The sequence below is a fragment of the Sparus aurata genome, chromosome 2 (genome assembly GCF_900880675.1).
Source record: "Sparus aurata chromosome 2, fSpaAur1.1, whole genome shotgun sequence".
Lineage (NCBI taxonomy): Eukaryota > Metazoa > Chordata > Actinopteri > Spariformes > Sparidae > Sparus > Sparus aurata.
The window spans coordinates 13,433,873-13,963,832 of record NC_044188.1 but is presented as its reverse complement, the minus strand read 5'-3'; the positions used below and the strand labels follow the sequence as shown (position 1 = coordinate 13,963,832).

The window sequence follows — 529,960 nt, the reverse complement described above, 5'->3', positions numbered from 1 at the left end:
ACAAAAAAACAACAACAGGAAAACTACTTAACTTCAATCCAAGTTGAAATGAGATTTGATGTTGAGGATTCCAAACTTGAACTCTTTTTCATTCAAAATTCTCTCTTTGTGCTTCAACAGACGGTGTTTGCTTGCCAAGCTGTGGAAGAGGAATAATCACAGAGTTCAAAAGCATATTCAAAGCCGTTCGAGTCAGACAAATCAAGAGGGACTCTTCCAAAATCAGTCTTTTCTATGAATGTCTTCCTGTGTTGTTAATCCTCTCGGCAAGCAAACATTGTAACAGCAGTGTGGAAGGAATGGAGGAATAATTATAGCAAGTCTTTCAGTGTACATATGGTAATGTAAAACACACACACAAAAACAAATTAACCAAATATCACATACATCTATGTGATGTGTAGCAGAAATGTCTTCTCACCTTTGCCCCGGTCCATCCTGTCTCGCAATACCACTCTGTAACACAAGGGGGGGATAGTCCGATAGCCCCCAGATGTTTCCAGCAGGAGAGATGTAAAAGCGGCAAGTTTGTTTTATAATAGATGAATATACCTAAAGTAAATCCTCAGGTAACAGAGTAGGTTGTAAGTCACTGGCTAACTTACAGCTGGTAAAGAGCAGCAGGTGTTGGTTGATACGATGCATCTTTGAATTCCAGACATATTTTAGAAATTACACATGTAAGATGTTCTTGAATTAATGTGAACCTATCCTTTATGTATTACTGTTAAAAATACAGCGCACACAAAAACACCAAACAAAAATGTAGAATTTGAATAACCTTAATTATGATGGCTTGTTGATTTTATTCAATGCCAAAATACCCTCTTTGTCTTCGGAGAGAGATTCATTAATATTTATATGATTTTAACATTTATTTAGTCCCTTCCCCACACTTTCCTACCATCATTACTTCTCAAAGGGCGCAACACATTTCCACCTAAGCCAAGTATTCGGGAAAAGCATGAAGGCCTAGTACTTTCACTTCCCTTTGGGTTCTTTTTTGGTTTTGGGTTTTCCAGAATTGAGCTATTCCTAAGGTGGGGTCAATGAAATTAAATAAAAATGAAGAAATCATGAACAGAAAATACTGGGTTGCCACATCAAATCTACTAAAAATGTTTGTCAATGTGTGAAAAGTCATCCAGTCTTGTTAATTTTGTAGCTTTTAAAAAAACTAAATCCTGATAAATTCCCAGGAACACTCACAGTTTAAGATGGAAAAAAAGACTTGTCATTCTTGTTAAATACGAAAGTTTTGTTTTTGAAAAAGGGGATGTCATGCAGGGTGTTTTCAAACTTAGACCAAACATCATTTTCACTTCCCTCTTCATCATCAGGAATATAAGAATTTCCATCAGTCTCTGCTTCCCACAAACAGAGCAGCCAAAATGAACACGGTCATTTCCCTCCTCGGTGAGTTTTCTTCATCTCAGTCACAATATCTCACAAATCTAACATTATGTTTAACATATGGCTATATATTTTTTCTTTTTCAGTTCTTTCAACACTACCGCTGCTTGTTGTACCTCAGGGTATGTACCAAATATATTTATAACTACATTCTAGATATGAAACAGCTTGGCATAGCACAATGCTAATATTTGAAAGCATACTGTATCTGTTTTATCAATATGATAGCCTAGTATTTTAGCAAGTATACAGATGATTAAGATATACCCCCCTCTATATATATATATGTATCCATGTGTCTCAATAGCCACGTCCGTGGACTCAGTCAAAGCTGTGGTGGAGATCGTGTCGGGGGACCCGAGGATCTTCTCTGGGGAGAGTGTTCGGCTGAAATGCAGCATTTCTGATGTCAGGTCCACCTGGGATTACCTGTGGTTCAGGGGGTCTGAGAGGCTCCCACCGCGCGGGGAGCACCTCCTGCTGTGGAGAACCCATATTAAACAGAGTGGGAACTATTACTGCCAGGGAGTGAGGGACTCAGCAGTGGGAGACATACACACCAGTAAAAGTCTGCCAGTAGAGATCAACGTGGACGGTAAGATCTTGTTTATCTGTATCATTACAGATCTCCTTGGCTCACATGTTAAAGGGAAGGTTGACCCAAAAATGGAAACAACAGTCATTATCTAGACACCCCTATGTCAGGAGAAGTTCTGTAGTCCACAAAACATCTCTGGAGCTCCTCAATTGATTTGAAAATACTTTATTTACATCCAAAGCAGAAGACAAGAGAAGAAGAAAAATCATGAAATGGCTCCATACAGCTCGTCCGGCATAATTGAAGTCTCCAGGAGACCCAAGATCCCAAAATAATTTGAAAAGATGTTATTTACAGGAGCCATTTTATGTAATTTTTTTCAGTTTTTTTCTTTACATTTTAAAACAAGTCCCCGTCTACTGCAGTTGCTCTGCTATGAGGCTCCAGAAATGTCTTGTGTAGAATCAATCTTCCCCCGACTTTTCCTCAGCATGAGGGTGACCAGATAATGAATTAATTTTCCTTTTTGGATGATCTATTCCTTTAACATTGAATATTGGAAATTACTGAACTCTTGTGATGATTCCTGTGCAACTGCATTTTGTTATTTGTTCAGGAGGGTGGGCTATCCTGCAAGTCCCACCTACTCTCAGCCTTGTCGGAGACACCTTAGTGGTCACGTGCCGTGTCCGAGGCACCCCCCAGCTTCATGAGGTGATTCTGTACAAAGATGGCGTTGAAGTTAGGAGACAAAAGGGACTCCACCCACATTTTAGCCTGACCGACGTGACTGTGGCGGACCAAGGAATGTATTCCTGCAGAGCTTCCTGGGACATAGCGAGGCGTACATACTCTGTAATCTCAGCCGACACACTACTGCAAGTTGCAGGTGAGTTGATGTGCTGTGATTGGTTGTGGTTGCAGATCATATGTTGAAAGAATGACTAGACTTTTAAGGAAATGCCCTTCTCTTTCTTGAAAACAATAAAATGAGAAGATTGATATATATATTTTTATTTATGGTATATATTTTTTTTCCTTTCAAGATGTAGCCACAGCCAGATTAAAGGAGCATTATGTAAGATCCAATCCAAACAGTGAAATATAACTAAAAAAAGTACTACTTACTTAAATATTGAATTAACCAAGGCAAGTCAACAAGTCCTTTAACTTCCAAATCCAAGTCCTCCTCTCTGCTAATTAATGTTATATTTGTTTTATTATATATTCTGTACAAAAACCCCAGTGTAAAAACAACAATTTGTGGGTTTTAGTGGTGCTGGTACGAGGACCTTTGGACAGAGCCAGGCTCCCTATGTCTCCATGTTTTCAGTCTTTATGCTAAGCTAAGCTAAACTGCAGCTGGCTGAACATATCTACATGTTTTGTGTACAGAAACGAGAATGTAATCAATCTTCTCATTTGACAAGAAAGCAGAAAGAACAAAATGTCAAACGACACATATATTTTTAATCAACTGCCAAAATACAATAATATGATATTCTCCAGAAATTATTCCAGCATGTTTGTAATGTCTTCTCTCCTGCTGATCTGTCTCAGAGGTTCTGTCGGAGCCAGTTTTGGAGATTGTTACCGTTGGCGACTTGATTCCAGCAAATATGATGCGGCTTACCTGCCGCCACCAATACAATGCCCCTGCTCCTAAACCTCCAGTACACTACTATTTCTTTAGAAATAACATAAAACTGGGAATCGCAACCTCAGAGAACCATGATCTGGTCAAACGGACTCCGGGCCAGTACACCTGCAAGGTCAGGGTGCCTATGTTGGGCCTCGTCAGGTGGAGTGGGCCCAAAAGCTTTGGACAAGTGACAGGTACTAAGAAGTAAATGTAACCTGTTGTTTGCCTCAACTTAAAGTTTAAAGCCTTGTCCTCTTCCTGATTGACGAGGCCAACTTGTCTCTGACCCAATAGAACCACAGGTGAAAAAGCCTCCAGTTCATCCCAGAGATCCATGGACTCGAGCTCTTCCGATCTCATTCCCAGACCCCTCCCTGCCTCCTGCATCTGAGCCAACAGCAGCACTGCTCTCCCCTCACCAATCTACTGCCACTCCTACTGTTATTCAGACTGCTGAAGCGAGCACCCCCTCCTCTGGTCCTCCATCTTCACAGCCAGCACCAAGAACTGTGCCATCCACAGCCCAGACTCTCAACGAGACTACTCTCCCAGAAACTGACAATATAACAGAGCAATCTGGTGACAAGCCTGAGGACGATAGTGACATGTCTGGTGACATGTCTGGTGACATGCCTGAGGATGATGGTGACACGTCTGGAGAGTCTGGTGACATGCCCGAGGGGTTCTGGTGACATGCGTCCAGATTCTCCATAACTATAGAGACAACTTTGCATACATTAAAGACCATTACAGATATTATTGATCCTCAATCAGAGTTATAACACACGACTGCCACATCTTCAGCTGTCTGATATCAATCATCCGTACAATGCGATAGCACTTCTTGGTAGTATTCATGTTAGATATGTCTCAACTTCATGATCTGATCTGTACAAAACTAACTGGTTCATAATAACTAATGACAATAATAAAGCTAATCATATATAATATGTACTACTGGCTTTTATTTTCAATGAACTCAATCACTGTTTACTGCCCCATTTTACAGCAATACTGCTTACATATTTGAAATACTGGTTTAATAACATGAGTCAGAAAAGCTTAACAGTTACAGGTCACAGCGATATTATCTGTATACACAAACACGTCTAATTTTTTGCAAAAAGATATACTTCAGATAGATCATATCAGGTCATTGGTGATGGTGTTAATGGACAGGAAGTAGAGGTCAGGGTGTGACAATGACAACAAAGAGAGAGAAGACAAGAGGAAGAATGACTGATGGTGAAGGAACTTCTCCAGGTCAAGCTAGTTGAGGTTGAGGTGAGGGTGATGAAGGGCCACGCCGTTTAACTGAGGCCAAAACTGCAGATGTTCAATAAATACTTCAGGCAGGCAAAGTAGATTGTTCAGGAACAACGTGCAGAGCTTGGAGTATGGAGGACCAAAAATGATATGACATTTAAACAAAACAGTAAATGAATAAATACATTGTACATTGCACATACAATACATGTATTTTTACATTTACTAATTCATCCATTTAAGTATTTAATCATTGCTACACTTATTAATGTACATTTGTGCAATTTTCTGTCCTCAGCTCAAAGAACTGAAGGAATCTCTGTGAGGTGCATTGGTGGGAAGCACAACTTGAATTAAAAAATCAAAATAAAATTCCTGCACACTGTCTCGCTTTATTACTGCTGTATTTATTAACAACGTTTCAATCTTCAAGCATCTGAACAAGCATCACACAGTTTCATATATGTAAAGAATATATATGTATATTTATGGGTGGTTAATTATCTAGTTCTCCTCATTGATTAAAATTTTTGAATGGTTTTAGTTGTTATATGAATGCTGTTGCAATTTCTGTTGATGATGAATATTCACAGTTTTTCCCCTTTACGCCGTCATGTTCAAACCTTTTCTGATATTTTCAGTGTGATTAAAGCATTCCTTCTTCCTTGAAACTCGCTCCATGTAACAATTTGTCGTAATGTGCATTCATCAGTCACTTTTTTATCTGCCGTATGTAAGCGGATTGTAACGTGATGTGAAATACGAGACCATCTCTCTTTGTTACATGCTTTATACAAGCCTGTGGATGATTTGTGTAAGTTGTTAAAAGCTGCTGGACTTTCGTGGATTTCTTTGTGAAGGACTCGGAGCGGATTTTCCGAGTCAGCCCAAAGGTCTTGACTCTATGCACATTCTTGAGTGCCTCGTCTCAGCGCCTCTCTCTGCTCTGCTAACAGAGAGCAAATATAGCTAACGTTAGAAATGAAGTATAAACTAACATAACATAACCTAATGACCGGCTTTCACCACGACACAGAAGTTAAACAGAACCCCCTTAAATATCTTCCAAATGACCTAATTTATGTGAACTGGATAATTTACCTTGTATCTACAGATATATAAAGAACTGCTGTGTGTGCCCTGTAGATTCAAATGTTAATAAATATATCAGCAGTAACAAGACAGTGTGTGTGAGTTTTTGAAATGTTTATTCAAATGCAACAGGTAAAAATAAAAAAAAGATGATACAAGTGAGAAGATGATGCAATAAACATGATGTGATATTGACCATCTTTAAAGAAACAGTTTGTCCAAAAATGAACATTCAGTCATTATTTACACTGTTTTCCTTCTGTTTTTATTTCACACTTTTTTTACATTTTAAAACAAGTCACCAGCTACTTCAGTCTGTCAGTTCAGAGAATGCTGCAACCTTGTTTTGCCGTGAAGCTCCAGAACTGTTTTGTGGACTACGAAACTTCACCCAATGTTCTATCAGCTTGAAGGCGAGTCGATAATGACTAAATCTTCATTTTTGGTTCAACTGTTTCTTAATATATTCCATACTAGTGCGCAGTCCAGCTTTTGAGCAGTTCATAAGTGATGAGTATAAAGTAGCACCACCAGTATTTGGCCTTTTCAAGGATACAGTCACCTTGAAACAGTCCAGTATAAAGGAAGATATTTGTGTCAGGGCTTGTCTGAGTAAAGCAGGAACCCAGAGAAGATGCTGTCATCCTCACTGCTGGCATACGCCCCATTCCAGTCTCTGAAGGTCTCCATCCACACCTGATCTCCCACCGCCAGCCGCAGCACCACCAAAGTGGACGCCTGGTCGATGTCTTGACCGTACAGAGAGTCCCGTGTCCTTACCCGCCGTGACCCATTCACCACTAGTGTGGCTCTCAGTGGCTGGTTACGTACGGTGATGTGGAAGGAGAAGACGTAAACCCCAGCATGGACGCATGTGAAGCTGTTGGACGTGACGTTGAAGTGGTTCTCCTCGTTGTAGAAGACTTTGTCGAAGCGGATCGGGAAGCCAGAGGGAGGGAAGGACTTTCTTGGAGAGATACCCACACTGAAGGCTGAGCGTTTCTGGGGAACCCCTGATCCTTTTGCCCCTTTGAATCCACGAAAGCCCCTCTCACCTCTCATCCCAGGGTAACCTCTGTCCCCTTTGGGCCCAATCATCCCTCTTATGCCTTGTGGTCCCTGAGATCCTCTAACCCCTGGTTCTCCTTGTGCTCCAGGAGGTCCTGGATCCCCTCGGACACCTATAGGACCTGAGGCGCCATGCTTGCCATTTATTCCTGGGATGCCCATCGCTCCGGGGATGCCAGGAGGCCCAGAATCCCCTCGCTCACCTTTTTGTCCTCGATCCCCGAATGTGCCACACTCCCCCTTATCCCCCTTATCTCCCTTAAGCCCTAATTCAACAGCCACTCCTGGAGGTCCAGCTGGACCTTCTTTTCCTGGTTCTCCTTTCTCACCAGCAGTCCCATTCTGGCCTGGCTCTCCTTTCTCCCCACTAAAACCTTTGACACCTTGCAACCCTATTTCACCCTTCTCAGCTTTTGGGCCAACCTCACCTGCAAGGTGAAAGAAACAATGTAAGAGCTACTGAAGTATGGAAACAATTTTAAAAAATTCAACAATCACCCAAACAATTTGGCACCTTTTGGTCCTGGTTTCCCCGGGACTCCTGGTGGGCCGGCGGTCCCACTGCCTCCTCTGTCACCTCTTTCCCCTGAGAAATGAACATGATAAAGTTCACATCAACTCTTAATATCTAACATAAACTATTAGGACTTTATGTCATCCAAGATTTTGGATCTCCTTCTATCGTGATATGACATATAAGTGACGTCTTTTCCTGGTTTTAAGGCTCCATTACAGTGACGTGATGTCATTTTCTTGAAAGTACCAATAGTCATCTCAAGCGATCAGGGGGCCCCAGTGACCAGCAGTGTTGAGTATATCCACAAACAAATCTTTATCAACAAATATTAAAGGAGACCTATTATGTTTTTTCGTATTTTTTTTCTATCAGTGTGTTGTATATGTTTTTGTGCATGTAAAAGATCTTCAAAGTTAAAAAGGTCAAAGTCCACACCAACAAGAGCTCCTCTCTCCCACAGAAAACACTGCTCCTGAAACGCCTTGTCAGTAGTCCCGCCCTTAATTCCCTGACTTTGTGACATCACACTATTTCACAGTGACACACATTTGCATAATTCATGATTATAGTTATGATCATCAAGGGGGGGCTTATAGAGACAGCAGCTACAACAGTGTGTGAGTGTTTCAGAGAGAGTGGGGAATACAGAGCTGCAGCACTGGACAGAATGAGAAAACTGATGTTTATTGAGCATTAAAGTATGTAAAATTATTCTAGTACTAACCCAAAATGAAAGTATGAACCTGAAAATGAACAGAATATGTCTCCTTTGAAAGTGAACAGTTTATATTCGATCCCCATCAAATCTGGATTATTGGCTGTTCCCTGAGTAGAAAAATAAACACTGAAGTTGCGTTTAGCTGCAAATCTCCTCAAATGTGGAATAATCTGCCAGAAGAGTTAATGCTTGAGACAAGTTTACTACTTTAAATCCTGTTTACCAGCGCTTGCCAATGAATTTTCTTTTGTATCAAATTGTATTTGTGAGTTTGTTAGTTGGTTTAGTCAATATTTTCAAAACAATTTCTTTGTTATGCTTTCACCGGTTTTATCTATAAAGCACTTCAGCTATAAAAACATTATATAAATAAATGTGGCTTGACTTGTAAAGGTTAGTTCTGTACTGAACAGAACATGAAAGTCTTTGAAAATTTAGAAATTCACTTACTGAATGAAACATTTTGTAAACAGCAATTTTAAGTGTGTATCAAATTCACCCTTGTCTCCTTTAAACCCCATTGGACCGCTCACTCCCGGTGGTCCTGGTAAACCAGCTGCTCCTGTGAGGCCTCTGTCACCTGGCGGCCCTGAATAAGCAACAAAAGGTCAAGTTTAAAAACAAATGAATTGATTAAATCAAAAGCATTTTTCTTTATTGCACTCTTACCTTCTAGGCCTCTGTCTCCCTTTGGCCCCCTGGGGCCTCTCTCAGGTGGACAGCACTCACAGAAGTTGAAGTAGCACTCGTTGTAATCCAGGGTGTAGTTCTCAGGGCCGACACCAGGGACCTCAGGGCTCTCTGTGTAGTACTTTGGAGAGATGTGGCTTGGATAGGTAGTCTTCTCCATTGGGGGCAGCAGATGGGGCTCCACGGGTTTTACAGTCGGCACTATCTTGTGAGTCTTGGGCATGCTGGTGGTGGCAGGGTTGTACACTGTAATCTGAGGGACTGGCTTCTTGGTGTACTGGTACTTTGGCTTCTGTGTGGTCTTCGATTCAACACAGGACACCACAGTGAGTGTGAGAACAACTACAGCCACAAGAGTCGACTGACAGGAGATAATCCTCATGGTTGACCTGGATCTGAGAAGAGACAAGTTTATGCATGACACTTGTCATCTGTTTCCTTTTGCCCAGTACTTTAGGTTTAAAGACATAAGCATACAAAAATAGCTTGATGATGATCAGCAGCTAACTGTTAGAAATCACTCAGTTGTAACCAGAGATGAACAATCTCAACATTTGTTTTTAAAATTCAGCTTCTTTGTCTCAGTTTGTCAATGTTCCTAGAATATTTCCTACATTGGTAATTTCATGTTGGAGCTACGTTGTTCCTTTGTGCCTCTGTGACTCAGTAAGTCTGTAGTTTGGCCATTCAATGCTGGTTTTATTGAAAAAAGTGGTTTTTTTTTCAATTCAGCTGCTAAAAACCTGCAGTAACGATGGCAGATTTTTGAAGTCTAAGACTCCCCTCTTAAACATCCACAGATCATTTTCATTGGTTACCTCTCAAACATGACACTTTCCGAGCAAAATGTATAGTTTAATAAATACGGTAAGACTCACCCAGTTATGCATAAGTGGTATGGTCATTTATCCTCTCTGGCGGTCTCTTGGAGGCAGCACCAGGAGCCCCAGGTCCCTCTGATATCTCTGCCAGGCTTGGGCGAAAGAACATCCCCACCAATGAGGGTGTTTGCTGGAAGCACAGGGGGAGGTCTTGAAATCCAACTACGGCGGGCTGGAGCCGACCCAAGGAGAACCACTGTGCTGTGGACCATTCTCTGTACCCCTGTTGTGTAGAAAGGTGCTTTTGTGACACGGGATACAGCGCCCGCCAGGAGCACTCCCTCGCTGCGAGCTAGGCGAGGAGCAAAGGCCGTGGGGCAATGGGTCACCCGATATGGGAGGCATTCCTCCAACATCCAGCCTACTACCCAGGCTCTTACGCTGGACAAAGCCAAGCAAAGAGGGTTCTGTGACAGAGGCCAGGGCACTACAACGGCCTGTTTTCAAGCGTGGGTTTGGTTTGTATCTGCGTGTAGCTGCAAGCAGGAAAGAGAGATCTTTGACGTGCAAGGCGCCATTCCCAGTCGTGCAGGGTGATGCTTTCAGTACACCTGGACGACAATATCTGCAGCAATGAATTTAAGATGACATCTGCAAACTGGCGCACAAGCACAGGCAGCACTTGGTAGAAATCCAGAAGAAAGCTTTAGCCCAAAGAGCTCTGATAATCTCCTCACTCAACAGTTGCTAAACCTGAGATATTTGTCAAAGGAACCAGTTAATCTCCATCAAATCAGTGCAGTCGCCATGCTTGCCTGATCACTGTGACCGGCTTTCTGCACATGAGCCCCCAGCTACATTCGCTAACTATGATTCATACTGTGTGGCTGGACAATGATTCATTCTTACGGTGTAACGAGATAGCATCGGCTTTTTGGAGAAAAGTGATTTTCTGTGAGCTGTCTAGTCGAAACTCTCGACTTGTCCGTGACAATGAATGCTTGAGCAGCGGACATGCCTCAGTTGTCAAAGACCTCACGTCCTCAGAGGGATCTATGACCAGCTATGAGCGAGCAGGAGGAAGGGGAAATGAAATTTGGGAAATAGAGAGGGGTGATGAGGAGAGAGCTACTAAAGAAGAGACTGTGTTTATTTCATTTTATCTCCTAACATACACTTTTCTTTATCTCCTCACTCGCCATTTACATGCTCCTCTTCCCAGCAGCTCAGGTGATGTGTCCCTGACTTACCCCTTCATAAAAGACAAACAGATGGAGTGTAAGATATGCACCTGAGCTCTGAGAGAGCCGGAGAGGGGTTCCTCTGGGGTTCTCCTTGCCCGACCTCAACCCCGTCGTCTCTCAGCTCCATTCAGACCACACACAACAGCAGCGGTCAGCTTACAGTGCCCAGCTGGTCACAGAGGACCCAGGCGCCGCTCACCTGTCCGTTCATTTAACACTGGCACCGGCCTTGCCCTCAGCTTCAATCCACACCGGCTATAGAGCGACGGATAAGGAAGAGTTAACTTACTCAACGGGTGCAGCCGAGCAGAGAGAGGACCTAAGATGACTTGGATGGATGGAGGTGTATTGCCTTACATTAACCCTGTTCATGTAAAGGAGATCCTGAAGCTGCAGGGAATGTGTATAGAGAGTTAGAGAGGGTGAGACAATAAGATAGAGACTTGTTTAATTACCAACGTAGCAGTCGGTCACTGTCAACATCATACTCATAAGGCCATAGACTGTTGTTTTGTTCCTCACTGTGGAATCTTATCAGAGAAAATCTAGAGCCTGCAGAATTAGCAGCTAATGACTTTGGCAAGAGATCTGCTGGCAGTGAAGACTCATCTCATGTAGTCAGAGAGGGGACAGAAACACTTTCCCCCTGCCACACTTTCTCTGATGTTAGGGGATCGGTTTCTAATACGCTCGAAGCTGGTTGTGTCTATGGATGGCATTTTCCACAAGAATCCCTATTTACAAAAGTGATCGACAGGGATCTAGAAGTCCAACAGACAGAAAGTTGTTGTATTTGTACAGGATATGCAAAGAAATGAAAACTGATTCTTTTGATCATATCATTTGATTGGGGATTGTTTGGGAATTAATGTGTGGTGATGTCTTTTTGTATTTCTTGAAAAGCTCTTTTCTGTTCATTGTTGATCTAGTTCTTCCTCAGCGTACCCAGCCATCTGGAAATCAGCAGCCTTTATTTTCTTATACTGATTGAGACATTGTAGTTTGAAGGAACAGTTTACCCAAAAATGAAAATTCAGTCAATATCGACTTACTACAAAACATTTCTAGAGCATCTTAGAAAACAGCGTTGCCTCCCCCTTCTAAACAACTGAAGTGGCTGGGAACATAAATGGGCTTTACAGCTCATGCTGTGTAAGTCTCTTGATGCCCAGAGATCCCTAATTGATTTTGAAATTTAAAAAAAAAACTTTTTTAAATCGTTATTTAAACCTTTCAGTTGTTTCGGGGACAAGGTTTTGCTGGAGAAAGTTGGACTACAAAACTTCCTCCAACTTCTTCTTGAGGCTGAGTAGATAACATTTTTACGTGGTCATTTTTGGGTGAACTTACAATTTAAAGTAAAAAAGTCAACATTTCCTACCAATAATGAAAGGATGAAAGATTCATAACCATCTCACATCTTTAAGTTAAAGCTGCTACAAAGTTTTTTGGGGGGTCGATTCTGTTGGCCCCTGTTGAACAAAGCGGCATGAGCACCACGGCCTCCTATATTTATCTGGCTAGCCCATGTAATTGTCCATCCATCATGTCCATCATCTTAAAATTTGGAGTAATTGATTAACCTAACTTTTTTGCACATCTTTGGACTTTGGGAGGCAGCCGGAGTACCCGGAGAAAACCCACGCAGACATGGGGAGAACATGCCAACTTCATACACAAATGCACTGCTCCAGCCAGCTGTAACCACTGCAATGCCGTGTAATTGTTTAACGGGTCATTTAATTCAAAATGAGTAAAATCGTATTTATATTGCATATGTGGTGAAAAGATTTATTGAATCAAATTATACTGACAGCAGGGCATTTCTAAGTTTGTCTTTGCATAAAGTCACAGAGGAACTCCTCGTAATAGTGAAATAGCGTAGTAGTAAACTTTTTATACCAAAGAAGATTAAGATGAAGGTAAATCCTTGATGAGTTGTTTATTATTAACAAAATAATACTTCAAAATAATTAAAAAGGTATATATGTTTTAGTAATAAAAATCTCCATATTTGAAGAATATTGATGTCTAAAACGGTATTCTGGTTTATCAGTAAACATAATTAACTGACTGTGTGTCTGTTTACTTTCGTGATTGGACAGAAGAACAAAACAGACAGGATCCTGTGAGCTCCCAGAGTGATTTGAGGTCATGAGTTGTGTCTCTGGGGAACTAAATACCACCTCGACATTACAAGAAGTTGATGCTCGATGTGGGTCGTGAATGGATGGGTGATTTTTCCACCCTCTTGTTGTTCCCTCTCTCCTTCTTTACTCCTCCTACACCGTCCTGCAGCTCCACAGAAACTCCCACAGAAACTCCCTAAGGTGCCGCCCCACTGTTATACCTGAAGGTCCCATACCGAGCGCACCAACTCTAAATCATGATAAGAGAAATATAAAAGACACAGCAATCTGATCAGATGAAGCTCACCTAACAGACTTCATGACCCTGTGAAGAAAGGAAACGTTATATATCAATGGAAAGAGAAATTACACAACTCTGTCCAGCTCCCTCCTTTCTGTGTTTCACAATAAAATTCTTGGTACCCTCCCAAACATTCCTTCACAGCAGCTTGCACACACTGATGAAAACATCCCTGTTTTCCATGAGTATACAGCACCATACTCAGAGTGAATAAGCACAGAGTGATTTCTCAGCTTAGTTCAGCAACTGACCACTTGGTGGCAGACTTGTGCTTTTTCAGTTTCTGTACCACATTTGTTTTGATACCGACTTGTATTTCATCATTGCCATTTATTGTTGTCATTGTGACTCTTTGCTATTATTTGTCATTATTGTAAAAAGTACCCAGAGTAGAAAAGACAGTGTGCTGATATATCATATCAGTGAAGGTAAAGGTCACTCACAGAACTAGTAACTGAGTACAATTCTAAAAGTGTCTGATATTAAGTGTATGATGAGTTGATATATATAAATCATCATGTATCTACAATAATCTGATTCACCAGGCTGATTATCCCATACTCAACATTTTCTCTGATTGGTAGAATCTTCTTTTCTTTGAAATCTGATTGGCGATAAAATGTATTAATTAAGAAAAACTGAACTTAAAGACCAAACAGTTTCATGCTGTTTTACTTTGTTTACATGTGGCGGACCCTGCCACCTTTCTAGCTTCAAACAGTGTTCTGAGGACCTTATTTTCCTCAGAGAACAGCTTGTTCACTCAGATATGGAATAATACATATTTCAGAGTTTGTTTTATTACCTCATTAATATTGTAAATTAAAAAACTGTGAGATTGTATTTCTTCTCCCAAACTACATAGTGCCCATTTAAGATACCTGCTGTATAAATCTGAGGTGTGAACAAAAGTATACATCAGCTCATATTAGATGGTTATGATGAAGCAACAATCAAACCTCTTTATTAAGCTATAGCGCTCTTCGCCAACATTTCCCAGGAGCCAAACATAGCGCAACATGTGCTCTTTTGTAATAAAAGCCCATTGACCATGTCAGGGTTTGGCTCCAGCTATCAGGCCAACCACTCCCACACAATCATATTGACTGATTCCTAACTGAGATAGACCGTGGAGCTGGAAGCGACATGACTTCCTCCTCCATCTCCATCTTTGATCAACAAAGAATACCAGGAATTGCACAATTAATCTGAGTTCCACCTAACAAACATTCTCTGACTGCACAGAGAGCAGGCTAGAAATAAATCTGGTGCTGACATATAGTTAATCATGAAACAACACATTAATTTATCCTCATGATAACAAGATAATGTGAGCCAGTGCCTGATCTCCGCTGCGGAACCACAGAACATGTAACTTGGGCTATTGTGTCTAATCTAATCTATGTGGTGTTTGCTCAGTGGGTGATTCGCCTTTGTCTTTCTCTCTATGAGAAGACTGTCAAGTCAAAGTGAGAAGTTCAACTATTAAAGAAGGAAAATGAACACGGTAAAGAAACGTATTGGCTAATAAACAATTCATGGATTATGGTGTGATAAGGCCACTGATTTATACATCCATAAAACTGTCGACTTTTTAGAGAGGACCTTTTGAGTGTGTTGAACCCAACCCAATCCGAGACGCTGTATGACAACAGACGAGCAGAGACACACACAGACGCACACACCCAGCAGTGCAAACAACGTTCCTTCAAAACAGGCCACTATAATACATTGTAAAAGCAGGTTTATTGTCCTGTCCCATCCTTTTATTTATTCATTTATCTTCATCTCTATGATGCAGATCCTTACACAAGTGACTCAAAAACCACACGTTGCAAAATTCAGTTTCACAATGAATCACAAGACCGAGTCATGCAGTGAGCTGGAAAACATCCAGATAAGTTGGTCACATTTGTGAGCTGTGCAAAACAATATGAAATTCAACTCATGTCTATATAAGATGCTCATTTTGTGGCTGTAGGAGATAAAACTGCAATAAATTCAACAATGTAAAAGTTGGATGTACATTTAAATGCTTTTTTAACCAGATTTAGATTTAAGATGTTGTTGTTATCACTGCCTTTAAAAGACATTCAGTATGTTTGTATGCTGCGACTCAATGCGATGTTTAGTGATGTGTCCATAAACACAGGCCTTGAAACATTTTACATATTTAATACAAACAGTGACAGAATGGTCAGTACTCAAAAAACTGACTTTTAACAGTGATGGAATGTAACTATGTACATTTACTCATATACATCACTTAAGTTAAGTTTTGAGGTACTTGTACTTTAGTTCCATATTAATCAATTATTATATGTATTTCCATTTCCTGCTACTTTATACTTTCACTCCACTACATTTATACTTTGATTAATTTATTTTATAAATTGACAATTTGATTACAAAAACAATTACACATGTGCTGAATATCGGAGAGGTGACGCAATGCTGTGATATTGACATTAACTATGATATAAACAAATGGAATATTAATTGTTATGTTAATGATACACATACGGTGATATCGTTTGAATAATCCAGTGAAGATGTTGGCCCTTTGCATCATTTGTCTTTCTGGTGTTATTCTGGTTGCTGTTTCACTAGCACTTGAGTGGTTGATAGTAATTGTTCTTTTGGTGCACTTTTTTTACATGTTTTTTGGTTCATGAGTATCGTAACTAAAACATTTGGTGATCTCTTTAAGCTTATCAAGGAGAGTCCGAAAATGTGATCTTACAAATTAGATTAGAAAAAGCACTCTGAGTTGAAGAAAAACAGCATATTCTGTTTTGTCAGAAAATAGAAAAGTAAGTAAGAAAAGTAACCAACCAGATATAAATATGGCATCAGAAAGTTAATTCAGAGTCTACAAACAAGCTGTAATACCGTGTGTGTGTGTGTGTGTGTGTGTGTGTGTGTGTCTAAATGTGTCCATTGTTGTCTGCGATCGATCAAGGCTAAACATCAGTCTGCGGTCATTACCATGGAGACATTCACCGTAAAGGCACACACACCTGTAAGAGGGCTGAGCTGAACAATGGGCTGTTCAATCGTTGCACTTTAGATGTGTGTGTGTGTGTGTGTGTGTGTGTGTGTGTGTGTGTGTGTGCGTGTGTGTGTGAGAGAGAGAGAGAGAGAGAGAGAGAGACTAGTTAGATATGATTTAATGTTGGCAATAATATTAATATTGGAGCACTCTCTGGGGGTCCTTGTAACCTGAAACTTGGCTGAGGTGGCACCGTTGGCATACAAGTGTGTGTGTGTGTGTGTGTGTGTGTGTGTGTGTGTGTGTGTGTGTGTTTTCTTGGCGACACGTACCTCTCTGTCTGAGGACTCTACAGTTGCTACGAGCCCCGCCTCCCAGTTTATATTCACAGGCTACAGAAACAATACACCAGCCGTCCGAGTGCTTGCAGATAGCTTTGTGTACACCTTGTCATTATGGAGATAACCTCTGGCCTCTTCCTTCACGGGACACAAATTAACATGTTAAGTGTCAACAGAGGACAGTCCTTCAAAGACCCCGAGGCAGACTTAAAATCTTTACTACACGGGATGTATGAGGGGAGACAAGAAGAGAGTGAAGGAAAAGGAAATGGAAAGGAAGGGAAGGGAAGGGAAGGAACTGGGGTAAAGGTAATGATAGGATTAAGAGAAAAGAAAAGAAAGAAAAGAAAAGAAAAGAAAAGAATGGGACAGGCAAGGAGATGAAGTGAGCTGAGGGAAAGTAAAAGAAGAAGAAGAGTAAAGTGAGGTAAAGATTTAAAAGAGGAAGGAAAGGAAAGGAAAGGAAAGGAAAGGAAAGGAAAGGAAAGGAAAGGAAGGGGCCTCAGTCATATTTAAGAACTAACTTGAATGTGCGGGTTGAGAAATAAGGGTGTTGGAGCTTTTGTGTTCCTGGCAAAAAAAAAACAAAAAAAAGATGGAGGAATCCAGTTACAAGGCATAAACATAGTTACCTGGCTGCCTCTCTACTGTGGTGACACTGACAATAACCTAAATGTTTTCCTGCTCCCTCACCCACCGTTCATGTTGATAACATTGCAGAAAATTTGCATGTCCGGTGCAAATTTAATTTCACATCATTCTGCCATCAATCCCTTTGAAACAGGATGATGCTTCTCATCATCTAAAACGCGTCTGCTCCAACAAAGAGGACGGACATGGACGGCTCCAGGTAAACAGAGCTTTGTTGGCACGGGCCGGTCACCTCGTACCACCTGCAGGAGGGAAAGACAAGCCGCTGGGTATTCATTCCTACACTGTCTAGGGAGAACTGGTTTGGTGGCTCTGCCCCTTATTGTGTGATTTCAAATAATGTAGTTCAGTCAATTGTGTGAGGAATGTGCTACCCATGAGCCTTTGTTTTGCTTGTTCTTTCATTTCAAAGTAACTGCTAAGCTTTGCAAAATTCAAAAGCCTTCATATACTGTACGCCCTGATGAAGACTGTGAGTTGAATCCAATATAGGCGAGCACCATTTATTAACCTGTTCTTATTCCTGGAAATTGATTTTGAAGCGCCTCTCCCAGTGTAGCCCAAAGTGAATTTAAAGCCGATGTCGAATGATTTGGAGTGTCCAGGTGTTAAGCTCTTTTGAAAAGGTTATAAGATGATTTTTCAGAAGCTATGTTAGAGCTTCTGACATTAATCTATAGGAATCTTAACACACTGAATTATCATCATTATTTTTCCCAACTAAATTTTTAACTAAATAAGCACGCAGTCAACCTATAACTGACCCCTACTGACTGCAAAACACAATGGGTCCAACATCATATAGTCTGACATGGTCCATGCTCAAATTTAATAATAATGTCCAAGTTTATGGCTTTTGTAACTGAGACTGGTGTTAAGTGGACCAGGAGTGAGGAGAAAGGAAAGAGAGTTAGTCACCTGTCTACACGATTAGTCACTGGCTGTTATAGGCTGTAGGACGGGCCAGGAAGCTCCTCTCTGTCTTTTTGTCGCCATTTAATCATGGATTATTGTGTTTTGGACTAAATATGATACTGTAATGCATCTTCTGGAGATTTTCAAATAAGGAACAGACAGTAGGAGTTTGATACATTAATGAAACACCCAGACATTTCATTTGTGATTTGGCAGATGGCTTTCCAAATTTCAAAACAGTATGCTTTGGCATTTTTTGGTCATGACTTCTTCAACACAAATCAAAGTATAAGTTTAACCTCTCTTTTTTGGGGTTTTATGATATGTCCTTTGACCCAAAGAGCACCTGTTTTTGACTTGCAATGGTGAAGCAGCACTCCACAGTCAATCTACAGCCATTTTCTCTTTTTTATAGGCAATAACAGATTTTATTTGCTGCATGAATTCATCAAGTACCAGACGAGGACTTGTCCAAGTATCTTCAGATTTCTTTATTTTCTGAATATTGCAGTGATGTGTTGCCATCATGTATAAATATAACATTCATTTTGGTGAACGGTGAAAAAAAGCCTCTCAGAGAGCTCTTCATTCTCGGTACATGACATGTCTGGAACGACTGCAACATGTTAAAGACAGCACAAATGAAATGCAGCAAATTGGGAACAATATAAAAGCACTTTTTTTTCAGGTGGAAAAACAAAGTAAAGAACAAAATGATGCATTATTTATGGCCACAAGAGAACACAGATATAAATAATCAAAGGTGTTTGGTAATTGACATTGTAACCAGCCAAGCATTTACCAGTGTATATAAATATAGAACTCCGTATAAATAAAGTTAAGTTAGAGATCATGATTAGACTGTAATCAGCGAGCCCTTGACCCAAAGCACAAATAATCAAAGATGATCTTTAAAACACAACTAAATCCAACACTCGTCCCAACTACCAGATATGACTCATTCTCTATAGATCAACTATAGGTGAGGAGGACGGGGTTTCCTTTCCACCTGTCAGGCTTTGCTTTTCATTCAGGCCAATTTGACTGCATTTTGCATGTGACAGCAAACAGTTCTGCTTCGAGTTCAGAGGCTGTTGATTGAGTAAAGCTTCGTCATTAACAAAGCCAAGCCTAAAATGAAAAGGTGTGTTGTATCAATATTTGCTAATGCTCAGCACTGAGCACACCTTCCTGACATACCAAACGGTCAAAAAACAGGAGATAAAGAGAGGGCTCGGCACACATGCCGGAACATTTTTTCCTTTTATTACTCGCTTTGACCAGTAAATGAGGGCCTGGGACAAATAGATCCCTGATTGTGATGCCTTTAGATTAATTGCATAGCTTGGGCTTTTCTGTCAACTTTCACTTTGAATATCAGCTACGCAGTGACTTGAAATGTGCGGTGTACCCTGCCAGTTAGCATTACAGTGCATAAAGGCTACTCAAACAAGGTGATGGTGGTTCTGATACAAAACCATAGATCAACCAGTAACATTAAGTGCATATCAGAAATGTTGGGATGAGAACTAACCCCCGTTTCATCAGAGAGCAACTCACAATCAGTGATAACATGGCGTCACAGATGCAAATAAGAACAGACATGCTTAAAGGGGCACTCCACCGATTTTATACACCATGTTCAGTTTACTCCTCAGAGTCCTAAAAAAAAAACAAGTACAAAGTTTTCTTTGGCTCTGAAGGGAGTTTCCTCAGGCTGTGCTTGAAATCATTCACTTATGCGCGCTGCACACTTGAAATTTACTCTGTAGCGAGCTGAGAGAGACAATTATGAATCATTTTCATTTTGCATCATTACTAACAGCTGTAGTCCCCCAGAGCCGAGCGGCCAGAATAAAATGTTGGCATTTTATATTTCTACAAACCACAGATACGTCCAAGTTTGTACATGGCAGAGGCTATGTACCATATTGTCATTGGTATAAAAAACATGCCATATCATGTTCACATTACATGTTTATAACTGATATCCAGTTAGGGAGGGTCTACTGAAAGACCTGATTGAGTCGTATTATGTGAAATGTAGGATTGGGAATTTAGGATTACGACTTTAGACTAAAGCTGTGGTCAAATATTAAAAAAGTGACATCCTATATCTTATTTTAAACACTTTTTCCTGACCATGATGAAAAACATCATGAGGTCAAGAAAAAAGAGGTGATGGGAAATTCACAAGAACTTATAAGTGATGAATCATGGGGCGGCAGTATCCCCTTTCCTTTCATAAAGGATGCTCCAGTGTACCTTATGCTGAAGGAGATAAGAAAGTAATAACGAAAGCACCTTTCCTTAGCATTTAGAGAATTCAAATAATTTTTTTCAGCACATTTCTAGGTTCTCAATTGGATTGTTTCGTGAGCAAAAAAGAGACTATTTGACCACAGCCTAGAAGTCTGGACATCTTCACCTCTGCTGCTTCGTTTCTCACCCCCATCATATGGAACTGACCACCTAAATCACTGGAATTCCCCTTTAAAGACTTAACAGTCATGATGAAAATAAAAACCTATTTTGTATTGAGACGAGCATGCAAATGATCCACCCACATTTGACCCTATCATGCAAAACCCAGAGGTGGTATGCACTCACACAGGACATGTGGGTAGAAAAGAAATCAATAAAAGAGAAAGAGGACAAACAACATTTCACAAGACGTTTCACAGCAAGGGTATGAAAGTGATGTAGAGTCGAGTGTCTAATACCGTGGGGTAAGGCCAGAGGGTTTGGGATGTAAAGAAGATAGTAAGCCTCTGATTTCCAGATTGCTCCGTGAAGATCTTCATGTTTTCAGTCTTGATTACATGAGGTGACTGACCGCTGTGGTTGGGGATGAACGTGGTGTAAAGAGGTACTTTGGGAGCCGAGGAGGAAATGATTTGGAGACTTCATGCTAATCCACCCAGCCGCTGCCTCTTCCTCTCCTTCGTTTAGTTCATGAGTGCCATGGTGCTCTCAGGCTGGCCGCCAAAGATCCCAGAGAAAAATTCCAGTGCGAGCCTCACGTGGATGGGCACAAAGACATATGAGGTGTAGATCACCATGGCGATGGCGGAGAAGAGGACGGAGTTGAAGATGGACTTTTCCCACGGCTCCAGGACATAGATGCCGGTGATGAGCAGGTACTGGTAGTACAGCCAGGCCAGGTACTCCAAAAGGTTCTTGAAGTTCATCTTGCAAGCTGGATGGAAGGGAGGTGGAGCTGGTGGCCGTAAGACAGAGATGGAGGGATGTGGGGGGGGGGGGGGACAGAAAGGCAGAGGTGAAGGTGAGAGAGAGAGAAGGGATAGGATGAGAGTGATTACGATTCAAACGAAAAAGTACATGTTGAGGAGCTCACAGAGGCAGTGCCTCAAGGTAAAAACACTACACCACAAATCCTACATTCAAAATCTTATTGCAGTCGAGGCACAGACGCATTAAAGGAACAGTTCACCCAAAAACAGAAATTTGTTAATTATCTACTCACGCATGCCGATAGAAAGTCAGGAGAAGTTTCAGAGTCCACAAAACATTTCCGGCACTCCACAGCAGTGTTGCAGCATTCTCCTGAACAACTGAAGTAGATGGGGACTAAAAAAACAAAAAGGATTAATTAATGGCCCCATACAGCCACAATCCAAGTCTCCCGAAGTCCTGAGATCTCAAATTGATTTGGAATGGACCTTATTTAAACTATCAACGTGTGGTACAGCTTGTGCACCCACCTCAGACTCAATGCGTGCTAAAACTTTTAACTTGGCAGCCAAAAGGGGAAGATTTTGTCCAAATAAGGATTGTAAGCAACAACTTTCAAATCAATTTGAGATCTCAGGGCTTCCAGAGACTTGGATTACACTGGACAAGCTGTATGGAACCATTTTACATTTTATTTTGGGGGTGGGTTGTTTTTTTACATGTTAAAAAAAGTTCCCATCAACTTCAGTTGTTTATGGTCTGCTGTGAAGCTCCAGTAGTAAATAATAACTGAATTTTCATTTTTGGTGAACTGTTCCTTTAACAACACAACGTACTCAAAGAATTGAACGTTTAAGTGCACGTGAAGGAGAAGAATGGCTCTCTTTATTTTTCATAATATTGGTAAGGCAGCATTTTATATCAAAGTAAAACTACTTTATATTCTGTAGTTTAATCCATAACATCTTATTTTATGAGTTTATTATATATAATTATAGAAATCCCTCAACTTTAAGGGTGCAATATGTAAGAAGTGGCCACCTTATTCAAACTCCAAACTAATGGGGGGGGGGGGCAGTTTACCAGATTAACTGCTAACTATCCATGTAGCTGTTTTAAAATAGTTAGCTCAGTTAGCCATGCAGTTAGCAGCCTGGACAGGGAGCTCAAAGTGGCATTATGAGACAGGATGTGAGAAATAAAAGCTGTAGGTAAATTCAGTAAGGAAACATTGGAAATTTACTCTAGAAAAAATAGACTGCCACTTAGTACAGATGATTATTCTATAAAACTCTTGGGGTGTCATAAAAACACAACATGTGTAATTTTCAGCAATGAACACTAACACTCTACACACACAGACTGAGACATGCTCTCCCTGCTGTTAATTATTATCCGTGGGGACGACTGCGTAACCACAATGGAAAAATAATCCTTGAATAAAAAAACAGTCCTTGTGGCTGTGTGTTTATTAATTAGGTGGTGTGAGAGGAAACTGGGAATTAACTCCTCCAAACACATAATCAAGCGGGCCTCAAGGGAGCTCAGAGTCCAATAACAGTCAGAGAAACACCAATGAAATTGACGCAATTGTTCCCACATGGACACAAAACAGTCCCCACTTATTCCCACACTTGACACACATGGGAAATTAATTAATGTGATGTGAAGATGGTAAATGTTCCACCATTAGCAAACATACAGCACATAAAACATACACTTCAAAAGGTGCAGTGTGTAGTTATTGGGGAGGAAATTTAACCAGAAGAAAAAAAATCTTCATAGACTGATTTCTTTATGCCTAAACAAACTAAATACACAGACATTCTTTGATTTAATGACTGAATAAACAGATCAAACTAACTGAAATTAAAGGAAAACACAATTTCACACTGTTTTACTTTGTTTATACGTGGCGGACCCTGCCATCTTCACAGCCTCGAACAGTCTTTTACTTTATTTTCCTATGAGAACAGCTTGTTTATTCAGCTATAGAAAACAACTCTATCATTACCTCATTAATATTGTAAATATGAGTTTTAATTTCTTCTCCTAAACTACATAGTGCCTCTTTAACATTAAAAATGTAACAAATCTTTCTCCACGTGTTGTCTGCAATTAGTGCACCGTTCAAACATATCCGATGAAAAGCTACGTGTGCGTATTAGATGAAGGTTTACCTATCCGCGGGCGTTAACAGGACCTGCTGCACAGGTAGGGGGCGGGGCCAACAGGTGCGCTACAGGTGTACCTGGCTTTCTAGAATATACTCCAACAGGGAGGCTATGAAAACAAGGCAGAGGGGAGCTGCACTACACAGCAGGGGGGCCAGATTAACTTCCCTGATGATATAAATACTATACAGCGGGAGTGCAGCAAAGAGCCATTCTGGCGCACAAACCTGCAAAATAACTGTGGCAGAAGTCTCCTGGTGCGCATGGTCACATGAATAAATCGCATCCTCAGCTGATTGAGTATTGAGTCTGTATTTTGCATGATCATAATAACGCCATAATAAATCTAAATGTTGACTTACCTCAGCAGCCGGAGTCAGATCCCCTGGACGTTGCACTAATGAGACCGAGCGACTGGACGAGCCACAGACAGACAGCAGCCCGCGTCCCGCTGCCGCTGCTCTGCTTTGTGTAAACGAAAAGCTGCCTCGCTAGTTTCCCCCCCGGCCTATATGTAGCAGCTCATACAGACTGTGAGAATGACACCACACCCACTGCTCGTGCTTATACTCACCTGGCTCGCAGATGGTGCAGGTGAAGTGACCGCGGAGCGACGACGCGACAGGCCGTTGTGTGTGTGTGTGTGTGTGTGTTTAGGTGGGAGGCTCAGAAGGACTCGATGTCTTGGTCGCAGCTCTGTTTCAGCCATGCAAAGAGTCCGCCGCTTTGTGCCGCATATTTAAACTTTCCTCAGCTGGTGCCGCATCTCCGTGCGCATCGGTCCCACCATGCTGCAGCCCGACGCTGCTGCAGCACCACCTCTGACGTAGGAAGCGGCAGAAGAAGCAGGATGGGCAAACAAGCCGAGGCAGCACAGACTGGCAGGACACTGGTATGCACTGATACCAGCGCAGCGAAGGGGTGTTGCAGTATAGTTTATTTTTAGGAGCCAAATACTAGACAAATGTGTATTTTTTTAAAAAAACAGTACTGCATCTGTGTATCGCCTTTTTCGCAAGACAAAAAAAAACAAAAAAACAACAACGCTGGACCCACGCCAGTGCACGCAGCACTAACAGGACCAGTGTTCTCCGAGCAGACTTGGAGACTAATTTGAAATATTGATTAAAACACGCGGAAAATAGCTTATCAGACACCCATCTCCGCTTTTTTGTCCTCATCAGTGCAGTCTATGCATTGCTAAATATGCATAATAATTATACTGCTATGTTGGATACGGGAACTCAAAAACAAAGGTGTACTAAGGAGGAGTGTGACTGGTGTGCTGCTCGTTGCGTAAACGTATTACGCACTACCCGCAGATTTGATCAACTCCCAACAGCAGCCAGGCTCTGTTTTGCTCACACACACACACACACACACACACACACACACTCAAACATGCATTCATAAAAGTCTCAATTAACCATTCTTCTTTTCAATATCTCTTCCCAAAAACAAACAAACAAAACGTTTCCGGATTGACTGCGGAGGACCTGAGGGTGCCTTCAAAAAGGACAACCAAGAGAAAAAAAACGCACAACCCAAACACCTCTGGAAAACAAAATCCAAGCATTAGCTGACAAGTTGTGCCTCTGTTTGTGAGCAGCTGGACAAACAGTTAGGAAATCTTATCTCCTATCTGCTCTAATGTTGCTGACTTGTTCAGTTCCTGCACTTGACAACACTGTGCATTATTGATGTGTAAACACGGGCAGTGGCGCCGTGGCGCACCGTTTACGCATGGATACAGTGCAGCGCCATAAGGACGAGGACTGGTTTAAAACGCCAGACAGAGCGTATGAACAAAATGAAGCCTTCGCAGAGATTCAACACCTCTTTGTAGTATCTACTGTTGTCGTTACATGAACTGTCCTGACCTGCTTCACCACAAGTACTTTGCAAATCAGTATTCAAAGCAGACAACCAGCCTCCATGGACCTAAGTAGCTCAGGTGTTGCTGCTCTAACAACATGTCACTCAGACTCAGAAAGTGAGTGTAATGCTAGAAATAGGTTAAAGGGGGATAAAGGGGCAAAGCATTTGGGTCAGGAGGGCTCAGTTTGTGCACATGCAGTGATGGTGAGAAAATCAGGTCAGCAGGAGGGTGATCAGGAAAAAAAAGGAAGGACCCCTGCTCCACATTGTTGTTGCCCCCACCACCCACACCCACAAACACCCAGAGGAGATTCAGCTCATTCACTTTCCCAAGTGGATCTGATTACCGTTTACAGCCAGCTCAGGTTTGTGAAAAACAGGCCTTGGCCTCCTCTGCCTCCTCCTCCTCCTCCCTCTTCATGTTCAAATGTCACACACACTAACACAGCCTGTGAAACACACATTCCTCTTGTGTCTTATTACATAAAGCTGCATTCTAGTAGGTGTGCACGGCCATGCAGCAAAGCTGCTGACAAAAGGAAAAGTTTTAAACCAACTCTGAGTTTAATAATGGTTTGGATTAATTTAGATTCAGTTTTTTGAACACATGATGTGGTTTTATGTTCCTAAAATTACCAGGGATAATTCAAAAGGGTTCAATATTAAATTGATATCAATTTTGTATCTAATCTGCTGTCAACTTTAAAAAAGGAGTAGTCTCACACACCTTTTTCACATAAAGTTCCAATAAAGTTGTCAAAATCTTCAATAGCTCCAGCACTGTATCCATCAAACTGAGGCTCTCTAACCACAGGCAATGATTAGCTGGGAAAGAAGTAATCGCCTCCTTTTTATTACCGATTCATTTTGTTACTTTTCAAGTGAAACTTGTCAAAATTGTGCCTTTTTGCAGCTTCTTAAATGTGGGGACTTGTGCCTTTTCTTTATCATTTATGACAGTAAACTAAGTCTTTGGGTTTTAGACTTTTGTTTCGGATGAAAGACACAATTTGAAGATGTAACTTTGGCTGCTGGGATATTGTGATGAGCATTTTAAAAAAATGATAGTTTACAGATACAATAAATCGATTAAATAATCTATAACTAAGTTTATGTTGTGATTTCTACTTCTAAATTTTTGTGTATAAGCACTAAATATCAGGTGCCAAGATTAAATATTTGACTACTACCAGAGTTTCAGACAAGATAAAATCTGCCTAATATTTTAACGCAGTGAGACAATTATAATTTTACCAAGAAGGAATAACTTGTTATTCATCCACAAGCTCCTATTTGGACAGCGTCTTTATTTTGAAGAACATTCCTGGGTGCAGAGTCCAAATGTTTAAGTATCACTTTGCAAATACAAAGTGAAATCCAGCATTGATGAAGCTTGGAGTTGTACGTGTGTGTTTATGGTGTGCGATTGTTGAGCTGGGAGCTGTTCACGTGAGCCATGCCTCTAATCAGTTGCACATCACTCCGGTTCACGTGAGGACATCACTGTTATTCAGAGCAGCGGTAATCTTAATGTGCATCTCCAGCTTCAGCCTGTATCAGAGCAAAGACAACTCTCTCTCTCTTTCTCAGGCTGAAAAGGTGGTGCAGCTGAGGGAGTATCTGAATATCATAGTAGTGAAATGACTCAATTTACAGTGGCTATTTGAATGCATTAGGTCCTTTTTCTAGGCAATCAAAAGCTCCCTCTGGTGGATCTGTACAGTTTTTGTACTACGTGCAGTGCAGTATGTGATGTGTATCGCTTTCACCTTGTGGGCCTGTGTGTATGTCACCATCGCAAAATGTGGTCCTAGAGACAGCGGGGACAAACACACATGATTCTGAGTACTCTCAGCTGTTTACATGTCTATGGACACTTAACAGGTGAATGGATGAGACAAGAAGCAGGGAAGAGGCACCTGAGCCCCCCACTTCATGCCCCTGTCCCACATTCCAGTTAGTAACCCAGGTTCAGTCTTTCCAGGCTTGCAAAACTTTACAGGTGGCGATAGTTGAGATTAAAATGAAGGCTGGGATGATCTGTGAGATGGGTCTGGTCGGACCTGGCTACTCGTGTCATGATGTGGTAATAACCACTGAGTAGTCTTGGCTTGGAATGTCAACATTTTAATGAGCGTCTGGGCTGGTGTGATCCCATAGCAAGAGTTTCTCTTCTGAATGCATTGTAACCTTTTACGATGATTTGCATATAAAGAAATATTTTATAGAATTACTATGTACAATGGATTTGGGACACAGCTAATATCCTTTCCACCCCTACACAGGAAATATCAATTAAAAGTGAGAATTAGGAGAAATATTTATTTGACATATTGATCCAGAAGCACTTCATTTCCACATCCATTCAAAATTTTTCATGAAAAGGGGAAAGAATCCACTGAAAGTCTAGTTTCTCAGCAGACTAAGTGACACCATTATAACCCACAGTTTATGGGTTTCAACTGTAATGAGTCGTTACACCGCAGTGTGATAAACTGTGGATATTTTCACTTGTTTGTTGGTGGTTCAATCAGTCCTCGATCTGCAGTCAGGTCTCAGCTCTGTGTGTAACTGTATCAGCAGCAGACCTGTATTCAACAGGATATGCTGTCAGTGTCACACAGGCAGGACGGCGAGCAGCTAGTCTGTCATCATGTCGGCGCCGTCTCCTCCTGTGGCATCTGATAGGCTGAGCTCCTCCAGCATCTCCATCAGGGAGATCCGTGGTGCTCCGTCATCATCGGTGTCGCTCTCCACTGGGATCTTTGATGCATCTGAAATTAAAAACAATCAACATGTATTCGTGAACTATCCAATACATTGTCTATAATAAACTGTGTGACATTAGATCCATTAGCAGCCATTGACGGTAAATGAGCCATTAAGGCTGCAACAATAAAAACAAACATTTCAAAAGAAGGGCGGAAATCTCAGGGGATACTGGTGCAGTGAAAAGTCAGCAGTGTCCAGCTCCTCACCTCTGTAGATGTTTACGTTCTTCCTAAGAGCCTCATCCTCCTCCAGGTCCTCCAGGAAGTCCTGGTATTGTCTGTAGACAGAAAAGCAAGTTAAAGGAAAACCCATGTGGTGCGACATCGCAGGCAAAACTATGTTCACAGGATACTTGGCACTGTTGGCACACTTTCAGACTATTCACTGGCAAACCAAAACAATATCATGTCTTTAGTCATCACCTCAGGTTTTTCCTTATTTTATGTGCAAGAGATATTTGTGCTGAAACTTTCCTCATTGCCTCAAAATGCAGCTGAAGTTTAAACTTGTGTTTTATTTATTCAGGAAGGTATTTTTAAAAGGACAAGCTTTTCTAAATTCATACACCTTTTTGTGACCAGATGAGGGATATTATGATTACTCTTACAATAAAGTGTGGCCAGGGCTGTTCTGATACCATTACTGGAAATGGCACAGGACTGTACTGTTCACAGCATGTACTACGTCTGATATTCTGCATTTGTCTTATAGTCAACACATCCCACAAAAAGTCCAAAACCAACATGAATTTGTCCTACTAACAAGTCTGTGTAGCCAGAGCCATAAATGGCTAATCTTTAAAGCTTGAATTCATTCAGCTCCTACCTCTCATCATCTGTGTCCATGCCCTCGCGGTCTCTGGGCATCTCCTGCAGCTTCCAGTTCCTTCTCTTTACCCTTCTGGTGCGGTCGTAGCTCTTCTTGATCAGCACCTTAATTAGTCAATAATCATGAGTGCAGAAATTAAAACACTGCAGCAGATCATCAACATATGAATGTATTATTTTACCAAGAATGAGATCAGATCGACAGTCAGTGTTTTATGTTACCACCAGAGGTCAGTGTTAATCAAGTCTACAACAGCTACTAAAAGTCCAGGTTTATTCACAGAGGATGTTTAGTGAAGTGCAGGAGAGTCTTACCACATCAGGAACGTGGTGAGGGTTCATCTTGTTCAGGTACTCATCGTTGACGTTGGAATTAGCGAAGTCAAATCTGTCGGGTGAGAATGTGCCATCAAATGCAACGTTCATGTACATATAAAATCATTTTTAACCAGATTTAAGATGTTGCAGGTAACTATTGAGGTATGTAGTACAAACTCCCTATGAAACTCACACTTTAATTCAACAAAGGAGTTGCTAAATGATTAGAAAATATAGTCAAGACATTGACAAGGTTATTTAAGTTTAACTGAAATCATAATTTTGTACTTCAAACTTTGCTTTTGTCAAATAATCCTCCATTTGCAGCAATAACAGCCTTGCAAACGTTTGGCATTCAAGCTGTCAATCTGTTGATGTTATCTGAAGAAGCTTCACTCCATGTTTCCTGAAGCTCCTCCCACAGTTTCAGCTGTGCTGACATGATTGCTGAAAAGTTTTCTAATGATCAAAGAGTGCTTCAACACGACAAACTTGGAATCACTCACTGGACGACAGGAGCGATGGTTACTAAACTGGTCTTCTGTATACTTGTGTAGATATATTCCATTAAATTAGCAATTTCTAGCTAAAATAGTCTTTCATCACATTAATATTGTCTAGTCTGTACTTCTGATCAATTTAATGTTTTTCTTTCAAAAATCAGGACAGTTCTAAGCGATGCCAACTTTCTGAGGGGTAGTGTGTTTGTGGTCCTGTGCAGGTTTTATTTTGGAATCTGATTACTGGACTTTATCTAAATGCTGCCAACAGGAAAGTGCAAGTATAAAGTAAAAAGACCGTATTAGGTTCGGCACTACAGAAATGTGCAGCCTGACACATTTGGACAAAAATAAATCAAAATATGGATAAAGGACTTTGGATAAAATGTTTTTTTGGGGTGATCAGTAACTCACAGATTAAAATTTAAGACTAACGACTTTTAAGGCCAGCAGACAGCATCTGTCAGTCGTTAATGCCAAGATGACTAAAATCTGAACTTCTAGGTAGGGATGCACGATAGTGGATTTTCTCTGATATCTCATTTTGGCCAATGTCAATGCTTTTCAGCGACAAAATGAGAAAACTACTTCATAATTTATCTTGCATCCCTTCTTCTCATCAATAACCTCACACGCACCCCATCACCAGGTCTCCGATGTTGAGCAGGTGGCCCAGGAATGTACGGCAGTGATACTGCTGACTGGTGTCCATCTCCGATGTCTTCTGGACCCACACTTCAGCCAGGGTGTGCTGTAACACACACACACACACACACACACACACACAGAGGGAATATAAATGTACTTTCAAGAAGCTGAAACAACATTACTCTTGTTCTTTCCCTCCAATCTGTTCAGGCAGTTGTATCGATACTAATGCAACATTCAGGCGAGGAGGAAGGAGAGAGCGAACATTGTTCCCTACAAACCTCATTCCCTGCATCATCGGAACAAACACTCTTGTGTGTTGTTCTGGCTTGAATCCCGCATACAGGCTCAGGGATAATGTAATGGTTCACTATTGATTTTGCTTCCAGAAAGAAAAGCAATGTTCCCTCATAATACAATCTGTTCTGCAACAACACACACACACACACACCTTATTGGACCTCATGCCGGCACCAGCACCCAGCTTCTGGTCTCGGATGGTGTCAATGTCCATAACGATGAACTCCTCCAGTTGCCGTGGGTTACATAGACTGCTGAAGGGGTTGCGCCAGTATGTGTTCCCATCCACCTCGGCAACTAGTGAGTTAGAGATGATTTATTGTTGATTATTGGTCACGAGAGCAGACAGCCAGAAACATCAACACAAAACAGTTTCTTCTCAGGTTGACATGATAGTTAAAGAAAATTAGATAAATCACTTGCTTCTCATTCTCAAACACAGACTAGCGTCTCAAGAAATTAGTCACTCTCGATACGTTTACATATTTCTGACAACTCAAACTTTAATATTTATAATCTCGACAAAATAATACATCTGTGATGTATTTGTCAAAGTGTTTTTCTATCTGTATATATTCCAAGTAAACAGAGCGATGTGTTTCTGTCTGTCTTCGCAGACAAACAGCAACACAAATATTTTTAATACCAGAGTTAATTGCCTTCTGCAGCCCAAATCTGTCGCGCAGAGCTCTGCCTCGAGGCGCTTTCTGCTATTCAGCCTGCTGAAAAACTTTCTGCAACAAAAATAGCCCGCTCTTTGAAGAGTAATTAAAAACGCATGTGCCGCTTCCAAAATGTCAGAATTCTGTCGAGGAGCGTCTCAGCCTCTGGATTAATGAGTGATTACACCAGATACGGAGGAAAGGCATCATCACCAATTGTCACCACACTTGTATTGATTATAAATCCCTCCAAATAAGATGAAAATTGCCATGACAGCATCCAAAATGCAAACTTAACATTTTTCTCTTCTGTTTTTGGAAGAGTGTCTCGAGCTCTGTCGTGACTGAGCGCAGAGGGAAGCTGTTGAGTTAAGACCGCTGTGATGAACATGTGGTCAACAGACTGGGGCCGGCTTAGTGCAGCTGAAGGGTTTCAACTACTCCCAGTTAGATCTCCATGGTGATATACAGGAAATGCTTTTAATCTTCTTCATTAAACACTAAAATATGTAAATGCATAAATATGCAAAAATTGGAGCAGTTATTATTATTACAGTTATGTACTATTGGATTAAGTGCAATCCAAAAATAAAATTCTAAGTTTCCATGAAACAGTTGGCAGGGATTTGATTCCTCAGATTTATGTTTCCTGTAAAATTAAACACAGGCAGCGAGAGAGGGACTTGTTGCGGATATTGACTGGCATTTACAGAACACTCCCACAGGCCAGTTTTATGGCAGGGATCGAGTACCAAGGTGGTCTTCCTGGCATACCAGAGCTGAATGTGCGTTCATCTGCTATCACGCTATCTGGGAAAATACACGTGAATGTCCTCCTTAGTTGGAACAACAACTCAGAAAGTCGGAGAAAATGTTGATACACAAGTTTCCGAGTTGACATCACATGATGCTGAAACATGGTGGAAGAAAGTAAACACTGGGTTGATGTAAGAAACTTTCATCAAAGTCATGTCTTGTATAATCATTGTATCGTTTCCTTTGCTCTTCATTGTCACTGAAATACTGAAAACAGCTGTCAATGTGTTGTTCAAATGCTCTGAGCAATAAAATACACAAAACATCCATGTTGCTCCCACAGTCGGACATCACACACATGAACACACCAAGTCAGCTAGGACTGCTAGGTGCAGCAACACTAACAGTTGTTAACTTCCGCAATGAGTAAAAACTAATCTGTCACCACAAGATATCAGACAGACAGCCTGAACAAAATGTTCTCCATAAAATTTGATCCAGTTTCACCCAAAGCAGTGAATAACAAAGTTTTGTTTTTGTGCAGTGAACAGAGAGGATCCCCGGATACTGAACTTATAAACATTTAAGATTTCCAGGTCACTCTAAACTCCAAAACATCGTTAACAATATATAAAAAACTATTTGTGTTATTGTTGGACTTTATACTGGCATGAAGTAGACACATAGCGCAACACATGTGATTAAAAAAAAAATTGCATTGTGTTGAATTAGGGCTGGGCGATTATGCTTAAAATAATAATCACGATTATTTTGATTGATATTGAAATCACGATTAATAAACACGATTATTCACTGATTTAAAAAAAAGGATTTATTGAGCCACCAAAACTCAACTTTAAAAATAACTTTTAGAAAAACAACCAGATAGATTAGTAACAAGTAAAAAAGTAAATGATAATAATATTTGTATGTTTGCGTGATGGCAACACATATCGCTTGTCCAAAGTCTTGACCAGTGTCTTGAAGCCTGGGTTGCTAACTGTACTGATAGGGCACATGTCCTCAGCTAGCATGAATGTCACAGCCTCCGTTATCTCTCGCTGTCGCCGGGAGCCGGTGGGATATGGAGCGGCATTGTAAAGAGTGTCGTCAATGGAGGACTGTGTTGCGGTGGCGGTGGCTGTAGCTGAAGTTGACGCTCTTGCACTTTTTTGGGTCTTTTGCTCCTTCAATACTTTGTCATAGACCACTTTATGGTTAAATAAATGTGTCGTGTTGCCCTGGGGTGCAGACACGACGTTGTGACAGACTTCGCAAACAATTTCCTTCTGCTCCACATCCGACGATTTGAAGCCAAAATGTCTCCAAATGACCGAAGTTGTCCTACCTTTCTTTTCAACTAAAGGCTCAGGCTGCTTCTCTGCCATGTTCTCAATCTCTCATTCCACAATTGATCCACACACTCACTGCTGCAGCTGCAGGCGACACAGGTGCGTTCACTGTGCTTTTACAGCGCAGTAATTTGCATACACGACGCGCGGCGGCACGTTAATCGTTTTTCTTCGATTACAGTGTTTTCATGATCGTGAGAAGCCGAAATCGAAATCGCGATCAAAATTCGATTAATCGCCCAGCCCTATGTTGAATACAGCAGCCACTCAACTTCTCTTTTTTTTCTACTGAACTGGCAATCTTGAGTTTTAGACCATTGAGTAGACCAAAGAAGACAAGTCAGGGTTTTTGTTTCTTTTTTTTTACCATTTTATGACAAAGAATTGAACTTATAATCACATTAATCACCTGTGTTTGTTGAAGCCCTAAGAAAGTGGGCAGTCAAATTAAGCGCTTCAATTTACAGTACTTTCTAGATCAAATATATTCAAAAATGTATTTAATGTAATGTCTTGACATTTTGTGATTTTTGAATATACTTTAACATCAATGCGACGACAGCTCCTTAGAATATCAGCTCCCCCCTACTGTTATGCGTTCAAACTAACAAAAGTTGACACAAAGGTCAATCTTGGGCTAAATTCCTTAGAAGACAGCATAAAAAAATCTTTGGAAAACTCTGACATGTTGCACATCAGGTCTTCCACTATGCCTATACATAGAGCTCACTGAATGAATGAGTGTGGATACAAGCTACAACTCAGCTGATGACAACCAGATACACCAGACAGCAGATATATGTGACCACAGCAGGATTTGTTGTAGTAAAATTGGTCTGCGGTGTCAGTTGGACCTGTTAAACTCAGCAGTGCTCCGGTGGTAGATATACTCACTTTGCAAGGTGTTGGGATCGATGAGGTGGATGGTGCTGGTGACACGGACGCACACACACACTTGACCCATGTTCCCCAGGCTCTGCGCCAGCCGTGGTGGAAGGCACACTACGTTGTCCTGGAAACCAGACAAAAAACAAGACAACCTGAGGTCAAACTGAGGTCGTAAAGTAAGTAAACTTTAGAGTTGTTGTAGAAGTACGGAAGTGTCTAAAAGCTCTTTTCCCAGAGGAAAGCTCTGGTTAACCGACAGTTTAGATAAAGAGTGTCTGTCTGGATTAAAAGTTTCTGCTCTGAACAAAACAAGCAGAGCTCTAATCAGATTCCTGTCTTCTTTTCATGAAAACACCTTGCCATGAAACATGAAATCAACACATTGCATTTTGCATCATTTTACACCACACGGTCATATATAGAAATGTAGTTTGTTGTCCCCTAGTGCTATTGATTATGCTATTAAATTAATTAACAGCTAATAAGTCATAAGAATAAAACAATTTTCGAAAGTGGAGTGCAGAGGATGAGTGGAGGTGTCTCTGCAGTACCAGGCTGTGGCTCAGGTGGGTGTTGCCTTTTAGTATTCTTTGCCAGAATGCTTTCCATCAGGACAAGATGACAAAAACTTGGCTTGGTTTCCTTAAACTTTTAACCTTTTAAGTCTTTTAAGAACAGAACTACACCTACATGTCAAACGGGATTAAGCAACTGTCAAAATTACAAATACAAACATCTGCTCAGAATCTGTATCCCTACTTTGGTTTTTAATTTTAAGTAGGCTATATTAGGCTTGAGTTTCATTGATTATCACCTGCCAATGTGAAACACAAATATAACAAAAAAAATTAATCATTAGTCGGCTTTCTGACACAACATTCCTATTAAACCAACAAAGTGAAGGGTTCAGAGGTGACATTTTAAGAACAGCTCAGACTATTCAGAAGATACAGGTGTGTCTCAGTTCTGCGGATTTAAAATCCAACTAAGTTAATAGTTTACTAAATATAAACGTTGCTGGATACCTTGCAGACGGGTACGATCTCCATAGAGTAGGTGCTCTTATAGTTGAAGGTGTTTGAATGGATGTCATGAGAGATGAGGCGCTGCGATGTCTTTGACCTTTAAAACAGGAGAGAGAAAGTTTTCATTATTGCAGTTCACACTATCCCAGTTGAATAATTATATAAGTAGAGGTTGTGCACACATGGAAAACCGTGCGTGTTGTTTCGAGGTCAACATGCCGTCTCTGCATCCGGAAGACGGATTATGTAAAGCTTGAGTTTCTATCATCCTGAAACACCTGCAGTTTTTGTTTTGCAAATATTCTTTTTTTCATGAATTTTTATGAGGACATTTTTTCACTACAACACTTTGATGCACACCTTCTAGTGAATTATTTCTCGGTGACACCTTCACATATGCTCAGAAACTTCTAGATTGTTGGATGAAGGCAACTACTGAAAGTCAGCAGTCATAATCAGCTTGAATCCTCTTGTCATTTGCATTTAAATAAAAGGGGGATGTTGTTCTCATGCCAAGCCTCATGAGAACAAGGTTGTCATAAGCCTCTTTTACACAGCCTCTTCAAGGATTACTACACCTTTACCCCTTGCTTCCCCCAGGTTTTCTCCACTACCTGGCTTGTGTGACTTTTTTTTTTGTGCCTTCAAGCACGCCTGATGTTGCTGACATGCTCAGATTTTGTTTATTTCTTAATTCTACTTAATTTTTGGTCTATAGGCAGGTCTCTCACCTGCAGGGCACAGTGCACTGAAGGAAGTCAACCATCTTCTGAGCGTGCTGCTTGGAGCCATAGTAGAAATCAATCCCATCTGAGAAAAAAGAGCAATACCATCAAAACCTGCACCAATAAATACATCACATGCTTGCCTCACAGGTCTACACACTACGCATATGTACGTGTACACACACGCGCACAGACACACACTCATACATGCGCACACACACAGAGATGAAGCTGGAAGAAAATGTGGCAGCCACATGTTGTAACCTTCATAAAGCTTTTAAGTCCCGCCGAGATGTGGAGATGATCTAAATCACACTTCTCAGCCAAATCTCTGCTTCACAGTGCCGTCCAAGAGCACAGAGAGCTGCTGCTGAGCTGTCTATCACTGCACAGCATGTGGGCCCGAGTGTGTGGATGCCTCTCTGTGTGCCTGTATGTATGATGGAGCAGTTAGCATCTCTAAATAGGGTATGAATCAAGCTTGCATTGCAGGAATCTTGTCTGGAATGCCTGCTCTGATTACAGCACACTGATTAGATGCCCAACGCGTGCCCCTCTGAGGCCCACGCGAGGACAGCTGCACGGACTGATTGGCGCCAGTGATACGCATGCATGGCTTTCAGTCTGGTACTGGAAGAGGTAATTAACACTCGACACATCATTATGTTCTGCTTAGGCCTAATCCACATTGGTTACGCTGGTGTCGGTTGAGACAAGTTTTCCTGCTTTTCTGACTAATTCAGTTAGAGGCCCTGAGGGACACAGCAGGCCCCTCCCCTTTAAAACATAATATTGAAATATATAAAAATCACATTGACCTACCGTGGATTTCTTTGATGTTGAGGGAATTTTGGTGGAGTTTATGCTTGAGGATCAGCTGCTCCAGATAGTAGAATGTCTTTTTATGAGCCGTCTGTGAAAAAACAAAGATTTTCAGCATCATTATGATTATACAGACGTTCCTACAGATCCCTGAAGCCCTGCGACCCAATTATTCATTTATTTACTGGACTGACACTTCTACAGATCAGAAAAACATTGATATTTTTCGTTTAACTAAAAAGCATAGCTGCACTCTCAGGGCAAAGCACAGCTGGGAAACAAGCAAGAACCAGTAAACTGTTTATGATTTTAGTATGTTTTTAATTCAAACTTCTGAAAGCATTTCAATGAAGAGACATGAGTTAATGTTTGATTTATTGTGAACAGTGGCAAAAGCCTATTTCAGTTTGGTTAAACTTTTTTTGCCTCATCTAATCATTCTGCAGTAAATACTGATTGCAGAGTGTAATGACACAATCCACATGTAGATTGATTCCCTACAAAAACTCGCTTTCACTATGCTACTCAGCCTACATTTGCGCAAAAATGAAGGTGACATTGTTACACAAAGGAAGTGTGTCTGGCATTGCGCACAACAACAGGAAGAGGCCTTATCTTCCCTGTTCACTTTCCCAAGGTAACGGTGGAACAACTGGAATAACTGTAGAAACTCTACACTGCAAAGGAAAAAGAACCTCGCTGATGGAGGAAGCAAATAAGGTGAAGAGGGAGTGCAACAGAAACCGAGGTAAAACAAGAGGGGGACGGACCGTCATTCAGTTGAAAGCGCCAGTGTTATGTCAAAATCTGTTACCTTGCTGTTATGGGTTCCGCCTGACCACAGGGACATGAGACGGTTCCAAAACAGTATTATTTCTACCAGATCAGTAAGTAACAAAATCTGCATACTTCATAAAATCAAGAGTTTCACTCTGTCTTTTCACAGCTCTGACATTGTGGAGTCTAGGTTACACTGGGATTCTTACGATTGCTTCTTTGCTTTGGATAGTAGCCATTAGCGGTAGGAGGAGGCATTAAAAAAAGTGGTAAGAGAGGCTCAATGTTTTAAACTACAGTTGGACTGAATTGCCCCGTTTCTGACTAATCATCTCAATCATCGACTGTCTCTATAACACATCAGTGATGAGAGAAAACAGAAAAGTGCAATCCATTGAGGATTAAGGGTTAGTATTTCCTGCCAAATAACTAGAGATCCAAGTTTGTTTAACATGGAACAAACAGACAGGGTTCAGGTTTTAACATGCAATTGCAAAAATAACACAGCATTAAACAAAGAGATCTTTTCAATGAAAAGAAAGAGTAAGCTGAGGACACTTAAAATGAAAAAATGAGAGGACCCAAACTGCACACTCTTTAACAAGAGTGAAATATCAGGTCGCCAAAAAATTAACTGGCAACATTTTTTGTTGTTAATGTTTTACATTTACAACCTTTGTAGCCTTTCAGTATCGCTTCACTTGTATGTGTGTTTCCAGTCCAGCGCATGATTGGGTTTTCAAAGCTTTTTACCAGATTCACAGGATTTATCTCACACTGTGTTTAATGTTTCAACCAAGGTATTTAACATTGATGCACGTTGTACTTCAAACATTTTTCAAAACTTGAAAATGTCGTCAAGAGTTCAGGTTAAATTGAACAGCAGATATAAGAAATGTGGATATTTCATTGAAGCACAGACACCTACCTTCTGCCTAACTTGAACCACGGCCTTCCAGAAGTCCTTGGCTTCCACACGGTGGCAGTCGTCACACATCTGGTACTGGATGACAAACTCGACCACAAACACCTGCTGTAGGATGGCACCATTCATCACCTGGAGAGGCAAAGGCAGCAACAAGTTACACCATCTGCTTGAACTGTGCGGCAAACAGCGACAAAAGCTCTGCGCTTATGGTGATTCACTTCATGGGAAGAAAATCTAAACATGTATCCAAGTTGCGTTTTAGATAGATTTGAGGGGTAGGACCTGGAGACAGCACAAACAAAAGAGTTGGCCCTGATAAGCACAGGGCTCAGGTTCTCACTAAAGGTCAAAGAGATGAGATGACGGCCTCTGGCAAAACTCACCTCTCTCAAAAACACGTAACTCCTGAACAGAAGACTTCATTTACTCTGTTGCATATAAGATTATCTCACAAAATGTCACTTTGAAGTAATTATGTGTGTGTGATGTTATTATTTTCATGTTAACCAGAGGGCTTCAATTCTCATATAAACTGTGAATTCTGCCAATTACTTCCTGAACAAATAACCCAGATAACCTTTAAATGAAAAACGTGTTGCCTGTCTCAGGTCCTAGATCAGCTTATTTTTCCAGTTCGTTTGAAAGTCATTCTCCCACACTTATCACTTCCACTCTGTTCTCGTACCTCTTTCTGGATGGTTACTTTCAACTTAATCCTTTTGGAGTGCGGCTCTGTCCACAGGAAGCCAGCATCAATGAGACGCACCTGTGAGGAGAGATGTGTTGTTGAAAATTACACTGATTGTTTTCATTGGAGATGTGTCAAAGGGATTGATTCAACTTTATATTCATTCTATAATTCCTTATGTTGGATTTGGCAGCATTAAAAGAAGGTTAAATAAAGTTGTCACTGAGAAGAGTCCACTGCATGTGTTGTCTGAGCTTTTTTTCTCTCTGCGCAGCCCCATAAAAAGCCTGATGAAATCAAAAATAATGTGCTGAAATTATTTTGCAATTAACAAAATTATCTTCTAAAGGAAATCTATCTCTCCAATTGTTTTTCATTTCCTTCAGTCATTTATAGGTCCTTGTGCATGAAAAAGATCTTTAATGTTAAAAAGGTCAAAGTCTTCACCAACAGGAGCTCCTCTCTCCCACAGAAAAAATTGCTCCGGAAACGCCTCGTCAGTAGCCCCACCTTTAATTCTGTGACTTTATGACATCACACTGCATCACCATGTCATACATTAGCATAATTTATGTCTACTGGCTAGTTTGGCATTCATGAATTGATTTCATTATTTTGCATTCTTCAGTTTTGCATTCTAGTAATTTGGTGTTTACTTTATCCATTGTTTAACTCTTCGGGTAGCCTGCTCGGAAAATGCATATATTTTTAATGGAAAAACCCCTACAATATTTCATATATTTGTAATGACTGACTAATAATCGATTGTTAATGCAGCTGACTATAAGTTAAGGAAACTGCCTAAAATGTGCATCCTGGTAAGATTAAAACTTACTTTGGTCATCGAGCTCTTGATTTTTTTGAGACAAAGAGCCAGCAGTTCCCTGGACTCCAGGGCACACTGTACCCAGGTGGCTGGAGGCTGCAAATACCTGCATGAAAGAGGAAGATGTCCATTCAAGCCTATGTTTTTCAAATTAAAAAAAGAAAATAACTTATATACAGATAAGATCATTGTTTCCTATCTGTATATCACCCTGTAAATAAAGAACAAACCTTTCACACTGTTTGCAGAAGTGCGCTGTGACTTGCTTGGGGATTCCCTCCGAGATGTCCACCTGAGTACGCAGGCAGGCTACACACATGTTGGCTGGGTTGGGAGGAATGGGGACTCCACATGTACAGCACAGGCTGAGGAGGACAAAATGAATGCGTAATGTGTTATTTTACACCTTTAGTTTGATCGTCAAATTCTGTTTTTTGAATATTCAACAAGGACTAAATGAGCTACACATCAATGCTGACGCTGACCGAAGCATGTCATAGTTTATTCAATAAAACAGTTCCATGATCATAGATTATCACAATGAGCATGTAGATGCTTATAGTACTGTCAAAATTACATCAACATTGTGTTGAACAGCAGCTGAAATCACAGATTGTTTAGAAAACTCCTTCCAGTGGCTCGCTTACAGTCCAAGTGAGAAGCTTTGCCATTTGAGATTTAAAACAGCAACAGTAAGCCAGCTGTCAAGCCAAAGAAGCTACCAAATTCATGAAGCCCCTTTTAATCTTCCAGACTGGAGACAACAGCACTTGCTCAACCCATCGTCTTCTATTAAATTTCTCAGCAAATGATTCTCTCAGCAACTTCAGACAAAACTCGTAGCAAGTAACAGTTTGAGCAATTAAGGAGAAAGAGATAAAACATTTTTAGAAATGCAGCCTGTTCTTTCGTGCAAATTCATGTTTACTATGACTGATTACCAGATCTTCAACCCAAAATTGATTGGAATTCTGTACTCTTCTTTGAGGCAACTACAAGGAAGAAATGTCTACTTCAACATCTGTAAACAAAGCTTTGTAGCTCAATGTAAACATTTTGACTTGACATACAGTCAAAAGTTATGGCTGTACTCCAGGTAGATGTGCTAACAGACAAGATGTGTTTTCCATCAATGACATGCAAACGTATCAGTAATAAGAAAGGTTTTATAACGGTGAAGGTGGACTCACACAATACCACAGATTCAAGGACAAGACCGGTTACATTTGTTAACTTACATGTTCCCCTGGCTGCTTGTGGCAGGAGCTTGAATGTACTCCATTCTTGTCAACTTGACAGGTCAGTGTGGGTCAGACGATCTTAGTGTAGCCCAATGATCTCTGAGGACAAAAATATGACAGGTTTAAATGGCCCTGTCCAGGCTCTGACAGGGGGGAAAGTAATGGGAAAAAGTCAGTTAGCTGGTAACGTTAGTGACCACTGTATAACAACTACTAGCCTTTTTTAACAGCCGGTAAATAAAATAAGAGTATAGTGTCGTTGTTCCAAAGTGTACGCTCACAAATAAATGTATCAAGACTGCTATATCACTGAAAATATGCAGTGTATGCTCAATAGTTAACGCTGCTAGCTGATGTTCCACATCCAATATCAGTTAGCATTAGATGCTAAACTGCTAGTTTTCACGAGTGATTCTAACGGATATTCGAGAAGAGACAAGCTCAAAATGTCTACCACAATTATTCGATGGCTAGAACTGGAACAAGTGAGAGATGACAGCTTACTGGAGTTACTTTAGACAGGAGAAGGCACAACACAACGTGAAGTACAGTCCTCCACGTTTTCCCCACCGAGGACCGAGGGAGGCTCCATGACGTCACGCAGGACTTAAGGACCCCGCGACTGTCTTTGTTCGCCTGAATAAATTTCCATTACAAAAAACATTCAAATTAAATTAAAAAAGGGTGATAGAAGGCTAATAAAAAAACATATTTGGCATGAAGGGTTAGGGTTAGGGTTATAATATAAATAAAGAAATAATATAAATATACATGTAAGGCTGTGAAACCAGAACAAACAAAATACTTTTATCATACTCCACTTAAAAAAGATTTTACTACATCTCTAAGTCTGTTCTATATTACTCAATGACGCTCTTAACTCGAACAAAATTCCTCAAGCAAATCTATTTAAATCAGTGAACTATGTGCTAGACTGTCTTTGCCATAAAATTATTGTTAAATTACTTGCAAATAGTTCCTGGCTGTGTGTTTTATTAAAACAACAACATGGAGTTCTACCAAATAATGTGTTTTCCAAGTCAAGATCTTGTATGTTCTTATATAGTATGCATTTCTCAGAAATAATTACTCATTCACTTTCCTGACTTAGGCTGGACTATAAAGCTACAGTACTCCTAGACAAGCATACTGTATGTCGCCTTATACATTTTGTATGACATGTCCATATTACGTTTTCAATTTTTATCTGAGTAGTTTAACCTGTAAGACCCTCACAAATCAAACTGCAGATCTGTTAGCCTCAACATGCATTAACAAAATCAGAATTGCATGTATTTCCCCTGTATCCAAGGTCATTTTAACTTGCTTGAGGGACCTGAGGCAAAAAAAATAAGATCTTTTCTGCCCTCTATTAAGCCCTCTGTTTGTCCCACCCTCTGTGCAACACAAGAGATAGAACACCTGTGATAGAATATTAGATGACTCCAGGTTTGCTGTGCGGTGTCTTTTGATTCCACACACTATTTTGGAGTTTTCTAAATAAGCTCAAAACTTGCTGGAAAAGGGGGGGCCTTAGGGAATAGGTTGCAATGCAAAGACCCTCCTCAAAACATGGTTTAAAGATCAGGTAATCATGCAATGGCTTGTGGGATCCCTGTGTGTCTGGGGCTATTACACACTCTGAGCAGTTGGTACTCGAGTAGTCAATTTTGGGATTATTTATGTGACTTTGTCACTTGTTTAAATAGCATTGCCAAAGTTAGGCCTTAATGTTTTTAACATAAATAATATATTGATTTGCCAGAAATAAATATAACAAATATAATTATTCAGAAATACAGAATGATTTACCTATGGTCTTTTAAGCACCTGTGGTATTGTAGCTTTCTAGATGCCTTAAAGTGCTGTCGGAAATATCTCAATCTCAAAACACGCGAATGATCATGCCTTATTTAGTAAAGATACAATGACAGGAGGCAAGGGAGTACTTGCTGCTATGCTACCAAGGTGTGACTATGAATTGACAATATGCACAAGAGCTTTGTGAAATTGATGGTAAATGGTAACTCTTACTCATTACTTTTGTCTATTTTAACTAATTACAAATGTATCCCTCCTGCCTCTCAAAAATGGAGGATGACCAACTTCTCTGCCTTTATCAGGAGGGCAGTTTGCTTATAAAGGCAGAAAAGATGAGTCCGCCTCAATAATATCCACCAGCCTTATTTGTAGTGTGGTGTAAATGTTAAAAAGTCATACTTGAGAAAAAGTAAAGACATGTCATGTTAAAATATTACTTTGGTAAAAGTGAAAGTCACCTATATGGATAGTAGTACATGTATCTGACGTGAATTGTTCTTAAATGTCAAAAGTTTAGTGAAAGCATCTACTAAAACACGTATTACAACATGATGCTACGGAGTGCTTTGATTAAAAAGTTGACTCCTCTAGATCCCGGACATTCCGAGCTGCGCCTGAAGGCAGCACCACTGTGTTTAGTCAGGCACCAGCAGAGAGTCGCAGCCAGTGTGGCAGCTGGGAATGTGACGGCTCCGGCACGGACCGCTATTTTCAGGGACTGGGAACAGTAGCAGGGCTGGCCAGGAAGAGGCTCAGCCCAAAGCTCCGCTCTTGCCAGCAGCACACTGGCTTAATTTAAAGTCCGAACGGGCGACCTGCGTTGTGTGTGCGGGGCGTCGGTGCGTTCTCGGACTGCATCGGAGGGTCAACGGACAGCCGTTGGTGGCTCACTGCGGGGCTGCATACTAGAGGGAACCCACTGTGTTCGTCCCCCCACCCCGCGGTCAAGCGTTTCTCTACTCTAGCACCTTCTGCCTGGGGAGTCCGCTTTAATATGCAGTGAAGTGTCCCCCCGTTCAGTCAGTCTAGTCTCCACTGTACTGCTCGGTTAAATGTGCCTGTTTAGCCGCGAACAAACCACTCACGCCGACGACGATGGACTGAAATCTACGGCGGGCGAGAGCGACACACAACCTGCCGCGATTTCTTGCATGTAAATAAATAAATGATAGAGGATACAATGACCCTGCTGTCTCTGTTAGGTCGAATCATGCGTTATTTTCTGCTCAGACCGGAGACCCTGTTCCTGCTGTGCATCAGCCTGGCTCTGTGGAGTTACTTCTTCCACACGGACGAAGTGAAGACCATCGTCAAGTCGAGCCGGGATGCGGTCAAGATGGTCAAGGGGAAAGTGGCGGAGATGATGCAGAACGAGCGGTTCGGCGGGCTGGACGTCCTGGACGCGGAGTTCTCCAAGACATGGGAGTTCAAGAGCAACAACGTGGCCGTGTACTCCATCCAAGGCCGGCGAGACCACATGGAGGACAGGTTCGATGTGCTTACGGACATCGTCAACAAGAGTCACCCGTCCATATTTGGGGTGTTTGATGGCCACGGAGGAGAGGTGAGTGTTCACAGGCCAGGTGTCTCCTGATGGCACCCAGTACACCTTACTCTCTCCAAAACAGACACGTGTGTGTTTGGGCGCCTGGGGGCCCCACACTGAGCTGCAGGGGTCCTCATGTGTCCTGGATAAGATGCTTTCAAGAGTCTGTGTATCTGTGTTGTGTATCTTTTCTCTCTGGTGTAGTTTAAAGACTGCTTTCAAACAGCCCTTAAAAATATACTTTTATAAGTGAGAGGGTAAGTGATAGAGACAACATTTTCCCTCTTGGACCATGAAAATGGCAATTTTAACATTAAAGTATCCTCATCAGGACTGCATTTAACACTGAATGGCATCTGTGGACAGTTAAATTAACAAATTAACAATTATTTTGGTATATATTGAATGTATATATTTGGTTATATTGAATGCACTCAAGATTAAAGGGGAACTTCATAGTCTTGATAAAAGAAATTCCAACTCAGAAAATCCGGTCATGAAAACGAATCTGGTCATGAAAACTAGATGGTGCACCTTTTTAATGTGTGAAGTTGTGATTAAGTTGAGGACAGGGCTGAATCAACCTGCCACAGAGAGGAAAAATGTAATGCTGGGCCCCAGTTCCTTCCAGTGTTTGAACAATGTGTTAATTTTTTTCTCAGCTTGGATGATTTGAATATTTCATGTCACGATTATCCTGCCTAGAGTAATTGTGATAAACAATATTACCACGATAATCATCAAGATATACTTATATTGGCACTTAACCAACAGTTTTATTGCCACACATCTTTTTTTAGTGAAATCATAAAGTTCACTGGCATTAGTGAAGGAGTTCTTCATTCTTCAGCCTTGTGACAGGTTTAATATTCTGGAATGAATGGAAAGAAGATACACAGGACTGTGCTTTATCACGCTTTTTCGAGTCACTCATCTAAGATGCTCATGATTATCCCCATTCACTATCCCGATAATGTAAATTTCCACAACAAACTGATCTTGAGTGTTTTTATCACAATAAAATCTCATATCTGCAGCTGGAATACCATCATTACCCTTATTTGCTGTTTGGCCATCAAACACAAACTTATCCATCAGAGTCCCAGAAAGACTTGCATCTTTTTCATTGAGGTGTACCAGCGCATGATTTAGATGCACCCAATACTGCTTTTTAATTTTGATCATTAACCCATTATCCATATGATTGTATACAGAAATAGCAGTGCAAATAAAAGTTTTTTAATGGGTTAAATAACAGCGCACGCAACAAGAATTTAGGAAATACTTTGGAATTATAAAAAGTTACAAGGTGCTATCGTCTTAAGTGCTCAGGAAACTCATTGCGACCAATGTAAATGTTTAGTGGTACCTGACCATGTGCGACCAAAATAGTCTCACCCTGGTGCCCAGGGTCAGATTTTAACGTCATGATTATCGTGGTCAGACAAATTCACGATAACCATATTATCACGATATCTGTGAAAATTAGAACAAAAAAAGTCCCAGCCATTAAATTAATCTTTAACCGTTTAATGAATGTTTTGTCTCATTTTGGCAAATAGATTACCCTCAAAATATGAGTGTAGGGAGGTGGAGAGAGTCTGTGTCTATGTACAAAGCATACCAAAAAAAAAACCCAGTCTCACCTGATGACTGATCAAAGACGGTGAGATCAACTGATAAAAAAAAAAAAAAAGATGCACTATTTTTTAACATCACCATTATCGTACATATCACAATATCACAATATCACAACATCCCTATCTTTAAACTACTTTTTGACACAAAGATCCTCTTTTAGAACGGGCCTCAAGGTCAGGTGATAAAGCAGGACCTACATTCAGGCACTTATGATGTCAGCTGCTGTTGTGTTTGCTGGTGCACATTCCTTTACAAGTTTTCAATTGAATTAGGACAAACCAGGTGACACACAGCAGGACTAGAGTTATCCGGGGCCCCTGGAGGCAAGTGGTAATTCACCCTTGGCCATTTGTCATTGAGTATTTGAGGACAAGTGGAGCATGGACCCTTACTGTGCGTGGGAGACCATAATTCCTTGCTGCACGCATTCACCCACACTTACTATGTTCTCTTCCAAATGGCAAGGCAACTGCATCTCATCTATTTACAGCTTAAAACCATGCCAAAAATATCCATCTCTCATTTCTTTTTTTTTCTTTTTTGCCAAAACAACATTTTAGGATGCAGACAGCATAGGCCCCGTGGCCTAACATGATTATAGCAGGAAGGAGGAGGGTGAATTCAAATCGGTGTGCTTTTAAGGCAGCTAGCTGAGCTCAACACTGCGAGGAGAACGTAGCTGAAGTGGGCCATTAGATCACTGGTTTGCTGGTCACTGTCCACCCCCAGTCAATACTTGTTGGCAGCTAAGAAATCTTCCTCCGTTCAGCTTCCTTGGTGCTGACTAACTGTTGTAATTTGCCACGAGTGCGCGAGCCTGGTAATGCATTCAGGGCAGCAAGGGAACAGCTTAACAGAGCGACTTGCATCAAGAAGAGAAAGTTGTGAGTTTAAGGAACAAAGAACATTTGAGATGACGCCACAAAATGGTATTGTTTCTTAGGAGTTCAACCATGAACTGACAGTATTGATGCAACAACTGTAAGTGACAGGGTGTCCCATTACCCCCTGTCTCTTACCTCCTCTTCTATTCTCTTACTTCAGCTTGTAAATTAAACATACACACTTCTTGATCAGCCAGTTCCAGTTGCAAAGGAGCTCCCTCCATGCTGTCTTCAACGGCCGTCTTCATTCTGAGTTCGACTGCTGTGGTCTGAACTATAACATGCTAAAAATAGGCAGCCAAAGGCATTGAGGATAGCTGTTCTTTTAGGGGAAATTAAATTTAAGGCTGCGGTGCTGACTGCTGCAGCTTCTGACCAATCGTGGTCATTGGATTGTTTTCCCCTGCGGCCTTTTAACCCCCCTCCATGCATCTTCCCTCTGTGGAGTTCCTTTTTTTAAACCGGTGACCTAACCTGCGAGCCCTGCTGCAGCTACCACACATATGGTTATGAGAATATGAGAAATAAATAGTGAATAGCAGAGATGTGTTTGTATATGTGACAGAAGGAGAAAAACGAGTGGGAGAGCATCAATGGTGAGAGTAAGAGCGAGAAGAAGACGGTTTAGATTTGCCCGTGTAGGCGAGAGGCTGTTTTATCGCTGCATGTCCATGGGCAACAATTTGGTCTGTTTTCATTCCCACGCCCTCTTTTGAAGTGTGCGAGATGGTTTGCCAGACAGCAGCCTTCAGAAACAACTTCCCCTGTTTAGCAAATCTAGAATTTTCTTTCAGCCAGAGGGCACTGAATAAAAGCAGAGGGATGCTGTGCGGCCCAAGGCAACGTCAGGAACACTGGCTGCCTCAGCTGGCTAGTTAGTGAGGTGTCGGCTGCTTCCATTTCTTTCCGCACACACACTGCTCTCATCCAAAACCACGTACACAGCCATTATAGCAGTGTTGGACTTGTGTCAATATCTATCTAGCGTCAAAGACTTTACACCAGCAGGTCTTGGACACGTTTTTCAAAGACCAAAATTTAAAATACATTAACACTCCGGTGTAAGTGTGCCAACTAATTAGAGCAGAGTTTCGACAAAAACTTCAAGGGAAGAGGAAGTCAATCCAAATGCAATCAGGTCTGCAGCAATTAATATTTTCGATTTATCTCCTGAATAATTTGATCGATTTCTCAATTGATTTTAATAGTTTTGCCTTTAAAATGGAGAGAAATGCTTGTCACAGTTTCCCAGGGCCTAACGTGACATCTTCAAATTGCTCTGTTTTTAATGATAAGTCCAGAACTCGGTTTTACTCAATGTAAGACAAAGAAAACCAACAAGTTATCATACTTGACAGGGTGAAAATAAGTCATGTTTGCCGTCTTTAATAAACACACGGTTTCACGTTATGTCTTTGTGACCCAGTCATATGTGTAGCAAGTAGCTGTAGATGTTGTAAAAGAGTACAGGCTGCAAAGGCAGCTTTTGAAAAGTAAGAATCACAGCACTTGATGTGATCGCAGTATCAGGTATTAGTGCTGACTGGCAAAGCAGCCACACCCATGAAAATGATGTCGGGAATGGATATTTTTCCTGATGGTGCTCTATTGAAACACTTAATGTGCCTGTAATGACACACCTGAGGGTAGGTGTAGGTGTAGACTTCATTTGGCCTTTTGGGAAATTCTCTTTTTTGTGTTCTTGCCAAGAACAGTTTAGAAGATCAATGGCTTATGGAGCTGGAGCCGAAAGGAATTAGCTTAGCTTAGCATAAACACTGGAAGCAGGCGGCTGCTAAAAATAGTTACGACAAACGGGTCCCTTTAAAACCACAAATTGTCATATTTACATCAACAAACATGATATAACATGTCAGTTAGTGGGTGGTAGGTGTATTTACTATTTACAATTACAATCTTTACAATTTTGACAGAGGCAAGTGAGCTATATCCCACATGCTAAGCTAAGGTAATCTTCACTTGGCTCCAGCTGCGTGCGTACAAACATGATAGTGGTATTGATCTTCTTGTCTCTCTCTGCAAGAAAGAAAAATACGTTTGTTTTTTTAGGGCTGACCCAAATGTTTTGGATCTTCTGGATGTTTAAATGTTGTTTTTCTTTTTAAGAGAAAGGGGATGCTGGCTTACTTGCAATAAATGCAAGGATAATAGCGATAATCAGGGAAAAATGTAGCCTCTACTGGGTTTAATGTTTCTCAAAACCAGTGCACAAAAAAATCATGCATGTGAAATTGGTACGAGCACACAGAGCATTACCCACGAGCGGAGAAACCGTCCTCACGAGGGATCATTTCTGCTCCATGTGAGCAAATGTGGTCCAGCAAGCATTGGGGATTTGACTAGGGCGAGCTTGACACTCCAGACACGTGAAACGACTCAATACCTGCTCACTCATGAAGTCCCAGTGAGCGTTTCCCATTGAAGATAGATTTAAAAACATCAATGTAAAAGATACTCAAAAGTTTCTACTATATTTCACCGGGATTTGCAATACTGTCTTTCAGCTGAGAAATTTTGTTGTGGTTTCTTAGTCATGCATCAAAATGACCATATCTTAGTATGTGTACATTGTACAGTGTCCTGATTGACAGATGGTCACTTCACCTGTTGAGCCACAACCACCTCATGTATGTAAATAGTGTGAAGCCTAGCACTTATTTTGTCAAACAATACTGTTTTGTGATACATTAATGTTGCAGCCAGATTTTAGCTTGTTGAAATCGATGCTGCTTTCTCAGTTCTTGCACAACGGGGTGGCTGATACCCGCTCTCCCTGCCCCAAATCCCCAAAAATGATATTCCGGATAGCCCCAAGTTTTTTCCTAAATTTGCAGCGTGGTCAGAAGTGATTGGATCCTCTCATCCAAGGATGTGAGTCAAGCATGTTGGAAGGCTGAAAGAACAAAATCTTGAATCCTTCAGTGAGTTCTGCCCCGTCACTGTTCTACCCACTAACTGAAACCAATCGGTTTACTACCAGATAAATCATCAGTCAGTGCTGCTAAGTAACATCTGGAGAACCTCCTTTATATCTGTATCTCTCTGCACCACACACCCGCTCACACACACACCAATGCAAATTCAATTTGGTGTTAAAAATCTGTGTTAAATGTGAAAATAGCCACCGGCAGTCTCAGTCACATTAGATGTTGGCTAAGGGAGGGGATTTGTCTGTTAAATGGAGATTGATTTTTAGCTGACTTGTGGGAATAACCTGCATGAAAGTGATAACCCTGGGCTCTCCATCCATATAACGGCAACATGAGCCATTTGTTCCATACCGGCATGTAGAGAGTCAGCCATGCTCGGCTCCTCCCTGCCTCGCTGTCAGGATGTGGCTTCAGGCGCTGCAAAATTACCTTAGCTGTAGAGTACAGAAAAGACACTCACTACAAGGCTGTTTAACTTGAGTGCGGGGGCTGCTATTCTCTGTCTGTTTTGCCGTCTTTTCAGCTTTTGTTCCATAGATTTCTCCTTCTATCAAGGCTCACACTTAGATGTAGTGGTGTTTGTTTGTGAGTGGGTTGTGATAGATACAGTACGGTCTCTTAACTGTGAAGGAAGCGATGGAAGAGCGCGGAGTAAAGAAGTGGAAAAAAAAACCAGCACACCAGGGATGATGACCATTTTTAGAGGGATCCTCTTTGTCTTTATTCAGCCCACATTCAGGCTGAATGGCCATTTCATTTTCTACTTCATTATTCATTTTTTGGAATCCCAAAGTACACAGGACTTTTGAGAGCGAATGAAGCAGTTATGCAGCATAGCTCACTTTCTTTCTCACTTCACAGTGAAGGACATTTTATAGTCAGGACGGCTGGCGTTTGAGTTTTTCGGTATTTGTATTTATGTGCATGTTTGTGTTATGCTCCAGGAGCATGGGGTGGGTTATGTAGTTTAGATACTAAGCAGTTTGAATTCCTCCTGAGATGAAAGAAAGAGCCAGCATGTGACTAATTGCACTGTCGGCATTACAGGATTAGAAGGAGAGCAAACGAAGAGACGGAGTGTGTGAAAACAGCAGTGTGTGTGTGTGCGAGTGTATGAGTGTATGAATATTTATGTGTGTGTTGCAATCTTGCACAGGAAGGAGCACTACTTCGCCTTGACGAACGCTGAGGATTCACTCAGAGCTGCGAGGGTCAGTTTGGTGTTATCTGGTCTTCCAGGGAGAGACAACTTCACTGTGAGAGGCTAAAATGCCAAAGGCCTATCAGGCCCAGACACCTGCTTCACACTGCTTTACATCACTTCGTCAATCAGTGCCCCCAGCTGGCTTATAAAATATACTGAACTGGCACTCATTTTGAGTAACTGACTGTAACCATCTAAATAAATAAATGAAGATGGAAAATGTTGAATTTGGTGAACTGTTGTGATTAATATTTTACATTGTCGAACTAATGGAAAATGATCACCCAGATCTATATATTGTTATTATATATAATGGAAATTGGAAATGTTATAATTTTATAGTCTTTCTCTGAAACTGTTAAAAAAAAAACCAAAACAACAACTGTCCTTCTCGTTCGTCTTCTTTTCCTTCTTCTCGTCCTTCTTCTTCTTGTCCTTCTTCTAGTTGTTCTTGTGCTTCTCCTTCTTGGCTTTCTTCTTTGCCTGTGTGATTTTGCGGATAGCATACCAACTTTAAAGGTGCATCCCGCCATCCACTTAGTTGTTTATTTGGTGCAGTTAGCAAGTCAATGAAGATATTTGGCTTTGTATTATCGGCTCCATTTATCAGCTAGAATTTCCTTTATTAGCGAATAGCCAAATATCTAAATGTCTCATTATAGAGTCAATGATTTGTTTGCGCGATATACTATATTATGTATCCCATGTCTTCTTGCTCATTGTTTGATTTAATGGCCTGAATCTTTTAATATTGGGTTTAATTTTCAGCCACAACAGGCAGCTGTGTTCAGTGAAACGGCTTAAAAAACCTGTTGTACAGTACCTACCCAGCACAAAACGGGAGACATACAAGGTTAGCCAGTAGCTGGTCGAAAAAGCGTAGCATTTAACATCCAAAGAGCTAGACATTTCCCTCAGCAGTTGGTGGATTCATTGGATGTGGGTGTGAAATGACTGTGACTGGCAAATTTGCTCCACAGTATGGTACAGTCCATTCACCACCAGGCACAGGCTGAAGCATCCTCTGCAGGGACCGTTACGCCCCTGGTCAAGGCGAACCCAAGACATAACGTGATGTGTGTCTCCCCATTATTCCCACCCAAGAAAGCCAGTGTCACAGATGAGCCACGTTCAAAGTAGCATTTCTTTTCCTTTAGAGGGAGAATAAGACCAACACAACAAACAAAAGAACAAAAGACAACTGGCTTATATCACAAACAAAACACACATCAAACTAGAGTCTAGTTTGACATGTGTTTTGATTGTGATGGAAGCCACCCCTGTCTAGCTACTAGACACTGATCCGGGTTGGGAGTGGAAGACTGGGTTGAGAGGTGGATTGCAGTTAGCCGGTGGTCCAAAAAGGGCTCCTCTCCTCCCTCTGACCAATCCTGTGTCAGCAATCAAGCCGAGCAAGCCAATCAGCTGGTCCACACACACACACACACACACACACACACACACACACACACACACACACACACACACACACACACACACACACACACACACACACACACAGACACACAGGCAGATCAGCAGCAGACTAGGGGTGTGCCAAAATATCGATACTACGATATATCGCGATATTTCGTCTTGAGGTACGTTATCGATACACTGGTGCCAAATATCGATATTAAATTTTTTTTATTTTTTTTTGGCCCACCACCTCCACCCCTCTTCGGAGGACAGCTTTATCTTTATTCAAACATAGGTATACAACCAAATAAAATTAAAAAAAATGGTTTAAGTAGTTCTGAAACCCACACATATAGATATTTAATGATAGTTGTAGTCAGTGTGTGTGTTAAGAAGAGACACTGTGCAATATAATCTCTGTTTACTTGGCTGTCATTTATGTGAAATTGATTCAGTGCAGTCAATAAATTCTGAATTTCTTCAGTGACACAGATATCGTGATGTATCGTGGATGAAATTTCTTGCAATATATCGATTATCGCAGAATCGCTGTATCGTGATATTATCGTTATCGTGGGCAAAATATCGTGATAGTATCGTATCGCGAGGTACCTGGTGATACCCAGCCCTACAGCAGACAGAAACACAATAATGACTCAGGGTCATACCTCTCCACCCGCAAGTCAAACATTTATCTCCTAATAAATATTTGATGCAGAACATGAAGCAGCCATAACGTTGTCAAACCCAGTTTAATACCGGATCTCAATGTTGAAGACCGGCACTAATAAGGACCAGCGCATCAAGTGCTAATTACTTTTCTGCATCTGACTCAAAAACACAAGCGGGTTGTGGTCGGGGAACGCGACTGTAGACACCGTGCTGGACCCGAGGTACACTGCTGTAGTGCCAAGAGAAGTGCTAAAGCCTTCTTCTCAATGGTACTACAGGGTAGCTGAGGTCTTTAAGACTTCTTGGAAAGATAACAAATTGGGTGATCAATGCCATGCTCATCCTCCTGCAAAGGGACCACGCACGCACTCAGTCGTCCACCTCGCGTTTAAAGAGACACGCAAAGTTGGGGGTGGCTAGCACTTGAGCGCTGCAGAGGAGAGCCTTCTCCCCTGAAGTGTTCTTAAGAATTACTGAATTCCTGGCAGATCAACGGGTTCCTCTGCACATTGCATAGGCCAAAAAAAGAGGAATTAATCTAATTAGGATTAGTTAAACTGGTCATAAGTAATGTCATCCTCCTGTACCCACTTCTGTCACTTGTAGCAGAAGCTAAAGCCTAACATTTCAGCCCCTCCTTCATGTCAAGTCAGGCAGAGAGTGGAAAGCACACGGGAGGTCATATTCTGCTGGAAAATACCAGTGCTGCAGAGAAGAGAGCGCTGGAGGATTCTGCTGAAAAGTCTTCTGACCTTTCGGGTAATTTGTCCCCGGTGGTGAGGTTTGTTTTCCTCGCAGCGAGCGGACTGTCGGGGAGTGACTGAGGAGTGGAGCCACTGAGCAAAACACACCGACTAAATGGATGAATGGGGCTTTTGCCTGTCAAGCAACCTGAATGTTTAGCCTCGAAGTAAACATCTGTAATCTCTTCTTTTCCACTGTCATCTTTTTTCCTTCAAATAAATGTGAGGCTCATTCATAAATCCACTGAGTTTAATAATATTTCTGCCTCAGTGTGTTTTAGCATGTAAAAAAACCTTTCAGATAAGAGCATTTTGTCGGCTAAAAAGAACACGCACTCCTCTGGACTGATAGGTGTTTTTGTGTGCGTGTTTGCCGAAAGCATGTAGCGGCAGATAAGAGTGCCTTCTTCAGCCTCAGTGTGTCGTCCTTCCCTGCTGGCTGCGACTGCTCAATAATTTAACACCCTCTCTGTCACTTCTGCTGAAAAACCCCTGACTAAATATACACGTACCTCCAAGCAGAAGGAAGCAACAAGGTCACCGCTGAGACACACGCATCAAATATCACTGTTTATGGTGAGTTTTTTGGGGGGAGGAGTTCGTGTCTGGAAAGTTGTTTTTCGATGTTGGGGCTTCATGGTGTTTAGCCTGTCTTTGTCCTCCTCCACCTCACCCACTTCTCTCCATGTGTGGCTGGTTCTAGCTGGCATGGTGCTGATGGGTGAGCTTGGTAATGAAGCTGTTGTGTTTAGTTGCCAACCCTCCCATCACCCTGTTCTCCTCTTTAAGCTACGTCTCCTCCTCTCTCCGGGGGGGGGAGTGGATGAATGGGCCACAAAAGTTCCATCTCCGAGGTTATGTCAACCTGCTGTCCTCCTTCGTTATGGCATCTCGCCCGACCCCCCACTGTGTCAACACTTGCCATGGCTGCTTTGCTGCCTGCCACGTTCGGTCACTCGATGTTGGTGCAACGTATTGCCCCTTGTGTTGCATTCCCTGTTTTAGATGCCAAGCATGCTGCTCCTGTTGGAAGTGGAGGTTTAGGCTGGCCCTGAATGCATAATCCTCGCCTATATTTGTCCAAAGCAATGCTATTAGATTCTACAGTCTTACGTGTGTTTTTTGGTGTGTGTAGCTGATTAGCACTCTCTAAATCTAATCACATGGTGAGAATTGTCTGGGCTGCTTGGTCTTATCTACACTTTGTTTTGAAAGGGGCACATTCTTCACGTAGATGCCAGTTATGTAAAAATGCTGAAATGAAAGAATGCTTGCTCATGTGTGTATTATTTGGGGGAGTATCGTGTACAATTTGAATCCAACTAGGAGTCTTTATGCCAGCGCCGGCTCCACAGTTGTTTGTTTGTGTGTGTGTGATTGAGAAAATAGATGAGTCAGTTGGAGTTTTTGCCCGCTCGCTGTCTTGGCAGTGAGGACCGGTGGCAGAAGAATGTTGGCTGAGAGAAGGCAGCAAGTCGCAGCTGCTCAGAGTTAGCGACATTGGCGTGATTGTGTGCGCAAAGAGACCAGGGGGCGTGATTTTTGTAGCGCTCACAGTCATGGCTCTTTCTCTCTTCTTGCTGCCCAGATGGGCCTCTTGGGTAAGGCAGGTGCATCCTGGTGAATGGAAACAGGCCTCCTGGTTGTGTTTTTGTCTGCCGCTGCTTCTTATCAATTCACAGGCCCACAAGTCGTGATTCGATCATTTTAAAAATCAAAACAATTTGCGGTTATTTACTCTAACTCGCTCTGAATGCATGACTCCACTGCTCGCATGTTTGTATGCATGTTTAAAGTTTGCATACTGGAGCCGGTCTGCTGCACACATGTGCTGCGCAGCCTTCCAGACATCGATCCATCCAGACAGGAGGAATGCAGCTGATATGAATGCTTGATATTTGCACATGGTTTCTGTTCACTGCCAGCTACAAACCTTCAAATCCACTGTGCGGTGGATCAACCCTGAGCCAGGTTGTCTATAATTTGCACTGTAGCGAAGGCTCGCGGGATAAGCAAGAGAATCTGACTCCACAGCATGTCATTAATTTGTGCTTGTGATTAAAATCGGGAGGAAGTCTGTTCTGCATGCATTCTTAGGCAGAGTATGTGCGATTGTTTGTCTACCCAGGCCTTACTGGATCTCTGCCATGTACTCTTGATTGTGGTCCTTTGAGATTTATGACCCTGAGAGGTTGTTTTTTTTTTTCAGCCTGTTTGTTTCCGTCTGTGGTTTAGGGCACTTATAGAGATGGGTGGTGCAAGGGCAGCCCAACACTAGTAAAGCTTTGTGGTGAACCATCTGCTGTGTAAGGGTTAGATAAAGTTGTTAGGCCTAAAGACACAACAGAGGATGGCCAAATAAGCAGATTGAGGGCTATAATTTGCAAACATAATGAAGACAAAGGCCACATGTTCATCAGACTAACGACAGTAGATTAACTCGATCGTCCGATCGGATTAAATCTTGATCCCGATCTGGATTTTTCCAACCTTTTTTTGGCTGACAGCGGCGTATACTCTGTACTTAGCCATGTCCCAATCAGATATAGGCTATCTACTGGCAGCCAGAGCTTAATGTTTGAGGCCTCCGGAGGTATCGTTGGCCTCATTCAGAAATCAGAAATGGGTTGTTCACATGCTCTGACCCCAGGAACATAACAGCTCTCACACACATCCAACATTTGTACTGGGCATTTAATAATATGTATAATTTTAGTCAGGTTATAAATAGCGGGTACGATGAATACATATTTTTAACCTTTTGTTGTAAAACAAATGGACATGTTTAACTTAATACAATACATCTCACTCAAAAGTAAGTGTCAACGTTTTGGCTACTTTTAAAATGAAAAGATATCCTTTGCATTGAAGTAGGTCAAACAGCGTCTTATCGGATACCAGGGCTGCTGCTAATGATCATTTTCATTATTTATTAATGTTTTTTTGACTGTTAAAACCAAAAAAGAATCAATGTCATCTAATCATTTTAAGTACCTATGAACATATATAGATGACATATGGAGTTTCACAGACAGTGTTGATTTTATATGTAAGAGAGACAGTCGGAGAATGGCTTTGGGGTCAGTCTTGACGTCTTGGGAAAAGTCTACGCCAGCCTGATTGAGAGCGTCCTTGTTTTTGACAACTCTGTTTGGGATGGACACTTGACTTGAATACACAGAAACAAGCTGACAAGGATTGTTAAGACAGCAGAGAAGATAGCAGGCCGCCAACAGAAGCGGCTAGATGATCTTTACACAGGAAAGACCTGTCAATCATTAATGACAAAACACTTCTCTAGTTTGAGCTGCAAGGGTTCTTCAATCCACCATGTAATGAATGTGTTCAATGTACTACAGTAAACTTGGATATGAATGCATCGGCTGTTGTAAAATTGAGAGGTCTTTGCTCTGTTGTGGTCATGTTTATTTTATGGAAATCCTCCTCCGGCTGGACAGTAAAAACTCTTCCATCCCATTCTTCTATTCTATTCAAGTTGGCATCTTCAAATTGCTTATTTCATTCATTCATTTTGAAAGCAGACATATTGGTGCACATGAAGGAACTTTCAACTTGTCCATCCAACTCTGAGAGAGGTGGGTGCTGCAGAGTCATGTTTGTGATGTTTTTTTTGTTTTTGTTTTTTTAACCTTTATTTATCCAGGAAAATCCCATTGAGATTAAAAACCTCTTTTTCAAGGGAGTCCTGACCACATGTTTGCCACATTCAAGAGGTGCCCGACCAGATTCATTTTACTGCTTGTATTGAATGAAACAAAAGTGAGTGTACAAATATAAAAAGCGAGGATGCCATACATTGAGATGAATCGTAGTGCATCTGAATAATTGGCAGCTGAATCTTTATCTAATCGTGAGGCCAGCTAGATTCACATCTAAAGTGTGTGCGTTGTCCGATGTAAGAACAAGACGCTACTACTGTCTACTGTTTCAGGGCACCAGTGTCATTTTAAACAGTAAAGTTTATTATTAAACTCTAAAACATCCTTCATCTGTTACATATGTGTGTGTCTAATGACAACGTTGGAGAGATCATTGCAAAATAAGTTTATATTGGTCAATATATCGAATCAGAATATTGCCATCAGCCCCAAAGATTGAATATCGGTCAAGCTCTACAAACAACTAATCAATTATAAATAACCATTTAAACAACTGATTCTGTCTCTGATGCATTGCAGAAACAGTCTTAATATCCTCACCCATGCTTTTCCCTCACAGCCATAGCAGGTTGTTGTTCTTAAACACGATTATTTGAATAAGGTAAACTTCATGATGATGTAATAGAGTCAAACTTCCACTGACCTTATGTGCACCACCCATTAAACCAGCAGATTTATAGCATGCATCACACCCAGTGTGTTGGTAAATGGAGCTTTGAGGCAAGTGGGGTCGGTAATTGATTAGTGTGGCGCAGAGGAAGCTTACGGTGATGATGTGAGCTAATGCTAACAGCTCAAGGCTCTTAGGATCCCTGCTCACTTCCTGAGAGAGTCTCTAAGCCGAGGCTAAAAGGAGTCGAAGAGACAGCGGGGCAGATTAGATTTACACTAATCCAACTGGGGAGATTGGGAGTATACGTCCCCTCCGTGGATTCACTCTCTTTTTCCCACCATCCGTCTCACACTCTTTATTTATTTCCCCAATTAATTCCTCGCTCACTTCCTGACAGACTTTTTGATATTTTTAGATCACCCCCTCCTTCTCGTGTGGCTTCTGCACATCCAGTACCTGCATGTGTTTGCTATCCTGAGAAGCCTGTGTGGAGCCCTCTTCCTGAGTTGATTTAATGAGCTTATCCAGCAGCAGAGCTGGTAGCTATACTTACAGCTGCTAAAAGGAGAGGAGCGATGCTTTATCGTAGGTGAGAGAGAGATGAAAATGATGGCCTGCCCTCAGAAGAGGACGGAGAGAGGGGGAAAGATGCAGAGGGGAGGAGAGAGGAGACGGCCTGGCAAAGCAGCCGAGAAATAAAAATGCCAGCGGCTTACAGAAGTTTAAGTGGAGATAGCGGAAGAAGGAGCTTAAAGCTGCTGTTTGGGGGTGGAGAAAAGGCAGGGAAGAAGATATTTCTTTCAGAAGAGAAGGGGATAAAAACATGGATGCTGAGAGGGGACGCCTGAAGATTTTCCAAAAAGTTGGTGTAGATTCAGAGGCTTAAAGAGTTGACAGATAGGTTAAACATACAGTAACTGTACAACAAGCTGTGTTGGATTGTGTGTGAAGTGCCAGTTGCGGGTTTTCTAATCTTTTGATCATGAGTCTGTCAGTCTGAAGGCCATGGCACCATGGGGGCTGCAGTTCCTCCCCCCTGAGAAAGAGCGTGGCATACTTTGTTCTGTTTTTCATCTTCTCTCTCACACTCGCCCTCTGTCTCTGTTGACCTTTCTCCACAGTAACTGTCTGTTTTCTCCTCCCTCCAAACCTCTTCATCCATTCTGCCCCTTCCTCCTGCCTTACCTACTTATCCCTCCTCTCCTTTTCTCTTCTGCTTCAGATCCCCACCTCTGATATCTTTTGTCCTCAGAAATCAGAATCTGTCAATCGCCTTGAGTGTCTCCAGGTCTGTGTGTCAAGGGAGGGCAATTTGAGAGTGTGGGTGTATCTCTTCCCGAGGAGAGCGATTCCTCCTTGGACTGTCGAACGACACAAATCTTTAGGTTCTGATCGGCATCACTGGCTCTTCCTGGTGTTTTAAAATGTGGTAGATATCAGATTTTTCCCTTTTTGTCAGAGGTGTCTGGGTTTGGCTGAAGTTCTCTTTGCGCCTTTCCTCTCCTTCATGTCTTCTCTGACCTTTTGCTCTCTTTCCTTATATATCTCTCTCCACCTCGCTATATCTTTTTTCCCCCTTCTCCCTTTCTCCTTCTGTCTCCTTCGTCCCCCACCCCCTCCTCCCACTGCCTCCCTCCCTCCCCCCTCCCCAGTCACCCCTACCCACAGAGTCACCTTATCTCTCTGCAGTCTGTCTGACTTATTTATCACTGCTGTGAAATATTAAAGAGTCTGCTGCCTCCAGTCCTGAGGGGAGTCCACGACTTTTACTTACAACACACACACACATACACACTCAACTTAAATCATAATGTCTCCTGGAGGCTCTCTGCAGCGGTACACTTTGGACAAACTGCTCATTTTCTCCTGGTTCTTGTGGACTGACAGGCTCCATTGGGAAACTGTAGATGCTTATATGCTGTCAGAAAGACTGCTGACACGTAAGCCCGATTGACTGTCGTACACACGCCAGTTCCATGACACCAGTTAACGTTAGTTTGCATTCCAATACGGCAGTCCTGGCGACAACTCTGATTCCAGAAGATTTGCTGAGTGAAACATAAATAAATCACAGACTGTTTGCAAATGATTTCCTTCTGTTTTTATTTACGTTTTACACAGCAACCCAACTTTATTTGGAGTAGGGGTTGTAGAGCTGAAAGGATTAGTCAATTAAATGTGCACTTTGCAACTTTTTTCACAGGCCTGTAAACAAACAGACAGAGCTCTTGGTACATGGAATAGCAGTTTGCAGGAGCTAACGTTTATAAATGTGCTCTGAAGCCTGTTTACATTTGTATTTGTAAAGATTAGAGCAAATCAGGCTTGCATTTTGAGCCACGAGGGACAAAAACAGCACATTTCCCATCTAGAAGTCCTGCAGTTCAAGAATATGGGAACATAAAACCAAAATTGATAGATAAACCACCTTCAATCAATTAGACCATCATTCAAATGGTCAGCTCGTCATCGAGCTCCACTGAAGTCTGATAAAGACCCTTTGACTCAGCTGTGTTGGGGCAGGGAAACATCTAAAACATCTAAAACATGCTGGACAGGAGGCCCCAGGACCAAGATAGAAAAGCATTTAATTAGACAGTCGTCATAAATTAACCAGTATCTTAATGATTGACTGATCATGTAAGTAATTTTTTTAGCTTCTCCACTGTGCAGATTTGGGGCTTTTCTGTATGTATCCTTTAATTGGATGTCATTGTTCTTCAGCATGTTTTGGGGGACAGAACAAGACATCTGAAAATGTCACTGTTTAGTGACATTTTATAGCTCACGTTTTTACAAATAATGTCTTTGTAAGATGTAAGAAATTCTCTTTTATTTAGTACTGTTGAATCAAGACAATTCCCAAATGTATTCCAAAGTGCTTTATAACCTGTACAACATGCTGTGCAACAACCTCTCTGTTAAAAAAAAGAAAACTTGTCCTTTTGATGTTGAACAAAACGGCAACATCAAGCACCTCCACAAAGTCAGGACACCTGCTAGAGGTGAATTTCAAAACAAAAGAATGACAAAAATGCAGCAAAGGCTGAGGTATCCTGCTTCTATTCTTAGCAGGCAGTCCCTTGGGGAGTCACTGGTGTCTAAGGCTGGAAATAGTGAGCAGGCCAAAGTGGAGTGGGTCTTCACCATGATGGCAGTGCACCTGCTGTGGAAACTGGGCTGCCTTGGAGACCCGTGGCCTGACGCCTGCTGGCTCTGCCGAGGCGCCTGCAGCCATCGCTCCTCCACCAAGTGGGCACAACAACAAATGCACAAGCTGTCAAGAGCTTACAAACCAAAAGTGAACAAAAAATGATTAAAAGCATTTTAAAAATTTCAAAAATGATCCGCTACGTGGGCCAGCTTATTCAGCATATAGCAGCGATTCAGTTCATTAGTTGGACCCGAATGAAAGTTGTTGGCTGCTTTCCACATAAAGCTTGTTGTACGTGTCATGCCCAAATGCCCACGGTGTAGTTCTGAGCTGTAATGGCCTGCGTTCGGGATTGTTTTGGAAAGTGGGCACTGGGTTTGGTCTCTGGCAACACATCCTGTCCTCATTATGTTGTATGGGAACTTGGCTGCGCTGAAGATTTGAGCCATCATGGAGCAGCATGTGTCATCATCATGTCATTAGACTGTTTTAAATAAGTTTGACCTGAGGGAATAAGTTTAGGTATTAATGAAGGAAAATAAACATTAGCCAGGTCGGGGAGCCGATCAGAGGTTTTCTGTTTTTCTGTTAGTGCCTTGTTTGCAGATTGAAGACTTCAGACGACACAGCGCTGCTGATTCAGATTTTTTTTTATTTCTCAGGGACATCCGTTACTTTCAGCCATCTTCTCTGCTAGAGAGTAGGAGGTGATGTCTCGTACGCCCACAAACTTGTCACACAGACTGATGTGATGCAGGATCTACCTCTGTCTCTGTCCTTGTGACTCACATCCTGAAAGTAGCTGCTTCTCTTTAGTCATTCTGCTGTATTGCTCAGTATTCATAGCTCCATCACGCAGAGCCTTGTCCCTATATGCACTTAACAATCCACCTCAAATCTGGAGCCTACTGAATCAATGTGCTGATGGATAGAGGTCTCTACTCCCCCATAAAGTGACGCATCCACAAACAAGCATGCACACAAAATCCTCTATATTCGTCAGGAAGCTTTATGAGGGCAGCAGCAGTGGATGTAGTAGATGAGTATTGATTTTTATGAATGTCTGTATGTTTATCAGCGAGTGCAGTTTGGTTTTGCTCCATGTCACACACACAAACAGGCGTCGCATTGATCGCTGTGTGTTTTTTCTTCCCTCTGATGAATGGGAACGCAGAGAGGGGGTGAAGCCAAGAGGCCAGTGACTCGTGAAGGAAAGTCACATTTTCAGCATCACATATTACTGAATGATCAACAAGACGGAGGTTAGAATTGGTGCCGAATAACCTTGTGAGGAACTCCATGCGTGTGTACCTGACATAGGCCATGATGAAGCACTTGCATTTGTGTATTTCATTTTTTTTAAAAAAAATTTTTTATCTCGCTAATCAGAGCGAGAGAAGAGGCAGGCAGTTTGTAATTAACATGATAAATGCAGCATCTGTCTCCGAAGTGACAGGCCAGAGGAAAAAACGGGTGAGGTTAAGAAATAGGAGGAGGATATAGATCGACGCACCGGAAAAAGCAAGCGATGAGGGAGTGGCGTGATCATAAATGAGAGAGAGAGATGAGAAAGAAGGTGGAGTTGTGAGCCGGTGCAGGAGGTAAAGGTGTCAGGGGGAGGGAGCAAACCAGATGACACCAGCAGAGTGCGGCGCTATTAAAATGAAAAGCCATCAATTTATTCACACATGCTTCTCGTGCGAAACAGATCAGCCGAAATCCAGGCGTCACTCCGTTCCTTATTTATGGGTGCCCCAATTATAGGCATTCTGCTGCTCACCGCCGTGTATGTGTATATGGAAATGAGGTGCATGTGCGTGTGAAATATGGAATGGTTACTTTGCACCATATGCCCACTGCTGGGATATTTTTCACTCGTGCCACGTTGTTTAATTGAAAGAGTTGTTGCGCCAGGGAAGCCAGCTGTATGGAGATGAGAGCGACCGTGAATGGATGGACACAGGAAGGGATGAATGGAGTCCAGGAAGCTGTTCACTCAGAATGGCGGAAGTGGCACTTGGCAGAGCGCACTGCCATGTGCCTTGTGGTGGAAAGAGTCTTTTCAGAATGTCAGTGACTGCGACAACTCAATCTGCATTTCAATAATTATCAGGTGTCCGTTAATAACAGCGGTGTTATATTTATAGCTGAAGAGATGAGATGCCAAGTGATTATGTCGTAGGCAAATACCAAGCAAATATCGCCTCGTAGCCACATCTAAAATGTGAGGGATTGAACTTTACTACCATCAAATGTAATATCAGATGTATGGTATTTATACTCCGCTCCACTCTCACAAGGTTAACAAAAGAGAAAATGATTAATGTGTCCGCTCAGTGATTTGGATCCACTCCAAAACTTAATGGGTTCTCCTTTGGCCCATGCAAAACACTCTTTCACCAAGTTGCATATAAATCCCACGAAGAGTATTTTCACAGACAACCCCAAAAAAACCCAAAACATTAGCACCAAAAAAATTGCGTAGCTGTCTGTGGAGGAAACTCTATTACTGCACTGTAGGTGGGTGATTAGTAATGTCGTAGGCTTATCACCCATCTACAATGAAGTACCCAGTTCCCTCCCCAGACAACTTAACCTAGCCCTAGCAACCCACATGAAGGCCGGTTAACTCAACAACCCACAAGTGGCCCTAACGACTCTGAAACTCAGAGCTAACACGTGTCTGTGACGACTCTGTGAGGACCCTCCCACACAGAGTTTAAAAGCCTCAACTCTCCTTCAACTCCCTTTAGAAGAGAGGTGAAGCTGAAACATGTCTAGTTGCCTAAGATATAGCACTTTGAATGTAAAGAAATATGATACTGCTAGGCATGGGACAATGAACATTTCATCTCCAGCATTCCAATAACATCACAATATTATCCTGATAACCGTAGAAGTATTTTTAAAACTTCATCTTAAATTGCCCTAAGGCATCAGACTGTAACTGTACATTTTTCATTCATATATTTTTATTGCATCCCAGATAGGTCACACATCTTTTTTTAAGCGAAGAATCCTGAATATGTCATCATGAATCATAGGATCTTCCCACACAAATAGAATAGAATAGAAATAGAATAGAATAACTTAATGGTGGTAACCTCACCTCCTTGTCGTTTTTTAGTTTTTAATCCGTAGAAATGAAATACATCTGATTTTAACTTGTATTTGTGGGGGGATACAATGTGCAAACTGAGCCGTCAGCCATGGTGACAGGCTTGGGCAATTCAAAATGAATCAGGAAACGAATAAAGGTTAGGACATCAGTGAGCTAGACAGCTTTTTTTAAAGTCATTAAGTGAGGCTGTTCACAATTAACTGGATTAACCTTTAACCCGCTAATTGATTCACCACAGTCAGTATTACAAGTGTTTTTTAATCCCATCCCTATAAACAGCACATTTTAAGATCTAACATGAAAAATCCATGTCAGCTGGGCAGACACTGTTAGGACTGAGCCTGCATTGAGCCTTAGCCATGCTTGACTAATTGTAAAATGGAGCTGAATTTCTGCGGGATCTTCTGTCATTTGACGACGATCTGAAATTTGGGTACAATTTTCCCCGCGTGGCTGCTGTGAAAAGATCTGTTTTTAACTGTGGTGAGTTTGTTTTGATATTATCCGAGTAGTATTTTACATGTTGTGTCTGCCTGTGGACTCTGCAATGAGACTGCGCTGTGATATAAATAAATCAGACTGTCCCTATTGTCCACATGGTTTTCATCTGTCTACAGATCAATGAAGTAGAAGTGCACAAAAATAAGGCTGCCTTTGTCTTCTTGGTCAACATTTGTGAGGACGTGGCCGTCTCGTTGGGAGAATGCTTATTGGATGAATGTGATTGGCTGCTTGGATTAGTAGAAGGAATTCACCTCCAGCAGAAAGGACTAATAGAGGAGAAAGAAGGAGCTGGAGGAACAGTAGGCCGGTGTGCGTTTTCTTCAATATGTAAACAGCCCCTGTCTTCCTCCCTTCCTTCCTTCCTATCTCCCTCTGTCCCACAGTCAAGGCATTGTGGTGTGATAAAACACTTGCACAACAGAGGTGGTAATCTGTAAACAGAAAACTTGGTTCGCTTTAGATCTAACTGGGAGTGCAAGCTTTGTACTCAGTCTCTGTTTATTTCACTTTCATTTTCTTGCAACGCTCCCACTGCCTTTCTGTCTTTTGATAAGAGCAGAGGATGTATTCACCGGAGGAGAGGATAAAGAGGGTAGCGGTGGGAGAAACATGGAGCTTTAAGTTCGGATTCTGCTCTATGAAGGCCTAATATGTAATCGCTCCTCAAACAAAGCTGTAGAAAATGAAACTGTAAAGAACAAGGACAAGGTTTCACTGAGAATGAGTGATATGGTATTGCTGTGTTGATGTGCATTGAGCTTGCAGCTGAGTGAAAAGAAATGCAAATTGATATTTCAGATCAGAGGAGCTGTGTGAGTGTATGGCTGCAACATATATTTGTGTGTGTGTGGGAGAGAAGAGAAAGAGACGGAGCACGAGAGCAATGAGCCGTGAAGACGTAGGAGAGAAAGTTGGTGAGCGGAGATGACGAATGCACAATGACAGAGGTCTTGAATTGTCTCCCTACCACTGGCAACTTAAATAGCTTCCTGCCCACACACAGGAGGGAAGATTCGTACTCCCACTCTAATGAAGTTGACGACATCAGTGTTCGACTAAAAGCCCAATAATGGCGAGGCTTTGTCGGGAAATGTAGCTTCAGCTGTGGTCTTTTGAATTATTTACTGATTTCTTGATGCCTTTTTCTTTAAATCAGACTGGATTCTTCTTCTGTCTTTAATGGATGAATGAAGGAGGGCAACTAAGGACTGACTGATAATCATTGTGCATGTGCGTGTGCACATTCACAGGTTACAGTCACCTCAGTGAAGCTGCTCAAACATAAGAAGGCTCACAGACGGATGTGATTAATCTACCAGGAGATCCGCTGCACCAATTAATCAAGCAGGAAATGATTGATAAGCGGCTTCAATCGCAGCAGGGAGATGCCTCTTAGACATCCAGTGAATGTGTGTCTGTTGGTGTGTGTAGGTGACAGACAAACACTGACCTGGTTCATTAGCTTATGGTGAAAGCTCCTGCCTGCTGCGGCTCCACAGCATGCTCGCAATACTGTACGTGCATGTGGAAGGTTAGCAATGTTTAGGAATGCATCACCTAGTGTGAGAAACGTGTGTGTGTGTGTGTGTGTGTGTGTGTGTGTGTGTGTGTGTGTGTGTGTGTGTGTGCGTGTGCGCAGTCACACTTGCGAGAAAAGAGGGGGCTGGTGAAGCTTGCCACTCTGACTAGTGAATGAATATTCATGCAGTTGATATATCGGTGTCTGCCAGAGAACGCAAGCTCCAGATCGCAGGAATACAAATAAGAACATTTGCCAAGTGTGTGTGTGTGTGTGTGTGTGTGTGTGTGTGTGTGTGCTCCGTGTGTGGGCACACAGGGAGATTATAGGGCCCGAAGTGCATGAGCAATTTTGGAGGGTGTAAGATTGTGATAGGTGTGTGTGTGTATGTCTGTGTGTGTGTGTCAGAGAGAGAAAGAGAGGCATAGCTGACATTTACTTAGCTCTTCTCCTTTAGGCTTTTTGTGCCCCACATTCAAAGTAGGGAGAGGAACACTCACTCTTGTTTTTTTTTTAACTTTTGCCTGCTGTCTTCACAACTCAGCCTCCGTCTCTACATAACATCCTGCCATTTGTTCAGAGCTCCTCTATGTAGGACAGTACAGTAGAATGAGAGATGAAAGACTGTGAAACATCACTGCGATGAGTTCCTCACTAAAAGCAAAATATCAGTCAGCTATTAAGACAGTTGTCTTCACATTGGACTGATGATTATGACATTATGCTAATGTCATCATTAAAGAGCATGTGATTTAAAAGGAGGGATTCACATTTATTTCAAGTCTGTCTTCAAACAATACTCGAACGTCCCTTTTGTAAAGAGTTATTGGTCGTTGGAAAGATCAATTTTCTAATTCAAGTCAATCTGAAGTGGAACGATCCATTCATATACCATATACCATTCATAACCTCCGTGATCATTCTTTCAATGATTATGCCTTTGCCTGTGAATTTGTCTCTCAAGGTCCAAAATTAACACCCATCAAGCATGATCTGCCACACTTACAGGAAATTGTTTTACCAGAACATTCATGTGATTAAAAATCTTCACGACGCACTGGTTCTGTCCACTGTGTCAGAGTTTTACACACAGCACAGAAACTTCATGGTGCATTCGAGTGTACTTTGATGCAGCTTGTAAACTTGGGAATCTTTTCTCGAATGGCCACAAAGGTTGTTAATAACAGGAAATAACAGTTTCTATTTTTGTCGTTGTTTGAAACACATGGTCCTACATCTGTCATCACTTTCTTGTTCTTTCAGTGCAGCATTTTTTTTAAATAATTAGATGCTAAAATCTTTGCAATATCTCATTACCTCTGGAGGAGAGGGAGGAGAGCCAGCTACCCAGCAAGAGAGCTGTGGTGTCGGCCCACCATTACTTAAAGCCTGCTCTGTTTACCATGGCTACATTTTATTTAGTTGACATATACCCAAGTAAACAAATTGTATGTAATTTCTGAAAATGTTTTGTTTTCTTTTGTGACTATGTTTTCTTTCTTAGCCATGGGGGTCAAGATTGGTTCACACTAGATTGCCGGAAACGCTGGTTTCTCTACAGGCCACAAAACTCTGCAACCATTTAATTCAATTATTAATTTAAACATGAATATTTTAAATAATGCAACAGGTTAGATAATAGATGGTTCCTTGTACGATTTACAGCATTAGTTCTCTCAGAATTTCTTTCACAGTCAAAACAATTTTTTATTGTAACTGAAATATCTGAATTGAATCGGTAGCCAATTGATTTGGGAAATCAGTGGCAATACCCAGCTCTATTGGACACTGTATGGAAGAGATGGTAAAATCCAAAGTCATCGTGGGTTCTCTCTCTGCCACAGCTCAGCAAGAAAACACTGTCTGAAAAAACAGAAAACAGATATATTTTTTTTGTTTTGTTTTGTTTTTCTCAAAAGAAGCCAAACCTCTCTCGCCTGCTTCTTAACCTCTGAATGGCTTCTTTTGCAAAATGATAATCTTATGGTGACAGGCTATGGTTAAGATTCAGTTATCGTTCATTCAAAGATAAGAAATGTGAACAGTGAAAGAATGAAGATGATTATTTGGGGAGGAGGAAGACAGGTGGTGATTTTGACTAATTTTCCAGTCAGATACACTTGGACCTCTTGGCTCATGACAAGATGCAAGTAGGATCTCTAAGGGACCTTTTAACGTAGCTGCAAATACACTCTGTAAGCATTAAAAAGACTTGAGCAGTGAAAGGAACAAATAGATGATAACAGCAGAAAAATAGACAAGTGGAAAAACAAGAAGACAGCATTTTAAATCTGTGTGTAAAAAATATTGCAGCTGATTAGAATGATATATGAATAAACTCCCTGGGGTGTTTCTTTTTCTGCAAAGTAAACGAGAGAATGACCACACACACACACACTAACACACACACACACACACACACACTCTCTCTCTCACACACACACACACACACACACACACACACACATTGTTCAGGTGTATATAAATAGACCAGAGGTAGGTGTTAGGGTCTGAAGGACAAGTGAAATTCTAATAGATGCCAAAGGACAAACCTTTGGGGACATCAAGAATCTATATTTGATTAGTGTGTCATTCTTCTTCTCTTACTTCTGGCTATAGATCATCACTTTCCGGTATTTTGATTCAAATGTACATGTGCAGCCTTGAGGGCTCTCATTCAAGGTATTGTTAAGTACAACCCGTTTCAGAAACTTTTTAATGGTGCAGGATCTGTCCTCAACGCAAGGACATCTGTGAGCTGATGATATCTGAGAAGTGCTTAGCCAAACCCCTCTGGGTCCTGAACAGAAGCAGTCATCATTTTCTAGCCTCACATCTGTGCATTTAAGAAAATTGCAAATGTGCAATAATTGGGTCCACTTCCTGTCACAGTTCTGTATAATAAGCATCAAGCTCAACAGTTTGCTTTTTTTTTGCAAGAGGTTGGCATTAATCAAACCTTATTAATTTACGGTCTACTTCTCAATGTGAGTCCAGATTGATTCTTCACAGAGTGCCACGGTTGTAGTTTTGTGTACAGTGAGGGCTGTCGGTTTTCATCACTTGTTTTTGTCAACTTATCAAGGAGTTTGTTTGTTAAAGCTCCTGTTTGTAAGATGGTAAAACTGACGCTTTGGGTTTCCCAACTCGTCAGATACTGACGCTTTAGGATTGTAGGTCGGGTCGGCCACCATCTGAAAGCGTCAGTATCTGACGAGTTGGGAAACCCAAAGTGTCAGTTTTACCATCTTACAAACAGGAGCTTTAAAGTAAGGAATCAATGTCCAATGGCTTGTTTTGTCCTAAAAATTGTCCCAAACTTTCAAAGTAATTAACATAGACATAAACCAGAGAGAAGAAGGAAATCTTCGTATATCAGAGGCTGCAGTTGGAACATGGCTGTAACTATCGATTATCTAGATTCTCAATGATTTGGAGATTATTTTCTCCCATCATGATGAAATCCTCACAACTGACAAACTGAAACTTTTATAATCATTAGTTGACCAAATATTCAACACTTAGGCCTTTGGATTGACTTATTTACATTTAGTAGACACTTTTGTCCAAAGCGATTTACAGTAATTCATACAGTCATACACTGACCACGGTGGTTGCCATTCAAGATGCCAACCAGCACATAAGGAGCAGTTTGGGGTTCAGGAAACTTCCACCAGGGGAATCGACCCAGTGACCTTCCAATAACAAGATGCTGGCTCTACCGTTGAGCCCACAGCCTTTTTTTTGCTTGAAAAATGTTGAACAGCTTCCGACAAATCAATACATCACCTAATCGTTTCAGCTGTACTCTGATCAATAAACTAGTGTCACACAATATAATCAGAGCCATGTCCTGATCCTGGGATATTAATAAGACTGATAGGACTATCATTCTTCGTATCTAATGCCTTGGCTTGCACTAAACAATCAATAATGCATTCTGCCTGCCTTAAAGACAGAGGCTTGCCTGTGCAGTAGAAATGTTGACCCTGCAACTTGGTGACATTGCTCCATTAGTTTCTGCCACCGCACGCTGAGCTAAAAACGATCAGTCTGTATTTTACTAAAGGAGTTTTGGAAGAAGAGAGTCATGGGAAGGCTTCTTTGCTCTGTAACGGAGTAGGAATGTGTAATATTTCTCCAGAATTATCATTTGTTTTCTTGCAGCTCTAGTAAAAGCGTGGGATTACGGGCTGATGCTGGTAGCTGCTGGTAATAATAGACTCACTGGAGGTGGAAGATGAGAAAGTATCCAAAGCATTGTCTGTGCTGAGATCACAACACGCAAACACCACCATCTCTCAGGAACGTCGTGTTCCAGCATGTCTGCCCCTAATCATAGCCGAGGTGTCTGCTTTGCTGGAAACCTCTTTTGTTTGTTGGTAGAAATGGAGCTCAACGTGTGTTCGGAAAAACACTATGAATGGATTTCTCCTGTTGTCCAGACTTGTTAAACCTAACATCAGTTCTTGTTGCGGGCAGTCAAAGCCCCATCTGCTGTCTTCATGTCTGCTCTTTGTATGAAGGTGATGAGATAACACAAGCTTGGTAGAAAAAAATATAATTCTTCAGTGCAGATCAGCTGTACGATGAAAGCCTGAAACTGTCAGTAAGGACAACCGGGGTGTGTGTGTGTCTGCGCATTTTTTAATCAGTCAGCAGGAAGCGATCCTCTATCCTCACTCTCTCTCTCTCCATCATTTTTCCCTCTTGTTCCCCCCGTTTCTCTCACCTGAGTGCACATCTAAAATGGTTTTATCACCTCTGTTCTCTTCCTCTCACCTCCTCATTTAAATCTTTTTTTCATCACTCCTTCCCCCCTCACTGTCGCGTTTATGACCCGTGCTGATTTATGCCAGCTGAAGTTATTCTAATTGCCACCTTTCCGCTCCCTCTGTGAGACAGGCATGTGACATGTGGAGCACCCAGGCCACACGAAATAACTTCTTCTGTCTATCTGTCTGACAAACGCACACACACACACATGAATATTTGCAAATTCAAACACAGCATGAGGATATTCCTCTGCAATACTGCCTGCAGCACCCAGACCTATGAAGATTACAGAGCTGTAACGACTGGCATTACATTTCATGGGTGCCACATTTACGCTTTGGCAGCCCGGTTTGTGCTTGTGTAGTGTGTGTGTGTGTGTGTATGTGTGTTTAAAAAGGTGGCAGCAAGAAGGAAGTCATAATGTTATTTACTGTCATGCTGGTGATGTGCGAGCGTCAGCGCCTCTGCACCTTTGCACCCAACATTTCCCATGATCTCTCGTGTTTTGCTGTATATGACAGCAGCACTTTTCATACTGTTATCGGGTGAAATATAGTAGGAAAACAATGCTGCTCACACATAAAAGGTGGTGTATTCATCAGGTAAATGTAAATGACTGAATCAGAGATGTGTATTCAAGCCTGTGTTATCTTATAAGAAAAAGTAAAGAGATGCCAGATATGTTTAAAATAAACATTCCCGTCACACAGTACGTCTACCACAAAGCACTGCAGCTCTTGTTTGCAACACACGAATCCAGATCGGATCAGAGCACATCACAGCCAAGCAGACAGGTGACAGTGTTTAGAGTTTGTGTGTCTGACTGATCTCATTGAGAATTGTGAAGTGACATGTAGGCTATCGCTTAAAAGATAAGCTATGCTATGTTTTTTGCTTTGTAGGCTAGCTAGTTGATATGGACCTTGCTGTTGTATAAATCTGCTTTTTTGAAGTAAATTTTTACTCACCCCTCCACAAATGTTCCAGCGGTTGTCAAATGACAACAATGCCTGAAGTTAATTGTCATGTTTAGTCTTTGTTTAGATAACTCACTCCTACAGTGTACTTCCATCAACACCTTCGTAAACGTCGATGCGTCCAAGTGATTTGCTAGATCTAAGGGCCCGATGTGGCACTTTGCTCAGGCAGTCCTTATTGTTGAGCCTAGAATCATTCATTCTACGGCACAGCTGTGGTGTGGTGGAGGGACCATAGAGAGCGAACAGATAATGAGAGGAGAGGGACAGAAGATGACATGCAACGAAATGTCCTCGGCTGGACCGGAACCAGGATGTTCCCTGTAGGCCACCAAGACGCCCCTATTTTGTTGACTAACTCGACTTTATGCAAGTTTGTCACCTATTCAGTAAGTGACTGCTACACAGGCAGCCATTAGGAAACACATTCTTTCTGTTATTCTGCTGCTAATTGGTTTGCTAGTTTGCCATTGAGCTATAAAATGTCATGTCTTCTTAGTAAATTTGCAGCTAGCTAATGAATTGTTGATGTCTACTTGCATTACCTAGCTATACTGCTGCATTTGTGAAACATAATTCTAAACAGCTTGGAGGATGAGCTGAAAGAGAGCTTAAGTGTGAGGAGGAACAGAATTTTTCCTCACATGATATTTTGGGCACCACCCAGGCATAATGAATGTAAAATCACTGTGGAGAGATTCAAAATTAACTAAATGACTTTTCCCACATCTTCAGAAGACTAAATTAGTAAGTGTTGTCTTTTGGTGTTGTTAAGCTCGTCACCTTTTTGCACACAGATATGGTCCTAGTAATGGTCCCAACTGATGTGAAACTGTTTTTTATAGAAAACTGAACCTTCAAAACCACGCCAAATATGTGCACCAAAGTTTCCCACAAACCTCAGAAAAAAATGGTAGATATTAAAGACACATTTGATGAAGTAAACTTGTTTTATCCTGTGTCTCAGAAAAGTGTGCAACTAAGCATACATCTTTTGATGAAGACTTGAGATGTCTGCTTTTCACTAGATAAGTGATACATTTATGTCCATGTTTAAAGCCAAGGCACAGAGGTTTTGCTGAACTCGTCAGACATGATGATCAGCAGTGATCAACACAAATGTAAATTTAATTTTTTTGATCAAAAATGTTTATGTCAAAAGAACTAATTGCTGCCAATATATTGTCCCCTGTGTTTTTTCTTTTTTTTTTCTTTTGCTTTGATATCAATATCATTATCATTATCAAATATCCAGTACCGGTCATGCTGTAATACAAGCAGCTCACATCCCTGCATACTTCAGCAGTTGTATGAATCATGGTCTGGCATCACAGAGCCTTGGAAATGATGCTGAGCCTCCTTTCTGTAAACTAAACATCAGTCTATTATTGAGTGGCTGTCCAGGGCATAGACACTGACAGGATGCTCTCACTATGGAGAGTTGGGCTGTATAGGAAGCTATGGATCAACCAGACAGCCACCTTCTAATAGACTGTTTAGGTTTAATATGAGTTTTCACCTCCTCTAATGGGCCCGGCTGTCGCACGAAGGACACACGCTGGTGAGGTCTTACTCCTGAAGTCGTGTGTATTGCGAGTGGAGAGGCAGAGCAATTGCTCGGAGTCCGTTCACGGCCTGAATGTGAATCACATCCATAATAGTACCCTTCACTTTATGAGTAAAGAGAGGCAAGATCCGTCTCTGTTTGTGTGTCTAAGTGTGAATGTGTACCTGTGTGTGTGTGTGTGTGTGTGTGTGTGTGTGTGTGTGTGTGGTGGATCTGGAGCTGGTAGACGGTCACCTTTGCTGTAAAATCTGCTTTATTGGCAGCTGAATGAGCCAACAACCTGCGGCCCGTTGTCCTCGGGGGTAGGTCTGTGTGCATCGTCGCAAGTTTGAGGGGACTTGGAATGAGACGTCTGCTGAGGTGGGACAGATGTTCTGCCAATCGGAGGCTTTGGCAGTCGTAACCATAGCTACCAGATGTTCTTATCGTACCAGCCGTACACCTCTCATTCTTTGACAGCCAGCGAGAGAAAGGAGCTGGGGGCTGACTCTGTTTAGCCAAGAGGCAGTATTTCATCTCTCTCTCTCTCTCTCTCTCTCTCTCTCTCTCTCTCTCTCTCTCTTTCTCTCTTTCTCTCTTTCTCTCTCTCTCTGAAGGCTGAAGGCACTGAAACATTTCCTGCCACTTTTAATGGACTTCTATTCAACTTTTCAGTCCTGATCCACTTTTATAGCTCTGCATTTTTCGCCTCTGAAGTCCTCATTCACTTTACAGAAGTCATTTCTGTCCTCTTTTACACTGTCAGCCACGCAGCACAATGTTGGCCATTACATGAACCCCCTGAGACACGACTGGTATTTGAATATGAATGTTGCTTTAGTTTGGAGTGTTTTCTTGGGCTCATGTAGAAATGTGTGTTTTTGTAAATATGTGTGTGTTGGCACCACCACAGTCGCCCCTCCCCGGCCCTCCGTCCCTAAGCCCATCTGTGCTCCGAATATTTGTTGTGGTTGTGGGTGAGATTTAAGGGCAGCTAGAGAGAAATAGTTTCAGGATGCCAGGGTAAAATCTGTGTGTTTGGGCGCAAGGGGGTGTTTTCAAGGCCACACAACCAATTCTAATCTGGCTCCAGGCTCACACTGCACAGGAAGGACGTGATTGAGTCGTAATACTCAGTTTTACAGTCATTTTTCTAAAAATAAGTGAAACGGATCCACACACATTGATCTTCTGTGTAGATAAAACCACACAGAATAAAGGGAGGCCGACACACTGCAATCATAAGAATGACACAAGAAAATGTACATGTTTATAGTTTTATAGCTCTTTATTTACAGATGATAATACACATTTTTGACCTTTTTTAAAAAAAAATCTTTGTAAATGTGCTGGTAGTTTGCACCCATGATTCCAACACAACAAGAAAATGACCAAATAAGTACAGGTGTCACGATTCTCTGAATACACTTTTGCCTTAAGGTCACAATTCCATTCAATTTCCAATTTAAAAACATTTTCAGCACTGACGTCTCTGCTATTGTTAGACTTAGACTTTTGTGCCCTGACAACTGTCATTTGAATTCTATGAGGTGCACTTGAACGCACCATGACATCCCTGTTGGTGCACATTTCCTTTGCCGTATGAAGCGATGTAGATTTAAAAGTTTGGAGAAGATACTGCATCTGATTTTGATTGTCGAAATTGAAGGCTCATTTCCATCAATATTTTATTTGTTGAAGTTGAATCCGTGACACACTTACAAATAAGTTATATCTGAAATACAACTTAAAACAAAAACAGGCATGCAATTGGCTGGTTGATTTCCTTTCTTTATTATAAGAAATAACGCAGAACTTTATAATGAGCAACTTAAGCTGTTAAGATAATTTACCATAATATGTCTTAACTCAAGGTCCACTTGCTTTTTCAAGAGCTTCAACCACATCTTTACTGTCTCCATCAGCAGAGGAACGTTTCTCAGTTTTACAATATCTTTTTTCTGAAAAAGTAAAACAAATCAACAGATTGGTCTTCAGTGTAGTTGCACTTGTTTGAGGGCTATTATAGTAGTAGGGCTGTGCAATTAATCTAAATATTATGAAAATTGCAGTATGGCAGAGTGCGATATCCAAATCACAGAAGGTGCTATCTTCAATTTGTGATTAAAACCACATTGTAGTGGAGGACTGTGATGCTAAAGAGATCAATCATGTTCTCCAGATGTAAGGAAAAAAATGTCTGCTTGGTACAGACTCCAACAACTGTCAAATGTCTTTTTTTCAGTGAAAATAAAAATAACGATGCACACATCATGAGTCATATCTCAGTCATTATATCTGTCAAAATAATCGCATTATGTTTTGTTTGTTTTTTACCATATTGTGCAGCCCTAAATGCCAAGTAACTCATTATTTTAAAACCAGGCACAATAAGTAAGATGACTTCACTACTATCATAAAATGTGAATGATGAGATGTGGTTTAAAGCTCCAGAATAAGGGAGTAAGTGGGCCATTAAGTCTCGTTTTGTTTTTGTTTCTTTTCTATTCTCGAGATAAAGAATCGATTTTAATGCTCAACTGTTGCGATCATTTTATAAAATGATGTCACCACTGAAAAAAAAAAGACAGCTGACCAGCGTTTTCACCGCAGGGTCTGTTTAGTAGCTGTCGTGAGGCTTTCACTTGTATCGCATGACCTTCCTCAGCAGGTGGAGTATACATGTTAAAATTGACGTCATACTTGACACTTAAATGACCTTTCCTCACTGTTGCCCTAAAAGCTGAACTCACAAATCTGATACTAAATGAACACTTGGCTGACCTTGTTTTGCTGTTTCCAAGGTCAAGAATCAACTTTCAGTCTCAACCTTTCGGATGATGTTTGTGTGCTTTGTGTTGGGTTGCTCTAAGCCGCGGTCGCTTTCCTACAAATGAGACTGCTTCTATTTATGATGCAGTGACAACATTGTCCCAACACACACGCGCACACACACTCCCACTCACAGCCTATACTTGGCGTAGCCTTGACACATGCAAAGCTGAGGTGTGAGATAATGAAATTAGGACTCCCTGCTCATGCTCTCTCCTCTGCCCTGTGGACACACTGAGCTCTGCAATGTCACCCTGAGGAGAAACATGCTACACCTCTGCAGTGAACACCCCCGCCTTCAATTAACAATATAATCTCTTTGTTTTAATTTTCCTGGTTAATTAGAGACAAATCGTATCCCATTTGTCTGTGGCATTAAGCAATTTACAGTCCTTGCATATTATACTTGGCGTGGTAAATTTCAAATGAATTGTGCTCAAAGATGACTTTTATGATTATAATTTATAGCGTGTGAATTGAAAATCAAAACAACAAAGAGCAATATTTTGAGATGTTCTTCCTCCTCTCATGTATCCACTGCTCTCTCTGAATTCATTGCTTTGATGGTTTTCTGTCACTATATCTCCAGCTCTGTCTTTAAACTGGAAGGACTGTCTCTCTCTTTCTCTCTCTCTCTCTTTAATGTTGTGCTTGAGTGATGCTAATGAATGGCTCTTACCCTCCTCCTCAGTCCCCCCTCCTCCTCCTCCGCTTCCCTTTCTCTTCTTCTCTCCATCTGCCTGCTTGATCTGTCAGAGAGACCACAGAAAGAGATTTTTCTACTTCGGTTATGAAACTCCCTCAGGGTGATTCTAAAGGAAAACTCAGATGACTTTCCTCATTTCTGCCGGCCTGGCGATATGATGGATGGAAGTGTTTAAGAGGCCCGACTATTTCTGTCTGACTGTTCGTCTGAGTGGCTCACAGTTAGCAGTCAGAGGGGAGGGTTTGGGGAGATGATGCAAAGTGTGGAGGTGGCCTTGTTGAGATGGGAAGGGTTGTGTGTGTGGGGGTTTGTGTACTTTACTGTATGTGCATACAAGCCTTTGTGCTTGCAAGTGAAGTCTGGTGTGAAGGAGAGCCCAATGTGATGCTCTGCACTGCCATGACTGATTGCACTCTGAGCCAACTCTCCTGTGTTGGGACTGGAACTCACAATAATGATTATCTACACGACTAAGGAATACATGCTTTTTTTTTTGTTAAAGCAATTTTCATATCACATGAATTAATGTTTCCCGGCCTCAACACACCTGATTCAAACAAATCTGTGACAAGCTGATCATTTGAATCAGGTGTGTTGGGGTAGGGGAACATCTAAAACATGCCAAACAACTTCCCTCCAAGTTGCCTGGAACAGCAAGTCCACTAAGTTACGTGTTTTGCGTCATCCAGCAGCCTTTTGATCAAATATGAATCAAAATGATCTATATCTCACCTAAAACATTTTAGTAACTAATTCTAGTGTACTGATTAGCTGTCATACAAGATCATTTGTAATCAGATGGTTTCCATATTGTTTCCCGCTTCAGGGTATGGTCACACATACAGAAATGCATGGATGGGAGGGTCACCTTTTGTAGTCCGTTTGAGGGGTCAACCACAAAATGCAAATGTTTTATTGTTCAGTTTGTTGTAGGATTGAGCAAAAGGGAATATACAAACCAGTTTCTCTGTTTTCACAGATCATGTAGCAGCAATGTTAGATAGATAGATAGAATTACTTTAATGATCCCAGACTGGGAAATTATTTAATTTAAACACATTTGTTTCTTTTCTACTGCAAAGAAAGCCCATTTTTTTGTGAAGAATTGTCTCCCCCGTGGTAAAATGCTTTTTTAATTGATTAAGCCAAGCATCAAGTTCCAGTTGAGCTAAATGTTTTATATCAGTTTAAATGGAATATCTCTGGATTTTAGAATCAGTCTACACCTTTACACTTTCTTTACTATATAAACTAAACAATCAGTTGACTAAATTACAAAAAATATTCACAGATTAATAATGAAAATCAATGCTCATGGTGACAAAAAACAGAAAATTCTCACTTCATTCTGCAGATAGAAAAGTTATATTCAGAAAAAGTGCTATAGCCAGAGGGAACAGCACCAGACGGCAGACAAAGTTCCCAACTAGCTGGTAAACATTGTGGAGTATCTGTCCCTTGGCAATTTTGATGGAGACCAAAATGGAGCTGAATATTGGCCGGTTACACATCTTGCAATATGGCTTAAAATGAAGCAGTAACCTGCCGATAGGTTGAAACATAATGGGGATATGTCTTCTAACTTTCTCACATAAAGTGTAATGTGGTTTGGTGACACTTTATAATGGTTATACAGACATTAAAGGTACACTGGAGTCTTGAGCACTAGTTGTGTTATAACAGTGTTTTTACGACTGAAACTTTTATTCGTTCTGAAGGAGACATAGAGGGGTCACTAAATCTCCCATTAAACACAGCTCATCCTTCAGATCTTCCTGCATTCCTCCCTTGTGCACTTATGCCAACCACTAATCTCATCTCCATTTTGTTCCCTCATGCATTGCTATCCCTGATCCTTGCCATCTTGTCTTCATCCTTGTATCCCACAGTCCTCATCCCCATCCATCCCTCTCTCATCCACTCTTCTTTTCCTTTCATCCTCTAAGCCGGTGCAGATGTTGCAGCCAGGTGTTCGATGTGTCGATCTGGTTAGCCGGCAGGTTAGATTGTCAGATAATCAAGACTTAGACTCCACTTTCGGTTCTGTCAAGGCTGTGTGGGCTGTTCCCAAGTGAAGACTCACATGGAGTCACACTGTCTCAGACAGTGATGGAGGAAGTATTCAGATTTTCTGCTTAAGCAAAGGTACATATACCACACTGTAGAAGCACTCTGTTACAAGTAAAAGTCCTTAGCGAAAATGATTCACAGCTGTAACTCTGTGCGTATAGTCATGAAAATTCCCCTGCAATTGTTATATATTGTTATATCATTAAAATATTTTTACACATGCATTAGTGTAAATACTTGATTTTCTGTCAACCAGCTAATTAATTCAGCTGTACTTGTGTTTTGTGCAAAAATCTGAATTTGTGTTTACTGGCTGTTAGATAAATTATGTGAAGAAAAAAAAGGATATGAAAAAAGCTGTATTTCTCTCTGAATTGTGGTATAAGTGTAAAGTGACATAAGTTTCAAATACTCAAGTAAAGTAGAAGTACCTCAGAAGTTTGAGTAAACGTACTGAGTCACCCTCCACCACTGGTCTCAAAGACTGATGTTCAGTGAAATGCTTTGGAGGAATGTAGCTTGAAAAAAGGTTTTGTGAGCCCAATTCATTGTGAAGGACTGACGGGCAGACAATTAAACTGCTCAGTAATTGGCACCATATAACCCTGGCAGACAAAAGTCTTTGTGACCTTTGAACTCAGTTTATAACTCCTGTTCTCTGCATGGTAACCACAGGGTGACGGTATGTCAGCCATGATCGTCTTCAGACGAGAGAAAGGAAGGTGTCGGAGAGATCCATGGTGACTTTGCACTGAGCATCACCATGGAGGCAGAGATAATGGGAAAACTAAAAGTGTTTGGGTTTCACTGGAGAAGATTGGGGGAGAGTGACGGAGTGAGTTTGCGGAGGAAAGCTTCAATAACACTGACACGATATAACAAGAGAGGAGTGGATGAGTTGTTTTCATGTGTAGAGACGAAGCGGAGGAGGCAGGGTTATCTGAGTCCTTGAAAGTAATTTCCCAGAGCAGAGCAAGATATAGATGGAGAGAGAAACAGAGGGAGGTATAGATAGGAGAGAGAGCTAAATGGGGACACACAGGAGACATATGGTTCATCTATGGGTCTCTGTCATATGACCTCAAACCATTATATTCAGCAGCAGCCAGGAAATTGCAAACTTTCTCTCTCCCGCACTCTGTTTTCTTATCCACCGCTGTTTAATTGCTGCAGTTGTTTCCTACAAGTGTATGAAATGCGAGCTGTATGAAATCTGGGATGCTGCAGATCATGTCAGCAGAATATTATCTGACATTTGCACTTGAAACTTTTGTGAACTCCCTGACCTTGGACTGGCTCATCTTCCCTGTTTGGCTCCGAGCCAATGGAGGGAGGCATTGTTTGCCTTGAAACAGCAGCGGGGAATGTGCAGAAAAGGTTTGCTTGGTGTTACCCTCGGAGTAAAATGGATAGAGGTTGAAGATACAGTTTCTCTGGCTCAGCTCTAGCCCACAGCGGGGTGTGAGTGTGAGCTTGTGTGGGTTTGACTGGCGGTGCACTTTTTCTTTCTTTATCTTTGTTTATCTGTGATTTATCCGCGTCGGCAAGGCAGAAAGGACAAGCAGGTCACTTCCACTGTAGCCTGCTGTGTGTGTCACTTGCTGAATGCGCTGTGAGTTTGTGCGTATGTGCGCGTTTATAGGTATATAGATGTTACATGTACGCTCGAGCTTCTTTCCACATTCCAAAGACATGCAGGTTAACTGGCGACTCAATACCTCAGTTGTTTTTGAAATATCACAACATTTCTATTTCTAAATATAGAAAAGATGCCATTATCAGCAAATGTTCATATTTGAGAAGGTGAAACTAGAAAATCCAACAAACGATTATGCAGTTATCACGCTTATTGTTGATTAATTTATGTTGCTGGTGGAATCCATTGCACCCGCTCAGTTTGAAAGAAAAAATGCATCAGAATATATTTTGTGTTTTTGTGCCAAACGTAATGTTAATCTGCAGTCATCTAACACTAACGCACCTCCCTCTGCTCTCCATTATCAGGCTGCTGCTGACTTCGCCAAGGCCCACCTGCCCGAGGCTCTCCGCCAGCAACTGCTGACATATGAACGAGAGAAAGAGCGAGACAGAGAAAAAGACAAGGAGAAAGAGGAAAAAAAGGAGCGGGGCGGCCTGTCCTACCCTTCCATACTGGAGCAGCAGATCCTGACGCTGGACAGAGAAATGCTGGACAAGCTTTCCGCCACTTACAACGAAGCAGGTGTGTGTTTACAGTTAGTTAAAATCCCCCCAATCATATCTGAATGTGTACATTTGGTATTTGTGCTTGTATTTGTGGCCACAAGGACAAGGAGGCCACATACAGATGGATTTTTACCCTTGAGTGATGCTCATTGCAGGGGACACAATAACAAAGCACCAGTAAGTCCAGTGGAGATGTTTTCAAATGTCTCCTTTTAATGCCGCACGCAAACTGTGACTTCCTACTCTTCTTCGGTTTAGTTGACTGTTGTTGAATAGTGACTGTCAGCAGCCCCAGGCCTTGCTTATTCAGCTGTTTAAATACAAGCTGATCTTCACAAGGCTTGTAGTAATTATCTCTGGAGGGAGGCAGGGATGGGAGGGGTGATGCAAGAGTGAGAGCGTGATGGATGGAAAGAGGTAGGAGAGGGGTCAGAGGGAAGGATGTATGCGTGGAAGGAGGACATTTTGCTGGTGAGAGCTGAACAGTAGAAAGGCGACAAGGGACGAGCAAAATGTAGGGTGCACAGTAAATGGGAAGTGCTGAGGGAAGTCAAGAAGGGGACAAAGAGAAAGCGGGACGTTCAAAGGGTGAAAAGAATGAGAACATGGATACAAAGGGTGATGAAAAAGGCCGATCTGATTCTGAACCAAAACAAACCGTTTAGGGGAGAGGAGGAGGGAGAGAACAAAAAGTCCCGCAGCAGAATCATACAGTGCGACGTGGAGACATATGGGCTTCATTCATAAACATATTGACTTTGTTCTGTAGACATCAGAGAAGCAGTAACAGTGAGTGAGAGAGAGCAGAGTAATAAGTTGCGTGTGCTTTTCATCCACCTTTATTCATTTTACATTTATACCATAGGTATAGAAAAATGCATCAAAGGACAAGACCAAACACTGGTGATTATGATTGGAAGAAACATTATTGGCTTATTGAACGTGCACAGGAGATAGTTTAAATACAGATTATCCGATGATTACATGGACTAACTGGAGTGACAAACTGAAGAATTCAAGGTTCCTGGTGTAGGGTCACTTTTGCTTCTGTTGCACCTGATCAAACTAAGTTGAGTGAGAAGCAGAGAAAAGATGCGAGCAATGGAAAGGTTTACGGAGTAAGTTGATGGAGATCTATATCGTTGTCATTTCTTGAAGGGGGCACTCTGGGTTTTAGCTTCAAGGCATTATTGTGTCTATAATGCAGGAAAAAGTAGTCACCAGTAGAGATGCTCCAATTCATTTTTTTTTCTTTTGCGATATGATACAGAGCACTGATCCAACACTGATACATAAAGTGAATCAATTCCCTAGGACTTTCTTTTATTATCTAGTTCTAGTTTTGCCCAAGGCACAACAAAGATCAATCAAAAATCTCAAGGCACATCTGTAAATTCAAAATAGCCTCTATAACGTGTTATCTATCCTATCATTGGACACCGTTATTTTTTTACTACTAATGCCAAATAAAATTTGACAAACCACTATTTTACTAATTTACTATTACTAAGTATTTATTAACAGATTTATCCAATAATTAGTTTGTAGCTTTGATAAAGCAGCAAAATGCATTTAAACCAGACAGGTCCCAACATTTAAAATGAGGTGAACTGAAAACAAAGATAGAGAGACAGAAACAAGAGTGTGTATGTGCATCTATGTCTGTGTGTCTATATGTATATTTGTGAAAATAGTGTGCGGTTGTAACAAACTCCCATGGCACACCTGGACTTGCCTCATTTGGGAACCACTGAGTCAAAACTGAACAAGAACATGAACATCAACAAATGTAAATCTTCTGACATGCTTGGTGTTTATGGTGATAGGCTTCTCTTGCAGTATAAAATCTATCTAGTTGCATACAGGAGTGACGCTGCTGGGAGGTAGCAGGGTCCCACTTTGGGGATAATAAACTTCCAGTTCCAGTATTTTAGGACTGTATCTTAGGCCTTGTGGTCAGAAAATCATGCACATTCTTAACAAATAACCACATAAGTTATGTCTAAAAAGAAAAAGAAGCTAGGGTGAACAGTAAAGTTATTACTCAAACTACTCAGTTTGAACATCCCTCACAATTTACACACTGTCCTAGTTTGTGGTTGACTCACCATACCTCAGTTGTGCACACACAGTTTTTCAGTGTGATGAGTCACTCTTCAGGTGTTCACACGATGCCTTTATTAGAGAGTTCAGAGAAAAACGCTGACATGAAATGAAGGAAGAGATATATTGATGCAACTGCAAAGGTCACTGGTTGGATTCAAGCTGAAGATTTTGCTTCATGTTCGCCGCCCTAACCCCTTAAGGCCGTCAGAGGCCCCACTTTAAAAAGTGCTGTATTTCATTTCTGTCTCTGTGGGTCTTTCAGTCAAAACAATGAAAACAAAGAGACATAGTTGCAGACAATGTGTAATAGTGTCGCATCATGGGAGTTGTTGTCTTCATTTGTAAACAACCACCATTGCCAAATAAAATCTATCTTGCAGGATGAGGTAAACTGTTTTGTCTATGTGGAGTCACATTCACATCTAATGTTTGCTGAAAGCTATAACGACAGGTAAATGATTAAACACACTGTTGCCTTGAGTACTACTAAAGATTTATCTCAGTTAAATGTTGTTGGAAACATTAAGGATAATGTATGAACATATCTCAACTACATTTTAATGTGTAAATGTCACTTATTTATTTAGATCGTCTGATGATTGTGTGTCTTGTCCCGACTGACTTTGTAGCAGCTGTGTCGTTGTGTTCCCAGATCTCAGCAGTCACTTTGGTGAGTTCATTGTTGTCATAGCCGATAGAAATGTAGGGCAAAATCGCAAAACATAAGAATCCAGTTGTAATCTAATTTTAAGCTGCTACATTCTTGCTCCCCTTTTCTCATGAATTCCTATGTATTACAAGTCTGAACAGTTTGTAACCTCAATGGTAATGTGCACAGACAGCAACCATGTGACTCACATGAAAGTTGGTGAGGGGGTCACTAGTATGAAAGGGCCTTTGAGAGGGCCTCACGTCCTCTGGAGAATGATGGGTCATATGATACACTGATTGCTGAAGAGAAGAATTAAAATCTCCGGAGCTGGAGCGCCCAGTCCGCAGGCAACAAACAATTATTTCCAGGCAGAAAGGTTGATACGCCGCACCTTTTGTTACGCTCACCTGCTCTCGACCTCTTCATCCTCTTTCATCCCCATCTTCCCCTTCCTTCGCTGCTTCCTCAGCTGCAGACAAAGCTTCGGCTTCCTGTACTATGTTGCTCTCAAAACAGCCACCAAGTAAATCTCTCTGCCTGATCCCTCTGCCCACTACTGTTCTTACGCTACGTGTCCTGTTGCATCCAGGCTCCAAAAGATCTGTCGATATCCTCTTCTTATCCCACTATATTTCTATCGTCCTTTATTTGGACAGCGCAGCAAGAAGGGCTGACATTAAGGTTGTAGATAAACTCACAGCCAAGCTCCATTACATGAAAACCCTTCTGTGGTGTCTATCCAGAGCATTAGACATTCAGGGATTGAATTTGTTGCAGCATTTGTCCTAGCTTTATTGCCAGCGTCTCTTGTGGTGGGTGTCTGCTGATCAGGTAATTGTTGTGCATTCTTGTCCCTGTATCTGATTCAACAATAGGAACCATTTAGGGTGCACAGCTCCCTGCTTTCTGTTCCCATCAGGACCTAAATTAGGCTGGCACAGAGGGAAGAGACGGGAAAATGGAGAGATACAGTCTCAATTCGGCTCCCAGTCCCCAGGACAACAGCGTATCAGATTTATCCCCTTGTTCGTTCATCCCTCTGTTGTTTATCAGAGAACAAAAGCGCTTGAAAGAAAGATAAGCGAGATGGGACTTTGATGGAATGGCCACGAGCTTACAGTGTATTATGGAAACAGTCTCCTTAATGCGGTGTGGTATTCTGGTAGCTCTAACCTTTATGTAGCAGTGTGACATGTCTCTGCACTCCCACGCAAGAGCACAAAAGTGTCCAGTAGTGCTTTAGACAAATAATCAGTAGTTACTTTTAGCGAGCAGGCAGAAAATGTCGCCATGTCTAAAGGGTTCTGTCTTGAAAATTGAAGGTTGGGAACAGGATGAGGAGAGTTTGTGGATTTATGTGCCGATTTATTTTGGGGAAAACATTTTGTGCAAACACGTTCTTCATCCAGAACAGAAGAATATCCCTCTGAATAGACAGAACTTCACATACTGTTTAAGGTATTTATTGACTACATCATTAAGTGCCTTATTGTTTTATAGACAGGTGACATAAAACAAAGAGTGCGCAGAGACTGAGACCTCTTAACACTGACAGCAACATTAAAAACACACTCCGCAATACAGACTACAATACTGACTCAGTCAAAAGGATGAACAGCCAGAAAACAGAACATTTTAGAAATCAATTATGTGCAAAAAGGGAGAAAATGTTTTACTCACTTGACTTTGAGGACATCGTGCTGTTATTCAGACACACACACAGTAGACATTAAACATAACTAGAATGGTACTTGGAGCGCATCATTCTAGTTTAATCGAATATTAAACTCTATAGCCCTGTATCACTCTAAATTTGAAACCATCCATAACTGCTTGACCATAATTTCCGCCAGACACTTGAATATGCCTGATGTTTTTTACCCTGCATTATTCCCTGAGGAATTAATGAAGATGTCTCAAAAAACCCTATCTAGCAATGTAAAATACAGTGAAAAAAAGCATCCTGGATCCATCCCTATATCCGGTTCTGCACCACAGGTTAAGGGGGTCTATTCTGGGCCGAGTCCCATCCTTAAACCAAGTTCTGTGGAAATCCATTCAGTAGGTTTTTTTTGCAATCCTGCTGACAAGCCAGCAAACAAGTGGACACGTGTGAAAACATAATCTCTTTGGTGGAGGTGATAATATGATAAGTAGAGACAATTTTTAGACTAAATGAGAGCATCTTAAAGAAAAAGAATGTGGCACAATAATTGTTTTATCTTGATTTGACTTGTTTTCATAATCATTGCTAGCCAAAATGGTAATGGAAATTAAAATTTGATCAGTTACAGTCCCACTACAAAGTCGTTATAACTATTTTCCTCTTCCTTAGTTAAAAATGTTCACCAGGCTTTACAGACAGTATAAACATTCTGCATTCTCCATTCTCTCCCTTTTTTTTTTAATTCTTCTAAGCTTTGTGTTTGTTTTCTGAATACTTTTAGCTGAATGTTGATGTCATTGTTGATGATTGCTTTATGAGTCATTTCTTCTGTTCTGACTCCAATGATGTTAGATCGTTGTTTTTCTCTGTGAAGTGTCTGAGTACTTTGAAAAGCGCTTTACATTCCATTCCCCTTAGATTAAATGTTTGTTCACACAGAGTACGTTCGCAGCAGTTTGTTCAAACTCTGCAATGTCTCCTCTTTTAGGTTCCACTTTGTTTGTTAATCGGAATACAACAACATTTGAACCGTGGTGGCATCAAATACTAACACCCATGCTGGGCTTACAGCCTGAGTTATGTATACAAACTGGTCTGGAGCTCCATTTTTCCTTTTTTTAATGTTATCAAACTCTTTGATGTTAAGTCTCAATCACCATAGTAACTCGTTCCACGCTGATTGAGCCCTTTCTCTGCTCTTTGTGTCAAACTCCGAGCTCCTCAGGTCAGAATGGTTCTTATAGAATTCTTAGATTCCGTTTTGCACAATGAAAAGTGTTCTTAGCTTTTGGCCTACAGCTAATTGTGGGGCTAGAAGAAGAGGCTACTCTTCCAGGTAAGGTCTGCAGGCCTGCAATTGTTTCTTCAAACCCAAAGCCAGTGCACTCAGCGGTGAAATACATCCCAGGTGTGTAGGTGGGCAAACAATACAGGGTCAAAAATGGGTCAAACTGACAGCAATCAATAAATAAAGTGCCTTCCTCATATTGATCTTGTATATTGGATTCGGACGGGCTCTATTCTTGGTCCTGATTTACAGTAGTTAAGTGTAGGACTTAGACGAACTGTAGATCTATAGATAGACAACATGTGTCTGCAGGATACAAAAAGACAAAATGCTTCATTAACTCTATTAAGTCAAATTAAAGAAAACTGAAGAAAATATTTAGAATACATTTAAAATATTTTCCCGTTTTAAATCTCTTTGAATGTGCATTATACACAAAAGCGAACAGAAAACATGTAGCCTAGTGACTGAACATAATCTTGGTCAACCATGTTTGACACTCGGACATCTGAGAAATTACAGTTCATGTCATATAACCACACAGCAGCAGTTTTTGGCAGCTGAATTTTAAAAATTTCCAGTGCCTGAGACATTTCTCTGAACTCGACAAGGAGAGTTTTTAAAGTAGTTCTTGCTCTCTGCATGACTGCAGGACCATTAGATCATTAAGATGGTGAGTTTTTCTTTGTGATGAATTATCTATTATCTCAAGCAAGTTTCAAGTCTTTGCAAGTTTGATGTTGGATTTAAATAGCTTTGACTGTCTGCATGAAAAACCCAAGATTTTTCTGTTTTAAGTTGAAGTATTAAAGGACTTCAGGCACGAAACTCTTTATTTCTCTGCATCCACTTGTGAGGAGGAAGGAGATTTATTATCTTAAAAGGGAAATCCACCGACTTCCAGGTCTTGGGGAATACTACTGAATATCTGAAAAAAGTTGTAATGCCTTTTGTGGCTCCAGAGGAAGTCTGATTATTTGATACAAGAGATGTCACTTAAGTCAGCGTGAGTTTGTTCTGAAGACTACGAGTTTGACAAAGAAAAAATGTGAAGATGTGGAGTTAGGAAGAAGTGAGCCTGTTCCTCATCTCTGTTTGAGGGAAGCAGGTCGAGGCTATATTAGCCCCGTACCACCACAACACATCCTAATTTGAGGCTGACTCCAAACATCCAGACTTTACCACTCTTTACTACCATTCCTGGGAAGTCTGCAAATGCTGAGAGCTGTCCAAATTCACAATTCATCCAGTTCACAAGCGGCCTCAAGTGGACTTCTTTTGAGCTTTACATGATAATTATTTTATTTCTTTTTGTGTTTTATTTTGATTTCTTTTTATATTTCTTTTCTACAACCCTCTGCCCCCTGACTGAGCTGGTCAGATCACATCGTGGTTAATAAAAAGAAAACGCAGTGAATAAAAAAGCTGGTATCTGGTTCTGCTGCTGACTGCAACCCTTATTTTAAACTGTGAGTCTCACAATTTAATATTAGTGCAAAGCTTAACTGGTGGAGTCCCATGAGGTGGAGTTCGTCAGTGTTGCCATAAACCCCATGACGTGCTTTGCCAAGATATGACTGGAACATTTATCTACTCTTTTGTTTTGGAAAATAAAAATTGGAAAGGAACAAGAAACAATCAAAGGAAATGATTGGGTGGTTTCAAATACAAATAGCACACAGAAAAATCTCACACATGGCTCCATAAAGGCCGAGGCAACTAGTTATGTAGGATAGATAATAATGAATGGGACACAAAACTATGCATCATAGAAAGCAGACACTGTTTAAAGCTTCATTGGGACAAAGTATGCAAATGTAGAGAGTTGCACAGACTTCAAAAATGCTTTATGCAGAAGAAAATGCTAAAAATAGCATTGCTATAAATGTTAATGGTGAAAGTCCAAGGAGGCCAAGTACAGTAAGACAGGTAGGCAGCTCTGAGTGGAAAAAATCTGATGTTGTGGGTGGACTAATGGGCAGGTAGTGTTTTAGAAAAGGCTCTGAGGGAGACAATGAGCCGGGGTGAGCCGGGTGTTAGCAGTCCTGCCCTCACATTTTTCACCTAAATGCCAAGCAGCTTGGAGAAGGGCATAAATCCATGAGATATATTCTGGTGCTGTATGGACACTTGTAGTCTGCAGAGTTATTCAGAGTACAAACAAAGAGTCTTTGCGAGCTTTGAGAGACTGAATCAGTGCAATGATATAAATTGGAGTCGGGGACTAACCGGGGCTGAGATGTTAATCTTATCGGAGTGTTGAAGGTGTGCCTGGCCGAGCTGTGCCAATAATTAGCATGAGCACAGGGTGCACGCAGGCCACTGTGCCATTTTAATAGTGAGTGCTGAACGTGTGCATGGCATGGCTGGGCTAATTGGAGAAGGGTGTGCTAGCAAGGCAACTCAGTCCATTATCAGTATCGCCATGGGAACCAGATATGGATAATTAGCTGGACGGCATGGCACAGTGCAGCGGCAGCTATAGGCGCAAGCAGCAGGATTATGGATGCATACAATGATGAAACTAATAGAAATGGATTTTCCACAAACTGCATAAAAGATTTAGTGAGTCATTTACAATTAAGTGGCATCAATATTCACTTCATTCGTCTTTAGCCTCGCTTCCAGCCGCTGCATATTTATTTCCTTGCCCAATTTTAACTTTTTTTTTTCTCACCCAAAGCTTTGAATGGGAACAATAAAATCATTGTCCCGCTGAGAAGTAATCTCCTTTCTCTTCCTTTCCTCGTGTCTCTCCCTTCTCAAAGCTCTCCCGCCCTCCTCAACTCTTGCTCTTCATTTCATCTGAATCCGCTGCTCCGTGTTTACACCCTCTAGTATCCTGGTTATGTTTCGCACACGTGGGGTCAAGTCAATGCACCACAATGTGGTCTTCCACTCAAATGCAGTTTTACAATGAATGTAGACCTCATATCCTGGTGCAGAAACCTGGACCAGGCCTCATCCCTGGACATGCTACCTGGAGTATTCTGACAGAAAACACAAGGATACTGATGCATGTAAACGCCTCATCCTGGTTTATGAACATACAGAACAATGGTTGAGATAGTTAAGAGATCAAACAGGCAGGTGATCAGAATCCTGGATATCTAATGTTCATACAATTGCTGGAAATCCCTAAAACATAGTGTTATTCAAGGTTTAAAAAGTGGTGGAATTCTGGGTAAAATGCTTGTAACAGCATTACTTTCATCTTACTGTAAATTGTTTTATATTGGCTCACCATAATTATAAATGATATGATGTGCTTGAGTTGGACTTTGGAAGAGGTGTAGCGAGGTTTTTTATGTTCCATGTGAACGCTGTATCCCGAATATGATCAAAAACGGGATAACTCTTGAAACCAGGATTTTAATGTGCGTGTAGATGCACTCACTGACTGCATCGGGTAGGACAGAGTAGATGTGAACGGAATGGATGAAGCCTTTATGGAGTGAAAAATGTATTTAATTCAGTCAACATCACATCAGGATGTGAAACTTTTAAAGTTAAGTCTCAAAAGTTAGTGGGTCATCCACTCTCCTGTGATGGCATTTAAGCCAGCTTTGTTCTAAGCATTACCTCCTGAGAACATCTCCACTGTATGTCCCATTTTCCCGTCTCCCTCCATGTATCCTCCAACTCTATCTCTCTCTCTCTGCTTCTGTTCGGGTGGCCCAGGCCAGGAGGACCCCCTGCTTCCTCTCTTTTTACCTCTCCACTGTTCCCCTCACTCTCTCTTCAGTTTTGTCTTTTCTCTGTTTGCACAGATGACCAAAAAGGCAGATCTGTGCTTTCTCTACAGGACTTTGGATCTCACACAATAGGCCTAAGATTCAGAGTCCAGACTCCGTTCTGCCTGGCTGGGAAGCTAAACAAAGAGAGGAAGGAGGGAGAAGAAATGAAAGCGTTTTGGAGAGTGGTACAAGGAAGAGAAGTTTCTTCAAAGAGTTTGCACATAGCTTCATGTGTTTCACTTTAGTGCAGGGTGGAAGGGTGTGTATTGGAAGTGTAGTGTGTAGTGCATCTTTAAAAAAAAATGTTAGTCTTGTCTTGGATTACTGGAGTTTTTAATTAAGGTTGTTATCATTTAGGGTTGGGTGATACGACGATATGAACTGTGAGTTTGTCAGCCTTCGCAGACTGTTTCAAGGCAATATTGGATTTTTATAGCCTTGCTGGCACAGAGGCTTTATGGGTGCCAATATCAGTCTGTCTGTTGGTCCACCACTTTGGTCTGGACTGAAATATATCAACAGTTATTAAATGGATTGGACTCCAGTTTTCTACAGATATTTATGTCCCCCTGAGGATAAAACTGTATGATTTTGCTGATCCTATGACTTTTACTGTAATGCCACCATGAGTTGACATGCAACAATTTTAATGAAAAGCCTCAAAAACCTATTGGATGGATTGCTACTTCAGGATGAATTCTGATAACTTTGTTCATCCTTAAACATTTCATCTACTGTCCCATCAAAGTTTTATTGTCTACGCCTTTGGCTTTTAACCAAATACCTGTAAAACTGTAGCCTGGCATCACCTCACTAAATCCCAAATGCATATTTATCATATTTATCTGATCACCAAGCAGTGTTAATGACTACCTGTAGCTGAATCAGAGCAACAAAATGTGAGATGTTGTGCTGAGTGACTTGAGCAAGTCGGGCGGTTCTTGGTCCATTTTCAAGCAGAAAACAACTGGCAGCCTGGTAAACAGAATACTAGAAGTGTTTGATTTTACATGACATGTGTTAAAATTAATAACTGGTGCATTCAAAACAACTGAATTTGACACAGCAGACCTTAGTGAGAAAGTTCAAGCTCCACCTCCAAGTCTCTTCGAATACAGTGGTGTGAACGAAACCCATACCCAAACCACGGTTAACGGTTGTGACTGTCTCGACGAGGGCCAGGTCAGGTGGAGCTCACCTGGAATGGGTCTCTAAACACAAAGGGGCCCTGACACGTCTGCCAGAGCAAATAAAACCTGAGCTTGGCAGATTCATCTGGTTCCCAGGTTAGCAAAACTGAAGACATGGCCTCAGGTGTACTCTGTGTTTAGAGCTAATTAGCAAATGTCAGCATGCTAACACACTAAACTAAGATGGTGAACATGGTAAAAGTTATACCTGGTAAATATCAGCATGTTAGTATTGTCATATGAGCTGTTAGCGTGCTAACATTAGCATTTACCTCAAAGAAGGCCAGTCTTATTCTTGTTGTATGATTTGTCAGGTATTTGATGAGCTGGATTATCCTGGTTGTATTTGTTTCTGTGTTTATTCCCAGATAATTAACTACATTACAACTTCTTTCTCCCCCACCTTCTCCTGCTCCTTCTCGTCTTTCTCTGGTCCCCTGCTGTTCTTCCCTCTCCTCCATCTGTTTCAGGCACTACATGTCTGGTGGCCCTGCTGTCTGATAAGGAGTTGACGGTGGCCAACGTCGGAGACTCGCGTGGAGTCCTTTGCGATAAAGACGGCAATGCCATCCCTCTATCGCACGACCACAAACCTTACCAGCTGAAAGAACGCAAGAGGATCAAGAAGGCTGGTGAGCGAACAGCTGCAGTCCAGACTTTTCTCAGCTGATTATTAGCGGCAGAACAAGGCTAAAGTTAAAACTTCAGGGAACACCAAAACTCAGATTGTTGTCTTGAAAGCATAAAATAAGTCTTCTTATGATCAAAGCTGAGCACCGTTATCCTTTCTTTCACATCTTCTGTCTCTGAGCTCAGGCTGACATCAAACCCTGCTGCCTGATAACACAGTATGCTTCTAAAGCAGCGTGTTATCAAATGCAGCCAGACAGTGCACAGTGTTTAAGGTGTATCTGTAGACATAATTCTCCTTCCTACCATATCTGCACACTCGCTGTGCTGAGCAGAGTTTGATGGCTTGTTGCCAGATGATGGTGTGGTCACCATCAGGACGGCCCAGCATCTCCATCTAATGGTCTAATTGGGTAATGGAAGAAAAGTCATAGATTCAGTTTGTACTATGTTGCTGTTAACTTATTCATGTAACATGCTCTCAATTATGACATTGCAGATGCTGAGATTCCCCACAGTTTACGGTGACCTGAGAGAGTGAGAGTGGCTACTTAATGTTTTAATCATAAACCCTCATATACCACTAGAATACCAATAAAGACCACTTAAACAAAAGTCCCCTCTCATGGGGAAGCATTATTTTATTTATGCCAGTGTTTGTCTCTCGGTGAAACATTCTTGTAAACAGACATTCAAGAGCAATTAATGATAGAAACTCTATACCTGCTCCACGGGCTCCAGAGGGTAGTGCTGATGATCTGATTAGATTTTGGAGCTCCTTGTTGTATACATTTGCATATTAATGAGGGGAACAAGATTTTCTTTAAATGTTTGTAACTCTTAAGTGCAAAATTTATTCCTGTCAATGCGCTGAACGAAGAAAAGGAAAACAACTCACTAGACACAATAATAATAATAATGGGGCCACAGACTGCAACAAACACTTGAGACAACTTTACCATCAATAGTTTATAGAACGCCCCAAATTAGATCAACTGTAAATCATAAGAGCCACAGAATACAGTGAATAGGTTGGGTCTCACTTTAAATATTAAATATAAAGTAAGACAAATTCCTCAATATTTCTTCAGTGATAATGAATTCTATAACTCCTGTTGTCATTATGCCACACCAAATTGTATAATAGAATTTCTGTTCTAATTCTCTAAGCTACTCACACACACAGAGAAAAACAAACTATAAAGTCTAATGAATAAATGAATATTAATCAAGGAACAAAATAAGCAATTCAAGTTGGGGTGTTGAGGGCGACTGAAGGAGTCTCAGCAGCAGCACGAACACAAATGACATTTTCTGAATTATTTAGGTTATGAGGATTATTTCCTGTTAGTGTATGACACTTTTGATCTTAATCTGAAAATCCTTTTTTGCTTACTTTTATTATTTATCTCCTTTTTTCTGTTATATTCTGTATCTTAATGGGAGGACAGGCAATTCTGTAGAAAATGGGTTGTTTGTTTAGTCTTGTTCCCATGTCGACACTTCTGGTTTGAATACCAACACAAAGTCAAAGGAATGAGACAAAGTCGTGTTGATGTAATATTATGGATTGTTTGAAATCATATATAAATGGTAGAATTGTCTATACTATTTTTAATTCTAGTGATTGCAGTCTATGTTTCAAGTACAACAATTCTAGCATTTTCCATCAGCTTCAACAATGTGCTCACGGTGAACAGAGTGTTAGAAAACAAATAAACACTATTGTTTATGTGAAGACAATTAAATGTAGTCTAATGATAATGTGAGGGCAGGAATGTTTGCTAATCAATGCATTTATTAGCTAACTGCTGCCCTCAGCAGCAGTTTAGCAGCAAGTGCTTAAGAGAGACATTAGGTCACGTCTAATTAAGTGTCACTTATACAAAACATGTTCCCAGCAATTATGTCAAGCCTAAAGAGGCAGTGGTATCTAAAGTATGGTCTACTGAGGACACAGAGGTCCAGTCCTCTCTGCTTTTTTCGGGGAATTTGGGGATTTTAGCCAACTTAAGTGCAGTTTATAGAAAGTTACACATAATGGGAGTTTATTATAGCCTGAACTCTTCACTTCAGAGTTTTTTTTAAATGCTGGTGCAGAACTTACATACAAGGAGCTAGGAAGGCAGCCTGACCTAGTATGGAAGTCTTCATCTTATCCAGTCATTTCCAGCACAATTCCCCTCCTGCATATCTGTTGGAGCCCACAGAGGACACGCAGCTGTATTAGCAGGATGTGACATGAATTGAAATCTGTCCAACATAAACAATCCGTTCCATGAGCATGGAACTGAGTGGAAATATGTTGGTGGCAGCGATCCATATTATTGTTTAAACTTTGACGTCTCTTAGTTGATGAAAAATGAATAGAAGTTGTGCCAACTGGTTTAGAGGAACAAAAAAAAAATCTTCTTTTATCTCACAGTTTGATGGCAGTAACGAGGAAAACATCTGTTTCTCTACTTTTCCCTTTACCTTTGTGTTGCTCTGTCATTATGTTTCACTTCCCACTCCTTATCCAAACATTTCCCCTTTGTCTTCCTCCTCAGGCGGGTTCATCAGCTTCAACGGCTCGTGGCGCGTCCAGGGCATCTTGGCCATGTCCCGTTCTCTGGGCGATTACCCACTGAAGAACCTCAACGTGGTCGTCCCGGATCCCGACATCATGTCGTTTGACCTGGACAAGCTGCAGCCAGAGTTCATGATCCTGGCGTCGGATGGCCTGTGGGATACCTTTAGCAACGAGGAGGCGGTTCGCTTCATCAGAGAGCGACTGGACGAGCCACATTTCGGCGCCAAGAGCATTGTCCTCCAGTCCTTCTATCGTGGTTGCCCCGACAACATCACCGTCATGGTGGTCAAGTTTAAAGGCAAGGCCAGTGAGCAGTAGATGGCCCGTTTGCCATGCACAGTATCTATATTATGTTTGAAATAAGTAAGAATAAAATAGGCTTAAGATGGAAGATTTAAAAAACAGGGCCTGCAACTTTTTGAGCGAGAACTATTTCTATCACAGATATTTACAGACGTTAACCCCTCCAATGCATCAGACCCCCACACCCCATCACTCCTTCCTCTACCGTTACTGCTGACAAAGTGACACATGTAAGAAAATTCTGTCATTTAGGCTTTGCCATATCGTTCAGACGCCGTAATATGAGCTGGGGCACCGTTATGCAAACAAACAGATTTAGCTCTGTGCAGCTGTGAGTCTGCACACATTTGTATGTATGTGTGCGTGATGTGTGAGTGATAGAAGTCTTTGTGTGATAAACTTCCTCACTAAGTGTCACATTAACAACCAATCTATTGTCTAGCCAATAAGGAGAAATTTAAAGTATACGAGATAGCATGGAGTTCCACTTCAGCATTATTTCAAGCGTGTTGTCTTTCACTCAACGTCTGTGTGAACACTACATTTATAATTTTCAGTTTCTAAACTCTGTTTCCACATCATTTAGCTGTGTTGACGGGTGTCTGCGGTGAAAAGTCTGTTGTTTAACATGTTTTCCTGGATCAGATTCATGACACAGGTGCAAATCATCAAGACGAATTTATTCCCTTTACACATGATCAACACAGATTATAATATACATATGTTTGTCCAAATATCATTATTCATATTGTACAGAGAGAGAATTTACTGAATTTACTGTAATTTCATATCATACTTGCTGAACGTGGGGATTCTTGAGTCAAGTATAGCTGTTGAATGTCTTAGTTCACTTAAAATGACTGCTGTTAGATTTTATGTGCTGACAACATCTCATTTTTTGTTTTGATTGTTGATACATTTTAAGACTTTTAATGCCGAGTCTTGTTTGATCTGTTCTGCTGCGCTGTCAAGCCCCAACTGATCAGCATCCATGTGATAATGTAACAACAGTTAGATAACGCAGCAGGTTGTCAAGATGTAACCAAATCTCACATGTGAAATGTAATACGACATTTTACAAAAAACATGACATTATGACTCTTAACTGTTTGTTTTTTAAAATCACAAGGTTTATCATGTTATCTGATGATGTCATGAGAAAAAAGTTGTCAAGATTAGTGAAAACTCTACCTTTCTTTACATTGCAACCTAAAGGTTCTTTAGGTTCAGTTTCCAGATTCTATTTGGACATTGTCCCTACATCTCGTCAGAAATAAAAAAAAAAAAATTGCCACAAATGCAGCTGGATAATGTCCTGACGTCTCCTTAAAAATATCTAGTCAGACAATGCTAAAAAATATCTGCTGGTATCAGGCTTAAAATGTTGGAACTATTCTGTATTTTTAAGCTTCAAATGTCAAAATTATTCAGTGGTTCCAAGATTGCAAACATTGAAACCATCCAATGGTTTCAGGCTAACAAATAAAACTGTGGTTTCAAGATTTAAAATGCTAAAATTTTCCAGTTTTCACGCTTACAAATGTTGAAGCTATTCACTGGTTAAAATACTGCTTCAAACAGTGGTTTTCTTGCGTGCCACCACCCAACACCGCTGCCACCTGACACGAGTATTACCTCATATACATGTAATGCGAGCATGAAATGGCACAACTGTTGTTATGGTACGTACAAATCTGACATATCCATGATTTGCAGAAACATACAATACAAACATTTTATTGTGGCGACTAAGCTGTGATGTAATAACACTGACCACTGATCTAATTTGGTTATCACATCATAATAATTTAAATGCTTATATTTGAGAATTTACAACCTTTTATTATTTTCTGCATTTTGACAAGCTCTTCCTTTATCTGGCTTTTCTTACATTATCGTTTGATGCAGCCTTCATGAGATGTATAAATATATCGAAATTAACAATCCACTGTTGCAATGTCACCCTCACTAAGAAAAAACATCCTGATACAGATCATATGTCACATTTCCTTGAACTGTAACTCAAAATGTAACAAGCCTTTTGAATGAAGTGTGTTATTGTTGCCTTATTTTTTAACGGTCCATTTCCTGTTATGAAGTCTGCTGCCAAACAACTTGTTTTTTAATGTAACGCAGTCGATTATACCATGCACACTGCACGGCCTCAGTGTCACGTCTTGTTAACTCACATGTGGAATCATTGAGCGAAGTCTCCGGGAGACATGACGTTGTAAGATGAATGTACATACTGTCCTCATGTTAGTATCAACCCTCCACTGTTTATACAGCAATGACGAACGCAACGCGCCTGTTCCTGGATTGTTTAACTTCAGAGATATATAAGAGATAAAACTGTTTTGTGCTTTTTCAGTTCACATTCTTCCGTAATAATGTACGTTACAGAATGTTTATGTGGCATTTGTACTTGTTTTTGTTGACTTTAATAAACTGTAAAAAAAAAAAAAAAAATTAAAAAAGAATTCTGAGATTTTAAAATGTAAATCAAAAAGGTAACAATAAAATGATAAATGATCGGATCATTTTCTCTGTGCCTGTTTTTTTTTTTAAAGAAAATTTAATGTCAGTATATCAAGAGATCATTTTAACAGATCATTTCTCGTAGTATTTGTTTTTGTTTGTTTTTTATTTGTAGTTCAGTTTATCTTTAGTTGGTTTCCAGAGTGAGTTTGGTCATTTTTTATTGTTTAAAAATGTTTAGTTTAAGTTCAGTTTCATTAATTTTTTTATTTATATGGTAATTTGGAGGTTATTTGTCAGGGTCAAGGTTTAGATAGTTCAGAACAGCCTTTGTGAAGGCGTTTGACTCAGTCTCACAAAACATGTGCACCATCACCTCCTCACAATTCCTGTATTTTTATTACTATTATATTTTGTTTTGGAAGTACAATAGTGCACTGTACTGTTTTGTTCTAAAGTCTAGATTTTATTGTATCTGCTATCTCAAATGTGTTTTAGGTTTTTTTTTTTTTCAGATTTACCTTTTAGTTTAGTTTGAGTTAGCTTTGATAACGTTGATACAGATATAGCTTTCATTACATTTGGGGCATTTAGCATTAACGTAGGCTTTGAAAAAGAAGAAAGAAAACCTCATAGTGTGTATCCTTGGACTCATCTCATATCTAGCACAAAGGAATAATCAATAATAATACATATATATAAAAAAAAAATGCCAATAAGCAAAAGCTTGAACATTTAAATAACAAGTGAAGTTGTTCTCTGCCATGATTTATTTGTCCTGTTTTAAGAGATTCATCACCTGAAACCAAACAGTGACCCTCGACTCAGTCTCAGTCCGTCTCCGCCACCTGCTGGGTGATTAGAAGATGGTCCACAGGGGGACGCTACAGTTGAATAGGGTAAGATTTTAACTAATAGGTAACGCATCAAACTGCCCCAACTAATTACTTACATTACAAATAAGTTTTCTGAAAAATGTATGTTTAAATATGCATATGAGACTTTATCTAGTTATAGCAACAAATGTGCAACTTTTTCACTTTCACAGCGTTTAATTCATGTTGATGGTTCAGTGTCTTGTAACTGGGTGAATGTTGTCTCTGTCTCAGCCACTCCATCACTTGTTTCTGCTCTGTGTAACTTCAGTGAGAGGGTCGGATCACAGTGTTACACACATGTTTACTTCAACATACAAGTTTCAACGCATGACATTGTTATGGTGTGTTGAGTTTTGTGTGTAGTCAGCACCGACATTATGTCTGACAAACTGTTACAGACCTGGGATTTGTGTTTATCACAGTGGTGTTTTACTCAGAAACTGTGGGGGGCGCCAAATCACACAAAATGACAATTTCTACATAATGTTATTTTGAATATGCAAAGGAAGCCATCTAGTTTAGTGAAATCCAATTTGCATCAATGTCCAAAACAGAAATCTGAACTAATATAAACATCCAAATGTGTATTTTGGACATTTCTTACAGACACTAGTCTGAAAGAAGAACAATTATAATATTAATATTACATATTTATTATCTTAAAATTGGTCAGAACATGAAAAAATTGTGTTTTCTCTCGTAGTGTCTCCCCATAACTTTCATGTGAGGACTAGAATTTATAATTAACATTATTATTATCATAAGCAGTTTGATCATATAGTCATATAATCATTCAGAATGAATTGTCTAAACCCACCTAACCAGTCACATACACACAGTAAAGTAAGCTATTAATCAGCCTGCGGTCGTTTCACCAAGTTCTAAGTGGTCATACACAAACAAATCAGCACACACTTGTGTATATTACAAATAAATATTTTTATTATTGTACCAAATGTGACAATTATGTGGATCATTGTCCAGTCGTACTGCAGGACATCGTAAGTGCAATGCTGTTGTCCATCATAATAACTCAAAAGATGTTTTATGTACAGAGAAACATTACAAACTACCAGAAACTTCCCATCAGCCAGGGTGAGTAATCCTCCACTTATATGTCCCTGTGATGTCATCGCTATGGGCTACACAACCAGAAAGAAACACAATCCTCCCGTTGACTCAAACATGGACTTCCTGACTGCTGGTGTGTATGATGATCCGGGGCAGGTGTGATGTGACTCTGCTCGCCGTGATTTGGTAACCAGAGAGCTAAGTTTGCACCGTCACTCTGGTTATAAATAGATTTACTGAAAGCGACGCAGGGACAGAAGGAATCCCATCACAACAGAGGGGGGAGGGCCCTTTCTGACTGTGTATACATAGAGCATACTGATAGACAGAGCAGACCAGACACACTGAGCCTACAGATAAAGCAGTACAGAGGGAGCCACTGGCTGCACACAGCTCAGTTTACACAGTCATACAAGAGGAGGAAAGCCAGAGTTATTTTGTATATAGACATGGGTGTGCATGGATCCAAGTCTCAGAAACAAGCACAGGTCCTGATGCTGGGCCTGGACGGATCAGGAAAAACTACCCTGCTCTACAAACTCAAGTACAATGAGAGCGTTGTGACCGTGCCCACCGTGGGCTTCAACGTGGAGACGCTAGAGACAGACAGGAGCAGCCCGGGCCTGACGGTGTGGGACATCGGGGGCCAGAGGAAGATGAGGCCCCACTGGAGGCATCACTACACTGACACAGCCGGCCTGGTGTTTGTGGTGGACAGCTGGGACCAGAAGAGGCTGGACGAGGCACGCAAGGAACTTCATCGGGTAACTTTTGACACTTAAGTACATTTAATATCAGATCATTTTACTTAAGTATTATTCATGTGGGCGACTTTCACTTTTACCAAAGTAATATATTAACATGGTATCTTTATTTTTACCTAAGTCTGACTTCTGAGTACTTTACACAACCCTGGTGACATCATAAGGTGTTTGAATTTGGAAGCCAATCATGAGCCAGTGAGCAGCCACCAAAAGAGTGATTTAAAACTTTATGAATGTCCACTGCACACACACACACAGATTAACTTGTAAAGGAGGAGACATTTGAAATGAAAAATATTTGCATTGTGCAGAGATTGTGGATGTTGTTAGTGAGGCAGATGCAGTGATTTGAATATTATTTCCCTGGGTTAATACCATTTCAAATGCCAAATGTTATTCAAAGCAGAGCAGTTTTAAATGTCCTGGCACATGTCTAGAGTGGAGCTTTAATAAACAGCTCATGGCAGTGGTTCACAAAGTGAGGTGTGGGGGAGCTACACTGTGAAATCTGGAAAAATGATCTTAGTAACAAAAAAATCAAGGAAACAGATGACCTCAAATTTACCAAGTAAAGCAGATCAATTGTTTTAAGTTGTTTAAACTTTTTTTAGCTTGTACATGTTAATTGTAATAGTCTGCTTTACTTGGTAACTCGGAGGTCATCACAAAGAGTAGAATAATTTCCAATACAATATGTTCCACTACAACTCCACCCGTAAGTAACACAAAGACAGGATGTGTGATTATGTTGGTCAAGAGGTTTTACCAGATGGGATCCTTGATGTGCAAAAGTAACAACTATAACTCTGTAAGTCTGTATGAAATTTTAAATGAACGGTTAATAACATTGTTTAATACAGCTGTAATCACATGTCATGATAACACATATGAACACTACTTCATTTAATCAGGAAGACACATTGAGATCAAGATCATTTACAAGTCAGACCTGAGTCCAGAATACAATGAGATCAAACAATGTAAAAAAGGAAATGATGATGACAATGGTATTCACACACACACACACACACACACACACACACACACACACACACACACACACACACACACACACACACACACACACACAGAAATGCGGGTATAAAAATGAATGAATGAAAAAATACAACCATGTTGTCCAAAACGGTTGCAATGGATGTAATCTCTAACCACATATATGAACTGCCCCTGATATCAGCGCGTGTGTGTTACAAACCCTTTATTATTTCTTATGTATGTGCAAGATAAATCATTCACAGGCAGGTCTGGGCGGTGTGTGGGGGCCTTTAGACATGTTGACCTTGAAGGCTCGTTCTTCAGCTCGTTTGCCGCAGTTTGACCAAAAACACCTTTATCTCACTGCCCACTCAGTTCCAGCTGGAGCTTTGAGCAGAATATCATGGCCTCCATCAAGATACTCATTTGCCCTGTAGTGAAGAATAGATATTTCTAAATGAACACGTGCTTGATTAAATAAATGAAGAAATATAATAAATAAGCACATCACATTTAATTCAACCGTTTCAATCATTCATTTGTTTTGTTTTCACCAGCAGGAGGCGTTATTATACACAAATACATTAATAAACAGTTAAAACTGCATTACAGTGTGTTATTAAGCATATATTGAGTGTTTTTATACTAATTCCTGCTATAAAGGGTTATCATGGGATGTGTAGCAAACACCATACTTTAAAGCAGTGGACAGGTTCATTCACTGCAAAAACTCAAAAAGCTTACCATTTATATTTCACCAATTTCTAGTTAAAAACAATCTCATTTCACTTCATACAAGTCACAATAAATTAGACTCATTTTTAGGACGTTTTTACTTGTGTCAGTGACACCTCATTGTTTTTAACTTATTTTTTGAGTGGCATTTTTTACAGTGAGCTCATTAAAGTGTGTTCCACTCTGTAATACTTAAAGTGTTTTTCCCTCTGTTGTCTATCTGTCTGTCAGGTCCTGAGGTACGAGAGTCTCAGAGGAGTTCCTCTCGTGGTCCTCGCCAACAAACAGGACCTTCAGGGAGCCCTCAGCCCGGAAGCTCTGTGCCTGAAACTAGAGCTGAGGAGAGTGTGTGAAGGCCGGGCGTGGTTCATCCAGCCCTGTTCAGCCACCACCGGCATGGGACTAGAGGAAGGTTTCAGGAGGACGGTCTATCTGATGAAGACTCCATTGAAACAGACTCAAGAGGACATAAAGGTTAAGATGAGGTCAAAGGGCTTCAGTTTCACAGCTGTGAAACAGGTTTTGCTCTGCAACAGATGAGAGCTGATTTTCATTCATTACACGATGTGTCGAGTTGTTTCTCACCTACCTGTGTAACAGCCTCGTTGTGACAGGATCAGATGAGGAGGTGATGACAAAAGGGATGATGTGATCACAGCTTTAATCTCTGTGGCAGAGAGAACTTTCACTCAATCCTGGAGAAGACAAAGTGGTGATAACCCATTAGGAGGTTGTGAGCGATCTTGGATTATTTTGACGTTGATGTGAGATGCTTGAGACAATTCAGTCTGATGCAGAAACATGCTGAATTTGGATAACTGACTGACAAACGCCTGTTTGTTTGGTCAACTTTCTGTGGCTCAGAGAAATGTTATCAGTCGTGAATGAACAACTTTCTTTATTTCTTTATAAAATATAAAGATTTCTTGTTATGTGTTATTGCCACTGTATTTATTTATTTATTTGGAAAAACACTGCCAGTGTTGTCTCACAATATGTTAGATTAATGAACTGGTTTTCTTCACCGACGCAAATGTGTCTAAAACACATCTTTGAATCTGTCAACTTGTGTTTTGAGGGTTGTGCTGTTTCACTATTGATTTGTCTTTTTGTTACAATGAAATAAAGTTGTTTAAACATCTGGAGTTTAATGAGGTGGTTCATGGAGATGGGGCAACAAATTAAATAATAAACGAGGTATTTCGATTCTTGTAAGTAAAAACAGCATGTAAAAGTCCTGAAATTCAAAGTTTTTGATTTTAACTAAGGGAGCAAGACAGAGCTTTAAAGGAAAGGTTCATATTTTTAAAAGTCCATCTTAAAACAATTTTCATATGACAATGTTTACACTGAAATCGTTACTGGTCACACTAATTGTTCCTCCTGTCCATATTTACTGTAAAGACCATGTGCACACGTAAACAAAAAAAGGGAATTTAGCTATACAAATTGAATTACAATGAGGCTAATGTATCAATAAAATCAACAAGCAAAAATCAACTACCACTCAGCGAATTTTGAGAAATCTTGATTTTTTTATTGTACCATAACCCTGCCTTTTTAAAAACGTTATATTATTGATAGTTTAATATAAATTGAAACGGGACTTGCACCTGAGTGATACTTAATTTTTGGGCGTAATCCATAAAATGTGGTTATCAAACATCCAGGACAAAAGATATGTAACACATGTAGGGTGTTTTACAGTTTGACCATCAACTTTTAATGTCTAAAGTGTCATACACAGAAATAAATATAATCCAACAGTCCCCTTTAATCTAATAAAGCCTAATCCAATAAAATACCAATTAATCTAATCCAACTAAAATACTATGTTTGATTTGAATAAAACATAGTATTTTAATCCATTCAATTCCATTAAGATCCATACATTATTCCCTGAGAGTAATTTTGATATTCTGGAACTGCACCAAAATCTACTGGGGTGATCTTTTATTCCGGGTTGAAACCCCTCCTGAGACCCATCCTCCATCGAAGTTTATATATATATATATATATATATATATATATATATATATATATATATATATATTGCTCAAAATTAGATGGGGATATTGGGATATTTTGGTGTCTTGGTGCATTGGTGTATTTTGTTTCCCACATTTAATTTGAATTTTATGCCATATAAATGCATATATGTAGCTATACCCAAATATGCCTAACTAATTTTGAGCGGTTTATATGTATTTATACATATGAAATATTTAAAGGAGCACAACTACGTAGTAAAATTCAAACGCAGACTGTTAATATTTACAAATATTAATGATGTAATAATACAAATCCATACAAGTCCCCAGAACACTGTTTGAAGCTAGAAAGGTGGCAGGTTCAGCAACATATAAACAAAGTAAAACAGCATGACATTGTGTTGTCATTTAAGGTCAGTTTGTTTATTCAGTCATGAAAACAAAGAGAGTTTAAAAAAAAAATCAGTCAATGAAGATCGCTCTCTTCTTATTAAATTTTTCCTCAAAACTATATAATGCTCCTTTAATAAACGTACTTTTTTCAGCATGTAATCTCCAAAAAAAGTCTTAATATCACATACACGATACCTGTGATAGGCCAGCATATTAGTCAGTATATTATGTGAATATATTGAACATTGTACGTTCAGAAGGTGTCACACTTAATTGAGTAAATGCACTTCCAGTGTTTGGAATATTAAATTATATTCAAATTGTATATATTCTATCTGTCCCTTTTTTAATTTTGCATTATGGTAAAAGTATATATATATATATATACATATATACACAAAAACATATACACACACACACACACACACACACATATATATATAGTACATGTCGGTTGTGTACCTGTTATTGAATATAGCCTAATAATGAAGCCTGAGTTTGTAGGTGGTTGTGTGTCGCGCCCTGCAGATGGATGTTAACAGTGAAGCCAATGAGAGTGGAGGGGATTTCCCCACCCTTCCTCTACGCAGAGAGAGGCTGCCCTCCACCACCGGCATTCCCAGTATGCACCGCGGACAGACCAGCAAAAAATAGTCCGTTCGCGAAAGGCTGAGAAAAGGGAACTAGAAAGGGTAGCTCACAAGCTAAATCCACGAGTTTAACTGTATTTAACGCAACCAGAACCGCTACCATGGCCGACAACGAGAAACTGGACAACCAGCGGCTGAAGAATTTCAAGAATAAAGGCCGTGATTTGGAGGTAAAAGTTATTCAGATCGGTGTCGAGGATCTCCTCTTTTCCTCGGCTCCGCCGCTCTGTTCACAGCCAGCTTCGCCTCTTGGCTTCCTTGTGACGTCGTTTCTAATTTCCACCATCGGGAACTTTGTACCTAAAGCCTCGGCCAAGGCCCTCACAGATCACCACTTTTAGATGGCTGGCCTTGGCCGGGCGATTCCCCCTCAGGTTTCACTGGTTTCGTTACGCCATGAGACCGCGCTTGTTATAAAACATGTCAGAGAAGCTAGTCAGAGTTCACCATCGCCTCCGCTGGATGTGCTCTGCTAGCCTGCTGCTAGCAAGGCCCACGGGGGATATGCTAGCTAGCTGTACTGAAGCATATCATCCACCGGATCGGTTTAGCTCGATGTGCTAGCGTGTGAACACGTTTAATGTATATCTGAAAGTTCATATAATTCATCTCTAGGCTAGCATATGGTGATATATGGTAGATTGGCATGCTAACATAGCGGTAAATTAGCATTATTTTGATACTGCAGTGAGCTAACCTGCGTGTTAGCTTGCTTGCTAGCTGCCGTTAAGCTCGGCGGTTGGGCTTGGTGGTGCTGGTGGCTGCAGTTCCACCCATCCCCCGTCTTTATCATCAAAAACAATGGCGGAAACCAGTTAGCCTCTTAGCCCACCGGTTACATTGATCTTTTGAATTGTGGCGCAGTGTGTTAAAATGGGATTCAGTGGTTTAACTAACGTTACACATGCGTAGAGAACCAGGTTAACGCGACCAGCTCGTTAACACGATCACATGACTGATAGATCAAAGCTACGCGTTAGCTAACATTGGCCCCCCATAAGTTACCAGATGACACACAGGCAGCTCAGCGTGCCTCTGCTTCATCAACGTGAGGGGACGGTGTTGTTTTCAGGCGGGCTCTCTTCAAGATGCATGTGAGCAGGATATACCCACACATCCTGTTTAACAAGTAGTTGCTGTTGCAAGCTAGGCCTCAACACATGAGCTGTCTGGCCTTTACAACCTGTTAATAACTTAAGCTATCATCGTCGCGGTAGAGGTGGTCCGAAATGAGCAAACATCTACTCTCTAACTGCACCTGAAACCCCGCCGTTCAGCTCATAAGCCCTGTGCTCTGTTGCCAGTTTATTAGCTACACCCAGCTTGAACCAGTGTCGTCTAATGCAACATGACTGCGATAAACTCTACCTCCATGGAGGTCAAAATTGCAGAACAGTTTGAAACTGGCCCAGAGAGATGCCGGTGCTACGTTGTGGTGCTGCATTAGAGGTATTTTTCCTCCGCTCATGTATAGCATTGCCTGTAGACTAAATATGAGACCCCAACTTCCTCTTATTACAGGAGTACAAGTTACAGTTTCTAATGTGAAGCACTAATCAGTGACCAAACCTTACCTTCCAATTAAAACAGTGCACTATAATGTTCAAGATGTGATGAGATTGTTTTGTATGAGTGAGAACATACTTGAAAATTGTATAAACGGTAGAATATCAGGATTGGCCATCCTGCTGAGGCACATTAAATGTTCTTGCATAACATAAGCTGATTCATATTAGGCCAGACTTGTGTTAACTGTGTTTTGGTGCTGTCATATGCAGTATGTGGGCGGTTGACTTAATGCTGCCGGCACGGATGATACTGCTGATGAGCTCTGGTCGGACAAACTGGATCCTGATCTCGGGCTGTGCCCAAATTTAATGTTGTGTCACTCTCCTGGGCAGAGGGTAGGTTGGGATTCCTCGTTGTATAATGTTGATGCTCTATCTCGCCCACAGACTATGAGAAGACAGAGGACTGAAGTAGTGGTGGAACTCAGAAAGGTAAGAACATTTGTGCTGTCAACTTCCAACACCTATTACCTGTTTTTTCTAGCTCACATTGAATTAATGTACTGAAAGATGCTCAGTTTTTTCCCCCATGAATTTCTGCTGGTTCATACAGAAACTGACCATTCTGTTCCCTCCACCACAGAACAAAAGAGATGAGCACCTTCTGAAGAGGAGAAACGTGCCCCACGAGGACATCTGTGAGGACTCTGATGTTGACGGAGATTTCAGATCGGTACGCTCGGCTGTTTAAGTCTCAGAAGCCGTCCCTGCATGTGTGCGCACATCAGAATGACGTATTTTAGGCTAACAATGTCACAAAAAGTAGGCCGATCAAGAATCCCGCCATCACTTAAAGGGGCACAACATTGGGTGGCGTTGCTGGTTTAAAATGGCCACTCAGCAGTTCAGAAATTCAATCACAGTAGTGGTATTGAGAGGGCTGGCTCGAAATGGGCTGCTTAGCAATATATCAACAATGACGTGCTGCTATGACTCACGGCAAGACATTAGAGAGGCTTTTATACCAAAGCGGGCTGGCCAATCAAGTTTAAATACTCAACAAACCGATGACCACTATGACTGTTTTCATTCAGTCAGAAATAACATTGATTGTGTTGCCTTGAGGAAATGTGTTCCAGTTGTTGCCCTTTTATGAAATAAATAGTTTGGGCCTTCTGAGCTTGTTAGTCTATATTTGCCCTCTTTTGATGTATCAGATGTTTCACAGATCCTCACTTCCCCTCCCAGTTTTCTTTTTCTGCCTTTGTCTGAGTTCCTGTCACCACTGTTTTCAATTTCCCTCAGTTAAAGTCGTCTCTTTAATCTTCCACAAAAGCCATGGAATGTGAATACGTCAATATCTTTTTTTAAATATTTTTATTTCACCTAATTTCTACCGTGTGCGCCTGTTTCAGGCAACATTTCTTACCTTACCCTATCTGTGAGGTTTATGTTTTCAAACTCTCCTTCACTGCAGGAAAGAACAACATCCGAGCTAGAAGCCTACGCATTGAAACGGGCAGGGTACCCTATAACTAATCTGGTCACTAATGGTACAAAACTAAACAAGCTAGCAGCTGTTATCTTTCCTTAATGAAGATTTAGCCATTTTAATGCCAGGGTTCACCTCCTTACATGCAAAACAAGTTCCCCCTGCACCCTTTTGCAGTGGCACCCTTGCTGCATTCTCAGATTAGCGCAGCCCAGGTGAATTGTAACTGTTTGAAATAAAAACAAACAAGTCAGAGGGTTTGTTCCCCCAGTACCAGAATGCTAATAAACGCAGCCAGACCTCTCTTCCCACCTAAGACAATCATATGGAGATGGGCGTAGGGCTTTGTGAGACTACGGATGGACTGGAAATCGGCTGCAACTGCTGGTTTTCAGAGGCTTCGGTCAACTTTATTTATTAAGACCCTCAGTCATGGTCGCTCCTTGATAGAAAGTGATACTCAGAGGCAGCCTACATTGAGCTTTGAACCCCCTGCAGAGGGCGTCAGGTGAGCGTGCCAATTGGCAAAATCGTGTTGAATGCTGGCCTGCACGTCGCCCAGCCTGCTGACTGTTACACCACACTGGTTCGAGTGAGAATGCAAGTCACTACATTGTTCTGGTGGCATTTCCCAATCCTGAGCCCCCCTCCCTGTTCTCAGTGGTGCTCTGCCGACTTTGCTTCCTGTTTTGACAACTTCACATTCAAAAGAAATTTTTAGGAGTGACTGTTTTTAATTCAAAGAAAGCTGCTGACAGATGTCTGCTCAGCCGTGTTTGGTGCTGTCAGGATATTCACTCTTCAGGGTATTCAGATGGCTTTTTGGCTTCTTTTATTTCTTGCCCAACCACCAGTTTACATTTCACCTGTTACTGATCATCTTGCAGCTCTTAACATTGCATACTATACTTCTTACAAATGTGTGACTTTGCAAATCTTTTCTTTTTCAGCAAAACACCTCCCTTGAAGCAATAGTACAAGTAAGTTGGACATTTGTCATTCAGTCCGTCTTATGGGCAGCATATATTATGCAAAAGAATTAAACTGTTGTCCTCCAAATTGAACTCAATGTTGTGCATGACTTGTTTTTCTAGAACGCCACCAGTGATAACCAGGGCATCCAGCTGAGTGCTGTCCAGGCTGCCAGGTAGCAACGCACACCCTTGCACTTGTTTGCACCACTGATTGGCCAATAATTGAATATTGTTTAATGTCTGTGTGTAATCCATTAGTGTCACATTTCTCATGTTGTAATATTTATATTAATGCTTCAAAGTGTGTTAAATTAAGATTGTTTGGCTGGCGTGAAAGCTGTCCATCAAACTCTGGTGCGTACTAAACAACCGGACTGAGACCACGTTAGAAATTTAAGCAGATGCTGGTGCAGTTCATTAGTGTTGGGCAATGTGTTACATCCACCAACTGGCCCCTGCCAGCCCAACAACAAGGGCTTGCAGATCTTTTTGTAAACACAGAAGCAAAATAAAAGTTAACATCGTCTCTCCACTGTTCCAACTCTGGTTGGGTCAGAATAATTCACAGACGTAGATGTGAAAATATTCCGGCTCTTCAGACTGATTTCCCATGTTGCATTGCTCTGCTGTTGCTAGCCTTTTTGTGCTACTGGGCTACCTCGCTTAACAGGAGTGTTACACTAAGCATCGGCTCTCCTCCTTCAGATGCTGACCATAGATTAGAAAATAAAATGACAATATGCCCAATAAAACAACCGCAATAGAATTGACCAATCAGGCTACGCTACTTTTGTCCAAATCTCCCAACCCTAGTGTGTAACATGAGCGGAATGAGTCATGGATTTAATGATGGTGATTTTTTGCATGGCATCAAAAGAGAGGCCACTGCTGAAGCTGTCTGCTGAGCATGAAGTGTCAGGGAGGCGATCTTATAAGCAAACTGTTGCTGTGTAGCCCAAAATAAACTGAAATACAGATGTGAAAGTGACCAAGACGAATTGGTGAAATCTGACACATCACCAGACTATAAATGTACTCGAGGATATTTATAAAAAAAATCTTGATTGCTAAAGCACTTCATGACATTGAAAAGATATATTGGTAGAAGTCAAGAGCATGTTGTCATGATTAACATGATTCTGTGTTTCAGTTTTCATGCTAGTTTCATTTTCTCTAAAACAGCCGCAGATTGAAAATAATCCAGATCCTTTTCATGAGTGTATTTGTAAACCATAGATTCTGCATTTGAATGGGGTTCTGATTCAAATGCATGGTCTTTTGCAAAATACAGTTTCCGCGTTGAAATATCAGCGGCTGACTTTTATTTTTTCCAGCTCTAGTTAGACAGCAGTGATTTACAGTAAGTGAGCACCGTCTGATTAATGGGGACTGTAAATGGCACTGCAGCTCAGCAGTGCAGCCCTCCCTGATGACGGGTCAGGTGCAGCAATTCATGAAGCTGGTTTCTGGATTGTTTTTGTGTTCTTGCCTTTCAATCATTCTTCCGTTTGAAGTCTACCCTGCAGCCATATCTTGACACTGAAGATGCCCTCTCACTGTACCTGATGTTATATAATGTTGATGTTGGGTCATACACAGGTTGAAGTCTCCTGTTATTGCACTCACTGAGATTGATTTTGTAGACGGTTCACATTCTTTAGCTGTTTCACTGTGTGTGTCATTGGTTCTTCTTTTTGGTATGTCTGTAATGGTCTTTTGTTTCCTCTCTGCTCTTGTAGGAAGTTGTTGTCCAGCGACCGTAACCCCCCCATAGATGACCTGATTAAATCTGGGATCCTTCCTATACTGGTGCACTGCCTGGACAGAGACGACAAGTAAGCAGGCCGTGATTCTGTTTCGTTTCGCTTTTTCATATGCGATAATTATAGTACAAGTTGGCCCTTTTTTCTCATCTTGTTGAGTTTATGTACACTTCAAAGTTATGCAAATGAGGCAGCAGGTTTTGGGCCAGCCTTCTTCTGAACTGTGTAGCATTTATGTAAATGTGTTCCAGTTTTCACCTTCCAGGAACGGTTGAAATATATATGAGTCATCAGCAGCATACTTTATACTGTTCGCCGCCCCTGCCCAGTCACACTCACTTTTATCTCTTCCCTCGCCCCTCTACAGCCCATCTCTCCAGTTTGAGGCAGCCTGGGCTCTAACCAACATAGCGTCTGGTACCTCAGAGCAGACCCAAGCGGTGGTCCAGTCCAGTAAGTAAGATTTTATCACAACGTGCACCTTATTTTTCTTTCTCATCATTTTATTTCACTGTCATTTTCTTTTAATGGAAATCCTTGAATGCTCCAATAATTGATTTTTGATACTGGGCTGTACAGTTCTAGGCTGGAACAGATACCTGTTGTATTTTCCATTAATCATAGTCATTATTCAAATTATTTGTTCGAGGGATTGTTTGTTGTGTTTTAAAACTGCCGTTTTGTTTGTTTGGAGTCTTAACCTTTGCACAATTTTGATTGACTTGTTGTGTTCTTATTTAATTACTTATTAATAAATATATTGTTATTCTGCATGTAATCATTGCCTAGTCAGGTGATTTTCAACAAGGTATAACAGGGTGTCCGCCAGACAAATAGTTAGGCCATAAGGCTCCTCACATGTGAATAGCTGGCCAACTTTAAAGGTTAGTCCACCTTGTCGCTAACTCCAGGGCTAACCCTCTGTACTTTTAATCAGCTGTTGGCATGCAGGATGTTGTAACTTGGCTTGGGACATGAGGAGCTATAGCATTTATTCACAAACAAATAGCTTGAACTGCAAAAACACAGTACTGCTACAGTCACTGCTATACTGCAAGCTTCATACTCACCACGACAGACATGCTTCTGTCTCTTTCTGGAACTTTTGTTCACAAAAAACATCTTTAAAAATACATGTAAAAGAATTCCTTAATGCTTGGACTCGATGGGGAGTCCAATACACTGGTGGAAACCTCGTTTAAGAACATCACAAAGATGCAATTCCACATATGAATGATGAACGGAAATGTGCCCACATACACTATCAATATTTTCTTGAAATATTTGGATGGTCATTAGTGCTTTTCTAAGTTTAAACTTGGCAAAAACATATATGAAATTATATTATGGAAATATGTCTTGTGGTTGCTGCCTCCAAATATTAAAATGAATTTAAATAATAATAACAATAATAATAATGATGATGATAATAATAACAATAATAATAATAATAATAATAATAATGCTTTTTTTAAAAAATCTGCTGCTTCTCCATCTTGATTTTTGCGTGGCAAACATTCAGAAGTTGTTATCAATCACATTAGATGGCAGCAAACTGGACCTTAAGGCAATTTGAACACTCTGTGGTTAAGCCTGCATAAATAATTATAGACTTTGATGACGTTATTCTGATTTAAGGACCTCTGGGCTTGAATGAGGCATATTTCCTTAATTTGACCTTTATGTGGTTACATTAGCGATTTTTAAAGATCTGATTGTAACAATTTGCTCCCTCTTCACATCTTGTGTTTTTCTTAGCACGTTAGTGGCTGCATTGTATTTAGTGCAAACCTGATCTGGAGTCTTGTGATCAGATAATTAACATCGTCTTTGATTGATGATGAGGATTTACACTGTTCTGTTTCCTTTGTGTAGATGCTGTGCCGCTCTTCCTGAGGCTGCTTCACTCTCCTCATCAGAACGTCTGCGAACAGGCCGTCTGGGCCCTGGGCAACATCATAGGTAAGTTGTGGTTGTGTCAAACGTGTGTCAGAAAATAAATATAGTCAGTCCCGAGAAGACATTTGTTTAATCTTTGTGTGTTCTCTTCAGGTGATGGCCCTCAGTGCAGAGACTATGTGATCAGCTTGGGTGTGGTCAAGCCCCTGCTTTCTTTCATCAGTCCCTCCATCCCCATCACCTTCCTCCGCAATGTCACCTGGGTCATGGTCAATCTGTGCCGCCACAAGGACCCTCCACCACCCATGGAGACGATCCAGGAGGTGTGTATGTGTGTGGATGAGGAGAAAGAGAATGAGTGAGCAGTACATTGCCTGGTAACAATGCTTTTTATAGAAGGAGGCGTCATGTCAGTGTTAATCATTAAGGGATTACATGTGCAGATGTGGGTTGTTGGATTGAAAAAGGGAGTCTTTTAAGAAGAAAATTAGTTGTGAACTTTGGACAATATGTACGATCTCCTCTTATCTTAAGATGGTAAATCGTAAATACAGAAGAAAGCTGAACAAAACTGAACAAAACCCCTCTAAAAATCTGGCTTTTGTTTTAACAATCTGTATTTGGATGTCAGATGACTTTGCAAAAGTCATGCTTATTGATTGGCTCCAAACAGTGCCTGGACATTGGTTTGTCAGCATGAGTTTAAAAGTGAGACTGAACTAAAAGGTATAAGAAAGTATCCACTGCAACATTGTCATTGGCCTCCACGTCAGTACCCGATTCTTGCATATGACACCCTTAACAGAGATTTCTTTTTAAAGTGAGATGGCTCACCCCTCAGCTACTTCCATCATCAGCTTCGGAATAAATAGTTTCTTATTCAAAACGTTATTGATGATGATGAAGTCATGCTTTCTGCTTTTATAGAATTGTGTATTTGTCACAACTAATAATACGGCTACCAGAGGAGAATCTTACCTTGGGAAATCATTTATTTTTGACTGTTAGTGTGAATGTTCATCCCAGCTGCATGTCTGAGATGTGCTTAATGGTGTTGTTTTGGGAGACAGGAAGGAAGGACTCTCTGTGGTCTGCCCAAGTTAGTTGAATGAGGGCAAATTTAGTGATGCGTTTACATGCTGATGTGCATGAAAGTGTTGTAGGTATTTGAGAGTGTGGGATCATGCTGTCATCTAGAGTAAGCCATTAAAGATCAAATAGAAACACTGTTAATGTTTTAATTGTCATTTCTCTCCTCAGATCCTGCCGGCTCTCTGTGTTCTGATCCACCACACTGATGTCAGTGTGAGTACATTTTTTCTATTCCAGTTTCAAGTAGGCTGTGGTGCCTTGACCTTACTCACCCATTGTCGTTATGTTCCTACAAATCATTTACGAGACGGAAAATGTATTCATTCGTTTTTCCTCTTTGCTACCTCCAGATCTTGGTAGACACAGTGTGGGCTCTGTCTTATCTGACGGACGCTGGGAACGAGCAAATCCAAATGGTCATCGACTCCGGTATCGTCCCTCATCTGGTTCCTCTGCTCAGTCACCAGGAGGTCAAAGTTCAGGTATGATACGTTATGTAGTTGTTTTAAAAACTTTATTAGTAATGTATAAAATGGATTATGACCTGACAGTCTACAGACATTGTTTATATCGGGGTCAAAAGATGAGGATGACAAAAGGTCTGTAAGCCATTACTGCCATAAGCATACTTGGTGTAACTGAAATTCTCTGGACTGTGACTTGTTTGTTGCTCAAATATTGGTAAATTTAGGAGAAGTTACACTACCAGTCAGATTTTTTTTTTTCATGACTGTTTCCATCGTAGATTCTTACTGAAGGCATCGAAACTGTGAATGAACACATATGGAATTATGTAGTAAACAAAAAAGTTTGAAATAACTCAAAACATGTTTTATATTTTAGATTCTTCAAAATAGCCACCCTTTGCTTTGTTTACTGCTTTCCACACCCTTGGCAGGTGGAAAACCATTTCAGGTGACTAACAGTCTTGAAGGAGTTCCCAGAGATGCTGAGCACTTGTTGGCCCTTTTGCCTTCACTCTATGGTCCATCTCATCCCAAATCATCTCGATTGGGTTTAGGTCAGGTGACTGTCGAGGCCAGGTCATCTGGCGCAGCACTCCATCACTCTCTGTTGAAAAATAAATGATGGTCCAACTAAACGCAAACCAGATGGGATGGCATGTCGATGCAGGATGCTGTTGTAGCCATTCTGGTTCAGTGTGCCTTCAATTTTAAAATAAATCCCCAACAGTGTCACCAGCAAAGCAGCCCCACACATCACACCTCCTCCTCCATGCCTCACGGTGGGAACCATGCATGTAGAGACCATCCGTTCACCTTTTCTGCGTCGCACAAAGACACGACAGGTGGAACCAAAGATCTCAAATTTGGACTCATCAGACCAAAGCACAGATTTCCACTGGTCTAATGTCCATTCCTTGTGTTTTTTGGCCCAAACAAATCTCTTCTGCTTGTTGCTTTTCCTTAGCAGGGTTTTTTTTAGCAGCTATTTGACTATAAAGGCCTGATTCGCACAGTCTCCTCTGAACAGTTGATGTAGAGATGTGTCTGCTACTAGAACTCAGTGTGGCATTCATCTGGGCTCTAATCTGAGGTGATGTTCACTTGCGATTTCTGAAAACTATTTCAGGCGACTACATCATGAAGGTGACTCATTGAGAGAAGGCCAAGGGTTTTTAGCGCTGTCAACAAAGCAAAGGGTGGCTACTTTGAGGAATCTAAAATATGAAACATATTTAGAGTTATTTCACACTTTTTTGTTTACCACATAATTCCATTTGTGTTCATTCATAGTTTTGATGCCTTCAGTGAGAATCTACAATGTAAAAAGTCATGAAAATAGAGAAAAACCATTAAATGAGCAGGTGTGTCCAAACTTTTGACTGGTAGTGTATAGGTTTGCTACTTTTTTAGTCATGACACGTGTATAAGTAGTCTGGGTTGCAGTGTATCTGTTTCATACAATTTATTTTGGAAATTGTACACTGAAATAAGCCAAATAAAACAAATCAGACATGAAATAAAATTATTCTTTTGAATTAAATTAATAAAGCTTCTGTATAGAGAGACCCTAGTGATGTTGTATTTATTTATGATTAAATCAATACATTTTGTCTGTCTCTACATCCAGACTGCTGCCCTGAGAGCTGTTGGGAACATAGTGACTGGCACAGATGAACAGACCCAGGTGGTGCTCAACTGTGACGCTCTCAGCCACTTCCCCGCACTCCTCACGCACCCAAAAGAGAAAATCAACAAGGTAATGATACAGTCTCTGTTCTCTTCCTCATCCCACGCTCATACTCGTCCCCTGTTCTGAAATTGCCTCAAGAAGTGCCGACTGGAAGTGATGAAATCAGAGACTAGCTGCTTGTACGAATGCTGTGTGAAAGGTATAGACGGGACAGACAGCTAGCTGTAGCAGTTCACAACGTGGAGCATCGCGCGGATGAAGAAGATGAAGAGGACCCCAGTGGCTGGTTGCTGTAGTTAGTGAGATAGATAGGGGAGTGGGAGGAGGGTTGTCGTTGTGCTTGTGGTTTGAATGTGTGATACCACGGGTTGGTGGCCAGAGGGTGCTGAAGACCCTGTGTCTCTGCTGATATCGGAGTGCATCTGAGTCCAGTCACTTAAAAATGAGGCCCCTCTCTTGTGACCCAGACGATGATTAGAGCCTCAACACCGCCCCTGCCCCGCCCACAGCGCGCTGTCTCGGCCAGAGGTCAAACTTTCAGTATGGACCTCTGGATTCTGATCCAGTTCAGATGCAAAAACTCAAATTTGACAAGTGTTCCAGCCCTCAGGAAGGGGGATGGGCAGTCATATTTCTTTAAGAACAAAGTTCTTTAACAGTAAAATTACCTGGCTTTTTCAGTTAGAGCCTGCATCCGCTTTTACCTACATGGTTCAGCTGCCCAACTGTCACTGACAACTTGTATTTGTGTTTTTTCTCCTGTAGGAGGCAGTGTGGTTCCTATCCAACATCACAGCAGGCAACCAGCAGCAGGTGCAGGCCGTCATCGACGCCAAGCTAGTCCCTATGATCATTCACCTGCTCGACAAGGTGTCTATCAATCTCTTTGTATTCATCTCTAAGTGCAACTGGATCATGTCAGATTATTTTTGGAGAGCATATAGAAAAGATGGAATTCTCAGTATGAATATACATTTTTATTTTGTCAGGGTGACTTTGGCACTCAGAAGGAAGCCGCCTGGGCCATCAGCAACCTAACAATAAGTGGGAGAAAAGATCAGGTAAGATTCAGATTCATTGTTAAACTGTGAATTCAGCCAAGAAAGTTAAATCAGCAAAGACTGCAACATATCAAACCCAAAGTGTTTCTTCCCTCTCCAACTTGTGACATCACTGATATTCCTCTTTGTCTCTCTGCTCACCTACAGGTGGCACACCTGATTGAGAAGCAAGTGATCCCTCCATTCTGCAACCTGCTGACAGTGAAGGACGCCCAGGTCGTTCAGGTGGTTCTCGATGGCCTCAGCAATATCCTCAAGATGGCAGATGATGAGGCCGAAACGATTGCTAACCTCATTGAGGAATGTGGAGGTGAGTTCGATCTGCGCTGTCGATGTTTTATTATGTCTAAATGTATTAAATCTGGTGTTCATATTTGATCGACTGGTGTTAAAATGTTTTTCTTCTTTGTTCGTCAGGTTTGGAAAAAGTGGAGCAACTGCAGAATCATGAAAATGAAGATATCTACAAATTGGCATATGAAATTATTGATCAGTTCTTCTCATCTGACGATGTAAGTTAAGAATATCTGTCCTATGATGGATTTTTGTATTTCAGTAGTATTACTGTGTTGTAATGCTTGAAGTTGGTGATAACACATTTCAGAATTTTGTTAACGCCTTGTTGCTTCATTGCTTCCTTCAGATCGATGAAGACACCAGCCTGGTCCCAGAGGCCATCCAGGGCGGAACTTACGGCTTTAACTCAGCCAACGTGCCAGCCGAGGGATTCCAGTTCTAGACGTCATCTGGGGTATTCTGGAGTTTTGTTCACGATGCAGCACTCTGTTCAACATAAAAAAATTAGGAGAGAAAGAGCGAAAGAGAGCGAGAGTGTGAGAAATTTGATCCATTGTGCTTGGCTCGTGGGATCCATGGCTGCATCTTATCTGAGAGAAAAATGTGTGGATTTCATTTGGCATTCCAGGGGAACCAGCCCAAATGAAGTTTGAGATGGCGAGTGGGTGCGAGTGAGAATGAGTGGCTACATGTTGCAAAAAAGCAAAACATCTACATCGAACGGTTGAGAGACATGCCGACATAACTTCTGTGTTATTGGAGCTGTCGTCTTCGGAAAACTACTTCAAATGACAACAAAAAAACTTGATGTCTGCCCGGGGAGAACCAAGGACATCCAAAAATAAGAAATCAAGAGATCTTGAAATATTACTACACAACAAAATACAGAAAAGAATATAACTTTAATTACGAACTGAGATGAACCATGAACCATCACAATTCTGCGGTCCTCCGACTTGAGAGGGCGCCACCCTCGATGTGCCCCTCCCCCAATCGGCCACGCTATCAGACATGTGTGTGAATGGACCCATTGTGTATGAATGTCTGGACTCAGTGCTGAGGAGCCAGGTTCATCTCCTCCAACGAAAAAAACGCCCCCAACAGGGCACCATCCTCTCCCCCTGGTGGGCGGGGCCAGGAGTCCGGCTGCGCGTGTCGCATGTGCGAGAGAATGGACGGATGAGTTGTGTGTGCTTGGCTGCGTGCGTGACTGGGAGTATGCGAGACTGGGTGAGAACGCATGCAGAGACGGAGGAAAAAAACAACAAATCTAACAACATCTGAAGAGAAACAAAAATTGAGAAACGCAACAATGAGGTTAGCAAAGGTTTCAGGAAAGAAATTCTGCCTTTGAAAGAGAGGCTGATCCTCAAATCCCTGAAAGGAAGAACTTTGGATATGGAAAAAAAAAAATCATCGTCATCACAAGGATTCTTTTTTTTGTTTTGAATTATTGTTAATTTAGTATTAATTGACACTGGACAATGCTATTGGCAGGTGTGGAGCAGCAGTGCATTGTATTAAGATGCATTTGGTGGCTTTTGGGCTTTTCTTTTTGCCTCCAGTGTGTTCCTTTTTATGATATTTTTTATTTTCAGCTTTTAGTTTCCTTGCTTCTGTAAAGGTGATTGACGACGATCGTATTCCAACCTTCACGCCAGAACCCTAACCTACGCACCAGACATGGGCTTGATGCTGTGAAATTTCTGACACCATCACTATAATCAACCAAATGACCTGTTCCTCCCCCCCTTGTGACACTTCATTATTTTTCCTTCAATTTACAGCAAAATCACTGCTTTTGCAGTATTGTTGCCATAGCTTTGACTTATCACCAAGGGAGAAGAGAACAATGGCCATTTCACGTAGGATTGTGAATCATAACCTTTGCATGTACTAAACTATAGCACAGTTATTTTTTAGGGTATTTTAGTTTCCTTAGGCTGTGGATACAGTGTAATTTTTATTTTAAGTAAAACTGTGCTTAAATGTTACATGTTTCCCCTTCCCTTACCCCTCACTAGTGTCCGATTTGCTGAATAATCTATGGTTTTGCACATGTACTGCAAAGTGAGGCCTGAAGTCTTTCTGAAGGTGTGTTGGTTGGTTTCATAGGTTTCGACCTGCCAACAACCTCTACAATATGCATCACTCAACCACAATCTTTGTTGTCTTTCTAGAGTAATCCAATGATGCTTTTTAGTGATACTTGAGAAAATAATGACTTTATTTCAGGAGCAGCAGTAATGAATCTGCTAATGTATCTCAGCTAGACTAAGAGGAGATTTAACCTCCTTTTTCTCAAGGTCAAAGGGTCTCCCACATGTCAGACTGGAGTTGTCCTATGTGGGTTCTCCTGAATAATAAATAAACCCATGAACAAGTTTTGCTGTACCTTTAGTACCTTGCAGAGTTCTTAGCCCCATATTCCTCTTTCCTCTTATACCAGCTTAGGTGTACAAGCTTACCCTTGCCCATTTTTTGTGTTAACTTCAAACACTGTAGTAAATGATTACACATTGTGCTCATACACCTTCTGTTGAACATAGGGGTATTTTTTTTTTTTTTGCAGCATTCCTTGTTAGCAAACATGTGGTTTCAGATCTAAAATTATGACATGGAAGGAATAAAAAGGTGGTTTGCCCAAAAAAAACCTTTTTGGGAGATAGGCTACAGGATAGGTTGTCTTCGAGAAAAATAAATAGTGAAACCCAAATCAGGAGACTGTGTGTGTGTGTGGTCTGTTGTGAAGAAGTGGTGTGATTTAATCTTTTTACGTTTATTTCCCTCTTTTTAAAAAAAAAAACCTGTATAACAGCCAAGTGCCGTCGTTTCTCTGAGCTTTAATTCAAATCTAGAAGAAGCGACGCCTGATTGGTCAGGGAGATCGTTTACCCGCATGCGCAGTACGCGTATTTAAAATGATGCGTTTAAGACTTATGGAAATGTAACGGTTGAGACACGGGCGCAGTTCATTTCATACGAGTCATATTTAAGAGTTTTAAATGAGAAACAACATGGCAAAACGTATGCGCACATCCCCTTTATTTGTGAACGGAAGCTGATTTAAACATCCTGAATCTTTTAATATACAACCTTGCAAAACGCTCGTCTTTCCTATTTTCTACACGTGCATTTGAATGTGCTGTGAGAGTGAAGAATGTTTCGTATTTTCACCTCCAGTTTACTGAGAGCACTTGAAGGCAGCACGAGAAGGAACAGGAAATGAAAGCTCTGTTGTGGACAGACCGTGGACCTATAACTAGGGACAGACAATTTTGCTCCGAGCAGACGGTGAGTTTTGTCTGAATACTTGACGCTCAAGACATCCGTTTACAGCGCGTACGCTTTGTCTTATCGAAAAGTTGATAAAATGGACCACAACGAATGGTGCAAATGTTGTGAGAAAGTAGCTACAACGGCTGTAATGTGGCTAACGTCACGTTATTGGTATTTGGGAGTGTCGAGTTAATTAAAAATAAAAGATAAAAATGACCATTTATCAAGTGGAGACTACATTTCCCCGTATTTCTGCTCCATGAACTGATACATGGAGTTTATGTGCTCATGAAAACTGTGAAAGATAAGTCACCGTTAACGTTAACTGTCTTTAAATTAAAACCAAATAGCTAGGTTAGCTAAAAACCTGTCATGCTAACATAGCGAAAGAGTGAAAAAAGAAAGGTGGCCAGCTCTAAATGTACCATCACATGTGCATATGACGATTTTATAATGAGTGTAAATGATGCTGGTCGGTCCCTTGTAGGACACCTGTTACCTGTTTGAATCTGGGCGCCTTATTGGCTGCAGTAACGGCCTCGTGCATGGATCAGGTTCAGGGGACAGTTGCACAACTGAACAACAAACAGCCTGTCCTGACAACAAAGTGTGTGTCTGTGCATGTGTGTGTTGTTGGGGCTGGGTGGGTGCTGGCAGAACGCCTCCTATTGTCACTGCGGGGCTGGCTGTAACCAGAGGAGAGAGCACACACCCACCCACCCCTGATCCTCTAATATGAGCTGAGCTGGTTTTTGGCTGCTCTCTTGTTCTCATTCTCACTCTTGTACACATGCTGGTTAGATTTAGTTGAATCTCTATCATTCAAGCATCCCGATGTCAATAGTATTACACTTATACCTCACCCAGGGAATGTTATTATCAGGTATACCTGTAATATCTAATATAATCCAAAACAAATGTTCTGACATAAAGTTCCATGTTCAGATTCAGAGGTACTTAGGGATGCACGATATGGTCTCATATCACATTTTTGTATTTTAAAGTAGTGTCGACCAATATATCAGTCGGCCGACACTGGCCTATCACAGATTTGTCTAGAGAAAAGGCGCCTCTGAGCACTCCGAGTTGGAAATCTCTCAACTTTTCAGAAAGATGCTGGTGACGTCACCATCACTTCGTCTTTTTCCTGGCCTAGGCGATTCTATTCTCTGTATTTTTGTCACTTACAGATCATGTCATGCACCCACATCCACTTTGCTCTCATGTCAAATAAAACAACAAAACAATGGCTAGTAACTTGCAAAAGGGTCTGTGTTAATCATACAGCAGCGGTTGTCAAGACATGCGTATATTGGCGGATATATAAATATTGGAATGTTTTTACTGCCTAATAATTGTGCTTGAGATAATTTATAAAGTTCCCAGTGAAGTTCACACAGTGCATTCAGGGTACTGGTGTCATTTTAGACAATAAAGTTTATTGTTAAACTGTAAAATATCCTGCCCCTATATCTTTATTGCCAGTGTTTGATAGCAACATTTGAGGGATTATTGCCAAAAAGCTGTGTAAATTGCCAGCTATATTGATGTCAGTATTTTCTTCCTACCCAGATTCAGTATTGGAATTAGCCCCAAAAATCAAGTCAGTCAGACTATTAAAAAGAAGCTCATAACAGATGTAGTGAGCAAAGACGGATGATTTAATATTCCAACTGCTCTCTGAGCCCTTGTAGAACATTCATTGCAAATTATATATATATATATATATATATATATATATATATATATATATATATATATATATATATATATATATATATATATATATATATCAGTGGCGGCTGGTGACTGAAAAAATTGAGGAGGACAGGAGGAAAACCAGTCCACGGTGTCATGTTATTTTATACAAGACAACTACTTATCCCTACTTTCTTATATTTAATGAAAACTAAGCAATAAAACAATGACTTAAAAGAATTCTTAAAAAAAACATTGTATTAAATGGCTAATATACAAGACAAAAAAAATACCACTGTATACCCCTTCCGGAATTTGATCCCCAGTCACCTGCTCTACTCACTGTGCTACCACAGCAATCAATGTACATACTTCAGGACAGCACAGGACATCACACACACCACTCATCACAATCGCCCGGTCGTGCCGCTAACGTTATTTCCTCCAGCAGGACGAACGAAACGAAAACTATGAATTATTTTTCTGACTGCTTCGCTCTGATTTCTCCCAACAGTTTTTTTTCTATCAGAAATTTGCTTATATTTCCTTTGAAACCGATTCCAATGTCGCTGAAAACTCCATATTTCTTGTCCGAGCATGGCGGGCAGTGAAAGCTGTAAAATACCATATTGACCCGAACATAGGACGACCCTGATAATAAGACGACCCCTCTTTTCAAGACTAATCTTCAGAAAAAGACTCTGATATCCAAAATGTGTTTCTCAGTAACAAACTCACACACCTTCCTGTTAATCTCTTGGAAGCGGCCGCGTAGAGGACCACAATAAGCTTTTCTCTTACTGTTAGCGTTTTCAGACGATCTTTTTGGACCCACCATCTTCGGACGTTACACTCCATAACTCCATATTTCTTGGCTGGCTGACAGTTGTTTGGCACCTCCGCTGCATTGATCTCATTATCTTAAAATCAGCATCATAGCTCCGCCTCAGATGTCTGTTAACTTGCCACACTTGATCCACTTTGCTCCGTAAAATCACAGCTTCTCTCCATTTTTCATCTCATGTCACTTCTTCTCCGCTGTGATTGACAGATAACCGCAGCCACAGTGTCAGTGACGTCTCTACAATAAGCTGGCGCCCTCTGCTGTTGTAGCGACCCAGACAACTATCAGCATGTGTCAACGGTTAGACCCCGATTATAAGACGACCAGAGACGTTCTACTATTGTAGACGACCCCACTTTTTCACATAATTTTAATCGAAAAAAAAAAAAAAACTCGTACTATATTCGGGTCAATACGGTACATAGAAGTATTTTTTGTTTACGGCTGTATAAACGTGAGAATGAAATTTGGGAACTGTTATTGGACCAACCTGCTGTCAATCTTGTATTCTGGTTGCTGATTGGTAAGGGAGGACGTCCTCCCTTAGCGCGTCATTTTACGTGTCTTAGCCAATCATAGATCAGCATGAAAAAATCCTGAATGCATTGAGTCAATGGAAGGAGATCCCTCCCACGGAGGACAGAAGCCCTCCGTCCTCCTCTAGCCCCCACCTTCCTGCTCCCTGCTCCTCTCTCAGACTGCTCTGTCTCCTCCGTCTGCAGCTGTCGCTGTTCAACCGTTTCAGGTGGATTTTCTTCCAAAGAAGAAACTTTTTAATGATATAATTTATATACAATATTTTATAAATGATACTGAGATTTGGTAATGATTTATTTCAACCAGTTACTCTTTCTTAAAAAAAAATGGATCTTCCTCTTGCCTCCCAAAAATAGAGGAGGACCAACCTCCTCTGCCTCTATGGACGAGCCTCCTCTGATATATATATACAGCCACCTTGTGGATCAGATTCCGGAAGTCCAAAGTCATTAAAAGCAATATGGCTTCATATTATTGACTGTAGCTGGAACTTTACAGATACCGATGAATAGCTGAAAGTTTATTGTTCATTCTTCCCTGAGATTCAATAGCGCAACGTTCTGTTTTAGTAGTGACATCGTGGTGGTTGTTTGCTACTCAGCTGCATTATATTCAGAGTTGTCTAATATTCTGCCCCACATGTCTGTAAATAGGGAGGACAAACAAAACATCTCATCTGTTACCTCATACAGGGAAGAATTTATGACAGAGCTGTTGCATTGGATTTCAATTAATTGTTTATAACACTGGTGCGCTGACAGTCACAGGCTGAAGGACTGGGGAAGGGAATGAAAAATGGGTTTTACACCGCCATGAAAATGCCACACCCGAGTGTAGTAGGTGGGGTCATTGTTTTGTTTTTTAAATGTTTTATTAAACTCAATAGGGAAAGCGACTTAAAATTATATTCATTATTTAATCTGCTGTATATTTTTATCAGTCATTTCCTCCACCAAGGAGGTTATGTTTTCACCTGTGACTTTTTGTATGTGTGTTGCTTTGTCAGCAGGATAACACAAAAAACCTCTAAATGGATTTCCATAAAACTTGGATGGAGGATGGGTCTCGGCCCAGAACAGACTCCATTTACTTTTGGGTTGTGTCCAGATAAAGGGATGGATGTGGGATTTTTTCCCACACTTTCTTTTACACTGGGAGATGGAGCGTTTTAATTATTAGTTTTTTGGCCATTTTTGTTAATTTCTCAGAGAATAATCTATGGATCTTGATGAGAAAATCAGGCATATTGAGGCTTTAGGCTGAGTGAGTGAGTACAATAGGGGACTGTTAGGCCTTGGCAGAGGTATGCGCTCAACTGAGCTCTACTGAGCCATTCTCATTTCATCATTTGTCTATAAAATATAAAAAAATAAGGTAAACACCTATTTTTCCTATTGTAAGATCCAATCCAGTATTTCACTTTTCAGTGAAAGCATCAAATTGTTACACACATGAGACGCTGGAACCTTCAAGTGTTGCCTGGAAAATGAGTGAAACACTTTATTGATTATCTAAATAGTTGTTGATCAATATGCTCTTGATTGACATTCTAAACTCGATCACCTTCTGTCCCATTTTCTTCAGTAGTCACCAGGTTATAGTCACAGTTGTAGCAAGTTAAAGTATTTTGCTCAACAGGTGCATGACAAAGCTTTTCATCCATCCCGCTGTCCTGCCAGATCTTCTTCTTCCCAAACCTCCAGCCCTGAGCCTGGACTCTAGTCCTCACAATGGACAACCTGGAGGAGGACCTGACGTGCTCCGTGTGTTACTCTCTGTTCTCTGACCCACGAGTCCTGCCGTGCTCACACACCTTCTGTAAGGCCTGCCTGGACAACTTGCTCCAGGCGTCAGCCAACTATTCCATCTGGCGCCCGCTCCGCCTGCCGCTAAAGTGCCCCAACTGTCGCAGCGTGGTGGAGCTGCCCCCGACGGGCATAGACGCTCTGCCCACCAACGTATCTCTGCGGGCCATCATTGAGAAAGTAGGAGAGAATCACTGTGAAATGCATGACTACAGATCAGTCTGAAATCCTCTTATTGGGCCGTACAGTGCTGCTTCACTTTGTGCTCGTCTGTCTTGCATGTGTGTTCGCCGTCAGTACCAGAGTGACAGTGAGCCGCGACCCCCGTCCTGTCAGGAGCACCACAGGCAGCCTCTGAACATGTACTGCATCCAGGATCGGCAGCTGATCTGCGGGCTGTGTCTGACAATCGGACAGCACCAGGGCCACCCCATAGATGATCTGCAGGCGGCGTTCATCAGAGAAAAACAGACTCCATCGTTACTGCTGGCCAGACTCTCTGAGCGGAGATGGGCGCAGGTGGGGGCTCCAGTGTAAAGCTACACATGTTAATGTAAAAGTTCCAAAGAAATGATATTCCTGTTGTGCTGACAGCCCCCTCCTCGTCTCCCTGTGTCAGGTGTGTGAGCTGGGGGAGCAGCTGGAGCAGGAGAAGGCCCGCTGCGAGGGTCTGGTGAGGCAGGACCGACAGGAGGTCAATCAGTTCTTTCAGACGCTGGAGGAGGTGCTGGCAAGGAAGAAACAGGCCTACCTGGAGGCCCTGGATACAGCTGGGGCGGAGGTGTCTCGAGCCTACGACCCTCTCATCCACAAAGTAAAGGAGCTACAGGTGTGTGTCAGGGCTCATCAAGGATTTACATCAAAGTAAGGTCACAAATTTAGTTTCCGACCCTTGATGGCATGGACAGGTAACAAAAGGAAATGACACATTTGTGTCAGCTGCTGGTGGTGCTCCACCCTGATGAAACGTGTGGTCATTGTGGGGATTGACCGATAATTAAATTTTAAAAACGATATAAATGTATCGTAAAAATGTAAATATTTTCGTTATAAAAAACAGTAATGGAAGAGTACAACTTATTCAAGTAGTATATTTCAGGAATTTTGCAGTACTCATATTTAATTAACTTTTAACTCCTTGGTGGAGGTGGATAAGATTACCATCTTTATGACTTAATATTCAAGTATTTGCATCACCGCATGATTCAGAAGACCACTGTAAGATTTCAGGTTGCAGTAAAAATATTTTGCATAGACATTTGAGCACAAACTCTAGTAAAATGGGATTAAGCTACTTTCAGTGAAGGACTGTGGCTGATGTGAGGGCGTCCAAGTTTGTATGGTTTTCAGGCACCTCTAAATGATTTTGCTCATTATCACATGTATCAGAGTCTCCTGTCATAATTATGACATTAACGCTATTTAAAAGTCAGAAACTAGTAACAATCGAACGCTGTCAAAATAATCTCAATAAAAACTTATTGTTCGTCCCTAGTTTGGAACATTTATTTTCATTATTGTTTAGTCAATAAAATGTCAGGAAAGGTAGAAAGTGAGTTCCCAGATAATATTATATATTCTGTTCTGTTATAAAAATGAAACAAAATGGAGGGTGCAGGAACAAGCAGATGTCTGCTGTTTCTGCTGAAGATGTGGCATAAACAAGTAATAAGCAGATTGTCCATTAATTTTTTTGTTGATTGATCAATCGGCTGATATTTTCAGCTCCACCAGCGTTCCAGGGTACTGATAACAATCTTGTGTCCTGCAGGAGGAACAGTTGGACCTGGTGTCTTTGGGTTCGTCAGTAGACGAGGAGGACTCGCCGCTGGTCTTCCTGGAGAATTTGCATTTGTTCAGAGAGCGGGTGGAGGAGTTCATTACGACCCCTCTGCCCTCGGTGATCAACCTCTCCATCACGCCGCGGGCAGCAGAGTACCTCCAGCAGCACTGGCCTGCCGTGACCATCGGGAGCCTGCAGGAAGCGCCCGTCCCTAAGATGTGCTGCTGTGCCAGATGTGGCAGCGTGGAGGCTGGTGTGGAGACCGAAGCTGGGAGGGATCAGACCGACCTGTGGTGTGAGCTGCGGCCGACTTCTTCTGTGGTGCTGCTGGGGCTGCTGCTGCTGCTGGCGGCGCTGTGGTACATCCCGGTCGGAGGGGCGTCACTCGGTTTCTCTCTCGTGTCTCAGTTCAGTCAGTTAATTCACGGCCTGAGCAGCGAAATGATCACGTCAGTCTGTGACACAGCAGAGTCGACGTACACGGTGATGGAGGCTGCTGTAGAAAGATGGAGCTCTCACCTCTCGTCAGTGGGTGATAAGGCTTTTCAGCAGCTGTCTGCCTTTTTTAAAACTCTGACATCCCACTGAAGAGACCAAACTTGAACATCTCATTTAGAAGTCGACAAAGTCTCAAATATTCCTGTAAAGGAAAAAAGTCCACCCTCTCAAACACCTGCTGTTGATGATTTTGCATTCCTGGGCCCATTTTAATGTTTTATCCAAAAAAGTCATCTGAGGGTGGATTTTTCCTCAAGCCTCACTTCAGAGATTCCCAGAAGTCCTATGCAGACCTATGGAAAGCTTCGGACATAAATGCTGACTGAGAGCTGCACAGAAAAATAGCATTATGAAATAGTTTATATAGTAATAAATTGAGCACAGTTAATGTAGCCATCAGTCTTTTTATATATTTACTGTTCAAATGAATTGTTTTATGTTATGATCAAACCATCTAATTAATAAAACGCATATTGTACCAAACACTAATAAAAAAAACACTATATTAAGGCGTGCACAAAGCAAAGTAGAAATGTATGCAACTGTTAAACTGGTGCCTTGACTCTCTTAAGTCACATTTCCCATCATACAATGGGACATTTCAGTAGCTTTCCTGTTGTGTCCAGGACAGCAGTACAGCTGCACATGTATCTCCTTACACAGGACTGTTCACAGTATGTGAACTAAAGAGCCCGGTGAGTGGAACCAGACACACACCTGCCTCCGACCTGACTCACAGACTGCAGGTTGTGTTGCAGTGCTGCACAACTCCGAGTGGCTCCATTACTGTGCCTTTACCCATCATGCCTTTAACTCTCTGATGCAACAGCCTTATTGTAATGACCTGTGATTAATCCACCAGGATCATTGGTCCGGTTAGTCTACTTCAAAAGTTGTGTAAGTCTATGGATAAAAGCTTTATCAGTGCACTCCACAAATGCTTTATTTCATTTTGTTTTCTTTTATTTGTGAGGAATCAGTATGCTGCTTTCCTAAATGTTATATGCCTGTAATAATAATATATGGACGTTTTGATGAATGTCAGTGATTTTCTAACAAATGTCGTCACACAGCCATGACCTTCCTGTATTTTAGAGAAATGTCTTAATAAATATGATTGTTTTATTTTTTAGTATTCATTTTTAAAAGCCATGTTTTCTACTAAGAGACAGGGTACAAGTCAGTTAATGGTGTGGTATGTCTCAAAGTGGTGCAGTGAGCTCAGTTCACTGAACTGTCTCTGTGGTGTCAAATCTATCATCCGAGCCATCACGTGACCTCAGAGCAGAACTACACCTGTGTTCACACGAGACAGATCATGACCATTTGTGCTGGTCCTGGGCAATTTGTTTTAAAATAATTATTGTAATATGGCCTGTAGAGGTGCATCATCAGAGCTTTTGCTCACTGCCAGTTTGGCGGGTTTGATCAATGTGGATACTTGAGGCAAGATGCTTGCAGTGATTAAGGTAAAAGTTTAAACGTAAAATATCTTTCTCATAAGTCTGATGCATTGGAGAGAGACGAGTCAACTAAAAGTTGAAAACAAACTGCAACACCATTTTTTATTTCTGGCCTTTATCAGAATTTTTTTTTTTAGCATGAGACGCCCTGTGTTGTAGTCAAGGCCGCCTAAACCAAGTCAAAAACCCCTTTCATTCACTTGTTATTGCCATGAACCTTTAACAAATGTCTGGATATGATAATCACAAAAGACATTACAGGAGGTGAGGATTTTACTTCATTATCTGAGCAAACAAATGTGGACATGAAGGAGCTGAAATCAACGTAACCATTTTTATTCAACACTCCTTTTCCACGTTTTACTGTTGACACACACACACACACACACACACACACTACTTTTCTGTGCAAGCATCAGGGTTTCTGTGACTCATCTTTCCACAGAAACCATTTTTAAGTACAGATTGTTTGAGACAATACTGTGATATCCTTGCAGTTGTGGTCTTGACCGGTCTTTAAATAAATTCCTGAATCCTCTTCGTCCGAGACTGAGTGACAATGCAGTCGATGCCAAGGCAAGATGGGTGAATGATTGATGACCTGCAACCAATCGGCCTCCACATGAGATATAAAAAGATAAATAAACATCAGTTCTCTATATTGCTTTTTCATCTTTTTTTGAATCGCAAAATAACTATCTTAGCAGGGAAGTGTACGACCGTTTGCATGCAGCTTTTTGGTAAAAATGTAAACTAATAAGCAATCACCAAGAACTTACCGCAGGTGATTACTCACATGAAGACAATTAGTTTTTGTATTGCTTATAAACATACGTCAGGCATTACTTAAATATGTATGAATATGAAATTCCCAGAACACAAATCTGAACTGACATATAAACACCTAAATGTGGAGTCTCAAAGAAGACAAGTTATGGATTCAAATATGATAATTGTAAGTGCACGCATGTTTTTGCCTTTGGTTGTGTCTGACTGAAGCTGATATATATCTGAAGCCTATCATCAAATTTGACTTAACGTTCTGCAAAAAGCATAAAATAATTTGTGTGAACAAAGACAGGCTTCAAAAGATTTCTCCGGAAAACATTTATTGGTTTAGATAGAAATATAAGAACAGCAGCATTTCATTGTAAAGGATAGGTTAAAAAGATACAAAATATTTACATGAGGTGTGAAAGGAAAATGAAACAGTAGAGATAACTGAGTTCAGCAGAGATCTTTGAGGTTCAATCAGTGACTTTAGTGGACGAGTGCTTCGTTCTCTTTAAACACGATGGTCTTGGGGTTGATTCCCACACTCTTGGTGGTGTTGTGAGTTTTGTAGATGCCGATGAGACGATCAGCAATCTCAAACATGTTGTTCCTCAGGGAGATGATGATGAACTGAGCGTTCTTTGTTTGCTCCTACAAAGTGAAATAAGGGAGAAAATACAATTACTGATCTGAAGAGAGACTCAACTGGGATGATTTAACAGTTATCTAAAAGCCTTTAAAAAGTCACAGTGGAGGCAAACAGTTAAAGGCTTAGCACCTTTGATCCTGCTCCCAAAAATCTGTGATTTTCTGAACTCCTCCATTATTCCAGTGTTACACAACAGAAACACTGAGCTCTCATGAGTCAGTGATTACAGCACTGATTAGCACCACATTGTCTAAAATTAACTTGCTAAAGCAATTGAGTTAGATCAGTGTATTATCCAGCAGCACCCCCTGGATTCATGTTTCACTTTAGGCTCTTCATGACATATTACATCATTTTGCGACTAAAAATGTAATAAAAAATACTCACATAAATGTAACAGGCAACAATGGAGACATTCTTGAAATCAAGAGCAGCATCAATCTCATCCATGAAGTAGAGCGGTGTGGGTTTATAGTGGTGCAGGGCAAACACCAGCGCCAAGGAGCTGAGGGTCTTTTCTCCTCCTGACAGGTTAAAGATCTTTTTCCAGCTCTTCTTTGGAGGACGCACACTGCAGGGGATGAGCAACAGAAAATTATGGATCAACAAAAACTACCTTTGGGCTTTCAGATCTGTTTATTTTCTCTTCTGTTACCTGAACATGATGCCCTCAGAGAAAGGATCCAAGCTGTCCACGAGTTCCAACTCCGCATCTCCACCCAGTGTGAGCATCTGGTAGTTTTCCTTCAGCTTGTTTGTGATCATGTTAAATCCGGTCATGAACTCGTTGAGCCGCTGTTTGCGCAGGTCCTCAAAGCCGCGCTTGAATGCGTCCCTCTCTGTGGTGATCTCGTCCAGCTGAGCCACGCGCTGCAGGTACAGCTCCTCCTGAAAACACACAGCAGCACATGTTGAATAAAGCACCAGTGTAAGATATACCAAAGACACCGTTTATGAGCGTGCCTGTTTATATTTCTGCATACCTTCTTCTTGTACTCGGCAATGGCACCGAGGTTGGGCTTCATCTGAGCACACTGGGTCTCTAGCGTGATCATCTTGTTGATAATGATGTTTGGGTCTGAGATTTCTTCAAGTTCAGTAGAAGTAAGGACAGGAAGTTCCTCTGCTGGCTTGTCCTCAATGGTGTGAAGGGACAGCTTGGTAGCCTGAAGAACATTAACAGGAATAATTAACACCGAAGCAGAGACAAAAATCATAAACAAATTTGAATTATTTAATAGCTTACCAACTCAAACAACATCAGTATTTGTGAATTATTATACAATTAATTTATTAACATGTGCCCCCTGACCCAAAAAATTGAAAGTCAATGAAGCATTTATTGCTCATGTTTGTTGCCTTAGTACTTTCAGCAATGTTATCAACTTGTTACTTTATTGGAATGTAATGTCATAATTACCAAGTGAACATGCGGCCAGAGTAACAAAATAAAACCACAATTGTATTAAAAATGCACACACATGCCTCACACCTCCTGACCCACCTCTTTCTGCCAGTGTTTGATCTTGTTGTTGTGTTCGGTGATGGTGGTCTCGATCTGCTCGATGCGGAGCCGGACGCTGAGGGACTCCTCCTGCAGCGCGTGCTCCTGCTGCTGTAGCACCTTTATCTCCTTCAGCACCCCCTGATACTGCTCCTGCACCTCGGGAAGGGCAGCCTGGAGGACAAGATAGAACAGTGGTATGACTTAATTCAGTGTCTACCTTAAATTCATTTAGATTGGTGATTTTACACAGTTACAGCAAGAAAAAACAACACTCTTACAAAAGCTCTAAGTGGTCCAGAATGATCAATTACAACCACAGATCCATACTAATATACAGAAATAACTTGCATACTCTAGGTGACACCTATGAAATAATTTTGTGAAATGTAAATATGAATCCAAGGAAGAATTTATTCTTTGTCTTTATTTTGATAAAAAGGATAAAAACTCTTACTACTATTACTCTTGCATTCCTTTATTTTAAAATTTCAAAAAAATGCATGAACCTAGCCATTAACTTTGCAAGAAAATCAGGTTTAAAATAAATTGCCTGGATATATTTAATATGAAATGAAAACAAAAACAACAAGTCTCAATCATAAAGTGCAGCAAGAGTGCCGACCTCAGCCTCCTGACAGGCCTTCATGATCTCTCCAGCCTCGTCTTCCAGTTTCTTCAGTTGTTCTGTGAGTTCAGCCATCGACTTCTCATTCTCCTCCAGCTCGGCCTGCACACGGTTCACACTCTCCTCACATTTCTTCAGGTTGCTGCAGAGGGGACACGGACAGCAGAAGACACCGATATTATGGGCCTCCGTCAGAGTGTCCGTGGTTAGTGTGTATGAGAGTGAGTGAAAAAACTACTGATGAATTCAGGTTGAATCTTACAAAACAAAAAACTGTTACTGGATGACTGCTGAAGAGCAACCGTCTTGTCTACAGGGTTCAAGAATCTCAGTTCAGTGACTTTTAACATCATGATCTGACAACTAACCCTCAAACACTGTGTGTATATACATAATGTGTTCAGTGTACTGAGTGTAGGACACAAATGTTTTGGCAGCACTCAGACCCCAACACACAAACACCGTAGTTAGATGCATAAAAACCCAAATTAAATAGAAGAAAAATATTATCACAGTTCATAAATATTAATTGCTAAAAAAGGATAACAGGAACCCTTGCACTGCTGCACTCAGACCCTTACACAAATTAATACAGCATTCCGTCATAAACGGAAAACACTTGTGTGACTATTTACATACAGAAATTAGCAATCAAAGGAATTAGAGGCATTGAAATTCATCTTCATCTTCTTAAACTGTTACATACAAAGTAAAACCTGAACGTGGAAATACTGGCATTAGTGTGAATAGATAAAGGGCAGTATTTAGTGTGAACATGGTAAGACATTAGTAGCTGGAACAAGGCTGTATTTAACCTCAAGGAAGAAGAACTTTCACACAGGCTGCCTCAGTGTGTCTCACTTTATAAGCTCCACTGTGTTCTTAATTGGCCTGACAGCTCCTCCAGATGAATAAAACCCTGTCACATTGAGCCACCAGTGTTGTTTTCCAGCAGCGACTGCCAGGCTGTCTTGCCCAAATGATCAATCTTAATGTTCCAGCTACAGATAATGATGAATAAATGGCTGTTTAAGTTGCTGTCAAACAAGTCAAACAAACCACTGATAATATTGGGAAGAAGAGAAGACACCCAGGACATTTGTACAGGGTGTCTCCCCCTTGTGACAACAGGAAAGATGTCTTTGCAACTAAATAATTGCGAGGGTCCGGGATGTCACAGCAACACATCACTTTCAATAAAAATAAAACACTCTGAGAGAGGATTAAAAAAGGTTCAGTGAACACTATAATATGTTAACTTGTGTATACAATGCAAACACATGTAATCGCAGGACATAAACGTGCATCACTTCCTCACCGGTCAGCTGTCTTTATGGCCACTTGAGCCTTGGTTATGGTGGAGGAGCAGTCATCCAGCTCCTTGTTGACCTTGTCAAGCTTGTCCTGCTGAGCTTTAAGCTTGTGGCTGTTAATGTCTACAATTAGGGTGTGGAGCCTTTTCACCTCATTCTCCACCTTTCCAGCCTTACTGGATGCTGCCTCATAGTCTGAGAGAAAGAAAGAGGGGGACAGAAACGGGTGAGAGAATTGAGACTTGATAATATTCATGTTAGACACTCAGATTTCCTACATATGACTAGATATGATTATCAGATTGAACATTAACTTAATAACATATTTAAAAATTAAGAATTATCTTCACCGTTTACCTTTCTTGAAGGACTCCAGGCTCTTCTCCATCTGTTTCTGTTTGGCCTTGTCTGGGGCAGCAGCCAGCACATTAGCCTCAAGTTCCTTGATCTGAGGTTTCAGGTGAGTCTCCTGGTCAGCTAGACTCTGAAGGAAGGAAGGAAGGAAAAAAGGAAAACACCCAGTCACACAGGCTGGTTGTTATTCAGATCACAAATACACCCAAATAAGTGAAACAGAAACACAATGAATGAAAAGACGAGGTGTATCGGTTGTACCGTCATGCTTTTTGCATATTTCTCCAGGGTGTTCTTCATGTCTCGGAGCTGTGGTTGCAGGCGCTGGATGTTCTCCTCAAGCTGCAGCTTTCTTTCCTGGCAGCCATGCAGCTTTGACACCTTCTCATTCAGCTTGCTTTCCATACGGTCGAGCTACAGAAAACACAAGACAATTATCACGTCTTGTACACCAATCGCATGCTGTGGGGATTATCTGATAGCTGAGTCCATATTCATTCACCATCTCAGAATCACTTCTAGGAGATTTGCTTATGGTTATTCATAATGCTAGCTTCACTTGCTGGGAGAAGACAGTCTGTCTCCTTTTAGAGTGAATAATGTCCAGTTTTATGATACTCATGATGGTGTCTTATGTAGGGATGTCCTGATCAGGGTTTTTTCACCCGATACCGATCTGAGTATTTAGTATCTTCCAATACTGAGTCCCGATCCAATACTTAACTAATATTTTCCTGGATAAAACAGCTGTGCTAAGAGAAAAAAGTACCTGCATCCAAGCTGTTCCATAATAGTTTTTATTTTTTAGACATTATTATATATATATTATTATTATTCCTTTCTTATTCTGCACATGCTATTGCAACATTGGCCTACCACCTTCCTTGTGTTAGCAGATGAGTCTGTGACGCTGCACTGTGACTGCAGACCCTCGTGTACAGCCAGCTGAAGTGTGCGCGCGACGCAGCGCAGCTTGGTACCTCCATATCATCCATTGCTATTTTTCATATTCCTTATGTTGCCACGTAAAATGACGTGGACGTGTTGCTTGTCTATTTCACATGCGTTCAGCATCTCTTCGGTTGCCTGTTTTACATGCTCTGCTGTATAAGACCCATGAAACTAAAAAACAAAACAATACAAAACAAAAAAATGGCCTTGGGTCCACCTTCAAAATTGCTAATCCCCGATCAGTGAAAAAATATTTCGGCCATATCGGCCCAATCCTGATCCTGCAAATCGGATCGGGACATCCCTAGTCTTATGGTTTGTCTGGTTCAGTGTCATATCCAAGGAATGAAAGTGTGAACTGTATAATATTTTAATGCAAGAAAAATAAATACAGAAAATAGTTTCACTTGAATTAAAACTGACCTTAAAAGGACAACATAATTCATAGTATTTGTTTTATTTGGCAGACCCTGCCACCTTTCTAGCTCTACACGGTGTTCAGAACAGCTTGTTTATTGAGTTATGGAAAGAAAATATATTTCTGACTTTGTATTTCTTCTTCAAATTACATAGTAGCAGTAATAGTGCCCATTTGAATGCTAGTTCCACACATAATGGACACAAACTAAATGAATTATTAAACTTGTATTGCATCTTGTGCATCAATTTTGCTAAAATATCAAGGATGATATCTGTTATGTATTTTAGTCTTGTCCTCAGATGATGTTTAATGATGAGAAAATGATTGCACTTTAAGATGTAATAAATAAAATCACAGCTCCTCTGTCCTTCATAATGACAGTTGTTCCGTAATTAATAGATTTTATTTAAGTGCAAGAACATAACAAAAACATATTTCAGTTTTCTGTAGAGCAGCCTCACTTATGTAAATGTAGTTATTAACATTTCTTTTTAAAACGTTTTCCTAATGAGAGAAAGTTGACTTGAGGTAGGCATCAAACATTTATCGCTCTAAATTTCAGACCAATATTATACTCAAAGACATCTGATAAACACCAACAACTATGTGTGTATTTTGTACTCACCTCCTCCTGAGAGAACTCAGTGCCAATAGAGGAGCCCATCCTGCCCTTCATTACTCTTCCTCCTCCAGTCATGGTACCTGTGAAAAAAAACAACAACCCCTAAATCACCAAAATCTATGTATGTAATATCACTTTCTTCACAGAGACAGACATTTATATGTATTAGAGATTGACAAACACCCCATTTCAATTTTTTACAGCCGATGAAAAACACTGATGTAAAGGGAGTGAAATAATCTTATATTGATATATCGGCAGATAAACAAGTTTTTGCAATGATTCCTCAAATTAGGTTATAAAACATTTATCTAAGGAGGCAGGAAATTTTGGACTTTAACATTAAACCTGTGTTGTCTAAACTGACAATAAGCTTCATTGGGAATTTAATAACTATTAATTACCTCAAGCCTTTTGTCAGCCTTATAGTCTTGCTCTAAGAAAATAAAAGGCTTTCATATCAGCAATATCGGATGACATACAGCAATACCATCTGTCATGGGCTAATATTAGCCAAATGATATATTGGTAGGGCTCTAGTTTGAATAGGAGCTAGAGGAAGAAAGAAAGGAAGGAAGAAGGAAGGAAGGAAGGAAGGAAGGAAGGAAGGAAGGAAGGAAGGAAGGAAGGAAGAAGAAAGAAGAAGAAAGAAAGAAAGAAAGAAAGAAAGAAAGAAAGAAAGAAAGAAAGAAAGAAAGAAAGAAAGAAAGAAAGAAAGAAAGAAGAAAGAAAGAAAGAAAGAAAGAAAGAAGGCAGGTAAAGCTAAGCCACCCACCGGCCATCTCGATGATCTGTCCCCTCAGGGTGACCACTCTCCAGCGCCTGTCTTTCTGGAAGGCCATCCTTGTGGCCTGCTCCATGTCATTGGCCACCAGTGTGTCCCTTAGGGCAAAGTAGAAAGCTGGTCGCACACTCTCATTTTTCACTCGCACCATGTCAAAGAGACGAGGGCTGTCCTCTGGAGTGCGAATGGGAACCATTTTATTCTCCCACACCTTCATCTGAATGAGGAGGAATGAGAAGGAGCGGCGAGATGAGGAGACCAGTTGTTTTATTAAAAGGAAACACGAATAGCTTAACAAATTTAAATGTTTGGTAAATATACGTTTATATCCAGAAATCCCAGTAACAAACTGGTACAATTTCTTTATGTTGTCTTCTGTATAACATGCATGATAAACCAATCTAGCCTCCAAACGATTACATTGTCTTGATTAAAAGTCCAAACTGTTATGATCTTTACCTTGTCAAGACCAATGAAGGTGGCAACTCCGATGTTCTGTTCTTTAAGAAACGTTACACATTTCTGAGCTGTGTCAATGGTATCCACCACAATGTTGTCAAGAGCACCACAGCTAGAGGAAATGGCCACATCATACTTCTCATCTATGGCTCCAAGGTCTCCCTACAAGCACAACAGTAAATTATAAAACAAAACTATTATAGACTTCTGCTTTTCATTCCAGCCACTGACTGCTGAAAAGTCAAAGAAAGTACATTAATCTGTTGTCGTGTAACTCTGTGTAATTACAAGTTATAACAGCTTTTTACCAGTCTTCCAAAGATGCCAGGGATTCTGCCACTGTTCTTCTGCTGCATGAGGGCATCCAGGACTTTTCCTCGACTGCGGTTGGAGGACAGGGAGCTCTTGGCTTCATCCACCTTCTGCCTCATTTCCCTCACAACTTCCCTAGTCTCAGTATCCATCTTCATCAGCTTTGCCAGCTCTTCCTCGTCCTGCAGAAAAGAAAGAAGCAATTTAACGAGACAGTCACACAAATTACACGATACACTGTACAGAAATACTTCCTAAACAAAATGCTACCCATGAATAATGTTGTTGTTTTTTTACCCTCTTAAGTTCCTGTTCTTTCTGTGGTATTTTGACTTCCAAGTCTTTAATGGCAGCACGGCGCTCACGCAGCTTGTCAGAGGTAGTCTGAAGTGTCTGCTTGGCAGTGTTGAGCTGCGTCAAAGCTGTGTTGTGGCGGCTAAGGTAGATGTCAAGCTCTGACTGAGACAGGTCCATACGAGATCGGGTCTCATTTACAGCTTTACTGAGCTCCATCAGCTCCTTTTCCTTAGTCTGGAGAAGACAAAAAGATAAGGGGCAAGGTATGATAATGAGGAGACACGATTTTACAGATGCAACAATGTAAATATGTTTACCATCACAACAAGACGTGTACACACACCTCTTTGTCCTGTTGCAAGCCACTGGTTTCTTCCTTCAGACTCTCCATCACCTCCTTCAGTTTTTCTTCTTCTTTCACCTTCCGCTTCTCCAGCTCCTCCTTGCGAGCGGTTGCCTCAGAGATGGCCTTTTCACTGCTGGCTGGTACACCACGCACTTCCTCCAGCTGAAAGATGAGCCAGACAGGAAAACGTACAAAAAAAGCGATGAGTTGTGTCCGACTCGTCTAAGCAACAGTGGTTGTACCTGTTTAGATTCAAGTTGAGGACAAAATTAATTTTCCTCAACTTGAAAAAAAAAAAAGAAAAAGAAAAATTCATACACACCTAAACTAACCACACTAGAAATAGCCCTTTGCCTCTTAAATTAGATGAGACAAAGGAATCAGTGAAGAATTTAGAAGAAAATAACTGTAAAATAAATGGATTGAATACGTTTTACATGTCAGTTACAAGCAAATGTGCTACACATTCAGAAGCTGGCCAAAACACACAACTGTAATCAACTATAAACACACATTCAGAACTGAGCAAGCCCTGGTTAAGACTGGCACAACAGTGCTGCTTGGCAGGGCTGAAACAAGGCAAAAAAGTTGTGTGGTTGTGTGTGTGTGTGTGTGTGTGTGTGTGTGTGTGTGTGTGTGTGTGTATATAGTCTATGTTTTGTAGGGTTAACTGCGGGTGAAATGTGAATGTGGCTGCTGGGAGTGTTACACAAGCCAGGCCATAGTTGACTACCACACAGCAGAACACTGCTCCCAAGAGGTCTGCCTGCCTCTGACCAAGACGTTTCCAGAGCACAGCCAGTGTAGGTGGAGCAGAGAGAGTTTGAGAGCAGAGAGAGTGATGAGAATATATACCTGTAATAACCAGAGATCTCTAAACTGTGTGTTATTCTTGAATAGGTCTGCAAGTTATAGAAACATTAACCTAAGAGACAGGAACATTATTATTGGTGAAACACAGCATGAGCGGGCTATCAATAGGCACACACTAACAATCACCTTGTGTGTTACTTCACAGCCCCCTAGTGGCCTGTTTAAGGCAGATAGCCTTTCCTGCCATGAAATTTGATTTACAAGTCTACACAGGTTTTATTTTATTTAAACGGATAATGCTAATTAATTGAAAAAATACACAGGGATTACTCTTTATCCAAGGTAAGAAAAAATATGAAAAATTAAAGCAAGGTCTCAACAGACTTGTTTAATTTTTCAGTCACATGTCAGTAGGAATATTTAAATGTTTTATTGTGCGAAAGCCAATTTCAATTGCAGTTGGTATTGCTTCATGTTGCTGTAGCCATCACGTAGAATGATGTCAGTTACGTTTCTGTGGAAGTAATAACTCTTCCAGCAGGAAGGCTACCCAGTTCATTTTCTAAGTACACCAGTTGTTAATTTTTATTTTATACAAATCTATATCATCTTTTAAACTTAAAGAATGTTTTATTTTTACAAACAAATAATTCAGTTATATACTGAAATGAAAAGGCAGACAACATAAAATGAACCATAGTTGACAACAAAAAAACAGAACAACAAAAAGCAAACAATCAGTACACAAAATATGCAAAACATGTACCTGTTAAATAAGGGATGCCTTTAGGAAAAAGTTTGTCTAAGAAATATGAATTCAAACTAAACATACAAAAGGCACAGATGGACATTAAAAGGTCTTAAATGTTTAATTCCATAATAAATTTATCCTTGAAAAATTGCATTTTCTCTAGGCCTCCAAACAACAGCCCCTTGTGTTTTCTATAAGCAACGGAAATTGTATTTTTAGTGCCCATGTTTCTTTCTTGGCCACGGGACAAAATAAACACAGTAACACTGGAGTGTCATAGCAGTGGTGCTAGCTTGTCATAACTAAGTGCAACCCCAGTGTTTGCTAATGGATATGTTTTGTAAAAAAAAAAATTTTTTTTTTTAAAAAGGGGCTACAATTGTGCTCTCCTGACAGACTATGAGTCTGTGTGCCTCTGAACACTGAGGATGCCCACCATGATACTGTCAGAGTGAAATAATCACAACCACCGCAGAATTGCAAACAGTCATTGTTGTCATTGAACTGTGTGTAATAGTAGAGGACAATTTAATTTAAAGGCCAACACACCTTTTCTTTGTCCTTTTCCAGCTGCTTCTGCAATTTCTTGTTCTTGCTCTTGGAGTGTTTAATCTTCTCACGCACTTCAACGTCCTGCAGATCCAGCTGGGTGAACTTCTCCTTCTGGGTCTCAATGTACTTGTTGAGCTTATTTTGTTTCCTGGTGGAGGAACAGCATTTTTAGAGCACGCACATGTCAATCATGTACAAATCAACTGAAATACTAGATAAACAATGATAATCTGGGGAAAAACTAAAACAATACAATATCTACATATCAAATGATAACAGGCTCATTTAGTAAAATATAACAAAGAAAAAACAAAACAATATATCTTTTTTGCGACAATGTGTGGACCAATCACATTCTTGGACAAAGACAAAAAATTCTTACTTCTCCACATTTTTGAGCTCCTGGTTCATTTTCTCAGTCTCCTGTGATATTTTTGCATTTTTCTCAGTGAGCTCCTTGGTGTCCTCCAAGATCTTCTGCTTTTCCTGCTCTTTATCCACCACACGCTTCTGCAGATCATGACTAATGACAAAGAGATACCAGTAAAAACAGTGAGAGATAAAACCTAAAAATGTACCTATAAAACAAAGACACCCAAGAAGGGTTAAAATTAAAAATAGAATATAAAATAGCATTTTCCTTTGCATTCTCTACACTCCTGTGTGGTCTTCATCTAAATGTAATCACATCTTATTAATGTTTATTTTGTCTTGTGCAGAGAGATGGTGCTGGTGCACTCACACATAATACTGGCACAGCTGACTCTTGTGTTTGAAGATGTCATTCTCCAGAGTAAGGAACTCTACAGCTTTGTTCTTTTCTCCCTCCAAAGCGTTCTTCTCCTTCTCCACCAGCTTCACTCGGTTTAGCTAGGACAGTGAACATATTGCACTACTTAATATCAGGTGAGAAAATTTCAATACAATTTCCAGACATATATCATATGCATAAGCTACATGTTTAAAATAAGATATATTGTTTTCACATTGTCTCCATCATTCTCATGTTATGTAATATTTTGATAAAAGCTGTAATAGCATTAATTTATTTCTGAACATTCCTGTATCTTGTTACCTACACAGTACATTAAGATAATGCAAAAAAAAATCTTTAAAAAATAAAAATAAAAATCTTCAGTTCATCTTGGATATGATTGCCGAACACATTCAGCACAAAAGAAAGAAACGTCTACTGAAGTCAGGACACAGGACGGAAAGTTGGTTAGCTTTTGAGCGTGTGAGCAGATAGTGTATGAGTGTTTGTCACCTTCTCTCCCCTCTGCTCATTGAGTAGCTCAATGCGGCGGGACAGGGTTTGGATGGGTTCCTTAAGGCGGCAGGAGCCGATAATGTCCTCCAGGTATTCCAGCATGCCCTCATCATGCTCTGTCTGACCTTTAGGCTTCATCATTGCAATCTGCTCCACCTCGCCCTATTTACGGTCCAGACCAACACATGGACAAAAACATGCAGGCAATCATTCACAGAAAAAAAGTGTAAAGCTCAAAGTTTTTATAAAACATCAACTGTAATTTGTAATTCTACAATTTTAAATGTTACACACAATTACTATTAAGATATGTGGTTAATAAACTTGCAATAACGCCAGTCTGCTCCAATCACAACATATAAGATACAAACAGTGTACCACAAATCAATTTCTAGAGGTTCCCTCTGAGAGCCCAGTGGCTTTCCTGACTCAGAAAAGATAGGAATAATCCCCACTACTACAAACACAAAATTATTAATTTAAAACAAACCGAGAACATAAAATAAAAATAATGAAACACTCATTCTTTAAGAAAATAATGGATATGATTAAATCTGACATAAAAAGTGTTGTAGTGTAGTGTCAAAAGTGTTACCACAGACACATTAAACAGGCTTCAGAGCTTCAGAACACTCTGAAGTATAAATGATGTACTAACACACTACCACCCCACCATCAATAACTATCCAATACAGAACTGGTGTTCAAATTATAATCAATGAATTTAAAGTAATTTAAAAACAAACACTTTTGATAGCATGAAGGTTTTGAATTGTTGTAACTACACACTAGATGAATATTCTAAATACTATACATGTATACTACTTGGAGACAAGTTAAGGACAACACGACAGTGTAATTATATTTGTCTCAACATTTGCTAATTTTATTTTAATATTTTTTTAAAGATAAGACATCAACAATATTGCGACAGAATAAATTAAAAGTTAAACATAAATTAAATCCAGAAACATTAAAAACTATGTCTCAAATTGTGTTTTATTTATTTGTAGGTGAAAATAAAGGCAGCTCACATATTACTTTTATGTATGAAAGAGAAAGAGAAGCCAGTAGGGGAGGGGGGAGGGAGGGGGGGACCACGTCATCCTCTGCTCTGACTAGTACACAAAATAAAGAGCTTCCCCTTAGCCAGAGGCCTGGAAAAGTGACCTTGGAGAACAAGCTAAAGCCTCTTCCCATAGTCATGCAGCCATGTCATAGAGACAGAGAGCTGAAAATCTAACATCCAGGGAGAGTGAGAATGGACATGCGCACGTGCGCGTGCACACACACAGACACAGACACACACAAAAGTCGAGCAGGACACATGTAATCAACCAGCTAACCACAAAACCACAATGGAGGGTAAAAACCAACTGTTCACCTGAAACTACCACATACATTAAAAATAATTAAATTAAATATATTGTAAAAATTTGAACAAAGATTTAATCAGCCATTTTGTGCTACTCTGACTTCAGATATCACCCTACAAGCCTTTGGTTAATCAGTAATAATAGGTTGGTCACACATGTAATACAATCTGAAGTGGTAAGAGTGTAACTAGTGAGCAAACTCAGAGCAACATAAAGCTAAATAAAAAAAAATGCATAAAAAACTTGACAAGAAAAACAATTTAAAAAACAACAACACAGGAATGCATTACATTCACAATCTAGGTACAACAAAAAAAATGTTTTTAAATGTTGAACCAATATTAAAGCAATGGTAATGTGAAGGGTGTTTGATCCGGTCACACTGAAGCAGCACTGCTAATATTGGGGTTGGGGTCATTTCTCACACGCCAATATTTACGTGCTGCTAAAGCGTGGCAGGTACATGGGAAAGGGAGGTCCAACCTGTCCCCACTGGAGGTTAAACCCCTTCAAAGATCCCCCCCTTACAAAATCTGAGTTAGTTGTTCAACAGCCACTCACATCCAGGTCCATGTATGGGTAAAACTGCATTTTTTCCTTAAAATTCTAAAGCAGCAAAAAATGGTTCGCACCTTTTCCACATTGTTTCAAACCATGATGCGCTGCTATAGCAGTCTAAGGGGGTGGCAGAGGACACATCCTCTCCTTTCCAATCCCAGTGCAACAGGTTATTCCCACAGAAAGGCATGACTTTAAGGTAACCATGTAACATACTCAAAGAGGACTGGGGAATGGGCAGAGAACGAAGAGCAGGAAATCTCTTGACAAAATGGGATGGTCACAACAAGGATAAAAAAAAAAAAAAATAATAATAATAATAATTTTAAAAAGCATAGTTAAAAGTGGAAGAGAAAATCAAATTAAAAAATTCAAAATTACCTGTAAGATCAGAAATCTGTTGTGGTCTAGGTCAATACCATGGCTTCGGAGTAAAGCCCCCACTTCTTTGAATGTGGCTTTCTTGCCACTGATATGGTAGGCTGAGGAATTGTCTTTGTTGGCAGTCCTGGAAACATAGAACTTGCTGTTGGGGATGACTTCGTAGTCATCTCCTTCCTGGCTCAGAGGGGGAGGGGCAGAAGACACAGAGGAGCTTAGAGGAGAACAGTCCAGGAGAAACTCAAACAGCTCCACACATCAAATGATAATACTCATAACAGTGACAAATCCACTGAGTGTGGGCAGAAAAACACCCTACCTTAGAAACAATTAAGAAAAGGACTTGTTTAAAAAGCACACAGCCGATCCAGGCCAGCAACTCTACATGTAATTAACCAATAATATTAATGTGTACTCTATCATTTTACATTTACAAAATTGAAACGACAGGTTGGATAAGATGATGAGATTATAAATGCAATGTAAAATGGTGGGTCATTTGCCTTAAAATGTATTAATTTTAAAAACAGGTCTTATAATTTAACTAGTTTACACCACCTCTTTAAAAATATTTTTAAGTTTCAGAAATGGCCAATTGTCAAGCTGGCAGAGTTTATTTAAATGATGGCATTAGTTTAACAACTTCATTTTAATTTACTATGAACAGATGGACCAAACAGAGAGGCCTGGATATATTTAACAGTGGTCAATGCAAAACTTACACCCCCTGTGGTAGCTCAAATATATAAACATATTTTACTCAAACTCTCTGAACTACAATCAGTTTTTAAAGCTATTTGTAAGCTATTGTGACAGACTCAGTTCGTCTCTTAATACCAATAATCATTTTACTGACTTTCCCCAGTTCAATCAAAACGTAGAGCCTGGTCACTAAATGGCACATTCAAAAAATTACACAAAAATAAAGGAATCCCTTTGAGGCCATTATGAATTGACTATTGCGTTTGTGGGTGTTAGTTGTAACTTTCATGACTGATTTGAGTCGGTGTTTAGTCACTGGTGTTATAATTATGTAGCAATATCAGCTCATTAGCACTGAGGGAAAAAATATATTTAAAATTCATGAAAAATATCTTCCACTGGAAAATACTTCTAGTCACCCCCTTTCACTTTGGACTATGTATTGATTAATTTAGGAGAGCCAGAGTGAGTGTAGTGTGTATCTGTGTGACAGAGATATACATAGAGAGATATATATATACCTTATCAATAATCTTTTGAAAGTGCACCTCCACAGTACAGCTTTGCACATCTTTGTGTTTATCAGAGCTGTGAATCAGCACTGAGAGCTTTTTCGATCTGATCTTTTGAGCTCTATATCCAAACACAAAGAGCATCGAATCTATCACATTGGACTTCCCACTTCCATTTGGACCAATGATGCACGAAAAGCGCTGAGAGAAAGAAAAAAATGTATATAAATCAATTATATATAAATACTGCATCCACAAATAAATAATTCAAAAGGTCATAACAACAGTTGCTATATGTGAACATTTCAGCATAGTAATAATGTGACAGTGAATGTCTCCCATATGGGTGTAGTTAAGATTTTTTTTAATACACTTATATTTGCAAAACAATGAGGGGAGCCCGAAAAGGTGAAAAGACAAAGTTTAAAGAAAGTCATCATTTAAGTGAAATGTTAGCACATCACTAGATCACTACCCCTTGTAAGATACACTCACTAAATCAAAATGGAGGAGTGTGACTTTTTCCACTTTGAAGAAAAATTATAAAAAAAATTAATAAATGTTATAATGTAGTGACACTAATATTTTTGTACTTCTTTGTGTCTAACACTACACAAAGCAACATGTTAACAGCTACATAATGTGAATTTAACACAAATAAAATTAAAATCAGAAACACTACACATGGTGGTAAATCTGTGAGCTTAACACAACATATTAAAGTATTTCCCACGCAGGGTTGACATTTGTAACCATGTTAGGTCGTACCTTGTGAAAAGGCCCCAGAATCTGCTCGCCTGCGTATGATTTAAAGTTGCGATTAACTAAATGTGTTATCATCAGGCGAGGAGCGCCCGGTTCATTGGTCATTGCTGGGGGCGGGGGTGGAGGGATGCTACCGAGAATCTCCTCCAAACTTCGATTATCAACCGCCTCGGCAGCTTCCCCCTGAGACGGATCTGTGGCACAGAAAAAAGTACAACTTTTATTCCTCTGTGCGAGTCGTTTCAGGTGGGGGACAGTGGTGCATGGGGGAGGGGTAGAGGAGCAGAAAAAACCAAACAAACAAACAAAACACAGGCAGCAAGTTACAACAGCAGTCACACAACGACTCCCGAGAAAGTTGACAGGCGTTATTTTTCTTTGTTCTGAAAACAAGAGCCAAACCCGAAAAAAGAAAAGAGACCAGCGCCGCTTTTGAACAAAACCACATTATTCTACAAACGCTCTCCACGAGAAGCGTTGATACGTGAGAGTAGATGCGCCACATTAATTTCGTCGATATTAAATAACCAAAGTGTACATTTCGATCACCAACGTCACATTTTCACTCATGCTGAACAGCACTCATAACACAGACAGGGAAAACCTTGTTTTGTGAGCATAATGTATAACGTTTTCCCGATTATGTTGCCATCACACCAAGCCACAACGACCTGTCCAAAATCTATTGTGCTCACATAAGCATAAACAAGCTAAGGGGTCGATGTTTGTAAATTAAAACCTTGCAAACAGACACTCAGTAAAGCTTTTCAACATCATCTAGACACCAAACATCACTTAATGTGCACCTAAAGCTTCGCGTTCAAATTATCATACAAATGACATATTATCAAGTTATAAGCATTAAACAAACACCGTTTTGGATGACTACAGAAAACGTTTCATTATCCGAAATAAATTACCTCGTTTGCTGAGGAGATCCGAGGAAGAAGTGCACTCGACGATATCAAAATCATCCCAAAAATCATAAGACATTTATTGATGACTGACACTTCTGAAAAAAATATACCAGCCATTCTATCTACGTGTTGAGAATTAAGTAAGAAAAAAAGCTCCACGGCTGTGCCAATTGGCCACAAGCAATACAGCAATACACGCAACGCCATTGAGTGAACACAACTTATTTAGATTCACAGACACCAAAACACCCTTTGTTACTTGCCAGTTGTCGGCGGTGCCTCCTCTTGGGCCATTGGAGTTGGTTTCTTGAGGGGGGGTACATCCAGCTCGTCTTCGGAGTCATCCCGAGGCTGCGACCCTTTCCCTTTTGGCTTGGCGGAGGCAGTTGAGATCTTTGCCGTTTTAGATGGCATGATTTGAAATCTGAAGGGGTCATTGGTAAAAAAGGAATATCCATGAGTGGTTTTTGTGCCTGTCAATCTCCCAACTCCACTTTTAGTCGGTCACACGCAGCTACCGTTGTCAGGCTTAAACCATTACCACAGTCAGCGCTCACTGCCGCCCATCTAACTGTTAGTCGGTACATTTTACATATGATAACTACTTGTTTTATTTTAAACCAACATGAATAAACGGATTTGTCACCTAAACAAAGTGAGTTATTAAGATGTCTCTCAGTCTAATAACATTACAGATTGTAGCGATCAAGATGCGTTGTGATTGTAGCGAATTAGACACTATTCTAACCCCAAACCCAAATAACAGTATAAAATAATGACCTCCTCCTGTGACAAACAATCTCGGTAATCTCCTGCACCTAAAGGGGGCATTTGATTTGCGCGTCACAAAGTTGCAAGGATGTGGGAAAAAAATGGAAAATAAGGTTAACGCAACGTCAACTGGATAACAAATTCAGTTAATATGCAAATAGCTAAAATCTCTCCCCACAGCTCTCAGCCCAGCCTATGTTATATGATCACTAACGTTACTGACGAAGTTAGACGCAGGAAAACAGGCTCTCTAGATGGTAGTAAAGTCGTCCTAAATTGATCGAGGTCCCAAACTGACAACGATATTATTTAATCCCCTCATCTTTTATGTAGGGGGCGGAGGTGTACACGGGGCAACCTAACTCGCTAGCTAATTGGAAAGCACGTTCAAACTACGAATGTTGCTTAACGGTAACATGAGACTAATATTAAGATTATAAATACATATACGTGTGCCACATAAGTTATGTTCAATAACTTAACGCCAGCATGGTCACTCGATTAAAAAGACACGTAGCGTTCACAATTAACTTTGCCACGTAACTGTAACTGTAAATATTCAGTTAGCTGCTGTAACGTTAGCTGATGTAGAATAACGAAGTAGAGCTAACGCTGGCTAACTTTGATTAGCAAACGTATGTGCGTTGTGGACCTATAACGTTAACGCAATACTGCAACGTGAACTGTACGTTACTCAAAGTTAGCGTTATCTGAACAGAAAGAGCGCTTAACGTTAACTTCGCTAACGTTAGATAAAGTACTTGACGTTAATCAGAGTAAGACCTTGCTGCTCAAAGTTTATCAACACCATTTGCTTAGGCAAACGGAGAAGTTGCATGTTACTGTTAGGGGTGTGTGTATGTGTGTGTCTACGAAAAGGCTAATTTTGTATTAAATATAATAGAAGGCAGAAAAGTGATCATCTGCAACTACATTATGAAATACTGTTAACCTCGGTCAGTTCGTTTTCCAAAGTAACTGCAGTATAAACTCAAGTTAACGTGTTGGTAATGTTAAGTCTAGTTAGGTACTAACGTTATGCATTTCAGCAAGTAGACGGAACCCAGTCATTACTCTCAGCTAAAATGTTTCCCTGTACCTTCTTCAACACGAGCGCGTTCTGTTAAGAGTCTTCCTTTCCGAGTCAAATCACGATTTAGGAAGAAAAGGTGTTCGTTAATCCAAAAATAGGCAAATATAATCCACAAAATTTAGCCCCGTGTCATTCCGTGTCGCTCTCCTGCCTGAAAACTCTAACTTGTAAATGGCGCCTAAACTGTGCTGTCGAACCAAATTCGTTACAAACTGACGCAAGGCACCATGGAACGTTCAAAGGGCAAAGGAAAAAAAAGACGAAATTCAAAAAAGGGGACGAAGCCAACTCCGCCTCGCTCCAAATAAACCTTAATCTAGTGGATATCTAGACGAACAATGCAAAACGTAACAATACTTATTTCAATATTAGAAATCATTTTAGATTACTGTCAGATTCAAATCTTCCTACGTGTTTAAACGGTTGCTTGGTTACAGTAGGACGAAGTCCCGCCCGGAAGAAAAGTTAACATTACAGGAAATATGGTTCGGTGGATCAGCTTTTAATGTTAGTGTATTTTGATTTTAATAAGTTTCATTAAATACAATCATTTAACAGATGTCATACTGTACTTGTAAATAATTCGAAATATCCGTTTTCAGGGAAGTGAGACTTGCAAGTCTCGCGATAACTCACTTTTCAAGCTGCTCATGACCCAGATTAAATGGCTACCAAAAGGTAGCCTTGATAACGTTAGCGATACAGTGCTTATTAGTAATGAATAGGCTTGCTCTTATGTGTATTGAGTCCTTGTGCATATTTTAATGGAGTAAAAGACTAACATACATCGCTATTTGTCACACAGCACACTCGGAAACGAGAGAACGATGTCTGCTTCAACCAGAAAAGCCAGTTAACGTTAGCATTCAAGTCACAGACGAGACTCGGGGACATCTGAGGATTCACGTTAGCAACAGTGGCAGGTACCGTAGCAACTGCAGACGCTTGACTTGGTCATCGCTACAGCTAACACAGCATGCCAACTGCTTCCTCGCCTTTTTGTCGGGGTAAAGTTATAGTTCAAAGTTTTGGTCGGCTACATTGTTCCATGCTGTGTGTTCGTTTGGCATTAGTGTGGTATAAAAGCTTTAATATGCGGTTAACAGTCATTAACAGGCAATTTCTTCTTCGTCTAGGGATCAACACAGCAAACATCCACCATGAGATTGAAAACATCGCTGCTACAGGAACCCAAACATATCCTTTTAATTGCGTTTTTAGCTGTCCGAGCTTATATTTGTGTTTCATATAATGTATGTAATGAGACGTTCAAAACTCTGCTATTGTTAACCATTACTTTTTATTGTGTTAGCACCAGTAGAAGTATGAGATCAGATTTTTGATAAGAGGAGAAACTGAAATAAGACCAGTTTGCTACAATATAGCACAGAATAACCTTCATCAACATAGAAGTACTAATGTAATTCATGTAGTTGTCTTCTTCCCACTGCTTGACTTGACCTAACTACAACTAGTTTATACCAAATCTAGAACCTGCTTTTTTCACAATACCCTATTTATTGCAGAAGCAATCGTCATGTCATGCAATCATTTAAAATACACAACCTCATAACTAGCCTCAATCACGTACCTTAACAGCAGATCACATAAGGAGCTTGTAAGTTGTGTCGGCTGGACCACAGCAGATGAGCTGTACTCATGCAGCGAAGACCACCAGATCCTCAGGTGGAACCTGCTCACCAGCGAGACCAATCTGGTTGTCAAATTGCCAGATGACATTTACCCCATTGACCTACACTGGTTCCCCAAAACTGTTGGTTGCAAGAAACAGAACCAGACGGAGATCTTTGTTTTGACCAGCACGGATGGCAAGTCTCTTTATTCTCTAAAAATCTGTCCAGCGAGCTTCACAGCTCTGTTTCACTTGTAGAAAAACATTGAAAGTTTTCTTTCATAATTCAGTGAACAGCCACATGACGCTGATGTTATTGTTTTTAGTTATACTCTTACAGGGAAAAAGTTGAGTTAAAGATCATTATGTTGATGTAGAACAGTAATATTGATATGGTAACTGTGAACTAACTAACTAACATAATAACTCTAACATAGTTTTCACTGCGCTCTGGTCTGCCTCTGTTCATGTTTTCTGTCATGGCTCAAAATAATCCCCACCAGTTTGAACTGTGTTCAGTTAAACTAAACTCGCACTAAACAGAATGATCATTTCGAGAGAAGCATATTCATTTTCACAGTTTCACTTTAGGAAAATGCTTTTAGTTTCATAGTAAAGATAGAGTCTGTGTAGACTCCTAGTTTTCATTAGGCCTTCAGAGACAAATCACTAAAGATAGATGTCTGTTTTGTAACTGTATAGTCTTGATACTAAACTTTCTCTGTGATGTGCATCTACGTGGCCTCTCATCTCTCTTCTTTGTCCTATATTACATATAAACACACAGCATATGGATGTACTGTTATGGCAGGCAATGTGTGGTCACAACACTAATGGCAGTGTAGGGTTGCATAAACACACCCACAAACTGAAGCAGCAATTTTCTCTGGCAGATCAGCGAGTAGTGAAAACTCTGTTACAATTCACTTTTGCAGCTCTCTTCTGCTTCTTGCCTTGTTACAGTCAAACAAATATCAGTATTGTCATAGTTATCTGTTGAAAGACGTTTTTGTTCTTCTTTGAAAGCCAAAAAATGTGATCGTGACACAGTTTTGCTCTTTGAAACCTTGGTGTGCAATAAAGGATTTTGGCGCAGTTTTTTTCAAATCTGGATTCAGTGCAGAGCGTTTTCTAAGAGATCTGTGTGATATAGTTGCAAAGAGAGCAGTCCAACAGCCAGGGCTTTAATGGATGGGAGGACTCTATATTAATGTTGTGGCTTTTCCTAACCTTATTTGATTAGTCTGCCTGCCTTTCCCTTGCCAGCATATTTTTTTTTTTTTTTGTCTATTCCATATGCAGTTTGATCTTTTCCCAGTTCAAAATGTTGTATGAAATGAAGGTTTTTGTGCAACATTTTATGTTACATTTTACAATAGTACCTAAATGTTGAACATTTACTTGATAAACATACTTCGTTATTTTAGGATTCCTGATATTTCCCCATGGCTAAACATAATCGGATAGCATCAGTGCATCATTTTCCATTCTACCAGAGAGGGTATAGTGTGGAATGGAAGTAGACTTTTCTCAAAGAAGACTAAATTAAGCATGAAGGATATCGCTGGGCCTTCTTTTTGGAACAACAGTCTGTCAGTCTCTTTCTCTTTTTACCCTGTGGAACTACGATGTGGCATCATAATAAATTTCACACAGGCACATCATCTAGCTGAATATCAATAGAAGTAAAATGGCAAAGTCTTAGTATGTTGTCATGATAAGATATCATAAAAACCACCTGCCTGATAACAAAAAAAGCAAACAAACAAATCGCCAGACAAAAGCGTCACACACACAACGTTTGGCTGCACAGATAAGGACTGCTGATGTGAGAGCACATGAATTATTAATTATATTTTTAAATCTATATTTCTTCATTACAGCTTTACATGTCTTACACTCACTACCTGCTGCACAAAAGTGAATGTTTCGTTTGGATGTCCAAATTTAGAAACGGGAGAGAGCAGCAGCGTGCTGATTTGCAGTTTTAGGCCACCAGAAATTACATAGAACATTCAGAATTTTTTAATACACACTGCCACAAAGTATATGTTAGGCAAGCGTCTTCAATAACTGTCTCCATGCCTGATCACCCTTCGTGTCTTGCAAATAGAAAATTACAGCCAGCCAAAACCCTTAGTTTTACTCATCCGCTTTTCGCTGTAAGTTTGTAATTTAGTTGGGAGGCGAAAATATAACATTGTTGCTAATTGTGTGTTAGACAGTCATTAAAGGTTTATTCATAGTGCTGGATTGTAATGTCTTTTAAGCTTGATAATATTTTCTCTTCACTGGTGCTCTGGAGTGGCCATTAAAACATGTTCAGCCCATTTGCCTCACGCAGATACTTGAATCACTCAGACTTATAAAAACCATGATCTCTATATCCTATCTTGCATGAAACGGCAAAGCAGACAGTAATGTTTCTGAATTACAGACTGTGAAACATCCACACCAACCCAGGCCTAGATGGTGGAAATTGCCACATAGTAAGCCTATTTTGGTCTCTTTACAGGAAAGTTCCACCTGGTTTCTAAAACAGGGCGCATTGAGAAGAGTGTTGAAGCACACAAAGGAGCTGTTTTGGCTGGAAGATGGAACTATGATGGGACTGCTCTTATCACAGGTAAAGATGACAGGAGCATACATAGTTTGATTGTCATCTAACAAATACTAGTTTAAGCAGCCTGCTGTAAATTTTTGTAGATTTTGTGGATTCAGTTGTTTAAATCTTTATATTCTTAAAATCCATTTAATCTGTTGATGACGTATTTAGCTGGAGAAGATGGGCAGATCAAGATCTGGTCAAAAAGTGGGATGCTGCGTTCAACACTGGCCAGCCAAGGTAAGGCTGAAACACCCTTGCTTTATTAAACTGAGTTTAAGCGTCATGTGTTGTGCTTGTGTGAAACAGCTATCCATATTTTCTATATGATTACAGAACCAAAAATTATCTACCAAAGCACAGTACATGCAGTTGTAATGCATGTATCCTCTGCACTGTGTTGTCAGAATAATTGCTGCTGATGCCTGTTTCTTTGCAATATTTGATGGACTGAATTGTAAAAAAAAAATATGGCACACAAAAATAGTCATTTATAAGAGATCAGTTTTTAAACTGCAGCAGCTGTGATTTTTAATGATAGAGGTGAAAGTTGAGGGTCAATGATTTCACTACATGAAAGGACATCTGTAGCCAAAAAATTGGATCAGCTGTAGCTAAGGAACAATAATTCTGTGAGTTGAGTCTGTGAGAAATGAAACTTTTTCCAATTTGATCCATTTAATGTTTTCTCTGCACGCCAGTGTTTGTGCACTATTTACACACAGCCAAATATGATTTCCCAGTGAAAGATACACAACACTATTTAATATAAAAAAGGTGTTTGTGATATTATGAAAAAGGAGGAAAATGGTGAGTCTTTCTGTAGGAGGGCATCACATCTTTTTATGGATAGTAACAGCTGGTACATTGTTCACAATCTCGTCTGCTGTTATAAATGATCAAGTAATCCATTGTGATAAAGTAAATTGTGACCAACTGTAGATGATTACATGAACCACAGTAATGACCTGAACCCTCAGTGTGTGTGTACTGTGCACGCATCTACACAATAAGGCTTAGAACTGTACATGCAATGTGGCTGTAGTCCAGGCCACCCTATATATAAATCTTGACTAATTTAATTTGATTTCCGGCGTGAGAAAGGGCCAACCTATGTTTTTGACTTATACAGTTTGAAGCAGGTGACATCCTGCAAAAGCCACCTGCAGCAAGTCACTAACCAACAAGCTGTGGGCGTTTAGTTCACACAATACAATATGCCACACACACACACACACACACACACACACACACACACACACACACACACACACACTCACACACACACTCACACACTCACACATATGTATAGGACATAGTATAGTACTTGTTGTTTTTGAACCCTCTGGCTCAAATAATCCCTCTTGTGATGGAAAAAATGTGACAGAACCAAAAACCACAAGAAGCAGAAATCTGATGAAAAAGACCAGACACACAGAATATTGATATCATTCATGTGTGTCAAAAAATCCTTCTCCTCCTCCTAGTGCTATGACACACAAGTTCACCTCCTCATCTGGCTCCTGTTTGACACCAGGCTAAGAATAACGCCCCCTTGGAGCCGGGGCTTGAAGGTCCATTCTTACACATGGTGCCAGATGGCCAATGAATTGCCACACCTTACATGTTGTTTGATTTTATTCTTCAGACTTTTAGCCTACATTTTGTATTAATATTTATGCTTCCTTTACATACATGAAAAGTGTGTGTGTGTGGTTGTTCCATTGGTGAGCATGTACCTCACGTCCGCGTTTCATTGCTGGCACACACCGCTGAACGATCTGCAAGATTTCCTTCTGTGTTGAAACTGCCTTCTCACTCAAGCCAAGTAATTTAAAATGACAATCAAGAAGGAAATGTCTTTTTTCTCTCTCTCTCTGTGGCTCTGTGATTGTGTGAACATTTGTGTGGTGTGTGTATGGGTTTGGGCGTGTAATTGTGCTCAATACAACTAAAAGCAGAATTGCTCTTCCAGTTATGTCTATAGTTACTATGTCGTTTTTCTTAAAAGAACCATAAAGTTTCAAAGCTTTATAGAAGTAGCGTTTTATTAAAAGCTATTAAAAAAAAAGACTCCTAATAATACATTTCTCTATCCAGGATTCACATTACAGATGTATTACTTATTAATTGATTCATCGTGCTGTTTGACTTATTAAACATTTCTTCTCAGTCGTGGGACAGAAAAAAAGATGGAGGGGTGGATGAAAGTTGGCTTCTGGGGAAATGGATGGCACACTCCTGCTGAATAACGGGCGCTGTGGAAAACCTGGCAGAATAACAGCAATTCAGCCCCAGTATGGAGGAACATTTTTCCTACGCTGGCTTTTTGGAGAATGAGCTGCTGGGTGGTGGACTGCTCACCAGACCTACAGATTTGTGAAACACCTGGATATAGTGGCTTTGACACAGATACACACCATCCTTGACATGGCACTCAGATCATTGCAGGTGTTGCTTCTCTTCAGAGCCAGCGACTCCACACACACACTTCACAGCAGCCCGCGGTTCCTCGTGTGTACTATGACCCATTTTAAGAGAGAGAGAGCTCTAGGAAGAGGTTGGAAGTGAGTGAGTGAGCGAGAGGGAGGAACTTGTCTCAACCCCTCTCATCGCCTTTGTCAGATTTAGATCATGTGACCAGTTGGCATTTGTGAGAAACCACATGCACCTGGAGTGGGGTTAAATGTCAGGCCCTCTCCCCTCCACACGCGCGTAGCCACAAACCCAACTCATACACACACATTTCCCCTCACACGTGTGTGCACGAAAGTACACACACACACACACACACACACACACACACACACACACACACACACACACACACATTCGTGCTTATGCTGTAGAGGTTAGGCAGGTTTTCTCAGCTGGTGTGCCTGCAAGCTAAGTGCTGTTCCATAGGCTGAATGAGGTGAGATCTCTGTGGAAATATGAAACCTTCTAAGAGGAGGAATTAGCACTGCTGTATCCTGGACCCATTGTTCAAACTAACTTCCATTTGTCAAGGGGAGAGAGAAATCCTTGCACACACAATATTAATTCACATTTTTTGAATACACATCAAATAAGAGTCAAAGTCCTCATTTACCCGATGTGTCAGATGGTTTGTAACACAGAACTATCTCAGAAGTCTTCCTTTGACAGACACTTTTAAAGATACTTGGTAGGTGATTGAACAAATCAGCTGTCTGTCATGCTAACTTCAGCCAGTCAGATCAACAGTAGGAGAGCGCTACCACCAGCACCTGCTTTTCTTTCAATTAAAAAATCCTCTTCAGATCTAATGTGACTGATGCTATAGCAGCATCTACGCTAACCTCTTGAGGAGCCCCCATTGTTGTTTTCGTATGAACAGTGACTTCTCTCACTGGTCATCACAATTAAAACCAGACCAAAAGCAGCCAGTAGTTCCTCATAGGAATAGAAGTCCAAACTGCTGTGGTTCAGACACAAGCACATAGGTTAAAGCCTGCCAGGACGGATTCCTAAGATCAAACGGTCACGTGATCTTGCAAATTCATCTGCCCTGGATATCATAGTCTATGTACCTGTGTTTCTCCATATCTTAAAGGGTCTCCTGTGTATTCTGTGGCCTGGGGTCCAGACTCGGACAGAATCCTCTACACATCAGGAAGACAGCTAGTCGTCAAACCTCTGCAACCCAGCGCCAAAGTCATACAGGTACACTAACTCTGTTCTTTATTTACTTAAGATTCAAATAGCTCCAAGTTTTTAAATGTTACCTGGTAAGTGATGATCCAAAAGTTATGTTAATTAGCATAAAATCAATAAAAAATTTGACACGACAGGAATCAAATGGGGTATACCCTTTTTACGGACTATACAGACTAAAAAAGAAATCATAAATGGGTAAATGGGTAAATTTTTACTCAAACACTTCTAAGTCACATGACCCATTAGCTTATTTCTTTTAATTGCTATTACTTCATTGGTTACATTTACTTTTAAAATTGTAACTCATCTATATGTTATTGTATAAACTATATTCAAGCAATTGTTAATTGTACATTTGCAACTAATGTCTAATAAATGGTTCATGAAGCGTTTAATTGTTTGTTTACTGTGAACACTCTATTAACTAAAGTTTAAATGTAAACTATATATTTCCTTTTTATTAATGATCGTGGTTAAAAAATGTTGCCTCTGTTTTTTCTCCAACATTTTTTTGTGTAGTAATTACTTTAAAGCCCCTGTACGGAGTTTTTAACTGGATATAGAAAAGTCTCTGGTTTCTGCTGATGCGTCTCTGTTACCTACAACAGCAAATGAGCCCATCAGCGTGAAGATACGCTTTTTCTAAGTAGTATAATTCTATACCTCTGAAAGGCCTTGGTCGGGTCGGACCACTGACGAAACGATTTACGGCAGTCAGACCGGAACTGACGACATTCAGGATACGGCATAGCTGTTTTGTTGCTACGCTAGCCAGTGCTAACCAAGCTAAAACTTTTGTCATGGCTGATAATGAGACAAAGAAAAGAAAAAGAATTCGAACCGAAGAACAACGAAAGGCCAAGAGGGAATCCGATCGAGCTAGGGCTAAAACACGGATAAACATTGGCGATTCCTTCCAGAGATGGAGAGAGTTGCGGGGCTTGAAGGGAGGGTCGGATCCATAATTCGCCCGATTCCTCCTAGACAGGTTTGTACATTTTATTTCATTTATGAAATGTAATGCGGGACGTAGTTTACAGCAATACATGAATTTATGTTGTTACAACAAAGCTGGCTAACGTTACCACTAGATTAGCTCTAGATACTACACTCGTGAAAACGACAACAAACGTCTTAGATCACGCAACCATTTCAGCTGTGTGATCAGCCCAGCCGACCTGCAACGATGCATCGGTAATATCCTCTGTCATTATAAATGATTCAGTTTCTTACTTAGAACAAAACATCCATCACAATCACTGTGACTTTGCTGTAACGCTAGCTCTGTAGCACCGTGGGTAATATATATAGCTGGGAAATTGCAGTGCAACAGCAGCATTACTTTGTTTCACCGGCGGCATATTATATTAAGTAAAAATACAAATAGACACATTACCTCGTCCATATGCACGCTGCAGGTAGCTGCTAAAAAAAAATAATAATAAAAAAAAAAGTTTTCAAAGCAAGTCCCGTCGTCTTTCCGACGTTTCCAAAACAAATCTACACGCGCCGGTCAGACAAACGTCTTCACGACAGTGGGCGCCAGAGCTCATGGGAAATGCAGTCTCCATTCCGGCAAAACACTACCGCTTTCGTCCAGCGGGGCCGCCAAAATAAACACTAAATGAAAAGTCTGTACTGGGGCTTTAAATTATTATGACAGATGTGGCAAATGACGACCCTTTTCAAAAGTCAGTGAGGGCATTCCTTATTATATGAAAATACTTAAATAAACACTTAATATAAGTAAATTATTTCACTAAAATTTGAGAAAAAATACAATAGTAAGTTACCCCAAAGTTTTGCTTGGTGTTAAAACTTTTTTGACTAAGGTTGTGGGCTCTCTTGCCTCAATCATTATCTGCTTTGCCACCTTTATAGTTTCTAATGGGCAGTTTATTTTCTGTTGCAGATATCTTTGTGTATTAGTTTTTATCTTAAATATGGATTTTGCCCATGATTTTATCTGACATCCCTAAGCACTTCACTTCTTCAGGTCTTTGAATATTGAACTTAAGGGCAATTGATTTGCATCAATAGAAATAAAAGGAATAAAAATGCATTAGATCTGTATGTAAGTGCTTCTGCATTAAGAAGGCGCAGCACTGAGGACCTTGCACACCAATGAGTATTTTTCTTGTCCATGTATACATTTGTTTATTATTCTTCTTGAAGCCGAAAAGCGCCTGGGACCTTAGATAAACACTGGAGGGTTTAATGTGCGACTTCTCAACCCTTTGCTCTCTCTCTTCTGTTACCACACACATGCATGAGCAAGCACAAGCACACACACACACACACACACAGACACACACACACACACACACGTACACACACACACACACATCTAACTTCATCACCTCTCCTCCAGACCCACTGGAGACCAACGCAGTGATGCCGTTGAACCTGTGTGGGCTCCATCTGAATGGGTCAATGTGCATCAGCCACACAGGGTTAAACATGATTTGGACACTGCCTGGCTTGAGTGTCTTAAGGTTATGACAAATACAGGCTTTCTGACAGGAAACATTTTATAAACCCATAACAGTGTGAGAGACCAAGAACACATGCCACTGTCTCTGGAGTGAATCCTGCTAATCAGTTTACTCTCTGTTTTTTTTGGGGGGGGGACTCTGTATTTATTAGAGAGCCCTCCCACTTCTCTTCAGCTAAAGGGAGAAGTTAAATATGGATGGCATCATTCTGTTGTGTTGACCTGAAATTGTCCTTTCTCTTGTCCCTCTGTCTCTCTCTAGTGGAAGGCTCATGACGGGGTTGTTCTGAAGGTTGACTGGAATTCAGTGAATGACCTCATACTGTCGGGCGGAGAAGACTGTAAATATAAGGTGGGCAGTGTGCACTTTTATATGTCTTGGGAGTGTGTAGAGTCCTTTTTTACCTTTCAAGCCATGTTCTCCCTCAACAGGTATGGGACAGCTTTGGCCGTCTGCTTTACTCCTCTTCGTCTCATGACTACCCGGTCACCTCTTTGTCCTGGGCACCAGATGGAGAGGTGTTTTCTGTGGGCTCCTTCAACACCCTGCGTCTCTGTGACAAGACTGGAGTAAGCAAAACCCTGTCACTCTCCATCAGTACCCTATATTTGAATTGTTGCATCACATGATGACTCTCCAAATACAATTTTGAAGTTATTCTATCACCACAATGGGATGTTAGCACTGACTAATGAAAATATTGTTCAGCCAGATGTTAGATATCTGGAACCTCTCAGACTTGATGAAATCGTTTGCTGATTCGTGTATAATAGAACTTTACTTGCTTTACTTGAAGATGACAATCAGACAACACAAATAATGCTTTGCACTTACAGTCAGACACTCCATTGATTTCTGTTTCTGATTGAACAATATCAGCAAAATCTTATAAAAACTGTGTTTCCAATCTAGTTGGACAGCAAGTCATAAAATAAAAAGTATTTCTGATTGGATGTATCTTGACCTTACTCCATGTTTGAGGTCATTCTCTGAAAAAATGTGTTGTGGGTGTACAAATTTCCATTTTCACTGAAAAAATATTGGGGTCTGCACCAAACAAACATGTTTCTTTACACTGGAGAATAAGATTTGTTGTCCCAGGCATCTCTGCAGCACTACAGTGATAAGTTAATATGTGATATATATTTTTTCCGAATGATTTCAGCCTCTAGGATTTGTTTATTGCACTTGACCTTATTGCAGTTTTGAGCCTTAGTGGTCAGTCACATCCTTTTCCTTGAAATGTACAGTGTCTATGTTATACTGTCAGCTTTTCCAGTGTGGTATGGTTTGTATTATGAGTCTCACCACAGGCCTTATGCTTTCTATACATCGTTCATCTCTGTAAACCACATTAGGCTGCATGCCACATGTTCTTGTTACCTGGTGCTGATGGTAACTGGAGTTGTAATGAGAGGGGAAATGAGAGAATGATGGATGGTAATTGTTGTTTTATTATTGCTGAACGTTTGGCCAGGAACAATATTACTAGTTCCCCGCTCTGCCCTCATGGGATCTTTAGGGCTTCTTTGAGTTTACTCAGAGATGTCAGTGTATTGCTGTCTCAGACCTGTTGTAATGAAAACAAACAGCCAGGGCTGGGTTTTTGTGTGCTGATCACCAGGCATTTCATGCTCCATTTTGATTTAATTAGGATCAAATGGCTTTTTTTTTTTTTTTTTTTCTGGAGCACTAAAACAAATGGGCTGGAGAGAGACCTGAGCCAACACACATGTCTTCTCCAGAGGGTTAAGGTGTGTGTTTGTATGCATTTTGGAGAGGTTACATTAATATAATTTGTAATGTCTATGAACGTCTGAAGGGAGCTTTGGGAAATCCCTTATTCTCTGCCGTTACCTTTGGTTATCTGAACCAGGGAGTTTGGTAGTTTTTAGGAAAATCGCCAGGTTATAGCTATGAGCTGATGAAATCATTCACATGAAGCCAGCTTGTATCCATTTACTTCGTGTAAACAAAAATAGGAATTATTGAGCTATTAAAACTATAACAGGCAGAACTGAGTACAACTCGCTCTGTTATTTTTTTGTAATGACCCGATTCACCTTATGTCCTCCCGTTATGTGTTTGTTTACGTGGTTAGTTTGCTCCATTGTTTCGTCATTGCACCACTTGCTTTGCTGTGGTGTGTGTCTCGGTTAAGGCAGTGTGATGATGATGATAATTATGATGATTATGGTTCTGCCATGCTCTAACTGGAGGAAGGGTATGCTTGCCTTCTCCTCCCTAAGCCCCTCAGAGACAGTGTGTACTGTAGCATGGCGTGGGAGGCTTACTCAAGAAGAGGATGGGGGGGGGTTTAAAAAGGAGAGAAAACAAGTTTAGAAAAAGAAAATCCCCCTCAAAGGTCACTCCATCTGAGTCGCATTCTGTGTGTGAATTCAAGACACTCAAGCATCAAGTTTGAGAAAGTTCAGTTTGCATTCACATGCACGTTGCATAATAACTGTAATCTCACTGAGCATGTGAGGCTACTACAAACACAGAAACCCATAACCAATAACAAGCTGTACCTGTGTTGCTGTGGTTTGTTTGCCCTGCAGTAAGGGTTAAGCAGCGCGAAGAGTCTTTTCAGTTACTAGTGTGACTAATGGGAAGGAGTTTCATTCTGTATCTGCTACAATGAAACCTTGCACTTTAACGTATTGCTGCTGGCTCAGCAGGATCAGCCCCGTGCATTTAACCCCTTCACCCCCCGTCCAGCTCAGCTCTCCTCTCGCCCTAAACTCTCAACTCTCTCCTACTCTTTTCCCTTTTCCTCCTGCATTTTCTTCCTCCTCGCACCACAGGGCAGATGTAGCGTGTTACCCCCCCATTATCACCGTGCAGGGAGGGGGAACGCACACGCACAAAGTTAACTTCTTTAAGGCTAAAGTACTGGGAAAGACAAGTTGTGTAGTTCCAGCAAGCCACCCCATGGACTGAACATAAAGTTTGTTTTTCCATAAAATATCAGTATGTAGTTATCATTGAATATATTATTGAATTATTAATACACATTAACTTATTTCAGTTGCATTTTTGTTGCTTTTGGAGTTCTTGTGTGTACAGTACATTTTCTCTCCACAGGAGCTTTAACGGGACACAAGGCACAAAGAGGTTCACTGTCCCTTTTACAAGATTTGGGAGAGACAATAAGTCAGTGTCTGTCTGTGTGCCTGCCATGGTATATGCATGTGCCCACATGCCTGTGTGTGTCTGTGTGTGTGCGTGTGTGTGTGCAACCATTGCCGTGCAAATGTGCCTGCGAGACAGCAGTCTATTTACGAGGCGCTGCAGCTGGTGTCTAGCGTCTGGACCCTGTCACGATCCCTGACACTGTCACTGGCTAACAAGTAGGACTCATTGTGCCAGGCGAGCACCCTCTCGCTTCTATTTCTCCGCCTCTACCCCTCGCCTCCCCCTTTTCTTCCCTGTGCTTGTTTTTTTCTCTCTCCACTGTACACCCATGCTCACATACATAAATGTAATAGTTGCTTGGTTTTGCTTTTCTAATTCCTGCTCAATGTTTGATTTCTTTCTCCTCTTTTAAATCGTTCATGGGTTAGAAATCATGTTTTTTATGTTACTTAAGTTCTGCAGATTTTCTTTGGTGAGTGTTTGAGAAACTTAATGATAAGTGAAGAGAAAATGTTCTTACAGGACAGACAGACATAGTCCCAGGAGCAGATAGGAGTACAGTGTTTTGTTTGCCTGGGTCCAGACTTTTGAATCCATCCGCTCCATTTGGCATAGTGACATAAAACTGCGGTTTCTCATCTGAAAAGCAGACTATCCAATGAGCGCCACGGGGGGAATAAGATTCAGCCAATCAGCACCACAGGCAGCTCAAACTCCGTTGTCAAGCTGCTGTCAAGCATTTTTTAAGATGTGTGCCAGAACGAAGAAGAAGTGATAACAACAATGGCGGCCGCTATTGACAAGATGGATGGTGCTGTTTCATAGATGCCATGTCTTCTCAATATTGAAGTGTAGTTTGTTTTGCTCACTCTGCTCCACTCTTAATACCCCGGCAAAACCAGTATGTTGGCATGGCTACACATCAGTAGAAAATGATGTTACATTTAAGCAGATATGTTGGTTTCTTTAAATGGTTATTGATTTTTGGGCCTCCCACCCACACGGAAATCAGTTGGTTAAAGCTGTTGTGAGATTGAAGTTTGAGTTTAACAAGTCGACAGTTCAGTCAGATGTCAGACAAATGTTTTGTTCAAGGTCACATAAACATGGCTGAATCTTGTAATCAAGAAAACATCCCTCGGTTAAAACAATTAATGCCTCTGCGACACCTTGCTGAGTCAAGTCACATTATGAATTGGAAAAAGTTGAGCCTTTTGCATGTTGGGCCTCAGTTAAATGAATGAATGATGATGTTGGCCTTTGACCTAGCCCTCACTGAACTTAGTGATCACTACTGCCCTCCCTTACCTTTAACTGAGGTCTTACTGAAGACGTGACCCTGCTACGATCCATGTTCCTGTTGCACTCCTACTGATAATTGTTCATCTTTTTATTTCCCTCTCCGCTCCCCCAACTTTATGTTATTTGTTTAATTCAGATTCAGATCATCAGATCACTTTAATGTTAGCCTCAGACTGAGCCTGGTTCTCGGACGACCTCCTGGTTATTTGCTAAAATGTTTGCGTCCTAAGTGTGTACTTGTTCCCAGTCGTCCTTCCACAATGTCCTAACAGCAGTCACCCTCACACAGTTTTGAGAGATGAGTAGTCATAAATCATGTATCAAAGTTACATCACATAATGAGAGCATTGTTTAAAACTTATGTTAGTTAAAGAGTAAAACCACTGGTATCTACTTGTGGATACTGCCTGTTCATACAATCATACAATCATAACAATCAATGATTTATTATCATTAGCTGTAATTTGCTGCAAGCTCCACTGTCTTTGAAAAGCCCTCCTTATTCCCTTATCTATCTATCCATCTTGAGTACTATGTGCCAGTACATTGCTCTTAAAGCTATTCTGTATGAACTAAAGTGGGAGATAGAGCAGCATCAATTTTTTCCCTCTTTATCTGTGAGATACAAGCACACTTTCCTTTTTTAAAGAGGGAATTTTCCTGTTTTGAGGATAAGTGTAAATCTCTCTATATCTTTCCTCCTGTTTGCTGCTCATGCCTCCCTCCTCCCTGTGTCAGGGTGTGTTGGACTACCTCGTGCTTATCAGTGCTTCCCCCCCGCTTGGCTCCCTTTCCCTCCCGGGCCCTCTTTACCTCCCCTTTTTTTTCTGGGTGAGTCCGGGGGGGTCCCCTTAGGCTCTTTGTGAGCCTTGCTCAGCATTGCCACTCTGGGTATGGGTCCATGTCCAGCTGGAATCACCATTGCATCTCTTTCTCCTCACTTCCCTCTATAACATGCAGCCTCATTCTCTATAGGATCTTTGTCTGCCATCCTTATAGCTGCCAACCATTATTTTCTCTCATTGAGTCCATCACTCTTGACTGTCGGTTAATCTGCCAGTCTTCATGTGGCAGACTCTCATTCTCTATGACATGCCACCCTCTCCCTAATTGCCAGACTTCAGGCTTCCCTGAGTCCCTCCACCAGCCCCCCCCAATCACTGGGGAGCATATACCTGAGCCTGTGCTGGCAGTTTGCTGCCAACCACTGGCCGGCCAACATCTGGAAATTGCCGCTGCTGGAAGAGAATAAAACAGCCCAGAGTTCTGGTCCTGATCGTGAACCACTGTTAGTGGAGCATGAAAAGGCAAAAGAAACCACTGTAGATTTATTAGACTGCAAGCCTTTATCTGCTTTCATCACATGAGAAGGGGACTTTTACATACAGTATAGTTCAGATGGAGAAAAATGTCACTGCAAAAGAAGGGAAAGGCAGCAGAGGTAGGAGAGATGGACACACACACACACACACACACACACACACACACACACACGCACACACCCAGTGGATAGTGGGTGGAAAAACAGCAGAGGGGAAAAGAAGATGAAAAGTAAGTCAAAGTGAAATTATTGTCATGCGTCTGAATAAGAAGGAGCATGTGCACATGAGAAAAGATGGTGACCGAGTGTTTGAAAAAAGACGAGTGAGTTTGAGAGTATGAGTGTGTCAGAGAGAGAGAGAGAGAGAGCAAGAGCGAGGGAGCATTGTCAAACAAAGAGAGTCCTGAGTCAGCACCAGAGCAGTTTTCTCCCCAGGCAACTGGGCAGGGCTTCTCTCTCTCTCTCTCTCTCTCTCTCTCTCTCTCTCTCTCTCTCTCTCTCTCTCTCTCTCTCTCTCTCTCTCTCTCTCTCTCTCTCTCTCTCTCTCTCTCTCTCTCTCTCACCACTTGCTCTACCCCTCCCTCCCCTTACAAATCTGTGCTTTTGCATGGTATTTCTTGCTCTCTGCACTCTTCCTCTCTGTTCTCGCTTGCTGTCGTAAGCCCACTCCCTCCGTACACTGTGAACTAGTGGTAGAAAGAGACCACAAATTCTGAAAAAGGGCAACTGGGGTCTATATCGCCCTTCAAAGCTCTCTTCCTCCACTCTCCCATTTTCACAGGAATAACTTTACCAGTTCCTTTTAATCTCATTTTGATGAGGTTACCAGTCACATTGAAGACCCAGTTTAGAGCGTGTGAGATGCAGGATTTACATGTAGAGTTAATCTATCATCCCGAGGAGCTCATTAGTTTCACTACCAAAATGCGAGGATAATGGTTTCTCCTTTGTATTCCAGGTCCTTTGTGCCGAACAGGCTTTGGTTTTCTGTGTTGCTGAACTTATTCTGGCACACTCTGTGGAACAGTGTATACTAAGGTCGTTCTTGCAGATGATTGACCCCAATTTTTTAGTGCGAGCACACGCGTGTGTGTGCGCGGGCGCGTGTGTGTGCGCGGGCGCGTGTGTGTGAGAGAGAGTGACAGACAGAGAGGCCGAAAGAGAAAAAGAGAGAGACAGAGAAGCCGGTGCTTGTGTGCATAAAGTTGGTTAGAGTAAAAGGCACTTGTTGACATGGTAATACTTTTACACCTCTCCAGAGTTCGGCTAAAGGCTTGCCTTGTTGGAAACCAAAAAGGAGGGGAGCACGAAAGAGAGCTGAGAAAAGAGAGCAGTTGGGGTGGGGGGCGGGGTAGTGTGGAACTGTCCAATATATCCTGTAAAGTTGGCCTAGGCAGTGAGGCTTGGAGGATTGGTCTCCATAAAAGATGGTGGTTTCTCCTTTCCTCAAGTCTCTCTCTCTCTCTCTCTCTCTCTCTTTCTTTCTTTCTTTCTTTCTTTCTTTCTTTCTTTCTTTCTTTCGCTCTCCCCTTGTCCCTCTCCTTCTTTACTTCTCCACCCCTCCATCCTTCCCTCCCCCCACGGCTGGAGTAGCGTATGACAGTGAGACAGTGCCCTGCCAGCCCCTCTGGCAGAGTCATCATTCTTAGCAGCACTAAATCACTACCTCCACTAGCTAGACAAACATGTCACACTAGCAGAGAGAAAGGAGCAGAAAGAGGGATAAAACTGTAGAAGGAGCGCTGGTGATACTGAGTGATGAAGGGAGCAAATAAAGGGCTTCAGTGGTGCACACAAATAAGCGAAAGCAGAGCATGTGTGTAACTGGGGTATCACTTCAAGCTTAACTGCCAACCTTGAGTTCATTAACGGTTGTTATTGAGGACTAGGGCCGGGCTAGAGGCAGTGGACCAAGGTCCAGAAAAGGATGATTTGAAGGGGTTTAATTTTGGCTGCAGCCTAGGGTTCCTCCTCCCTTTCTGCTGGCTTCCTCAGACATCAGAATGGTGCTACGCTTTGACGTTGACTAATTTATTGACTGGCTCCTTTATTCGGTATAATTTGTGCTTCATTTGCAGGGCTGCACAGTTAATAAAAACATTATAGAAATTGCAGTACCATACAGCAAAAGTGCAATATCTGAATGTTGGAGGTAAAATGTGACGCTAGCATTAGCTAGCATGCTAATGTTGACAGATAAACCTAAAAGCTCACCTCCAGCTCTTGCTGAAGAGTAGAAAACCTGCGTTGACGATGTTCCCCACTCATCCAGACTCGTTTACCGTCTGCATTTATTTTTTTCTTTCTGCTGCGTGTTATTACAGCAAGTTCTTGCACCAGGCTAATCTCCATTTTCTGGATTTTATTCTGTGTCTGCCTGTCCATTACATAATGTGAGATGATACATTGCTCCCTCTGGTAGGACAACCCTATTTGTACTGTGTGATGTGCCATTATTTTAAAATGTTTTAGTGTGTTGATGTCTAGGATTAGCAAGAAGCGGTCTATGGAGTTACTTCTGACTTGCACTTCCTAGGGTCCCCAGCAACGCACCTGCCTCGTATGAAGTAGATCAAGTGTTTTCAGTTTTCAGGATATTCAGACAGACGGACTCCTCGCTTCATAGTTGGGTAGACCTAGCCAAGATGTAAGCATGAAATGTAGAGCTGTTATCAACAGGTATTACATAACCCATTGAGGAACAGTTTAGAGGCACACTTGTCAGTGTCTTCCAAAATAAACTCTTTGCGTCTGTAGGGATCCCATTGAACGTTGTCTCGGCTCATTGACTAAAATTGTCAAACCCTTCAACCTGTGTGGATGCCATTAGATGAACTAAGTGATTCAGGGTATTCAAGATCAGCCATCAGGTCCACTTGAGGGCTTATGTGTTTGTAGCATGCCAAAACACAGCCAAATACCCAATTTACCTGTGTGTGTGTGTGTGTGTGTGTGTGGGTGGGTGCGTGTGTGTGGGTGCGTGTGTGTGTTTGCAAGTGCATGTGTGCATAGTTGGTGCTAATAGAATTCTGCTGTCCAGCTCACAGCTGTGTCCTGCTGATGAGTCCCAGGAGGCCTCAGCATATGTCTATGGTTACTATGTTGAGGCTCCAGCATGAAACCATGTGTAGATCATTACTCTCTCTCTCTCTCTCTCTGTCTCTCTATGTGTCTGTCTCTCTCTCTCTTTCTCTCTCTCAATATCTTCCAGTTTTTCTTGCACCCCCCTCACTCAGCCGCCCCTCTCTCCCATTTCCCCTTGCCTCTGCCAAAGCTCCAACTTGTGCCACTCTACACTCGTCCCAGGCTCGGTCTCTGTATCTCTTTAGCTGAGCCAAGTGGGTATTTCAATACAGAGATTTGCAGAGCTTCTCTTGCTGGCCTATGTTTAGAAATGGGCTTATATGATAACTATAGTTATTGTGTGTTATTGTCGAGTAAGGGAATGGAAATGGTTTATTGTGCAGCAGGCAGAGAAAACACTATAAGTGCTGGTAAGTTCACTTAGTGTATAATGGGCACTTCAACATTTGGAAATGTGCTGTGTTACAGGCCATAACTCTATAATACTAAAAAGAAATGAGATTCCATTTCATTGTTATCTTACACTAAACATCATGCAGTATTTTTACATACAATTTGTGCAGACGCACACAGTTCCTTTGGACAACAGGGAGACTGAGATGATGACTTTGTGGGAATAAAACCCACAAAGTACACAAATGTGTACTGTGTCTGGGGACATTATGGTGGAGTCAAGGAGTTATTTTGTTTGACTTGTGCCTCTGACAGTGGTTCAGAAAAAAACCTCACGAACGAACAACAAATAATACAGAGATTGGTTGAATTTACTGTAATTTTTCAAATCAAACCAAATCAATTTTATTTATATATCCCAAAGTCACCATCACATTACCTCAATGGACTTTACATCTATACACTGAGCAGCATCCTCTGTCTTTAGACCCTCGATTTGAGTGAGAAAAAACTTGCCATGTTAATGGAAAAAAATCTTTTTAATTTTTCTTTGCAGTTTTTGCAAGTAGTAGTAAAAATTTGCAAATTTGATTTGATAAATCAGGTAAACGGAAATGAGACCATCTATTGTCATAATCGATTTATAGTTTAAGTCATTTTTTAAACAAAAATGTCAAACATTTGCTGGTTCCAGCTACTTAAATCCAACTGATTTGATATGAAAATAATTGGCAGATTAATTGATAATGAGAAGAATCATTAGTTGTAACCCTAATGGCAAGTGCAGCTCACAATACATGTCTTGTGTAGAGTTGCATTTAGACCTGAAGCTTGTATCATGGTGTTCAACACCTCCCAGGTGATATGTGAGTGTTGACTGTGTGTGTATGTGTGTGTAGCTGTGTGTATGTGTGTGTGAAGCTGAGACTACACTGTGTCATGGAACATTTGAAAGCAGCTCTTTTACAGGCCTGAGACCTCATTTGCTTTGATAGTATGTAACCTGATACAGCTGAGTCAGCTTTATTACAAAGTACATTGCATTAGATGCTCCTCATTTTCCTCCCAAAGAGCATGTTGATAATTTACCTTGGCAGTTGTCTGTGAAAAATGAAAAATGATTTATCATCAAGTACTTGCAATACATAGGTGGTTGGCAGTCGAGAAACAATGTAACTCCATGGTTAAACGTAGAATTCATTAACAGGTAGTTTATTTTATTGTAACATCTTCATCTCTAGGAAAGGTGTTGTGATTTGGATCATGTAGTTCCTTCTAGGGGTCCATTCTCAGCCACACATAGGTCTGACCTATCCTGGACTTGGGCCCAGCTTGTCCTTATCCTAATAGTAACCCCATCCCCCATGGAGGGGTCAGTGCAAGCTGACATTTACAAGGCCTCCTAATCTCCTGAGAGATTGATGAACCCTCATCCAAAACCACCTCCTCCTTTCCTCAAAACAAACATCTTGTTTTTAGTTTCACTCTCAAACACTTTTTCATCTTGAAGAGTAGATTTGTTGCAGCATTTTCATACATGTGATGTGTATGTATTTATATATGTATGTCTCTATGGCTAGATGCTTGCCCATATATGTCTAGTGTCCAATACACTCAGACACGTGTGCTGTGTTTATTATGTGCAGGGAGTTACACTCTGTACCTGCACTGCCAGGTCCTGTCCTGCACACAGACACACAGGCAAACTGAAGCCAGCTGGCTTTGCAGCGAGTCTGCCATCTGTTCTGATTTATGTAAGACTGTTAACCCTGGACTAGGTTGGCCCCCACTAGCCCACTAGCATAGTGATAAACTAATAGAGAAGGGGCTTTTTGTGGTTGTATTTGTTATGTAATCAGGAGATTAACAAATACTTTTACTACTTTGAGTGAATTTAGCATTTTTTGTTTGAAACTGCTGTGACCTAACAGTGACGACACTTACAGACAGTATTGAAAGTCCACAAAAGTCATACACGAGTCAAAAAGGTATGTTGTTATAAAATAGTACTTTAAAAGTGAAAGTCACCAATACAAATACAACTTGAGTAAAAGTAGCTGACATTAAATATACTTAAGTATCAAATGTAATTTTCTGGCAGTAAGTGTACTTAAAGGAGCGTAATGTAGTTTTAGGCAAGAAATTTTACTCAGAGGCGAACGCTCTTCATCGACTGTTGCCTAGACAAACAAAATGAACAACTTCTCTTTGTTTTCATGACTGAATAAACAAACTGACCTTAAAGGACAACACACCTTCATACTGTTTTACTTTGTTTATATGTGGCGGACCCTGCCGACTTTCTAGCTTCAAACAGTGTTCTGTGGACCTTATTTCCCTTTTGAGAGCAGCTTGTTTATTTAGTAATGAAAAAATTTATTTAGTTTGTGTTATTACCTCATTAATATTGTGAGTTAAAATCCTTAATTAGCATTTCCACTCCAAATAAAATAGTGCCCCTTTAAGTATCAAAAGTACAAGTTAAAGCCCCTGTACAGACTTTTCATTTAGTGTTGATTTTGGCGGCCCCGCTGGACGAAAGCGGTAGTGTTTTGCCGGAATGAAGACTGCATTTCCCATGAGCTCTAGCGCCCACTGTCGTGAAGACGTTTGTCTGGCCGGCGCGTGTAGATTTGTTTTGGAAACGTCGGAAAGACGACGGGACTTGCTTTGAAAACTTTTTTTTTTTTTAGCAGCTATCTGCAGCGTGCATATGGACGAGGTAATGTGTCTATTTGTATTTCTACTTAATATAATATGCCGCCGGTGAAACAAAGTAATGCTGCTGTTGCACTGCAATTTCCCAGCTATATATATTACCCACGGTGCTACAGAGCTAGCGTTACAGCAAAGTCAGTAATTGTGATGGATGTTTTGTTCTAAGTAAGAAACTGAATCATTTATAATGACAGAGGATATTACCGATGCATCGTTGCAGGTCGGTTGGGCTGATACACACAGCTGAAATGGATGCGTGATCTAAGACGTTTGTTGTCGTTTTCACGAGTGTAGTATCTAGAGCTAATCTAGTGGTAATGTTAGCCAGCTTTGTTGTATCAACATGAATTCGTGTATTGCTGTAAACTACGTCCCGCATTACATTTCATAAATGAAATAAAATTTACAAACCTGTCTAGGAGGAATCGGGCGAATTATGGATCCCACCCTCCCTTCAAGCCCCGCAACTCTCTCCATCTCTGGAAGGAATCGCCTAGTGTTTATCCGTGTTTTAGCCCTAGCTCGATCGGATTCCCTCTCTGCCTTTCGTTGGTCTTCGGTTCTAATTCTTTTTCTTTTCTTTGTCTCATTATCAGCCATGACAAAAGTTTTAGCTCGGTTAGCACTGGCTAGCGTAGCAACAAAACAGCTATGCCGTATCACTTTGGCCGTATCCTGAATGTCGTCAGTTCCGGTCTGACTGCCGTAAATCGTTTCGTTAGTGTTCCGACCCGACCAATGCCTTTCAGAGGTATAGAATTAGACTACTTAGAAAAAGCGTATCTTCACGCTGATGGGCTCATTTGCTGTTGTAGGTAACAGAGACACATCAGCAGAAACCAGAGACTTTTCTATATCCAGTTAAAAACTCCGTACAGGGGCTTTAAAGTAAGTTATATATATATATTTACTTATATGTATCTGGCAGATTATTGGATACAACTATCAGCATTTTTCTCATGACTAGAATACGTGTTTCTTTTATCAGACTGCAGATAAAATAAATACATTTAAAAATATGCTACTTTGGCTCTGATGCAGCGATCTGCAAAGTAATAAGTAACTTAAGTTTTCAAACAGATGTTGTGGAGTAAAAAGCAGTAAAGAATATTTACCTCCAAAATGATGTGGAGTGGAAGTGTTAAGTATGGAAGAAAAACTCGAAATGCTCAAGTAAAATTACAAGTAACTCAAAGTTTTAGTTAAGTACAGTCCTTGAGTAAATGTACTTAGTTACATTCCATCACTGTCAAACAGGGCTCAACTATAATATATTTTCAATACTTTTCAATTCTTGTCAGCAATATACATTAAAAGTACTGAATATGAACTGCATGTACAGTGCGTTCATTTTTCCATACCAAGGCCCAGCAGCGCTGTAGCTGCATAAAATGCAGGTTTTTAACAGGGTCACAGACTCAGGTTGACCCATTAACACTAATGGCTGTTTCAAGCCTTTCCTAGGTGCTTGCTTCAGTGTGACAGGACTGTCAGAGATAAAGGGCTAGAAAAGCACAGAGTCTGGAAATCTCATGCCCCTGCTTTGATTAGCATGTTGTTGACTTGCATTAGGGCTGGGGGGGAGCAGAGAGCGGTCAGGGCAGACATATTTAATGCTTGTGAAGTAATGGGGCTGAATCAGCAGATAGCTCCACTGGGAGCCATTAGTCCAGACATGTGTCATTAACCCTTTCCCTGGCCCGAGCTCCACCCCTGCCCACCCCCACTCCTCTCAGCCCGGGCCACAAAAACCAGAGCGCTGTTTCAGGTGGTGCAGATAGAGAGAGGGGGAGGGGTAAACTTATGGCAAAGATACACACTTTTATTTTCTTCTTTGACTTTGTTTTTTAATAGTTTCCCTGCTCTATTCTCAGCCTGTATTCTTCTTTCTTGGTGCATTGTTTTCTCTCTTTTGATGTTTCTGTACATATTGTTAGAGTCAGTAATTTTAATTTTTGATCGAGTTAATGTTATACTCCACTAGAAATGTATATAGAATGGTGGATCTAAATGGAGGGGGTAGCATCTATGGTCTGCATCATGTCAGATAAAATGGATTCTGATAAAGTTCTACCTAGAAACTTCTCAAATCGCATCTTTGCTATCCAGCCACGTGTGCAATATGTTCCAAACACTCATATTTTGGCCCAATCTGTCTAAATACAGTACACAGCTTTCATCTGAAGTTGGTAAATGAAGTTGCCTGTGACAACCAGAAACCGCTTACCATGCAACATACATTTATGAACATGAAAAGTTGTCTCTGACCAACATAATTCATGCTGAACACAGCTGCTATTGTGTGTGGAAAGTAGAAAACTTTTAACTTTCAACAGCTGCTTTTTTAAGTCTACAGGGAAGTATTTTGTACTGAATAGATGGATGTTGAGGTGATATGTGTATATTTTTTAAAGCAAGAAATAACTGAAAAAAGTGTGTCGAGTCGTAACTACATAGAGAGGCAGAGGGTGCCTTTTGTTACAGGCATGTTATAATTTTGGGGGGTTCTCAGAATAAGAACTTTGTTGCGTTTGAGCTAACGTAACCTTTTCACAGGCCTCCCCATGTTGGCTGCGGCTGCAGGGCAACAATAGAGAGAAGGGGCAGGCCCACAACACCTGCCAGTCTTAATGGTAAACATATGTCGAGAAATGCGGAGAGAGTGAGGAGGAGGAAGGGAGGAGGGAGAGGGCAAGCACACTCCTTAAAGAGGCTCTGAAGAGGCTGTGCATTCGCAGATTGGCTGTGTTTTTTTTCTTAGTGCGTGCGTGCATATGTCTGTGTGTGTGCAAATGCGCCGCTGTCTGCAGAACTGTCAGGATGTCAGTGTGGGCCTGGGGTAGGTTGCATGCTACATGCCAGGGTCTGTGGATCATCACATCATAGGCCTGCTCCTGTAGCAAAAAGAGATCCAGATAGTAACCGCCAGCCAAATATGATGAAGGATGGTGGATGGTAGAGCAGCGTTATTGAATTATTCTGTGAAGGGTACTACAGCATCCCACAGGGTCATTTTTACCAGCTCAGCCCTCCAGGGTCTGTCACCTACATGCAACTAACGTCTGTGCGTCTGAGTCACATTAACACACACATGTCAACACACACAGGATGCATGTGTGGGTGTTTTGCTTGGTGCTCAAAGTGATCATTGCAAGTATTAGACTACCAGCCTTGGTCTCCTGCCATGTCTCTGACACAGGTACATGTGTGGGCGTGTGGGCGTGTTTGTGTCTGTATTGTGTGGTGTTTACTTAGACTTACATGCACAGCCATGCATTGCTGCTTTACTGTATGTACGCACTAAGTGTATAAGCTCATTGTAAGTTTGAGGCCCCCCTTCTCCCACAGAGCTCAGCTGAGAACTACACGTCATGTCTGCCACCTTCTTTCTGGTCACAAAGCTGCCCATTATGGACAGACAGGGTTCAGTGTGACCAGAGTGTGGACTCCTGCTACACTAGATGAAGGCCTAGACTCACCTTCGTCTTCCTACTTGTCCCACCTAAGTCTTAATTTTGGCCTTTATACATTCTCTCTGCATGTCTTGTCACCCCTTTCTTCTTCCTGTATGATATATGTTTATACTAATCTCGAATCTCCTTCCAGTCTTTTCCAGTAGATTCCACTGATGTTCGCCTCCTACTGCTGGTCTCCCCTTTCCATGTCTCCTCCATCTAATTTATCCATGTAACAGTCCACTCTCACTCCATCCATCGTCCTTTTGCCAGCCTTTTTAAATCTGAAAGCACCAGTCTGGCTTTGTAGTGTGAAAATGAAGACAATGATGACACATGTGTGCTTAGACTATATAGCCGAAATGTGCTCATTATAGATACAGATCAAACAATGCATATGCTGTGTGTGTGTGTGTGTGTGTGTGTGTGTGTGTGTGTGTGTGTGTGTGTGTGTCAGACAATATTGCTACCATAAAATAGCTTTTTAATCAGTGGTCTCAATGCTTTCTCAAATTGTGTTTGGCTACACTGAGACAAAATCATTATCAGAATGTGAAATGTGAGTGGAATGGAGCTGCAACACTTTGCTGATTATTCAAATACTTGATTCCATGAAATTAATTGCCAACAATTTCAATAGTTGATTATTCATTTGAGTCATTTTCCAAGCCAAGATATCAATCATTTGCTGGTTGCAGCTTCTTAAATTTAAGGCTTTGCTGCTTTTCTTTGTCATGAGGCACACCCTACTTACATTACTAATAATGATAATACTTTTTGACATTTTATAGACTAGACAAATAAGCGATTAATCTTGAAAATAATTGGGAGATTCATCAATAATGAAAATAATCTAACCTAATCTCCTTCAATAAACAAAACTAAACTCTGCCTGTCATGTGCCTACAAGATGATTGCTGTAATGCAATCCATCTTCGTGTGGACATGCCCAATGTCAATTGGCTTAAATTCTTATTTCAGAACCTCCTGATGTAGTTTCACTCCTGATCAGTTTCTTGTTAGGCAGCCATCTGTCAGAACATCTAAACGCTTTAGCCGTAAGAAAAGAGTGAATAAATGAAAGAAAGGCAGATCAAGCAGGGTGACATGCATATATTTAGTCCAGAAAAGGTTATTCATGTCCCAGGTTTCTTCTCTGCTGTCCATCTCAGGACAGCTATAGGAATCCCCATGTGTCCCATAATCAGAAACTGGCTGACAACTCTGACAAGCCTGAGGATTTTCACCTCTTTTACACACTTGCACACACACCTTCAAAACAGACATTGGACACTCATAAGAGGAGGGAAAAAATGACCCACATTTATTTCTCCTTGTCTACACACCCATGAATCACTCTGCTGCGGTGTTATCTTATTTTCTTCCAATCTCACAATTTCAGTATTTACACTTTCTTCATCTCGTCTGTCGTTTCTCTCACTCACACATGGTGAAAACCACATACACACTGACACGTATGCGCAAAAGTACTGCACACACACAAAGACAACCCCTCCTTCCCACACACACATTCTCACTTGCTGGCTTGCCGGCTGGCTCTAGAAGGAGTCAAATGGCTCAATGTGTTAAAAGCATTAGGTAAGCATGGATCCAGCAGCGCTCCTCGAGCCGATATCATATGTCCTGCTTCATTATAGTCTGGTGTATACATTCAGCTGCATCTCTGACCTTCCATCCATCCATCCCTCTCTCCACCATCCCTCCCCTCTCCTTTTCCCCCTGGGGTGCTTTAACACAGAGCGGGCCATCTCAAGATGTTAGCTGAAGAATTGATGAGATCTCTCATTGTTGTAAACGCTGGGCCAGGCTGCCTGGCTGTGGAGATCGGCACGTGAATGTACACATGGATAGACTCAGGTTTTAAAAAATCTTTACATAAAGAATATATGTATATAAAGAGAGGCTAATTCCTGTTACAGGATGTATAAGTAAGGAAGCGTGGGGCTGCATAAATCAAAGGGAGAAGGGAGGGGAAAGAAGTTATAAAGCAATTAGTTTAAGTTTCACAACCTATCTCTTGTCTACATGGCTGAACAGGTCTTCATTTTTCTCACACTATTTCGGGTCCTGATATGACATTAACGGCTGGGAGGGTGCAGACCAAAACCAGCTGAGCTGTGTGTCTGTGAGACCAGGAGAGGGAGAGAGATCCCGTAACCTGCAGCCTGCCGACCGTTACCTCACGCCACACCTCACATCCCGCAGCTTCATGTGTGTGAGGCGGCAAACACACTGAGGCCTTTTCTCCAAACTCCGCGCAGTGCTTGGCCTGCTGCACCACACTTTCTCCAGGTGTGCACAGCTGACAGCAAATAACAGAGATAGAAACTTATTTGGTATGACTTACTGTGTTACTGCCCGGCCTTATGAGTAATTGTCCTGGAAAATAACATCTCGGAAAACTTTAAACTGCTTGAATCAAAGTTTTTTTATTTTATTGTGATACTCCACTGAAGACTTGGGGGACAGATGTGTGGAAAGGTGGATGTTGGGGAAGAACAAAATACTGGAAAAGGAGAAAAAATAAAGGCTTCAAATCGAGAAAAGGGATACCTGAGGGAAACGGGGAAAGATGAGAGAGGTATCCTTGTCTCAGAAACTGTTAAGGGGCGCATGTTGCACAGTGGTGTCTTTCTCCATCCCCAACAGTCATCAGCGCAGTGGATTTTCTATTACTTTGTGTCTGTAAGCCCCCCCAGAGCCCTACCTTCTAAATCCTTTTCTTATAAAAAGAAGGGAGAGGTCTTGTTAATCAGCTTTTGGCTTCAATTTGGGGGCTCGTATATAAACCCTCCCTTTTCCTCCCCGTACCCCTGCCCCCCATGTATGTAATAGATGAGGATAGCAGAGTGTATGTTTACGAGCGCGAGTGCTGGACTTGGCAGGGCCGAGCGCTACTTCAGTGTCTCACAGTTCATCACAGCTCAATGACTGACTGACTGGGCCCCTGTCTTTCTAGCAGAGTTTACATTATGTCCACACACACACTTGTGTATACGCACTCACTCATACACGACTCTTGACTCTCACCGCCTCTCTTTTCTAAACTTCTCATTGTTTCTGGTTCCTAAGATGTCCGCCCAGGTAATTGTTTAATACTGTAGATAAATATCTATAGCCATTAACTATATTGTTCTCTCTTTCCCTGCCCCCCTCTCCTCCAGTGGTCCTATGCGTTGGAGAAGCCCAATACAGGCAGCGTGTTCAGCGTGGCCTGGTCTGCAGACGGCACCCAGCTGGCCGGGGCTTGTGGCAACGGGCATGTCATCTTTGCCCATGTGGTGGAGCAGCATTGGGAGTGGAGGAACTTTGTGATCACCCTCACCAAGAGGAGAACCATGCAGGTAGAGACACACACATTAGGATTAGGTTTCTGCTCCTTTTCAACCTCAAAAGTCAATTTAGTCTTGTCTGAGGACTCAGCGAGTCGAGGGAAAAATGTCAAACTTCCCTCCATTTTACCTGCACCCAGAGCTCCCCTCTCATTTTCCAGATCGATAAAGAGAAGAGGCTCACAGACTCAAATCAAACTGTCAAACTAGTCACTTCTGATCTAATGTGAATCGAGATTATGTTACTGTATTGCTTATTTCTTGTCTCCCCTGTTATGGAAACAGATTTTAGTGTCCTGTTTAACTGTAATAAAAGTTTGCGACTAGGCCGCCATTTTATCCGCATTGAAGACAGATGAGCCAACACCAACTCTCAGTACGTTGCCCACTGGCTGCACTGCTTATGCTGCGTTCCAGCCAGGAATTGAAAATATCCGACCTCATACTCAAGTACAACAGAATACCACAAAAGTCTGAATTCCTACCTGTAAACTAGGGTCAAATCCATCTACCCAACTAAAAGAAGAAGAAGCAGTCTGAGAAGGGGTTGGATGTATTTTTAGATGACAATATTTGGAATAGGCTAGTGTATTGAATATAAAAGATGATTCTATTGATTCTATAAAATTCTATGAAAAGATTTCAAGCAGTGGTATACTCCCTTAAGTTCTAGTTATTTTGATGAAATAAAAGAAGTGACAAAACAGACAAAACAATGAGACTGAATCCCGTGAATCTAGCCAAAAGGCACCGTTTTATGCATAGGCAAGAAAATTGCACTGGAAGTCTCTTGATTCCTGGTCCATTATAAAAGTTGAGGTTTTACAAGTTAAAGGTGTCTTTGATGGTTTTCAGATCACTAAAAATCAGTGGATCTGTGAGGAAGACTATGATTTTTCTTACAAGGCAAACAAACAAAGCCAATCTCAATTACGTCAGCATAAGAAGAGAATTAAAATGTGTTGCACTGCCACAGGCAGACAGTAAACGGATGAGTGAGTATGCTATGAAGAGAAGCAAATGTTTCACAGACCTTGACTAGTTGTGGCCATATATTAAAGCAGGACCCTCCCTGTGTGCCAGTGTGCAGCCCTGCAATGACAATGACCAGCCTGTGTAGCTGCCTCTCTTGCTCCACCGTTCTCTACTGTTTAAACTCATTCTAACCACAGGGTAGCATTTACACGCGGTTAACACACCCAAATGTACACATACACACACACTTGTATACTTTCAGACGGGGATACACACACGCACACCTACAGAAACAAGGTCATGCACATGCCTGTATGCCAACACACACGTGTGCTCATTTGCCATAGACGTCTTTACCAAGTGGAGTTTGTGTAAACCAAACAAAGTCGGGTCATCAGCCATTTATTTTCAGCCTCGCAGGCGCTTTCTGTCTCCCTCCTCCCCCTCTCCTCCTCGCAGTCCTTTTTAAAAGTGCACATCTGCCAGTGGTTTGTGAATCAGCCAGCTAAATTTACCACCTTGCGGTCAAATGTTTTTTATTCCTGGTTGTGTTGCATGTAAATTTGGCCTGCTGGAGGGAGCAGAGGAGGAAGATTTGTAAAGCTGTAAAAATAACCCCACCTTTCACCTGGTGCTGGAAAGGGCCTTTTCATTCATTCACAGATGGAGCTGGAGGGAAGTATTTATCTATGCAGGTGAAAAAAAGAGTCGCAACCACTGCACGCACACACTTAAAACAGTAAAAACTGCTTTCTCTGACCACAGTTTCCCTACGTATACTTGGACATACTGTCAAATGTTTCCTGTGTATATTAAGAATAAATACACTCCAATGTGTATGTTACTGTGTTCACCACTCAGTTAGTGAAGCCAGTGTCTCCCCTTTGTTGTTTGCCTGTTTAAATGTAAAGTCTTTGCTCAGTGCTATAAATTGTATGCCTGTTTTCATCCCTGCTCTTGTTGTTGCACCTACCTCTTCATCTTTTTGCCCTTCTCTGCTTCAGGTCAGGAATGTGATGAATGATGCAGTGGACGTACTGGAGTTTAGAGATCGAGTCATCAAAGCATCTCTGGCGTACGGTCATCTTGTGGTCGCCACTTCCCTCCAGTGCTATGTCTACAAGTCAGTAGCCCACGCCTCCTTCCCTCGTGCGCTCTCATTCTCGTTCACACTGCCCTTGAATTTTCTCATCTTATGAATTCAGTATTCTTTCACACATGAGGGTTTTGTGCAGCACATACTCATCTTTTACATCCAAATACTGAGGCAAAATAAGCCTGAAAAATGTCACCCAAAATGTTGTCAAAGAATGGGGAAAAAAGTGGAAACACTACAATACAGGAGTACTGGTTGAAAAAACAACTGCATTTGAATATAATGCTGAATTATACTGGTCTCATGTTATAAGATGATGTTGTGTACATGGTGAATTTGGTAAGTTAATTTGAGGTGTATAAAATGGTCAAAAATGTCAATCCGTGTTTCCAAATGCCCATGATGGTGTCCTTAAATTTCTTGTTTTGTCTGAAACCTATGTCTAACCCACTTTACTGTCGTAGAGAAGTAAAGAAGCCAGACAATATTCACAATTTAGGAGCTGGAATCAAATCATTTTTTACTTGTTTTTTTTATTGAAATATGACACAAACCAATTAATTGATTGTTAAAATGGTTGACAGTTAATTTTGCAGTTGACAGCATTAATTGTCACAGCTCTGATCGAAGTCTGTGTCAGGGCTTTTTTCTCTTCTCTATACTCTGCATATTTATCTCATCTCCTTTTATTGAAATTTCCTTTAATTTGCCTTCCTAGTCTTGTTTCTTTCGTCTTCTCACCTCTGCACTCGCGCCAAATGTAACACTTTTGTTATTAGATGTTTGTGTTCTCACAAATCTTTTCTGTGTATGTGTGTTTGTGATGTCTCATCCGTGCCAGCTCAAGAAACTGGAACACTCCGCTCATCTTTGACCTGAAGGAGGGAACAGTGAGCCTCATCCTGCAAGCAGAGAAGTGAGTTTCTCTTTTCCAGGAGCAGCATAACAAGAGAGCGAGCAGGCTGTCTGATCGTCTGTCAGCTTCTCTAATGCTTCATTACTCCACACTGACCACTCATCAAGCATCTAACCAAGCACACACACACACACACACACACACACACACACACACACACACACACACACACACACACACACACACACACACACACACAGGCTGTACTCCAGCCCTGTCATACAATAAGGCTGAGAGTGAAACCACTGGGGGAAATTAGATTAATATGGATAGCTCTTGTGCAATACTCCAATGCCGTGGCCCTGACACTCACCATACAGCTAAATAGATTACTGGCTATTCAGAGTTGAGTTTGATGAGTCTTTCTGAGTAAGTCGATGCTTTGTTAATGTGCATTATGTGTTTAAATGACCCAATCGTATCAGTTTATTAACTCGACTCTTCATTCTTCTACTCTTTAAAAGGTCATCTCCTCTCCCTCCTTGCTCCCTTGCCCTCCCCATTGTATACACAGTAGACTTACTCTGCTCTCATCCACTGCCTCCTCTTGTTTCACAGACATTTTCTGCTCGTGGATGGAGCAGGGTTGTATACGTTCTCCTATGAGGGTCGGCTAATATCTTCACCCAAGTTTCCCGGTATGAGAGCAGACATCCTTAACGCACAGGGCGTCTCGCTGAGTAACGACACCATTGCCATCCGGGACAAGAGCGATGAAAAAGGTGATGTGGCTGCCATCACCATGATGGTGAGATACACTGAACAGACGTTGTTTTATACTTTGTTTCTCTGTCCTTCTCCTTACCAGTCATTCTCCTCTTTGACGCCTTGACCGGGAAAGCCCTTGCCGATGGGAAACCCTTAACTCATAAGGTGGGTAGTCATTTGCCCTTACATTGACCTGATCTGTTTCAACAACAAGGAGGTGCTCCAGTCCTGTTTCTTTGTCTTCATCAGCAATTTATGTTCACCTTGTACCTACATTTTAGCAAATGTCAGACCTCTTTTATAGGACAGTGTGCAGCATAAAGGACTTTGTTCTTCAGCAATCTGACAATCATAATATCAGATCGCTATGATCAGCTTGTCATCTTACTATCATAACAGTCACAGTAACTTGTCAGAATGTGTTGGTATTTGTGTTTTCCTTAATGTTTATAACAATATGATATCTCAACTGAAGAAGGATTGGAGACTCATTTGATTAGTTGCACTATTACACACAGCCAAGTTATCTATGACACATACTCATACTGTAGATCACTCATGGATATCTGCTTTAACACATGTTTATAAATCAGATTCCAGACCAACAAAGCAAAAATTAGCTGGTTTAGTGATTATCTGTGAAGATTTTAAATAATTTTAGTAACTTAAATGCAATATAAGGAACTCAAAGCTGGTTTGAAAGGGATGCTGTTATATGATCTACATAAGTAACAGGACCATCAGCGCAAAGGTTGACTACCTCTAAATAATTGTTGTAGTTATTCTTAAGGCTGCCAGACTGTATTCTGACTTTTCTAGTTTGATAAGTAATCAAATTAAAACTTTTTTTTTTATGGGATGTGAGGATGAATTGATGAGACTCACAGTCTGAGGAAAGAAGCGGCTCAGTAGTCCTGTGGTATCGCCATCATCATATTGTGTTCAAAGGGGCTACCAGAATCAAGAAAAACAGTTACCTGTAGGTTCCTTAATGACAAGCATTGTGGAGATGATAACATATCGTTAGAGCTCTTGATACTTTACAGTACTAGTGGCATCTGGCTATACCAGAAATTAGCACAGTGAAATTGATTTGTGTGTCGTTTCAAATGAGGTGCTGCTGGAAGCTTGGTGGCATATTGAACTCAAAATGTGGGTCATGTGACGTAGCTAATATGATAGCTTGTTTCAATTTAGACATTGCGGTCTTGTCTGTGTCCACAATGTTCAGCACCAGCATCAATACAGTTTGCAGTTTGTGTGCGAATTTGTGTCAGAAGTTTCCCATAGCTGATCCAGTCTGCGTGCAGTTTCACCTCTGTTAGCAATTTTCACTGATCATTCTGATTGCAGTGAAAATGATTTCATTCAAATTGTTGCTGTTGTAAATGCTTGTGTAACCAGCCTAAAAGTGATACTTGGTATCTAAAGAGTTTAGTGGATGTTGTAATATTTTTGCCTTTTCCATGCCAAAAAACACAGAGTAAAACTGTGTTGGCATGCCTAGCTTTTATTCAAGCACTATTCAGATAGGTGACTTTACTTTTACTCCAGTATGACTTTTGGTGACTACGCTGTTAGGGGGCTAGCTGACTCTTAGCAAAGAACATTATTTTGTATGATATTGCTCTGTCCAGGAGAGGCTCAGTGAGATGACTTCAGTCATTCTCACTCCCTAAAAAATGAAGCAGATTGTTTGAAAATGTTGACAAGGCATTAATCTCACCTTTTTTTTGTCTTGTCACAGCATGGACTATGTTGGGAACATTTTCCTTGTGCTATAAGATTGATGATAATTTTCCCATGTCTTAAACAGACATCTGATGTGGATGCTGACTTTTTGTCTGAGTTAAGTAAAGGTAGTGGGTGATTATTTGCCCTAATGATTCAGGGTGTTAGGTTTTATCTAAATAGATCTGTGAGGGAAACAGCCTTTTTTTTATTTTTTATTTTTTTAGAGTTTCTGTGCTCAAACAAATAACCTATATCCAGAAGTTGGATAAACAATAGAACCCAGGAATAGAATGGATGAATATCTTTGGAGTCAGATTAAAAGGGAAAGAGACAAAAAGAAGGAAAGAATTAGAAGCGAAGGAAAAGAATTGGAGGTAGCAGGACTCACTGTTTGTCAGCAGGGCTTCGTCTGCCAGTACTCCACAGCTCCAAGACACTGCAGCAGAGCCAGCTGGCTCTGGCCAAAAACACACACACATTCACTTACATACAGGTTTAGACACACATATCCCCGCTCCATGTCACTCTATCTCTCGCTCTCTCTCACTCACACACACACACACACACACACACACACGCACACACACTTGGCAGAGAGGCTGCTGGTCACGGTACAAACTGCTCTCCCCCTTTTCCGTTATTTTCCGGATCTTTTGTCGTTCCTCCATCACTCACTCCTCTGTTCCCTCTTACCTTTGTGCTTGTGTGTGTCATTATTCATATGTAGCTAGAGGTGGTGGAGGTCGCTCTGGACCAGTGTGGCCCATCCAATGAAAGGAAGATTGCCCTGATAGACAAGAACCGTGACCTTTACTTGACATCCGTACGTCATCTCGGACGGGAGCCAAAAATCTGCAAAATTGGTGAGACTGGGAGAAGGAAGCTCTTTTAGCAACATGTGCAGTGACTCTAACTAATGTTGGGGTTGCATGATCGTTGTGTGTGTGCTCTGTCCTCTAGGTAGCATGGTTCACAGTATGGCATGGAATGATGCTGCCAACATCTTGTGTGGAGTCCAAGACAACCAGCTAACGGTGTGGTACTACCCGAGTGCTGTCTTCACTGACAAGGACCTGCTGCCAAAAACACTGTACATGAAGGATGGCAGGTAGACATGTACAGCTCTTAACTCTCACTTTTATGATGTGTTGTTTTTTTGGTCATGGAAGAGAAGTTGTAGAAAAAGATGTATAAGTAAAGCTGCTGTCCCCGTGGTACAACACATAGCGCTTTAGGCATAGCTCTTCTTTGCCAGCAGCTGTCAGACTGTACAATACTTCCTGCCCGAAAAGTCCTCAGCTTCAGCCAGTACAGGAGGTGCTAAGGCATCCTGAACTACTTTTGCATGTCTCTGCTGCACCAATCTGAACATTTGGTTTTGTTTTTATTCGTGCTCATGTTGTACACACTGTACTTTCCTTCATTTCTTGACTGTCAGTGGTTTATGGCTTGCTGTTGTAAATTTTTACACACGTGATGAATCAAGCTTTGCAGTTGCGGGCTGTTTATGCCGACACAAGCCTCAGTTAGCGTTGCTATTTTTCAGAGTTTAATGTTTTTTTTTTTTGCTTTTACTATTTTGGTGTTCCAGCAGCCTGATTGCATCATCAGAGTCATTAAAAGGTCTTTTGTTCTTATGCAGTGTGCAAATGGAGAACACCCGATACTAAGTGGCAAGAGCTAATAAATAAACAAATACAAAGACTCCACTCATATCTGTGATGGAAGGCAGGTTGGACCAAGTACAGTGAGCGTCACAAAAGCAGCACTGTCAGTATGTTATTTCATCAATTCAGCAAAATTGTACGTGTGGTAAGCGGCCACAAATTACTCTGCCACACACAGGCACACGTATGCAAAATGGCAAAAACTGCATTTTGAACAAGTAGATCGTTGTGTTCCTAATTAGCACAATCAATCATCCTCCACACGTTAAAGTGTGACATTTTTACATGGTTACAACATATTGCATCACCCTTCACGTGTTATTAAACAGTTTGTCTTTTTATCCCCACATGAGTATTCAAAACAAGAACACTGAGATTGTTCAGTGTTTCTGTGACTACAGAACTGTGAGGATGTGGTTACATATATTTGTTCTGACTGGTGTGTTTGTGTGTGTGTGTGTGTGTTCCCTTGAAAGTGAGTTCAGTCGTACACCCAACATTCTGAGCTATGTTGGCACCAAGGTGACATTACGCCAAGGAGATGGTTCTCTGGTGTACAGCAGTGTACCTCCCTACCCAGCTCTCCTGCATGAGTACAGCACCTCTGCACGCTGGGAGGACGCACTGCGCCTCTGCCGCTTCGCCAAGGTAAGACACCTGCAAATCTTGTGCTGAAAGCCACATGTTAAAATGTTTCAAAATCGAAGTAAGCTACTGGAGCGGAAAGACACTAAGAAGGTGCACTCCAGAGCATGCATAAAGTCACATCTTTTGGACTGTGGCGGAAAATGTGACCTGAGTCATTCAAGCTTGAAAAAAAGAAACATGGCGGCAGCGATACTGTTTAACCAGTTGCCGTAGTGGTTGTTAGATTTTTTTCTGGGAGCAAGGACTACAGTGGCCAATAGAAGGATATATTAATGATGTTAGGTTTAATGAACGCAGTAAAAAGACGCAAACTGAAGCCAAGTCATTCTCATCACAATGACAACAAGAGAAGCCTTGATCTTTTCTGGCTAACGTTACCACAGAAATAAAGAGGAAGCAAACGCTGACGCTGACGTTGGTGATCTGACATCAGGCTAACTCCTCCTGATGTAGCGTTAGCTAACTTTTATACAATAACCTATGTTTTGCTGACGTTGGCATCAAATGTGACATGTCTGTGAAGAACATGGCATCAAATTGATGTGACTTAACATCGAAATGTTGCCTTAAACAAACATAGGTGTCTTTGGTGATGACGTTAATGGTTATGGGGATGGAATAAACAAAATGCCTTACACATGGTCAGAGAATCCAGGTTCAGGTCCCCCAGCAACATCTTTAATCATTTTTGTAAATTGCTTTTTCTTTTTCAATATGGATGAACCCAACAAGTATCACACATTAGTTTAACAGAAACCGGAAAGTTGACTGAGGTTCATCTGGCTACCACGCTTACTCATCTGTTATCGGAGCACAGAGTGAAAATGGGCAGGAATTAGAATGGGTTAGTTGTGCCAGAGAGGAAATCATCAATTTGAACTTGGCTACATCTGCTGTAATATCATTCTCGCATCGGTGTGGTATACGTGTAAGATACCCAAACAAAAGTATACCCAAGATGTATGTAATTAACCTCAAGATAGGGTGACATATCCTGCTGTCTTGGGTTCAAGCACAGTCCAAGGTCCTGTGCTTTGTGTCACATGCATACATGTATGAGAGGGAGTGAGACAGTCTGAAATGAGAAGGTAGCAGACAGGTTTATGGGAGCAGACCAGCAGGCTTTAATTAGCCTTCAATTAGCCTGGTGACACCATTTACCGGATTTAGCCCCGTAGACCTCACTCATAAATACACACTCGGTGACATGCACGTGTAAACTCTCCACATGCATGAACACATTCTGTACACTATTAGGCTATGTGTTTGCTCAGGCGATGATGCAATAACCACAACCCTGGAGAAATGGACGGCCAGTAGTAAGACGAGGGTGGGACAAAAGGGATTAGGGAGAGGGACTGGTTTTAAGAGCCTCCCCCCCCCCCGAACTTCTGGTAAAAGTTTGGTGGCAGCGGCTTTTCCCAGAATCCCAGTCCACGTTGTCAGTAAGCCTTCACCTGGAGGGAGTTGATGTAATAGTTTGGAGCCATGCACACAAACATGCACACATAGCAGACAGTATCACTATGATGCTGGCAACCAACAGAAGATTTGGCCTGAAGTTGTGATAGGTAGTCCAGTTTTTGTATCAAGTTTATGACCTCAGGCAGTGGCTGACAGTGTTATTTGTTGTTTCCAGCAGTGGTTTCCGATGAGAGCTGTTTGTCTTGGTGATGGATACTGATTAAAGGGGGGAACGCAGAGTGGAGACTCCAGTGTGAAGTTTGCTCAACTGTTGGCCAATTGGTGGTTAAGGCTTCATTTTAATGAATGCAGCTGCACAGAATAAAGTGGTGACACATTAGATCACATTCATTGGTGTTGCGTACGCCGAATGTTTGTGTTTGTTTTTGCGTGTGTTGTCCTGCATGACTACATGAGGCCTGCCAGGATATGAGCAGGATGTAGAGGGGACTGTAGAGACACCATCATACCCTGTCCCTGCTTTATTATATCCTTAACCAACTGACTTTTTATTTTAGATCAAACATTCAGGACACGTCTTAATAGAAGAGACATATGCTCAGATGATAAATATCTGTATATGTTTAAAGTTAGTGAAAAAAAGGAGGAAGTCTAAAAAATCTGTCTCCAGGCCTTTGTTACATACTGCCTCTGATCTCATAATTTATCTCATAATCTATAGGACCAGTCTTTGTGGGCATGTCTTGCTGGTATGGCTATGGCAAACAGGGAGCTGACCACGGCGGAGATGGCCTACGCTTCTATTGGAGAGGTAAGAGCATTTGTTAAAGGCAGGTTTAGGTAAAGATACACACATTTTCTTAATTAATTAGAAATTCAAGGATTAAGAAAGAAGAATTAGATTAGAAAAGATCAGTGATAACAGTATAATAAAAAACGTTTTCATGTTCACTTGAGGTGTTTTTTGCCCTTTACGAAAAACACCTTTCCCAAATGAGTTCTGATTTAGAGAACATTTAACTCACACGGCTGATCAGATGTATCCGCTCCAAGTGGAGAAAATGAAGCTGCATTTCCTGTCAACGTCTTCCCAGCTATAGGTGATAAAACATGGCTGTTAGTAGCAACAGTTACATGGGGAGCTATGAGGAGACCAAAAGAATAATCTCAGTCTCATCGGTGATGAAAGATCGCAGCCATTTGCGATGGAAAATAGCAATGGACCTGTTTTGTTTTTTTTTGTTTTCCTTTGTTGCACATTTCAAAAGTTTACTTCAAGTTCACTTGACAATTAAACAGAAACACGGCTTAAGAGGTCAGTTAATAGGTATCTCTTTCTTCCTGTCTCTGCATATCCTCTCCCTCTCCTCTTATAGCTACCCAGGGTGCAGTACATCAACTTCATAAAGCAGCAGCCATCTAAGGAGTCCTCTTTGGCCCACATGCTGATGTTCAGTGGTCAGGTCCAGGAGGCTGAGGCCACTCTGTTACAAGCTGGTCTCATCTACCAGGCCATACAAGTCAATATTGACCTCTTCAACTGGGAGAGGTACATGACAGTGATGATATCTCTCATCCTCTTCAGGGGAATTTTTAGAAAAATTTCTAAAATTAGGTTTGAGTGATGGATGTGGATGTGCATCTTGTGTCCAGGGCACTGGAGCTGGCAGTCAAACACAAGACCCATGTGGACACGGTGTTGGCCTATAGGCAGAAGTTCCTACAGAAATTTGGCAGGAAGGAGACCAATAAACGATTCCTGCAGTACGCTGACGGGGTAAGTTGGAACAGTCTGTCTGCTGCACTGCATTAATTGATTAGGGAGGCGAATAACACAGGGAGGGTGTCTTTTTTATAATTGTTTCCGACAGGTTATCAGCATGAACTTACTATAAGGAGTGCCTCCAGTTGAAAAAGGTTAATTCTAAGGAGATGCATAGTTCTCTGCTGTCCAATGGGAAGAGTTTAAAAAACTAAACCAAAAATGGAGTAAAGTTTAGATGTTGGAGCATCACTGGAGTGCCTCTCGCTGCAAGATATTCCTCAGAGTTATCACCATCAAGAGGGGGAAAGCATTAAATCACGCCACACTATTCAGGCGCCCAGTGTGATTCCCTCCTTAACATGTAATGTGAATAATTAACTGCTTCTTTACTGATCAAAGCAAGATACAGTGTCTTGTCTTATCTTGTTCATCTCATCTTTCCGTCTCTGTGCCAGGTTGAGGTGGACTGGGAGAAGATCCAGGCAAAGATAGAGATGGAGTTGTCCAAAGAGAGAGAGAAGGCTGCTAACGCCTCCGTGAGGAGCAGCATGGCCGTGCGACGTTGATACTCAGGGGACCTTTTGTCTAAAACATCAGCTTTGCAAGAATCGATTCCCATGTGTTTTTGACATTTGGTGAATATTAGGTGGTTTGGCCCGCGCCCACAGTAATAAAAATGTTCTGTACTTGAGGTACAATGTCGACCATTAGTTCCAAGTACATTAACTTCAAGTGAAAACAAAAGGGAACATTTGGATGTGGAGGCCATAAAGAATATGACACTTGATTTTGATTGTTACGCTACAGTCTTGTCAATGTAAAACATGCACAATATTGTACACAGCATTCTGTTACTGCGGGTGGATAATTTGACTTCTGATAAGAGTATCTGTATTTCTCAGCAACAGCACCATTATGGCCTTTCTGTCATATCAGCCTCTCGGTGATATCAGTGTGACAAGTTCAGAGTTGATTGTTATCTTTTAGATGTGCACGAATGTGTTGCTGTGTTTCTCTGTCTGTGGCATTTGACTGTGTTTTTATATGTATAGATATTTTTACTGTTTATATATTCATAACATTGCCTCCTGTAAAGACTAAACTGTTGGTGAATAAAACAGATAGATACTGTATACACCTCTTTTATCCTGCTTTCTCTATTCATTGTATTCCTTTAACGTCTTGCTGCTTCAGTGGTGTCTTTGAGATGTTTTTCCAACGTTGCACTTCCACCCAAAGGGTATTTCTCGATGCATGTGTGTGTTTTAGAGTTCAATATATCTACAGTGTGTGCTTCTCTTTGAGTTATTCTTGTATTTCCTTTTCTGCTGAGGTGTGAAACCAACCGCTTGCAATGCAGCTCCACCCCCTGGTTGGCAGAGGGCCAGTACATCAGCAGACCATTATAGCCTATCCATCTCCTCTAGTGGCCCAGAAGGGACGAATGACGGAGAAAAGCCGTCTCAGGGCTCTCCAAAACAAAAACAACTGATTGACCATATCACGATCGTGTGGACAGACACGGTAGAAAGTGAGTGGCAATTATCCCTGAAACTGTGAGCAGCCACAGATGCTGAAACATCAGAGAAAACGGAGGAAAATCTATCAATGGGTTCATTCTCTCTCACTGTTGCCTGTTTTTTCCCCTTAAGCTACCTGCACTTTTAGCCGCTTCCAGGCTCTCTCTGACTCACTGTCTTTCGCTTATTTTACTCCCTCCATCTGCTTTCTTTGGAAACCTGCTCACCACATGATAAACCGTAGTCCTCCAGACCCAACACAACATTAATCTATGAAAAGACTTATCAGCGAGGAGTCGGGTTTCACATGCATTACCACTGAGAGCGGCCACACACAGTGAAAAATAGAATTGAAATGAATGACGCACTTCCTCTTGAACTATACAAAGCACACTACACACTAGACTACCACATCTGTAGATTAAGAATAGAAAAAGTCTCATTTCGACGAATTAATCTCAATGTTTCATAATTTTAAAAACTACACAGCACAAAACACCAGAAAGATTCTGCACTTTTATTGAACCACAGAGCTGTATTCCCACATTTAATGACTTGCAAGTTCTCATTTAATAGATTGATCCCAAAAATACACTTCCCGGATATGATGTAGAATTTATGAGGACAATAATGCTCATTGATTTGACCTTAAACGTTTATCCCTCCTTTGGACCCGTGAGCAACAGAATTACTGGATCGTTGATGCAGATTCTGATGTTACTTACACTCAATCAATTTTTATGTGAGCGTGTGTCGCCACTGTGTACTCAGCTCTGTGTTTATCTGAGGGCATGTCTGCTTTTATCGGTTCATGTCCATGTATACATTTGGATTAGTAATATGTACTTTTGAGGAGAACTGTCTTTCCTGGCAGACAGACGTCCCAGCCTTACGTGATCTTTTTAAAGGAACAGTTCACCCATAAATGAAAATTCAGCCATCATGCACTGGCCCATATGCAGGTGGAACGTCAGGTGAGGTTTTGTAGTTTCAGAGCATAAACAGAGTTTCAGTATTCTCCTAAACAACTGAAGTAGATGGGGACTTGTCTCTAAAACACACACGAAAAAAAAACCTTAAACACAACATAGAATGACTCAATACAGCTCATCCGGCCTAATCGAATTCTATGGAAGCTCTGAGATCCCAAACTGATTTGAAAAGACGTTATTTACAAACTTGGCTCAGCAGCTACAAAAAAAGCTTTTGGTTATAAATTGGGATCTCAGGGCTTCTGGAGACTTTTATTATGCCTGATGAGCTGTATGGAGCAGTTTCATTTTCCACACTTAAGATTAAAGATGTTTACTGTCACGCCAGTATCTATACATGTTCCATTATGTATAAATGTATGTACATGAGACAAAAATAAAATTACAGAATGTAAAGGCAACAAGGGAGTTTTGTTGTTGTGCAAAGATAATAAGTGTCAAATAAAGCAAAATGTTATAAAAATAGCCATCCCATGCGGTTGTCCCCATCTCCCTCAGTTGTTCAGGGGAATATTGCAACTCTGTTTTGCAGAGAGGCTTCAGAAATGTTTTGTGGACTACAAAACTTTACCTTCAGCTCTCCGTTGGTGTGAGGGTGAACTGTTCCTTTAAAATGCAATGACCGTGAAGGAGAGAGTGAAACGCAACATTCACACCTCATACGCTTCGAGCAGCACTCATACGTGACCTCCTACGTCTCGGGGTCACATGCTCCACCTCATCTACCCATCAGTGGGTTTTAAGCATGAATTTAATGCTTCTAAGTGCAAACCCCACCCACCCACAATGTTCCCTCCGGAGAGCAAAGCCATCAGTGCTCAGTAGTGGCTCTGCCATCACGGACCACAAGTATTGGATTACAAAAGCCACCACAATCAGACTCAGATTTAAGAGGAGCTCAGGGTCTCTAATTGTGAAGTCTGGGTTTGTGGCGCTTTAGCAGCAACTCCTTCCGTATTTTAATCTCTAAACATCGGACAGAAAGTGAAGTGCTACTTTTTGTGGGGATTAAGGTTGCTTTGATATTACTGCCTCTTATTACACTCTCCTAATGAGTGTACACTAGTGCTTCAGATGGTACATAACCGCTCTGGAGCTTCTCACATAAGTCAATAAGCTGAGGGTAACTCTGTGCTTTATATCTGCTTAGAATATAAAAGAAGCATTAAAGAATTAACAGGTAAATACATATAAATTATATATCAGTTGACCGATATATCCATATCCATATCAGTGTACATGTTGTCGCTATCAGCTGACATGATAACTTTTGGTTTATAAAAGCACAATGCAGAAAATGCTTGGGGTGATCTATCGTTATATCATTTTTAGTTATGTTTATCTGTATTAGTGCACAGACGTTATTGTAGACAACTGGTGATTTAGTTAATCTGTAAACTTTCCTGATGCCGTTACATATTTTTGTCACAAGTGTTCGATGACCAGATTTGAGAGTTCCCTGCAAAAAATGTGTGTATATCAGCCAATATATGTATTTTTTTTCTTACTTCCTGGTATCAGTATCAGCATTGGCTCTCAAAACTATATATCCGTCGGGCTCTATTTATATATGCTGACAACACTACCCCATTCAGGACTTGTAAATAAATTAGTTCATTCATTTGATGTAATGGAGGTTAGAGCTGAAGAGATTGTTGACAGCTACCAAATCTGAATATTTGTGTTTTTTCCTGAGCTTTCCTTGATGGTAAACTTAATATCATTGTGTTCTGGACTGTTTGTTAGACCAAACAAGCTATCTGACACTGCCATCTTGGTCATCTAGGAACCTATGGTAGACATTTACTAGACTTTTGACAGGCTATCCGTTAGTGAAATGGTGAAATGAGTCATCACTTGCAGCCTTAATGGAGATACTTTTCTCCTCTCGCCTTCTCTTTTGGCCTGGGACCCACGATGTGCTAAGTTTTCGACAAGTCTGAGCCTGAGAGAGGATATAGCAAGTGTGACTGCTCGCCACACACAAAGTCAAAGTAATTTCTGATGACAGATGAGCTCAATCTTGTTGCATAATGAGGCATTTTAATTGACAGTTATTGGCAAGTATACCTATATCTTTAACCCAGGTAAACGGCCGTGAATCCTGATGCGATGACACTCGTTGTCTCATCAGTCAGAAATGCAAATTCACAGGAGGACAGTTACACGCTTGTGGTCAACACACAAGTAGGAGTGAAGGTTTTGTCTCAGATGTCTCATGTCAGATGTCCCTCCGTCTTTTTATTTCCCCTTTCCTCAGTCTGAGCTGTGCAGGCGTTAGTTCTGCCCAGGGGAGGCCGCGTTTGTGATCTTGTCTGACATGCTATCATCCAAATACAACTTTGTTTCTTGGCAGCTCACACCCCATCAGCATGCCAGCTGTAATCTCTGCCATTGTTATTTTTTTTTTATACCATGGATTCAAAAACCTGGGAGACACTGATACATAAAGCCTCAGGGCAGCATCTTTAAGGAGAAACCCCCCCCCCCAAAAAACTGCACATCTCTGCTGCAGCTTCAGCTTGTGCAGTATTAGACATGGCTCAGGTCACTGATAAAATGCTCATCTGTCAGCCCCCTAGAGAAGTGTGTGTGTGTGTGTGTGTGTGAGAGAGAGAGAGAGAGAGAGAGAGACTCAGTTTGAGAGAATATTGCTTTCATGCTGATAAGCTGTGGGCTGAATTAACTGGCTCTAAAGCTGCCTGATAAAAATGTCTGCCCCAGAAAGTATTAAAACATTGACATCCCTCCCTTCAGCACACATTTCAGGTCACCGAGAGGCAGAAAAAAATCTAAATATTCTCTCCTTTTGCATGCAAATTCAATCAAGATGCAATAAAAGGAAGATGGGGGTCTTGCAGCATATTTAGCATTAAGACTAAGAAAAGGAGGAGGACTCTGGAGAAGAGGAGCGGTTTCACGGAGCCACTTAAAATTGAAGTGCTGAGGTTAAAAAAAAAACAAAAAAAAAAAACTTAATGCGATTGTACCGGAGCCAACGAGCTGCCCCCCCCCCCCCCCGTCACAAAAGAGCCTCGATCTCAGCCTCCTCCGCTCCACTTTATAATCTCCCTTTTTTTTTTTCTTAACCCAAGCGCTCGTTTTGCATACAAAAGGCGAGTAATCCCCCATAATCTTACAGAACACGTTCCATGTTTCGCAGCCTCCTCCTTTTATTCTTAACATTCAGGATTATAACTGCACTTGAGTTTATATCTCTGCAAGATAATTACCCTGATTATATTCAAATGTGAACGCTGTATTGTCTCAGTGCCGCCGGTCACACAGAGTTCCGACATGTCCTTGGGCTGTGTTGCGGTCCTGACACCTCCAGGACATCCCGCCTCTGCTCGCCGGCTCTCGGTCCCGCGGCTCTCGTCCTGCCCTGACCGCCCCTGTCGCTCCCCGACGACAGCAGGTTGTCGTCGGATCGGTCCCTGTGCATCTCCTGCATGCTCTCCTCGTACGTGGGCAGATACTTCACCTCGTCGTAGGCCGGCAGGTTCGGGGAGGCGAAGTCCCCGAGGCTGCCCTCCGGGTACCGGTCCAGCAGGGAGTCCTGGGACGCCGACGCGTTCCCGTGGAAGAGGGAGGGCTCCTCGCTGCGGTCGTTGTGCGGGTTCCGGCGGGGCCGCGGGCAGATGATCCGCTGGATGAAGTAGCCCATGGCGAAGAGCAGCAACAGGATCAGGATGCCCGACAGCTTTTTCGTGAACCAGCCGACGTTGTCGAAGAAGATGTGGATGGGGAGCTTGCAGCAGCGCACCGCCGAGCTGGCACTGCCGTTCCCGCCGACGATGGGCGGGCAGCACTGCTGGCCGTCTCCGCACTGGACCCCCCCGCAGCTCCGGTAGGCTTGACAGGCGGAGAGCAGGCATGCTGACAGGAAGGTGCTGGTCGTCCCGCGCGGTGTCCCGCCGCCGCCCGGCCCACCACGGGGCATCATCGCTGGATCTGGAAAGTAATGTGTTGCGTCTCCCGTCCCGTGATGTCGGCAGTCCGCTCAGGTGTTCGGCCACAGGTCCGCGTCTCTCTCCAGCTGTGCACCGATCATCCGCTTACACAGACACTGCAGCGCCGAGCGGGACAGCACGGCAGGTGCCCCCCCGCTGAGGACGACCTGTCTGCTGCTGCACGGGCGAAAGGAGTGGAGCAGCATCAGTGTGTGGAGGGAGCAGTGATGACAGTCATGAATAATCTTACATCATTATTACGTGAAGACATTTCTCTCAGTCCTCCAGCGTGTTCTGATGCCAGTGCGACCCACAGATCTGGTCCCCATCATCTGAGCCCCCCCTAAAGAGATGTGTGACCCCAGCCACCTCATATCAATAAACCCCCCTCAGCTGAGTGCAGGGTTTGCTGCAGAGCCCCATGATTTGTGTTTGGTGAGATGAGATGCATGTAGGAGGAACTGAGGAGCACAGATGGGAGAGTGAGAAGTCATTGTACTGTGTTTGGATAGACTGTGAAACCAAACTAGTTCTCATTCTGCTCTGCTGAAGCACCAGCACTGCACCAAAGAAATACTTTATTACAAGCAAATAGTAGTAAATGTTATGAGGTAAATGCACTTTAAGTATGGGAAGTAAACACAGTGCAGGGCAATAGTCCCTGTGAGTGTTAAACACCTATTATAAGATCAATGCGTAAGTAGCATTTAAACTATTTTATGTGCTATTGGTAGATGAATCAGACACAGTGAGTTGCAGTACAGTGCTACAGTGTAGAGATACTTTAAAAAGAAAAGAGTAAAAAAGTATTACCATCAAAACAGGCAGAATGGCCCATTGCAGAACCATATACACATTATTAAATCATGAATATCGATGAATTCATTTACATATCTGTTTACAGCAGATAGAGATTGCGCTCATTTCAACTACTTCATGTCGTCCTGTGTTGCTTCGAGGAAAAGTTCACCCAAAAGTGAAAATTCAGTCATCATCTCTTCACCCTCATGCTGATGTAAAGTCGGGTGAAGTTTCGTCGTCCACAAAAACATTTCTGGAGCTTCACGGCAAAATGGCGGTGTAGTGTTCTCCTGAACAACTGAACTGGCTGTGGAATGTTTTAAAATGTGAAAAAATACCTAAAAATAACAACCAAAAAGTGAGATGCATACAGCTCATCCGGCATAATCCAAGTCTCAGGAAGCCCAGAGATCCCAAAGTGATTTGACAAGACGGTCGAGCTCAGCCACCCAACGTACGGGGTGTGCGCTAACGTCTTTAGCTCAGCAGTTAAAATGAAGGTTTGGGTCAAGGTTTAGGTATGTTCAAATCAATTTGGGATCTCAGGGCTTCTGGAGAATTCATTTTCAGTAGTTCAATACTTGCCTTGCAAAATGTAGTGAAGTAGGAGAATAAAGTAGCATTTAAAGGAATAACTCAAAGTACCTCAAAATTGAGTTGATGTACTTAGTTACTTTCCACTGCTGCTGACCATTAAGCAAAGCTCTCAGATAAATATAGTATTTCCTTTTGAAGGAGCACAAAGTGGAAGTAAAAGACACTCAAATTTGTGCGCGAGTACAGTACCTGAGTAAATCTATCAATCCACCACTGGGGGCCTGTGACCCTCTAGAAGAGTTCTGCGTGGACACAGATGTTAACCAGTGAGGGTGAAGGCCCCTGAAACAAGGCGCCAACCAATCTACCCCTCTCATAAAAAATGAATAGTTCTTGCAATGTGGGCTGTAATGGCCCCCCATTAGAAGAGTGTCTGGATTCACATTAGTCCGGCATCACCCTGGAGGACCGTGTGCCTTCAGCACTGAGGCACATAACCATAAAACTCAATCTCCAGTTTAAACGACAGTCTCCTCGCCCCAACGTGTTAATTTACACTAAAGAAGTGCCTTTGGACAACATCCAAGAATGACAGACGGCCTGGTAAGCTGCTCTACAAGTACTGAATAGTAACTGATTAATTAAACCCCGTCTGCATGTTGTATCGCAGTGAAACAGTGACTGAATGAATAATGTTCCGCAGTGGGTGTATAGAGGGACAAAGGTCACTTTCAAACACTTATGTCCGTATTTAGTTTGAAAAGGATTACAGCCTCTTTCCCTCAGAGAACAGGATTTATGATATTAAGACAGACTAAAGAAGAATATAGCCCATTACTATATATTAAATAAAAATGATCTTACTTATGAGATATGACTTCGACACTCTTTTGTCAAGTCGTTATGATGTAAATCACGAAGCGAATCATTTTGAGCCACGGGAACATTTCACTCCTCCTGTCTTCACGTTTACTCTTTGTCACTAATAGCCAGTCTGTATTCCTCTCTTTCCTAAACAAGGCCTAATGCACATTGCACCAAATCTAATTACGGGAGCATTATGACGTGAAATTCAGTAGAAGGGTAACATCACACAGCCTAATTTATGCAGCATCGTATTTCTTTCTGTAATCGGCCTCGATTAGGGAAACGTGATCGCAGGGCTCCCTTCTAACCAAATAAACAAATACACAATCAATAGCCTCTGGACGGCGGCTCTGAGAGAAACCCTTTTTTTCAGTTCCTTTGTTTTCGAGGGCTTTCCCAGCACTTCTGCTATTTTGATACTCTTATTGACATGTTTAGGGAACAACAGCTATTTTTTGATCACAGCTCCCGGATGTCAGGAAAGCAGAGAAAATGCTGCCGTCTCTCCACAGTTCTTAACCGAGTACAGAGGAGCACTTCAAACCATTTGGCTTTTTAATCCCATCCAGATCAAACCCCTGTGAGCAGAAGAAATAAGATAACAAAGTTAAAACTGTGTTTATCCTGAAGCGAACTGAGATTAATTTAGGTAACACTTTATGTTAAGGTCCTTTTTAATAAGTGTTATGTAATAGTTCATAAGGGTCTTCTTAAGTACTTAGACTCTTATAGTACTTAGACTATTTAAAGCAACATTATGTAACTGTTTTACCTTAAAATAACAGCTTCTAAATCATGTTGATGGGTCAGTGTCTTGTAACAGGGTGAATGGTGTCTCTGTTAGGTGTTTGTTGAACCTGTCCTAAGTCTTTTCTGTTGCTTCATTGGGAGTAATTCATACGTTGTCACGCACTTTTCTGCAGTTTTTGTAGCGACTAGATCCATAGTGAGAACTGTTGGGGAAGAAATATGATTGTCCAAGGACAGTATGCCTCCAACAGATCCCCCCTTTTGTCCTTGGGTAATCATATTTCTTCCCCAAGAAGAACAACATCACAGTAAGGTTAATAGATTCTTTATTATGCACTTATTAACAGAAAAAAGTTTAATTACTAACCGTTAATGAAGGCTTTCACAATATCAGACTTTCGCTGCACAATTACCATAGACAAACCAATTCATCCTGATGATATTTTCAAGATACCTTTACAAATCTGAAAAATAATAATTATATAAATCAAAGTTGTCTTAAACTTTGTTTTATGTGTGTTTGTCACTTTGGCAGATAAATGACCCTCCGAATGTCTGAGGAGGTGGAAAGAGTCTGTCAGCATAACTGTAAACAAAGTGTACCAAAAGAACAATCACACTCAATTGCTTGTGAAAATTGCACCAGATGAACGGAACACAAGATGCACGAGTCGAACATCTTCACTGGGTTATTCACACAACAATATTTAATATTTTGACATCACACGGTTATCATTGACATGGCAAAATCATGGCATGCCGACTGTGCATGCCATAAAGCATGAATAAATGCATAATAAAGCATGAATCACTTTTAATTAAGCAACAAAATGTTGTTAAAGCAACTAGCAAGTTTCTTATAATCATTATAAAAGTGTATGTGTATGCTGCTATATAAATAAGTGTTATAATAGCAGCATACACATCTTATAAGGTCAGAACCAATTACCTCATGCTTATTACAAGAACCTTAAAGGTCCACATTGTAAGAGAGTTGAGTCTTGAGTCATAATCCAGACTCAAATACTGAGGCTTTGGGATTGTAGGTCGACAAATCAACTTTCTCACAAAGTCGACCTTCAATACGAAGCATTACCATAATTCTCCTTTTCTTTTGTTTTCTTGCCGATCACAAGGACTCCACGATTCAATCTATCCCTTTCCTTTCTCATCTTCTTTCTCTGACAATTTCACATCCTCAGGTCTGTTTCTAAACCACCACATCCTGCCTCTTTCCCCCTCTTTCCCTGAAATTCACCGCAAAGTGCTGCTCTTATGTGAGTAAGACTGATTGAATAAATTCTCTGTCTTTATCTCTCTTGCCTCCCCCCTCTTTCTTGTTGTGTCTATCGCGGAGCGGTTCTCAGCAAACACATCAAACTAATTGGAGACCAACTACATCCCAGAGGAAACGGGGAAAAAAAGGACAAGTGTTCTTTGCATAGTATATTTACAGAAAGTGGAAAGTTTCTTTGCTCGAGCAGATTGTCCGAGTCCTCGATGCACACAGAGACAGAAACGCAGACACTGGTAGACAGATGTAGAGAATATAAACACAACAAATCTGTTAACAGTGTCAACACAAGGGGCGACTCTGCTGCTGTTACATTAACTGACACAATAATCTCATGTTGCAGCCTCCTCTATGGCTAACAATTAACATGATAACTCACTGACTACACTATATCACTGTAATGAATGTGCTTTGCTTCATGCTTCCATTAATCTGGCACAAAAGTCTCTTGTGTTGTGCTTAATAATTCAGTCTTATTGGGTCCATTAGCCCTGTGCAGTGATGAATGGCAGCGTTCATTTTCATGTGTCAGAGACGTTGATGCGCGGACTGCCCAACTGTCAATGTCACGGTTATCGCTTTTGCATTAATTATGAAACAAAGAGAGCCTTGTCAGGCGTCAGGCTTTGTTAATGGACCCACTGATGGTTCTGCTCTTTGCTTTGTTTGCACCAGAGCAGAAGTCAAAACCTCAGGGTTACTGCCCTGAGACCAGCTTCAGCCTCTGCAGCTTCTTGACTCACTGTGGTTAAAGGATAATCTGATCATTACATGATGTGATAGATTGCCCTAATCCTGCTGCATGTGTAAGAACAGCCGTGTCTGAATTTGCAGACTACCGAGGATGGATGCATATGTTTTATCTTTGTGTGTGTGTGTGTGTGTGTGTGTGTGTTTCTTATCCCAGCATTGCAGGATATGTGTGTGGGTGTCATCAGCGTCTGTGTATTCCCATCAGCTTGAACTCTAATAAAAAGCAGGGCCTGCAGTCGGCGTAGATTGTGCGAATCCAGAAAAGTCCCACACCACAGCTATTTCACACCCACATACTTCCTCTAATCTTATCGCTCTGCTTGCTCAGAGGTCTTTAAGTGTACGGGATTGTGTGTATGTATGTATGTGTGTGTGTGTGTTGAGAGTATGGGGCGACTATATTTATGTTTTAGTATGTTTGTGTGGGCGTCTTAACGTTTTGAGCATGTTTCCCCTTTTCTTCGTCACTGGACAGTGTGTGGTTGAGTGAGAGCAACACGGTGACGGGATGACATGAGGCCCGGGTCAAACTTTGTGCTTTTTCTTCCTCAGGAGTCAACTGAACGAGCGAGTGGATGTGGTCACCTAAAGAAAGTGTGAGCACCTCTTACCTTTTTACGTGGCAAGCGATGTGTAGTTTTTGGCTCGGAGAAGAATCAGAATTTCCTTTGAAGAGAAAACCTGCTTCTTAAAGCCCAAAAGCCCTTCACACAAGAGAGAGGGAGAACGAGAGAGAAAGTCTCAGTGCTCTTAATAAATCTGCTGAGCTGGGCTTTTCGACTTTATAGTGAATAAATGTATACGGTTGCCCATATGATAATTGTATAGGCCATCATACTCCGCAATTATTTAGACAGGTTTGATGGGTAAAAGCTCTAAGTGATTTGACTCAGCATCATTGCTTTCTGTTCAAATGGGGAACATCCTGTTTCCGGGAAAGATTTATATACATATACATCAATCACTGTCTTTTTAGCCTTTGGGCGATGCTGCCCTTCCACACTCCACAGACATAACCAACCCAGCATCTTCAACCTGACTACTGTAACTCGCCGGGTAAGAAATGATGTCTTAATTAACTATTAATAAAGGAAGAAACATTTAATCTGCACAAGAAGGGGAGCTGTTTTTCTGTTGCATTAAACATTGCACTATTATAACAGGGCAGGATGGCTTTACACTGACTGTATGTAAGCAATTATGATTAGCTGCACCTTGTATTCTTTTAGTTAAAGGTGCAATTTGTAATAAAACTAACCAGAATTATCAACAAGATGTGAGGGAATCACAGTTTTGCATAGCATGCTAACGAGCTAGCCCCTGGCCCACCTTGTTCGAATGTACTGTGCTTGCAATGTAACTCCAGCACCTCCTGTGTTTCAAGCTTCAAGTCCAGACATCTAGCTGCATGGCTAACTGAGCTAATTAGCTAATAGCAGCTACAGTTAGCAGTGTTTTGTGGTTTATGTTGATATACTTCTCCTATTTGTTTAGAGTAGGAATTCAGATAGCCAATTCTTACATATTGCACCTTTAAAGGAGACATATTCATGAGATCCATAATTTCATTTTGGCTAACTACAAGACTAGGTTTACATGCTTTAATGCTCAAAAAACATGCTCTGGTTTAGCACCTGATGACCCAGTCTGATGTGATTGGTTCACACACACCTGAGTCAACACTGCTAACAAAAACAGAGCAGCATTGCTAAATAATTTCTTACATGCCAGATAGCTGCTAGGTATAGATAATGCAAATGTGTGACATGTCGACGTTCTGTGATGTCACAAAGTCACAGAACTAAAGGTGCTGACAGGGCATTTCAGGAGCTGTGTTTTCTGAGAGGAGCTTCTTTTGGTGCTGACTTTTACCTTTTAAACCTTCAAGATCTTTTTATATGCCCAAGAACATATATATAAAACACTGAAGGAAAGGAAAAAAAACGAAAAAGCATAATAGGTCTCCTTTAAATTCTCTTCTTTTCTCGCAAATCTAATGTACACACTCTCGCAAAATATCAGACAGATTTAATGTGGAAAGTTCCCATCAGAGGGAGGTAAATGTGGAGCATCGAGGGGCAGACTTCCAAAAGCCCCCAACCAACCCCCAAGAACAAAGGCCACCTCATTCTCCTCTATAAGATAATCCGTCTGCAGCACCCAGCTGCTGATGACTCAGTTACTGGTACTCACACACACAAAGCAGACAGACACCTGGAGGTTAAATATAGGATAAAGCTTTCCCATTCCCACATGTTTGAGTAGAGGCGGAGGGCAGGGGATTTTTGACCCCCTGCCTCCGCACTGCCGCGCTGAGTCACTCTAAAAGGAGGACGGAGGGGGGTTGTGCGTCTCAGAAGGTGGTGACTAGACTATATGGCCTTCAGTTACGTCCCTCCTACCAAACGCCCACGTTACATCGCAAGACTCGTAACTCTGTGGCCCCTGAATGCACAGAGTTCCCAGAGGGCTCCAAAATATGGAATTGCCAACACGGAGAGACGGGTGAAAAGAGAGAGCGGCCATGACACAACACACATTACACATAAATGCTGACAGGCGTAGTATAATATAAAGCACTAAGTGGAGGGTTGGTGTAGGAGATGGAAGGGAGGGATTCAACTCAGAGACATCCGTTTCCCCCAGAGACCCTGCAGACACTAACCTCTCTCTCTTTAACCCCCTTCTTGTTTAAATTATGGTCTCCCTTCCTCTGTTTTCTTCCCTCACATCCAGTTTTATGGATGTCCAGAGACAGGAAATCTGTTAATATGTGGAAATGCACAACAATTAAAGTCAATCCCCCTAAGTGAAAGCAGGAACAATGAAATGGTCCCAAGAAATTCGGAGTGAAACTGTGTAGGTGTTAAATCCAAACACTGACATCGAGGACAGATGTGCCTGACATCTCCAAAAACACAAAGTTTACACGATACGAGACTAAAACTTGTTTTTGGGGCCAAATCTGATGTCTTGCACAAAAAAACAACTCCTTTAACTACATGTAGGTCCATCATCACAAACCTTTCTGTAGAGAGATATTGCTCAATAAACAAATCGTTACTTTAGATTGTAGTCAAGATGCCAGAAATACCAAATATTGTGCCAGACACAGTAAAAACGTTTGAAACACGTTGAAGAAATGGTTTATCTGACTTGGAGGGTACCTTTTACAGCGGCTATTCGGATTTGCTGAGGTTTGACTGGTTGTTTTTAGCCACACTAGCTGCATGGCTCCAGGGATGGTAAAGTCAGATGCTCCATCAGCCCAACACTTTGATCGAGACTGAAGTATTTCAGCTATGAGATGGATTGCCATGACATTTAGAACAGACATTAATGAATCCAAGAAAATAAATCCTACTGACTTTGCAGTTTTTCATGAAAAGTCTCAGTAACTATTGTATATTGTATCACCAGGAAATGTATATTTAGACTTTAATGTTTCAACACTTCTAAATCATGTTGATGGTTCAGTGTCTTATAATAGAGTGAATGTTGTCTCCGTCTCAGCCACTCCGGCCCTACATCAGTTGTTTCTGCACTGTGTAACTTCAGTGAGAGGGTCGGATCACAGCGTTACACACGTTTACTTCAACATACAAGTTTTCAACACATAAAATTGTTATGGTGTGTTGAGTTTTTTTGTAATTAGCTCCAACATTAACTCTGACAAACTGTTACAGACCTGGGATCTGTGTTAACAACAGTGGTGTTGCACTCAGAAACTGTGGGGGGCACCAAATCGCACAAAATGCCAATTTCTACACAATGTTGCTTTAAAACGTAAATTCCACCTTGGTGCTAATTAACTACAGATAATATGCTCACATACTCATTGAGGATGGTGGTGAGTGTTATAATGCTAAACATGTTAGAACTGTCATTGTGAGCCATTAGCATGCTAGTTAGTTAGCATGTAGCACAACGCATCATTTTGCCTCAGTGGCGTCCCTCAGTTGACACTCTGAACACTGTCGTACAAAGACCTAAAAAAAATGTTTTCAATTAGTTTCCCACATTGTGAAACAGCTTTTCAGATACCAGCTGTAGCAAAAAGTAACTCAGTACATTTTATCAAGTACAATTTTTGGGGTATTCATCTCACAAGAAAATGTTTCACTTTTTACTCCACACATTAATATGATAACGTTACGTTGCAGATAATGGACAAAAGATTTTTTAAGATAATCATCAATATTATTAAAATTATTGCATCAATAATTACAATCTAATAATACAATAAGTAAATTGGAAATTTGATGATAATACCTATACTTTCACAGAAGGGAAGACTTTACACTCAACATAGTATTTCTACACTGTGTTACTGCTATGTTTATTTAAGTAAAACACCACTCTTCCACCACTGAGGTTTATTTCTCATCAAAACCACAACACACTGAAAATAGAGAACAAAAGAAGTGTAAACTGTGTGGGTGAGATAAAAAATAAAAAAAAAATAAAAGAGAACTCAAAAGGACTCATAAAACATCTCGGCCCAAGATGAAAAAAAAGCAGACAATGGCAACAGCAAAATGCTGAAAAACAATAAAAGACATAAAAATAAAGATAAAGAACAAACACAGGCCTTGCATAATGAAAATAAGTAGTCATTAGCGAGTGAAGTCATTTTCCTTTTTGACCGGAAACCCTGTATCTGAGTGCAGCAGCTCTGCTCTGTTTTTGTGCTGCTGTGCGTTGATATACAAAGTTTAGCCTATTGATTGCTACCGGCTCTACGGCCCATGCATTATACATTACACTGTTGTATGGGACTGAATGAAGTTGCCTCTGAAATCTCTCATGGCTGGATGATCTCCAGAGCCTCTCTTCCCATTTGCTCTTTGCAAAGGTGTTGCTCTTTGTCCCCGTTCACCTCTCTCCGGCTTCTTTATGCGAGGCACGGCTCTTTTGTCACTGAGGATCTTTCCAGTGATAACTCAGCCCTGATGGCAAAATGGCCCATTGAAACTGAAAGGATATGGCGTTCCTCATCTCCGGAGTAAGACGACACCTTTTGTGCGTCTGCGTGTGTGAATGCATGTATGTTATAAAGGGAATGTTTGAGTGCAGAGGTATGGGTTTTCCTCCTGCCTTCCTTACATGTGAGTGACTGTTTTTCTGTGGGTTATTTTGAGTGTGTGTGTGTGTCTATGTGATGGATAATGAGTCTGCACAATGAGGGCTCATATTAACCCTCTAGGGTGTGTGACATCATCGTTTCCAAACAGGTTGGTCGATCTGAAAAAAAAAAAAAAAAGCCCTGTCATAACACACACACACACACACACAATGAAAGACTGTTTTAACTGAGCCACAGTGGAGGGAAAGATTATGTCAGTTGTTGCTTTTGATAAAGACCTTTCTCAATACCTGGTTTTTAAAATACACTTCTTACCATGACAGCACAATAGAGACGGATTTCATTGCCACTGTGGTTTTTTTATGTTTTTTTGAGTCTTCATATTCTTGATGACAAGCTTTTTCATACTACTTATAATAGTAAAAAATATAATAGAAACATATTTAATGCATTAAAGGTGCAGTGCAAGGTGAAGACTATCGGATTGGATGCAAAATACAATAAAATAAAATACAGTTGTGCCATGCAAGGTGCCAACTTGTAGCTCAGTATCATATCTTGCTCAAGGACACTTTTAAATGCGGCTGGGGGAGCCAGGGATTCAAACCAGTGGCTTTCCGATCACTACCAATCATCAGCCGCTCTGCCTCCTGAGCAACAGCCGCCCAGATGTTTCCTCCAGCGCCTCCAGCAGGACAAAGTTGTCACCTATCAAGTGAAATATATCAAAAATAAAGTGACACATTACTGACATCACTTTATGGTTGTGTGTCACGCAGTCACGTAAAACCTTACTGTTACCAATAAAAATAATTTACTCAAGTTTTTCAATGATCTGCATCATAAGTGGAAAAAAAAAATCTGCAGATGTGCCTTTTTGGTGTACACTTGTGCAACAATCTGACCTCCTGATAATCATGAAATTCAACCCAGAGACGCCGTTCAGGGCGCAGAGAGGCTCCACAGCCTGAGCAGTCCTGCAGGCTCTTCATTCGCCAGAATAAATGTTAGTTAAGTACGTTTCTGCAAAACCAAAGATACGTTGAAACTGTATGTTTTAGCGCTGTGTTAACGCTCTGCTTGGGTTTAAGCACAAAAAACACTTTGTTAGTGTTCGGGAAACATCATGGTTTGGCTTATTGATACAACCTATTTTGGTTGCTGGATCACGGATGGAGATGGTCCGACTTCCTGTGGAAAAAAGACAGTTTTGGTCGCCACCAGTAATGTTCACAGGTGGTCTCAAAAATATCCAGTGGTGTGATTCGAGCTGCGGTCGGCCGTCCCCTCCACCTCCTCGTGTGTAAGTCAGCTATCAAGTATATGATGTGAACATGATATGCCACATTTGCTTGAAGCGTCAACCTTGAACGTATGTGTGGTTTCTGGAAAGGTTAACTGCTGACATTATATCCTGGCGACTGGGCCGACTGACTCTGAGGAGGAACAGGTAGTCTGACAAACGATTTGAGAGGCTCCTCGTGAGCTTCAACCACGGCTTTAATGATAAACACGTCAAACAAGATGGACTAGACGACTATTGGCTGTGGTTCTGTGCTCGAGCAGCTCAGGTCAAGTGAAGTGTGTTTGGCCCATTAAATGCAACCCATCTGCCATTAAAAGAGCATAAAGAAGGTCTTCTGTTTGTCTTCCTTATTAGGACAAGGCTAATATGTGGTGTTTAATGTAATTATTAACTGGCAATTACGTGACAGTTGTCTCAGGTGATGTTGAGGCGTAACAAAGGTAGATTACTTCTATGGGGAGTAAATAAACCAAGTAATGATCTACTTTTTTGTTCTTGTTTTTTTTATTTTTAAGTAATGAGTAATGTGTAAAACATCACTTTTTTGAGTTATGATCCCAAACACTGGTCAACATCTACATGAGGGATTAGCATAAAGTTTGGTCGAGACAGTCATGATCCCCAGATGATGAATCAAAACGACTCTGATGATCTCCAGACTTCTCCTTCAGCGCCAACATGATGATCACATCTGTGGTTTTGACCAAAAAATGACTACACAACTGCTGGATGCGACGCCATGGATTTTTTTCTTCTTCTTCCAGACATTCATATTCTCCTCTGGGTGAAGTGTATGGTGATCCGTTTACTTTTCCTGTCTGATCCGGTCAAATATTTTATCCGTCCAAACCTTTATGACTGAATATCTGCAAAACTAATGACACTCCTGTGAATCCAGTGTAGTCTGGCTGTAGGCGTATTCTTCTTAAACATTTGTTGATCTGACGTCAGGTCTCTTTAGATCTTTGTCTCGAGTCAAGACAAATCTTCCTGCAGTCAGGTCACAAGTCGAGTCCAAGCTTCGAGCCTTAAGCCTTAAGACACGTTCCCTCCTTTTTCCCCCTCCTGTTATCTGAACTCTTCTTTTCCCTCGCTCCCTCTCCTCCTGACCTTCCCTGTCCTCTCGTCCCCCCCTCCTCGCTTCTCTCGGTTTATCTCCTCTAATTTCCTGAGGTATAGGGGGTATCGTCTCGCCACTCAGTCTGATGTTCGGCTGCCTCTTCCTCCACCGAGGAGCTGATCTCTCCCTTTAGACTCTGAGACTTGGATAATGTCCCTGTTAGTCTGCGGCATCTCTCCCGCTCTATTCTCCCAGCTGCAAACTACATATCCATCCGTGAAAGTTAGACGGGTGGATGGAGAGAGGAGGATCAATGAGTGGAAGATCAATAGGAAAGCCCTTGATCCTTCACTCATTCCTCCCACTGGACACTTCAGACACTCACAGTGAGCTCTCCATGCCTCTCTTGCTCTCTTGCTCTCTCTGATGGACTGAGCTTATGCCACTTTGATTCCTCACAAATTTGATAATAACTGCATGAGGCTGGTTCTGAGTGTGTCTTCCGGTGCAGGGATATTCTGTGGAGGAGGCTCGCCTTCACCGGTTTTGTTGTCTGATGGGACATCTGGTGGTGTCTCACCGGTAGTGCAGCAGCTCCACAGTCTCGATGTGGATGTCTTTTCCCGCTCAAAGTGACCTAGTTGCACTGTGGAGTGCTGGCTGCCCCCTTTTATGTGTGGGAGAAAATGTGCATCCAACAAATATGTCTCAGATGTGCGCAGACGTCTTATTTTTCTTATTAAGTGTTTTACGCTGGTTCCTTTCCAACTCACTTCCTGTTATCTCTGTGTTCGACAGCACTGGATGCTTTTAGGATCAACTTTTAGTGATGTATTAGAAATGACTACACATCATTTTCGAAATGTGAATTAGTTTAACTTCAATCCACTTCGTGTCCTTGCGCAAACAGGACCAGACGCGCAGCTGCTCTCGGTCGTGTTAGATGGCAAACATCCTCTTATCAGGGCCACTTAGACTTCTAAATGTATTCTCACATGAAGAAAAAAAAAAATTTGGTGGTAAAAGTCCGGCTGTAAATCATCAGCATGGTTTTTACAAAGCCCATGCTGAAGGCGGGATGCTGCAGCACCCGCCTACACGGGGTTGTTCGTCGGTGTGCCTTTACGCGCTGCGCAGCAACTGCGCCGCAGCGCTGATCCCCACATTTGCTCTGTGTGCTGTGAGCGGGACGTCACTGCACAACACGACGTGATGATCAGTTTTTTTTTTAAACTCATTGCTCTCACACAAGCAGAGTGTTTGTGAGAGGAAACAAAACATCCACATCGACGCTCTCCTCCTCGCGACTGTTTTCTGTTTGGATTTTATAAACCTTTTTTTCCCCTTTCTATTTTGTCAGATCCAGATGTTTTTGTTGGGGTATGCTGCAGCCAAAAGGACAGACGATGTGAAGAAGCTCAAACACGAGGGGCTTACGACTGTCACCATCACCGCGCTGATTGCTGCACAGATCCTTAACGAGGCGCTGATAGCCGATGATAGGATCGCTTTCAAGTGCCTTTACGCGCAGGTGCTGCACGCGGCAGACGAACAGAAAGTGTAACGGGGGTTCGGTTACAGAGAGAGGATGGTGGCGGAGATGGCGAGCTGCGGAGCTGCTTCTCATCTGGAGGACGGGTAAGACTTTTTACCAGGAGAAAAAATACAAACAAACCCTGACCTCTTTCTGTCGATTGTGCGCTCCATCGTGTTCGCTTTGGGTAACATGATGCCTGCTGTGGATGCGGCGCCTAAAATCGCTCCCGCGACGACACAGGAAGTCTTTTGTTGCTGTCGGTTTGTGGGCTCGTGTGCTTGTCCATTTGAAGTCAAACAAACACACGTTGAGCCGGGGATTCCTGGTTACACAAACCTCTCAATGAACGCAGATGCATGTGGAGAGTAAGAGGAGAGAGTCGCGGTGTGTTTGTCGGTGTGTCTGCGCTGCACGCCGCCGTGTTGTTACATTGTGATGACTCACTGACAGCAGTGTAGCAGCCCGGAGACACGAGTGTGGGCGAGCAGCGTGTTTCATAACAAAAGATCAAGATTAAACGCGTTTATTTAATGAAGTTATATATAAAATGTAGTTTTAAAAATCATACGTGAGAGGAAAATACCCTGATGTGTTACAATCCATGAAAAACAAGCACTCAAATATGACTTGGCTGCTTATATTTTTCATATTGGATAAAGATGCTGTTTGAAAACCATCTGCACAGGTCTGTTTAATGAGAAGGCCATGCGAACTGTATGTTGTTTTAGTTGTGCTGTCGAGCACAGACAGGTGAAGTGATACTGATGACTCATCGTCGCCTGTGAAAAAAGAGGCTGCTAAGCTGCCGTGTTGTCGTCAGGGTATCATTCACCTGCTGATGAGGGCTGAAAAAGTCCCAGAGTGTCAGATGCCACCAGGGCTTTAATAACACTGTGCTACAATATCAAACATTTCTCGGTGTTTTAGAATGTTATACCCATAGGTAGTTTAAATGTGCACTATGTAGTTTTGGGGAAACATTTTAAGCAAAAGAGAAAGATCTTTTCAAGATATTTTTTTGTTGAGTCTAAACGAGCTAGATAAACAAACTGACCTAAAAGGACAACACAATTTCATACTGTTGTACTTTGTTTATATTTGGCTGACCCTGAAACTTCCGGCGGCCTTATTTTTATCCGAGAACAGCTTGTTTATACAGTTATGGAAATGAATTTTTTTATGAATTTTCTTTTCCAAAACTACACTGTGCCCCTTTTAAAAGGCAAATCATTATCAGTAGCAGAAGCAGAACAATGTTTGCTTTGTTATGTTTATAACCGGCCATAAACATTACACTTAAAGTGGATGAGTATCATATTAAAGGAGTGATTGTAAAATATTAACTAACATAAACAGAATGTGATTGACCGTTTTGACATCATATCATGTCCATGTATTGTGTTTCAGAGAGATCAACAAGCTAACGTAATACCACTCGTAATACCACTTTTACCTTAGTCGGACTCTCCTCCTCACCTATTCCAGGTGGCATTCTCCTTCCTTGCTACATGAGCCATCACTATGAGAAACAACACCCTCCAGCCTAGCACACGCTTAAAATAGCAAATTACCCCAACACTAACCTGGTCACTCAGCAAGCTAGTGAGGATTTATTTATTCTAATGTAACCCTTGCAAAACAAGTTCCCCTCGAAACTATTTTGCACAGGCACCTGGGTTTAGCCCCGTACAAGTGGAGTATGGTTGTTGCAAAGAAATACAAACAAGACAGAGTGTTTTTTCCTCTATAGAGGAATGAGAAGTGGTGCAGCCAGAAGTTGGCTATTCAAGACCTTAAATGTGAATCACTAGTGTCCGTTCTGCCCTCAGTCCAACAACAAAGAGGTGGTTTCCTTGCCAGGTTTGGCTCTAGGTACTCCAGGCCTGACCACACTTTAACCCCAGCTCAGGCCTCCAGAAGTGTGAGCTTCCTGTCTCTTCTGTCTCACCCTAAACCTGCAGTGTCTTTGTCCTCCCCAGAATCAGAGCCTGGTTGGAGCTGGTGTAAATCGCCTCCATACTGTATCCCCTGTCGTCAAGCTGGCGTTCGCTGGTCTTGGAGACTGTTTTCTGCCCCGATTGGCCATGTTCACTGAGAGGCTGCTCTGAACACTCAGTATTTTGAGCTCCCACTCTATGCAGAGTCTGCTAATATGACTGCTAGCTGCACGGCTAACTGAATTCGACAGGTGGCCAATTCTTACATATTGCAGCTTTTGTTGACTGTTGTTTATCTGCACACGGATGTCCTCTCTCTTCATCATGGTTGTGGGAAGTTGTCGGGAGCATGTAGATGCTGTGGCCCTTTATCTTTCGGCCGGACACAGAACAACACCCTCACTGAACTGTCTTATCAAATGTTTGTTGTGGAAAGATAGACGCAAGTGAGCGCAGAGAAAGTCTGAGAACTCATGCAGGGAGTTTTTATTTATTGTCTGAAAACATTTGAGTGAGGACAAAGCAGCCCTTTCTCTCCAAGGAAGACATGATCACCGTGGTAACTAATGAGCCTTGGCGCTGTTGTGGTGCGACAACCTGGCACAAGCTGGGAATGCGTTGACCTTGAGGAGGAGAAGAACCGTGTTTCCTGCACAGATGTTTGAGAACAAAGGAACCCACAGTGCCTTATCGAGAGTAACAGGCGCCTAAATAAAAGAGCCACAATTTGTTAAGGTTTAATTTCCTAATTTCCTGATGCATCATTCTGCTTTTGATGGCCCCGTTGAACAGACACAGGGCGGTATTTGACCTACTTTTTCAAGCCTGCTGCTGGTGGCAAACTCGTTCTTCCTCCTGAAGGATCTCAGGCGTGTTGCCTCTTGTTGCAGCTCGAACTGCGTCAACAGGTCGCTCCAGTCAGACACATCTGAACTTGGCTCATTGTTTGTTGTGATCGCCTACATTCCTGGATAGTCGAGCACTTATCAAAAGAATCAAATGGCTAAATAGTCGAGAAGAGCCGGTTTTGACAGTCAGCGATCATGGTTGAAATCTTAATGTTACACAATGACAATATGGTAGAATCACGCCTGAAATATTTAATATTATGATCATTGCGGTCAAGTGTGTTCTACTGTTATGCGTCGCATGCTTTCACGTGTATGAAACAAAAGTTTCACTTCAGTCATTTCAGTTATTTTTGGACCAAATGTGCTTGGAATCACAAATTTAAGATGCAATTTTGTGATGATATCATGACAATATAGTACAGCTCTTGTAAATAAATGATCAGATTAAATATTTATCATCCGCCCCCAATCCTTGTCTGTTTACAAAAGCAGAAAAAAAGTGTGATTCGAAACCAGTCAGCAAAAGTACCCAGCAAGCACCCCTCCACAGCTGCTGCGCTGCTCTGAAAGTGGGTCAGAGCAGGAGTTTGGGTGGAAAGGTGAATCTATCACTCGACAGGATGGGTTTGGTGTCAGCAGTGTGAGAAAGTGAGACGCTGGCAGCTTGTACACATTTCCTGTTTTTCTCATTCACTCGGCTGCGTGTGTTCCTGTTTGAAAGCAGAAGTGGTCGACTGTGAGAGCCTGCAGCTGCACAATTTTTTAAGAGCCATCGCAAGTTCCAGCCCTCTAAATACTTCTATAATTGTCATCACACGTCCCAGAGGTCCCTCCCATGACTCCATGACTCCCATGAATTCTGTGTCGTTGAAAGTTGACTGAATGTTATCTCCTCTGCCCCACAGAGACGGAGATATCCCCGCGCCTGAAAACAAAGGTAAACATCAACCCGGTTTCACTTCTTCCCCTCCTCCCACTCATTGCCGCCATCTCTTTCTCTTTTCGCCGTCTCACAGAGCACATGTTGAGCTACATGTGTCTGTGGTGTTGTTGTTACACACTGATCACACTATGAGCTTCCTCTCTGGCTCCTTTTTTAGTGTTTAAAAGCTGAACATCCCCATCTATTATTCCACACTGCTGTGGTTTTCCTTCCTTTATTTATGCCTCTGCACCTTTCTCTCCACTCACCGTTTGGCCTCCCTGATTTCCATATCATTTGCCTCAAAGGGCAGCAGGATTTATGCACAGTCATACGCTCACCTGTGTCCCAAGTTTAGCTATTTTTAATTCTGAACACCAGAACAGAGAATTAAATCTTTAATATTAGTTTTTCTTAAAAATATAGATAGCTGTGATAAACTTAAATAAAAACAGAATTTGCAAACTAACTGTTCATGAGCCCATGTAGTTATATCCTTTATACAACCATATGCTGGCAGCAAATTCTGAATAATATAGTAAATATATTTACAAAAATCTATGAAGTTAATGAGGTTAAGCATTAAATACTGATTTGTTGTTTGCAACACTTCCTTTCCTTCCTGTCTTTATATGTCATCCTACCTTTCTCTCTACTCGCTGTGTTTGGCCTCCCTGATTTCCATAACATTGGCCTGAAAGGACCAGTTTGTGGGATTTGGTGGCACCCTGTGGCGAGGCTGCAGAAAGCAAGTAACTGGCCGCTAAAAACACAAAAGAAAACAGGAAAGGCCCTCTAAAGAAATGGTGTTGAACTTGTCCATTCTGAGCTACTGGAATTCGTAGTGATGAAAACAACATAAAGGAATAACAAATATAACTATGACTGTTATATTTCACTTAAGACCATAGATCCTCCTAAATCCTACACATCGAACCTTTAGAGGGCCAAAAGATTAACGCAGTCATGCAGTCGCTCCCCTGTTTTGCCATTTTTAACACTGTACACTAGAACATAAATTCCAAACAAATAAATCCTTTTAAATAAAAACTTTTTGTTAGTGTGAGTTTTAGGATTTTTATTCTTTGGGCTAAAAATTGTGACATTATATGGTAAGAAGACACTAACAAAACATCAGCAGACATGATGAGCTGCTAATGATGAGGAATAGGGATGCAAAATATGATTTTTTTTTTTGTGGACAATATGACAACTGATAATTACTTGCTCCTCGTGGCTGATACAGATGAGATAATCAATCATTTAACATTTTTGTTTTGTTCATGTAACCTGTAGTTTGTTCACATCTGAGGATTAGATGTACTGAGCAAAGATGGATTATTTTGTATTTCATGGATCCAACCAAAGGAAATCTGGCATCACTATTACAAAGGGATAAAATCAAAGGGCAGTTCTGACTCTTCAAATGTTCACTTGGAAAGGTACAGATATCCTTTTTAGCTTATAGAGCATTTTGTCTTTGAATTCAAAGTAAAAGCTTTGATCAGATATTATTATATTTGATATTTCTTAGCTAATGTACTCCGATACAAAATAGACTGGAAGGATTTGACATTTTCTCTCACTGCCACAGGGATTTCCAATCCAATATACATTTTCCCCACATTTAAAACTTTTCAACAAACCGTGTGGAAATCATTGGGACCATTTTTATTTGGTAAGAGTTTGTAATGGTGCTAAGAACTTTATCAGTGACCTGCTGTGTCTTAATGAATACAACTGATCGCAGAAGCACTGACTTTCATGATGACATTGACCACAAAACTATTTATTGTGGATTGGCCACAAGCCGAAAAGGCTGAGATCCACTGCTGTGCGCCACACATGAACCTCCTCATGCCCTTGTTTTTTTTTGTTTTTTTTGTACGCCAGCAGATGGCAGCCAACAGCCATGGAACGATCCAGATCTGTGAAGCCGTAAACAAGTATGTGTGTGCTCATGTTTGCATGAGCATGTGTGTATCTGTGCGGGTGTTTGCTCTCCACCTTGTTTGTCAGTCTGATGAAGGGAAGCGGCCATGCCAGAGTGAAGAGGGATGCCTGCTGGCTCAGATGGAGCAGCAGCAGCAGCACAGAAAGTGATTGGCCATGGGAGGCATATGAGGACGGGGAGAGAGAAATGGAGGTGAAGCAGACAGATCGAGCGGACTCGAGGAGAGAGATTGATGAGGGAGGTGCCGAGAGTCGAGCGGGCGATGGCAGCATCTGCTTGTTAGTCTAAGATAAAACTCTGTGGGCCAGAGAGGATGGGCTCCATCCATTAGACGGCCAGGCACTCAGCCAGATGGCCCGGCCCACGGACATCCACTGCTGCTGGGAAGAGAGGAGAAGAAGCTCCTCTGGACCCATCTGTATAAATGTGCCAGGATGTTAATGCATGGCACTTATCAGAGGCTGCTTCTCAGGGTGCCACCGCTCAGCTGCTGGGGAATGATGGATATGTTGAAGCTGGTGGAGTTAGTCAGACATGCTGAGGGCTTTTTTGATGATTAATTTGGATGGAGAGCTTTTAAAAACACACAAACACACACACACACACACACACACACACACACACACACACACAGTACACAAACATGTAAGCAAAGTAAAAGGTCTCTCACTGGGGCTGCACCTCTTAGAGGAAGAGCCCCTGTGACAGAAGGCAAAAGTCAGTACTGGGTAGTCCAACTATCACTACTTTTCATATGTCACAAAAGTTTGAAGAGTACGGGTGTGGAGTTCAGCATCGCTGGTTGTGGCTGAGGTTTTGGTTTGCAAAGGTTGAGCTGCGGCTTAAGAAAACTGTCCTGTGTTTTTCTTCCAGTAAAAGTGCAGCACGGGAGGGCTGGCTTTAAACGTTTCTGTGTTCTCCATTACACGGCTGCACAGACACTGAAGAAATGTGCAAAAGGGCAAACATTTGAGTCTATGTTGGACTTTCCTTGGTGCAACACGAGGCATGCATGATGAGTCACCCTATATGTGGGTTACTCTACAGGTGCACCGGGTCAGTCATCTCGAGCTTGATTAAACACACACAAAGCCAATTACCAGCAGGTCCATTCATTACAGACATACCAGAACAAAACATAGCCACCTTTCTCGTACACGTCTGATTTAGAGTAAATATGTAGAAATCGTAGGTTGTACACCGGAAATCGGTATAGACAAATTTAAAAGATCAGGTCACTGAAAATGCATCATATCGATGCCGCAGGAGGCCAAATCTGAAGTAGAACGATTGCCAGCTGCAAAGTGTCTTGCAGTAGCTGATTGTGGATCAGCACAGCAAACGTGTTCATTGATTCTGAATTTAACTTCCTACTTACTGGATGTCACATTTGATACATGCAGGAAGGTAGACAACAGTACTACGGCTGCATGTTATAACTTTTGTGGCCACAAAGCTGCTAAAAAGTGTTGACATTTTCAGAATTACAACACACAATGCCGCTGTGTCCAGGACATTGTCTGCTCTATATGAGAAAAGAGAAAAAAGAGTTAAACATCTCTTTTTTTTTAGCCCGATTGATACTCAATTTCTGGGGCTGATAACGATACCGATATTAGTTAATTGTTATGAGATAACGAGAGAAATTAACTGGTCGTCTCATCGACCGTATTCATTTTCTTGAGACATCAAACACAAGCTTAAATGTCATACTGCTGTGTTCCAGTTGCAACTCGTATAAACTCAGGAAATCTGTCAAATTGTTATCATTCACTGCTTTCTAATTGATTATTAAATGAAGAGACAATAGACTGGTCCATATTTCAATGTAAAACAAACTTTTTGATGACCCATTAACGCTTCAGTGAGACATCAACAAAGATTAGCTTTCAACTACGTCCAAGCTGACTTTTTGATAATGTAGAACAACACCATAGGTTAGGCATGAATGAATGAACGCCATTTCGCTTCACATCTTGCACGTTTAAGTCTGGAGTGAAACGCACTCGATGGAATAAATCGGCAATATTAGCTAGGAAGATGCTGAATGCTAACGTTAACTAATGGGTCATTAAATATGTTGATTTCCTCGAAATATGTCCTGATGTTCTTCCAGATTTTCACTATTCATCATCTTTTCAATCCTTGATAATAATTGGTCTGATTCCTTAGATTCATTTTTAGTGTAACTGCTGATTTAAGCTGAAAATGTCAGATCAAATAGCACCTATTGTTGATCAATGCATCAGGCTGTACTTCTATTAGCCTCTCTGTGTGCGAGTCCTGCCTCGAGGCACTACTGCACCTGAGGTTTTGTTTGGGTTAAACAGACTTTGGTAAGTAAAGACGCAGAATATTGTCTGCTTTCCCTCTTCACAGTAATGTATTGGTTTCACTGGGAGTAACTATTAATAGGGCTCTGGTTCCTGTCAGGTGAAAATAATGAGACACAGTCATATGGCTTCAGTGTTCCTGAAACAGTGTGGTTGTTGAATGCATTAACTGCCTGGCAGTACACTAACCACAGGAATGGGTGGATGATGCGATCAGACCTTTAAAGGTGGTAACAAGTTCCCGTAAAAGATGACAACAGCAGGGTAAACAACAAATGTTAACAATGATGTCGTGATAGAAATGACTAATGAGATGGAAATTTTACAAGGACGTCTCACACGTTGGAGATAATGTTTCTACAGATCAACAGCACTGACCTCAAAATTGCACATATGTTACAGATAATCTGCCAGAGAGTGACAGCAGTGGTTCAGGTAAGCAGCAATATTGCACCGCAACAGGTTCACTCATTTGCTTTTTTCACATAACTCAAAGAGAAAATTCATCATCCGCAGATCCACAATTCAATGTCGTCTTTTTTCCTGTCACATTAAACCATTTTACTCATTCGTTGGAAATTCAGTGCAAAGTTTTCAGCTCCCTCACACGTCCCCTTTGCATGTTGATGTGTCGAAACAGAGAACACAGGAACATCCACTGAGGACAGCTCAGAGGATGAGGAGGAGGACGAGGATGAAGAGGAGGCTGAGGATTCTGGTGAGAGACCCAAGTTGAGCTGCTCCAGCATGCCCTTAGAAGAGTAGTTTGACAATTTTGTGAAATTTGCTTTCTTTGCAAGAAACAATGGAGCGTTTAATACCACTCTCATGTCTGAAGCTACAGCTAGGAGGCTCTTAGCTTAGCTTAGCTTAGCTTAGCGTAGCTTAGCATAACGACTGGGAACAGCAGGAAACAGCTAGCCTGGCTCTGTTCAGGAGTAGACAAAAATCCCCTCTAAAGCTCAAAAATTAACATGTCTTATGCCTTTTTGTTTAAATATCTGAAAACAAAGGGTAAAAACTGAATGTTGTGGTTTAATGGAATTTCTTACCCTGGGAGCAGTGACTTCCTGGAGTCTTGTTGTCACCCAGAGGTTAATAACATGTCTTCAGACTTGCCTTAGGACAGACCCAGGCTAGCTGTTTCCCCCCGTTTCCAGTATTTATGCTAAACTAAGCTAGCTGGCTGCTGGAGGTGGCTACTAGTTCCTTGGTTGCCATGACACTGGGAAGGGATGAGCCGAATTTGGCGAATTTTGGCCACTAGGAGGCGCTGAAGAGATGGGAAGTTTTTATCTCTTGAACGGCCTCACCGATTTTACGAAATTTGGTCGGTATGATGTAGGGCCAATCCTGAGGCCATATCTTGAAGGTGGTCATGACTGGTCAATGTGGGCGTGTCTTATTAGAAGACAAAAAACAACAAACATTAATTTCAGCCCAACTATTATGCTGAGAGCTTTGAAATGTATATGGTAGATATAGAATAGGTGACAGTTCTTCCATACCAGAAATTGCACATGTATTCCACTAGGTGGCGCTATAATGGATGCAATTGCGTTTTTGCCTGTAACTTCCACATTTCAAATAACACATTTGCAAACCTTATATCCATATGTTCCCTGAACACAGCTGGGTTTTCTGACATAGGACACGACCACTTCTGCTGCAAATTTCCGTCGCGAAATTGCCACATATGCAAAATCTACTTTTTCCAACTCCTCCTTGGGATTTTGTCCGATCTGCGTGAAACTTGGCATGTGCACTCTTCAGCTGGACCTTATCTAAAGTTATCAAAAGAATTTTGCTCGGTCAAAAAATGCACAACTTATTAACAAACAAATTTCTGTAGCTGGTCATGACTGGTCAATGTGGGCGTGGCTTATTACAACAAATCCAAATCGGCACACATTCAGCCTTTTGCACTTCCAGTGCACTTCCCATTACAGAGAATACCACGGCTCAGACGTTGGCCAGTGTCCTCACTTTTGCCCCGAGCCCGTCATCCTTTGGGGCCAACTTCCGTGGGTTATGCGGTGCGTGGTGTCCGAGTCACGCGGGGGGGCTTGGCCCCGTTCATAAATGCTTGCACTTCTAGTTATTATTATTTTTACAATATATGACAAAGAAGATATGACATTTCAGTGGAATTGATATCAATATATGATTTAAATCAGTGCATTAATAAAATAAAATAGATAACTTTAATTGACTGGACGCACTGATCTCTAGTAGCTGTGTATTTAGCATATAGACACAAGAACAACATCGATCTTCATCTAACTCCTAAAGAAAGCAAATAAGTGCATATTATTATCTGTTTCTCACTCTCCCTGCTCTGCTGTGTTTTGACTCTCACCAGAAGCCTGCGCTGATAAGTACAGAAGAGAGGAAGGTAAGAACTAACATCCTTTAATAAATCCTCGAACATCTTTTTTTACTTCATGTATTAACAGTCGATCTCCGTTCTTTGCAGACAACGAAGAGGCCGAGGCAGAGGAGTTTAAAAACGGTGCGACGCTTCATGAGTTCATAATACAGTACCTGCTTTTTAAAACTGTTGTGTTTGTTGTTGACATCCAGTCCGCCATGTTAGCTGGTTGTCATAGTTGCCATAACTTTAGTGGTAACTCGTTGATCTTGTGGCCAAATTTTAATATGATATGAATGAGTGAATGAATTTTTGTAACACAGACTTGGATTCGTCATGTCACTGAGCTCCATCCTTACAACCCTAAAAAACTGGCTCACAATCTGAACAGCTTGTCACGAGACTCAACAGCCTCTCACATGTGATTTTCGTTTCATAATATTGGAATTATTTTACCTTCCAGAGTCAGTCGCTAGACCTGAAGCGGAGGTTTCAAATGGGAAAGGTAAGCACTTAAACAAATGTTCTGGAGATTGTTTCACATGTTTTGTGAGTAACATCTTGTTTGTTTGTTTTTTCGCACATCCTGACAGATGAGAGGGCCTTCAAATTCTGCTGTGAAAAATGTAAAGCCGTTCAGCAGGTGGGTCGAGAAACCAAGCACTTGTCTTTTCCATACATACTCAATTGTATTTCACATTCTTCTGATACTGTGGACGACCTTGTGTTAGTCTTCTATGGTATTTCAAAAAGGTTTTAATTATTTGTCTGACAGAGCCACGGCAATGAGCTGGTCACCCCCAGGAGGATCTCTAAGGGACGATTACAGTGAGTACGACTGTCTATGCACATTTATACTGATTCTGCATGTACAGCATCACTCACTCTGTGTGTGTGTGTGTGTGTTTTAGGGTGCAGCTGGAAGGAGAGGGCACATACGAGTGTTCGGTCACCGGCCTGGTGTTTGAAGCATCGGAGCGAGTCCTGGTGCGGTACTCAATTCTGTCCTGGTCCAAGTTTGGCTCGTTCCTCAGGGACTCCTGGAAGTTCGCTGGACCCATCTTTAACGTGGACACCGTCAACAAGGACGCGTCCGTCCTCAAGTCCATCCAATTCCCTCACTCCGTCTGTCTTGCCGGTGAGATATCAGAGCTGTCTCTCTCCTGTTTGTCCTCTGTGATCAGTTTACAATACATGATTATGATCTTGGCTTCCTGTGGTGAGAGATGTTGCCCGGAGGTTGTTTTGAATTTAGTTGACTTCTGAGAAAGTGATGTACAGTTCTTAATTATTAATCAAGATAATGACTCATCTTAAATCTTTTATACAAAGTACTTAATTTCAGTGAGTATCGTTATCTTTTATCTACCAACTAATAAAAGCCAGAGGCTTGCCTGTGCCTCAGTTCAAGCGTGTAGTCATGATACACAGTACATCGTCAGAGAGCTTGGTTGACTGGAGCAGATAGGCGCTTCTACGCCCGCCCTAGAGCCTAAAACGGCAAATGAGTGATCGTGTAGACAAGTGACCCACTCTTTCTTTTGATTGATGCATCATGTAGCCAATGAGATTTCAAACCTGGTACTATACAGTTTATAGCAGTTTTTAAAGCTATAAAACATTTTGGGGAATTTTGCTGTTTGAATAGGCTGTTTTTTCACCTGAGCACTTGCCTTTGGCTATTTTATATGTACAAAGTAAATAAGGAAACAAGGAACTTTAATAAGTTTTTGCCCCTGTTAGTCTGAGGCAGGGTATTTTGCCAGGTGCCAGAATATTTCATGTGTTTAGTGTTTTGTTTCAGTGATTTGAAACATTTGAGCATGGACCATGTTAGACTATATGATGTGGACCCATTGTGTTACAGGTCAACTGCAGGCTTACTTTTGCATAAAAAAATGTAGGCGAGAAAAACACATAATCTACCAAGTTCAAACTCCTGAAGATTAATGCAAGAAGCACTTACAGATCTTCTTAAAAAAATTCAGCTTAAGCCCAAAACCATGCCTATACTCCAAATGGTTCAACATCAGCTTTGAATTTACTTTGCGCTGGACTGGTTAAAGGCCTTTTAGGATCATTTTAAATACATTTCCAGGAATAAAACATAAAACCTTATTTTTTCCGTCATTATCTTCACACAGATCCAGAAAATGAGATGACATTCAGCGTCCTGCACATGAAGGACAACCGTCCACTCATCGAGCCGACAGTGGACCACTCAGGTAGCCACGTCAAGTGGAATGTAACGTCCTTGTCACCGGTGGGTCCCATCATTCAGACGAGCCAGTCCGTAGAGCACCACGGGGTGGTCCTGGTCTACAAGCAGGCGGGCAGCGACAACAACAACTACAGCTTCCATGTCTACCTGGCCACCAACAGTTCATCTGACATCAAGGTAAGCGGAGGTGGACACTGTGTGCACCTTATTGTTATGGAATCACGATTGACAGTTTTTCTGCTCCTTACTTCACAAAAACACTTTCTAGGCTTTTACTTGCATGTTTTAAAACTGAAAAAACTTTTGGGGAAATTTGGACAAGTTCTCACAAACCTCCTTTAGTTGCCAGATCCTGTTTTTTGATTTTCTAAAACAGGATCCATTTCGAACAGTTATTTTTAATCTGTAAGTAACATGACTGGCAAGTTTACATGTTAATGTCACGACTGAAAAAAAGAACCTAGAAGTTGTTTCGACCATCTGCCTGCTCAGGATACAGTAACATTTTGGTATCTGTTCCTGTACAGTGATGAAATAGTGCGATTACATTACTGGATACAGTATGAACAAGATGAAGCCTGATTGTCTGAGTACACACACACTCATATATTTATTAAATATTATTATATATCTTATGCCCAGCTTCTGAAGACAGTCATTTTCATTTGTCATGTTTCATTTCTTATTCCTCAATCATTGATGATCCACTTTTAAATTAATACAAATAAGCCAAAGTCAGAGTGACAAAGCTCTTCATGACTTTTTACACCAAAGTGCATTCTGTGTTTTAATTGAGGAGTTTTTCTCTGCGCATTAAAAAAAAACAAAAAATCTTTTCCCTCATGCACAGTACAAATAAATATTCCATTCATGAGACCGTCACCTGAGTTAGCCTGAATTCTTCAATTGTGACGTGCCATCATACCAACCACCTACTCGATAAAACTCCGGCAAAATGCCTGCGAAACCTGTGAATGAATTGTGTGTGAAAAATAAACAGCCAAAATGCTACTTTCACTTCTTGTTCGTGCTTTGAACTGCACTGGCTTCGGTGCTCTAAGACCTCATAAAGTCCGGGTTTGTGTAATCTACCGAAGCAGAGGTGAAACAGAAAGATGTTGTGATGAGGTCATAGTGCAATGCAAAAATATTATGAAAAACTCAGTTAAGATGTTGAAAGGAGGAAATTTCAACATCAGGTGTGTTGATGGAATCTTTGGTATTAGTGACCTCATTAATGTAATATTTTTGTGCCATGACACAGCACATTTTGGAAATAAACAATTCTTGGCCTTTGGTTGCCATCAGTGTCAGTCCTTTTATTATATATAACAAATACAGTCAGCAGACAGCAAAAGGTGCACCTGTAAAGAAATACATTTTAAATATCGCATCGATATCAGAATGAATTATCTTGCTGTTACAGTCTGAACCAGAACGAGGCAACGCTGCGTTTACTCTCGAACCTGCAAAACATGTACAACACAGGGCTTTATATGTGGCGCATGTAGTCGACTAATTAAAGGAAGCACATCCTTCTTAACGGTGGGGCTAGACAAATTTAGCTCTTTTACCGTAATAACGCTTTTAAATATTCTTTAATTTCACATTTTCATAATTTGAGATGACAGCACGGTATCTTAATTACTGAAAATATATGGTGACCAAAAACAGCAACCATCATTTTTGTTTTGGCAACTAATAGCTGGTTGGGTTCACTGGTATATACAGCCTGTTTAAGTGGCGATGAGTCCACTGGTGTGTGTATTACTGTGTAAGGCTTTGCCTTGCTCTGACATCAACGTGACCATTATGTTGATTCATTTTAACACTGTACAGCTGAGGTCACTCAGGAAGTGTGTCTGTGGTGGTGAGCATGTGTGTTGGTGAATAATCCTACCAGAACTATGAACAAATTTGTGCTTTCCCATCTGATGTGTTTTTCCATCACTGTGTACATTATCTGCAACAAACGCTGAGGGGGGCTGAAGTCGTTTAGTGGTTTGTCGCTCTAAGACGCCGTTAGTTGTTCCACTTCAGACTGTGGAAAATTAAAGTTTTTGTAGCCTGGCTCATCATCCTGTCTTCTTCCTGCTGCCCATTTGTGGACCAGGATATTACCAAACAGGTGCGGAGCTACAAGAATCGCTACATTAAGATAGACAAGCCTCCCACGTGTAAGCTGGACGAGGGGACGTATCGCCTTGTGAGCGAGCCGGAGGGAGAGATCAAACCTGAGGTGCGTGAAACCATTTTCATGGTGCGAAAACACAAACATTTACAGTACATTATCCTTTAACTACATTATGATCATCATTGTATTTGTTTTTGCATGTACTCCACAATAATAATTATTTTATTTATAGGGACAGTTCACACAAAATAAAGCAAAAATACATATTTATCCTCTTGCCTACTGTTGATGAGTTTTCAACTACATAACACTAGATTTAAAAAAAAAACAACAACTCAACAGCAATGTCTCTTTCCAGAAATCATGACTTGGTTACTCAAGATTATCCACGGCCCTTGTTGTGAGCAGTCACATGTGGGAACTATGTTCTTTCTACCAAAGTACACCCCCAAACGTATCACAGCACAGAAGGAAGCGTGATTCACCGCTGAGCGAGCTAACGTCAAAGCTCAGCCGAGGAGGCCGTCATTATTAGTTACAACACACTCTGTCATGAGCCGTGCCTCTTCTCATTACTCAGGTTGCACATCCTCCATTCCTTTCCTCGCCTCCTCTCCTCATGTGAGTCCCTGTGTGTCACGCCCCTTTTTATCACCGGTATCAAAAGAATTCCATAGAAAGGATACACCTGTGCATTCTTGCTCATAGCTCATCCCGTGAGCCTCCTCTTTCCTTGTTCCTCTCACCTCGAGGTGTGTTTGAGACATTCCCCCAATATGGCGGGACGATGAAGGAGAGCAGGAGATGAGTAACGACAAATAGAAAAATGAGATGAGCCACGTGAGTAGATGCACACTTCCTTCTGCGTGGTTAAGCAGTTGGTGGTTGGTGTTTCGGAAGAAAGAAAATAGTTCCTACAGATTAAAACAATTCATGCCCAAATGATCTAAATGGATGAATAGCACTGAAGTTGAGAGGAAAAATATGTATGTTTGATTTTGGGTTGAATTGTCCCTTTAAATGATGTTTATGTGTCCCTTTGCAGGACTTGAAATTCACCCTTGCAGTGACGAAGATGAAGGGTTACTTTGAAGCTTTCTTCGAGCAGCCTCCTCCATTTAAATTGTCTCTCATAGAGATCAACACTGAGGAGACCGTGTGGTCGGCCACCATCAGAGAAGGTAACGGTGCATTTAGTCACACTGAACATGTTTGGTGATTTGATTCGAGGTGTTGAGGCTGACATCAGGCTAAACCAGGGTTTTTTTTCCCAGAGTTAATTGCTTATTAGAGTGGCGATGGCCGTCTGATTTTTCTTTCTGTTTTTTAGGTGATTGTGTGGAGAACATGGAGAAGAAACCGAGGAAAAGGACAAACAGTAAGCTTCTTGTTGTCCTTGTTTTTAAATCACATTTCTCCATCACAGTGTTCTTTAAGCGTCTCCAGGCTGACTCCTATCATACCCGTCTCTCTCTCAGGCAGACAGAGGAGCAGCAGCCCCTCAGAAGAGGAGACGGCCTGTAAAAGGCCTCGATGGCAGGACGAGCCAGGTAACTTTTGCTAACAGAGGAACACCTGAACTATTTCCAGATGCTGTCGGTCCAAAGTGATTCTGAAATAAATTACTCACATGTGTTTTCCAGATGGAGTGACCGCAGTGATAACTCAGGCCCGGGACATGTCAGAAAAACAGCTACTGCAGGTGGCCAAGCGGCTCGGGAAGGAGTGGAAGCAGGTGGCTATCTATCTGGACTTGAACTCCAGGGAGCTGGACGACATCCAAGCGGTGGAGAAAGACGTGACCATGCAGAAGCTGAAGATGCTGGTGGAGTGGAAGAGCAGAAGGCGGCCGGGAGAGGCTACGGCGTACCACCTGTGGAAGAGTGTGGAGGACCTGGATGACCTGCCAAATGAGGTCCATCAGACTCTGCAAGGTAACACACTGCATACAATAGACTACAACTAGCTGTGATATTAGATATGAGGACATTGTGTATGAAGTATGTTTATTTATTAAGTTTAAAATGACACAACATCCAACAGATTAAAGCATCAGAAGCAGCCAAATACAATCAGAATATCTCATGATTAACACAAATTTCCAGTACATATCTACTCTTTTAAAGTCTGTTTACGCCTGTTTGTGTTTAATGTGATGAATCTGAACCTGTAAAACTTGGTGAACAACATTCTAGCTTACTTGCCAGCGAGCTAATTGCTAACCCTGCATTGGCTCAGATTGCTACAGCTCTAGGTGTGTACCAAAATATTAACGTTAAGTATTAATGGTTAAAGGACACACAGTGAAGAATTTTGTCCATTTGAATCAACCTTCATTTGAAAAACGTAGCTTACTTTTGAAAGAAGCACGCTGATGACGTCAGAGGGCTGTGATTGGTTGATTACAGTGTTGACCCAGGAACATAATGTGGGACGTCAACAATGGGCTGACGGTTTGTGTTTTTGTGTCTTTTTTTCAGACATGATGGACAATCGAGCAGCTAAGTGAAAGAGATTTGACTCAAATTGACTGTTGGGCATCTGTCGCTCCAGCGTCGATCTCAGGAAAACAACCAATCAAGAGTTGACCCGAGGACCAAACATCAGCTCTTCCGTCCGTCCGTGCTCTGGACATGAAACTGACCTGTTTCTGAGACTGATTTTTTTTCTTTTATTGTCGCATTTCATGAAAAGAGCCACTGCCTGAACTTTTGATGGGCATTTTCCATTGTCAGTCATTTAATTCTGTAATGAATACAGAGTAGACAAGTTGTACTTAAAGCTCCTGTTATGTAGGTAGAATCAGGTAAAAAACAAAAAAATGACCAGTAGAGGTCATTGAGATATTTAGTAGCTAATCATGTAGCCAGTAAACGATGTAAGTGTAGGTGCTGCAGTGTTGAAACTGCAAAAAAGAAAAATGGGGAAAAAAACCAACCTGTGTATCTGTTTCGCTTTTAAATGTTATGTTTGTGGGACTTTTTATAAAAGAATTAGGCATCACATCACATTCACATGCTCGTGACTGTGAAGGGACTGAACTATATTTTTGTATTTTCGCACGCTGTGTCCTGTAAATATTTCACTTTTTTTTACAAAATTTTTCAAACCTGTGATTTATTTTTTTAAAGTCTGTTTAATTTTTGTTCGTCATTCAGCCTGTAAAACTAAGTTGCATTATAATGTTTATTTTGTCTAACTTGAATTATGAATCCCTCCTGTGACTGGAGCGCACATCTTGTGTTTGCTAAGGCTAAACATGTGTATTACAAGAAGTGTGCACCGTGGAAACAAACAAATAACGAGCTTTTGGATTCAGGGCTGAATTTAAAGAATAATCCTGTGTGAGTGCAGCTGCAGCCTCGAAACATTCATAGATAAGATACAAGTCATATTTTCAAGGCTTATTTCATAGCTGTAGAGCTCAGAAAGCTTATGGTTTGGAAAACAAACCCTACCGTAAACCGCCTGTAGAAACATTTCAGTTACATTTTCTCAACATCCAGATATTAGTCGCAGCTCTGTTCCTCTTGTACCTGTTTTCAAGCGACACTGTTTTCAACACTATCTGGGAAAAGGCTGCAGAGAGCGGGTGAATCTTGTTGGATTTTCCATTAATGATATCATGCAGTTATGTTTACATTCAGAGAACACGGTCGCTTCTTTTAACAATGGACCACCACAAGTCCAGTCCGTCCTCTTTGCACGTGTGTCTGTCATGTGTGAGTCCAGCAGAAGAACTGTGGAATAAATGTAAAGATGCAAATGTGTACCAAATAAAACAAGGAAAGCTCTCCTAAGGCCTTCTTCAGCGTTACTTTGTCATTTGTGGGTGTGATCCTTAATAAACAGACGCCAAGGAACTTAAAGATTAAGGAAGGGTCATTACGTCACTGTATCTGACTTTGGTGCCAGACTGCGGTGTCAGTTGTAAACCCACTAAAACCCAACATATCTAGGTCGTATGAGTTCTGATGAAGAAACGCCTCAAAGAAAATTAAAGACCACACTTCTTCTTCTACTTTTTTGCCAACATGTTTGCCCCTTGATCATGTTTGGGAAAGGCTCCTGTTTGCAGTGTAATTGCTGATATGTTGGGTTTTAGTGTGTTCTTCTATGAATCTTCCGACTGACTTCAATACAGCTGCACACCACAATCTGGCACCAAAGCAAAATTTGTGATGTAATGACCCTTTCTTCTTTTTTTAGGTTCCCAGAAGCCAGGAACTTGGCAGTGTGATTGGCCACCAGCTGGTACAAAAATATCATAGCAACATCGTCAACAAACAAGAAATAGTCCTGTGAAAGTTTAAGAAAAGAGAATAGAATATCTATATCTTTCTGATCCTGACCAGCTGATACAAACACTTGTAATACAGGAAGCATGTGTCGACTCGTCTGTGATTCACTGACATCAGCTCCAGTTTCAATCATCAAACCACTTCCACTCCAGCTCTTGATACCACAAATATACTTTATTATAAATAACAATATAAATAACATCACAGGCCATCAAATAAATAAATAAATAAATAGTAATAATAAATAGATAAATAGATACATTCCCCCAAATATTGGAATACAATAATAGATTAAAAAATGGGCCATCATGGTGTCTCTGCTCTAACTCCAGTGAAGAGGCCAGATAGCTTATGCCTGAGCAGCAGTCATGCCGACAGTTGTGCAGCATGTGCAGTGTAAAGATCAACTTGGTTAGTAGTTGTAGACGGTGGTAGTGAATGATCAGGAAGGCCTGTTCAGCTGCGATAAGTTAAAGGACATAAAAAACAAATCTTTTAATTAATTGGAATGATGGTGATGATGATGACGACGACGTGGCCGTGGGCTGTTTACATCCTGTGGTCTCCCGAGGAGATGTAGCCCATAGCCCGGTTGATGGTGATGAGGCGGGCGTAGAAGCCTCTCATCATCTTACACATCTCCTGCCTGTCCATGAAGGAGTCGTTTTTCCACTTCGGCTCCTCGGCAGGCTGTAAGGCAACACAGGAGGAAGACACAATAATCAACTGCTAGTTTCACACTTAAAAAATAAAAACTCCACCCCAGCTTCCCTCTGTGTCTGTTGTATCACTTTTCCTCTTTAAGGCTGAGAGATGAGGCGCGTATAAGGAACAAAGAAGGAGAAACAGAAAAAAATACCTCAGAGGCGTCGTTGTCTCCATCCGCCATCGGGGAGCATTTCTGTGTAAAAACCAAGCAAGATTTCGTCAGTGTTATTTCCCAGGAGATTCTCGCTCTCTCTGTCTTTAAATCATGATTGTTTCTCTCTGTCTCTGTGATAAACACACCTTCCTCAGGTCCTGGATAATCCCCAGAGTTGGGTTCAGAAGTGGAACGTGAGCGATCCTGAGGTAGGACTGGATCACGGCATCGTAGTGGGCCAAGTCCTTCATGATGTTCCTCATGCATTCGCTCTGCCGAGAGAAACACGAGAAGACAATTACCAGTCTGCATCGTGAAAACATGAGGAAGTGAGATGAGCGAAGCGATTGAATGGGTGTTGAATGTGAAATGTCCTCGACAACACGTGTAAAGCTGGATTTAAAGCTACTACAAGGAACTTCTGGTGACCTCTGGGGGCAAAGGTTCACTGAGCAGCTTCTTCCCTCAGACTGTGAACAGATTTTATTCTATGACGTCCAATCCAAACCAGAAATAGCCCATATTCTCACTGGTGGTCTTGATTCCTTTATGTTGTCATATAGAGGCACCGGTATTAAATAGAGACTGTTGCATTACCAGTTAGATGTTCCTTGTAGTAGATTTAAAGAAAATATTTGTGGTATGATTTAGTGTAACATACATAATCTTAAAAAGAGACAGAAACTGAAGCCTACCTCGCTGAAGGATGAGTTTCTCTGCATCATGCAGCCGGAGTGCTGTGGAGAGAAAGACATTTCAGACATGAGCAAATGTATTCTTCTGGTCAAGTGTTGAGTTTTATTACATGTGGAGTTAGTGAAATCTGAGGTGAAACTGAAAATTGAGGCTGTTCTTTCCATAAACATGTTAAAAAAGTAAAAACATATCCTCTTCTCTTTCCTTCTGCTCGAAAAGCCAACAGAATGAAAAAGTTGAGCTGGTCATCACTTATCATAACAATTTAATAATTTGGTAATTCGTCATTTACAGTCAGTGTTGTAAAAAGCACCCAAAAGTCAGTAAGAGTGAAGATATGAAGTGAAAATATTACTGTGGTAGAAGTGAAAGTCACCCGTATAAATAGTACTCGAGCAAAGGTCTTAACTATGGTATGAATGTATTAATGAAGTGAAATGATTAAAGTCATTGTTAATGTTATTGGAAGTATCGAAAGTGGAAGTGAAAGTAAATTAGTAACTAGTTACTTTGCAGATTACATGCTGCATCAGAGCCAAATTAATTGATTTTATCGGCAATCTGATCATTAAATAAACAATGTATAGAAAGCCTTTACATAAATAAAGATGTGTATAAAGTTATGAAATAAGTGTAATAGTAGAAGATGTGCAAAAGTACACATATGTTATACTGTAAAGTACAGGTCTGCTAATTATTGACCTGTACTCTGATTACAGATGAAATAAATCAATGTACAAATATTCTACTTGCTGGCTCTAATGCAGCATGTAATCTGCTAAGCAACTAGAAACTAAAGTTATCAAACAAATATTATGAAGTAAAATTACATTATCTACTTCTAAAGTGTAGTGGAGCAGAAAAAGAAAGAACCACTTTGAAATTGCACTTTAGTAGAATACTTGAGTAAATATACTTAGTTACATCAATACATACGAATAGTACTTGAGTAAAAATCTTTAAGTGTTTGAGATTGAATGTACTTAACTATCAAAAGTACAAGTTAGAGTAGATCATACATTTATTTACATGTTGATTTTTATCACTTAAAGCCTTAAAGTTTCTTAGATCGTATGTACTCAAGTATCAAAAGTAGAAGTAAAAGTAAATTACACATATATTCAAATGTTTATATACTGGTCTACTATACTATGAGTCAACTGGATGTCATAATCTTACTAATTTTATCAGCTTGCCCATTAAATTAATGAATCAAAAAATAATGTTCTACTTTGGCTCTAATGCAGCATGTAATCTGCAAAGTAACCATTAAATAAAGGTATCAAACAAATGCAGTGGAGTAAAAAGTACAACGTTTGCCTCCAAAAATGTAATGGAGAGGAAAGTACAAAAAGAACATACAATAAGTACTTTAAAATTGTACCTAAGTTTAGTAAATATACTTTTCTTTACGTTACTGTTCATAATCAACAAGTCTCACCTGAGTGGGTGCGCAGGCCAGAACTGTGTCAGCAGTACTCTTCACCACCGCTTTACTAGGGGGGATGCCATAACACAGAGTCTCCTGCAACACAAAATACACGTCGTAAATCAGAGTAATAGAGTAAAAAATAAATAAATAAATAAATAAATAAATAATATATATATGTGTGTGTGTGTGTGTGTGTGTGTGTAATCCAGCCCTTCAGCATCAACATTCACCAGAGGAACAGTGTACTCACGTTTTTGGGCAGCCCTGAGATGTTCAGCAGGAGGCTCCTGAACAGAGACGAGCACTCCTCGCACCTCTCCGGGCTCAGGGTGCGCAGCGGGAGTCCAGAGGCTGCGCGCCAGCTGGAGGTGAGGAGCAGCAGCACGCAGCTGGAGAAGTCTGCACCGCAACACAACAACAAGCATCAACACATGCGACTCTTTTTTTTTTTTTTCTGACTACACGACCCCACAACAATGCTGAGCACAACAATGAAGAGCTGCCCCAGGCTCTCTGACTTACACAGATTACAGATTGTCATCTCTCTGATCAGATGGATATCTCTGCTGGATGTGTCTGTTGAGTCAGTAGCACTTGTGTCTCTGCCGTCTTATCTGATGGAGACTTTATATCTGCTGCCGGTGGGGGGGATTCCCTCCGCCGGCCTGCAGCACTCATAAAAAGAAAACTGAAACGTCATCTGAAATTTCCTCGTCGGTCGAACGAAAAACGGGAAGTGAACATGTTTGTTTCTGATTTGAGGTGAAAACAACTACGGGAAAAAAAGTAAACTCAGAGCGTGAGTGATGTCACTGATTTAAATTTAGAAAACAAAGAGCTTTTATTGTGTACAACCAAACATTCAGACTGTTGAGGTCATCTTTAACACTGAACACAGAGACAGGAAGAGTTTAAACTGACTATCGAAATGGAGGACTGAAAAAAGTAGCTCAAAAGATAAATAAACAAACAAACAAATAAACAAACAAACAAATACATAAATAAATACTTGATTAAAAGCACCAAAAGTAAACTTTGGCATGCATTTATTCATAAAAATGTGACATTTGTCTCAGCATCAGTTTTTAAGCTTATTTATTTACATACTGGTATCTGTGTCCATTTTCCCTCTGCATTTTGCAAACATGCACTAAATATGCATGCACATAAATAAATACATTGAAAATTATTACATTAAATGGTAAAACAAGTGCAAACATGGGGAAATTAATAAAAAGAAAATGAAATATGGAAGCAAATTACCATAAAAATATCAAATAATGTCACATTTTAGGAGTTAATTAATCTATACATTTTCTTTGTGCATTTCATGACACATTTACTTATTTATTCACACACACACACACACACACACACACACACACACACACACACACACACACAGAAAGTTTATTTAATTGATAAGATTAATGCTGATTTGCAGGAAGCAGCTGTACACTACAGAGGACTGAAACTGCCAAAATAAAAAATAGATATAATAATAAATTAATTTAAAATGTGACCTAAATTGTTAAAAAAAAAACCACCTTAGAAAAACCTTAGCTTTTTCAGCTTTTATTTACCTTTGATCTAACCCCCATTTTATTTAATTATATATTAGTTTCGGTATTTATTTCTGTATTCTTTTCCCTTCGCATTTCGCAAGATAAGATAATAGGAAATACTAAATAAATAAGTAAATGTGAAATTATTATCGGTATAGGCCATGAGAAGCAGGTGATTACAGGTTATCAGCTGAAAAAAAATCCATATTGTGCATCCCTAATAAATACAAATCAAATAGATTGAGTATACAAAGGTGAATAAATGAAAACTGAAATATCAAAATCATGTCCCATTTTATGAGTTAAGGAATGCATACATTTATTTATTTAGTATTCATTTGATGCATTTAATGACACATTTCCTGATTTATTGAGACAAACGGCTGAATTATTTATTCATTTTTGTATTTATGTTTTTGGCAGTGTCAGTCCTCCATAGAACAGCACCGACATGAGCTATAAGTATATCATGGATAGAATTACGTGGGAAACTTGAAGCCTTTGGGATCTAAAACCTTCAGTCAGCACCGCAGAGACAGTCGATAATCGATAGAATATGAAAGTGTTTCTTTTCCACGGTATTCTCGGGATTACATCAACATCACGCTGCTGCAGTGGAAACTTTGCAGTTGAAGTCATGTGCATCCATCTGTGATTCATGTCGATAAACTCGGTTGGATCACTGCTTCTCTACCTCACCGTCCACCTGAGGTCACAGTGAAGGAGAGTGGGGTGCAGCGGTAAACAAGAGGCCGGGTAAACCCACCATGGGCACCATCACCCACGTCTCTGTCCGCCGGTGTCCACACGGGGACAGACCAGCTCCAGTCAACGCTGCTGAGCTCGTCAGTGCAGAGGAGGGTCCGTTTGGTTTTTCCCTCTGTCTTGCACGGGTGGGCGGCGTGTTTGTGACTGGCAGCATGTAGTCCTCTGACGCAGTGGAAGAAAACAAGCGATATTAAAGAATATCCTCGAGAGAAAAGGTGCGACTCGAGCGCTGCCAGTACATTTCCATTTTACGCCAGAGGACAATGAGACACTTTCACTTTCCATGTGCTGATTTAATGAACGATTAGCTCATAAAATAGAGACATGCTTGTGATCAATGATGCAGTATTACAGATTATACTTCTTAACAGTGTATAATGTACTTAATCTACCTAGCAACAGGTTTAAAATCAATGATGGAATATAACTAGGTACATTTACTCAAGTACAAATCTGAGGTTCTTATGCTTTACTTAAGTATCTCCACTTTCTGTTACTCCATTCTTCCACTTGACTACATCTTGTTTACTCCATCACATTTAGCTAACATGATAACTTAAATTACTAGTTACTTTCTAGATTACATACATAAACTAAATACTAATTCTGATATTCAGAAAAATCCTGAATATAGTAAAGTATGATGAGTATCTAATAATGCAGAGACCAGTAGAACGTATCAATGTAAATGCTGCATAAGTGCTTTTTTAAACTGATTAGATAATAACTGATAAAGATAATACTTAACAAGTCTTTGCATTCATTGTATCTATATTTTGTAGGGTTAAAATGATCAATTTTCTAGATCTTTGTCAAATTTATCTTATTGTTGTTTTTTCTAGTGCTCTTATTTTTTCTTAAATATATGAATATTTGTAACTTTGCACCTTGTGTTTCATCGTGAAATGGCATTCAGAGTGGAAGGAAAAGTAAAGCTTTTATTGTACTCTAAGCGTGATTAGGGAAAATAAACGCTTTGACTTTGACTCTCTATAACTAAGAAATACAATATAACTCATTCCAAACAAACATTCATGTTGTGTTGTGCTTTTTTGGGTAATACTTGGGGTCAAAACCATGAGAAGGGGTATGTCATAAGGTCTAGAATAACATTTATATATTCATTTCTGAGCCTACTTGACAAAAAAACTCCTTAAAATGTTTGTACAAATGTGAATTTAACCAACTTCTGCTTCTTACATTCAACACATAACTTGCAGTCCTGAGTACAGTTCTTTCCCCAGATGCTCCAGAATGTCAAAGGTTTGTTAATCAGTGCACAACACTCAGAATGAGATTAATGTGAAATTCTCATGAATTCATCCTCCCTCGAAACCCTCCTCTCCCTGTTTTTCAGGACCCACGTTTGTTGTGTTTTGCAACACGAGGCAAGACACCCTCTGAAACTGCTTTGCTCAGTGAGCGGCTAACAGGAGTTTCCTGGCCTTTTTGTCTTGCTTCACTGCCACAGGACGGTCGAAGAGTGAAACTCACCGCCGCTCTTTGAACACAGGAACCTATATAACCATAGAGATGACCCATGAGTGTGAAGGGGGAGGGAGGGGGGACTTCTTCAGAGAAACACAGATCATATCTCGCATGAAAAATAACATCACATTCATTACCAAACCTTCCTGTCAGAGAGAATCATCCCTGTACACTTACCTTGAACCACTGGTGCACGGTTGTCATTTTTCATGAGAAGGACAATTACTAATCGTGACTTCAAAGGGGGCTGTCCACCTTAATATGGAGTCCCTTGAAGAGCGACGGACCAACCAGTGACGAGAGGGCAACAGACAGTGTCACGGTGAGGCAAGACCGAAACACAGCCAGTTGAGTCATACTACATGTAATGTGGTCGTATATTCTCACTGTAGTTGCGACCAGTGATCACACTTCCCATGTTCACTAGAAAGAGGAAGCTCCTCTGAAAAGAGCAGATCCAAATGCAGCCGAGCCGCGGCGACACACTGCACAGCCACACCGGCGTATATGAAACAAAGTTTATTCTTTATTTTACATTATCTGTACATAAACATTTCTTCCCTCAAATAAAGTTTCTGATTACAATAGGATGAAAACGATATTAACACACTTATTCATTTAAAATGACTCGTGTCAGAAAATCAACATTCACAAAATGTTGAAGAGCGATTAGAGTGAACGTATTACCAAAAGCTACGACTCCACTACAAGGCAGGCATGTTTCCTTTACACTCTTTTAGCACCTTCAAATAAACATTTCTCAGTTGAAAACTACCATTTGTGCAGAATAAAAACAGATCGACTTTGAAATACTTTAAAATTACTGTCCAACTTAAAATGGTCTGAAGAAGTTAGTTTCCATCTGTTTTTTTTTTTATACAATGTTGTTTCTTTTTTTTTCTCATGACTGACTTTCTACTAAATTTTTCACTATTATTTTATTTTTTTTTGCCCACAATTTTTGCGTTTGACAGTTATAATTTAGTGGCGAATGTAGAAAGTTAAAAAGAAACAATTCGCGAAGCAAGGCCGATCACTGCACAGGAAGCTGGGGACAGAATCCATGACAACACACAATCAGTTTCCTCTTCTCCCAGGAAGCAGGAAGTGCTCCTCCTCCGTCCTTTGGCGCCGGGAGGAAAAACCACAGAAGCAAATGAAAGAGGGTGGCCGTCTTCTGTGCTGCTGCTGCTTCCACTGGAGCCAGTGGGTGGGACAGGGAGGTGGACATCGGGGAGACGGGGTGGGGAGGGCGGAGAAGCAGCGAGGAGCAAAATACTTGGGACAAGCGGGCAAGGATTTTGGATCGACACGGGGCAGAGGTGGAATGGCCAGAGGGGAAAAGTCTGGATTGGAGTGGGAGCTTAGCTTGGCAGAGGGGAGGAGGGTGAAGCAGGGACGGGTATCTTATTTGGATAGGGTCCTCTCAGCCAAATGTTTCTGCTGGCTCTCAGCATGCCTGGGGAAAAAAAACAGGAAATGAACATATAGTTAATTAAAGGAGAAGTCTGGTGATTTTTTTTTTTTGACAACAAATTACAGTGAAAGATCAAACCCAACACAACTGGAGGTCATCTGGCTCACATTGTGTGAGGATCTTAGGTCGATGTAAACACAATCCGACACACCTGCTGGCATACACACAACATGATGCCGATAGTTGCTCTGGCTAAAAAAAGACATACCTGTAATAACATATACATATACATGTAATTACATATACGATATACATCTTTTCGGTGCCATTTAAATGATTCAACAAAACAACCTTCTTTTATTGGAAGGCATTTATGAATTCTAAAAGAAGTCTTGGATTTTATCATTTGACTCTAAAACTTGTTTTATCCCATGATGTTTTACAATTCTTGAGTTGTTTAATTTTAATTTGTGTTGTTTTTTTCCTGCTATTGATTCTTTCTCTTCTGTGAAGCACTTCGAAACCATGTTTAAAAAAGTGCTATATAAAAAAGTGTATTATTATTATTATTATTATTATAATAATAATTATTATTATTTATAATAATAATAATAATAATAATACAGTGAAAAATGAATGCAATGCAGGTGGGAAGTGAATGATAATCAGTCAGGAATAACTGTGGGTGTCACAGTTTGTGTTGCTGCTAATCTATCTAGTCAGAGAGTAGCCTACACACTGGTAATACTACACACTGGGTGCAATATTCCTTACACAAAGAAAGGAATAAGTTGGTGCAAAACAGTTGCTAAATTCACAAGAAGGGACAATCAATTAAGAAGTTCTATAGAAAATGTTTCTAAAAGCTCATAAAGATTCCCCTGACTCAAAAACTCCCAACATTTTTTTTAGGTGAGTTTGGGACTATTTTGCCAAAAGCAAGACAGGTGTGAACGTAATGACAAACAGAAAGAAATAACTGTGTATGTGACAGTTTGCATTGCGCTCATCTGTCACGGTGTAGCCTTCACACCGGTTATACAACACAATGGGACAAATTGGCGATATATTTTTTAAACAAAGAAAGGACTATGTTAATGTATTAAAATTAAATTGCCGAATACGCAAGAGGGGACAAATAATCAAGATTTTTTTAAATAAAAAGTGTTTCACAAAGCTGATAAAGTTTCCCCTGACTCAAAAACTCAAAAAAGTCTGGAGCTGATTTTCCACCACTTCAAGTTATTCACGCGTGGGTTTTGCTCTGGAGGACAGAGATCCCGCCTCGATGAGGATATCAAGAACGCAATTAAAAATCAGGGACTGAATCATTTTATTATCCGGATAACGTACCCAGATACAGATCCCATTTTATTATCTGGTGAAAATGTTGTGTTAGTGTGAAGCTAATCCCGCTGTGCCTTGAAACTGCGAGTCGCGCTGTTTCATTGCGTGACATGTGCTCATATTACCATGAATGTGGGCATACTTCATTTTGAGTCACAAACACGTCGCCCGGCTGCCTGAACGCTCGCTCGCGTGCTAAACCTGCTGCTGAAAATAGTCTCCAACAAATTCAGTCTACGGTTTGAGTGATGTCTGTTAAAGGGGAACTCCACCGCTTTCACACATCAAAGTCTGTTTACAGATTTTGAGGAGCACGGCAGCGTGTGTTTCGACAAAGCTTTTAAAAAAGGGAGCCGTGTGAAATCTTGTGAATTGAGACGTGATGTCACTTGGGTTAGTGTCGAGTGGCGCTGTAGGATTCCAGTTTAATAATCTAAAAAATATGGTGTGCGGAGCAAGGAAGAAGTGAGCTTATCAGATCTCTGTAGCCGTCTGTGATTTCTCTAAAACTGCTGATGTTCTTGTTGTATGCACATCTTCATTAATGTTGCTCATGAACCTTCACAGCAGCTGACCAAAGAGTCCCCATAGCGAGCAGGTCACATGACTATCATCCAGGAGAGCAGGGTTTGTGTCCATAAACTTATTATTTTTAGATATTGATGACTTATTTTTCGGATTTATCTTGCATGAGTCAGTTGCAATGACGCTGTTGGAGCTACATTAATCATGATGTTGTAGAACAGCAGCGACATCAGATGGTGCAGCCCTCTCCTCATCTGTGCTTGGGGTTTAGCCGCTCGAGGCTACATTTGCCGCTACAAGTGTAAGACACCTTATGCTGCATTCATGTGCTCGTTAGACGGTCCCACTTTCCCGCATTCAACGCAGAATGTGGTAGCAACATGGACGATGATGCATTTTATCGGAGCGTTTAAACAACACACTGACAGCTGTTTCCAGTATTTGAGTGACAAGGAAGAGTAAAGGAAACCGATCATGTAATCCGTGTATATTTCATAAACATGCGTGTTACCGTCGACCCAGTGTTTACTTTTGTTCGTCATGTTTCAGCGTCATATGACTTCAACTTTCCAAGTTGTTGCTCTGACTTGAGGGGGCGTTCACGTGAATTTTTTTACAGTTGGAAGTATGTTTTTCCGATTATTCCGGCACCGTGTGAACGCACTATAACACCCAAATCTCTGACCGAATTGCAGATGGTTGAGTCGCATTGTCGCATACTTTACCATTTTTGACTTTACTGCACATCATGAGTCTGAGTGCAACGCTAAATTGGTGGAGCACTCTTCTGAAAATCTATACATCTGGCACTTATATCTAAATATTTACACCTTCAGTGGGAACAAATGTGTTTGAAGCTGAGAGCCACAGACAAGTCAGGAAAGTCTGAAAGTACTGACGGACATGTTGTCGATTTTTATCTTTTTCATTAGATTTCTTGACAAAAATGATGACTCTTTCATATCTGTTCCTCTTTTGGTTTCTTTATACATCACACGAGTAAATAAAAAAAAAAGTTAAATGCAGTGAATAAGCTCCTCATTCAGCGCTTCATCACCTGGTGAGGTCCTCTATGTCAACCAGCATGGCATCTTGCTCCATGTGTAGTTCATCCCGAATCAGCAGCAACTGTACAAGTTCCTCATTCAGACCTGGAGTGAAGTAACACAAAAACACACGTCTCAGTATGACAAAAGAAGGAATCTGGCCAGCTGTTTAAAATGAAACACATGTAAATATAAATACATGTACAGTAAATGACCGCCTAAAATGTCCCACTATTGGTTAATATAATGACCTCAGAAAACCATAGAAAACACAATGAGCATGAACAGTCAGACCACGCGTGAGTGGATGTGGTCGTTTTCAAATCACATGTCTCGGCTATTGTTCCCTCAGCTTTGACAGACAATATGAAGCACGGACTAAAGAGATTTTGAGGGGAAAGTCTGTGTTGTAAGTCAAAACTGGCTCATGATTTAGGACTCATGGGGATTTTTTTAATGTAAGATGAGAGCTTGTTCATCCCTGAGAACCAGGATCAATGAGGCGTACAGTGCGGTAACAGTAAATGCTCAGGGGAAGCCGTTGACTGGTACAGTTCTTTGAACTGACTAACATATATAAAAGTACTTTCACATCCACTGTGAAGGTTAGGGGTCAGTAGCTATGCATATGAATGTTTTTTTCCCCATTTTCTGTCTTGCTCATCTCTGCCAATGAAAGCAGAGGCCAGCCACTCGCTGTATGTGTCTGTATCTGTTTGTAATGTTCGTGCAGTCAACTTACTTTCAATCTGGGAGTGCAGGTCATTGACTATAACCTGGAGCTGCCCCAGTGTCATGTCTCTCAAGTCGGTGGGCTTCAGGCTTCTTTTCATTAGACACTCGCTGATGTGAGGCATGTGGGGCAGCTGAGAGAGACACACAGGTACATGAAAAAAACATGTTAGACATCCATCGTGCCTTCTACATCTGGAGTTTGAAAACCTCACGAGATAAAGATTCAGTGACAAAAAATATTCCAGAGTATGACAGTTTGTCAATTATTTATGCAATTCAGATAAAGGAGCCCTATGTAGTTTTGACGACTCCGAATTTTAGAAAATAAATCAGGTAATAATACAAACTCAGATTTTTTGTGAATCAACAAGCTGCTCTCAGAGGGAAATAAAGTCTCCAGAACACTGTTTGAAGCTAGAAAGGCGGCAGGGTCCGCCACATATGAACAAAGTTAAACAGTATGAAACTGTTTTGTCCTTTAAGTTTGTTTATTCAGTTTATTTAGTCATGAAAACAAAGAGAGTCCGTTTATCTTGTTTGTTTCAGTCAATGAAGATCGCTCTCCTGTGATTAAAACTACGTAGTGCTCCTTTAAAGACATTTGAATACTCGGACCAGAATCAACAACAGTTTCGATCAAAACCGCGGAACATTCACTTGTGCCAGATTACCAAATGTTTTTGATTTTCCATCTCTGAGAGCTGGCAACAGGCATTTATCAAAATGTTCTGACATTTCATATGAAACATGTCATCTCCTCGCTGAAAAAGGAACAATCAGCATTTTATTCAGTGTTGAAAATATTTGCTAGTTGTAGTCACACGTAAGTTTCTTTTAGGTACTCTTTCTGTTCAAAATGACTTGTTTTTAAGTCTCTTTCATTCTTCTGATAACGAAACAAAAGGGAATATCAGTCTTTTCTTCAAGGCGTTCACCACTCTGCGTAGCGAGACTGTAAAGTTGGGGGATTCCAGTTATACATTTCTGTTTGGTCAAAAACAAGTTTGACAGGGGTTTGTACACATAAACAGCTGATGAACTCAGTGACTTTCTTAAAAGGTTGAACTGCTGGATGAAGGTTCTACTTTGACTCCACAATCTGTTGCTTCAAGTCTCACCGACAATTTGATTTCTCTTTTCCCTCGAACTTCTAAAATTCCCAAGTGTTTATCATTTAGTGCAAAATCCCACTCCTCCGTTGTGTAATGACAAAGACAAAGGTGGAGTGAGAACGAAGGTGAGAAATGTATTTCCAGATGATTGAAAATGAAATGATTCCATGTTTACGTAAGTGTCCTGGAAGTTTTGGAGTTGTGTTTGTGCCAAGTCTGGTGTCAACCTGAGCAAACTTTCTGTCGTAAATGGCGTCCTCTTCGGCTGAGTTGTAACGTTAGCTGAATCTGACTAACCCGGATGGTACCTCCGTTCCAGAATGAGAATTGGTGCTACAAGAAAGGGTGTTGTTTGATAGAAAGGATGCAGTTTATACGCGACACTACTTACAATAAAGTCCGTGCGTTATCTTGAGAAACAGGGTCATGGTTTCCGGAAAGAGACATTTGCTGTCGAGTTTGTCAAAGGCAGCGTTTTGGACGCTTTGAGCACCACAAGCCAAGTGCCATCTTGTTTTATTACCTAGTCCGACATCTCATCAAACAATTGAGATGGATAAATAGCTCTACAGATAATAATCACAATAATTTAATGTGCCTTTTCAAACTTCTCCACTGCTTCTGTTGGCTTTTGCGTTTGTGTTAACGGTGGCAGTGCCGCCGTGCTCTCAGCCAACCTCCAGCCATGAGACGGAACAAAACCATAAAGCGTCATGTGTGCAGATAATTTTACTTTTTGTTCACTAGACTCTCCCTCTGTGACAACATCCCCATCCAGTCGGTCGACATTCTTTCTCTTTCATCCAACACTCATTTTCGATCTCCCTCTTCATCCTCGGCCCTGACAGGTGAGAAAATGCTCTCTCTCTCTCTCTGTCCGTCTCATGCACCACACCTCTGCCTGGCTCTTCTTGCAAATGTCTCACCCCTCTTTCACTTTCACATTTGCACTGATGCAACTCTACCCAACGCCGCCATGTGTCAGTTTCAGTTTCGCCTGGCCCCGGCGCGCATGAGGGGGCGACTTCAGGATGACATAGAGAGAAATGTGATGTGATGATGGCGAGTGGGTGATGGGAAAAGGTTTGTAGAACGGGTGTCGGAGCTGACCACAGTGTGAGTTTCTGTGTACAAATTACTCTCTGAGTGGTCAATACCAGCCAACAAACCTCCAGCGATGACTCAATATCAAATTGAGGAACTGAACGCTTCTTTAAATGAAGTTTAAAGAGAGAATTGAGGTTTTTCCAGTAGAATCTAGACATCTCTCCCCCTTCTTTCACTCTTCTTGACTCTCTTGTTTTCTCTCACTGATTGTTTGTACAGATTTAGGAAAAACCCACAGTCCCAGCGCACAGACAGACATTTGGATGCAGGCTTACTGCGCTGGCCGAATTCCCATTATTTGCCCTTGACAAGCAGGAAGGACGATCCACTTTAGTTGGAACTGAATTAAAGTTACTAACAGCACAGTGATTGTTGTTTGTTCCGCTTCTGTATCAGATGAGCTCATATACCCCTTCAGTGACATCATCCAAACATGTTGAATGTTTATCTATTATTTGGTAAATATTTAACAAATTTTTCACTGTTTATTTATCACTTTTAACTAACTATTTCACCTGTTTTTCCATTATTCTTAGGTAAATATTTCAATTAGTTTTAACAAATGTTCACTGTATCTCTATTATTTTTAGTTAACAGCTTATCAGTTTCTCTCAACTAGCCATTTTGCCTGTTTATGTTTTACCTTCAGTCAAATATTTCATCTAATTAGCCATTACTTTAAGCTAATTATTTGAGCTCTGTTCTTTTAGCGAAATATTTTGTGTGATTGTTCATGAATTCAGTAATTATTTCCATTAATTTTAGCTATTATTTCAAATGTTTACCCTCTTAGTTGACTATTTAAAAATCTATACATTTCTACTCGCTAATACCTTGCTTTACCTATTTATGCCTTAATTTGTGTAACATGTAACATGTAAAAGATCTTGAAAGTTATAAAGGTCAAAGTTCGCACCAACAGAAGCAACTCTCTCCCACAAAAAAAACGCTGCTCAAATACGCCCTGTCAGTCGTCCCGCCTTCAATTCCTTGACTTAGTGACATCACACTACGTCACCATGTCACACAATTGGCGTAATTTATGCCTGGCGGCTAGTTTTGCACTAAGAATTGATTTATTACAGCTGCTCATTTGTTGTTAGCGATGCTGGTGTGAGCTGACCAATCAGAGCAGACTAGGTATTACGGAGGCGGGGCCTTAAAGAGACAGGAGCTAAAACAGAGTGTTTCAGACAGAGGGGGGGATACAGACCTGCAGCACTGGACAGTATGAGGAAAATCTTTTTTTTTGAGCACTAAGGCATGTAAACATATTCTAGTAGTAACTAAAAGCCAAATTATGAACCTGACATTGAGCATAATATGTCTCCTTTAAACTCCTCTTATCTAAATTAGCTGACCACCTCTATGGTTCACGGTCCTTCCATGTACTGCAGAATTACCCCCTTATTAGGAATCCCTGTTTTTAGTGAAGCATGTAGCACATATAACCTCTGCAGTTTAATAGATCTCCTGTGTTGTGGACATGGCAGGTGGCTCTAACCTTAATACATCTTAATATTCACTGTGTGTTCGGTGCGGATGTGACAGTGATGTCTTCTGACTGCTGAGCACTGCTACATCCCTAAACACTCAAGTGGATGCTTTCTGGCGTATGAATTATAGATGGACCCGGCCGAGCTGCCCTTCTCCTCTCTGAATAAGTAACGTGGTTCTGCCTGCAAGTCCGGGTGGAAATATTGTGTGTGTGTCTGTGGGTGTGGGACAGCGTCAGTGTGTGTGTGTCCTCTCCCGCAAGAAGGCAGTGAGGCAGATAAAAATGGATGAAATAATGATGAGCAGGGTCGTCATCACCTTCCTTCCTCTAAATGGGGGCAGAGGAAGAGTGGGGAGGAGGGGGTGGGGAAGGCTTAATGTGACGTCATCACAACACGCCATGACCCAGTCAGCTCCCAAATCACACTTGTATGTTTGAGAAACACAACCCACCCATTTATTCTCACATACTTTGACTGATGGACCACGTGATGGGCATTTGTTAAAAGGGTGATGAAATATCTGACATTTTGTTTTAAAAAAACCCCTGAAAGGTGAATGAAAAAAAGTTATATTGTTTTGCTACACATTAAATTTTGTGGCTCTTCCTACTCGACTTTATGGCGATGAATAAAAATGTGACTTCATGATTTGTTTCCGTGAAAGGCCAGTTCTATAAAGTTGTCAATGTAATGAACTGCCTTGTGGCTGAGGTATTGGTTATGATTAAAGAAAAAAAAACATGCCTGCACACCTACTCCATGCCACAGGGTTTTGATTCTACTAAGCTTCAAGTGGAATTAAAGTGTCAGTAAGTGTGCGGGCGTCACCTTACCGAAAATGTCGATATAAAAATGGATAAACATGTCAATCAGTGTTTCCAGAAGCCCAGGATGATGTCGTCAAATTTCGTCATATTTGAAATGTCATCAAAAGATATTTTAAATTTTATGTTATATAAGAGTACAGTAACCAGAACATATTCATATCTTATATGATGGAATCACATCATTTTAACTAATTTAAATCCCTGCAACTGATTAATCGATTATCAAAATGCTTGCCGATAATTCAACATCGATTAAAGGTGCAATATGTAAGAACTGGCGACCTGTCAAATTCATTCTCAAAACAAGCACGGGGCAGCACATCACCAGAGTAATGCTAACTGCTGCTAACTGTAGCTGCCCTTTAGCTGTGCAGCTAGTGGTCTTGACTGAAGGTTTGCTGTTTACACTGCCAGCACAGGGGGCTTTAGGCCGCTGGTTAGCATGCTAATTTAAGTTGTCTGCAACACAATACATAAACGTAATAACAACAAAACTGTTTTTTCTTCCCATCAAGTTGACACGTTACAACTAATTTGACACATTTTACAACTAAAAGAGGTATTTTTGCTTTAAATCCCATCATTATGTGCAGATAGAGGCACTGAGAAACAACAGTTAATAGATAGCAAATGTGGCTGATGATGTCACAGACCTGTACTCAATATATCGTTATAAACACTGTAATAACTAATCAGAGTAAAGAAGCTTTTGCCACTGTCCTCAGCAGGCAGTTGCTAAATCGTCTGTTGTTTATTTTTAACGACACATGAGATTGATGAGAGTGAACCAGAAAAGAAAAAGTTGCTGAACAATGAGCTGTTTAGGACGAGGATGTTTGGGAAACAGCAGAGTGAGATTGTCCCTACAAGAAACCCTTTCACACACAAACAGTGATGTGATCCATTGTTAAGGTGAAAGCAAAAGCAAAAGTTTGAAATGGCAAATATGCCACATTCCTTATTTAGTAAATCTAGTCTTATATGTTCTATACCTCAGTGATGTTCTTGGTTTGAGTGTATCTATTTTCGGTGTGTTTGCATGCTAAGCTCGTCTGTATGAAACCATATAACTCGTGACCTAGGCCGTCCCAGTTCCAGGAATTTTGTGATGTCAAACAGTACTGGAGTCATACAGAAAATTAGCCAGGTTTTTCCCTCCTTTGTGGGGGGAAAACTTGTCCTTTTTGATGTCAAATTTCACAGTCATTTTTATACAGTCATAATTCTGGTACTGACCAGGTCGGCCACTGGTGACTTCTTGCGGTTCTGCTTCTCCACCTCCACCTGCATCTTGGCCATGGGTTTGGCCATCGCCAGGGCTAGCTTCGCCTCCGCCTGCAGCTTCTTCTGTCGACTTAGGAAGTCCATGTCCTCCAGAGACTCGGAGTCATCCTCAGTGGTGTCTCTGTCCGAGTAGGACGAGCTCTGCTTGGACTGCGGGGAGGATGTGGTGGAAGGAGAGAGTATGAGGGAGAAAGTGAGCAGAATAGGGAATGAGGGAGGAAGATCAGAAAGACCAGGTCAGAGGACTAATGCTTATGCATTCTTGACATTTATGTGTGTAGATTTTACACACCGACAGGATCGTCATTATACATCACATAGGATGTGAGCAGAGCGAGGATGAACATGCAAAGAAATGATAATTCTGTCTTTTTATTAAATGTGTCTCGGACTGACAGGAGGTTAATGTGGCCAGTCATCCGTGGCCACGGCGAGCGTATTCCAATTCACCTCTCGTTTGCTGCTTGTGAATTGGTTAACAGGCCAGAAAACGTGAGCAAAGACATTCACAGAGCAACTAAACCGCCAGATACCGCTCTGATTCATAATGAATAACTCCCCCGTTTCACCACTTTCGCTCTCGATCTGTCTCAATCTCGCTTTTACACCTTGATACTTTCACACTGTCAGTCCAGTATGTCACATTTCATATTGACTTTAACTTTGAAGTCTTCCATTCTTTGAATTCTGGAGAAGTACCATACCATGGGGGACAGAGGTGTGTCCAGACTTGTCTCCGTCTTGCTGTCATCTGCATCACTGTCCTTATCGCTGCCGCTGTCGTTGACAAAACAGATCTGTAGGTTCATCCCGCTCTGCAGCCTGCAGGCAGAGACAGAAAAGGCAGGCATGTTACTATTTGCGTAAAGGCAGATAAAAGTCGAGTCAGTTCAATGACAGCTCTTTCTAATAATTGATACGGACCAGGGCCAAAATGGACGGCAAAGTAAACAGCACTGCTGCTAACATAAATGACCTGTGATGAGTTCAACAAAGTGCTTTGCCTCAATAAAGGATGTCGAGTGCTTTGAGTTTTCACTCTTCTGTGTTAAAGACAGAAAAAGTGAAAAAAGCAAAGAAAAATTGAAGTAAAAATCCTAACATGCCAGCTGCGGTCTTCTCTGCAATTAAGGGGGGGCCTGTGTTTTTAATCATCGTCCCTTCTTGTTTTTTTTCAATACGGATTGATCCAGGATGACCACGTCAGGTCTGATGCAATCAGCCAGGGACCGGTGGGGGTGAACATCACTAGGTGCAGAGCTAGCCCACTGTGGATCAATAATCTGCCTATTCAATGTGGTAATTAAAAACGGGGCTGATTGGTTACACAACATAGATCTAATCAGTCCTAATTAAAACAGGACCTGAGTGATCGATTGTTCTTTGTTGCAGGAGAGACAGCATCGAAAACCTCCCAGTGACTCGACTTTACTGTAACAGGCTGTGGGGGTGCTTGCTAACTTTTTTTGACTGCTAGCAGCTGATAGTGTTACTTTAGATCAGTCTTGAGCTTGAGATCGGTCTCGAGAAAACTTTTTGAATGTCCCTGTCTCAGTCTCGGACAAGGAGGATTTTATTTCCAGATCCAAGACAAAAACTGTGTGGATATTGCTTTTTTCTCATGTATTCATTTACATCACAACTGTGATCGGATGCACAACTTCCTGCTTGAAATGCAACCATTAACTCAAATAATGTCTGGTTAAAAATGTTTGATAGTACCGCTGTCACCTCTCCACGGCCCTTTACAAACGCACTTTATGAAAGTGCAGCGCAGGAGACGGGAGAAGAAGCCGCGGCAGTCTGAGAGGATCTTCCGTGGTTGAGTTAATCTACATACGGACAAGTAGTAGGTGTTAAATAAAGACGTGAACAAAGAGGAATCTCCATCTGATTTCTGTGGGTGTCTTTGAGATCGATCTAAATAGTGGCTGTGGTTTGCATGTTCCGGGACTAGCACTGGTGAGGTCCTGGCCTTGACTTGGTCTCTGTTTTATACGTGATCTAGACCACAACACTGGCAGCCGCCTCTGCAGCGAAGAGCCCGACTGATATATCTGCCAGTACGAGCGCATCGCGTGCTATCTCAGCATTACTCTGGGGAAATATGCAAGCTGATAAGTATCAAGGAACTGCGGTACAGTAAACTCAGAAATAGAACTGAAGACATTTAGAGAGAGTGTGACCACATGTGGAGGGTGTGAAGGGTTTATCTCTTACCAATTAAATGTCTCACTACAGTAAAACACTACACTACTGTGTCTTGGTTTCTTTGGAAATTGACGAGGCGTTACTAGACGCACGACACGTAGACGTGAGACTGTTCAAAAAACAGCATCAATTAACAAAAGAACCACGTGTACTCTGACTCCAACTTATAAAATTGTCATCGCCAACAACTGAATGTCATGATGATCCTGTCCTGAGATAACTGTGATTCATAATTTTATCTAATCTTATCTACTAAAACATACTGGAATCACTTTAACCTCACATTTTGTGAGGAGGCAATTATTTTACTGTATCACCGAAAGGACACAGGACTGTTTTTTTTTATTAAAAAATTGAAAGTCCTTCTGCACAAACCAAAAAAAATTATCAATAAACTATTGAACTTTTTTTTTTTTGGGGGGGGGGGGAGACACACAATGTGCAAGCTGAGCCTTAAACCATGGGGACACAGCTGAGACTGTACATCAGTGAGCCGGTCAGCTTTCTCAAGTCATTCATGTGAGGATATTCACGATTATCTCGGATGTTGCAAATTCACCACAATCAACTTACTGTGAGTGCCTTTTCTGCGATTTCGTCTTTAACCGTCCCATCCCCACTCGTGACATCCCTGTCTTTGTCCCTGAGGCTATGTAAGCACTGACAAAGTCTAATCATTGTGTAGGTATTTCTACAGCATGGTCAAATGGTTTATGAAGCACCAGCGGTTATGTTAAAGGTTGTTTAATACATTTGTATAAATGCATTGGTTTAAATATCATTTTTGTAATGAAGATTTTGTTGTTTCCAATTAAATAAATAAATAGGAACAGCAACAACAACAACAACAACAAAAACATTGGTCTTGGCCCAGAAGTGCACAGCCCGAGCCTCCCTGAAGAAATGTTGTCTTTTTGAACACATCATATGACTTGGAGTCGGCATGCAGGCATTACTTTTCTAGGTAATTTTTTTTCTTCTTCTGAGAAATAATTTAAGGGATCCTCATAGAAATTGTTGGAATGATCAGTTATTGGATGATCAGTGTCGTCAGGTCTTAAATACTGGCCTTAAAAAATCCGCTTGGCTCTGATCCAGTGTGTTCATAACTGTGGCCCCAGAAAAGGGCATCTCACCGTATAGTCACACAGAACTGCCATTTTACCTTTCCCCTGACACCATCAGTGAGACATTAGGCATCACAACCAGTCATCGATCTGTTGCAGCAATATTTAGAAATCCACGTGACACAGATCACAGGAATACAAAGAGCATGTGTTTATAGAACATCTAGTTCCAGTAAGGTACAGTGTAGGAGGTTGTAGCAGTGTGTGTTTACGCATGTGTGTGTGTGTGTGTGTCTTTTGGGAAGTGAGAGCCACATGGGCTGACTGCACAAATCCTCTCTGCTTCCTGTCATTCTTCCTTTCTTTTACCGGTAGCCATGACAGTAAATCTACACTTTCAAATTCAAACCCTTTTGGGATTTTTTTTTTTTGAACACTCATACACTGCTGAAATTCATGTCCTTTAGACTTTGAGCCACCGCTCTCATCTTTGTACGGACTAACCTTTTCAGTGCACCCTTTTTCGGAGAATAACAAGGTTACCAAAAAAAAAAAAAAAAAAATTAATAAGACAGAGGTCAGAGGTCTTACCGCGAGGACAGGCTGGGTTTGCCGCTCTTGCTGCAGCTGGTGTAGATGCCGGGCCCATCGTCAAAGAAACTGCCCAGGGCCAACTTCTGCCTGATCGACTCCCTCTCATTCTTTTGGGCCTGCAACAGAAGAATTGACAAGGTGAGATAACCGTTTGACGACGTCTTTGAAGACTCTCACAATGAGGTCAGAGGTCAGGCTGGTGGGGGTCAGGTGTCTTCCTCATCAGCAGGTTGGACGCTCATTGTTATATATAGTTTTCTGGCATGCTGCCTCACCTACCTCACCGCATGTATGCAGAAATAGAAGTGCAGCCACCCCCCCCCCGCCCCGGAGCACTTTCTGACACTTCAGATCACAGTTGCAGGTTTATTAATAGCAGCAGCTTCATCTTAATTTGCAGCTGGAGGTTCACTGTCATCCTAACAAGCCCTGATACAGAGTGTGGAGTCAGCCGAAGTGAGGGGAAAACGTGTCAGAAACATCTAAGTATAGGGATCAGTGCAAGTTGCCGTTACTGGCGTCCACCAGCAGGTGGTGCTGTTGTCTCAGAGAACAACCAACATACACCCAGACGCGAAGCAGATCCTCTACTGCAGGACTTACGCAGGATTAAGTGTATGTATGGTAAACTCCACGGGAAAGAAACACTAATAGCTGATTCATGCATGTTTAAATCTGCGAGAATCCCTCCATCACACGATTCCACAGTCGCTCTCACTTGGCCGCATCCCAATCCTGAATTCCTAACTCAGTGCAGCTTCAGCATTGGCAGCACTTCACACACACTCCCTGCCTCTCTCTCTCTCTCACACACACACACACACACACACACACACACACACACACACACACACACAGCAGTCCCCATTGGACGTCTCGTCTGCGCCGATAGCAGGTAAACACGTCCAACTGAGGTGCAAACAACTAATGAGCGACTTGGAGTTTAAATTCTCTGTAGCAGGTTTTTGCACATGCCACACAGGCACGAGAGCCCAGATTTTTGGGACTGATGAAGGACTCTTCATGGTCCTTGAGAGCCTTTGTGCAAAAAGTCTGAAGTCTGCCTCACACAGAGAGTCGGCCTAAACACTGCAGTGCTTCTGCAAAGTTTAGAACAGACAGCTTTACATGATGGGAGACATAATAAGGCCTCACTGCATGAACTGACACCTTATCTGTGTTCTCTTTCACCCGCAGCAGCAACCTTCAGCCATGTGGATGAATTATATACGTCATTCCTCAGACCTTCATCCTGGTGTGAGCTACAGATACACCTGAAACTTGATCACTAGATATTCTAGTAATTAAAAAAAATATATGAATTTTCATTTTGAATCTCAGTCGGAATATTCCTGGTAATGTAAAAAAAAACATGATTATAAAACCAGAGTTTAAAAACTTTGTGATCAGGAGGAATCACATGTTTGTAACTTGTGAGTGTTTCACGACATCAGACAACTTAAGAAAACTTTCCGAGTGCAAAGTTGCTGGTGTGAATGTGAAAAAACAGGCTGGAAGTCAGGAAATGGAAATGGGTGAGAGAGGGGAGATGACAAGCAGCAAGGTTCCACATGTCACAATTACAAAAAGGAAAAATGACAACAAAGCAAAAGAGGAATCAAAGTGTGAAGGGGATGAGCATACAGGGACAGGGGTGTTGCCCGCGAGTGTAAACACTTTCCCCTCCTTATTGGATCCGTCTATCTCCCATTATCGGCCCTCTGCACATCTCCCACCTTTCCCATCTATCTCTGTTCGTCACTCCCCACCCGATTCGGCCTCTCCAGTCGTTTGTCTTGCTCTCTCTTCCTCATTATCCCCAATTCCACTCATCTCCTTCCATCTCCTCTTCTCTCCATCAGCCTCAGGCCTCTCCTTTTCTTCCACCGAGCCGTCTCCCTGCTGCTCGTTCTCCTCGTCCATCTCCAAATTGCTTATCACAGATTCACCTCTCTCCCACTCGTTTTCTCAACTCCCCGGCTCCATCCTTTCCTCCCTCTCTGTCCGTCCCTCCTGACAATTGTGTGCAGGCGTTGGTGAGAGTGCCTCCACCAAGGACAAATTAACATAATCCCACTCCACACAAGAGCCCGCAGGACGCACTTGGCGATGCCAGCACGCACACTGGCACATACAGCGGTCAACCTGGCACTGCTGGTGTGTTTGTGTGTGTGTGTGTGTGTGTGCGTTTGAAAGATGGTGTGTGAAGATGAACACACTTGAGAGTTTCAGCTCGGTGCTTCAAAGGCGCAACGGCAGCCTGCATGGTTCAGTGCAGCCGTGTATTTATGTACATCACTCATACAAGTCTGACTACAACACAGCCGACAAGCTGTCAGTCAAGTTCCTACACAGAACAGATGAAAACAAGAGGCAGCAGGCTCACTGAGCATTGTGGACCGTTTCCTGCGCCCCCCCCCCCGTGAGGCGAGGGGCTGGGAAAACACCAACATAGGGGTTGTGGTGAAGTCCAGGTGGAACGGAAACGTGAGACATTCAGGAGGGCAAAGGAGAAATTTTGCTTCAAGAATGCTGAATTATCAAATCAACGCTAACTTTACAGCTTAATAGTTTGCAAATGCAAGACCACACACACTCTCTGCTGGAGGAGATAATCAGGGTTCAGCCAGCGATCATAACTTGTTTGTTCAACAATAAGAACAGCAAGGTCACGTTACGATATGATAACGGGACGATTCATGATATGTTGCTGATAACTACTAAGGTTGGGCAAATTTAAAAGATGTTCAAAACCATCTAATATAAGGCCAAGGACAAGATCGGTAATAAATAAGTTCACGTCGCACGACACTCAGCAGCTCTCATGAGGAACCTTTCATGATAACCCATGAACGGGCGTAGCAGCGGTACAGTCCATCAGGACAACTGTTAATACACTTGCCTTCCTCTAAAGTTTCACATCAAAACAATTAATAAAATAAGACTTCAGCTGAGTGAAACGACCATACACATACCGTTCAGGTTCAATGAATTTCCCACAACATGTTCCTAATAATGTTTCACAATAATTGTTAAGAAATAAACAGTTTCTGTCCACTGAAAGGCTGGATGGCTTTTAATTTAAAACAGGTGCAGGAAGGATATTTGACTCAACTGAGATGAAACCATGTATTAAAAATGATAAATTGTCAGTTGAATCTGTTCAGCGCCTGCATGTTTTCATACAAATATCGATATTTGGTGCCAGTGTATTAATAATCGACTGCAATATAAAACAATATGACACACTGCTGTATCAATATTTTGTCCAAACCCTACTGAACAGTAGCCCAATAAAAAAAAAATAACTGCTGTCATAAAATCAGTTTAAACCGGCCCATAAACAGCGTGAGACAGTCTCTGCTAACATTTTGTCGTTTACGTCCAGTGATCAGAGTTGAAGGCTGTTTAAATATATGGGGCGGAACACGGAGCATATGCTGCTGCGTTGATTTCAGAGGAAAAACATCTCATACACAGCCACTGGTAAGCTCATCAGCCCTCAAGGACAAACTAAAGCATGACTATCTTTAGATATTTGTGAGTTACATAAACACGGACACACAAGGAGACACTGCAGCTACACAGCTACTGGTGACATGCAGAGGAGGCGTACCTGACATCTGACCAATCTTGATTTAATCTTGTAATTTAAAACTTCATAAACTTGGAAACAACATGATGGAATGTATTGAAAATGTTGTCATTTAAGTATTCAGTGGCTGTTTTTTTGGTTTTTGATTAATAACTCTGGATTGGTTGTGAATTCACATGTGCCCATTTGTTAGTTGAAATATCTTTGATACATTTTCACCCCAAAACTTTCATTCAGCAAACATCCAAAAAACAGTTACAAAAACAGGAGAAAAGCAGCAAACCCTCACACCGGAGAAGCTTTCGTACTTGAGAAATAACAATAATAACTGCAGCTGTGATCAGGAGGCACTTGTCACATGTGAATTCAACCGTAGCACATTGAGTTCTCTTGAAAGCAACACTCGTCATAGGTTTATCACACCCCACACCTGCCTGAAAACACAACTTCCTGTCTTTGTATAAACGTCTGTTATACGGCATGTTTCTGTCGCGCGTGTGTGTGGGCTGTGTGAGTGTTAAAAGAGTCGTCACGTGTGCCCCGTAAAGCATTTACAGAGGTGTGGAATACGCCACTGAGTGGTGGAGGTGCGAATCGGGCAGTAAACACACGCTGCCGCTGCTTCTCCTTCCTTTTCTACAAGAATCCTGTATCATCCACACCAATAGCTCATCATCTACCTTTTAAATTTTAAGTGATGTCTCAAAAACACACAGTTAATTGGAAGTAAAGTAAATGAACTTTCTGAATCTCCCTGAAAGCAGGAAGCACTCAAATCCCGTCATGTTCACAGTTCGTTTGCTTTTTGCTCCTTTTTTCCAGGTGTGACTCTTGAATGAAATGCAAACCTTTCAGAGTACAAGCTGGAAAAACAAAAAAACCCAAAACGTTCTGCTCGTCTGATTGGCTCCCTCACTCGAATCCTTGTGAAGAAGACACCATCGTAACCCTTTATGCGGTTCTCCCACTCGACGCTACTCACAAGTCCTCTAAAAATCCTGAGATGGCAAATTATCCACACGCCTGTTTCCACATGACGATGACATGGAAAATTGCTGGATCCATTTCATTAACATTCTTAAGAAGCGCGTGGGAGAGTGGAACAGAGAGAAGGAGATTGAGTGACAGCCCTAACCACCTCCCTTATTTCCTGGCCTTGAGCGCAGCAGTCGTCACCGTCCAAATTAGATTGGGAGGCGCACAATTGGGCTAATTTGTGTTTTTCCTCGAATTCACCGAGCAATTTCCTCCTCCGAGAAACCCTCATTGACAAAGACATTTTCTCCCTCCGCCCTGCACTACAACCATTCATCGGCAGGCCCAGAGGGTGATTTAGCCTCGGCCTTGGAACGACAGGGTGCTTGTTTTGAGCCCTCAAATCTTCCCTGAAAATCTATATTAGAGGAGGGGAGATGAATTTAATTATCTGCGCTAACAAAGAGCTTCCTCCTTCTCCCTCCCTCAGATTGCTGGCTCTAGTGGTCAGAAATTGTTTAGTGGTTAAGATCTGAGATGTGTATAAATGTGTGTGTGTGTTTCGGCATGCCTGCAGTTTTCTGATTCCGGACGAGTTTTTAGCCTCTTTACTGCAAAAGATAAAAAAAGAACTCTTCCATTCCTCACTAAGCGCTTTCCCCTTTTTTTATGCACAATGGAGGCTTTTCACCGTCCGATACCTCTCTTCCCTCCCTCGGTTGGAGACAAGAACCCACTGTTCACAGACACACACACTCTCACAGACACACATGAAAACACCAGGTTGTGAGTAATGGCCGAAAAAAAAGCTCGACATGTGTGTTTGGAAGATGCGGGACAGCTTCACTCTGATGTGTATTCCAGGCCTGACAGTGAGCTGCTGCTGAGCTCACAGCTCTACAAACAAATACAAGGTCACCGTGTCTTCTGTGTGTGTGTGTGTGCATGTGTGTGTGTTTTGACTGTGCCTTTAGCCTCACAGATGTTCTTGAATTCTTAGATTCGACTGAAACTGCCTCTGCTTATACAAACCTCTGAAAATATCATCTGAAGTCAGTGTATTTAAAGAAATATTCAGACATTTTGGGAAATACATGTATTCATTTTTCTTGGCAAGACTGAGATGAGAATATTGATGTCTGATGTCTGATGTCTGTGCGATGACACATGTAACTTCAGCCAGCAGCAGGTGAGCTAAGATTAGCATAAAGACTGTGAACGGGTTGAAACAGCTAGCCTGGCTCTGCCCAATGGTAACAAATCAGCCTACTTGTTAACATTCAGCCTGCATTCAATAACATTTTGGACCCGGCTAAACCTTTTTAAATCATTGTTTCATAATCACAATAATGTTTTTAAGGAAAAGAGAAACTTTTATTCTGCACCTTTCTACAAGCTCTGTATTATTCCTTTTTTTTTTTTTTGTGTGACCTTTAAGCTGAAGAATTACGATAAATTCAACTTTTATCGATCCCAAAAGGAAAAATGTTTGGTTGCTGCAGAAGCACATTGGCAGAAATAAGTACTATTAAATATAGAAAGTAAAGTAAATCATCGTAAAAGGTTTAAAAAAAAAACTTAAATAAGCAAAGAAAACAAAATAGAAACTATACAAGAGCATTTGAAGACAAAATTACAGGTAACATGAGATTGAAACTCAATAAGCCTGGTTAAACAGCAAACACCTAGTGTCTTATTTACCAAACAAGCATGAGAGTGAAATCTTCTCATGTGTCTCTCAGCAACGAAGTGAATAAACAGATTTCCCCAAAATATCTGACTAGTCCTTAAAGAATGCATACTTAAAGTCTACATCCTGTGGAGGCTAAAAATGTGTATGTATGTCAAGAGCTTCTCCTGCATTCGTGCTATCGGAGATATTTCTGTCTTGGTGGTGCAGCATTCCATCCCAGATAAGAAACCCGACCTCTGACCCGTCATACAGTTCACCCTCAGGTCAGTGCAAGGCTGCTCCTGTCACTCAGATTGGAGGAGAACAACTCAGCAAGAGGTATAGGGGCCGTATATGAGTGTGTGTGTGTGTGTGTGTCCTGGTTAAAAGAAGTGGGGGAGGGTTGCTGTGGGATGAAAGAAAGAAAAAGGACAAGGGGCAGAATGACAAAGGGAGGGAGGAGAGATGGGGAGCATGAAGTGGGTTTAGACAGGACAATGGGTCTCCGAGTGACATTTGAGCTCTCTCTGCGAGAAAGGGCAGACTATGGATTTGTTGGAAAGATTCAGGGGAGGAATCTGCTTTATCTGCCAAAGAATGCAGCAGATTTAAGGATAAAAGCCTGGTATCTCATGCCATTATGTCATAACTCTGCCCCAAATATCCAAGCACTTTAATACCCAAACTTCAGGCATTACGTCAGCCTCAGTCTTTGGGCGGTGTCACACACAACAAGCAAAACCCCATTAAAGGAACATGGAGAGATGTGTTTATTTGTTTTTTCGTGAGGGTTGGATGAGGAGATTGACAGCACTGTCGTGTTTCTGTGTTTCTGTTTGCGGCTGGAGGCAGGAGGCAGTTAGCGTAGCTTAGCATAAAGACTGGAATCACGGGGAAACAACCAAAGAAAGTGTAAAAATGAAACTTTTCCGAGTCGAGGTGGGTTATGACCTGGACTTTTTTCTTGGCGGGGAGCAGTGACTTCCTGGCGGTTTCTAGTCACTGCACCCCACCACGAAATAGCGCATCATATGACCCAACACAACTTGTCATTTCTACACTTCTGCATGGGCTAAGAAACTAGTTTTAACATTTAAATATATTTTTTTTTAAATGTCGCTATCTCTACACAGCCAAGCTAGCTGTTCCAGTGCTAAGCTAGGCCAACCCACGGCTTGTTGTAGCTTCATATCTTGCTTACAGATATGATTCTAATTCTCGGCAAAAAAGACAATACATATATTTCCAAAAACCTCAAACTATTTCTTTGACAAAAGACAGCAAAAGTAGTTGGTTGTGTGTGTGTGTTTCCATTCTTGGCGGGCACCAAGAAGAGAAAACCATCAGCGTAGTCACATGTATATGTTTTCCGACTCTCACCACACAGATTTTTCCAGAAGCCCTCAGGATGCATTAGTTTCAATGTTTAAAAATGACTTATAAGCATTGGAGTAAGACACACACAAACACGGCCTGGCCCTTTACCTCCTTGTAGTCATCACTGAGGTAGAGGCTGGATGTCTGCCTGATGACATCATCCACTCCAGCACATCCTTCCATATTATCCAACGCCTCCCTCATCCTTCCCTCCCCTCTGGTCTTCCTGTCTTTTCCACTCCACTCTCCACTCAGTAGGTTTAGTCCAGACCGACTCCTGTCTGAGTCCAGTCGGTGCTCATCATATTCCAGGCCAACTCACGCCCGCCATTATCTGACATGAGAAAAAAAAACTCCTCTACTGGTGGCTTCTCCTTCGACTTTCTCCTTACATTTTGTGACACTGTCTCTCTCTTCTGAACGCTCCACTCTCTCTCCTATAGGTTTCCTCTGTGGCTCTGCCTCTCCCACAGGACCATGAAAGCACAATGGTCAGAGGTAAGGCCCCTTTAGACCCTCCCTACCTTCCACCCTCTGGTCAGGGCGGCCTCTCACAGCCAGAGAGAGCAAAACTGAGGAAGAGGGAGAAACTCACACTGGTGTTTTTTTTTTCCATTTTCACGCCCTGACGTGAGGACGGCAGCTGCTCGCGACCAGTTTGGAAAGCGACACCTCAACCATGGGATAGCCACAGTGTGTGTGTGTTTATGGCAATGTTGTGTGTGACTATGTGTGTGTGGATTCTATCTCTCCCTGTCTATATTTATTCTCCCTGTTGCGCCCAGGACTCCTTTCTGATTCTTTCTTTTTCAGCTACCTAGCCCTCTTATCTGAATTGGCTGACAGTTGCGTATGTTTCTGAAGGAGAGTGACTTAAAATCTACATTAGCCTACATATTTGTGGCGAAATGAATGCGAAAGTGTGTGTGTTTATGTAACAGAGGAGGTAGTGTGCCCTCTTTTCCTGCTAAGGTAAAAATAGAGCTCCGTCTGGACTCCAAAGCCAGCAGCCCCACAGCCCCGGCCAGCTAAATAAACCCTGACGGAGCACAATGGACCATTAGTCTGGCACACAAACACACATGCTCGCACACAGTCACTCGCCCCCGCTCGCTCACGTACACAGAGATTGCTTCTGCTTTGTATCAGTGGCTTACATTTTCAATCTGAGCTCTCCACGGTGTGTTATGATCTCATCTTAGCGAGACGTTATCGAACCGTGACTCATATATTTGTCATCACCCGCCCAGACAGAAAATTATGTCCACATACGGCCTCAGAACCACACCGCGGGGTAACATGACTTCACACCAACACACAAACCATCAAGTGGTTGCACAGAGAAATTGTAGGCATGACATGAATGTGGAAAACCATTATCGTCATAATTCATACGAACCATTACTGTGTAATGATTGAATCGAATGCACATTAGGGATTTTTTCTCTAGTTTGGTGAATAACCAGTTGATTATTTTTTTGTTTAACTGCTTAATTGCCTGTGAAATCGGTGAAAAGTAACTGTCAATATTACCCAGAGCCACACTGTGATATCTTCAAATTGCTTTTTTTTGGCTGACTAGCAGTCCAAACCCAAAAGATAAACCAATTAAAGAGGATATAAAACAGAGAATCATCTTATTTGAAAAGTAAAAAAGAAGTTAAAGAAGTAAAACCGAGCATCATATTACTGTTTACAACTACAAAAGCAGTGGGCTCAGTACTTTTTACACATGTCTCAGTAGCAGCAAGTGTAAACCCACCATTGGCTAACTCATTGGTTTGTGGACTACAGTTTTAACACACCAAGTCTGGCATCATGGATGTCACCATCTTGTTTTTTTTCCCCAGCCCTTAAATAACCATATTGGTAAAGAAAGTGGAGCTGAAGAATACATGAACTGCTTCTTCCCTGACTGTTAGCAGCTTGTGAATGACAATGTAGCTGCGCCATACGCCCTTTTTTATCATCTGTTTTATTCTAAATGGGAGCATAGTCTACCAAATGAACAGCATGGTCTGTTCATTTGGTAGGGACATTTTCTCATAAGCTTATATACCATTAGACTTCTTGTCTTGTCGCAATGAGTATTTAAGCCCCCTGCTGGCCATTAGCAATACTGCATGTTTAAGGCACTTCTGTATTGGCTTTAATCAGAATCTCCATCCATTATTTTATACAAATAGCCAGATCTTTAGTCTTCAATTATCTAATGAGATTTCTTCCTAATTCAAAGGCTCATTTTGCTCATTTAATACTTTTATTGATGTACCGGTAATTCTTATGCAGCCAGTTAGTGTCAACACTAAATTTGCAGTTCTCTGACTCTGATACATTTCATAAGATTGTTTCTTAAATGTAAACAATTATTAGTTTTAGCATTTTTTTAGCAGCTAGCATAGTAAATTGTTCCTCTGTTTTTCCACAGTTAAAGGCTTCATCTAGTCAATGCACAAAAATGTATGGCTTGGAATAAGAAATACACCATATCTGTCAAGTAACTAGACTTTTCTGTGCTTTTTTTGTCTTTTAGGATCATATATAGAATGTTAGTCTTTGGTTTTAGACTGTTGGTTGGACAAATTGAGCAATTCGACAATGTTAATTTGGGCTCTGGGAAATTGTGATCAGCATTTTTCACAATTTTATAGGCGACAGAAAATATAACGATAAAAAATTAATAGAAAATGAATAGAAAATGAAAGTAATGGTTAGCTGCAGCCCTTCTGGAAATATAACTGTACCAAACTGAAACTATAGCACTATCATAAGCCTCGATAAGACACAAGACTTAAGACTTTCAGAGCTAAATCTTGTTAAAAGTTAAAAGCTTCTCTTCTCTTCGAAGCATCAAACCTCCACCTGCAGACCGATTAACAGCATGAATCATACTAAATAGTCAGAGATCTAACGGGAAGACAGCGGTATCGGATGAGAAATAAAATAGCCAGCCAAGGACAAAGGGGTATACAAGAGAGACGAGAGGAGAGAGACGAGAGGGAAGAGAACGCCAACTGATACTGATGAATATGAGTCACGCTCATCTGTTACTCCGCTGAGAGAGACGGAGAGAAGACGAGAATAACACGAGAGGAGAGAATCACAGATGAAGACTGTGGGGGAATAATGCATTTACATGATAACATCAAAGTGCATTCGAGCAAACGCACACGCAGACACACAAACACTGAAGGGTTAAATGAACAAAATAGGAAGTGGGGTTGATTCAGCGTTGATCCCTGAGGATTATGGGTAGAGCACAGCGAATTGTCTGGCTGTCTCCTGAATCCACCCACACTGGACCGATGCTGCTGGGCGACAATGCACACACACACACACACACACACACACACACACACACACACACACACACACACACACACACACACACACACACACACACAGGCCAATAAAACTGCTGGTAGTTGTGAGCGAGAGTGGCCTGTTTGGGGCTGAAGGGTGGGGCCGCCCCGATGCTTCTCTCTGCTTCATTACTGAGGCTGACTTCATAGTGAAGGTGAAGTCAGTGCTGCCAATTCCAATGGGATACAGGAGGCCGAGAGGGAGGGCGTACCTGCGCTACTAATGCACGAGGAGCTGGCAGTGGGGATATACAAGCACTCACGCACACACACACTGGCAAATGTGCACAAAAGCATGACTTCAATCTCAGTTCAAGGGCACAGACTGGGGATAGTCCTAGCTTCATCTGTGAGACACACACACAGGTTAATAAGAGCGACGCTCGACTGTGGGGTCAGCTGAGAGAGCAGGCAAACGAGAGAGAGAGAGAGAGAGAGACACACACACACACACACACACAAAACGGCTTATTGTTCCAAGTGAACAGAGGGTGACTGTGGGAGAGAGGGTTCCTGGCACCTCCTGTAAGCCTGGGATCCAAGGCCAATGGCACTGTGAGAGTGTGTGTGTGTGTGTGTGTGTGTGTGTGTTTGTGTGAGTGTGTGAGCATGCATATGTCTGATACCTACTCTCGTGATGTACTCGCTCTTTTTTAGCTCAGTTAGGGACGGGCACCCTGGCCAACAATATCTCCATCTATTTATTCACAATCATTTTCAACAGTCTATATGAATATACATGAAATGTCCTGTACACTGTGGCCGGACTTGAAATAGCCTGTGAATATCTCCATTTGCACCATTAATACACATTCGGTGCATTTGTTTACAGTATGTCACCGAAGGGAGAGCCACATTATTGTCAGTAATATTCCATCTAGTTAGTTACCTCACTCTACAGGCATGTTCACACCTGCTCTCCCTTTTTTCTGGAAGAGACAATATTCCTACTAAGTTGTTTACATTTCCATTAGGGCATTTAGCAGTTCACAAGATGAATGACAATGAATATTCCAATAATATTCCAGTTTACATGCATTCCAACGAACACAGCCTCCCCCTTAGATAAAGCCAGAGAGTGTTCTTAACCCTTTTCAAAGTCCACTAGATGATGTATTCTAAGACACATGAATTCATAAACAATGTGTCGGTTTGTCTTACTTAACTCTTTATGGCCCCTTCTTCAGTATAAAGATGGAATTTGTGCCAGTTTTCCAAAGTTCCTAAGTTTCTGTATCTGTAACACGTACTACTCCTTTAACGTGTGTGCTATTGTAACTCCGGATCACATTTACTGACACATACGAGAGGAATGCTGCAGACTCGGATCTGGCCTTATTTTGGAAAGCAGGAGGAAAAGAAAGGGGGCTGCTGCCATGGCGACGTGGTGAGAATTTCTCCATGGCGATGCTCTGTGTTCCAAACAAATTGGGCTGCGAAAAGGAGCGCGGGGCGGCCCATCAGGAAGTCTGCTAACTCACACAGAGGCCAGTCTTAGAGGGAGAGGGCAGTTTTTGGCAAATTGTATGATATGAGGAGCTTGTGTTAAAGGAAAAAGAGGCTCGCTGGGGAACCTACGTTCTACATACATCAAACCTCTAAACCACGATTCCTCTGGCTGTATGTTTGAGGGAAAGAATGCTTTTTCCCCCCTCAAATGTTCCTTTCTTGGACAATATGACCGAAAGTCTACGCCATGACAAGCTGTCACATTTACACTGATAACAGCGGATGTAACAGTTATTTTTCTTTATATATATTAGTTGCTTATTAGCAGATAAACTGGCGACCTCTCCAGTGTTTACCCAGCCCCTCGATCAATGCCAGCTGGGATCGGCTCCAACCCCCCCCCCCCGCCGCCCTCCAAAGGATAAGCGAGCGCAGATAATGGATGAAGGTATGATTATATTAGTTCATTATATTTCCTTTCTTGTGTCGGCTCCTGTCCTGATTAATCACAGTGAGACCATTTAAAGGAATAGGAAATTAGAGCTGCAATGGCTGATTGATTAGTTGTCAATGACGCGATGAAATAATGGCCATCAGCAAGAGTACTTTTTAAAGATAAATAAAGTCAAAAATTCTCTGAATCCAGCTTCTTAAATATTTTCTGGCTTCTGTGCTGCTCTATGACAGTCAACTCAATATCTCAGACCAACTAAACAATGAAGGACGTCCTCTCGGGCTTTGGGGAAACGCTGATCGACATTTCTCACCATTTTGTGACATTTATAGGCCAAACCGCTAACTGATGGACCACGAAAACAATCGACAGATTCATCAACAATGAAAATAATTAGCTTAGCTTTGCATTGTGACTACAGAGAGAGAAACAGACAGCCCGGCTGTGTCCAAAGTGAAAAAAACGTGCCCTCGCTACGGTGCAATCTGTTTGTTTATTTGTACATAAACAGAAGTGTAAACATGACAATTAGCGGTTTCAGGGGGAGCTAAATGCTATAATTACTTCCTGGCACACTCGACTCATTTATCATGTCGGTAATTCCATACATTTGGCTTCACCGTCCGGCCTTATTGATCAGTTCTGTCATTCCTGCGTGATCCGTCAGTGGCATCTACTGTACCGCTAGTCCTCATTTATAATTCATCGGGGCCACACCTCATATACTGTTACACTGAGCACTCCCTCGCCGCTCTCCAGTCAAGCATGAAAAACTGCGCGAGCTCGTGGATACATATGCATGACCCGAACACGCGTAAATACTCACACACATGCACACGAATACTGCAGTGTGATTTAGACAAGCAACCAGAGGTCCTGGGGCCTTGGCGAGCTGACAGTGTTCCCGCGGCCCCCCCCGATGATGACAACACTGCGGTCGAGCTGATAAATCTCTCCGTCACCCTTCAACCTGCCGGTGCTGCAGCGGCACACGGGCGATACAGCACAGCAGAGGTTTACAGATTCATAAGGGAACGTGAAAACAGGATGACATATTGAGACCTCGGCCGCTAGTAAACACACCGAGGAGCGGCGTGCTTTTAGCTCACTTAAGCACTTAACAAAATGAAGAGCAGCGAGATGGAGAGGACGGCTGCAGCGGATGATTTAATGATGTGATGAACATTTTGGGCCTCGTTTGCAAAATTGACGCAGCTTAAATCAATAGATGTTTCTGGTCAAAATGGTCGCTTTATTGGTTCACCCGGGGTCGGCCTCGGACTTAATTGGCTAATGCTTTCTGACATTAAGTGGGAGCTGGCCTCAAACATTATGGAGATGGAAAAAGATGCCTTTCATGTTTCTCTGACAGAGGGACCGCAGCTTAATTAAAGGGGAGGAAAACAATGACGCTGATAACCAAAACAGAGATCGCCCCCGAGACATAGACCATCCCAGGAGACGACTGAAAGACGGGGACAACCTCCATCTTTTTCCACTTTATCTGTTTACTCCTTGTCCATCTCACGCCCTCATTAAACCTCCCGTCCCGTTCCCTTTCCTCCTCTGCTCTTTCCTCCCATTACACTTTGCTTCTTTCCATTCCTCGATGTGTGTGTGCGCCTGTGAACGTGTGTGAGGGGCGCTGTCTGCCTGCTGGTTGCCAGGTTACCGGTCTAATTGAGGGGGCCTCTAGAGATCCACTGTTATCAGAGCCTGGACCCTCAGTTCAGCTTACCGCTTCCTCTAATTCTCTGCATCTCTCTTTGCTTTTCCATTACCAATAAACTTTTTTCCCCTTGCATTTTCATTCTCTTTATTACGTCTCCGTATCACGTCACATCAGAGGGCCGTTGTCGTTTCTCTCTTTCCGCCCGTCTCTGCCTTCATTGTGCTCAGCCCGCGCTGTCAATACTTTCCCTGTTCCTGTTTCATCTCCTCCTTTCATCTGCTGTCTCCAGCCCCTTTGGCGTCACTTTCCTCTGGTTATCTGCTTGCTCATTCCTCGCATCTCTCTGCCGCTCCATCTAGCTTTTTTTTATCTGCCACGAAAGCATGGCAGGAAATCCTTATCCCGTTACACAACTGGTCCCTCAACCACGGAGGCGCTAATCTGCCCTCCTGACAGGACAAATATTTGGAATTTGAAGCTGCGATTAATGCAAATGTTTCTTGTGAGAGTGTTTTTGTGTTTTTTCCCCTAAACCGGAGAACCCTCGGGGGAAGTTTATTACAGCTAATCTCAAGCTTTGGAGGATGTGTGTGAAAGTGACGTGAATTTAGCTTTCATGAATGTTGATAATGCAACAGAGGTGAGTGTTCGCCGCTCAAAGGCCTTAAACCAGTCATTCAGTCATTTGTTTCCCAATACATTCATATACCAAAAATGCTCCCAAAGGGAGCGTTGGAGGACCTGGACTCTCCAGTTTCATGTTGATAAAACACTTTAAGTGCACCCACAAGGCCAATCCATTTCTCTAGGACCCTCATGTTTTCCTTCTCATCACTTCCTCTGCAGCGTTTCCCTGCTTCTTTCCCATCAAAGACGCTCCATCTCTTCCCCCCTGATGCCTCCTCTGGCATATTCAGCTCATCTCCTCTGCCTTTCATCTACCTCTCTGCTTGTTCCCACTCTCTATCTCCACTGCATTGCAGACTTTCTTCCCAAGCGGAGCTGGTTATAGAAAAAGCAGATGCATGGCTGTGATGAGCTCGCATATCCTTTTAATCACGACCCCTTCATTTTCCTCCCAATTCCTCGTTAGACAAAGTGGGACACTGCTGTCACATGTCGCAACACAATCACACACACACACACACACACACACACACACACACACACACACACACACACACAGACACCCACCCACACACACACACAACCCTCCGAGCAGCCATTCACATTTAAATTCTCTTCATCTTGTCTGCACCGTACGCTGACTTACATGCATCCACTTCTGCTGAATACATTTGCACACACACCGACTTCATTCATGACAGCATAAACTTGCACTTGCATGCACACCTCAGCTTCCTTGGCATGGATAGATGAGACTGGATGATGAGGAGGAGGAGGTGGAAGGCAGGGGAGGGTGGGACATAATTCCCTTGAGTCAAGTGCTCTCTTAGCAACCAGCCAGCCATCAGATTCACAACACAATCACGTAAGCACAAAACACAGACGAATACTCCCGCACAGGTCTATGCAGTGACACACATGTGCAACAATGTCCTAGTTTTCGACGTGACACACAAGGATCTGCGATGAACTGAACTGAGGAGATCAAACAGGACAATCGGAGAAACTAGGAGCAACAAAATCAACACCAGTTTGTTTGTTAAAATGGCAAAGACATTGAATGAATTAGTCATGTCACTCTAGAGAACTACCTGGTAAGAACAGTTTTCCTGGTGGACCATCCTCACAGCATCCTAGAGCGGAGCTGGCTGAGCTGAGGGGAAAAGGAGCGGGACTGGGACAAGATTCCCAGCCCTGCAGCGGTATTCCAGCGGAGAGGAGAGAAGAGTAAAGGAGGTGGAGCAGGGATCCCACCCAGTCCTCGATCCAAACTAAAGAATTCTAAATTCTCCTCCCTGTCAGTCAGCTAAGTCTTCACCTCCTGCTTTATTATCTCTGTTTTCGGATTGTTTTTCTGTTGACTGAGAGAGAGAAGGGCAGGATCTGATCGCTGCTTCCCCAAAGCCGAAAGAGGGAAGGGAGCGAGAGGACTGGAGGAGGGGTGTGAGAATGACAGAGAGAGAGAGAGAGAGTAAGAGAGAGAAAAAAAGAGGGAGGGGAGCAGTGAAAAGCAGAGAGTACACTCCCGGTCGCCTTTCTCTGTCTGGTTCGGACTGAGAGGGGGAGGAGCTGAGTGTGAGCAGAGCCGGCCAGCGGGGAGAGAGGACGGTGGAGGACGGAGGGAGGGTGAGGTCGGTGTGGGTCAGGGTCGGGATGTCATTCGTATGGAGTCGTGCCAGACGGAGAGGCAGACAGAGAGGAAGAAAAGGGCAGAGGAGGGACTTTCTTAATCAATCTTTATATGAATCCATTTCTGTGCTGCTGTCAGTCAACAAACACAGAATGCTGCAATACTTTAAAACAACTGAAACAAACCCAATAATGTGTTGTCAGCACCAAGTGTCCAAAAATGAACCAACCACCCACAGATGGCATTTATCCATGTTCAAATGTGAAATCTTCTACTTATCGTTTGATCTAATTTAACTTATAATCTAGACAGTTTTATATGCAGAAATATGTGTCACTCCCTGTAAAAGTCCACATGATGTGTTGGCATAGCATGGCATGTACATCTTCCCCTCGTTCTCTGTTTGTCTCTTTACAGGATTATAATCTCATAGCGGCAGATGGCTGGTCTATAATCCACACATGGGCCGACCTACTCACATAATCTCTCCCTTCTCCATCGCTCCATCCTGACCTCTACCCATATACTGTCATAAATCCAGCCCTTTGTTTTCTGGTTTGTCCATAATGTTTGATCTCAGTGAGATGTAAACATGTGTCCTCCTTCTGGAGAACTTAACGTATTATTTTGCAATCAGTTATTTAACCATTCATCAATTCAATTCAGAATGTATTCATAAAGACCAAAATTACAAATAATAAATTCTCCTCACAGGACTTTATTCTTTATTGAGCATTAAACACCATCTATTCTCAGACCACTGGTTTGAATAATGAAAAATGAAGGGGGAAAAGAACTGTAGAAAACTCAGACAGAGTGATTTATAAAAAATGCCGCAACATCCAAGAAATGTCAGGAACAGTCCAAAATGTCAAAATTCCATCTTTCATATTGAGGAAAGGGACTTCCAAAAGAAAAAAATAATGACATAAAAGGGCTAAAAAAATGTAATTAATATGCAATTAACTGGTTCTATTATAATATTAAATAAATTGACAAAAATTGATATTCTTCATTTGATTTTCCCCTGTATTTATTTACTTTCCCATTACATGTTTAATTATATGTATCTGTTTATTCACTTTTAAGTGCATTTACTTATCACTGTATTTATTTTTCTATATTATTTGCCTTATGATCCCACACAGTTATGTCTGTTTTGGCAGATTCGGGCCACTACAGTTTTGGTCTCTCAACAGTGTAAAACAAACAATAATGTTCCAGTTACAATAAGATAAAACAGAAAAAGCACCATCACATTTAGAAATTGGAATCTAAATCTTTGCGGGCATTTTTGCTACATACTCAAACCATTAAGAGTGTTTTAAAACTTTAATTTCTACTAATTGGTTGATCAGCTAATTATTTTAACACAAATCATACCACGTTCTGTTTTCCCAGAACAACACACTACGTTTTATGTTTCTTCACTGTAAAACTCCCATTAAAGCAGTGGAGCAGCTTTGTACCAGAATGTGGGGAATGTGACATCCTGATGCAATTAAATCAAACATCTGCTCAATCTTTAATTTGTGTCTTTTTTTTGGAAAGGTAGCTAGCTGCAAACACCTCCTGTTATCTCATCCCTCCTCTGCTGCCAGATCTCTCTATCCGGTATTGATCTCAATTGGGTGACGCTGCTTCCCCCCCGCCTGATAAGACCACTCTCGGGTTTAATGACCTGGAAGTGGATCGATGAGCTCCCTGCTCTGATCTCTCCGCTCGCGCCTGCACATCACCAACTCTGGTCTGGCCTTCTGCTTGATACCAAGCTGGGGCGGGCTGGAACAGCGCCCATCCTGTCACACTAACCTTGGATATAATTATCTGTGCATGACATTGACCTGCGAGAAACGTGTTTTTCTTCCAGCGAAAGCTACTGACGGGGCCCTCGTAAAAGCACTGTTAAGCTTACGCTGAGTTTATGGGCATACAGTAAGTAGGGGGGGAACAGTGAAGCTGAGCGATTAATGGCAGATAGATTAAAAAGCGGCTGCCGAAGAGAGTCAAACATATGGCAAGTCATGGGATCTTTTCTCCATTTTAATCTCATGTTGTTGTGTTTCTGCTGGATATGTTAGGTTAGCCGTTAGCTAATACATCAGCCAACAGGGTTGTCGTGGTATATTTTCTCCAGCTTATACTTTCTACCCTCTACTGCTGGATAACAACTGGTGATCTGTTGTGGACTTCTGTTGGATCACAAGCAAATCTGCTTATCTGAGGCTCTGAAACTCTTACATTTGGTGCAAAGTATAGAAACAAACTGAGCTCTCTTAAAATGTGGGGATGTTTCAAAGGAAGTGCATCGTCTGATGCACACGGGGCACCAATCAAAAGTCTCTATGATGAGCAGGGTGGTGAAGCTACAGCTCAACCATTTCAGTGGGTTCGCAGGCTTAATGGGTGAACAACATCAAACAAAAGCCAACACCCTGTAGATGTGAGTCGATGATGTCATGCTCCAGCTCCACTATTAAGATCTTTACAGCTTCAGATGCGTTGAATCAAAGGCGTTTCGCTGATTTCTCTTTGGGATCCACACTGAGGTGCGTGCACGCATACAAGGAGCAAAAACAAACTTTGATGTTCAACATCTCTGAGTCACAAGCAATCCCTCTTTCTCTCCTCCATCTCCATGGCAGCAGTCACCCCTGAAGACCCCCCTCCCTGTTGACCTTCACATGCTTTTGCAATGAGTCACAGCACAGGTGGAGACTGAGACACCACCTCTTTATATGCACCAGAAAAAGAAAAACAATACCTGACACAACCCAGACTGTGAAGCATGTAGCTCCTGATTCTTAAATCATAATGAGTATTAACCAAGTTAAATGGCGACAGCAAACAAACTCAATAACCGTGATTATGTAAGCGGCCTAAATCAGCACAAAGAAGATTCAGAACATAGATTATTAACTGGAGACAGGAGGAGACAGCAGGCAGACTGCAGTTCAGCCTCCCACACACACCGGCCACATAATGAGACGTTCGACTGGGTGGTGTTACTCTAAGAACTAAAAGACAAGTGCCTTTCTGCTAAAACACAGCTGTATGCTGATCCTAATGGCAAACTTCAGCAGCAGTATGTAATTTATGCCCGCACAGAGCCGGAGAAATTGCTGTTATGTGTGTCACTCTCGCTGTGAGGGAAGTGTTGTAGCTCGGCTGGCCTCATCCTCGTCTTCCTCGCACATCAAAACACCACTCATGTGTATTTAACTCTGCCATGTTGGCATATTTATAGATGCAAACAGAAATAAGAAACACCCTATCATAAGTCGCTGATGACAGAGTGAATAGCGTGGAGGTTCACTCTGCTCGGGAGAGCTGGAAACGATACTGTAGGTGGTAAATAATGCCCCGTAACACTCCGTACGGCTCATGGAAAAAACAGGATTCTCAGTCATGCTGCGACGCCTCCTCCCTTTCTCCGACAAACAGCTTGCCCTCTCTCTTTTCAGCCTTTTTGCCATCTACCCCCTCCTTCCCCTCCCTTCTCTCTCTCTCTCTCTCTCTCTGGCCTTTCAGTGTAGCTACATTTGCTTTCTTTTCACCACTTTTCTCCATCTTTCTCCTCCTTCCCCTCTCTTTCTGTTAGTCTGCCTCGCTCTCCTTCGCAGCGTGAAGAGGGGAGCACAGATGCTTTTAGCGAGCTGACATTTTGTGCCAGTGTAAAAACACTGCATAGCAAAGCAGGTTGGCTCAGTGTGAGGGCCAGATTCTGGCAGTAATGAGCTCGCTCTGACAGGGAGGAACTGATGTGGAAGGCCAGGGAGTGCATGTGTGTGTGTGTGTGTGGGTGTGTGTGTGTATGTGTCTGTGTGTGTGTGTGGGCTCAGTCTCATGATCATCCACCAGAGGTTGTTCTAATGAGGACTGTCTACAGTCGGTGGTGGGAAGACTGAGCATGCTGTGACCACCAGGCTGTATTAATATTTGTTTCACATGTTCAAATGCACCAGTAAAGCTGTAGACCAGCTGAGTAAATGAATAGATGACCACCAATTAAACTTGTGCAGCGATAAAGTCGTTCCAAAGCAGGAGCTGTGAGTCACAGTGAATAATAAGCAGCCGAGACGGACGAGATGTGCTTCTTGTTGTCTTGACTACGGATAAAAACTGGAGAGAGCAAACAAGAAATCATCGAAAACGAGAGAGAGAGAACTGACTTTAGTTTGAGTTGAAACAATTAGTTGATTAATCTACAGATATATTTTTAGTAGTGCACTTGCCTACTTGTGACTGTCAATAGACCATATTCATGCGGCGGCCATTTTTCCTCTGATTTCGTACTGCGATTGTTCTGTTCCCAAGTCGTGTAAATGTAGAGAATCTGAAAAGATCGTTTTCATTTCATTACTTTAAATGTGTCGAAAATGCTCAGAATGAATCGATAACTTTCCCATTGTGCTGTGTAACACTACCAGTGTACTGTTACCCAGAAAGTGGTTGAATGCTAATGTTAGCTGTTGTCTAAACGGGTTATCAAATAGGCTGTTTCACCTTGAAATATGGCCGTTGCCCCTGCAAATTTTCACTATCCAATGTATTTCCAGTTGCTCTATAGGTAAGCACTGAAATGATAAAGATTTGATTGATGACGTTTATACGGCTTGCAACATGGAACACGGGCCAATACGAGGTGACCTGACTCTGCCCAATAGGTGCTGTACATGTGCAACTGTTAAAAGAGTTGAGACGGCAGAAAGATGTCTCACTCTTAAGCTACTTCCAGCTTCATCTGATGCGGAAAACCAATCGATACTGACGATCACATCTATAAGCATATGTCAGTGAGACATGCATGGACGTATATACATAATGTAGTTTACTTATTTTGTCATGTATCAGATATATTTAGGCTTACTTAACTCCGTTAGCCGTGCAGCTAGCAGCCTAGACTGGTAGCCGGCTTTATTTGTTGTATGCGATGTATCTGAAACAGGCAACTCTCACTATTTCCTGCCATTTTACCGACAAAGCGACTGACTGATCAAGAACGTAATCGATAGCTGCAGCCCTACCTCGGTCTGACGGAATGATTTATTTTGAATTTTGAGTCTGTGAGGAGGTAAAAGTGCTCTGTTACAGCAACAGATGAAGCTCTCTGCATGACCTGGCACAAATTCTCTCTCTCGCTCCCCCCTCTCTCTCTGTCTCACACATACACACACACACACACCCACACACACACACACACACACACACACACACACACACACACACACACACACACACACAAACAGACATCTTAGATAACACAGAGGCAAAAATACCCTTGTTTTGTTGGGGTCTGTGTGGGTGTTTAGACATGATTTAAACATGTATTTTTAGCCCGATAAAAACAGACCAGATCACAACCCACTTCTCTACCTCTCTCAGACACACACACACACACACACACACACACACACACACACACACACACACACACACACACACACACATGCTCTGTAATTAGGAGCAGAAAAGACCAGTGTTTCATGTTTCAGCTCCACCCAAATGAGCACACTTGTCCATGCAAGCACACACACAAGCACAGGCCTCCGTGTGCGTGCATGTGTGTGTGTGTGTGTGTGTGTGTGTGTGTGTGTGTGTGTGTGTGACTCAACCCTTTATTCCTCCGACAACAGACAGGAGAGGTGATGGATAGCAGTTTAAAATCCCTCGCTGCTTAGAAAACATAAACCGTCTCTCCGAATTTCCAGCTCTCACTCTATTGTTGCCTTCTTAGAGTAAACCTTGTTTCTTTTTTTTCTCTATGCCTCAGCCTCGTTCTTACTTATAAGGCCACCCTGAGTTGAGTGTGTGCGTTCGGCTCCGCTCTGTAGTGACGCTGCAGTATGAGGACTGACAGGAAGTTATAACATTAGAGGGCCGTCTCCTCGCTGCTACATAAATCCCCATTTCCTCCCCAGCACGCTCTGCCACTCACGGCCCGCGCCCCCTCTTTGATAGTTTTCATAGGGCGGAGAGGGGGAAACGGTCTCCTGCTGTATTCTGCCGTCGTGAGAACATAAAGCTATAATGCCTCCCGACAGCTTGAGGAAGAGGACAATTAGCAGGGAACAGGAGTGGGAATGGTGGTTGAGGACAGGAGATGTCTGGGAGAAAGGGAGAAGAACAGAAGAAGAAGAAGAAGAAGAAGAAGAAGAAGAAGAAGAAGAAGAAGGTGGAGATTTGCAGCTGTGTAAAAAAATGAGTTGGAGGCTTGGCATGAGGCTAAGCTGACTTTTATGGCAGATAGGATATAACACATGCTGAAGACTCAGCGGGGTGAATCAGAGGAAGGGTGTGTTTGTGTGACTCTTTGCGTATCAGTGAGGATGATCAACCAGACTAACAGTTGTGGAATGTGTCGTCGTGGGCTGCGTTTTGTGTTGTCGCTTATTTCTGCACTATGTGACTTCAGCGAGTTTTGTCTGTAGTCAGCACCTACATTACGTTTGACCTGGGATTTGTGTTTGGTGTCGCACTCAGAGACTGTGGAGGGCGCCAAATTGCATAACATGCCTAAAAAAATGAATAACATGAAGGATCAAGTTGGTAAAAGGTGAAAGTTACCCATACAAATGAAGTATGAGGTATCAGAAAAGTACAGGTACCCTTAAAAATGGATTTAAGCACACCTCCAGTGACCAAACAGGAAGCTTTATCAGATCTTCTACACCCACAGCGTCATCATTACTCATCAAAACAAACAGCTCTGAGTGTTTTTGCGTTTGTTTACCTGTACAGACGAGGACAGTTCACCAGGCAGCTGATTAAACTGTACTTTGACATCGGATAAAGGCAGTTCAGACAGCACCACTCCTGTCTTGAACCTAATAACCCGTCGCTATGTCTTGGATGTTTATGTTTTCCCTGGTTACGGCTTGTGTGCAGCATGACCAAACCAGCCTGCAGGTCAACCTGAATAGTGCAAGCTTTGATTTTTACATGGTGCAGGTGCGCGCGCAGGTGCGTACCCCCCTCCAGACAAAACATGGAATAACAGGCAGCCTGACTTGTCAAACTGACTTCAGCTGAAGGCCACGCCGGGCTCCTCACTTCAACAATAAACACTGCTGTATATCTTCGCCTCTTTGCCTAACTAACACTCGGAGCAGACAGCTGGCCGTCGGGCACAGTTGGCTGATTGAGTGTGTTGAATCACCAGTGCTGAGGGAGCTAACTGACAGGCTGCCCAGCCCTCCCAATCAGATTTTTACCCATTTAAGGTAGTTTGTTCTAATGTTTTGCTTCTGCCGTTTCTGCTCCCTCAAGCAAAAGACCATCAGCTGCGCCTTCTTATTTGACTTCTCCTTGATTTGTATTCCACATGTATACAAGAAGACCCTCCAAACAAATTCATTTGCATGCTTTTGTTTGTCTTTCTGATTTGACGGCCTCCTCGCTCCCTCCATGCAGGTTAATGTGCAGAAAGTGTGTGCAGTCAGTCGCCCGTGCTCTCTCTTTGGTGTGTGTGCAAGTGCAATTTTAAAAATGTAGCATGTGTCACAAGGTATCCAAAGGCAACACAGACATTTGGACCCGTAGGGTTTTGTCTCGGGTCAGTTCTTTGAGCTCTGCTCAGTGTGTCACACGCTTCCTCAGCACCTCAAGGTAGAGGAACATTCAAAACAGGTGTGTAGCACGAGGCTTTGCTTATTTAAAACAGGATTCAAATACATGTGCGCTGCATATTTGATGATATTCTGTAGCAACCAACATATGGTCAGCCTGCGTGAACCTGCTCTTTGTTAGGGTCACGTAGAATGAGGAACCTGAGATCTGTGGATGGGATGTGCAGCTGGCTCTACTTCATGTCTCCACATATTTAACTTTTTTGTTACACACAAACACAAAAGCAGAGGAATGCGGAGCCTCTAGGCTATAATTACATCCCTCTGACTTTTAGTCTGAACTCTCTGAAGTTTTGTCTTGGTTTGACTACTGCCACATCACACACATATAATGTACAAAAAGAGTCTGAAAAGCACCGCAAGCACCTTCTACACATCTTACGAGAGGTCATTTTTGTCAGCTTTACCTGAGTTAAGTGCCCGACTTCCTGTGAGGAATCCAAGGTTAAGCTGAGAGGAAAAATACTCCACTGATGAAAAAAAAGGAGAGGAGAAAAAAAACACATCTACCAACACTGGCAGACTGTCAGGATACCACGAGAAGAAAAAGATATCCTTTGTGATTTAGTGAGGTGAGTGTCTGCCTGCCTGCCTGCCTGCGTGTGTGTGTGTGTGTGTGTGGACTAATAGGAGACTGAGGCAATGTGTGTGAGACGAGTGTGTGTAAGCTGTGGCGTGCAGAGGGCCGGGCGTGTATCAGCTGGTACCGGCACATACATGCGCACACACACACACACACACACACACACACACACACACACACACACACACACACACACACACACACACACACAAGGAACAGTGGTTAAGCCATGTGGGCTGAACCAGACACCAGAGCCTCAGAGAGCAAACTCCACACCTGGACAAAGCCCCCCGCCCCCCGTCTCTGAAGCTCCTCCCACTTCCTACCCATACATACGTTGACTACTCCTCCATTCTTGCCGCCTTTTTTGGCTCCCTCAAACCGTAAATCTGAGCCCACTCTCACCTCCCTCCTCCTCCAGCAGGTCACTTCTGATCCCTCCTATCACGCTCTACATTCTTCTCACCTAAATTCATGCTTCCACTGCTTTGTTTTTCCTTTGCAAACTTTTGGCTATTTATATCCACTATAGCGCCACTTAAGACCTCTCAAACCCTACAATTTCCATCCTCTGCTACTCTCGGCCTCTCCCTCTACGTGCACAGTCTGAGAACTGAGAGAAGGTGGTAGTTAGGTTGTAAGTGGAGGGTTTGCGAGCGCAGTTCAACTGCTGAACTTGTTCACGATCATAGAGAGCAGAGTGAAGAGAGGTGAAACATAGAAACCTCTGCTTTTACTCTTTTCTCAAACGCTCTCTAGTTCTTTCCCACCCTCTTATTCTCCACAGCCCTCGAGTGCCTTTCTGAGGCAGAGTGCTTCACACTTGTACAATTTGGTTCAGCTCTTGGCCTTTTTCTAATTTACTGTTCATATTATATGGTGTGCTTGAGCAGCGCCTTCCTATTAAGTAGATGTTCACTGACTGGTTACTTCCTCAGACAGCTGGAAACAGATGCAAGGCAAATTTGTAAATATGTAATTACATAAATTATATAGCTCTGTGTGGCATTTACACAGACCTTACCAAACAAGACGATACATGAGAAGACGGTCCTGCTGTGCTTAAGTACAAGATGGTGAGACTGTACAAAAGATAACTGTTGTGACTGATGTGAGCAGATGTTGTGTTTTATAACATTGGTATTTTTCTACCTGGATCCCATTTGAAAGGAGTCCACTATTGGGCTTGGAAGCAAAACATTCTGGTGGCCATTTGCAGAATCAGTACTTCCTTTGAAACGTACAATATGTTACTTTTCTGAATCAAAACACAACAATCTTATCTTCACTCCTGGTTATCAGCCTCACGGAGGTGACCTCAATTGTAGGGTGTTTATGTCCCGTTATGTCGAATGCTGCCCGGAGCTGGAGGGAAAATAGCTTCTCTTCTTGAATGTAACGTTCGGCAGAGGAGAGGGGGAAAAGAAAACAGAGGTCTGGAGTCTCTGGTGAGTGCTAAAATCAGAGCATTTACGTTATATTATGGCTAATGTTTGGGGCGGATAAACACTGTGTTAGTAATGTAAGGAAACAACATAAGTTTGTTAGAGTTCAGGGATACAGGACTATAAAAGCAGACGTGTTTCTAAATACGTTACATACCGCAGCTTTACGTCTCTGCCTCTCCTGACATTCTCATGCGAGAAAAGGATCTTGCCCTTTAACAAAGCTGTTTTTCTATGTAGGGATCCTTTCCATAATGTTGTCAGACACTAAGAATAAAAATCTGAGCCTGCTGGCAGCAAAAATATAGACGCTTTTTATAGATGTACGCTAATGACGTGCGTGTGCCCAGAGGGATTACACTGCAGCCCGTTTCACAGTTACAATGAACAAATTCCCCAAAATGCTCAAAACCCAAATAGGCTCTAGGGTTATTTAGGGGCAATATGCTTAATCTCTTTACTGTACAGTATGAATATGTATATTATGGATTTCACAGATGTCACGAGGCATTAGTGTGTCAGTGTGTGAAACCTTTGCCTAAATGGTGTGACTGGTGCCTGCTGTTTGACAGATATATTCCCAGAGCTTGTTTGTGCTTGTGTTCATGAGATTGTGTGTGTGTGTGTGTGTGTGTGTGTGTGAGCTCGTCTCTGTAAAGTGGGAGTGGTGCGGCAGGTCTCAGCACAGGCCCTATCTTTATAACCACAGTTTGCCCATGGGGTGTTTTTAAATTGTGTGAGTAAGTCTGGGCGTGTGCACTCTGAGATTGAAAAAGAAATAGCCTGTAGGCATGAATTTGTGCTTTTCCAGTGTGCACCTTAGACAACACAGGTAGATTTCTGAGCATGGATATCCATTCATGTAGAATGACCCCATCTCTGCCTTTTTCACCTCGAGTCCAGCTCGGAGGAATAATATTATCGTTTATCTTTCAGGGGTGCGGTGCTAGGCGCAGGGCTAGCGCTAGTGTTACCCCTGGTGTACTTGAGGTCCCTGTGGGACCCTCTCTGCCACGCGACTCCAGAGTTCATTAGGAACAAATTACAAACAGGTCAGTCTGCCTTTCATCTGCATGAATTCTCTAGACCCCACACCCACAGCCTGCAGGCAGATGCTGAAGCAGCCAGACACCACACCCTAACTAAACACACCTGCTCCAATATGACTGGTTTATTGATTTAAAATTGAAACAACACGCAGTCTGTGTCAATCCATTAGTGCAGCACACGAAAGATTGTGGGGTAAAAGATCAGTGCAACTGTACTTGGTAATTGCTTTGAAAGGGTGACCAGTCGAAAGGAACAATTTGAAATTTGACTTCTTTGCCAAAAATATAATTTAAGCGTACCTTCAAAATTACACACTGCTACTTGACATTAAGCTAAATTAACTTTTTCAAGACTTGCGGACTAGGTGACTGAACAGGCAAGGCTAAAGGAACTGTTGCCATGAAGATGTGGACAGGACATCAGGAAAAAGTCTCAATGTGAGTGACATGTGTGTAAATGTTCATATATTCTGTATATATATATATGAGCAAATATGTGTTTTAGGCATATTGTAGCGGCTGCTTCTGACTGGAGACCGGCTGAACCCGTCTCCAGGCACTTAGCGTCCACTACAGATTATTAGCTCTGAGCCTCACTGTGTCCCGTCTTACTAAAAAGCACAGATGCTTTTGAAGCTCTACTGAAGCATGAATATCTCCATCCCTCTGGACCCCGGCGAACATCCCAGACAGACAGACCCCTTCGAACATGAACACGCGCATCATCTCGTCGCTGGTGGTGCGTCCCGCCTGAGTGGATGACTAAATATTTAACAACATTTCAAAAGCACCAGCCCCCCCTTTTCTCCAGGGTGTTGGCTAAGTCCTGCAAATTTAAGAATTAAGAAACTCAGATGCCCCTTGACATAGGGAGACACCGGGGACGTCTTGTGGGGAATGTCTCAGTCTCTAAACTGACACTTGACTGCTTTTGTGCTCTTGTTAGCAGGTTAGCAGAGGGTCAGTGCTAGCATACTAGAAATCTCTAGGACAGGACGTATATCAGAAGCTCGGTAATGGATTGTCTGGTATGATCCTGGACAGAATTAGCAGAAGCACTTAAATGATTTTAAGAGTAGGATTGTCCAGGATATGAGGTTTCCTCTCCAGTCTTTTCCGCGATATCTCGTCTGCCCCCTGCTCCGGTTGGATTACACAGCTAATTCCAGTTTCTTATCTACACAGAGCCATCAAAATCTGAGGCCCGGGTCGGTTTTTACTTGTTATAGGAGACACCACTGGAAGCTGCTGCACTTTATCACCATCAGGACTAGGCTATCTCTATCTCCCACACCAGGCCTAGAGTATGCCTTCATGTGCACACATGTGAGACACCAGCAGAGACCGCGAATGAGCAAAGAAGTGCATGTGTGTGAATGTGTGTGCAGGCGGACGACGGCGACCACATGTTTAGACAGAGGCGCTCTTTCAAGAGATTTTCCTCCACCCAGGTCAATTATATCACAGCCCACTGCCCGGGGAGAGCGAGACGGAAGGAGAGCAGACTTTCCCCAGACTAAAGCTAAACCGGGAGGTGACCTTCTCGGTTACGACAAGCAGCAGGTAATGAGCATTGACGTAAACACACGAGCCATGTGGCCCCCGAAGTGCCTGGTCCTAAAGATACCATCTTTCTGTCCTTTCCTCCCTCTTTCCTTCCTCTCATCCCCCACGTCTCCCGCTTGCATTCCTGACATGCCTCAGGGAGACAGAGGGGGCCTCCAGGACAGACAAACAAAGACGCACAACACACACACACACAACACACTCACAATGGCACTGGCTGCAGCCATTGTCTGTGTGCACTGAGGAAAAGGTCTTGGTGCTTGCATACCAAAAGAGAACAGCAATCCTCCTTTTCTCAACACACACATTTGCCCTGCCTGGCTTAGTTTTTACTTAGTGACATGAGAGCGAAGTGAAAGCACTGAAACTGTGGCTGCTGTAAGCAATCCTCTGCTGCTCCTCCCTAAACATTTTTAAAGCCACACCCTTCTAGACCCACAAACTAACAATAAATCATAAGATGCTTGCTGTGACTTAGACTGAGTGATGTCATAAGTGAATCAAAGCAGTCTTTAGCACTGGAGCTGCTGGTGTGTTAATAAGGGCCTGCAGCAGCTCTCTGCAGAATGTCAATACAACACTGACCTCTTCTGGTGGAAACACGACATGGCCACAACAAAGTACATCGACATTTTTGAAAATAGGTTAAACAGATACAAGGTGGTAAGGTCAGCAGGTTGTGACATACCAACGTGTCTGAGAGGAACCGGGTCCAGTTTACTTGCACTGTTGGACTCTCTGTACTGATGCACAGTCCAGACCTCCGTGATGGTCATGTTTATGCCCGTGCCACATAGCTTAGCGCTACATTAGCTGACTAATCCCTCTTCCTTACTCCAGCTGACCTGACCTCATGATTCCAGGGTCCATCTGACACGGATCACTGCTGGATTACAGATATCACCAGAGCGTGGGAGGAAGAATTATGTGAGATAACCTTTGACACACATGCAGAAAAGCATAAAAACCACAGACAGATGGGCACAAAAAGACACTTACTGAGGTGTAGTTAGTCTTGCCCATGTTGTGGTTCTGGTTCTGGTTGAGGTTCTGGTTCTCCTGCTCTCTGCACTGCAGCCCAGCCAGGTGTCTCTCCAGGGCTGCCCAGTCCATGGTGGGCAGAGGTTCCTCCTCTACACTCTCCTCCTCTTTGTATCCCCCCATCCGTCCCCCAGTCCCTCCACTGCCTCCTCCACTACCACCACTGCCACCACCCCCGCCAGTGCTGCGGCTCCCCCTGCCTTGACTGGAGCTGCGGTGCCTGGGCTTGGGAGTCCCTGTGCACCCTTGTGGTGTACCGGGAGAGTCGAGCTGGCTGCTCCGGGGCAAAATCAGATTGCCGTTCTGTTTCAGTTCCTCTGGGACAGCTGCAGCTGAGGTAGCAGTGCGTCCGCTGGGGAGGGGCGGGACGGACTTCACTTCCTGGAATTCTTCGGCGAGGCTGCGACTGTTCACTGTCTTCCTGTAGCCTTCGCCAAGGCCATCAACCCCCACAACACCCCCTCCGCCTTCCTCCTGACCAGGAGGCTGTGGAGAGGTGTAGTCCTCGCCATACTCGCTTTCCCACTCCTCTATCACCTTCTTCTTGTACTCTTGGTAGTCCTCGTCCTCCTCATAGTCCTCTAAGGTGACCAGGTCCAGAGAGGGGGAGGACTTGTAGTCCTCCAAAGTGGCCAGGTCAAGAGAAGGGGAGCAAGGCGTGACCTTGTTGGAGTTGGACTCTGAGCTGGAGCGACTGGATGCATCACTCCCCAAGTCCATGCCATCCTCCCGGTAATCCTGCAACGACAACAGAGCAGAGAAAAGGAGTGAACTTCAGAATCAAACAAGAGCTGTAAAGAGAGAGAGAAAGAAAAGAGAGGGAAGGAGGAAGGAGATGAGAAAAATGAAAAGAGATTTTAGGGAAGTGTGAAGCCACAGATTAGTCACAGCAGTGTTGTGGTTTGAGACCGGCGACCACAAAGCACTTCCTGTCCCGCAGGAACTTCCTTTTCTGCACAGAGTCATGCCGTCATTGTCTCTCTCGGACTCGTTGACCAGCCGTCTGCTATACAGCCGTACCAGCCTGTGTTAACCGATTATACATTCCTCTGCATCGGTGAATGTGTACGTGTGTGTGGGCTTGCGTGATGCTTGACACACACAGCGAAGGCAGAGCCGTGTGGCTGGATGTGTCAGAGTAATCTCCCACCACCCACTGCTACATCTGCACAGCTCCACAGGGACAAAACTGGGTGTTATGAGGGGTGAGAGTGAGTGACACCGACACGCTGATGCACAATAGCACACCAAACTGTGACACGGACAGATGAGTCCAGAGTTGTTGTTGTCTAACCTTGACTGCGATGCTCCCGCCGAGCTCCCAATCACCGCCTGACTGATTAGTTCACAGCTAATGAAAAGTCCGCGTTGTTTACAGCCCTCCACAAATCTCCACCTGACCCGAGCCTCCTCTCGCCGAGTTATCAGTCTTTTTCTCCACAGGAGTGCATTATCATAGTGCCTCACACCACTTTTAAAAGTTAATGAAAAGCAAGGAGCAGCAAAATTTCTCTCAGGGCAAAGAGAAATTAACGACACATTCCTGCCTGATCCACATTATGAGCTGCTGTGGAAAGGAAATTAATTATGAAGATTGCTGATTACTGGTTAAGACCACGAGGGCTTACAGTAGGTTTTTTTGTTTGTTGTTGTTTTTGCCTCTTACACAAGAGGAGCAAACTGCAGTTCATACAGTACCATCCTCGTGATGATAAGCCTTCTTCAGTGAGACCACACCTGTGCAGACGCCGGCTGTTGACGTCAAGGGGCAATGCAGAGCAGATCTAAGTTGGGGAAAAAGCAATGTGACTCAGCATCTTGGAAGACTAGGTGCACAAATTGCTGATGCGATGTAGAGACATAAGCCACTTTGTGCTGAGGATCTTGCATTCCTCCTCGAAACGCCAAGAGCCCTGAAGAGAATGGGAGCGAAGCTGCTGTGAGGATGCCAGTTTCCTTTGACCTGGTGGCAGGTTGTCTTCAGCTTGACAACATATTGCAATGCTGTTGGGGTGCTGGGACCTTCGATTATTTCACTCCCTCCCAATGCCCTGCTTGTTACCCTCCAATACATGCAGTAATAGCATTTAATAAACCCATATTCAGTTCATTGGGATGATTTCCAACGATCTGCGGGTTCTTGACATGCGAACTCCAGGAGCCCCTGTGGGTTTAGGGGGAGGACTTAAGTGCACACAACATTACCAGCCTACTTATGGCCTAATGCTCTGAAATCACCCTAAGACGGCAACGATTAAGAAGATACTGAGGCTTGAAAATATAGCACGGGAGCTCTATTTTAATATATAATCCAGCCAGCAGAGCGGAGAACAGCCTTACCGACGTGCTCATCAAACGCGCTGGATCACTGCGCGGTCACCAGTCCCCGCGGTGTGTGAACCAGCCTGTCATCTCGGCTTTGTCACCCTTCAAGTAGGCTACCAGCCTCTGGAGGGAAAAAAAACCCACCCGGATTCAGGGTTTTATCGTCTCCAAAGTAGGAAGAAGAAGAGGAAGAAGAAGTATCCGCGTTTCAGATATCGCCGGCCGATGCGTTCCTCGAGCGGCTCTCCGGTTCCCAGATATTATCGCGTCAATACGCGGCGGTCACATGAGCCCGATTAAAAATAATGCAATCATTTAAAGTGTCTGTTTATGAGACACAGAGAGGGAATGAGGGAGAGAGACGGGGGGGAGGCAATGCAAGGCGGGCGGACGGCAGGCTGGAGCGGTGCTAAAGCTGATCCGCTGTGGGATTAACTAACCGAGGCGCAGGCAGGCAGGCAGGCAGGCAGGCGGACCATACAGGCTGGATTTGGCCACAAATACATGCAAATTGACAGCTGCACCGTTCCCCACCCCGCAGCCTGGCGGGTGTTTGGGAAGGGGGGGGGGCGTTTAATTTATGTCAAAGACTAGACTACCCCTCGCACAACTCCAGCCCCTCGCCCTCTCTCTCTCGGTCTCTCCTGGGTGGCTCGCAAGGGGGACATCAACGCACACGCCCAGTGTTTGCGTGCGTCGAGCGCACTCCAAGTGGCACCTCTGCACGCATGACAGTTGCGTGATCGCACCTGGGAACATATGATCGACCTCGAGACAGGTTATATATCACGCGCGTGCGTTTCTTTTTATTCCTCACATGATGTAATGTTCCCCTTCCGAAAAAAAAAAAAAAAAAAAAAGAAAAAGTCCCAGGAGGAACCTGATATCACCCCCGGCAACAGCGGGGACAGAAACGCCCAACATCACACACACCATCACCGCGGATAGATGACACCCATCACAGCTGTGACCACTCTGACCCCTCCATCCATCCACCTACCCACCCACCCTTCCTCCTCCTCCTCCTCCTCTCTCCCAACTCCATCCACTATCATCGGGGCATAAATCGGGAAGTCACCGCCTGCGTTAGGAGCACGAACGAGCTAAAAGTGGCCCTTGGATGCGGCGTCACAAGCGAGCGCATACTCACTGTCATCATCTTCGTAGCCTCCCCGTCGCGTTCTCAAGACATTGTAAAGTATAAATCCCGGCTGTTAGACAACGGTGAGGATGCTGACTTGTTCACGGGAGCCTTATATTCTAAGGGCGGGTGGTGGTGGTGGTGATGCTGCTGCTGCTGGTGAGGCTGGTGAGGCTGTCTTCGCTGGTGAAATGACAGAGAGCCGGCGGATGATTCAGTCCAGTCATCGCTCTGAGTGAGTAGTCTGTCCACGGATGAGCCAAAAAAGAAAAGAAAAAGAGAGTCTTGATGAAGGAGAAGGAATCACGTAGATGTCTTAAAATCCGGGCAGGTCACCGTCAGCTTCCTCGTCTTCTTCTTCCCTCACAGACACACACACACACATAGAGAGATGCCCAACCAGCAGTCCAGCCTGCGCGCTCGCTCCCTCTCTCCCTCTCTCCCACGTCAGCTGGAAAATAAAAAGGCTCTGAGTAAAGTGCGTCCTCTTATATTGTGGGCTTGCGCACGTTTTTTTTTTTCCTTTTCTTCCCAGAGCTTCCACACAGGCAGCAGCAGCAGCAGCTCGGTTATTACCTAGAAACAAGACTTACTAGAAACTATAAGCGCACAACAAGCGTGCTCCTGCCTCTCTCTCTCTCTCTCTCTCTCTCTCTCTCTCTCTCTCTCTCTCACACACACACTCATAGGTTTGTGTGTTTCTCTCTCTCTCTCTTTCTCTCCCTCTCTCCACACGAGCCGGCTCTCTGTCGCAGCCTGCAGCTCCGAGGAGAAAGTGACGACGGCAGAACACAACTAAAGCCCAACCTTCTGCACCCACTGACCTTGCAAAATGGCAGAGAGAGGTAGAGAAATGGCAGGGGAGAGAGAGAGAGAGAGAGAGAGAGAGAGAGAGAGAGAGAGAGAGAGAGAGAGAGAGAGAGGTGGATTTAAACCATCTAGGTGAATTATTAAACGTGCTTCTGAATTTAGAAAATATTTCCAGAGCTAATACAACCCCCCCCCCCCCCCCCCCCCCCCCACCAGGGAGCCCGGGGTTCCTGTTGTTATATCTGCTGTTTGGCTTTAAAAGCGAGGGCTGTCACTTTCAGTTCAGTGGTACACCTGCACCAGCGAATGCAATCCAGTGCAACAGCCCCGCAATAGAGACAAACCTTTGTGAGAGTGAAAGTGTTCAGTTTTTGGGTTTGAGCCACAGGGGAGCAGACAGCCTCAAGACCAAGTCACCAGAATAAAATGTTGGCATTTTAAGTTTCTGCAAACCACAGATATTTTCAAATTTGTCACACGTACCAAACCACAATACCTTAAGCCATGACGGAGACCTATTGAGCCCTTTTTTTCTCCTTTCCTTCAGTGTGTTATATGTTCTCGCCCATGTAAAAAGATCTTGAAAGTTTGAAAGTTAAAACTCTGCACCAACAGAAGCTTCTCTCTCCCACAGAAAACACTGCTCCCTAAACGCCTCGTCAGTAGCCCCGCCTTTAATCAGTGACTTTGGCAACACATTCCACATGTGCATAATTTATGCTGATATTCAACGTGGAAGTGCAACTGACAACCGGACAGAGCCAGTTGAGGACATGGTGAGCCGTGCAGGCTCAGGCATGTGTGAGCTGACCAATCAGAGCAGATTGGGTATTCAGGAGGGGGAGGGGCTTAAAGAGACAGGAACATTTTAGACAGAGGGGAGATACAGAGCTGCAGTATTGGACAGTATGAGAAAACTGATGTGTTTTTTGAGCATTAAAACATGTAAACCTATTCTAGTACTACCCAAAAAGGAATCTATGAACCTGAAAATTAGCAGAATATGTCTCTTTTAAAGTTAGGGATCACAGCGTGACATTTTCCAGCCGTGTTAGTGGCAACAACTGGATATTTTTCGATGAAATGTTGGGACAATTTCCAGCTGTTTGCGGTGACAGAACCAGCCATAACATGCTCAGTGCTAACCCATACCAAATTGTTTTTATGCTCAAACCTAACCAGACCATGAGAAAGAAACGTAGAGTTGCACTATAAAGAAATGTAAAATTTCAACATATCCATGGTTTGCTAAAAAAGGTACATTATTCCAACGATTGGCTCAGCATTAAAAGGTACGCACAATTAGGCACAGTGCCATATTAAACGCATAACCTTCTTTTGAACAACAATGTAACGTTCCTCTGTAAAGTCAGCGACAGCACATAGGGCAAATGGATCATCAAACACCTACACATCAAATACCACATACTGCTCAGAGACTTCTATATTAGATTAACAGAGCTGTAGGATTTCCCGGCAGTGCATGAGGAGCACACAATCTCTCTGTCAATCTCAAAACTCGAAGCACTACTGACAACCTGCCTTTGAAGTCAACACTCTTCTAATGTTTGAATGCAAGAACACTCGACAACACCGTTAACTACAGTCTTGGAAAATCACCATATGGGCCCATCTCTCATTGAAACCAGGCAGTGCCGGCCCAAGCCTTTTGGAGGCCCTAAGCAGAACTTGATTTGGAGCCCTTTAATATGTAAAAAAAAAAAAAAAAAAAAAAAAAATTCTCTTGATTTGGGGGCCCTCTGGTGGCCAGGGGGCCCCAAGCAGCCGCTTAGTTTGCCAGGAGACGTCGACTGGTGATGTCTTGAGGATCGTTGGAAGTTGTTGTCCTCACTGTTGAACAACAGCCATTGATGATAAATACATGTGTAAGCATCTCAGGCAGAAATTTTTTACGAGGTGATGTTCAAAATGTTATTTCGCGTTATGGGTGGTCAAGCCTGCCGACGTCCTTCCTCACTCTCTGAAGATTCATCTGGGTTTCGCAGAAAGTTTGAGGGACAGATTTCCAAATGTAACACATTATCACCTCGTTAACAAATGTCTGGGCATTTTTGCCCCCTTTTAATGCTCAGATGTTACGTCTTTAATACTGAATTGTAAAGCTGGCAGGATATTAATCAATTAATATTGACATTTTTCAAGCGATAATCCCCCTAAAAATAGTTAGCTCCAGGGAGGATTTGCTGCTTTCACTTTGTCATAAATGCTGGTTCATTCAATATCTTTTGGTTTCTGCATGGTGGGTCAGACAAAAGGGAGCTAGAACACGACCTCGGCTTGATCAAAACAGACAGCAGATTTTTCGTTATCATCTTGTAAATTGTTGTTTGCTTTTTATTGCTCTCATCTTGCCAGATGAAAACACTGTAGTCAAACATGCGAGTTGCCACACGCAAACATGCAGATGGCAGCTGCGGTGTCAGAGCTGAAGAGGGGTTAACAACAACATGGTATGACATCTTCATGTTGCACTCTGTTTCCTCCCGCAACAGCTGGCAATTTACATATTCCAAAATGGAGATCAAGTTAAATGTCAGTGATAAACCAATCCTCATCCGCAGAAGAGACGGGGTGAAAACGCACCCCAAAGCATTTTGTTAAACAAGTGTTGTGATTAGGAACCGGATCTGCGCGGCTTGAGAGGAAAGAATAAAAAAGCGGCGCGTCGTACTCCGGCGATGTTTGAGGAGTCTCCAAACTTTTAGTAGTTGTTTTAAAGGGTGCAGTCTTCAGCCGTGGTGCGTTGATTGTATAAAAGCAGCACAAATGAGTTCATCCATGTCATAACAGAGCAGTACTTCAAAGACCCCTGGCTGAGCTTCTCCTCACACTACGGCGAGGACGGCACTCGTGGGGGATCTCCCCGAAGAGGAGTCAGCAGGAGTACAGCCTATTGCTTCCACGCCATTCCCCGCCGCTGCTTTCAACTCTCTTATCAGGCGCTCCACTCCTCCCCTCTGATTTTTTTTTACTCCCCAAGTGCCCAAACATTAATCGGTCATAGCGAAGAAAAGCGAAGGCTTGTGAAAAATTAACCAAAATGCCTCTAAGAACGATAAGCTGCAGAGTGACGGCGAGTACTATGTAGGAAATGAAGTTATCATGAGCTTGTCACACAGTTTGCTCTCTTTGAAGTTCCCATTTCCCTTCAGCGTCAGAGCCTCTAAAACCAGTTCTGACGTGGCATCCTTCCCCTCGGCGAGTTGTTTCGCCAAACAATAAAAGCAACAACAGGCTGGAAGTCGGTGCGGCCAGATGAAGATGTCCATGTGTCACATCAAAGCCCTCCCATTGACACCTGGACGAAGACAGACGACTCCCACTGTGCTTTTGATTGAAGACGTAGGTCAAGAAAAGTTCAACGTGCAACACTGAAGGCACATCGGAACAATCTTTCCAACGTTTTTTTTTCTCTCCCCCCCCCCCCGAACTCTGTCAAACTGCCAGTCAGTGGGATTTACCAATTACCAAGGGGCAGAAACATGTGGAAAAACAGCCAGGTCTAGATTTACAGTATCTGGCAAAGCTTTGCTGTATCCGCCTGCTGAACAGTCCATCCGCATCCATAGCAGCAGCAGCAGCAGCAGCAGCAGCAGCAGCTATCTGGCAGGAATCACTGAAGGCCCATTTCTGACAGAGAGATAAGGCCGGAGAAAAGAATGCCCCTCAGATAATACGGTAAAAGTCGGGCAACGTCTTCCTCTGCTTATATCTGTCTCAGAGGCGTTTAAAAAACAGGGAGCTCCTGACAGTCGGTGAGAAATTGAAACTGTCTCCGCCTTGTCAGGAACTCACCAACTCTAACGGAGAGACACCGAAAGTGACCTTGGAGGATTCTCCATCGCACTTTTTCTCCTCTCTCTCGCTCTCTCTCTCTTCTCAAGGGCCGAGGGGGAGAGCTCACCTTGAAATAAGACCGGGGCCAGAAAACCAGACGACAGAAAATGAAGCGTCAGAAACATGACTGTGGTACATGGCCAGAGCTGCAGAGGGGAAACGTACTGACTGGTTATGAGAGACATGGGGGGGCCACGAGAGGACGGACAGTGGACTCAACAGCCAGGTCTCTCACCCTGTCATGTCTTTTTCAGATAAAGAAGACCCAATCCTGGCAGTTCCTTCAACCGTGCATGAGAGGAATCTTTATTCTCCACCGCGAGAACGTTTTTAATGTATTCCCCTTGTATCACTTGACACTGACAATGACACCTCCTTATCTATCACCTAATGCCAAGAAGAGACCGATGTACTCGCCCGTACGAAAGTGATGCCTACATGTAAGGGTAAATGGAAAACTGTAAACATTTACAAACCTTTTACTGTCTGAAAAACACCTGTGGTTTCCTCTGTGTCTCTCTTGTTCAATCTTGTCTGTATAAAGGAGTTCAATCACAAACTACAGAACCTGCTCGAGCCACCTAGAAGCCAGTCTGTAGACGTGACTTTGCCCCATTTTACCACTAAAATCAGTCCAGTTATCGTTGTTGTCTGGTGCTTATGTTAACTAGGATTTAAACCTTTTAGCTGCCTTGAAAAATACATTAATATCCTTGCTGATAAGTGCACAGAGGAGTGGGTGACAAGGATGAAATATGGTGTATATAAAGTTAGATTGTCATACATTTGTAATAGATAATACATTTTCTGGAGAGAATCTGACTGTTTATTGAGGAAGTAACCAAACAAGAACATCTGTTTTAACTATCAGGGCAAATAAACCTCTGTGTTTTGTTGACACAGTCTTTATTTCCACACAGATGCTATGTCTTAAAAAATAATTATCCCAATTTAAAAAAAAAACAAAACCAATTTCTCCCCTTTAAATACTCTTCCCTCTTAAAGATATTGAAAACCACTATATAGAAAAGCACTGAAATGGTAAAACTGCCACACACTGGTTTGGCACATTTGAGGAATATAATAATACAATTGCTACTTTACAAAATACGTGTTTTTTATGCTATATGGGCCAAGTATGGACAAATATATGTAATGTAAGACCTAGAATTTTTGCGTCAATAAGGGAAGAAGAAAAATCCAAACAGACTTGGTTGTAATTAAGGAGAGACGATGCCACGTTAAAAAAAAACAAAAAGCATGTTCCTGAGCGATTCTTATAAAATGAGGGCCAGGGAATCCAGGAAAAGGGGAGGTCTCTGCAGGATTCATTTCAATTCAATTCAATTCTCAGGATTCAAATATTGATCTTAGGTGTGACTTAATCTGAAAACCATGTCTAACTACTCATCTACAAAACAATACTTTTATATAAATTATTGTTTTGGCGTTATTTGATAGTATAGCTGAAGAGAGGCAGGTAACGTGATAGGGGAGAGAGAGGGGGATGAAATGCAGTAAAGGGCTCCAGGTCAGATTTGAATGCTCTACCAGTTCGACTACTGAGGCATTGTTTTTAAACCTTAGCTCGATGTGAAAATAATCTTATCTCTGCGTATAGTCCTGAATTGATGTACATCATTTTCCTGTTGGTCATGTTGGGGTATTGCAGTTTGCAATATGCATCCAAGCCTGAGGTGAAGTCAGGATGAGCTTTACGGACAATGTGCTTCTCTGGCTTTATTTGCCAACCTGATATTTAGTCCACTGAAGGCTACGGGTTGCCTGGCTTCAGTCTTCTCTATCATCACTGTGATCTTGTCCTAACAAACAAGTTTGTTTTTCTCTTTTGGTTCATCTCTATTCAGGGCTAAACATTTGTGCCGACCTTATACACGGGGAAATCGCATACATAAGTGCCTGACTAATAAAAGGAACTTAAATGCACAGATGTAGAAAATCATCAAATTCGATATTGCCATAAAGTAGTCCTGCAACATTCCCACAATGACCCAATCTACCCAAAAAGGAACCGTATGAGAGGAGATGCATAACAGTATAAAAGTTATGGCATATATATCGTCTATTTCCCAACATTTGCTGCAACTTGTACACAAAGTGCCATGCAGGAGCAGCCGGTGTCTTGAGACAGCAGCAGCAGTAGCAGCAGCAGCAGCAGCAGGATGCAGACTGTGAGATGATGAATAGAGATGTCAGATGGCCACAATAGAGGTCGGATCCTTAACTGGCTGACTGACCTGTCGCTCTAAATAGAAAGGGTGGCCAAAACCATTGAGACCAGCCATCAATCTCCTTCCTAAACACCATGATGATTTACTCCATTCAAATCACTGTGTGAGTGAAGAGGAGCGGAACAAAGAGGAGTGTGTGTGTGTGTGTGTGTGTGTGTGTGTGTGTGTGTGTGTATGAATTTCAGGAGGCAACCACGATAGGCATGTGTGTGTACAAATCAACCGGGCACGTGTGTGCACATTTGGCTCCGATATGAGTTCACACGCTATGAAGCGTAACCATGCAGCTATGTATCATGTGTTTGTAATTGCGTTTACACAATCAGTCGAAGCCCGGTGCGTGTATTGGATTGCAGCACTAATACCTGGCTGTGATATATTGATCTTCCCTTCCATACTGTATATCCAGCCAACAATTTCACCTGCTAACCAAGTGTGAAATGAATTGTGAGAGCAACATCTTGTCCCGACGTACGTACCGGCGCACGCAGCTATTAGATTGATTTAACATGGGGAGCACGTCGGGCACACTGTACATCCACAGGACTCAGACTTCCCAAATTTATTTAATCCAGCTTGGTTTACAGAGGCTAAAATGGGTCGTTCGGTGGTAGCAAGTGCTGCACACTGCTAAGCCTCCATCAAGTAGCCGTGAATCCAAACTAGCAATTACAGGAAAGAAGCAGAATATGTGCATATGGCCATAACCGTAAAGAAAGTGCGGGCGGAAAAACAAACAGCGATAAATGTGATGAAGGGGGAGGCGATGGAATAACAGTGGGGGTGGAGGAAGAGTATTACAGTGATGAAGAAGTTGAGCCAGAGGAAAGTGCTGCTAATGATAATGTTGACAATCACCGCAGAAATCAGAGTGATTACAGCCGTGCCGGGGCTGATGAAAATGATAGTTTAGAAGGCTACTGACACGAACAAGGGGACGATCGTGATGACAATCGTGATTAATCCAAAACAATACGGCTGGGAAGGCATCTGAATAACAAAAGCAGAAGCATTTCCTGCAAGACTTCTATTCAATCTTCAGTCTTTGCACTGCGGGGAAGCTTAATTCAAACCCGACCTCGCTCCCTGGGGAGACTGGAACCAGCAGAGTTGGGCGAAGCCAGCCGAGTCGTTAATGAAGTTATGACCAGAGTCACGACGGTGGAAGGAGATCTTAATCACCTGCAAGAGTGGAGGGCTGAGACCCAGTCTAGACCCATTTGGTCCACGGCACACTAATGCTAATTAGAGGGAAAGAAGGGAAGGTTTGTAATCTGTTCAATTAGCCCGGCCTAGAGAGGCGTCCTGTGGGGCTGAGGACGGATTCAGGTGCAGAACCGTGTGCTGTTACACTAGTCGTGGCTGTAGTTGCTGCTGTTGAAGGAAGTCATTATGTTACAGCCACAGTTGTATGAGGAGTTTATTTGGCAATAACAGTTACTGAAGTCTATTTTCATGAATCACAGGGGAGATATCTGAAGGCTTCCATCATTGCCATGGTGAGGTGATTTTTTCTGTCACTTTTCCATTAATTTTCAAAACCTTGCTCACAAACTGAACGAATTTTAGGTCACACGCCTCCTCCCGCTTCCACTTCTCTCTAGTAACCCTCCCCTCTTGCTCTTTCTGCAACGCGGCAGAAAAAACCATCCACGCTGGTTAAAGAGTCAGATATAGAGACGGTGACTCCGAGAGTGTGTCAGGTCCCAATCCCCGGCCTCCCTCTCTCTCGCTCTCTCTCTTTCTCTGCCGCCTGCCTGGCACCCCTCCACGGCTGTCTCTGTGCCCTGTCAGCAGTACAGCCAGGCAGAGATATGCATCCACCCTGCCCCTGTGCTCGGCTCCAAGCCTCGCGGTGCGCAGATGTCCACACAATTTACTGCCCACACCAAATTGGATCACTTCTCTGGTGTTTTGTGCAGGCCTCGCACCTGCTGTTTTCCACCTTCTCCCATAAACGACTAAACTCTCCGAGATTGGAGGGGAAAGTGGAGAGGGGGGGAGGCGGCGGGAGTTGATTTAAGGAGCAAATTAAAGAAGAAGGGGGCTGGATGAGATAGAAAAAAGAGAGGAAAATGTTTGATGGTTGATATGAAAAGGAGGTGATTGTTCTCTCTCCACTCTCGCAGCAAATCCTTTTTCCGCCGTGCACACACTCTTCTGTGGAAATATTCCCCCTATTAGGTTCTGAGAAAATAGGGCATGGAGAAGGTAGAGTGGTGTGCAGGTTACAGAACAGCTTGCAAGGCTTGACCTCGAGGCAGCCATGAAGTCCACAAGGTCTCCACAGTGGTGTCGAGGTTAAGCGCAATCTGACACATGATCGACTGCGATGTGACCGAGTGACAACTCCATTTTATACCTATACTCTTCGTTAAGAGTAGCACAAGACAAGTGTGTGCGCCTGTGTTTTCTGGTAATACATGTGAACCCTGGGGGACCCTGGCAGGTGGTGGCACCCTGTCTATATCAATTATTGATCCCCCCTGGAACGGCCAGGTGTGAGGTACCACTGTAGCACACTGAGACATGGGCTCATAACTCATCATCGCAGGATGGCAGGAGAGAAGGAGCGAGCAGCAGCAGAACAGCAGTGGATTTACTCAGCTAGCAGTCGTCGGAGAGCAGACCTTAGTATTGGTCATACAAAGTCAGGTGATCTATCTATCTATCTATCTATCTATCTATCTATCTATCTATCTATCTATCTATCTATCTATCTATCTATCTATCTATCTATCTATCTATCTGCCCTCAATGATTTTTAAAAGTAAATACAAGTATAATTATATAACATAATTAGAGCATCTACAACACACACACACACATTTACAAATTTACACTCCGCAACAATGTATACCAAAAAACACATGAACATTTCAAAGGTTATTTTTGTTATCAAAGTAATTTAGTCCCTTGTTGTAACTCTAAATTACACCAATTAAAGTCGCGATGAAAGGCTGTGTCACTATCAAAGACATCAACATTTCAGATTAAAATCTGTTTTTGAGTGTTAATCTTCTGTGTACACTCTATCAAACTTAGACTTCTCCTTATCTGATGTGTCTATGCTTTGAAGCGGTTATAGCCGGTACAATCACGAGCAGTCTGCCGCTGAGCAGCTTCTACATTCAGGCAGATTACTGGGCTCCACAGCGTCCAATCTGAGTAAATTGTGATGTGGAAGACACCTGAAAATGTTCTTCTATGATTGTCCTGACTGGACTTCAGTATCATCTCCTTAAGTGGTGTGTTCGTCATGCTGAAATGGGAGCTGCACTTGGTGGAGGTTAGATTGAAATGTCTCAGTATCGTGCCGTCCGTGTCCTTTGAGCTCACAGCATGTCTAACTGTTTTCACCAGCATACAAATCAAAATAATGACCTCTAGCCTGATCTATGCTCAAAATCTTACACTCTTAATATAAAGTAATTTCCCCTCTAGCTACGGGATAACAAAGTCAACCTTTATTTTAATCTCTTAATCTGAAAAGCCTCCACCTTTAGCTGTAAATTATTTAGTCTCCCAAAAAGTGCCGTCCTCCTCAAGGTGGTTTATGAGGCGCTTTTACTCAACATTTTGGCCGTCTTGTCAGCACCTATGAGTCCAGCAATCTCAAACTGGATGAATTATGATCTTTGCGACAGGTTTCAGCATTTTAACAGCCTTTTTTTTCAACAGGGGGTCACAGACACTCAGGAAGATATCATTACACGGTCAATGGTCCCTATCACAATAGCATTTATCAGCTCCCCTCGTCTCTAAAAACCCAACAAATGTTTTCCTTCTTTCAAACGATGTCTCTAAAATATGATAGCATGACGTTGTTTGGTTGCAGGACTCACACAGTCTTCGGCTGTGTTCTCTCTGTGCATACTGATGGTCCTTTTTTTTAGTTTAGCACCTCAGTGACTCCAAATTGGTATGACTTTATAGCAGCATATTCACACTCCCCGTATTGGTGCAGATAGAAGACACATTCAGAGATTAGTTAAGTGATGAAGTAATTGAGGAGACAGTGGAGGAAATGAGATCAGATTATAGCAGTTTAAATCATAATAGCCTTCTTTTTCAAGTGGATTATATAATACAACAGTGATGATTAGAGCTAATCCATGACCACAGAGCATGGATAATGGAAGAATCAGTGAATAGATTGCCAGAGTTTGTATGAAACGATGGTTTGGTTTCTGTAATTACATCTGTCATTTGTTAATGAAACCATTCTGTGGGGACCGCGGTAAATAGCAGGCCCACCGGCTCTGGCCTGGTCAACGCCGCTCTGCTGTGTTAACTAACGGGCAGGTGGATTGGCATGGCAGATAATCAGAGAGGGGCTTTGAATAAAATCCAGCAGGATTTAAATATTTGTGATGAAAGTGATGCCGAGCCAGAGCGCTCTGCAGGTTTTGTTGTTCTAAAATGAGACAAATTCATCCAGCGGCACCTGCAGGAAAGCTTTCTCTGGAGGTTTGAACATTTTCTCGACTGAAAGGCCATAATGTACAAAAGGCAATCCGGCCTGAACCATTGAGGGAGCCATAATAGTAACCAGCCACTCCTGCGGAGATGCATGCCCTGTCAGAGGCCCTGCCAAAAGCCCGTGGAAGTGAAGAGGGAGGCTGTCACCTCGGCCATTTTTGCACAGAGTACACCTGGAGGGGGCCTTATCACCTCCATCACGATGAGCTCCCCTCCCTCTTAAGTACTCACGTGCTCCATTTCATTTGTCACATTCCTCCTTCATCAGAGCTTCTCAATGAAACACTTCTGTGTGTGTCTTTTATTCATTCTCCCCGGTGCTATTCTTCTCTCTTTCTGCTCTTTTGTATTCAGCATTCGCTGTCTCTCTTCATCTCTCTCCTCCAGGCTCTATGTGCCATCTCGGATGCTTTATGCAGCATCAGAGATGCTGCCGAAGAGGCTGAGAGGGTAAATAGGCACGAGGGCATCGAGCCCACAGCTCCCTGGCGGAGAGGTGGGGGGAGGGATCATCAGCAGAATATTGAGAAAACCACCCTGACGAAAGGAATCAGACAGCAAATGGACCTTGCAGCGGAGGGTGTTGAATCATTCAGAAGCGAAACAACAGCGCAGCACATCAATATAGCAGCTGATAGAAGAATGGCGCGCGTGCGTGTGTGTGTTTGTGCACGCTTCATTTAACGCAGTGCTCGTCAGCTCGGGAAAATAACTGCAAGTAATGTAAAAGAGTTTCCCCGTTTACAGCATTTAAATAGATTGAGATATAATTTACAGAAGAGGCAGGTCACTGGGAGTTTATGAGACGTTGTCTGTGGATAAACTGCACGTTAATTTACATTTGAGAGCGCTGCTTGTTCATCAGTAAATAAACTGAATTATGGTCCATATTTGTGTTATGTAGGAGGGTGAGATGAGGTAGGCGGTAAAGGCAGCACTGGGCTGTGTTCATTTTATGTAAACAAGCTGCAATTTTAATGGACACTAACGTCCTTAGTGGGCCTCCCCCCGCCCCCTGCGAGCGGCGGCGGCGGGGAGGAAGGGGGAGGGAGGATGTGGGAGGCTTTCAGACCACTTTGCTCCTTTCAATCTGTCAATTTTGCCCAGCTCTTTCCCGTTTCTCCCTCTCTCCCCATCTTCCCATCTTCTTTCACCTGAGGTCTACTCATGCATGTTATCACTAAGCTGGCAGCAGTGGGAGGCTGCAGAGGAGTCCGCACGCCCCCGAAAAATGCTCCCCCGGTGCCATCTAGCCCTCCACCACTCCATCTCCATTTTTACTGCCATCGCTCCACAGCTGTCCTCCTCTCTCACCGCTGTAACCATTACGCCATTATCCCTTTCGCTGTTCAGAGTGTACGCGACATAACTAATGACCTCTTCTCTCCTCTCCTCTCCTCTCCTCTCCTCTCCTCTCCTCTCCTCTCCTCTCCTCTCCTCTCCTCTGTCCTGCATAGTGACAGACCGGCTGTGTTCTGTGAGCTGGAAAAACTCTCTGATAAGCAGAGCGGACTTCAAACAGGTGTGACAGGTTTGCATTTCTTCCCACCACCAGCTGACTCCCCCCCCCCCCTCCAGTGGAACCAAAACGCTGCGACTAAATCCACAATCCCGAAAAAAACCCTCACCTGCGGCTGGCTCTCCATTATACGCCCCCGCAGTTACAGTGCCACCGCGGGCCAAATCCCAGATATGTGTGCCAGTCACCCAGGGATTCAGCAGTGAAAATGATGACAGGCCTACGCTGCCATTCAAACAGCTATATGCCCCTCAGAGGAGTATCCACGACTCGGCATGAGTGGACACGCAATCAGAATGAAATAGGAATGAGCCGCTCGTGTGCACAAATACACAGAGAGGCTGATACAGTGCATGTTTGTGTACGAGGAGAGGAAGGGGGTGGCGGTGGGGGTGGGGGGTTGTTCTGATTGGTTGCGTCCAAGTGCCTGTTATATTTGTTCATCTACATTCAACACAATCAGTGCAAAAGGTTTTTCGAGAGAGTGGAATATAAATCTAAGCTAGTAATGATAGATGATTATCCTCTCAGCTTGCCACATTTCCCATTCACCTGTTCTTATGCGTGTTTCCAATTTGTGCACACGGAAACATGAGTGGGAACAGCAGAAATAAAAAATTAAAAAAAAGTTGAAATATCAAACGTTATTATGCCTGGCTGAAGCTTGATGTGATAACAAACACGAACACCATATTTCCATCATGTTTTCCACATTGTTTTCATTCATTCAAGGTTTGACTGGCACAGTTTTTAATTGGAATTTCAAATTGGATTGGACTGGAAAATTAGCAATCAGCAATTAGAATGAATGATAGCTCTAGCATTTTCTTCAGGCGTTTTTCTTGATGTTTGTTCAAAAAGACCGGCGTGTGGGGATTTAGTGGCACCTGCTGGTGAGTTTGCAGAATGCGACCAACTGAACACACCTCCTCTCATCCTCCCCTTCCGAGTGTGTAGGAGAAGCTACAGTGCCCTCTCCATAAGTGTCGTGTGAAGTATAAAAGTTTAGATAAATATAAATACCGACAATCTGAAATGGTTTCAATACTCATTTGTTTGCAGCATTTGTGTTGTTTGGCTCTCCTTCCTGACAGCAAGTTGACACATGCAAATTTAGTGTCTACACAGCTCCACCTCCTCCTGTTGTTCCAAACACAGTAGACAAGATGCTTTATAGATACCTTTTAACGAAAATCTGAAATGTATCCCCTTGTGTCAAAGAATATATTGACATTTTTGAAGATATCGTGAAGTTCTGACATACATATACAGTGTATACATACATGGCAGTGCAACATGGTGGAAGAAGAGGACCCGCTCCCTCCGTAGCTATAACAGGCTCATTCTAATGTCGTCATACACAACCAGTCTTGGTTTCAGGTGATTAGACTCTTATGAAAACATGATTATGAATATTATATTTCATTACGCCAATAAATTCCCCTAAATCCAACAAACTGGTTTCAGTGCATTTTCAAATCCAAACTGGATTTTTTTTTTCTGCATGTTAACAAAATGCTGTAACAAAATAATTTCCTAGTCTGGGATCAATAAATGGATTCTATTTTATTCTATTAAGAGAGGAAAATGAACATAAATAATTTTGCAGCCAAAAGCAAGTGGTCTGACTTCTTAAACCGAACATGGGCCTGTGTCATCATTTGTGGTGGAGAGGGCAGTGTGGTGCCCGGTAACTGTGCTGGCATGAGGTGTTCTGAATGGTGGTATCAGACATTTTCACCCCACTGTGGTTATTTTTTCTATTGTCTTTCATTAATAATGGTGTTTTGTTCATGTGTTTTACTCAAGATAGTGCCACCTTAGTTCCATGTGTGGGGGATGAGGTGGGAGTTCTGATTTTATTCTCATAGCACGAAGCACTTTGTCTTACTTTCCTGTATGAGAAGTGTTGTACATATAGAGTTTGATTGATTGATTGATTGATGGTTCATTTAAAGTCCCATCCCAAACAGCTGCTATGTAATATATAATCTGTATGAAAATAGAATCAGAGAATTAAAAGGTTAAAATAAATAATTTGAAGCACAGAAGTGGGGTTATCCTTCGGCCGCCTGGAGATGTTTGCGCGTGATTTAGTCAAAGCAAGCACAATGAATCACCATGTGTGTGTTGGCTCTGCACTTTGGCACGGCACCTTTTTCAATCAGAAGCTGTGGAGAGAACACACATTACTGCCCTCGGATGGATGACTACGTGGGGCTTTAAAAGTAGTTGTTTACGACACACCCATTAATCTTGAGCTCAGTCGTTCAGACAGCCTCTCTGGCTATTTTGGTTTTAGCTCTCCTACATTACAAAAACACAGAATTTTTCACTTACCCTATCTGTCTCTGTCGCCACACTTAGTTTTAAGTTACACACAAGTTGCACTGGCTTTCAGATATCCTCTTATGAGATTTCTGCTGCTAACCAACACAATAATGGTGATCACAATTTGATTTGTGTGATATTCATATACTGCCTATTGGAAGGGTTGATGGAGGACTATGTCTTCATCTTTATCAGACTGTGATGCTCTTTTTTTTTTTCTTTTCCTTTCAGTCTCTTCCTGCCTCTTCCAGACATCACAGTCCGCAACCACTACTCTTAGATAAAGAAGGAGCAACAAGGAAAAAAGATGTGAGGTATCTGGACTGCAACACATTCTGATCTTTGATTTAACTTAGTTTAACTATGACCAATTGCTTCTCTTTGTTTGAGTTAAGGAATATGGCCGGTGTGGGGCTTACATGTCCAGGGGCCCAGAAGTCATTATTTTGCTATTTGTGTTACAAGTTAGCCAGAAGACCAGGCCATCATAAAGCACTAAAACTGAGTTTGACCCTCAGGCCAGATGGTGGGAGATGTCTAAACATTTAGGTTCCTGTAGAAGGACAAGAGAGACCATTTGGGCCATTTTGGGGTTTAAGGCCCAAGAAGGAACAGCAGCAGAGTTAGGTGACTTATGGGAGATGAGCAGGGAGAAAGGTCAACTCCTCTTTCACCCATTGGATTGATGGACCTGGTAAGCAGAGAAGGGGTGGTGGTTACTTCTAGATTTCCTAAGATTGAAGGTTCGAGAGGATTTCTGGTAGAGCAGAGGGCAAAGCATCGGGCAGAACTTTGCCAGGATTTAAGAACACCAGAGATCGACTGCCCTGGTTCGGACGCAGGCTTGAAATCTGTTTCAATAAAAATTGCTCTATCATTCCACCCGGCCTTGCCTCCGCTGAATTCTGTCCAGGGGCGGTTCTGGGGGGGGGGGCCAACAGGGGCCAGTGCCCCTGTAACTCGGAATCTGGAACCCTTGTGGCCCCCCTGACAGGGAGTCTGCATCAATAATACAATGACAGATTTCTTGCAATGATTTTGTTCTGAAGGGAAAGGCAGAAATAAAGTGTCTCAGCAGTTTACTACCCAATCAAAATTGTTGAAATTGTAAACACTGCTTTGTCTGAATGAGGGATTTATCCTTTTTCCGGGTTGTATGTGCCCCCTAACAAAAAAGCCGGACCCAACCTGGCCTCCCTATGAAAACTGGTCTAGAACCGCCACTGATTCTGTCATCGTCAAACTATACACCGACACCTTCGATGAAGACAGCCCAGAAACAACAGATGTTTAATAAATGACAAAATATGCAGCACGTTTACAGAAAGTAAGGATTGTTTGTCCTTTTCTTCATCTCTTTTTTAATATTGCACTTCTTCTGTATTTGCAACTCTTGTGGGACACTAAAAAATGAGAAACACTGAGGAGGGATGTTGGTGTACTTGTGCATAATCTGTGTGTGCTCGGAGATTACTCAAGTCACATAAGAGTTAACTAAAGAAGACGGTAAGGAAAATAACACACCACGCTGAGAACAGTCACAGAGACGTCACGGATATTGTTTTACGATCTTGTTCTTTCTAGTATTTTGTAACCTCAAAAACGTGTGAGTGTGTTTCTGCACAAAGACACACACACACACGCACAAAAGCAAAAGAAAGCCACAACAGAAGTTGCAAATCTTGTGATACATAATCTTGAGATGACAGTGAGAGCAAGAGCGGGGAAATATAGGTTCGGTAAACATGTGACGATGGATGTGGCTGTGATTTAATAGCGAGATGCAGGAGTGCTTGTAGAAAATAGAAAAAGGTTGAGAACGCAAAAAAAAAAAAAAAACAACATGGAAAGAAATACGCTTGGAGGGGTACGTGTGAGGAAATTGGAGAGAGGCAGAGAGGAGGGTGGAGGAGGTGAGGAACGAGCTTTGAGCCACCTCCAGCATCCCGGCGCAGTGTGAACAAGGTGAGGTCATCTCCTAGAGAGCTGGGGCTGAATTCTAATCACAACAATAAGGTCAGCAGAGTAATCCCTGTCCGCTGAAATGTCACTGTTCCCCCGCTCTGACACGGCTCCCCACGCTCAGCATCACAACAACCGGCCATCGATCACACACTAATTAGCAATGGATGAGGCCTGCTGTATGCTGCGTAAGATACGAGGGACACACGGATGTGGACTTAACGGCACATGCGGCACATGAGGGAATTAAATATATCACTTTCAAACACACGTGTGGACACACACTTCTGTGACTTAAAGTGTTTGTCTTACGCACACTCTTCTGGGATGGGAAACCAGGTGAGTAATCTGGCTAACAAGAGAAGGAAATGGGACTCACACACACTCACACATACACACACACACACACACACACACACACATACTTGTGCACTGAAAGATGAAAAACAGTGAGAAGGAACATCTCGGCATTTTATCTGGATGGGTGGCGCTCCTGGGAAAGATTAGTGTGTAACTAACTAACTTACAGCGGTGAGAAAGTCCAGATTATGGATTTTCATCAGGCTGTGATTAGACTGAGAACACGACCGGCGTGATCTGCTGACCTCAGCCTGACATGCTTAATGGAACCTGGAGCTGCAATAAATGAAATGTTTATGCATACATGTGTTTGTATGTGTGTGGCGTTTCCAGGGACAACAGGGAAAGTGCACGCGTGTGCACTTAAATGCATGCATTTACAGTACAGTAAGGGCTGGGAGTATGAGGAAACTATCACAGTGTGACCCTTTTAATGATATTCTTCCATGTTCCTCCACATAAAAGTGTCCTGGGTGATTGAATGATCACACAGGTTTACGTTACAGATCATCAGTTTTAATAATTTCTCCTTTACTTAAAAAAACATGTTTTATTCGACTTCAGTTTGGCTGCTGTTGCTATGTAGAAGAGGAAATTCAGAGGTGGGATTCACAGCTGTTATAAATCAAAATGCTTCGTCATTGGAGGTTTAGAATTTTAAGCGCTGTGATTGGATGTTTCTTGCCAAAATGCACAGTGGGGGTCACCTCATTGTTTTACAGAATCACGCTTGTACCTTCAAAAAAAATAAAAAAAATACAAACACAGCTGCTTGTCCACCTGTTGTTCTGATTATTCGAGTTTCATGCTGATCTGAAAAAGTACAAGTTCTCCAACATCGTCTATGGCAAAAGAAAATTCTATGTACTTTTCTTTAACTTCTATGTGTGGGAGTATTCATATATCTATATATACAAGGTACATGTGGGTGTGTGTGGATATATGCCTGTATGTATTTGTATATGTGAGCAGAGTTTTAATGCCCTCCTTGATGTGATAATGATGCTAATGATGACCCTGTTTTGTTTTCATCTCTGTGTATTTTTCCTCTTTCTTAAAATGTGTTGGGTTTTTGTAGATTCACTGATACAAACCCTTAGAGCTTATGTGATTAAAAACAAAAAAAGAATTGTACTTTCACTACTAGAACCAGGGGTGCCCTAAACAGCTCCTCCTATTTAACATCAACATATGAAATATTACATTTGTCTTTTAGTGTTGTTCAGTTCACCTTTTAAAACATTTCATGGTTGCAACACCAAAGTACATACATTATTAAAGAGCGTCAAGGATTACACAAGTAGTACAGCAGACTTGTTTCCATTGTGGTCCCTAATGCTTACATCACTATGGGGAAAATATTCAGTACACACTTCCTATTAGACAGAAAACTATTCCATTAGAAGAGCTACATACAAACCCTGCCTGCACAACTGTGTTTACAGGGGCACGTTACCTAAAAGCTAGTGTTTCAATTTTGCTTTAAACATGGCTGGGTTTGTTGTATGATCATTTTTACTTCTTTACGTAAAGGGGCTCTGTGGAACGTCTCTGTTTTGCTGGAAGCCGGTTGTTAGTGTTGCGTTTTCCACAAAAAAGAAAAACCTTGAAGGACAGGGGTCACAGGTTGGGGAAACTGAAAACAAACCTTGCGCAAATCACAAAAAAGGGTCAAATAAAATTGGTCCCTCGGTGTCTAAAAAGTAGCGGGTGGGAATAAAACACACGGCCACCCACTGACACTATCAAAATGATAGATGGAGAAAAGGACTGGAGCCAAAAAACAAAGGTGAAGTGGGAAGTCACTGGACGGGAGCGGGGGGGGGGGGGGGGGGGGGGGGGGGGGGGGGGGGGGGGGGTGGGGGGGGGGGGGACAAAATGTGTGGAAACTGGCCAAAAGAAAAAAATCTCAAACACACTCAGCTAAGATTTTCACTCAAACGGGAAACACAGAAAGCCGACTGATGGTGTTGACTACCTGGAGACGCACAACCAACTGAGCAGGGGGGAGCTGCAACCCCCCTCACATTGACTCCCAGCTGACTGATTGCAACATCACAGGTGCACCCAATGGCTCCTGGTGACCTTTGACCTAGATCTTCAGAAATCCGTAACACCTCCCCCCCTAAAAGACAACACATCTGACAGAACATTTTAGTTTCTCGCCATACATTTTCTTTTCTTCCCTTTTTCCAACTCAATCAGACTTGGTCACAACAAATAATTATGTTAGCAGACTCCATTTCTCAACCGCTGTTATCAGCTGTTGCTCTTTGTTAGCGGAGCGGAGCGAGGTACGGACATGAGGCACTCGAGACTGTCATTTAGACTGTTGTGGAAAATCCGACCTAGTCCGTCACAGAGACATCCACAGTCCAGCAGCTTTAAACAACTTAAAGAAATCGTCCATAGGCTTGTAAAGGCAACCGAGAGAGGCGGGGAATGTTTCATTTTTCACAGAACTCCACCCCCCCCTGAAATTTGTGCCTTCTTCGTTTTTACAAAAACACTGACAAGGAGGGAGATCTTGGCCCCATAATAATTAGCACTGACATGAATCTAGACTGCATTTAAATCTCACACCACACGTCTCTCAGCTAAAAAGAAATCAGGTTTGAAATTTAAATCAAACACTAAGCTTATTTACTAACACAGTACGTGATGAAATACAAGACATTGCTTGGAAACTCAACGGAAAAGATTTGTCGATAAATAACAACTTCTCAATGCCAGATCTTTGGCTTATCCGGCGAATTTAACACTTGAAAAATTAAGGTACTTCATTACATGAGTGCAAAAATCCTGTAAGTCTGTGTTGCCAAAATGTAATCCCTCTGAATCATTTGCTCCATTGGCTGCAATCGCTGAGGAAGCCTGAAAGACTTAAAGGTGCAACTGCGTAGGTATGAACAGGCAAAATCTCTGGTAGCTCACAAATTTCTGTCGTCTTCAGGTATATTTTGTTTTCCCACCCTATAGACTATCAAGAAATGAGCCAAACCAGCAGTGAAGATGATCTTGAAGAAGGAGATCTCGGTTCTACCGGTGTGAGTGAACATCCAGATGTGAGCAACAGCATTATTTTGGCACCAAAGAGCTGAGAATGCTGGTATACGTATCTGTCTGCATGCTCATGTGTATTGTAACGTGGGTGGGAAAAACACATGGAGGAAGGACGAGGGTTGGCGGCAAAATGGACGGCAAGAGGGACATAAACGCAGCACAAGTTGAAAGAGAGAGAAAATAATAGTTTTTGTATGTAGTATAAAAGTTAGTAAGAATATAATGCACACAGGAAAAAAAAAAAAACATGAGAAACACTTGAAAGGCCACAGTGTTTTTTTAAAGCCTGATAATGACTCTTAATCAGTATGGAGTCTGTATTCACGTCAGCGTTATACGGTTTTCCATATGAAGCCGTGATTGACGAGCCTCGCGCCCAGTGACATTATTAAACTGATCTGACTCATTAACATTTTAACTACCTGGGTGCTTTGGTCAGAAGGGCAAAGAGAAGGAGAGAGACACTAATGTAATGCAAAGATATTAACACAGCTTTTTTGTTCACACAGGCGACGCATTTTGGGATCGTACAGAACGTGTTAAAGTGGAAAAACCCGAATTCGCAGCGGATGGAGACGTAACGCGCTACATTTTGATGGTTGCATCGATGTATATGTTATCCACACTACGGCTTCATCTCTCACCTCTATTCTCCCGTCTTTCCGCCTTTCAGTCAATTACCCTGAGCACAGTTTTATAATGTACGGGCGTCCAGTCTGCTGACTAAGACACACATTATCTATGCATCCACAGAGGATCACAAACAAACAGCTCGTTGCTCATAAAATGCAGCCAGGCTTTAAACCCCACATACGCACACAGACACACACACAACACCTACCTACGCAGGAACTGTTTTTCATTCAATTATCAGCATGTCTGTGCAATCTGAAACAGCTTAGAGATAGAGACAGAGCGCAGTAAAAATGGGCTGTGAAATCTGGCCTCCGTAACCGTGAGATTTCGGAGCAAAAAAATTAAATAAATTGTTTCAATACATATAACACCTAGCACAATTACACCACCTCCGTCTGCCTCTGCCGCTCTCAGACAAATGGATAGGTAGATTAGTTTTGCACTTGACTGGTTTTGTCTGGCAGCTCCAGCCGGTCCCCGTGTCATGCGCCAACGACAAGGCCACCGCTTTCCCCAGGTGTTGGTCGCGGCGAGACACACTCATTTCGGTTCTGTAACTGTCATCGCCATCCTGTCTGCATAGGTGGGTCTATGGGGGGGGGGGGCAAAGGGGGCTCTAGGAGGATATAAGGGATGAATGGATGGCTATTTGTAAGGATGGACGCAGTGATGGATGAAAAGGAGGATGTAAGAATGGATGGGCGATGCGGGGAAACGATGTAGGGAGAGGCAGATTCACAGGAGACGTAGACGATGGAGATACAATCTCATGCTGCAGCTGCACCTCAGAGATATTGACAAACGCAAATATTGTGACACCCTCTGACAAATATCTCGACTCCAATAGGTGAGAATAAACGGCAGCACTCACAGTAAGTGCTTTTCCAAAATCATCTGTAATATATATATGAAGAGCAAACACGTAGGACGACTCGCTGTTACTTCCTTTGTCCTCTAACACTCCAGTAAGCTCATAAAGGCCCATCAGTAGATTGTCACACACTCACTTCACACAGTGATTGGCCAGCTGTGTTGGCAGGATTTCAGCTTCCCTCGCACGCTCTCCTTCCACATTCCTTCTGCACAATGAACCCCTTTATGATAAACAGAATGTAGCCATCATTAATGTTGCTCACTGAAACGGTGCCTTTCCTGCTTTAAGCCAAAAATGTCTGCCATGAAAAAGGGTAGACTCTGTCTTCTTTTTTCTAGAAGTTTCCCTTTGGGAAAGATGCGGCTGTGTGGCTGTTTGGCTGAATGCTGTCTGCAAGTTCATGTAAAAAATATCCCAAAACGCCTCTTCCAGTCCGGCACAAAGTAAATTCAGAGCTGGTGCTGAACCTTTTGGAGTACAGGCATGGTTTTGGGCTCATTTGAAAGGTTATAAGCTGAAGTGCTTCTGGCATAAATCTATAGGAGTAGGAACACACTGAATTATTTATTTATTTTTCTTGCCTAGATTGTTGAATGCAAAAGTAAGTCTGCAATAACCTGCGACTATCCTAATTAGCTGGAAAACACAATACGTCCATATCATATAGTCTAATACTATATGTTCCAAGTTCAGATTGGATTGCAGTATCACTTAAAATGGACATTGAACAAGTTTTTCTCCAGGCACACCAAAAATAAAAATCTGCGACCTTAAAGTACCCCAGCTTGAGAGTAACACGGACACAAACTCATTATAGTTCTTTATTTCCTTATTTATACTTTTTGCATATAAAATATTCATAAAAAATTGCTTCAGTGCAGAAACAGCCTATTCAAAGAGCAGAATGCATACAACTACGTAAACTTGCATCATTTCCAAGTTTAGGGCTTTAAAAGCTGCTACAAACTTCATATTGCTGGATTTTGACCAATCATCAGGAGCTTAACAGCAAACAAACACATTTTTTATTCCACGCATTCTTCTTCCTTTTCAAAGCCTGGCTTCTACTTTACCCAAAATACAACTCAGCCACTGAGCGACATCACCGGAGGCAGATGACATGCAGCTTTCTCTGGAGAGACAAAAGGTTCCATCCAACTTTTTTCCCCATAGGCAGAATTACTCAAGACCTGTAGACCTGTAAAGTTCACGTTCTCGCTGGGAACATCCACTGTACTCGGACTTTTAAAAGACTCTGGAAAGACAATCATTTAAATGGTAAATGGATGTTTTTATACAGCACTTTTCTGGTCTACTGGCCACTCAAAGTGCTTTACAACACATTCACACACTGATGGCGAGGTGCCGGCCCGCTCGTCAGGACACTTTGGCATGCAGACTGGAGGTGCTGGGGATTAGTGGAAGACCTGCACCACCTCCTGAGGCACAACTGCACCCAATTTTTCAAAAGATATACCGACAGGTGATTCATTGAGGAACAACGCTGAATATATATACATACACATACAGATGGATCATGTAGTTCTCTTGATAACCACCATCAAAACACCAAATGAGGGCGTAGCTTTCGGGAGAATCGATCCCTCCAGAAGAGTTCAGAGACTTTTGAGTAGAAGCGTTGAAGCTGTTCTGGAGGCTCATGGCGGCACAACACTTTTATTGGATTTTCCTTTATTGTGTCATCCATCTTGACATCACAATCCCAATCTTATACCGCAGTGTCTGCATTGTATTGACTTATTTTCCCGATCTGTGCTGAAGGGACAATGATGATGAATGAATAGGTAAATGAATGTGAGAAAGGTGCATGGATGTATGGAAATATAAATTGAGGACTGCACTCGAAGAATAAAGGGGCTGATATCCACAGAGAGGAGGTGGATGAGAAGATGAACGGCATGGCCTAAAACTGCAATTTGTACATATATATGCCAAAGCTCTCTCTGACTCTCTCTGTGGGTGGATGTCTGCCTCCGTCCAAGTGCAGACAGGTGAAGCTGCATCCCCCCAATAAACAGAGCGGCTAGTATTTCAGCGTCTCGTCTCCATGCTAAGAATAGTCAGTCATGCGTCTGAAGAGATCGCTCACACATTCTGCAATGACCTCACACACGGCAGGATCTCGCGGCTGCACCTACGTTTAAACAGCATTTCTGTTTACATGCAGGCTCATGCCCTGTCCTGAACTCTATTTTGGCCACAGCCACAGCCAGATCTCTTCCCATCTCTCATTTCACTCCTCAGGCCTATATGTATCTCTCCTCTCGCCCCATCCCGCGGCACCCTCGGCCCCAGAGGGACAACAGGCTGCTGGGTTGTCAGGCTGCAGAGCCCCTCTGAGATGGGAGGGATGACAACATGCGTTCCCCCGCGGGGATCGGCCAGGGGCCGAGGGAGCGATAGGAAAGCAGAAGAGAGGGCCGGAGTGAGAGGAGTTATAGACTGCGATGTGATTTAACCCCACACGGTAATACAGCATGTGAGTGAAGACAGGACAGGAAAGTCCTAAACCATCTTCCCTTTTCCTCAAAGTGATGTATTCACTGCCTGTCCCAGCGGATATGGAGCACATACAAGTGATATCGTTCACTTTAATGCTATCTCTACTACAATTCCCTGATGAGAAAAGGGACAATGAAACTTTATAGCGTGAAGAGAAAAGAGTTTCTTGTCTGCCGTGCTGTCATAGGCCATATTCTATGGGGCCTAAAGGCTCAGTTAAATACACAGAGACAGAAAGGACGGGGAGGCACAGTGGGACACTTAAGAGACAAAGCTGGAGTCAGAATATAAATGAAACAAAGGCATAAATCAAGTTGCAGAATTATTCATGACTCTCAGAGTAAAATACTCTCGTTTTGGATCGCGTTAAAGGTCACAAATGTCAACTCTTACTTGACATTTCAGATCCATACGAGAGAATGACAGCAAGCGTGAAAACATTATGACAGAGATCATAACATAATGCAAACACATGAACTCTCATTCACAAATTCTACCGATTGAGTAAACGGAACAGGGACGCCATCCAGCAGGCATGTGACAATATACTGTGTGTGTATGTGTGTGTGTGTGTGTGTGTGTGTGTGTGTGTGTGGTGTTTGGTGTGTAATTTGCCTCCAGCCTCAGTGCTGGCCGGCCTCTCTCTGGGGCCCATCTGTGTAACCATAGTGATTGAGCAGTCCCCATCCTTGTGTGTTAATCTCGTCCTCCCTGTGGGATGTTTGTGTCTATGTCAGTATGTGTGTATGTGTGTGTGTGTGTTTGTAGGTGTGTGTGTGTGTGTGTGTGTGTGTGTGTGTAGTCTTCCCATAGGCAACAGCGCACAGGTTGGTGATGCACTCATTATAAGAGCTCAGTAATTTCCCGTAAACTGCAGCTGGCTAACACCCACCAACACTGTCTGGAGGATACTGTCGAAAGAAAGCGGAGGGTGTGTGCTGGTCTGCGCCTGTGTTGGTGTGTTGTGTGTGTTCATTGGGAGACCTGCGTCATTTGTCAGTGTGTGTGTGTGGAGAGCTGGGTGACATGCATGGCAGCTGCTAGTTAAATTGAGCCTGAGAAATGTGACATGTAAACAGATGCACACTAACAAACACACACACACACACACACACACACACACATTCAAGTTCAGCGCAGGGTTATTTAGGAACAGAGCAACAAAACGTCCAATTTTCTCCCATTCGAGCCCCACAGGGCCTAATTTAGACAAAACTAGTATCGTTTTTGAATGGTGCCATGAATTACACGTATGATTTCATCAATTTAAAAGACAAATTTAAGGTCAATAATTAACCTCTAAGAATCTTTAAAAAGGGTCTTACATGTAGGAAACTCTTTGATTTATTTTGCAGTACAGTTTTCTTGCAATATGTTGCTATTAAACCTCGAAAAAAGTCTGATAGGTGCTACCAAGGTTAAAATTAGCAACAACTTACCCTGTAATGAGCACAATTAAAGTAAAGGTTTCTAATTGCAGTGTGATTTAGGTGTGGTTTATAACTAGGGTATACCTTCGTTGACCATATGTCTAGTTTCTGCATAATTTGATCAGATATTCTGCTTGTCACCTCTCTTAGTTAGGTATGGTATGACAATGTTTTCTATTTTGTCTAATAAAGACCATATTTTATGTAGTTTTTGCCTAATTTGACACAAACTATGGCTTTCTGTGTCTTATTGTTCCCTATGGCTATAACTGTCTTTGTTTACTGTCTAATGACGACCATCTTATTTTTTTTGTTTTTGTCTCATTTCACCAAAAGCACTGCTTATCAAATCTAATTGGTGTACTCTGATATAAGATGCGACCAATATTTCAACTCAAGAAAGTCACAGTTTTTACTCAAAACTTTTGAACTACAAGAAAACACGTAATTACACAGACAACACACCCAACAGTCGTGTGTGATCCAAAGTGATGCTGTTTTTTTCCCTTGGCATTCACAACCTCGCTTCACCTTGTTTTAATCCTTTTTCTATGATGAGGCGACGGCCATGTTGGTGTTGGTGACATATATCGAGCGAGATGATGTAGTTCACTGAGCCATTTTATGGGGAAGTGGTTCGCAGTCAGTCCCTCTCTATGTGTATAAGTGTGTGTGTGTGTGTGTGTGTGTGTGTGTGTGTCCGTGTAGACAAGGCTGTGAAATGGTGATAACTAGTTGCTATTTTCTTGGCCAGCGCTTCCACAAAAGCACAAGAGGCACATAGTTCAGATTCAGATGAGAAGTGTGTGACAGTATATATGTCTGTGTGCGCTCTAAATCTCTGCCCTCTCTGCCAACCTTGGCTCCATTATGAGTCTCGGGTCTGTTTCCAGCCTGACTCTCCTCCGCAGCAGAACAATCTGATCAACGGCAGAATCGTGAGCATTCGACTTGGCGTATTTCCTCGGAGCACCGGTAAGAAAAGCTGATGTCTGCAGCACATTAGAGGACAAAATGAAAATGGTTGAAAATGAGAGGGGAAGAGGGACAACAGAATGTGTTTAATGAGCAGGTCCGTCTCTGCCTCTACCGCCCGTCTTAAGCTCTGAAGATGAGAGGCCGAGTTATTCTTGCTAACTCGCCGCCAGTCTATGACTTAACCACGTCTCAGAGGCGGTACTCCACCTGCAGAGCATCTTCCCAGCCCTCAACTATAGAAAATCTGTGCAAAGAGGACAATAAGCAGAGACTCTCCACGTTTCTTCTATTTGAAAGCCTCTTTCCTTCCTCACTTCTCCTTCTCTCAAGCTCTTCTTGAGCACTTTATCTAGTTTACTTTTGTGCATTCACACGGTCCCCCCTCCTCTGCCTCCGCCCTAGCGGACCGTAACTGGGAAATGATGGACAGATCTGCCAGTCTCCGGGTGCTACGCCCTCGGATTTGTATGCCAGCGATACCAAGGCTGTCAGACGAAACACATTCTGCCCAGCCCTTCCTCATTTACATCCAATTACACATGCACATGAGTGTTTGTGCATGAAACGCGTGTGCATGTATGTGCACAGACTGGCATACAACCCGACGTACGAGGAAGAGCATGAAGCCTCTCTTTCTTGCGCAAACACACACACACACACACACACTCACGCAGACAGTATGAAGTCTAAAAAGTCCCTGCGTGTGTGAAAGTCTCTGGATAAGTTTCTCTGACAGGTTGCAGAACCAGCAACTATGTCTGAGACAAATCCTAACTCTGCATGCCAGTTCCTTCAGTCAGAAACTAACAAGAGATTCAGACACTGAGATGGCTGAGGAGGGAGAGGAGAGAGAAATCAAGACAATAGAAAAGGACAGAAAACAGAGAAAATATAACGCATTTGTCTTCTATATTGTGAAAGCTGACACACAGCTCTGGATCTGCTTGACACACCGGTCGTCCCCTTGACCACAGGGATGGGACCTGAGCGGTGAAGGGACCTGAGAGGTGGCCAGCAAACTGCCTGACATATCAATCATCCTTGTCCTACGGGACGCAAGCTATACAGTGAGACACAGGTGGCTGAGGGGCGAGGGCTGGCAGGTTCAGTACACACGGAGAGGTCTCCAAAAACTGCCCGACCCATCTGTCGAACAACGTAAAGCTGAACACTTGGGCTGAAGAAGAAAGACGTACATACAAACTGACAGAGAAAAGAGAGAGTTTGGCAAAAAAACAAGCAGAAAAAGTGACAGATATCCATCTAGATTTAACGGAAATACAGTCAAAAACACAATTGAATGTAAGCTGGTCAGCATAAGCGCATGTACAAATGCAACAGGCAGGCGGCCATATGCTTCTGGGCTCTTCTAAGACAGTACACCCGGGGGAAATTAAACAATATCAGTAATCTCTCTTCCTGTTCCCAATCATACTCCCATGGCTCCATGTAAGAGTTTTAATATGGTTGTGCATTTATGAGCATGAAGGGGAATAGAGGGAGGGGAACAGACAGAGAGAAACTATCTGAGGATGCATGTGCACTCTGTGAATATACTATATGAATATGTATTGTACTAGCAGATGGGCTGGCTGCACTGTCGGGCTGGAGGGGGGGGGCATGATTTGACGATGTGAGGCGCATATTTAAATGAATATGAATTTGCATCCCACTGACACATACAGACCAATACATTAGTGCGTCTGTCCCTCGCTGACAAGCAAGAGCATCTGTCTGAAAAGCAGAGGAGATAAAAAAGAAACACGATCGCTTCAAAGCGTTCCTCCCTCAGTTTCTGTTTCTTTCACGGGTCACAAACCCGAACTGTTCGAAACAGTTGGGTGTCGTGGGATTTAAACGCCATAGTAGCAGGTTTATTGCTTGAAAGTTTCTGGAGGGGTGCTTACCAAGAAATAAAACAGATGAATTAAAATGACTGAAGGGGTGAGATGCTATATCTGATGTTCAGGCGCACCTGTTGAATTTATCTTGTCCATTCAAGCCTCATTAACTTATTTGCCTCTTTTTAATGTGGAAAATGGAGGGAGGGATAGCGAGAGGGATTACAGCTCAATAACAGGCTAGCATTACGGCTCTACGTCCCACACCCACACAGGGATTAGCTAGGCGGGGGAGAACCCCACGTTAGCATTGTAGGCTAATAAAAACAGCCATCATATAGAGAGGCATTTAGGAGCGATGAATAGCAATGAGTGACTACAGAACACATTCAGCAAACTGGTAAATGAAAGCCATGCATCACAGTGACGGAGTATAATCCATCTGTTGGCTGACTGGAGCTCAGCTGGAGCTCAACATGTTGGCTTCCTCGCAGTGAGACACGTCTTACCGAGCGGCTCGGAGAGGAGGGCCATTTTTTTTTTGGGTCCTCAGCGGAAAATGAAGCTGAGGAAGCTAAAATGTTTCTGCTGCAAGTCTAAACACATGGTGCTAAAACAAATAAGCACACTACTTGACTTTGTTATGTGTTAAATCAGGGGGATTTTGACCTCTTAATTAACACCCGCCACCCTGTGACGACGTCTAAATAAGGTCTTTGGTGTATCTCACAAATAAAACGTATCCAATACTGTAAGCTTTTGGGCAAATACTGGCATTTTTGCTTGACTAATGCCTCACATGGTAATTGGGCATCAGTTATGTTTGATTGATTGATTGATTGGTTGATGGGTTAATAAGTATTTATTTTTTACAGAATGGTAGGGAGAGTCAAAGTTGGGGGTAAGTAAGGGGACAGAGGAGGAGAGGGGGACAATGATGAGTGTGGTTCAGCTGTGTTAATAGTTCTGCCCTGGCTGCCCGTCCCTCCCCGCCATGCCAGACCTCAATGATTTATGGGCTATTTGGAGATAGCTGGGCCACTCAATGTACACAATCCCTCACACACGGCCGAGAGAGAGAGAGAGCGAGAGAGAAAGAGAGAGAGAGGGAGAGAGAGAGAGAGAGAGAGAGAGAGAGAGAGAGAGAGAGAGAGAGAGAGAGGGAGGCTCGAAGATAGCTCGGGTGAGGATCATCCCTCAACCAACCCGTGAGAGTAAAAAGAGCAAACAGTGGGAATTCGTTCAGAGGCTGGGAAGGAGGAGAGAAGTGACCAGAAGAAGAAGAAGGGGAATTAGGGAGGAGAGGAAGGTGAGAGGTGATGAATGCGGGGAGGGGAGAAGTGTCGGAGCAGAGAAACAGATGAGACAGAGGGCCGGATGAGAGAAAGAGAGAGAGAGAAAACTGGGGGTGGGAGGGAGGGGGAGAGGACGGCATGAGCGAGGGGAGGAATGAAGAAAGGGAGATGAGCAGGAGGATAAGAGGAGGCCGGGACTTTGATCTGAGCCTCAGAGCATTGGTATTCACCTTCAACACTGCAGCGGGAACCTCTCCCTCTCCTTCACTCACACTCCTCCCTCTGTCCATCACTTCACTCCAGCACACATCTCCTCCGTCTTTCTGTTTCTGTGATGACGCGGCCGCAGACGCACAACTGTTTCCTCATTTCTCATCTGCTATTTACAGCCACACCCTGCGTTCATAATTGATTTTTCACGGAATAGATCTGTATAAAGACTTGTTGAATGCGTGTGGAAATCTATAGCAGCTTAACAGACGTCTATCATGTTGGCGTCTGGCCACTTCTCGCAATGAATTATCAATTGAACCCACAGTGTACGACTTTTACATGTAGATGAACGTCCTGGTACATCGTAGCCCTCGGCAAAGAATTCCCACAACGCTGATTAAACCGCTGCCAAGTAAATATCTCTGTATTCAGCAGCGGACCGGTGTTTTTTTTAAAGCTGAAGTTTGTAGCGACTTCCTGTCCACTGGTAGGGAAGGACTTTACATCAGTCAGAAAAGACTGGTCTGCCAGAGCTGACAGTGTTTGTGCACTTACTCTCCCCGACAGAAGGGGGAGAGAAAAGTTTCACACTGCAGGTTTTAGAGATTTCTATCAAAATGTTGCTCAAGCTTTAAGTGTCTCCCTGATGGTAATCAGAATGTGAATTAGAGAATAGGCTGATGAGAATGCAACAGAGGTTATGTGACTAAATCTCACACATGATCAATCAACAGCATTGTGGCATTCCTGCTGGTCTCCTTGGAAAATAAAGTTCTTCTTAATTTTGTCTCTCTGTGTGTTTGATCCAAGTGGTAAAAGAGAGGAGAGTGACTTAAAGCAACTTCCTGGAGACAGATAGCTGATTGTTGAGTCTCGTCCCGTGGTCTTCAAATATTTACGCTTTGGGTTGTTGCCCGACCTGAGCTGCCAACCGAAAGCATCAGCATTTCACGACCTATGATGAGACTCAACAACTAACAATGTTTTTCCAGGAAGTTACATTCATTAAGTCATCAAGCGTTATCAAAATGCATTTTTTTGCTTTTCATGTCATCTGAAGCCGCCCGTAGAAAAACCCTTTCGAGTGAAAAAATGTCAGACGACTGCAAAAAAGAGGGGGCTGGGACAGGTGAATGGGTAAGTCATAACTACCTATTATTAACGTATGTAACATATTTAACATACTCCAACCCAAAAAATGATTTTTTCCAAAGCTTAAGCCCAAGCCTTAACAAACACCACCAAATGTTCATTATTGCCACCATGATGACGAGGAGACCTGACTATGACACCGAGTGACAACCTCTTTTTTCATTGAATTAGTTGAGCGGCACTCTGGACATGTTGCCTATTACTGAGTTGTTTCCTTTGCCCCTCAACTTATGTGTCATTATGTATGTTTTGGTTGATGTGTTAGTAATAATGATGAAATCTCAAAAATACATCAACCAGGAAACAAGGACCCAGCAACAACACTCATGACAAGCGGACATAACAAACCCAAAAGGTTAGTATTGGTGACACAACGCGCAAAATGTTCTTAAAACTGGTTTGCTATTTTATTCACCGTCCCATGAGATCATGTTGTTCTGGTGGAGCGGAGAGGAAAGCTTTGTCTGAGGCAGCGGAAGGTTCTGTAAAGTCAGGATGAGTTAGAAAATCGCTTTCTGTCGCTTTTCTGTTGTCACAACAACTTTTCCACCGCAGTCAAGCGAAAAAAAAAACACTTTCGTGAATCATTTCTGAAATCTCGCTTGACATTTTTTACGAGACATTTTGCAAAGAGCACATCGGGGGTTTGTGCTCGGCGCTTGTATGGTGTTTAACATTCACGTGATGTGATTATTCCTCTCAGGACCTCACAAATCCATTTCAGTGAGTGAATCTTCTGTTTGCCTGCCTTCTCTCTCTCTCAGCCTGTCTCCTTCTCTTTCTGTGTGTCACTTCCTAGAAAGTTCCTGGATGCTATATAGACTATGTTCAGTCTCGCAATTACATGAACAATTTAGGTTGTCATGGTTTGTGGCTGCGTTGTCTTTCATCCTCCATTTCCCTTTTACAAAACACTGTCATCCGTGCCCCGGCTCGACCAAACACACCTTCAACTGTCCTCACGTTTTGGAAACAATAACTCTTCTCCAGCTTACCTCCACCTTCTTGTCCTCTGCCTCGCTTTTCTGAAACATCACATAACTGTGCACACAGTATGTTTTTATAGTGCCCCGTTAAATTATGGTGATTAAAGGATGCAGGTGTTTAAATGCACATTTCATTTTACTTCAAGGGAGGATTCAACTGTCTTTTATTTCGGTCAAACAATCGGTTGCAGCCCTCTCCTCCTGCTCTATCGTCCTGCCCAGCTGCTCACAGTCAGTCCATCAAATGCGCTGCATGAAGAGGCTTACTGACTGTTCCCCGGCCAAGAGTTCGACAAAAAAAAACATAAACAGCAAAGCTCCAGAATAAACAAAGAACACTGACCACTACAATGAGCAGAAAGAGCCTGGCCGCCACGCATTCTCCACCAAAAGAGGCAGGATTTCCTTTTCATGGGATCCTGGCTGACTTCTGACGGCTGCCACTTCCTGGCTTCCCTCTGCTGTCCTTTACTGCCAGATTCCTCTCCAAACGGCCAAGCAGTAATGGCACATAATGAGAGAGCCTCTAACCTGGTTCTAAACGTACATGGGGAGCCGCCAAGGTGGAACACCTGTCATTTTTTATGTGTGTGTGTGTGTGTGTGTAGGCTTGTATGAAAAGGGACTTCAAAAGGTCTCCTCAGTCAGTCATACAGCACACACACACACACACACACACACACACACATAGGGGATTGTACTGCACTGATTTCAGCCAATTACAGCGCAGGATTAACATCATCGTCTACGGACTCCTGTGTACATAAAGATTTATTTTTCGACATTTAATTATACACTGTGCAAGGCTTGCAGTATTTTCCGTGTTTAAAGTGGGAAACAATAAACAATATCAGCCTACAGGAGCACTACAAAGAGGAAATGTAATGTGGGCAGAGGCTGCCAGAAACATCAAGAATGTTTACCCACAGTGCATTTACACCGTAGCTAAGTCAACGCTGGACCTCTGGCCTTAGAGATAAAATTCAGTGCCGACACACTCCCTGTAAACACTTAAAACCTCGATGCTAATGACCTGACCAAACAAATCAAACAAATAACTGCAGTGCTTTCTTTCCCACTGATAGCCTGGACTGAATTGCATTTCGCTATCACTCTGGCATCAGCTCGGCAGCCATTTTCTGTTGGGGTTGGGGAGTTATTTTGCCCAAACCAATATCTGTGAAAGCTGTTTCTGTCCAAGTAAGTTGTTCTCCATCAGACTGATCAAAGTATCGTATTATTTGTTACATGCTGAGCAATCTCTGTTGAACTATTAAGCATTTACTATTTCTTTTTCCTTTTTTTGCTCTCAAAATCATGCCATCATGTCAAGGAAAGACATATATTTACATTCATTGTTTCTAACCAAAACACATCGTGTGTATGGGTGACAACCTGTTAATGTGTTGAAAACATTTCCTCGCTCATTAAAAAAGCACCTGTTTTGTTGGCTTGTTTCTGCAACCATCACTGAGTACATTGAACAGTCAGTCAGTGTTTGATTGGTAGGTGTGTCCTCTTGCATGAGGTACTAACAAAACAGGGACTCCACAGACTCCACAGGGTACCTTTAATTCTCCATTGTGGTGATCAATGGAAAAACAACTGTGAGCACTGAGCCATGCAACATATTTATTCAGTTACCAGAGGGACCACATAATGAAGTAGAAGGGATTGGTATAGCGCATGCCTCTGCCAAGGCCCTAATTCAATCAAGTCTAATCCAGTATCAAATAAAACATATTCAAATGAGCTAGATCCAGATTTTTATTTGGGTCCACATCAATAGATACCAGTCACCTAAATACGGAAGATTTATTTAATCAAGATCCATGCATTATTCCCTGAGAACTTAATGTAGATATCAGAAAAATGCCCTATCTTGCAATGTCAAAGGGTTTTTGCCTTTCCTTTATTGTGTTATGTAGCATTACTGTGCATGTAAAAGGTCTGCAAAGTGAAAGAGCACAAAGTCCACGGCAAAGTGAGTTAGTCTCTCCCACAGAAAACACTCCTGCACTGCCTGAACTGCCTGGTTTGTAGTCGAGCCTTTAACGTAATGGCATAGCAGTGTTATTTTAGATCACACTACCTTTTTTGGCATGACCCGCCCCTCTCGCCCCCTGATTGACTACATCCTGCCCATTTGGAAAAGCACATGTGCAACTCTCACCAAAGATTGAACTGAGGTGAGATGTCTCACTCTGTAGCTAAGCTGCCACATTCAAAACAGTGTGAAAAAGGGATGCTGCAGCGATGCACCACATGAGGTAAATAATGTATTTTTTGATAACTAAAGTATGTAAACCCATTATACTAGGTTAGAAAACATTCCCAGCCTTAGTCCCACCTACAAAGGCGCTGACTGGCTTCTTCCTGGTTAAATTTCTCAATACAATTAAAATGTGGGTGGTGATTTAGAAATCTGGATGCAGCCCAGAGAATTACACAAAAAATATGCACAGCCTGTTAGACTGTTCATTGACTGCATCAAGCTCCTGGTTTAGAGTGTGTGAGAGTGGGATGCACAGATAACTTAGTGTCACATTATGTAATAAATAAACAATTTATAATAACATGTATCAATCTATACTACTAGAATAACACTTATTCTCTTCTCTCTTCACACATACTCTGTGCCAGTGGACTTATGTGCGTACTTATGTTTTATGTTACAGAGATTGATGGAGCTGAAGGCCAGTGGGTTGCAGAGTTGTGTGGGTGTAAAGCCAGCAGCCCTCTGTCAGCCTGTCAGAAAACTGAGGCCTGCCAGCAGCTGTGTGTGTGTGTGTGTGTGTGTGTGTGTGTGCGTGTGTGTCACCTTGTGTGTGTGTGTGTGTGTGTGTGTGTGTGTAGCATTACCAAATGTATACTTGTGCGCGAGTGCCTGTGTGTATGTTTGACATGGGGACAGCCTGGTGCACTGCCAACAGCTCAGCATGAGCCAAGTTTCCTCTCGATGATGTGACACCTGCTGGCCACGAGCAAGATCAGGACACGCTGGAGACGGCCCTGATGGATGGCGGCGCTTAGGTGTGTGTGCGTGCGTGTGTTTGTTTGTGTTTGTGTGTGCCATTTGTGTAAAGACAAATCTATCACACATGTACAGCCTCACGCTGGGAATTTATGAATGTTTAAGCAGGCATCTGTGTGTGCATGCATGCAGAACAGCGATGGGCATGTTGGATCCCAAAGAATTAACCAGCTCCTTTGGTACGGGACTGAAATAGAGAGAGAGGGAGGGAAGCCCCAGGCATTTTGACTGCTGCCTCACAGATAAGTGAGCCTAAATCTGCAGCCTTTTATGTTCTCATCTGTCCATCCATCTCTCTCTCTCTCTCTCTCTCTCTCAAACACACTCACACACTCACACACACGTCTCTAAACTTCTATCCAAAGCTCAGCCTCCATCCCTCATAAATATCGTTGCTTCTTGAGTCTCCTCATTCCATTTTCAAATCTCATCTCACCTTTCCTAACCTCATTTACTCCGCGCTGAAAGGTACCTCCTTTTCATTCCTATTTAATACCCCCCCCTCCACTATTCATCTAGTCATTTCCCAATATCAGTCAATATTTCCTCTCTCTGCTTCATCATTGCTCCATTTTCTTCCTCTCTCTTTTCTTTTCTAGCGTATTTTTTCACTCTCTTGTCTCAAAGCTTGGCCATTGTTTTCAGTCTACGTGCTAATCTGCCAGCAGCAGACATTGCTGCACAGACGCTACAGCGTACAAGCTCGCGTATGCGCGTTCGCACACAGGCAGACACAAACACACACACACACACACACACACACACACACACACACACACACACACACACACACACACACACACACACAGAGTGCAGCAGCCCCAGACATAAGGGCTTAAACAGCGGTTAATCCTCTAGCACAGTGTTTCTGTCTTCCGCAGGGCATTGGGCCCGTTGCCATCCACCCAGATCAGTGTGTATTCACCTCCCATCCACTCCCCTTCCACGCACACTGCAGCCCTGTCACAAACACCACTCAGAGACAATCAGAGGTCTGAGAAGGGCAACATGAAAGACAAAATGCATTACAGTAATAACAGTTAAAAGCAGGAGACTTAAGTGTACTTCAGCATTAGTGAGGACAACAGCAGTGCTGTTTGTATTGGGGGCAGGTTTGATGATACGAAGTGGTAACAGACAGAAAAAAAAAAGGGTTCAACAATGTGACACAATGACAGGACAGTGAGAAACCAGATGAAAAACTTGTGCCGACATTGAACATGAGGGGTTTTAAGTAGCTTTCGACGAGCCTCTGACTCACGGACAAAGAAGAGAGGATAATAAAAAACTGAAGAGACAGAGAGAGAGAAAGAGAGAGAGAGAGAGAGAGAGAGAGAGAGAGAGAGAGAGAGAGAGAAGAGTAAATATGGGTCTTCTGAGTTTTGGCCAGGCAGACAGATTGGCTCCGCATCAGAAACACAGCACATGAAAAGAGGAAATCTGGGCGATTTCTCCATTTGCCACGGAGGAGGCCTGCACAAATGAAACTATCATCCTCCAGCCCTGCTCTCCATCGCCTTCCAGGAATCCTCCATCCCTCCCTCTGTCTGTCTGTCTGTCTGTCTGTCTGTCTTTCACTCCAGCTCTTCATGTCTGCGTCTATCCCCTCCACCTCTAACTCTGTTGTATCTCTGGAGCCTCTCTCTCACCAGCACCAGCCTCCGTCACACCTTTTCTCTGCTCCATATGTTAATCTGTTTCCCTCTATTTCATTACCACTATCTCAGAGTTTTTCCCTCTCTCTCCCTCCAGCACCCATTACTTCACCCCGGCTCTCTCCATGGGAGAATGAGGTGCTTTAATGAGTCTGTTCTTTGTTCCTCATTAGAGGGTGGACAATAATTGATGTAGGGAGGAGGTGAGAGCATGCAGACCGGGAGGCTGTGTGCACACGCGAACACACGAACGTGAGTCAACACCTTGACCAGATTTGTTGCACGCGTGCATGTGTGTGTTTGTGGAAATGGCTGCCTCGCTACATCTGAGAGAGACGGCCACTTTGCCAGGGCCTGATGGGAGGAACAGTTGGTAATGATCAATTGGCAAACACATATGTGAGTGTGTATGCGTGTGTGGACATAAGTAAACAGCAGTGCCTGTTCTAGCCCCCATAGAGGTTTTGGGCGGTACCATTGGAAAAGCCCCCTCCCTCCTCCCTTAGTAACAAAAAAACACAGAGACACTAAAGTCGACTGCAAATCAAAAGGGCTGCCATCGGGAAGAAAAAAGTGTGAAGAGATTCGAGATCAGAGTGAGATTTTCACATCTCATCACACACATACACACACACATACACACACACACACACACACACACACACACACACACACATAGACGTGCACACATGCGCATTTCTGATGAGCAACCGCCCTCTCTGGGTGAAGAGGTAATTAGAAAGTGCTAATTGGATGTCATTATTATTAGCCCTGATGAAGGGGAGCAAGTGGAGAGGAGGGCAGACGGCGGTTCATGACGGGGAACCTCAAGTACATTATCTACAGTGAGATGAAGGCCAAAGGACGCTGTCAAGTGCAAAACTGATTGTAAAGCTAATCATGAATGAGAGATTGTAATCATTTAGTTTTAATTAAAGCAACATTCTGTAGAAATTGGCATTTTGTGCGATTTGGCGCCCCCCCACAGTTTCTGAGTGCAACACCACTATCGTAAATACAAATCCCAGGTCTGTAATAGTTAGTTAGATGTAACGTAGGTGCTGACTACACACAAAACTCATTACATCATCACAATGTTATGAGCTGAAAACGTACATGTTGAAGTAAACGTGTGTAACGCTGTGATCCGACCCTCTCACTGTAGTAACATAGTGCAAACAAGAGACAGAGACACCATTCACCCCTTTACAAGACACTGAACCATCAACATGATTAAGAAGCTGTTATTTTAATGTAAAAAAGCTACATAACGATGCCTTACAGCAAAACTTGAACTGACTTTGGAAAAATAACACAGAAATTCAGTATTATTTTTTAACCACAGACGAGCACGAAAGTTCAATAAGAAAAAGTTTCAAGTTGAAAACCTTCAACAAAACAGAACAAAACTCTTAACTTTTCCTCCGTATTTCTTGTGCAAGACTATTTTCAACACACATAGAAGATATTTTGTTCAGCAATAACCTTTTCTTTCAAACATCAGAGTAGGTATGCTGAACAGTAGATGCAATTGGATTTGAGTAAGAGCAAAATCAATTGAAAAAGCATATGAAACAAAACTATGGTAACCTTGAATAGAAAAAATAATTAAAATATAAACAAAACAGTAACCGATTCCACCAGGCTTGTCTGCTCTGTGTTACGGCTGCAACACGGTTGCAACACAGTCCCGTAGATTAGATAAAGTTCGTGGTTCCATCAGAAGTGGCTCTCTGCTCTACATCGGGTCTATTTTAGAGGGAAGTGAAAAGCAGCCGTTTACAAACTGCACGGAGCAGATCAGGCCAGACAGAAATTCAGATAGCAGTGCAGCACAGTGCGTGCGCTCAATTAAAAATACCTAAAAAACAAAAAACCCTAAAAAAAGGGACAAACAACAAAACACATCAACAACAGTACATAACCCACTCAAACAAGGTACAACCAAAAAAATCAAGGACAAATGATGAAATAAAGACAATCTGAGCATGTTCTGGTGGAATCAAGGGGTAACATTTCATTTTGAAGCACGTCTAATAGTGACATGACACCTATAGTAAACAAAAATACCACTTAATGTAAAATGTTACCAAAAAATACACAAATACGTAACAATTTTTTTAATTCAACCTACTTAGAATATACAGTAATGTATGTATGGCGAAGAGATTACATTAAATCAGAAAATTGTGAACGCAGCTGAATGAATCTGAATGAAGAAATTTATCCTGTGTTTGACGCTGAAATTCCCAAATAACTTCATCTGTCGGAGCGTTTCATATCAGAGGAATCCCTAATAAAGAAAACCTGAACTTGGTGGCAGCCAGACGGAGACAGACAGATGAAACACAAGAGAAGAAAAAATGAAAAGAGTACTTTGCTGTTATAATGCTGTTGAAAAGGAGGGTGAGTGCTGAGAAAGAGACGGAGAGAGGAGTGGTGAGAGACTGTGAGAGAGAGAGAGAGTCATAGAGGGAACCGGGGTTTGAGTCTCACATCAATCACGGAGATGAGAGGGAAGAGGAGGCATCGAGAGGGAGGAACATGGAGGGAGAGAAAGGCAAAGCGACAGGGAGTTGTTTGATGAGTTCATACGAGTCAGGTCCTGGGTGGCCTGGAGTCAGGGATTAACTGTTGCGGAAAAGGCTGAAAGGTCAATATTGATTGACACCTTGGCTTTGTGGATGGAGGATCCGAGTTTAGCATGTCCACGAGGCAGCACTCCCTGCCTCAAATCTTTAACAAAAGCTCCGAATTGATTTGTTTTCTGACCTTACGTAAGACCTTTGTTTTTTTTTTTAATCAAACGAGTGAATACATAACCTATACCCCCTGAACCGAATGCTAATGCAGAGCCGTAACACAGCATCACCAAAAACACAACAGAAACCCTTCATATTTCAATTTTTCCTCACTCTGGAGCGGCTGCGGTATCATCAGCACACAGAGGTCGGCAGCTGTTTGTTATCAGGAATCTTCAGCATGTTTGTGACATCAGAATTTGTCCTTGTGCTTCATCCACCTTCCCCCTGCCCTCTATTTTCCCATAAACAGGAACAAATGGCATTTTATCTTTCTCTGTGGCTGTGATAGGTTCAGCTGTACGCTGTCCTTAACAGTACCGTATGACTACAGTTTGTGAGAAAAAGCTGCGGCATTTGTTTTCCTGTGTTAATTTATATACTTGCTTTAAGTATTTGTACCAATTTTGCAACACAGCTCCACAGCCCACATAACGCACAAGAAGTCACAGTCTGCATAACACAAATGCAGTCCCGGAAAGCTGCAACAGCTTGTCTGTTCATTGCACATTGCACTTAAAAAGCACAATAAATGATAGTCTGTGTGTGTCTGCGTGTGCACTCATGTACAAAAACACAGCGATGAGCAAATGGGTGCTCATTTGAAGGTGAAAAAAAGTGACTGAAATCCTTCAGCCACTGCAATCAATCACTGGAACAGATCAATGGCGTGCGGTTCAGCCCAGCCAGCACTGCAGAAATGAGAGGTGTGGTAGATGGAGATGTGTGTGTGTGTGTGTGTGTGTGTGTGTGTGTGTGTGTGTGTGTGTGTGTGTATTCTGCAGGCAGAGAGTAAAAAGCTGTGTGAGAAAGCGATTGGAAAGAGGAGGCTAGATGAATTATATTACAATGTGATATGACTCCGTATCAGGTGACGTGGTCTGTAGCACATGAGACACGGATAAAAAGAGATGGCTATGATTATGATGATGATGATGATGCAGATTCTTATATAACAAGGTCCTATTGATGGACAGTCACATGTGAGGCACATGAGTTAAACCATATCCATCCATTTTTTCCGCGTGCACTCTGCCCTCATCTCGTTTCGGTCGGTCTTCAAACTAACCCTCCGACACACTCTCACACCCATTCTCACGCTCCGTGAATAAGTCTCTTAGCCTCTCCCATCAAATACTCTACTGTAATGCGGTGTACAGAGCTGTGCTAGTGCAGTGCTACAGGAGATAGACTCTGGACACCAGTGGAATAGAGAAACAGGGGGTCAAGATCTCTCTTCTTGATCCAAACAGGAAGCGTGATTCGCTTGAAGGGGATTCATTTTTACCGATTTTTGACAATTACAAGTCTATTTTCTGCAGTCCACCCTGTTCAGGCTTTTTGCTGTTGAGCCGTCACCTACTCAGGCGTGAATGTGAAAACTGACCTCCCAGAGCTGTAGGTGACGCACGGAAGCCTGTATGACTGAGAGGGTTTTCTGGGTGAGAAAATTGATTGGGAAACCACTGATTATGGAGCCTGCAGCGGTAGAAAGTGTTGGTGAGAGCTGGTGTCATCATCCTCTGCAAGGCATGTGTACTTCTAGCAGTGGTAACTAAATTGAAATAAATCATTTTTGGTTAAACACTTTAATTCTAATAAGTGTTAATCAATAAAACCATTAAAAGCACTTATATGATGCTTACTAATATGAATACGTATACAACTGTAAATGTTAATAAAAGCATCATTATTACATTTATTGTTACATTATAAGACATGTATGTATCCGTTGTTTACAGTATATTACTGTAGGTTTACAAATTCCAGTACGACCAGTGTTGGGGAAGTTACTTTGCAAGCGCAGCTTGTAAAACTACATGTAGTTCAGCCTGGCAGTAGTTTAAACAAACTACATTTCTACCCCTGGAGAAATGTAGTTTGTAAAACTACTGCTAAAAAAAGTAGCTTTAGCAACTACTTATACTCATTATACTCATTTAACTCAGCGTAAAATAAATAAATGTATGGTGTATAAGAAACAAAATATAATAGCCTACAAAAAATTCACATGCCAGCAGAATTATGCCTCTCAACTCAAGTTCTATTTTCTCTATGTTTCTATGTTCTCTTTTAAAGAACAAAAGCTGAGGTTTTTGGTCAACATCACAGGAACTTCAGAGGCACTAACACTTAGGCACTAGATTTAGATGCCAGGGCAGAATCGCTTGTTGACAGGACACATGAGCAGTCTCTCAAAGTTTTTATCAGACAGCCCGTTCCGTTTGGCACTAAAAACATCTTTTGCACTGCCTTCCTTGGCACAAAGACCCACCCACTCTGTGAAGCATTTCAGTGCTGCCACGGCAAGCCAATCAGAGGCAGCATTGGCTTAGCATGCAATAACATGCTTCATGTCTTTTTTCAAAGAAAAATAAAATACAATTTATATAGGTCTTTTTTTATTAGAAAAATATTTCATGTTATTGGCCAAAATTGTAGTTTGTAAATTGAGTAGTTAAACTACAAAAAATGACCAAAAAAGTAGTTGAATTACTTGACGCAGCACAAAATATGAATGTAGTTTAACTACCAGCAAGTTACAGCAAATTGTAGTTAAGTCATGTAGTTCAACTACATGTAGTGAGTATGGCCCACTAAATTCAATGGCTTCATTTTCATTTATTCAGTAATATATTGCGTTATAATTGTGCTGTATAACTGTATTATTCAAATTGTATCATAAATATTCAGCTTTTTGTGCAGTTAAGCCATCAACTGTCCTTTTTTCTTATTTTTAATCAGCAGTTAATAACAGCATTTTACTGTAGAAAATACAGTGTTACAAAGCCTGACTGTAAGTTGTACAATGACACTGTAAAAGAAATGACAGTAACATTTCAATACAGTATTTTACTCTACTTCTGCATGGTAAGAAATACAAGGAAACTGCTCTTCTTCATCTTACATCATGCTAAAAGTACTGTAGTTAGTTTAACAGTAATTGTACTATTGTAGCTACGGGATAATTGTTGTCAGTAAGTTACTGTAAATTTTTCAGTGTAGTATTACTGACACTTTCTATGAAGCCAATATATATAAAGCATTATAACAAATTATGAGCATATCCATTACCGCTACTTATCAGTTCTCATGACACAGAATGCCTCGGAACAATAATTAGAACGCATTATATATAATACAATGACACGTATAGTACCATTATAATTCATCATCATAGGGAGTGTAATGTGCTACATATTATTAAAACCAACTATGACAATTTTAAGACACTATGATTCTTACAAAGTAGTGTGTAATGGTTTGGGTTTGTGGTTTGTCACTTCCTGTTTTTATTTGGTAGATTTATCCTCATGTGTCACGTTTCACTTCCTCTCTTTGTCTGTTTTTCCGCTTTTTGTGCTGCTCACCTGTGTTTCATTCGTTCATCACTCCCTGTGTATTTCAGCCTGGGTTTTCCCTTCAAGCTTTGTTTGTTCATCTGTTTTTATCCTGCATCTTCTTTGTCTTTTTGTTTTCAAACAATTAAAACATGTAAAACTTAGAAAAACGGAAAAAAAACAAAGAGACTTCATTAATATGCAACACACTTCTCCTCACTAAAGCGACCCTGAAAAGCACAATTCCTCAAAGAATTAGATCATGGTGAAAAACAGGCTTATTGAATTACAACAAAAATTCATCCTTGGACCAGAACTCCAGGGGTGGTTTGTAACGTCCATACCCCACAGATATGATTAACAGAATGAACTGTGTTAAGGTCAGGAGATGCATGTGAGAAGAAACACAGGTTAGGGGTCTTTTTAGAGAGCGAGAGCCTGGCAAAAAAAAAAAAGTACACGGATTAGAAGTGTTGCGTGCAAAAATTGCTCCGAGCCTCCTGCAACCCACTGAACTCATCCACCGTGGCGAATTAGAGTCTAACCTTCGGTACAAGAAAATACAGAGGACACAAATCCACGGACACACACATTCAGACATACACGCCCGGACACTTCAGGGAGGTGAAAAGAGTGCACGCAGCCGGTCAGCAAAAAGAAGCCATGAACTCAAGATGAACCAATGCATTCCTTCCAGTAAGAGAGCTACCACGAAGGTGCATTAGATGGCAGAGGGATGGAAGGACTGACTAAATGAATGTTCTATCGATCTTTTCTTGGATATTTTTTCCACTGCAGTCAGCCAGGTATACAATGTATGAGAATGTATGAGACTAAGCGTTAACAGGCTATTGCAGAGGAGCAATTAGATAGACTGAATGGATATAGATGAGATGCAGGCTGTTGAAATGAAGTGACCAGACTTTCTTTTGAGCTAAGATCGTGTTAAAAGAAGACCGCGGTCATTGGAAAAGCAACTGCATTGAGTAAACAATGGTGGAATGACTGCAGATGTTCAGTTTTCTTGAGCTCTACGGAGCGTTTTGGCATCTTTAAGCTCAGTGTTTTGGCCCATAACTGTATTGTTTTGGTTCAGTCTAACTGCTCTGATCAAACTGCAGACCAACTGTACCCTGTCTGCTTGGCACAAATGTCAAAGAGCTAGTGAACACAGACCACCCAACAATGAAACATTGTATAACCGTTGCTTGAACATCTGGTCAAGACGTACCGTTATGATTCGAAAATAGCTCTAAAATGAAAGTTTTGCCGACGTCCAGGACATAACATGGCCGTAAAGTGGACGTCCTTGTAGGCAATGTTGAAATGTGACATTACCATGAATTTACTTATTTAGATATTCTATGTACACAGTCCGCATTTAACAGCTTTATAAATCCGAGAAAGTGAAAATAAAAACTCAACATCAACTCACACAGGACACAAACCCTGTTACCCTCAATGAAAGTCATGCGCTTGACCCATTCATCCACCACAAACTCCTCACGAAGGGGACTTTTGCTGGCTATTTATACTACATCACATGACTCAACACTCATCGCTCTTACAAACAACACAGTCCCCAAACGATGAGACAGGAACACAAGTCACACGGAGCTATACACAAATGGCATACACGTAATCCTTTAAAGTCCAGAAAATGAACATCCTCTTTGTTTGCATGTTGAGTAGACGTCACAACCATAAAACACCTTTCAGAGGAGGTCTAGGTGGGTGACTGGGTGGACACAAAGCACCTGACTCTGACGCCACTTCCTGTCTTATACACATTCTCCACTAGTTTCTTCAAACCACAACCACAATCGCCTTAATCAATCAGTTTTAGTTGCCTAAACTGAGCCAAAAGCAAAATAAAGAGTTGGCCAAAAAATGCTCTAATGAATTATTTTTGTAATGGCTATATGAGTCATTTTGAAGGCACTGACAAATTACGTTTTCCTCTTTACAACAGCACCAGAAAACACTGTGATGGGTCAACTGGGAACAATACATTATGTCATATTGTTATGAGGACTGCCTGGGCTCATAAACCTCTTTTCCAAACCCAATTGAATTATGTCAAGAATGTGTTCTCACCAGACTGTTTTTCTCTGCTCCTGAAAAAGTTGAGATTTTCAAGTTTTTCCTCAGGAATATTCAGATTTCCACCTGTGAGTCTTGCTTGTGATCAAAAGACGGCCCCCCCAGAGGAATGAGTCAATGATAATATTAGCAGTCAGGATGGAGCACATTTCCATAGCCTAACTTTCTCCTCCTTTCCAAAGGGTTTCTTGGCCTGCCATTCTATCCGTGGAAGAGACACCCAGTATCGATCTGGCTCTGACACATCACCGATGACTCACTGAAGGGGGTGAGTGAGAAAGGGAGTTCGTGTGTCAGTGTGTGTGCCTGTGTGTGTGTGTGACAAAGAGAGGGACAGAAAAAGATGTGGGTCTTCACAGCAATCCCTGAAATCCTAGCATGTCCTTCAAAGAGGAGTCAGCAGGGACGATTTTCTTTAGCTCTTCTTTCTTTCATGGTTCAGTTTGAAGTTCACACCATGTTCAGGCTAATGGCCATGTAGAATAACAAGTAGACTTGGGACTGGTTAACACATGTGCTCGTCCACTTTCTATATAAACTGTGTGGACGCCTTGTGTTGAAGCTCACTACCATCGTGGTTTTCTCTATTTTTTTCTTTTGCTGTTGTGTCACTGATCTCCTCTTCTTCACCTCTTGCTCTCACTGTCTCCTTCTGTGGTACTACTCCTTTCTGGTTTTGAAGGAGAGCTGACCGGCTGCGGTGTACAGATTAGGTCCAAGCTGGCCTCGCCTTGTGATCGCAAGGCCAGTGGCTGAAAGCTGGACTTCAGCACACTAGTCATTACACCGGGGGAAAGCCAGGGAGCAAAGGGAGGAAGAGGGCAGAAAGACGAGAGGTAAAAAGGTCCACTCAAAACTAAATATCCAACCCAGTGGCCTGTCAGCTATGGTGTTGTAGTGTTCTTTTTACTGTGTCTCTCTTGTCTTGACGCTGTGCTTATGCCCATTTTAAGATTAGGCACAAAAACCACTTGGTTTGGGTGAGGAAAATCTCGTGGTTTGGTTTAAAATACCTGCTTTGTCCGCCACAAAAATGCCTGGAGGTGGACCAACTTCCTGTGAAAAATTGCTTTTTTTGCCAATAACAGCTGGAGATGGTCTGACTTCCTGTGAAAAACACCTGGTTTTGGTCAGCAACAACATGGCTGGATATATGTCTTGTCTTCTCATAAAAAAACATTCAGATTTGGTTGGAAACAACACGGCTGGAGATGATCCATCTTTCCATGGAAACCATCCAGTCTTGGTCGAACTGTAGTATGAAGATGGACTGAATTCCTGCTTAAAACAATTAGTTTTGATAAACACCGGTCTTGGTTAAAAGTCAGCTGTTTGCCAGCCTTGTAGTTTGCGATGACACCACCTCCTCCCACTCCACCAACTGATGTGGAAGTCCACTAATAAGCAAATTATGTGATATACCATGTCTGGAACAAAAGTCAACCCCGGGCATATCTGTGGTTTGCAGAAGCGGTAACTGCTAACATTACATTATATCCTGGCAACTGGGCTGAAATATCCTGATCTGATTATTTTCGATGATCTACTTACTGTTAATTATTATTAAAGAGGTTGAGAGAAAAAAAACCCATAAATATCTGTTTTTTTGTAATACTGAATAATGAAACTGTCCTCTTAAAAAAAAACCTGTTATAAACACAGTATCTCTGAATGAAAAGCTTTCAGCGAGACAAGCGAAACAGAGAGGAAGGGGGAATTAGAAAGAGAATGAATGGAGCAAAGAAATTGAAAATGAGAAAAAAAAGAAGAAATGTGATGAAAAAAAACGCAGTGAAAAGGGCCAGGAGATGTTATTTGGAGAGAGAGGGAGACAAAGAAGGAGAGAAAATAACTGCGGCAGACACTTTATTCTCCCTCGATTTAACAATGCAAGGTAGTGTTCCAGAGCAAATCACAGACAGCCTGTGCATACTAATATATTAATACTCCAGTCATTACTGCTACCATCAGCACAATGGTAAATATTCCCCTAATTGCATATCAGAGATAACACTACAGCTTTATGTTGTTAATGTGTGTCTTCATGCGGGTGTGTTTGTGTATTTATTCATATTTGTGTGACTGTGTGTGACTGTGTGTGTGTGTGTGTGGGGGGGGGGGGTTGGATGTATGAAGTTAATTGGCTGCCGCAGATAACATAGCAGTGTCACGTTCCATTGCTCTGCTCTCCGCTGGGTTTGAACATGTTTCCGATGAAATTCGAGCAAATAAAAATAAATTAACATGAAGACGGCGATTGCGACATCATTAAGCTGAATGCATTGTGCTGAGACGATTAGTTGATTCATCGATTAGTCAGCAGACAGAAAAATTAATTCGCTGGTTCCAGTTTGTGAGTTGGAAGGATTCGCTTCCATTGTTTGTTTATATAATTGTGAATAACTGAAAAATGTAATGTCTTAGGATGATGGACAATTGGTTGGAGAAAACAAGAAGTTTGAGGAGATTATAACAAGCAGCTGGGGTAACTGCGATATGCTGGTGGTATTTTTCACCACTTTTAAACATTTTATTGACCGCACAGTTACTGAATTAGTCAACAAGATTAATTGTGTCCCCCTTTTTCCCGAACATTTTCTGGCTTGGCTTGACAGTAGGGATTCGCGTCTCCGTTACGACATGGCAGCCAGCTTGAGTTTGTGTCTTTGACTGATGACACACTCGTTTTGAATCGATGAAGCACCTTCTTTGGCATTGATATGTATCAAACTGTGTAAAGGTTGTTGTTCACAGCTACTTTCAGTATTGTCAGAGATTTTCTGGCTGTTGTCGTAATTTAGTTTGGCATCTACTGCTTAATGCTTTAACGGGATGATGTAATGGATCTAAGTCCATCTGACATCACTGCAACCCACTTTCAGGTGGTCTTTGACCCGACTCATGAGATGGTCCATCTCGGGCAGACTAAGCACAGCTCGGCACGTTTATAGTTATTGCCGTAATAGAAACTCAAATCATCTCAGCATGGTTTGACTCGGCACGACCAAAAGTGCCAATGGAAAAGCCCTAATGCTAGCAATGCTTTGATGCTAACATCAGAAAGCATATAATGCTTACAATGAAAATGTTAGCTGTCATGTTTAGCAGGTAGAATGTTTGGCATGATTGCCAGATTAGTGTGAATGTTAGCATGCTAACATTTGTTAATACAGTGCTGCAGGGATGACATATTTTTGTGGGCTAACCTGGACGTTAGCATCGCCCTGTTTCATTGTCATAAAGCCTTTGGGATTTTTCAACTTGGTTGTAGATTATTGCTAAAAATTTTGCACATAACACAACCAAACTCTGGGGCAAACACAAGTTTAAGATACTAACACATTTTTTGTAAGTTTGCAATTGGCAGAAGTCTATTTTTTAGAAATGTATAAACAAGTAAAGATTCCTACTATTTTTGACTACGTGAGCTGCAATTTGTTGTTGTACTGTTTGTCCCTTCATGTTGTATTTTATTGGCACTTTTGTTGTTTTTATCTTATTTTATTTGTATTGGCTTCTTTAATTGGTCCAGATTGTTCTTACAAAAGGCTACTGTATCCATCAATAAACAGTCACATTTTGGGAAGTATCTGGCATAGTGATGACAAACGCATCCAACTTTTGTTTACACTTCACAAACTGACGAGTGCTCCTTCATCATGGGCTGAGTTGAAGTCGGGGTGACGGAAACACACAAAACACCATAAAAATGTGGGAACAATGAAACCAGATCTGACTAAACAGCAGAAACAAACATAATGTCTGTTCCCCCCCTCGCCAAACACTTTACTCAACCATCGAGCCTTGTTTTCATTCATGAATATTACATAGCCTGCGACTGGCTGCCAGATCATCACACTGATGAGTGAGAGCAGGCCATCTGGTGGTGGTGAGAGGGTTATCACGACTCACTATACCACTAAGCAGCCCACACTTGTGATCAGGTTTGCTGAGTGAACAATGTGCTTCTGTGCAGCTGTGTGCGCCCAGCTGTGTTTGACTGTGTGTGCGAGTACGGCAGAGAAGAGATAAGAAAGTTTTTCCAGCTTCCTAAACACAGACAGTAGTGCAGCAGAAACACCATCTCCGGGGTAGCTCCGGCTCTCCAGAGGGGGAGGCAGGCAGGCAGGCAGGCAGGCAGGCAGGCAGGCTGTGTGAGGTATCTATACCCAGCGGGAGAGAACTTGTGACAGGCTGCTTGCGACGGCATCCTGGCCCCCTTTTTTTTCTTGGAACTCACTGCTCACACAGGTGTTGGGCTCAGGTGGGCGAGAGAAGAGGAAACTTGGCAGGTAGAGGAGAAGACGAGGTGAGGGCAGGATTGTGGGCGGCGGGTGGAGAGAAAGTGAAGGAATAAGGGAAGAAATGGTGGAAAGGGAGGATCTCATTTAGTCCTCCTCAAAGACCGAAAACATCCGAGGCACTATTTTTGTGCCTGCGTAAGTCACCTCACGCCGAAGGGGTTAAAAAAAAATAAAAAATGCCTCGCTTTTCTTCAGCTTCCTCTCCTGGTCTCGCTTCTTTTTTTCCGCACTCTAAAACAAGCCTATATGCATCTCTGGGGAACGCATGTGAATGAGGAGAGCTGAGAGGTACTCAGTGTCTGTCCTGCTTTTACATCCTACACGCACACACACACACAACACACAGACACACACACACACACACACACACACACACACCCAAACACACACACACACACACAAACACACACACACACACACACACACACACACACACACACACACACACACACACAAGAACACAACACGCTCATTCACTATTTAGGGAACACCAGTCGCTATGAGGGGATAAAAAAAGGCGACCGAACCCCTCAGCGGTGTCCATTCTGATTTCTCACAACACTCCTTGCACCAGGCTGCCATATTACGTATTTAGCAGCTTTCCCCTACAGGCCACGCTCGCCTGTGTTCACTTGACCGTTGCCAGGTCAGCGTATTCCTAATTGAGCCTGAAATGGAAATGTTGATAGTGTTCAACGCGAGACAAGCAATCCTGTGTAGAATAAAAAAAAACAAAAAAACACAAGACGCTGTGTTGACACAGCATCAATACCAGAAACCCCCTTTGGTGAAAGCCATATCACTTAGTGGGAAACACAATAATCATATTCCCCCTCCCATGATAATTTACCCCATGGGCAGCTTTAGCACTATTAAATGAAGAGTAATCAGCCCGACTTGTAAAATGATCAGTGTTTATGAGCATTTACACAAAAACCACTGGAGACACCCGTCAGTTAGCTGAATCACACCACCGAGCTGAGCCTCAGCTGAACATCTTACCCCTGTATCAGTGACTGCTAATTGAATATAGGGTGGATTGGTTACCCGACACCATCTGTGAGCCGCTGTTAATCACGCAGCCACTCTAACAACTTCCCAATGTTTTAAAATCTTTATTACTCAGGTTTGTGACAGCCAGATTAAATCCCCCTCTGAGCGGGGGACCGGCTAAGACGGTCTGATGTGAGAGTGTATCCTGCTGATTTCGCCGAGCCCCGAGGCAGGCCACCTAATCTACAAAGCCTCGACACTCATCCGCATGGATCAATGGATAACTGCGCAAATATTAGCACACGTCTCCCCTCAGTCCGCCCGCCTGTCAAACTATCACTGGCTCTGTCTGGATCGAGAAATTTAATCTGCTCAGAAACTATGTCCATGTCCACCGAGCGCCATGCCAGTTAAACCCGACAGCCTCGTGAAAGTGAAATCTACGAAAGCTGTAAATATTTTATAAAGACGATAACTGCGACTGAATATGATCTAAGTTTGGATTATAATCACGCTCTGTTGATGGACCAATTAGTTCGTCAGTCAGTCAGTGCCCCACAAATGTATTTGTCCAAATGTTTCCAAGAAGATCAGAATTAGAAAGTAAGTTAATGTATAAATTTAACCTAATGTGATGAATATAAAGCACAGCAACACAGTTAATGTATCCGTTACTGCCTTTGACATATTGGTACTGTCACAAAATGATAAGCAAAAATATTTATCTGTGTTATCATTTCCTGCTTTGATCACGTACCTGTCGAATGACACTCTGATATGCCTGTATGTTATGGTACTGAAAGAGGTTATTTTTGATGTAAATCTGCAAAATGTGCTGAAAACAAATACAAAATCAGTCACAAACACCACAGGCTGTGGCAGGAAAGTACCAGTATGGGTGGAAATAAAACCTCAAAGTCTCAGCTAAATATTTGAGGGAAACAAGCCTATTGACTTCTCTCTTGCCAAGAGATTAGATGACTAATACCACTCTCTTGGCCCTTCCTAAACCTTTGTAAACAGATGCACAGTTTTAGGCACAACTTCTTCAACTTCTTGGTTAAGTTTAGGCAAAGATTGTGAGTTGGGATCAAATCAGTATGCTAGTTATGCAAGTTAAAGTGGAAACAGACAACTCTTTTCCCCTTTACTAGTGATACCATTTTGGTGCAATCAATCAGATTAGAGTAGTAACTACTAATCACACAGGACAAAATGTGAGTTTATTAATTCCTTTACACTTAAATGGAGGTGTGAATACAGATAGAAATGGCACGAGGCTTCCGGCCTGACTGGATCAGCTTGTTTTTCTCCCTGGTGTCAGACAAAATAGCATTGTGAAAGCGAGGTTTATTCAGAACATACACAAAGAAGTGCTAGTTCAGCTTTCTCCTGAGTTTGACCCATCCATCCACCTCAACACCGTTAACTTGACTTCCTTTTTTGCTCCCATCAGAATCAGCATGGCCATCAGAGGTTGCCATCAAACAATCAATGTAGATGTAGAATCGTAACAAGCTGCTTGCAAAGACAACCTATACGGCCGTGTTTGTTGGGGAGGATTGTCTCACTTATATCCTCTTTATTCTGTTTGAGGACAAACATGATAGAATAAACATGATAATTACTAAAATTTTGTTGTGTCATGGTGATGCGGAGATTCCAGACAGTTGCTGTTCCGAGCCAGAAAACGTGTTAATTAGCCAGCCTCAGACAAACCATTCCTTTGAGGATGTCATTGGTGACATTGTAGCTGCTTCCTCTGCCTGAAGAAAATCTGTGTTTGGGGAAAATACCAGCTTTTAATGGGACTCCAGTGTACAGGTACCTTTCCATTGGATTCTATTTTGCACCTCATTTCGTACCGCTGATGGAAGCGTATTTATACTGATATCATGATATTGATTCCGACACTGTTGCACAGGCCCGTCTGAAAGTAACACTACATGATTTTGTTGGAGTCGTGATGCATGCGGAGGAGTTATCACATTGCGCTCACAGATCTTACAAGATTACAAATATGTATGGTAACACAGATGGTCTAAATATTGTATATCTGTCTCCACTTCCAGCCCTGTTGGTTTGGTAATTGAAGCATAGCTCGGGGAAGAAAGGTTTATGTGTCGGTTCAGCTTTTGTGGGATGCATAATGTTGAATTTGTAAGATATAATGTTTCTCTGTTAGTGTGCGTGGGTATGTTTGTGTGTGGTATGTTTTATAGGCTGTAGGGGGTATTGCGAATATGGAAAGAAGAAGACAAATGGGTTTACTCTGCACTGATAGTTCAGTGCCATCTCTCCTCACATCCCTCCATCTCTCGCTTTCCTTGCATCGTTAGAGTTGTCGTCTGGGTTGTGGGGCCCTGTGGTGTGATATTGAACATGTTGTAAAAGACTCACGCCCCGCACATTAGAGCTGCTAACACACACAGACACACCAAGAGGAAGGCGACGGCATAAAGACAACGCATGTGTCAAAAGTTCTGAATTACTGCGGGGCTGTCTGGGGCAGCAGTGCAGAGAGGACAAAGCAGAGGAACAGGGAGGAAGAGAAAAATAAGTTTTCTATCCTGCTTTAATTTTCCTCTGGGATACGAGGGGAGGGGCGGCATTCAGCAGATCGATTGTGGGGTTTGTGCCTGCCAGTGCAAGGCTTGTATTGGAAGAGAAGAGGAAAACCTGCTGCTATTCATATCTCCTCTCTGCTGAGAAATCCTGAAAAATCAGAAAGGAAATGCACTTTTTCATCCAAATGTTTAAAGGTGTAATTTGTCAGAATATGGCAAGAATTCAAAGGTAGCCCAAAACACAGAGGGGGCAGCATATTAACAGAGTAACTACAACTGCTGCTCTCTGAAAACTATCCCTCACTGTAGCTTACTAACATTAGCTACTTAGCTCAAAGATCAACTAGCTGTGAAGGCAGCGGCCCTGGAGTTTGGATCACATGGCTGGACGCTGAACTTGGACTGAAAACAGCCGCCAACACTGACTGAGATTAGTCTGACTACAGGGGATACAATACAGAGGTGATTTCCAGCGGCTCTGACCAAGACTGTGACTCCCGAACGACAACAGTTGGACATCAGCGACTCTTAAAATCACATTTTCACCTCTTATTCTGTGAATTGAGGATTTGTTTTGACAAAAAAAAAAAAAAAACACTTGCAACATTGCAACATCTTGGAGACACACAGCATTTGAATGATAAAAAAGAAATGATGTACAGAATGATAAACAAGAAATCTTGCACACCTGAAGCTGCTGATCTACATTTCCAGCACGAATGCAAGTTGACACACTAACTGTAAACTCCTCAAGAACAGAGAAATGAAAAATAGGTCACCCTGCTCAAATTAAAAATGTTCACATCACATGTGCTCGCATCATGGGAGCGTGCAAAGGGTTAGTGAGTACGTCTGTGTACTTGTTGCTGATTAGTTTTGGCAAGCTGTGTGGATTTTGGCTCAGAATTAAGCAGGGTAACCAGCTGCCACTCATATGAGGGGTGGGGAAGTTTGCTAAACTGTGAAAAAAGCCTGAAACAGATTCTGAGCGCATTCTGCTGCAATTAATTTATTTAGATTGATTTAGACTGAAGTGGAAATAATCCAAACAATAAAAACAGCACAAACCGCATATGACTGAAAAATTAAGCTACCAGGGAGCAAAATATAATGACCAGAAGACAGAGATATGAGCTGGTTTCAGTATCATACAGACGAGGAGTGGTTTCCCAGGAAACTGTATTCGAGCTTGTAGCCACTGCAGCCCGTCAGCGAGCACTTCTCTAGTAATTCACTACACACACAGGGTACAGACAGAATTTGACCTGCTTAACTACTCACTGACACATTAACACACAGTCGCACAATATAGCTCTGACACATAATCTTTGTATTTTCCCTTTTCAACTGTCGAAGCGCGGAGTCGCGATGAAAGAGTTCGCCGATCGGTTCAAGGACTTGGATTCAATCTCCCGCGTTAGAAACAAAAGTCCACAAGCTTCTGAATATCAACATCAGTTCAAAAGATTCTGGCTCGCTGCAGCTCCTCGGAACGCTCTTGCACGCAAAAAAAAAATAAAAAATGCAACTCCCTTTTATGTCCTGGAAGGTTTGTTGTCTCTTTTAAATATCCTCCTGTTGCATCTTCATGTTCTGAGTTGGCTTGCTTCGGTTTTTTCGAAGCTCCGATCCACTCTCGCCGTCTCTCTCTCCTTGCGTTCCACCACCCACCAAACAGCCCCGAGGACTTGATGTGAACTCTGGCAAGAGATCAGCTCATTATTGCGGTGACACAGAGGTTTGGGGGGACAGAATCAGATGATACAAAATTAAATTTACATAAAGTAACCTTGAGGTGAAATGTAGCAGCTGATGGTATTAGTCAGTGAATTAAAATGACACCCTCCATATTCTTTTATTCTCTCACTGTCTCTGTCTCGCTTAATCCTGTGAAGTCAAGGATTTAGTGTGGTGGTGGGGGAGCACTTGATTATCAAGCGCTCTCAGACATGGAGAGCAGACGTTCACCTCCTTCCTCCTTCTGGTTTCCTCCTCACTCCTCCCTTCTTTTCTCCCTCTCTCCTGCACTCCTCTCCTGTCCACCGTACAGAGGAAATCAATAAACCAAGCGTCAACATTATAACAACATTATATCAGTTCTGTCGGTGGGAAGGCGGGCCGATCGTTAACGCAGAGATGAGCGCCTGCTGGATCAGTTTGGGCCGAAGCAGCGCTCTGATTGGCAGAGTGCGACATTGATTTATCTTTTACTGAGAGGAGATAGCATTAGTGTTTATCACGAGGACTTGATGTCCTGCCAGGAAGAAGTTAGGGAGACGATTGGTGTGGCTGTGAGAGTGTGTGTGACTTTTGGGAGTTATGTATCATTTAGTGCAGGGATCTAGGTGTGTGTGTGTGTGTGTGTGTGTGTGTGTGTGTGTGTGTGTGTGTGTGTGTGGCTGCATTCTGGAGATGAACATTTCTTTTAATTAAAAAGGCGTCAGACAGGTTAAATGGGATTTTCTGCCGGTGGCGAGTTCAAAGGTCAGACAAGAATGAATGTGATAATGTGCTCTTGCGCTGATGGACACCGATCTGAGATGGAAGTTACTTTAATGATTTAGAAAATAGCTGAGCTGCCTGCAAATCTCCTACAGTAACACGAAACACAGACAAATACCTAAATCTTGGATTTCTGATTTCACAAGTTTTACACAAGTGTGTTTACAGGTCTTGACGAGTACTGCTGCATATGTGAAAATTGCTTTCAGTGATATCACTCAGTAGCCTAGTTGCATTGTGGGTAATGAAGGTGTCAGTTTTTGAAACAGAAGAAGAATGTGTGGAATAAAAAAGGTAATAATTCTTGTTCTACCGTATCAATACTGATCATTTTGTCATGATGCTGGGATTCAGTTTTATCATTTCCTGTTTTATTTTGTAAGGGTCATCCGCATGAGTAAAATTTTACTTTTCACTTCCTGCCTTTGTCTGTTCTTCCAACCTTTTCCCTGCCCACCTGTGTCCCATTAGCTAATCATTTCTGTATTCAAGCCTATGTCTCCCCCTCACTCTTCATTGGTTCATCTATTATCTCTCGGTTCTGTCTTCTCCTTGTGCTTTACTGGTTTACGCTTGTTTTTGTTACCCAACCTTTTGTTGCTTGGAGCTCGGATTTTGGACATCAGCTTTCGTTAAAGATCACTTTCAGGTTTTTACATGCCTCACCTGCCTCAGAATTTATCTTAAACTATCCATAATGAGTCGGACAGCGTACATAAAGCAATGCTGACCAATGGACTTTTTCTCAAAACCTGGCACCCACATTACCCACAATGCAACTCAGCCACTGGGAGGCTATTTATCAGAATACGTGCGGCTTCTTCTTGAACCACAAAATACTTTGTACTACTTTTTTTTAAGCAACCATACTCCGTAAAATCTGTAATCACACTTTAATGTGCAAAATTGGTGGAGTTACCCTTTAATTTGGTCTCTATTAGTTAACCCAGATGTAAAGGCAATAAGCTCCTGTTTGTGTTCCAGACGTCAAAAGACGAAAATGCATGTGAATTGCTAAACTTGCCAAATGTAAAACTACCCAGTCACTGTTATGTTCTCTGTGTATGCTGGTCTATTTTTGACCAATAAAAAAGAAGGAACAAGGGTAACAGAAACAAGCAAAGGCACAGCTTTAGTAACAGTTGCCAGGAAACTGTTTTCATGTGCCCCTGTTGACAACCACTTGTCCCCTGTTTTTGAAAAAAGGGCTGTATCACTTGCCCTTGTCACGGAGCCTTCTGCCAAGGTGAATCAGAGAGCTGCTGTCACACTGACTCACTACTTCTGACATGTTGAAACAAGCGAAAATTATTAAATGATTACCTGCCAGCTTCACAGAGCAACCCGCAAGACAATACCAGTGCTGGTCGAGCCAAACCTGGATGAATTTTAAGTAAACAGGTTGGAGGTAAAAATAAACCAGAGAAGATGGATACAAAATGTGCGCTAGTACTATTGGGGCTCAGGGACACTTGAGAATATGAAGGGAGCCAGAACAAGGCAAAACCTTCAAAACCTTTTGATGCTGTCAGCTTCATTCAGAAACCTTTATCTTATTCGTTGCATCTTCAAATCAAAATCTAAAACTAATTGCACACAAGTAGATTACAGACAGACACAGTTACATGGAGCATTATCAAGCAAATGCACATTATACACTGATGGGAAGTTTTATACAGGTATACACTTATTATTGGTGACATTTGCAGTGGCTGATCTGTCTTCATTCACATTAAACTATGAGGTAAATTGGCGCAAGGGATCATTGTACAAACTAGATTTACCATTTCGTGGTTATCCCCGCACCAGTCACGTGCCTGTTCCTGAGCTGTGGTGTTGAATAATGGAAAGAACATTCATGCAGAAGATGATGACGTCCCAGTGCATTTAACCTCTGACCGCTTGGATATTTAATGTCATAACTTGATCATTTCACCTTGTTAGACCTTTAATATAATCGAAATTATGGTATGAATTTTTCAGATATGGCCAAAAATGTGTTTTGTGAGGTCACAATGACCTTTGCCCACCAAATTCTGGGCAGGTCATCCTCGAGCCAAAGTGGACATTTGTGCCAAATTTGAAGTAATTCCCTCGATCCGTTCTTGAGATATCACATTTACAAAAACTGAACAGACAGCCAACCTGAACCAAGCAAGGTCTCCGGTCACGTCTGTCAAAATAGATACGATAAATGTAAATATGAAAAACCACATTGTTGTTTTTGCCGGCCGGAAGCTTATACCTGCTCGCCTGCTTGGCCAACTATACATTCAACTTCCTTGAAAGGTGTAGTCCAGCTCTCTTCCCATCCCTCTCACACTTTACTCCGCCCAATCCACTCGCTCCAAGCATTATGTGAGCTACAGTAAGTGCCCGTCCGTGAACAGACGAGAGGGTAAATCCAATCTGTTAAAAAGCCACAACTCAGCTCCAGAGCCACACGGCCACCATCCAGCACTTGACCCAAATCTGTGCTGCGCTGCAGTTGTGCTGCCTGCTGCCACGCAGTGCTCATGGCGCCTTTTTAAATTTATTTATTTATTTTTTTTGGGGGGGGGGGGCGAATGCTAGTGCATGCCTCTTTATGCGTGTATAGAAAAACACTGGGGTTATTTCAGTCAATAAATGCTGAGGTGCTAATGAATAAGCTTATGCATGTCCTATTATTCATTGCTGAGCCTGTTAGAAGCATGCCCTGCGTTAATTCCATGCATTGTGTGTGTTTGCAGCCACTTGAGCCAGCGCTTTTGGCTCTGGCTGAGGCTCAGACCTTTGCGACAGGAGAGCCCCACGCCAATGAGCCGATAGATTACTGAGGCGTACTTATGGTTTCATGGCCTACAACAGATGTAGAGCAATGGACATCATTGCCCCACTTTCACAGACAATGTCCTAAATATTTAGGCTTCACTGCAGCTCATACGGATAATAGCGGATGGAAACACCTGAAAGCCACTGAAAAGAGCAGTTAATACAAATATGAAATGCGCACAATGAAAGTATGGATGCAATTCCGTTGCAGGGTAATTAGTGAACCTGCGTCATCGGATTAATTATAGCTCTGCCTTAAAGAACAAATGTAGGAAAAAAAAAAAAAGCAAAGCGAGAGACAGGGGAACAAAAAGGAAAATGTGAAATCACTCAAGTTCAGTGCGTTTCCCTTTTCCGGGGTTGGACTATTTTCTTAAGCGACAGAAACCGTCTAATATCAAGGAAGAAAAGGGTGAGAACTAGCAAAGGGGACTCGTAGTGAACGAGGAAGTGAAAAGCTGTTTTGATGGAGGTCAAATATCAATCATCCGAGATGCAAAGATGTGAGGGGGGACGCTTTTACAGGGCGAATCCTTTACCACCGTTCAAATAGAGCGGAAGTGTGTGTGCAGAGGAGTAGGTGGTCGGGACTGAAGAGAAGTAATCTAACATTCACTGCCGTCAATATTTAACCACATATTTCACTCACATGTGGCTTTCAAAAATATCTGCTTCTCCTTATCTCTTCCCTTTTGCGTTCCCTCACTGCTAGTCCCTCTCTATTGGTTTCTCTACCTCTTCTTTAGCTACCCTCCCGGTCCCTGCATAAACACATTTTTGTTTCTACATCATCTAGCCCCCCGCCCCCACTCTTTTGCCTGTCTTTATTTGAACAGATAAAAGCGCTGTCGCTCTTTGACAAGACACACTCGGCTGCTTCCTCCTCAGAGAGCGAGGGAAAGTTGGTAAGTGAGTGACGGAAAGAGGAGAAGGGCTGATATATGCAGGTACAAAAGTTCACCGCGTTTGTGCCGCCTTTGATCCGCCGAGCACCTGACTGCAGCCCCGAGGGCCTCCGCAGGTTCACAAGGTCACCTATGCGATGATCTGCCACTCACTTCTAGTATGTTTGAAATTTTATGGCTGTAAGGGGTGCTACAAAGCGACTGCCATGGCGCACTAACAATGCTACAGACAACATTTTTCATCCTCAGGGCCCAGACGCAACAAACTAACATCAAAGAGCTTGGAACATTGAAGTCTGGCTGCTGCATCGCCTCATGTCGCCCGCGTCTTGACCAAAAAGCTGCACTCAAACGCACCGCAAACCCAAGTACCATGTACGATCTATACCTGTGTGAAAGGAAGTAACTTTCCATACCAGGAGGCAGTGCTAGAATTTGGAGGACTCTAGACCGCGGAGATACAAACAGTTGTTATAATGAAATCGTGCTCTCGCTGACATAGCGACTTCTAATCGAGAATACTGTGTGTCTACAAAAAGGCGCAAATGGCACTGGCTAGGGGTGGAAGTGCGAAGAAGGGGCTTTCCCCTATTGTTCCCGTTTTTCTACTCACGCACTGAGTCGCTTATCAGAACAGCCAATCAGAGTGAGTTGACCTACAAGCTGCAACGAGGGCTGACCAAGTGCCATTAGTGGCCAAATCTAAAGCCACAGACGCTCACTGACTGTGGGCCTTGTGTGTCAGGGACTTCAATGTAGAGATTCCAACCCATCGGCAGAATGTTGGCATTGTAAATTTCTGTAAAACCACAGATAAGTTAAATTTGTACATTTTTTACCTCTAATATCAACATTTCCACAATGCGTATCACACGGACATATTGAAACTTTACATTAAAGATATGATACGGATACGGATATGATACGTATGCAGTGTACAAGTTAAAGTATCTATGGTTTGCAGTGACGTACAATACCCACATTTTATTCTGGCGAGTGTGCTGAGAGATCCAGCTTTTGAGCAAATGTCACTGCAGAACAACGGTTATGATCTTGAAGATCTTTTGTTGACTTTATATCTACATTTTCTGTGAGATGACCCCGTGCCCCACAAAAAAACATATATGCATTCAGCGTATTTGTGCATGTTAATGTTCAGTGAATGCTAGATGGGAACCCTGGCCTGGGAAAGACTGTCAGATTCAACAGACATCTACAGATACAGCGGCACAGAGGAGATGCCTCCTTGTGTCTGAACAGAGACTGCAGGATGGAGGTGGATGGAGGTGGATGGAGGTGGGTGGGGGGGCCAGCAGGCAGGAGCGGAGGGAGCGGCATCCCTGACACAGAACTGCAGTCTGTTTGGATTACATCACATACATCTTTCAGACCCATTACCGCTCTGACTGGGAAGGAGGCAGAAGGTGGTGGCAGAGATACGGACACTGAGAGCCCACAGGTTGGGGGAGAAAAAAATGAAACTGTGTGGGTGAGAACAGAGAGGCAGGGCTAGAGAGAGATATAGGTAAAGAAAGAGGGAGGAAGAGAGGGAGGGTAGAGGGGAAGTAGGGCGACGTGGCAGTGCACAATTTATTATGGTTCCCTTTCTCTGAGAGAGAGAGAGAGAGAGAGAAAGAGAGCCTGGGAGCGAACGACAGTGTGAAATATTCAGAGGAGGACCAGGAAGAGAAACACCGGCTCTCGGTGACGTAACGCAGCTGCAATGCTGGAACAACGCCCACAGAACTCGGCTCCTCTTAGAAAAACCTTGTTTGTGCGACCGGCTTTGATATTCATTTCCAAAGTTACGAAACAATGAGACAGATTTAGACTTAAGGAGCAAGTTTCCTGAGGAACTGATTCCAAAAATACCTCGTCTGCTACATCTCATTACGTTGTTTGATGCAAATTCTGCATCTTGATTTAATGACTGTTTCAAACAAAGGATCTGAAATGAATATGCATAAGAGTGTGAACCTTAAAAATGAGTCTGTTCCTGCCGAAGGAGAAGAGCATCTCTGAGACTCTGACTCAATCACAGCATCTTTAACTCAATCTCTTCCACCTCCTGAAGGACTTTTACCGTTACTCCTGTCCATCCTCTGCCACTCTTCTCCCTCAAGCTTGTCTTTCACCCCCTTCAACCTTTTAATCAAACTCAACCTGTCCGCCTCTCGTCTTCGAAACCATTCCAAGGTCGCTCATTCAATCATTTCCACTCTTATTCAGTCAAATTTACCTTTCTACACCCCTGTCTCAACGGACTCTGCTTCAATATGTCCTGGGGCAAACAGAGGAGAATGTGTGTGCATGTGTCTGTGTGTGTGTGTGTCTGTGTGTGTGTGTGTGTATGGAAGGGCTGTAACATTATGGATGACTTCATTTAGGGGGGCTATTAACCGAGCATGTCCCTGGGCTGTGGACCTTTCATACAAGCCCTCCCCGGAGAGGCAGCAAACGGGAAAAAATAGAACGGGAAAGCATTTGAGGGCAATGCAGAGGAAAGGAGATGTCGCCGAATGTGTGATGTGTGTTTGTATACAATTTAAAAGTCAGATTTGATGACCGTGCCCTGAATAATGCCCATTATTTCCCAACTCTGAGGAAAAATGTGCTGTAAAAAAAAGACCCCTGGACTCTGGACCGCAGCGCTGTGGTAGAATACATGATCAGATGCAGGGCTGAGATATATGTATGCACGACTCTCCCGTATAACCTTGTATAGGTGCAAACACACACTGGCACACACAGTTTAGTGCATGATGGTGAGGAATACTGCTAATATTGCCACATTATTCTGGGGTAGATACAACCCCCAGCAGCCCCTCTTTACTGTCAGTTTGCTGCATGAGTGATGGTAGTCATAATATCACACTGATGTTGTGTGGTCATCAATCATACGATCAAGAGGGAGAAATATAGAAGTGAGTCATCAGCCTTACTGCTCCTCCTTCTCCACAAACAGACTTTGTGGTAGGTGTTGCAGTTTTCCAGCTTTTATTTGAACATTTGTGCGCTGATTTATTGACAACTGCGCTGGAATTGTTTGCTGTATTATTATTTCTATTATTATTATCATTATTATTATTATTATTGTTATTATTATTATTATTAATATTATTATTACCGCCACCAAGGAGGTTATGTTTGCATCCGCATCAGTTTTTTTGTTGGTTTGTGAGCAGGATTACACAAAAGGCACTGAACAGATTTCCACCAGACTTGGATGGAGGAAGGGTCTCCTAGTGAGTGATATCTGTCAGATACGGCGGCCTTTTTAAAGGATTCTCTGGCTTCAAACTGGCTGCAGTTCGAGGCACCGGAAGCTCAATTAGTCGAGCACGTGTCCTGTGTACAGAGGCTTTACAGCCAAGGGTATTAAATTCGACCTGTGGCCCTTTGCTGCATGTCATTCCCATCTCCCTCCTCCCATTTGCTGTCAACCTCACGCTGTCCAGTCAAATGAAGCCACGAAAGGCCCGAAAAACATTTAATTAAAAAAGACCGCAGTTGGAGCCTGGTACTGATAGCGGTTACTTAAGCAACTAGTAAAAAGCCATCTGTTCATCAGAAAACTCGGTAAATCAGTTAGAGCTCAGGCAGAGCCTCCGGAGGACATTAGAGGGAAAACCAGAAACGTTGTCTCCATAAAATATCATCCAGTTTCACTCAAATCAGTGAACGAAGTTGTAAATTTGTGTTTTTGTGCAGTAATCAGTGAAATGTGAGCTCTGTGCCACCCGCTCATGTTCAAAGCTGAAGACTGATTGACGGGTGGATGGGACGATATTATTTAGGGTTTTAGGATTACACGAGTGCATGTGATATTTTGTTTCACAGGAAGAAGACAATAATTTGTTGGCCTTATATTGTGAAGTTGTGTTTTCCTTTTCAGCTCGACTTTGACCTTGTTTCTCTTTTTCAAAATCGCCCTATTATTCTTCAGCAACATAATCACAACAGAGATTATGATTCCATCTCCACTGTTCTTTTGCCCTTGTGGTTGTGGCTATTATACATCTGGTGAGTTTAAATCGTGGTTAAGCAGTTACGGGTGGTTCAAAAGGAGGAATGTACTTCACGGAGTGCCATTTTATTAAGAAGATCGGGAAATGCCACCTGTTTGTATTTGCCACCGCAGCTAGATTAACGCAGGAATGCGCATAGCTAAAACGGTCTTCGTTAACCTTCACACACACTGGCTGGGTCTGGAGGTTTAACGGTGTCTATGTTCAGAGAAAAGATTGAGGCGTTCTTGAACAAGGCAGACGGCTGTAAAACATGTCACACGTAATATACCAAGAGGCAAGTTAAAGGCCTGGGCACCTGCTCACTCTTTTAATCGCTGCGCCCCACAGTATATTATACCAACACCTACGAAATGGCCAGAGACAGCGAGGGAGAGGGAGGGAAGGAGGGGGGGGAGGTAATGAAAAATGTGTCATTTCTGAGACTGTTTGATTTGTGTTTGATAAATGACGAGAGGGAAAAAGAAACAGGTAGAAAAGTGACCTTTTATTCACGTTTTTTTTGCACAGAGGAATGCAGGAGTAATGTAGACATACAGCTCAGTGGAGGCATTGGGGGGGGGGAAGAGTGAACATGGAGAGCAGGATAGATCAAGAGGAGGGCTTGAGGCGAAACACAGTACATACTTTCACATAGCGCTTCCTCACCTCCAGCTGTGCGGCAGCCAGAGAGCGGGTTCAGTGTGAGGGAACAGGGGCAGGTTGACGGAGGCAGACTGAGAAATCCGAGGGATCATCACAATAAATACCGCGTACAGTTTCTGCGACAAACACAAACATTTGTGTTCGATTTCACCGCCGGTCGCTTTGATCACGCTTTGTCCTCATCCTAGAGGACGGTGAAAGTGGACAGTGGGTGGGTGGTTGGTGGAGGCAAATGGGAATCGATAGAGTTAAAGGAAAACAAGAATGCTCCTCTCCCTGCTCATTGATCGTCAGCTCCTCGGGGTGATGGTCCTAATGTCGTAGGCTCTGACCTCACACACAGAACAGCTTTAATTAAGAGAAAGACCACCGGCCACCCTTGAGCTACCTCTCAGAAAGGATCATTTAAACCTGGATCTCTCTGGAATGAAATGCATGAGGAAAATAAAAAGTGCAGCTATGGCGCTTGAGGTTTGTTTTCTTACACTGAATTAGATCTGAGGTCACTTTGGACTCATCGCTGAAGAAGAGAGGCTTATAATATGCCTGATTTCCATGATTGTAACATGCCTGAGCCAGCACGGCTCACTGTGTCGTCTTTTCAGAGTCCATTTGGCTTCACTTCTACCCTTAATATAGGCATTAACAATGCAAATGTGGCATGGTGACGCAGTGTGATGTCATGAAGTCACAGTATTGAAGGCGGGACAACTGACGAAGCGTTTCAGGAGTAGTGTTTTCTGTGTGAGAGAGGAGCTCCTGTTGGCGCAGACTTTGGGCTTTTTAACGTTCAAGACATTTTACATCCTTAAAGCCCCTGTACAGACTTTTCATTTAGTGTTGATTTTGGCGGCCCCGCTGGACGAAAGCGGTAGTGTTTTGCCGGAATGAAGACTGCATTTCCCATGAGCTCTAGCGCCCACTGTCGTGAAGACGTTTGTCTGGCCGGCGCGTGTAGATTTGTTTTGGAAACGTCGGAAAGAAGACGGGACTTGCTTTGAAAACTTTTTAAAAAAATTTTTTAGCAGCTATCTGCAGCGTGCATATGGACGAGGTAATGTGTCTATTTGTATTTCTACTTAATATAATATGCCGCCGGTGAAACAAAGTAATGCTGCTGTTGCACTGCAATTTCCCAGCTATATATATTACCCATGGTGCTACAGAGCTAGCGTTACAGCAAAGTCAGTAATTGTGATGGATGTTTTGTTCTAAGTAAGAAACTGAATCATTTATAATGACAGAGGAAATTACTGATGCATCGTTGCAGGTCGGCTGGGCTGATACACACAGCTGAAATGGATGCGTGATCTAAGACGTTTGTTGTCGTTTTCACGACTGTAGTATCTAGAGCTAATCTAGTGGTAACGTTAGCCAGCTTTGTTGTAACAACATAAATTCATGTATTGCTGTAAACTACGTCCCGCATTACATTTCATAAATGAAATAAAATTTACAAACCTGTCTAGGAGGAATCGGGCGAATTCTGGATCCGACTTGAATCCCTTCAAGCCCCGCAACTCTCTCCATCTCTGGAAGGAATCGCCAATGTTTATCTGTGTTTTAGCCCTATCTCGATCGGATTCCCTCTTGGCCTTTCGTTAGTCTTCGGTTCGAATTATTTTTCTTTTCTTTGTCTCATTATCAGCCATGACAAAAGTTTTAGCTCGGTTAGCACTGGCTAGCGTAGCAACAAAACAGATATCCTGAATGTCGTCAGTTCCGGTCTGACTGCCGTAAATCGTTTCGTCAGTGGTCCGACCCGACCAAGGCCTTTCAGAGGTATAGAATTAGACTACTTAGAAAAAGCGTATCTTCACGCTGATGGGCTCATTTGCTGTTGTAGGTAAAAGAGACGCATCAGCAGAAACCAGAGACTTTTCTATATCCAGTTAAAAACTCCGTACAGGGGCTTTAAGAATCTTCATAAAAGGAAGAAAAAAAAACCGAAAAAGCATAATGTGTCTCCTTTAATGTATTTAGTTTAAAAATATATGGCTAGCCTGTGATTTACACCACCTAAATTGAAGTTAAATTAACTGCCAGGGTTATTGAGAATCATTAGCTGCGAGCATTGGTTTAAATCTTACCAAGAGGAGAGAAAATAAACCTTTTTTCACTTTGCAGTAACAGAAGACGTCACTGTGTCTCACTCACTTCGTAAAGCAGTGTCTTCAGGACAGTTTATATGTTGTACTTACACCTGCACTTGGTCATTTTCCTGTGTGCAGGACCATTGCAGACAATTACAGGCTACTTTACTTGTGATCTGATGGAATTTCTCCGTCCCTCACTCCGACAGCTAACCTCTGACCCTGCCAACTGTAGGCCCACCGCAGGATGTGCACAGAGCCTCACTATGATATCTGCTGCAGGTTAGAGGAGGGCCAGGAAATCAGACCAACGCGACACCTGGAAAGCCTGCGACCTCTCAGACTGCCGATGACATACCACCACCCTTTATTAGTTGGTTCGTCTAATGACAGTTTCTCTTTAGGTCAGAGGCAGGAAATGTCGAACCAATTAACGATATGACGGGAGGGAAAAAGGAGCCTGCTGCGTTAGAGGAATGTAGACAAAGAGGGAGGGAGGTGTGTGTGTGTGTGTGTGTGTGTGTGTGTGTGTGTGAGCGCCGCCTCTTCTGCAGGGCCATAACGCAATGTTAGTGAGTGCTTTGCAATTTACTCACTCGTTCCTCATCAGAAAGGACATACATTTTCCACGAACTGCATCACTGTTTAACCGCAGTTGTCCTCAAGTTAAAAACAGAGCTCTGAGTGCACAGCTGTGGCGAGGGGGAATGAATAAAGCCGAAACAGACGCATACAGGGAGACAAACTAATGTTGACGCTGGGGTGTAATGATTCAAATTTTCTCCCTCTCTCTGCACTTCCATACGCTCTCTCCCACACAATAAATGGATGGAAACGAGAGGCAATAAAAGGATGAGATGAAATCATTTTCAAAGGCACTATATTTATTTTCCTCCCATCTCCCTCATTAAACGCTGCGCTCCGTTGATGATAACCAACACACGGACACACTGGCGTGTACGTGTGCACGTAGAGGGAAAACGTCGACATAAAAATTTTATACACCCACACTTAGATGGATGGAAAATAGACGTACAAGGGACAGAAAATAATAAAGGAGAAATGACCAAATATATAGATGTATGATTACATCAATGCAGTGCAGATATATATACAGGGAAAAAGGCGTTAATTAGAAAGAGGCCATCCTTCTCTAACCGCACATGTGCCAGACTTTTAATGGTCTTGGGTACAGGTGATTAAAGGGCGGTGGAGCATTGACATCTCGCCTCATGTTGGGTGCTGCTGGTAATGTTAAACAGCACGAGTCCCCTCTGACCCTGCCCCTGCTGCAAATAGACCCATTTACATACAAACCTTCCCCCTGCAGCCTTTAACTGGTCTCCGAAGGCCACTCGAGGCCCCCCGAGTGGCTCTGCTTATTAGCCGAGGAGTGTTGAGTTGGATTGTGTGGCGGTGTTTGCTCATGCCTGTTTGATATGTTTCCACTAGCCTGCTCAGACGATGCCAGTTCGACATTGATCTCTTCGGAATCTCGGTGCTGCTTCAGCACGTTTTCATGAACTTTGACCCTCCGAGAGGAGAGAGAGAGCTAGACAGCTGATAATGAGACACACTGTCCTTGTGTTTCTCCTCTGTGAATGACCTTTCTTCACAAATTGAGCATTTTACATACAGTAAATTACATAGGGTCACAGTAATTACAGTTTATCTGTTATTGCCATGTTGGTGTTGTTCCTCAAAGATCATACTTAATGTTGGTCCATGACTAGCATGTCAACTTAAGAAGAGCTCCACATCTGGAGCAAACCTTTGCAGCAGAACTTTCACAGAGGAGGCCATTTTGACTCATTATGGAACTTTTTTTTTTCCCGATTTCTGTTGCAGCTTGGGTTGCTTTACAAAAGGGCATGAGCAAGTAGTAATAAGTGCATCATTGTAACTGGAGTCTATGCTGCTTTCTCCTGTTCACTGTTTTACAGCTCATTTGTAACATTGAACAAACAATTAATTAATTGGTCATCGAAAAGAAAATTGGTGGACAACTATTTTGATAATCAATCAGTCCTTTCAATCATTTGATAAGCAATAATGTCAAACATCTACTGGTTCCAGCTTTTTTAATGTAAGGATTTGCTGATTTTCTTTGTCAATTAGTAAATAAATAAATACATAAATGAAGAGTTTTTGGGGTTCGGACTGTTGGTTTGACAAAAGAAGCAATTTTTTAGATGTCGCCTTGAGCTCTAGACTGAATGATTAGTTGATTAATTGTGAAAAGAATCGGGAGACAATGAAAAGAACTGTTAGACGAAGCCGAGGCAAACGCGTCAACTGGCCGTTTTAATCAGCTTTGCCAACGTTTAAAGCCCTGCATATACATCTGCTGGTGTAAAAACGGTGTGAGGCCACATAAAATGAAAATTGCAAAAGTCACTCTACAAACTGTCAACAAGCACAAGTTTAGTGATGCCCCCCCCCGCCAAAACAGCAGCAGCCAAACTCTATCATGATGAATTGATTGTCAGGCGTGTTTGTGTCAGGTGGACGAGGAGGCGTCCCGCTGCGACGAGTGATTTATAGAAGCCAACTCTGAGAGAGAGACACCCCTCTCACGGATGACAGCCCTGCCACTGTCGTCAGGTCAAGGGTGGACAGAGAGGCGTCTGTCTGTCTGTCTGTCTGTCTGTCTGTCTGTCTGTCTGTCTTTCACAGCACAGCCTTACTGTTTGCGTGTGTGTGTAAGTGGGAGGCTGGATGTGTGTGTCTGTATTTTTGCGAGCAGCCTCACTGGTGTGTGAAACAGAAAGGGTAGACGTGTCAGCTGTACAGTACAGGTGACAGTGTGTGTATTTATTTATCAGAGTAGACACAGAAAACACATTCCCCAGTGACAACTGATGCAAGCGTAGTGTCGCTACATTATTAACCCCCTCTAAATATCATCTGGAGGTTTAACAAAAACAAATAATCATGCCTCAGTCCCTGAGTCATTGTCATTATAATTAGTTGTTAATTAGTTTTTAATTGAAAGGAGGAAAATGGCCTCTTATTTGCCGCGCAGGAGAAAGAGCCCGCCGCAATGAGAATGTTTGTTGTCTCCAGGTGGAAATATTCAAGCTACCCTGACTTTGTGAGGATTATAATAAGACAAGTCTCAATTGTAAAATCTTTCCAAACACAATGTCTCCGTACTGAAATACCCACTTCAGCTAAATGACATGAGCAAACACTTAGGTTATACAGAGGCTAAGTGCTCAATCAGCTCAACATGCAGTGAATACAAGGAGCCTTTAGGTGCTTTTCAGGATAAATGCAGGTAAATGAAATGTCAGTCTTAGATGGAGAAAAGAGAAAAGGTGCTGCATTGAAAAGAGTCGGGCAGTTAGTTGGTTTAAGATATAATATGTAACACTTTAAATGTCTACACACAGCCAGACTATAATATATATTGTTGAGTTGTCTTCTTACGTTATCCTTAACAATGTAAATTCAGTGAAAAGGTCTCCTTCTTCAAGGTTTTAGTGCATTTAACATGGTCACCTGTAGCTTTACCTTCCAAGGTAACATTAGATGATTGATCCGTGAGCGAGGAAGGACGTCGGTCAAAGTGACTAAACACAAGGTGAATAAAACTTAAATGCATCACCTCGACCATGAACATTTCTGCCCGAATCACGCCTGATAGATGTTCACTGGTGATGGTGGATTTTTAATGAAGACAAACACTCCCAACTACCTTTTTTTCATGGTTTTGATTGAGAGACTCCAAGCACGCATATTATTGGGCATAATGTTTGCAGTTAATGTTTCGGCATATCACAGTAACATCCAAGGTGGACATTTGTACCGAATGTGGCACATCACGTTCACATTATCTGCCACCTGTCGCAGCAGGAGGTGGAAGGGAAGGTGGTGGCATTATTACAAGTCAACAAGGCTGCCAAGTGACCGGGTCACACCAGTGGATATCTGAAAGGACACCTCGAGACATTTTGAGCTGGTTTTGTGGCTATTTTTAATGGGAAGTCGGACCATCTCAATGCTTTCTTTGTGGCAACCAAAAGCCAACCTATGATGTTTTCCTAACCAAAACCACCTGATTTTTGTGCCTTAACCTAAGCAGAGCATAAGCACAGCATTTTAACATGAGAGACATTTAATCGAAACAAATGGCCAGTTACAACATAAAAAAACATTCAGTATTAACTCATCTGTGGTTTTGCAGAAGCGTACTTAGCTAAACATTTATTTATGCGACTGGGTTGACTGCGCATTCAAAATACCAACATGTTTCACACAGAGGTGATTAAAGCTGATTACACCTCGTACTCTATGTGGATAAAATAAAAGAATATTCCTTCATATACTGACGACAACAAATATAAAACAAACATAAAAATAGCGACTAATCAAATCATTTAAAAAAGGCTAACCTTAAAAGTACACTCTAAAAGCAAGGACAGTTAAAAGGCAGAGGGAAAAAAATCCCCAAACGGTCCTTATACATGTGTGGAGCAATACTAGTCATAAAATTAAAAACTAAAATGTCTGCTCCCGTGGGGAGTAACAGGTATTATTGTTAACTGTAAAAATGAGCTACAACTGTCTCTTTTGTGCAACGAGCCAAACACCGTGTCCACTGGGCTCTGAAATGAGAAAACACTGTACAGGAAGCCGGGGAGGGTCAGGTGTGTAGGGGTGACGAGTGTTTGCATAAATTACAGCATAAATCCCATCAGGCCTGACTCCCACCCCCCTAATTCATTTCCTCCGCCCCTCCGCTCCGCCGACACACGCCGCTGCCCTCTTGCTCCTATCTCGAACATCGTTGTGTGAGATTCTCATCCTGCAAGGACAGACGCAGACACACACACACACACTTCCAGCCGGTTCATATAGTGGCTGCTTTATTAGTTTGACACAGTAATTAGGGGAGGAAATTATCTCAGAGTTAACTTTCCATCCGAGTCCAAATGTCAGAGGGCAGCAGCTGCACCTCTGTCATGATCACACACATAGACACGCACACGCACGTGCGCGTGCGCACGCGCGCGCACACACACACACACACACACACGCTCATAAAGAGGAGAGGCATGCTGATTGATCACACTCATAATCTCTCACCCCATTTACTTGTCTGTGTGTTTGATATATGTGCTTTTAATAATAAAAGCCATATAATCATTTTGTGCTTTACATAATATCCAATATGGTAAATTGGAGCTGTGTTGCCGGTCAATACTTGTCATGTGCAGCTCTGGTCAGTCTCTGCTTAACAAAGAGCATCTGCTGGAGGCTTTAATGGGATCATTGATCTCAATGGGTGATATTTGGTTTGTTCAGGCCTTAATATCTTTGTTGTTTTCTTTCCATATCCACCATCCCTCTTGATTCAGCTCCACACAGCTCTTATCGTCCTAACGTCAGCCTCTTATTGCTTCTCTTTTCTCCTTTTTTTGCCTCTTCAGGCAATTTCTCTTAATATGCAAGACACTGTCTCATGTTGTGGCAAAAGATTCTCTGTTTTGTTTCTCTCTTCTCTCCTCTCCATAATTAAGGTCATGTGAGCTTTAGTTGGCACATGCTGCCTCGATCCACCTCCTGTAAGTGATTCTCTCTCTCTCTCTCTCTTGTCCTTCTGCTCACGATGTCTTACATATTCCAGCTTTCTCAAAAAGCCCCGAAGTCTCTGAGCGGCAATTAACTTTGTCTTTCAGGTGTGCAAAACAAACACGTGCTCGCGTTTAACTAGTCTATACCTCATACGAACGCCGGATGACATATTTCTTTAGCCCGCAGATAATGTTATTACAAATCGACTGTATGTAAGCAGGACGGGCTGCCATGAATCAATGTGACAACAGCCATGCGGAAGGCAGGCGGAGCTCTCTGCGGATCTCTGTTATTATTGGCCCAAGCACTCAGATGTGCAAATAACCCTCCACGCACCCGTTAACCCGAACTTCCTCCCTGTTTGACTTAGTCGCGTTGGGCTGATGGGTCATTAGTCATACGGCACTGTTGCCTGTTATAATGACGTCCCTCTCCCTCGCTTGCCTTCCCTTTTCTTTCCCAGTCTTGGTTGTCATCCGTTTCCACTGACAGGGATGTTAATGTAGCACACTATGCAAAGTGCTCTTCAGCCACGGTGGCTGAACGTGGCAGCCGTGTGCTGATGTGCTGCGGAGTGAGCTCAGGAGAGCCCCGAGGTTTTAGCTCCAAGAGAAGTTAAGATAAGATGAAAGTTTAATGATCCCTCTGGAGAAACTGGGTCATCGTAGCAGCAAATACGATGAATTGTTAAAGATTCTGGACAATAGAACAAAACGAATAATGATTCACTGCTCTTACGTTGATAACTGCTATTAGATTGTTACCGTTACTTACAATTCTAGAGAGTTTAGGATGGAGGCATACCCTCATACCCTAATTTAAAATCCATGCGCGTAAAACATATAGCCACGTTTTCAACCCACATTAATTTAATAATGATATAGTCAAAACACTTCGGGCAAAATTCAAATAACTTTCTTTTGAAAGAGCAAAAATATTACTGAGCTTTTCATATACGCTGTTTGCAGAAAATTGTATCAATTATACAATTATTGTCAGCAACGAGTATTCAAAATGCCTGCTTGTGGGAGTTAAAGCTTGAGGTAGCAGCCGACTCCAGGTTTGCAAATTGCTGCAAAGCTTAAGTAGTTTGATGAAATCATACCTACAATTTCAAACTAGTCTGACTGAAGAAACAAAGTAGAAGTACCTCAAGCCTGCATTCTTTCTATGGCCAGCAGGGGGCGACTTCACTGGTTTCAAAAACAAGCCATATTGTTTGTCAGCTTATGAGAAAAAAAAAACAAACAAAACTCCTTACTTCTCACCAGATTTATTACACCTGTAAACATTTACAGAGTTTATCCTCTTCAACACAGCATGATGTTTATTGTGTAAATTATGGTCCTATTCAGAGTAAACTAGATGATAAAGCAGGGCACGCTTTATGGTGTGTCTAACCTGTGATTGACAAGTCAGTGTCTGGGAGTTCTCAGTCAGATCCAATCAGGATATCCTCTCAAGCTCCACCGGTCCAAATGGTCACTTCTGGCTCCAAGAAACCAAGATGGCGACGGCCGTAATGCAAAACTTAAGGCTTCAAAATGGTAGTTCACAAACCACTGAGTAATGTAGGTTTACACTTGGTTACTCTCTATCACCCATCACTCCACTTAGATAAATCTTCAAATGTATGTCAGGTTGACACGGCAGTGTTAAGTTGCTCCTCTGTGTAGAGTCGGCAAAACAATCCCACCACGGGTCCTGCTGTCTCGATGCTTTCAACTGTACCATGCAATCTGTCCCAGCTGATGGATTTTACTCAGCGTGATACGATTGAAAGCTCCAGAGCTGCTACTAAATGGATATTGTGGTGAGACTGCTACGTTTTGTTTCCAAGGTTAAGAATGAAGTCTTACTCTCAACTTTTAAGCAAACGTGGACCATAAGCCATTGAAACAGTCAGACATACCGAAATTTCAACATCCGCAATGCCAAGACAACTGGGCAAATGGCATCTGCTGAGGAAGATCATGTGATATGATCAATGTCATGACTGTAGATTCATGTTCGTTGTGTTCTTGTGTCTGGTTTTGTCTTGTGGTTTCTTGTATTTGATTTCCATGACTTTGTAACATGCCTTGTGTCATGTTTTGATTTTCCATGCCCTCATGATTCCTTTAAGTGGCTCCCATGTTCTTCCCTCTGTCTCCCTCTGTCTGTCAGTGTTCTCATCCATGCATTCCCCTCGTTATCTCACCTGTTGGTCAACCTCACCTGTTCCTCATCTTGTCGTCAGTCAGTGCGTTTACATGCACAGCTTTGTCAGATTACAGCCATAGTTCGACTATGCTACTCAATCAGACAACTGCAATTATCCGAGTATACATGCCGGTGAGAAAATCGGATTATTGGCCGGAGCATGTCATACCCCGGTACGCTAGGTGTACGAAGAGTGAGACGAAGCCACATCTTTGTACACTTCGTATATGGTGTACATGATAATTACACAAACTAGGGGCACAATGGCGCTCTTTCTTGCGGTGATTTCGGAGGAAAGATGCCGTCGCCGTCTGTCTACTTCCGGCTCAAGGCCTCGGGGAAAAATCTCGCGCCTGCGCAGAACGCAAAATCCGATCCAATCCGCTGGAACGTATACATGCAGGAGTAATGCGACTATCAATCGCATAATCTGGGTGCTTTAATTCGACTATGAGAAATCCGATCCGGTCCGATTTTAGTCAGACTAAGGTGTATACATGCATTTTAGGAATCCCATCATAGTCAGACTAACACAGTAATTTGGTTTTCTTGAGTGTCATGTAAACGCACTGAGTGTCTGTGTATTTAGTCTGTGTTTTCCCTTCACTCCTTGTCCAGTCATTGCATTCTGTTTGCCTCCGCTCGCGTCTGCCCCTGCTCATGTTCCTGCCTGTTTCAAGTCCCTTTATGGTTTGTTTTGGTTTTGAGTTTTCCATGTTTGATTTGAACTTTGCTTTTTTCTTTGTACTTTGTCCTGCTGGTTTTTTTGCTACTTTGCCTTTTGTTCCCTTTGACTATTTTTGTACCTGACTCCCTGGTTTTTGTACTCAGCTTTAAAATAAAAGCTCACCTTTTGTTCCCCATATCCTTGCCTCCCGTGTGTAACTGCATTTGGGTCCAACTCCTATCTCCAAAGCCTTTTTAGTTTTCCCCTTTAAACCCCAGACCTGACAATCAACTACCGATTCAAACGTCCATTCCAAGAATGAGCTTTCAGTCTAAGCTGTGGGTACATTTCAAGTCCCTTAAATTGCATCCAAGTTTTTACCTCAAGGCCCATCAAGATGAATGGAGGGACACAAGAAAACAATGCGAAGGCAGAGGAAATTAGGAAATGAGTCATCCCTTCCTCTGAAATGTATCTGAGGCAATGTCCACCATCATTTAAATGTGCCGTAAGTATTTACACTGCCGTATATATCTTGGCTCCTCAGAGATTACTCAAGATCAGGGTCGCTGACCAGAACAACTTCCAGTTCAAGCACGGATATATAAGTTAGAGACTTCTAATATACCCTATGTGTACATTTTTGAGGATTCCCCACATTGGTGCCACCAGTAGCAGCATCGAATCAATCATGTATAAATGTATCAATCACAAAACTCATCACCTAAGGACAACATTAACTTCAGCGTCAAGCGTTTTCATTGTTTCTCGTGTCTTAACTCTAGTGAAAATCATGAAAAAATAGTGTTTTCAGGTTGTAGCCTTGAAGGGTTAGGGGAGCTGGACCGAAACATACGCTATAGCCATCTCTACAGGTCACGGTTCTCGAGTGGATGATGAAGCAATAGTAGATGGGATTGTAGGGGTACGCGGCGTGGGGTGGGATGGGGAGATGACACTGATGAAGTGAGACAGCAGTCATGTGTTAAATCACTGCCTCAGTCTCCCTCTGCTCTCTGCAGCCAGTATTGAGTAACCCGAAAACAAGACGGACAGGTACGGGCAGACAATTCCCTTCTTCTCTTCAGCATAAAGGAATCCCCCCCCCCCCTGCCCCCCTTTCTCCTCCATCCCCCTCAGGGTAACTATCTGACACATGGGATGGTTTGTACAAAGAAAAAGAAGTGAGTTTCTCACATCTATCTCTCCCCTCTGCACGGCTTCATCCTCCCTGAACGACTGGCCGGGCTCATTTCAACGCCACAAAGCCGAAAAAACTTTTCTCCCTCATTAATTTCCATTTTGTCAGCACCATTCACACACCTGAGACTGGGCAAATGAATGGTGGGCAAAATGACAAACAGAAAGCTAGTTAATGAGAGTAAGGCACGTATAAGGGTGAGAGGGAGGGAGAGGAAACAAGTGGGACGGAGGCAGAAATAGGCCATGTGCAGTAGATGCAGACAATTAGTCCTTAAATTTGTAGACAGCAGTGTAGAGGGAGTCGACTGTCCTTGTGCGCGTTGTGATCGTGTGTATCTGCAGTTTCTTTTTTTCCGTACGTGTGTGCACTTTCTATTCAGAAAGGAATAGATGATCATCTTCTGGCTTTTTCCATCACTCCTACTGTACATACACCATCCTCCCACCGTCCTTATTGTTGCCATTACTTATCCACCAGTATATTCTTTTATAACCTTCCTTCTAGCCCTTCATCATTTTAATGACCTGTAAAAGCAAATGGGCTTCATGGGCCACTAACAAGTGAGAGGGCCCCCCCGCATTAATTAATTGATTACATGATCAATTATGGGCGTCTGTGGGCTAGTGTAATTAAGGTCTGCCATATGCGCCCGGCTGATGCGACCGAATCCCTCACAGAGATGTCCTGTCACCACTGTACACACCGCCATTTGTTTCCAAGAGAGAATGATTCTCTCTCTCTCTCTCTCTCTCTCTGTGTATGTGTATGTGTATTATTGTTTCTTGGCACCGTTTGTGCGAGCGAGCGTGTGTTTATCTCGACTCCACGCCAGACGGATTTGAATTGCATTTATGCGTGATGTGAGGATGTGTGTGTGTGTGTGTGTGTGTGTGTGTTTTTGCGTCGTCCCCTCCAGGCCTGCGGGCTGATAAAGACTTAAAGGTCAGGTGTTCCCTCTCATTTCTCCTGCCTCTCCAGGTAATTACTCCAAAGCACAGTTCAAGGCACACAGAGAGACAGGAGGCAGGTACACACTCACCGCGGGGATCAGACGGAGAGAGAGGGAGATAAACTCGCTGCCGCTCTTGTAGTCGAACCCCGAGAATTAAAGACAGACGCCGGGATGAGAGATAAAAGCCGAGGCGAGAATAAGAACACTAAAAAAGTTATTTATTTGCACAGGTAAGTGTGCTGATCTCATCAGCGTGCCGCTCTTTGGGTGAATATTGAGGGTTTTTGCCATTTTGCCGGCGCACGGAGCTGCATGGAACATTTGGGCCCCAGGGAACCACGCTGCAGAGAGCTTGAGGCTGTCCTAATCAATATGTCAGACAGCGGGGCGAGGCAGGGCACTGCAGTAAGGGCACGGACACGTAGTTAACAGTGGAAGTGGGAGCAGACATATAGAGAAGGATTGGGGTCAGCAGCTAAAACCGCAGGAAAGGTCTCACACCTTGTGTTAGAGAGGGGAAAAGATACCAAAACTCTAACTTCCTGTCTTATTATTTCTTTCCCTCTGGCAGCAGTGTACAGTATGTTCACTCTGTGGGTGGTGGATGATGTTTTTTTTGTTTTTTTTTAAAGAATCTTTTAAATAGTTGCCTGTAATCTGCACTAATAATCCTCTTCCCTGAATAACGGCAGTTATAGTAACAGTGCCGATTACAGTCTCATACAAAATGCATGCGGAGAAATCCTCTTAAGGCCAAAACATGCTGATCTAATTCAATCAAGGATCTGATACGGTGGATGAGGCCTCCAACATGATTTGCTATTAGAAATGTGCATTACTCAGTGTGTGTGTGTGTGTGTGTGTGGGAGCTCTGGCCGTTTGTGATATCAGCCCCCCGAACACACACATCCATGCACGTACGCATGCAGTGGTATCATGATGAGAAGCTTAGCGTTGCTGTGCCCGAGTGAAGGAATCTCAGAACATCCCCGTATTCCCAGAGAGAGGAAAATCTCACCCCTCTCCTCCCCTCCCCTCCCCTCCCAATCCTTTATCCCATTTCTTACAGCATCCTTGATCCGATCACCAGGCTTCTCCCGGGCTTCAAAGCAGTGCAGCGAAGAAAGAGGAATCCCTAATTCAAATAGGTCTGTCTCTCTTTCTTTCTCTTTACCCTTGTGTTTATCATCTGTTGCCTACAGAGGGCTTTGGTTCGTCTGACAAACAGTCAAGACATCACAGAGATACGATTACAAAGGCAAAGGACACGAGCACGCTGACACACACACGTACACACACACAAACACACAGGCAGGGGAGCATTCAAAGAAAGCCGTGTTTATAATAGGCTTGCCTTCAGAGAGCGCTGTCCCCGCACTTTTGTGTGGAACAAACTGAATAACCTCAGACTTTTTTTTTTGCATGAATCCCACATCGGAGACACAGGGCGAGATCAGTTCTTCAAAATACAAGAGTCTGTCTGCGTTGAATGAAAGGATTTCAAAGGCAGTTTTGTGCTTTCGTTCCTCTGGAATGCCGGATGAAAACCTTGTTACTGCCAGCGTGCGCGAGGGTGACACAGTAGAGGAATTAAAGAATATGGGATCGAGAATGTGACGCTGGTGTGTCATTCCTCTGAAGTCTGTCTGTTTTTTGCACTTTCTTTTTCTCACCGGTGCAGCTCCCTGTAAGGCCACCGGCATTGTAACAACACCTGGCTGTACGGCCTCTGCAGGTAGGTAAGTTGCCACGCGCACAAAAAGTTCCATCAGTTCAGATCAGCCAAGGTGATACTCGCGATTGTTAAACCAGAGACGTACAGATGCAGTCTTCAGTCGAAGAGCCTTGTGTCGCCCCCTGAGTTGATCTGCTGGGATTTGCAAGGACAGAAGTCAGGCATGATGTCTAGGTAGAGCGCGACGCTCCGACAGCACTCTGACAGCTTTCCGGCAGCTCCTTGTCAACCCGCTGCATAATCAGAGCCTCACTGTGCCCAATTAACCCTGTTAATCATTGTTATGGCTAACGAATGCACAAACACTACACACACCTAGCACCAGCCTCCGAATATCAGCCTGTCAGTACCAGCTGTCAGTGCTATAACCTGAGTGGAGAAGGAGTGCCCATGCGAGGAAGGAGTCCACGCGTGAGCACATGTGTGACCGTGGATTAACTTCATATAAGTCTGCAGGATGATAAGACGTCTCATGGGCCGGCATGAAATGACAAGTATTGACCGCTATGGCTGACTGACAAGATGAATTTGAGGGCTCGGGTCTCGTCGCTGGGCAGGAGCAAAAAGGCGGAACCTCCTGGGAAGCTCCGGCGGGACCAGGACTGATGAACACGGACTGTAATCCATCACTTTACTGTTCATGCATTAGAGTTGTGTCCACAGCAGAGCGGACCAATAGACCATTAGCTCTGTAATTAGCCAGGCTATAGCACAAAGAAGTCGGCAGCACACAGAAACACTATCTCAGCCACAATTAGCCAGTAAACTTTAATTAGCGTCGTGATTAAAGACAGAGAGGCAGAAAATCCTTCAGCAAATTCCTCAGCCTCCCACTCCCTACCAACTCTGACAAGAGCGTCCAAGTCGAGCAGCGTCTGCGTTTTTCTAAACAAATATGTGTGCAGGCCCGTGGTCTATCTGGGCTTAAACTAACGCAACTCAGCACTTACACACACACCGAGGATGAGGACGCAGCAGCTGACGACACAGCAAACAGGGGGGCAGAGAGGGCTGTGCTGCAAAACAAGAACGAGAATATGGCTCACACACTCTCACTGTGATTGACCACACACTGAGCTGTATGAGCCACAACATATGGATCAGCCAGAAACACCACTTGATGTGTGCACATACTGTACACACAGCAGTGAGTGCCAATCTTGGAAAAGTAGCAGTAACAAAACCTACAGATGCTCCATTACCGATACATGTTTTGCATCAAGTAAAAGAGTCACAATGAACATGTAAAAATGCATTAAAGGGCAATGCATATGGAGCTGTTCGTACCGCATCTGCATGCATGGGCGTGTGCACAGATGTTTAATTTACACTCCCAACTCCTGCGCTCCATATGGACCCTCCCTGCAGACCCTCGCAGCCATGCAGATGTGCAAAGTCAAATTTCCGACTCAACACGTAAGCAGAATTTTAAGGTCGTAGCTGGTCAGGGTGAAGCTAATTTTGAACTTGGAATGAGTGTTTTGCATTACAAGTTGTCATTTTCATCATCGGCGGACGCTGTCACCAGGAAGAGGAGGAAAAGAGGGACGAATAGTTGAGACAAGAACCCGACAGGAAAATCAGTATTGGCCCATCACAGATGTATCGGTACAGGAATATATGTTGGGTGATATGTGGTGACATAAAAACACATACCGTGTGCTTATGTTTATATTCTGTGTATAAAAATCATCAGCCAATCCATCAATACCAGAATGTTTTACTCCTTAAAGGTGCAGTGTGTAAGATTTGGCCACCTGTTGACTTCATACTCCAAACAAATAGGGGGCAACATATCACCAGAGTATCCGCTAACTGCTGCTAACTGCAGCTGCCTTTAGCTAGATAGCTCAGTTAGCCCTGCAGCCCGCAGTTCTATCATACATACTGTATATACTCTGCCCAGAGGGGGAGCTCGGAGCGCTGGGGGAGTTGTTGGTGCTGTTTACACTACATCAATTAAAGTTTATAGATTTTAAAATGTATTATCACATCATCTTTAGACTCCTAGGCGGAAAAGTTTTTAGGCTCAGGGGGGACCATAGACGTTTTTGACATAAAATCAAAACGTCACGTCTTCACATTCTGTTAATTCTATTCTTAATCATTTAAAATTCTTACATATTGGCATCATCTCAAAATATCCAGTAATTGTCATCCCTGGAGAACTTAGTTTCTGTCCTCCTCTATTAGTTGAGTTATAGTGTTAGTTAAGACTGAAACCAACAGCAAATTCAGTGCAAGCCACACAATGCATTGCACAGTCACTCTGGAGAGGGAAAGACGTCACTGGAAAGGAAGCTTGTGGTTCTGCAGTTGGAAGTTATCCATGATTCAGGGCATCGATGGACTGAATGTAAATAACATGGTTTTCAAAGCACCATTGACCAGAAGTGTGACAGAAGGTGTGGAAGACTGTTGTCAGGGCTGTCTCCAGCGTTCTCCACTCCACGTATTCATCACGTGGCAGCGCGTTAGGTCAGGTCAACAGGACTAGATCGCGTCAGATTGAAAATTTTAAGAAGAATTTACTTTGGAGAGAGAACACAAACAGAGGAGGAAAAAACCGAATGCCAGCAAACAAAGTCGTATAGGGCCAAACAAAAGGAGTAGCTGGTGACACAGCCCTGTCTGCCATCACCACTGCAGGTGCAATGATTCATGGGAGAATTCATCTAGGGATGAGCTTGGCGGGCTATAAATCAACTCCACTGCAAGACATCTGCACGAGCCAAAACCCCAGTCGGCTCTTTTCTCTGCGTGTTTGCTGAAGTTTATGAACGCCCGTGTGCATGTGGAAGGGGCGTGGCCACGAATGTATTTGCTGTAGATCATTATTTAAATCTCCGTCACAGGATCCCTTCTGTTGATTCCACTAAAGCTTAGCCCACTGATTTGTAACCGAGCAGGGAGGCATATTTAAAACATGAACTGACAGGACGCTGTTTCCCCCCCGTCCCTCTCTCACTGTCGCCCGCCCACTCTCTACTTGTCTGTCATGCATCACAAGCAAGTATGCGCCATTAGAGCGGAAAGCTTAGTTAAAAACTAAGTTCTCATTCTGCAAAGCCTCCTTCCGTCTCCCTCCTCTACCCCTCTGCACTGCGGACTGTCCCTCAGCAGTGAGCCGGTCTTTAAAGCAACATATTTATCTCTGCATCAATGACATCACCAGTGAACGGAGGGGCACGGGGAGAAAGACAGAGAGAGAGAGAGAGAGGGGGAGAGAGGGAGGGAGATAAAAAAGATATGTAGCATCCAGCAGCCTGCTGTCTGGTAGAGGTTACTCTCCTCGAGGAGAGGAGGAAGTTGGGGAAATATGGATCCAAATCCACTAAGAACACCCCTGATACTGTAAAACCCTCCTTCTATTGTGCTTCATTTCCCCGAGGGGTCACCCTGAGGAGAGTACAGGTGGGCTCACCTTAAGCCAGCTGCCCCTCGCTGCCTGAGAGGGATGGAAAACAGAAGGAAAATGGAGGTGGTTAAAAACAGGAGCAGAAAACAAGGTGGGTAAAAGATCAAGTTGAGGAGCCCAGAGGAATGCTGCTACTCGAACAGACAAGCTGACCTTTTTCAGCTCCATGAGAGTGGCTTTGGTATCACTCAGACAGCTCTCCTTCACTCCATGTCTGTCTCCCTCTGTCTGTCCTTTTGTCATGTCTTCCTCTTATCTATTTTTATATCTACTTTTACAGCCCAGCCTCTCCCTTTTCCCCTCGTTCAGTGCCTCATTTGGTCCCACGGCAGTGTGGGAATAGAGTTTCCATGGTCCTGGTGTCCACATGAATGCCAGGACCCCGAGGTTTCCCAGCAGAACATTGCATTGTGACAAGCTTTTAACTATTTTTCACTTCACATTCCAGTGTTTTCATGTTGTTGCCGATTGGTGTATACATGCACCTCTGAGAAGACAAGTTTTTGTAGGTGGAGATTACAGCTGGATCACCAAATGCAAAAGCAAAGCAGAGCAAATGAGTGTCAAAAATGAGCAAAGGCTAAAGTCAAGGAAGTGTCAGAGACAAATTTATAATAGCCACTTGCACATATGGTTCATTCTGTGAGTTGATTTGCATTGTGGAGCTTATCTCAAGCACTATGGTGCTTTGCTAGTGTCTACACACAACAGTGGCTTCTTATGCTAGTTTGGTTAAACTCAAGCTGCCCGTCGCCCAACAGGTAAGTGTTGTTGTTAATGAAATATGAAAGAATCAAACATGCAGTTTAGATGATTTGGTGCACACACTTTGAAATAACATTGTAAAACATTTTATACATTTTATTGTATGGAAGCTAACGGCTGAAATAAGGGTTTTCTACCTAAAAGTTGGAGACTGAAAACAAACATTATGATTTGTTCCATGAAGGGACCACAACCCTTATTCCATTGTACAACGCTGTGTTGTAGTAAGACAAAAGAAACCAACCTTGAACCATAAATCTTAACGCGTTTTATATTATCAATGTATAGCAAAGAGAAGAAAGCTGTTTTTTTCTTTGTATGGTGAAGAGAATCAGAGCCCTAAGGTCCCCTCACTTCTTTTCTTCAGTGTCATCACATGATCTACAAGAGAGCTTTTTTTTTTACACACTGTAACACAGCAAGGTTTCCTGGTGAGGGCCATGATGTATTAATAACTGTACGCCACACTCTGAGATGGCACCACACTCATTTGAATGAAACATTTCTCACCCAGTGCAGAAGCCAAAAAAGTGTTTTGTGCCTCCTGGTTAGTGTCTTAAACCTTATCACGCTCCTCTCACAGACTTTATATCGGGATGATGTAAAAATATCTATTCTCGGCTCTCTGAATGTTTTGCAGTTATAAAACCTTTCGTGGTTTAAAAAGTGACAATATGAAAACTCAGAACTGGCTGAGGGTAGTAGCAGATCAAAAAAATCCACCGGCCAAGGATATTTTTTGCCGTCCAAAATGCATATTGGGTGTGAGTTTAGTACTCAGTGACTAAAAATGCTGCAGTTAAACTTGAAGCTGACCACAGAGATACTTCGGAACCTGTTCGACAAGAGCATGGTGGAGTCGCTGTTGAGCTCTGGGCGGCCTGACCCAGTTTAACCCATGGTAATAATAAATCTTGTGTGCAGTTAGAAGTGTCCTGTCACAAATTTAAGAGAAGCCTGATGGTCAATGGTTACAAAGCAGGCAGAATTGTATTTAGCGGTCTTAATTCATCCATGTGGAGGGTGCATGGACGGCACAGGGGCGACACATTTTCCACCTCTTGACCCGGATTCATTTCCATTCCATTCATTGTCGCTGCACTATTGACTCCTATTGGTCAGTCAGATGAAGAGGATCTCTCCACACCTGTCTAGTGGAGCTCCTTCACATCCTCTAGCTTTAGCAGAAACAAGGTCTGGTATCAGGGAGCGGAGCTGAACTGGGGAGAGTAAAAGAAAGTAAGGATGTAAACAATGGCCCCTAGTCAAATAGAGCACAAACACTGCACAAGTGTAGGGTGGAAACCTAACGATGATCACTCGCCCTGGTTGTTATGGTTACAGTACACGGGAAAGTGAAGCGGAGAATATGTTCGCGCTCCTTAATAACACAGGTCTTGTAAAAAGAAGAAGCCGAAGAGGAGAGAGTGGACATGGAAGCGAGGTGTGAAATTAACAGATTCAGTCCGACTTCATACAAGCTGCGGCAGTTATGACCCCTTGTTCTCCACCATTGCTTTCCTCTTTCCACTCACTCTCATCCTGTCGTCGTCTTCTTCCAGTGTGCAGTCGGGGACATATTGGCTATTTTTTTTCTATTTCTGGAAACAGCCGAGCCCCCCCTCCGTTGTCCTTTATTTCCTCACCGTATCAGTCCCTCCCTTCCACTGACTCTGCTCCCGACCACTTGTACGTTGAGCCAAATCCAGTTATTCACAGCTTGATCCAATAGGTCTTATCAGCCCGACTGTTTATCTGTTTGCATTTCGCTGTCTTATCAGCTGAGGTGTTGTCCATCTGTCCCCATCGACAAAACACTGGCTCTCTGTTTATTTTAAACCATTATTTACCCGGGGAAAGTTGGCCGAGGACTTATCTCCTCCTCCAGCGTTGCGCGTTACATTCGTGCGCATATATTCACACCAAAGGCGACCACACAGTCTGCTGTCGGCCACTGAGCCGGTCATTGTTCGAAGCACCCTGAGGAATTCTTGGTCGCTGTTGGTTTTGTGGAGTAATTATTTGATGAACGGGTCTCCGTTGTGTTTCCTACAGTATTTCACGCTTTACTCACGAGGACAAACATGGAAGCAATTAGTGACTTTATAGAAACTGTTGTGTGAGTCCAGGAAGGTATTGTGAATATGCGAGGCACATGACGAAGAAGAGGACCGCACCTGCCAACAGTCCCGATTTGTGCAGGAGTCCCTCTATTTTTAACCAGTTCTCATACTGTGCTCCTGATTGGTCATTTCTCCTGTTGATCTCATAGTCTCATAGTGATTCAAATCAAATGGGTGTTTGTCAGTTTCTGAGTGGGATATGTGTCATGAGCACACGCAAACCACCTCGTCCTGAGTGTGTCACTGCGCATGTTCAAGCCCTCGGCTGCATCATGTCCCACGAAGAAGAAATAAGTTACTCACACTCCCTCTCAAGATGTTTGCACTTGACAATGTTTATGCCTTTTATACTATACTTTTACATTTTCTCCCTATTTTTCACAGTCATATTGACCTCAAAGATGTCTATCAGATGAAAAGAGGAGCACATGACATCCCTTCATTTCTTGCCATTTCTATGAATGACAGTTGGTGGCAATTAGAGGCTCAGGTATATTATATGTCCTATATGTTACACAGATGGGAATCTTTAACAAAAACAAGTCCTAAATATATACGTTATTTCTTAAAAAAAAGGTAAATAAGTCCATAAAATAGCATATAGAGTATCTTAGCTATTAGCAAACACCATGTAAAAACTGGCCGGCGGTTAAATTCACACTCCCAACAAATAGAGGCAGCATATCATCATCACCAGAGTGGCTGCTAACTGTGTTCTGTTCATATATCCATGACTGTAGCTAGCTTGTTGGCTCAGTTAGCCGTGCAGTTAGCTGGACTACCAGAGGGGAGTTTACACTGCAGACTCCTTGCCTTGTGGATGGCAGGGAGAAAAAGGGTCTTGGGGCCCGGGGCTGGCTGGTTTGCATGCTAACTTCAGAAGACATCGCTGCTGATCATTTTCATACTTTAAACAAGCAAAATATCAACTGTGTAACTGTTACATGAGGACGTGAATGCGTTCAACACATATGTGAGATCCTGAAGAAACATAAAATGAGTGTCGGTGAGAAACACTGAATCATCACAAGTGTGTGTGCAGCAGGACTCCTCCACAGGGTGCCTTTAAGTGCATTGTTAAAGGGCACCTCAGTCGAGGAGTGCTTGCTCCATAAGGAATTAAAATGGCTACCTGCCCACCTCTCTGGTCTTCACTCATCTGGCCTGTTTACAGAAGCTTTGTGTTCATTTATCCGTCTGCTGAGTGGCTCTCTGTCCGCCCCACAAAAAAAAAAAAAAATACTGACTCTCCACTTTCATTCAGCGCACTATGGCGGCCATGTTTAAGTTTATTCATGGAGCGCACACACCTCCGTGTACTTGGCACGCCTTAAATAGGCAGCTCCAGTCTAGACGCGAGGGCTTACGTGGGCTAAATAGAAAAACATAAGACATCTGCGGGGCACCATCCATTCAGTCTCCATTACCCCACAGATAGGCTTTCTCGGTCCCACACTAGCCATCATCATCAGTCAGTAGCCAGCCTAAGCACCCATATAGACCCCGTGTTCTGTCTCCCAGCCAATTAAGTAGCCGTTATGAGTCCAGCAACACAGCTCTGATGGGACAAATGACAAATAATCAGACATGCCCAGTCCAAAATGAGCCTGGGCCTAATTGGTGGACATTAAGCACACGGAGAGTAACTTGGACCAGACGGAACGGTTAAGAGCCTGTAACAGTGGGAGTGCGTGGCGATAAAAATTGGACAGGGGTGCGATGGCAAGCATTTAGAACTAACTAAGCCAGCATATTGCTTTCCATTTTCGCTGTACAGTACTGTTACTTCCATCCGCTGCTCTTTCCCAGCCTCTTTCCATACAGCCGCACGTCCTCGCGAGGTGAGATCATGATCCCCGAAGAAGAAGAAGAAGACAAAGAAGAAGAAGATGAAGAAGATGAAGAAGAAGAAGAAGAAGAAGAAGAAGTAGTGGAGCCAGACTCGAGAGAGGGAGCAGGAACACCGAAGGGAGGAGCTGAGAAATTCCGCGCGTGAGGGATTGAACGGGCTGCAACATTTCATCATCAAAACTCCAACAAGCAGCTATTCAGAAATAAAATAAAAAATAAAATAAAAAACTGAACCGTGTCGATTTGTTTCGGAGGGTGAAAAGCCGGCGGTGAGATCAAACGGGCCTTTGATATTTCTGTCATGTATAAAGGGGGGAACTGCACTCTCGGGAGGATACTCCGGTGAACAAGCTCTCCTTATTTCTCACTGTTTATCTTGTGCTCTCCGCCAATGTATACATATACCTCCGTGGAATCAATCCCAAAAATACACAGGCTTCTATCCCCCCCCTGCTGCATATGGATACAAAGCCCCTGTGCTTTAGTTGTATTGTGTCTGTCAGAAGAATTACAGCATCCTATTTCTTTGACAAGGCTCCCCCGGCTGTCATAAACCCCTCAAAAGAAGGCAGCCAGTGGTTCAACACAACGCTGCAAAGAAATTCTACTTCTGTGTCCATCTGCTTCCCTTTTAGGATCAGACTGATGGTTCATGTGAGCGGCAAGAGCCGATCTGCTGTTGAAGAGAAACGGCCGCAAAGTTCACGCGATACACTTTGGGCAAATTGTAAGCTGAGGGGAGACGGAGGGAGTAAAAGGAGACAACGTCACTCGCGATGGAAATAATTACTGCTGCTGTGATATTGACGGATCCTATGTGGTTGTTTACGCCAGGCTTCCTCTCATGGCGCCGCTTCCAATCTCTCCCACTTACATCGCGGTTAATAAAGAAGAAGTGGCATAGACGAACCCCAGAGTACTATCATCCCGCTGTGTCTCAACCTTGGGAATCAATTCACCGATGAAGAAAAAGTAGACTGGAGCTAAAAGTATGCAATGATAAATCAAATTACCTCACAGAGAAGTCATTATTCATAAGCCACTCGAGCTGTCTGGGCTTTTAGATTCATTCTGCTTTGTGGTTCAATAAGGCCAATAACTTACTGCATAAACTCTGTGCTAATTGTGTTACTGTGTGGGCGCTCGCTCCCGCAGTCCCGGCGCTTGATACACGCAGGTTTCTCCAAAACTCGGCGTACACGAATGACCACACACGCACACATGGCGTCAGATGGGTTTCATGTTATAAAGGTCAGGTATAAATAGAGGGCTGTTGAATGCTTGTATCACTCTCAGCTACCTCGCTGCACAAAGGGACAGTGTGAAATAGCGCGACATCGCTGCCGTACGCGAGTGTGTGTGTGTGTGTGTGTGTGTGTGTGTGCGCGCGAGGGTGTGAGTGTGCGTGACTCCGTCCTGACTTGATGGAGGATTAATTGATTGCTCCTGTGCCGTCATCCAGATTTCATTTCCTTTCGGAGAGAGATGTGCATCCCAGCAACAATCTCACTGTCCTTCCGCGCATGCACGCACACACGCACGCACGCGCGCACACACACACACACACACCACAGAGTACACTCCCATCTCTCAGCCGTTACAGCTCAGCACATTGAGGAAACTCGAATCAACTGCATCTCCGCTGATCAAATCCAACTGCATTAGAATTCATTTTGAGGCTTCGGGACAATGAAAGAGGAAAGTGTCAAATATCCTGCTGAGAGCTGACGATTAGGATATTACGTTAATGCAGACGTGCTGATTTATGGCAACTGCCTGAGGATGAAAGAAAGGATCGGTCGGGCAGTGGAGGGATGATCATGATGAGTCATCATCAAAGAACCAAGTCATGGTTAAAGGGGAGCTACGTAGGTTTGGAAAAGATATTAACTAAAACTCTTCTTTTTTTTTTCAATTTTGATAGAAAAACTCTGGAAAACTTTATTATGAAGCAGGAGAAAACCAAGTTTGATGCCTTACATTTGAAAAAACGCGAGTGAACAAATACTAGGTGTGTAGTTGTGTACGTTAAGAGGAAGCGCATATGCTTAATTAGAGGATAGAGGTGATAAAATGAGGAGCACCTGAGGCGAATAGCTCTCTGTGGATATCTCTACATGTGCTGTATGTGTGAGCATGTGACAGACAAAGGGCATCGAGGCATCGCCTCTCGCGGTGTGAGGCCTGATTACATCAGAGAACCATTTGGCTCGCTCTCAGAGTGCCCGCCATAAATCCACAAACTCTTGTTCTCTCTGGGTGAGCTCATTTTGGCCCGGTAAAGGATGCGTCCTCACTTCCCGTACAGCAGCAGAACAGCTGGAGCTTCCTCAACTTGACAAAGCAGGTCCCGCATTCTCCGACACAGCGAGTGCTGCAGTTGCACTGATCCACTGCTTATCCAGGGAAACTGGACCAGTGGGAGACATTCAGGGTCTTAGCTGAATGCCTTCCCTCCCCGCCTGCACAGATCTGTTTTTGGAGGGCTTAATTGGAAGTGGGAGAATGATGTCCGAGGAAGGTGCTCTGTGGTGAAACATAATGATCCCGACCCTCCTCCTTCCTCTGCACAGCCTTTTCTCTCTTACATTACTTTGTTGGCTTCATGTTCCTTCACTTTTATCAGTTTTGTGCTAGCCTGCTGTTGTCTCGTCTTCACAGTTCTTTGCTGCACTTGACCGGCACAGCTGCATAAATGTCTTTCAACACAGAGCAGGTGCACTGATGCATTAGAATATAGAGGATGAAGAGAAAGGGTACACAAATACACCAAGGAGCTTATTATTTGGATTTTATATACTTGGCTGTATGTGGTGTTGATACGTAATTGCTCGCGGCACAGAGCCAACAATATTGCAGCTGGATATAGAATATATTTGAGCCTGAAGTTTGGCCGAATCACCATATTATTTACATTAGTCTAATGGCTCCTCTCCATGTGACGGGGAAGACTGAAATGATTCCTCCCCAAATAAAGAACGACGTCTGCCGCGGCCCCTCGGCAGCTGCAACAAAGTAAATGAAAGGATATGGGGACATTAAAAATGGAAATTAATAAAAAGTAGTAATTACCTACGGATTATCTCTGTGTAGTAATTAAACAGCATTGGCATATGCTTGACGCTGATGTGCCTGCAGTGCTTTATGAATTACGCTGATGTCAGATCAGCCTGCAGCTATTGTTCTGCTTTGTGCCATCTCTGACATAGGTGGAGGATGTGACTGGACTGAAGGGGATTCACTGATTACTGTCGCACGGCGAGGTAATCCAGGACAGGAGGTGCGACCCTGTATTCCCAAAAGCAACTTAAAAGAATAGTTTGACATTTTGGTAAACGTAGAGATCAATGCAGCTCTCGTGTCCCTGTCCATGAAATATGAAGCAGGAGTGATCAGATGAGAAAACAACTAGCCTAGCTCTGTCAAAAGGTAATAAAATATGCCTAGCACCATCTTTAAACTGTTAGAAAATCAAAGTTTAATTTGTTTTGTTTTTTGTTTTGTTTTTTAAATGGCTAGCTGTTTCCAGTCTTTATGCTAAGCTACACTAACCATTTCATGGCCCAAACATGATAAACTGTTGTGGACAGACATGAGAATGCACGTGGTCACGATCCTCGAATCTACGGTAACTGTCAGCAAGATAGTAAATGAGGGTAAAATGTTTTTTCCAAACGGACACTAGGGGTCAGACTTTCAAACAAGAAAAAAATCATTTATTCAGACACAAACCTCTTTAAATGGTATAATACCTTTTCTTTCTTACACAATTAATGTTATTTTTATCAATCTATATCAGTGTGAACAAACTCAGATCCCTTCTAAGGAGGCAGTCAGTTCAACTGCCAACGAATCTTTATACCGACATAAAACAGCTCTTTGGGATCCCAGGGAGCAAACAAAATTACTCAGACATTCAGCCAAATAAACCAAAGTGAAGCCTCTTGCGTCTAATAGACAAGCTTAGTGATTCTCTAACAATCCTGGAGTTACCCCCCACAGTCCAGGCGATGCACTGCTAGAACATCAAGCTCTCGCTTTAAAGGATAAGTCCACCCAACCGAGAAGAAGTCAATATCGACTCGCTCTCACACACGATGGAAAGTTGAGTGAAGTTTCGAAGTTCACAAAACCTTTCTTGAGCTTCACGGCAAAACAGTGGTCTAGCATTGGGATAAACAACTGAAGTCGATGGGAACTTGATGAAATGTGGCTTCTTGCCGTAGTCTGAGTGGCTGGAAGCCCCTCTACAAGATATTATTTATCCCCTCGACTGTTGAGCTTGTGAACCCACTTCAGACGTGATGCAATCTAATGCTTTTAGCTCAGCATCTACAGTGAAGTTTTCAGCTGTAAAAAGGGTTTGTGGAGACTGTGCCAGGCGTTTAAACATATGGACGAGCACAGTCAGCCGCGCACATAGAAACCGGCAGCTGTCGCCTTCAATCACAGCATTTTCCTTCAGGTCTGAGGGAGCGTTCTTCAGAGAGATGAAGCAAGGCAGATGCGCGTATGAAGCCATTTCTTGTTTTGTATTTGGTTGCGTAGAACAAGTCCCCATCTACTTCAGCTGAGCTGAGACGAATGCTGCAACACTGTTTTGCTGTGAAGCTCAAGAAATGTACACTACAAACCCTCACTTTACTTTTCATCGGCATGGTGGTGAGCATAATGAAGCTTTTTTTTTTTTTTTTTTTTACTTTTTTGTAGAACTCATCCTTAAAGGCATATATATTTTGCTTGCAGAAATGTGTTTGTGAGAACGGATAATTCACTCTGAGGATGAAAACAGATTAGAAGAAAGAGATTTCTGCTCAATTTGGAGAAACCAACTTCAGTCTGGAAATTAAAATGACCTCTTTTTCTAGAGCTACACTGTTACGTCCGTGAAATGTCAGGCTTAGAACCAGGTTCATTCTGATGGGGGTTCGACGCTGGTCCCTCCCTAAGCTGCTTTATTGCTACCATTCCAGAAGATGTACAGCCGACCTATTCTCTCTCTAATCATCTTTTTGTAATTACGCCCACAGCTCGTTAAATATTGCGCCGATCAGTCGTGGAACATGAGCTGAGACGTACGGGCAAACCCGACGTTAACGACACTGGATGGTACCAATCAGACTCAGCTGGAATAACTTTTATCTTCTGGATTTTTAGATATCCATGGCCCGCGCTGCTTCAACGAGAACAGCTAGTTTAATATAGCATTCATTCTAATGAAGAGAGAACACGATGCCGCACTCAGTGCCCTTCAAGGCGTCCGGGAAACAGGCACGTCGAGTCACGCACGCTCAAACAAACAGAGAGAGTGAGTGAGAAAGACAGACAAGAGCGGGACGTGTCTCCCCTCCGTGGTTCCCCCGAGCGAGGTGTCCATCAGGCTAAATTAGAGATGAGAGGTTCGGCTTGGTGCGATTTGGATATGATCCTAATGACTGAAACCTGGCTGACAGACGGACCGACCGCGTTCAAGCGTATATGGACGTGCACACAGAGATGCGTTAAAACACACCTACACACAAAACACACAAACAAAGGGGGTAAAGAAAGAAAAAAAAAATCCATGACTATTGGCAGCTGTCGCCTTCAATCACAGTATTTATCTTCAGGTCTGAGGGAGCGTTCTTCAGAGAGATGAGGCAAGGACACATGCGGGCGAACGCTTCGACAACAGCCTTCATTTCTCCTCTACAACAAAAGAAGAAAGAGGGAGAGGAGGAAGGAAGGGAGAAGACCAAAGGGCCACTTCTTTTGCTTGATTACAGCCACACACTCACACAAGAGAGAAGTCCATTCGGAAGGTATTTATAGGGCTCGCTCAATGATTAATGGCTGCATGAGGTAGGTGTATGCAGGCAGCACAGTGTGGCCATAGCTGTGTTCCAGTGTTCACACCCCGCGAGCATAAAAAACAAGCACGCACACACACACACATTCACGTGCTTGCGAACCACACATTAGCCTCTGTGGACGTGACAGTGGGAGTCGGGCTGGGAGGCTGATCTACCTGTACTTTAGCTAATGGAATGGAAGGGTCCCTGCTGGGTGCTCTTCAGCTCGAGTTCCCCCGGCGCCACAGTCAGTCGGGGGAGGGGGGCCGCCACTGGATGATTATTCACGTCTGTATACAAATATCACGAAGTAAGGCCAGAGAAAATGTTTAGTTCGCTCCAGAGCGCATGTCGGGCTAGCTGTCAGGCTACTCTTAAGACACTCTAACATGTTGTAGCTTGTAGTTTGAAGAAGTCTGTGCGATGTGTGTGTACGTACATACATTTATTGAGCAAAAATGCCAAACTGTTACTGGTTCCAGCTTCAAAAATGTGAGCATGTGCTCTTTTTCTTTGATTTATATGTATCTGATATAAAACTACGTTTACAAATTCCACCCTTGGCATGGGAATTAGCATGCTAAACTAAGAGGGCGAGTTCTGTGAGGATAGCATGTTGACATTGTTATTGTGAGAATGCTAGCATGTCGATGTTAGCATTTAGCCGTAAAGCACCACTGTGCCTAAGTGCAGCACCACAGAGCCACAAGGCGCACTATCCAGACTTGAAAAATATAGAAAGCATACAAACTAAATCCTACATGAGAATGTTTAAATCTGCTTCTTGATCAGATGTTTCTAGGGCAGGAGCATAAAGTAAATACAGGACTAAGTTCCTGTGTTCGACAGCATACTTCCGTAAGAGAAAGATTTTTATGCACTTCAACATGGAGCAATGGGTGATCATGTAGGCAATAAACTCTTGGAGGAAACATCTTGAAAATACTACACTTTGAAAAGAAGATGCGCTGCCTTCAGACGGGAGCCATTTCCATCACAAACAAACTGCTCCAGAGTTCCTTTAGGACTGGGCCGAGACCTCCTCCTCTCAAGTGTCTCGGTGCGGTTACTGCGTTCATACTACTGACTGAGCTTATCACACCCCGGGGCAAAATGAACCAGAGTCCAATTTAAAAGAGAAGATGTGAAAACACCTAAAGTCTTGTTTATTCTTTCCTGACACTTCAGAGTCATGGTGAAAAAAAAACATTGTCAGTTACGACCCTATTATATTAAAAACATCTGTGTGTATGAATCAACACCTTCACATGTATAAGATATATGTACGTATATATCTGTATATGTACGTACATTTGTGTGTGTGTGTGTGTGTGTGTGTCTTTAACTTTGAGTGTGCGTGTGTGTTGACCTCTCTCTCACTCAATTATTTTTTCCACTGGCAGCAATAAGGATTAGAACTTTTTCACCGCTGTAGAAGAAAAACCTCGATTCATTTGCCGGAAATATGACAATAAAAACTAAATTGGTTTTCTTTGGCTGAGGAGAGAGAAAAGAAATCTGAAAATAATTTTATGCCCCTATACGACATTTTTCTGTTTAAAGAAGTTTTTCAGGTTTTCTTTTCCAGGGAATATCACTTCGCATAAAGGGACGGGGAGATTAAAGGGAGGGCTGCGCTTACAGAATATGACTGTCAACAAGGGTAACATATTGAGGGCAGAGGACCTTACAACAAGGCTGGTTAACATGACACACGGACAGTGATGCTCAGCGAAGCCTGAGAACAGCCGTGACGTAATTCCAACAGCCCAGTCCACATCAGTGCACTTAACATGGCAGCTGCTAGGCTTTGACACCTCGACAGAACACTGCCGAGCTGAAGGCCAGAGGTGACGCTGGTGGCTTTTACTGTTTGACGAACTTAAAAGACTTACTCTGAATTCCTTATTTCTTGGACGAATTGCACAAAAGCGATACAAGTGAGAGATGATTGGAGTCACAAATGCCACTGGAATAGGGAATGACTACCTTCGGGCCCCTGCTGAGCGAGCAAATGGCTTGTGGGGGTCCGCCTGAGTGGCTGGAAATGACTGGAGCTTTTGTATATGCACATCACAGACAAGACAGCGCAAGGTTTTGATTCTGAAAGCTTTGCTTGAAGATGCACTGTGTGTGTGTGTGTGTGTGTGTGTGTGTGGGTGTGTGGGTGTAGTTGCGAAGCATGTACAAAGCAGCATCTCACTGTAAAAACATCACAGGCGCCAGATTAAGGCTTTGATTTAAAAATGCGTACTGAGTGATGTATAATTGCGTATGTGTGTGCAAATAAAACAATTTATGGGTGTTTGTCTCCATGGTTAACATTTAACATGAAAGATGGGAGCAACCGTTCCCTCATCTATCGATCAGCTTAACTCCTATCCTTCTCCTCTCCTCACTACACACATTCAGCCATAATTGGCTGTACTCGATCATCCATCTCCTCTCCTGCTTTTCTTCTTAACAAATAAACAAACTCATTGCGTCCAACACAGCCTGATTGATTCCCCGGCTCTGTTTTTACATTTGTCTTTATGTTAATGCATTTAAGCTAATGTGTTGTCATCATCAGGGTGATAGAGGGGCGGAGGTCCTCGGCTTGGCAGGGAAGTTGACGGAGTTGTGTTTTCCGTCTGAGGACTGAGCACTCTGCTAAATGAAATCGTGCTGATGCACTAATATGCTAACTCAGAGAACCTTGCATCGCTTCTGTAACACCTCATCACACGAAATGTCAGTTAACTAAAAGGCTATTCAGACGATTGCACAGACACCATCCTCCTGCCAAAGCACAATGACTATAGCGCATTGGATGAGCAGTTGCCTAAAGGCCCGACACTCGAGAGGATAGTGAGCTCATGATTGGTGGGTTACAAATCTCCAAACCAGTCGGGAAAAGTGGGGCAGGGAGTGCGACTCTTAAACGTCTGCACAAGTACTCTCCATCCCTTGAGCGAAGCGATTAACCACACCAGCTGTCAGCAGCAGAAAGTAATGAAGTAAATGTATTGAAGTACTGAACATAAATACAGTTTCCATTTTATTCTACTTTATACTGCCATGCCATAACGTACAGAAAGAGAATATTGTACTTTTTTATGACGGACTACATCTGTCATGTCTCCCCTAAAATATTTTGTAACAGCATTTTCTGCAGCACAGATGCTACTGAATGATGTATCATAGGAATAGTGCAGGCAGCATTGTGTCTCTATGATCCTCTCATTTTTCTGTGATGACACGTTGCCACTTGTCACTCTGATCATGAAAGCACTCTGTAGAGTATAAAGGCTACAACGTAGTGTAGAATTAAGTATTTATATTATATCGTTTAGAGAATATCAGAGATCTGAGATGGAACCGACTGAAGGAAGGAAATGAAAGGGAAAAAAAGCAGTTTGAAAAAATATGTCTGCTACTTCAGCGCCATGGACATTGACATAGATCTATAAATACAAAGTGCAGTTAGGCAAATTATATTTCAGAGCCATGGCCAGGGTCAAAGATTCTAACCTGTACGAACTTCAATCAGATGAATGATGAATGAGTCAGGCAAACTATTACTGAACAACTTCTTATGGCCTGCACTCACACTCCTACAAAGGAAAGGAGAGGTGGGATGGCAGGTTAACCAGGGGGATGCATTTGTTGCCATCACTGTTGCAAAGACAACGGATCGTTTGAACAACACAGGACGAAACGTGAGTTTATTCAGTCGTTTAGTCTATAACAGAAATGGATTGCGAGTGACCGTGTGCCCGGCTGCATACAAAATTGTATAGCGACAGCGAGGTTTATAGGGAAACTGTAAACGCTGATGGTTTCATTGTTGTATATCCATTACACTGTGCAATCAATGTTCACTTCATAATGAGTCTATTGGCAGGTTAAGTAAATCTTTTGTTTGCTGAATCTTCTCTAGCATTTTTCTAAGGGTTTGCTAGTCTAGCATAAGGAAAGACCCTTGTTGTTGTTTGAAGTCTTTGTATCATTAAACAAAACCTCTTAAGCGGAGTTGTCTTAATGCACTTTTGTGGAAGTAAATCGCTTTACAAGCAGCAAAGTTATGGTTTAAATCAGAAAACATCTGCTCACAGCACATGCAAACAAGGCTTAACAAAGCATTTCATGTTGATGAGCGTTCTCAGTCATCTTGTTTCATGTCTCATCCAAAAACCTCTTTAAACCTCTTTTTTTTCAAAGTTGTTAGGGCCACTAATGGGTTGTTGACCCAATTGGCCTTCATATGAGATGTTACGGCTAGTTGAGCCCAGGTGTGAATGGTTGTTCTGGGGAGAGAACTCAGTACAGCATAGTAAGTGGGTGATAAGTAATGTCGTAGGCCACCTCCTCTGTTCAAAGATGGTCGTTCCAGCTTGACGTAGGTGGATTCTTTTACTCCCTAGCATTTTATGCTAACTTATGGCAAATCATACATACATACAAGTACAAAAAAGGATTGAGGCTCAATATCTGAGCCCTGCCACAAGGATTTCACGTTGGAGCGCCCCTCTGTATGAATCTAACACATCTAAGCATCGCTGACTCTACTCTGATAAGCAAAAAGTAATCTTATCTATAAATGGGTTATCAAACATTTCCGTTGTGGCTCTGCGGTTATAATTTGAAAATACTAAGAACGAGTAAAAAGTGAAACGAAGAAGCAGCGAGCCCGGCGCTCAGCTCTCCTCTGTGCTCCCCGAGGGCAGAACATCATGCTGGTGTCTCTGTGACATTAAGACCAAACGGCGCTAAAGTCGCTGTGCAACTGAGAATAGAGAGCAGCGCCATCGAGTTAACATTACACCTCGTGTAGTAAACAGACAGACTCTCTGATTCTGTTTCTTTTTGGATATCAGGGTTTTATGACATAATCTATACAGAGTGTGCGACTGATGCTCCACAGGGAGAACAAGGTGGTGGCTGTATCTCTGCCGGAGTAATTATCTCTTCTTGTAATATTGGGGGGGTCCTCGGGGGATCGTCACTTTGCCAGCTCCTTTCAGATGCGGTGCAATTACGGCCCTCTTCTTCTTCTTTTTTTTTTTTTTACTGCACTCAGCCATTCCATACACATGAAGGCGGGAGGGAGGAACATATATTTTCTAAGCTCTAAATCGACAGCACTAAAAAGAGGTGGGAAAACAACCCCCCCACGCCCCGCCCCGCACACACACATATATATACAGTAGCTATTACCACAAACCACACATTAGTTGAGATAAGTTTATGATGAATGCAGGCTGCGATATTACCCATACGCTGGCACGTTGATGAAAAGAATGAGCGGAGTAACAGAAGAGGCAGATGGAAAGAGCATGAAAGACAGAAGCGACGCCAGGAAGGAGGTGAGAAATTAGGGGGAGATAAAGCAAAATTGTCCCTAAAAAAAACAAGTCAAGCAGAAACGGGAAAGCGAACAAAAAGAACGAGGATGGAAGAAGTCGAGGACCGTAAATGAGAGACAGAGCCAGTCTTTAAGTCTGCGAGCTGTCTAATAACCCTTAGCTGCTGATCGGGCTGTTTCAGGGCGTCGACACTAAATGTCCTGTTCAGTCGTCCTCAGTCCCGTAATCCTCTTATCCGAGTTGATTTCAGCACTGCGAAGTCACAAGCCACTGTTTGCCGTGAAACTGTCTGACGCTCGTCTGCCTCTCCAGCTCGGGGAACAAAGCCCGGAGGAGCTGTGGAGGCAGCAGGGCAGATAGAGGCGGACGCGAGGTGATGTACTGTGGGCTCTAATGAAAAGAAAGTAAAGGCTTCGACACCGAAGCGATGCCGCGCCGCATTCCTCGGAGACTCACCTCTGCGTGTCTCACTGCACTTAAAACCATATTACCTGCGAGGAAGAAAAACTCATAAATCTTCTCTGCTATCCCTCCCAAGGTCATCTACAGAGGTCTATGTTAAATCAATGAAGGGGTGTCGGGAGGGGGTCAAGGACTCAATAGTTTGACTCTTGACCTCGCCCCGGAGGTCAAGCCTCAAGTCTTGTGACATGCGCGATGAAACTACAGGTCAGATCTGATCAAACTAGCCTTTAGCGTCCGACCTTTGTGAGGAGGAGACACTCAAGGATGAACGTGCATCAGTTACATTGATTTAAAGAAAATAAAAGGAAAACCACTGGCTTGTAATCAATAAAGCTGCATTCAGAAAAAGCTTTTCCCTAAACCCCTTCCACATGTTTTCCCTCCAAAGGACACCAGCAGCTCTTCAATTTGCTTCGTGAAAAAGGCAAAGCAATGAGGGCGTCCGACTGTGTGCGCGTCCCACTGCGAGGGAGATGGCTGCCCAGCTGATCGGCTCTACAGGACGCCGCACGCTCAGTTAAAGAGATAACACTCGCAAAGGATTGAGACCTTCCAGCGAGGGCCACCTACACATGCCGAACGGATTCAGGACGATATGGACGATTCAGGGGGGTGCAGCTGGACTGCAGCTCTGGAACATGCCTGGAATTATAGATATTTACTGTTTCAGGGCCCTCGCTGAGCTGTTTTTACTGGAATTTCCGGCAGCACCCACGCTGTGACACACCAAAAACTGAGCTGCTTTCTTCCTCTGCAGGTGCCTCCTGCCTTCTGCCACTGTTCGCAGAAGAGATTCAGTCAGAGTAAATGTCCAGTGATGTAAATTCAAATATGGTTGTACGGCAATGTGCATGTGCAGGACAATATTGTTGGGACCGCTACAAGTTTTCTTTGTATGCAGCCAGTCAAAGTCCATGTTTAGAGTTGCAGTTTACAGTTGCTTGTCTTAATCATTATCTTTTCATGAGGTTCAACTCACATGTGTTACAGATGTGTCTTTCACCTTCACCGAGGAGGTTACGTTTTCACCTGTGTCTGTCTACTTGTTTTTTGTCAGCAGGATTACATAAAAACTACTTCAGGGGTTTCCATTAAAGTTGGATGGAGGGTGGGACTCAGCCCAGAATTCACCCAATTAACCCATTGGGTGTGGATTCGGATAAAGAGACGGATCCAGGATTTATTTCCCATTTTCCTTAACATGGTGAGATATTGTGTTTTTTTATTTTTTTACAGTGACATAATTTATATATGCATATATGTGATGCAGATTCCAAATCTGGTGGTCTAAATTATAAAGCAGTAATGGGTGGTAAGGCCTATAGAGTGTCGTTTGATTGCAGTAAAGGGGACTGTAGGGACTTGGCGGAGGTACGCACTCTTCTGATTCTGAATTGTTTTAATGGTTTTCAGCTCCAATGTATCACTTATGTTTGTTTTTTTTTTTGTGTCTGCTTCCACCTGATGTGTCATCTTTAGACCATCCACTCAGTTTCTGTGGCTGCTTCTCCTGTGCAGCACCTCCACCTCAACGCGAATGTGCTAGATAAATAAACTTCTGCTCGCTTGCTTTTTGCTCCTAAGATATGCAGAAATACTCCTCTACTGACACATAATTACCAACACAAAAGCCTTTGTTGTTTTCATGCATGTGCAGCCGTGCATGTGCGTCTTTGTTTACTGAGTGAGGTGAAAGACGAATCGTTTGTCAGGGTGCCCTTTATTAAACCATCCTGAAGCATGCAATATTGCAACATTTCACTTTTTTAATAGCTGAACAAACAACACTTGTTTGGCGCGGATGTCTCCGTCGAGGCTGCTTTCATATATATTGCCGGCCGTCTTTATATAACCGCGATGTGACTGCACGTCTTGGCAGGTTCATAAACCCTGTGACAGCCAAATATAGATATTATTCCACCCAGGTCATAATGCACACACTGGCATTGTAATCTCTCTTTCGTCTCTCTCTCTCTCTCTCTTATTTAATTAGAATGGGCTCATCTCGCTCACACTGAGTGATGACCACGCATCGACGGGAGGGCAGATAGCACATGAGATACCATGTAATTAAGGGCTGTGGTGAGATAGCGTCCAGGGAATCGGTTGCTTTGGTATTAAAAAAAAATAAATAATGGACGGAGTGGCTGTGATTTTCATATTTCAGCTGTGGGGGGAAGACTTGAAAATGTTCCTTTAGTGATGGATTGAGTTAAACCATGCGATCTGGCAGCTAGTGGTGTCATTGAGACTATTCATTACAGATTCCATAACTCACATATTCTCTCCAGCCTTCGCACTCCTACGGTAGCTGCTATGCAGAGTGGTCTCGGGGCTGGGTGGGTTTCCTCTCTGCAGCCTAGACTCTTCCATACACTGACTCTTTGTCTCTTTCATCTCCACCTGTCTCATCCCATGTCTGCCAGGTGAACATCTGTGTTAACAAAGCATCCAGAGACACTCTCAGATGATGGACCGCGCTAGAACCACAGATAAGTGCCGCAGCTGGGCACCGAGTGTACGTCAGCCTCTACAGACGAGTACAAACGGCTATGATAGCAAGCCTACTGGGAGGAGACATTTCAATCCTGCCCAGCTGTTTTCTGTTAGAGATATAGAGCAGAAGACGAAGCCGAAGCGGTTCAGACGGAGGACACGCACTTATCTTGTTTTGTGTAATTAAACATCAGAGCTGATAAAAGGACGTGTGTTAGGTTGGGACCGAGGGGTGAGGGGGGCCGGGACGCGCAAACACATGCACAACACACCCACAGGCCACCGCACACTCAAAAATGACCTTGATTTGATGATCTTCTGTTTGGGGCTGACTCTCCTATACTTTTTTCATGCCCTATTCTATCATGCAGCATCAAATGCCAGACATCATTTTATTCAGGAGAACTTTAATTTAAAGTCCCAATTTTTACGTTTGCTTTCTCGGAGACCTGCGAACTCTGACTGAGCCTCAGGAACTTTATCTTATTTAATATATTTTCACTTCATCTATTTCATTTCTTTTTTATGAAGTCATGCTGCACAAAACAAGTACAACTTTTTTTGGTTATTCCTTTTTTTTTTTTTTTAACTTTTAGTAGTTTTAGACTTCCACATTAACTCTTGTCTACATCTGACCTTTCCTAAGCAAGTCACAGCCGTTTACCAAAATATTATCCGAGGTGTTTTTCAGTGAAAAACAGGTGTAATTTCATGTAATTTCAGTAGATGCGTCCAATAAAGTTCAGAGAGTAAACAGAAAGGTTATTAAATATGAAAGAGGCCCCTGAAGCAAATATATACCATCCATTGAATATAAAAAGCAAAAGTAATTTAGAAGGAGAAGAAAGTAGAAAGAAACTATGTGGGCTTCCTTGACAGATTAATGATGCAGAAGTGATGCTGTAATTGCCTTCAGAATGGAGCTGCTGAATGCCCAAACAAGACATAAATACACGATTCCAACCTCTTCTTTACGTGAGTTTTTACAGCATATGGATAGAGGATTAGTGGTGCCGAAGTTATTAAACACTTTAGAACAATAGCTTTTTTCAGCCGTCGCCGGCTGTCTAGGTCTGTTGAGGGTAAAAACAAAAGCGTTAGTCCGTTCACAGCAAGGTAAACTTGTAATACCACTGATCCTTCTGTCGCAAAAAAAGTTCTCCCTGTGTCCTTCGCTGATTTCCACTTCCCACGCTGGGTGGTTAAACACATGCGGTCTGCACATTGAAACCGATCCAAACAATGATGCCGCGCGTTCTTCTCCTACATGATAATTAGCCTCGCGCAGATGAACACTGGCTCACTGATGTGACGGTTGTTTACGGAAAATCCCTCTCAGGTTCAGTTTCAAACTGTTAGGGACACCTGTTTAGTTTTCTTTTTTCAAGGCAGATCATTACTGCAAAAATCACATAGCTGTTACTTTCTAATGTAACACACTAAACACTGTTTTATGATGAATGTCCCTTAAAGGAAAGGTATCTGGGTTTATTCTATTGTTAAGCATGTCAATTCCTTTATCAAATATTCAGCAGACTGTGTATACAGTCATTTATTACAGTCGAAATCCTCTCTATTGGCCATGTTTCCACTTTATTCACATGACATATGGAGCTCTCTGACTCCATTCCATGCAGAAATCTGAAGCGGAGAGATGTAGACAGGCTCTCCATCACTACAGAGAGAGAATAGAGTGCTGCGCAAACCAAAGTGGGGTTTTTTGGGGCATAGCAATCTTCCTTAACACAAAGTGAATTAGCTAATCTCAGTACATAACTGGCATGACACTGGCTGCATTGAGGCCAGCCATATGGAAGCACGGTCCAGTGACTTCTACTTAATAGCACATGCAGGCGTACCAGCGTTCACACAAGCTAACACCAGTCTGTGTGCGCTCACACGGGACTTGATGAAAATATGTGTCCAGTTGCATTGAAATGATAAAAAACAACACTTTTAATCTCCCTGTCAGCCTGTGTTTGGCTCTAGTTTCTCAATTCTTCGACACACACACACACACAGATGCCAGTTTATCGGGTACACCTAGAACTATTGCAGTGTAATAAGCAGTCCTGCAATATTTCTCAGGTATATCAGGTTATAATGTTCAGTTTTTGTTTTTCAGCTGTCATCACCAGAAAAATGGCCTTATAGGTTGTCTGTGCAAGCAGCTTACACCCATATTTATATTTATTGTCAAGTCAAGTCAACTGTATTTGTGTAGCACCAATTCACAACAAAAGTTACCTCCTCAGTTTTCAATAAGAGCAGGTCAAGACGATATTCTATGTAAAGGACGTCAGGTGACCAGAACTTCATTATCATGTGGTTAACATTTGGACAGCAAAGGTACTTGATTAGGTTCAATAAATATCACATTTTGGGTTAGAAAGTATAAGTATGTTCGTTATAAACTTGCAGCTGCGCCACGGCTGCAATGGCAGCAATGTAATCCTTTGGGGCAACTGCGACAGTCAAAGTTTAGCCCATTAAAAGTTCTTGTTCTTGCCAGTGACAGGCTGAGGTTGTTATTTTAAGTGTCCGTCTGAGAACATTACGGAAACAATTCCTTCTAAGATAGAACTTTTATTAAATAATAAGCCCTTTTTTTTGCTGGTGGCAACATAAGTAGTGTTCAGGGAGACGTCTTGCTCTCCCTCTTGCCAGCTGAGGAGAACTACTGGACCTATTCCGAACCTTTAAAAGTATGAATCATTAACACACACCAACATGTAAATTTAGGACCCAGGCTCTGTCACATACGTAACTTTACTTAAGAGATACATGCACCTAACTTGAGTACATTTTTTACATACTAATCTTAACCCCCAAAAAATATATTTCCCTGAAACTACCCAAGTAGTTTTGGTGCCTCAACCTAACTTGTAACTTGTACTGCATTATGGGTGTTTCTGTCAGCAACAGCACCACAGCCTGCATCTTTCAAAATGATCATACATTTAATCAACTCCATCTGTAAACCTGGTTTAACATGAACTGAGCAGAAAATGTGTTCTAAATTGATTTATTAATGTTCAAAGCGCATTTATGTAGACCTCATAAGAATATAATGGCGCTGCGTTTCTACTACACGACATCAGTGGAGAGCGCTGACGAATTTGGGACTTTAACGTGTATCAATCTTGATTTGGTCACACTGGACTAAAACAGGATATCTGTAATGATGTGATTTCATCAAATCTCAGTATTTATGTCGTCTGGCAGACGCTCCTGCTGCACATGTTTGTACCACCAATCTCTTCTGGTGCCCTTGACTGCAGTTAATACATCAAATCAACTCCTGTTCAACAAATTAGTGTCTGCTAAGTCATTTGTCATTTAATTACGGCTGTTGACTGAAATATGGTAGCTGTGCCCACTAAGACTGAACTCATTCACCGAAGAAGATGGATTTTTACTGGAAACCCAACACAGCTGTGTTGAATAAGGATTTCTTGTGCTGCATTATGTATGCAGAGCGGGCGGCTCCATTCAAAATGGTACTTGTGAGAACACAATATTGAATTTGTAAAATACTCTCAAACATATGCAAATCAGGGCTGGTGGTATAGTGTATTAGATATATATTGTGATTGATGTTATGTGATTTGAATACGTTTACAGTGCCAGGGAGACTCTGGTCATTTCCATATTCTCACCTTAACGGCAGGGAGACAGCTGCCTACCGGAGAATGGAAATCATCCGATGAAATATTAATCCACAATGAAGAGCAAGACAGCTGGTGTGCAGAGAGTAAGAGAGAGTAACAATAAATGAACGACACAGATGTAGGACAGAAAGGAACCTATAGCTACGACGTTAAGCAAGATATTCATTTCCACAACTGCAATTAATAAAACATCTGGAACTGGAAAACTTCCCGGTTTATGCACTCGTTATCTTCCCCCTGCTTGTACCTGCTGAACTCTTTACCTTTGCTATTCCCCGAAGAGATCGTCTTAGTACAAGGAAGTTAAAATACATCCGTTCTAATAGTGATGTGATCTCCTTTCTTAGCAAAAACCTCTCTCATCCCTAAAGGAGCTGGAATCCACTGAAGAGTTGTGCACGATTGAGGGAGTTCTTCGAAAGACTTCTCCCTTCACATTTGCTGTTTTCTCTCTCTATCTCTCATACCCTCTCCCTCACACAGCGCGTCGCTTTTTTTCTCTCTCTCCTTCTTCCTAGCTTCCTCAGAGTTCGTGAACTCGCCGAATGACTGATTTCGAGACCGCAGAGCTGTACGTGAGGGGGAAAGTGTTGTCATATCAAAGCTGCCAGGCATTCTCTGTTTGCTTTATGAATCCTGAACGCATCGTTTCCGAGGTGGTTGATGTGAGTATGCAGACGTTGTCGTCTGGGACAGTACGTCTGCTGCCATTCGGTATACAGCAAGGGGTACGCAGTCATCCGTGTTTGAGGCAACGTGTCCTCTATTACTGAACACAAAAACAAACACAACCTTAATACTAAATAAACCTAATGAAGGTGAAGGTGACTCAATTCTGACTAATACAATACACTCTACAGTGAGCTGCCGGTTTATAAGGTAGACCTGGCTACACTTCCTCCAGACAAATACAACAATAAATTGCGTTTCAGATAGTGTTGGTCCAACTTTATCGCCATTTTGAAGGCAGTAGTTAGCGGTACGACTGAACTTTAGTGCACTACATGAATGAGAATAGACTCAATATGTGAGGAGGCAGCATTTCCCCCAAGTGGAAGAGTTCAGGTATCTCAGAGTGTTCCTCAGGAGAGAGGAGAGGATTGATTGTGCAACCAAATACAGCAGCTGCAGTAATGTGGGCAGACACATCGGACTGCAGTGGAGAAGAGGGAGCTTAGAGGAAATCTTGTTTTACAGGTTCAGTGCTTGTTTCTGTCTTCACCAATAGCCATTAACTCTGGCTTTGCTGAAAGGAAAGATCTGAAACAAGAGGAAGAAATTAGCTTTCCCCATCTGAAATCCAGTAAGGTCTCTGTGCTCAGCTCCCTGATCCTACATCCAGATGAGGTGTTCCTGAGAAGTCATTTATTACTCAGTGTTTGATGTTTCTTTTGACTGAAAATTGGATTGAGAATGAAAAAACACACCAAAGGATAAACAATTTGATTTTAGGCTCTCTGTGACCTTTAGTCTGGTGTCACCATTTTTATTTTTTGGAAGGTTTTTCAACATTTTTCATCCACCCTATACTTTGTTTTCTGAAGTGTACTAGTTCTAGCGTGGTTACAGTCTTTTACAGTTCATTTAAACAATGTTAATGTTACGGCTGCTTTGCTGCAGAATGAGGTAATAAATGTTCATCTGGACTTTGTGCCTCTGTAAACTGCTTTGTCCTGAGAAGTTTACTTTTAGATGAATTCTTGGAACTGAAGCTTCATTTATGCTTCTGAATTGAATCTGCGTTGTATCTACAGCATGGCCTCTGTAACCTGAGGAAACCCCCCAACAGTGATGCAGACCACAATGACTGTGGTTGATCTGCCTGGTAGAGACGCATTTTATGGCTTCTCTGGTGGTAAGTGGCAGTGCTTACACCAAGGATTGTGACCTATAGGCTCCCCAGTACTCAAACTTCACTCTTCGACTGTACAGTCTCACCTCACCTGACCAGCTGGATGCTGCTTTTTGCTGCCGGAGTATCTTTGAGCTAGAGAGAGTGAAACTGTCGGATGTTCTAAGGTCGGTCTGCCCGTCCATGAGCAGCCCAGTGAAAAACACAAACACTCTGCCTTGTCTAGCCACGAGACACGGCTGCGAGCCGAAGAGGTCGGTATGTTTACCAGGGAAAGTAAACTGCTAGCAATCCGCTCACCACTTGCAGCAACACAGACACACCTGCACACATGTAAAAATGCTTACTATGCTGCCGGTCACTGGCTTAAGTCACATTGTAGGCTCTGTGTCGAGCCTTCATGCAAACAGAAAGCAGAGTGGGAGGAGATTCCTGAGCAAAGCCAAAAGAAATTGATCTCTAAGCCTGGAAGAAGCACAATGGTTTCCCCAGAAGCAGCAGGTGGAAAGGAGGTTGACATTCGAGCTATTCTCAAATTCTAACAGTGAACCACCTTTGTTACCCATAATGCAACTTAGACACTGAGTGACATCACTGGAAGGGATTTGTCAGGTTATATGCAGCTTCCTCTGGAGCCACAAAAGGCTTTTTACTAGTGTTTCACATATGCAGTAGAACTCCCCAAGACCTGTAAACAAACTTTAATGTGTAAAATTTGTGGAGCCTCCCTTCAAATACTTATTCGTGGGTAACCCTGTTTACATTCCTAAGTCTCTTCTTTTCCTTTACCCTTTTGCCACATACCACATGACACTTCCTTTCACCTTAGAACTCCAAACCAGGGCCTCGCCTTGGCAGCATCCTGCATTTCACTGGAAATGCTGTTTCTCCCCCTAATTACCATCTTTCCCTGTATGCTTCCGTTATCCTGTCCCCACTTTTGAGATGCTAACAACCGTTTGCTTTCCCCCAGTAATGTTGTTTTGAGTGGCGGCTTGTACCGCGGCTCCTGTGAAGTCTCCCTCGCGACAGGCAGGTGCAGCGTGGCTTCTGATCTTCCAGGTGGCTCTCACCGTGATACTTTCCCTCACCCCTGTTCCATCTCCTCACATGTTACAACTCTTCTATTTCACTTGTTTTTAACCTTTTTTTTCTCCCCCCGCCACACATATTCCTCGTAACTACAGTTGAAAGACAAACTTCTCTCAAGCACAGCCCTTGATCCCCTCGCCCTTTTCTGTGTGTCGCAGGCGATCTAAGGAGGCCAAAGTGATGCCCTGTAATAGCAGCTGAGCAGAGGGATGGTGTTCTGTGCGACAGGCGGCTGTGGTGGAGGTGATGATAAGGACAGCACAGCTGATATCAGTTTACCGTGCTAATGAGGCATGAAGGAGCTCCACACAACTCAGGATTTTCCCCCTCATTCCCTCCATCTGTATCTCTCCTTTAAAACGCTCTTATTTTCCATCGAAACCTAATCTGTATCCCCTCAGCATCAAGGCACGACGCCTGCGGAGGTAGCGCTCACTTTAAAGCTCACTCATTTGCCGAAGCCGGTGATGCAAGTTATGCAAACTTGTTGTAAAAGTGGAAGAGAAAGTTGCGCTGGGAGAAGGTTGTGACTTTGTGTTTTGCGAGGGGTCAGGTGTTTACTTCACGATAACACGTTATCGCCACTCGCTCGCTGAGTGCTCGTGTGATGATAATACTGTAGAATGTTTTTGTGCTCCTTTTATTGGCTGATTCCTCTCTTTATCTGCTCCATAATCATTCCCTACACACTGACATCATTACCGAGATGGATTTTCTGGGTGAGGGAGTTAGGCTACAGAGAGAGAGAAGGGAAAGGGGGAGAAAGAAAGCCTCTTCTCCATCTTTTCATTAATCACAAATCAGTATATTTCCCTCTGGAGACCAGACCACTCAGTGGGAAGGAGAATAGGCTCTTTCTCCCCTCTTTTTATCTCCCTTCTGTTCGATACATTCCCCTCCCTTCTTCTTCTTCCCGGGATTTCTCCAGGCTCTAAATGCCAAACCAATAAACCACGAAACAAAATTCCCTCCTCCCTCTCTCTTTCCTTCTCAAACAGACTGCATGTTCAGTATTTTAATAAATATCACAGCTTAGATGGTCACATCCGAGAGAGCAGACGCACGCGCCCGAACACACGCAGACACGTACACAAAAACGCACGCATGCTGTCTAATATATTTCCGGAGTCGGTTCGGTGTAACCTACTGCTCCACGCCTCAGCAGCCACTGTGACTATTAGTGGGATCTCACAGGGCTGAATAAGCAGTGGGATTGTTCAAGTTGAATAACAACACGCCGAACTTCTCAGAAATACGGCTCTCGGAGCAGAAATCCCAGCAACAGAGTGGGGGAGGGCTGTCAGTTTGACGAGAAGCGGGGATGATGCAGCGGTGTGCACAATCAAAGAAAGAAATACGTTACGGAGGGAAGAGTAAAACAATAATGTGGGTTACTCCAACTCACAGATCCAGGGAGCGGTTAATGCTCCACTTCCTGTTTTCCCCGCCTGTGCACACAGATAAACGCGTCCTTTCACAAGCACGTATATATGACCTTGATGTGCAGCATAAATGGCGTTCTATCATGCTCAACAGTGCGATGCACAGGGAGACAATGAGTGAGTGGGATTCTACTACTGGCACAGTTGAGACCGCTATCTCATCTTAGATATCTCTGCAGCATCTACTGCGGCCTACAAGCTATTGGTGTCACACACACAAGCAGCCACACTAACCTCATTTTGTCATTCTTTAACCGCCACAGGAATACTGTGGCAAAAAATAACAAAACTTTGCAGATATTTTTGGTTCACATGTAAAAAAGAGTGCAGGGTAATAAGCGTTCTGAATGTGTGTGTGTGTGTGTGTGAACGATTTGTGCATGTCGATGTTTTGGTGTGCCACCTTGAGTCCCAGTAGAAGCGAGGCAGCGAGGGCAGAGAGGAGAGAGGATAATGATCCCGCTGATAATGGAGGGGTGGAATCTGGTAAATGAGGCTGGATATGCACAGTGCTGCAGGCTGTTCCTTTGCACCCTGTGTCTCACACACACATGCACACACACACGCCCACACAACTAACGGCTCGAGAGGTGTACGGTGTGTGCAAAACCTTGTCACACACAAATCAGTGGCAGTGCAGCTTCCCTGAGCTCCTCACCTCCCATGAGCCTGTGTGAATTTGTGTGACCCTGGCACTGGTGTCGCGAAGGCAGCGCTGGTTTCACAGACACAAGAAGCACTTTTATATCTGTCTCTACCCATGTGAGATTTTTAAATACTATTTTAATGGCAACACAAATGTGCCGGCAGAGTCAATGAGCTACAGCCACGTTTTTGTTGTTATTGTTGAGCCAGCTCGCGCCAGACATGATGAATATGTTGTTTTGGTCCAAAATATAACCGACAGCTTTTGAATAAAAATGGCAAATGACAAATCAAAACAAAGTATATGGTGTCGATTACATACCAACAACTCTATTGTTGCAGTTGTAGAAGTATGCCTGTGTTATCACGCGTTTAAAAAACATCCTGTGTGCAAATTTTCATTTAAAATCCAGTCATAATATTTTGTTGGCAAATGTCAGGCTGTTGATGAGCATCAGTGGCTGGCACTAGTTGGCCCTCATGTGCGGCTTTTCAGCCGACGGAGCAAACTGAATCGGTGGCAGAACACGACGCTGAGAGGAATCACTCTGATTGGCTGTTCGACCAAACGAATCAGTGCAAGAGAAGAAAGAAGGAAAAGACAGAGCAAGCCCCTCAGGCCGGCCGTCCATTGGATTAACTCAATTAAATTGTAAATAAAGTACATCCATTCAATATGATGTTTTATCAAACAGTTAAGAAAAAATAATTACAATAACTTAAATTAATTGATTTACATTTGCCTGACTAAAACAACAAAACCGGGAGAGGATGTGAGACTATCAGCAAAAGCAAAATTCCCTTTAAGTATTTCAGGAGCACAGCTTTGTTTTCACGAATTTACCCGATCAGTCTGGTTTGTCCATATTTTTTACCTCTGTCTTTTTGCCACCGTCATTTCCAACTTTTTATCCGACTTATTCTCGATTGGAAGCAGCTACATGTGCGACTGGTGTCTGGTGTTTATCATGATAACAGTTTGTACATTCGCTGTTCTAAGAGCAACGGTTTCCCCTTTTTTGAAGACAAACGCTGACTACCACCACCTAGTGGTATGGAGGGCAATTTCCTCTCACACAGGCGCAGAACATACCAGCAAGATGGCCGTCGGTTGCAGTCTTTGTAACTAAGAAGAGTTTCTATATGTTGCAAATGTTTGATAACTAACCACCACAAGTGATGCAAACTAACTAATTCAAATCATAAAAGATGAAATAAAAATAAGTTTCATGGTCTTGGTTTAATGGTCCATGTACCTCCTCTTCATCCCTCTATGATGAAGTCTAAAGTGTAGTTCAGGTTTATCAGCTTTCAGGAGCAAATTGTGTCCCGTATCCATCAGCTGAATGATCCACTTGTAGCTCTTATAGAAAATCCTACATTGATACCGTCTGAAGAACAAAGGCCGACGCTTTGCAGCACGCGGCTGATCTGGCTTTGATTACCTCTTGCAAAAGCCCCAATCAATAGATTCCAGAGCTAAGATGATCCGTAATTGTGTCAGTCTGCTGCTCTTCATATCACCACTGTCCCCCAATCAGACATTAATGATCAATTACGGGCGGTGTTGCCGGGCGAGCATAGATCAATGAGATAAATGGGGTGGTGGTTGTGGGAAGGGAAGAGGAGAGGAGAGACAAGGAGAATAAGAGCAGAAACAGAACGATGCTGCTGTAACGCTACCATACAGCACAGCACAACGTATAGCACGACTGTTTCTCAAAGTTAAGCATTGCTATGATAATGGCATTATTAGACTTATCAAGGGTGGCAAGTTCCTCTCCGTCTGAAACTGTGAAGCATTTTGTCCCTTAAGGATGAAAAGTGCTATATAAATGCACTCCATTAACCATCATTAACTACTCAAAGCATAAGTGAACAAAGGAGCTCAGGGTACCGGCGAGTGAGTAAAATGAGAATGTCATATATTTGCATTTTCCTGACCGAACAGAGATTTACATTTGCGTTCGTTATTTAAGTGATGTCCGTCGTCCCCTGTATGTTTTTTTGGGGGTGGCTGTTGTGGATGACGCACACTGAAAAACAAAAATATGAAAAACTCCTAACAAGAAAGTATATTTAAATCAACCAACAACAATAAGTAGCCTCTCTTTTACACTGGTGACTTGCTGTGAGACCATACGATGCGTAATTTATAAGACACGTTGTATGTTGTAGTGTTGTAGTGTTGTAATGTTGGCGTGGTCATTGGATTCACTGCTCCCGTCATTGCCTATGGCTACTGTCTCCATTCTGCACATCCTGAGAAAACAAACGTATTCACATGTCATCTCAGTAGAGCAGGCTGAAACTGAGACTGAAATACCCCCCCCCCCCCCCAAAAAAAAAAAACAAGGGAAAGAGGGAATTTTATACATAGAAGGCAGGCTGGGAAAAACCCAGCAGCTTGTTCACGAGTCTGACGTAATGGAAACACTTTAATATTTAATTGAAGTGTCGTGAAATTAAAAGGCTCAAGGAGAAGAGGCAGAGGACGAAAAATATGGAGGCACAGGGAGAGAGAGAGAGGGAGGGAGAGAGATAAACCGTTGAAATATGAAACAGCAGCTCACCTCTCGTTTAATCACAAATATGTTGATAATGGGTTATTATCTTTGACGGAGGAGGCCCTCGACTCGCATTATCAGAGGAGGCGTTTGCTGACTGCGAGTGTCCTCTACACAACAACATCAAGGGTCCCTGCGGTTCCAACGATTTGGAAGCGGGCGCTCTGAATCTGCACACGTCATGCTTTTAAATCCAGATTGATACCGTATTGACGTTCAGGAATACGCTGTGGAGAAAAGATCTTGGATCCATTTTTGACCCAGGATGGTACTGGACCTGGACTACACCCTGCTATCAAGGCCAGTCTGCCCCAGCGAAGCAGAACAGTGACCCCCTGTGGATTCTCCCAGATAATACAAATGCAACATGACGTCACCCTGAGCTGTACACAACTTCTCCATACTTTCTAATCAGCCTCATTTGTATTTGATGCAAAGTTTGACACTCATAAATGTAAATTTGCAGGCTTGCAAGCAAGACATGGAGCTATAACCTAAGACCAAAGAGTGAAGACTGTGAGATGTTGCTTTTAGTGAATGTCTTTAATAAAGTTACTTTATATATTCACATGGATATCATGGATATCTTTATAAATATGAGTGTTGTTGTCATGATTGTGCTTGTTTATTTTTGATTTGCTTGATTCTGTGCTGCACACAAATATATTTCCCTTTCATTGGGATCTCTGAGGATTATTTGTCAGCCCTTATGCCAGGATACAATGTTGGCAGTTCACGTTTTTTGTATAACCACAAAAACCTCCAAGGTTGACATTTGTCGGAAAAGTTGGCATATCACAATTATTCAAGTCAACACAGCTGGCAAACAGCTGACTGCAGTACTTGTAAGGACAGCTGGGGACGTTTGCATCTTTTTTTTCTGGTGACCAAAACTGGCTGTTATTCCACATCCAGTCATAACATCCATATTCGTGATCATAGCAAACAAAACAAAAGGGTATTTTAAGCCAAACCATGATGTTTTTCTAAACCTAACCAGAACAGAAGCACAGCTAACATTTGTTCTGGCAACTGTGATGTTAACTGTGTCCCTGCTTTCTAGGATAAAAATAGGGGAAAAAATGTACACAACTGTCCTACAAACATATGGAACACACAGTCGTAGCAGAATCTAATGCAAAAAACCCAACAGTTTTTAGAACTGACACACCTTCATCCGGCTTTTCTAGAACATGCTGTGGGCTTTGACTAATTAAGACTCGCTGTGCATTTAGGTCCAGCCGGCATTCTCTCCATCACATCCACACACATCTCGTCCAGCATGTCACAGGGACATAATGCGTATTACACACCTCAGAGAGGGTTTGACACAACGTGTCCCAGGTGTGAAAGGGTCCATGTTGGACTTGACATGCCGCTGGCAGGTGATTAGCAGCGAGTCAGGCCTTGCTGCCCCCCATCAGATATTACAGCACAGAAGGCTCCATCTCCCTAATACATAATTATAAAAGTCATACTCACATGTCTGGAGGGCGTTAAAGCATCTACAGAGAAACCAAGAGCCGGAGCGCACAGAGAGAAAAGAACAACATTGTTCTGTAGGTCCGTTTGGTTGGTTGCGGTCACGAGAGGATGTAAATTCAGTAGCTCCTACTTCTACAGGCGGACTCTCCTCCACATAAGGTGGTGATGGGGAGGTGAGAGGTCACTAATGATTCTGTCAATCAATACCTCAGCTGCTGTGTCACAGCGGTCTCCTCGCAACCTGCCAGGCTTGTCACTCATGCCCGGCCCACCTCAGATCCTGCAGAGACCCAGCACACCCACACCTGCATTGCTGCCGTACAGTGCATCTCATCTAGGTGGGAGATTATGACAAGAGGGATCATGTCAAATTAAATCTGCAGCCTACAGGCCCAGCATCACTCCCTCCAGAGGAATGAGAAAGAGTAAAAACCCATGTGTAGGCTGCCTCTTCAATCAATTTGCACCTAATGAATGAAGAGGAATGATTAAACACGTGAATTGCCTCCATGAGGCTCCAATAAAGCTAAACTAATTCATGGGAATCCTTAAATCGGCTGACCTAGGCTTTTTTTTTTTTTTGCATTGTCGCCGGTATTACAGTAACAGGATTGTGAGAGCGCTGGCTCCAGATACACCCATCCTCCAGTGACGAGGAGACTACTGGTGGGGGTTAGCATTAATTTCCAAAGCCTTATGTTGCATTTGCATAATTACCATAAATCATCACAGGGATGTTCTGGTCCGCAGTGGAAGGAGAAGTGGGAGAGTCTGGTGGGATAATGTGCATTAGGCCACTGACTTGATGGCAGACATGGTGATGATGAAGAATAATTTTTGTTGGTTCTTGTAACAACGTTAAGCGAAACAGAAACTGCAGGACTGCTGATCGCTGCACTGTGTATGTATTCTTAATATAATATCTCCGAGGGGGTGCTTTGACTTCATTTTTAAAACTTCTGCAATGATAATAATCCGCTGCTGATTTATGTGGATGTTTACCTCGCTACAGAACATCAGATTTACCTTTCTTTATTTCTCTCCCACCATTACCTGACTCAACTGTAGACAAACTGTGCTAATATATGTTGAAAAAAGCTCAAGTATATTAAACACAAAGTGACATTAAAGCACTTTCCCTTCCCCGCCTTCGCCTACCTATCGCTGAACGGCGCTTCCACGATGAAGTGAATGTACAGTAAATACAACAGAATGAGGGCACGCTGCGCCTGAGGGGGGGAGTCATTCATACAATAACAAATGCTCGGGCCTCAGCGTAATAACCATTCTACTCAGGGTTACACTATAAGCGACCTTTCCATCTATAGTAATGAGAGGTTGGCCTGTACAGTGAATAGAATAAAAATGACTGCGAGGATTAAGCTGATGCGAGCTCACTGACAGGGCAACATTTTGCACCCTACATTGGATTAGACGGGTGAAAGTGAACGTGACGGGTTAAACGCTTTGACACCGCTGGCTCAGTAATCTGCTGCAGTTCTACTGCTTTGTGTGGCGATGAATTAGAGTCAGGCACGGCAAAGTCACCGGGTTACTTCAGGATAGCTCGGAGCACACCTAGAAGCCAACCTAGAACCTGAATAGGCGGCGCAATGCCGCTGAACGTCGCTTATCTCGGAGGGTTAAACTATTGCTCTATGCACCTGAGCAGACATGCAGGAACTCCACAAAAAAAATGTCTCCCAAACTTTACCTAACCTAGTTTATCTCTCCTGCCAGGCTTCCATAGCTGCGGCAGCTGCATGACCTGATAAAGCCAAGAGAACAGTAGGTGGGTGAGCGATAAAGAGACAAACACTGAAACAGAAGGATAGAGAGAATGAGAGAAAGACTCTGAGGGAAGGGGAGGGGAAAAAAAGAGAGGGAGAGACATTAAATATGAAAAGGCAAAGGCAAAAATAAACTATGACATGACGGGGGGAGGGAGGGAGGGGGAAGTTAAGAGAGCGTTGATGGAGAGGGCAGAGACGGAGAAACATGACAGCTGGCAGACCGGGGAGGGCGGCGCTGCTCCGCTCTGCTCAGGCCCGGTCTCAATGCACCTTAGCAGGCCAGATGGACCGACCTGCCCCTGTGTGCCCTTCACCAGCCAGCAGACAGGCGCGCACACACACACACACACACACACACACACACGCACACACGCACACACGCACACACGCACACACACACACACACCTATGCTTCGTAAGTAAACAAAGTAAATACATAGTTTGTACCGTCATCATATGCTTGTTGATCTGACATGGCACTAACCAAAGTTTTAATCACATTTTATGCACTAAGGTTGAATATTTGGATGATTAAAGGGGCCAGTCATTCGTTGTGGCAGGGGTGCACTGAACTTTTTTCCCCCCGGGGCTGCCAAAACCGAAAACTGCCACGTGTCTAAAGCAAACACTTATTATAAAGTGTTGTGCTGTGAAGGTGAAAAATCACGAGGTTCCCAAGATTCCTTAACTGACTGACCTCCTGCGCAAAGTGCCACTCTGCCTGCTGTGAAATATAATTAGATTACAGGTTATGAAAAAGAATAATGATAAGGGGCTTCTACAGATTTAAAGAACACTTTCCATTACAAAGAATGAAACGGCAAAAACAATGATTTGTTGTAATTTAAAAAAAATAAAAAAACAAACTCAAAACAAGCAGAAATGTCCGTTTTTGTGCCCTTGTTCAAATATTCAAAAACAAACATCAGACGCTAAATGCCTTGGGATTTTACTTTCCACATCATGAGGTTGTTGCTCTCACCAAAAAATGTCAACATGTGTGTTTGCCACATTTCCCCCAGAAGAGCAAAAACCCCCCTCAGTGATACAGGATCTCCCTCTAGTGTCAAAGCTCTGCTACTACATCATCGATCACAGTTCAGCACCACAGACACGGACAGCTCCCGTACCCTAAAATCCACCAGAAAAACATAACTTTTTTCTGAAAACCAGGAATAATACGCCTCAAAGTTTTAGGGAATTAACAGAACAAACATCTTCAAAGGTTTAAATCTTCTCCGGGTGTTTGTTTTCACCCTCATTTCTCGAGTAATTTAGTGGCAATCCCGCAAGAAAAACATTCAGCCGGTCCCCAAACAGTATTGATTGATGTCGGGTTATAAAAACACATCTATCATCTAGACAGTCTGAAATTAAAGCTGTAGTGGCCTGTGTGTCCACGCTCCGGTGTCTGTGTGTGCTCCCTCTCCCCCTCGTGTGTGTGTGCGTGTGTGTGTGTGTATGCGCGCAAGTGTGTACTTGTAGGTGGTCGAGCTGCCGTGTGCTGTGTGTTGATGCGGTATAGTATTATGAAACAATAAAATTCAGACAGCTGATTCATATCTGGGCATAAAAGCCAGAGTTTTGTTAGGTTCCTGTTTAATGAAACCTATAATTTCTGCCTCCCTCCGCGGAGTTGCTATGGAGCGGAGGAATCGATCATAAAGAGAGATATCCAGGGCCGCTCTATTTCCGCTGGATTGCCCTGACGGAGAGTTAAGAGCCAAGTTGAAAGCGTGAAAGATCATTTGCGCAGCAAAGAGTCGCATATCAAACTGCTTCTCAGTGTTACACTGACGTGGACACGCACACAGGCGCGCTCGCACTCGTGCAGCAAGGTTTTGTCAAAGACTGATGTTACGGGCACAAAGGTTACAAATTCAATCACTTAGAGATAGAGGTGTATGCGGGTGTGCATGCATCCATGAAAGTATGGACTATTGAAAATGTGTTGTTGGGTCGGCGGACACCAAACTGACAGAAATTCAGACACAGCGCAGCTGTCACATCCAGCAAGCGCACGACCTTAAGGACAAGAGGCACACAGAGAGAAAGTGTATGACGTCAGACAGAGTTAAGAGAAAACAGCAGGTATCATGTGGACCGATCGACTAGGTTAACAAGAGCAGAAACAAACAAAAAAAGGAATCCTGAGCTCATTCGAGAGGAGAAGCTGAGTTTCCCACAGAGGAGAGCAGATCTACAGCATCAGCACATTCAACCAGTGAAACCAACATCTGTTTTTCCTCTATCTTGACCTCAGGGAGCTAATGCACACACACACACACACACACACACACACACACACACACACACACACACACACGCGCGCTTTCTCTCAGTGATGATCATCTGCTTTTGTCAGAAGGTCTCAGACACTGAGCTAAGCATTTCCTGGCCGTCCCAGAGGATCCCAAACGCACCCCCCGCACTCTCCGTTCGTAACCTCCTCGGCCTCGCCGTCAGCTACTCAACATCACGTTTTACCGCAAAGCTTCCGGAGAGAGCGCACATTTATTCCAGTTGCTCACCACTCTGGATTCTCTTCGCTACTCTCTACCCCCCCTTTTATCCACAAGAATCAAAATCAAACAGTCTTCCTCTGCGTATAAGCTTTTCTCTGTAGCGATTGAGTGGACAAGTACCACCTAAGTGTGCTCATACGCACAGCTCTCCCAGCCGTCTCCGAGATTTAACCTGTCTGTTGACTTCGGGCTCAGAGATTAGCAGAGAAGTGTACACACACTTGCTATTCAGCCAGAAGGCTGCGGCCGACGCCGGTATAGAATCATAATGACCAGAACAGACGCAGCAGAGAAAATCTTGGGGATTTATTGTGGTCTGGTTAAATGAAGGGAAGATGTGCTGAATGAGAATAGCTGTTATCACTGATTTCAATTCTCAGTGTGCTGCTGCTCAGAGAGAGAGTGTGTGTGTGTGTGTGTGTGTGTCAGACCAAATCCTTGTATATTTACTCTCTGCTCCCACAGAAGAGGCTGGTTGTGAGTCTGCATACTGAAGAAATCATCTGAGAGATGATGCCCTCTACTGGACACGAGTGGGACTACACAAACTGTCCCAGATTCACCACATGAAGCAGAATGAAACGACCCAACGTGTTACATACTTACAACACAAGCCTCAAAAACCTAAAAAAAACTCACCCAACAGGGAGGGAGGGAGGTTTTCTATTTTCTTTTTTGTTCATTACTGTTGACAGGCTGGTGGAGGTGCATGCATAAATATTGTGTGTGAGTGAGCGTAAAAGTACGTATATGCTGTGTGTATATATGTGTATATGGGTGTGTGTGCATATATATGTGCACAGGAACATATACCTCGCAATAGACTAAATCCTTTATATGTGTTGATCATGTTTTTCTTTTCTGTTTTTGTTTTTTTTTTCTTTTCTACAAACCATCACACATGAATTTTTATTTGTGTGTATGTATAGGTTTACATGTGTACGTATGTGTGCATATGTGCATAGATGGTTGCACCTTCATTTTGTCAGCACCATAATGAACATAAATAAGTAAAAAAAAATAAAAAAAAATTGTTCACAAAAAAAAACCTAAAAAAATCCCTGCACGTGTAATTTCTTTTCAACCGTCTGAGCAAAGATACACACCCTCCTGAAACACTCGTCAGTCACAGCTTCCGGAATGTGTCTGACTTACCGGGGTGCTGCCGTCCGACAGGGTCGTCATGCTGATCGACATGCTCATCTTGTCAGAGGAGGAGAGGGAGGGCGGGGAGGGGCTCCTCTTTTCCGCTTCCTGTCTCTGGAGGAAGTCGCGCCAGGCCCGCTGGATACTACGTGTAGAGACGATATGAAAGCACAAGCCTTTAGTTGTGATGTATTTCTGAACTGCTCACATGTTAATAATAAAAGGACAATATGTAATTTCTGCCAGTAGGGGGCTCTCTAGCGAAACAAAACAAAAGATGTTTGCCAAGTGTTGTCGGGAGCCAGACTTTTCGGAGGAATAAACACCCAGATTGATTTACTTTGAACTCAGAGATTACTTTTTAACTCTAGGGATTACAACTGCCAACTGGAGCTGGAGGATAAATACCCTTTCTCCATAGACAGAACGTTGCTCTGATTATTCTTTGCATCAACCATGAACTCTAGTCTTGATCACATGATGCGCTTCTCTCCTCTTTTACTTCGGATTACCTCTGTGCATGCCTGACAGTTTGGGGCGAGTAAACACCCCTGCCACTAACAGATAATCACAATTGATCCTGTGCAAAAGTCTCAGGAGCGACGCAAGGTGATCCTAACCCCAAACTATCATGGATGAGGTGAATCTTTCGAAGTCTTGTCCATGTTATGTTTAGTCACGTTCGCCGACTACCTTCCTCACTCTCTGACTCCGTCCCTGAAGTTATAGCAACAGGCGGCCGAATGAAAGAAGATCGTACATATTATATCTTTAAGGTGAAGTAAATCAGTTCCTTTAAAATTCAATTCAATTATGACCACATAATGTTTAATTTGATTAACCTTTAAAAGAATAAAAGAGTATTTCATAAGAGAAAAGTGAAGATTGGAGGAATGTCACCATAAATAAGAGGTATCTTATTCTTTACTCCCATCCTGTTAATTATCCAGCAGTCGGATTTATCTTTCCTACTTCATGAGGGGATATTGAGTCTACCAGTTCAGAGGAATTAAGTATCCAGAGAGCTGGATTTCTGTTTTATTACAAAAACTTTATTAAAAGCAAAATTGGAGTCCTCAGTCGCTCCTTTTCAGCTGCAGATAGAAGATATACTCACATCAACACCTTGGTCTCATCGGGCGGCACGTTGATATTGATGTTGTTGTCGAGGTCCATGGTCAGATGATTACTGAGCCGGCAGAGAACGGGAAGGGGTGTAGGGGACATTCAGAGGACACACACACACACACACACACACACACACACACACACACACGGACACAAGTAAGTCCAATCTGAGCGCGGGTTATCAGTAATTAAACAGCGATGGCTGGGTGACATCTGCAGGGAAATGGGCTTTCACAGGAACACAGGAAGAGCAGGCTGCTCATTCTGTCTCTGTGTTGTGTTTATTATATGTGTGTGTGTGTGTGTGTGTGCGTAAACCCACCTCTGCAGCTGGAAACCTCCATCATTAACATGCTTGAAGCCGCTCTGGAGGCTCTTCAGCTGCTCCTGCATACGAGAGGGACAGACAGAGAGACAAAGAGACAGAGATAAGAAAACACGACATCTCACACATGTGGCTTTGGTGCAGAGGCCTGTGCAATAAGAGGAGATCCCTACAGTGTGTGTGTGTGTGCGTGTGTGTGCTTGTGTTTTTGAATGAATGCTTGGCAGATGTGTGATCATTGTGCTGAGCTCAGGGACCCCCGCAGCAAGTGGTTTGGCAGCATTCTGGCTCAGTTAGATGTTTTTCTTGTGGAGTTACTGAAGTAAGCGTCGGGAAAAGTCAGCCAAAGCGCTGGTTCAGCTTTTTTTTTTCTTAAAGGCATTTGGCCCAGAAGCGCTGAGAGGAAAGTCAAACACCGGGAGAGACGGGCGAGGCTGGGAGAAGATGCAGCGGGACATAATTCATGAACCGCGGCACAGTTGTTGCACAGATGCGGCGGACACGTCGGGAGATTACGGCGATGAAACTTTACACTTTCGCTAAAACGACTTCGCCGCTCCCCGCCTGCTGCTCTCTTCCCTCTCGGCTCCGTCCTCCAGCTTTAATAGTGCTGTGTAATGAGGACAGGCCTGCCTCTACATAATTGAGCAGACTAATTCAATTACAAGGGAGCAACAAAGTTTAAGTGGAGCAGTTCTTCCTGATGAGCCAAGGGGGTCACATCAGGGCACTAAGCAGCTACAGTGTTTTTGTTTGTGTGTGTGTGTGTGTGTGTGTGTGTGTTTACAGTGAAACCTGCAAAAAAAATCCCCCTACTTTTATTTGACTTTTTGTTTGATTGCTCCATTATCGCATAATGAAGTATGCATGGAAGAATATATTACATCTATTAGATGGCAGATTGGCCTATAAAGTGAGTCACACTAAGAAATATATTACGTCCATTAGATGAACGACCACACTAAGAATAATGGCTGCACTGCAGTGGCTGCTTGGCGTTTAGGTGTTTAACATTCAATATATAGCAATATATAAGCTTCCCCTTAATAACTATGAAACGTACCCTTTAGAAGTGTAAATGAGCACATATATACCGTACGTATCTAACTCAAACACTGTCTCACTGAATTTCAGCTGAACAGGAAAGTCGCTGTCGGAAAAAACCCCACCAGCGTCATATCTGTTTTTCTCTCCTTTTAATAAAATGCTCTATCTTGTTTGGCTCTGTGTCCAATTCCACTGTGGCAGGCGGTGTTGTTTTCTCATTACTCTCCCTCCAAGACGGAACAAGCAGCTCATTAGACAGAATCAAGGACTTTGACTAGTGATCAATGAACGCTTCAAAGTGCTGTTTTTCATCTCTTTTCTGTCTGTCTTTGCCTCCTTTCTCACTTTCTCCCCAGAAAGAGAAGAAAAATTCCATGGCTCGGACAGTAGATTCAGCACAGCCCGGACTCTTCTGCTTTTTCGAGAGTCAATGTCACCTCGGCCCTTTCCAAGAAAAATCCATCTTAATTCAATCCTGGATAGAAAGCTGTCTCTTTCCGGGTACAGTGCGGTCCATCACTCTCACACGTACGCACATCCAGTCAGACACCTTTTTTAAACAGCCTCCAAAAAAACCCAAAAAGTGCCATTGGGGAATTTGGAGATAGGCAGGAGCAAGTCGGAGAAGGATGAAAAAGAAAGAGAACTGAAGAAAAGAAGAATGAACTTAAAAAGACACAAAAATAACTTCAAGTCAGGGAGATGCAGAACGAAGACTCAGGTAGTGAAACAGACAACGGAGGAAGGAATGTGATGGAGTGTGTGTGTGTGTGTGTGTGTGTGTGTGTGTGTGTGTCTCGGTCTGTGTGATTGTTTGGTTCTTGGTAATGGAGTTGCTGCTGGACTGAATGAGACGATCATTTCAATTTCCCCTTGGAGTTACTGATGGCCCCTGCCACGGTGCCTTGCCAGGCAAACTATTAACCCACCTCAGGAACAAGCGCACACACTCGCACTTCCAAGCAGGCACATGCACAGACACACACACACACACACACGCTAAGTAAACAAATGTGCACGGGGAAAAAACATGTATAAGTGCTTTTAAAGGCTTCACACATTCATGCACACACGAGCACGACCTCACACACAGCGGCATCTCCATTTATAAACCGGCCCCTCTCTATTAACAGCTCGGCTAAAAGTATCATCCTCTCTCTGCTCAGCCTCTCATTCTGCGCTCCCTTAAAAACGGGCGACGCACTGACAAGTTAGATCAAACAGAGATGATGCTCGATCTTGATTGCAATGACACGGTGTGAAACAGCAACATTACAGTACATTTGAGCATAAAAACAACATTTTGATAATAGCATTAACGCTGCCGATGTGGCCGCGTCTCGTACTTTGATCGCTAAGCCTGGATAATTGTCTGTTGACATTTGTGCGGCAATTAGGATTATCTTTGTAGATAAATAGAGAGGATTCAATTGATGACATTTTTGAAAAATATTTTGGTGCAACATCAAAAAGGTGATAATGTCAGACTTTAGTGAAATGGCAAATAGTTCTCTTTGGGACAGATTTAACCCACAGGAGAGAATGTCACAACAGCAAAAGTGCCTTTTATCTTCCTCTAATGTGTTTTAAGATACATACATGTCATGTGACGCAAGTTGGAGTTAAAGGTGCAATTTGTAATAATTGGCCACCGCTTCATACAACAGATCAGGGGCAGCAAATCGCCAGAATAACTGCTCTCTCCCGTTTAGCTAGTTAGCTCAGTTAGCCATGCAGCTAGCAGTCCGGACTGGAAGCACGGAGTGGTATCACGCGAAAAGGACGGGCCGGGGCGAGCTGGTAAAACATGCTAACTTCAGTAGATACTGTATCTCGGCAACTTAATACTTAACACAACACCAGAATTCTCACTTCTTCGCATACTGTAGATAACTCTAGCAATATTCTTTACTTTTTAAACAAAACTTCTGACATATTGTACCTTTAAAGGGAAAATACATAATAAATGTGTAATAAAATGTGTAATACATACACACTTTTCTAGTTGTAAACATTGAACAAATAACTAGGATTACAAACAAAATGTAAATAAACAGCACATTTGACATTGTGACTGAACTATATGGTGTTGCAGAAGTTAGCATGCTAACCTGCTAGCCCCGGCCCATCCTGGTCCAAAGCTCCTGTGCAAGCGTTGTGAACACAAACACTCTCTTGGTCCCCGAGCTCCAGCACAGAAGTGCTAGCTGTTTGGCTAAGTGAGCTTACTAGCTAAGGGCAGCCACAGTTGGCAGCAGCAACAACATGCAATCCCTGTGGGGCACATATTGCACCCTTAACCCTCTAAGACCCACTGTTGTAATATTACAACGTTACCTTTAGCCACCCTAAAAAACAATCTGTTACATTTTATCTTGTTTTTTACCACATTTACATAGTCATTGGGTCCTATTGTTTAGTCTCACGATGCTATTGGATAGTACATTTGTTTATAAGTCCGGCCTCATGGCCATGAACTCACACAACCTCTCATGGTTTCCTTCGGACAACATTGCTTTGTTTCATTGGACTAAATTCATCAAATTCAAGTAAGTAAAATGTCTTTTATATTTTTTTTTGTTGTTATTACAATGTCTAGAACATGTACATATGTAGTTTTTGTAGAATAGATTCATCAAGTTTCATTTAGAGCTTGTTACATATTTGTTGCAATATTACAACGTTGGGTGAGTGTGGTAGTCAAAATAGCAGGCTTGTTGCAGTGGGAACAAACAGGTTGTATTCCCTCCTCTACACCACTGCCTGAAACAGAGTGTTTTTTTATACATGGAAAGTATACATACTACCCTTGGGTTCAATTTTGACTAATTTAAAAGTTTATCTCTAAAAAAATGTAGTTAATTTGATCAGACTGACCTAAAATTCCACAACTTTGTCCACAAAGAGGATATCAACAGACATTCAGTTCTGGGAAAGGTGAACATTTTCCTGAATGTGGATGTGTGGATGTAAGTGGGGGTATGCATGTTTTCCTTTTAGTATGATAATTAGAGGGCATTACAAGCAGTATTGTCATGTCAAGGCTGTATTGTGTGACTTAATGGCTGGTGATTGGGATGCACATTTCTTTTAGCATGATAAGTAGAGAGCATAGGCTGAGCCATTTACATTTACATTTAGGGCATTTAGTAGATGCTTTTGTCCAAAGCAACTTACAGTAAGCAGACAGTAAAACATTGGAAAACATTGGAAAACATTGGGGAATTCACTATGTGGGAACAGCCAGGCAGGTGCGCCTGCCCAACTGTGACCTTGAGGACGAGAAGAGCTTGAAGAAAAAGGGGAGAGGAAGTGATGACGTCAGAGTGGAGGGGAATCACAACATCTGTGCTGTCAAATGGTCTGACAACAGGGCCATCACACTTGTGTTATCCTTTGCTGGACCTGAACCTGTGCAGAAGATTCAACACTGGGACAAAGCCAGCCGAACCTACACTGAAGTTGAGAGGCCTTACATTGTTGGTGCCAACAACAAGTACATGGGAGTTGTGGATTTGTTGGACTCATTTACCAGCCAAATAGAGGTCCCCCATCAAATCCCGTCGCTGGTACATGTACATCTTCTGGCACACCATCATCCTCTCTCAAGATCTCTAGCAAAGAGACAATGAACAGGAGACAGTTTCAGGCACAGCGAGCATCCTCTCTCATCCTGGTGAACATGGCGCTCCAAACTCCAAAGAGAGGACAATTTCTAAAGAATAATGCCGGGCACAAAAGGGCCAGGATATAAGTGGCATTCCAGCTGAAATATAACAAAACACAAGTCTGCCTGTGCCCAGTTATAATTGAATTTAGCCCATGTGCTTACACAGGCTTAAAGGAGTCATATTATACCCTATTTCTACAAGTTAATCTAGTTCCCTGGTGTCCTAATGAAATGTCTGTGACATGCTTTGGTCAAAATACCATAAGGATGACGCAACATAGCAGTTCATAACTGTTCAATAACCCTGCAAAACAGCCCTGTTCAGAACAGTCGGTTTTGAGTGCCTGTCTCTTTAATGCAAATGAGACACAGGTAATCCACCCACTTCTTCCGGGAGGTGTGACGACGCCGGCACGCTCATGCTACCATGAAACAACTGAGCGTGAAACCCTGGGAGAAACATGGCTGCAGGAGGAAACTTTGCTGTCCAACCTTAAATGTTTGAACCAGAGTCAGACCCTGAACAAGAAGGAGCTAGCGAATAAGTTGCTCAATGTAGACTGCAACAAGACGTTTCTGAATGGTGAGTTATGATCTTTATTTTACTTTTTTCTTAAAAATGTGTATGTTTGTACGTCGGTAAATACGGTCGCTCACTAAATACGGTCGACCGCTGACCGCTCTATGTGTAACTCACTGCTTATAAAAATCTAGATGTGTTGAGTAAACATAAGTAGCATGCTATTCCCGTTACACGAGTAAATTTCACAAGTCCGCAATGTTTTTTCGGCAGCTACGAGTGGGAATGTAGCACTTTTATTCTCAGCTACGCCATAATAATGTTAACTGTTACGTCATTATTTTGTCCGACATCTAACTCACAGCCATACACTTTTCACGTGTGTGCGGGCTGGGGCGACTGTCTGCCAGCTCCGTATCCCCCATAGTAATGTCTGTTTATCCGTTTGTACTGCGTTTCAACATAATGCACTAATTCCAATTAATAACGTTACATCGTTGCACATGCTGACCAGTCGTTATTGCTAAAAACATATTCAAATAAAAAAAACCGTTAAACTGATATGTTCCCTTTTTCCCCTCTGGTTTAGGTGTGTACCTATGTTTAGATGCATAACAATGCATACAGCGCCTGAGAATGTCTGCTTGTTGAATGAAAATGTAACTATTCAGTCATATTATCAGTCATCAAACGTCACTTAACCTTTCACATTTACAGGTTATAAGAAGACTAAATCAGCTTCAAAACTCACCTTCCTGCATGGCAGACCACCCTGGCCTCGTACCAGTGTGCATTCTAACTTCAGAATGCACTAAATATCTACAGAGCCTTTACGTCTGAGGGGAATAGAACAGTAAGTGTTTTTTTTTTTTTGCATACCGTAAAATATCAAATAATAGCCGGGCGTTTATTTGTTTGTTCCAACCACTTAACAGACCAGGCCTTTGTTTTGGACAGGCGTTTAATTGAGACCCGGCTATTATTTGGTAATATACGGTATAAATTCTGTTATTGTAATAAAAATATGAGTAATGAAATAAATTCAATTTTCCACTTTGTTACATTGCTTATTTTTCTTTTTGAAAGGCAGTTTGACAATTGTTAAAATGTTACATATCAAACACTAGGAAAGATACATTTCTGCAAAAAAATCAATTTGCAAGAACACAGTTTATTAGCAACATCTACACCTAGGTCTATGACAATCTTGCTGCTCATAAATGGTGGAAATACAAATTAGATATTGTGCAGGAATTTATGTTTTGTACTTTTGGATACTCATCCCACTCCTACGAACCTGTCTCTTGATGATCATAATTCTTATGTCTACATGTCAAACACTGAAAGTACAGAAAACAGCTTATATAATTTTATAAATACAAGTACAGCAAACAACACACAACTATTCAAAAAGTTACTGAATGTACAAGTAGTTTTTATTGCCTGTTGTTAAACAGTAGGTAATATAAATATTTACAAAAAAATAAGGTAAATCAAAAACTATGTCTAAATATAAATGTATAACTAAATATATCCACTCTGTTCAGCCGTTACAGATACTTGGCATATAGGAGCTTTGAGAGCTGGTGTTGGGGCTTTCTGGGCTGAAGAGTTTGTGGCACTGCCCAGCTGTGTGGTGCTGCGTATACGGATGGAGTTCCCCGGCACTCGAGGCATCTACGTGGGGTTCAGACCGGCCCTTGACTGAACCTTGTCACATAGTGGTCCATCACCTCCTTCTTGTCCAGCGTTTCTAACTGCGCAGAGAGCACCTCAGGAATGGAGATCTTCAAAACCTCATCTGCGTATGAACCAGGGTCCTGAAAAACCTTCTCAAACACCAGGTCCAAGATGTCATCCACCTAATCTGCAATTAGAAAAAGTGAAATATTGTGCGTACTTTATCGTGTTTTATCGTATATTTATTAAAAACAAAACTAGAAAAAGCCATAGACACTGGTTAATTATATTTTATTTATTTTACAAGTATTTTTTAATGTCTGTTTCATTTTTCTGTGTGATTTCAATAAAAAGGTTTAAAACTTACGAAAGGTTGGTTGCTCCTTCACTGGCTTTGCTGTGTATTCTCCTCCTTTCTTCCACTTTGGAAATGAAGCCTGAACAGTGGCTCACCAGCTGAGGTTGTTGCCTGTGGACGGTCTGTATTTTCATTGAAGTGCAGGGCTGCCAGGTATAGTCTTGGGAGGAAAAATAATACAATGCTAAATAAGAATGCGAGCACATTGTACACATTGCAAAAAATATTCAGAAAATGGTGATTTATTTTCAAATAAATAGCTGTATTTAGAAAAATGCAGGACTCAAATGTCCTCTGATGATGATTAAAAAATCAATTTGATGAGGAAGAATCTGGCAAATCACAATCCGAGCAAACCCATGCACATCCCTCATTTCACATTAGATTTTAGTAAGTGAGCAAAAACGTACACATTTGCGAAGCAACTTTTGTGTGTCCGTGTCTGCATATAACTAACGTTAATCGTAGCACAGCAGGCAGGGAACCCCTGTATCCGACTCCAAAACTAAGTAGTGATTGCTTTACTGCAGATAACGTTTTGGTACTCTCAGATCGGGTCTCTCATGCCAGCAGCTAACACTACACACGTAGTTACATGAATACTAACACAAAGGAAGTCTTTAGCCTCCTTTAGTACAACATGATAATAAATTAACGCAGCCCACCGTCCGTGAACAACTGAGACCATTTCATACCGTCTGCTCGGCCGTGAGCATGTGGAGGAGACGGTCTCCCATGCGTATTCACGTCGGAGAAGTTGTTCGCGGACGGTGAGCTAGCTAGCTAGCTGCTCGGCCTTGAACATGCTAGCCAGCTAGCTAGCTAGCATGTTCACGGCCGAGCAGTTGTTCACCGGCCGATTAGAAGCGATCATATATGAATATCCTAATTCATTTTCTCAATTCAGTGCCATGTTTTAAAAGACTGCTTATTAACATTACAGTGAATCATATGACCAGTAAGCCCAACGTTGCAACTTAACGTTAGTTCAGCCTCATATCTACATCAACGGTTAGCGTTAGCTCATGTGCTAAACGGCCAAAGTAACACAAACGAAACTGTTTTTTTTAAATACTTACACGGACAGTGGGTATGGATCCATCTTCTAGGAACAATCTCGTTGCCAGTCCAGCTTTATACTGACCCTGGTTGCTGAAACAGTCCGGCGTGAAGTGACTGGCACAGACAAAAACACTTTTGCTCACTGAAGCTGGGACGTTTCCCTGAAAAATAAAATTTAGCCACTTCGCTCTGATATCCTCTTTGGTAGGGAAGCGATGGCGGGAAACATGAGTATCCATGCATCTCATGACATAGCAGGAGTGCTTGGCTTTCGGGTTGTACATGGTAGCGGTCAGGCTGTCGCGTACGAGTGAGGCGAGAAAATGGCGGATCATCGTTCAGGTAGCCGGCGTAATGTGGGAGGAGATATCCAGCATGAGGGTGGGAGTATTCAAATCACCCGCTCTGTTACGTAACAGCGCGGGTGAAATCCAACTGGCTCCTTTAGAGACACATTTTCTGACTGCGTCCGTTTACAAAACATTGACTTAGTGGTCAAAAATCATTCTTAAGGGGTGGGGAGGCACTCCAGATATGCAAATACACACACTAAAGCAACGAAAAAGTGAGTTTTGCATAATATGTCTCCTTTAAAAAGGCTTAACATAAACAGAAAAAAGGCATTTTTGGGCCTGCCTTATTTATTATTCATATCAGGAGGAAATCAACAGTCTTGCAGTGTGCTGCATTAACAGAAACCTACTGCTCAGTGTCGACCAAACCGAGGAGCTGATTGTTGATTTGATTGTTGAGGTGCTGAAACCCAGACGCTTAATGGAGCTCTGTGTTTTGAAGAACAAATTACATTTTTGTTTCTGATTAAAATTTCATTCCCCTTGTTAAATTTGAAAGAGGAGTCTTAGAAAGCATCCTGACTGGAAACATCACAAAGTCGCGTGATCTGTGCACGGCTCAGGACAGGAAGGCTCCACAGCAGCTCGCTAAAACTACCAAGAATGTTACTGGTACCTATACAGAATATCAGTGATTTTGGTTAGTAGAGGTGCCTAAATACAGCCTAAAGGATACTAAAAGTCAACTTAGCCACGGCCTGTTCATCCTCCTTCATCCAGACTACAGAGCAGCTCCTTTCCTCAGGCTGTGGAACTCCTCATCTCATCCTCCTCAATCAAATATAATAGTAATAATAGTTTATTTTTGTAACTCATAACTATAACTTATTCTACAAAACTTATTGTGCCGTCGAATGATAAATAAATAAATAAAAGAACCTTGCACTGTTTATGTCACCATCACACCCTTTACAGCTGCATGTTGTACAATGAAGGACACCAAACACTGATTTTAAAATCATCTTCATCCCACAATTACACTGAATATAAACTGTGTTCATAAGATAATATGCCGGTAAATGCTACCTCAGAAAACACAACAGTGTCTCTTCCTCTTGTGTGAAATCAACGGCTTTAATATCCGTGCTGCTCTGAGGACTACCTGTGTTTCTATATTGGATAGAAGCTTCTCGTTCTCTAGCATCGGTGGTTTGCACATATGACCGTTGAAGATGGGCTTCACACGTTTGACTCGTTGATGTGTCAAGCAGGACATGTGGGTCGGGCCGGTTATGGATCTTACGGATAAACAGCCAGGTATTTTCATCTCAGACTGTCCTGACCGATCTCTGTGCGAGGGGTCTGTGCTCTGGCCTACAGATCCCCTCAGAGGCTGGATTTGTATATATATCGTATATCCATCGATATGCTGAACGCGGACAAACAGAAGCAGCCCGCTCTGCTTTTTATTTGCACTTCACGCCGCCTCACTTCTGATATGATATCAGGCTTTTTATACTGCTTATTGTTTTTTATATCTTGCAGTGTTATTGTTTTTTACGGCCTCATAGTTGTTTTTATCATTCGTTTTTTATTGTCGCACAGTTGTGTGTGGTGTCGCTCCTCTCTTATTGTCTTGTTAATACAATGCTTTAAAAGCTGGCTGCACATCACATTTTTCTATTAATGGGCCTATCAACGAGGACTTAACCCGAGACGACTCGAAAGAAGCAACAAAAACAACGTGCTCCTCACAGCGGGATCAACTTGTGAGACCCATCTAGTTTGCGAAGAAAGGTGGGGGAGGAAAATGGCTGTGTTATTGAGGAGAGACAACACAGGAGACGGGGGAGGGCGGGGCCGAGTGATTGACGCTCTGAAAGGTTAGATACCTCAGCTGCGGGGGACAAAGGGCAGGGGGAAGATAAAGATACGGCACTTTGCGGACAGGCTGATTCGGCTGAGAGTCGGCGAGGGAGTTGAAGAGGAAGAGAATATGAAAGTGGGCTCTTTGTTGGCGGCGGGGAAAGGAAGGGATGCGGAGGTGAAAGAACAGGCCCGTGGGCTCGGAAGAAATTAAACTGGACCGACGCCAGCCAGCTGAGCCGAGCCGGAGAAACAGGAAAAAAAAGAGAGGAATGGCCTGCCTGGGAAATGGCCTTCATCTCTCCTGTACATGGGGCGTAAATCTGTCCTCCTGCACCTCCGACCGATGCCGACACACACACTAACACTCACACACATGATTTAAATAGCTCTCCTGCTCCTCTAAATGCCCCCTTAACTCAGCTCATGGGACAGAGTGACAGACAAAGAGAGGAGACACACATGCACGCATCCTCAGAGCCTATCAAAACAGAAAGTCATAATCGGTTTCCCCTCATCGCTGAGCTATATGTTACAAACTCCGTTGCTCTCTAAGGTCGCTATCTTCTCCTTCAGCGCCCGCCACGTTCTCGTGTCCTCGTGTTTTCCTCCCCGTCTCCTCCTTTTTCACCCCCGTCTCTCCCTCTCTCTCTCTTCTTGTTTGTCCTGTGTGTTCCCTCCACAGTCTCTCAGTCTAAGTTGGTTTTTCCTCTTCAATACTTGATGAGCTTCCTGATGTGAAGCGCTGGCAAACGGATTCCGGGTCGTCACTCTGCCGTCTTCCAGCACTGCAGAACACTGGCCAGCTGTGTTTGTTTTCCTGATCAACTCAATTAAGTCTGGCGCACAGCCTATACTGAAAGCTGAATGCAAACACACACACACACTTATTTATTTATTTATTTCTTTTATCTACAATTAACCAGATAATTGTAGATCATTAGCGCGGCGCGGACCGACAACACGCGACGATGTACGTAAGTGCTTCAAAATGAACTGAAGGCAGAGGAAGGTAATGTGAGGGGGGATCGCTTTACATTTAATCTCGCGAATTCCTCCTTTAATGCCCTTAAACAGGCCAAGTCAGACCAGACATTTCAGGTTCAGATCAGCTGACGGTGTAATGAGGATCAAACACAACACACACACACTTCCACAGATATGCAGTACACGTATTTTCCCAATGCAAACTATGAACACACGCCTATACCACCTATTTGTAAGTCTTATTACCTAAATGTACGCAAATTATCTGAACCAATTGGTGCCCAAAACACACGCTGAGCTCATACGTTATGTTTTGTTATGGTATTTGCTGTATATGGCACTTTTCTAGTTATACCGACCACTCAAAGTCACACACGCTTTCACAGACTGCAACATGCAAAGCACCACCTGCTCATCAGAAGCGGTGACCATTCACACACACCGATGGAAGAGCCACCGGGTGCAGTTCAGTGGTTCAAGTATGTTGCCCAATGACACTTTTTACATGAAGGCTGAAGGGGCCAGGAATCACAGCACCTATCAGACTAGTGACAGCTCTGTCTGCCACCCACCCAATGACAGAACATTAATTAGCAATTGCTCTAAATATCGTTTAAGTCCTTTTTCATGTAAAAAGAAAGTTCAGCTTTAAAGTGTAAAAAGTTGAATATGTCCTTCTTAATTCTAGCATGGTATGATAATTAGAGAGTTCTGAAGTATAATTATAAAGAATGGGTGGCAAATAATGAAGAATAAAATGGAAATAAAAAGAAAAATACACTGTCAGTCAATGGGTTTATAATTTCATTCCATCGCCACTTTTTTGTTCACCACCTGGAACTAAAAACAACATGTCAGCCACCATCAAGCGAACAAAGACAATCAGCCAATTAAATCTTGATTAACCCTCCCGATGTGGATTCTTTCTGTGGAGACCAGGTTCTCTAACCCAATAATGGTGTAACCTTGAGGTGAGGAGTCCTTCCTGTTACCTTTCAGCCAAAAAGCTGTCATGACCTGCTCCTTCACTGATGGTAACCTAACTGGTTTAAACATCATCACACCATCTGCCCCACTATATAGACCCTCTCTCTCTCTCTCTCTCTCTCTCTGTCTCTCACACACACACATGCACACACATGCACACACACTTTTGCTATCCAGAGGGCTCAGAGGCAACCTCTATCAGTCAAACCTCCCTGGGGTCCTTTGGCCTAGCCAGCCAGCCGGCGCCATCTCTGCCATCACACTCACATCCTCATCACTCTACTCCGCCATGGGGACACAGAACCTGTCAGTACACCTTGTGTTGTGTGCGTGTGTGTGTGTGTGTGTGTGCGTGTGTGTGGGAGTGATAGCAACCGAGGACAGGTGCTGTTATCAGTAGCCATTCCTGGGCAGACACTGTGTCTTCTGGCACCTGTAAGCGCGTGTGTGTGTGTGTGTGTGTGTGCCTTGTGTGTAGTTTTGCCAATGTCCATCGGGATTTAGCGTCCAGACACTGGCAATGTCGTCCCTGAGTGACCCTGCAATCAGAGCTGGCTGGCACTCTCTCTTTTACACACACACACACACACACACACACACACGAACACACACACACAGACAGAGAGAGAGAGAGAAAGAGAAAGAGAGAGAGAGAGAGAGAAAGAGAGAGAGTCCTCCTTTCTGCTCTGGGAGTTAGGCTAATGACTGACAGTGTCAGAGACGGAGAGGAGAGGAGCTGCATACTGAGAAAGAGGAATTGGAGCAGGGAGAAAACCTAAAGACAGTCACACAGGCTAATAAAGGGCCGGGAGAGAAGGCACAAAACACCACCGCTGTAAGACACAACTAATAATAATGACTAGAGTGGGTTGAAGGACAAGAAGGGTGATGGGTCATGAATGGCTCTAATAGACTCTCATTCTTCTGTCGGTTTTTGGTGCTTAACAAGAACATGATGTCTGAATATAATCAAAGTAAGGAGCAAGCTTATGGAGACGGGCCAGTCTGTGGGCCATGCCAGCTGTTAGAGATGAGAGGACCTGCCAGAGGTAAACAAGAATACACACACACACACACACACACACACACATATATTTCAGAGGTCCCAGGTTGTCCAGGCAACAGGATGAGCATCTGTGTGGTGTCAGGCCGGAGCAGAAACTGGTCTTCCATGGTGAATTACAATTTTGTGTGTCTCATCAATACGTCTCGTAAAAGTTGAGAGAAACGGAGAAACGTGAAAATAAAATTCTGTCAATCAATCTCGTCAGTCTCAAGTCAAAACGTGCGGGAGGGATTTGTGGCAGCAGGATTACAAATCAATTTATCTGTGAAATGAAATTATGTAACAGGATTTGGTGCTCACAGAAGAAATCACTGCGAATAATAATAAAAGAAAGATGTGTTCACATCATGTGCAATCGAATGATAGTTTGAATTAAATTTTGAAGTTCTGTCTTCTCACATTGTGTGACAGGAAGTCAGACCTCAACTTTGCTACAGCACCAGATGCATGTTGGCATATATCTTTATGTTGCGAGGTTCGCGGTTGGTTTGGGTTAAGAAAAGAACATGTTTTGGCTTAAAAATACCTGCTTTAATGTGTCATGCTAACAAATGTTGAAACCAGTGGTCCCTCATCTAAAATGTCCAGTGGCGTGACTCTTACAAATGTTGAAACGCAGTCTTGAACTACGGTCACTGGCTTGTCAGTTAAGCTTACGTCCACCACTTGGTATGAGAATCAGGTCATAAGCATGTAATATGAACATGATATGACATATATCGTAAAAAATGTCCATATGGTACACATGTGATCTTATCCGTACATACGCAGAAACATTAACTACCAACATTTTATTCAGGAGGCCTCGGCAGCCCGTACTAAAATAGAGGAGAGCACAATGTACCCATAAGAGGATCTTTTTGATTGTCCTTGTGAAGGCATGCACAGCCTGAGGTAATGCACATTACCACTTCTTCCTGTCCTCTTTGCCTGCAGCATTCTCCCTGTGTAGTTAGCACTCCCGGCTCCCCTGGTGGGCTATAATCAGAGCTGTAAAGCGAGCCGTTAACATGCCAGAACAAACACACAGTAAAGCAGCTCCTTTTACAACGCTACTCAATACTACCTGTCCTCCAAGGCAGCCGAGCAGAACACCGCCGCACTAACGACTACACCGCTGGGTGGAGAGCAATATATATGCAAAGATCTGAAGGTAAATGTATGCAACGATAAAGTATTTTTTTATTGGGCATTATGGTCAAACGGAGGGATCGGCATTGTTGCTTAATAAGACTGTAAAGGCAGTCGTGGAAAGAGCTGTAAAAGAAATGCCGAGTAAGGATTACGAGCCCCCGGGGCTTTTCGGTTAGGGTGATATGATCCTGTTTGGAACTTTACTTCATATCCGAACAAGCTTTGTTAAAGTGTATTCAACTTTATTTGAGCCTTCCACAGTTCTTGGAAATGAGATGTCAGAGCTCTCGGTGGAAGGACTCAAACCAAGGCCTGCTCAGAAAGAGAATCTTTATTCACCTTCAAACCAAAGAACATTAAAAAGTACCATTTGACCTCAAAAGATCCTCCAGGACATACGTTTATAAAAGAACAATCAAATATCAATAAATCATCCTGATATTTAGTTGCAAGGTCGAGATGGAAGAACACAGAATCCTTCCCATTTGTATTTTGCTAAATCTTGCTAAGACTTGTCAGATTATTCTGGTGGGGGCTTTGTATGCCTTCATGGATCAGGACAAGTTATCATTCATAGCTGCATGACTGACGCAGAGTCGTGCTGCCATGTGGGAGCACACAACCATGAGTGTATCGTCGTTCGGTCCGTGAACTCGGCTTGGATAGCGCCCGTAGTGTTTCTCCTCCCCTGCCGGTGCGCTCTCACAGCAGCACGATGTGGTTTGAGCACCGAGCAAACAGAAGAGCAACTCAGAGCAATCTGGCACCTATGAATGTTTGTGCATGTGTCTTTCCTGTTTCACCCTGACACCACATGTGTCACCAGCACTTAAAAGAAAACCTGACACACCACCACTATCAGTAGAAGCCCACAGTCACCTCAGCGAGACATTTGACATTGGGAAGAGACAGGGTGCGACAGGCTAAAGTTTATGGCTGGAATTGAACTGGCAACAGTTGCAATCATGCAGCCATTTGGCTACAGAGATGCTCCAAAATCCACTTTAATATACAGGTTTTTTTGTTTAAAGCCAAGATACCTGGGCGATGTCACTTCATGCCTTGATACTCACTCTAAAAGCTGCGGAACACTTTTCCACACAGGATGTGTTGTATTGATTTTAACATGCTAAACTGTTAGAGCAAAAACCTCTGAAGGTGCGAGAAGTCGGATGAAGGTCGTCACGATTTGATGGTTGCTTCTGTGCACACGCCTGTTGTTTTCATTTGACCCTGAAACTGCACGCAAATGACCAGTTAAACATGAAACCTTTCCTTCTTTACAGTGTTTGTGATAAAACTACATGTGCACAAGTTCACACGAAACAGAAATAAATTACCAACACACAGACACACACACACACCCAAACACAAACACACACACACACCCACACACACACACACAGACACATAAACAATTAAAGCCAGGCTTGAGTTGTGAGTTAGAGCTGAGACTGTCCATTAGCAGTGGTCTGTTGCTGTTTCAGGGCTTAATGAAACAGAAAGCCAGAAGAAAGAGAAAGCCAGCAGAGCTGATTAATGAGGGGGGGGGGGGGGCGAGAGGAACAGGGGTTAAAAAGAGAAAGAGATGCATAATTAGAGGTGATAGAGTGCGACAGGAAGGGAAGAGGACCAGAGAGAGAACTTGATTTTTTAATTGATCCATGTAAAGCTGCTATGCGAAAAAGCGCTTACCTAGTCTTAGCTCCCTTCAACCTCTTTACTAAACGGCCCCGCTCGCTTCTTTCTCAAAGCTATCACTCCATCTGCTTCTCTGAAAGTCTTTTGAAGCATCTTTGTGTCTATGACCGTGGCTTAACACCGCGGAAAGCCTGGCTTACCTCTCCTCAGCTCAGCGGGAAATGATTAAAGTCACGGTCCAGTTAGCTGTTGCTCGCCCTCAGCCCTGTGGGCCTCGAGTGGAACCACCCACCTGTGGTGGGCCTCTTAGGAAGGCTAAGTGCACAGCCACACACACACACACACACACACACACACACACACACACACACACACACACAGCAGTGGGCTCAGCCACCTGTGCAGGGCCATGCAGTGAGCGTTATGCATTAGCTGTGGCAGGCTCTAGCTAAAGCCCGGCTACGCTCTGAAAAGCAGCAGCATGAATGGCGCGGCAGGCTGGCGAGGCAGGCAGGCAGCGTGGGTGTTCATTAAAACACCCGGCACCATTCACAGGCAGAAACAAGGCCATAAAAGCAATTAATCTGCCCATAAACAAGCCATCCCGCCTGTCCAACACACCCACAAACACACGGGCATGACAGTGGGAGCAGAGAGGAGGGGGAAGCTGGGCTCCTCGTTCCTCCCGGCTCCCTTTCTCATTATCTCTCTCCGTCTGATTCTCTCTTTTTTCTCTGAACTGCTCAGATAAATCCAAAGATCTTAAGGTTTTTTTAATCTAAAAAGTGTTGCTATCTAAATCCTCCAGTGCTAAATTGTAGAGACGGCTGCCTACAGAAGGTGGGTTAAAAAAGTCTCACATCGCGCTCGCTGCAGATCAGCAGACCGGGCGCAGATACAGCAGCCCCACACAGATGGTTTTTCCAGAGCTGCAGAGTGATGTCACCTCACAGGTTTGAGCGCCGTCCTTTTTGAGACGGATGTGCACCAATTACATGATGCAATATTAATGGAAGCGTTCTCCTGATAATGGGATTAAGACTCGTATTGTCTTGAAGATGGCGCTGGCGAAGGACGCGCATTAATATCTTGGCGTGAACATTTGTGCAGATATCAAAGGCAGATAAGACGACCTTCAAATACCTGCACGTGACGCGAACCGCTGACTACGTAGAGTTTCTCTTGTAACGCGTTGTTTGTCGGCATCTGCCAGTGAGGCCTTCACAATAAGAGGAAGCACAGCATGTTAATTTCACTACAGGAGAGACTTGATGTTGCCGCTGTTTAGTGGGAAACAAAAACATGCATACGTCAGTATCAGTGACGGTATCGGCCCAAATGAAAAAATCCAATATTGTGCATCCACAGTCCTGACGAGTCGTCACATTTAATCAACTACTGGAAGGTGAATTAAAACAAAAAAATACCTAGAAAGAAAACACCTTTAGAAAATAGTAAACAAAAACAAAGAAATAATCAAAAAACAAATTATGGTCTTTAATTCATGATTGATTTGAGTGTCGTTCAAGTTAAAGACAGAATAATCTAACTTTAGTTCAGTGAAATAAACAGTGTTATGTCAGTGTTATACGTCATCATGTCTGCCAAGAGACATCCTCAGGTGAAGTCGTTTGCTTTCATCACAAACAAATTCACTTCCCCTCCTTTTTTCTCTTGTGGCTAAAGAATCCTCAACAGCTGCTGCTTATCATTATTTCCTCTAATCCCAAGATATTCTCCCTCACAGCAGCTGTTTATTTCCCGAGAAAACAATAAGAGTATCAGTCAGTATTTAAAAGAGAATTAAGGAGCTTCATCAGCATTGATACAGGTGTTACAGTCGGCACTGAAGAACCGCTCCTCTCCTCTCATTTCACTTTTGTAACAATGCTAAACTAATCAGCTACAGTATGTGCTAAAAGCCGGTGTGTGCGTGCAAATTATTGTGTGCATTTATAGCCGGAGGCAGAACAGATGATGAGAGATCATGAGTTGCGCTCCTCCACCCTATTGAGTAATAATGAGAGTGCTGCGATTGCCTGAGCTAAAAATAGTCTGCTGCTAGTAGCTTTAATAGCGGGATCGTCTCCCTGCTCTCCGACCCCGCGGCTACACTGTAACTAGATTTATCTCTACAGGAGGAGCTGTAACGACGCCGGAGTCGCAAACCAGCGACGATGCGAACACATGCATGTGCACACATACACACGTATTCAAAACATGCTTTTTAGCTGTCGGGGGAACAAAGAAGAGAAGGGAAAGTAATAGAGGACATATGGAAAACAGAGGAAAGACCTGGAAGAACTGGTGCTTTCAAAAACTGTAAAAAAAAAAAAAAAAAAAAAAAAAAAGAAGATGTTTGTCCTCCACCAAAGGTCGACTCTAAAGTTGAAAGTGGAGGCCAAGGCGCCCATCCCTCCAATTTCCTAACATCCAATTATCGTTCCTGCATCTTCTCCTCCACTTTCCTTCAAACTTTTTCCGGTTTTGTTCACTTTCTTCTCTACACACTCTGTCCTTCTCCCCATTATTTTCCCAAAAACCATGAAATCCTCACCTGCTTCCTCACCCTGACCCTATTTATTCATTCCAGCACGCCTCACACGGTGTCACTCTGCCCTTCAGGGTCTGTGAACACACAGGTAATGCGCATCAGCGCAAATCAAGCTGTAATGTACAAACAAGCAAACGAGATGAGAGACGTGCAAGACGGCTAGAGGAAAAATGTGTTACCGACCCCGCTGTAAACCATCTGCTTATTCTCAGCCTCGGCGAGGGCGTGAATAATAGTAATGTTAAACACAAACAGCACGGCGTCCCGCCTAATTTTATATTTTCCTGTCTCCCGGTCTCTTCCACTCTTCGGAGCGGCCATCACCCGGAGCCAATCTAGTGGAAAATGAAAACTATCTGAATATTTTCGGGGAGCTCAGGGAGAGTTGTATGCTCTCCGAGCCCCATTTCACCTGCCATGTTTACGGCTCCACGCTGAGCTATTGCGTGACTTGTCTTTGCTCTCCGGAATCGCAGAGAGAGAATGAAGTTGAAATTAGTTCTGGGGATATATGTGTGTGTGTGTGTGTGTGTGTGTGTGTGTGTGTGAAAGTGCAAAAAGGAACACTCACACAGGAGTACACAACACAAACACACACACACAGGTTCAATTAGTTTCCAGTCGTAGGGGGGACATGAGGGATAAGTCATGTTTAGCGCACCTGTCTCTCCTGCAGGACTCGTGCCGGAATTAAAGCAGAGTTTGGGAGCTCTGCCACGAAGGCATCAACCGGAGGTCATAAACACACGGCGGAGACAACCTGGAGTCTATCCTGCCTACATGATGACTCTTAGGGACAGGTGCAATACATAAATCAGCACTACCCACCCTACCGCCCTCAAGCAAACACAACACATCGGTTGTGAAGTCAAAATGCACTGGCGTAAATATATGAATGCAAACAGGACAAACATTGCAATGCAGAGGCGGCTTACAGTAAACACAACAATCTTTTGAAGAATTACGCGTGCGTGTGTGTGTGTTGTCCACACTGTACCCACCTGAGAGCCTGAGTGACAGGTACACGGGTATCTGTCACTCGTACACAGCTAATGAATATTCACACCATTTAATTCTTGCTGCATTATTCACACCAGCGCAAAAACTCGCAAAACACACCCGCATTCAACATCCACAAGCTTGCATTTTTTTTTTTAAACCCGCTCCAGCCGACACATTTGGATACACAAGCAAATGCAGAAAAGCAAAAAAGAAAACAGACGGACACGGAGAAAGATAGACAGACAGGCAGTGGGGCCAATTTCCATTTCTGCTGCTCGCAACTCGTACGCGAAGCTGTCAGCGTTGTGAGTCTGACAACGGGGAGGGAAATGCAGCCCAGTGGGGTGACCTTGACTCCAACTCCAAACACACACTCGCACACAACAGTTAACTCGGCAGTTATTACAGAAGTTGCCTTTTTCAGCGTCTGACTCTGTCAGCTGCATACGTGCCTGTCATTCTGTCTTCATCTCCGTCAGTCTCTCTGTCTCCCCCTTGTTCTATTGCTGTGTTCAAAATGTAAGAGGAAAACATCAATGTAAATCATCCTTTTAGACCGTGTGTGTGTGTGTGTGTTACGTGTTTTTTAATGCAAGGCTCTGGAGAGCGGCAGCAAAGCCAGTGACTTCCTCCCACCACTGAATAAAACATCCCATTTAGAGCAAACAGCCATACAACATAAATCACTGTTCCACTACCACTGGGCCTCCACCCAGAGAGAGAGAGAGGAGAGAGGGAGGAGAGGGATGAGTCGATGTGTGTGAGAGAAAAAGGAGAAAAAGGAGAAAGAGAAGCGGGTGGTAAAGAGAAGAAATGACGTGGTGAGGTCCTGGAAAATAGAGATGTGAAAAGATATCTGATGCAGAGAGAGAAGAGAGAAGAGAGCTAAAATCTGGTGGTGAAGCACATGATCGCTGCCTGCTAAAACACACACCCACACGCACATCCACACACACTAACACACATGATAAAATAAAGAGTGCCGTCACATCAAACCCCACAGACTGCTTTTCTCTGCATGCATAAAATTGCTAATTTGATGGAAAAATTATGAAATTAATGTCTAATTTGTTCTGAATTTTAAACATTATTCTAGTAAGAGCTGTAATGCTGAAAATTATGAACATTATAGCATGAGAAGAGTTTCATTACAAGAATGACACCTTTTTCATGTGTGTACTAAGCGTGAAGCTACAGTCACAAGTCAGCTAACTTAGCTTAGCCACAAAGACAGGAAACAGGGAGAAAACAGATCTGTCTCCACCCCAAAAGTAAGAGAATCTGTCTATCAGCACCTCTAAAGCTCACTAATTAACACAACAAATCCTGTTCGTTTAATCTGTACAAAAACCAGGAAGTCAAAACAACGAGTACAGACGAAGCCAGGCTAGCTTGCGCACTAGTAACTTCCATCAAACAAGCCTAGCTAACTAACTTCTGGTTTAGCACCGGGCTCACTGAAATAGACTGGGATTTAAGCGTCTGGCTCTTCTTGACTTTCCAAGTGTTATCGGACCGAAAGGCTCAAATAATGACAGTGAAACGAGTCATGTTGTGGAGGTTGTGACGCTCTTTAAACGATCATCCACAGTGTTACAGCTACTTCTTTCAAGAGTTTTTGGGCCCCCAGTGCATCATGTGACGTAATTACATGGTTGGGTTCTACGAAAAGTGGCTTCAAAAACCTGCCGCGCTTCCTGAGGACTTAAATCTAGGTTGTGTTAAAGGAGTGTGTTCCTTATCCTTTTAAAACACATTTGCCCTCCTATTGTGTAGACCTAGAACAAGCCTATGGAAACCCTGGGAGAGCATATATGGAAAGCTGGCAAACACAGGGGACCAGAGTCCATTGGACCTTCTGTCATGTTCTTATAGGAGCTCAAAAAATATATTAGTCAGCTCATATTACCTATTATATACCACAGGTGTATCAGTATCGTAATGTAATGATTATCAGATGGAGGACCCTGGGTAAAAATCTTCAATCCAATGTAGAAAAAGAATGTATGTATAATGTAGAAAAAGTTTAACAACTGCCGCTCTTCAAGAAAAGAACGACTCAACAACCCTACCATCTCAGAGTCACACTAACAATTTTGTGACTGACACAAGGTTTGACCGACCACAAAAGCAGCAGTATCAGTCTGAAAAAGGTCCAGTTTCCCACAATGTTTCCTTACAAATGAATGTATTTGCTCATTATTTTGTGAAATAAAGGAACAATCACCAAAACCAACTGAAGAACATAATTAGGATAGACCAGCTGTTTGGATTGGGCAAATCTTTACTTTGCCAATTACTGTGAAACATGATATTATAAATAATACACCATGCATCTTTGTTGCCCAATAAAACAGAATTACTTGAGATTACAATGTGTGGTTTGTAAATATGTTATTTTCCCCCTGTTTGCTCTCGATGTGTGCGTGCGTGCCAGCATCCGTGCCCGTAAACACATCCATGTGCGAGTCCGTACAGGTGAAGGTCAACTTTAATCACCCTTCTCTTTACAGAACCAGCAGAGTTGAGTTTGAATGCGAGAGCAGAGTGAGAGGGAGGGAGGGGAGGAGGCAGCAGTCACCCGGGGTAAGTGCTGCCTTTTCCCCTCAACATTTGTTTTTTTATGATTCTTTCGGAGAGCAGTGATTTTAATAGAATACCGGGGAGAGGTAATCGCATCGGAGTGCCAATCATTTCTGCATTAGGGAGGGGGGGCAGAAGTGGGCTCTCGCAATAGGCTGCCTGTTAGGGGAGGGTATCTGACTCCAAGTGGCTATCAAACCACATCAAATCTCCTCCCGGCTGAGTGGGGGAGGAGGGGTGAGGGTGTTTAACAGCTTGCGTCTGTCCATCTGGCCATCTGTCTATGTACCTGCGAGCGCGAATGCACCACATCAAGGTGGTTCTTGTGTTCGTCCACGTGCCTGAGTCCACAGTTGTTCAACCTTTTGTAATAGCCTGCCAGTTATTTACAGCAACACACGCTGCTGCATTTAGCAAGTCATATATCAGGCAGCGTACGTCAGGATCAGACACATGACCAGGCATGCGCCCAGTGAAGTAATGCTCCGGACTTGGATGCAGGCACATATCGATAAATCTCACTCTTTAATTCTCTTGCTCCTACAGACAATATAAAAGTAAAATACTTACAATGTCACAGAAATATATTTGCAGAGCCCACTGAGGACTAATGAAAGGCCTAAATCATTCAAATCATTCCTGGAGAGCTGCACCTAGTCAATGTTTTTACATCATCAGCGGTCAAAGATAGAGAGAGAGAAACAAAACCACAGAGTATTGTAATCTCTACTCTACAGCTTTTCCCAGCTCTCCCGTGGATTATATCTCCTTCCAATCTCAAAAACCATTTGCTACCTTGTGACGGTGATGAAGCCGCTGGGGGCAGCAGATATCCAGATCACGGGTATCTGGGCCAACACTTCCACTTCAGTGTTTACATTCTGATAAGCAACTTGAGATGCGACTTGGGCTGAAATACCAAACTCCAATACTATTGAGTATCGAAAAAGTCGCCCGGAGACGCCACACGTCACCACACGTGCTGTATGTGTAATGTGATCTTTTGTTAAAACTGATTTTATAATATGGGGGAAAAAAAAGTGTCGTTCAAGGTTCTGGTTGAAAGACACTATCTATGATATTGCTTCACAAGTAGCCAGTTCTTTGTTTGTTTTTTTTAACTAAAAAAGCTAAATTATTATCAGAAGATAGCCGTAGATCAGAAGGTGCATTTCGACCAACGTGTCTTGCCTCCTCTGCTCTCAACACAGACTTTTCACCTGAATGCAAGTGAAGTCCACTCAAACCTGATTGGTCAAAACGCTTCCGATACCAAAATCTTGTCCATTTCCTTCACATTAGGCATCCATATGCATTTATCTGTTTAAAGAGACATCTTTAGGCTCATTGTTTCAGTTTTTCCGGCCTGAACCACTTTGCTTCACCGCTAAAAAACTCTTTCAGATGAAGCAGGTAGCTAAAAACTGAGATGAATTGACTGATCAGCCGGTAAACAGTGGAGCATCTCCAGAGAGAAACATCTCCCTGAGGAGCTGATAGAGACCAAAGGAAAGCTGAAATGAGAGTGAACCTCACTTCTTGTTCAGTAACATCACTCCAGTTGAATTTAATGCGAGTGTTGCGCTTGTATTAACCAACACAAGTTTGCATGTTTGTAACCCTAACCCAAAAGAAAAATGTTTGCAGCACTCTCAGACTCTTTGCCATTTTTACTATGTGGACCTGACTTGACTTGTATACATGCACTTCACTCCTGTTTACACACATATACAGTCTATTTCTCCCCCGGTCGGATCACAAAACTGATTGCAATGCGTCTAGGTATTGCTGAACTACACGCGCATCGGGATAAGCCACAGGCTGGTCCGGAGGGACGCATTAATGCACCTGAATCTGTTTAGTACCTGCCAAAAAAATTCCTCCCATCTCCCAAGGTGGTTTGAAAAATCTCATTTTAATCCATCTCAAACGCTCCCCGAGTATATCCACACTTCACTTCTTAGATATCTGATCCACCCAAGAGGCGCGAAGTGACTACGTGTACAGTAATTGTTTTTTTATATTGTGAAAAAAAGTAGAATGTGCACAAAGGGTCAGCAACAGGAGGTGGTGGCTTACAGCATGAAAACACCAAGCGCTTGCGTGGTAGATTGTGTTTTTTATTCACCGTAGCCGCTTTAATGAAAGCTCTCTCACAACCGAGCCGGCACACAAACACACACAGAGGGAAGAAAGAAAAAAAAAAACTCACATTACGGGCATGTTGCAGGGGTAATGGACTTGGTAATTGCTTAGCAACAGGCAGTGGCACCACCACCTGTCTACCAAGGTACCCACTGAAGGTCAATATGTGTGTGTGTGTGTGCTCACGTGTGTGAGCGAGGGGCATCTTGCAGCGGGATACAAACACACACACACACACACACCATCGCTGTCTCGTTGTTTTTTCAGTCTTGTTAGCTCCCCGCTATGTTTAGCTCTCCTGCTGGAAGTGTTAATACGTCGCCACAGTGCTAATATAACTACGTCTCATATAAAGCTCGGCTGGGTGCGACGGATGATTGCGATCTTTGTCTGCCCGTGTGTGGGTGGTCTTAGTCTTGTTCTATGCAAGTTGGAAGAGCATATTTTTTTGTGTGTGAGGGACATGCCGGGTCATCGTGCTGCAGGTCTTTCAAGTGCCTCAGGGGAAGATGGAGTGATCTTTCCCCCCCCCCACACACACACCTGGGAGAGGAGGTGTAGACGACGCTGCGCTTTTTTACACCCTCCCTTTAGCTCAATGTTTCATCCACCGCCGCCCCCATCCCTCATCCCTGATTCACTCTCCTCCTCACTCTGTCACTAACCCTGCTCTTGAGTTACGTCACACGACACCCCCCCTCATATCACACTCTGACTTACCTCTCTCCGTATAGGGTGGGAGGTGGTTTAGAAGAGGAGAGACCTTGAAGGCACACTTGATTTTGAGAGTTTAAAGATGGACGACAGGGAGGGAGGGAGGGAGGGAAGGTTGCTGACTGCTGCATGCACTACGAGTGTGTGCGTGCATTAGTGTAATATATATACGTGTGGGTGCCTACGAGCATAGCAGTGGAGGAAGGAAAAAAAAAAAGAGTTAGGACCTCCCTTCAGCGGCACACGGACTATATTTCTCCAGCAAATGAAAAAGGAGTGGGCCTGCCACCGGTGCTTTACTGTGGAGAGACAGGCATGAGGTTCAAATCAGATACAGGGCTGGATCACAGTCACGGTGAATAATACATGCATTTCATATTCATGGCTGTTTTGTGCATTTCATGAATATCCCGCAGCATGACAGGACTGCTCAGGGGTTATAACTGCCAGCTATTGTTTGGCAAACGGCGGAGAAAGTGAAGGAACACGAGAGGAAAGCGCTCGCCACTAGAGCGCCTGCTCATTCTGTACCGTCAGTGCCGCCGTGATGAGAGAACCGGGTCTGACAGAACACCGTGCACAGGCAGAGCGCACGGACGAGCTGAGGGGATACATGTGAACGAAGACATGGACAGTAAATGTGCTACAACATAGATCTGCATGTACTGATTCCTTTTTGTCATTACTTCCGCCAAGGAAGTCATGTTTCCATCCTCGTCAGTTTGTTGGTTTGTCAGCGGGATTACTGAAAAACTTGGATGGAGGATGGGTCTCGGCCCGGAACAAATCCTGTTAACTTTGGCGGTTTGGATAAAGGGACAGATCCAGGAAACTTTCTTTTGCATTGTGAAATTGGGGGTGATTTGAAAACATCCTCAGTTTCTTAGAAAATAGTGCATGGAGGCTTGTATCTATGAGTGAGAACAAAAGAGGGACTGCTGGCCCTCGGGGAGATTGTGCTCTACTGACTGCCATTCTACTTAATAACTTGAACTTTGCAGAACAATTGATCCCAGCACCCGAGATGACGCCTTCAGTTTCTAACCTTATCCGCATTCCTGACGTAAACAAACGTGCTTCCTATCTTATAAATGTAAACTAAAGGTGAGCACCATCAAATCCAAAGTAAGAGACCTCTGTTACTAATTCATGGCACTTTTTGACACAACAAAAACGTTTAACTGAGGGTTTCTGTCGGTTCCTGTCGGAGAAACGTCTATAGTTTGAATTATGACCAGATGAGAAACACAGAACTGTGCGAGTATAAGTCGAACTCTTTGAGGAATATCTCTGTGAATATCACTTTAACATTTAATCAATGATGAAGGAAGAATTTCAATCATTTACGTAAATACTGCACTACAAGTAAAAGTCCTGCATTCAAACACTTCCTCTAAGTAATATCAGCAAAATGGTCCCAGTCAGTGTTTTAATATCACATCTGTGTCTCTGGATTAATATTACTGTTGCATTTTACTACAGTAGATGTTTGAGGTTTAACTCATTCTAACTATAAACTGTGCTGTTGTGTAGTTTGATTAGCAGCAAAGTATCATATTCTGTTAAGTGTAAAGTGTCGCTGTCCAGCAAACCATATCACAACATATCCCACAACAGTTTTTATGAGTTGACTTTTCACATTTGTAGTTTTGTTACAATGTATTTTCAGGCTAATCCAGGATGGTTTATGAGTGGTTAATTTAGATTAAGGATTAGGAGAATATTCACAACACATAAAGGAACAGTATGTCGTCCAGTTTATCATAAAAATCATACAAATTTGAAGATACATGGTTTTCTATAAACAGGAAGGGTATGAAGAATTGTAACTTGTGACTTAAAGAGTACAATATTTGCCTTTGATGTGGAGCAGAGTGGAAGTATAAAGTAGCAAAATGGAAAATAAGCACAGTAATTGATTAAATGTACTTAGTTATATTCCACCACTGCCTATAACCAAAAACTGAGCCTTTAGTTCCACATGGAAACACTGTCACTCTGAAGAAGTACGTCTAGCAAAATTTCTGTTTACTGATCTTAAAGAAGTCATTAACTAACACACACACACACACACACACACACACAGTGAGTCCTCTGTGACTCACACGTCCATGTGCGGGAACATGTTGTCGCAATCACAGCACACCTCAGCGGGGAGGCTTTTTATGGCGGGCAGAGGAAATGAGCAGTTATTCACTCCACACGTGCAGTCGGCGCGTTCCAGGTCATGCAGTCTGTCTGCGCCATCCATCCATATGGATAACCAAACTCGTCTGTGCTCCTTCAATACAAAGCACAGTCTCTTTGTCTGGGTCACTGCCTTTCTTCTCACACTCTTCCTCCCCATTTTCCCTCCTCCACCTCCTCTCTCACATGCAGCGACACCACTGGGTTTCTCCAGACACTTTCGTTTTTCATTGTTTGCCTTTTGGTGAGGTGACACACGACACATTGTGGAGTCTGGCCACCCCGGGGGAATACTAATAGAGGCAGGAGTGAGCGAGTCAGGAGGAAACAGAGAGAGACCGAGGCAAGGCAGGGAGACAGAGACAGGGTGAGACAAAGGGGGAAGTGAAAATGAGAGATTGTCATCAAAAGAAATAGAATGAGAGGGAGTCTGAGCGAGACAGAGAGAACAAAGTGCGATGGAAATCTAAATTAAAGAAAAGAGAGAGGAAAAGTGTAGGGAGCGGTGGACCGGCGAAGCTGAAAGGGAATGGGTCAGATAGAGGAAGCCGAAATGGACAGTAGGGAGGATAAAAAAGAATATGTGAAGCCGAGAGAGTGAGGACGGGACGGAGGAGAGGAGATGGGCAGGGTGGAGGAGTGGACATGAAAAAGTGTTGTGTTTAGTCGATCTGAAAGGGCAGCAGAGACCGAGAGGAGGAGGACTGGAGCAGAGAGGGATGAAAGAGTTTTTGCTGCCCGAATGAATAATTCAATGGCGGAAACAAGGGAATCAGCAGAATAAAGATGTTTCTCCTTTACATCCAGTCACACGTGGTCAGACGATGGTATATGATCCACAGTACGTACTGCTGATGTTTGTTTTTTTTTTAACTCCCACAGCCGTTATCTTTAATGCTGTTTAACGGCCTCAACGCTTTGACCTTTTCTCGATCTTTCCTCGTATGTGAGGAGTGTGTGTGTGTGTGTGTGTGTGTGTGTGCCTCAGCTCAGGTACCACATGTGCCACTCCTGCAGGTCCTAACCCGACTTTCATTTAAATCTCACAGTCTCACAGCTCCCCTGCTGCGTCGCACCGGCAGCCCTTTTCTCTCAGATTGGTAACTAACTGCAGCAACCCCTCAGAAGCAGACCAGGATAAGTGAACAGGCGGTGGAGAAGAAGTGCAGGATGAAGAGGGGGAGAAACGGGGGAGACGGAGGGGTTTTTAAAAAAGCTAAGCTGAGGAAAAAGTCTGAAGCAAAGCGAGAGACGGAACAGAGAGAATACGCTGCTCGGTCTGGTTAAGTGAGGTCAAGTCTGGTTTTTGCGTGCCGTTAACGGGTTTAATCAGAAATGCAATTTATTTCAGTGAAAGGATGAATAATTCCCTGTGTCTGGAGAGAAAGAAGACAAACCAGTTAAAGGAGAGAGGGACCGACAGCAACCCTTGTTTGATTCTGATGCATTAAAAGTCAAAACTGCTGATACTGATTTGAGTCGATTTAAATGTTTTAATATCTAAGGACTATAATTGACAGCATGCACCTGTCTTTAGTGCCGGCATTTGTGTAAATTTGAAAGGCACAGAATCTGATGTATCTGACACCACTCATGCTGAAAACCAGCTGATTCTGGTCCCTTGCCGATCAATCGTGGCATCTCTTACTCGAAGCATGAAAAGAAAAGTCCTTTATAGAAAAAGAGATGGTGGCTGTATGCATTTTGGGTAATGTAGGCACCAGTGATCTAGCAGTGTGCTCCTATCATGTCTTGTCATGATCCAAACTGACACAGAAGAACGAGAGATATTACCTTTTTTTTCCCCCACCTTCTTCTTCCTTGGTCCCTACATTACCCACAATGCAACGTACCCAATGAGTGACATCACTGGACGCAATTCACCAGATTCAGCTTCCTCTGGAGCCACACAAGGCTTTATAACACGATTTTTCACACACTGTATGCAGTCGTGATCTCCGAGACCTGTAAACACACTTTCATGTGTAATAAATGGTGGAGCAACCCTTTAAGGATTTCCCACCATACTTACAGCATTTTTTTCAAACAGGTGGCACCCCTCATTTTGGGCTTTATTTGTTGGAGTTGTGGCCGATAACCTCTCATCTGGCCTGCCGAGTAAACCTAAAACAACACTGATGGAGGTGAGCGGCGAGGGGAGCGGTAGTAAAATGGATTTTCTCGGCTGGCGTGTTTATTTTCTCTCAGAATAAGTGTATCAAACGCTGGCGCAGAGCGAAATCTACATTTGTTTATGCCCGGCTGTATTGCTGTCAGGCGCTCGGTACACACAGTAAATATCGGGTTTCGGCGCTGTTTTGAAAGTGCACCGCCGCGTGATTGCTGACCCTTCTCTTCCCGCCGCCTCATCCCTCTATCCATCCATCTGGGCTGCTCCCACCTCCCTCCTGGTTAACGCTGGCTTATCCCTCCGTATAAATCTTGTGTTATGGCACCTCATAAAACGGGTCAAGTTTCGCCCCCCGACCGGAACTCCAACATACTTACTACCAGCGCGCCACAACGAAAGGAGGAACAATCAGATAAATCAGCAGCTGGGCATCTTTTATCGAACACACTCTGCATCATTGGATTTACCGTAATCAGCTGTATCATGATGTTTTTCGGAAAGACTGCGAGCTCTCTAACACCACGAGCGGCGGTTTTATGGAGCACGCCACGTTTTTTTTTCTCTCTCTCCGAGGGTGACATTCAATTGATCAGTCCGCTCTCTATCCTGCTCTGTGGACATTACAGCCGCCAAACAGCCTCGTCAATCAGACGGGGAGGGGGTGGTGGTGATGGTGGGGGGCTCAAACACACCCTGTAAGCATTTACGGTCCTTTCACACATTTTCTTTCCCCTCTCTCTCTCCTCAGCCCCTCACAGCTGCGACTCTCCCGTCATCACTCCCACCTTGTCTCGTCCGCTCTATCTGAGAGCTAATCTCCTTAAAACAGCGATCTCTTTCCTCCCACCTCATCCCTCTCCCTTTGTCTCCCCCCCCCCACTCCTCCCGTCTCGCCGCTCCTTCCCCTCGGATCGCCCTCTGCCCGTCGCCAGACCTCTCCGTCTTCCCACCTGTCTGCCCGTCCTCCCTCCCTCATTTCTCTCCCCTCACATCTTCACCCATCATTCTCTTCGCCCACCGAACTACTCCTGCTCCCGTCCCACCTCCGCTCTGATGGATGGCTCTTTTTTCACATCCTCACATCTCATCGGCCTCATTTCAAGGTGACGTTCATATGAAATAGATAATTTCTTTTTTTTTTTCTAATCCCGCAGCTAATTCGAAACTATTAATAATGCATTATGGATGAAGCAGTCAGCAAATAGCCAAGTCTATTCTCTGTGCTGATCCTTTAGCACATCAGATGGGTTTGGAAGGCAGGGCTATGTAAAAGGTCAAACAAATTACCGCATCCCCCTCCCCCTCCCCCGCACACACACACACACAAACACACACACACACACACACTGCTGACATTTTCATCAACAGGGGAGACACATTTTCAAAAGGTAGAAATTAGAAAAGAGGATAAAAACTGTTTGCCTTCCGAGGACACTTTGAATGCACGCGAGGAGGAGAGAGAAAAATCGGCGAAGAGGACAGGAGAGCTCGGACAAGTCGCCTGGGAGGACGAGGTGAGGGACGGGAGGAGAGATGAAGGACCGGCTGAGGGGGAAAGTGTTACAGGGCGCAGTGAGGGAGATGGAGACAGGTGGCAGGCTGGGTTGCCGGTGATTGACTGATGTTCGGGGCAGAGGGAGATTAAAGCAGAGCCAAGAGGCCACCTCAGACAACACACAGAGGGACAACCAAGGGGAGGGGTGGGAGACGAAAACAAAGCGGGAGAGAGAAACCGAGAATATGGAGGAGGAACAAATAGTGCGGGAGGGTACGCTGAGGAGATATAAATAAAACGTCCAATCTCTTTGTGAGAATATTGTCTGTAAACACAAATATTATCTCAAGAACAACCTTTTTCTGCCCTCAGTGATGCGTTGTTAGATTCACTCCTTATTTGTTTCCATACACACAGCGTCAATGACCTTCACCAAGGTAGGTCAGCCTGCAGAGATTAGAAGTAGAGGAGAGTAACAGTACTGGTAGGTGGACAACTTTGTACTATTACTCCCTACATTATAACACAAATATCTGTACTTTCTATACATTTTTCAAAACGTACGGCACTCGTAACATGACGAAGCGATATCGATGAGGCCCCGAGACGGAAACAGGCGGAGAGGGAGATTCGAATGGGGTGAACAGGGCGTGTAGCGACACGATGAAACTGAACCAGGCGACACTGCGGACAGAGCTGGAACACACTGTGAGAACAAGACGTTCTTCACCCATTGCCTTATTCAAATAGTCTGTTAGAGCTGGTTGACTCTAAAGAAGTAATACTTTCTACTTTTACACTCTGAGGCCACACTTTCATACTTTTGCATGAGTAAAAAAGATTATGTGTCTTTTTTAACTATCTGTGCTTCTACTTGAGTAAAAGATGTACTGCATGTACTTTTGCCACCTCTTGTAGCCTGTATGTAGCCTGAGAGACAAAACACAGGGAAAAAAATTAAAAATTAGAAAGCCCTCGCTACATCACTTTACAGTGAAAAAAGGCACAAGGTATTGGAAGAGATTACCACTCCCTAGGCTGGCATCACTTTGTTTGTTTGTTTTTTTACTTGATTAAAAAAACATGCCAGCGTCTCCAGAAACTTTGGAAAGTTATTTTTTTCTTTTCAATGTGAGTGAGGTTAGAGCTGTAACATGTAAGATACGGGCATGTTGAAGGAAGCTCCAAAAAAACTTAGGAGGGAAAGAAAAACAACTAATTTCTGCTCACTACACTTTGCTGTAGTGACGAGTTGCCATTAGCAAGTTAGCTTAGTCAGCTGACTGACTGCCACTCGGATCACGGGTCTGGTTATTTATTTTCTGGATTTGATGCCCCCTCTGTCTCTCTGTATCTATACATCTCAAATCTGAGTAAACATCTTTCTTCAATCACATGACTCTTTGCCCTGGGATAGGAGAATACTGCAGACCTGCGATATATCATCCAGCTGGGTTCACGTCAAGGGTTCATTCTCACAGTTCAGGACGGAGAAAGACGGCGAGAAGGGATAATGGTCCCAGGTTTGGTGGGAGAAATGAAAAGGCACAAAACAAAGTGCATAACTGTGGGGGGGGAATAAGGCAAGAGAAAGGTAAGAAGCAGCACAATGGAAATAAATTGTAGCATGTAGGAAAAGGAGAGGAGCGAAGGTACAATAATAGAAGAGCACTAGCAGAACAAGGGGAGGGAGAAAAAAAGCATACAAAGTGATATAGAGTTAAGGAGAGGAAGAAAAATGGAGGAAAAGGACGGACACAGTGTCGGCTGCAAGGAGAGGATCGAAAGAGAAAAGAGGAAGGGCGGTTAGGGGGAGGGAGGGCAGATGGAGGAGGTGGGGGGGGCAAAAAAAGGATAGATGGATGGAGAGAAGAGGGGAATGAGCTGGTTGGGCAGAGAGGGGATGTGCAATGGGCCACAGCGCATCTCACTCGCAGAGCCACATCTTTCCACTCAGAGAGTCACAGGTGGAGGGGAAGACACACACACACACACACACACACACACACACACACACACACACACACACACACACACACACAAGTATGCCAGCAGAACCCCAGCAGAGCCTGTACTCCATGTTTCCTCGCAAATCTTTCTGTGCTGCTGCAGCTGAACAGCTGAACTCAGAGCTCAGTCCCCCCCCCCGATAACAACCCTGCACGAGACCACAGCAGCCAAAAGATCTCAGCGTGGCGCAGAGGAATAAGCGAGTGCGTGCTCGTCTGTGTGCTCATCTGTGCGCCATGTGACAGCACTGGAGCTGGCATGTGCACAACCGCACACTCGTAACATCCAATTACTGCGCAGTTGCTGTGAATGCATTACATGGATTATGAGTTCAATGTGACAGCGAAGTGTTGAATTAAGTCGTTTGTTTTCGAGGAGGATGTTGCAAAATAGACCGCGCAACGATATTATACAGTGTCAGTGACGTTCAGTGGGAAAGTGTTAACTCAAATTAGACGTGGTGGAACAGAATCAGAGCATGTAGTTTGAGTGAGATTCTAAAGAAATACAATAGGAAGTAAATATCATTGTCAATTTCAGAGGCCCACTTAAAACAGGATTATGTTGTTCGGACAGGGGCGGAGAACCCCTGCTCTCCTCTGGAACGGTCAGTAGTCAAAGGAATTTATATGCTCTGCTGTACTACATCTGCTTTATGAGCTGCCGTTCGTTTTATATGCTGCTACCATTTCAAAATGAAGTCATAATGTGTGATTATTTCTGCAGCGCAAGTTTCGAAAAACCTTGCTTTTGGTGCTGCCTGTGGCCTTAAAGATTGATGCAGGTTTAGGGGCAGTAAAGCTACGCACTAAATTTATTGCTCAGGAGCAGAATTACAGAAACTTCTTCAGTCTGAAATCCTTTTTTATCTCAGTTCAGGATGGCTTTCATGATTTTTGGCGTTTCCTAACTGCATTGAGTAGCCCAAAAAAAGTAGGCTAAGTGCCAAAAATGGTAGGACCAGTTATTAGGTCAGAATGGCAACGACAATGAAGATGGGATACAACATGAACACTGAAACATAATGATTGAAAGGCCACTCAAACCTTAACTTTCTGAGAAGCTAACACTTACACAAGCCTCTTAGGAGAGCTAACATTGACGTTAGCCTGTTAGAGAGCCTAATACTGTGTTAGCCTGTTGTAGCTACATATTAGCGTCAATGGCAGCTAGAGAGATTTGCCTTGTTGTTAGCCAAACTTTGAGGTAATAATGTTGGACAAGCTGACGTCGAGACTGGCCAGCTGGAGAAGTGAACACCGTTGTAAGCCTCTCGAAGGAGCAAACCTCAATGCAGCAGCTAACAGTTGTAGATGTTAGCATTGATGTGAGCTGGTGAGCATAACACTGTTTGTAGCCTGTTAGAGAGCCTGATACCATGCTAGTCTGTTGTAGCTAGAAGTTAGCATTGATGTTCATGTCCAGATTGGCCTGTTGGAGAAGCTGACAGCGATGTTAGCCTGTTGGACTTATTGATGTTGATGTCACCCTGTTGAGACACTGATCTTAGTCTATTGTAGAAGCTAGCATCGATGTTAGCCTGTTGGACAGGCACTGTTGTTGGCCTGTTGGAGAAGCTAGCTGATGGTAGTCTGTTAGGTTTTGATATCCATATTGGATCTACAGTCCTCTCCTCCACCACACGATTAATGTATCTTACTTATGTAGCTAAAATTGCACGATGAATGCCTGTCTTTTATTGTCCATTATAACTCTAGCAAGCTAGCTAGCCAGTGACATATGAAACAGCGATTGTCACAGGCTGTCTTGTGTTTTTATATCATTAACTTTAATACCCAGATAAGGTTGTCAAGATATCAGAATTTTACGGTTAGGATTTCTTCAGATAAGATAGAAGGTCTGAGCTAGGAGAGGACACAGACATGATTTTCAGAATTGCTTCTGTAATAAGATAAGATGTTTGATAAGATCTTTTTCCTATAATAAGGCCCTCGGACTGAAACAGGGTTGGGAGTGCTTTCTGATTTCTGCAAAAAAGAATGCAATGGCCCTTTAATTCTGAACTCAGCACAACCCATCTAACCTTCACAACCTCTCTCCATTATGATTACTGGCACTTTGCCAATGCCACCTGCAATGTGAAAGTGGCTCATACTCTGCTGCATCTCAGTGGAGAATATAATCTCTTGTATAATTGCCCCATTGGTGAATGTCAATATTGTTATATTCTGTTAACGGAGGAGGGCTGAAGCCAATGATGGTAATTCTTGGAACATGTGCCGCCCTAATTTGGATAAATCCTTAACAGGAATATGAATTTGGATCGGAGATGTATCTTTGGCCGCGTCAGTGAATGGGTCATTATTCTGATGCCGTGGACATGTCTGATTACGCTGTATCTGCCTCATTGTGTTGACAGTGAAGGGCACATGTGTGTGTCCATGTGTGTGTTCATGTGTGCTCTGCGAATGTCATTACTGCCTCCTCTCAGGGAGCAGGCAGGTTACTTGGCTGCCATGTCTCAGCCTGTGCTCCTCACTGATAAGCTCTGCTGCTTATCTCAATGAATGATTGAGCAGCATGTATGGATGTGTTTGTGTGTGTATGTGTGTGCAGCCACTCCAGGACATTGTAAATACACAAAAGCAATTTTCGTGAGAGCACAATTTGATTTTAATATTTACCGTCCAAGTGGGCATGTTTCCATCCCACTCCATGGAAGCAATCTGTGGGGTGTGTGAGTGTGTCTGTGCTACAGAATATGCTTCATTGCTTGATGCGTGAAATGTCTTAAATATGCAGTCACACATTCAAGATTAAAGACTCATACAAGTGTGTTTCTGACTTACAGTATATTCATTCTGTTGAGACCCAGATGCTAACTTCAGAGGTGCTCAAATCAATATTTTTACATTATCAGCAAATCAGATGATGACGTGAAGGAGCTGTTCATAGTAACAGAGCCATTGAGGATTATAACCTGTGGCTAAAGTTTTCTTTAGCTCCACAAACATTAGAGCATCCTTGAGCGAATTGTTTCGGTTTTAAAGCTGCAACTTAAATTGTTCAGCGTCGCTCTCACTGACTACATTTCTATTTAATGGTTTGTCTTGTGGGGGAGACTTTTATTTTTGCCAATTGATGTTAGCCTGTTGAAGAGCCTAACTCTGTTGTTAGCTTGTTGGAGAAGCTAACATTGATGTTAGCCTAAAACTATTGTTTGCTTGTTGGAGATGCTAGCATTGATGTTAACCAATTGGATAGCCTAACAATATTGTTAGCTCATTGGAAAATCTAACATTGACATTAGCCTGTTGAAGAGCCTGACCCGGACACTGCGAACTTCCACAAACTGATACTGAGGTATCATATATCCGACGCAGTGGCAGCTGCTAGACACGTCCCATCTGCACCCAGAGTATTCCTGACATCCACTGGGAGTGACAACCATGATATTTGTTGATCTAATGACTAATTCCAGCCAGTTAATGGGAAGGTATCCCTGCGTCTTATCAGTTAAGGACATACAGTATGTGCTAATATGGATGGAAATTGCCTCACACAATTACAACCACAAACAGGATTGTTATCAGTGTAATATTAGTCGATTAGTCATGCAGCCCGATACTGGAGTTAATGAGGCAGCGACTGAGACAGTCAGTAAAGGAAAGTCGGTAAATTGGAGGCGTTGCAATCAAAAACTACTGCTGCTATAGCCTCGGTTTAAAAATATAAATATATAAAATCACTGTGGCTGTGCTCGCTCCTCGCTCTCTTCTTCTTTGTCCAATCGCTCTGCTATTCTCACTGTGAAGCAGACAGCCACACAAACACTGAGAAAAGGCGACGGTGGCATCTCTAATCCTGTAAAAGCAGCAGGAGGGAAAAAGCCTTGTGACGGGAGTGTTGGATAGAGAAAGCTTGCCTACAGCGATGTCTCAGCTTTTGGATACACTCCGCCGGTAGAAAATCATGCGGCTACACACATGCTATGCGCATGCACATATGCCCCAACCCACACACGCGGGCATGCAGGCACGCACCGCATGCACCGCACGCACCACACACACACACACACACACACACACACACACACACACACATACACACACACACCAGGGCTTTGGGGTTTCAATGTTCGCTGCCTGCCTGCTGTCCCACCTGGATGCTGAGGAGCATGGAAAAGAAAGGCAGCGAGCAGTGAAAAGCATTTCACCTCACTGTGGGAGCGGGTGACAGGGCTCAGCTAGCACACACTGGGGCCCTGTCAGGTGTGCACACACACACACACGCACGCAACAGAGGGATCCGGCTGAACCTGCGCTGAGGTGCAACTATCTGTTGAGAAAAGTTCAATAACAATCCAAGGCACAGGGTTCAAGGTGTGCAGTAAATGGCAGTGAATTAGTGTTCATGCGATAATGTGCAATTTGAAAGTAAACACAGTGTGCATGAACCCGTGCTTGTTGTTGGGTTAATTGCACACCCGGCTCTTTAAATGCGCTCTAAATGTTAATTCATGTTGGCATCTGCTCCTCCTCTTGCTTCTCTCTTTACTGCTGTGAACGACTCGGTAAGGAGCGCTGCGAAGTGCGGCCATCTCTTTTGAAGTCTGCAGCTCGAGAAAGCAAGCTGTGCCGCTTGACGTTTCCAGGTCTACTGATGGCCGAGCAGCAAAGTCACTTGTACTCCATTTAAAGTGGTGAAGTTGCTTTTGGGCTGTAGCCCATTTTACAGAATAAGATATTGACCATGTACTGCAGAAAAATACATTCGCTTCACCATCAGCTCCTGACAAATCTCTCAGCACAATGACACGACTCAGCAAAGTGCAGTTCAAAGAAAGTCGCACTCTCAAAGAGATTTCCAACGGGGCTTCTTTAAGTGACTGATAAGATCAACTTGACTGCACGTTATAGAACATTATGAAGAAGAAAAAGAAGAAGAAGAGGCATTAGAAGAAGAAGAGGAAGAGGAAGAGGCAGAAGAAAAAGGCAGAAGAAGAAGAAGAAACAGAAGAAGAAACGGAAGAAGAAGAAGAACAGGTAGAAGGAGAGGCAGAAGAAGCGACAGGAGAAGAAGAAGAAGACTATTTGTTTAACTCATGCTGAGGGAGCAGTGGGCAGCTGACAAACAGCGCTCAGGGACCAACTCCAGATCGTAGCCAGCCCCTTGGTCAAAGGCACTGACAGGAGAAATAACATAATGTACTGTAACTGCAACAACAGGCGCTATATGGTTGACGTGTACTCAAATTGCATCTACATGTTTAGACCAAGTTGGGTCAGGGCCAATTAAAGTCTTAGAAAGCTGTGGAACGTCAACCTGAATGTAAACACCTGGTGGACAGGTTCATTGGTTCCAGGCGATAGAAATCATGATATTTGTATGAAAGGGTGTCAGAGCACCCCAAAACATTTCCGAATCAGGGTTGTACCCGTGGCCAAGTCAATGAATAGTTTCCGCTCTGTGTTACTGAATTTTAGGGAAACGTAGAAAGTTAAAAAAATATTCCTGTGTGATTAAATGGTGCAGCCATAAAAATCACGATGAATTATGGGTCATGAATCTCAGGTTTTTAATATTTCAGCAGTTTAAAATTCATGCTTTGGGCGCCCCAGCAGCTCAGTTGGAAGAGCTCGCGCCCCGCGTACAGAGGCTGTGTCCTCATCGCAGCAGCGAGGCGTTCGAGGCCGAACTACGTCCTTTTGCTGCGTGTCATCCCCCCTCCCTCCCTCTCATCCCATCTCCTGTCATCTCTCTGAGCGGTCTAATGAAGCCGTGACAAGGCCAAAGTAAAAGTAAAAAAGTGATGCAGCAGTTAAAGCACACAGGTCTGCTGCTCCGTTCAGTTCAGGTGTTTCATAATGCAACATAGGCCAGAGGCAACGTAATCATCTTTTAAATATATATATATAAAAGACGTTCTTATAAAGAAACAGACACAATGACAATCGTCTCCACAGAAAGAGAGTTCAATCATTTTGTCTCATTCTCTCACCGCTGAAAGGAAAAGTAGTCAGAATCAGTTTCCCAGGTAACCACAGGACAAGGATGGAGAAGAGGTGCAGGGGAGAGGAGGAGGAAGAGGAGGGGGGGTGTGGAGTCATGAGGCAGAAAAGAAGGCAGATAAGAAGAAAAGGTAATATTCAAAACAGTGACTCAAAAGGAGACGCTCAACAACACAAAGGAAACACGACACGCTTTAAGCTAACTCTTTAAGAGAGAGTTGCCGTAACCTTTTGTCGGGAAGCGGTCGTCGGTTCAGTGCACGAGATCATATTCAACAGAACAATTCACGGAAAAAAGTCAGTCTGCTCTTTTATATCGGCTCAGTGATGAAAAACCAAGATCCTTCCCGAAGTCTCGAGGTGTTCAGCTTTTTTATCCTCTCGTCCTTTCACACTCTTGCTAATGCGCCATTTCGCCGTCACCCTGCGCCTCAGACTAAAGGAAGAGAGGGGGGCAGGAGGAGGGGAGGGGGGTTAAGAGAGAAGGCAAAGTGTTCTTTCCTTTGTGCTATTCCATCCCATTTCTTCTCCGCGCTGCTCCAAATGGATCCTTCACAAGTTGGAAAAAACCTCTTTCACAGCTTTTCACCAAGGAAACGGGTTCGGTGCATTTGTGTGTGTGTGTGTGTGTGTGTGTGTGTGTGTGTGTGTATGTGTGACTTGCGCGTTCGCCTCGGCAAGTTCATATTCAACAGACACGAGGACGAGGTGTTCAGGTTCCACCTAATGAAAAACTCCCCATAATTGGTGTTTTATACAGTATGATGACGATGTTGTCGGCTCTACTTGCAGTCTCAGTACGAACTGCTTTTTTCGCTGCCGTCTCCTGTCATCCACCTCCATCCCTCCTCTCACAGCCCTGCTTCACCTTCATCCCCCTTCTCCCCGGCACATCTGCTCCCGCCCCCTTTGCGCCATTACCGCTAATACAAAGTGCCATAACGTCGGGTAAATTAAGAGAACGATGTTGTTCATGACGCTTCCGTGGCTTGATATGATTTTAATGGGCTCGTAAATGTTGGAGTAAATACTCGTCGGCTACAAAGTGGCATCTCGCTGGGTCGTCGGAAGAATTCATTTAGGGGGGATTTATTTCACAGTTTGTTCATATTAGACATGATATGTGTACGGACTAAATAACACATTGTTCAGATCGTGTGTTGTACTGTAGAGTTTGAACTTTACAATAAGAATAAGATGAGGCTCGTGAGGTAATTATCAAAGTGATCCAAATAACTAAGAGCAACATGTACAAGAACAAAAGTGAATTCTGAATAATATAGAGAGATAATGGTGAAAACAAAAAGTAGGCCTTGCTGCTTCAAGGATGGAAAAGCACTGCAATCGGTTTGAGGTGACGGTTACCGTGTAGCTGATAGGAAGTGGAGAGCAAGCCCAGTTTTAAATTCATTCATGCATTTTGTTATGGATTTGTAGTCCCAAGACTCCAGGCAGGATTACCCTGATGGCGGCAGGAGTTGCTCAGACTTTGGAAAGTTTCCTTGAGGAACTGTTTTCAAGTAGTCTGAGTGTGTAAAATCAGTTTAGTGCCCCCTTTAAGCGCCTGGGAAACGGGGGGGGGGGGGGAGGAGAGAGCTATTTATGATTAATCAAAGCTTGTTCTCTTATTTCTTCCGGTATCTGGTGCACAAATTACTTCATATTTTGTATATATACATGTATAATTAATGTCTTTGCGGCTTACTGTCACTCAGTGTTACTGGAGGATGCCTCGCTGTATTTTTGATGGTGAATATAAAGCAGTTTTTTTTTTTTCTGGCATGACACATAATATAAATTAACTAAATGACTCCATGAATTAAACTTTTTTTTTCCCCCTCCAGAGTCATAAACATGTAACGGGGTAAGGGGATCATGTGACGCGGCTTTTTACTTGAAGCACTTAAATCTCGTCTCAGTGAAATGTGCCAAACTCCAAATTAAAGAGGGAATTAATTATCTTTACGACAAATCTGCCAGTTTTTTTTTCTTTTTTTTTCTTTATAGGCTGCGGTCTCATCTTTCACAAGGGGAGCCAGAAAAATGGAGGGGCTGCGTACTTGAGTCCTACAGTACGTACGCTGTTAATCCTGTTATATCACGTTAAGTTACAGCCCTTAAAAAGCACCTTTTAAGACGGGCGCAGGGGAGCAGAGTAACACCTGGAGCGTGTTTGGCTCCTTTTTAACGGTGCTAAAAAAAACATCTACATAAAACTCCAATTACACACACTCGTAAAAACTCACGCGAGCTGCGATACATCACCGTCTCTAAACTAGATTGATGAGGAACGGAGAGGTGGGCATATTTCAGAAGGAGCAGGGAGCACCCCTGAAACGGAATGCATCAAACTTTGCCCCCCAGCAAATTCGAGGCTACTCGTAATTAGACGGCAACATTAATGCCGTATTAATGAGCATCGACACACACACACACACACACACACAAACAGAGAGAGAGAGAGGGAAAGAGAGGGAGAGAGAGGAGGAAGGAGGAGGTGAGTGGAATTAAATCATGACGTCAAATTTATGTACCGGCCATATTTACTGCTTTAATAAGAGTTGGGTAAGCAAAGAGAAGAGCTGGAGGGCACACAGCCTATGTCAGCAGATATTCAAACGCACGCACACACACACACACACACACACACACACACACAGGCACACACACAACCAGGCACGCACTGACACGCACGCGTCCTTGTCGGTGTGACCTGTTTTACATATCGGCCTCTCCAAAACCGACCGCCCACCTTTATGCAGCTGCCATATTTACACATTACAGGCCCACGTACTCGCGCCCTGCCCTGACCGCGTGCCTAACAAGCTATAGGGGTCATCCCTAACAGGCAACGGCTGGAGATGTTGTCTGCGGAGCTCACTGCGAGGGAGATAACAGATCCAGAGATGCGGGAGGGAAGAGGATGCAGGAGCGAGGATGGAGGGCAAATGTGAAAATTGGCCAAATCTAATTAAATGCCCCTCAGACATGAGCTGCCTGCACCGATAAACCCGCCCTGACTCCATCTCCTACTCCACACAATGTCCCTCTTTTATTCTTTGTTTTAACTCATTCGTACGTTAACACCCGCCTCGCGCACAAGGACGTGAATGGAGATCAGGGCATGCTGTAGCTCGTGGTCCATATACCGACGTCCGTGTAAGTCATCCCCGGTGGTGAAACGGTTCACTTTCGCGACAGAGGTGGAGCCAGAGTGAGCAGCTGGCCACCCCGGCAGCTTGCAAGGGGGCTCAGGGGGGGAAGGCTGTGATATCTGACTGCCGGGTCGAGGTGGGAGGACGGAGGATGGAGGTTGTTGGGAAGGGGGGAGGGTGGAGATAAAAGTCCACTGATAAAAGAAAATGAGAGCAGAGCAGGGCCGGGTACGGAATCTCAATCAACCCCATAATGCAAGCCCAGAGGAAAAAAAAAGAAAAAAAAAAAAGGGCGGGGACTGTGTGATTTCTGCAGTAGAGAAGCGGCTTTACCTTCTGCCGGTATGAGAGCAGCTCTGTGGGTAACTCTTGAGAGGATGAGCAGTCATGGGTTATCACAGCGTGGACAAGCTCTGCCACACCGATAATGAGCGGCAGGGTGAACGATGGCATTTCAGAATTCAGCCGTTCATAAATTCAGCAAACCTGAGAGCTGCTGACAGATCCACTTTCTTTTTAATCAAAGAATCAGAAATAAGAAAAAAATAAACTCTAGTCTGAGCTTCTGTTGAGGTAAATCTTTTTTAGTGCTCACCCACTCTCTCCCTCACGTCTCTGTGTAATGTTAAAACTACTCGACTCAAGTATTTACATATAAGTGTTATATCGTAGGCAACAAGTTCGACCTTCTACCTGAACCTGAAATTTTCTTTCTGCAGGGTTTCCCCACACGTAGACTTCACTTGGGGTTATTCTTAGGTCCCAATTTAGAATTTCTTATTGTTATCCGACAGCTATCCGAGTTATCCAACAGCTTTAGTTACTTTACAAATTAAGATTTTTGCAAAAGAAAACATGTATATTATGGTTCCAACTTCACAAATGCGAGGATTTGGCACTTATCATTTTCTGTTGTCTTACTTATTTTACTATAATTGTAATTTTTTTTTTTTTTTTTTTAACGAGCACAGCAAACGTGTCACACTGGTTATTGTGACAGCATTTCTCACGACTTTCTTGATATTTACAAACCAGGGGACATTTACTTTCAATACTTTGAGTACATTTCCCTGATTATACCTACATACTTTTATTTAAAGCAACATTATGTAGAAATGTGATCCAGCCCTCTCACTGAAATTACTTAGAGCAGAAACAGAGTGACAGAGACTGAGACACCATTCACTCCATTCACAAGACACTGTAACATCAACATGATTTAGAAGCTGTTATTTTAAGGCGCAGAAGTCACATAATGTTGCTTTAAGTAAAACCTTTACTTGAGTAAAGGTTCTGAATACTTCCTGCTCCTACCTCGATCTAGACATAATAATGTGACAACTTGATTGGACCTTGAGATTTTTGAGTATCTTTTGGTAAAACTTCTACTTCCAAAGTCAGGGATAAAGTCTCACATTTAACCTTCGAGCCAACAAAGACAAGCAGCACATGAAATGAAATTCAAACAGTTCTCCGCTGACCTCCCTTCAGTTTGTTTTTAATCACACAGATATCCGTCTGCGCAAACAAGCTTTCTCTTGCTCTTTCTTCTTAAAGCTAAATTGAGTGTGAAAGTGAATATTTGCATCTTGTGACAGCGCGAGTGGTTTTAAGCTCCTCGGCGTATTTGTTCCAAACCGCCGAACGAGTTTCAAGACCAGAGTCAGTTTTGTGCCCGTTGAGGTGACTAGAAGGAACAAACAAACAAACAAACAATCCAGCATTCAGGTTCATCCTTGACCTTTAGACGTGTGACAGTCAGTGACGTGCGCAGACTTTTTGAAGGGCAGGGGCGAAAAGAAGGGCACTTTAGCGCGTGTTTTGGCTCCCAAGAGGGCACTTTAGTGCGTGTTTTGGCTCCCAAGAGGGCACTTTAGCACGTGTTTTGGCTCCCAAGAGGGCAGTTTATCATGTTTCAACCAGCCAAGGGGGCAGTTTAGTGTGTTTTGCCAACCAAGAGGGCACTTTAGCACATGTTTTCGCTCCCAGGAGGGCACTTTAGCACGCGTTTTGGCTCCCAGGAGGGCACTTTAGCATGCATTTTGGCTCCCAGGAGGGCACTTTAGCGCGCGTTTTTCAACAATTGGGCCACAAGGGCACAATTGGGCCCCCCTTGTGCACATCACTGGTGACAGTATAATCTCACAGTGCACTTAACTAAACTCACAAACACACCACAGGGTCCTTGATGGTAAATGGAACTGGTTCAGATATCATCACATGACCCAAGTGTTGAAAGGTGGTCAAGATGGTGGTGTCTTTCCTTTAAAGGCATGTTATTGGTCAATATTTTAGATTCTGACAGCGCCAAATGTACAAATGTGATCCTTGACAATGGGATTTTCACAACGCTTCACCCACTGATACCTTCCTGGTAACATTTCAGAAGCTGTTAAAAGTCATAGAAACAGCAGATTTCACCTAGAGTGGACAAGCTGCAAGACAATATTCCATTCAGCGCCAAAGGGCACACCCTCATCCACACACACACACACACACACATGCACACACCTACACACACACACACACACACACACACACACACACACACACACACACACACACACTAACAAATACATGGACAAAAAGCCATTTCCCAGTCTGACAGCATACTCCATATCCGGGGAGATAAATGTCAGTCAGTGACCCTCCATCCCACTGGACAGGGTGGACAGAAAGTTGGAGGGAAACAGAGAAGCGCAGTAGAGAGGTGTGACCTCTGGCTAGCTGCCCCTCTGGGGGCCACGCTGACGGACAGCATGGCCAAGGGAATGAGAGTGAGGGAGGAGACGGAGAGATGGATGGGAGACTGATAAGTCATTTTCTGCTTGACATTCAGGGGAGCGGGGTTCCAGGACAGGAGGGAGACCTCCAACAGAGAGAGACGCCATGCCACAAAATAGTGTTTTATGGATCCCATATGTAATGCCTGTGGTGTGTATGTGTCCATAGAATGAGTGTGTGAGCGTTTAAGGTTAGAGATCAGCCTCAGCAACAGACGAAGGCGAGCCCAGAGGCGTTCGCAGGAAAATCACCGCCATCCAGTCAAGCAGTGAGGCATTGCTCTCATTTGTGTGTTTGTACGTGTGGTGCTGCAGATCAACAGGTGTTTCTTGGAAAAACAAATAGATATAGATATAGGCAAAGATATATATATATATCTCTTTGTTTTTTATATACATTTATAAATTCATATATATGTGAATGTGAGTACGACTCCGTCATCGACCCTCTGCTTTCCTCTTTGTCTCTCTGTGAGTCAACAGCCTCCGACCCAGCTCTGTCAAAGTCTGAGCTGAGAAAATTAAACTGGAGAGGAAAGGACAGAGGTGTCCAGCTAAAGGTTACACCAAAGGTGTAGTCACTTCTCTATCCACCCACCTAGGCCTCCATAAAGCTGGTCAGAGCAGCACAAAGTGGCACAGACAGTAGACAGAAAGGCTGATCGATGAAACATCACACTGATCTCTCTTTGAGTTTAACGTCTGAGTTTTATATGTGCCACGGTTTATATAAGAAATCAGATAAAGTTCCTACCAGCTAATGTCCCTTCACTCACAGTGGGCTGCTGGTTACAGCTCCACAGTAGAAGTGTGTCTGTCAGATCCAATCAGTGTGTGCAGAGCGGAGCCACTGCTTGATATCCAGTAACCGAGCTTGGATAAGATCTCAACACTCAGCATATGTTTGTTTAACTGTGGGAGGGCAGGAGAAAATACAGTCCTCCTGAAGCAAACTCTTTTTCTTAAAGTAACTGAGACAGCGCAGCTGAAGAGTACAGATAAGTACATTTGATTTATTGGGAATAAATGTCAGTGAAAAGGCTCTGCACTCGTACGTATGATCTTGTTAATTCAGACTATAGTATTCTGTTGTTCTGAGATAAATCAGATCAGGAGCGCAACAGGAAGCGTGCGCAACGTCATCGATGATTGTTTCTGACAAATGCAACCAAAACGAGTCTTCTTTTAAAAACTGTCCTGTCCTTGTTGTGTTTGTCTTTGTCTGACATGCTGTGTACGTTGGAACGCGAAGGAGAATGAAATAGAGAACAGTGGAAGATGATTGAAGGCGTGCACGAAACTGGGTTAATGACGGGAAACGGACAGCGCGGGGCTAGCTGGTTAGCATGTTTGCTTCAGTAGAATACTCTGCAACATAACTGATCGATCATTTTAGGCAATAAAAACAAAATTTCTGACATATTGCACCTTCAAAGGAAAACAAAAACAAAGGAAAGGCTCAGTGTCAGAGAGAGATCACACATGTTCCGAGCTTCTTACTTCAGAGTTTTGTGTAGGATCCACATGCGCATCTGTATGCTTGGTTACTAGCAGCACTCTGCTGGAGGCTAACCAGTTGGAAGCCTCTAGCTTGGAGGGTGTTGCTTCCACACACACAGGGCAGCATGCATTAAAGATGAGAGCCGCTCACACCACATACCGGCAGAGAGCCTCCTCGCGCTTGTGGACACACGCTTGCAAACGGGGAGAAAAAAGAGCAAACGCGTCGATGTGCTCGAGCTTCGGCTCATCCTGAGGTGCTGGGAGCCATGCAACAACTCTCAGAGAGAGAGAGAGAGAGAGAGAGAGGAGGGAAAAACTTAATTTAGAAAGCAAACATGCTGTTCACAGCTTCCTCATCTATAATGCAGAAGAGAAAGCCCCAGTGTCTCAGCAGGAGCAGCAGCAGCAGCAGAATATACCGATATCATCCGCGCACATACCTGCAAGTGTGAAAGTGTGCAGCGAGCCGACGAGCAATCCTGTGAGGACATACAGGCAGAAAACTCTTGTGCGAACTCGTGTGTTTTTCTCATGTTTATACAGCATGTATGGGAAAAATCAATGCCTCAGCTCCTCCTCACACACAGATACACAATGACAGAGGGGCTTTGGAGGCAGTATAGGGAATCTGATGTAATGCGGCTTCAAACACTCAGAGGGATCAGAAGGAACATCACACACTGTCACAAAAAACACAAACCCGCCTCTCCAGCTCGCACTCTGCCAGACAGATTACTGAGGAAAACGAGCTCGGGGAGAGAATGAAAGAAAAGTAAAGAGACAATACAGGTGAGGAGAAAACACACAGGAATTGGAAGACAAAAAAAAATGTTAAAAAGTGGAGAATGAGGGAAATCTGTATTTCTTAGGCTAAAAGTGAGGCTGGAGGGAAAATAAAACTGACAACCGCTGCAGAAAGGATGACTATCATTAAACACAGTGGAGGAGGGCTAAGTGATGATATGCAGCTTTAGCGTCGACACCGGGACGTGTGCATGCACTCGTCACATAGCAGGAGTCGTGATGTCAATTAACGCAAACACCTCCTGCTACATGCTGGATATAAAAAGAAAAACTTGCAAGGTTCTCATTTCCCGTGACTAATCTTAGATACACGTGGTCTGAACCATTCCCAGTGTGGTCTGGTGAAGAGGTGATACGTCATCAATTTTTTTAAATAACCAAAGCAGGCCCCATTAGTTGTCTGCCTGTTTTGGTTGTTTGATAAACTGATGAACCCCTTAGCCGGAGCACATAGCACACTGATCAATGTGCAGGCTGAGTTTGCCCGTTAACATCGACGTGACACTGGTGCCATCACAGATAATGTCAGCTGGAAGACGTTCGGGTTTATATATTCCTGTTATCAGCTGCACCTCTTCCCTCTGGTAACTGAAAAAGCAGGGCAGTACGCCAGAGTGGTTCGATTGGTACCATCCTCAATTTGTGATCATGGGAACGCAAAAATAACCATTCTAATTGGTAACAACCTGAACAGAGCTGACGTGTAGGTCCGTGCCCTAAATGTTAGAAAAGCTTAACACAGAACTTACAGTATTCAGATCTATTTGTGCTTAAATTGTGCCAGCATATAGATAAATATGCTCGTCGCTCGAGTTTGAGAGTTTTATTATCCTCAGCCGCTCTGCAGATTACATTTAAATAATACGATTGTGACACAAAAGTCAATTTTGCAAAGCTTATGCAGAAAAGTGTTTTTTCCCCCAAACACCTCCACACCTGTTCTCTCTCCACGTGTCAGAGTTGCAGCTGGTGTTCCAAAGGGGAGTCAGATGGGTGAACCCAGTGTGAGAAGAAATAGGGGGGTTGTGTTTCTTCCGAAGAGGACAGACTTTTAGAGAATGGAATTATGAAAACTGCAATTGTCAATCGCATGTCTGCACGTGTATCTCTATTTCCTGCATTCTTTCAAATGTTCTTGTTTTCCGATTTCTATCCAAGCAGCATTTGTGTCCAAAAGAAATATTTGTATTGATGCTGGAGTTTTTGTCCGGGCCAGTGTGGCATTAACTGTTCCCAGTTTCGACAGTTCTCACCAGAATAGGCTGCTGTGCCAGGCGACTGTGTGCTCAGAGAGCCGTCTGGGAGATAAGGAGCTAAATATAACCATTACAGAGCCTCTACACATGCTACTACAGACACCAGCCCCGCTGTCACTGATACAGCCGGGCTCCTTCCAACGGGCTGCTGCATTATCTTGACTCAGAGTGTGTTTGGCTACACCGGCTCGGTGAGATGGCAAACTTACCTGCATGTTTTTCTTTTGATAATCTGAACTTCAATCATGCCATATGTTGAGCTGTGCTGAAGCAGGGATGTCAAAGGGATTGTCAGGCATTCTGGGAAATGTGCTCACGTGCTCTCTCGCTGCGAGTTAGATGAGAAGTTTGATACCGGTCTCATATCTGTACAGTAAACATGATGCTATAGCCATCGGCGGTAGCTTAGCACGTACACAAACCAACATAAAAACATCATGACACATTTTGGTTTTTAATTAGCGAGCCTTGGATGTGCCGGTAGGAGGACGTCGCTACTTTCCGACAGATCAGTTTCCCCCCGTTTCCAGTCTTTGCGCTAAGCTAACTAGCCGCTTATGGTTGCCACAGATCTACTGCAAAAAATGAGAGTGTTGTAAAAGTTTTCCTCTAATGATTAAGCACTTTTCCTTACTATTCTTTAAAGGATCAACCTGCAGTGGAAGGAGCTCTGCAGCTACACCTCGAGAACAAGAACAAGCGATAATTAGCTCACATAAAGCTCCTCGCCTCAGTTTCTGCCAATTCTTTTTTACTGTTAGAGCCATCTTGAAGCATTGGTCTCATTTAAGGAGGTGAGACATTGCAGGGACTCTGTGTGAAGATGTCCCCTTTGTGTCAAGAACAGAGGCGATAAAGGTGACATTGAATATTTCAGGACACACACTCGGTAACAAGTTAACGAGAGGGTAATTAGTGCTTTTGTTGTCGCTGCACCGAAATTCAGACTCCATTTCCCCACGTGGAGTCACAGCCCTGCTCCTTCCTCAGCTCCATCCCACTGTCTGTGTCGATGTGTCTGCTCCATATATGAGTATTCTGACCTTGTCCGGCAGTGCCAGCGCGAAAAAGGTGCACGAGGCACAAGGAGCGATTTAATAAGGTGCCAGGTTTTTGGTCGTAGAGTGGAGAGAAAAAAAGAAAAAGAAATGAGAGAATGAGGAGAGGGAGAGAGACAGTTGATCTAGGTTACAATATCTTAAAAAAAAATAAAAATACCTGAAATACTCCTCATTGTGTGATTGCAGGTGTTACATTTGTTGAATAATAATATCCCCTTTTGCACCAAAACGCTCTTTATACACTTCGATTTTATATCAAGTCAAACAAGGAAGCAGAAAAAAAGAAAAGAGAGCGAGGCTAAAAGAAAAATGGATATTTTTATGCCTCACACCAAGGAGAGAAGTATTTTCGGGGTGACAGACAAGCCAATTAACAGTCAACACACTGAGCGTGTGAGAGCACAAGAAAGAGGAGAGGAAGAGATGTAAGGAGATACAGAGATTGTAAGATGAGAGCTAATTAAAACTGAGCTCGTAAGCCCAGTAATTCCTCCTCTGTCTATATCATATTTTGAAATGAGGCTCTTTAAACTTTGTGTGGACCGTTTGACCACCGGAGGAGACCGGTTAACCACCACGCCAATTAAAAGGAGTAGAAAATATATGAGGAGAAATGTTTAACTTCTAGAAGTCAACTAAGTGTCTTTTGTGCTGAGTAAATAAAAACTGCACCAGAGGCCAAAAAATTGGATCCCCCAGAATGCCACCTGGAGGTTAGTAATTAGCCGCTACGCTGTAACGGTTCTCCCTCTCCGCCTACAGTATTTAATAAGGTTAACGTACTCTGACAGCCGCCTCACTTAAAAGGTTGCGTGTGGCCATAAATTGGATAGAAAAAAAAGGGCTAAATTATTTTATGAGTCATTTTTCTTCCTGAAAGCTGCATATTACGGTTTTAAAGATTCATACTCCCCATTCTTCACCTAAGCTCTTTATCTCCTCATCCTCCCGCCGATGTAGTCTCCTGTGACTCTGAGCCAACTTCTCGCTGAATACACAGAAACCATGTATCATGTTCTTTTTTTTTTGTGCTCGAACAATAACGGCAGAGAAAGTCGTAATCCTGTGTTACCTATTCTTCCTTCTTTCAGTCTTACCGTCCTGCGGCACACATATGCCTCCCGATCCTGCGTAATTTATAATAGGATTCGCCTCAGATCAGTATTAATCCTGAGGAACATGGTGAGATGAGGTGCGACGAGGGTTACCAAGACGCTAATTCACATGTAGGTCTGAAGGCTCATGTACACTATGTGTTGCATTAAGGGGTTAACAGTAAATCAACTGATTAATTAGTTGCTTGAAAGAAAATAAATATACTGCTAGTCTGACGAATGATTAATCGTTTATCAGGTAAAAAGGCCAAATATTAGCCAGGAAGAGCTTCTAAAAGGGTTGTACTTTTAATATGTCGGATTGTGGATTAGTGATCACACAAAACAAATAGGTTGGCAGGCATCAACTTAGGCTACGTTAAATTGTGATGGGCACATGTGCATGGTTACAGACTGGTGAATCATTCTTTACTTTAAAATTGTAATCCTGTAAGTAATCCCCCTTTTTAACTGAATGTCTCTGTAATCCAGTTACATCTGTTTCTTCTATAACTTTACCAGAAAAAACTTTTTTTTGCACCCTGATGAATCCCATTCCATGTATTCTGTCGCTCCCCAAGCCTGGTTTTGACTCTACTGCAGCAGGACGTCACGCTAGTTCCTCATTTGGACTCTTATTTACCTGAACAGTTTAAGACTGACAATGTGGCACCATCAAAGTAACAAGTCCTATATGACTTTAAGCATGTGTGCCGTTCACGCCAGCAAAATAAGCATTGCAAGTTTGAGATAACACATAATTCACCACACCTTCACTGTATTATCTCAAATGATTAAAATGTGCCCACGACAGCAGAAGAGCGAATACAACAAAATTAGAGATTAAAAATATTTCTGCCTCACATGCATGTGATAATTGAGTTTATTTTAAGCCTGCTCCATATAAATGTGCACAGACACACAACAACTATGGCAAACTTTGCTTCAGTGAGCATGAAACCACACAACTGTGGTGTTAGCTTAAAGTTTTGTATAGTCTAGTGAAACATTTACAGTATAGTTGGCTTCACATCTTACAGGAAAAGGAAGGTCTGCCCCTGTAAGCCATCTTAACCCTCCAGAACAAACGGTGCCCATCACTGTGTGGTCAGCAGCAGCACAAAGTAGAGACATGATGACAGCTTTGGTTTCTGCTTCTGCTCCGTCTTCTCACCGTCTCGGTAGTTTTGGGTCTAATACTTCTCCTGCTCTGTCATTCCCTGCTCGCTCTGTGGCAGGAAATAGCATCCGCTAAATGACTGCAGGAGGAGGAACATTTGGAGTTGATGCATGATATCATTTTTCAAAGTAAATGTTTTACTGTAAACAGTATCGTAAACCTCTCTCTCCCTCAGACACAGACACACGCCATTATGCTCGGGGAGATAGAACAGTAACTCATGAGTAGTCATTAACCATAGGCAGCGGCTACAGGCTCAGAGTGTTTCCTGTTTGCCATTACTGATCAGGCTTCTTGAGGTTGCCTCATGAGGACGGAGACCGAGCTGTTTGTGTTTCAAACGCCGAGATCAGAATGACAATGCCCACATGTGCCCGGGATCTCAGGCGCCATTCTTACCACCCAGGTTGTCAGGATATGTGATACTGTTATTTTCCATCTTCTGCCACTTATCTATTGGGGCTTTTTTCCATCTGAACTTTTGCCCTCGCTGTGTCAAACCATGACATAATGATTTGTGTTTCCATTATCAGTGTAACCTGCCGAGTCGTGGCAAGTTCCGCCCACATGGACCAGCTCCGGTGTCAGTCTGAAGAGCCTGACCGCTTACGAGCAGGTGGCGGTGACGTCTGATTGGGCTTCTTCATCGTGCAGGGATGAATGGTAGCTTCCTTTTTCTATTCCAGATATAAAAAAAGCGAGCAATAATCAGCCATGTTCAGACCAAAGATTCAGGACGCTGCAAGCTGAAACTTGCAATGTGCCAGTCTGTAACGTTCGAACAACCTTCCAGTCTTCAACAAATGGCCGCCCTCGAAACGGTGCATCATCTCTGTTGCAACAACTCTCTGTACTTCTATATTATCTGCTGGCTTTTCAAGATTTTATACAGCTGGATATAATTTGTAGTGCCTTAAAATATGAATAAGCATAAAGATAGTGAGTCTTTTCACCAGCTTACAGTTACAGGAACTGGCTCAATTCGCTGACTTCGGCACTAGGCAGTGATTACTTTCTAAAACCAGCCTACGGTGACTCAACAAGGTGAGTTGCAGCCGATACAATCTGACACCTTCAGCCGAGCCGAGATTGGATCAGGTCACACCGACGTTTTGTTGTTGCGAATCTTTGGTCTGTACTGGGCCTTCGATACCAAACACAATCGTAAAAACAACCGATGCACAGTGCAGTAGTACACAGAGTTAAAAAGGTTGCTTCTTTTAAACGTCATTCATTCAACAAAAGTGCCACATCATTGAAAGACACACCTCCAAGCCCCTGTTGTAATGGAAATGGAAATGCCCGCTACGCTGGGCTGAATCCACGAGTCAAGCCAAGCCAGCACATGTATAGGGAAAAGGGCTACAAGTCCTGGTCAAAGTAAGAGTGGGCAAAGCAAAGTATCTCAGACTCCTATCTCCCTAGATACTTCCTTCAGCTCCCCCCTCAGGGTTCCCACGGTGTTCTAAGGCCTGATATGTAATGCCTTCAACATATTCTGGGTTTGCCTCAGGGTCTCCTCCCAGTTGGACGCATCCATTGGGCATCCTTATCAGATATGTGAACCACCTCAACAGTCTCTTTCAAATGCAAAGGAGCAGCATCTTCATCTTCTCTGAGTTACTTTCAAATATCTGAGCTCCCCACATGGCCCCAAAGGATCAGCCCAAACACCCCACGAGGGGAAAAACTCAGTTTGCTTGCTTGTATCCACAATCTCATGCCTGCAAGCTCACGGCCGGTAGGTGAGGTTGGCTTGATCGGTGAAATCACTGATCGGCTTGTCAGTCTCACCCCGCATCTTATCCCGACCCAGAGATACTTGACCTCCTTCAGATAGGGCAGCAATTCATTCTCAACCCAAAAGGAGTGAATCTACTCTCAGATTGACTCTCATCCCAGATGGATCAGCCAATAGCGGACAGAGCAACCACACCTGGAAAGACCATTTTCACTGCATAGTTGAATGTCAATTCAGCGGTTTCAGGAGATGAACTGTGAGAAGTTGTTGCAAAGGAAATATGACACTCAAGTGAGAAGCATTAAGAAGGAGCCACTGAGACGAATAAGATTGTGGGAGTAAAGAAAGGCGGATAAAAGAAGAGAGGAGAAAGATGAAGGGGCTGGAAGAAGAAGAGTTTCTGTCATGTCAAACAATCAAACAGTGAAGACGCAAATGCAAGCTCAAGCGGTGAGGCTTGTGAAAAAGAGTCTCAGGCCAGACTAAAAAAAGAAAAAGAAAGACAGACTTAAGAAATGGCTGAGTGGATTCAGATCAAACGGCAGTAAATCATCGCTCTTTATTTCCCCCAAAACATTTAAATTAAAAACGCACAGACGAAATGAGCATGAAATGCTTTAGGGTCCGCTTGAAGCTCCAACAGGTATTTCACAGCGCAGCGGTTTCAAATGACGGTGACAGAAACAGCAACACAACAAAGAGAAGCGTGGATTACAGGATTATAAATAGATAAACAAGAAAAGAAAGTTCTAATTTAAAACTCACCAACGCGGCCACGAGGTAATGTGAGACTGTGCTGCGCCTTCAAACACTTTTCAGAAGCGCCGATTTCTACAGAGAGCACTCGGCACAAGCACACAGCACTTTGGACCAAACGGGCTCTCGGTTGAAGGTTGCGTAACTCAAAGCCAAGACGGACACTTTTTTTTTTGCAATATGCTCAGGACTGTGATTGACAGGTGTGAGGGCTGTGGGACACCATTTGCATAGGTAAATAAGGGCATCCTGAGCAAGTCCACTGTTACCATGGCGACGGCAGAAGATTACGAGGACACAATATTTAAACTCCTGCTGGAGGGGCAACGAGACAGGTGCTCTGTGTGTGGGTGCAAATGACACACACACACACACACACACACACACACACACACACACACACTTTATTCAAGCACACACACACATGCCTGTACAGTCACAGCTGATATAAATGCGTATGCAAATACAAGTGCTTTCACAGTGGCTTCAAAGATTCAACAATCTATTATAGACAAAAGCACAACTTCAAAGCAAAGGCTCTTGGCTTGGAAGATTCCCCAACACGCCGAAGCACCCTCACATCCGACACGCTAACATGCGCACATGGACCGCATTGGCATTGGGCCCATAGCATCCTCCAATCTATCTACGTTATCCTTTAATGCGTTACGTTCCTTTTCCATGCGATGCGGTGAAAGGAGCGATACTCGTTGCGCGCATCAAGCTGGAGGACAAAAACCTCCTCCCTTCATCCCTGACTCACAGATCAAAAAGACACGAGAGAGGGCAGACGGAGATCAAATGTGCCTGTGAGAAATCCACCCACAGGACATCTCCAGAGCCTCCACTGGCATACTGAACGCACTCATCCGATGGCACAGATACACACTTGCATACCCAGGCGCACACATTCAACACGGCTGAGCGGTTAAAAGGTAAGCCTCGCTGAAGCCGGGTCTGAGAGAATCGACAGAGAATCGACCGAAGCCCTGCAGCCCCCAACCCAGACCGAAAAAAGCAAGCTGGGGAGATGATAACAAGCCGTGCTGCCTCACGAACCTCCTGCAACTTGTGTCCAACTATCTGACCTTAGCACTGTCGGAGTGAAACAATGCCTTGGTGATTGATTAAGTTAAAAAGAAACAAAAAAAACCCTTGCTGCTAAGGCCCGGCGGACAGTCGTTTTATGCCCAGCAGACCATCACCTTTGCAATACACTCGCAGAAACCTTGTGACCTATATCCCGATGTGAGATTTTGACCAGATGGCACCGCCCTACCTTAACTTCTACCCCTACCACACTGCTGGTGGGTAATTTGTGACCACTTTGGTGATGACTACAAAACATTTTCAAGAGCCCGGAGATCAATAGTCACAAAGCGGAAAAGATGCAAGATCATTGCTTTGCTGCAGCTGACATCGCACAGGAAACTGAAATACTTTAATCCTCATTTAGCATAATCCCTTTCTAGACCTTAGGTGTGCCTTGGAGGTAGACAAACAGAGATGTAGATGAGCATACAGATGCACATACGCGGGGAAAGATGAGCAGACAAGTCGTCAAACAAAAAGAGGGAAAGAGAGCCACATGCCCAAAAACCTCCCTTAAAAGGCCAGAGAACATTTGCCCTTTATGAGACTCGTGCTTAAACTGTTAAACACAGATGAGAGGCTCGCTTCTCCGTTAAAGGCATGGACTAATGAGACAATCAGCAGCTCGCCGTCACAGCCAAGACTTTATGATATCAGGGAGGTGCCTCTAGTTTAACATTCATTGACCCGCTCATCACTCCTTTCTACTTAGGCGTCCTTATGGTCGATGGGAAGAGGACTGATCTGTGGCCGGGTGGTCTAAACTGCAGCTAAATAAACGCAAGAAGGCTCCTCGTAGAAAGAGGGAAAACAACCTTAGAACGAGAGGCATTGTTAGCTTTTCTCTCTCCATGGATCGCGATTATGTGACGGGCGAGGATAAAATACCTTCTGGACCCTGCTGCACACCGCATGAGATAAAACATGTACGACCTGGACTTCACTTCCTCTCTCTCCTCTGACCCTCCGCTGCCGTCCCCTGCCTCCTTAAATATGTGCACTTTTGAAACGCAAATCCCCCCCTTCCTCTCCCCTCCTCTCTCTGAGGATTGCAAAACAATTTCTGTCTCCTCCAAGTGTACTGTACACACAGCAGGGATGCTGTCAGGAAGGGATTACAATGCCTCTGATCTAGTTAATGGACAGTAATGGTAGATGGCTGATGAAGAGAGGGAAAGGGGAGGAGGAGATGATGGCACGAGGGAGACGGAGAGGGGAGCGAGAGCGAGAGAGGGGTCGACTATTCCAGAGGTTTTTTCTCCGATGGAGCGGGTCAGGGAGGCGATCAGCCCCTCAATTCTTCTCCTCCCCTCTACTCTCTCTCACTCTACTCCTCTCTCCTCCAGGGATCTCATTACGGAAGACTCACAGGCCATGAGGACTGAGCCGATCTGCGTACGAGATGGGGCTAAAGAGGGGGACAAGCCCTGTGTGTGAGAGGAAAGTGGAGAGCGAGAGTGGTGGAAAGCGTAAGGAGGCTGCAGGAGTGTGCAGTAATAGAACAGTAGAGCATATAGCCTCAGGTACCAGATTGTTATTACTGCTGCAGATGGTTTGGAGACGCTTCCGGCAGATTGATGTTTCGTTATATAGTCTGCCTGTTGTGTATATATACGTGGTGCGTCCATACCTATACGAGGCCATATGCGATGCATGCGTTGCCGCTATATGCTTGTTTAGTTTAAATAATGTCAGCTAAATGGCATGTTTTCTAGATAAATAACCAATTAGAAGCTCGGGGGGGGGGGGGAGAGACTGCAGCGAGCTCCAGCATCCAATCAAATCCCCATACACCAGCTGTAAACCATCGCCCTCATTGAAATGCCGCACACAGCCCGCTGTAAATATCCAATCCAATTGATTCAGGATCTTTGCGCTGACAACAAAAACAACAGTAAAGACCATAAAGAGAGAGGACTGAATCGAGATGAAATGCTCGCGCCCCCTTTTCACTCCATATTCTTCCCATCATCCCCCCGGTGCCTTGATCAAGATCTGTCTTTCTTTGCCCTCTTGCTCTTTTTCACCTGTCAGCTCTTCTCCATTTGTGTAACAGCCTTCATTGATTTTTTTTGGAGCGGGTCATAAGATGCTCTTAATGTGCCAGTGAAGACTGTCAGTGTGTTTATATTTGTGTACATGAGCTGAGGTGAGCATTAAAGGGTGCGCACGGATCTAATGGTCAGCATTTATCTTTGGAGCAGTTTGGACGGAGACGGCGACCGAGAGGAAATTAGACACTTTGACAGACATGCACTCGATCTCACACCCAGGCAATCGGAGGCTTCTGGAGGCTCTAATGTGGAGTTATTATGCTCATAATCACTCCCAAATCCACCACATCCTCCCAATGTTCTTTCACCGCCTCCTTTTTAGCTTCCCGGCCATTCATTGTTCTCCCTCCACCTCCCCGAGACATCATCTCTCTGCTCTTCTCGTTTTTCCTCTTTACCAGATAGCCATGATAAATCTCTGAGATATCCACCCAGTGGGCTTTTTACAGAATCAATGGCTATTTTGGAGCATCACTTTCTAGGCAAAAGATTGTGTGCATTCTGGGATGTGTGCGATACATCTAGGTACATTCTCGCAATGTGGAAAAACCTTATAATAAAAAGGATGGATAAAGCTTTATACTGGGGTAATGATGTAATAATAGGTAATAAGACTATTATAAGTTCTAAGATGCTCATCAAGATTAGCATCATCAACACTGTTATTGTCAGCTATTACCGTCTGTTTATGATTTTAGAATGTTTTCAACTAACATTCTTACCTGAAGAACCCATTCATTTATTAGCAGCAAACTATGCACCTTTTAAACTGTTAACTAAGCTTTTTGCTGCCTTATTAAGGTTAATAAACTGTTTATCCTTTTTGCAAATGTGCATTTTGCAGCACCTGGCTCTAAAGCGAGAACGCTCCCTTATAAAAATATACAATATTTTGGCTTCCTATGATATATGTGACTATAATTTCAATAGTAACTTAAACTGCTCAGTAGAGGTTAAGCACACGATCTGTAATCTGCTTGACTGCATCTGGAAACACAGAGAAGACAGAGTTGATTTGTCTTACTAAGTGATAATGTGCAGCCATAGAACTGACTGATAATTTTAAAAGTACCGTACTATGAAGCATTACCAAAAGGTGTTCAATTCATTTCAGCAGGCGGCGTGTTGAGCATTAACAACCAAAGGCAGGGTAAAAAATGTAAAGGAAATGTGACAACTGTATTGGCTCACATGTACAACATACTCATCAATCTCTCATCAGTACTGATTCTAACCACTTCTATGTTGCAGTTTTCGTAGGTTGTTCAGCTACTCTCAATAAAACTTGAACACTTGTAGTTGTGGTGATCAAATTTATTCTGAGAAAATGTATACCATCCTGAATTTATCAAGGCGATGGGAAAACATTGAGTATGAAGTGGCTCAGTTTGCGCAAACAGCAGCAGCAACAGCGAATTAAAACGGCAGCAGATTAGAGAACGGGGCGACACTGCTCTAAAATATAAGCCTGTGCAGTGTAAATATGTCCCTGGCTGCTGTTTAGAAATGCACGATATGCAATGAACATGTGTTTGACTTCAGCATGTGTGAGTCTGCGTCTTTGTGTGTGCTTGAATTGAATATTCCACTCGCAGTTTATATTTTGCACAAGCAATCACATTTTTAGTTCCCTAACGGATACAAATGTGAGAGTCACCGTCTCTCAGGAAGCCGGCTGAGCCTGGGCCTGTTTTGACGGTAAATAAGCTAATAGGCAAATGTCATGGTTATTAAATGAGTTAAGCCCGATCAATGTCGACTTCGGGGCTGAGGTATATAAATTTATTTCAAATGAGACACCAACTGACACCAATAAAATAAGTAATCTGTTAGCATCTGTCCGCAGGAACGAGGGGGGGGGGGTTGGTGTGTGTCTGCGAACGTGGCTGTGCGTCGAGAAGCGTTGGGAGGAGAAGCGAGGGATGACATAGAGTGAGGGTGGGAAAAATGGATTAAGGGGGGAGGTAGAGGTGGAGGCACGGATGAAGCCGTCACTTCGCTTTGTGAGATTCTTGGCGGTGAGAGATGAGAGAATGATCTCCCACGCAGGGCTGCAGGAATGCTTACACTGACACTTTCCCTCCGCCTGGGCCCCAGGAAAAGGAGGAGGAGGGGGGAAAAAGTGCAAACATGTCACAGAGATAGGAAGAGATCAATGTCCACAAACACAGCGAGCAAACAAACACGGCCAGAGATGCACAAACTTGTGTTAACACAGCACGGGCACAGATGATGTAATGTGTTTTCATCTATATTTCTCTCTCAATTCTCTCTTTTTTCCCTCTCGTCCGCTGACAGTGCCTCTCTTCTCTTCAGGATCCATCACTGGAATCATTTCATTAGCGTTCAGGCAACACGGCAGCGGTATTAGTTTCTTTGTAATGACAGGCGCAGTATTGAAGCATTTCATTTTCATCTCAGCACTTCAGCTTTGATCACGGGGTTTGTGTCTCTGAATAAAAAACTCGCCAAACAGTCCCTGAGGGTCACACTCGGCGGTGAATCGCGGGGATCCAAGCCACAAAGCCAGCACGTACGGATGAACACATGCAAACGCACCCTTAAGCACACGTTTACGTCACACTACAAAAGAGAATTGTCTCAAAGTTAAATGCGGAGCAAAGCTGCTTAGTGATAATCTACATTTATACTGAGCAAAAAAAAACAAAAAAACCCACTGAAATCCACATTGTGTCAGATCTTCATTTATCAGACTTCACAGGTTCAGGCTCTCGGCCGTGTCCGAGACGTCATCTGTATTCAAAACTGCAACCAATCAGTTATCGCTTTCAAATCCACCACGATGTGTGGACATGCAGAATGTTAGGTTTAGCCTGGAGCTAAGTTAGACACGTGGCGTGCTCCACTATGAGTACTGCCTTCAGTGTTTCGCCTTGAAAAATGATGAGCATTTTGGTGGATGCCAGTATTTTAAAGATGTGTTAGAGGGAGAGTTGGAAAAAAAGATCGATACCATACATACTGTATATCTGCTAAATCTGATGGTACAGCCAGGGGGTGCTTATCTGAGTATAAAAAGTGGAAGTAAAGGGAAACCGCAGAGTCTTTTACCGTTGCCAGGTGAACAGTGTGGACTCCAGGGAGTCAGTACACCTGGCCAAGAAATAATCCTGCACATAACCCCAATAAAACCACACATTGGGGTTAAGGGCAGGGCTAAAGATGCAGTGACCAGATCAAATCTCACCTCACCGCTCACAGTTTATTACAGTATAAAGAGCTGCAGGTCTGTTTGACTGAGGGCGGAGCGCAGCTACACGCACAGACAGGCAGAGCAGAGAGGCAAACAGAGGACCAGATGAAGCAGAGCAAAGGTGTCGGCATGTTTATTATGAAACCATGATTATTTCCAAAAACGTAATCAGAGGGCGGTGTTTTATTTCTCTCATTCACAGTATGCCTTTATCAGACAGGTATGAACATGTTATCGCTCTTCTCTCAAACTTTCAGCAAGCAAGAAAATAAGCATTGTTCCCTGACTATACCTTTAATTAAGAATGTTACACATAATGACCACATTAAAGGGTTTTTATTATTGGATTATTGATCACTTCTTTGACAGGTGCTGAGATGTTTCGGTTTGTGTCTCTCACATTGCGTTACTGTATATTTTGGAACATCCCCACGCTCAACTTCTTACATAACCATCAGCACCGCAGCCCCCCGCAGGTCACCCAACACACAGAACAGTCAGACCTATTGATTTACTATCAGGCATGACCAGAGCAGGAGATGTAGGTCCTGGCCCCTCTGGGTATGAATAATGCATTTAGGTCCATAGGGTTACAGCAGGCTCGAGCCTACCACTGCTGGACAACTTCAATGCACAGAAGACACCCGCGGGAAAGACGCGAGAGGCAACCTGACATTGATATAAAGTCGAAGAGTTGTATTCTCGGAGGTGGATCGAGGATGATGAGGGAGAAAAACCTTGGCGCGTGCTGCAGTGTCTTATATATGCCGGTGTGTGTGTGTGTAGTGTTGAATATCAGAGTTTCATGAAATATGCATGATGTATGTTTGAACCTCACCCCTCCTCCTCCCTCCCCTACAGGCCAGAAGCAAGGTCCTTCAAGCCCACACGAGCTCACGCGAATACACACGCACAGATATAATGTGGCACCCCGGCCTTATGCTGATGAATGTCTGTCCTTCAGAGAGCACAACAGCCACAGGAGAGTGATACAGCGTGAATGAGGACAGACGAAGAGAGCGAGAGAAAAAGGTGACGTAAGAAGAAAAAAAAAAAAAGGAGAGGCCGGAGAGCGTCTTGTGAGGCGGCGGTGGAGGCATGCAGGGGAGTGGAGAGGGTGGAGGTCCTGTCCAGCTATACAATAAGGTGTGTTTAACCTCGAAAGAAAATACTGAAGTGATATCTTTAAAAGATCTCTATATTTAGCTGCAAAGGATTACTCTGCACATGAGGTATGTAGGTGAAATATTCCTGTTAGGAGGTAAATATGAGTCGTATTCTTATACCTTTTGTCATTTGTATACATGAATAATTTAAACGTGCTTTGTTTATGTTTAAGTATTTGTTATTGTTGAGGAAAGGGGGATTCAGGAAGTATATTTCTGGAGGCATGTAAAAGAGAGCAGAGGTGCGAGCAGTGCTCATCGTGTAGAATAACACGGCAGCCGATCCTGTTACAGGCTGTGATCTGTGTGTTGACGAGTGGTGAGAAAAAAAAGTTTTAAAATCATCTGCTCTGGTAAAAGTTGCAGTATCCCAATGTGAAAGTACTCCTCGGCGAGAAAAAGCTGTCCCGCACTGACGATAAGATCCACGATACGTCGCCCCACAATAGCGATAATATCACGATACAGCGATTCTGCGATACATTTCAAAACAAACATCAAATCAGCTTAATGCCTCTTTATCACACGCGCTGACGGCAACTTGCCCATGTTCATGGGCACCATCATTATTTATCAAATGTATCAATATTTGGTGCCTGCATAATGATAATCGTATCACAAGTGGAAGTGTTGCGATATATTGCTGATGTTTTGTCCCACCCTTACATGTACTCTAAGTTTTTTATTACTACATATTATATAATTGGTTCAATCTAATTATAAGCCAAATCTAAAGGGTTAAACAAAAGACCTGGTTTCAGAATTATGGGAGTTGTCATTGTTAGACTACATCTGATGTCTATCTGACACGACTTCCTGTTATTTTTAGTCCCTGTTTCCTTCCTCGCTGTTTGAGCTCCTCCTGGAAGTCACAGACAACGACATGAATGCACCTCCACCTTGATTAAAGTTGCGGATAACTCTGGGTTTGAACTTTTTTTGGGAAACATTTGGTGAGTACACAACATGACACATTCAACAACAGGGCTCAAGTTATTTTAATGAGCCAAAGCCCAACCTCTGACAAGAACGTAAAATATACTTAAAACATTTAATATTTCCCGATGAAATCTAGAGGAGAAGTAATTTAAAGTGCCATGAAATGGAAATGCTCGATGAAAAAGACTTCAGCGGTGCCCAGACCGTGTTCAAAATGGAGACCTGAGGGAAGGACCTACCACGACACCGCTGCATTGGAGGAGCTGGTGAGTTAACACATAGTTTTATTTTCCCAATTACGATAATGAAAAAAAAGGACATTAAGAGGGAAGAGATGGAGGAGGGAGGGGGGCCGGCCGGGGGGATTCTTTGTCATCTTGGTTTTTAAGTTACAGTAACTTCCTAATTAGGAAGACATTTGCTGCTGTGCTAATGAACAACAAACTCTTTCAAGCAGAACAAACAACCTAAAAACAAAGCACGCACACACACACACACGCACTCCAGGACACCAGCCCATCTGTTTGCTGAGGGAATCTCGTTTTCCTCCAGCACTGCTTAAACAGAGAGTGGGCAAAAAAATGCATCCCCCCCACACACACACACACACAGCAGTGATCATGCAGACATGACATCATATTTTTCTGTGCTGAGTCTCTGCACTGAGCGTGGGCAGGACGTGTGTGTGGGTAGCTGGTGTGTGTCAGCGTGATTACTACACTGCGAGGGCCAGCACGAAACTGGAAAAAGCAGCCAAGCAGACTGTGCATGTGTGTGTTTGTTTGTGTCCTCGTCTGTCACTTAGAACTCGAGGCGATCTAAAGGCATCTTCTCACATCTCTTCCTCCTTCGCCTGACTTTGTTTCTCCCTCCCTCCTTCCCCTCTCTCTGTTTATCCGCTGCTCATACGGTCGGTCTTTTTGTTTGGCTGCCATGCCCTGTGAGCACTATTTAATTCTCCCCCCCTCCCACCCGTGCTCCCTCGGGAGCAGATATTGGTGAGAGGAGGCTGGCAGGGGGTGAGACGGGGGGGAGGACAAGGGCAGAGGCACTTCATTAATCAATCAACCAGCTTTGAAAATTTACCTAATTAACGGCTAATTACAGATCTGGGCACGGTGCCAGCTGGCATCCCATCCACCTCCACCGATACCGACCCCCGCGGTCCCCCTAGATGACACTAGAGGTAAACACCCCTCCCTCGTTCCCTCCTTTGCTCTCTTCTTTATTAGTCTATCCATCCGTGCATCCACTCGCCCGTTCCTTTTTAATCCTCTGTACAAACAAAAGATCCCAGCTGATAACTTTAAGATGTCGAGATCACTCGCCGCCTGCCTTGTTCTTGTGTCGCACCATAAGCTTGGCTGTCTGATTTTCATTAGTGTCGTCCTACCGGGGTAAGACTGGTGGTGGTCATCACGGCGTCCTGGAGGCTCTCGGGAGAAACCGTCTCGCCCAGATGATGGCCGGTACGGGTCTTGTCTTGTCCCTGCCAGCTCCCTCTTGCACGCCAGGCCCGCTGGATCCTGGGAACATCAGTGGACAGAATATATTTATCAGCTACATCTTCATACTACAAGGAAAGTTGAGCTGTAATGAGCTGTGGAGCTGCCTGGTGGGAGGAGTAATGTAGGGATGATGTTTTGCAGAACATGTCCCAGTGAAGTTGACCTTTGACCTTACGGATACACACTGTCACCAATTCATCATTTTACCCCACTGGACGTTTATGTGAACAGTTTTCTCATGATCATTGTTGAATTCTTGATCTTTCGCCAAAAGCCCGTTTTGTGAGGTCACAGCGACCTTGACCTTTGACCACCAAATTCTGATAATTTCATCCTCGAGTCCAATCAGACGCTTGCGCCAAATCGGAAGGAATTCCCTCGAGGCATTCCTGAGATATCCTGCTCGTGAGAATGGAACGGGTGCATGGGGGAACAACCCGTGAACATGAGGCCTCGGGCCACAGCTGTGGTCGACACGTAGGCATTAAACAACACCTCCTTTCTTGACGAGACATAACATATAGCCATGCTTTTAAATAAAATGAGTGGCAGATACACGAGGGTACACATATATTTTCTGAATTCTAGAATATTTCATTACTTTAATTACTATAATAGAAACATGGTGGGTGCTTGATGTCACCACTGGCCATATCAACGTCTCGATTTCTCATTCTGAGACCTTTCTCTCCAACACCTTCCCCCAATATTTTCCCTCAATCTTCTTACCTTTAAATCTTATTTACACACTCTCCTGACCCCTCTTCACCCATCTCACCCCAGCTCTCAACCTCCGCGGATCGCTCCGTCTCGTCTCTCTCTTTCCACTGTGTCTTTCATCCCTGTAGTCACCCCGACGCCAGGGTCCAGGATGGAGTGTAGGATCAATTACCCAATGGAGAAACACATTCACCTCCAGTGGAGCAGAGAGACAGCTGAGCCGAATGGAACAAACTGAATTAAGCCATAACTCGTAGCTCCAAAAACCAATACCCCCCTCTCTCCTCCTCCTCCTTCCTTCTTCTTCCTCCATCCCTATTTTCACCACTTTTATTCTCCCTTTACTACCATTTTTGCTTCCTTTTCCTCTCCTCATTTTTTTCCCCATCCATCTCACCTTTCCACACCCCAATCATGTTAACTCTACGCAAAAAGCATTGGCTTTCCCTTTCTCAATCCCAGACGTTCGACGAAGTGAAAGCCTGAGGCGAGACCTGTCCTTCCCTCTTACACCTACAGTGTTTAAGTGAAATGGTGTTAGATGGCGACGGCGGTCTGCCAGGGTTCAAAAAGTGCACTCTGACCCCAACTCTGCAAACTTAATCAGAGGGAAGATTGAATTAAAGCCACAAATAAATTGATCTTCCCCCCCTGGACAACAAACATAATGCACTTTCAAGGTCAGAGGTAATGTCGGTGACACTCGATGTGAAATTGGTTAAAAAATGTAGAAAAGAAACAGATATTCGGAACAAAAACACTCACACGATAGCCTTGATCTCCAGGTGCTGCTGTTGCTCACGACGATGAGGGCTATTGTCGTCCTCTTCCTCACTCCTGCGAGGACGGCTTCTGTAATAACAGCGATTAAAAAAACGGATCAGAAAACCCGAACGCTGTTTGCAGCTCCACTTGTACGCTGGTAAGAGGATTGTCAAGGTAGAGCTTAGGTTCAAGAGGAAGGCCTTGTTATGGTAGAGTAAGGAAGGGCTTTTCATTACAGTACATACTCCTTATTGTCGACCGAGTGCCATCCATGACACACAAGGACTATTTCATGTAAGAGAAAGGACACTATATACTGCACCATGTCTTACCTGTCCACCTTTGGCGCTGCCTGCCCTCCACCGTGGTTGCAGTAGCGATGATACCTCTTCACTTCTTCCTGCATAATGAAAAGCACGGACACGTGAGGAAGGTTTTTAAATGTCTCTGCCAAACATATGACATCGGAGGATACAATAATAAATCTGAGGCATTTCCAGTAAGTGTATCTCTTTCTGTTACCTGTTTGGCAGCTTCTATGTGCCGGTAACAAAGGCATAAATAGTCATAAACACATAGCGGTGTGTGTGTGTGTGTGTGTGTGTGTGTGTGCGCGTGTGTGTTTACGCTATTGCTGATGCATAACGACACGTTTGTACTCTGCAGTTGCCAACCAGCCCGACACCGGCTGCAGGGGGCCAGGGGTCGAGGCCCCTCTCGGGCAGCTCTGGGGTCACTGCCACGAAGCTCGATGGGACCGGACAGATGGATGTGCTCCCGAAGCAGCAGAGCAGCTCCTCTTTATCTCTGGCATTCAATCATGTTTGTTAGCCGGCAGGGTGCAAGCTGCAAGTGTTTGTGTACTTGTGTCGAAATCAGAAGTGTGAGGGGTGTGTTTGGGCTAACTTTGCGCCATGTCTGCTTGTTGTGTGACGAGCGACTGTTCGCTAATAAGTTTCGTCATAAAAACGTTCCAAAAGAAAATTCATGGAGGTTGGAGCATAGAATGTGCGCAAACTGCTTAAAATGTCAATGTTGTTCTGTGTGAATGATAATTTCTATAAAGAGGAAATGTCTGAACTTGATAAAAGCGACTTTCTTCAACCAACATGTAAGAACTGGCCACCTGCTGAGTTCATTCTCAGGACAAATAAAGTGCAGCATATCACCGGAGTCACAGCTTACTGTAGCCGTCATTAGCTAGTTAGCTCAGTTAGCCGTGCAGCTAGCGGGCCGGAATGGGAGATCGGGGACCGATGTGTGTTGATGTTTACGTAGCTAAAACTGGAGTTTAAGACCGGGGCGAGCTGGTTAGCATGCTAACTTCTCTGCAACACAATAAATTGACATCATGACTTTTAAACTTTTATTTCTTCACATTTTATTGATGGGTGTATCACATTTTTGAATGTTTTAACTAAATTCTTACATATTGCCCCTTACATACTGTACTGTGTAAAACACATCACTGCATTGGTTACATTGGAGTGATTGTGTGGATCTCAGCTTATGTAGCGGACACGTGTGTACATGTAGTCCAGACAGACTGTGTACTGTTGCCACATTACTTCAACAGTTCTGAATGTTCCTGCGTCTTCACTCACTGAAGCCAGCAGAGATTAAGTGTTCAGGATGCCAGGCAGAAGGCCAGTAAGGGGTTTAATACACAACAGTTTCAACAGGCGTCGTGCTGTATTAACATGTCCACTCCATCCAGATGCTCGGGCTAAAATAAGAATCCATGACAAAGGACAGTGGTGGTGTTTAATCCGGTGAATGAAAAAATAAATGTGGTATTAAAACACATTTTAAAGAAAAATGTTTTCTATGCTTAAATATACAAATAGGGAGAGCATTACATTTTTAAGCGCTCTCTCTATTTGTATATTTCAGCATAAAAAACATTTTTCTTTAAAATGTGTTTTAATAACACATTTATTTTTTCATAAATTAGACTAAATTGTGAGTTGTTCTTGGCAGCTGTTGAGCCACCAGGGAATGTTCGAGGTCACTTTAAGAAGTTAGTTAGTATCTGCTTGGTGCCACTTTCAAAATCCTTGTGTCAATGAGAAAAGAACAATTGAGTCAGAAACCTACATGCTAAAAACAGCATTTATCCCAGCAAAATGTGCTCGCATGTTAACGTTTCTCTTGGAGGGTTTTGGCTATTTCAATGCCACGACTTGCCCCCTCATGCAACTGTTCCCCCAAAACACGTTTGTCCCGTGCCCTGTTTTGCAGCGGCATCATTGCTGCATCCTGTACATTTTATCCCCCCACATCACAAAGGTAACTGGTGCAGCCAGAACGTTCTTCAGTACTGGGGAAGCGCCGTGGAAATAGGTCTGGCTATATGAGACTAAGGCAGCAGTACACAAGCTGATTTGGCATTAGCAGTGCAGCAGCTGGCCGAAGAGAGCCAAAAGAACAGCAGCGTGGGATTTGATGACAGTTTCATCAACTGGATTTTATACATGTAGCCTATTTTTTTTGTATTCCTGTACTTAAATAAAAGTCATCTCCAGAGGGCTGTTCACAGCTTTCTGGGGGCTCTATGTCAAATGATGTTTAGAACACTGTTTTGGGAACCTCTGTTGGCTTCAGTCGGCCCGTGCGATCGCATAGTCTGCATATACATAACAGGAAACAGGGCTGCATCTCCACTATGAACTGATGCAGCTGCTTAAACCGACATTCAACAAGGAGGAAACAAGAGCACTGCCTTTGTGTGTTTGTCACTTTTTGCAGCCGCCATTATTGTTTACTCATTTTTTACAGCCACTGTCTTCTGTGTGTTTACAACCAACAATAATGTCTTGGGTCTCTGGACCGGATCAAATGCACTAAAAGTTATACGAGACCAATAGAAAACACCAAGTGGAGCTGATGACAGCACGAACACATCACTTTTAAGCATATAGGGAACACGACGATCTTATTAAATCAATGGCTGAATACATGATTGCATGAGAACAGGGGGTGGGGGGGAATTAACAGAACTAATCCTCCTCTGCTGTCCGTGTAAACAGCTTAATCGCATTATTTTCAATAGCGAAATAAGGACGATCGATAGACAGAGAGGCCGGAGAAAGTGAAGGTGGACAGTAATCAGCATCATGTCACTGAAAAATGAGAGAAGGAAAGAAAAGAGGAAGGAAGGGGAGAGGAAAAACAACAGCACATTGCAGAAAAGAGTCAGCTGCCCTTTAATTTATGAGTTATTAAAATCATAATTTCCTAGAGACCTAGTTCTATCACAGAGATCGATGGCAGGCGCACGGCCGAATGTCCACACACAGAGAAAGACAAAAGCTTATTCCCTGGAGTGTGTGTGATGGTCAGCTCTTTGTGCCCTTCAGACTACACTGTGTTCTCTCAGTGGGATAAACTCCCACACACACACACAAGAGACACACACCTGAGTGCACTGGGAGAGAAAACACGCCCGCGTGCACACATGCCGCCACACACTCACATGTACCCCCCCACACACACACACACACACACACACATTCACATGTACCCACACACACACACACACACACACACACACACACACACACACACACACACACACACCAATCTGATCTCACATTTGAGTGCGGTGCGGTGATCTGCATCAGAGCCTCGGCTGTTTAGCTGCAGCTTGACTCGCCGATCAGCCCGGGGAAACGTCCAATCAGGAGAGGAGCCGCGGCGGTGGAGATGCTCATTAATCGGAACATTGGAAATCAATTTACATACGCTGCGCGTGCAGGGGAATGATATGAAAGTCAACATTACTCTTTCACCTGAGTATAAAAGAAAAATGAGCCAGCAGAGAAATGCAGGTGTAACTGATGTGCTCGTGAGATAACATGGTTTGAGATGTTCTCTTGCCGTTGTGGCTACGGGGTAAATAAAAGTACTTTCTGTTGAGGGAAACGAAAATGCACTGATGTAATTTCTGCCCAAAGCTTGAGATCCTATTCTAGTGGAGAGGAAAGTAACACAAGCAGGAGAACAGAAAGAAAAAGAAACCGAGGGCGTGAATTGACAAAGAATCAGAATGATAAACTTTTATTGACTGAGAGCTGCGGTGAGAAAGCAGCTTCACGTCGATCAGATAACAGCGCGTACGAGCCCATACACTCACACAGGGCGGCTGCAGTTACACCGCCGTCAATACCGGGCTGGAGCAGGAGGTGTAAACTGACCTACCAGGTGCAGATAAGAAGCGGCGACGTCATGCAAACATACAGATGCGAGGTTGATTTCATATCTGTGAGTGAGCTGTCCGTCGCATACAGACGGAGCCATGCACAGGTTTTATAGGTAGGATTTGAAAGAAATGGCTGCCCTAGAGGACTTTGGCTTAAAGGGTTGCACCAGAGTTCATTATCAAGATACCGTTTGATCTTTCATACCCATTCATGGTTTTATCTGGAAAATCGAAGAAAAGCTGAGAAATTCCCATTACAAGTTCTCAGACCTTAAAGAAGACATGTTGTCCTTTCTTTCAGTATTCATATAGGTTCATGTGCACATACCAGTCTTGAAAGATAAAAAAGCCCAAAGCCCACACCGACAGGAGCTCCTCTCTCCCACAGAAAACTTGAAACCTGAAATGCATCATCAATAGCCCCGCCTTTAATTCCTTGACTTGCTGTCATCACACTGTGTCACCATGTCACACATTTGCTTGATTTATGGCTAGTTTGGAACTGATTTAGCAGAGCTGCTCTGCTGTCGTTAGCGGTGAGGGCTCAGACGTGTGTGAGCCAACCAATCAGAGCGGACTGGGTATTTGGGAAGGGAGGGGCCTTAAACAGGTGCTAAAACAGAGCATTTCAGACAGAGGGGGGAGTACAGATAAAAAAATTATGTTCAGTTCCCTTCCAATCAGGTCTAATCCAGTATGTATAACTGCTTAACCATCTGCATCAAATTGTACTCACTCATGTCATGTAACAGCCACCTAAAGATATTTTTCATCAAGATCCATGCAGTATTCCCTGAAAAAATTTGCATAACTTCAACAAAAGAAAGCTCCATCTCACGATGTTAAAGAAAATATGAAAAAACCTCCTAGATCCATCTTTTTTTCTGGATCGGAACCAAAAGTTAATGGGTTCTATTCTGGGCTGAGACCATCCTCCAATCCAGATTTTATGAAAATCTGTTAAGTAGTTCTTGTGTAATCCTGTTGACAAACCAACAAATAAACAGAGACAACATAACCACAAAAGAGAATTCCTCACATCTGGAATTTCTGCTTGATAAATGATGATTGAGCCATTATGAAAATCATTGCGGGTTGATTAATTAATCATTCTCGCACTAATGCAGACAGAGCTGAAGTCTTCAAACCTACACTGAGCTGACGGAACTGCAGTGAAGAATGTAAGGAGGTCAGAAAAAGAGTGTACATGGGATGTGCTATGAGGGAGGCAGGAAGCTATCAATTAGAAGGAAGAGGCGTTAAGGCGTTCAATTAGAATTGAGAGAGATGAAGAAGAAGAGGAAGAAGAAGACAGCCCACAAAGAGGTGCGGCGGTGGGCTGAGGATGACGAGTGGAGATGAAGAAGGTGTGAGAATGAGCAAAATGACTCTACAGTCGATCAACATGCCGAATGGAGCACTTGGGACTTTTCCCCCTCTGCTACTATTAACCAATAGGCTGCTGCGCTGGTTAACATATGGTGAGGGAGGGAGCGAGTGAGAGCATGTTAAAACACAAACACACACACACACACACACATGGCCATCATCAGTGAAGGGGCTTCTTTGAATGATCAAAGACTGAACTCATTCATTTAGACCGAACCAGCTCTCCAAGACATGGTAATAGGATGGGATGTGAATGACTACAAATTGGCAGAAATGTGTGTGTGGGTGTGTGTGTGTGTGTGTGTGTTTCTGTGGCACTGAACCAGCACACACCCACACACACAGAGAGGACATACATCTCTTCATCATATGACCGTGGTGTACCAGGAGACACACCGCTCTGTCAGCGTGCAGGCTCATCTCGCTCCACGCGCAGGTTATTACGTCTCAATCGTGGGGCATTTGAGCGAGCTGGCGCAGACAGCACTCACCACAGCTCTGTCCCACCGGGGAGGAGAGAAGATAATGCGCTTCTGAAATATGACACCCTTCCCCGGGATCACACTCTCCCGCTATACATCCCTCTCTATATATATTACATGCATATGCATCTGGCTCCCTCAGTGAACTGATGTCGCCGATGGATTCTCTTGGAAAACACTGGGACTTCACGCGAGATATTGATGAATGATTCCAGAAGTCAAAGCTGCAAGTGCTGTGTCAACAGTGTCACCTGTGCTGTGTATTTCATGCTTAACCCCATTAAACGTGCCCCCCCCCCTCCACGGGATGCTGTTTAAATAAGCTCTGTGTAAAATGGTTAACAACACGGGCCCGTGGCCGTAAAATCCAGCTGTCCCATTGATTATGGGGTAATAGCTGGATAGATTAATGTGTTTCTCAGGGGGGTTCACGCCTCAACAATGAATCTGAATCACTCACACAGACACAGCAAGTGGAGCAGCCCCTCCATATCCAATAACCTGCATTTCCATCGCCGCTCATATTTCACACGCCAATTACTGCTTAGGCCTCTGCCGAGCTTCTTCTTCTTCTTCTTCTTCGCGTCCTCCTCGGCAGCAGTTGCACATGAACCTTCCTCTGAAAACTCGCGGAGTTAAGCTGGATCAATTTGGAAAATTTAATTTTTGGGGAGGATTCACTAATGAAATCCTGCCGGTGGTGGAGGTGGTGGTGCAGTGGAAACAGATTGGAACAAATCTGGAGTCAAAATGAGAAAGTTTAAGTGAACATGCAATGAAGAAGAGAGAGTGTGTGTGTGTGTGTGTGTGTGTGTGTGCGTGTGTGTGTGTGTAACATATTGCAGAGTGAGCCGAAAAGCTGCGATGGAACAGTGCTTTCAGTGCTCACGCGCTCAATATCCCCAGCCGCCGATAATGTGCAGCACTACATCACGGGCATTAAATATTCAGGAGCTCAATACAACCAGGTGAATGTTGTGCACCTACACTTGCCCGAGCACACACAGGGAAAAAAAACAACACACCACATACTTGTGTTAGAGCTGATTCCAGCAAAAAAAAAAAAACGGAGTCACATTATGAAAAGCACTTAAAGGGGCACTCTGTAGGTATGGAGCATATTCACAATATTAATGAGGGAATAATACAAACTCACTTCACTGCGGAATAAACAAGCTGCTCTCAGAGGAAAATAAGGTCCCTAGAATGCTGTTTGAAGCTGGGAAGGTGGCAGGGTCCGCCACATATAAATAATGAAATGGTGTTGTCCTTTAAGGTCGGCTTGTTTATTCAGTCGTGGACATGTTAAGTTTGTTTGAGCATAAAAAAATAATCAATCCCAAAATTACATAGTGCCCCTTTAAAGAGGAGCCCCGTTGTCAAACACGAGGAAGGGGCAACGCCACCTCAGTCAGCTCGAGCAGCCGACGCTCCGTCCTCCGCCGGTCCCTGCTGATAATGAAGTCATTTACAGCGTGGAGGTGCGATATGTAGTATTAATGAGACCTTTTCAGGCTGCTGCCATGATAAAAATCTTTAAGTGGCCTCAAGCCAAGATGGGAAAAGAAAAAAAAAAAAAAAGAAAGAAAAAAGCAATTTGCCAAACCATATTGAATTCAGCCAACTGTGCCATTCTGAATGGGTGAGTAAGAGAAGTGGAATTCAAAAGCAGTTAAAGGTGAAGCCGTGTAGCTCTGGGGGAGGAACAAAGATCTTCATTGACTCATTTGTGTTATGCCTGAACAAACTAAACAAACAGACTCTCTTTGTTGTCAGGACTGAATGAACAAACTGACCTTACAGGACAACACCACTTCATACTGTTTTACTTTGTTTATAGGTGGCGGACCCTGCAACCTCTCTAGCTTCATACAGTGTTCCGGGGGACCTCATTTTCCTCTGAGAACAACAGCTTGTTGATTCACTTATTGGGGGGGGGGGGGTCTGAGTTTGAATTTCTTCTCCAAACCTCCAAACTGCCCCTTTATGGCCCCTGGACTTTAGTTTTCACTGTCCATGGTGCTGATGCTCCTCTGGTTGTCTCCCTGGGGAACAGTTCACTCAGCTTTTGTCATACTGCAGAGAATCACACTTCTCTTACAGTCTGAGTCTTTTGACAGAGTCTCAGCCTCTGAGCAGCATCAACTTGCTGCTGCTGCTAAAAAAGATCAGAAAGTGAATTACATCATGGCTGAACTGTTCCCTCGTCGAGCAGAGAAGACACCGATCCTCCCTTTTCTCAACAAAGAGATAAAAAAAATCTGTTCGGTTCTACTTTGAAGAGATGACATTACACTCCAACAGACCGCTCCATCTGATCGCCTCTTACCTGGTTGTTAATGCACAGAGCGAGGTGTTTCCTCTCCCGAGCCACAGCCAGACCCCCGCTGCGCAGCCTCGCCTCCTCTCCCTGGTACATGCTTCTGGAAAAAAAAGGACACCGCTCAAGTTATTAAAAAAGGAAAAACTCTCCGAATTCGCGCATATGTGTTGCTCTCAGTGGTGTGAACAGCCTGTGTGCAGCTGCAGAGAGTGCCGTCATGCAGGTTTTTTTTTTCCTTTTTTTATCTACTCATCAGTGCCTGTCGAAGCAGCCTGCTGCCAGAGCTCCTCATCCATCCTAAAAAAAAAACATTTTAAAAAGCCCGTTTGCGTGCATGTGTGGCGGTGGATGTGACACTGACCTGTACGTGCCGTTCCTCAGCATGACGAGCTGTGCCTCCCTCGCTCTGTCTCTCTCTGCGCGGTCAGACAGAGATGGAGTGAGCACTTTGAGTCGGGAGCAGCCGGAGAGGAGAGACTTCGGGGAGAATTCTCTCAGCCAATGGGGCGCTGAGCGTGCGCGCGTCTTTTCCCTTACATTTATACACACAGCGCCCCGGCGTGCGTGCGTTGACTCTGCCGTTTAACTTGGCACGGGGGGTTTTAATCCCAGCGTTAATTATTACGCATGCACACACCCCACCCCCCCTTATCTCTCTGGGGAGGTGGTGACCGCATACTACTGTATCTGAGCCTTTTGTGCCAGGCTGCATTATCTGTTGGCTCATGTTCTAGATATGGTGTCATAATGGTTTCGCATAACACAGGTGTGGGCTGGGACGCACAAGTTGGGCAAACATTTGGTGTGGGTTTTTCTTTTTTTTTCTTTCTTTTTTTTTTAACAAATCGTACGTCATCTTTACACAGTGGTTAGGTGAGAGGCCGACAGGTGAGAGGCAGACAGGTGAGGTGCTTTAAGGCCTCGACACTGGCCGGTCTTTTTAAATGGATCACTTCCAAATCTGCCCAGTGACCAGCTACTACCAGAGGCTCCTTCTCCCGGTCTCCTACAGCCTCGTCTTCCTCCTGGGCCTGAGTCTGAACGGCGCCCTGCTGTGGTGCGTCTGCCGCCGGAGGCACCGCTGGAGCAGCACGGTCATCTACCTGACCAACCTGGCCGTGGCGGACCTCCTGTACGTGCTCAGCTTGCCCGCCCTCATCATCAGCAACGCCATGGGGGGTCTGTGGCCCTTCGGCAACCTCCTGTGCAAGAGCGTCAGGTTCTTCTTCCTCGTCAACCTCCACTGCAGCATGATGTTCCTCGCCTGCATCAGCGTGCACCGCTTCATCGGAGTGTGCTTCCCCATCGCCGCCGTGCGCATCAGGACCAGGAACGTCGCCCGCTTTGCGTCAGGATCAGTTTGGATCCTGGCCACCACGGAGATTGTACCCACGCTCGTTTTTGCGCACACGGGGGTGATCAACAACAGGACCGTGTGCTTCGAAATGACCGACCCGGCGCAGTTTAACGCTTACTTCCCGTACGGATTGTTTCTGACCATAGTGGGCTTTCTGATCCCCTTCCTCATCGTCACCACCTGTTACCTCTCCATGATGAAGGTGCTGTACTGCAGGGCCGCGGACAGCATCTGCAACGCCAGCACCGCTCGTATGCGCAACAAGTCTCTGTGCACCCTCCTGGCCGTGTGCTCCATGTTCGTGGTGTGTTTTGTGCCCTACCACGTCGCTCGGACCGTCTACCTGTTGGTGAGGGTCTACAGGCCCGAGGACTGCGAGCTCGTCAACGTCGTCATGATCTGCTTCAAGGTGTGGAAGCCCGTGGTGAGCTTCAACAGCTGCGCGAACCCCCTGCTGTACTTTCTCGGCTCCGGCAGCCACCGGCAGAAGGTGAGGGCCTGGCTGTGGAGGAGGAGGAAGAGGGTGCAGCCCAGCGTGTGTGTGCTGGAGGCGGGGAGCACCAACAGGTCCGGAGGGTAGAGGGCGTCCACCCGAGGGACAGCAATGACATTAAGACTGGGCCCCCTCAAAAGAAAAGCTGTGTTTTGTAACTTTTATTATTTTAAATACAATTTTTTTTAAAACATGGATTTGACAACATTCAACATCTCACAGAGGTCACTCACTCTAACTCACTCCAACTTATTGCAACTTACACAACCTGAGCGATCAGATAACTAAGAGAATCTGCAACTGATATTGCAAATACTGAGCCTGGTGATTCTGTGGCCAGAGGTGACGATTAAACTTTTGAGAGAATTAGCGCCCTCTGTCGTCTACACAGGGTGAAGCACCAGTCTAGTTTTATATGATACAATCTCATGGAAAACAACGTCTTCTGGTTCAAATGTAAGAAAATGAAAGCTGAAGATCCAGTCAAAAAACAATACTTAAAAGGGGAACTATGTACTATTGGGGAATAAATACAAAACTCAGAAATATTTATTTTGTCCATAATAAATCCAATAAACAAGCTGTTTTCAGAGGAAAATAAGGTCCCAGAACACTGTTTGAAACTAGAAAGGTGGCAGGGTCCGCCACATGTAAACAAAGTAAATCAGAATGAAGGTGTGTTGTCCTTTTAGGTCAGTATGTTTATTCAGTCATGAAAACAAAGAGAGGTTGTTTATCTAGTTTGTTTACGCATTAAAAATAATCAGTCAATGTAGATTTTTCTCTCCTGATTAAGATGTCTCCCTCAAAACTACACAGTGCACTTTTTAAAAAAAACAACTGAAGATCCAGTCAAACAAGGAAGTCTTTAGAGTCATTAAACCAAAACCCACCTCAACACCCAAAACAGTCATTTAAAAATACAATAAAGTGCGACATCTTGCTCAAAAAGGGGACAGTTTGCAAGCATCCTCTTTTCTTTTTCTTTTAGCGCATAATGGTCTGTGGTCACAGAGGGAGTGAAGGACATCACTTCAGTACACTCCTGTGAGCGAGTGATGACAGATGGGTGGAGCAGTGGTCTGGGAGCTGAGAGCAGAGAGGAGAAGAAAGACTGAGGATGAAAACTAAAGACTGCAGATAAAAAGTGGAAGAGAGACTTGTGTTTAATTATACAGCGACACAGTAAAACAAACCCTCCTGGCCTTCTTTCTTTAAAAGAAAAAAAGAAAGAAAGAAAATGTATGCCAGTGTCATGATTATATAGTCTGGATGTAAAAAATAAATGGGTTTCTGTTTGAGTTATGTCTAATCATAGGTGCTGTGTGTGTGCATACCTGTGCGCCCAGCCTGGAGAGGTACCGGTTGCGTAAGCCGAAAGCAGACATGGGTGTTAGTCTAGCGAAATCACCCTCTGTCGGCTTACTGGGTCGCCTTTTCATCCTGCGGGAATAACAACGTCGCCATCTTTTATCATCTCTACAGCAAACACTGACACGAGTGCAGTTATATTAATGTTACCGAGAGGATTAAATCGCCCCACAGATGAAATGACTCATTACCACAAGTAAAGTTGTGCAATGACGAGAGAACTTGCTTTCAAAAATGTGTGTTTAATTAAACGTAATAGTCCCGTTAACAACCTGGTATCAAACGTGATTTGGTTCAACAAAAAGAGATCATTCAAAAATGCCTTTCCTTCTAATCTCACCTTCTGATTGCACATTGAATCTTCTGTAATATCTCAGTCATCTTGTTTTTTTTTTTTTCAAAGTTCAACAACATTTCACACTTCTCTATTCCACACATTCTTTTTTCAAAACCTCCTGCCCACATTACCCACAATGCAACTGAGTGACACCTTTTTGTCAGATTACATGCAGCTTTCCACCAGAGCCACATAAAGGCTACATCACAAAAGCAGTAGCGCTCCCCATGACCTGTAAACACACTTTAATGTGTAAAATTGGTGGAGCTGCCCTTTAAGCAGAGACCGCACTGCCGCCACGACACCGCAGCGTGTATGGGTGACGTGTGAGGAGCGCGGCGTGTCAGTCGGTGTGACACAGTGGTCATTTTTTTGTGAGACTACAACACTACTGACTGTCTTCTTACGTGTGTTGGGCTTTTCTTTTTTTTTTTTTTTTTAAGAGTAACTTAACACCAAGCTAGAAAACTACAAAACAGTGATGTCCAGTGATCGAATGTCACAAAGTACATTTACTCAAGTACTTAAAGGGGGCAATATGTTAGAATACCAGTGCTCCAAGTTCCTGGTCCAGACTACAGTTAGCAGCAGTCAGCGGTTGTTCTCGTAATATGCTGCCCCCATTTCTTTGGAGTATGAATTAAAAACATATTGCACCTGTAAGTACAGTTTTGAGCTACTTTTACTGAGTTTTTTTGTTCTTCTGCTACTTAATATTTCACTCCACTACATTTTGGAGGCAATCTCATTGTACTTAAGAAACTTCAAAGCTCTGATTACAAGTTACCTTTCAGATAACATGCTGCATCAGAGCCAAATGATTCACTGATTCCAATAATTAGAGAAATGCTGAATACAGAATCTGATAATTGTATAGTATATATCTATTAATGTAAATATATGTACAATTTACACTTTTGATACTTAAGTTCATTCAATATCAGAATTTTACTCAAGCACAATGACTTTTGAGGTACTAATTACAACACTGGTGATGTCACAGTGTACTTCTTCATCACTGCAGCCAGGTAAGAGTTTAACCCACAGGAGGAAAAAAGACAATTTTCAGCGAGAGTTAAGTTACTTTTAATGTTTTGATGAGTGCTTTGCCCAACTGAGGTAGTGAATGTTTATCATCCACAGTCTGCCACCCCGATAACAGCACAGGGAGACAAATCTCTTTCCACATTTAGCGGAATGGTGCGAGTTAAACAGAGTGCATGAATACCTGGCCTCACCGTTCAGACGAAGCAAGCGACCATTTGGGGCAGTGCTCACCACAAGGCAATTACCTGAGTTTGATAAATGAGCCAAACAGTCTAGAAAACACATTTTAAACGTGAAACTGATTCACATTAATAAAAGTTGAAATTGTGAATATCTTTATAAGGTAAAGAAGTGTGCCGCTCTCTCTTCATCTTTCATATCTTTATAGAAATGTACCATTTGATTATCCAACAGAAAATTAATTTTTATGAACTTCCAAACCCGGTGGGGAGCGGATAAAAAGAATTAAGAAATAAAAGAATTGACCGATAATGATTTAACAATAAAAAGCTATGCTCTTTTTGAGATTATCCACCATAAAAGGTCAATGACACATAAAATTAAAATGGAGCATGAACTCGCTCTGCCTAAGGAAGATTTTGGTCGGCAATTATTGTGAATGCTGACGGACGATATGTACTCAAATGAACTGCTGAGTGGTCCGCGATAAGGCGAGTAAAACAGTCCTGCTGAAAACAATATGTAAAAAGAAACATAAAAACGTCCACAAAGTTACTTCTATATACATATAAAACAAGTAAATTAATATGGGACTCCTATATCGTGAGTTCCAATAGCATGTCATAAAATCAAGCACTATTTATCAAAGATATAGGCACCTGTTGACAGGATAAGAGTCTCATCTTCTGCTCAACATTTAAAATGATTAAAACACCCTCCAAGCATCCTAACGATCTTCAGTAACTCACAAAAGTTGATGCCCAAGTTTGACACTCACACACACGCACATACGCGCACACACACACGCACACACACACAGGCGCCAGTAGAGAGTGGATACTGGAGGAGATGAAGTCAGTGCGTCAAGTCTGAGACGTGTCAGGAGGCCAGAAAGGGACGTAGTAAGGTATCAACACGGGGTTGGTCATGTCTATAGCAGGTCCAGACAGTCAGTTCTGGTGGGAAGAGCCACAGATGACAGCACTGGGCGGAGTCAGTAGCACAGTCCCGCCCCATGGCAGTTGATTGACAGCTCTGAGGTGGACAGTGCAGCCTGCTGGCTCCGAAGCCCAGGACCATGTGTGTTCCTTCTTCATCATTATCATCATCATCTGGAAAATATCAGTCACAGCACAGGCCAGAAGGTATTAGTCTGTATTTCCACACAGCACAAACTAAACACAACACAGAGCATGGCGTGTGCAGAGATTACACATATTAGATACAAGAATTCAGAGACAAGGGGGAAAGACAAACAGATGTAACCTCAGTGCTTACTGTGAAAATACGAGCGTGCAAAGAATGAGAACAGAAAGTCGTGATACCCTGAGCTTATGTGCTTGTGTGGTTGGGATTTTTGTTTCAACAAAAAATAAACCAACCGCAAGTGGTGAGCTTTTGACATGTGACGTTCAGTATGAGACGTTCAGTATGTATCAGGGCCCCTGCAGGATTCAACAAGTTAATTTAAGACCCTCTTGAGACCCTCATCCACTGTGCAGTGGGTGCTTACCAGAACTGCAGGAGTTGACGTTAGTGCAGAGTGGGTCACTCTAAAGATGGATTTTAGTGATACTCCTAATGTGAATGAAGAACTAACCTGGGTGATGGCAGACTTTTGCCTCCCCCCCCCCCCCCATGCTGCTCTAGTGCCTTTCATTACCAATGTTCATGATTTAAGTGGTTCAGCTTAAAATGCATTATTTTCAACAAGATTCAATCAAGCACTAAATGGTCCAAACAGCTCCTTTAAGGTTGAACATACTGATTATTTGATTTTTAAGGCCCTACAGACACCCTGTTGTACACATATCTATGTTTGACAATATAATCAGTTCATATAGCAACCATTTCCTTGACTATATGCAATAAAGTAAGTCTTGTTCAATTACCTTTTCGTGATGTTTATGGCAGATGTGTGTATTTAGGTCAACCGCTAAAGCTCATTAAAACATGTTTGCATTAGCATTAGTAAAAGCCAAGTTCACACCTGTACTCTGGACAGTTTCAGGTACAGAGTGATAACGGATACGCTTCTACCTTATTGCCAGCAGGTCACTTGCAGTTTTTTCTGAAACAACCACTCAAGAAAAAAGTAAAGCCCAATCAGACAACATATTGATGACAACAAGGCTCATGACCTGCTTTGCATTCCTGATCCTTGTAAACCATAAAAACTAGGAGTTGTACACGTACAGTAAAATGAAGCCTGATTCTGTGACTCTGCATGCGAGTCATGTGGTCGGTGCAGAATATGGGCTCAAAGAACAAATCCATAAAAACATCACCTGAGAGGCTCTTAATGAGGAAAACATGAACTGCAACTACTCGCATTAAAAATCATGCATAATCTGTTAAATCGTTCATTTTATCTCCCCGGACACTCTTAAATGAAATGGAACGGTAAAAAACTAGTTTCAGTATTTAGATGAAATTGACTGGTTCAGGGTCAGCTAAGGACAGCAGGGGCTCTTACAAGTGCTCCTATCCCATTTGCCTGTTCCACTTGATTATACGAGTGGGGGTTGTCATTATGTTTCTGAGATGCTTGTCTAATTGTTGGTTAAGTGGGCGGAAAAGCAGTGATGGAGGGTGAAGAAGGGTCAAAGCAACTCACTCTGCGTCTGAAGTGGCTTCTTTCTGGAGTTTGGCTCTGGCTGAGGCTGACCGGTTCAAATCTCCTCCTGGAGGAAGAGGGAGAGGGGAGAAGTGAGTAGCGGTAAGAAGAAGGGTGTGCTGAGATCTCACATGACAAAAGGAACAGCTGCGATCCTCTCTTACCTTTGAGATAATCCACAAAGTACAGCGTCACCACCGCCATCAGTGCAACTGCAAGGAAGAAAAACAACGTGAAGAATCAAATACAGCCGCTCAAAAGTGTCTAACATGAGTTGGATTGTAAATAGACAGACATAAAACACTGACAGCAGATGCAGGTGCAGAAAAACACTTCCAAAAACAGGTATCCTCTGTTGTCCAGGATGGCTCCTGCTGCCATGGCAATGAGAGCAAGTCCCAGGTTTTGGATTGACTGCATGCTGATGGAAGGAAGCAGATGATTAGCATCATCAATAATTAACACTGATTCATAACTGTGTGTGCGTGTGTGTGTAACATTCTCGTTGGAGGTACGTACAAGCCATAGGCCGTCCCCAGCTGATGCTCCGGTACCACAAAGGCCACCATGGGCCACAGTGCACAGGCCAGTAAGGAGTAGGAGACACCCAGCAGGGACTGAAAGACACAGCGAGGACACACATGCTGTCATTACTTTGTATTCCAGGAATATATCCACAACATTTCTGCTTATAATGAACCACTGTAAGTAAATAAAACAATGTGAGATTACATTTACTATTCAGGACATTAAGTTATGTCGCTACAGAACCCTGTTTGTTCAGCTACACATTTAGCTCCTACAGCAATCCAGTGGGAGTTGAATATTTTTACATTAAACAGCAAAACAATTAGTGTTTTAATTTCTTTATAGGCAAACACCAACTTAGCTGGACATAATTAAAACAAATGAGGTGCCTGCAAAGCAAATCAACAGATTTGCAACAAGCAGGACCAAAAAAAACTCTAGAATTACTTTCAATTCATTCTATGACTCAGTAATAGACCCACTGATTATACCAACATGTATTTCTTTGGTTCAGTTCATCCTACAACTTTATGTTTATGAATGTACAAAATAAGCATCTTGTCAGGTGTATTACCATGGCGATCCACGGGTTCCAGAAGGTGAAGGCCAGCATCATGTGAGCGGTGAGGGTGGCGACCACGGCTATTATCACCCAAACCACATTCCTCCCCGTCTTATCAACCATAAAGCCCAGAACTGGAGACGCAGGAGCTGAGATGATGTAGACGATGCTTGGGAAGATAAGAGAGTGGCATGAAGGGGTGAACACTAAGGACATAACTACACATTTTAAACGACAATTTCACAATTACTACCCCAACCTGTTATTAAGACTAAGCACTGTTTGACATGACACATTAGGTGTCAGGGTGAAACAGATACTGCCATACAGGCCGAGGAAAAAATACATGCATACATATTCAGAGTTTGGCCATATCGCTCCGAGTATCTATTATGTTACTCTGTATCTCAAATTACATCATGCTGCCAGCAGACTGCACAAACACAGGTGTGAATATACTCTGCAAACATGTTAGGAGGGAAAAGCTCCCTGGAAGAGGTGTTGAAGTTTCCAGGCCTGGAGCCAGTGAGTCCACGTGTCTGGACTTCCGTGCTCTCACATACTTTACTTATTTGGGAGTTCTGAGGGGAATTCATCCAGTCCACAAGCACTGATTTAATTACCCACAATTCACTGCTATGTGGGCATGACATTATAGAACTCATTGTGTGTAAAACAATTACCGGTAAGTGAATCATGTAGGTAAGAACTTGCAGACTTGGCGTGATGAAAGTTAACAAGTCACTGTTTATACGACTAGAATTTAATTCAGCAGACTGTGTCCGATGCCTGATTTGGTCTGAAAACAGCCTCGGCCTCCAACTGCTGCATCCAACATCTCCTGACTAAAGTCGAGACAACTTAAAAACATCCTGCAGTTTAAGCTTGTTAATGACATAAATCTGAGTGGAGCAAATCTATTTCAGAAAAGACAGACGTTACATGTGTTGTGGGAAGTGGACAGGTGTTTTGGCCGGGCATCCATTGGAATAGGAAATATGACAAACACAAAAGAAAATAAAAGACATATCATCAACACCTATAATGGTGTTAGTGCCTTGAGATGGATTCAATGGCCCGTTACTCGTGATCTGTTACCTGTTGACAGCTCTGGCTTCAGCTGGGGAGAAGTTGTACTTTTCGATGAAGAACACTCTGTAAGTAAAAAAAAAAAAGACACAGGCGCTCAGGCTCACAGTGCTGCTCAGCCTTCACACTGATGTCACCACGACAGGAGGAGAAACGGAGCCGACTCCTGCTGCAGGTGGCTCTCGCTCCTGCATATATTGTTTTCTGATCCATTTGCATAACAACTATTTGCTCTGTAAGCACTGACCCTCTGTGGAAACACCGTGTCAGTTGCTAAGTGATTCAACAGTGCCTTTCAGTGAAGGAAATGCAGGTCGTGATGGCTTCAATTGGTTTCTTTCACCGCTAACCCATTTGTCAAACCTCTTACTATTTCTCCCTCCCTCCCTCCTTCCCTCCCTTTGTGGTTCATGGACAACAAAGCATTGTGAGGTTGTTGCACTGTTGAATGTGTCCTTAGACAACAGGCACTGTACCAATTTAATGGAACTTATTCATTTAATTCACACCACACAATTTAACCATTATGCCACCTTAAAGTGAATCATATTTTTCGTTTACTCAGAGACAAGAGTCGACTGAGATATTTTCATCAAGCATGAATCCAAATCAGCAAACAAAGCCCAGAATGATTTTCAGATTTATTTTGTGGTTATAGCACCTATTTTTGTTTTTCCTGTTGGCACAAAGGTTTATAGAACAATCTGAATCACATTAAAAGGATAATTCTGGTGATCCCTTTTCACTTCTTTATCACATAAAAAGATTGAACAAACACCAAATACTTCTACTGTTGTCCAAAAACTATGAAAAAACACACATTGGGGAGCTACACTCTAACTCGTTGACGTTCTCCTTCATTACAATGAACATGGGCAGTGTTTGTTTGGAGTCAATATACGCAGTCTTGCTGCCACATACAGTAACTCTCCAGAGGTGGTTATCCACAGCTGAAAATAGTCGACACTATTTACTTCTGTTTCCTGTAAATACATGGACAGCTGTACAAGGGAACTACTGGGCCTTTTTTAAGAAATTGAAACTATATACATGAACACAGACAGGTTGTAGAAGACTAAAAGCATCTGTGGTTGTGGTTTTATGGTCGGATTTTCTGATATTACAAAAATACTCTCAGTGGCCACTTTATTAGGTTCCCCCTTTGCAATCTAATATAATCCCACACAACGGTTGAGTCCTAACATCTTTCTCTACAAAGAAGGTATGTTCAGTTGTTGTTGACTACGCCTACTTACCATTATTTTCAGTGTCAATTAATCTGTAGATAATTTTCTCGATTTGTGTCAGAAAATAGTGAAAAATGTTGATTGGTGTTACCCAAAGGAAAAGTGGATGTCCACAAATGTCTTGTTATGTCAACAACCCAAAGATATTCAGTTTACTATTATAGAGGGGTAAAAAGACACCAAAACATTATCACATTCAAAAAGAGAATTTGTCTTTTTCTTACTCACACCGATTACTCGGTTGTCAAAATAGTTGGAAATTAATTTAATAGTTGACAGCTGATCAATTGATTGAAGCTCCATTTGTCAGAAATATGTAAATAAAATGTTGTGCCCTCCCCATTTACACATGGTGCATTCCAGTGTGTAAACTGGGTGTCACACGTCAAAAACATTATGGTCACCATAAAAGTATACTTTATGGCAGAACTGTTGCATTCCGTTGCATTATATTGTGCATGTGTGCTGAATAAAGTGATCACAGAATGTATGAGATAATATAAAAACATCAACTACTGGCCAAGTATAAGCACACAAGCATCAAAAATCTATGGGCATTGATGCAGTACTCACTGTCCCAGTCCAATAAAGGGGAAAACGGCGACGTAGTATCCCACGCAAATGATGAAGATGAGCCACAGGGTGAAGGGGAAGTCTTTCACGTCTGTCAGCTTGATCACTTCGCCTGATAGGGAAGATCAGCAGACAAGCAGGGAAGTCGGGGAGCATTATTTGCAGGGTTCCTACACCATCAAGTCAACCTTTCACACCTTTCAAGCGTTTTAAGGGTGCATTTTAAAGCTTTTCTTGAAACGTATAAACATACAGTCACTCAAAAGTATTATTTCACATCACATTAAATCAGATGTCACTGTTCTATAAACAAATGAAATGTATGTTTTGTGATTGTGTTCTACAGAAGGGAGGCAAATTCAAGTAAAATACAAAAAAAGCTTCATGATTTAAAATGTGTCACCATCTGTGAGAAGACTTGGCATCCTTTATAATCAGGCTGAGCCAGTGTAAAAAAACAACAACATTATTTTGAATGTAATGCAGTTACAATTTCAAGCAGTTACAATCACTTTTCGGAGCACTTTCAAGGATTTCCAGCACCAGTAAAAAGCCTGAATAACAGTAAAAAGGAGCAACAGCCTCTCTGAGAACAGAGGACACACTACAACAGAGAAAGTGCTGAAGTCAATGAACTATCTGGCCAGAATGTCAATTTTAGGTAGATAACACCAAGTCTGTCGTGGTCCACACAGGCTGGGAAAGCAACTCTAGTAGTTATTGACCGGTGAGGCGAAAGAGGAAAAACGGAAGATAACAGTAAAGACTTTATCTTGTTATCAGCACCTGTTTTTCCTTCTTCTTTGTGGAGGATTTTCTCTGCTCTTTTGTCAAGGAAGCCCAACACCAAGGCACAGACCAGTGAAAACAGGCAGGTTACAGCAGCTAAGGACACAAAAAAGACAGTAACATTACTACAACTGTTGATAGTTGTTCATATGAATTTATCTCAGATTAAAGTGGCAATGGATACAAACCAGACAAGAAAACACACAAGTGAAAGCACTTTTAGAACGTGTATGCAGTAACTAGAGACAATTATTAAGAACTGACACTTCTTTGAAGACATGTGACACATTTGTAGCAGCCAGCAGCACTTTTAGTTCTCCTTACCACTTCTCTCTTCTGTCTGCTAGCTGTGACATCTGAGATAAATTAGTTACAAAGAAAAGATAAAGCATCACTACAGATGCATCACATGTAACCTGAGTCCTGATGTTTCAAACATGTCAGTTTCACACCGAAGCATGACATATATTATATACCTATCATGAGTGATACGCCAAGTGTAGTGTGTCCAGGAGAGCCGACACTCTCTGCCACTTTGCCGTACACCCAGCCCATGATGTTCATGTTCACTGTGCTGCCCTGGAGACGAGAGCAGAAGAAGATCAATGGATGAATTCTCTGTATCGATGGCGTGTATTCATTCATACAATAGTAACAGTTCAGAAAAGCATGTTTGTAGTGTAACTCCATGATCACTTGGTGGTGTCCTCACCAGTCGAGCCATGCTCAGCTGAAGGCCAAACACCAGATTTAGCTCCTTTCCTTTGAACCAGTTGACTGCATATGTGTTCTGGGCCACAGCCAAGGACTCTCCTCCGATACTGCCCAGGAAAATTAAAAACAGGAAGATGGATGGTTTAAGTTAAGGAATAGTACAAGACCAACAAATCATTAGGCTGTGAATCTGACAATTATCAGGGCTTTAAAGGGCACCAATGATGCTTTTCTTGTTTTTTCCTCTTTCCATGAGTGTTTTATTACCTGTACGTTCTTGTGCATGTAAAAGGCCTTGAAAGTTAAAAAAGCCCACTGGTGCGACCATAAAAATGTTAAGTCGCAAGATTTTTGGATATAAATGTATGTAACGCTGTGATCCTACCCTATCACTAAAGTTATTTAGAGCAGAAACAAGTGATGGAGGGGCAAAGTGGCTGAGACAGAGACACCAATCACCCTATTAGAAGACACTGTACCATCAACATGAGTTTGAGGCTGTTATTTTAAGGTAGAAGAGTTACATAATGTTGCTTTAATTGTAAAATGTTTCTCACCCAAACACGAACCGTCCAACTTCACACAGCCAGTAACGATTCACCAAAGCTCCGGTGGCAAATATTACCTTGGCAGAGAGGGAAAAGTTCAAACATAACAAAAAAATTAACAACCACACTAGCACCAGTTTTCTCTACCTACTGATTCCTACTCAGATAATTAGAAAGGAATCGTCTAGATTTCAAAGTCAACCTACCTGCCCAACACAGACAAAGAGGGAAAAGATAATAGTTCCCAGCCTAAGAAAAAATGAAAGAACAAAAATGAAACATGACTCTGACCCAGATGGTGAGAACAAAAGCTACTCCACTCTTTCACTTTCACCTGTGTTGAACATAAACACACACTGATCTCAGAGTAAAAGAACTGTGATTGTACCTGATGCCAAACACCCGGTCTATAAGGAATCCCCCAAAGAAGCAGAGAACCACGTTGGGCCAGGAGTACCAGGCGTACAGCTGCATGAACTTCGCAGTGTTCAGGTCCAGATCCTGGTGCGGTCGGGAAGGAAAGCACATCAGGTTCTGAACTGAAACCCAGGCTGTATAATATCTAATGGCAGCACTTATGAGTAGTTTAGTTTGACTGTTCTGGTTGAATTATCATGCAAATGTCTTTATATGCACAGATGCTTCCCTAATCTGTTTTATATGTAAAAAAAACAACAACAACAAAAACTCACATGAATTATAGGGAAACATTTGTTGCATTTATGGTGCATTTACAGAGGATGAATTACCTGGATGAATTCTGTCTGAAGTGCAGCCGGGTTGTCATAACAGAAGTAGCTTCCTGCAACAAATTAAGCACATTAAAACACACCACATTCATGAAGACACCGCATTTACTCAACGTCATGAGCCATAATGTGGGCTTTCTTTTAACTCAGAGCAACTTCTGCGACTTGAATCTTCAAAACAACCGTTCAGGGTGTTGACAGGGAAGTTATGGCTGGTCTCCACTAACCGAATCCCAGGAAGCACATGAACAGCAGGACGACCACTCGGTGCAGGAGGTGGCTCGGGTCGCAGATGGGCGGCAGCGGTCTGCCGGGTCCGTTGGCCGCGGGTCTGCCGCCGGACGGCCCCTCGTCCTCCTCTCCCAGCAGGCTACGCCGCTCTTCGTAGTCCGCCATGTTCGTTTGTTTGGGATGTGAGGGACAAAAAAGTTGACGGCAGCGGAGGAGGATCACATGACCCGGCAGCGACGTCACGTGGCATGTAGCAGCGGCAGCAGCAAGCGAGCGTGCCCATCCGGTGTGTTTATGTCGGTGCGCGTGCCCGTGAAGCTCAAGCAGCTCGCGCTCAAAAGCCTCGTGTTGTGAGTAAAGTGACGGTTAAAGACGGATAGCTTCACACTTGGGCGCGTGTTGGTGCTGAAACAAGGCATTTTAACAACTGTCGATTGATTTAGCGTGTGCCGAATTTACAAGAAGGCCCGAGTGGTTAGGAACAGGTCAAATTCAGCATTTCAATACGTTTATAAAATGTTTCCTGTCTCAACATCTTACAAAATTGAGTGATTTTAAGATCACGGAGTTTGTCTGTCTTGATCCCAGGGCTCTAGATGACTCTGTAATTGCTGTATCTGCTTTAATCTGCATGTTGATGTTCCAGATCGCTGTGGGTTGTAAAACATTTAGCATGAGGTCATTACATGCCTTCATATGTAGTGGTGAGACATTAAAAAGGTCATCTTCTAATGAAAAGGAGATTATATCTTGTATTCTGAGAAAAACAATTCAACAGATTCCAGTGATTTGTTTTGACTTTTTGTGGACTCAATAATATTTGAATATAACTTTTGGGACAGAAAGATCCATCCATTGTCTGTAACCGCTTTATCCCTTTTATGGGGTCGCAGGGTTTTTGCTGGAGCCAATCCCAGCTGTCTGGGCGAGGGCAGGGTACCCCCTGTACAAGATGCCAGCTCATCGCAGGGCCCTCACTGATGGCAGAGGCCGCCATGCAAGGTGCCAACCACACATCAGGAGCAATTTTGGGTGCAGTATCTTGCTCAAGGACACTTTGACATGTAGCTAAACTGGGATTAGAACCAGCGACCTTCCGATCACTTTCCGACCTGCTCCACTCGCTGAGCTACAGCTGCCCCGAAAGGGATATTTACTTATAGAGATTATAGGAGTCAGAAATGAGAAGTTATGTTATTGTATTGGTATTGGTTTTGCTTCACAGCAAAACACTGTCACAGCATCTCTCCTAAGTAACTGAAGTAGATGGTGGCTTGCTTAATAACCTGAAAAAAACAAAACACAACATAAAATGGCTCCACACAGCTCGTCCCTAATCGATTTTAAAAGATGTCATTTACACCTTCTATATTGAATACATTGCCTTTAATGATGTCACTTGAGTCAGAGGGCATCGGCGCAAAGAAAGTCATAATGCATTTATGGTGAACAGTTTCAAACCCTAACCCTGGTTAAAAATGTAAATATTGTTATGTGACTCAGATTTGAAGTATAACTTCTATACCCTCCTACACTCAATACATAAATAACGTTTTAACCATTCAGAGACATGTAGAAGCCAACTAATTTTAAATTATTTTCATTGTTTTGATTTATTCATGTATTGCAGTCAATGACATTTCTGAGCTTTGTGTCCTCTAGCTTGTGGCACTTCTTTTGCCCCTCTAGTGGCCAAAATTGATTTGTCTCGAGGGCTTTTTTTTCTCTCTACTTTTATCAGTGTCAATGTTAAGGCCAGCTTTGTTCTTCCATTTGGTGAGTTCTATGGTGATCTAAAATGTACAGTTAAACTTTTTTCCAGGTGTTTAAGAAGAGTGACGTACGCGGTTCAGTGTCTCTCATCAGTTACTTTTTGAACAATGTGTCACAATGACTTTTTTGACCCAAAGCTGAAGTCTAAGCTCTAATAAGCTCCCCCAAAAGCCATTTCCCCGGGGCGTCATGACATGAAATTGCTTCTAAACCTCTTCTGATTGGCATTGCTGACAGGCAGACTTGACAGGTTTCTCTGACAGGCAAGCTGTATCAACGTGTTTCATTAGGCCGTCCACATGCATCTAGTTATATGAAACTGTCAGCTCACACCTCCACCTGCTTCTTATTTATCTACCTCTTCTCTGAACTTGTGTCCGTGCACACTGCTAGGCAACACTATCTCCAGGGTTTATTTAATTTCCATGAATGTCATTTAGAATTTCTCATAATTCACTACTGCAGGGTCATCTGTCAGAGGATTTAATCTGAGGGTGACAAACGGTCCTTCCTCCGGCTGCAGCCGCCGCTCCGACCGCTCTGTAGCTCATTAATTTCCTGCCCAAATATCAGCCTCTGTCGTAGCCAACAGAGGGTGGGATGGAGGAAGATCATTTTTCATTATTACATTAATCAAAGCCACATGCAGACACGATTGTAAATCAGGTGGGAGGTGACATTAATCCTGCAGAACCGGGTTGTGAATATCCTGAAACCCGTCTTCGGGGTGTTGCAGTGTTTAAAAAAGTCAATTTATTCCAGTTCTCAATTTTTTTTTCCTCCTCTTATTCAATTCAAAAATTAATGACGCAATGACACGACTGCAGTATTGCGCCTTACCTTGCAAATGCTTACCACCTTGGGTGTTTATTTGGTTTCCATAGATAGAATCACCTAATCTCCAGTAGAGTGATATGAGTCTATAGTTTCTGTTGGCCTCTTGCTCAATCTTTATCAGAAGTGCCTCAGAGAGTTGTCACCACAAGTGATAAATTAATCATTATCTCGAGTCAGTAAGAGAAGCACCATAATTAGTGAACATTTTAATGGAGACCTTACATGTTTTTCTCCATGCAAAATCCACAAAGCTCCTCTCTCCCACCGAAAGAACTGCTCCTAAACGCTTTGTCAGTTGTCCCGCCTTTAATTCCATGGCTTAATGACATCACGTTTACCTCACCATGTCACACTTTTGCCTAATTGATGCCTATAAGTGGCTAATTTGGCACATAAGAATTGACTGAGCACAGCTGCCCTGTTGTTGTCAATGGGGGAGTCGGGCATGTGTGAGTCTACCAATCAGAGCAGACTGGACATTTAGGATATTCTCTCTTAAAGAGACAGGAGCTAAAATAGAGTGTTTCAGAGAGAGATGTAAACCTGTAATTATGAATCTGAAAGTGAGCACATTACATTTCCTTTACACAAAAATAAATGAACCATCCTTTTATTTCTTATCTAATGGGATACATTTAACATTAGTTTGAGCATGTCATGAACTATGGCACATTATCATCACCATCTGTATAGACTTCTGTGGTAGAGGAGGTTTGGGTGGTCTTATCCTCCAATCTGATTGGCTGCTACTGTTGCAGAGCGAGGTGCTGCGTGTGCATTTATGCTGTCATTGCTCATGATCTTGTGTCTATGAAGGTTTTAAAGACAGATGTAATCAGAAAGGTCATTTTGTCACATGTTTTAGACTCATTTCCTACCCCCTCAGCAGCATTCAAGTCGAACACCATGCGTTTGTAGTATGAAATATATACATTTTATTATTAATGTTATTTATAGCACACAGAAGCTATGGCTGTAAGCAGTTCCTATTGCTGTCCTCTGCTCCTTTGCCCACTTTGTTATCACGCAGTCCTTGTGTGCGCCGTGTAATCATCGGCGAATGGAAACTTTTGAGACGGGAAAGTGCCGTTCTGATGAGATTAGAAAGAAGGAAGCAAAGAAAATGACAGTAAGCACAATTAAGGAAACTTGTGGGATGACTCTGCAAACATGTAGCAGAAGTGCTTGTTTCATACTGTACCAATAGCAGTAGTCATTGTTGGCATGAAACTTCAAGCCTCCTGACATTTCTTTACATTTTGATCACATTTCATGAATTTCACAACCTATTTCATCGAGATACAATTGTATTTACAAGTAGAATAACACATTATTTTCAGGCAGTCTTTACGAACACAGTTATTTATAAGGTCCCATCGTCCATTTATACACTTTGTTACTGTGGCAGCCCGTTATATGGCAGTTTGTTACTTTGGGCCATCTGTGACATCTCCAGCTGAGTTGACGTTGCCGTGGGAGACTCCATGCCACCCTTGGGGAGCGCCCTTCGGCAGAGTGTGGCCGTCAGCCTCTTCCTGAACACTTTACACAGGAACACGTAGATGAGCGGGTCCAGACATACGTTAGTGGCCGACAGCCACAGGGTGGTTTCCTTGGCGATGTAAAGTGCATTCTGTGCCCGGCAAAAACCCACCAAGCTGCCTGTTTGGGTCAGAGTGTAGGGGACGCGGGCAAAGTGAAAGGGGGCGAAGCAGACGAAAAACACCCCCACCACCACAAAGACCTTTGCTTTGGTCCTGCGACTGGCTGCTTGAGACCTGCTCTTTGAGGCTTTGTATGACTCATAAACCTTCTTGCTGATGAACGTGTAGCAAACCACCATCAAGGCCAGCGTGCCCCAGAACACCACCTGCAAGAACACAAAAAATAGAATAAACATGAAATAGGACAGTGGTTTCTCGGTTGATCTCACAGCAAGTTTCAGTCAGCTCTAGTGTCACCATTTCAATAATTCTATAATAAAATACTGCACAGTACTTATATTACAATGCAGATATTTCAAAGGAAAAGTACAACACTGACTGAATGTACTTGTTCTCTCAAAAATGCCCAACTTTTTAAAGCATAAACAAACATGATTAGGGCGTGGTACATTAAAGGTTTTTGGTCTCTGCAGCAAAATCCTTCATTTGTGACTGTATGGGCATAAATTTTGTATAACTAGATCATTTAAATGACGTTAAGGCCTAAACTTATGCATAACTTAAGGTATTGGCACTTTGAGTGACAGATTGCTGCTGGCTGTCTAGCTACATTGAGAAAAATTGAGGTTCTTTAACGATTATTTGAGGTGGTTGAGGTGTGGTATAGCACCACTGCCGTAAAAACAAACTCCCTCATAAGTTCCCCTATGATTATGAGCCAAGCAGCACTTCTGAGTTCTAATTTCTGCGATTTTAATTTTAAGTGCTATTTAGCACAACTTTTTTTTAGGGTGTAGCTGTTAGCTACGAGGCTGCCTGTTTTTGGATTAGTAGGGAGATCAAGCTTCTGTCAGCATTATTTCATTATCATTGGCCAAAGCCCCCTCATTGACCTGACACACTTACTATGTGCATGTTTATTATACGGTTTATGGTCTGTGCAATAAATGTGTAACAGAGGAGAAACAGCTAGCTTGTCTCTGTCCAATAACCAAATCAAGATACCGGCACCCTTTAAATAAAGCTCACCAACATGTCAAACTGTGGTCTTGTTAGTTTAAGACATACAAAAATTCAAGCTTATAAGAGGAAAAAGTCTTACATAAATCTACCCATAAACCAAATTGTGTGTTTTTTTACACTTCAGTCTTTGTATTGAAGATACCCGATGCTCTGTATTGATTAGTGAGCTTTGAATGTGCTGGTAGGCAGATTTTGTAACTATTCCTTTATTTCAATAGCTACCTGACAGAAGTAGTTGATTCCCTCATGCCAGATTAGGCCGGCTCTGCTCTTCATGGAGGTGCACTTCAGCTTGCCTCCGGAGACCTTTGGCGGCTGGTCACTCAGAATGGCGTTGGGTAATGCTATAGATAACATCACGACCCAGACGGCGGCACTCAGCACCTGGCCCACACGCACCTTCTGCAGTGGACACTTCCCAAAGGGCCTGACGATCTTCAGGTAGCGGTCCAGGCTGATGAGGCCCAGCAAGAGGATGCTGATGTACATGGTGATGTAGAAGAGGACCGCAGAGTATCGGCAGTGGAAGGCACGTAGCTGCCAGGAGCCCACGCCTGCATCACTTAAGACTCTCAGAGGGATGGTCAGGGTCATCAGCAGGTCAGCCACCACCTGGGAATGAAGGATTTCATTTTTATTTCATTTTGTTCTGCATTGACAACACGTGAAGCAAAAGCCTGCGTGTCTTACCACATTTTTTAGAAAGACGACAAACGTCGAGGTGCTGGGGATGTTGAAGAAGATCCAGGCAGCCAGGGAATTTAGTATCAGGGCGACTATAAAGAGGATGCTGTACAGGCAGGGGAACACCACGGCTGTCACACTGGTGTCCCGGACACACTTGATGGAAGTGTTTGACAGGGTGGTGTTCATCTTCTCCTCTTTTGGCGGACCTTCGGAAGGGTGAGGGAGAAGAAAGACGATAAAATGAGAGTAAGATTGTCACAGAGGGTATATACACAGTGAAGTCAAGTAAACACATAAACAAACTTTGCGTAGAGGGAACTGTGTATGTGTTGTTTCCAGAGCCTATATATATGCAAATATCAAACCTTCACTCAAATTTTCAGATTTAAATAAGCTTTGTTTGCACAATGTGTAAGTGACATTATCGTCAAAGCAAGATTCACTCTTCGTCACCGCTTTAAGACAAGGAGGTCACTCAGGAGAACTGACTGTTCTGAAGGTTTATGGTGGTAAAACTACCAATTCAGTTCAGAATGCACAGATACGCTTAATATACAGTGATGAAGGCGTCCAACAACCAGTGGAGGAAGAATTATATTCATACTTATAGATTCATGCTTACAGTGAAGTAAGTTACGTAGGTAAAAGTATGAAACCAATATCTTGAATTTGTACTCAATGCACAAAAAATGCCCACTATGACTGTCAGTGAGCTGATGGCAACTAAGGATTATTCTCATCATGGATTTGTTATTTGATTATTTTCTTGATTAACTGATTGATTATTCAGTCTGTAAAAATTCTGAAATAATAAGGAAAATATCATTACAACTGCACCAACGCTTGTTTTGTCCAACCCATAATAAAAAAATACTCACAGATATTCAAATTAAAGTTAAATAATTGAAAGTTAAAGAAGCAAAGCCTCAGATTTGAAAAAAAACGGAGCCATTAACTGTTAAATTTCAATCAACCAGCTCTTCCGGCTCTACTTGTTTTTACTTTCAAGTGGTTTAATTATAAAAAATCATCATATTTTATGATGCTCTTTAAATTTATTTTGTATACAAACATTTGAATTTGTGAAGTAACCAGAAAGTAGTGTGTCTATGTAGCGCAGTAAATTCAGCGAAATTGCCAAAATAGAAATTGCATTCAAAGAAAAGACTAGAAATAGTAAAAGTTGCCTACCTTAAATACACAGATGATTCTGATGTGTGTGATGAAATAAAGATTCTTCTCCTTCTTATTCACACCGCTCCCGACTAACAAACTCCTGCATCAGTTCATTTAGGATTCTCCTCCTGTCTGACTGTATATCTGCTGGTGTGTCTGTCTTTACATTGAAAAACCGTCACAGCTTAGATAACTCTGAGGCCAGGAGCAGGCGCCATGGTAACCCGCATATGCTGCACTCCTCAACTATTTTAGTGCACATTAATATTAATTAGGTCTGCTGCAGCCACCGCTACACAAAATCTATCATTGTAGCTTAATCTGGTGTATTGTCAAGAAGACTTGTAAAGCCAGTGATTGAGTCTTACCTTCTTGTCGTGTCCTTATCGTCTGTGACTGTGGGGCATGTGAGAAATGATAAATAGAGGAATGAAAAAATAGTCATTTAAAAAAGCAAAAAAAACAGAAGTGAAATAATCAATTCCCCTTTCTCTTTCCCACCCCCAGGAAGGAAATGAAACACTAGAAAAACCAAAATGTAATACTTTTGTGTTTTTTAGTATAAAGTTCAATCTAATGCTGACCTAATGAGGTTCCAGCCTCTCTGTCCTTCTCCCTACTTCTCTCCCTCTTTAAGCGTGTGTGTGTGTTTGATGCTCTTACAATGGGTGGTCTCTTGGAGCTACTGTGTGGCTGTCTTGTCACAATCCCAATGAGTTTGCCAGTCTTCCTCCGGGTGAAAGACCCTTTCCTTCCTCGCTTCCTGTTCCAATTGTCTGCCGAGAGGCTTGTTCTGCCCCGTGCCAGGCCCCCTTCCTCCGCGAGCTTGCGTCAGTCTCTGTAGCTCTTGACAGGCGAACACCAAAGCCATGGACTCATTTCACGACCCACATCTACAGACCTCCTGCAGCCCCCCTGCTCCCCCCTCCATCCTGTGGCTTATTTACTCCACCTCTATCTGTCTGTCTCTGCTCATGCTGAGAATCTTCTCATGTAATGTGCGTCTGTTGTGCAAGTCAAGACTCGTTTAACAGAGTTCTTCGTGTAAAATGTCATTTCATATTTTTGCGTAGAACTACTAAAACCAGACTTACATCTCTCTTGTCTGTGTCAAACACAACACATGACAAGAACAGTGTATAAGTGACTGACCAGTTCCTACCCCTCATATCTGAACACGTTTCCTCGAGTTTTAATTCCCCATTGTGTTCTCTCGATGAAAATAGTGCACTCTGAGAACAACACGACGCGATTTCCGGTGCGATCTTCCTTGGATCATGGCCATGCGATGACCGATGGGAAACCACACGGCTGAGAGATGACATGCATGTGTTTATGAACAGGCCCCCCAGTGAACTTTCAACTTATGTGACAGAGTAACTTGTTGTTGTTGTTGTTTAATCAGAATCTGTTTAAATGAAAATGACGCAGGTACATGTGGCTTCCAGACCTAAAGGAGACATAATGCTCAGTTCCAGGTTCCTCGTTTCATTTTGGGTGTGCACGAGAATAGGTTTACATGCTTTAATGGTCAAAGGACACATCGGTTTTCTTATACTGTCCAGTGCTGCAGCTCTGTATTCCCCCTCTGTCTGAAATGCTCCTATTAAATAATCAGAATGTCAGTTATGAAATAATGATAGCCTTTGTTAAATCACATCACATCACACCACCTTTATGCATTTATTTTTAGATTGATCAGCACATTTGACAGAATTACGTCGCATTTGTTTCTTCTTGTTTTTTTTTTTTTTACATCTGAACGGAGTCTTTACAGAGGACACACACACACACACACACACACACACACACACACACACACACACACCACACACACACACCCACCAGTGAAAATAACGTGAGCTTCCTTTCTTTACTCTTCACATGCAACCTTCTGTGTTAAGTGCTAATTAGCATGCTGCAAACTGATGACATTGGCTGATAGTCATCTTGCAAACATATCTGCAGCACCCATAGATACATTTTTAACTGACTCACACAAGCATTGTACAATTTCAGTGTGAGATGCAAATGTTAACAAGCTTCAACTGATCTTGCTTTGCATTGCAGCTTCACTGATGGGCTCTGTTTGCCTCTGACCTTCAACTCCCAGAGCTACTTTAAAACTGTGTTTTGTTGACACGTAAAACAGCCTTATATCACTGGCTCCTTACTGTTTATCTCGTCCATCCTTATTGCGTTTCCTGTTAATGGTCTTCAAGCTATTTAGAGCAACACTTTGGCAAGACACCAAACAGAGCAGCACAACTTAAGACTACAGCTAACACTTAAGAAATTAAATACAGCAAACCGCACAATTTTGATATATATACGAACAAATGATCTGACATGTAATCTTGAAAACCTACAGTGACGTATGAGCTTAGCCTATATCATAACATTTTCAGAGTGGAAGTATTAACCATAAGTATAAAGATCCTTTCCTGAGGTAAGAGGGTCATTATCACACTGTGAATACACCCCACTATGAATAAAAACTGTATACGCAACACATTACTTAAAGGTGCAATACGTAAGAATAAAACTATCAACAGAATATGAAGATCAACCAGTCCAACATTCCTGTGTTAGCAGTATAGACACTTACACTCCCCTGATGCTACGAGCTCCCAGTCTGCACTACATTCACAGCTAATTAAGCTAAATAGCTAACTGCAGCTATGGTTGTTTTGAGTATGAATTCCAAAACATTTTTTTTGAGTAATACATCTACAGGGCGTATAGATATATGTATCTCTTTTCCTAAAATTATTATTTGATTGTGAATTGATGTTTAATTGATTGTTTTTTGACTCCAAAATGATGTTTTGGTTATCTCTTTATAAAAGTTCTGACAGTTGGTTCCAGCTTCTATCAAGGTTTGTACGCTAATAGTATAATGCTGTAGGTATCACATGGTATCTGTGTTTTGCCAGCGATCTTGCTAGAGTCTGTTTTCATGAAATGATCGAAAAAACATTTGTCAGTAGCTTCCAGGTCATTTGACCCATTGACTCAAAGTCAATACCAAGATGTCTTCCAATACTGGTTGAATGAGACACACCTTTTTTTTATTAGATTTAGTGGAACCACTTTTTTTCATGATTTTTCAATAGCTCCCAGGTCATGCTAGTGAGCGATAGCGATGTCAACGTTTGCTAGCCGGCATTAGCAATGCTAGCAACCACTTGAGGTTGAAGATATATCGAAAAGTGATGTTGTGATTTGAATGCTATGGAATCATTAACATGTTTTATAAGCAATCGCAGTCACGTTTTTGATTTTGTTTTTGTTTTTGTGCACTTTCAAAAGTGTGCTTAAAATTCGCATGACATTTTATGGAAACATGGCTACCGTGCGAGCAATGTAAAGAGTGCCATGTTTGTCTCTGAGATTTTGTGGAGTTGAAATATGAAATTTACGTAATGCAAATACTCAATTAAAGCACAGATACCTGTACTTACATGTTCTTATGTACTTGAATGTAATGTTTTCTCTGCCGAGACTGCTAAGAATGACATGGGCCCATTTTGCATCATAGACGTCAGTTTCTCCTTGAACTCCCTGCACAGAAAGACGTACAGAAGCGGGTTCATACAGATGTTTGTGGTAGCGAACCAGAGGCTGACTTTTTTGGCCAGCCTGCTTATTATGTAGAGGCAGCTGTTGTGGGACGAGACGGCGACTTGTTGAAAGGTGTACGGGATCCTGACTATGTGGTACGGTCCGAATGACACAAAGAACACAATGACAACGAGAAAAACACGCAGTTTGATCTTCTGCTTTCCCTGGTTGTTATTGCTGCCGGAGTTTCTAAAAGACTGGATCACCTTGTGTGTAATGCAAATATAGCAAACCACAACGACCACACTGACAAGCCAGAAAAACACATTCAGGTAAATCACCACGGTCTCGTGGAAGTCGAGTCCGGCCGGTCCTTTCAGCACCATACACGTGCTGATTGTTGTCAGATTGGCTACTGATCCATTAGTTAAGATGATGTTTGGTAGGGCCGTGCTTCCAAAGTGTATCACCCAGACTGAGCATGAAACCACTTTGCCGAAGGTCAGATTACCAAACAACTTGCTCTGGGGGGTCATGATCTTGAAGAAGCGGTCCAGACTTATCACACCAAGCAGAGTGATACATGTGTACAGTGTGCTGTAGAAAATGGGACTGACATAACAGTTAATGATGTAAGTTGTTTTCGATACATTTTCCAGGTCACCCGCGCCTTTGAGTGGGAGGATCAGGGTCATGATGATGTCAGCGGCTAGGAGGTTTTTCAGGTACACCACGAAGGTGGTGGTGGACTTGAGGTGTAGAGACACCCAGGCAGCCACACCGTTCAGCAACAGAGCGACGGGGAACATCAGGAAGTAGAGAATTGAGACGGCGTTCGGATTGAAAGCTAAGCCTGTGCAGCCCGAGTCATTTTGAGATGTTTGGTTGGATGACATCACTGCAACTGTGGAAAATGAAAGAGTTTGAAAACACAGAAATTCAACTTGTTAGGAAGCGTCAGCTTTTATGTTGGCAGGGAACAAATCAGATTCTCCCTCTAACTAACTGCAGTATCATTTAGACGGTTGATGATTGCAACACTGTGAGAGAAATCATTCAACAGCAAATATTTTGTCTGTGTTAACTTCATGTCTTTTATTCCTTCTTCATAAAATCAGGGGTGCGGATTGAGTTGCGTCTCCACTCACTGTGCTGGTTAGTGTCAAAGAGAAGACCGGCACGTTCATCCACCGTCTGTCACTTCTCCCGGTCAGGGTGGCAGACTGACTGAAGCAAAGGGAGCCGTTAATGGTGTTCACCACACAGCAGTGTAAATACATTTGCTTTGAAACAATCGTGTTATTAAAAGCTTTTCTATTATACATGCATGCAGCTTTCCCACATATCTATTCAGTGATATATGGGTTCATTAGAAAAAAAATAAACATCCTGATACATAACATATCTCAGTTTTCTAGTAAAATCATGTTATTTTTGCTCTTCAGAGAATATTGATCAAGCTGATGTTGAGATATTAAGTAAGATAACTGATTTTCACAAATCATTTTTTTATTGTGCACTCGGGAAAAGTTATATTTACAATATTGATGAGATAACACAAAATTCAGAAATATTTATCATCTCCATAAGTAAATGAACAAGCTGTTTTTCAAGGGAATATAAGCTCCAAGAACACTGTTTGAAGCTAGAAAGGTGGCAGGGTCCGCCACATATAGACAATGTAAAACAGGATGAAAATGTGTTGTCCTTTAAGGTCAGTTTGTTCATTCAGTCATGAAAAGTTTGTTAATTTAGCTTGTTCAGGCATGAAAATCAATCAATTGAGATTTTTCCCCTCTGATTAATAACAATTTTAATCATGCTGCCATAAAAAATTGCTTTAATATGATGATTTATCAAACCCAGTGACAGGCGCTAAGAATACAAATAATAACTGTACAGAAACAACTAATCTTCTTGTTGATGGTGTCGTCCACTACACAGTGTGTAGCACATACAGAGGCATCATTATATTAAATAAAACTCATCTCCTGAATTTAATATTAATAAACATAAACTCATTAGGACCTTCCAGAATAATCCAATTGTTTTCTTACTGTGCATTTTTTTTTTACATCCTTGTGAGCATTTTAACTACAACATCACAAACTCGTGATGCAGTCGCAGCCTAAATAAAACCACATTTTGATAAAAACTTACATTTGATGTCTCGATTCTCTCGTCTCGGTCACAGAGCTGCATGAAGACATGTGTGACAGTGACTCTGATCTGATACAGTAGGTGTTTAAAGAAACACTGTGAATTTACCTAGCAAACAAATCAACATTTGAGCTGTGATCGGACAGGCAATATATCAGGAGGTATGCAAAAATAGGAAAAGCTCAGTGGTCCTTTTGCCAAAAGCAAGAACAGATGTCACACAGCCAGCCCACAGTCCAAACGCAGACAGGATGAGGGAGGAATGGGACCATGTTTTTTTTTTTTATAAACTTCCTTCAGTCTGCACATGAATCTCCTGCCTCGACTTTAAGATGGAGCTGATAAAGTAAGCGTTTAGGTTGTTTTAAGACATGACAGCCCCTGCATGGGTGATGTTACGTCCACTGAGTCATTAGCTTAACAAATGTTTCCCCGTATGGATGCACCCTGCTCTTTGAGCATCATTTAGAAGGCTAAATACACATCATTTGTTTCCCTGCCTACCATGGCTGTGTTGGTTGTTACCGGCAGCAGAAAATACATTTTCCTTTAAGAAATACTCAAACAGCAACTGATCATTCAGGGATTTAGAAACTCTCAACAGACGGGCTATTCTTTGTATTTTCCTCTCTTTCTGTGCTCTTCATGTGTTTGTTTTCCCCTTGTATCTTGGGTAACTCTTGTTTGTTGATGGGCTAATTGATTACAAGACTGATTGATTGATTGATTGATTGATTGATTGATTGATTGCACACCCTGTGACTTTAGGTATTTTAATTACATTTTCCATCTAATTTTAAAACTTAAGTTCAGTGTAAAGGGTTAAAGCTTTTATTATAATGTTGAGTCACTGTGTATAGTCTATTTAAATGAATTGAATGCAGACTTAATAAACATAATGTTAGAAATATCAAAGTAAATAAACATAATGTTAGAAATATCAAAGTAATACATTTGAAATTGTTTAAATTGTTACTCTAGCTCCTGTAATAAATCACAGTTGTTTGATTTGTACACACTGACTTAACCTGATAGAAAGCTATAAATATGACCATTTACACTGAACCCAGGTAATAGAATAAGAAATTTAAAACATTGAAAATACCTAAAGTGACAATTTTTTTGTTGTTGACTATTTTAAGAGTTGATTCTGCAGCAACTGATGCAGTGACATCATGTGACCAACAGGTGGCCTCAGTGGTTAAAGCCTCATTAAAAGCACTGACAGGCTTTAGAGGAGCTCATTTAAACAGAGGAAGTGCAACAGCTCAAGAAAACTTGATTGGATTTCAGTTCTACTTTGATAATGTTTTAGTGACGAAACTATTGTTGCACAAGCAGTGTGTGTGTGTGTTGTGGTGACGTCTTTTATTTCACTGCTCGCCTCTGAGGAAGACAAATCACTAGTTTATTACTCAGAGATCATAAAATAAGGACATTCATTTTGCTAGTGCTCTTTAGCAGCAATGTTATTAAATACAGATACAGGATTTATGAGAATTGCTGTGGCAACATTAATGCAAGCATATATTTAACAGAATTACCCGTTTTGTACAACCAGACTACTGAGCAGCTTCTCTCCTCGTGCTCTGAGATTCTTCAGTTCACCCTCCGCCCTCATACCAGAGCGTGTGAGCGGAGCGGAGCGGCAAGAATTTCCGCTCCCCACTTACGTGTGTGTTCGCTCGTTCGATCCATCGCTTAAAGTCATACCAGACAGCTCCGCTCAAAGACCGCTCTCCACTCACCTAAAATTTCATTCAGCTCCGGTGAAATCGCTCCACGCTCGCTCAAATTTAAAGAGGGAGCAATTCCTGACGTTGCACCTATATGACCTGTCTGCTTGCTTTTCGAAATATTTTACAAACTCCATCTCTCAACAAATGACCTCCTTGAAGGCACACATGAGTCTGTGTGGACTTGTGCATGCACTAGACTCATGGAGAGCGGTATCGGAGCGGAACTGGAGCGAAACGGAACCATCGCTCTGGCCTTTGGATTAAAACCCGCTCTGCGCTCCGACTATATTTCGCACGCTCCGTGCCCCGCTAGCTCCGCACCCAGCTAGCTCCGCGCCACGCTCCGCTCCGCTCACATGCCCTGCCTCATACAATATTTTTTATTCTTTTCTCTTATGTAGCATAACGGGACCTAAACTCGGTTTTGTTTTACAACCACGGTGTCATAAAATGACCAATAAATGAACTGTCAACATCTTTTTTTACCTTGATTTTGTTCCCTTGAAGAGAAATATGAAGTCCAGTAATGTTGCAGGCAATATAAGGAATAATGAAGTGAACAGTGTTAAACTGTTAAACAAACAGTGATGGAATGAAACTACATACATTTACTCAGGTACTTGTACTTTACTCGAGTATTTCCATCTCCTCTCACTTCATGCTTCCACTCCACTCCACTTTTTACACCACTAGCTTGATTTAATAACTTCAGTTACTACTTTGCAGATCTGTGCATCAGAGCCAAAATAACATTTTAAATGTTTTTTCAATTCTAAAATTGTATTTTATTTTATCAGCAGTTCGTAAAAAAAAAACAAATCACCGATTCTCATGATGACAATATCAGAATTGATAATTGGCAAGTTATCAGTCGACTCATAGTTCAGTTCTGTTTTCTTTTCCGCTTTTTCCGTGAGGGTCGCGGAGATGTTTTATCCCCCCTTTTTCAGGAGGGGTTACTGGGGCCAGTTACTGTGGGCGAAGGCGGTACACCCTGAATGAGTCGCCAGCTCATTGCAGGACCCTTGCTGATGGCAGAGGCTACCACACAGGTGCCAACTGCGCATCAGGAGCAATTTTGGGGTTCAGTATCTTGCTCAAGGATACTTCGGCACGTAGCTCATTTCCACCCCAGGGGAGCCAGGATTGGAACCAGCAACCTTCCGATCACTAGTCCACCAGCTCTACCCACTAAGCTACCACCGCCCCATGCCCATACAGTCGACTCATAGTTTACGGTATATATATCAAGTAAGTAAGTAATAAGTAATATCTTTACCTTTAATACTTTAAGCCCTACTTTAAGTGATATTTATATGGGTGATGTTTTAACAAGATATCTGTAGCATGACTTTGTGCAACTTTTACAACACTGTCTATTAATTCTACCCAACATGTTGTTTAGTATACTTTTGCTGATACAAAAGACGACTTAAGCGTTCGATTTATTGATACACAAGTACATACAAATATACAAGTCTTAATTAAAACATTTGGTTGAGTTATAAAAACTTGAAAGAAAGACTGTACTTACATAAACATATACATAAATGTGTGTATACTGTAGATCTGTGTAGTACTGAGACACATTCCAAAGGATTGTTACATAGAATTTGTGTGTTCACTCGGTTGAACCCATTTTATTTAAAACTGTATCATAGTTTCACATTGCATATTTTTGCAATCAAATTAACTAATCTATAATATGTTGTCTATTCATCATGTTTCTAACTTTTGTTTTCCTTAGTCTCAATAGATTCTCATCTACATTTGGTCAGCAGAGGGCAGTACGGCATAATATGTAAAGCTCATAAGTTTCTGTGAAGCTCTCCTGCTTCCTATGTTATTCATGTTTTTTATCCAACAATATAAAGGGACAGCTTAATGAATGACTAATGACAGCTTATTTGTCTCCGTCATTTAACCCAACATTTCCTACCCTTTTTCATCTGAATACAACCTGACACAGATCCCTCTGGCTTTCATCATGTCGACCAGTTTGTCTCTGTACTCCCTGCACAGGCAGATGTAGAGGAAAGGGTCCAGGCAGGCGTTAGTGGTCGAGAGCCACACAACAAATTCGTGGACTGTTATCACCCACGCTTCGGCGCAGTCGTCGATGTCGAAGATTTCGTTCAGTGTGAAGGGGATGCGCATGATGTGGAGAGGCGCGAAGCACGCGAAAAACACAAGAAGGATGAGGAAGACTCGGAGCTTGGTCTTCGTCTTTCCTTGGCTGTTGTTGCTCCCGGAGTTTCTGAAGGACTGCAGGACCTTCAGGGTGATGCAGATGTAGCAGAACACGATCAGGATGCTGACGAGCCAGAAGAGGGCCTCCATAGATACGACCACGTACTTGTGAAGGGTCACACCTGCTGGACTTTTCATTGACACACAGAAGTCTTCTGTCGAGTTAGCAGGAGGCCGATCTGTCAGGATGATGGTTGGAAGAAGTGTCCCGCCAAACAACACCGCCCAAACCAAGGCAGACATCACGACACTGAAGGCCACGCTTTGTCCTAGCGCCTTTCCGCACGGTCGAACAATTTTGAAGAAGCGGTCGAGGCTGATGAGACCCATTAAAGAGATGCTCGTGTACAAACAGGTGTAGAAAATCACACTCGAGAAACGGCAGTTGAACGCCTTCAAGCCCAACCACGTCGCCGCTTTTGGAAGCATGCTGGCTGCCCGCGGCGGGAGCATCAGCGTCAGGAGCAGGTCGGCAGCCACCAGGTTTTTAAGATACACGATGAAGGTGGAGGTGGAGCGGAGGTGCAGGGACACCCACGCCGCTAGCCCGTTGAGCAGTAACGCAAAGGGGAACAGGAAGAAGTAAAGGTACACGACGGCCAACTTTGTGGTCACAGTGTCTAAAGAAGCACAGGTAGAGGGGACGAGTGCTGTGGTGTTGGACCCCATCATGACATCTGGAAAGAAAAAAACATACAGACATCAGCGTTTGTAGCCCTGTACACCGCCCATATCTGCTGCCGTTGAGTCTTATTTCTCATTAGGTTTCAACTAATTTAGAGGTAAAATGAGCAGATTTGATCAGTTGCTACAAGGAGTAAATTAGTAGACCTTAAAAGGTCATCCAAGAGTGAAAATTCCGTCAAGTTTGTGCATCCATTTCAGACGGGGTGCACTGATGCTTTTAGCTTAGCTGCTACAGTGAAGATTATGACTGAAAAAAGGGCGTTTCTTCAAGTCAAGTTGGATTTTCATGGCTTCTGAAGATTTGGACTGGAGGGGACAAACTGAATTTTATTTTCTTAGTGGCCATTTTAAAAAAAGTCCCATCTACTTAACTTGTTTAGTAGAATGCTGCAACGCTGTTTTGCCATCAAGCTCCAGGAATGTTTACTATGCAACTTCCCCCGACTTTCCTTGATCATGCGGGTGAGTAGAACTGTATTTTTATTCTTGGGTGAACTTCTCCTTTAAGTGCTGCAGGATCGCTTACTGATGTGATACAATAACAACAAGCTTTGGTGCACAGGGATTTTAGAGTAAATGACCAGGCTGAGCTAAGGTCCAGGACTGCTTTAAATATTTCCTGCCCGCGCAGTCAAACCTGATTTGCATGTGTCATTAGTTTTAAAGACATTGTTTTTTATGAGGATTTGGTTTTGAATGCACCACCAGAGCATTTGAATGCGTCCTGGATGTGGAACCTGACACTTCCACTTTTGACACATATGTGACGGAAGTTATGTAATTATTGGCGTTGTTTTCAATCAAATCAAACTGGATTATATGTATATATATATATATTTTTTTATTTTATTATTATTTTTTTTTCCTCACGTAGACATGCTAAATATGTAACGTTTAGGGACTGTCATACAACTACAGTCTACTGTTTCAAATCTTTTATCTTCTTTGTCTCCTTTGTTATTGGTTCTGTTTTGATAAGTGAAAGAAGTTTCAACTGATTCACTTCATCAGAGCATTTTATGCATTCGGTATTCATCGGTGTAGTTAAAATAAATGAAGAATGACAGTAATAACTACGGTTGCAGAAGAAAAAACAAGCGCTGGTTTGATTTTAATGACCAAAAATCAAGAATTAATTAAGAATTAAAGCTGCAGAGCAACACGATTTTATCCTGGACCAATAAAATGCTATAAGACTGTGTTATATTTTACTCAAATATCATGAAATTACAACCTCACTCAATTTTAAGGTATTTCTCCTCCTCCACAGAAAGACACAGGTGACTAAACCACATTCAAGCAAAGCTGATGTTCTCAAGCCACTTTGCTCTAAATGTCTAATCCTTCAACCACCTCTTAGTCTTACCTGAAAAACACCTTTCCCCCCCAAAAAAATTACAGAACCAACATAATATTGGGTCACTCACCAGCAGTGGCTGCCTCCCGACCTCCACGGTGCCGGGCCTGGGGAATTAACAACTCCACCAGATGTATTAGCAAAGTGTGTCGGGTCCATTTAACCAGAGAGATGCAAATACATGAAGAGTGCTGCAGCTGCTGCAGGGGGGAAAAAGGATTCAAATAAGACAGATTGTGGAAGGCCGTGTGTTTACAGGACACGCCGAGTTCATCTGCCCGTCACTGACCATCAGTTCCACCTCGCATTATTTCTCCTGGTGGCTGGTTCTTGTTCAAATTTATGACATGTGTCTCTTGTTTTCACCGTGCAGAGATGTTAAATTCTTCATTTTCTCTTGAGGAGTGTAACATTGGTAATAAGTATCATCGTAGCTTGTAATCCTCTTCTTCTTTAACTTTTAGTTCACATATGTACCACTACAGCTGATTGAAAAACTTGATTATAGCAAAAAAAAAAAAATCAGCCCTTTTAGTCACCTTGATTATTATATTGTGGCACAAACCACAAGACACACTAACAGTAAAGCTGTCGTTGCATCTTTACTCCATGAATTTCCGTAAAAAAAAATAAAGGTAGTCATTTGGAAATCCCCTGTTCACCGCCCTCGAGGACTTTCATATTCCGCAGAAACAGTGATGGAATGTAATGAAGTACATGTACAGAAACTGTGCCGTTACTTATTAGTATTTCCATTTTCTGTCACTTTATACGTCGTCTCCACTACATTCTGGAGGCCAGCATTGTCCTTTTTACTCAACTACAGTTATTTGATACATTTAGTTACTCAATACTTTCTGGATAAAATGCTGCAAAACAGCGTATTTTTAAATGATCTGCAATTTTATAACAAAAACACAGACTCTGATAATCAACAGAAATGACAGATATCAGCTCCGAGCAGCGGCCAGGCCGGAAATCAGTCAACCCACAGCAGAGAGTATATAAATAGATCTTGCCGTATGTGTAATTTGCTGTTACTCTCAATACTTAGTAAATTTGATATCGGATATTTTAAGACTTTTACCATTCATATAGGTGACATTCATCTTTACCAAAGAACATTTTAACACAACTTTTACCAAAGTTTGACTTTTGGGTACACTGTAAAAAATGTCTGTAGAAATTACGGTAAAAAACTGTCAATAGCAACAGTAAAATACCGTAAAATAAAATTGTATATCACTGTAGTAAATACATTAAAGAAATGTATTTACACAAAGAATTACCGTAAATCAAGAAACAGTAAATAACTTAAATTTTACGGCCTTACTAAGTAGAAAATATGGAATTTACTGTGAATGTTATAAAAAGTTTGCTAAATTCACGGTAAAATACCGTAATGTCACAAGCGTGTAATTACCCTAAAATTGACGGTATCATTCTGTCTGAATTACAGATTTTGCTGATGTTTACGTTTAAATTTACGGTACAAAACCATTAAATCATACCATCATTTGTATAGAAAGTAGAATGTTAAAAAGTATGGTATATTTAAGCAATACATCATGACAGGCCGTGTTATGTGCTTATTATATCACAATTAAGGGGCATTGTTCGGGCCGACACAAAGCACTTAATGCAATAGAAAACTATAAATGTTGTATTATTGTCAAAACACAGTGAATTAAGATAAGATTAACTTTATTGTCCCACAGGAAAACATAGGCCTACAACAATCGTTAGAGTTTATCATATAGAGTTTTATTGCAACATTGTTAACACATCCTTTTTGAATAATATGGAAGTCCATTTCCGCCACTTGATGAAAAAAAATTATGAGATACTAAGTCAAAATTATGAGATAGCTAAGTCATAATTATGAGATACTAAGTCAAAGTATCTCATAATTTTTGTCAAGTGGCGGAAATGGGCTTCCATAAAATAATAGTATATTTTATTTTATATCTTTCTTTTGTATAGTGAAAACACAATTTCTATTTTTATTTTATTCTTGTACATGTCCTTTTTTTATTATTTGTAAAACATGACAATGAAAACGTTGTTGTGTTTGTAGTTCTTCGTGTCAATAAAGCTTTATTGAATTGAGGAGAGAGACAGAGAGAACGACAGAGAGAGAGAGAGAAAGAGAGAGAGAGAGAGAGAGAGAGAGAGAGATGACGGCTGAGTTAACGGAAGCTAGAAATTTTGAATTTCAGTTCACCGCCATTTCTTCGCGCCCACAGGAGCAGTGTTTGTTGTTGTGACAGAGAGACAGACATACAGACACACAGCTAGATAGATAGATAGATAGATAGATAGATAGATAGATAGATAGATAGATACAGACAGACAAGACAGACAAGACAGACGGACAGACAGACAGACAGAGAAGAGAGAGAGAGAGAGAGAGAGAGAGAGGACCGCGAGTTAACGGAAGCTTGAAATTTCAGGTCACCGCCATTGCTTCGCGCCCACAGGAGCAGAGTCTCTTCTTCAGGTAAGCACATTCACAGCTCATTGATACTGTCTGATTAACGTTAGCTAGCCGCAGAGCCACGTTAGCTCTTATTCGTTGACTTTCAAGCAGAGGAGTTCAGGTAGCTATATCTTAAAAGTTGCTGGACATGTCACTATCTGCTTTTTGCCGAATAAAAGAGTCACTTAAGGGCTCTGAGAAGTCGCTAGCTACAGCTAACGTTGCTAATGCTAGAAAAATGTTTAGCTGTAACTTCTGTAGCAAGTCGGTTAAGACTTTGATAATGGAGAAACTGGTTTACTCTTAATAAAAGATGATACAAGGAAACTTGGATGTATTACGAAGGAAACATTTATTGACACTTGATCTAGGCGAATTCAAAGATAACATAACAAGTGAGAATGATCCCTTTAACACCTTAGCCATACAATTTTTTAACAAATAATTTCACCTTCTCCACAGCACGGTGCAGCTGGATAATGCAAGGCAATCAACTTTGCAGGAATGCGGTATGGCCAGTACTCTGATTCGTCGTCATCGTTATCAGCACTCATCTTCAGTGAGTACATTTAAATAGATTGGCTTCTGAACTGGTGCTGCCATTAAATGTTTTTGTTTCTTCATACCTGTCAAATACTTACATGGCCACATCAATAATTATGTCTCCCATATATGTCTACTACCCTGTTATCTGGAGTTCCTTAAGGGTAAATCCTCGGAACTATCCTTAAAAAAATCAAAATCACTGATTCGATGTCAAATCCAAAGGATTGTGTGTTTTCAGCTGTAGTCTCCGCAGTTTCTCCCTCAGTCTCTCTCAATCTATTAGATCTGCTAAATCTGTTAACTGTTTTAAGCGCCTCCTGAAATCATATTTATAGGATGGCCTTTTTATGAGATTTTTTAAACCTACTCTTCATTCACCATTTAATTTTTTTTCTGTTCCAACTTCTTTAATTAATGTTTTGTTTTTTGTTGTTGTTGTTGCGGGAAGCACTTTGCAACAGTGTAAGTGCTATATAATAATAATTATCATTATTATCATTAACAATGTTTTCTTTGTTGTCTTTCTTTGTCTGGTTGCAGAGAGATTCATGCCAGTCCAAAGTAAACACGTGATTGAAGACTGCTCGTGAATTTCCAAGCAGGAATGATGACAACACCTGCCCAAAGTTCCAGTTTCCTTCACATTGTAACATGTCTGTATGAGACTCTGTCCCACCTGTCTTCAGTCAAGTCTGGACCCAATGACTCAAACACCAGTCTTGTCAAGGCTAATTAGAGGTAAGCTATGGTTTATGTCAGTGTAGCAAATGAGTAGATGCAAGCACTCAAACTACACTCAATCGATCTCCCTCAAGTGAACAGTGCCAACAGCTTCATACAAACATACAGTAGAAAAAAAAATCAGTATTATGGACAGGATTCAGGATTTAGGCTGCAATTCGACAAGGGTGAAACAAATAGTGATGATCACTTAGTCCTGAAAAGTGGCTGTTTCTACTTTTCACACTAATACAATAAAATTAATGAAATACTCCTGATGACCTGCAAAACTATATTCCAGAGTGCTGGTTTCATTCTATGTATAGCTCATTGGAGCTCAGTTTAACAGCAGAAGGCTGAATTTATCTCTGTAGGCATCATGCTCAGGCACTGCATCAATCTAACCTTTGCTTTGTTTCTTTTTTCTGGCTGCAGAGAGGATCATGCCAGTCTACAGTGGACACCAGATGGACAACACATGAGTCTTCAAGCAGAACTGGTGAATGCTGAATGCTTTAAGTTCCAGTTTCTTGAACACCATCTCCATGTTAAGAGCCCTCTTCAGCCAAGTCTGGACTCAGTGACTCATTAGTGTTGATCAACACAGGGCAAGTGGCTCCTTTTTTCATGACGTTTATTTCTTCTACCATGGACTATCCTTCATATGTATGGACACACACTGTCTTTTGAAGATGTCAACACTGCCTTGTGAGTATACTAGACAAGTTCTGTTTTTCAAAGAGAATGTGTATATGCAAAGAGATGTTCTTAAAGTTTATCAATTATAGTCTGTACTTTGGTTTACAATGGGCTTAATTGGTTATTTCCTTTATAATTTACCATTTGCATTTGCTGACTGTAAAATCTACGCCAACAAACTGTAATTCCATGTGTGTTGTACCATATTTTTTACGGTGAAATTCTGGCAACCACAGCTGCCAGTATTTTACCGTAGTTGAACTTTGCAATAAAATACCGTAATATATCTTACAGTTTTACCGTGTTTTTTCACTGATGGACTGTAATTAGGTTTACAGTATATATGTTATTTTTAAAAGAATTTACCGTAAACAGGTTTATATGATAACTGTTATTTTTACAGCAAATTACCGTAAACAAATAACAGTTCTCTAATGTGAAATTTACAGTTACATTGTGACCGTATTTTCTACGGTAAAATTCTGGCAACCACAGCTGCCAGCATTTTACCGTAAATTCTACAGAATTTTTTTTACAGTGTATGTTTCACAGCACTCTTTGTGAATGAGCATTATTGTTAACAGCGCAAATCACAAAATTTCTCTATGTTTTGATTGTCCTGAAGACTCAGTCAAACACAACTCAACCTTGAGATCATAGCCTGTTGACATTTTCAAGACTTACAGTCCAAAGACTGTCAGAGAAGAGCTGCAGATGTCCTTTTATGAGATTTATTTTCAGTTTGTAAATCACTGCATCACATTTCTTGTTTCTCAAAAAATTAGTAGATATGAAAACATAGCAGAGGAACTTCATGTTGTTATGAGCTGGAATGGAGAACAGAAAGACAGAAACATGCCACTGTCAGTTATATCAGGTCCGAAACAGGTAGGTAAACCAGGCATCCATGTGCACACGTGGTCACTGACAGAAAACATCAACATGTTGATTGTATATTGGCATATTAGAGAAAACAGATCACTGTGTCTGTCATCTGTATTTACAGTCACATAATCTGGCGACACAATGTGCTAAAATTAGAAAAGTCTTATTATGTCCATTGGTTTTTACGTACATCCAGAGGGGCCTCTCAGAGGGGTGCTGCCTGTGTCCGTGTCTGACCCGCCGCCTGTGATCCAGCTACAGGTACCGGAGGGCAGCCGCAGCGTCTTGAACAAAGTGTTCCTGAAGGACTTACACAGGAAGAAGTAGATGAGAGGGTCCAGGAGAGAGTTTAAGGACGAGAGGAAGAGTGTGCTCTCCTTCAGCTGAAAGAAGAAGAGTTTGAGCTTGCAGTCAAAGAGAACTCCTCGGGTCTGGCTCATGGTGTACGGCACACGGGCGAAGTGGAACGGCACGAAGCAGACAAAGAACACCGCCAGAACCAGGAACACGTTGGCGCTCATTTTCCTTTTCGACTGGCCGGGGTTCCGAACTGTTCCGCCGCTCGGCACTCGACACGAGCCGACGTGAGCCTTGGTGCGGGAGTAGGATTTGTACAGCTCTTTAGTGATCAGGGTGTAGCACACGATCACCGTCACCAGGTTGCCCCAGAAAATAACCTGACAGACGTGATTCACCACCTCGTGCCAGTAGAGCCCAGCCTCTGTCTTCAGGTCGCTGCACTTGATCTTTGGAGAGGTCGGGGCTTTGCATGTCAGGATCACATTGGGCAGGCACAGAAGCAGCAAGAAGGTCCAGATGGCTCCAGAGAGGAGCTTGCGACGGGCTAGCCGGGCCGCATTCGTCCCCCTGAAGGGCTTGATGGTCTTCCTGCAGCGATCGATGCTGATGAGGCCGAAGAAGAGGATACTGATGTACATGGTGAGGTAGAAGAGCACCGAGGAGACCCGGCACACGAATATACGCAGCCCGGTGGAGGCCATGTTGGAGTCTGCTAACACCTGCGGAAACACAGTGTCCAGGCTTTTACATTTCATTGTTTAACATGCAGATTCCAGCCATGAAGTATTGTTGTTTTTTTTTTTTTTTATGTTTTATGTTTTCCATCAGCAAGGGGGGTGAGTGGATGGTGACTGAATTTTCATTTTCGGGTGAAGTTATCCTTTAAACAAAAGACCCTTTACTAATGACTTGAACATGAATGACTCACCAGCATCACAGATTTTTCGCAACCTTTTAACCCAAATCCTTTAATGGCTGACCTATAACTTATCTATTAGAAATGATTTAATAAGCCATTAATTACAGCTTATACACCTCTTTATAAATCGTGCCACATTAAAAGAAAGCCAAATCAAACCTTGAAAGGGAACGTGAAGGTCATAATGACATCCGCGACCACAATGTTCTTAAGGTATATGATGAAGTGAGACTTGGAGGGGATGCGGAAAAACACCCACACCGCCACGGCGTTGAGCAAAAGCCCCAGCAGAAAGAGAAAGGAGTAGAGGACGGGAAACACCACCGTCTTCAGAACGTTATCACGGGAACAAGTGCTGTTGGTGTGGCTGTGATTGGCGGAGAACATTGTTGGGGAAGTGGCATTTCTCTCCATGAGTGTTTCCTGAAAAATATAAGTGACGTGAAGTCAAAATTACTCAAAAGATAAACAAACAGTAAATCTTTTTGCAGTACATGTACGCATATAAATATTTACTACCCTCTCTCTCTGTTTATATGCATACATAAACATACTGTGCACATGTTTATGCACAAAAATGGCCTAAAGACAGAATTAATACACTGTAAAATCTGACTGTTGCTTAAATCTAGGAAATCAATGACCTGTAAAAAAATACAGAGAAGTCAAATTTCAAGATGTACACATTTGCAGTTTTTATGTCATTTCCAAAGTACATTTCCAAATTTGCACCTATGTTATAAACACATTTGAGTTTTTTGTTACTGACCTGTTAATGTTTCTGCTTGGCGTCAGTGAAGTTCGGCTCTTGTTGATATTTCTGGTCCCTCTCGATTCTGTTCGAATGCGATGCGACACTGACAACACTGTCAATGCTTCAAGCAAGTGTGTGTCTGAATGTGTGTGCAGGTCGGTGACACACAGGCTACAGGAAGACTTTCTCTTTTTTCTTCTCCTTTCTGCTTCCTGTCACGAGGAAAGGTTTCAGACATCTGCATCCTTCCAGTTCTATTTTAAAAAGTTCAGTCTGGTGTATTAATTGGCAGCGGAGGGCAACTGATTGACAGCGTTTTAACACAGAGATATTAAAGCTAAATGCATCTTATGAATGGCAAAAGCTGCATGGCAAAGGACACAAAACCACGGTATCTGTCTAATAAAACGTATACAGGTCATCGCCCTCTGAGCGGTCGTTGCACGCATGGTGTTTCATGATGACTATAACATCGACAAGTTGTTTTGATGAAAGTTTTATGATGCAATAAATACGTGACGATTTATGAAGCCACTCTTAGTCATACCGGCATGTAGTGGTGGTCCTTAATTGTACAGCGAAGTGTGCAGGAAAACCACCATCGGTCAGGGTTGCGCAAGGCAGAAATTATTTGTCACACCATGAGTCATTTAACATGTCCATATCCTTCACCCTCCCCTGAACTGCTGCCTTTCCCAGCATGCACTTGGCAAAAAGCAATGAAAGCAATCTTGACTGTGTCAAGGCAGCAACACAGTTAAGCTTTCATCCCCCAACCATTCTGTATTGTGACAGCTTTGACGATTTATAACGTATCCCCAAATAGAGTAAATAAGACTTCTGATACGATATGATGAAATTCTTCTAAAAACAAACAGCTTGGAAGCACATGGCAGTAAAGTCTTCTGTTCCAAGGTGGAAAAAATATGAAACGGTTTATTGGCAGATGCCTCGCTGATATAAAACTTTGCTCACAATCCCGTTCAGATTTTTGAACTCGCTGCCTTTCCCCCTCGTCCTGTTGGTTTTCTCCTCTGGGCTCTCAAAGACTTTATCCATGTTGTGAAATCAACCTCTGTGTCTGTGTTAGCACTTTCACCCCCTGACCTCCATCTCTTAGACATGGCGCCTGAATCAACTTCCCCAAACTCTTGTGTGTTGTGTAGCATTAGGGAACCCTGCCTACTCCAACTGAGTTTGGACTGTTTTGGGTAGTTACTGCGATAACAACATGCAGGTGCAGGTTCATTAACAGTGTATGTGGGGGACGGGTTCCAGAGTTTTACAGATAAAGTTTGACCAAAACAGCCAAGAGAAAATTACAAAAGCAAACAAAACATTCCAGTCTCGTTGCTCCTCTTGTTCCAGGGTTTTGTGAGTTTATTACTTGTCGTTAAGTTGAGTAACCTGTGGGCCATTTCTAAAAGGATGCGTGTGTAACAAGTGGACATTCAGTGATGTTTACATCATTACCTGCCCTATTTAGTGAGATCTAGGCCGTATGAAATTAAAATTAAAACGTGTTTTCCTTTACTTACTGTGAGTGTGACTGTGTTGTCCATTATTTTATCATCTACACATTAAATAATCAAACAAACAATTAAAAACACTTTATGTAGGACATAATGTATCGAGACAGTAGCAGAAATAAGAAATGACCTCGACACAATCAAGGATTTAAATCAATATGCAAAGATGTTGACACTTACAGCCACAAAAGGTTGTCCATCTATCAACAAAACTGCAGCAATCAATCTTGCAGGTAACTGAAATATTGTATTGTATAGGAATTGAGGGGAAGGTTTGTCTGTATCTACTTTTGTCTTCATCACACGACCCTGATGGTCCTCTGTCCTCTGACTGTGGCTTCCTGTTTGATTGATTCCTGTCTGAAGATTGTCATTTGTCAGCAGCATTCACTTCCTGAGCAAACGCTTGTCTAAACGTCTCTTTTCGGTTGGCAGACACTAAAACCCTCAGCCTAAATCTGCTCACATATACTGTACATAAGGTGAGTTTCCCAACCATCCATATTTACATGCAGTCATGTTTCCCACAGCTGTGCACATCCCGGCACATCTGGGTCTGATCAGGGCAGCGTGGAGCATGCGTCCTCCTGGCGGGAAGTCTTGCTGCTATCCAGTTTATCACTTGTCTCTCTGGTCACCTTTCTATTCTGTTTCTGTTGCTTCTGTTCCTTTTGATCGATCACTTTTTTAAAATCACCTGTCACCTTTTTTTTTCTTTTGCTCATCAACCACTAGAATAGAAAAAGAGAGCTCTCCAGGACAAGCGTTACTGTGTAATCCTACCTCTTGTCCCGATGTTTTCAAAATTTACATGAACCATTTACTGGAAGGGATAATCAAATCGCGTGTGAAAGCACAGTTGCAGACATGCATGCAGTCAGCTGCATCCGCACGCGCGCTAATCCTCGTCAGCTCGCTCTCAGACAGACAGGAAGAAGGGAATGAAGAAGGGAAATAAAGAGAAAGGTAACACAACACTTGACTGACTTTTCCATTTGAACCCCCTCTGAGCCTCCTCAACCATCACCCTTACGCACACACACACACGCCTCTCCCTCTCTGTAGGTGCTTTCCTCTGCCGTCACCCCTTGACCTTTAAGTCACCACTCATCACTTTCAATCTCTGCCATTCCCAGACCACTTGAACACAGCTACCGTCTTGCACTCTTTTTTCCACCCCGTGATGATGATGATGATGATGATGATGGAGCTGGAGCGCAGACAGAGAGCGACTTCATTTCCTCTCCGCACGTGGGCCTTGGAGCAAAAATAGCCTGCTCTTTACGTAGCAATCGGAGAGTCTTCGGGGAAAAGAAACCCCGGCGTTTGAGGGCAAACATCAGACGCAGAGCTGTGACAGCTGTGGTCTGATGCGAGGGCGGGATGAGGCCGAACTGCGACCTCTGACCCTCGCCAACGCTCGGCGGTTGATCATCTTGTCATCGTGACAGGGCAGACAGACAAGGACTTTCTTATCACACGCACAGAGAGAGAGAGAGAAAACACTCATGGTGGTCCGTGCTCGCGGTTTGTTTGCGACTGTCTTTGTCTTTACGTATGAATGTTTATGTGTGTACATTTCCTTCGACAGGCTTTCAAATCCAGCGGCTTCTGCTGGCACGGTTGAAATGTGTGGGCCATACGTTGTTTTGACAGTGTAAGGTTTCTTTAGCTGCTGCTGCTGTTGGTGTGCTGCTCTGTGTAGGTTCCAGCGGGGTCTGCCTCCCATATGGTTATCCACACAGACACATCTACAGCGGCTCACGTGGAGGCATAAGGGGGGAGATGGATGTATCTTAAAATAAAACAAACAAAAAAAAACACTGTGAGTTACAGTATTTAAAGCTTTTATTGAGGATTAAACCACATTTGCTGTCATGCACCATTAGAGTGTAAAAGCATCGCTCCTCGCCGATCATAAAGACGTATTGAAACGGTGTATTTGTCCAACCATAGCTGCTACTTTTATTTCTTTAGTGACTGCTGACCTAAGTACATTCCTTCTATTCTCGTGAGCCCCATGTGTCCAGTACGGGTGTGCTGACCGTCTGCATCAAACGCACACACACGAACATCGGCGGGTCCAGCTGGCTCCTGGGCTTTCATTTCTACCGGTGAATGATGCAGTTGATTCCGTCCCGAGCTCCAGCCTGTCGCAGATGATTTCCTAGCAACTGCTTTTTTGTTTGGGGTATTGCTGCAAATCACAGCTCATCTCCTGGGTCTGGCATATTCATCATGAGTGACCTACTAAACACTACCTGGCGTACACAGCTGCTCTTTTTTTTTTTTTACGAATGCAACCCCTTTGGAGCAACACGGGGTTCATTCAAGATTCAAAGGTGATTTTATGCATGCATCCAACTGCAAAGAGGGCCTAATGCAAGTTCTTTGTCCTGATTCGGCGAGCACGTGTGTTTTGTTCTGAAAGCGAGCGCAAGAACAGACGACATTTTCAACACTGTTGTTCTTTTTTAAATACAGCTGTTTGCAGGAAGCATAGCTGCGAGGTACTGTATCTCTTTGCAGCAGTGTGAGATCATTAACTGTAATATGACGCCAGCGAAACACAGCGAACTCAGGCTGTGAGAGCCCTCAATTAATCCCCAGTTTTAATTTGAAGACTTATTTGACCTGAAATAGTCTGAATCTGACCCAGTGACAGGCGTTAAGAAGAACTACATATATAAAAAATTAGCCGATCTTCTCACTGATGGTCTTGTTTGCTCGTGCACGGCAGGTCATGTAGAGACTATTTCATAAGTTAAATTCTCCTTGTAGCATGTTCAACAATCAAATAACTACATATAATATGAAACATGTCACTCGTAGAGACAAACACCACTATAACTATATTATACTAAACCGTAACCCAATTTTGCAGTTCTTTTCAGGAGTGATTTAGCCTCTTTCAGCTAATTTTTTGGGTTTAAGGGCTCATATTTCATGGCCGTTTACTGTTTAGCTTCACTCTCAACGCTCATCAGTACCGCGTTTTAGCCAAAAAGGACTGCACTCTACCTGCTCAGCTCCAAACGTCAGACAGTAAAAAGTTCGCGATTTGTCTGCAAGCAATTTAAAGACACAAATATTTCTCTCAAGAAATCTCGAGAGTGAGAGTGAATGTTAGACTGTTTGTCATGTGGACTGAAAAAACAAAAAACTAGTCTGAATTCATTTTAATGTTACTTTGTGTTGACTGATGGCAAATGGACTGGCATTAATACAGCACTTTTAAAATCCAACCACTCAATTATTAATTCACCGATGCCATGCCAGGTGCCAGTATGCTCATCAGGAGTGATACAGGGCTTTCCTATCTCAAAGTGCCCCCACCACATTTCTTTGCTCAGCTGGAATCGGTCACACATCCACTCACAGACCAATGGAACAGCCATCTGGAGCAACTTTGGGTTCAAAACGACTCTACAACGTGATTTACGTTTACAGTTTAATGCGCTGCTTTAAAATTTGCCAAAGAGGTGCACAAAGTAGTGAGAGTTCAAAATCATGACATTAAATATGAGATGTAATATGTAAAAATGGCACATTGGTGTGTAGGAAATGTGTGTCAGCCCCATTTCAACTCCATATACAACTGCTATGATGCCGGCATAAATACTGGCAGTGTTACTTAAGCTAATTACCTCAGAAGGAAACATTTTTTACAGATCAATGCTGTAAGAAGGTTTGGTGCATTATTGTATCAAGCAACAAACAAACATGAAGTTAAAATTGTCTTTAGAGTTGATTTTTGTCATTTGGTCTATATTTAATTTATCAGTGGGGAAGCACGTGTGAGGATTCACTCGTATTGGCTGTTTTGTGGACATTGTGTAACTGTCTGCATCAGCATCTACAGTAGCTTAACACAACCTTCACACACTTTACACAGTCACGCCTTGTACACATATTCTCTACATGGCACCCTCCCAGTGACTCGTTATTAGCAAATCAACTCAAACACCATTACGCAGTGGTGAGGCAGTCTGACATCGGTTTTGGTGAAGAGGAAAAACTCTGCAATGAAACCAAAGTGGTGACACTGGCACCTGTCAGCAGTGGCATTCCCCTTTTAAATTCTCATCATGAGTGTTGATGTTTGTCCGATAATCCCTCAGCCCAATGTCTGAGGGAGCAGGATGCAGAGCCGTGGAGGATCAGGAAAAAAAAAAGTGGGGGACAACAGCTCCCTTTGATAGACTGACCAGTGTGGGATACCAGGCATATTTGACAGGATGTCTCTGTGTGCTCAGCAGAGCCCTGTGTGCACACACAGGGCGGCAGATAGACCACGAGACAGGGCAGAGAGTGTTAGCATCAGCTGTTAACCACAATAGTGGTGGACGCATGTGCAAGAAGGTCAATGTCATGTACAGACTCGGACAGGTGGCAGTCCTGTAGACGCAAATAGGCCTGAACCTAACACTCTTCCGTCATGTGCAAACTAAGGTCTTTAAGCCCTAACAGAATTCCCTCCTGACACTTTCCTCGTCTGCTGCGGATCTAAAATAATACGTGTAATGACACAACAGCAAATTGCTTTAGGGGAACGTCTAGAGCAGCGATTAAGCTTCAAGTCGCAAACATGACTTCAGTAGCAAACGGTGAGCTCAGCGCTATAATGAGCGTCTGTTTTCCCTGTGATGTCATGGTGCTATCTGAGGTTGCTAGGTGCTGTAAAGACATTTGTGCAGAGCGGACAAACTGCAGCAGGTGGTCCAAGTGATGTCATGTAAAATGATTTCACTGCAGTGAACGGTGTGAAACTAAACCTGCGAGTCTGTTTACAAGATTAACTCGGTTTAGTCCTGGCTGCTGTGGTTTTTCTTCAACACTGGATACAAGTTTGGCTATTTCAATCCTAAATATTGTTTAATTATAATTTAGTCGGAGCCTCTTCCCTAGTGGTATGCAGAATTAAAGAGCATATACAGTATGATGATTAGAGCTGTTGATGCCATCTGTTGGCTGCCTGTCAGGATAACACAGTCAAAGTATACAGTGGCATGATTTGGCTTAATATGAAATCTGAGGATCAACGTTCGACTCGTCTCTTATCTTTACTGTATTTTGCTCTTACACAGAGCTGTCCAAAGCTCAGACCTCTGCTCCTGTCTCGTTTCTTATTCATACGTTCAGTGTTTCCTCAGCCATGTTACAGCTCCTCCAGATTGCTTCTAAATTACACATTGGCTTTACTACAGAGTGGTTGTAAGTTCAACTTCATTTCCAGGAGCACAGAGGGAAATGCTGACGCTGGATGTGTTTGAGTAAGAGGAATGTCATTGGTGAACTCTGTTTCACAACAGCCCTCCAACTCTGGCTTTGTGTTATAGTGCTGGAAACAATGAGATTTCAAAAGGATATGGGACATGAGTCAAAGGGGGAGAAATGCAGAAGATGTCATTTCTACAACCAGAGGCACAGAGTGGAGAATGAAATGGCTTCATTGTCTAAAGATGTGCAGGCCTTGATTTCATTAAAAGCCTGGTCGAATACTGAAAACAGCCATAGTTACACCACAGCTACAGCATGAGAGGGTGAGACAAATGGAAATAGCATTATATGGCTGTAACTAATGATTAGTTGATTCTTCTTGATTAATCAATTACACTTTGGGTTAATAAAAGAAGAAATATGTTAAGAATGTGTCTGCAAAACAACAGATTCTTCTTTTTGCAACTTTTGTTTACGTTCAATTTCTATTTCATTATTGTCAGAATGCTGTGCTTATGCTCTGGCTGGGTTTAGACACAAAAAACACTTGGTAAGGGTTAGGAAAACATAATGGGTTGGTTTAAAATACCTGTTTTGGTAACCACAAACATGACCAAAAATGTTCCCAGGTCCCCTTAAAAACAACCGGCTGTCGCCCTAAACACGGCCGGAGATGGTCCGATTTATAAATATCTGGTTTTGGTCACCACAGATAGGCTGGAAACACACCCAGTTTTGTCGTCACAATCATGGATGGAGATGGCCTGACTTCCAGTCAAAAATACCCAGTGGTTTCACACAAAGCACACTCAAACTGCTATCTCCAGTTTGACATCCTTGTTGCCTGTAACTCCAACGCTGTCCCCTCCACCTCCTGATTTGACAGTTAGTTAAAAAACCTGTAATATGAACGTGATACTCGACATTTTGCTCAGATGACAAAATGGTTCATAGCTTGACACGCACAGTACAATGCACTGTAGTTGACAACTACAATCGATTATCGATTATTCGTAGCAGCTCAAAGTGTAACCATGGTATCAACGCCAAATTCCTGTAGAAGTTCTGCCCTCTAGAAGTTTCTTTCCCCTTAACTTCCAGCTGACATCCCCACCCCCCTTACCTTGATGAATTCATCTCTGAACTTGAAACGGTTCCTGGAAAAGCTAAACCTGTCACACAGAAAACATCAACCTTTGCTGTAAAGTCGCAGTGCCACACTGTTGATGCAGCCTAATAGGGTGTGCTGGCTTGTTTAAAAGCTTTTCTCCCCCTCTGGGTCTCAATCATTTAGATTCGCTTTGATGTTTTAGGTTCAGTGTTGGTGTGACCAGAGTGACGAAGGTTAGGTATACAGCAGTGGGCTCCACCAGTCCACCTGGTTACTCTCTGGGGACCAAAGGACCACATCTGCACCCAATCAGATCAGAGGAACCCCACTGATGTTCTTCCTCTGGCCTCGGGACACAGACTGAGGGATATGGTCCCATTAAAAGTTTGTCCCATGCCTTATGATGAACATAAAATCTCTTTTTTTCATTGTACTTATGAGGAAACTCTTGACTTTCATGGGAGCAGTATTCATTTACTGAAAGTTTGGACAATTTATGGCTTAAGTTAGTTAATTTATGACAGTGCCTTTGGAGGTGGCTCCTATATCTAGCTTGCATTGCTTAAAGTCTCCCTCTAAATATCTACATGACTGCAAATCATCTAATGTTGGGAGCAAGAGGACAACTTGATACCTGCATACTTTTCCTTTCCCTTACTAACGGCCAACATATACACTCCCGGTAAAACTGAGAGATTATCAAAGATAGTCCTTTTCCCGAGAGTCAATAGTCCGAAAAAACCTTCAACCACCGTCACATCATGACAGATCCAACCTGTCATAGGAGTGCAAAGATGAATCTGTCTTACTTGTGGCTGAAAGGTGGATGTGTGGATTCTACAACGCTGGTGTGAAATTCCAGTGTCATCACAGGTACTCAGAGAAATCTACTGCACGAGCAGAAATGTGTGTGTGTGCAGTGGAAAGTAATTTGAAAAGACCTCCCTACCTATAAGCTTTGCATTGCAGCAAAAATGAGGCAAGCGATCCGCTCGACCTGTTGCCAAGTTGGCAGCATCAAAAGAAATAAGACAGACTGTCTGAGCTAACAGAGAAGTACTGTCTGAGGCTGCTGCTGCTCAGCTCCCAGCAGCCCTCTCCTGAGATCCTCGGGAGAGGAGAGGATTTCCATGTTCGGGCTACGAGCGCAGTACAGGTTTAAGTATGGAATTCATCCCACAGACCAAAACTATGTCTCACCCTTCTCCTTGGTTTCCCTCATCGACCGACGTCCGTAGACTTTATCCTTCTTTTCCTCTTTTTCTCACCCAACTCAAAGTTTCCTCCTTTTTTTTTTTGGAAATGTTTGTCATGACTCATTTCAGATCTTGCACACAGATATATGATACATTACATATGGTGAATCTGAATTTGTAAATGAATGGTGCAA

General features: G+C 42.5%; 20 protein-coding genes and 2 long non-coding RNA genes across 42 annotated transcripts; 9 read left to right on the top strand and 13 right to left on the bottom strand.

Moving 5' to 3' along the window:
• Positions 1-1,347: 1,347 nt before the first annotated feature.
• On the top strand, positions 1,348-5,231 carry LOC115594494 (high affinity immunoglobulin gamma Fc receptor I-like). The gene is made up of 6 exons (XM_030438602.1): positions 1,348-1,416; positions 1,500-1,535; positions 1,721-2,008; positions 2,568-2,840; positions 3,512-3,787; positions 3,888-5,231. The coding sequence occupies exons 1-6, from the start codon at positions 1,392-1,394 to the stop codon at positions 4,283-4,285; spliced, it is 1,296 nt and encodes a 431-aa protein (XP_030294462.1). The 5' UTR covers positions 1,348-1,391; the 3' UTR covers positions 4,286-5,231.
• Positions 5,232-6,198: 967 nt separating this feature from the next.
• Positions 6,199-16,801, bottom strand: otol1b (otolin 1b). Its single transcript, XM_030438591.1, has 6 exons — positions 16,764-16,801; positions 9,823-10,048; positions 8,924-9,339; positions 8,754-8,843; positions 7,534-7,605; positions 6,199-7,447 (listed from the first exon to the last, which is right to left on the bottom strand). The coding sequence occupies exons 3-6, from the start codon at positions 9,324-9,326 to the stop codon at positions 6,549-6,551; spliced, it is 1,464 nt and encodes a 487-aa protein (XP_030294451.1). The 5' UTR covers positions 9,327-9,339; positions 9,823-10,048; positions 16,764-16,801; the 3' UTR covers positions 6,199-6,548.
• Positions 16,802-18,814: 2,013 nt separating this feature from the next.
• Positions 18,815-24,619, bottom strand: sptssb (serine palmitoyltransferase, small subunit B). Of its 4 annotated transcripts, none has more exons than XM_030438236.1 (3): positions 24,070-24,617; positions 21,826-21,929; positions 18,815-21,558 (listed from the first exon to the last, which is right to left on the bottom strand). In XM_030438236.1, exons 2-3 carry the CDS (start codon positions 21,827-21,829, stop codon positions 21,287-21,289), a joined length of 276 nt encoding a protein of 91 aa, XP_030294096.1. In that variant the 5' UTR covers positions 21,830-21,929; positions 24,070-24,617; the 3' UTR covers positions 18,815-21,286. The 4 variants fall into 4 exon arrangements, with proteins under 4 accessions (XP_030294096.1, XP_030294106.1, XP_030294123.1 ...); XM_030438246.1 differs by having other exon boundaries at positions 24,282-24,617; XM_030438263.1 differs by lacking the exon at positions 21,826-21,929 and having other exon boundaries at positions 24,282-24,619.
• A 3,268-nt stretch (positions 24,620-27,887) lies between these two features.
• nmd3 (NMD3 ribosome export adaptor) lies at positions 27,888-42,271 on the bottom strand. The gene is made up of 16 exons (XM_030407502.1): positions 42,145-42,271; positions 41,638-41,739; positions 40,630-40,764; positions 40,409-40,505; positions 39,571-39,651; positions 38,886-39,014; positions 37,181-37,271; positions 36,365-36,443; positions 35,634-35,730; positions 34,615-34,732; positions 31,102-31,247; positions 30,641-30,753; positions 29,500-29,572; positions 29,183-29,289; positions 28,564-28,634; positions 27,888-28,359 (listed from the first exon to the last, which is right to left on the bottom strand). Exons 2-16 carry the CDS (start codon positions 41,679-41,681, stop codon positions 28,226-28,228), a joined length of 1,515 nt encoding a protein of 504 aa, XP_030263362.1. The 5' UTR covers positions 41,682-41,739; positions 42,145-42,271; the 3' UTR covers positions 27,888-28,225.
• Positions 42,272-44,080: 1,809 nt separating this feature from the next.
• On the top strand, positions 44,081-98,877 carry ppm1lb (protein phosphatase, Mg2+/Mn2+ dependent, 1Lb). Its single transcript, XM_030396804.1, has 4 exons — positions 44,081-45,025; positions 82,024-82,240; positions 93,334-93,495; positions 96,043-98,877. The coding sequence occupies exons 1-4, from the start codon at positions 44,627-44,629 to the stop codon at positions 96,381-96,383; spliced, it is 1,119 nt and encodes a 372-aa protein (XP_030252664.1). The 5' UTR covers positions 44,081-44,626; the 3' UTR covers positions 96,384-98,877.
• Positions 98,878-101,123: 2,246 nt separating this feature from the next.
• On the top strand, positions 101,124-104,435 carry LOC115569000 (ADP-ribosylation factor-like protein 14). Its single transcript, XM_030396817.1, has 2 exons — positions 101,124-101,559; positions 103,522-104,435. The coding sequence occupies exons 1-2, from the start codon at positions 101,245-101,247 to the stop codon at positions 103,828-103,830; spliced, it is 624 nt and encodes a 207-aa protein (XP_030252677.1). The 5' UTR covers positions 101,124-101,244; the 3' UTR covers positions 103,831-104,435.
• A 1,786-nt stretch (positions 104,436-106,221) lies between these two features.
• kpna4 (karyopherin alpha 4 (importin alpha 3)) lies at positions 106,222-121,286 on the top strand. The gene is made up of 17 exons (XM_030393569.1): positions 106,222-106,494; positions 108,280-108,324; positions 108,476-108,565; positions 110,275-110,304; positions 110,419-110,471; positions 112,038-112,133; positions 112,429-112,514; positions 113,937-114,023; positions 114,114-114,283; positions 115,221-115,265; positions 115,403-115,534; positions 117,147-117,275; positions 117,975-118,079; positions 118,199-118,270; positions 118,418-118,580; positions 118,688-118,782; positions 118,914-121,286. Exons 1-17 carry the CDS (start codon positions 106,426-106,428, stop codon positions 119,007-119,009), a joined length of 1,563 nt encoding a protein of 520 aa, XP_030249429.1. The 5' UTR covers positions 106,222-106,425; the 3' UTR covers positions 119,010-121,286.
• A 366-nt stretch (positions 121,287-121,652) lies between these two features.
• On the top strand, positions 121,653-130,146 carry trim59 (tripartite motif containing 59). 2 transcript variants are annotated; one of them, XM_030393582.1, is made up of 5 exons: positions 121,653-121,861; positions 126,605-126,910; positions 127,028-127,249; positions 127,350-127,559; positions 128,502-130,146. In XM_030393582.1, exons 2-5 carry the CDS (start codon positions 126,656-126,658, stop codon positions 129,099-129,101), a joined length of 1,287 nt encoding a protein of 428 aa, XP_030249442.1. In that variant the 5' UTR covers positions 121,653-121,861; positions 126,605-126,655; the 3' UTR covers positions 129,102-130,146. The 2 variants fall into 2 exon arrangements, with proteins under 2 accessions (XP_030249442.1, XP_030249450.1); XM_030393590.1 differs by having other exon boundaries at positions 126,564-126,910.
• A 1,420-nt stretch (positions 130,147-131,566) lies between these two features.
• smc4 (structural maintenance of chromosomes 4) lies at positions 131,567-150,707 on the bottom strand. Of its 3 annotated transcripts, none has more exons than XM_030393515.1 (24): positions 150,356-150,707; positions 148,749-148,909; positions 147,572-147,762; positions 146,813-147,004; positions 145,590-145,766; positions 143,272-143,436; positions 142,747-142,874; positions 142,387-142,527; positions 142,002-142,152; positions 139,886-140,050; positions 139,543-139,776; positions 139,242-139,427; positions 138,934-139,095; positions 138,466-138,691; positions 137,694-137,770; positions 135,958-136,110; positions 135,700-135,826; positions 135,348-135,537; positions 134,027-134,171; positions 133,402-133,575; positions 132,881-133,063; positions 132,553-132,785; positions 132,285-132,468; positions 131,567-131,899 (listed from the first exon to the last, which is right to left on the bottom strand). In XM_030393515.1, exons 2-24 carry the CDS (start codon positions 148,897-148,899, stop codon positions 131,735-131,737), a joined length of 3,900 nt encoding a protein of 1,299 aa, XP_030249375.1. In that variant the 5' UTR covers positions 148,900-148,909; positions 150,356-150,707; the 3' UTR covers positions 131,567-131,734. The 3 variants fall into 3 exon arrangements, with proteins under 3 accessions (XP_030249375.1, XP_030249383.1, XP_030249393.1); XM_030393523.1 differs by lacking the exon at positions 150,356-150,707 and adding an exon at positions 150,292-150,311; XM_030393533.1 differs by lacking the exons at positions 148,749-148,909; positions 150,356-150,707 and adding an exon at positions 148,489-148,673.
• A 124-nt stretch (positions 150,708-150,831) lies between these two features.
• Positions 150,832-191,604, top strand: ift80 (intraflagellar transport 80 homolog (Chlamydomonas)). Of its 3 annotated transcripts, none has more exons than XM_030393563.1 (21): positions 150,832-150,856; positions 151,155-151,272; positions 151,486-151,546; positions 151,957-152,178; positions 154,498-154,608; positions 154,759-154,827; positions 158,162-158,271; positions 161,022-161,111; positions 161,192-161,329; positions 179,357-179,536; positions 181,504-181,622; positions 182,437-182,511; positions 183,070-183,233; positions 183,320-183,384; positions 185,681-185,816; positions 185,914-186,061; positions 187,097-187,268; positions 189,415-189,504; positions 190,070-190,242; positions 190,347-190,470; positions 190,914-191,604. In XM_030393563.1, exons 3-21 carry the CDS (start codon positions 151,510-151,512, stop codon positions 191,022-191,024), a joined length of 2,334 nt encoding a protein of 777 aa, XP_030249423.1. In that variant the 5' UTR covers positions 150,832-150,856; positions 151,155-151,272; positions 151,486-151,509; the 3' UTR covers positions 191,025-191,604. The 3 variants fall into 3 exon arrangements, with proteins under 3 accessions (XP_030249423.1, XP_030249415.1, XP_030249406.1); XM_030393555.1 differs by lacking the exon at positions 150,832-150,856 and adding an exon at positions 150,952-151,027; XM_030393546.1 differs by lacking the exon at positions 150,832-150,856 and having other exon boundaries at positions 150,977-151,356.
• Positions 191,605-196,121: 4,517 nt separating this feature from the next.
• c15h3orf80 (chromosome 15 C3orf80 homolog) lies at positions 196,122-197,400 on the bottom strand. Its single transcript, XM_030393600.1, has one exon. The coding sequence runs from the start codon at positions 196,914-196,916 to the stop codon at positions 196,251-196,253; it is 666 nt and encodes a 221-aa protein (XP_030249460.1). The 5' UTR covers positions 196,917-197,400; the 3' UTR covers positions 196,122-196,250.
• A 17,184-nt stretch (positions 197,401-214,584) lies between these two features.
• Positions 214,585-229,444, top strand: LOC115572337 (uncharacterized). Its single transcript, XM_030402315.1, has 16 exons — positions 214,585-214,639; positions 219,314-219,346; positions 219,552-219,629; positions 221,274-221,306; positions 221,388-221,423; positions 221,746-221,787; positions 221,876-221,925; positions 222,058-222,110; positions 222,194-222,420; positions 223,427-223,680; positions 225,617-225,742; positions 226,683-226,818; positions 226,968-227,015; positions 227,116-227,187; positions 227,281-227,571; positions 228,118-229,444. The coding sequence occupies exons 1-16, from the start codon at positions 214,585-214,587 to the stop codon at positions 228,144-228,146; spliced, it is 1,563 nt and encodes a 520-aa protein (XP_030258175.1). The 3' UTR covers positions 228,147-229,444.
• A 760-nt stretch (positions 229,445-230,204) lies between these two features.
• On the bottom strand, positions 230,205-233,530 carry il12a (interleukin 12a). Its single transcript, XM_030405919.1, has 7 exons — positions 233,451-233,530; positions 233,179-233,327; positions 232,938-233,021; positions 231,496-231,537; positions 230,947-231,072; positions 230,798-230,839; positions 230,205-230,628 (listed from the first exon to the last, which is right to left on the bottom strand). Exons 1-7 carry the CDS (start codon positions 233,467-233,469, stop codon positions 230,488-230,490), a joined length of 603 nt encoding a protein of 200 aa, XP_030261779.1. The 5' UTR covers positions 233,470-233,530; the 3' UTR covers positions 230,205-230,487.
• A 3,723-nt stretch (positions 233,531-237,253) lies between these two features.
• schip1 (schwannomin interacting protein 1) lies at positions 237,254-480,553 on the bottom strand. 7 transcript variants are annotated; one of them, XM_030442470.1, is made up of 15 exons: positions 480,421-480,553; positions 480,066-480,159; positions 471,997-472,064; positions 471,665-471,751; positions 470,065-470,197; positions 405,767-405,831; positions 405,434-405,505; positions 404,326-404,461; positions 281,604-282,383; positions 251,518-251,636; positions 248,353-248,470; positions 247,601-247,798; positions 241,827-241,950; positions 241,096-241,189; positions 237,254-238,208 (listed from the first exon to the last, which is right to left on the bottom strand). In XM_030442470.1, exons 1-15 carry the CDS (start codon positions 480,441-480,443, stop codon positions 238,157-238,159), a joined length of 2,163 nt encoding a protein of 720 aa, XP_030298330.1. In that variant the 5' UTR covers positions 480,444-480,553; the 3' UTR covers positions 237,254-238,156. The 7 variants fall into 7 exon arrangements, with proteins under 7 accessions (XP_030298330.1, XP_030298338.1, XP_030298353.1 ...); XM_030442478.1 differs by having other exon boundaries at positions 237,991-238,208; positions 480,066-480,156; positions 480,421-480,542; XM_030442493.1 differs by lacking the exons at positions 404,326-404,461; positions 405,434-405,505; positions 405,767-405,831; ... (3 more) ...; positions 480,066-480,159; positions 480,421-480,553 and adding an exon at positions 285,121-285,859 and having other exon boundaries at positions 237,991-238,208.
• Positions 410,940-412,956, top strand: LOC115597020 (uncharacterized). Its single transcript, XR_003986995.1, has 3 exons — positions 410,940-411,069; positions 411,724-411,859; positions 412,554-412,956. It is a non-coding gene; the product is annotated as an uncharacterized LOC115597020 (long non-coding RNA).
• LOC115597015 (uncharacterized) lies at positions 412,158-414,696 on the bottom strand. The gene is made up of 3 exons (XR_003986993.1): positions 414,124-414,696; positions 413,054-413,204; positions 412,158-412,873 (listed from the first exon to the last, which is right to left on the bottom strand). It is a non-coding gene; the product is annotated as an uncharacterized LOC115597015 (long non-coding RNA).
• A 397-nt stretch (positions 480,554-480,950) lies between the features above and the next one.
• On the top strand, positions 480,951-481,997 carry LOC115597009 (P2Y purinoceptor 3-like). The gene has a single exon (XM_030442562.1). It carries the CDS (start codon positions 481,004-481,006, stop codon positions 481,994-481,996), a length of 993 nt encoding a protein of 330 aa, XP_030298422.1. The 5' UTR covers positions 480,951-481,003; the 3' UTR covers position 481,997.
• A 582-nt stretch (positions 481,998-482,579) lies between these two features.
• Positions 482,580-494,742, bottom strand: mfsd1 (major facilitator superfamily domain containing 1). 3 transcript variants are annotated; one of them, XM_030442539.1, is made up of 17 exons: positions 494,488-494,742; positions 494,261-494,313; positions 493,900-494,012; positions 493,718-493,760; positions 493,521-493,588; positions 492,962-493,070; positions 492,726-492,828; positions 492,247-492,345; positions 491,461-491,572; positions 489,650-489,706; positions 488,564-488,720; positions 487,981-488,078; positions 487,770-487,882; positions 487,626-487,673; positions 487,462-487,528; positions 483,247-483,352; positions 482,580-483,121 (listed from the first exon to the last, which is right to left on the bottom strand). In XM_030442539.1, exons 1-17 carry the CDS (start codon positions 494,654-494,656, stop codon positions 483,080-483,082), a joined length of 1,557 nt encoding a protein of 518 aa, XP_030298399.1. In that variant the 5' UTR covers positions 494,657-494,742; the 3' UTR covers positions 482,580-483,079. The 3 variants fall into 3 exon arrangements, with proteins under 3 accessions (XP_030298399.1, XP_030298390.1, XP_030298409.1); XM_030442530.1 differs by having other exon boundaries at positions 482,585-482,998; XM_030442549.1 differs by lacking the exons at positions 482,580-483,121; positions 483,247-483,352 and adding an exon at positions 483,503-485,956.
• A 2,650-nt stretch (positions 494,743-497,392) lies between these two features.
• LOC115595329 (P2Y purinoceptor 13-like) lies at positions 497,393-502,784 on the bottom strand. 5 transcript variants are annotated; one of them, XM_030439700.1, is made up of 6 exons: positions 502,315-502,784; positions 502,020-502,047; positions 501,667-501,811; positions 500,479-500,681; positions 500,011-500,400; positions 497,393-498,971 (listed from the first exon to the last, which is right to left on the bottom strand). In XM_030439700.1, the coding sequence occupies exons 4-6, from the start codon at positions 500,659-500,661 to the stop codon at positions 498,498-498,500; spliced, it is 1,047 nt and encodes a 348-aa protein (XP_030295560.1). In that variant the 5' UTR covers positions 500,662-500,681; positions 501,667-501,811; positions 502,020-502,047; positions 502,315-502,784; the 3' UTR covers positions 497,393-498,497. The 5 variants fall into 5 exon arrangements, with proteins under 5 accessions (XP_030295560.1, XP_030295532.1, XP_030295550.1 ...); XM_030439672.1 differs by having other exon boundaries at positions 501,667-502,047; XM_030439690.1 differs by lacking the exon at positions 501,667-501,811.
• A 2,337-nt stretch (positions 502,785-505,121) lies between these two features.
• LOC115572336 (P2Y purinoceptor 13-like) lies at positions 505,122-506,111 on the bottom strand. Its single transcript, XM_030402299.1, has one exon. The coding sequence runs from the start codon at positions 506,109-506,111 to the stop codon at positions 505,122-505,124; it is 990 nt and encodes a 329-aa protein (XP_030258159.1).
• Positions 506,112-510,837: 4,726 nt separating this feature from the next.
• LOC115572331 (P2Y purinoceptor 13-like) lies at positions 510,838-512,033 on the bottom strand. Its single transcript, XM_030402285.1, has one exon. The coding sequence runs from the start codon at positions 512,031-512,033 to the stop codon at positions 511,050-511,052; it is 984 nt and encodes a 327-aa protein (XP_030258145.1). The 3' UTR covers positions 510,838-511,049.
• A 6,534-nt stretch (positions 512,034-518,567) lies between these two features.
• On the bottom strand, positions 518,568-520,864 carry p2ry12 (purinergic receptor P2Y12). Its single transcript, XM_030441971.1, has 3 exons — positions 520,726-520,864; positions 520,116-520,379; positions 518,568-519,756 (listed from the first exon to the last, which is right to left on the bottom strand). The coding sequence occupies exons 2-3, from the start codon at positions 520,368-520,370 to the stop codon at positions 518,920-518,922; spliced, it is 1,092 nt and encodes a 363-aa protein (XP_030297831.1). The 5' UTR covers positions 520,371-520,379; positions 520,726-520,864; the 3' UTR covers positions 518,568-518,919.
• Positions 520,865-529,960: the final 9,096 nt, after the last annotated feature.

Coding starts and splice junctions, on each gene's coding strand:
- LOC115594494 (XM_030438602.1), top strand. CDS start 1,392: ATGAACACGGTCATTTCCCTCCTCG. Junction 1,536..1,720: donor GCTGCTTGTTGTACCTCAGG/GTATGTACCAAA, acceptor GTGTCTCAATAG/CCACGTCCGTGGACTCAGTC. Junction 3,788..3,887: donor AAGCTTTGGACAAGTGACAG/GTACTAAGAAGT, acceptor CTGACCCAATAG/AACCACAGGTGAAAAAGCCT.
- otol1b (XM_030438591.1), bottom strand. CDS start 9,326: ATGAGGATTATCTCCTGTCAGTCGACTCTTGTGGCTGTAGTTGTTCTC. Junction 7,606..8,753: donor GGGGTTTAAAGGAGACAAGG/GTGAATTTGATA, acceptor TTCATTTCTCAG/GGGAAAGAGGTGACAGAGGA. Junction 7,448..7,533: donor GGGGAAACCAGGACCAAAAG/GTGCCAAATTGT, acceptor TTCACCTTGCAG/GTGAGGTTGGCCCAAAAGCT.
- nmd3 (XM_030407502.1), bottom strand. CDS start 41,681: ATGGAGTACATTCAAGCTCCTGCCACAAGCAGCCAGGGGAACAT. Junction 40,506..40,629: donor TTCTGCAAACAGTGTGAAAG/GTTTGTTCTTTA, acceptor TCTTTCATGCAG/GTATTTGCAGCCTCCAGCCA. Junction 39,015..39,570: donor AAGTAACCATCCAGAAAGAG/GTACGAGAACAG, acceptor TTGCCTCTCCAG/GTGATGAATGGTGCCATCCT.
- ppm1lb (XM_030396804.1), top strand. CDS start 44,627: ATGATAGAGGATACAATGACCCTGCTGTCTCTGTTAGGTCGAATCATG. Junction 45,026..82,023: donor TTGATGGCCACGGAGGAGAG/GTGAGTGTTCAC, acceptor CTCCATTATCAG/GCTGCTGCTGACTTCGCCAA. Junction 82,241..93,333: donor CGCCACTTACAACGAAGCAG/GTGTGTGTTTAC, acceptor CATCTGTTTCAG/GCACTACATGTCTGGTGGCC.
- LOC115569000 (XM_030396817.1), top strand. CDS start 101,245: ATGGGTGTGCATGGATCCAAGTCTCAGAAACAAGCACAGGTCCTGATG. Junction 101,560..103,521: donor CACGCAAGGAACTTCATCGG/GTAACTTTTGAC, acceptor TCTGTCTGTCAG/GTCCTGAGGTACGAGAGTCT.
- kpna4 (XM_030393569.1), top strand. CDS start 106,426: ATGGCCGACAACGAGAAACTGGACAACCAGCGGCTGAAGAATTTCAAG. Junction 110,305..110,418: donor CCCTTGAAGCAATAGTACAA/GTAAGTTGGACA, acceptor TTGTTTTTCTAG/AACGCCACCAGTGATAACCA. Junction 114,284..115,220: donor CCATGGAGACGATCCAGGAG/GTGTGTATGTGT, acceptor TTCTCTCCTCAG/ATCCTGCCGGCTCTCTGTGT.
- trim59 (XM_030393582.1), top strand. CDS start 126,656: ATGGACAACCTGGAGGAGGACCTGACGTGCTCCGTGTGTTACTCTCTG. Junction 126,911..127,027: donor TGCGGGCCATCATTGAGAAA/GTAGGAGAGAAT, acceptor GTTCGCCGTCAG/TACCAGAGTGACAGTGAGCC. Junction 127,250..127,349: donor CTGAGCGGAGATGGGCGCAG/GTGGGGGCTCCA, acceptor TCCCTGTGTCAG/GTGTGTGAGCTGGGGGAGCA.
- smc4 (XM_030393515.1), bottom strand. CDS start 148,899: ATGCCATCTAAAACGGCAAAGATCTCAACTGCCTCCGCCAAGCCAAAA. Junction 139,096..139,241: donor CTGGCATCTTTGGAAGACTG/GTAAAAAGCTGT, acceptor TTGTGCTTGTAG/GGAGACCTTGGAGCCATAGA. Junction 137,771..138,465: donor ACAGATCATCGAGATGGCCG/GTGGGTGGCTTA, acceptor TTTTTTTCACAG/GTACCATGACTGGAGGAGGA.
- ift80 (XM_030393563.1), top strand. CDS start 151,510: ATGAGATTGAAAACATCGCTGCTACAGGAACCCAAAC. Junction 186,062..187,096: donor CTGTACATGAAGGATGGCAG/GTAGACATGTAC, acceptor TTCCCTTGAAAG/TGAGTTCAGTCGTACACCCA. Junction 190,243..190,346: donor GACCTCTTCAACTGGGAGAG/GTACATGACAGT, acceptor TCTTGTGTCCAG/GGCACTGGAGCTGGCAGTCA.
- c15h3orf80 (XM_030393600.1), bottom strand. CDS start 196,916: ATGATGCCCCGTGGTGGGCCGGGCGGCGGCGGGACACCGCGCGGGACG.
- LOC115572337 (XM_030402315.1), top strand. CDS start 214,585: ATGTTATCTCCTCTGCCCCACAGAGACGGAGATATCCCCGCGCCTGAA. Junction 222,111..222,193: donor ATCTCTAAGGGACGATTACA/GTGAGTACGACT, acceptor TGTGTGTTTTAG/GGTGCAGCTGGAAGGAGAGG. Junction 227,572..228,117: donor GGTCCATCAGACTCTGCAAG/GTAACACACTGC, acceptor TCTTTTTTTCAG/ACATGATGGACAATCGAGCA.
- il12a (XM_030405919.1), bottom strand. Junction 231,538..232,937: donor TGGCCTGCGCACCCACTCAG/GTGAGACTTGTT, acceptor TTCTCTCCACAG/CACTCCGGCTGCATGATGCA. Junction 230,840..230,946: donor TTATCCAGGACCTGAGGAAG/GTGTGTTTATCA, acceptor GTTTTTACACAG/AAATGCTCCCCGATGGCGGA.
- schip1 (XM_030442470.1), bottom strand. CDS start 480,443: ATGCTGAGGAACGGCACGTACAG. Junction 248,471..251,517: donor AAACCCAGCCTGTCCTCGCG/GTAAGACCTCTG, acceptor CTCTGCCTGCAG/GCTGCAGAGCGGGATGAACC. Junction 241,951..247,600: donor AGTCACCAGTGGCCGACCTG/GTCAGTACCAGA, acceptor TGTCTCTCTCAG/CTGCCCCACATGCCTCACAT.
- LOC115597009 (XM_030442562.1), top strand. CDS start 481,004: ATGGATCACTTCCAAATCTGCCCAGTGACCAGCTACTACCAGAGGCTC.
- mfsd1 (XM_030442530.1), bottom strand. CDS start 494,656: ATGGCGGACTACGAAGAGCGGCGTAGCCTGCTGGGAGAGGAGGACGAG. Junction 493,071..493,520: donor GTTGGACGGTTCGTGTTTGG/GTGAGAAACATT, acceptor TTTCCTGGGCAG/TATCGGAGGAGAGTCCTTGG. Junction 492,829..492,961: donor AGCTGAGCATGGCTCGACTG/GTGAGGACACCA, acceptor TCTCGTCTCCAG/GGCAGCACAGTGAACATGAA.
- LOC115595329 (XM_030439672.1), bottom strand. CDS start 500,661: ATGAACACCACCCTGTCAAACACTTCCATCAAGTGTGTCCGGGACACC. Junction 500,401..500,478: donor TCGTCTTTCTAAAAAATGTG/GTAAGACACGCA, acceptor CTTCATTCCCAG/GTGGTGGCTGACCTGCTGAT. Junction 498,972..500,010: donor GAATCAACTACTTCTGTCAG/GTAGCTATTGAA, acceptor GTGTTCTTGCAG/GTGGTGTTCTGGGGCACGCT.
- LOC115572336 (XM_030402299.1), bottom strand. CDS start 506,111: ATGTCATCCAACCAAACATCTCAAAATGACTCGGGCTGCACAGGCTTA.
- LOC115572331 (XM_030402285.1), bottom strand. CDS start 512,033: ATGGGGTCCAACACCACAGCACTCGTCCCCTCTACCTGTGCTTCTTTA.
- p2ry12 (XM_030441971.1), bottom strand. CDS start 520,370: ATGGAGAGAAATGCCACTTCCCCAACAATGTTCTCCGCCAATCACAGC. Junction 519,757..520,115: donor CCTTCACGTTCCCTTTCAAG/GTTTGATTTGGC, acceptor GTGTTTCCGCAG/GTGTTAGCAGACTCCAACAT.